At 40.9% G+C, this 415000-nt stretch overlaps 20 protein-coding genes across 25 annotated transcripts; 9 read left to right on the forward strand and 11 right to left on the reverse strand.

Annotated features, from left to right (window-relative positions):
• Window positions 1–27659: 27659 nt before the first annotated feature.
• Window positions 27660–46229, forward strand: begain (brain-enriched guanylate kinase-associated; the record flags this gene model as incomplete). Its single annotated transcript, XM_079218077.1, has 6 exons — window positions 27660–27730; window positions 29413–29574; window positions 31498–31564; window positions 39698–39805; window positions 41886–41969; window positions 44685–46229. The coding sequence occupies 6 exons, from the start codon at window positions 27660–27662 to the stop codon at window positions 46227–46229; spliced, it is 2037 nt and encodes a 678-aa protein (XP_079074203.1).
• Window positions 46230–49671: 3442 nt separating this feature from the next.
• On the reverse strand, window positions 49672–65503 carry wdr25 (WD repeat domain 25; the record flags this gene model as incomplete). Its single annotated transcript, XM_079215848.1, is given in 7 exon segments — window positions 49672–50245; window positions 51534–51674; window positions 52106–52276; window positions 53591–53721; window positions 60614–60761; window positions 64686–65485; window positions 65488–65503. Coding segments are annotated over 7 exon segments (1629 nt in total). The 3' UTR covers window positions 49672–50023.
• Window positions 65504–66902: 1399 nt separating this feature from the next.
• wars1 (tryptophanyl-tRNA synthetase 1) lies at window positions 66903–70801 on the forward strand (the record flags this gene model as incomplete). Its single annotated transcript, XM_079226113.1, has 10 exons — window positions 66903–67004; window positions 67666–67882; window positions 68049–68157; window positions 68382–68501; window positions 68634–68816; window positions 68945–69045; window positions 69275–69387; window positions 69477–69650; window positions 69732–69872; window positions 70036–70801. The coding sequence occupies 10 exons, from the start codon at window positions 66903–66905 to the stop codon at window positions 70192–70194; spliced, it is 1419 nt and encodes a 472-aa protein (XP_079082239.1). The 3' UTR covers window positions 70195–70801.
• A 5963-nt stretch (window positions 70802–76764) lies between these two features.
• Window positions 76765–83213, forward strand: slc25a29l (solute carrier family 25 member 29-like). Its single transcript, XM_079224656.1, has 4 exons — window positions 76765–76976; window positions 78279–78322; window positions 79432–79515; window positions 80380–83213. Exons 1-4 carry the CDS (start codon window positions 76943–76945, stop codon window positions 81139–81141), a joined length of 924 nt encoding a protein of 307 aa, XP_079080782.1. The 5' UTR covers window positions 76765–76942; the 3' UTR covers window positions 81142–83213.
• A 271-nt stretch (window positions 83214–83484) lies between these two features.
• On the reverse strand, window positions 83485–122094 carry fancm (FA complementation group M; the record flags this gene model as incomplete). Its single annotated transcript, XM_079229832.1, has 24 exons — window positions 83485–83960; window positions 84044–84338; window positions 84459–84798; window positions 84930–85023; window positions 85096–85595; window positions 85685–85791; window positions 85937–86096; window positions 86668–86787; window positions 86953–87027; window positions 87638–87720; window positions 87853–89701; window positions 95858–96022; window positions 96528–96676; window positions 96786–97026; window positions 97154–97360; window positions 97765–97937; window positions 98305–98409; window positions 98532–98624; window positions 98800–98932; window positions 99809–99940; window positions 119182–119340; window positions 120043–120120; window positions 121151–121314; window positions 121398–122094. The coding sequence occupies 24 exons, from the start codon at window positions 122092–122094 to the stop codon at window positions 83834–83836; spliced, it is 6246 nt and encodes a 2081-aa protein (XP_079085958.1). The 3' UTR covers window positions 83485–83833.
• Window positions 104647–114373, forward strand: soul3 (heme-binding protein soul3). Its single transcript, XM_079229747.1, has 5 exons — window positions 104647–105027; window positions 112606–112700; window positions 113423–113564; window positions 113712–113895; window positions 114050–114373. The coding sequence occupies exons 1-5, from the start codon at window positions 104799–104801 to the stop codon at window positions 114219–114221; spliced, it is 822 nt and encodes a 273-aa protein (XP_079085873.1). The 5' UTR covers window positions 104647–104798; the 3' UTR covers window positions 114222–114373.
• Window positions 122095–125987: 3893 nt separating the features above from the next.
• LOC306740949 (doublecortin domain-containing protein 2B-like) lies at window positions 125988–131198 on the forward strand (the record flags this gene model as incomplete). Its single annotated transcript, XM_079223196.1, is given in 13 exon segments — window positions 125988–126271; window positions 127068–127119; window positions 128465–128535; window positions 128979–129110; window positions 129197–129331; window positions 129481–129514; window positions 129656–129721; window positions 129878–129887; window positions 129890–130066; window positions 130168–130277; window positions 130406–130459; window positions 130844–130906; window positions 130990–131198. Coding segments are annotated over 13 exon segments (1359 nt in total). The 3' UTR covers window positions 131161–131198.
• Window positions 131199–131203: 5 nt separating this feature from the next.
• tmem234 (transmembrane protein 234) lies at window positions 131204–134381 on the reverse strand (the record flags this gene model as incomplete). Its single annotated transcript, XM_079229905.1, has 4 exons — window positions 131204–132453; window positions 132747–132839; window positions 134032–134098; window positions 134187–134381. The coding sequence occupies 4 exons, from the start codon at window positions 134379–134381 to the stop codon at window positions 132344–132346; spliced, it is 465 nt and encodes a 154-aa protein (XP_079086031.1). The 3' UTR covers window positions 131204–132343.
• An 815-nt stretch (window positions 134382–135196) lies between these two features.
• On the reverse strand, window positions 135197–144812 carry ncmap (non-compact myelin associated protein). Its single transcript, XM_079230650.1, has 4 exons — window positions 144717–144812; window positions 137909–138012; window positions 137384–137468; window positions 135197–136303 (listed from the first exon to the last, which is right to left on the reverse strand). The coding sequence occupies exons 2-4, from the start codon at window positions 137997–137999 to the stop codon at window positions 136027–136029; spliced, it is 453 nt and encodes a 150-aa protein (XP_079086776.1). The 5' UTR covers window positions 138000–138012; window positions 144717–144812; the 3' UTR covers window positions 135197–136026.
• Window positions 144813–152165: 7353 nt separating this feature from the next.
• On the reverse strand, window positions 152166–185586 carry rcan3 (regulator of calcineurin 3; the record flags this gene model as incomplete). The annotated part of the gene is given in 6 exon segments (XM_079217255.1): window positions 152166–152320; window positions 155485–155656; window positions 156992–157165; window positions 185378–185392; window positions 185396–185448; window positions 185451–185586. Coding segments are annotated over 6 exon segments (699 nt in total). The 5' UTR covers window positions 185581–185586.
• Window positions 185587–191884: 6298 nt separating this feature from the next.
• nipal3 (NIPA like domain containing 3) lies at window positions 191885–199367 on the reverse strand (the record flags this gene model as incomplete). Its single annotated transcript, XM_079229962.1, has 11 exons — window positions 191885–193314; window positions 193591–193685; window positions 194043–194106; window positions 194297–194385; window positions 195203–195338; window positions 195513–195609; window positions 196273–196418; window positions 196782–196841; window positions 197002–197173; window positions 197597–197665; window positions 199332–199367. The coding sequence occupies 11 exons, from the start codon at window positions 199365–199367 to the stop codon at window positions 193127–193129; spliced, it is 1152 nt and encodes a 383-aa protein (XP_079086088.1). The 3' UTR covers window positions 191885–193126.
• A 16048-nt stretch (window positions 199368–215415) lies between these two features.
• Window positions 215416–224590, forward strand: grhl3 (grainyhead-like transcription factor 3). The gene is made up of 15 exons (XM_079232358.1): window positions 215416–215554; window positions 217124–217298; window positions 217383–217444; window positions 218164–218395; window positions 218513–218752; window positions 219395–219506; window positions 219708–219802; window positions 220268–220426; window positions 220540–220609; window positions 220694–220815; window positions 221640–221665; window positions 221785–221870; window positions 221989–222074; window positions 222264–222328; window positions 223555–224590. Exons 1-15 carry the CDS (start codon window positions 215538–215540, stop codon window positions 223670–223672), a joined length of 1665 nt encoding a protein of 554 aa, XP_079088484.1. The 5' UTR covers window positions 215416–215537; the 3' UTR covers window positions 223673–224590.
• A 2916-nt stretch (window positions 224591–227506) lies between these two features.
• On the forward strand, window positions 227507–228262 carry cldn23l (claudin 23-like; the record flags this gene model as incomplete). The annotated part of the gene is made up of 1 exon (XM_079218353.1): window positions 227507–228262. One exon carries the CDS (start codon window positions 227507–227509, stop codon window positions 228260–228262), a length of 756 nt encoding a protein of 251 aa, XP_079074479.1.
• A 2685-nt stretch (window positions 228263–230947) lies between these two features.
• Window positions 230948–254364, reverse strand: cnksr1 (connector enhancer of kinase suppressor of Ras 1; the record flags this gene model as incomplete). 2 transcript variants are annotated; one of them, XM_079222339.1, is made up of 21 exons in its annotated part: window positions 230948–232092; window positions 232408–232589; window positions 232899–232986; window positions 233073–233134; window positions 233596–233666; window positions 234088–234159; window positions 234567–234640; window positions 234852–235027; window positions 235416–235449; window positions 235571–235746; window positions 236367–236506; window positions 237631–237731; window positions 238920–239051; window positions 239219–239287; window positions 240855–240914; window positions 243244–243363; window positions 243474–243515; window positions 250592–250676; window positions 251073–251275; window positions 252931–253088; window positions 254313–254364. In XM_079222339.1, 21 exons carry the CDS (start codon window positions 254362–254364, stop codon window positions 231658–231660), a joined length of 2532 nt encoding a protein of 843 aa, XP_079078465.1. In that variant the 3' UTR covers window positions 230948–231657. The 2 variants fall into 2 exon arrangements, with proteins under 2 accessions (XP_079078465.1, XP_079078464.1); XM_079222338.1 differs by having other exon boundaries at window positions 232408–232592.
• On the forward strand, window positions 254363–296868 carry rps6ka1 (ribosomal protein S6 kinase a, polypeptide 1; the record flags this gene model as incomplete). 5 transcript variants are annotated; one of them, XM_079222356.1, is made up of 23 exons in its annotated part: window positions 260354–260458; window positions 266476–266520; window positions 287510–287563; window positions 290284–290400; window positions 290486–290567; window positions 291431–291511; window positions 291607–291686; window positions 291859–291965; window positions 292782–292819; window positions 293323–293465; window positions 293601–293671; window positions 293779–293867; window positions 293976–294040; window positions 294173–294275; window positions 294547–294677; window positions 294965–295090; window positions 295209–295298; window positions 295403–295561; window positions 295778–295939; window positions 296030–296106; window positions 296195–296312; window positions 296416–296553; window positions 296668–296868. In XM_079222356.1, 23 exons carry the CDS (start codon window positions 260396–260398, stop codon window positions 296788–296790), a joined length of 2262 nt encoding a protein of 753 aa, XP_079078482.1. In that variant the 3' UTR covers window positions 296791–296868. The 5 variants fall into 5 exon arrangements, with proteins under 5 accessions (XP_079078480.1, XP_079078481.1, XP_079078482.1 ...); XM_079222354.1 differs by lacking the exons at window positions 260354–260458; window positions 287510–287563 and adding an exon at window positions 254363–254506; XM_079222355.1 differs by lacking the exons at window positions 260354–260458; window positions 287510–287563 and adding an exon at window positions 254363–254500.
• An 8604-nt stretch (window positions 296869–305472) lies between these two features.
• On the forward strand, window positions 305473–306105 carry LOC306744931 (uncharacterized protein; the record flags this gene model as incomplete). The annotated part of the gene is made up of 1 exon (XM_079227635.1): window positions 305473–306105. The coding sequence occupies one exon, from the start codon at window positions 305473–305475 to the stop codon at window positions 306103–306105; it is 633 nt and encodes a 210-aa protein (XP_079083761.1).
• A 6261-nt stretch (window positions 306106–312366) lies between these two features.
• Window positions 312367–334422, reverse strand: asap3 (ArfGAP with SH3 domain, ankyrin repeat and PH domain 3; the record flags this gene model as incomplete). The annotated part of the gene is made up of 26 exons (XM_079232809.1): window positions 312367–314356; window positions 314765–314896; window positions 315081–315291; window positions 315523–315757; window positions 316265–316487; window positions 316677–316784; window positions 317542–317609; window positions 317701–317816; window positions 317945–318030; window positions 318999–319179; window positions 319283–319374; window positions 319483–319616; window positions 319772–319938; window positions 320695–320743; window positions 321015–321102; window positions 321218–321287; window positions 322192–322301; window positions 322552–322638; window positions 323620–323695; window positions 324039–324124; window positions 325323–325446; window positions 325901–325950; window positions 327114–327188; window positions 328690–328835; window positions 331142–331214; window positions 334297–334422. The coding sequence occupies 26 exons, from the start codon at window positions 334420–334422 to the stop codon at window positions 314282–314284; spliced, it is 2988 nt and encodes a 995-aa protein (XP_079088935.1). The 3' UTR covers window positions 312367–314281.
• A 6252-nt stretch (window positions 334423–340674) lies between these two features.
• On the reverse strand, window positions 340675–350442 carry e2f2 (E2F transcription factor 2; the record flags this gene model as incomplete). The annotated part of the gene is made up of 7 exons (XM_079228028.1): window positions 340675–340943; window positions 341715–341913; window positions 342019–342128; window positions 342253–342443; window positions 342903–343122; window positions 344624–344723; window positions 350167–350442. The coding sequence occupies 7 exons, from the start codon at window positions 350440–350442 to the stop codon at window positions 340675–340677; spliced, it is 1365 nt and encodes a 454-aa protein (XP_079084154.1).
• A 5150-nt stretch (window positions 350443–355592) lies between these two features.
• On the reverse strand, window positions 355593–357555 carry id3 (inhibitor of DNA binding 3). Its single transcript, XM_079219586.1, has 3 exons — window positions 357174–357555; window positions 356739–356810; window positions 355593–356335 (listed from the first exon to the last, which is right to left on the reverse strand). Exons 1-2 carry the CDS (start codon window positions 357471–357473, stop codon window positions 356757–356759), a joined length of 354 nt encoding a protein of 117 aa, XP_079075712.1. The 5' UTR covers window positions 357474–357555; the 3' UTR covers window positions 355593–356335; window positions 356739–356756.
• A 23251-nt stretch (window positions 357556–380806) lies between these two features.
• Window positions 380807–410279, reverse strand: msrab (methionine sulfoxide reductase Ab; the record flags this gene model as incomplete). Its single annotated transcript, XM_079228038.1, is given in 8 exon segments — window positions 380807–380980; window positions 389982–390088; window positions 400831–400935; window positions 404090–404209; window positions 404373–404441; window positions 409997–410153; window positions 410155–410202; window positions 410205–410279. Coding segments are annotated over 8 exon segments (855 nt in total).
• Between the last annotated feature and the right edge of the window lie 4721 nt (window positions 410280–415000).

Below are 415000 nucleotides of genomic sequence, written 5' to 3' on the forward strand. Positions count from 1 at the left end.
GGCAAAAGGCAAAGCCTCTGGAGGTAAGGGCAGGGGCTGAAAAAGGGAGGACAAAAGTTAAAAAGACAGCAGCACACATCCAAACATTTCCAACACGACTTACAAACAATCGAAACAAGCATTACATAAATGTCATGCAGTCTAACACCGGGAAGGAAGCAGACAGCAGACAACAGACAACAGACAACAGACCTGGAGTAGCATGCAGAGACAGCAGTGAGACAGACAGGCAAAGCAAAACAGGAGCAGCAATATAAACAGTTGTGCACAGGGTGACATATGCAACAGACAGACAAAGGTTAAGCAAAATTAATTGTATAATTAACGGTTATGTTGTGTTATAGCAGGGGTGGCCAACCAGTCAGAGACTAAGAGCCACATGTTTTACTGTGTTACCGCAAAGAGCCACATCATACCCCCCCCCCCCCCTATCACAGATCAAACTTAACAGATGAAAATAACAAAGACAAAGATTAAAACACACATTATTATATTAACTTTGTTCAAAGCTTTTTTGTCACAGTTGAGAAGGACATAGGTCTAATAAGAACATGCATGTGGGGCAGTGGTTCAACTGGTCTGGCTGCAGGACTCACCATCACCCCTGAATGACAAGCCGCGAGGAACATTTTCAACTTCTCAATTTGATTTAATGAAAATATGGCGCCGTTTGAAAGTGAGATAGTGTCACAGTATGCCAAATACAGAAATATTCCCTTTCACGGAATGAAGCGAACTATCACAAATAGTCCGATGTGTAAACTCACGCAAGTAAAGTGTGCAGCATTGAGGAGTGTGTGGATATTCAATTCAGTTTATTTTATATAGCCCAAGATCACAGATTAAAATGTGCAATCTGTAACATAACATCCTGTCCCGGGACCTCACATCAGATCAGGAAAAACTCCCCAAATAAAGATAGTAAAAACCCTTTCACAGGGAAAACAGGAAGAAGCCTTCATAGAGCAACAGAGGAGGATCCCCCTCACCGGATGGACAGAAGAATAGATGTCATGTGACCAGAATGAATAACGTAACATAGTTACAACACATTACATCAATATGACTGAAATTGAATAAATTGCACTCTGCCGCATTAAAAAATCCCTTCAAAATAAAAGCACAGGATTTTTTTTTTTTTTTTTTTCATGTAAAATGACCCTACTGACGGACTGAAAACGGGTCCGCGAAAGACTGAAAACGGGTCCGCGATTTCATGGCTTTCAAGCCGTCGCGCCTTGAGTTTGACACCAAAAAAAAAAAAAAAAAAAAATATTCCATATGAACGCAAGAGCCGCATGAAACCAGGCAAAGAGCCGCATGCGGCTCGGGAGCCGCGGGTTGGCCAGGCCTGTGTTATAGGATTGATATTACTGCTGCATTACTGTGTAAAGAGCATTTTCATGTTGTAGCAGGTGGAGGTGAGGCTACTAGCAATTACTTTATATGCTGTTATAATTAAATATATAACAATGCATATTTTATAAATATGAATCTGCAAAGTAGCTGTAAGATAAATGTAGTGGTGTAATAAGAACAATATTTTCCTCTGGAATGTAGTGAAGTGCCTGTGGAAGTATAAAATAGAAACTAAAAATGTACATGCTGAAGTGCAAGTACCTCAACATTGAACAGTAGTTGAGTTCAGTTACATTCCTGTCCAAGTGAATCTGTGATTTAGAAAAAACTCTCAACTCAGAATACAATACATCATAGAAAACAATGTTAGAACATTCTGTGAAGGTCTGTCAATCTTTATCAGACTGTGAGAGCCAGAAAGTTGCACATACTAACCCTCTTTGTTTGAATGATACACTTGTGTAAACATTGATAATCTAACACTGTAAATCAAATAACTTGTATACTTTGTAGGACAATGTGAAAAGTTATGGGAAACATTATTCAAGTTCTGTGAATATTCCATTCGAGTTTGTATTATATCGGCCATTGTAAACTCAAGGGACAATCTGTGAAAAACTGAACATGTGTTGTGCTGGAAAATGTTGTGCATGCATTGAGGAAAAGTGAAGTTTCATATCAGCTGCTGCTGCTTTACTATAGCATCACGTATTAATGTTGTTCCTTAGTCCAGATTATGATTATATAATGTAGTCCCTTGGAGGTAGTTATTGTTATTATATAGTTAATTAGCGCTAAACACACTGTAACGTTTCCTTTCGCTCTGGTGTGTATTTCACTCTTTGTGTTTGTGCCAGAAAAAGCAAATGCCCTTACGCCTCATTTACAAAATGGATTTTGGCATCATGTTTAAAATCCACCAAACTGTCATTTAAAACTGTGAGATTAAAGGATTACAGTATATATATATATATATATATATATATATATATATATATATATATATATATATATATATATATATATATATATATATATATATACACATATATTGCATTACTTTCTCTTGAGTATGGTTAGCTTTTTAGAATCATCACATACATTATCAAACATGGCATAGTAGTATAGAATAAGGTTGTGCAGTATTTAATACAAATAAACAGTATTTCCTTCAATTTACAGTTTGTGGCGTTTGACTGATGTTGTGTAAAGGAAGAATTCCCCAAAAACAATTGTTTTGTGATGCATAATTTGTATGCCAGACCTTTTATGAGGCCCTGGTGCACCTGAGAGCTTGTGCAGACTAATGAACATATCTTAATTCTCAACCCATCCATTTTCAGTCTGAACGGCGTTGCTCTGTCTTCTTCAGATTCTCGTCACATCTTTATCATTTCCATCTATGCTATCTCTTAATGTGCTGCCTGCATTTCATTATTGATATTCATGAATCATGCTCAGACATATAAATGAACTATTAGCAGCTGTACAAGACGGCGCTTGACAGCTGTTTTTTCTGCATTTTCCACATTTATATCTCGATCTTCTCTCAGTTGCATTACTTAGTACATTTCCGTGTTTTCTATCCTCTGCACTTAATTACAATAAATATTTGTTCTCATAGAAAGGCAATTCTGAAGCAGCACATTTATCCTACTAAATCCTCCTCGTATACACACATACTGTACACGCATACACCTTCACACCGGAATATGTATCAAACGTTTTAAACCTGTACTATGTCACTTTCCACTACTATTCCACATGACGTCTTAGTATGACTATTATTTTGAATGTGTACATCATCTCAGAGATGACCCATACACAGTCAAGAAAGTTATATATAGAGTCCCGTTAGACCACAAATGAAAGGCATACTGCCACTATAAGAAGTAATAATAATAATACTTTCATTTTACATAGCGCTTTTCTAAGTACTCAAAGACGCTTAAGTAATACACAAAACTAAGAAATATTGCGTGATGACTTTAGTGTAGCTCAGGAGCCTGCTTAGCCAAACAGGTGATCAACTTAAGAAAAGCAGGAGTACAGACTTGTAAAAGATGCACCTAAAAACAAGACAATACACATCAGTGGTGCATCTGGGCATCCATAACCAGTCACTCCGACACTTTTCAGGCTATTAAAACAACAAACTGGTGGTAATATTCAAACTAAGTTATCGTTTGAACTCTGCTTCTGGTTCTTTTCTTTCTTTTAACATATTTTCTCATGAAAATGAGTTATTATAAAAAAACAGCCTTTTTTTATTTATGTCTACTTGAGCAGACAATCATGTCGTTCTCCCTCTGTGTGTGTTGTTATTCAAGCTTCTCCTTGCTTTGTTGATAGCCGGGCCGGCCGTGTGCTTTTAGTGCATGTTTGTTTGTGCATGTGAGCTGGCCCCACTGGTTTGCTCTGCTCTGCTCAAATACGTTGGTTACAGCTGACAACGAAGCCCCGGCGGACAGCGTCGTTGCTGAAGCGTAGCACCCACCCGCTGTTGAGATGTTGACATGTTGAGAGCCGTTGAGAGGCAATCAAAATGCTGCCAATGTCGGATCTTGCACCTTTAAATATACTTGTTGATATTGTTGGCAGTAATGTTGTTACCCCAACATTCAGCAGTATAAAATCAAGACCCTCTGGAACCGTTAATGTTTAAAAGCATCTTATCGACCTCCAAAAGGTTTTCTTTTTTTTTAAAGAGCAGTAATGTGTTTTAACCAATTCACTTTCAGTCATCTGAGGCATGAGCGTGTCATCAAACAATAGGTTTGCACCCATCTGAGTCAACATGGGGTGGTAGGTAATCGATTCTTCACTATGAAATACAGCAGCTGTGAAAAATGTATCTAATGTAGGTGGTTTTAATTTGTATGACCACTAGAGAGCACTGTTGCATACATAAACAGTGGCTGTGTGTAATTTCCCTTTCAAATGATTCTGCATGGAATATGAGTATGTGGGGGTGGACACATGCATGTCAGTGAGCACATGCACACAAAGTGTGTGATATAGTTGGTATGTTTCCATTAGGTGGAAGTGACCTTTTGCCTAACCTCGTATCCAAAGCGTTCAGTGTACAACAGTGCTATCTGTTTCAATTGATGCTACTTACTGTCTTTTTCTGCCATTAATGTAAAAGATGCATCTCTACATGGCTCCTCTTGACATGGAAAAGAAAAATATTGCTTGTCATGGCAGTCAGACCCCAAATCCTCAGTCAGACAGTGCTGCTGACATTTCCTTTAAGTGTCTGTTTTATTGCCTTGGCATTTAGAGGGAGGGCTATACGGATCTTTCTGGCACATAGTTTTTGGACCAAAAAGAAAAAGATGGATCCAGATCACAATCACTGTTTCCATGACTAAATACATTTTGACACTGGGGGGAAACAGAGGGATCTATTAGTTTGAGTGCCCATTAATAAGAAGATTAAAAAAAAACAGCATTAGGGTACTGAATTAAAGCGGTTAAAATTCCATTGAAGTTGAATGAGTGAGTCTTGCTACGTTCTCAGTTGGCTGCTTTTATGCAGCAGCAATTGGGGTAAATCTTCTCATGCTGAGTTGAGCCGAAATTGCAAGTATTAATGCGCACAGACAGTAAATGTGTTTGCAAAGGGAATGTTCACAGTGGGTCATTAGTCCAGAAATACATAAAAAACATAGAAAATAGCCTTCTCTAGATTTTAGCTGTGAATAAAAATAGTCCTGAGGATTTCCCTGTTAACCACCCTGAAGGCAGTTTGTGTTATTTGTCAATACGTTTGATTTGTGGTACTGGAATCAACACGGCCATAATGCATAGCATAAACCAAATACTAAGCAGTTTTTCCCTATTTGTGAATCTAAAGTGTCAAAGCGTATCTTTGGAGAGTTCATAAGGCAGACGCTTGAAGGGATGAAATGAGGCATCTGATCTTTTTGTTTCAGTTCTGAAGGCTTTGGGGAATCAGACCGTACTCAGAGGATACGATGAGTCGGCAGAGATCTTATTAGCAAAACCAGTGTGTATTATTCAAAGAGCTGGGGGGTGCTTGAGTTGCTGCATCTGATTAGATTATTATTATCCTGTTGAATTAGTTTTTTAGTTTTAGCAACCAGAGATTATCTTGGGCGATGGATGCTAAATGTCATGACACAATAAAAGAACAGAAATACTAAACCTTGTTGGCTCAAAACTATCAAAATGAACATGTGTATTTGCTAACTTGAGACACATGTTCCAATAACTACAGAGTGGTGAAGAGTAACCAATGAAATAAAACATAAAATGTATAGAAACAACACTATAAGTCTATATAGCATGCTAGCCTCTACTCTTTGAGGTTGTAGCTAAATGCTAACATCAGTATACTACATGCTCAAGGTGTCAATGCTAACATGCTGATATTTAGCTATGTTCACCACCTTAGTTAGGCATCCTAACATTTGCAAATTATTCATGCTGTCATTGGCTTAGTGCTTGGTGCCATCCCTCATTCACATGGTGCTGTTAAATGCTACACACCAGCCCCTTTAAGTGCCGTTCTGAAAGGGGGACACATTGCCATTGCTTCTGGGAATGTAACATCATTTCCAGATTGTGTACATGTATTTCCAATATAATTAGTAATACTTAAAATACAAATAAAACAAAAACAACTTGTGTTTCCCTCTTGGGCCTTCCCTCCAGGGAATTGCACTTACAAACTTCTGGAGAAGCTCGTTTTTATTGCTCAAAAATACTTCCTGCAAAATTGGAGAGATTTTTAACACCTTTCCCCAAAAAAAGATTACAGGATGTCTTAAAGAAGAAAAAAAGAGCTGTTTTGAAGATTTGGTCACCTTTTCTATATTCTATACCTGTAGACCTAAATAATTTATTTCTGAGGGGTAAGCACTTTTCTGAATGAAAGACCCCCTCCTATTACTGTACCCCAATTATGGGACACATAACATAATATAGCTTCAGATGATTAGTTGGTCTATGAATTATTTTCATGCCTCCGTTCCGTGCTGGTGAAATTATGTTTTTGGGTTGTCCGTCTGTCCTTCTCTCCCGTTCTCGTGAAAGCAATATCTCAGGAAGCCTGAAGGAACTGTACTAACATTTCGCACAAACATCCACTTGCACTCAAGGTTAAACTGATAAAAATGTGGTGGTCAAACAAAAGTCAAGATCACTGTGACCTCACAAAACATGTTTCTGACCCTAAGAATTAATTAGCTTATTACATGTTGAATGTGATAAAATAATGACATTTGATATACTTGGATTTAAACTGCAACTTGACTGGTTGGTAGAGGCATACAACCATACGGGGTTAATTAAATCTTCTTCTTTTTTTTTTAATTCTTATTTATTCTTATTCAATTATATCTCTGTGTCTTTGTTATAGGTGCTGTATGGCTGTCTGGGGTTGGGGTTATTGTGCAGTGTTCTGTGAGTTGTTCCTTGTTTAAACTCAGTGAAAAATCAATGTCAATTAGGATCACTTGGCCTATAACTAAACTTTTTGTTGTTTTAATTTGTGCTCATAAACAGGCAAAATAACCCTGCCTCAGCTACAACTGGCTGCAGAAGTCATAGTTTCTGTAAGGTGTGAAGATTAGTAGGGACAAGATGGATCACAGAGGAGCTGCTCTGCATATTGGTGATGGATGACTACCTCTTGGCTAATAAACAAAATGTAATTAAAGCTGCTACCGGTAGAATGTGATTACTTAGAAACAAGTAGAGGCCCTCAGAGATAGTGTTAAACAGCATCACAGTCACAGTAACAGATTTAGACTTATCTACCTATCATATTTAGCAACTTCATTTTATACCACTCAGTTATCCAATAGGAAGATTATATGTTATATTTTCCAACAACTTAACACAGGATGTGCACACGGTTATAATAAAAGCCCTAAATGAGGAGCAGCAATATCGTTTCAACATGTCTTCAGTAGAGCCATTTGGGAGAATAACGAACAGAACAGACAAATCCCCTCAATCTGTGATTTTTCTGACTCTTGGCTCCAATCTTGTGTAACCACAGCAGATAATTGCATTGTGGGTGCAAAGGTGAAACCGTGCCTCCAATAATAGAATCTTAATGAGAAGATCACCATTAAAATATAACCTATACATGCTTACGGTTTAAAAAAGGATAGTTAAGTTGTCACTCTTAAAAACGTATTCTATAAATCCTATACATTTATATTGAATAATACTGAATATTGATTGTTGTAATTTTATTATTCACAGAGTTTTCTGTTGGAGAACGATTACATTTATTTGACTGCCATCTGGCTGTACTGACATGTTTCAGATGACAAACAAAACATAAAGCATGTCTTCATCAGGGGCTCTGATGGCATGTCAAAATATGCACAAGGTTTGCTGCGCCTCATCTTCCAGTTTCTACCCAAGGTTTACTTTGGTCTTCCCAGAGCGCTCTCTCTCCATCATCACTCCTCCTTCAAACACTTCTTTTTAGATTTTATAAAGAGGGTACAGCTGTTGGAGGGGTGTTTTTTTCTCTCCAGTGGTTCCCCAATCTGCCACATAGAGTATCTTCACAGGGTTCAATCACAGTGAGGCAGTCCTCTTCCTGTTTTGGTTGAGTACCGTCCTTTGTATAGCAATCAGTCTTGCACAGTTTGTGGAAAATTGTACACATGAAATAAGAACAAATAATAAACCAATGTTCTCACAGATGTCTTTCTGTACAGACATGATGCTAAGCTATAAACATAATCAGAGAATGATATGGTAAGGTACACATTTAAAATTAGTATTGCATGCAATACAGTACAGCCAGCTATAACAATAAAAACGTCTAACAAGGTAAGAAATAAACAATGGAGTGGTAACAAAAGGGCCATTCAGTCTGAATCAGTCAATGTAAAGGTCTGAATATATAATAGTTTATAGATTTCAGTTTCAGTTATTATAACAATTAAATGCAGATCACTAAATGATGTATTATCTTCACTGGTGTCGAGAATGAAAACATAAAATATCAACCGTTAGCATCTATTTAATGGGTTGTATTATAATGGTGGTATTTCCATTAAGAGTCTATTAATAGAGGCAAGGTTTCACCTTTGTGCCAACAATGCAATTAGCTGCTCTGGTTACGCAAGACTGGAGAACTGCTTAGGATGCTATTGATGTTCCACTGATAAAACGTACATGTGGTCGCAATGTGGAGTCAGAAAAGCCAGAGATTCAGGGGATCTGTCCATTCGGTTCCCATACTGGCTTTTGCTTTCTTCTGTTCTTTTCGTTCGTCTCTTCTAAATCTATTTTGTACCTAAATTGTCTTATTAGTTTGTAAGACTCAGCGCAAGAAATATCAAATTATGCCGTCATGCCCTTTTTACACTATTTGATTGATATAAGAGTTTCTCAAACTACGTAGTTGTGGAAGAGACTTGAAGGAGAGATATTTTCATGGAAGAAAATTGTAATACGTCACTACCAATCTGTATTATTCTTCCAGCTAGAGAGCTGACGTGTGTGATAGGAGTTGCATCTTTAATGGCCGGGTGTCTGGACAAAGTAACATCTGCTGGGAGGCTGCTTTTCACCCGAGCAAGAGGCAACAGATGCTGCTGCCTACGCACCAAACCACCTCCATGGAGATGTTCTGTCTTGAGATGAAATAGATTGCGGGAGTAACAAATTAGTAATATCAAGTGTATCTTGAGGGACGAGTTGAAGTTAATTAACATACTCATGTAAGTCCATCTCTGCACCGCAGCATAATAAACTCTATACCACTATAAATACCATCTATAACCAATCAATTTGGGGCCACTTTGCTTGCCTGCTGCCCACAAAGCAGATGTCATGTGGTAACTGTGGTCAATATCTCTGACCTGGATATCCAGCTGTTTTCCAACACCATCCTTGTCGATACACAAATTCATTACAGATGATGCCTATAAACAAAGCACTGGTGATGCAGCTGCTGATCCATAATGTTATTTCAAAAAGAAAAAAATAGAATTGACAGTGTCAGCTTATGAATGGTAATGAAAGTAGGTTGGTTCACATACAAATGACTATCAGACTCTAACCTCTTTGGGCTCTCATTGTGTACTGAGCTTTGGCAGTAAAAGTGTGTCACACTGCAACAGCTTGGGTGCCCTGTTGGTGGCCTGGACAACTAGGGCAGACAATTTAAATTGGGCAAAGCCAGAGGACAGAAAACCATTGGAAATCTGTTGTACTGAGCCTGACATGGTTCACTTGTGTGTGTCCATTTCAGACGATGGTCTCAGGCTTGAGTCTGTACAGAAACGATCACCAAAGACTGTGCGAAGTAGGGGAAAGAAAACGATTGACATGGCTACTCTGCGGCACCAACCAAGAGTCAGAACAACAGGAACTCGGCAGGACCGTGGCTCCTGTTCTTCCACCGCATCTTGCCCTGTCTTCTCTGGACCATACAGTGACCAAGAAGAAGACCCACCACTACGCCGCAGATCCTCTCCTTTGATACTAAAGGGTTCCTTTTCCAGTTTATACAGTTCTATCAGTTCAAGCCCCAAATGTTCCCTTTCGAGCCTCCAGGGGTCTGCTCCCTGCCTACAAGGATTATTGCCACATCTCCAAGGACCTCTGCCCAGCTTCCAGGGCTCTTTATCCAGCCTGAGGGGATCAATCTCTTGCTTGAAGAGGAGGTCGCTAGGAAGCCTGGACACCTCAAGCCCCAGCCCTAGCCTACATAGTGGCAATGGCAGCTCCAGTGATGATGACGGGAGTTGGGACACTAATAGCTGGAGCTCAGGGGCCACCTGCCTGCTACGGACTCCTGTTAAGCAAGACAGCACTGAGGCATCAGGGGAAAAATCTTACACCACTGAACATGCTTCTGCTATTGCCATGGCCGAGCCTGAAATAATTTACCAAAATCTTATCTTCTCACATTCTGCTGCTAAAACTGAAAGTAAAGGAGATCGTGCTCTTGAGAGAACTTCCCCAGAGCTAAGGAAAGATGTAGGGACCCAAAATGCATCCTCCTCCAGCCTGAGCAAGAATGCTGCCACATTGGCATCCCATCAGCGGGACAACAAGACCGAGGACAGGCGCAAATTCTCGCAATTTCTCAATGAGGTGACATGTCGAGTGTTGAAATCTAACGGCGGACCTTCTCAACAACAGTCCACCCTTCGACATTGCTACCCGTCTTCTCCACCACCGCCGCCATTAACCCCATCTCACCCATCACTAACAACCACACTACATTCAACACTAACAAACCCACTACCACCACCGCCGTCTACATCAGGAACAAACCTGTGGTACAGCCCAACCAGCTCAAACCTCCAGACCATCAAGGAGTATGACTCTAAGGACATCATCAGCTCCATCCACCAGTGGAGCAAGACATTACCCAGCTGTAAGATCTTAGAGCCCGGGGATGTGCTGAGGAATGTAAAAGGGGAAAGTCACTTGTACCCAGAGCACGACCTGGAGCTATGTACAAAGATCCAGGCGCAACCCTCCACCGGAAGACTTTATCTAGAGACAGACATTGACAGTGTGAGGCGACTTGATGAACTGGTAGCTAATGGCACCCTGGGGAAAGAGAGGAATGGAAAAGCACCAGAGAAGGTTATAGAGAGAGGGACTGAGAGGGAAAACAGGATTCCATGGGAGATAAATGGGTGCTCAGGGATGGAAAGAGGGAAGGACAGGGAGAAGAGAAAGGAGAGCCCCTGGGAGAGAGTCAGAGGAATAGAGAAGGAAAAGGATAGAAGTAGAGAGAGGCCTTGCTGGGAAAAAGACAGAGGGATGGAAAGAGGAAGGGCGAAGGAGAAGAAAATAGTATTTACCAGCTATGAGCCTCCTCCTCCTCAATCAACCTCCAGTGGACGGAGTAACCCCTGCCCTGTCTTCAGCTGGCCAGAGGGCTTTCCCAGAATGTCCTACAGATCTACTTCACTGCCCAGACCCTTTAATATCACTGTGAGTACCACCCCATTTCAAGAATTGTTTCACCTTTTTCACAAAATACAGACTCTTTATTAGATGTTGGTTGACAACCCAATACAACTGAAGTTGGATAGAAATGAGTTTGAGGTGCTCATAGCAATAGAAAAGTACATTTAAAAAGTGTCCTGATTGCACTGCATCATACGCAACGATCACCAGACAAGAAAGTTAATAGTAATGGGATCAGAGACAACATCTTTCTTTCTTTTAACAATATCGTGACTTAACCATTTATTTCAGGCTGGGGAAGATCATGGTGAAAGATCTGGGATACGGCACAAACTCTGGTCTTCTGCATAAACATTGTGCTACATTCCTATGCACCAGCCTGACCTCTACTCTTTTACCTTTTGCATCATGACATAAAAGGCATACTACTCCCTGCATTGGCACTGGACACTGATATTGGATGTGAATAGGTTGCAGAAAGCCCTATCAACAGTTTCTTTATCATTGTTAGAAAATAGTTCCTGTAAATATTTGGTTGTGTTGGATTAACTTATCAGTTTTTGCTCCTTAATGTCTTTCCCTCAACCTCTCTGTTGTCAGCAGGGGGTAAACTAACATCTGCTGCCTTCTCTTATTGACATACATTAAGCTGCCTACTGCTGCCTTTAGACTGATAGAAGGAGTTTGTGCCCAAGAACGTCTGAAACATGCTTCTTTGTCCCTATGAACCAGCACCAAGGTTGGGTGAACCAATAATGTGTCATAATTTCTAGAGGTGTATTTATTGGGAAGTTTAACTTCCATACGGTAAACACAGATGCTTTCAAGGTCACAAGTAGTTGCCCATACTGTCAGGCTTTACAGTGAAAAGTATATGCTAGAAATGTTAAAGTGATTAGTATAATTCACTAAGTATATCAACAAGATGAAGACTGCATATCATAATAATACATGTATTCTTAGGATAATTACTGTTATAATTGAATTATCTACATATCCATATCTATATGGATATGTAGCTAATTCAATTATATAGATATATACTGTATGTACAAGTGTCTTCCCCACCATGCAGTAAGAGTATACTTAGATTAGAGGAAATGAGGAGCCAAATTAATAAGATTACACAAGCCTCTGAAGATTTCACTCAATCTTTACTCAAGGCTTTGATTACGTGTATTGCATCACATTACTCCTTGTCAGGAGAACTTTAATTGTTGAGACTTATTAAACGCGAGTCATTTATATTTGGTGTTTTGCTTGATTGCATCTGACACATCACACTTGCCATACAGAACAGCATCTGCAAACATGATTATTGATGCTGCTGTATATGCACAGACATGTAGATCAATGTAAACAGAACATATCACCTCACTCGTTCAAATATTTACTGGAAAAGAAAGCATGACCTGCAGTTGGAATGAATCTTTCCTTACTGAATGTACATTTCCATAACCAGGATGTTCTCAAGGGAGTGCTCTGGTAAAGGTCTATACGAGTTCTTATGTAAATGCATTAGCATCTGTCTGGCCTCCAAACATCCAACAAAAAAGATAGCAAAGGGAAAATATTGGTTCCCTTGGCATGCAATATTAAAAATACATCCACTCTTATTTACTGCTTATTTACTTAGAGCCCAGAGTAAAAGAGAGAAGATGGCTTAGGTTTCAAACACATTTCCTTGACCTGCTTGGCTGCCTGTGTGAAGGTATAGCTAATACATTAATAATTTAACTTTAACTATCATTTTTTATGCTTTTGAGCCTCAGGCTTAGAAACGCCTCTCACACCCTGACACACTGTTGTACTATTACTCTTTTGCTAAATGGGTGGACCTAGACCAATGTCCAACAGTGAGGAAGCAGGTGGATGTTTGGGATGTAGCTTCCTGATTAGATTTTTTTCACTGAAGGGCAGCTCCCTAGCAACTGTTCAGCCGTTGAGTGGGTGTATACGCATTGAAAGGAACACATTTGGTATCAAGAGAGAAAACTGCTGTATTTCAGCTTTTTGCACAGTTACTGACTAGGATTGACAAGGAGGGGGAAAAAGAGTTTGTACTCTGTGCTCGTTTTGCATGTGCAAGCAAGGTTGAAAAACATGTTTCCTCTGTAATATACTGCGATTAAGTTTACACATACTATAGTACAATGGAATTGTAAATTTGCAGTGTACAATTCTTACATTTTCTTTTTTATATATACTGTATATAATGTTAAATTCCCATACATATTGTGAAGTGTCTCTTAAATGTATAGCCCTTCAGGCTGTTATAATCATATAATAATAATAATAATATTTATTATTATTATTATTATTATTATTATATATTGTATGTGTTGGATAAATGTAATAAGCAACAGTTTGTAAACAGGTTTGCCATATCAAAATAAAAGCTGATAATCAGAGTTATGTATATAGTACATCTTTAAATACAAGAGCACCCACACCTCCTCAATTTTTTTATAACCCCAAATCAATTCTTAAATGATTGTCTCAAGCTTCTTAAATATATCAGCCGTGATCAATATCTGCAAAATTTGAAAGCAATATTACATTTTTGGTAGCAATACCATCTCAATGCAGTTGGGCATGTCGTTTTTCTTTATCTGTGCAGAAAAGTCAAACTAAGTCAGTCACAAAGAAAACTACCTTTAAAAAAATGTTCAACCAGGAGACAGCTGTTTGTTCCCCATCTGCATGAGAAGTCATTGTTGATTTATTTATCACATAACTTGTGTATTTCATTAATGGCGCTTCTTTAGTTATTTTAACCTAAATTATGATCTTTTCATAAACGTAACTAAGTAGTTTTGTTGCCTGAACCTAAGTATTTCACAATATTTTCCTTAGCTAGTAACTAGCACTAAACCAGATACAGACAGATGCATGTAACAAGCCGAAATTGAAACATGTTGCAGGAAAACGTGAAAAAATGAGGAGTAACTTCGTAAAATATCATACAAATTGACGTGTTGGCATACACGGCATGTGTGTCAGGACATCGTTATCAGTTCACAACTATTACTGAAGTAAAATATTGATAACCAGCATTTTATGGTGGTCACCCCTTTTTTAATATTTAGACACAGATTATACCTGAAATGTAGCAACAGCAAAATATAGGCTAACATTTGAAAAATCATGAATGAATGTACATCCATAGCTGCAACTGCAGATTATCATTCAGTGATGCATTCCAGGAATGTCGATCCACTCCACCTCCTCCTCCTCCCTCTCTCTCTAGGCTTGCCCTCCCCGCACAGAGGGATGCTGGGATGGAGGGATGGACAGAGGGATTACAGAGCCTTGTCTCATTCAATAGCTGTATGAGTCATCCTGCTGTATAACTCGCGCTGGTTGTAATACTCACACAACATCGTGAAGCACAGCATACACGTGCTCACAAACACACACTGCACTCTCACAACGGTATGTTGAAGCTGTGTACCTGCAACAGTAACTACACCTCACTGAATCCCTGACTATAAATCCTAAGTGCATGTAACTTGACACACATACTGGACACACCTGCACATAAACTAACCTTCTGCAGCATTAACAACACGCATGCAACCAGTATCTGACTTTTTTTTTAGCTTTTGTTTTTTTCTGGACCTTGGCAGCACATATATGCTCTGCCAGGTCAACTCTGGTCCAGTGGATGAGTTGAGTAATTGGTTCTGCACCAAAGAATGAAGCCAAAGTGAAAATGTAAATAGTAAATGCTCTTGTGAAATCCACATCATACATAATTCATGTGTGACAAACAAATGTGTGCAAACAAGGAGCTGTTTTCACAATCATCTCAAGAAGAGGATACACTTCTGATGACATCATAAGTAACTGAGTAAGGTTAAGTGGCACCTCCATCTTGTATGACATTTTACATGATATATGTCTTACAGGAATAGTTTCTGATATTCACATTTGGGGATATATGTTTGTTTTCTTTTCTTTGAAGCTTTCATTAATTGGTGAGGTTTAGAGAAGCCCGGACTGAATCTTTGTTAGCTTTGGGCAGGCTAAATGTTTCATCGTTTCCATTGTTTATGCTACGCTAAGCTAACAGGCTGTTGGTGGTATAGCTTCAAATTTAACGTAAAAACATGGGACGGGTAACGATCTTGTCGTCTGACACACATGTGTGTTTTTCCCCCCAAAAATGATTATTTATTATTTTTAAATTGACTTGCATACAGTTATTCAGGTTTGTTCGCCTTCCTTCTTTTCCTCCTAGAACTTTCCATTTTCTATCATTCATGTTTTGGGGTTTTCTCATTGTATGTAAGACTGCTTCTAACCCTCAGGCACTTTCCTTTCATTTCTGCAGCACACAGCATTTTTCTTTTGCACCGTTAATCTGTCATTTCTTGGTCTGTCTCTCTCCCTCCACCCTCTGTCACTTAATGCTCTCAGTACTAATATATGTGTATGTGGGAGAGTGAGAAATAATAGATATATTTGTTTGCTGAGACGTAGCCGCTCTGAGAGCTCGTTAAACACCAGATAAGAGGTACTCCACAGCATGTAGTGGCAACAGCGGCGCCAGATAAATCTGCTTGATAAATAAATCTAATCATTTACCCTCTCTTCTTCTCTTTCGACCAGGAATCTGATGGAGAGATACAGCATGACACGAGGTGAGCCACTTTCACTTTTACCTCCTCTCCTAGCGGCAGTGACACCACCACACCTCTCTCTCCTTCTTCTTGTTCTCTCCATCACTCCAATAACCCCTCCTCTTCCCATACACCTCCTCCTGCTCCATTCAATGCTCAGCTCCCTCCCTCTCTCTCTCTCTCTCTCTCTCTCTCTCTCTCTCTCTCTCTCTCTCTCTCTGCCTCTCTGCCTACCAGCCTGTCTCCAGTCAGAATTAGTGGAGGCTTTTTCTAAATGCATGCCGCTCTGAGGGGATGCACAGGAACATGAATATTGTGATCTTATCTGAGGAAAATGAGGCGAAAAGCATATAAACGGTAAGGCGACAGAGAGGAGAAGTGCATGCCTGGTTTGATTAGCTACTCTAAGATAAGTATGTGTAGTTGATTTGTCACACTTATACAAAAAAATGGCTGTTGGAAGTAGCTGTGCCATTCTGTCCATGTGTTGCATAGTCTGAGTGCTTTCACAGAAGGGTTGGGTATACTGCTGTGCATTCAACAGTGCAGTATGTTTGGAGAATATGAATACATGTTGTGCATTGTGTTCGAGTAAACTGAAGCTCTTTGTCACAGTAATCTCTGCAGCATAAGAACTGAGGCTACTGAAGACTGTTTGGCTGAAGTAAATCTGCATTTTCTTTTTGCTCAGACGATTCAGCTGTCATTTGGATTGTATTGGCGGGAGAATAATGAGGCGGAAAATGTTTTCACAGCCCTCAATTAACTCTCATATTCATTCACTGGTCATGATGATACCACAGAGAGGCAATTATGGCTGAACAAGCGCGTCATGAGAGAGAAAGTTGTTCTCATTAAACCAAACTTCTCATCTTGTATAGATTAAGACAATGAGAAGGGTAAATACTGTGGTATTTTACTTCAAAAGTTGTATTACACAATATGTAATGGAATGAATCATGAAGTCTTCCTCCATATGTTGCCTTTAGGTGTCTTTATAATCTGCATGTCAGCATTACATGATCATAACATCCAGAAGTTAATTGCTTTCACCCCCAGCAAGTGAGGCAACATTGATTTGTGGAGATGATCCCGGCTTCCTGTTACATAATTAAAGCAAACAGCACCTCAAATAAGGTGCTGTCCAGAGGGAAACTTTAGATCTTTGAAGTGAGTTTCAGACTTCTTGTCCAATAGCAAGAGCTTATATTATCTGGTGAAAAGTGAACAATGAGTGCTAAACCTTTTTTAGGTTGTAATTAATGTATCACTACAACAAGGATGGCAGTCAAATTAAAGTATCTTTAAGCTTTGCTACAGTACATAATTCAAAACAGAGACACGTTTCACAACCAAGCTCCACATAAATATATAATTCAAACAGCTAAATACTGAACTGGAACTGAAAGCTATCCAAAATAATTATCAGCTCCACCAAACCACGCGCTGCTCCTCCTCAGTTTTCTGAAATGATTCTTGTCATAGATAATAAGCTACAACTTATCACCAATGGCTGCTTTTGTGCTTTACTTGTAAGCTGGTGGAGATTTATGCCAACTAAATTGTGAGCATCGGGCATTTACAACGCAGCCCAAACTCACTGTCCTCACATGACTAAACTATATGAAGGACACAAAGATGAAGAAAATCACATAAATATTAGCTTCATAAAAGTAATGTAAAATATATTTGATTCTATCCTTTTCAAGTAGATAATTACAACTTTGTGGAAAGTAATATGTTCCCTTCTTCCATCTATTAATTTTTTTTTTAAATGATCAATATTCTCCTAATAAGGGGATTTGCTGTTCTGTTATCTTGTTCCAGTCAGACAATGAAAATGTACTAACCCTAACCCAAAAATGTAATACAAATGTCATTGTCAAACTGAAATCTAAAGGCGAAATTGGTGATGTGCAAAGGTGCTTATTATGGTCTTAAAAACAGATAGTGTGCCTCTTGAGTTAAAAGATGCTTACTGAAAATGTCACATCTCAAAGTTACTCTTAGCAAGAAAAAAATATTATCGCTGTCCAAGTGTCAATGGATGTCAATCCACTTTCATGAGTCGAAGGGTAGTGGAAGTTTCTTTGTGTACGTATAGGAGCACATACTATAGCTGCTGAGTTTTTGGATAAACTGGGGACAGAAAGATGATTAAAAGCCAGCTCATTAAAAAGCATTGAGAAAAAAGTTTTGGTTTCACTTGACTTGCTGTGACTGTTAATTAGGTCTCTACAAATAATTCTACTTACCTTCATCAGCTACGCATGATCTACTTTGCCTACTGGGCCTTTCTCAGACTTTGAGGAATATACCTAAAGAGGCTTTTTTATTTATTCTTCTGTCTCGTATTTCCCCTAAGCTACGTACGTAACATGCAATAGCAGATGCTATACAAAGGCTCCCTTCAGGTTAGCCCGGGGCAGTTTACCACCTCCCCGCTCTCTCATTATTCTGTCTAATTATTTCTGAGATGCCGAGATCAGAGATTTATGCAGGAGTAATTTGTGAGGGTGGACTACTGTAGCATCTGGAAATGGTTGATGAGGGCTCTGCCTTGGAGGGTACCCAAGGGGTTGTCTTTGTCTTTGAGTGCGCACGTGTATCTGTATTCTGTAAATTTAGTCACATGTCTAAGTCTTAAGACTCCTTCTTTCTTTGACTTCCCACCTCACCACCCTCCTCGCTCCCTGGACTATTGGAGATACGCCTGTCTGCCACAGAGCATTTATAAGGCTCTGTCAAACCCAAAAGGACAGGGTCAGTGGAGCAAAGTCTATGTACTGTTTGACAGAAGAGTGAGATCTGTGTTTTTTATCGTCACATAACAGACAGAGGATAGAGCTATTAACACATGGGTTTAGACTTAATCTCACTGTCTTCACACAGGCTATTTTAGCTCTGATTAATTATTCTGTCTTTGTTCTTGCAGCTCATTAATGCATTAGCTGTAAGCCTGATCTGTCTTGTTCAGGGTCATGGTTCAGATACTGCAGCTATTACATCAACAATAGTTTGTGTTGGGATGCAATAAAACAGGCCGTTTCACCAAGAAGCATTCCGTCAAACAAACAAACACACATTGCACTTTTATGAGCTACATGTCGAACAAACTGTGCACCTATTGCAACCATTACACCTCAATAAATGCTTGATTGCACCCTGGATGGCTGCGCATGCTGCTGTATCTTCAGCCTACATGCACACAAAGCTCACCGACCCCTGGCAGCCTCTTGCAGTGTAATGCATGTGGCTCTGCATGCATGGTTTCCAGATGTCCACCCTGGGCTGTGATGATAAAGAGAAAAAAAAGCCTTGAAGGCGAAAAGCGTAGGATCCTTTCTTCAAAGGCAAAATGTGGTCATCATGGCCCTTTGTACTTCTTGGTGCTCTGCAGTGCTGAGGTGAACAACTGTAAGCTGTGAAATGGCAAGGTCCCTATAAACTGAAGTCTCTGAATTCAGATTCAGAATTTGTCATTTCCTCTGTCATGTTTTGTTATAGTAACACTTTTGCAGACAAGTTTGATTTACTGATTGATAAGAGTATGACTTATGTTAATTTGCTATTTTGCAGTCACTGAGATAAAAAAAATGTGTGGACAAGAGCAATGTCAACAAAAGACTGAGTCCACTTAAAGCCACTGTAATCAACATTTGTATAGGAACAATCGATCACATGACAACTTGTATTCGAAAGGAGTTGCTTGTCGTGAAGAACCCACTGAGAATGATCACTGCCCAACCTGCAGCTCCCCTCAGCTCTATAGAGATGTTTAGTGTCCTTCCTTGTTTTGTTTTTCCAGCCTACAATTTTACTGTTTGTTTACTGGTTCAGTCTCACCTCTCATCATCACCGGGAAAAAGCTCTGAAAACACACTGTCCACTTCCTGCCCGCGAAACAAAGAAGATACAGGCAGTTACCAACTAGCCAGTGAACATAGTGGAGCATTTAACAGCTAAAGAGACTAACAACTGAACTAAAAGGAGAGCCAAGGAGAAACACGACTTCAAATGAATATTACTCTGTGCCTGCACAATGTACAGATAGGCAACTGTTCACCCTAATAGCATAAAAGGTAATTATATGTCAATGTGTGTTACTTTAGATTTAAATTACGATACATTTGATATAAAGTGAAATATAACTATTGGGCAAGTAGATAACAGGGAATTTGAAGAGTACAACTAGTGTGAGTAAAACTGGTATTTGGTCATAAACCAGGACAAATTCAAATCATCATGATAGTCCGAGAGAAGCAAAGTTAAGGGATCACAAAAGTTACTGCCTGTTGTGAGGGGGACATCCAATAGATTTTTCAGTCCTGACACAAGTGGTGTCAGGCTGAGCAACATGACCATCCGTATGCCGCTAGCATGGCTCAATAAAATACTCCTTTATGAGCATTTATGTGTAAAACGAAGCATAGAGAATACAAATAGAAGGTACTAAATACAACATGTACCGAGCATACACATACGCAGCAGCAGTTGCCTTCCAGGTTATAACTTTAAAGTACTTCTTTGTCGACGTCGTGTTGCATCTCATTCTCAGCCGTCTGTGACCGTCTTGTTCTCCGCCAGCCGGGGAGCACAGCGTGTCACGACTGTGTTGTCGTGGCAACCCCAGTGAGGTATTAACTCATCCTCTTTGGCAGAAATTTAACAATGGAGAAATCTCCACTCGGGCTGTGGTTTTAACACACACAATGTACAGATTATTCTTTTTGGTACACTATCTTGTTATTTTCTCTCTCTGTGTGTCTCACTGCTTGTTTGAAAGGTGATGACGAGGTGAAGAGCACAATATTCTGCTGGCCTCCGGCGGCGTGTAGCTGATATTTCTGTCAGGAAACACTGATAGAAGGCGAACACATTTTGTTGTTACATACAGGTACAGCAATATGAAACATACAATCTTTATCAAGTTAAATTAATTAATGTCACCTTTTTTAAAAACTGCTATAGTTTTTAGTTTCCGGGGCAGCTATTGTTAAAGGGGGTAAGAAGTGGATCTTACAAGTCTGCCCTGGGCTGGAAAGGGAATTGGATTTAGGACAGCTGGAGTTGTTTTTCTTGATGAGAAGGGAAACATCAACAAGGGCTAGGTGGCTTGAACTTAATTTGACCCGATGAGTCTGAAGTCTATTACTTGGTCAATCTCCAGACGACATTGAAGGAAGAATTCTTTTCATCCTTTACACATGAAGAAACTTGCACATGTCAAGATAAATCCTTTCAGAATATAATGTCATACGTAGATAAAAGTGAAACTCAGGACAACCAAGTGGTTCAGCTGTTTATTGTCTACATTATTCAAAATTCTTTAAAAAAGCTAATTGAATTGAAGTGTAATTGTGATTCAAATATATTTCTCTGAGGCATGCAGTCTTACTAGAAAATATTTCTGGTTGATTTTATTTCATACACTAATGTTGTTGTGATCCGGACTGAAACAAGATGAAGTTAGTGTTAAGCCCGAGGCCTCAGTCTGATGATCCCTGTATGTTCAGTGACTTTTCACAGGGAAACACAACCCACAAACTGAAGCTATGTTTAGTTTTTCTTTCATTCATTACTGAGTATCTCCTTTCATCATTGGACATTTTATATTTACTTGCAAAAGGTGAAATGCATTAACAAATATGATCGACAAATTCAAAGCGACAAAACCAAAACTCGACCAACAACATTGCATGAATTTGACCGATCTAAAACCTGTTATTTTTGGCAGGACCTTAGAGAGATAGAAAGCTGAAAATAGCTTTTACTAGGAACCCTTTGATTAATATAGAACGTTAAATATATATATATACACACGTCCATAAAGTCGGGACACTTGCAAGAGGCAGATTATAAAAAATGACTTTTAGTTTCTAGGATGGGTCAAGGTCCAAAGACACTAGATCCCAGACTTTCCATCATGCAACTTTAGACCGTCCTCGCTTTGGAAACAATTAACAACAAAACTCCCTACAGAGCCACAAGACATTACATTAACATCTATTTTGCCTTGACGAGTAAATTGTCTTTGACGAGTAAAATCAGCAGAAGTAAATGCACTATTATTAATTGCTACCAAAATAATGTCTAAAGTTAAAGGTTGAAGTTAAACCTGTTGTTAAGCCTGTTTCACGATCAACCAGTCATATCCAGTATCTCATGTTGTGCTGTGACAGATGGGGATCCAGTCAATACAAATATATATTGCACTATGCAGCATAATAAAGTATATTTAAATTAGACTATGAGGAGCTGTGAGCTGACAGTAGCACACTGTAGGAAGTATGCTTTGGCAGCAGTAAACTTACAGATGGGGTTGCAATTTACTAAAGCTTCTCTATGGTTTAGTCTACTGCCACGAGAAGCTTTTCCATCGAGGCAAAATGGCTTTTATGTCACTTAGCTTAAATACAATGTGGTGAAAATAGTATTATCTGTAATAGAATGTACTAATCAGAGGTTCCAATAAACGTATGCCATTCTTACAATCTTAAAGCATAGACTCTCATTTCTTTAAAGTCTGTCTTTAAAAAATAGTCAATGTGAGGCTTCCACTATGAATTAATCAAACAGAGGCTAACTAGCCCTGCACTGCAAAACAGACACACACCACAGTAATATGTGGGAAAGCTCGCCTGTAGTGACTCCTGCTGTGGCTCCCCGGTGTGATGCGATCAGATCAAGAATAGTGTGAAATATGCCCACAAATGGTCCAAATGTATTGAATGCCTGCGGTTTCCTCTGAAGCGTGTTACATACATGCACATACACGCTACTCTACACAAATAAAGCTTTATCGCTATGACTGACATGCCATTAAAAGGGCCATGGATACATGAAGAAGCTGGAGGGAGTTTGATCAGTCAGAGCGCAGCAAGCGAAACAATGCTTTGTCATTTAATTTATCCCTAGGAGCATTTTGTGTTGGAAAACAGGATTGTGGTCACACGGCATGCCAGTGAATTGAAACATATTTTCTGCGTGGTTCTGAACTGTGTTTGACATCATAGGCAGGTACGATACTTGTGTCTGTTAACGTTGCTAATTTAAACACTCGTCACAACTGCAGCTAATCAATGCAAATGGTATCAATGACAGATGATTTGATATAACTGCAAATAAAAACTGATACTTGAGGCATTTAAGAAGTTCAGGTGCTTTAAAAGTTGTATTAGTTTCAAGGCCAACAACTTCTTCTACACACTAAAGGTTGAGTCTCTTGATATGTAGATAGAAACTACAGAAGAGCTAAACTGCACGGTGGTTGCTCCTCAGTTGCAGCTCTTGTCTTCAGGCAGCAAACTGTGTTGACTAGTCATCATCATTGCTCTGGTGACTTAATCCACAGAGCTGTTTTTCCGGCCGCCGGTAGTGGAGCATTCACAGGAGACTGTTGTATTTCTAGAGTCTTGCGTCAGAAGAAATACACAACTCAAGTAAAGCCTCAACCACTCTGGTAGACCATGCCAAGGGAAAAAATTGTTCAATAATGTTGCTAATTATCACCACTTCTGCTCTTGGTTGGTCTCTTTTGGCTTAAGGCTGCTTGAGTTCTCCTTTTGAGTTACGCAGCATCTGAGATGCATTTTGAGGTTTGTTGAAATTCGGGTTTTATCTTTTCTACTGCATTACTTAAGATTACGTTAATTGCTGAGGTCTGGGAAGACAGTGGCATTGCTAAAGAAGCTTGGCCAGTCAGACAATCTCACAATCGCCCCAGTTAGCCAAACTTCTTTGGAAGAGAATTGAAGGGAACGAGTAAACGGATTACTCATCACACCTTATAGACCAATGTTTTGGTTTAACTTGACCAAATTTGTCGTTGTCCTTGAGGCAGTATTACCAACGTTATGGGTGTGTTGACTTTCCGTTTTCTCTACAAATAAGGTGAAAGATGCCGCTGTATTGCATTTGACTTTGGTACCGTCTAGTTTTACAATTTCAGTTTCACAATCTTTCCTTCCCCTCAATTAGCAGTGCCTGTGCGTTACCAAACCTTAAAACATAGTTGTAGGGTATACTAAGTGTTAAAATGGAAAGTTGTGTTTTTATGGGGGTGCCAAACTACATTTTTCAGACTCAGTAACAATCCAGACTGTCCATGGGTTGCCTTACAAGTTATCATTGTTAAACTTTTTTCTTATTTTTACAGAATAAACAAACAATAAATACATGTTAATCAGTGAGCTTTACATGTAGTGGAAGACATATTGTGTTCCCTTTGAAGCTTTATATTAATTGCGTTGCTGACATGAGAGTGGTATGTATCGTCTTACATAACAACGAAGTGTATTCCTTCTTTTCCCTTAAGAAAGTCATTTTTTCCTCAAACCTAAACATTAATGCTGGCAGGTGAGAAAACTAATACTATTTTGTATAGCCTTGAAGTCTCTGACAAACATATTTTTACCAGATCAGAGGCATTCATATAGATCAATATAGAAGAAATGACAAACTGCCTTTTTTTAGTTCAGAGGATTTGTTTAAAGTGGTTTAGTTGGTGTTTACTGTTGTTAGCTCGCATCATCTCTTGCACCATCGAACTTCTTTGCAGCATTGTCACCATGCACCCAGATATCAGCACTTGTATTACTTTAGTTGGTACAATGTCATCACAACCATTAGAAATTATCGCCAAAAATAACATGGACGTCAATCCCGAAGACTGGGTCGGGACCCAGTGGTGGGTTGAAGGACATTTCTTTTTAGGGTTGCCAAATAACTTTGCAGAATTTCTTTCAGTCTTATATTTAACATTTATATCTGCAGTACACCTTTGAGATACCTGAGAGAGTCTGAATGTTTGTATTGTTCTGATAATTGTAGTCTAATTACATATAATCAAATATGAAAGGCTTGCATACATTCTGTTTGCTTTACTGGTGAGAAGAAAGTAAAATAATGAGATAGCATGTTAAATCCGCTTCAATGCATTTAGACTCATTTATAAAGTATTTAACATATGTATATGTTTTAATAAATAACACTTGCACAAATAAGGATCTGATCAGCGTATGTCTTTGAATTGCTTGGTTTACCTATTCAAGATAATATGAGGTGATGTGGAAATGGGAGTGAAAACGGTCCAGGCCTTTCAGTTAGGCAGAAATTAACGTATCTCATTATTTAAAGGCCTATTATGATAATGAGATAATGATGGCTTGTCATTTTTTTTTGTTATGTACCCCATAAAAACATGTTTAGGGACACTGCTCTAAGCTGGAACATGAATGCTTACTGTGAGCTGCTCACTTAATGGCAGACCTCAGGAGGGATGGCACAGAGGCCATTAAAGTGTAATGTCCTCATTTGGTCATTGTGAATAGTATATCTGGTAGGCAGTGGCAACTTCGCTCACCTCCCGTTGCTCACTTCTAGTAAGTCAACCTGCGGGCACCATTACTGGCTCCCCATTGTAGATCCAAGATGGATGCTTGCTAGTTGTGACATTTAGCGAGTTTTACATAAACTTTTTTTCTAAATTATACTGGAGTCACTTGACTTTGGTACAGAGAGAAAGTATCCAGGCGGGGTGGGAAGTGGAAACTACCTGAAGTAGGTTATAGTCTGCAGCATGACAACAAACATGTGTTGTAATCCCTGTAGTGTGCATTGTCTGATTATTATGACAAGGTGTAACACATTGGAAAAGTTTTTTCAGGTAAACAGGGTTTACTCATGTATACATCCACGCTAACAATTATGAGGGAACACTGTAGAGAGGAAAGTGTGCTTGATTTACATATCCGTTGCTATTTTGAGTTTCTCTGACAGTGTAGAAACAGCAGTAAGCCTATCATGAGGTTCTTTTTGTGGATTGTGTTTACCTTGCAAAATAACACCTGGGGCCTTGAGATCCGCTGTTTATCCCTTTAGGGAAGGTGTTAAGATACAGTGAGAAGAGTACAGAGTTTTGTATGCACTGCAGGAAGGTGTGTGGAAATGTCTGTACATGTGAGGATGGGTTCTATAAAGCCACACTTCGTTCTCCTTCCCTCTGTGACTTGCAGATAAGAAAATAGCTACTGCCACCATATTAACATTGTTTCCAGAAACTGCCATTGTTTCCTGAGCCAGTGTTGAAGAGAGATTACAAATAATAAGTGGTGGTGCCATTAGAAATGGCGGCAGGCGACAAAACATTTGTTCCAGTTTGTTGTTGAACTGCCACTCTGCAGGGACTGATAAGTCATGCTGCTGGTCTCTATTTATGCTTACTTAGCTTTTAAGGACAAGACATAATGGTGATTAAAAGGCAAATATAGGTACTTATGGAAATGTTTGTGCTATGGTGGTATATTGACAATTCGCTAAGCATTTATTCTGTATTGTTTGCATTTTTAAACATTAAGCTTCACTTTAAACAGATGCATTTGGCAAACATAAAGGGGTTGGCTGCTGTTGCTGAGGTAAACATTTCCAATAAAGAACACCTAAGAGCACCTCATGTTAGCCTAAACTCTGATATCGTCCAGGACCTGCTTCCACACAGTGAGGAAATACTACACAGGGGTTGTGTTAGTTGTGAACGGATCTCTAATTTAACCTAAACCCACGAAATAGTCCGCTAATAAAATGCTCCTTGGAAGTATTGCACGGTTAGGTTACTGCATTAAACTAGTTAGCTGAGCGTGCTAATGTGTGTAGCTCACATGGCAACAGATAAGCATTGTGTTTAATCCATTCCTTTTACTTTTTTCACTTATATTTTTGGTTTTGAAAAAGCTAAAAAAGACACCCTCCAAACTCTTATTGCTGTTACTACAGCTCGCTATTGGCTGCTTCAAGATGCAGAGGCATCATCTCCATTTTCAGGTGCTATTATTTGACATTTTATGATTCGTAACATCACAAAATAATAGCTAATGGGCATTGAAATCAACAAGAACCATTAAATGCACATGCATGAATAAATTATTATCATTATGCCATCAAATGCTTGTGGTGACAGGTAATTAAGCCTTACGGTGCAGGAGGCATGAGTTTAAGCCCTAGCCCTTGAGATGATGGACGATGGAAATGGAAACCCACACACAATCATCATAATACTGATTTATTGAGGAATAACCTCTCTGGTTATCTGGTCAATAACTCACTATTTCATAGGCTCCTGCAGTTTGTGGCGCACATTCAATTGTTCCCAACAAGAGAGAGGTAAATGATGAAAAGGAGGCTCAACTGATAGAAATATTTTTATTTTAAATATTTTTTCTACAATCAGTGTTGGAGTTTTCTTTAGTAGTGTAACTAGTTTTGGTTATATTTAAAAAAAACATACTTGAACACGTGCACATACTTGGATGGATTGCAGAATTGTAGAGAGAAGATCTGGTGCATTTATCTTTCAATAGGAAGAGTCAAGGGTTCAGCTGGACGCGCAATAATTCAAAGTATTGCATGCTATTTAAGTTTGTTTACTGAACTTATTTAATTGAGCACCCAGCTGTGCTTCGTCATACCAAACTGGCTCATTTTCTGAATGCACCCAAACATCTCTGTTTTTGTCTGGAGTCAACAGAACTAAATGTGCTGCTAAATCTGTGGGACTTCAAAGCTGTTTTTCTCTGCTCTCTTGCCAGGGTCATCACAGATAGCCAACTCCTATCTGCCTCCCCAGGCAAGACTTAGAGCTTTCACTGTTGGTTTGTGGTTAGAGTTCAAACTTGGCTTCAACATCCAGCAGACCAGCAGAAGCACAAGCAACTATACACACATGAGAGCCGAGGCAGAGAGAAAAATATGAAAAAGATATACATTGGCAAAACTGCCCTCAAAACACAGAGAAATGGTTGCAAACATCAGAAAAGAAGGTAAGATGAGTCAGTCTGGGGAGTGTTTTTAACTCTAAACATCAGCCTCATTCATTCATTTTGACTAATGGAAATGGATTCTCATCGGGAGGTCATGACCATTAAAAAGCCATTAAAAGCATAATGTTGTATCTATTCATTCTCATCATTCATCTTTATACCTCCTGTCTTGTATCAGCTGACATCTACATCCAAGTACATCTACTGCATTTACCCAACGACAGACTTATACATCTGGACACAAATACATTGTTTATGTTTATTTAAAGTATGTTTAAATAAATATAAACTATTATAAATATACTATATATACACTAAAGACTATATATACTAAATACTATTATAATATATATATATATATATATATATATATATATATATATATATATATATATATATATATATATATATATATATATGATATAACTATCCCCCATCGGTCTGTCTAACATTTACAAAATAACTTTTGTTTTTCTTTGCAAGAGAGAGATTTAAAGACAAAATGTAAAAATGCTCCTTTTAGCAAACACATGATGAAAGTGGTATCAGTCACTACACTGCACTTTCACAAAGACATTTGCATATTTTTAGAATTTTTTATGTATTCCTTTAAAATCCTGTGCATATTTTGGCTGTTTTTGCACACGACGAGATGATTATTTACTATTCTAATGTCAGGGTCTTATTTTTGCTTGGCTACTTATTTTCAGACTTCTTCAGAACACTTGATGAAGACATGATTTTTTTTTTTTGCTTTTCAACCAAACCCATATATTAAAGGTAGTCCATCTCTCTTATTGACTCAACACAGTCTGTACGTCTTTCTGTGGATACCATATTCTCCTTCTCGCTTCCTAATTGAGGCTCTGGGCCGAGGTGCACTTGGAGGTGCACTCATTGCGCCTGCTGGTTGGCAGCATCAAACTTTTCTGTGAGCCAAAGTATCCATCAGTCTGGCAAAATGCTAAATCCCCCCAGGGCTCACACAGCCCCTGCTCGCCATCTCAAGCCTTCCACTATCCCCATCCATTCCCTTAGTCATTCCCAGTTTGTGTGTTTTCATCCCCCACACTCAAACCTCTATCAAATGACCAAAATGTTGCTCTCTGCCTGGGATGTTATTGCAGTAAATGAGGGTGGTTGTGTGAAATCAGTGCTATTGTGGCCTCTACCTCACTTTCTCTAATGCTCTCTCTGTCTTTTCTATCCTCTTTTAAAGCTCACTCGCACACAAAACTGTGGTCCATTTTTATATTTTCTTCTTCTATGAATCACCTATGGTCTGTGTCTGGGGGCAAACAATCTTTTCCTATTCTTTCAGAGGTTCAATAGGGGGTTTTGTAATGGAATTCACCAGTACACATATGGGAGCTCCTTTCCCAGCTTTGCTCCCTCCCTGTGAATGGGAAATGATTAGTATTCATTCTCCATCCATCTCCTCCCCCCCTCCCCCATTGGACTTACTGCTTTCCCCCTGCCTTGGACCTCTCTCGCTTCAAACTGAATTACACTCGAGCAGCACTTCATCCCGGAACCTCTCTCTCTCTCTCTCGCACAAACACATATGCTCTTTACTTTTCACTCTAATGGCTTTTCTCTGTCTGTGTGTGTTTTCTCCACAATAAAAGTACGCCAGTTTTGTGACTGTGTCCTCCTGTTTTTTCTCTCCGCTGCACGTTCAGCTCTTTACACGACCACAAGGAGGATCTCCGTAAGCGACTGTCGTTCACCACCCACAAACTAGAGATGGTGGAGACGGAGTTTGATTCCACTCGGCAGTACCTCGAGACAGAGCTGCGTCGGGCCCAGGAGGAACTGGAGAAATTTACAGAGAAACTACGCAGGTGTGTGAGCACATGTCCGTGACTCTGTGGGCAGCTTGCCTTTTTATGTCATGCAGAACTGTCATTTCCCCACCAGGAAGAAACCCTGCAAAGTCGTGTTGTGTCCACGAGGAAATGAAGTGATAGATGAAGAGGGTTTTTACATGCTGTAGCATGTCATTAAAAGGTAATGCCAGTGTTACTAGAGTACTAGTTACTAGAGTGCACACCTCCACCTAATGCTGACATTCAGTGCAGGAAGTAGTGTGCAACCTGGAGGGCATCCGACTATCGTGCAGGAGACCAGTGTTCATACAGACCTGTAAACAGGAAAAAAAAATAACTTCCTGTTATACAGAGTTTTGCAGAATTGTCAAGTAATGCTCATCTCGTCAGCTAATAGTTGCAACCTTTTAACTGTGTTAATTAATTTGCTATTTCTTTCAATCATTTAATTTTCAGTTTATATCGGTTACGCGCTAACTATAGACACAATTAAAATAAAGATAATAATAATAATACGTAGCACAGCATAACGACCAAATACGGACTCGGACAGAAAACTAACAAGAAAACAACACAGACCTAAATCATCATCCTCCATATTGAACCTGCTATAACAATTAAATATTAATGAATATTGTGCACTTAAATCTTCGGGGGTCCCTTGGCTATTTCTGTATCCTCAAGGTATCGGAAGCCCCAATTATCCTTCTTTCTGTGGTCTTCTGGTTACATCATTAATTCGCATTTACGTGCATGTAATGTTCTGTTTAAATACACTTTAAAGGAGCTGTATTTAACGTTCGGAACATTAATATTGCAGCAAACAACTATTGTCTATGTAAAGATAAAGAGTGACGTCTACCTGAGAAGAGAATAAAGTTGCTCCCCCTCTGTGTGTGTTGTTACCTGAGCACCTCCTTGCTTTATTGACATATACACACTTCTGTGTGTGCTCTCAGAGCATGTTCGTGACCGACTGGTTAGCTCTCTGAAGTGTAGCACCCGCCCTCCGGTTCCCTCGCAGGTAGACACTGATAGTTCTGTCAGCCCTTTCGCCGCAGTTTGCACCGTGAGCTAAAATGGTGCTAAAGAAATTTCCCAATCTGGGATCTTACACCTTTTAAACTCATCCCTGAAACTTGGAAAGCAGACGGTGTGGTCACCTGGCGGACGCGGGAACTGAGTGTGATCGTCTTAGGCTATGCACAAATTCCATCCTTTTTCGTTAGGATTGGCACAACCTAATCCCAACTCTCTTGAACTAATTGTAACCATCTGAATGATAGGCAGAGCTGGTTGAAGACGGAAAGTGGTGCATGACACACTCAGGTATTATGCTCCTCTTGAATGAGTAGCACTCAAGTTGTTTCTTATGATTGCTTGTTTTGTTTGTTGTCCATCAATCAGTGAGCCATTTTTTTCCCAGTGCCACTCTTTTATCTCCATTGAGAAACCCCTGTGCCAGCTCAAATCTCTTTCAGGTCTTTGTTTTATTATGTGTCTGTGCTTCTTGTCTCCACTGCCCACTCTCCATATCTGAGCCATAAATGCTGCTTTATCAACACTCTCTCAGGCCTGCTAGCTAATTTGAAAATGAAATACTGAACTGAGAGGTGACATGAAAAACACCGGGAACAAGTGAACAAATAGAGAGTCAAAGTCATGTTCCATTAAGTTCACTAATGGGTTGGAGGTCTGCCAAAAAGCAGTAGTGATGAGAGAATTAATAGGAGAAATACAAGACACATGTTAGTCTTTAGCTGTGGAGTCAGTGCCAAGGGTCTGCGTATGTATGTTTACTGACATTCAATCATAAAATATTAATACTATATTTATTTTATTTTCGCAGTATGAACAGTAAATACTCATGAATATAGTTTTCATGTGTTGTGGTTTGTATTAAAATCAGGCCATAATGATTATTCTCTGTTCTTGTAGGATCCAGAGTAGCTATGCAGCTCTTCAGAGGATCAACCAGGATTTGGAGGACAAGATGCACAGGACGGTAAGAGACTAGTCCTGAGGTGTCTGCAGTTTTAACCTCACATTGTCTGAAACTGTTACTCAGTCAAGTGCAAGAAAACAGTTAAGTCACACATGTTGACTGATGATCAAATACAACAATCTTGACATTACCAGATGTTTCTTTTTCTTCTTCTTTTTTTCAATTCAGCAACCTCTATCTGAAATAATCATCAAGATAATGTCATCCTCCAACATTTATTGATATATAAGCAGGTTTTATTTTGTGCTAGGAGTTCAGTTTGATTAATCCGATTCATTTTCTTTTATGAAAAACTATACCATGACATTTTTGACATACTGTACCAAGACTTTAAAATTATAATTTTCTGGCATATAATACTAAGACATTTGACAAGAAATTCGATTTTTATATGAGATGTAAGTGGCATACTATGCTATGACATTTTCATAGCATACTCCTTCACAATGATATTTTAATGACCTTTTTATGACATTTTATACTATACGGATAATGCAAGAGTGATGATATAATTTACTCTCTTTTCTCTCTTTGGTCTAAGAATAACAACTACTACTATACGCCATTTAAACTGTTTAGCAGCAGAACCTCTCATCTTTCTCAAAGCAATTACACAATCAATGTCAAAAGTAATTGTTCTTACCTGCCATGCAACCCCTGTTAGAAAACCAATACAGCTAACTGCTGTTCTGGTCGCCTCAGCAGCAGCACATCAGGCCAGGTTCCCTGAGTGGCTCCCCCCCACAGCCTCTGCTTTAGTATTGATCAGCCAGCAGAATATGAGTCGGCTTAACAGCAAGGTCCAACCTTATATTTTACAGTATCTTGATTAAAGTGTATTGTAATCTCATCAGAGGTTTGATCCATAGGGCTTGTCTGCCAGCATACACACTAATGTAAAAGGACTACGTGAAGTTGCTGTTGAACCACCAGCAAGTTGCAAGAATATTGATGGCAAGCTGATATAAAAAAGGATTTTCATGGTGCATTCTACTTTACCGTCCATTTCTACTAAAAATGTCAAAAGGTGTTCGTTCAATCATCAATCATTTGACATTTCAGGAAATGCATGCTTCACTACGATGCTAAGAATTAGATTTGAAGATTGATGTCACTCACATATTTGTAGAAATGTATTTGTATTTTCAAGTATGGACTGAGAGCCAGGAGATGACTAGCTTAGCTTAGCATTAAGGGGAAGAAATGCAACCTGCAAAAATAATCTAATGCTGTGATTAATACAGTCCTTGAACATAATACAAGACTCACACTTTTAAATGTAACTGACATAAAAAAAAAGTAATGTACCAAACGACGCACATCTACTGTACATCCTATACACGTGTTCACAATCCATAGACACTAATGGGGAAAAAGGTCTATACCATGACATTTTTACAACATACTATACCATGACATGGTAATTGATACATGTATTACTTAAGATTGAATTACAAAAATATACCACTATAGGCCATTTATAATTTGGGTGAACTGACCCTTTAAAGTGAGCACATGCAACTGTGAATAGCTATATTTTGATGTGCAGTAGATAATGGAGATTTGCTGGATGAATTCCACTGTCTACTCATGCATGGTGGTGGATCAGTGAGGCGTGAAAATTGTAATAAATCAAACAAGACATTAAAATAGTGCTGTATGTTCCAAAGAAAGCCGTTCAGAAGAGCATCTGTATAAGCAGCATTAATTAATATGATGCTCCAACGTAATATGTCTTGCTTTGTCATATCATGAATACACTGAAAGCCTAAAATGGATTATTCCTCTCATAAAGTACAAACAGATCATTGTATTCTGTAATTATTTTGAAAACTGTTGGCATTCAAAGGTACTGTCTGTCTAACAGAGAGCCTTGGTGTAGCAAATCGGTCTTCATGGCAGGAGACAGTATGTGATTTTTTTATTTTTTAGGCAGAGCTCATTGGGATTGCCATTTCTTTTGATGTCATGTCATGCAATGACATTTCAAGGGAGAAATATGTTCCTTTGTTGAAGACTGTCCAGGAAGACAGGCGGTGACAAAACCAGCTCAAATCAAACCAGACATGTAATTAAAAGTTCTGAAAGGCCCGAACTTACAAGGTCAACTTAAACAACATGAATAATACGATTATTTTCATAAAGAGCAAGTGATTAGCACCTGAAAAATAACTGACAGATGCACATTTGATGACTTTGGAGTGACTGTCTACATTTTGATCACTAGAAAGAGATTGCAGCACTAAAGAGTGCTGCAATGAAACGATACCAAATAAATGTTGCTGTCAGTGACTGATTAGTTATAGCTTGGTGCCTGTGAGACTGTTTCGTAAGAGTTCAAATTAATCTTGGAGCCTCTTCTGAAGTAGTGCTGGTGCAAGCAGGAAGGACATATTTGAATATATTTTAATAAAACTGTTAGTCAGGTATTCTTTTTTTCTGTGTTTCCCAAAATATACCATTTAGACTGCATTAGAATAGATGCAATTTGAAAGTCAGAAACTTCAAGTAATGAAACTATAATTACTACTCGTATTTCTAATTATGTAATCGGCTATTCTATATGATATAGATTTTTTTATAATATATTTATTATCTTTATTTTGTCCAAGATGTTGGACCGTAGTGATTCAGGAGCTGTCCTGGGTGCTGGCCATGGAACTGGCAGGAAATATAAGCCTCACTCAATGACTCCTCCTAATAAGGGTCATTTCCACTCCATCAGGTAGTGTCACAATAGTTGACATAACATTCAGTAAATATTGTAAAATATAAAATAAAAAAATCAGGAGATGCAGTTATCGATCATCTTAGAGATCCCTCTTAAAGCAGAAAACAGAAGCAAGCAACGGAAACATAAAGTTAGCATTAAAAAACATTAAAACTCCTAGCCAGTGGTGGAAAGTAATTAAGTACATTTAGTCAAGTACTTCCCTTAAGTGCAATTTTGAGGAACTTGTCCTTTATACTGCTATAATAACTTCAGATTCAGAACCATTTATTGCCAAGTACGTTTACACAAACAAGGAATTTGTCCTGGCGGGAGGTGCACAACAATAAACATTTAAACGATAAACATGAAACAGTGCAATTAAAAGGGAGCATGGATATTTACAATTGGGTATATTGAATATTTACAGTTGGGTTTACAGAAAATTAAAGTTATATTTTTTATTAAAAATTGAAATTAAAATAAGAATAAGTAAAGAGCACGGAATGAAGTAATTGATTGTGTGACAAGTGACAAGTGTAAAGTAAAGTGGCAAGTGTATTTAAATATGAGGTGTGGAGGGAAGTGAACGGTAGGGAAAGTCCTGGGGGTGACAGAGCCAGTCAGTGGGGGACCCGGCCTCTGTTGATGAGCCCGACTGCCGATGGGAAAAAACTGTTAGTGTGGCGTGAGGTCTTGGTCATGATGGACCTCAGCCTCCTGCCAGAGGGAAGGGACACGTACAGTTTATGACCAGGGTTAGAGGGGTCGACAACAATCTTTCTTGCCCGCTTCAGAGTCATGGAGGCAAACAAGTCCTGGAGGGACGGCAGATTACAGCCAATCACCCTCTCCGCAGAGCGGATGATGCGCTGCAGCCTGCCCTTGTCCTTGGCAGTGGCTGCGGTGTGCCAGACGGTGATAGAGGAGCAGAGGATGGACTCAATGATGGCAGATTTAGATTAGTTAACATCTAGTTTAGATTACAAAATACAATGAACAAATAAACTGTGTGCATACATGCATAGGCAAATAGATCCATAATCATGTATATCTGCCATTTATATATACCATTTATTAAATGTTTATATACTTCTTATAAATGGTAAATAGTTTTGCCGTAAATGGTTTAACTTTTTTTTATTGTTAGTTGCTATTCAAGGCATTTCCCAAAGTGGCAGCATGGTCAACCTCTGTTCTCGGTATGCAGTACATTTATCTCCAGATGTATTAATCTATTACCTGTCAAAACCATCACAATTATTTATGTGTTTATTTATGAAACACTAGAGACTCAGTCTAATCTCTGGGGGCATATGATTGGTTCTTTATGATATATGAAAGAACATTAAGATGATCAATGATATTTGATTCAGGATCAATGCATTTTAGCTGCATAGTTTATCAGGCATGAAAACTTCAGATCGCGGACATCTAAATCTAAAACAGGGAATCATGGAATATGTGCTAGTGCGATAAATAGACTGGAGGAGACGTCTGAAAATATAAAGAGAATAAGTTTGGTTCAATAAGGAGTGTGGTTGGTGAACGGAGTAGTCGTAAAAAAAAAACTGCAGAGAATATTTTTGTTTTGTTTAAAGAATGCCCAAATAATAATGGCTTCTAAATCTATGTTTTCCAATGTGAAAGGATGAATCATAGCTGGTGCTGAATGAGCAACATGCAAACCTGTTGTGTCTGTGTATGAATGTGTTGCTGTCTAAACTTCATCGAAGCCTGCAGTGCACTAATTGGTGCCTTTAACACGACAGTCATCAATTATAACTCTTCAATGAAAAGTGTGAATTACATTTGGGAGAGTATCACCGTAGTGAAACCCAACAGATGTCACGCACATAATAATTTACTCTGGATTTATCTGGAGCAGAGAAGCAGCCCGTGCAGTGAATCAGCAGCGGAGATGAAAGTAAAAAATTGTGTAAACTATTGGGACTAATTAAATAACTTGTTGTTCCCATACATTTACCAAAGATTGTATTCTTAGAGAACAATATGTTTGATTTATTGGATATATTACAGTGACTGTAGAGATGGATGGATCACCATTCATTTTGTATTCATTATTGGTCTGTTTTGTCATGAGCAGGGAATATTTTGCACATGAGAAAAGTCTATTGAGTCGTTAAAGAAAACTTCATATAATAATTTAGAGGTAACACAACTCAACGTATATTATTTTCGCTATAGTTTTCCGAGACTTTCTCTCTTGCCACCAGCGTGGCCACTGAGGTCTTGACCGACTTTATCTTGGTTTCTTTTTTTACTCACAATATTTGCTTTATATATCAATATCTGCAATATCTGCTTTATTCAGGAAGGTAGTTGTCTTTGGTGTCAGCATTACTTGGTTAGAAAATATGATTTATTTAAAGTAAATAATTTTACAGTAAGATTGTATTTACTGGAGTGGAGTTGTTCAGTAATTGCATCTCATGGGATGTCGGCATCATTCGTTGCACAGTGAAAATGCTCAATCTCCAGCAGAATACTTAAATCAAATTGGGGCGTCTAAGAAAAACAGACATTTTTCACTTTGTATATGCTTTGTATATTCAACACGTTTTGATCAATAATTGGATCTAAAAATTTTTTTTGTTATTATTGTTTTATTCCATTACATATATGCATGACACAGGAGAGAACTGGGCCATTTGTTAGCTGAGTCATGATTTAAATGTGTGTTCAAATGTCACAGTCACCTAGTTGCTGAGTAATTATGAGAAACTTACATGTTTATAGTCAAAAGACAAAAACTGATTTTCAGTGAGTCTCAGAACTACCGTGTGGTGGGAAACAATATCCCTGCACGTCTACTGGGTCAATCTCCTTTAGATCAGATAGGAAATGTATATATTAATTTTCCTAAATGCCGATACGTGTGGTAGCAACTGATAAGAACGTCTTGGTGACAGCCTGTGTATCCAACACAGGGTGACTACAGGAGATAGCAAAAGTCAGTGTGCACAGCTGTGATTCTTCCGCTGGCCATGAAGCTGTAATTAAAATTACACTTCCTGCCTCTCTCCAAAGTACAGTACAAGATAATGTTCATCATATTAGGGCTATAAAGATTGTTCATTTGTTATCCATAGACTCTGGTTCCAGTTTTGCCTTTAAACATGTGTAAGTGAAGTATCAGTTTGTAAGAAGATCGGAGAGATTACTGGATATATCAAAGTCAGCAGCAAAGGAAAAAGCTTCTGGCTTCAAAGTGGCAAATTATTGTTGAAAATGTGCAACATGGTTTTCACAGTTCTTTTGCCGTTATAGGGTACATTTTGCTGGCATTACACAAGACATTACTCCATGTTTTTCATCGAGGGATTTTAGAGATAAGAAGAAACAGATATTAAAGCTGAACCTGCTTGATGTGTTTTGGGGGGATTAATAAGCAGAAAGTCTTTTGCCTTTTACTAATATAAAAGATGCGCTATTAAATATTTTTTCATTACCAACCCATAGCCTCACAAACCTTTTTGTCTGCGAACCAGAACTCAAAGCCCACAAACCTTTGACAATTTCCCAAAAGGGTATTATTTTGTTGTAGTTTATTAAAGTATTAAGTGTCTTTTAGCTCATTGCTTTGTTTTTACTTTTTAGATTCAATCTCATCAGCGTAGTTTGGTGAGCAAAGAACATTTAGCAGCTCAAGAGACAGATATATGACTCAAATGAGATTGAATATTGGACTTGCATTCACCAGGGGGACACAAACAAGACTCCAAATGAATGACAAAACAGGTCTGCTGGGGGTGTAAATAGGCAACTAATTGCTAACAAATTAGCCATACCAATGTAATAAGGTGATAATATGTGAATTTATGTGGCCCAAAAAATACAGAATACTGTTTTAAGTAAGATGTGTATTCAAGTCAACGACTTACTTTCTGTTGGAACTAGAAGATCTGTTGCAAAAATATAGTGATTGATGCAAGGTGTAAGCTTGTCATCTGTGTGTTAACTTCATAATATTGATGTCCAATGTTGCCTTTATGACACAATAATTTCATACAAGTTGTTTTATTTTACGTCACTCTTGTTAATACGGCATGAAACATATATATTACATTACAAAACTATTATGTATATTAACAACTTAGTGAGAAATTGTCTTTGATCAAAGACAGAATGGGCAGCAAGTATCTTGACTCTAAAGTGCCCTAATGTGGTCATCTACACAATCAGCATCAGAAAACGTGAATATAAATCCAGAGTAAGTAGCTGGAGAAAGAGTACCAGGAAGCTGCGTGTCCCGACAGCTGATTAACGAGATCCTAACAGAATTTAAATATCAATGCTGCCCTATTGCATCAACGGACATGAATGGTCACCTATTAGATTGGCTCTGCACCCCTGTATTTAAAAAACAATCACCGCCATTGAGAGATTAGAAGAGTGAAGGGAAGGAGGCCAAACGAGTGCTCAGAGCTGTGCCATTTGTCAGCTGGCGCTGTGTGGCAGTTTTCACGATTATTTGTGTGTGTGTGTGTGTGTGTGTGTGTGTGTGTGTGTGTGTCTCAGAGAGAACATTGTTTTTTTATTCAACAGAAACCACTACTAGCCCCTATAGAAGCTGCAATGTTAACTGCAGCTTGCAGTGTAAAGATGTGGTACAGAACAATTAACAAACTGATGACAACGTCTGAATTTAAGTCACAGCTTTCCACTTGTCTAAAACGGAAATAGTTCATACTCTACGAACAAGAAGTTTGTACTCAATCAATCCGTCTCATTCGTGTAAATATGACTATTAGGCTGATATGGCTAAATGAGTTCACCAGAATCATGAGGGATAATCCTCAGGGTACCATGAATGTCTGTGTTAAATTACATGACAGTGTCACAGACAGTAGTCAGGATTAAAGTGGGCAGACAGAAAGACAGAAGAGCCAAAGATGACATCTCCACCATTAGACTGGGGCTGAAATGTCACTCCAGCACAGTCATTTTGCATTTCTTTGACAGTATTTACTGAAAATACAACAAGTGTTTCATTTGTCTACCCCACTCTCTACCACTTTGTTTTTCTCTCTCCTTTTATCCCCACCCCTTCTATTTGTCTATCTCCCAGAGTAATTGATATGATATGAGCACTGGCAAGTGTAATCTTCTTTTAATTAAGACCTGCTGCTGGCTCCGTCTTCAGACTGATAGTGATTTACGGCTCTCGTTCTCTCATTTTTCTTCCCCTCCTCTATCATCTTATTTTTCTTCAGTTTCTCCTCCAACTTTGGCTCTCTCATCTTTCTCTCGTTATCGCAATTCTTTGCTCTAACCTTTTACTTCCTGCCCCCCACTCATCATCTATTCGGTCAGCCTTCCTTCCCAACATCCTTTTTTTTTATGTTGCTTTGTTTTTCAATTTCTCTTCTCCCTTGTCAATTATCTCTCTTACACTGCAGTCCCAGCACCATGAAGAGGAAAAGAGAGGCCTCAGCCGGGAAATCCTCCTCCTCAACAGCCACCTCATGGATGCCAAGATCACAATCAATAAACTCAGAGAGGACAACGTGAGTACCCAGAGCTGCATCATGTAATATGAGCTGCATCTGACATCACTGTCAGCATTTTGCTCACTTGTACAAAATGAAAGTTCAATTGAAGGCATGCCCAAATCATATTCCACCTACAAGCCCACAAATTAGGCAGTAGTCTGGGGTATTAAGGGCCACATAGATTTGGGGCCCTGGGGCAGTTGCTGTAATCAGTAATCCAGTTTTTTTTAGCACCTCTTTAACTCCGACAACTCTTCAAAAAAGCTGATGGAAACTTTCTCTTGCCACATTTCCAGCCTTCTCTGAGAACTCACTATTGCTTAAAGACTCATATCCACAACATGTTTGCAACATTCTGGATATGCGTGCTTTGAGGAGCCACAGCAGATAGAGGAATTAACTCTAAGCCACTGGGTGTTTTATAATGATTATACCGAAATCAATGGGCATCCTCAGGGCTGCTAGAATTTGGAGCCGGAGCTGCAGGGAGCTGAGCTCAGGGGCATGTGGCAATCTGGTTTTCCAATGGGGGCTCCAGGTTAGGTTAGGTTTTCTCTCTTTGGTCTATGTGGCAATTTTTAGCACTTCGGGCCAGGCTGATTAGAGTCAAGGTTGATTTGGAATCAGAGGATAATTTGTCCCATAAGAGCCAGCGGCAAGGCAGGCCTTTCCTCCAGAGAACAAGCTTTGAATTTACTACTTATAACATGGGATGCATTTTTTTTTAAGACCATAAAGAGATGCAAAAACGACCACAAGGAGCTACGAAACGACCACAAAGAGAGGACAAATTACCACAAAGCGACCACAAGAACATGCATAAGTGACTAAAAAGAGACATTATCACTACAACTCAAAACAACTACAAAGAGATGCAAATCATCTGCAGCCTGCTGTAGTCATTTTGTATCTCTTTCAGTCTGGGTCTAGCTCCCTTGTTTTAGGGATAGTCCCCTAATTCGTCCATGCTTATTAAAGGCCAAATGTCCAAATGTCGCCTGCCGACAAAAATAAAAGAAATAGTGATTCAAAAAGCGGTCAGTGTTAACTGGTGAGGGAGTAGAAACTGTCAAAGAGCAGACTCTGATGTTATGGGAAGTATTGTCAGGGCTGTGTGGTGATAGAGGCTCAGGGAGGCTACAGTCCAGCAGTAACTGGCCTTCATGAGAGGATGGATTTCACAGAGGAAGGAGGGTAAAAGAAAGTGAAAACAGAACACAGTTAAACTTAGCAACTGCTGTGCCAATGGATCACCCTCGCTTTGCTCTGAAATTTAAGTAAACATTTTTTTAAAAATCATCCGTTAAAGAAAGAAAGTACAGGGATAGAGAAAAAATATTGCTGCATAGCTTCCGAAGGTTGGAATGTGCAGATAGGGGAATGCATAATACAATTAGCAAAGACTGTACTGAGCAGATATATTAAACATGAAAAAGGTTAGTATTAAGATCCTGGAATCCCCTAATGTAAAATCTAGTGAAATAATATGAAAAAATCCGAGCTGACTAATTAAACTCTACCGGCTTCAATGGAAGAATTTGTTCCTTGTATTTAACGGTTCACCAAATCAATGAATTGCCTAATCCAGTCGGCTACTTATCCCAATTGTCAAATGGAATACAAATACATTGTGTGGTATATATCGTTTGTTATCCTGTAAATGTCTTATTATTGAAAAATCCAGTCATGCCAGGCATTTTGTTTTTGTTCATACACACACACACATATATAAATATACACACACACAAACCGACAACTTGATGTACATTCCCGGGCCTTCATTCTCTACTCGCTTTCATGCATGTATACATTATATGCTGTCTGCTCACTCGCCTATGTCATGCATATCTATGCTCGCCAGGTGGCGTTGTTCTCACCGTGAACATCACAGTTGCTATAGTACCATGGTAAAAATACATTACCGCATCCTGTATCATCGCCCATAATTACAAAATAATTAAACTACTATTACAAGGCTATATTGTAAAGTGAACACACAACTCCTTTTGGTTAAAAGCTTTCTTCAACCACACTGGCTGCCAAAATTAACAAGAATGAATGTGGTGACAGAGGATAATCTTTCTGCCTCTTACAGGACGTGTACAGAAAAGACTGCAACCTGGCCGCCCAGCTGCTGCAGGGCTCCAAGTCTCACTACAGAGCACACAAGTTGTCTGAGGTGAGCTCCCCACCACTGCAGCAACGAGTACATTCAATTCTGTACTGCAATAACAATGTTTGCATACTGTGAGACTTAAACATAAGTTAAACCCATTTAAACAACTTACTTGAATTGATTTACTTGATTTATCAAATAAGACTAGATAGGATTATTAGTGTTATACTTCCTCCACAATAGCAGAAGGCTGAACACGGTTCAGAATAAGCAGCTTGATTAGGACTGTTAGCTAGCATTAAGGACACTGAGGTCCAATCCTCTGTGTTTATTATGGGAATTCAGGGCTTTTATCCAACCGGCTACAGCTCTGAGCTTGATGGATGAAACTACATCATCCATCACTGAACTGTACACAGTTTAGCTGTATATAATTAGTCTGCTAATGAACTAGTCTTAGTGCATTATTTCTGTGATGGAGAGGTTCCCAATGTTGTGCAAGTGTACCCTTTAGCCTTGGTGAGGGGTTTTCACAATAAGACAGAGGCACAGCGCTCAAAGCCTCTTCGGTGGGACTGATGAAGGTCTGCTGTCAGAAGTGCCATCTGTCTGCACCCCGGCTTTGCATAATGAATGAAAGAAAGCCTGGCCTGGCCTGAAATGACACCTGATGCACAAAAGAATAAAAGTTATACTTTTCAAAAGGGCTGAAGTACAAATACATTTACTATTTGGATATTTATATATTCATCCGATCTCATTTATGATTTTGTATAACAAATGGGACAATTCAACTTCAAAAACTTCTAAAAAGATTTTCCATATAATTCTGATTCCACTGAAATAAACACAGTGATGGACAAGAAAGCAGAATGGAGGTTATTTGTACTAGCTTATAATAACACTATGTAATTTGAGAAGAGCAGCAGCCACTGCGGCAATACGTGACAATTATGGAATAACCCTAAATCCTAAAAATATGTTGAAGCACAGAATTGTATAAAGTTAGCAAACGGACTCAGGGATGTCCGCTATACAGCAATATCTGTCTTAAGTTTTCCAACAAAAGCTATTGGTCATACAGGGCCAAGTAAAAATGTTGCAGCAAAAACCCTGAAATAAATATTACTTTATTATAATACCATGGCCAACAAGTTCTACTTCACAATACACACACAATGCTGTCCACCCTTTTACAGGCTTTCGGTTGCAAAACCGGTCACCTGGAAACACTTTTCAAACCTGTAGTTTTGCCAATAGCATTAGCTAGCTATCCCTCATCAAATAGGCTAGTGACCGTGAAATGAAGGCTAGAAATGAGTTTTGCTTTTTCAAACTTATGCGTGAACTTGAAGACACATTTTTAAAAGATCACTGCAAATTTTTGAGTTGTTCATCATCCATTGTTATTATTGTACACTACATATGTGCCTTGTGAACACATTTAATGGGCAGTAGCAGTAATTAATGGAAGACATGGAAATGTAAAACGTACTCCATTAGTAGAGTATTTTGAAGAAATAGCCTTTACAGAGTGACTTTGAATTGCTAGAATGACTAAAACAATAAGTGCCAGTTTCATCACCATTGAACCACTTATTTCCGTAAATGGAACAAGACCTGCAGACGTGTATGCTGTCATGGGATTAACACTGTGTGACTGTTAATTAAGATTTGCCTCAGATAGCAGCTAATGCTGAGCTAGCTCACACGTAGCGCACACTGTATATCATTTTGTGCTCTTCCCCCCCACCCCACAGCCTCACCTACTTTCCTCCTCCATTCCCTCTGGGAGAGGCAGTGCTAAAAATAGCTCAGACTTAAAAGATGCAGGTTATTTTAATGCCGAGGCAAGTTTCTATTTCTTAACAAAGCCAAGTCAGTATTTTATCCTTTTTTTTTTATTCCCAGCTGGAGACCCGGAGCACTAGTTTAATTTGAATCTAAGCCGTTCCCTGTGGAAATGATATGCGTTTGATGGTAGACAGAAGAAAGAGGGAAAGAGAGAGGAGGAATGAGGGCCTCTTGGTCAATGAAGGCATTGGAACAAGAGGAGAAAGATGAAAGGAGAAAGAAAGGGATGAGAAAAGAGAGAACTCATGGCAGGAACAGTTCCTACTGATCCTGACCAGCTTTAATAGGCACAAAGAAACCAGTCCGTAATTGACAGGAGCACTTTTTTCAAACATTAGCCAATCAAACAGATAATGTGTCTGTCTGCGTTTGTGAGAGTGAGACAAGGGAGGAAGAGACAGAGAGAGAGAGCGAGAGAGAGAGAGAGAGAGAAACAGATGGAAGAGAGAACAGAGAATTATTTGGAAAGGCAAAAATATTGTCAAAAAAATATGTTAAGTTTAATAATTTTCCAAACAGAAAACTATTTTGAAAAAGAAAGCAGACAAACAATTAAACACAAAAAGCTTGTGTTCAGCAATTTTCTGACAAGTTCATTAGAGGGGCCAAGAAGTGCAATTCCTCGGAGATACAAACTGGTGTGAGCTTTGAATTTGAATTACTTTCTAAACTAGAACTATAGATTAAAATCCTTGAGGAAGGACTATAAAAATACCTTCTGTGCAGACGCATGCTTAAGGAAGAGATTGAAGTTATTTCTATAAATAATTAAAAGGAAGAGCTGTTGAGAAATACATTTTTTAGAGATCATTTTTGGCTAGATTTAAAGACTGACTCTGACAAAACATAATATACAATCTATATATTTTTGTTTTTATTTCCAAGCTTCATGGAGCTTCTTTTGCCCCTTTCTTTCTGTTCTAGCTGCCGCTGGATTTCCAGGAACGCATCAGTTCCCACTTGGAGAAACATAACCGGGGTAGCGGAGCCACCATAGCAATGTGCCACTCCAATTACTCCGACGCTGTGCCCACAGCCGTAATTGCCAAGGTCCTGGCAAAGCCTGAACCTGGAAGCAGTTGCCCTGTAACACGCTCACCCAGCCCGCAGCCACAGGATGGAGACTTTCTTGCAGCAACGGGAAGCACTGATCACCTGAACCGTCGCATTTCATGTAAAACATCTGACCTGTACTGCAGCGATACAGCCCTCTACTGTCCTGAACGATGGCAAAATACAGAGCGCAGGCAAAGCGTTGACCTCCACGGCACCGGTTTGTTCCAGCTACACGCCCAGAACTCCACTGACAGCAACCCAGATGAAGAGGACCAATCTGGAAGTTTCTCCCACCATGAGCCTCCATCCTCCTTCCACCATCACGATGACTTTGGCACTGGTAGCCTCCCTGCCTCTAGTTCCTACTCTAGCTTCAGCCTTGCATCGGATGAGAAGGGAGGAGTTGTTGGTGGTGGTGGTTGTGGGCGCACTGCCAGCAGCACCTTATCCTCTTCCCACCAGGGTCTCTACATGGACTGGCGAGATGGTGGCAGTGGGGACTATGGGCGCAAAAGCATGTCCTCTTATGATAAAGACAGTCCAAGCTTCCCCAAGTCTCTCAGCATTCAGCATATGGTGGCCCCCAGGAGCCCGCAGAAGGGCAATTCAGCATCGTACACAAGGACTGCTTCATGCTTCAGTGAACCATACCATTTCAGCACCCCTCGTCTGGCCTCCTCTCACAGCATGGGGTCCACAATTGGACTGGGCCCGGCTCGAGGAGGAGCTGCGGACAGCCGAAGTGACATCCAGGTCACTGAGGACGACCTGAGCAACCGCTGGAGACAGCTCAGTGTAGAAGACATCAACACGTTCTCGTCTTCCTACCGTGACCTCACAGGGCGTGCCTCTCCGTACAGTTTCTCTGAGCGCCACTTTGCCATGGGCCCTTCCAGTAAGGCGAAGGGGTCTCTCTACAGCAGCTTCCAAGAAGGAGATGACGTCTTCCACAGCCGTGTGCTGGACCAGTGTTTTGCTGTGCGTTCCCCGTCACCCAGCCGCAGTCAGAACCCTATGGAGCATCTGAAGCAGGAGAAAACGTCTGCGCTGTATCGAGCCAAGGAGGACAGTCAGGACTCTGAGAGTAGTTTGTTCCTCTCAGGGAGCTCTAAAGAGAAGGAGACTGGTGGAGGCGCAACGGCAGCAAGCAGTGCCAAGAAGGACTACGTGAATCTGAATGCAGACAGCTCTCCTGAGTCCTTACACCAAAGCTCCCTGGAAGCCTCAAGTCTTCAACACTACCCCAGCCCCAGGCCGAGGGTTCGGCCTCGCCCGAGCTCCAGCTCCGCTCTCAGTGTTGGCCCCGCACTCCCAAAGAAGTCCTCTCCAAGATACCAAAAATTTGGCAGCACGGGATTGACGAGGAAGGACAGTTTGACCAAGGCACAGCTCTACGGGACGCTGCTGAACTGAGCAGAGAGAGCTTTTCATTTTATGCATGATGACGATGATGATGAACTTACTGTACTGTTCTGTACCGTATGTCTCAAAAGATCCCTTCACCAAACACATACAGTACGTGGTGTGATTGGGTATTAAGCCGTTGTTGTTTTATGTATCTTTTAGTCAAGGCACGTTTCTTGCAGTCTGCAACACTTTTTCTATTGTGTGTCATGATATGGTGTAGCTACCTGACACCAGCGATTCTGTATGTTATTGTTTGATGATTATTAGAGCTAGTGGGACCGGGGGGAAAACTACAAAACAGACCGAGCTACATGAACATACTGTGCAATTTGCTCTTTTTTGTGTTACTGTTAGTAAAACCAGCAAAAGACTATTAGTGGTAGTGGCTCCTGCTGACTCCAAGCTGTTAAAAAGATGTATTCATTCCGTTTTGTCTGAAACAATATGCATGCTATATAATGCAGGAATAAGATGGAACAACTAATTTCCAGCTAAATTATTTATCATAGCGACCTTATCTGTAATCGCCACTGTTTTATTTACGTTTCCAAATTGGCTAGACAAGAGATTGTATTTCATGTAAAAGCTATATAATATTTATAGCAATACACTCAATTTAAACGGTGAGAGCTCTTTTCTGACGCTAGCGTTCTCACTCTTTTATTTGACTCAAAATCCCTATATATCAATATGAATAAATACAATTACAATACGTTGCCAGGTGAACAAAAACTAAAGTAAACATAGTAGAAATTGTTAAATAGAACTGCAGGATTTTTTGCTGGAATTTTTCTTATTTTTGTATTAAAGTGAGGCTGCATAGTAGCTACCCTCATACCAGGACACTTGTGAAATTGCCTTAATCCTGTTCAGGGGACAGAATGGTCTCCATTACAACAACTGTGTACATACTGTATTATCTGATGTATTGTTACTGTACGTATACCCTACTGTTACAGTGTGTGCTCTTCCTGTTAGACATAACACACACAAGGCCAGTTTCTTGGAAAAGGATTAAGTCCATTCTTAGACTGGGGATATTTTTCAGTGGAGATCTCCATTGAAATTTGTTTTTAGTGAAAGACAAAGGAAACTTAATCCCCGTCTGATAATCTGGTCCACGCAGCCAAATTGCTACACCGACAAACTCTTAAACACTGTTGGCACCAGTTGCACAAACCAAAACAAGTGAGTGCTGGCTCTTCTCGCTTTTTAGGGACGTTACTAAGAAACGACTGATTAAAGACAAGAATATATAGTCAGTGTTTTGTTTTTAAACCAGCATGCTGAATTAGACTATTATAGAGAGAACACTGTGAAAACAGGCAAAGCGTGTATATATGCTTACATGGAAAGTGGCAAAGACATGCTGTCCCGTTGGAGAATTTCAACGATGATAATAAAGCCTTATGTTAAAGAAAGAATTGCAGAGAAGTTGTCCTGCTGCCCCACAATCATGCTACCATCTGCTACAGTTAGTTGTATAGATGGGGACAATGTTCCAACATCTGTGCGCCCTTTGGCATGATAGTTCTTCGAAGGATTTCTTCCTGCCTGCGTAGCTCTATAGATCTGGGAGGAATGGTGAAAGGAATAAGATAACTAGTCAGCTTTGCCCTCCAGCAGTCACATATAGATTCTTCTGGAAGGCCGTGCTTCGTCCTCTCCCATTCCTGCAGATTTGGAAACTGGCTTAAGGCTGTTTTTTTTTTAAAGATTTTAAAACTGCATCTCTTTTTTTTGACCTGGCATGTTATGAAGGTGAAAGTGCACCACAAAAAGTCTCCAATTATAGTCCTATTTCATACTATGTATAGGTAATAAATGGAACGAATGTACAGCGGGATTGAGAGGATATATGGTTATTTTTGTTGTGGACATAATGTATAAAAAGAGCTATAGAAACTACTTCCACAGATGTTATTACACTATGACTATTTTTTATCCAGTTTTAGTTGTTGATATATTTATTGAATGTTTTGACCCTGAATGAAGAGGCTGAAGCGGTTCTGTCCTGTTCTACCTCCATTCCCGTTCCAGGAACAACAGGCCAGCCGTCTAAATGTGTGTCTGTCTAATGCATGGTTATATATTTTTGATGTATGTTTATTTACTTAATAAAGATGAGTGTTGGGAAATACATCATTTGTTTCCAGGGTTATTGTTTTGCACTAATTATTTCTGAAGATTCCAATTGACTTCCTCAACTGATTGTAGCCACTCCTCTGTGTATTCATTATATTTGTTATTCAGCTTTGAGAAGCCGCAATTAAGCTTGTGTGTTATCCTGTCAAAAGTTCCATTTATATGGTCTTCAAGATGACATCCATTTCAACCTTGTAAAGGTTAGCATTTTCCAGAGAGCACACCTTAGCTTAGTTTGGTTTGGTTTACAGTTTTTGTTTCTTTTGTTATGCTCGTCTTTTGCCATTGCTCAACATGTTATTCCTTTTTGGATTTTGATTTCAAAGTCTTTCTTTTCTTTTAATCTGATGACAGGGAGAGAATTTTACCAAAATTGCCAGATTTACAGATGTTTAGGCCGAACATAGTATATGCATTTATTGTGTCCATTTTGGAGATTGTCCATTCCTAGAAAAAAACTTCATGATTTTGGCATGAATTCTCACTGAAGATTTTTCTTCACTTTCTTCAACACCCACTGTGACAGGACTGAACACACATATCAATATAATGGTTAACATGAAGATTTATGTGGTTAAGTTAAAAGTTTGGTTACCTTCCCGTCGAAAATAAAGAGGCAACACCATCTTCAAATCAACTTCTGTCCTGAAATGGCCTCCAATGTTCACCCTGGTTTCTGCCTTTGCTGGTCCTGGACTTTATTCTTTGGGGCCTTTTGTTTCAGCCTCTCCAATTTGTTTTAACGTTGATTATCTTCCATATTGGAAGTGCTAGCCAGTTAAAAAACACATACGAATCCCTACAAACAGCAGTCGCTACGCCATTAAAAACATGGAAATTAGCATTTGGCACAAATTACTTGGTGGTCCTTTAACAACATTAGTTGAACTACTATTAACTACAGTATAAACAACCACAGGGGCTAGAAAAAAGTACTGAGCCATTAGAATTTCCCTGTGCAAGCGTATTTTAAGGACTGTTTTGCTATATGCTGAATAAAGATCATAAGCATATGCCTGCTCTGCTCTGCTCTGTTGTTGACTGGCAGGACTTTTGGAAGAATCTGGCAATGTTTTGACAGATGTCTGCGTATTTTCTCTCGTCTTGTAGTCGTCTCTCTGTGATAATTTAAGCTGTCAGTGTGAAAATAAAATGTCATTATCAGAGCAGTGAGAACAAAAAAGGCACAGAGGAAAGTGATGTGTTTGCAGAATGTGAAATGAAAAACACTACTGATGAAAAAAAATGCCTTAAGAGATTTTTATTTTGACAAAAACTTCAAGAAGATGATGCTGAAGTCCCTTGCTGTTTTTAGAGTCAAAGCTGATTATAAATCTCATTAAAAGGTGTGTGTGTCTACCTAGACTGCCTTCGTACTGCCTACCCCTTCACAATAGTTCACTCTAGTTCAACTGCTATCATACTTCCTTTTATCTTTCCCTGATGTCAGGATGTTAAAACAACTAGACAAATAAGAAGAACATGCTTACAATAACATTTACATCATAGAGATTTTGTTTTGCCACGTTCTTATCATCTTATGCACAGAGATTATGGGAGATAAAGTCTTGAAGATGGATGTGCACACACGGTTTCACTTTAATATGATCCTCTCTTAGTCTTTTTGAGTCCATATTTACTTGTTCACTCAGTCCTTAGTGCCAGACCTTGATCTCACCGGCCCAGTCACAGGTGGCCGCAGTCGCAGGCAGGATGGGATGCTGAGAAACACACAGGCAGGGCTGGTTGTGGGCGTGGAGAGTGTGCAGAATACGAGCATGGTGGTAATCGTAGAAGTGAGCGGAGCCGGTGGAGCTTCCTGAGGCCAGGATAGTTCCATCCAGAGAAAACTCGCACTGCACCGCGTATCCCTCAACCTAGAACGAGAATGTACTGCATGTGTCAATTACAACGCGTTAGCCTTCCACCTGCATTTCAACTGGATTGAGATCCAGTTGGAAACAGACTTGGGCAGCCTAAATGTTAGAACAGCAGGCATGTGTTCTTTAACATCTCTGGTTGTATAAGAGTAGACTGTTTAATTTCATTCTGATCTGGTAAGTTGATCTTTAAAACTGTTTCTCAATTGAATTTCCGGAAAGGTTTACTATATCACAAATCAGTAAAAAAATATAACAAAATAAAATTCAAAAACTGAAATGACTCACGAGTTTGCCGCACTATTGTTGTATAGAAATAAATGCAATCTCCTTTTAAAGATCAATAGTAGTATAATAATACAAGTGGCTGCACATGCAACTCGTAGGAGGACGTAAAATTACACTGACCATGGTTAGACTTTAGATCTATAAGTCTATCTATATAATGTATTTAATACTCACATGCCCATGTGTGTTGTGTACTGCACTAATGTAAAATAGAGAATGTCACAGAAAAAGACTGTATTGTAGCTTTAGAAGATAACCACTTGGTTTGTCTAACTCACAATGCTACTTTGTCTCTTCAGGATCTGTACAGGATAAATGCTTAGAGCGACCGATAACTATGAATCTACATATGGACACAGCGTTCCGTTAAGTTAGTTAGAAAAAGCAGTACCTTATTTTTGATCAGTAAAGTCTGTAATAAAGTATTTACAAATCACATTAAAGGTTTTGAGACACACTCAAACACATGTACTATGTTAGAAGTGTTTGCTTTAAAGGACTAAGAAAACGTTCAGAAATGAAATGTCTTTGTTCTTCTGGAATGTTGAATTTTCTTTTTTGTTGATTTGAAATGTTGGGTTTTTCACCTCAGGGCCAACTTCAACAAAACAGGACTTTGAATGTGAGCTACCACTTTGTTTCCATCTCTGAATTTTTGTTTAAACAACAAACCACACACCACTGTCGCAGCTCATCATGCTTTCAGTTATATTTGCCAGCAATAATCTGCTCTGTTTGCCTTCCTCAGTGGCAAAATTGTTTTGTACTTAGTGTGTTTTCTTTGGGGTTCGGGTGTTGCGGAGAAAACGGGCTATGGACCTACGATACATGTCAGCTATATGGTGTGTAGGTTGCATCTGTGTGTATAAGTGTATTCTACTGCCTTTCTACAGTTTTGTGAGCATGTGGGATATTGCGGATGTTGTTTGTGTGCGTGTACATTCTGTATTGATCCGGCCTGCGGTAACCCCCTCCCGAGGGCACAGTCGTTACTGACCTTGTGTGCTTCGTATCGCCGCCTCTTGTTCATTCTATAAGGCTGCTGGGAGGAGAACACTGCCATGTAGTCCCCGTTAGTCTGGGCAACAAAGGACTCCTCCAGCGGGTGGAGAGCCAGACTGGGGCACGTGTATCGCTCCTGGTGGCCAAAAAAGTGGAGGGAAACAATCCAGTAGGGGAATTAATTAACCATGAAGTCAACTGCATTTCAACTAGACCATTATTTGGAGAAAAAAAAAAAGCGTTATGTTCAGATTCTGTGACTTGGAAAAGCTTTTTCATATCATGCAATTCATCTACTACGGCACTGTTTGTGTTGTATGAAATGGCATTGCACACTGTTTCTGTTATTCTGTCCATCCTACATATTATAGTAGCAAGAATTTACAAGACCCCGGCGACTTCCTGTACTGTTCAATAAATCCTTAATTCAACTGCCGAAATAGTGATTCAAGGACACACACACAGCTACTCACAGTAAAGCACACACTTCCTTTGGAATTAAACAACGGTCAAAATATGCCATTTATTTCAGGGGGTATTTTTTCTCATTCACACACATTTCTTTACCTGGTAGATCTGGTTGGAGACCTTGGCAGTGGTGTGGTAGTCCCAGGCGATGAGGGTGCGGTCGGCAGAGTCTCTGCTAACGCAGTCAGAGCTTGTTATGAAGTCCACACCACCTCTCAGAAACAGGATGTCCAGGGTCTGCTGGATCCCTGCTTTGTACACTTTCACCACCTGGAAGCACACAAATTGGAATCAAGTCCTTTAAAACTCTTAGTAAAGCCATGGAGAAGGGTTACTGTGTGAATAATCTTAAATAGTTATTTATACCACGTTTAGTACATTTGATTCAATTTAATTTAGTTAGAATTACTGCCATTCATGATGCTTTTATTGCGCAGTTTGACTAGTTCGAGTACATAATGGTCATGACATTCAGCTTAAACAAGCAATCAACAGGGAGGAGGGAAACCTCTCACAAGAAGTCAAAGGCAGTACAGGGTGTCAATGGTCGTTGCCTTTAAAGATTCAGTCGACTTGTCCTTTGTAAAGTCATCACACAGTGACAGTTGATTGCAGTGTTTTACTTACGCTGCACTGTTGCAGTATAACAAACACAGTAAGTGAAGCTGCTGTCAGGATAAAGCAGTATCATTACAGCATCGAAATACACAACTTTAATGTCCATCTGCAGTGGAAAACATTGAAGTTACCGCTGTTGTGCCTCGTGCGTATATTGTACACAGCCCCTCGCTCAATATGGAGACACCCGTACCGATATTACTGCTGTGTGATGGCCACAGATATTTTTCTTGATTAGGTTTCATTTCAGAGCGAACAGCTTGCAGCTACACAACATCGGACAATTTAACCTTTGACCTCTACCTGCAACGTTCCTTCTGCTTTGTAACTTAAACCATACTCTTGCTCTTATCAATTAGTTTTAACATAAAATGGTGGCCCTCATAAGGCCAGGCTTCAGAGTAATAGTTCAATAAGAACACGGCCCAACGCTAAGACTGTCAGGCAGCCAGGGCGCTACAGCTTTAGCAACCCATTTGCTGAGGACTGATCGACACTCACTCTCTAACTCACATTGACACCTACTGGCAGAAGCAATTCCTGCTGTATTAAAGCAAAAAAAGCCCTGCAGGAAAACTACATTTAGCCGTGGGGGAAAATGACATGAGAGCCCTCAGTGTCTAAGGAGGTGAATAGGATTATCAAATTAAACAGTCCATTAAGCTTAATAGCAATACTAGGGTGCAGCTTCACAGGAACAATGTACGAGTCTCAAATTAAATTAAAATTTGCTTTGAACAATTAGTGCGTACATACAGCAATATTATACTTTTAGAAAAATAAAGCATGGGCGCACAGCCAAATGTAGACTACTTTGTTCGTACTAACTAGTGTGTAACTATGAGTGTGTCGGAGGGAGCTGTAGATGAGGAGCATGAGTTTAGAGTCTACCTGACCTAGATTCATGAGGTCAAAAAAACAGTCTGCGAACCAGAGAACCTAGTGTAGGGAGGTAATAAGTTTGACCTTGCAGCTGCGGGAGTCCCAGGCCTTGACCATTGAACTGTAACCACCACACAGGAACACCTCTGGGCTGCTTGGATGCGGGACCACACACATCACTTTGAACTGGTTGTCCAATTTCACTACCTGCAGCCCTACAGACCAGAAGAAAGAGAGAACAGAAGCTCAGTCATCTTGTTAGTAGTGAACTCTTGGATTACACGTCACGAAACTGTAAATATATTGTATGTTGTGCTAAAAGCTAAGCTTCTTATGATAAGAGCAATTTGCAACATCTTGCACTCATATACTAAGCTACTTTCAATCCTGATTTAGGCTAAAGATATTTCTTTTTCAACAATATTTCATTTAATAAATATTTTTAAATCACCTCCAAAAATAATATAATACTATATTCACATCCAGTATGAGGGATTTGGAAGTAAAGCTGCTACGATTAGTCGATGAACTGATTAGTCGGTTGATTTAAAAAAAAAAAAAAAAAAAAAAAAAAATAATCTTTTTAGTAATGTTTGTATATATGTAAATATTTGTATAAGGATTTGATGCTTTGCCATATATAATTTTTAACTGATTCTCTTTGGGGTTTTCACTGTTATTAGGACAAGACACAACATTTTAAAGCAGGATCCTCCGAAGCAGGAAGCTGTTAACATCAGCAAAGTTTGGACTGACAAACACTAACTAACCTCCAGCTACATTTCGGAGGAGTTAACATGGTGATGAAAAATGTACCTTAATAATTAAACCAACTGCATCCTTCATCGCACTTAAATCAACAACACATTCGTATATTGTACAAAATAAAGACCCAAGTATTTACATTTTATGACTTAAATATAAATTGATCTTTTTGCAGGGGTAGAGTAGTGGGCAATGAAATATATCTTTCATATTCTTTTAGATCCACGAAACAAAACAATGTTGATATTTTAACATTCACACTAAGAACATGAAGCCTTTCACATGGTGTAAAATTGTGTTTTCCACAAGATGCACCTTGTAAAGAAACACTGATGCTTGTAGGTTCAACGTCCCGTTGGTGTGTAGAGCAAGCAGTGTTTACGCCTGAGCGTGTTGCCTGCTCAGCTCCAAGCTACTCGCCTCCAGCGCAACTCTGACCTCTGGCTGGTTTCTGTCCTCTCTGGGGCCGACATTTCCCTGAGTTGCGAGGGCAGCCAAAGCAATCACCTTATTGTGGTTTAATCTGTGCTCAAGGAGCATCACTCCTGCTGCTGCTGCCGCTGCACACATCTGTCTGAACGAACCAATATACTCGACATGAGTGCGTTTGTACGAGCTTTCTTTGATGTGTTCAAAATACTGTGATTTTGAAGAAAGAGAAGCAAGTCCATTATGTGTGTGTTCTATGAATTCAAAAAAAATACAATGTTTGGATTATGAAACTAATGAATAAGATAACCTGTTGCAGTTTGCGCTACATGAAAAGCTCAATTACACATTGTGTCTTCCTCAGCTGTCAAGACTAAACAAAACACATTGTCAATTTAAACTACATTTCCACTCATTTAAATTCTGCTGAGGATCGTCTTTGGTTTATTAATTGAGCGCACGGTGTCCAATCCTCAGTGCCAACCGCCATTAGATTCCTGTGTGTAAGTAAATAGTGACGTCACAGTGATTCGTAAAGAAGCTCAGTGGTAAAAGATACAGTGGTTGCCATACATTGTATTCCCAAATCAGCTTACTTTCTAAAATAAGTGAAAGAATGACGTTAAAGTAAATATATGGATGGGAAGTTTTCTCTGATCATTCCAGGTCAGAAGCAGGAGCTTGTTTTCAGGCTACATCGACCAGGGAAAGTTTCTTATGATACAATGAAACTATGTTTATCATTGGATGCCCCAGAGCAGTTCAACGACTACACTGTATGTGTCTATCTCCTTCTAATGATGGCGGGCGATGGGACTGACCAAAAAACTGAAAGATTGCACAGCTTTTTGTTGCAGCTCGTTGGCAGGAGCGTGTCTGGCACATCGTACGCACCTAAAAAGCTACGTGATTAAACATTGTTCGAGACAAAAAGATAATCTAAATTTGAGCGAGAAAGCGAGAGAAACCAAAACATGAAACACTGTTTTGGCTTGAGGTGGCTTGATCTATAAATCTATTTAAAAATGTCATACTTGAAAACAAAACAAAAACACTGAAGGGCTTAAATACAATTAAGCCTGTCAGGGTGCGACGGGAAATTAGTTTCCAGGCAAAACAATGAAGGAGGCTACATGAAGAGCCAAGCCAGACTATGAGCCAGTAGCTCTGTCAAAGGCTATGCAAAGTAGAACACCTCAGGGTTCAACAGCTCCTCATTAATTCATAGAACAAACAACAAAACCCCATCCAAAACAGTCTAAGCCCACAACAAAATGCACTTCATTACACACTTGTTCCAGTAGGTTCCTAACTCAATCTTTTTAGAAGGGGTACACAGCTAATAAACTGCAGCAAAAATTGACCTTCTTTCACTTCACGGCGAACGAGCATGCTCCCAAATGCAATTGCATTGATCCAAAGTTTTAACAGGCAATTTCGTCGGACTCCCACTTCCTGCTTAATTGGCTTACATAGCGATACGGAGCGATACGGAGATCTGTCATTGAGATTTTAAACTCAAGTTTGGCAAGACAATGAGAAATCAACATTCGCCTCATAATAAATAGGGCCTCGTCATGTTTCGTTAAGCAAGATTAATTAGCTCGCTTGAGAGGGCTAGATAAGGGAAGTCTGCAGATATCTGTCCCTCCACTCACGATAGTTGTCTTTGTAGTGCTGAAAGAACTGTGATCATGCTGAAGAGCTGACCCGCCCACTGGATGATGGCAGTGCAGAAGAAATTAGGCGTGATTGGGACGAGCTCCTTAGAGCAGAGGGAAGCTTGGAGGAAATTGATATTCTGACTCATCATTGGATCCATGAAAGCAGGGTGCTGTCACTGCAATACAGGCAGAGGTTAGAAACACACAGCTTGGTTTTGACAAGTCATGTCCAAATAATATGTCTTAAATATATATATATGCTTAAGGGTTAGGATTATTGTTGTAACTAGTCTGAAACACTGACAAACACTGACTAACCTCCAGCTACATATGGGAGGTGTTTATGCATTGCAATAAATGTACCTTGATCATTAAGGCTTGAAACTGTTCCAATGATCAAGTGTTCAATAAGCACCCTCACATTGATAACCTAGCATAAGAGGAGAGTGCAACCTCTGCATACTTGGATTTTTGTTAAAGCAGTGTTGCAAATTACACGTAGTACTGTAGCATTCACTATAAGGCTATCAGGCATATTATTTCTGGAGGGGACAGTTGAAACACATCCCACCTTATGTTGGATGTTTTTAAATCATATCATCACAGTAGCATATACGTACATACAAATATGCAGATGTTTAAAAATGATTACATGTGCACTACATGTGTGTGTAGTGTGTCGGTCACTACAATATAATAATTAAGTAAAACCTGTGTCAACCTAGCAGGTTTCACTGTAAGATGAAGCGTTTAAAGTAGGTCACGTTTGCTTGCTGGTGGCAATTGGAGTAAATGCGTCTGTGTGCTGTTGCTGCATGCATTGTCTCCTGTGGTGCAGTGCTCTAGTTAGCTGTGTTTTAGGTAGCAGTGTTCATACAGCCATATTGTACCGATTACCTAAAACAAATGTAAACAAAAAGCAGACATGTTGCCAATATTATTTGACAGACTCAAAATCCCCAAAGAATGTTTTCCTGTTAAACATATCAAATGTTATACAGAAAATAGCTGAGATCCACTGTTAAGAACATTACAATTATTTAATTTATCTTTGTTTAGTTCCTGCAAGTTAAAAAGGACTTAATATTGGAGAAATAACTATTAAAAGGATGTTGTTTTTTTCCCCAAATGATATTTGAAGTAACTGCAGCCAAATCCTGTCCCATGTCAAAATATTGAGCTAGAAGTCTAGAGTGTACGAGATAAATATAGTGCACATTTGTGTGTGTGTGTGTGTGTGTGTGTGTGTGTGTGTGTGTGTGTGTGTGTGTGTGTGTGTGTGTGTATTTTGTTTTGAAAAATAATGAGCACGTTGTCACATGCATTGCATGGTGGGCTTGGATATACACTGGTATGTTATGTTTATTAATAAGCCATTTTAAGTGGGAGGACCCCCGGTGTCAAACCCCCAGATGTGACTTCTTATTTTGCAATTCTGGCACATGCAGCGTGTAACTCATTCTCAATGCATACAATAATTTAAAACTCAATCTTACAGCTAAACTATTGTTGATGCCTGAAGGTGCACTCATCGAAATACGATTCTGCAAAGCCAAGGAGAGGGAAGGACAACCCCACAAGCCAACTCTGGTATTGGCACCATCTCTGTGTATTATATTTTTTTGGAAAGCAAGGACAAACTCCTTTCTGTCAGGGCCTGAAGGGATCTGGAGAGAAGACTCTTGTTCGGCATACACTGGACAACACCTGTCTGACTTCACACTAATGCCCTCTAGATTAAATACATGTATTCCACTCCCAAACTCCTTGAGCTCTCTGTTTCTCTACCTCTTTGAATTTATTCTGACTCTTTTGATTTATTTCGCTCTCATTTTCTCTTTCTGCCTAACACCCCTAAACCTGCTCTCCCTCTTTATAACCTCCTCTCCCTCTACTTTTGCCTTTCAACTGTGACAGCCTGCCTGTGGCCCACAGAGTGGATATAAGACTCCACAAATTAAATTGGAAACAGGAACAACAGTAAAGATTGAAGGAAAATGGGTCCACACATAATTCCGAATGCATAGGCTTCTTTATAATTCCATTTCTCATGAAACATAACAATTGGTGCAGCATTCAGTTGGGTATGATGTGGTAAAATACGGGGTCAGGTGTCCTATAAGACTCTCACTGATGATTAAAGTGCCTGCAGACGTCTCAAAATAGAGTAGAACAATTGAGGAGAACAGGCCCAGCTGCCTTCCTTGTTAGAGTTGAGAGTCTTTGCATTACTGTGAAGTGTAAAGATCCCATTCATCCTGATCACAGTGTGCTGTGGCAAACACTCAGCTCCCTCACTCGTGGTAGATCGAGTGTTAATACATAAGCTGCATGAATGTTGGGAGCTTCATTAATTTTTCAAATATCACTGTCATAATGATGCCAGCACCTTGGTGTAGCCCTGTTGAGTGTGTCACATGTGTAATCATCTGGAAAGAGGGGTTGAGAACCTCATAGTTATGTCAGTCTGTTATTAAATTATTAGACAGCCAAATTATGCTGCATGTTCTTTCCCAGCTTGAATATGATTGGTTTCAAACGGTCAGTGCCGAGGTTGAGCACAAGGACAGTATCAAATACACACAGAAAGGTTGGCGCGGGATTGATGTTGTAAGGGCTCTTTGGATTACTTCAAAAGCTGTTAGCTTGACCCTACTAGGACATCCTACAATGCTGAGCAAGACAACGTTGGCTACAAAAAGACCAAAATATTGGTCTATTTATGGTTGTGGTATGTGACGTTCTGGTGTAAGGTCATGATGGCTGCTCCTGCGGTGATGTATCCATTATTGATCCCCTTCCTGGAGCTGCCTGTGTGTTTAATAGGGCTGGCCAAGCTATTATCCGTAGGCTTTATTGGCAGTATTGACAGACATGCTGGGAGGGGAAGTGCAAACGGCAGCAAGTCATCACTGCAATGAGTTGACCCTAGAGATGTAGATGCCACAGGGGCTTCAAAACAATGTCTATTGTATGTTAGCTCATTCGGTCTTCTACATATGGACCCAGCAGCAAACTAAATGCTGATGAAGAAACAGCAAGGGCAAACAAGTTTCGTGACACGTTTAATTTCAGCTGTGCAGGAATTTATGAATCGCTTCAGTTGACGGAGCGAAGTGCTGAACAAGCAGCGTCCCTGTTGTAGATTGTTTGTATGATTGGTTCTCATCCTCTCTGCCAGGATTTTGTGCTCGGCCAGAAGGAAGAGCATTTTCAAAGCAAACCAAATTATTGATCAGTTGTAAATGTCACCTTCAATGGTTTATATGATCACGCAAAAGGGCTGACAAACACAATGAGACAATATTTATGGGAGGATTTAAAAATGTCTAAAATGTTCAGAAAGTTAAAGCGAGTAGCCGCCATAGACTTTAATTTAGAGGATTGACCTCCTATTGGCCTTTGATTATAGCATCATTGCAGGTTTTCAGTAACATTATTAACACTTTGCAGTATACTAACTTAGGCGTTGTTGCCTAAGGTATACTGCAAAGTGTTAATGAAAATAATAACAAATGTATGTTTTATAATAAAACAGTATAGAGAAGAATACTGTGTTATTCCCATCATGTATTCTGTTAAAATAATGTACATAGTACATCATGATAGAGTAATGAAAGGTATGTTTGTGATAATCTCTGTGGTGATTTAAAATTGTCTGGAGCCCAATATATTTTGGAATACTAACTAGCGACCTAGAATAAATAGCAGTTGTTTCATTTACATTTTGGGAAACAAAGGAAACCTCTTGGGATCAATTGGAATAGGATGGCGGACCAGTTATGATGCATTTGCTACAGAAATTGGGATTTTGAAGGATGTCACTGAAATGTCTCATGACGAGAGAGAAAAGCAGCGTTGCAATTTATACAATAAGTTTATAACAAGTTTTGGCACCAAAGGCATTTCAAAAATCACTCAACACATACATTAATTACTATACTAGCATTGAACTTTAATAAAAAAAGACGAAGAAGTAGTAAAATGTTTTGTCAGACGTTTTGTTTTCCCACAACTTGGATACTTGGAGAGAGAAATGTTTATTAAGAAGCAGCTAAAACAAAAGTTTAACAAAGTAAATATAACACAGTCTGAATGCAACAGAAAAGGTACACCACAGTCATTCTAGTTTAGTGTACCTGCCTGTTGACACAATGTTATCTAATATTGAGTTCAGTTGCGGTTGACTTCACAGTGGTTTGCTATGCGGCGCCGTGTTCATCAGACAGATAGACAAGATGCTTCTCACCTGTCTCTACGTCTGTGATCACAGCCTTGTTGTCAAAGGAGCCCGAGAGAAGCTGCCGCCCGCAGGGGGTCCAACGGGCATCACGCACAGCTCCCGAATGGCAGGTGTAAACCCTCAGGCATCGCCCGCTCTCCGCTCCATCCCACACCTGCCAGAGATGGATGGGCACATCGCGTCAAGCCAAAGTCACGAACACACCGACACTGCGGGAACAAAGTCCATTTTACTGGCATGACGTACACCGAACGTGTCCATTTGAATTGACAGGAAGCTTGGATGAATTTAAAGCGATTCTCAAATGTAGAATGAAAGATCAGTGCTCGGTCTTTGTATGCTAAAAACAAAAAGGATTCTGTTGCTGTGTGTAACAGGCTAAATGTTGACGTTGACCCCTGCGTCCTTAACGCGGCAAACAAGACCACATGACATAACGTGCCGTATGACAGAGGGAAGACATCACAGAGCGCTGACGCACTGTGCTTTCCTTCAAAAACACAGAGGAAAGGATCTGCATGCTCTTGACGAGGTTTCAAGGCAGTTTACTGAGAATCAAATAGTCAAGGCTCGGTTTGGCGACCACTGCTCTTCCTTCTCAAAAGATGCAGTCAATGTGTCCTCTAGCACTAAAAATGATTCCAGTGTGAAAGAGGATTGGTGAATGTCTTGTTCAAAGCTGATAAAGATATAATAAGCCTGCCTTCTGTTAGTTCCAACTGCCCTGACGCACACTGGGAGGACATGTTATAGCAATGTGCAAATAAAATGCATAAAGTCGATATATTATGCAGACATTGATTTATGAATGAGGTGTCAGTCTGCCAGATTGCTCTTGTGTTGATTTTGGCATTGTTTACTCCTTGTTGTCATGTTTTTGCACTGAGCGTCAAAGACATCTTGGCAAGCAGGTTGGTCAATATTGTGACGTGCTTTTCATCAGATTTACTGATGAGAGAAAAAAAAAAAAAAAAAAAGTGTAGGATTTTCTGTCAGACATATAAAAAGACAAAAGCTTCTCCTTAAAGCCTTGTCTGAAATCCAGTCGGGGCTCTGGTCTGGTGCCTACTGAGGTATATTACACTAATAATGAAGTATTTTTTGCTTCCCCGGCATTGCCCAGGCCACAGAGGAACTGTGAAGATCTGTGGTGCACTGCAGATCCCTCTCTGCCTCTCCCTGTGTTTCATTATTAAAGCTGATTTCTCCATACGGCATGAAAAAGTAAAGAAACACATCGAGAAGTTCTGTAGGCTACCACAGTTCCCACAGGAGACAGACAGGGGGAAGAGAGATAGAGAGGGCTGACATGCTGACATATCAATCCAGCAGGCAGTAGTTTAACAAACAGAATGCCAGAGATGCCTTCAGGGTGAGAATAAAGTGGCAGAGAGAGACAGAGAATCACACTGTTAATTGTAAAAAGCTCAATATTGAAGTGAAGCATCCATTAAGAATAGTTAAATGCATTGCACAACAGGATGAATGGCACTCACTTCTCTGCTACTACACTGCCATCTCAAGGTAAACAAAACAGGATCGCATCGATAGCCACAAGAGCTTCAAAATATTCAACTCAACAGACTTCTAACAAATCTGACAAAGTGTCAAGTTACTTCACCCTCCCTCAAGCGTAATATTATTTAACATGCAAGGACTACTAGTGAGTGGGGTTGTAATGTACTACTATAATAAATAACCATCATAGCGAAAACTAAAACATTCTAAAACATTATTAGTTATGTAATTAATGTCATCTGAAGAAAACAATGATTATTATTGTTAGTTAATTTGCATATTGTGTCAAACAAAAATAGATGGCCACCCCTGAGAGTGTGAGATACTATGCAAACAATGCCTCTATATATTCTTGATTATCTATTACAACTGCATAGGCTGTAATTAGGTGATTTTGAATGTATATGCAATAGAATTTAAATCATTATTTTGAAAAGCACTAATCAAAACAAAAACAGAAAACAATGAATAAAAGTGGAAAAAAATTAACTACTTCTGGGCTCTGCGAGGACCCCAGTTGGTAGGATAAGGTTTAAGCCCCGTCTCCAATGAAAGCAATAATCATACTCACCATAACGGCACCATTCAATGCACACACAATTGCAATAATCCCGTACAATGTGAGACCTGGGCACGAGAGAAAATGAGTGCTTGTTTATTTGCACTTAACAGACATGCAGAGTGGATCCACGCAGATGACTCATTGGGATAATCTGCTTCCTAAATGACTCTCGGAAATTAAAACGAAATTGGTATTTGTGTTATCAATTTAAAACTGCAGCGTTACACCTGCCGTATCCATGATGACAATGGCTGCAAACAGGCTGGAATAATGACAGTCTGGCTCTGAGGAACCGACAAGCAGGATGAGGAAGAGAAGGCGGAAGCCTTAAGGGCGTTGGTGAAGAAACAGAAAGAAGGAAAGTGGGAAGACTTCATAAGAGTGTGTCCTCTGTCGGTCTTCAGCCAAACAATAGAGAACAGAATAGCTGTAGATTAAAGTGCAAGAGTGCTGAGAGACATAATGAATATAGCTGTGCAGAATGTCAAGTAAGAAACAATATATGACAAGCCGTCCCAATACAATAAAATGAACAACGCCACATAAAACACAACTCAATATTATTCACATATGTGCCTGTAATGATCTGAAAAAGGACACCCCAGGTGTATTGTTGTACTTATATTGTAGCACTCACAAAACAACAGTTTAAACCATGACCTCTCACGGCAAGACGCGTGAATTAAAATGGCTTCTATGGGTACTCACGATGCCTCCCTTTTTACCTACTTTATGCTAATCCAATGCAGTATTAGGGAAAACCTATCCAATGTTTTGCATGCAGTATAAATGTGTTATTTTTACATATTCTAAAAAGGGTGTAGTTGCATTTGTCTGCACACTGGAGTTCCATAAACAGTCTTGAAATTGCAACACTTGGGTGTGACTGGAAAGCTGAGTGGCCATTTCATTGTATTGGCACCACTTTTGGAAACTTGATGTCCGTAAAATGAAAGTGAGTGACTGAAGTGAGAGGGAACGCAGAGATAAAAAAAAGATATGCTTTTCCATGGAAACAAAAAAAGAGGTTTACATTAACACATGTATTATTTTATTTAAATTGACTATGCCTCTTATAGTTCAAACATATTGATATATGCCATCTTCTGAAGTCAATTAATTCCTGTATGTTTTTAACTCCATGAATCATAAAGGTTTTATCAAGATCATGAGAATAAAATCGTCCTTTCTCATCACCTCATAATCCAGCCTGATTCCAAAGAAGAGAAATCTTTGCATACAAACAACCAAGTCTTCTCCTCCCCTTCTCTCCTCATCTCCACCATCTGCTCCAAGCTGCCTTTTCCAGGTGCCAGCAGAGGTGGCTGCCATACTGTTGCACTTGTATGGTTATGCAAATGAGATCATGCATATTCAAATCATTAAATATTCAGAAACCTCTCAGGATATTGGTGGGCTACGTGGTTTCGCACTGGGATCGAAATATTTAGTCACTGGCAGACACCTTGACCTTTACAATAGGAAAATAAAGGATTGTTTTCCTGGTGTGGAATACAGGAAAAAGAGGAGGGAATCAGAAAGAGAGTCTGAGAAAGAGAGATATAGAAAGCCCCATGGGCTCTGACATACATTCAACTGACAGTGACGGATATGACTCTAAAGAAAGTGCTTTGTGGTACATTTATAAATCGATGTTATCTCTTTGCGCCAGTTATTATCCCCTCAGACCTCCCCGATGCACTTGGCACCTGCCTGAGAAACTATACTGATAGATGGATTTTTGTGTAAAAAAAAGGAAAAATTGTTCCAAAACACCAAGAATATGAATTAGAGGCCACATTTTAAATCACATGGCAAATACATCCACATGATATTGAAATCTTTCATTACATTTCAGTTTTGATGAATAAGAAATGAGAATACATTATTTCACTCCCAAAGCAATGAATCTCCTATTATCGATTTCTCAGGTTCTAAGGCTAAGTCTCAATGTGCATCATTTCTGAAGTCAGTGAGAGTTTTATTGTAGCTCATTACCTTGAAAGTCTTGTCCATGGAGGCAGACAACAGCAGATGACTGAGATGAGGCACAGGACACCATCGCACTGTGTTGACTGGTCCCTGGTGGCCTCCAAGGCTCATCAGAAGCCTCCTCGGTATCCCTGCAGTGCCGGGGTTGTGGCCAAGATACGGCTTTACTCTCGCCGACACATCTGAAAGAATTTGGCTTTCCCTGGTCAGATTCCCTGGGTTTTGCTCTGCTGTGTACTTTGGGTCCACCGTCCCTACTGAAGTGGCCAGTCTCTGTCTCTTAGGGATGTACGGTCTGACACCAGACCGTACATTAGTGTGATTTCTTTTAGCTGGATTCAACCCATCAACGAAACTTTGTGGCATGTGAGGAAAAGTCTGTAGTGGTGAGATATTCCCCTGAGTCGCAGGTACACTCAAAGGAGCTGCAGTATCTCTTAAATGCTTTTCCTGTGCCGTCCCGTCACGGCAAAATTTGCTTTCCCAGTCATAACAGCTTTGTGGCTGTGAATGCGGGTGAAGTAAAGAACTGCGTCTTTCTGAGACATTTCCACGATAGTCCAACACTGACCTGTCAGGGTCAGGTGTAAAGCTGTGAGAGCTCGGTATTATCTCAGAGGATTTACACATCCTGACTTCTTGGTTTTGTTCACAAGATCCAGTTTGAATAGAAGCTGATGTTACCTCCTCCGTTTGATCAAGATAATCATCCTCTGATTCTGAATCTTCGTAAGCCACCAATGAAGACATCTTCACATGATGATACCCTGGTTGAAAATAATATAGGGAAAATAAAAGGGACAACAGGTGAGATATGCATTCATCCATTAGAGGCCTACCGGTGACATCTAGTGGTGGCTTGTATTTCTGCACCTCAACGTATACAGACAGGGCACTTTTAGATGCAACAGCAGAAGTTGAATTTACAAACGTTTTGTTGATAATTTATTCTTTTATTAGGGTGCAATTTATAGCACCCAGCCAACCATTTTATTTTAAAAATACCATTTATGGGATATCCACAATTTCAATCTGTTAGCAAACGTTACGACTTTTAGCATTAACGTTAGACAAACATTAACTTAGTTCATGTTAACGTGCGTGGGTAAGTTGTACTGTGAGCTGAGACCTTTAACACAACGCCAAAACAAAAAGAGAGTTACGTTAATAACTAACCTAGCTAGACAAGTCAACTAAGCTAGGTTAACTACATTCGGACAGATCAAGTTACCTTTATATTGTATATTGTATATTGTATGTATTAGTTGTCTTATAAACTTGAGTAAACTTACAGATAATACGCTGTTGTTAAGGTTCATTCTTAAAGTGTGCGTCTAACGTTAGGACACGTTCTTAAATGCCATCAATGTAGTTAGCTAAATCAGCTAACGTTGATCGTTTACGTTTCTGACTCTCTAATAAAACGTCAAGGAAGCGCGACGCAGTGAATCTGACTTAAACCTAAAATAACTGACGTCTGAGCGTTACCGTGGTTAAAATGGTCAAACGTTAGGTCCAAAATCCCACAGAAATCATTAAAGATTGTGCAGTTTTGTAATAAAAGTAATACATCGATCACAACATGCTTACGCGTAACAGCTTTTATTTTGAAAGCTGCCGGTAGGAAACAAAGTGGCTGTCCTCCTCCATGTTTTCCTCCGACATACACCGTTTATATTAGCTAGTTTAACTCCTGGGTTTCCCATGAAATCAAGCTGACAAAAAAAAAAGAAAACCTACTGCGCATTTAATGCATTAAACAGACTTCCCATGGTGGCACCTTTGAGGCCATTAATTAATAGCGGAACCTTTGACTAAGCGTGTTTGTCTGGGAAGCATTTGATCCAAACACTACCTCAGTCAGGCTGATGCAAGTTGTATGAGCTGTCAGCGGTGTGTAACGAATATACGGTATGCCGGCTAGTCGCTTATTTAATCATGAATAACATTAGCCCCTCTATTATTAAATGTAATTGTAATCCTTTTATCATTTATGATATATGGCAGCGTGAGGTAAATATAGAGGTAGTGCCAGACGATTAGCTAGCTCAATAGCTTCCGTCATCAAGTTGCTGTGGTATGTTCACATATGGGAAGATTTTAAACCACTTTGGGAGGAGATACTTGAGCGGATAAGATAGATGCTGTACAGAACATGTAGCTTTCAGTTATGTTATATATTTGGTGAGTAACATTAATTTATTTGAACTCTATTTTAAGAAGATGACAGACTGCGAAGGAGCCAAGAGTCCTTTGGAGCTCTACGAGAAACTGGCAGCACAAGGAGACGAAGTCAGGGCCTTGAAAACGACGAAAGCAGAGAAAGTATGTGCTCGTAATTTACCGTGTAACAACAGTGATATAACAAAGTGGGTTAGTTATTAAAGAGTTTGTTTATATAATGTTGCAGATCAGTGAGCTGAATGGTAAATGGTCAGATTCGATTTTGATACGCTTTTTTGCTTCAGTACTTTTATTTTATTGAACTAGCCATTCCTAGTCTCGTTTTTTTTAACCTATTGAGAATTGGTCAATAGAATAATATTATTGAATAGTTTGTATCAATATTGTTACATACATACATACTGTGATTCCCCGAGCTGACAGCACTGAAAAGTGACTTTTTTTTAAGAACTTTGTCAATTTAATCCACATAACACACTGTCAACCGTTTATACAGGGACTATTTTTATTTACTATTGGTTGAAAGGAGTTCCATTGAACACTTTTATAGTGAGGTCCATGGATTTTCCACAGTAACCTGGACATTTTTATTACTGACTATTTAACTGTTTGAGTATACTCCATTCACCTTCATTGTATAAAGAGGATACATAACCGGGAGCTGAAACCAAAATCTATCTGCATAGTGTTGTATTTTGGGTGAACTAACCCTTTAAAATATAATGAGAATAACTTTTACACTGCCACTTGATTCCGTTGTGATTTGGCTGCTTTATCTGACAGAAGTGTTTGGGTTCCTCAGGCTGAAGTTGATGCTGCTGTCCAGATGCTGCTAAAGTTGAAAGTAGACTACAAACAGTTGACGGGTCAGGATTACAAAGCAGGCTGTCCGCCCTCAGAAAACTCTGTTGCCCCTGACAACACGCCAGCAGCAGATGGCGCTGATGACGACGACACCGTTGACCCATGGAACGTTTCCACCAACAACGCCAAGGGAGTGGATTACGAAAAACTCATAGGTAAGCTTCAAGTGTGGCCTTCACACAAAGCTGCATTTCAACGTTTTTAACTCTGATAAACATTTGTGACAGATATATTTTTCAATCACAAGGTCAATTAAGGGCAACATGTGATGTATGCTATACAACAGCAACACAATTCTCATTGTGTCATGTCTTTCCTTAGTGAGGTTTGGCAGCAGTAAAGTTGACACGGAGCTGGTGGACAGAATAGAAAAGGTCTCAGGACAGAAGTCTCATCGCTTTCTACGGAGAGGAATTTTCTTCTCGCACAGGTCAGCATTGAAGGAACAAAAAATATGTCATCTGTGTCATATCTTCCTGTTCCCCATTCCATGTAAATTTCACAAGTTATTGTGCGGGAAAATGTGAAAATGAAAATGTCCACTCTGAACCTCTGTGACCTTTCATTCCAGTTTTCCCACTAAGTAAAACAGATGTTGGTGAGAGTTAATGAGACATCGGTATATCACTTTCCTTTTATCTTTTTTCAATGCAGAGATATGCATCAGGTGCTGGATGCGTATGAGAAACACAAGTCCTTCTACCTTTACACTGGCAGAGGTCCGTCCTCAGAGGCCATGCATGTTGGTCACCTCATCCCCTTCATCTTCACCAAGTGAGTTCTCCCTCTTTTAATGTTTATTAATAACAAAGGGCTGTTAAAGGCACATTTAAGTGTTAAATTAGCAAGGCACCATCTCCAGTTATGAGTATCAAGTTGGAGCTGAACTTTACTTCCTTGTTGCAGATGGTTGCAGGATGTATTTGACATTCCTCTGGTGATCCAGTTGACGGATGATGAGAAGTACCTGTGGAAGGATCTAACACTAGAAGAGTGCCACCGCTTTGCTGTGGAAAATGCCAAGGACATCATTGCCTGCGGCTTTGATGTGAACAAAACCTTCATCTTCTCTGACCTTGAGTACATGGGGTAAAATATATTCCTATATGGCAGACCTTATGCTGAGGCTTCCTAGGATACATAGAAGCCTTGCCATATTTATTAATTTAATCAGAGTTTCATTTGTTAATGTGTTCATTTAATTGTACCTTCTGCAGTGCATCCCCTGAATTCTACAGAAATGTAGTGAAGGTCCAGAAACACGTGACATTCAACCAGGTCAAAGGCATCTTTGGCTTTACAGACAGTGACTGCATTGGTAAGCCAATTTACCAACTGATGACTAAGACATGCTTGATTATTAAAAATAAAGACGGACCACTCTTTGATTGCTTTTATAGTCAGGCCAGCAGCTCAAATGTACTAATGTTTTCATTTTGATTTTAAAAATATGTCAGTGTAATCCTGTGTTTTTCGTGTGTTGTTAAAAAGATTCTGATCCTGAAGTGATATTGTTTTCACACCTTTATTGTTCTCTATCTATCCAGGAAAGATCAGCTTCCCAGCCATGCAGGCAGCCCCATCGTTCAGTAGCTCTTTCCCACAGATCTTTAAAGGCAGGAAGGATATACAGTGTCTCATCCCCTGTGCAATAGATCAGGTCAGGACATTATTACAGTAATAGATGACAACATAATAGTGTCATATTTCCAATGACATGTGTTGAAATCTATCCTCTTACTCATCCAGGACCCCTACTTCAGGATGACCCGTGATGTAGCTCCAAGAATTGGTTACACCAAACCAGCCCTGCTGCACTCCACCTTCTTCCCAGCCCTGCAGGGGGCACAGACCAAGATGAGCGCTAGTGACGCCAACTCCTCTATCTTTCTCACTGACACACCAAAGCAGATCAAAAACAAGGTGCCGCTATTACTAGTCATTGCTAATTCAAATAGATATTGCTGATATTTGCTTACTGACCAGTGTTATCGTTACTCACAGGTCAACAAACATGCATTTTCGGGAGGAAAAGACACAGTGGAAGAGCACAGGAAGTATGGTGGAAACCCAGATGTAGACGTCGCCTTCATGTACTTGACCTTCTTCCTGGAGGATGATGAACAGCTGGAGAAGATCAGACAGGTGAATATGTGGAGGACAGAGAAAACAAATGATACCTCCCAAACTTTATTTATTTTGCTAATCACGCTCTTTTCTCTGTTTTTTGTTTTCCTGATTCTCTCTATGAATTTGACACTTCCTTTCTGCACGCTCCTCCCATGAACTCTTCAACTCCCCTCTACAGGATTACCTCAGTGGCGCTCTTCTAACGGGAGAACTGAAGAAGCTTTTGATTGAGACACTGCAGCCAATGATTACGCAACATCAAGAGCAACGCAAACAAGTCACAGCTGAGACAGTCAAGCAGTTCATGACACCCAGGCCTTTAGATTTTAACTTCTAGTCTGCTTGAGCAACGGAGATGTCAAGGTTTATCATGTCACTAATCTCTGTACAACAGCAAATAAGTATCCATCTTTTTCCATTTAACTTGCAACGGGAAGACAATGGCGTGCTACTCTGTGGCCGACGAAGCGGTGCATTACCCTCGCCTTCATGCTAATTGCCATGCTACTTGTTAGATTTTCTCTGCACCAAGTGCACAAATCTATTCTCATGAAGTGTTTGCAGCGCTGCTGTAATGCCAGATGAGCCCGACTCTTCAACCGGAAAACCGTTCAGGATGATAGACATTTAAATAGTCATTGTTGCAAAATCGGCTTACAACACAGCTACACATCCTCCTTTTAAAATTGTTAGTCAAGGAGTCTTATTTTGCTTAGAAAAATAGCCTCTGAACCGTAACTGGTTTGTAATGAGCAAAAGCAGAACAAAAGCAGCTGTGTTGTAAGAGGTGCAGTATCATAATGAGACGTGAATGTCTGAAGAGTTTGAGCACATCAATAAGGAGGCTATCTGTATAAAATGTGTCAAAAGGGGAGTTGATTCAAGGTAACTCTTTGTCTGAGCATGGTCTATGTGTAGAGGTCATGCACAGACTAAAAAATAAAATGTGCTTGAACAACCAAAAACATTTCTTTTGAAAATGCATGTTTTTTTGGGTCACACACCCTTTTACATTTCACAGCAGACATTTAAAAATCTTTACAACAGTCACAGTAAATACATAATTGATGATGGCTGTATGCAATTATAAAATGGTGGCCAAGTTGCTGCGAGCACAAGACAAACGTGTTTGTGAAGGCGCCTCACTGTTTTTTAGACGTGGAGAAGACATGTTCACTGGGAAGGCTGAGCATCAGCCCCTTTGAGAGTCTCTCAGATGCTATTGATTGGGATACAATAATACAAAGCTGTGTTATGCACTCCACAGACCGGTCCATCTGGAGATCAGCTTTCCAAATAACCTGACAGACCTGCCAGAAGCACCACTTTGCAATCTATAGGAGACATTTGAACATGTTTAAAATGACACTATAAAAACAAACGTTCTAGGCCAAAGACCTAACAATTTGCTTCCAATTGTGCAAGCTGTACTTTATATTAGCATTTTTTTTTCTTCATATAATATACAGGTAAGTTGTGTTTGGTTTAGCTTAGCTTGAATCTGTCCCAGCTTTTGGCAGATGATTAGAACAAATAGTTAGGAAGGTGGCAAAGAGGGGTCCATCTCTCACGAGCCAGAAGCTTTTAGAGCCCCATAAATCCTTTCTTGGGAATGGTAAGTGGGCAGTAAATGGGGCCTTTGGGTACTTTGGTTTCGGGGCTACTGCTGTACATTATGAAAAGGCAACCTCCACACTGCTGACACTTTTTTTTACCATGTGAGCTGGGGACAGCAATACAACCGGAATAAAAGAACTTAAAGGTATTGAAGTAATTGATAAATAGAGATAAGGACTGAAATGTTAAACACGAACAAGTCAACATTCTTCTTGGATGAAGACTACAATGATGACACTGATCGAGCTTCGTCTGGATACTTGTTTATGTCATACTTGGCGGGCCGGGCATCAGGACTTCTTTGCCGTAGTTTATAGAGATGCTGAGTGTTACTCCCCGTGGTGGCTCAGAATGGGACGCAACATAAAAACAGCAGATTTAGACAAGAGCGGGTACGGTCACGCATTTATTTACAAAAACGCAACACAGGGAACAACAAGGACTATCAGTGGCACCAAAGAAAAGAACTTAACAAAAACACCTATCAAACAGAGGACTATTAAAGGGGGACTGGTTGATTGGAGATCTGGAACAGGTGGGGTGATTGGATGACTGGAACCAGGTGTGTACATCTGTGAAGTATGAGGAAAAACAACAGGAGGGGGAGACAAAGCAACAACAAAGCAACAACACAAAACACAACACAATACATGTACGCATACTAGACATATAGGACACCGTCCGTAACACTCCCCCCCATAAAGAGTCAGCCCATGGCTGACGATACCTCAAACCATCCCTTGAAATCAAAAATTTGACAGTGGTTACTGCTGGGTGGGCGAACTCTCGCCAGCTAGCTGGTCCTTTAACACTCTTAAAGGGCCTCTAACTGTGTGACCAACAGAGGTGTCAAAAGTATTCACATTCATTACTCAAGTAGAAGTATAGATACTAGGGTTTAAAAATACTTCTGTAAAAGTTGAAGTATCAACTCAAGCTTTTTACTTAAGTAAAAGTGTAAAAGTACTGGTTTAAAAACTACTTAAAAGTATAAAAGTAAAAGTAATGTAAGGGGATTTTTTTTCCATTAAGGACAAACTCTTAAGCCACGTCTCAGGGGCCTATAGTGCACTACCCCACCTCCCCCAAAACAATCAATTTGATAAAGGCCATATTGACTATAATGTTTTAAAATGTTATGTTGAAAAATGTGGGATGCACTAGGCTACCTGTTTCAGCTGCATATATGCCCATTTAAAAATGATCACATTTTATTACAATGCAAATACATTAAAGTACCAAATGTGTACTACTGAGCATTAACTTGCGTTTCATGGAGCTGAAGACATGATCAACTAGTTGCCTATAAGTATTGTAATAGTGCAAAATAGGCGGCGGCGGCGACTCCGACACAAACACTCGCGTCGCGTCAAATCGCGCATGCGCAAGCGTAACCTGTTAACGGCGTACCGTAACCATTTACCCGAAAGTACAGGCATTTGTCCATGTATTTATTAATGACTTAGTTTTATATCCGTGTACTTTGTACTTTTGTAATATGTGAAGCCAGCAGCTCATTGTTGGTAGAAGACACGAGCACCGTGTCTCGTTTCACCTGGAGCAGGAGAGCTGCTCCGGGTTCAGAGAGCTGCAGGTGAGAGTGACATATCTCTCTCTCTCTCTCTCTCTCTCTCTCTCTCTCTCTCTCTCTCTCTCTATCTATCTTTCTCCCCTCCTCCCGGACGGAAGCGCGGCCGGGATTACATTTCACCTCCATGGTGAGGGCAGCGCGACCAGGTCATGTTTGCGCGCTGCGGCACATTAAATAGCCGAGAGTTTTTTTTTTTCAGCGTGAGAAATACGATGTGTGGCGGGAGGGCGTGACTTAAGACCGAAATGCGTGACACTTAAGAGCCCTGGAGCTGTTCCGGGTTCAGAGAGCTGCTCCGGTGTGAGGAGAACTCCGCTGCTCCTCACAGGAGAGCTGCTGTTGCATCTTCACCCTGGGAGCGTTTAAAACGCAGATATAGCGGTCTACTTTTCACGCGACAGATTTTTCGACGCGTGATAAGCACTAGAGACTCTGTGTGTTATCGACAGTGATGTTAACACCTGCTCGAAAATACCCGAAAGGAAGTTGGTACCTTGGTCGGTTTGCCCGATCTTAGGGAGGCCGAAAGTAGAAAAGAACTTGATCAGGAACTTGATCATCTGCCGCAATATTCCTGAACACATTTTGTTGGGACTGGAGCTTTCTGGGATTGCTCACTTTGCAGAGCCGATAATCCATTTTTGATTGGATTATTTGATATGTTGTGTCCCCATAGATTCTATGATCAGGGATGAAGTAGTCAGATATTTTGCTTTAGTAATAGTAATACCACAGGGTAAAAAAACGTAAGTCAAATACTTAGTCGTGCATTCACAATCTTACTTCAGTACAAGCGCAAGGTATCAGCATCAAAATATACTTCAAGTGCCAAAAGTAATACTACTCATTATGCAGAATGCCCCATTTCAAAATAATATATTATGTTTAAATGGGTTCGAATTAGTGATGCATTAGTGTGTTAGCACTAATGTTGCAGCTGGTAAAGGTGGGGCTAATTCCTACTTGACTCGTCGGACAGTGAAAGTGAGGCTCCCGCTGCCATGGTGGTACAGGAGGGGGAGGAGGAGATTGGTGGTGGTGATAGCAGGTGAGGTGAGATGTTCAGAAACGTTGTCTATGAGCTTTACTTGACATAATAGATGGTGTGTGGTGTGAATCTAGTTCTAAAGTGTTGGAAAATGATATACTATCCTGATTAATTAACCACTATTTTATGGTGCTGTGGTTTGAGCATGCATATTTGCTTTTTCACAATTTTTATAATTACAAATCAGGTCACCAGAGTTAAAGTGTTTTAAGTATCAATACACTTTCTTCAAACCTACTGTCCAATTTGTTCAAATATGCTTTACCTATTTTTTTCTGTCAGTGTTTATTGTGCTTGCTTTTCTTTTTTTTAACACTTATTTATGGACATTTTCAGATTAAATTACATCAAATAAGAGACAAGGAGACAATGACCCATTTTACATTATACAGTTAAAACTAATGAAACATTAACTACTGTTACAATTAAACATCTGCATACATATTAGGGGTGTTTAAACATATTCCGTACTATTTCTCTCCTTTTCACGTCCAGGTTTGTGCCCAGTACATCATCTCTCTGACCAGAGACCCAAAGCCCACCCATTGATTATTTCACCCGTCCCAACCCAGACACCCTTCAGCTATTTTTTAACCATCACCCTCAACAATCAACAAGTAGCCCCAAATGGCAGAAGGTTTTCTGCTGTGAGGATGGCACACTTCGAAAGTGGCTTTCATACAGTCAGGGACGGCACGCACTGTTTTGTTTCGTTTGCATGGCATTTGCCAAGTCCACTGACAAAAGTCAATTCATTACAGGAATGACAGATTGGAAGCATTATGGGCAGCGCATAGAAGAGCATAATGGCAGTAAGGCACACAAGGATTGTGCAGAAGCCTACATGCTACAGGCTTGCAAAGCTGACATTAGGAGTTTGCTTGCTGGCAACCAGATGTCTGCTCACAGAGAACAAGTGAGAAAAAGGCGGCAGGTTCTGGAGCGTATAGTGGACGTAGTTAAAATAATAGGCAAGAGGGGGCTTAGCTACAGGCACCAAGAGAATGAGGCAGCATACACTCTTGAAGATACCACTCTAGATCACGGCAACTTCTTAGAGATTATTCTTCTCCTCAGGAAAATATGATGTCATCCTGAAAGAGCATCTCAGCAAATGCATTGAGCAGAGCAAGCAATTGCATCAATCTGGGGCAACAGGTCGAGGGTCCCTTGTCACATTCATGTCCAAAACCACAGTCAATTCGATCACAGATACAGTCAAGCTACTAATTCAAGAGTCCATTTCTAGTGAAATTCAGGAAGCTGGCATGTTCTCTGTGCAGATTAACACAACACAAGACATAACCTCACAGGATCAATGTTCAGTCATTCTGAGATATGTAACTGATGTTGTCAATGAGTGTCTTCCAGTGCCACTGTCCTGATGTACTTTAGCCAGCATCCTCCTTGTAAGAGCAATACACTCTTTTCTTGGCTATCTATTATACATTTATTTTAGTCAACACTTGACAACTTGAATGGATATTAATAACATCTTTTGTTTCTGTCTTTCACAGGGAGTTTGATTTGTATTTGTATGAGTATTTGTATAAATAAACACTCTTGAATCTTAAATCCTTTCTCCAGTATCCTTCTTAAGAGCAAGGGAGCAACATACTGTGTAGTCATCATTTATTTTATTCAATGCTCCAGAATATCAAGGGATATTATTCAGTATAGTAGTGTTATTAAGGGCTTGTGTGATTATATGTACAGTACATCAACGGACCGAGTTGGCACAGTATCTGCGCGCGGATTGTGGTGGGCCAGTCTGGACCAAAAAGTCCAGGGCCGAATTTTTGTCCCAGTCTAGGCCTGCTTGATACACTGCCTGGTATCTTTATCTATACATTACATCATAATGTAGGGGTTGATTAAATAGTTTACATTAATATTCTAAATTGGCAAAGTTGTCAAAGAAATGTAATGGAGTAAAAAGCCCATTTGGCTTTCAAATTGTAGTGTAGTAGAAAAGTAGCATACAATAGAAATAAAGTACAATTACAAAAACACTTCAATCACTTCAACCTGTGCAATATAAATGCACTTTATTCTGTCTGTATATATAATATTGTTATTGTGGACTCTTTACTGTTTTCATTACTACTGTTTTACTGTTTATGTATTACTTTTTTTATTACAACATATTTTTCCCGTAAATATACGTACTTTGCAGTACTTGCAGGGCGGTTTTGTTGTATTTCACCGCGCTACACAGCTGAATGAAGTTCAGTGTGAGTGTACTAAACTTAGCTCCCTAAACACTCTGTTAAAGTTGGACACTTGCATGCTGATGACGACCACCACGATAACACTGTTGATTTTGACGGTGCGGAGGATCAGCAGCGAGGGCTTCACACACGCCTCTGCAGCTCCACCCGGCAGCAGCCAATGAGCGCGAGGGGCGGACAACCCCGGCGAGGGGAGTTGTCTACTTCCAAGTAATCCGATTGGGTTTCCTTTAAAACTGAAAACACGTTTATTCTTTTCTCCTTTGAACCAGTGACTGCTTCTCCTCCCGCCCCGGTACGGATATAGAAAGTTTCTGGCAGTGAGACCACTTAAAAATAGTGAAGCGTGTGCGCTTATATCGGCACAGCTCCAACCAGGCTACCGAGTCCGCGCGCTCATACCGTGATTCAAGCCTTAAAACCCAGCGGAGGAGGTCGCTCAGCGCTCACCAGCTTGGCTGAGCTTGTAAATTTACTAAATCCAGACGTTTTACCTGGGTGTTTTATAACAAAGTGTCCTCTAAAATACCTTGTGAACTTCGTCTGTCAGCCACCACGTTAGCTTGACACGTTTCAACCGTGATACTTTCTTGAGGGAATGGCATTGGACTATGCTGCGGGCTGCATAGGAGGTGAGTAACGAGCCGGTATTGATGTTAGCTTGTTGAGCTAACGAGCTAGAGCTAATTAGCGTTAGCCAGATTTGTTCTTTTTTTCTATAGTCAGGTAGCGCGTGGAGCTCAGACTGTTCGGGGGGGTGTGTCCCCCAACTGCCACGTCCAAGAAACAAAACACAAACTACAGTGAAGAGACTCAAACTCGTATGCAAACCCTGAGTGTAGTTTAAGTTGTAAAACGACATGTAGGGAGGGAGTGTTGTTGAAGTGTTGACATTCTTGAAATAGCTGGTTTCGCGTGCGTTAAATGTGCACGCGTCACATCGTTTTGTTTAACTGTGCGCGTGCGTGTTAGGAGCCTGGCGTCATCTTTTCTCTTGCTTATTCATCGTCAGATCTCAGCCCATTGGGCGTTTCCATTCCTGGAAGAGAACCAACCCTCTCCCCCTTTTTTAAATACAGGTTGACTGAGTTATTAATGACTTCCTGTTTTAATGGCGGCAATTAACAGCTAGTGTTTCCAGTACATACTCGCTGGGAATCTTGTCAGCTGTTGTGTCTTCCCTCCCAAGGCCAGTTCTTCCCAAACTACCCCAGATAGTCTCACTTTCGAGCTGGTGACATGAAAGGTTTGTCAAGAAAACCACGTGTCAGAGTTTAGTTATCTTAGTGATTTATGTAGAGATACGAGGACCCAAAAATAAAGCCACATTTGTGCTCCTCCTAGTCAGAGATATCTCCCCCTAAAGCTGATTTAGATTTACCCTTGCACGACTACAGACTGTTTTGTTCATTCACAGATTCAGACATGTTCTGTCCTGTACGCCTGTCCCAATGCAAGCTGGTCACACCCTAGTAAGAAGTGGGTATCAATCATTTGTAATGGGGGGCTCAAAACAAGTACAATTTTTATATCCGATTAACTCTTACGAACGTCCATGCCACACCATACTAATAAATGTTGTTTTTAAAAGCATTTTGTATCTTAGTGTTTTATATTCAGCATTGCAAAATCACGTTAATGAGTTGTCACATTTAAGGATTAGGTAGCTCTGGTGATTGAATACCTCTTGGCTAATATGTCCTGATATGACATGGTCAGAAGTTACTGTTGTATAATGGATTTTTTTGCTCATTGAAGTCAAGGACGGGGCACCGTCACACTTTCGACACAGTGGCTAGCTGACTACTCTGCTCAGTCTCGGGCCTGGACTGTTTGCCGTTGAGATGAGCCACAAGAATCTAAGGCGTTTTCTAATCTCTTGTTTCACAATTGACATTTTCCAATATGATTTTAAAAACACACTTGTTTTTCAGGTGCAGCTGGTGTTTTGGTGGGACATCCATTTGACACTGTGAAGGTGGGTGTCTGGTCCATCTTTTTCACTATTTGCTCAAGTTGGGCAATAATATGATTCAGTTCTAGTGTTGTAAATCAGACCACTCTGAATTTAAACCCAGATAATCTGGAGTTGGTCATCCTACAATAGAATGGGATACTTGAGGCAATATCAATGCAATCTTGATAACTGTAGCGCTGTTATTATTATTTAAATACTTGTGTTTTACCTGATGCAGATTATGTTTTATTTGTCAACAACCAAGTGTTACGTATACTGTAAAGTATTGTTCTGAACTTCAGGTTACATTGAAGTTCAGAATAAGAATATCTTGATACAAATAAAATTGTCATTTATCAGAGGCAATCTGGGGATATTTGCTTCAGTTACTGGCATTTTGCTGAATAACTCTGGTCTCTTATCCTATACAGTAAAATGTTTTCAGTAACCGCACATATGAAGTATTGTAATCACTATAGTTAGTACAATTGTTTCTGCAGTACTTCTTTTTGGTTTTAAGCTACTTGTTAAAGTCAATTTAATGGGAATAGAAACATATGTGTGGTTTTCTTGCTTCCCATTTGACCATTTCTGTAAAACTAACTTTGAATATGAGGTTGTCATTCACATTTGTTTAAAAAGTCAAGGAATGCTGAAATATAGCACACAATTGGGAGGCATACAGAGATGGTCAATGGTTTAGTTGTAGCTCTTTTATACCTTGCTTTCAATGTCATTTCTCCCTGAGCTTGTGTCTTGGGGAGGGTGTCTTAACAGCAACAGTCTCACTGTGTTGTAGATGAGAGAGAGAAATAAACAACCTCTCGATGGAAATATGACCTAGTAAGTATGGTCGAGGTATTTTATTTTTTTTTCTCTCACCCAATGTCTTGTCTTGCGCTATAGAAATATACAAAGCACAGAAGCTCTTTGGGTTTCTCATACAACTTCATCCTCGGTTAATTTTCTTCCCTCTTATGTCGCATCCGTTAACATATATTTTTACCCTCAAAGAACCATTTCAAAGCTCTGCCTGCTTGTTTCCCTTTTTAGATCTGTGTTATGTGGTTTGTAGTTGTTGTGGCCCTGTTGTTATCGTATGACTCTAACCTGAAGGTTGTCATCCACAGGTGAGGCTTCAAGTTCAAAATGTGGACAGACCTCTGTACCGTGGGACATATCACTGCTTCCAGTCAATCATACGGCAGGAGTCGGTAAGTTTGTTGTAAATGTCTCTTAACTTAAATACTAGTTTATATATTTTCAGCTGCATTTAAACATGTATTGGCTGTTAAATAATGTGCATGTCTTTCACCATGTGCTGTCTACTATGCCAAGGTTGAGAATGGTCACTGCTCTAAATAAAGTGTCCAGTTACAATCCCACCTCTAAACATGCATCAGCCCTTGATCAGCCAGCATGTTCCTAACATGGGGTGTAAGGGCTGACAGGGGGCGGGGCTGGGTGAGTCTGTTAGCCAGGGTTACTCAGGACCTTTTCTGCATGGGCTAAATAAAGCGTTGCACATGATGCCATTTGAGTTAAGTGGCGTAGGCTTGGTGTCACATGGAGGCTTTGGATTGTATTTCTACTGTAGTAAAATATGCAAATTACAATGTGTTCCCTCACATTCATATACGTGTGGACATTAATTTACAAAAAAGAAAAGATCAATCTGTTTATCTTGGCCATGATCTTGGCCATGATCTGTGACCTGTGTTATTTTGCCGTGTCCCACTCGGTTGTATGTGTACCTTGCAGCTGAAGCTGGCTGTCAAGAGTAAAAAAAAATCACCTTCAAATATAACATTAAAATGATGAGAACAAAAGAGACAGACATTTGGAATTCATTTTATAATTAATTAATATTTTTTTTAAGGACACATCAACATAAAACATGGCTGCTAGCTTGTCACTGCTCCCCTCTGAAAATTAATTAATTTGGTTTGCTACACTACGTTATGAATACTTACAAGCTTAATTATTTAAATAGTGTGCAGAAATGTTCATACCGGCTGGGCTCGGTAGAGATTCTGATGCGTCCCTCATTGGTCCGTGTAATCTGTCTTTGTCTGTAGATGCTCGGTCTGTATAAAGGCATCGGCTCTCCAATGATGGGCCTGACCTTCATCAATGCCATAGTTTTTGGTGTACAGGGCAACGCCATGCGCAAGCTTGGCCGTGACACGCCTCTCAACCAGTTCCTGGCTGGAGCCTCTGCAGGAACGATCCAATGTGTCATTTGCTGCCCAATGGAGCTGGCGAAGACGCGCATGCAGTTGCAAGGGACTGGAGAGAAGAAGTCGACGAGGAAGCTGTATAAGAACTCCCTGGACTGTCTGGTGAGAATCTACAACAAGGAAGGAATCAGAGGTATCAATCGCGGCATGGTGACCACCCTGCTGCGTGAGGCGCCGGGTTTCGGTGTGTACTTTCTCGCTTATGACACGTGGACACGCTACCTTGGCTGTGAGCCAGAGGATCCTTACATGATCCCCAAGCTGTTGTTTGCTGGCGGGATGTCTGGCATCGCTTCCTGGCTCTCCACCTATCCCGTGGATGTGATCAAGTCGCGCCTTCAGGCGGACGGAGTGGGCGGGGTCCACCAGTACAGTGGCATCATGGACTGTGTCCGACAGAGCCTAAAGAAAGAGGGGTGGAGGGTGTTCACGCGTGGACTCACGTCCACTTTGCTCCGCGCGTTTCCAGTGAATGCTACCACATTTGCCACTGTGACTCTATTTTTATTGTACATGCGTGAGGGAGAAGAGTGTAGCATTCAGGACTCTGAGCCTCAGGCCGTCCAGCTGCAGCCACAGACGCAGCCAACCAGCATGTGAGCCATTGTGCTGCAGAGAGAATTAGTCGTTCGCAAATCTATATAGCATTTATCTAGAAGAAAGCTGCAGCTTAATACAGGTCTATGATCTGTTAACTGGTGTCCATTATGAGAAAGGTAAAGTGACCCAAGGTAAAGCCCATGGAGCTTTAAATAATATATATTTTAAGATAAAGGTTGCACTTGTAAATATGGTTAATAGTCCATGGTTTTTGTACACAAGTAATTTAGGAAACTGTTAAAATAGTCACTGATGTACAGTGACGGTTACAGATGTTCTTAAAACTTGGAGTAAAAGTAACACTTTGTCTTTAATGCTGTGTTCAGGTCATAATGGAGTATGTCACCAACTGTTCTCCACTATAAGACATGCCTAAACTTAGTAGAGTATTCGCTGATAGTTATTGATTACCAAAAATAGTCTACAAAGTTTAGCATGTTTGCGAACATGAATGCATGTTTTACTGTTGCATTTTACAAATTTCAATCAGTAAAATTAATGTGATTTAAAGATGTTAACCAATACATGATGTTACCTCCATGGTGTCCAGGTCAAATCACCCCCTCACTATTTACCTCCACATTGTGTGAATACAGCATCTTTTCATAATGGTTACAAAGAAACCGCTTTACCAATATAGTTATTTTTTGAGGTGATGATTGTGTATGTAGTTTTAACTTTCTTACGAGAAGTCATACAAATTTTTTGGTGGAAATAATCACTGCTCTGTTTTGGCCTATTGCATTATGACAAACATGTTTCAGATACAAAAGCATGGAGGATAAAATATGTAATTATGACACAATCATTGTCCAAAGCCATAATGCTGATTTTAATCTTTTTGTTGTGGACATCGTACAGTGTCCAAAGAAAGCACCTTATGGTATGAGTACATGTACGGTTAGAGACCATTTTTGGCAGAGTTTTCACTTGGCAATGGATTTTAAATTGTGTATTTCCATGTAGTGCAAGATTCTGTTAGTGTCAAGCAATGATGGTTAAAAGTGGGCTTTTAAACCTTTTGCACATGTCCGGCTCCACATCCTCCTGTCAGAACAGTTCTGTACACACTGGCCTGCGCCACCTAGAGGCAGAAGAAGTAATAGATCTGGCAATTTTGACACTTTCAGCTGCAGATTTAGCATTTTGTAGCTGCTGGTTGTGAGTTTAAGAAAGTACATTATTATTATTTCTGTCATTTATGCACCTGTGATAACACTTTGATCAGACCACACAAGTGTTACAAGAATAAGTCCCTTGTTGTCATGAGTTTACTATCTGCCAATGACTGATATTTTGTAATGTTCACCAAAGTTAGAACCAACCTTTTTTGCTAAACATCCTCATTGGCTCTACTTCCTGACTCTAAAGTTAGGACAACTCTTCCCTCATTAACCAGGAAAGTCATAAGACAGGTGGACACAGTATGACCTCAAGGAATTTGACCTCTCTGTTACTCGGTTAACAGCTGCCCGAGTTCACAGACATTTGACATTTTCCAGGTTTGAAAAGATAACAAATGCATAAAACAGCGTTCATGCACTAAAATAATGCCTTTGTAAACCTTTGCTGGAGCTATTACCTTCCTTCCACACATTTTTATGTCTGCAGTTAATGACTACCGCAGTTATTTTTCTTTTTAAGGAGTGGCAGATGTTTGACTGGTCTGAAACCGCTTTGGGGTTGCCCAATGACATCATGTTGTACATACTGTGAATATGCTGGGTTTTGTTTTCATATCATCCTTTAAGTTTTAAAGGTGTGCATTCTCAATAGGCTTTCAATTTTCTTTAATTACAATCTATTTTTTGTTTCATGGTTTTAGCTCTTTATTTTGTCTGACTGTACTGGTGGATTATGCATGATTGTTGATATCTTTGAAAAAGGGCTGATTAACTGTCTAATGTGCCTTCATGTTCTGTGCTTGTTTATATATACACTATCTTGCACCAAAGCAGCATGCACACTATGTACTCTGAGAGAATGGTGAAATAAAAATCACATTGTTTTCTGAAAGACAGTTCTTGGTACAGTTCAAATACACAATGTTATGAGAATGGATGTATTAAGTGACCCAAAAGAAATCCAGAGAAGTGTCTTGTTAAAGAAATGAAAGAATGACCTCTAGTGGTGATACAAGGGTATCACAGGTTATGCTTACTATACACACAAACCTGACACTGTATAAAAATAGCCATGTTTATTCAATAAACTTGATACCATATTTAATTTTAGAGTAGCATTGTAAACAAATATATACATGATTTTGCAAAAACAATAAGTTATTCAAGTAAGAGTTCAGTATTGCACATAACACCATCTGACTGGATTAGTGTCGGCACACTAGTCTAAAGGGAAACACTTTTCACCCAAATGATTTGACAAGTGCAGCATAAAACAAACATGCCGTATATCAATAAACCCATGGTATTATATAACACACAAATTGAGGTGTATGGTGTTTCCCTTTCAACTTGTGCAAGAAGGTTGAATGATTATATTAAAGCACTTCTCATTGAGGTACAACTTCAGATAGATCAGTTACTGTACACATTATAGTACCCGTCATCCTTTGGTCCCTGGTGAGACAAGGAACAACAAAAAGGGCAGGGGCAGCGAAGAAAGAGAAAGTGGACAAATAAAAGAGGATAGATTTCAGATTGTTTTCCTACAGTGTTTCTCCTCCATGCTGCTAGCTGTTTTTTCCTGCTTTTGATGTGTTCATGAAGGAGGAGTCGCAGGAGTAGCGCAGGAAACGGTAGATTTCCTCGGCTCTGGATCGACTCATGCAGCCTCCCTTTTGTATGGCTTCAATGGAGCTGCGGGAGGAAATAAACTGTGTAAACAAGAGTGGAAAGAAGGTATCTGTTGTTCTGCCACATTGCACACCCGCTTCCTTTACCTGTTGATGAGTTGGGCAATTGAGCTGAAGTTGTGGCTCATGCTGAGTGCATGGATGTAGCTGACTGAGGGCAGGCTCAAGTAGAACTGCAGCGCCTGCTGCCTGTGCTGCCCTTTGACCGCCAACGGTACAGCGATGCCCCGCCCTTTACGCTGCTCCAGCCGTGCCAGGTCGGCCAATAAGCCGGCGCTCTGTTCAGCGCCGTCGCTCCACAGCAAGCGCATCCCGGTACGCACCAGTGCTGTCAAAGTGCTGTCATAGTAACGTGTTCGCTGAAACGGCCGTGACCCCTCGCCTGTGACGGTGACAATTATAAAGAACTGAAACGTATGACGATGTCACGAGGTAAATCAAATTCCTATATGTAATCAAATGTGGCTCAATATTAAGTCGTCAACACAGCAGTCCGACTCACCTGGCTTGACTCGGTCCTTCTCCACTATCAGACAAACGCGCTCAAACAATCCCTGCAAGCTGTTCACCCTTTCAGCCAAACGCTTGCGGTTCTGCATCGCAGCCAAGTCCGATTGGCTGTGCCTCTCCACTGCCGTGCGGTTGCTGACGATGAAGTAGCTGCCGTCCAGAGAGCAGACGTGGGCGGTGGCTGCGTGGCGCTGACGGAGGCTGGTCATCAGCTCCACCCCGCTACTGATGCAGCGACTGTCCACCAGAATGCAAACAGGTGCGGGGAGAGCAGGCGGCTCGCAGACTGATGAGTCCTGTGCAGTGGACGTCTGTGGAAGAGGTGCCTGAACCTGAAAGAAAACCTCAATGTAGTCAATTTAAAGTTTTACTGACTGCTTTGGATGTTTTAGTGACCATGTGCTTGGTTTAACAACACGCACCATATGGACAAGTGTGTAATTTGTAGCACCTTTGCTCATACCTGGGGTTGTTTCTTTGAGGATAACAGCAACTCTGGCTCTATAAAGTCGAGCTCATCAGAGAGAAAATGCTGATTTTCTAACCTTTGACGACACCTGCAAGATAAAGAAAATGATGCTCTAGTGGTTGATGAATGTGTATGTGCTACCGTATGATAATTTATTCACCTTTCCTTCTGCTGGTCCTCTCTCACTGAGCACCTCTGTGCCTTGCTCAGTAATGAGACCTTGGATGCTACGGTTGAAGACAAGGATGAGGAGGAGGAGGGTTTCTGCTGCGGCCGCTGAAGCCTGCTGGGCTCTGGCTGTACTGCCTTTGGCCACAGAGTGGCGGCAACACCCGCTTCTGTTGTGAGACTTCTCTTTCTACCAACTTCCTCCGTCTCCTCCTCGCTAGAATCATCAGGGCGTATGACACGGACGCGCTTGGTTTTCACCCCAGCTTTCTGCTCTGCTGGAGCTCCAGCTGTAATCTTGGCGCCGGCCCCCGCTCTTGATTTGTGTAAGAAGACACGCCGCCTGGTGGCATACTGCCTCCGTCCCTCCACATACGATCCCTCGGGCATAAGTTCAATGTCTTCAGCGTACTCCTCGGCGCTCTCCGCCTCCTCCACCTCACTTCCCACCACAAAGCTGTCCTCTGCATACGTTTCATCCATCTCAGGCACCTGGAGTCAATGATTAAACTTCATTTCTTTGTATCTGGTTTCTTTGAAAGTTGAGTAAAGAAAAGCAGAGATTATAATAGATAGTATACCTGAGAAAATATGTCCCTGTTGTGATGATTTCTGTAGGACATTTTGAACTTTCCCAGGACTGCAGGGCTTTTCACTGACTTCAGGTAAACGCCATGCATCTCTGAGTCTGCCATAGAGGGGAACAAAACAAAGTGTAAATGTTCTGGCACAATTCCTTCAGCATATTTAAACTCACTTTAGTAAATTAGATTTGAAATATAATCCACTCAGGGAATAATAAAATCACATTTCTTTGAACAAACATGGTGTACCATTCAGTCCCTGTGAAAGATGTGTGTTGTCGACCACAAAGCCTTCCAGAGAGCGGTTCTGTTCTTCTCCATCCTCTTCATCAGACGACACGTCTCCCCCCTCCTCCGACAGCGCTGCTTCTCCATCCAGGAACTGGTGCCCTTTTCGACATTTGGGGCGCTGAGAAAGAAACAATGGATAATGTCAGATTTGATGGATGCTACATGTGTCCGTGAGGGATATTTATAGACTTGGCATTTTCATGTAGGGAGGAAGGTGTCGTTATTTGGCAAAAATGGGTCTGAAAAATGCTATAATTGTGTTTTAATTTTTTCATACCAGATCTTTTAACAGCTTAATAACCATATTTAGTTTGTGAGTGTTTTTTTCTTTTCTTCTTATGTTAAACAGGTGGCCACTAACAACTCTGCTGCCCCCCAGTGGCCCCAAAATAAATCAGTTATTCCAGGTATACAGACCAGCTGTAAGAGAACAGTTCTTACATTTACAGAAATACATTTGCACACTTAAAAGTATAGATAGTATATTCAAGTTTCTGTATGAGTAACTCAGGTTGTTTCAAGTTGCTGGAAAAATGACCTTTTGTCATAACTACAAACCACCAGAGGAGCTGAGTTTGTATCAACACAGGTGTCATTCATTGCATGCAGTGACAAGAAAACATGAGAAATTAAATGCTATGATTCAGATTCAGATCCCAGCGCTCTGCAGAGCAATCTGTCACACAAACCTTGGCTTTGCCGTGTTGGACGTTTTTCCGCTGCGCTCCGTGTGCTATGGTTCTGCACGTGAACGCAGACTCATTCTGGAAATCATCATCAGAAACCGTTTCAGCCTCCATTTCATCAGACTGGAGACCAACGAGGAGAACAAATGAGTCCATTAAATGATTTATGAAACCATGAGGAAATCATTGGAAGTAATGCATTAAGTGAAAGCATTTCAAAGCACATTGACTGTGCTGAGCAGGTTGAACATGTGGCTTTATTTACTGCTAATGAAGTATAAATCTTACAGTGTTAAGTGCAGCTGCACGTTTCCTCTTCACAGCCACCCGGTACGGCGAGTCCACGTCACTGGGCGTCTTTGACTAGCAGAGACAAAACATGTCACATGTCCCATACATACACATTACCTGTAAACAACGCACGGTAAGCAATTTTCTAATTTATTCATCAAGATATGTTTTGACATTTCGAAAGCTACAAATGCTTCCTCACTGCTTGCAGACTCGTTGCCATGACAACTGCAGGTACCTTGGAGGGGATGGACAGAGGCAGTCGTCTGAATCAGATATCTCCGGTATTAGTCGTTATTTTTGTACCCCACGGGATGACATTTTTCTTATTTACTTGGTATTTGTATTATGTATACAAAAACATAAAAATTTCAGTGACCATCTTTTTGTGTATTATCTCACTAATCTTATGAAAAGAAAAAAAGAGAGAATGTATATCAATTAGAGTTGCAACAATCTTAAAAATTCTTAAATGTGAATATTTTCTTCTGCGATAGCAAACTGAATACATTTGGACTGTTAGTCAGGACACATTTGAAAACATCATCTTGGGCTCTGGTGATTAGCATTATTTAGCAATATCCTTTTAGACCAAATGATTAATCTAGAAAACAATCGTGATATTAGAAACATACAAAAATAAACATTAGTTGCAGCTCTAATATCGACAGGCCTTGCTCACCACGTCCGGGGACGACAAAGCTTTGACCTTGTTCTGATGTCGCCTTTTATAAACCACAACTTCATCCTCACTGTCACTGTCCACTAAGAAAAAAGGTGGGTCAGACAGAAGGAAAAAAAAAAAATCAGAAATCTCTAAAGCAGGGCAAAACAAATGATACCAGTATAAAGATATTTTAAGTTTAGGAATCATATTTCTTTTAAAGGCAAACACACCTGGATGAGGAGGGGAGTTCTCCTCCAGTCGTCTCTGTTTTGAGCTGGGAACCAAAGACCCCGGGGGCCGAGGCCCGGTGAGGCCGGTCATAAGCAACCGCCTAACTCCTGGGGATGTGATTGGAGATGGGAGAGCAAAAGCTGTAGACACCAAGGGTGAAGCTAGAAGAGACGACGTTTCTCTCTCCCTTTGCTCTGAAAGCACGTCTGGTGTCGATATCTTGGATTCACTGGACTGTCGAGGCATTCGGTGTCTCAGGAAGCTGCAATTGGGAGTGGAAGAGTTCGAGGCGGCTGGCAAAGACGCTGCGGAGTCAGCCAGCTTTTTGGGCTGCGGAGAGGTCAATATACACGGGGCAGGAACAGCCTCGTCCTCCGCTTCGTCAGAGTCCTCCAGGGAATAGCCGAGGTCAAAGTTGACAGAGTAGTAGTCATGGGAGCTGTCAAATGACTGAGCTGTGATCACCTTGTCTGTCATTGAAGTGTCTGGGACAGATTTACTTGGTGCTGCTGTGTGTTTTGTCTCTGTGGTGCTCGGGGTGATCAGCCGGGCATGCGGAGTGTGAGTTGTTGGGGTAAATGTGTGTAAAGCGTTAGACATCTTTTTTGCGCTGTTAGCAATGTCTCCGGTAGTGGCCGATGTCCGGGACGTGACGCCAGGAGTGGAGATGTCTGGCATGGTCATCTGTAGGAAGGCCTCATCATCCCCAAACAGATCCATGCTCTCGTCCATCTGGGCTCTGCACTGAAAGTCCCGGTCATCTTTCACACCCACACCATGTGTTAAGTCTGGTATTTCCTCGTTCCCCACATCATCCCACCTCTTTTTTTCCTCCGTCTCGCCATCATTCTCTATATTTATCTCTGTGTACTTCTCAGCTTCATCACCAACCCCTTCCTCGTTGTAAATCACATCATCTGTCTCCATGCTGTTGTGCCTTACATCCTGATTTTCATTCATTTCGTCTTCCCCAAAAACGTCATCCCAGGTTGGACTGTTTGATGCCACGCTGACACTGTGCTGCTGCTGCTGCTCCTGACGAGGTCGGTCATGATACGGTTTACTGTCCTCTTCATCAACTGGAGGCTCGTCAGAGTTCGCCCTCAGGGGGGCATCGTTAGCGTCGCTCATCATCACTTCATCATCATTGTCGTCCACATCTAGGGAAAAGCTGACCTGGAATGGCGGATGAGGCCACTGCGGAGAGGGAGAAAGTGATGGAGCAGCCATGTCGGCCACTAAATCTAAAGTCGGAGACGGTGGATATCGGGACAGGAGCTCTGCCACGTTGGCCAGGATGACCTTTAGATTCTGATCTCTTCCTGGGAGTTTAGCAAAGGAAAGAGGAGGTGCTGAATCCCATTTAGGAAGGTAAAACATAGCCTGAAGTTCAACATCTTCACCTTCATCAATCTTTGTTATCAACTGTGAAGTTTTGTCATAATTTACAGCCTCAGCAACTGTGGGCTCTGACTTTGTCAAATCCTCGTTAATAATTGCACAGTCATCATCATCGTCATTGTTTGAGGGAAAAGGACAAAGTGCCTCAGGTCCTTGGTGATCTGTGATGTCTTCATAAAGTGCCTCACTATCATGTGCGACAAGAAGTCTCTGTTTTGTCTCAGTGAATGTGGAAACTATGTTCTTTCCGTGTGTATTTCCCCGATCTCCTTTGTCGTCGAAGTATTCCACATCAGACAACGTAGAGGGAGGCGGTTTGGCTTTGTTTTTCGTCGTTTTAGTGCAGGTCTTTGTTCCCTTCTGCCTCTTCTGAATGTTCTTCACATGGCCAACGGTATCCGCTTTGTGGAGGTAAGGAAGAAGCTCCTGTTCATAACGGCACTCCCCCTGAACACACACACACACACACACACAAAGTGTATAAGAAATATCCCTCAGCAGGAGAACCAAGGTCAGGGAGCTGTAATCAGCCTCTGGACTTGCCAACCCTTTTACGGCACACGTGACACAAGCCAGTTCACCAATCAAACAGCTTGTGGGTTCATGCTCCTACAGTAATCTAATCAGGAAGTGTCCTATGAAGAGTTGTCACATTGCAGCAACACATGGAGATCAGTCTGATGTAACGTCTCCCTTTGATTTATTTGGCTGACAAAAACATGGGAATGTATTGTTGCAATTAGACATTGATCACCAGGATGATCGCCAAGAATCTACCCAAAATTAAGACTTCTTCTATCTCTTCCTTGCTGTATCTTAAGCACGAACGCACAAATAATAATCATCCAGCACCTGTGCAAGCCATATGACCTGGAAGTGATTCATCTCGAGTGGTATCCTGCTTGGGCCGACGGGGTGCAATCAAACCTGTGACCAGCAGGATGAAGATGCTCACTGAACGGATAAGAAAGAATATAATCCTTTTCCATACACCTACACACCTACTGTACACTTGTTTATAGTACCGTTATCTGTTTTTCGGTGCACTTTATATCTTATATTCTATTGTAAATGTAATAAGTTTATATTTCTTGCCCTGTCTTGCTTTTTGTTGTCGTTTGTGTACTGTCAAGACAAATTCCTCGTATGTGTAACATAACTGGCAAATAAATGGTTCTGATTCGGAGTGTGTATGGAGAGCAAAATACATTTTTTTCCTAAAAAGAAGACAATACAACTAGATAAGAGAAGCCCTTATGTCACTGTAAAGCTTCACACGCTGTGGGAATGATTTGAATAGAAACAAATGGCACTATTGTTAGAAATAGGAATCCGTGCATAACAGACCCTTTGCAGTGAAGAAATTGGTAATTTCCACTTTTATTATGTGATAAAACTGTGCATTAGTGTCAATGACTAAGCTTCCATGTCTGGGACAGGTGACCCGTGCTTTTTGATCCAGAGAGTTTGGTAAGACTCTGCTGTGTGTTACACCAACAGGTCACTACGTGTAGAAGTATTACATGGTGACACCTGCCCACCCATTCAACGGCGTGTCAGACAGAGCACTGACTGTCAAACTGTTGTTTACGTCTTACACGTGATTTCAACACCAACTGGATTCACTCCAAAAGAGAAGTCTCGGTAAAATCAAACTGATTCCATCTGCTGCTCATCTGGCTAAAATTAGGCAACGCCCTAATTGCATCATCTTTTGATGATTCAAACCTCTATACTCAGTATTCTGTAAAACAAAAAAATGTGTTGACGAGGATCACCAAGTCACACATGTCTGTACAAAATGTCCTAGCCACCCAGCTCATATATGTTCAGTGTGTATGAAAGTGGTGGAAAGACCAACAGACTCGTCTTGATCAGCAGGTTTCTACTTTGAGATCTGGTGCTAGAAGGAAGGGCAGTGCCTCATCGGGGTTGTTTGCGAACACACTCACGTAAAGACAGCTTTTGAAATGTCATCTCCAACAAAAAGACAGTGAGGGTAAGCCATTATAAAAGCTGTAGATCATTTAGATTGGCAATAACCGACTAAACTGTATTGCAAAAATATCAACACAGAGCTTTTTTTATGAGCTGCGGGTCTCTACAGAAAGTTGTATTTATAGTACATGCCCTCATTTATGTTATTGTCCTGCATTTAAATAAATCTGATGAATAAATCACAGTTTTGTTGTGGCCAATCCATCTATAACAAATCCTTAATATTCCTGTATCCCACAGACTTAGTTTTGCGAATAGCTGTCCACTTTGCACAAAGAGCGACGCCACAGGACGTTCTGAAAACCCCTGATGGCGTTTAGGTATTCAACGATTTAGTCCACACTCAGGGAATTCATTATCCCCCATTGAAGATTAATTTTAATATCTCATGTATAGTTGACACCCTTTCGGTAAAATAATGAGTGGAACCTTTACCCCCGACCAACTATTAGTTAATGATCAGATTAAGTCTGCAGATCGAGAGAGTCGCAGACTGAAATAAACTTTATGACACGGCCGGAGCGAGAGGATCAGAGGGTTCGTGTCATTTCTGACTGAATGATCATCTCATTGCACTACAAGGATCAGACAAATGGGGCGCTCGTGAACACGCACAAATGATGCATCCTCCTTGTTAATCAGTCTGCGTGACTTTTTTCCAAACTTGCTCGCTTTTAGAATAAGAAATCCTGGAGTTTCTTTTGTTCTAAAATTGGTAGATGCAGATCAACTGACGACACAAGCTGCGCCAACTCAAATGATGTAGCAAAGACTGCAAACTATTAATAGAGGGACTTTGGCACCGTTGCTATGAAGTAACTGGTTATATGACAAGCCAAGAATCATTATACAAATTTGCAGATTAAAAGATGACCTGAGGGTGGAGAAAGAGTTTGAGGCTTTTATAAAAGCTTCTTCTGACGTCAGCAGGTGATACTCGACTAGCAACAATGTCAAGCAGTTCAGACAACAACAATAAGCAAGAATTACATTTGAGACATAATACTTATATCACAAAAATACATTGCAATTTGATTTTTTCCCCTAAAAAAAGTACATAATGATCTCCAAACTACTGTCTTTTTTTTGGGATTAGATTAGATATTCCTTTATTAGTCCCGCAGTGGGGAAATGTCATCTTTAATTTGTGTTGCATAAATGCAAGAAGGCAAATCCAACTTTGCATAAAAAGCTCTTATGTACATAAAGCCATGGCATGTTTTAAGGTTCTGGAAGTGTTGTTTATACTCTAAACAACTCAAGCACAATCAAACATTAACTAGTCTACATTAAATATCAACTATGTATTCTAATAATCAGCTATATCTGACTAATGAATTTGTAAATGGGAAGTCTAGTCTATAATTGTGCGTCAATTTAATTCTCAAACTGTTTGTCTTCTTTTATCTTTTTTTTTTGCATCTGTTTTCTGATCTCCCGCTCTCCCCTCAGCCCAGTACGCTACATATGTAGGTCAGCTCTGCCCAACCTACTTCCAGCTTCATGGATTTATGTAACAGTTCAGAGAAGCGTTACATAATCACAGGAGAGGAGGCCGGCCTGCCTCGTGTCTCCTCCTCATACAGAGAGAGAGCTAGCGCAGGAAAAAACACAGCATTGTTTTGAACCCACCCAGACAAACAGAAAACAGTCTCAAATCAGATTAATGGCTTTTTGAGTGCAAGGCTATTGGAGGACATGACTGGGCCAGTTTTATAAGAAAAAAATAAGTTTGGATTTTCATTTCAGGTGCTTTATTTTGTTTTTCTCCTTCTTTTGTTTCTAGAAGCAAAGGATCAGAGGGCCTCTCTGCAAATTCAGGCAGTAAAGACGAGTGCAGCTGGAGGAGAGGCTGCTTGTGCGTTAATAGGAACAAAAGAATGGATGATTACTGGATGGGACTTCTATACTATTCATAATCAGAAAAAGTAATACTAACAATACAGTACAATAGAGCACAACCTCTTAAATCTTCTAAATGTATCATCACTAAAAAGGGAAAGTTCATGTTGAAACCATGTTGAAAAACGTGTACTATTGATATATTAAAAGGATGTAGGGATATAATTACTGTATTTTTCTGGAAATGTTAAATTAATTACACAACATCTTTCAAAGAGGTTTTGCATCTCACACATTGAATTACATATAAATGGAGTTTGGCTCATACAGCAGCACTCATTTGAATTAAAAAAAAAATTACAGACACAGGTATCCAATTATTATTTATGCATAACCTGCTGCAGATCCAGATTAAACATTTCTAAACATTTATTATGATTACATTTGGTGGACTGGAGTTAACTAATTGGGCATCACTGTGTTCATTGCCATTTTGTAGTTTTTTAATATACTGCATTTACTTGACTGCTGTAGTTACTCTGTACTTTTCACATTAAGATTTCAGATTTTAAAAATCAATGATTAGTTTCTCAAATATTAAACTACCAAACAATATAAAAAGTAATTAATGGTAGCATCCCCCCACAAATTTTGACTGCAGGACTTTTACAGAGAACAGAATATTTTGACATTGTATACTTGCTAGTTGTAGCTATTATATTACAGAATGTCTCCGATATAGTATTACTATTTATGTATTATATACATACACATATACACTCCATCTCATCGGTATTAAATATTTCAGTCTGAACCAAAGGTGGTGTACAATGTACAGACTCGTCTTGATCAGCAGGTTTCTACTGTGAGACCTGGTGCCAGGATGAAGGGCAGTGCCTCATCATCATCAGTGTTTGCAAACACACTTCAGAACAGACAGCTTTTGAAATGTTCATCTCCCACAAAAAGACACATAGTCAGCAATTATCCAGGCTGTAAATCATATATAGTCATTTCCAATAACTCCACCACTGCGGTATTTACTGTTACAACAATTAAAAAACAAAAACCAACAGATCAACAATTATTTCTTCACACCATGTTCTACCTCCGTCCCATTTTTTGACAAACAACCCTGGAGGCAAACACTGTGTTGGGCTGTAATTAACACCGTTTTAATGTGTGCTGAATACTTTCAACAGGCGAGGCTTTACACTGATGAGATCGAATACAATACAAACGTTATCAATGGTGTTTCCATGTGGGAAATAAAACAAAAGGGCTGTGTTTTTTTTTGCTGATCATAATTGAAAGATATAGGCCAGTTTACACCTGTGGATACATTTTACTATTCCGCTTAGTTTAGATTTATTATTTGTGAATCAATATGTCCTGATCTGTATTTTTTTAACATGTAAATTCAGGATTATTCTCATAAAGCGCACCGAACCAAATTAAATATACAAAACAATCAGACCTACCTATTAAACAGTGTGTAAACATAACTGGAGTGCAGGTTGTAACAGTATACCGGCAACACAGTATTGACGTTAATAATCATGACTTTAAAAGCTGAAAGCTGATGTTCATTTAGTAGTTAATTATAAACGCTATAGTGAGGCTAGCATGTAAACTAATATGCTTCAGTTGAACTCAATCCTTTAGAGATCGTTGTAACTGATGACATATTGAGAATAACAACAATAATAATAGTAATAATAATAATAGAGTTTAGGTTAAAACGTTGGGGACAAAAAAAAGGTAATAAAAGCCCACATGTTAGTTCAGCCAATAGTCAATTTTACCATAATCTCTGACCTAATTTCAAGGATTTGAACAAACTCAGAGGTGTTATCGATTGTACAATCTTGTGAAACAGCAGATGGTGAGCGGTCTTAAAAACAATATTTGTTCTTTGATGCTGGGAAGGGATAGGCCAAATGTAAACAAAGTCAGAAAGAGTATAATGGTGGCTAAATTAAATAACAGGTACTGCTTATGAAACCACAACAGCATGCTAAAACATATTTCCTGTTGACATTATGAAGATTCAACATAATAACAACTGTTGTGTGCTTCTACTAGATCGGATGTCTTGCTGATATAACTGATCCATTCAAACTCACAGAAAAGATTGCTTTCAACCGGCAGCTAAAGACCACGAGCCAAGCCGCTATTAGGTCAGCAGAAAACTAGAAGCTCTCGCAGCAGCAGCTTTATTACGGAGGGAGAAAAACTAGTTGACCATGTTGGCATGGTAAAAGTAAATCTTGATCAAAATTCACGATATATTTCCAGTGCTCCAGGATCAGATTTCCAAACAGAATGTTTGTTTTGCCTTAAATCTAATTCGAGAGAAAGAAGACAAGAAGCTCAAAAACAAATTTGCCTTCCAGCTCAAAACGATGAATGTAGTCACTCAACACAAACCACAATCTGTTCACATTAGACTCAGCTGACTCCTTCCAGTCTGGTGAGTTTAAAGTTGGTCTCCCTTTCAAAAACACAGACTTCTGTATTTTCTTTTTTTTTTTTTTTTTTAAATTCAAATGTTTTGCAAGATGTTTGGTTAACTTGCATATACCTTGAATTCGTGGTTACATGCTCATCTGACTAACTTATCGAGCTGCTGAGACACTGAAGACGGAAGCTCAGTTATTATCCTTCATACCACAGAGTAGCATTAGCTTTTATCTTGGTGCTCACAGAATTAATATACGGCAATATTATTAAAAGTAAAATTGTTGTTGTTCCCCTTCTCACCTCACTTTCCTCTCTCATAGCGTCTACGAGCTCCATCACCTTAATGAAGTGGTGGCAGCGGAGGGAATGATCGACACCATGGGTAGGAAGCGCTTTGTGCTGCCAGTGTCTCCACTCCCACAAAGATAGGTCTCTGGACGGTGGTCCACTTTTGGAAACTTCCTCCTATGGGACATAAAATAAGGTAAGTAAATATTTACAATATATTTAAGCTTTTAACAGAAGACACAGGAAAATATAGAACGGTTCTCGCGCATATTTAAAACTCGGGGTTAGGATTTAGTAAATCTGAAATCACAGCAAACTAAGTGGCCATCATGCATTGTGAAATCCTTTTCTACAACATGTTATGGTCTTAATTCAACTTCACTACCTTCAATGTGCCTTAGTGGTATATTTAAAGATGGCAGCAGGCTGTCACATCATATCTTGGCCAAACAACCCTTCATGTTTTGTATGTCATAGTCTACACTGCAAACATGGTCATAGTGACAAAAAAATGTGTTTTATTGAATATTAAAGGGTCTTGATAAAGAAACACTACACTGTATGTGGGTTTCAAGGCCTGGATAGGTATGCTAGCCTCAACAACTTTATCTTCATTAAGATTGTCTTCTATGGTCTGGTACTTTTCAGACCTGCACAACAAAGACAAGAGAATGGAATAAACCTGAGGTGGTAGATCACTGGGCAGAGACATGAATCGGGACGGTTTCAGGGCTGGATGAGCTTCATCTTCCTCCAGCCTCATGGTGGACGCCCACAGGGAATATTCAGTACTGCTCAGAAACCCATCCGACGTTGTACTGCCCTGTCGAACTAACACATTAGGCACAGACAAACTCAGAAAAGTGCATTTTTTCCTAACCAAGGTAACTTTTCTTCTCCATCTCCATTTTGTATGAGCAAAATCTGCCTTATCACTCACTCAGGTTTTGAGGGTAGATGAGAGAGGCCCGTCCCTCAGAATGGGACTGTCGCCCCCTGACCGCCCGCCTGCTGCTCTCCTGATGGTCAAACTGGCCACAGATAATGTGCATCTTATGCATGGTGGGGTTCACCCCCCCGGGCAGCATGCGGGGACTGTTGGGGTACATGTGGAAACTGCGTTTGTTGCCAGTAATGGACTTGTCTATGCTGCGCTTGTTGCTCTGGCTCTGGTTGTATGTCTGAGGAAAACAAAGGTTCAAAGTTAAGTATAGGTGGTATTGTGCATTTGGTAGAACATTTAACGTTTAACTCAAGGCTCCGCGGCTCATTTTGTCTTGTTTTTATTGATGCAACTCAAACACTCACCCTCTCCTCGCGTCCCTCAGCCAGGATGACAACAATTCGTCCCTGCCGCTTACGTCCAGTACGCCCCATTCGCTGCACGAGGCGGATGGGACTGTTCTGTGCATCGAAGCAAACAATGAGGTCCACCTCTCCGATATCAAGCCCCTCCTCCCCGACACAGGTCGACACCAGTGTGTTGAAGCCTCCCTGACGGAACCTGGACACCACCTACGACAAAAGTGAAAAGAAGCTTTAAATAGCTAAAGCATTTCAATCTTTCCATCTTATGTTGTCATCCTAAACTCATGCGTATAGCAGTCAGTATATACAGTGAATGTTGTATGTAAATTCATACCTATGCCAGCAACTTAAATTGAGGTTGTTGCGTACATGTTCAAATCATAAAATGTTTCTTTAATAACATTAAGGATCTGGTCTATTTTTAGAATATGATTTGTTTTTACCACTAATGTTCATTGGAAAATATAGTTGTATAGTTGAAACAGACAAATATTTTTGCTTGATGTAGAATTGCTATAGGTTGTTCTTGAGAATGTTATCACCATAATACATTTTTATATTTCATAATTTACTATATTTACTGTAAATCTGCACTACTAAAGTGAGTCTACCTCCAGTTGTTCCTTTTGTGTGAAGCCTTTAACTCCCTTCCCTGTTGAAGCTTGGCCCATAAAGGTCATGACCCGTATCAACGGCACATGGTGGTTCAACATGGTTGCGATCTCCTGCACGCTCTCACGAAACGACGAAAAGATCATCACACGCGTGCTTAATTCCTGAGGACCTGAAAATTAATAAGACAGAAGCGAAAACGTCCGATTAAAAATGACGATTTATTATGCCGGTTCAGATGCAGCAATACTTTGTTCTGCGATCCTCTCCAAATTGTATATGTCAAGGTTCAACATCAAAAAATATCTCTTTGCATTTGCTGCCAAGTCTAGGTTCACTGTTCACATCACACGATAGAACTCCAATGTTGAATCTTTAGGGTAAGCATAGCAAGCAGGTTAAACAGCTTGAACAGAGGGTCTTTCTCTTTTCTGTATTTAGAACAGAGGACATTTTTTAGATTTCAGTTTTAACCCAAAACAATCACTGTGTCAATGTATCAGAGTCAGAGCACAGTCATGCTAAAATAAGTACCTCACCCTTATTGTCTGCTGAGCTCTCAGCCCACCGCCTGAAGTGCTGCAGCACCACCTCCTCCAGCTTCTCCAGTTTGGGGTGACTGTAAATGAATGGCTCATCTGGACCTAGAAGTATTAATCGTAGCAGATATTAGTTAAATGCATGATGTGTAGCTGCACAAATCAAATTAAGAATGAAGAAAGGCTCATGCATTTGACTGGTATGGTATGAATGAGTTATCAGGTACCAGAAGATGGCTTCACAAACATTGCTTGCATCTCATGGTAAAGGTCCATAAAGACGGGGGTCCTCTGCAGCTCATTTCTGGCCCTGAACATCTCTGAACCAAACAGGGCATGGTGAGTGCTCATCTCAAAACATCATTCACAGACATTACACATTATCAAGTGTCTAAACACCCAGAGGCACTGATTAATCTGGGGTGTGAAAGCATGTAGAGTCCGTGGGTAAAGTGCAACGAAATACAATGAACGCCTGAAAGTAATGTGACCGACCTTTGGATCCGTCCATGATTCCGTGGACGTAAAAAAAGAGCGACCTGAGCCCCATCTGCATCAGCAGCTCGTAGCCATGGTACAGGCTGATGCAGAGGGCAAAGTCGCCCTCCAGCATTCCCTGCTGCGGACCCTAGAAAGCAGGAGAGCAGGTCAGTTCCCAAATTCATTTCGAGAAGAATTTTATGTAAAAAGGCTTTGAAAATAAATACTGTCTTATATCCTTGCTTCTAATGTATTTCAATGATTGCATGATTTTAACATGTAATTAATGTAAGCACTGCATTTAGCTTAATTCTTAAATTGTATATAATAAATACTAATACGTTGATGCTTTTCGGGAAAATCTCAACTTGGACAGAAAATCCATATATTTGTATACAACTACCAGGTAGTGGTCTAAAAGCTTTACAATAAAATACAGAACAAATCCAATAATCTAGATGGGTCATATTTATAGACCGTCTTGAACACAATGTGATTGAATATTTTCTTCAGCCTCTGGAACAACTTTATGGAGTCCCAAAACTAGCAACAATTAATACAACAAATATTTATTTAAAAAAAAAATGTATTTCACTCCCCTACGTAATTATATTTCACTAGCTCATTTTACTTTTCAAACTTTTAGTTCTTAGTTCACATCTAATCATTTACAGTAAGTATTCCGTTTATTCCCCTTGAGACATTTCCCAAAGCGCCAGCGTTTGCTTTGTCTGTTCTGGAATGCACTGCATCTGGCTTCATGAACAGTACCCATGATTGTTATATTAAGGGATTTTACATTCAAGAAAACATTCTTAATAATTTTATATTCCATCTCTGCCAATTGATCCCCCTAAATACTACTTTTCCCTGATAAATGCTTTTTTGTTTCTGCTAATCCTTTACAACATGTTTAAAGTGTGCCAGTAATTATGCAAGGTTGTGTATCATAAACTGTGTACTAACTAGAGCACACAATTTATTGCACAATAGCACCCAAGGATTCATAGAGCAGAGTCCGTGCCTTGATACATGGTTGTGGGTTCTTGCGAAACTGATCCCTGGCGAGGATGATCTGGTATTTGCCAACAGTCCGCAAGTCTCTGTGTGCCATGACCCGGTTCTGGACCAGTCGAGACATGAATTTCTGCAGAACCTGGCCGGAAGAGTAACAAACAGATACGCGGGTCATCGATAATGTCACAGCAGAGCCATTTCCTGTGCTAAGGGGTAATGGGTAACACACACACACACAGTACACAGTACTACTTAAACGAGAGAAACATAATAATACTGAAAAATGTTGATGTGTTCCTTTTTCTGCCATCGTTTCCTGATAATGGGAGGGGAGATGGAAGCAGTTTGTCAGATGGACATTTTAACAACATCTATTCATCCTGACGACCACAGATAATGGAAGGCTGCGTCATTACAATTTCAATTTCAGCTGTGTGGAACTGTTGCTCTAGAAACGAGAACACGAAAAAAAGCTCTGAAAGAAGAAGTGGGCCGTCCTTTGGAATAAATTGGTTAAAAAAAAAATGATTTTGTTGTATTTATTTGTAAATAGTGATGATAAGATGAGCTAGGGAGGCCAAATTATTAGTCAGCACACATTTATACAAATGTCACATTCATAGTTTCATAGGGCTATACTTTAACATTTATACATATATTTTAAAATATAGTATACATACAAATATGTATCTTAAAAAGGATCGTTCAGATTTTTTTGAAGTGAGGTTGTAAAGAGAAAATATATAATAACACAAACATTCAATAATTCATATGGTATTTAAAAAAACACCTTGACAGTCACCACTGGGATAGAACAGAGCACATATAACACCATAACATACACACATATATTTCACATAAAATATGTTTCAAAATACCTTGAAATATATACGTTTTGGGACTAAATGATTAACATAAAAGCGTCACTGCTACATGACATAAAAAAAGAGAGAAATTTAAATGTAGATAGAAAAAAAAGATATAGCTAGAACGTAATGGATTATACAAGTAGAAAGTCTTCTACAGCCAATCTTTGATCTTCCCATGAACAGATAGAGGTAGAAGTAGCGGTTTACCCAATAAATATATTCTACATTACATATTTACACCTGGACAATCTCACTGGAACAACAAGTAATACAGTAACAATCGAATAGAACAGAATAGAGAACCTACTTTCCCTGTTATGTGAAAATATTTTTAATTAGGCCTTCCTCTTAAAGTGGAAACTGAGAAGTCCACACGTCCCATATCAGCTCAAAGTCCGCCTGCCTCTTTGAGGTGAAACCCCAATGTGCGTTATCAAGCTTATATGAACAAAAAGCAAAAAGGGTTCAATTACAACCCTTAATTCCACTGACCTTTCAGAAAACATCAACAGCTATATCACCGAGACCTAAACATTCTTTCATGAGAGGGAGAGGAGGCCAGCCCATCTGGTCAGGACTGTGCTTCATCACATATGATACGGTTCCAACTTGATAACGGATCACTAAACAGGTGGTTGCTAAAGACTGGTCCAAAAACATTTAACAAAACTTAACTAACATAAAGGATGCAATGTCTTAATTCAAAGTATTACTACGCTTCTATGTTTATTTGTAAAGTAAAGAGTGGAGAGATATGTTAAGAGTTTTTTTTTTAAAGGTACGTCAAGGTTTTTATATTTGGGACTGAAACAATTATTATTTGCATTTTTTCTAATTCAAAGTGAACCTATATTTATTTATATGTGATGCTATTTTTTTGACAAGATTATTCAATCATAGTGGTAACAAGTGTAGTAAATGACAAACCCCTGATGGAGATGAAATGAAGCAGGAGGTTTAATTGCATAATGCAGGTCTAATTTAAAGAAATGACAAATGCCCACAATACGTTACTATAACCAAGGCGACGTCTTAATATGCGTTAAGCTGAAACCGTGTAAATACTTTAAAACGTGCTGCTGTTTATCATGTTTTGCTGGCAGCCTAATTGTGTCCCTGCAGAATGGTGCATTCAGGGGGACTGGAGCCTGTAGCTGCTCATATTGGGTGTGAGGCTGGATCCACACTGGATGAGTAAATCTGTTTTATAGAGAACCATCAAAACGCTCACAATCGCTCATACGGGGCAACTTAATCTCATCAACTCAACATGCTAAACATTGCGTCTAAATATCCAGATGTTAATGGGCTACAGTCACTGTGTGGACGCCAACAAACTGGCATGCATCCCTTAGATGTCAGCATGTTAACAGTAATATGCATATTTGTTAGTATGCTGACAAAGCACAGCTTCGACTGATGAAAGTCTGACCAAGTCAAAAAGACAGAGGATTACTCATTTTCATTCAGATGACATCATGACCTTTTCTCTGGCACCACCATTAGGCTCACTTTACACCTTTGGCCTGTCTACATGGCTGTATCCATCCAAGTCCTTTGTGTTTCAGATTTACAGTGGAATAAGCACAACTATTTTCTGTATCAATAAAAACACTTTAATATGAAGCCTTCTGCAGCCTGTATACTAAACAGTGTGTGTGCGTGTCAGAGAGAAGCAGACGAGACCACAAGCTGTTTCCAAAGGCAAAATGTCTCTCTCTCTCTCTAGTTAATTGACAGGTGGAGCTCAATGAGGCAATGCATACGCAGCGGTCAGGTCCAGATTATGAGATTACTTAGACAAAAACAGCTACCTCAGTAATCTGGTGCCGTGTGGAATGCGGACAAAGGGCACAAAGAAAAACTGATCAACTACAATTTCATAACTGGTGTTTTTTCTTGTTTCCTACACTCTGATTAGCACCGTCTGATACTTTTAGCTGGAGCTGCCAAGAAAATTATTATTATTATCATTATTATTTATAAAGATAGTAGAGTCAGAGAGAAAACAGTAAGGCAGTTGAGGGAAAAAAATATTATTTTACTAAATATGACGCAATTAACACCTACTCCCTAAATCTTTCATGTAATGGTAATACAAGGATTATTGATGACAAAAATACTTTTTGCAACCTACCATACCTGGCATTTTACTATATAGCATTAGAAAAAGTCTGATTGTATGGCACACATTCCAGATAAACAAAAAGAAGAATGAACAAACCAGGAAGAATATCAGTATTCTTCATGGATAAAGCAAGAGCTTCAGACAATGGCAAGAGGAAGAAGGATTTGAAGGAAGTTAAAGGCAAAAAAAGAGTTGGGAGAGGGAGGGGAGAGCCTCACTGAGCATGCTCAGCTAGGGCCAACAGTTGATTGGTTGAGGGGGCCATGGAGCTAAGTGACGTGGTAAATCGCTGAAAAGGCCAGTCTGTAGGCAGTTATTAATATCAAAACCAACACTAAGCTGAATTCTCACAACTGCATGTCAACAATGGGAGGGACTTATTGGTGTGTGTGTGTGTGTGTGTGTGTGTGTGTGTGTGTGTGTGTGTGTGTGTGTGTGTGTGTGTGTGTGTGTGTGTGTGTGTGTGTGTGTGTGTGTGTGTGTGTGTGCGCATGTGTATGTGCGTGCAGGGCTGTCTCTACGTGCAAGTTGAAGAGTGCACCATGGTGGTTGGCTGTTGCAGTGACACAGATCAGAGGAAATCCTGCTTAGTCAGTTAAAGTTTGCTTATTATCCTCCCAATGGTGCGCTACATTTTTGTTTACCATCTGCCACAATTAAAGACACATTATTAAAATAAAGACAACAATTTATTTAAAATGCATTATCAACCCTCTTTTTAAGGTCTTCTGGTCTTTGTGTGCACATAGCTCATTGTGTGTTTGAAGTGTGTTGCCATGAGACTGTATTCTCTCTCCAATCACATTTACAGAGGCAGTCATGGCCGTCACACAGACAGAATTATGTACATGCACACACGCTCCAACACTCGGTGTTCTGTTGTTAAGACATTCATCAATTTCTTAAAGGGTCGGGATGCAAGTGAACATATGTGTTCAAGCAAGCAGGTGGAACTACACAGGGTGTTAGGCTATATGAATGAGCGACATGTAAAACTGAAACCAGAAAGAGAGCACCTTTTATTACAATACAAGTAGACCAGAAAAGCAGCGTCTAGTCTAGTTATTGATTCACCGATTAGTCGGTTAAAAGATAAATTGAATAACAAAAAACTATTTTGATAACTAATTGAGGATTTAATTTATTTGTAAAAAAAACAACAAAAAAAACAAATCCAGCTTCTCATATACAATAATTTCTTGGAAATGTAATACCTTTGGGTTTTGGTCAAAGCAACTAACCAAAAATGCTATTTTTGCTTTGGGAGACATGTTGCACTATTTTCTGATATTTTACAGTGTCACAGGTTAATCAAATAATCAAGACAATTATGTAAAGATGAATTGATAATGAAAATAATTGTGAAGAGTTGCAGCCATGGGCTAAATAAAGCACACGATAAATAGACATCAGTGCTCCCATATAACAAGGATCACTAAATGCACTTTAAAGAACTACTGCTGAGATGCTTCTGTTCAACACCAACGCGTTTGTTATTGTTTCCATCTTGGCCCTTTTCTGGGATTAGCACTGGATGAAACATCTGCACGCGGGCGGGGGTCTCGCGCCTTTATCGCCTCGGGCAGCAGGGAGGAGAAAGGGGCGGTCCTACGACCCCGCAGCGTCACGTGCTCCGCCCTCGTCTCCTGTAAACATCACGTTCACCTCCAGCTAGAGAAGTCACTCTGCTCCGCGCGAGCGAGAGAGGGAGTCAACTTCTTTCTCGGTTATTTGGCGAATATTACGAAGGGATGCGTCTCGTTTAAAGTCCGATGTACCACAGGCCAATACGCATACTGCTCAATGCGCCGAGGAGAGCTTCGTGGTGCCTGGTTTGTTGAACAGAAAGTAGCGGCTGCCCCGATCTGGACGAGCAACGCGCCGAGGTCCGAAGGGAAAAGGACACTTTGACGAGTTTCGCAGTTTGTTTTGATTTCCCAGTCAAACCCTTTGGGGTACTTTCCCCTCGGTAGGCAGCGACGAGTCTGACGAGCAGCGATATGGATCGAGGTGGCTGCCAGATGAATGGCGGTAACGGCAGCGGCGGCGACGGCAGCGGGCCCGACCAAACCGGGATGATCACGCTGGAGGACCTGGAGTCTTTCTCGGAAGACCAGCTGGATGACTCGGGCAACAGCCTCGACGAGGAGGATAAAGACATGGACGATGACCGGCTGCTGCACTACTGGCAGGAGGTGGCGAGGGGACACCAAGTGGAAGTTGCTCAAGGTAAACCCACAAATAAATAAACACGGCATGGACGAGAGAAGTACAAATAGTCCCTCCTATTCGAGCCATCTTCTTTGAGACATACACTCAGGTGAGGTGTCAAAACAACAACAAAAACAAAAGAAATGTTTGGCTCCTTCCTCAAAGCATACCATAATACACATGACCTAGTTTCCAGTGATGCACATATATAGATAAACCAGGGCATCACATCCCCTGTGTGTGTTTTCGACTAAAACGGATGTTATTAAGTCAAAGTTAAATCATTAACCATGCAAGGCCAAACTTCTTGCAGGGTGACGGGTTGTAATTTAAACGGTCAAACTACAGCAATAACAACAAGTTGTGTTTCCTCAGTGTGATCATCGGACACTATCATTTTAGTGGCTAGAAGTCTGCAATGTCAGAAAACACCTGTGGTTTTTCTATGAGTAGTTCCATAACTTAACTGCAAAAAGAAAAATGTTTGTCTATTGTGATTTGCATGGATATTTGACTATCTTCTTAGTGAAAAAAAAAACAATTGGGAAAGTGCTGTCACACTTAACGCACAGAAAACAAGGGATCTCAAGTACAGTGAGGCGTTAAGAATAAGCATTAATATTGAGCTTGCATGTTTTTAAATCAGGTAAATCAGATGAGGTTATCAGACATGTACTAGCAAGCCCCCGTTCCTCTTGTGGGTTGAAATATTCCATTGGTACCGTATTATCTCACAAATTTATCTAAAACAATAAACTTTAACAAGGAAAAAAGGAAGGAATATGGTCCAAAACTAAATCAATAATAGTATACTTAATAATATAGTACTACTATAACGTGTTGTGTCTAGCAAGTGGCTAGCTTAATAGAAAATAAAGGATGAAATAAAAAAATATGTTATCTGTAGTTTTGTGTTGTATTCAAAGTGCCCCGGTGGCAAAAAAATAAATAATAACCTTGCCATTTTTGCCAGAATAGTGCCTCTCATGAAGTGAATGGTTGTATAGTGTTGGTAGTTCTAGCATACTTACTGCAATATGGAATTCCTGAGTTTATTGAAATATTTAATTATTTCAACAGTAATCTAATAGGCAAAATGTTTTCCATCGTCACTGTTCAAAGCTACAGCCAATGAAGAGCTGCTTTGTTTAGCTGGGAAATGCAGAGGATAATCTGATAAATAAAATAGGCGGTGATAAACACTGGCTGCTCACACTTTTACTTTTTGATTTTGCACCTTTTCATTTGATTGTTATTGTTTTTTTCCGATAGTGAGATTGTTTTAAATACATCTGTAGTAGTTCAATGTTTATCTTTACCCAGTCCCGTTTTGTTGTCCTTGTTTTTAGCTTGATATCTATTTCCGTACCTTGGAAGCAAAAGGAAAACCAGAGTCAAATTCCTTGTATCTGTACACATACTTGGCCAATAACTCTGCATTCACATGCCATCATGCCGACGGACCGAAGGAAAAACACATACAGCCAGACACCTATTGCAGGGTGCAAAATGAAACCTGCATGACAATATTTTGCTAAATTGACAAAATAAAATGTATTAAATAAAATAAACTTGCATACTATTTTATGTAATTCTAGTATTAAATGTTTATCTTAATATTCTATTGCAAACTACAAAGAGCTTTCTCTCTGTGTGCAAGAGCTACGTAACACGCGGTTGTAAATTCTGTCGCTAAGGACGGCAACCGGTTAAAATATTTTAGTCTGATGGCGCCCACCGTGGCTGACGTCTTTGCATCGTCCTCCCGACAACAACTTTTGTTTTTTATTCATCTATTTATTCTAAATATAGAATGGTAGCGCACGCATAAGTGCAATATGACAGAGATGCACTTCTGGAGATCGGAAAAGCTCTTCTGGAGCAATGCATAGTGCACTTTATACACTGATTGTGCAATACTGTTATCATATTTTTGTGCAATACTGTTACTATATTTTGTGCCTTTTTTGTTTTGCCTTAAGTTTATTGTAATTCTGTGTGTTAGGAGGACCCAGCAAAATAAGCTTTTCGTTGTACAGAGTAACTGCCTGTTATCTGTGCATATGACAATAAAAATATCTTGAATCTTGAATGCCATGTACTGTTCCCGCTGCTGGTATTCTCTGCCCTAATTTGAATGTTCTTAAAATTAAAATGATATCCAGTTTGCCATCTACCATTTGCATAATCCCTTGTGAATGCAACATAGAGCTGATTCTGAGCCGACAATATAGCTTATATTTTAACACCATCAGCCATAAGACTGACCTGGTATTTGTACGGTAAAGTTGATTCAAAAGGTGCAACTTTTCACCTTTCCAAAATGAAGGGCTCTATTTGCAATAACTGGTGGAATCTTAATGTTTTGTAAACTTGTGCTACATTCAGACGATGACTGCAGATTCACAGACAGACTGGGGCATGAGTTGTTCTTTTCTTTTTTTAAAAAGGTCAAAGGTTGCCAAACTAAGACAAACTCCAACTGTCTGCATGTCCACATTTAGCTCTTTAAAAATAGGTCTTAAAGGAATACAAAGACAGCCACATGGCGTTGAACTTCTGGCAAACAACATTCTGGTGAATTACCACTAACCAAATGGATTAGACTGTGGATCAGGAAATGCGCATGCGTGGATTGCCAGACCGACGCGGGCCCTTAATGTTTGTATAAATGGAAAGTATGTTTTTCCTAAGGCCTCGAAGTGTGTCCGAGCAGTCTTATTCCTTTGCTTGATAAACTAACTCGGCTCAACCTATCCTCACTCATCTGGCAGAGTTGTGGTTGGTGGGTCCCTATATTCATGATCTATTTGCAAACTAACAGAAATGTGGTTGGGACGGTCAAGGTTGACCTGTTGTGCAACGCCTAAACCGAAAAGATGGCCTCCAGCAGACCAATCCAGTGTCTGACTAAGGGATCAGGGCCTCCCCCCTCTGAGTCGAATAGTCAACAAAGCGGTCGACTCAGATCTCTTACGTGGATTTGTTGTTCTTTATGCTTTTTCATGTTCAATTACTTATTTCCAAGAAGCATAGAAACACGTCTCTGCAAACATGTATGGTCTGAATTTGTCTAATTTGGCATTTGCAGTCTTTTTAAAGTGGTCACACAGCTTTTGAAATAATTAACTTGAAAGTGTTATTGTTGCAAAATCACAAATGGGGTAAATAAGTGTTTTCAGTCACTGATATGTCTATGGCCTCATCTCCAAAGCCTATTATCATTCTATTATTTTCTCTAGAAAATTGTTGACCTTACTACTTCATAAATACCTAAATTCAGGAGTAAAACGTGTTATACAAGTCCAAACGTGCTCACAACAACAGCAGGTTTTTCAACTCTGCTAATCACAGACCTTACACAGACACAGAAAAATAAACCCATTGACCTAAACTTTAACAGTTTTTTTTTTTGTTGTCCTTCACCTTTCAGGGTCCAAAACATTAACAAAGTGAACATCAAAGCTTTCTTTTAGTTCAACTTGTGTATGGCTAATACTTGTTAATACTTGTTAATACTTTTTTTTTTAAATGAAGCACCGTCTACGTGTGACTCATCACCAGTTTAATATGCCTAAAAGTAATGAGCAGTTCAACCAATGTGATCATTTCCCCTTCAGCTTGTTAAAATAGTTGTTGAATCATTGAAAGGCCAGGAATTAGACAGAAGAAAATGGGAATATTTTGAGAAAAGCCAGACGAAACTAATAACATTTTGAGAAGGAGACTTTTGTGTGCCCACTGAGAAAACACAAACTGGCACAGTCTCCTCTGGCTGCCCTCAGATTACGGCACTAATTGAAGACTGAAATCACTTAGTGGGGCTTTCTGACTCGGGGGGATTAGCTACCTGTCCTGTACTGGTACTGAGGTTGGGGCTGCTAAACCCTGGATTACAATACTGTTGTTAAGGAAACAGGTCAAGGCCATAGTAAACTCCTTTGCCCTAATTGGAATAAAGAAAAGTGGACAGGGTTGATGTTTGAGCTCTTATCAGTTTTTTGATTGGCTAATGCATTAGCTAATGCTACATGCAACTATAACGCCACTGTAGCTACTAACTAATTATGTTTACAGTCAAACGGTGGCTGCGAACAGAAATCTATGATCTGCAACTATTTTACATCTTTGACTGCAGGGCTCAACCATAAGTCTTGCCAGCTTGCCTGTGGAAAGTAAAATGGCACGTCGGGCTAGTAATTACCCATCCACAGTAGTAGTCTGGCGCTCACGAGAAAATGTCGACGAGTAAAGACAAAGTTTGTGACCTGTGCCAGCAAGCTTTAGTTTAGTTGAGTGGCTTTAGACAGGATGTGGGTGAAAGTCCAAATATGTATTGATATTCAATCAAGCTTTTTGCTGGAAACAAAGACAACATTATTCTCAATGGATAAAAGGAGAAGTAAAAGGAGGTCAGAGGAGCAGAAATCCTCAACTGATGCGGATACACAAAAGGCTTCTTCTCACTCGCAAACAAGATCGGATTTACTGCTCCAAGAGTGCTTTCAAATGGCCATTTCACCGTTTTAAACTTCCCATAAGTGAACACCAAATGAAACGTTAGCAACAAAAATGTATCACATCTTTGTCTCCCTTCATAAATATTGATAATAAATGCCTTCGCACACCCAAGAAACTAAAAACAAATGAAATCGAGTGTTATTGCCAAATGTGCACAGACCGTACTCAATTACATGATAATCTTTCTTCCACACTAATCGGTTGAGACAATGTGGACATTTTTCTATTCGGTAAGATTACAACAAGTATGAGCATGTTTCAGAGGTCTGTACCCGACAATATGCTCTTTCTCTGGAAGCACATGTTAATAATCCAGGCCAGTCAACACCTTAAACTTTACCCGCTGTGTCTGCTAGGTGTTTATGATGACATGCAGAAAATAGACACACCCCAGGTTTAAAATAATTAACTCAATCAACTAGTCGAATGAGAAACCATAAATAGACTGGTTTGAAATGTTGTACACAATGTCCTACTTCTACACAACTGTTTGACTATTGTACGTTACATTGCACTGTATCCAGCGTCGGAAATACGAGGGCAAAGGGCAAAACTGCCCCTAAGAAATATAATTTTGCCCCTGATTTCACTAGGAGAAGGACAAAAAATGCCCCCATAATTTCCTTTAATAATTATGATCATTTAATAAACTTATAAATTAGAAATGTGCCGTCCGCGTTTAAACAAACCGTCTGGACTTCCTGTCACTCGTAGCGCCGCTGCTCGCACAGCTGTGCTCAAAGACTTTAGAAAAAGCATCAAACTGGCTAGCAGCGCTGGAAGCGGCCGTCATTCAGACACACTTCCTCGCGTGACATCCACCGAGCTGTGTGGCTACGGATAATATTATAAACCCAGACACGAGGGTGTTTGACGTTCCGATGTTTTGGGGATTTTCACAACAAGTATAAAGCAGAAAGAGAATTGTTAATAGTTGTTTAAAAAAAATTGTAATAACAATGAATTACTACAAAGAAATAAGAATACAATTGAACATGATTGTCTGATTTATGTTTTCTGTTTGTTCAAAAAAATCTAAGAAAAACACTTTGAATCTGTAGACTACTGCCTAATAGTCTTATTGTTGACAATTGCTCATATACTGTAAGCCTAAATAAGTATATTTATTATTTTGAACAAAGGTTAAATGTTATTTCACAAGTTTCAAAAAGTGCCCCCAATTTTTATTGAAATGCCCCTGGATTTCAGTCGGTGGGGGCAAAAATTGCCCCCTAAAAAATATGTAAATTTCCCACCCCGACTGTATCATGTCATTTTTAACACATGAAAAGCCACAAATAGACTGTACTCAACACTTACTATAGCGAGCAAGACTCTACTCTACTATTGTAGTCACTATGTACAGTATTTATGCAGTTTATTTAAGCTCACCTCCAAAACTCAGACATAACATACATTTAGTATATTATACATATGCTAATTTAATAACAACGTGCATTAAACACTGTTTGGAAAGTGGTGCTAATGTGGAGTATGAGAGACTGAACCCCATGCGAAGTATAGTTGGTTATATGACGAAAAGAATATCTCAATATTATGTGCCGGAAAATGAACATTGTGGACGGGAGGTTAGTGGAACAGGGTGAAAGTGGGACGTGTTTACAGCCCCGTATTGATTAGAAAGCACAGGTACAAGGGCATGTTCACTGTTCTGCGTCGACACTGAGCGGCTGCCATAGAAACTGGTGATGAGTGTGCTTGGCCGTGCGTGCATTACGTGCCCTCTCTGTGTGGATAAACATGCAGCGGTTTAAATGTTTTCTTCCCCTCCTTCACTCTGTGGCAGTTAATATTTTACTACCTCAAACCTTTGTGCTCGTTATTCATGCTGAGACAGCCCTCCTACTGTGTAACCTAGATTTCATGAGATCCTGCTGAATAGGTTTCGTACTGCCGAGAAGTTCACACTCTCATATACACACACACACACACACACACACACACATTTGTCAAAGGATTGATCACCTAAATACCACAGATCCCTCTGACCCAGTTTTCCCTCATGATATTGATTGACAAAATTTGATTGAATTGGGTTCCCGTTGAGTGACTTGCATTTGACAGTTCAATGGAACACAATGGCATTATTTAATCCGACAACGTGGGCATTATCATCACAGAGTGATGTGTTGAAGCTGTTAATATTTAATGCAATGACAACTTAGTAGATGAGTTGCTGCTGTGGTCCGCTTGTAGCATTGTGCAATATGGGCCACCCTCAGTTTCAGACATGGCCACACACGGCTAAATGATATCATCATGTGTGTAGTAAAATAATCTATCGCAAATTTAAATACCTGTGGTTGGGGATAAATTGTAATCTAGCCACGGTTCCATAAGGGGGTAAACTACATTGATGCATAAAATGCTCTCAAACCTGATTAAAATTTTGGAGAATATTTCAAATACCAGTATTAATACAAGTCTATAGATCTGGCCTTGGGCAGCTTTACTCAGTGTTCTCTCCATCAGCTCCAATAAACATTACTCTCCTGGCTAGGGCTGCAACAACGAATCGATAAAATCGATTAGCAAAAGTGTTGGCAACGAATTTCATTATCGATTCGTTGTGTCGCGCGATTATTACGGCAGTCATAAAGTCGCGGCGCAAAAAAAAAAGAGCGGCGCAGAGCCGCCAGTGTGTCTGAGATTGGAGTGAGAGACTGAGAAACGCTGAAGTCGTGATCTTAGCAAAAATAGAACATCTTGGATGTGACGTGTCGAGTCTTGGCCAATCAGCGTTAAGATGTCTACAGCGGCTTCATTTCCCTCAAACTCTATATGCAGCGCAGCTTGATGCAGACCTGAGATGAGGTGGAGCTGGGCCTGGAGGTTTCGGTCAAAACAGACGTGAGAGGAGCAGTGCAGCTTCCCACTGTCCCAGTATTTCATACATATTGATAAAGCAGGGCATGCTAAAGCAGCCTCTACTCCAAGGAGAGCAATTACAGTAAAAAGGCAGATGTAAAGCATACATGTGTATGTTTTTAGTATTAGTCCATTTTAATCTAATTTGCCGTTTAAACTTATTAAGTGTTGTTTGTTTTTTTACAGAAATGGCAGAGCCCATTCAACAGCTAACCACCAACAACCAAGGACGTAGTAGCAGAGAACCCATCCCTTTCACACTCCTTGTACGCAAAGAGAAGGTATCCATCTGACTTTTACTACTTTGACCACAACAAATATTGTACAGGTATATACAGACACATTTCTATACATATACATTTGTATGTTCTGTATAAAAAAGGGAAAAGCTATCAAATTGGTGAGCGCTTCTCTGCGAGTATGGGTCAGATATTTATTTTTGACAAGATGGTCGTGTCACCCAATACAATAAGCCATTTAAACGCCTTAGGGGGCAGTATAAATAAAAGAGGGCTAATTGGTTTAACTTGAGTTAATTAGTTAATTAAAACTTGGCTAGAGACTGCGGTTAAACAAAGGACAATCATGGCACCTTTATTCTTAGAGCAGGTCTCAGTGCCTTGTAGAAGGACAGCATGTTGACAGGAAGCATACTTCAACCAGCAGGTTACAGGTCTGAGTAAAATATATTTAATGTACGAAACAAAGTATTATTTTCATCACTGATTTAGCTATGTAAATAATTAGAAATGTTCAGAGATTGGAAGCGTCGCTGTAACCGTATGTCATTTTTCTGGATATTTAACATGAAGTGACTGACAGAGTGTTTACTGCCAGTCTGTAAAACTTACTGATGTAGCTGATTAAACAGGATTCAATTCCATCATCCAACTGTAATAGCAGTTGTTACAGGACACAGTTTCATAAGACTTGATTCAATTTAACACAGTAATCACGAGTTCCTACAGTTCTAACTCGTCTTTGGTCATCTGTGCTTCTTCAGTGTGGGGAGCTGCTGTGGGAGAAACGCCAATACGAGAAGGGCCACTGGGCTTGTATAAAAATGCGTGAGGAAACTTACGAACAGAGCATCTGCTATGGTTTCATGAAGCTGATGAGATACATCTGCCAGCAGAACTCATTGGGTAAGTACACCAGCAAGCAACCATTACAAAAAATATCCACAGTCTTGTCTTCATTATCATTTGTTGATGATAATCCCAAACCAGTATTTTTTTCAGGCTAGCCTGACAGGTAATAATGACAGTTTACCATTTCCTATACATCTCTAGGTGACTACCTGGGCATGACGCTGCCCATCATCACAGTGGTGCGCACAAATGAGAACCATTCTGTGATCTCCCATGATGTCACTGTGGCGTATTTCCTTCCCATTGAACATCAGGCCCAACCCCCACAACCTAGTGACAATGAGATCGCCATAGAGATCTGGCCCGCCACTACTGTATACACAAGGTCAGTAGAAAATTAACTTTTACTATTCCTAACTCAATTCCCTCTTCTTGTTTGTATCGATGGCTAACATTGATTGTTAATTATTGATCAGTAGTGCTAGAGCGAATTAAAACTTGATGCCCCGTGCTCATGCACCACTCCCTCCTTCTTTCAGGCCCTTTACTGGTCCCACCAATGAAGTGACCATCGTTAATCAGATCAATGCCATGACTGAGCAGCTGGACTCCCCCAGTGTGAGCGCCAATGACTCGTTCATTGTGGCCGGCTACACCAACCCTGCTCACGTCAACCGTCAGAATGAGATCTGGTTCCTAGAGCGACTCTGAGGGAGAAGAAGATCGTGTTGTGCATCATCGTATCCGTGACCCTTGAGCCTCATAAAGACTCCCATAACACTGCCGCAAATCAGCTACAGCCTCAGGTGCAACCCAATCTTTATTCACCACTTCTACCTGAAAAGACCACCAGCCCCCACACACCCCAACACAGTTGGGGCCTGAAATAAACTCAGGCCAATCCTCCATTTAGATAGATCTCCTCATTTCACCCAAAAGAACTGAACCAAACCACTGCCATACTTTCATGGACACAACTCAGATGTTAAAGACACAATGAGTAGGATTTCTCATTCAAAGTTGGCCCCTCCTCTTCAGCTCAAAAAGGGGCACGATGCTCGCCAGTGGGTGAAAGCAGAGCCCAGGTCTTTGGACCGATCTTTCTCCACATGGCATTTCAACCTCGCTATATTTGCGTAGGGGGGGGGGGGGGGGTTCTGCGCTGTGTCTGCCATTGCCCAGAAATGTCTCAAATACAGCCAAATAATAAAACACAGGCATAGGACTGGGTCTGCAAATACAGACACCGGCACGCACTTTTAGAGGCTCCTAGGTGATGATTGAGGGGGATTACTTCTGTACGAGTCTTGTTTTTTACAAAATCCTACTCGTTGTGCCTTTCTGGTGAAACATGGCATTTAACTCCTGCTCTTACATTGAGATGGCTGAAAAGAACCATTTCCTAAACACAGTGCCCTCTAGTTGACAGTTGAAATATTTTTAACTCTTCACACTTTGAACACGGATTGCTGTCATTAAAAAAATGCAGCCGCCTTATCGTGCTCCCTTTCGGTTTGTTGCTCAGCTACTTTGTCTCGTCTTGTTGAGTGAAGATCAATGCACACAAAAAAAAAAGTTTCTCTTTCATTCTCTAGCTTGCTGTGGTGATTACAACTCACTGTTGATCCACTTTTTCTTTGTCTATGGACTAAATGATTCACTACAGGTCACACTGCGTAACTACTTACATGTTTCATCAGAAAGCGCAATATTTACCAGACCATGACCACCAATCAACAAATCAGTCATTAAAAGTTGCTGGGCCACGAACCTAACCCAATCAAGGGTTCTTTCAGCCGTGGGTTTGGGAAGGGGATCTGCAACAAGCAACACAAACCAATAGACAACACCCAGGCCAGAACTGGTGGCTTCAACAGTGAATAAGCTCAACACAACAGGTGACACTAGTTTAGAAAACAAACACATGAACATAACATGTGTGTTTGTGCATGTATGTACAGCTGCAGGGAGGGTAAACACACACAAAGGACACACTTCTACAAACCAAACACTGAAAAACTCACTGATGTTACAGCTGAATGACAATCAAAAAGTAATTATTGTAAAGCATTCCTCATTGCAAATCTATTCACCCATACGAATAGTTACTTATGTACCTCTTTCTCAGCCGTTTCTACTTGCTACTCTGTGTTAGTGTTTGTGATTAAGACTCAGACATGCCGTCTGTGGATAGCTGCGGCACTGCAGTTGTGCTCGATCTGGCATGTGCATTTCCCGATCCACGCTCCATTTCAGTTGGTAGCGTTTAATACACCATAACGTAGTTTGCCAGGAGTTCAACTTTATTTGGCGGTCTTTGTAGTCCTTTAAAAAAGCAAATGATTGAAATGTGGTTAACGCCAGATCTCCTCGAGAAACCTCTTGTCAAAACTTTGTTATTTTCTTGGCAAACCAGTTAGAGGTGCACCAACTGAACTGGATTTTGGAACAAAACTGGAGCACGCTCAGTCGTACGTCCGCGGACATGGGGGGGGGGGAGACGGCATTTACGTTACGTGGGCCAAAGCGGACCCTCGTGTAAAATATGAATTAGCCATTATTAATTCACGGTTGAATTGCAAACACCAATTGCTGCTGATTGGAGACAATACAACCAAGTAAAGATATAGAGCGCAGAGAACATCTTTACTGTGATTATAATCTTTTTGTTAAATAGAAGCTGAATTCTGTTTTAGTACAAACTGTTTTTAAATGGTACATTGCCAATATAAGGAGAGTCTATGAAGTCATAATGAAAGATATATATATTTTATTTTTTCTCTTACTAAAACCTACTACCTTCTACCTCCTTCTGCTTAATGGGTCATGGCTATCTGGATCATGGACCATGCCTACTACTCATTATATGAATAATTTCTGTCACATTCATTGAATGTGCTGTAACTCCGTTACGTTATTCATTCTGGCCACATGACATCTATTGCTTCTGTCCATCCGGGGAGAGGGATCCTCCTCTGTTGCTCTCCCTCAGGTTTCTTCCCCTTTTTTCCCTGTGAAAGGGTTTTTACTATCTTTATTGGGGGAGTTTTTCCTGATCCGATGTGAGGTCCCGGGATAGGGAAGTCATGTGTACAGATTGTAAAGCCCTCTGAGACAAACTTGTATTTGTGATGTTGGGCTATACAAAATAAACTGAATTGAAACTGAATTGAATTAAAACAAACTAATGCAATTCAACAAAAACTAAATGATACACATTAAACCAGCTACACCTAGAGTTCACCTTGTAATATAGGAATGTTAATGCTTTGGAAATGTACAGTTACTACTTGGGTGCCAGTGGAATAGGAATGGAGCTAGCCAAATCATCACTGTGTGATTTACCAGGTCAGGGGCATCCTATGAAATGCTTAGGCGTTCTGTTATTGAGGCCTATTAAATGGGTGTGAAATTAAAAGTGTGAGCAAATTGGTTTCATTTTATTTAATCCACATCAAATTGTAAAACAAAGAAATTAACAGTTAATAAAGTTAGTATTGGGTTGGAAAGGTTGCCCAGAGTTAAGACATCCAAAGAATTTATTTTGCATTAAATGATTGTATAGTTGATATGATACTCTGACAACAGTAGTGTAAAGTAAACACTTCCAAAGCCATTATATATGTGGGTTGGTTTTCCCTTTGGTTATATGGGAACATCAAGTGTGAGTGTTTCCTTTCTTTTTGCTTATTGTTTTAGTGTTCTGCAAAAGTGTGCTGTTCTGTGAAAGTTAAAGTTCAACAGCGAGAGCTACTGTGGTTTTCTTTGTTCAATAAAAATGTGCTTGTCTCCCATTTTTTGAAATGTACAGTGATTCTGAGTTTTATTGGACTCTTATACACAGTTAACATTATTCTAGGAGTATTACCAATATATATCATAAGACACATGGTACAGGCAAGCTCATCATGAACCTCTTATTAACAAAACTGATTGATTTCCTTTCACCTCTTGAGTATCCTTTGGTAAACAGAATTTTAATTATCGGGAAAGAAATGAAGTTAAAATCTCTTCATATTGAATTAAATCCCCACATTTTTTATATTTGGGATATAAATGTAGATAACAATGTATTGTTACTTAAAATGTTAAAAAAAACATTTCGCTTTCATACTGATACATACATACGGACCAACAAGTACTGTACACTAGCCAGACAATATCCCTGAAAAGGTATGTATTCCTTTGTATAGGCTCAAATGTAGAAAACGGGGACACACAATACTTTGTCCTTAAACATATACCATAACTCCTTTCACAGAAACAGCTGGTGCTCAGTTACTAAAGCATAGTAACATGATGAGTTCTCACAAGCGGGTCGCACACAACATGATATATCAGAGTGCAGGCGCCTGCACAATGCAGTACTCTGTATAGTATCTGACAGAGACACAAGTTTCAGATAATATTATCATAAATATGAAAACAGAGCTTGTGTGTTTAAACTGTTTTTTTTTTTTTTTTTAAGTACAGATTGCTCTGCTAAACTTCAGCACATTTGTTTCAGTAGATAACAGAAATCATTTTCGTCCTTTTTACTTTCAATTTATTTAGAATCCCACTAAAACGTAAGCTCTAAATTACACCATCAACGTCCACTACAACAAAGCAACAAGAGTGTAATGACATATCTCAGCACTAGCTTTGACACAGTGGACCATCCACGCTTAATCAAAATCACAGTGCTGAGTCACAAGAAAACAGAAAGCTACTTCAGTGGTTAAAAGGGCAAATATTGCTCCCTCTAATGTCTGTGATAAAAAAATGGGCCACAAGCTGGGGAAAAGCGTACAACTGAGCCCCAAAAACCTGTCTGCATGACTGGCTAATTTTTCTGATTTGCTCCACAATCATTCAATTCTGCCTGAATGACCGAAGTGATGCTCATTTATCAACAGAGTGCAGTGATGTCTCCATTTTGTGCGCAGAGGGAAATGGAGGTTAACGAGCAGGTTGCAGACGGCATCCGTTCATGTGGTAATATAATGAGAAAGTGAAAAGTGAAAGTAAAAGCAATTAAAGAACAAACAAGAAACGCTATATTATTAGTTATTACAAACAATCCAAAAAGAAGCGGAAAGGAGGGAAGAAAAGACAAAGAAGAGCCAACGGAGCTCATGTTCAACAGGTCTAAACTCTCCAATGCAGGTGTCACATTCCAGCTGCCCAGCCAGTTGAGACAGATGAAGTGTAGCTGAACATTTACAGCACAGTACACACAGACAGTGAACCGACCCGTGAGGGAGCATGTAAGGTCTGGCACTGAAGCCAGACCACCGAGTGGGAAAGGATGTTGCTTTCAAGACAAATAAATCCATTTGATATTAACTGACCCAGTACGAAGCACACAGCCAGAGGAAAGACATGTGATTCGGAAAAAGGTAACTAACTGTGACCACAAGGTGGCAGCCAAGCATCAGAAAAAAGTCCCATTCTCAAAGGGAGAATATAAACTAGCTCTTGTCAAAGTTTGCATGCATTTGTCCACTGATGTGTTGGTGCATTTATTACTGATATGAATCAAACCGTAAACACATCACAGGCAATTCATTGACTTAATAGTTAAGTATTTTTGGAATCAACATGAAAGAAATACATTCTTGGTGAAATAAAAGCTTTCAAAGACAGGGAGGAGTTTTGATCAATATGATGCTAAATGGCTTGTGCCTACCTGCAGGTAGCGCGCCTGGTGAGCAGAGAGGGTCTCTCCCAGAGGAACCACCACTTTCTCCACACTGCGCTGGTGGGAATGGGCCTGGATGTCTGGGCTCTCTTCTGAACGCAGCTCAATGTGGGAGATGAGCAAATTAGAGATCACCGATTGCACCGACTGCAGGGATGGAGTGAGAGAGGAGAAGAGGGTCGAGTCAGATTCATATTAGAATAGTTAAATGGAGGATTTGCATTATTTGGTCACATTAGGCTAGAGCAGTGGTTCTCAAACTGTGGGGCGCGACCCTCTAGTGGGGCGCGGAGGTATTACAGGTGGAGCGCGGGGGGACATAAAACGGACATAAAACGTCATTAATAAACACATGACAAAATGCCTGTACTTTCGTGGAAATATTTAGTTACGCTGTTAACAGGTTACGCTTCCGCAAGCGACTCGACGATTCTTGGCGTTTTGCTAAAAGCCCTCAACGAGATCTCCGTGAGATCAGCTTTTCTGCTGTTGCGTCTCTCAAAACAGAATATAGATCTAAACTCAACATTGAGCATGAATTGAGAGTGGCCGTATCAAATCTACAACCCTCTTTAAAAAATATTTATAGAGGAAAGCAGCTCACTGCAGCCACTAATACTGATACAACCTGATGCTCACACATCTGCACTCATTTTGCTTTGCACAGGTTGAACGTTATTGTCTTAAAAAGCACGGATGGAGGAGTCACACAGTCCAAGTTGGACCATTTTATTACAATTTTGTTGAGGCGGTGGGGCCCGAACATTTTTCATCCTCCAAAGTGGGGCCCGACAGAAAAAGTTTGAGAACCACTGGGCTAGAGAGACAGGTGCAGTATATTGTTCTCACCTTTGTATCCCCCCCTGGAGTTGCACTCAGGGCCAGGATGCGGAATTGCAAAGTCCGGCTGCAGAGCTGTCTGATCACCTGAGAAACGGGGAGATAGGCGAGAACACAACATTGTCAGAACTTTATTGCTATAGTCCAAACAGTTAAGGAAGTACAAGTGTAAGAATGCAAATCTAAAGAGGACCATGCTAGGAAATAGAAGGGAGAGATAAGTTAAAAGCCTCTGTAACCGCCAATGGTGAAAAGTAACTAGTAAAGTACATTTACTCAAGTACTGTACTTAAGTAGTTTTGTAGTACTTCCACTAAACGTCCACTACACTTTGGAAGCAATTATTGTACTTGTTTAATGAACACTTCTTATTTGACAGCTTTGGTTAGTTTGCAGATTAATACAAATTAAAAATGATGTTTTATTATACATAAAACTACAGCGTATATAAAGTAAATAAATGAGCTCCACATTATCAGCTGCAAATTTAAAGTGAAGAAAACACAAATGCATCAATAATTATAATATATGATTCTGAATTCGGCCTTTTTTATTTTTCGTACTTCAAGCACATTTTAAAAAGCTAAAACTTTTGTAATTTTCTCTTCCATAAGATTTTTGAATGCAGGACTTTTAACAAAGTATTTCCACACTCTTATATTAGTACTTTTACTTAAGATGAGTACATGATGCAATGATCTAGTTAGGAAAAATAATCAGATATGAAACTTCAATTTAGCTAGTGAATATTTCATTCACTAGCAATGAATATTTCATTCACTAGCTAAATTGAAGCTTCATACCGTAGTAAAATCAGAAATACTAGCTTCCTTGGTATGCTAATTTGTCACATAACTCAATCCCTCAAGGAAATAAACCAATACAAAGTTTGAAACTGCTTTTAAGACAGCCTCTACGCTCTACAACAACGTTTCAAGAGGGAGTGCTACTTAGTGACAACATCTTTTGGGTGGATGGTCACTTTAAAGTCACGTTATTGCAGGTTCAAAAGCAGAATTGGACTTGGCAAGGAATATATAACCTGAAAATATAGTCAGCAGTGACATGGAAATGTACGAAATGATAAGCTGTCGTCATTAATGACAGGTATATTTACCTGACAGTAAGCATGGTTGCCCTGCGCCTTGTGAGCTTCATCGATCACCACACACTTGACCTGCTGAGCGGGACAGGACTCTCTGGACAGATCGTTCACCATAACCTGAGGGGTGAGGAAGAAGACACGTTTGGTCCTCCACACCCCCGGTCTATCCTTTGCAACTGTGGCGCCTGCAGATAGGGAGACCGACTCTTGTTAATAAAGACTAAAAGAAGAAAGATGAGTGTCATAGTTGTTGTGCCACGATTGTTACCTGTCAGTTCGGCCATGTGTGCCTGTGGGATCCCCATCACTTTATAACAGGCCTCGATCTGTTGGGCCACCAGAGGTCTGGTGGGAGCCATGAATACAATCTTCCCCGATGGATACCAGCGGTAGAAGTTGTACATAACCACAGCAGCTATAAAGGTCTTTCCCAGACCAGTGGGAAGACACACCAGTGTGTTCTGAAAGAGAGCAGCCCCTGATATCTTCATCTGGTACTCCCTGACCGGGTAGTTGGTGGGGTAAATCCATACCTTAGCTGAGGAGCTGTCAAAGCCAGGGAAGTCTGGATAGGTTTGTCCAGCTGACGGGGTGGGAGAGAGGGCAGTGCTCTCGGTTCCTACAAGGTTGTCGCATTGAAAATAGTTTGCCTTATCAAGCTGTAGGCTCCTTTCAGCCTCATTAACAGCGACCACCATCAGATCATCGTCGTCGTCCTCATCTTCATGCGAAGGTTGAGGGTCGTCTGTCCTCACCGACCCCTGACCTATTTGAGCCCACAGAGGAGTTTGGGGAAGAAGTGACGTAACGGTAGCTACCTGCGCGGTGTTGCTCGGGGTTGCTCTGCGCCGTCCAGCGGCTTTCTTGACATCTTTTTTCGGTTGGAGAACTTTGTTTTGAGAGACGGGTGCACCCCAAGTCTGGAACAACGTCCTCTGATTTGAACCACTACTCATTTTAGTTAGTTGTGGCGGAACAAATTGCGAAAACGTGCCATGGCACGAGCAGCAACATTGCAATCTGGACACTGGATATACAAACTCCGGATCACTTCCGCCCACGTCTTACCAAAATATAACACCACATACGTAACGAGGGTTGTATTATATAATACTATAATAATTTAAGTTATTTAAATACAGTTTAAATGGTGAATACCATATATGTGTTGTATTGACGGCAATATATCAAGCAAAGAGATAAATCGACACACGCACGTTGTGACATTTAAGAAGGAGGCTTTTATTTTGTGTGTGTAACACCGGAAGTAAACCAAGAGCTTGAGTTCATCTCCCGCTCTCCGAGAGCGCCGCTGTCACGTTACCATAGCAATGGACAGAAGCAAATGGGAGAAGATACTCACCTGCTTTCAGGTAACATTGATTTATCTAGTTATCCTACTGTCGAGCCAAAAAGCACCACGTGTCGTCTTTATACCTGAAGGTATTCAAGTCAGTTGTTTATTTGTTTGTTTTTGCTCGTTCTGGCTATTTAGCTTGTTTGCTAACTACTGACTGCTAACCGTAAAACTTTGCTGTTGTTGTTAGCATTGACGTCACCAACAGGAGGCTAATCGGGCTAGCCGGGACATGTGGCCGTCACTTTAATTCTCCTCTCCTCGGTAGGCATCTGCTCGAGGATACTTGGCGAGAAGCGAAGTCTGTCGTGCGCGAGGCGACTTTGAGGACATCGTGAAAGAGATTGATGGAGGCTTGAGCCATGTCGAGTGGAAGGAGACGGTCGTCCCTGTTCCCCACTTCACAGACACTGTAGGTGGCGTGGACTGAAACTATATTGTGGTACTGTATGGTGCCCCTCTTTCATTGCTTGTGCTCGTGCATCTTCAGGACGGCCCACTTCTACGACCCAGCAGCTCTGCCAGCGAACCTTCAAATGCACGACGAGATGCTTGTGCCAGTCCCCAGTGCCCATCATCATCATCATCATCACCAGTAGCACCATTGTCAGAGGAGAGAGGAGCTCATTGTGTCCTCCTGGAGAAGATTGACGCAGAGAGAGATGATTCACAAACCAAAGGTCAAGCCTCCCTTTCTCAGCACTGTATCCAGAGCAGCAGTGTTACAGTTGATGGAGTTTTGCACAAAGAAAGCGCAGAGGTGGAGAGAGATGGAGACTCCACCACAGCCTGGAGCAGTTTGGAGCTGGACATGAACTATGGTCACAAAGGTGAGAGCTGTACACATAACAGTATTAATTCCCTATTATCTTTTGTTCATGAAATTTGATCGTTTACTCTCCATTTATTATTATTGATTCATAACAGAGGTACATGGTTGTGTTTTATGCGGGGCTTCAACTAACAATCAGTTTCCCAATCCTATGATCTGATAACATTTCAGAAACTATGAGAAAATTGCCAAACGCAATTTCTAAGCACTCAATGAGATGCGTTTTGCGATTTATTATTTTTTTAATCTTTTTTTTATTTGCCATTTACAATTATATAATACTAAAAAGTATAATTGGAGAATCTAGAAACAGCATATGGTTAGGCATTTTTCCTCAATAAGTGACCAAATTAGTTAAAAAAAACGAATTTCGATCGAAGAAATTCAATTATATGATAGGTGAATCAGTTAATTGTTCAAGCACCAGTCTTGTTGTGGAAACACTGCTAACAATGTCCATCTAAAACATAATTTAGTTGGTGATGGAATGCATAGACTCTGTGTTGCTTAAAACCTAACAGTGGGTTGACATTATTGTGAGTTTAAATTATTTAAAACAGGGATCTGCTTCAAAACCTTTTTAAATTTCACTGCTCATCTTTTTTTTTTTTTTTAATCTCACCATATTTGGAGGGTTTTCACTTAGAATAGCCAAAAAGAGAAGTACAATCTGTAAATGCAGGATGAGGGAAATTTGACTTTTGTGTAAAACTCATGTTGTACGTGTTTTCCTCCTGCAGAGTAGATTCCTTATCAGTCATTTTGCCTTCCTACCTTCCTTCAGCTCCCCGGCAGTCCTGCTTGGCTCAGGAGGTGCCTTGTACCCCGGAGGTCCTGCGTCTCCATAGAAACACCCTGACCATGGAGCTGGTCTGGCTACAACAGGCCATTGGCAGCAGGAAAAAGGTAAGACGGAGGAAGTGGTTAGTTTCCTGCATTTATTCAGCAGTGGCGATCTCCTGCTGTAAGAAAATTGCCTCCGCTTCAATTTATTTAGTGACCTAAAAAAGAAGTCGGTACAGTCGTTCTAAGCAGCATCAGAAAAAATACCTATGTTGTCGGTAGCACAGATACACTGACGCTATGTTCATGATTCAGCCTGTTCTCTTCTACAATCTTACCTTTTTATAAAGTGTTTTCTTAGCATATTCAGCTGCCTGCACCATTTGCACACAGACCGTGTACCAATTGAATCCCTTAATTTATCTTCCAACCAAATGAATGTTGTCATTATCCTACGTCACTGATCCTACGTAGCGCCCTGCAGCTCTAGGATTCATGTGCACAAAGAACACTTAATGTAAACCGCAGCTTACATCAGAGAAAGCAAGATTCACTCATGAATGGGAGTTTGTTCAGAGAAGGTAGAACTTTTAATGAATGTTTTTCCCTTCTGTCTTCTCTTCTGCAGTACTTATCCCTGAAGGACAGGCTGAGTGTATCCTGACCGCAGAAGTCATGTGAACTGGACTTGATATGGGACTGAAGGCCTGATTGCTGTCTAATAACTGAACTTTTATACATAAACAAAGACACTGTAAATAGATTGCTTTCAGTGGTAGTCATCATGCGTTTGTCAAAAGCTGTACATTGTATATATTATTTGCTAATTTAAAAAATGAATAAATTGTATTTTTCTAAAAAGTCCTCTTTCTGCTGAGGCTTTGCTGATATCGGGTCAAAAGGTAGTTAATGGTGTGTAGGAGGACAGCTCATTCAGGGGACAGATCCTTGGCTCTGAACAAGTAATGTTGGGACTTAAAGAAGCTCAAATTTCCCATTTGGTTCACAATAAAGCTTTCTCTCATCACATGAGAGGACCGTCCTACAGATATTTACAAGTCTTTGTTGTATTTTGGTATTATTGTCTTTAAAGAGCACCCACAGGGGGAGGCTGTGGATAAACACAGCCTCCCCTTGTGGGTGTGGATAAACATTGCCGTTTCCTGCTCCTAAAATTTTAATTAAAAAAGTCTTTGTCTTATTTCAATGTTCTTAAGAGGTCTCTTTTGATACATTTCAATAATGGTTTCATCACCTGCTGGTTCTTGCACCTGCTGGTTCTTACACTGATGTAGTTTTCAATATTTTTTGGGGGAAAATACAGACAACTGGGGGAGTTTATCTTATTGATTCAGTTTACAGCCCAGTGATCCACCCATCTCTCCTCCTCTGTCTGTCTCTTTTGTTGTGGTTGCTGCCGATGGTTTGGGCCCACAAAGCCAGTCATTGCTGGCCCGGCTGCCATAGCAACCAGGAAATACTCACCGCCGTCAGTGGAGTAGTGTGTTAATGTGAATACGTGTGTGAATGTGTGTGTGTGTGTGTGTGTGTGTGTGTGTGTGTGTGTTAGGGGGACAGATAGAGCAGAACATGGTGAGCCGGAGTCCAGACGGACCACAACAACACGGGGGACTGATTTCCACCTTTTGCCTTCAGTTCTGCCATTTCCTCGCTTTCGTCGTCCACCAGGCTTGTGAGTCCCTGACTATTGTGTTAATGTGTGACCTGATGAATGTGGTAGGTGAATGTGTATGAAGATGGTCGGTAAATGCTTCGTGAGTGAACGTGTATGTATGTGGAGAGAATGGTGAAGTGTGTGTGGACTCCAAAACAGCCTTTTTTTAAAGTGTCTTATGACAGTAACAGCTGGCCCATAGATGGCTGCCAGCACCGCAGCCACGACTCCCCTGCCTCCCGTGAAGAGCGTGGTGGTGTATAAGAATGGAGACCCCTTCTACAGTGGACGGAGGTTCGTGGTCAACCAGAGACAGGTGGCCACCATGGAGGCCTTTCTGACTGAAGTGACCCAGAGCATCGGCGCTCCACTTGCCGTCAGGACTTTGTACACCCCCAGACGGGGCCACCGGGTCCCTGACCTCCAGGACCTTCAGACAGGAGCCCACTATGTTGCTGCTGGCTTTGAAAGGTTCAAGAAGCTGGAGTGAGTATAAGTATAACTACTTACTGTGCTGATATTATAAATACTTTTAATGTACAAGATGAAAGTAAATTAATTTAGAATTTATATTTTTTGGTGTTCGGAAAAGAGCTGTATATATATATATATATATATATATATATATATATATACATATATATATATATATGTATATATATATGTATATATATGTATATACATATATATATGTATATATATATACTTATGTATATATATATGTATATATATATATATATATATATGTATATATATATGTATATGTATATATATACATATATATATATATATATGTATATACATATACATATATATATATATATATATATACATATATATATACGTTGAACGTTATTGTCTTATATATATATATATATATATATATATATATATATATATACACGTGTATATATATATATATATATATATATATATATATATATATATATATATATATATATATATATATATATATATATATATATATATACACGTGTATATATATATATATATATATATATATATATATATATATATATATATAAGACAATAACGTTCAACGTATATATATATGTATATATATATATATATATATATATATATATATATATATATATATATATATATATATATATACACGTGTATATATATATATATATATATATATATATATATATATATATATATATATATATATATATATATATGTATATATATATATGTATGTATATATATGTATGTATGTGTATATTTTAATCGTATCTGTTGTTTTGATGTTTAGTTACTTGAGCACCAGAATGAAAAAGCACCCTGCGGCCCGTGAAGAAACCCAGGTAGGCTATTATTTTGTCATGCGGCTTGCTTTTGAGGCCAACAGCACAGTCCATCACTGATTAATCCCGGTGTAACCAGGAGGAATGCACCAACAGGCTGCACTGTACTCAAATCAGTTTGATCTATTTAACTTCTGCCAAATCAAATATGAAAATGTGTACAGGACTTTCCATTATCGAAACAAGCTCTCATTTGCCTCTAAATGTGAGCACATATTGTTACGTTTGCACTAGTTAGATTAGGACCACCCTTTGTGCTGACCGTCTCATTGATGTCACTGGTTGTCATGTAAATTACAGGAAACAATGGGAGAATGATTGTGCTGCCCATTGACCAGTCACTCAGGCCTTGCGGGGCGCCCTTTTAAGGGTCTCGTGTAACATTAGATTCAGTAATTACAGCTGGATATTGTCACAGATCCGGAATTCCCAGAGTTTCAGTGATTATAATCAGTTCCATCGAGAACATTCTCCGAATGAATCTGTAGTCTTTTCTCTTTTGCTTGTTTACAAAATTGATGGTGGTAGTATCATGCCGGCAGAAGCTCTCTTAACATTCACACAAAATACATTTCAAACAAGTACACACACATACTCATGCTGACATGTGCTGGCTTTGTATTCTGACCAGCTGGCAGGGCTGATCACTTGGTTTTTCAGATGCAGAGTTTGCCCTCGGTCTGAGGAAATCAGTCTTACCTCTCTGAAAAACATGAAAGGAGCGGAGAGTAATTGTGTGTGCCTTGGTTGGCTGCCATCTTGGTTCTTTGGTTTTAAAGTCTAACATGCCTGTGTTGTGGTTGCTGTGGAGCAATGCATGAAGTGTGTCCGTGAGTAAGTTTGATCCTGCTGGTGAAACAAAGAGTAAAACAAAGTGTTATCCGACTATGTGCTTGTCTGGACAGGCCCAAGGCCCAAGGCTCATACTCACCGCCCCACGCCGCCTCCTCTGCTCGGAGACGCTATTAATGCATTAAACGGCTGCCACTTCAAAGTAAAAACAATAAGGGAAGATTATCAATGTCTGGTTTGCTCCGAGCTGATTGATTTTGTCCAGCTGCGTTATCAGAGGCAGACACGAATATTGGCTTCAGATGCCATTGATATGGGGCGACATGGGCTTTGACAGGAGCCTTCAGATCAGACTGTGAATGTGCCATTGAAGAGTGACGTTTGTCTTCCACATGAGCAGAATACTTAGTCAGTCATTATGCATTTAGGATGACTGATTTTTCTGTGACGGATGTGCAGTGCAATTGATGTGCAGGACATGAACGATGTAAAACTGGCAACATTATAACGTTATTCAGTGCCATGAATGTGATTTTCTGAATGTCTTCTGCAGGCCAAAGTAACCATGAGGCCAAATGTTTCAGCCAAATGGAGGAAGTTTATACCTCTACCTTGCATTTTACAGTGAGTTGGACAAACTGTGAAAACACACACACATAACTACTGTGTTTTTAGTAGAATTCTCCCTTTTTAACCATGACTGTCAGGATGCAATGTCAGCCGGTCAGTCGGACAGAAAGAGGAGCCTTCGAATAATGAATCCTTTTTTTCATCTTCCCCTCAGGATGAATTGCAATAACTTTGGAAATAACTCAGACTTTTCATGTAGTGCCAACACATCAGATCAACGACATTTGTCAATAAAAAGACTCCCTAATAAAAAGATATCCTACTTAAGTCCCATAGCTTTGCCTGAACGTTAGAGTGCATTCCTACTTCTACTCAAAACAAGGATTGTAGATTTTGTTGGAATAACATTAGTATAGTATCTTGTCATGACAACTATAGACAGGAGGAACTGTTTCAGAATTTAAGAAATCTAAAAAAAAACTATCCATCCTGTTCAGCGTTTTCCGTAATGGAGATCTCCTATGTCCACCATTCCGGTTCATCATTCCTCGGAGCATGCAGCAGGACCTGGAGAAGATCCTGAGTCTGGTCACAGAGAAGGTCAGCTTACGAACTGGAGCTGTGCGCAGGTCAGTGACACTGACGGACAGTCACATGCACTGTGGAATACAAATAAGAGGAAACAATATCTCCCTTAACTCCTGCTCTTCATCAGGTTGTGCTCTCTGGAAGGAGCAACTGTGTCCTCGGCTGTCGAACTGGAGACAGGCCACTTCTATGTTGCTGTGGGAACCGAGAGGTTCAAGAAACTTCCATATGTGGAGCTGTTGGTTTCAAAAGCCACAGAGAGGTATTGTTTCCCAAGGCCCTTTGTGAGCAAAGACACATGCTTACGTCATCGCTGACTGCTCTGCACTCTAAAATAAAACGATGGTCAGACGAGATGTAACGTGAACAAAGACATCTTTTCACATGAAAGTGGTTTTCTTTATCTTGTAGATATAACCCAGGAAGGCTGTTCAGGAGAAATGAGGTACCTTTAGTTAATAATATAATTTACTCACCTTCATGTCTTAAAATAGTCTCAGCATTGCTGCTCTGCAGCCTACAGTTAATTTGCAACACGTGTCAGGAGCAACAGCTGGCTTGTATATGTCTTGTGTGCTTCTCTTAGAACAGGAACGTAAGGAGCGGTCCAGAAGACCAGTATAGTGACTCAGCCCTCCTCGACTCCCCAGAGGTAGGAAACAAGCCCCCTATGTCTTGTATTCACACTACAAGAGCCATAGAGACTGTTAATGTGTTTGACTTATTCTGCCAAACACGTTCAATACCCCAGGGAGACAAACTGTGCAGAGGGTATTTCGTGCCTAAACATGATTTTATATATATTCAGTTGCATCCCCTGAATTTCAGTCAGATGGTCGGAGGGTGAAGTCGACAGGAGATGAAGCTGCCGCTCCAGCAGCCGCACAGCAGAGGAGCAGGAGAGGAGGAGCCGATGAGACTTCTGCGTTTTTCGCCAGGCCGGTCAAGATCCGCACCCACAGGGGACAGCCAAGACCTCCACCCAGCAATGGATCTGGTTCGAATCCCCGTCGTTATACTTCTAATTTTATATCTAACTTCTTCACGTTCACATCATTATATCAGCGTTTTTTTTCTTCTATTTTCTGTTCATTCCAGTCCAGCCCAGCGTGTTTAAAAGAGCGGCACGGAAGAGAAGAGAGGAGGTACGAGGGGCCGAGGTGGTGCACGAGGATGAAAACACAGCTACAGAGCTTCCTGTTGACCAGGTTTGCATTACCCATGTGTCCTTTTAGCCTTACAAGTACAATGCCAGAATTGAATGCCAAAATATATATAAATTGCTGAAAGCTTGTTCAAAGGTTTTTCTAAACCTGTCTCTCATGTTTGTCTAAAGAGAGCTGCAGAAATAGTGGAGGAGGAGGAATTAAACAGCCGAAACACACAGCAGGTAAATCAAACGTTTTTTTTTATGTTCCATGTGAATTTGTTAGCTTATTATCTTAGTGGAAAGATTCCCATTCACGTTCATTAACTCCAAGTACAATGTAGGGTGATTTTTCTACAAAGTGGGCTCTTGCTAAATGCCCTTGTCGCTTTCGACTGTTAAATTACGTGACGCATGATACTGTATTCTGCATGTGGAAAAAAAAAAAAAAAACACATAAATCCTTGTTTGTTTCTCTCAAGAGACATTCACAAATTATAGAGAGCGAGCTGCACAATGGGAGTGAACACAATGGAAAACAGGTCAGTATACATGTGTCTTAATAAGAAAAGGTTTATTTTTTTCCTGTATGAATGGGTTCAGAATGAGATCTTTTTCCTCTAACAGGCTCCGTCATCTGAACAAGATGGTGTGAAACAGAGAGCGGAGGAGTCTGCTGCTGAAATACTGGTACCAATACACACACTAACATCAGCGTCCATTCAGAAGTAGACACACAAACTAAGAATTCAATGTGCGTCTCATTTCAAAAGGAGCCCGAGCCGAAGCAGACGTTTTCAAAGTCAAGGCCTTTGTCATCAGCCTCTCAGACACAGAATAAGGAAGAAAAAGCAAGTTCACTTACCTCACAGTTTATTGGCATCGGCATAACCAGGCCCAGTGAAAATGTGCGTTTGATTTCTTTTTCTTTTACAGCGTTTTAATATTAATAATTTTCTTTAACAGGAGAGCCTACAGAACCATCATCAGGAGGTCTGCTGAATAACAAGCTCAGAAGAGGTCACGTCGTCATAGCAGCATATGCAGCTGAATGAATGTTTGATTCAATTGGTAATACTTTGATTGTGGTGATGTAACCATCACCATCATTAATTTATGAATGAAAAGTCAAAAATGTGAAGAGGCTCAGACAACATAAGAACAAAAACTACAAAATGGACTCACTATTATAAGTTCTAGTTCAATACAGTCAAAACTGTACTTCCAAAAAACAGGGATCATGCTGATGCAGATATAGTGTCGGTGTTCAATGATGCAGTTAATTCCATGTACAATATGTACATAAGAAACAATATTTTTGTGACATTTTAAGCCTAAATGTACTTCTGATCTGCAGAAATCAGTGATGGAGATAATCGTGTTTTGCCAACAATTTATTAATAAAATATCAGCCACATCACCAGCTGAATAGATGCAACAATAAAAAAGTTGTCTGTACAGTGTTTTGTGTCTATTAAATACTGTGACAATACAATATATATTGTCAATTTCAGTTCTTCCTAAAATCTGTTCAACATTTACAGTGAGCACGACTCGGTAACACTGTTAAAATAACTAAATAACAGTGATACATCTACCTCAGTAATACATTATGTATACAGAGCAGCAAGGAAAAGCAATGTGTCCTCTCCTGTGTCCTGCTCTTCCCCAAACACACACCACAGTGGACAGCAGCAGGCAGCCGCAGTAAAAATGTCCCAGTTAAACCAAGAAGTTGGCTCTAATTGGTCCATTTCAAACCCCAACCTTATTCGTATGTGGCCTCTATAGCATTTGTGCGGATGCCAGTCATGGCAGGGCAGCTGAGAGCTTAAAAGTAAACGTTAACAACCACAAACTTCTTTGCAAGCACCATAAATCTGGTCTGAACCTGCCATGAACCCACTTCCACTTCAACTTGGTGTCAGGGTTTCTGGACAGGTCTTTTGAAGCTCACGCAGACTTAATTTAGGCACAATTCTCCAAGCAGTCGTCACTCTAAGGAGTCACTGTCTGAATCTAAATGCCCCCCTTCAGTCCTGATCAAACTCTGCTCTGGCCATCTTTCCTCCCTGGCTGAGGAATCACTTGAAGGTATGGGAGGATTTGTTTTAATCCTCATCTCAATTAGTGTGCAGCCTGGGTGATATTCTGATTCTCAGTGTCTTCGCCATCAATGGAGCTTATAACACAGAGAGTGATGCCAGCCATGGTGAGGAACATTCCCGCGACAGCCTCTGCAGAGAATCAGGGGGGGGAAAGCACATCTTAAAAATCTGAACACAACCAGAACAGTTTTTTCAAGGAGAGGCGAAAAGGCAGATGAGGGAATCAAATGCTCAACGATGTATTGGCATGCCAGTCAAGTAATGTTGAGCTAATATTACGTGAGTCTTGCTTATGTGGTGTCTCTGAACACGTTCCAGAATTGATTCTAAAGCTTGTAGGATCTCAGATTTCTCCTTGTGGCTGTGAGTATCACTTGCTGTGTGCTGAAAAGGAAGCGAGTGTATGAAAATGAGTCACTTACGTTTGCCTCCAAACTCTTCACCCAGTAACTTGCCAGTGAACAGAGTGCAAAGGAAGGTGAGAGAGTTGGCCACAGGAACAGCGAGCGATAACTCTGCAGAAGAGAAGTGGCGAAAACTAGATATAATATTCTGCTACCAAATAAATATGCAAACCCGCTGTGTCCTATAAGGCCAATATGATGCAAATGGTAAATGACCCAAAGAGTTTCCAATATGTTCCAGAACTATTAGTACCAATGAGACCCACGTTTGTTAAAGGATATGTATTCTTTGTCTAATTTTATCCAAGGAAATGGTGGGTAATACTATTTGTTTTGGTACTTTTACAAAAAAGTAGCAATATTGCTTCTATATAATTAAGGCTGTACCTGTTCCCACAAGCACGATCATTTCTTACAATATGGTGTGTGGTCAGTTTAGAGCTGAAACAATAGTCAGTTAGTTGATGATCAAGTATTACTTTAAGTTATTTTTCAAGCAAATGTGAGGATTTTCTGCTTTTCCTTATCTTATATTATAGTAAATGTATAATTGTTGGGTTTTGTGCATTTGGTTGCCCTAAGAGAAAGCAATTTAAAAACAACTTGGGTTCTAGAGAATTGGGATTTGTTTTTACAATTTTACCTACATTTTTAAGATCAGAAGAGTCACAATCAGCAGATAAGTCGATAATAAAATAACCGGCAGTTCGCAGTCCTGGATCAGTTACACTGATATATTTGACCTTTCATGGCCATAAACTATTCTTCCTGTTAGAGTTTTAATTAGATGACATTTACATGTGTGTGTGGTTAAAAAAAACATTCACTTCTACCACAGGACTTTTTCACAGGAGACCTTTTGCCATGTCATAGCCAGAAAAGCAAAGGGTGTAAATAATTAAATGAATGCACGTTCAGGTGTGTCCATGCTGACTCAATGTCAGTCATGGCTTAGTGGGACACATCGTTAATGCCGTCACTAACACTAATCTGTCTTTTAGGAAGAGTGAACATGTTAGTACTAGTTTAGAAAACATGTGTATTAGTTTATCGCAGTAAGAGTGTTTAAAAAAGTCAATGTCAAAGAGCCTTTTGCCGTGTCATAGTAGCAGGTAAAGTACACGTGTAATAATACAATCAATGACAGCTGCATTGCATTTAGACTGGTATTCATGCATCACTGGGATGACTTACTGGCACACTTAATGGAACTACTCAGTAAATGTTCTGGGCCACCCATGTGCTCCTCATGATACAACAACTTTAAATATCACTTGTATGTAAACTAGAAGCTGTGTCTCACCTGTGGTGGAAAGTGTGTAGTAGTAGACCAACGAGCCACTCTGGTTCAGGAGAAATGGGACCAGGTACTGTGGATAAAGCGGTTTAATTAAACTAATTGTAAATACAAGTCGAGAATGTCACTGGCAACTTTAAAGAAGTGAGCTCAGATTGTACCTTGAGGTTTAGGAAAAGAAACTTGACCTCAGCCAGGAGCTGCGAGAGCCTGTCGTTGTGCCGCACATGTTCGATGCCCTCGGCGCCTCTCTTGAGGAAGGGGTTGGTGCAGCCCCACAGCACCGACACCAGCAGGAGACTCAGCAGCTCCACTGCGACACGGAACAACCACAGACAGTCACCCGGCCGCTCCATGCCCTGCTCATACACGCCACTTCTATATAATTATATTATTTGAAACAATGACCAAGCACGACTAGATAGATAAAGACAGTAGAATACCGGAAGTGCAGTTACAAATACAGGTGGTCATAGTAGGTTTCTTATATCGATTAGCTTACTTCCTTAGCTTTAGCTCTAAGGTGTTAGCTAAGTTTGGCTTAGTCCTGCTATTCAAGCTAAAGAGGAACGGATACGTAGTAGTACTTAAATATTCGCCCTCAAAACACCAAAAGTAATTGGCGAATATTATGATTTTAGAGAGTAAACCGGCTTGTCGGCCACTCACCTACGGTCACCATCGTACTGTAAACATTCACTGTCGAGACGCATTCAAGACTGCGCGTCGACTCAGATTTTAGTGAAAATTACGTAAATGGGCAGACCAATACATAGTTTCAAAACTATTTATGTATTCACTTACCTGACATTAAACCATTTATATGCAGAGTTATAATCTCAAAATTGAACATTAATTAAATTAAGCAGCAAACGATTTGATGTAATGACTCATTCGTTAACTGCAACGCGTTTGCAACGTTTCTTGTCATCTTGAATGCCGCTTTAGTGTTTATATTTTTTTATGTTATAGTACCAGAAAGTACCATCGGAGGGCGCAATAACTAACAACAATAATTACTCAATAACACCATAACATGCCACATTCATCCCAATCCTCTTTTCTTTTTCATATGATTTTTCTCTTGCTTCCATATATCATGTAATGTTGTCCTCTGTATAAATGACACTTCAAACTTAACAAACAGGTCAGTCACAATTAGAAATATTATATAATATGTTTTAATCTAATTCAAATAAAGAACCACAAACAATACAAATACAGAGAGTAATGAAAATAAAGTGCAAAATCCTTTGACGTTAAACTAAAAAGGATTTACATCAACACCCAGATGTCTAAAAATATATCTATGGTCTTTTTGTTATACAAAGTAAAAAACAATTTATAGATTTCTTTAACAAAAACTAATCCGAGAGAATCTATGACCAGAAGACAAAGACAGTACGATAAAAGGTTAAGCAGATTTAGTAAGGATAATGTATGCAATATCAACACATGTTTCTCAAACATTACTCAAACCATTACACACTGATATATTGTATTTCATACTGTCTTTGTCTTCTCTGAAGTTTATACTAATCCTATATTTACTAAACCTATGTGGTCATCTTTAATATAGAAATGTACGCACTTAAGAGCAATGTAGACAAGCCCTTACAGTCTTTGCTACACATTTTCTTCATTATATTAGTAGTGATCTTCAAAGACTACAAACAGTGAGAAACTTCTGGCATCTATACTCTGAACACTGACTGCAGCCACAACATAATTCTTAATCAAGAAATGCTCAGTTTCCCATCATGCAACATCCTTCACACAATCCATCATGTTTGTTGAAGGTACCATTTTGTCCATGACTTCTGTTTTTGCACACCACAAGTGCATCTTGGCATCATTGTAGTGACCAGCAGTGGCTCAGTTGGTGTTTAACGTCCCAGATCGAGTTTCCACAGGATTCAGTCAGCACACAGTGTACATGGTCAGGGATGAAGATGACACATCACTCAGTGCTTGTTGTGAGACTAAACCACAGTCTTGTTGCTATGTGTTTCCTATTGATGGAGAATCACTTTGGGTGATCACTGTGGATTCACTGATGGCGCTTAACTGCTCTATGTGGTTTCCCTCCACGCTGTTCAGCGCCGCTCTGGGCAGCTCCAAGGCGAACTCTGAGGCTGGGCTTGAACTGAAGATGCTGCCCGACATGGGGTTGAGTCCCATGGGGGTCAGCGGAACGCTGCTGTTAACTGTGGATAGTAATGTCTTCGGGCGAGGTTTGGAGCCTCTGGCTCCCAGGACTCTGGATACATGTGTCCGCCTGGCAGCAAATAAAAACCACGATGTTACTTCACTCACATACGATGTAGAGAGTTATTATTTAGCCAAGTGGCATGTGACGTTCAGTAATTGGTCCTCCAGAAGGTGAACTCAGCAGTTACATAGAAATATGGCAGATGATCCCTCATACCTTCTAATCTCATTTTGCTAGTAGGGCTGTTATTATAAATCAGACACAATGGTCAGATAACATTACAAAAAGAAGACAAATAAGAAATAAAGGTATATTTTCCGTCAAAACTGAATAAAAGAACCCAAACTTCAGAGTCCCAACCTTTATGGCTTGTGTCCCCTTCATTCATCATTTCTTACCTCATATCAAGTTTGACATATCTATCAGTTATGAGAGCTTTTTCCAAAATGTTTTCTTCTTAAATTGTTTAATTTGAATAACTTTAAGGTGACAAAGTAAGACAACACTTGATCGTCTCAGTCATTTTATTTCATTGGTTATCATGTTTGTACGTCCAGGGAAAGGAATCCTTCCTCAGTTGTTCCTCCTGATGTTTCTTCAACTCGTTAAAGGTTTTTTGGGAGAAGTTTGTACTTATCTGAAGCAAGGGTTAGAAGATAGAGGGTCATCTGCTTTAGAGATTCCAAGCCTCTTTCGGCAAATATGTGATTCATGATATTGGGCTTCATGAATAAAATTGACATGTACGTGTGGAAGATATGTGTTTTAAATTATTTCCTTTATCTCCCAATCATTATTGTATGACCCCCCTGATTTATTGTACGACTTCTTTGAGGTTCCAGCCCTCATGTTAGCAGCAGCGGAATGTAGTAAGTAACTTAACTCAAACATTATAATTAATATTTCCATTGTATACTATATGTCTACTATAGAGATAAATATTGTAAAAAGTAATATTCAGGCCAAATTATTGAAAGTCAATTCAATAAGTTGATGTATAATTGTTTTCATAGCCCGATGAAAAGATTAGAAACAGTTGCAAGCGCCTAGTTCTCCTTGAAGTCGATAAAAATAGCATAGCATGCTTCACTTCTCATGACATTCACGATGTGGTAATTGTCCTGTCAAACAGGAATGGGGCCCAACCTGTTGTACGTCTTCAGGATTATCAGGAGAATGGCGAGAATGATGATGATTCCTAAGACGATGACAGCGATCATTGCCCCCGAACCTGAGACACAGTGAGAACGAGCAATTGAAATGTTAAAAGGCTAATCTCAAGTCAGTGTATCTCTTCTAAAATTATGCATTATTATTATTTCATTCCATGCAACTCATTCCGTGTATTCTCCAGAAGTAGTTTGTCATAGCTTGGCAACAGCATCACAGACAAACAGAACATGTGAAATATGTCCTAAAAATGCATGGGTGCCACTCCTGTACAAACCATCTAGATTAGGCTGCATGAAGCAATAGCTCGGTGCTAATAAGGCTTGTCTTATCTTTTTTTGTATTGTAATCACTGCCATTCTAAAATATGATGGTATCCACAACAAACACCTCATTCACAAGGGTTTGTTTTATCGATACCCAATTCAAGCAGACGAGTAGACACACACACACACACACACACACACACACACACACACACACACACACACACACACTTACTCTGGATGAGTATTTGTTCTTTGGTCTTTGTGGTGGTTGTGTTTGAAGGTGCTGTAGTGTTGGTCACAGGTGAGACAGTTGAAGCTTGCATCTTCAGCAATAACCTGCACAGAAAGAGAAACACAAAAACACATTTTAGTCAACTGGATGTACTCTGAAACCATGACTACACAGGACTACGCTTATGTGTGGGCAATATTTTTATTTTTTTTAAGGTTTCCGCTGCAGTCAATACTGCAGATTAAGCAAGGAGCGAAGAATATAGAACGAGGAGAGAATATGGGATTTGAAGATTACAATATCAGTGGGATATATTATTCTTTAAAAACAATGGGCAGGTGGCATAGCAGAGGGAGTGCACCAATGAATAATTGATTGACAGAAATGAGTGTCCTAACCAAAACATCATATATAAAATACTAAATAGTGTCGACTGTGTGACTGTGCTGGCCCGATTACGGCTATCATTAAGACCTTCTAAAATACAGATCACACCTATGCAAACCTTTCTCCATGTGACAAATGACATACAACTGATTGGAAAGATCATACATCATCAACAATGCATATCCTCAGAAATGTTACGTTGCTTTAGGGCAGCTTCATTGTGTTTTCATTGATGTTACCACACAGTCATTTCGATCTAATCTATCTCTGTTGCAATTGTTATGGGTTATGCAGAGATTCTCTGTCATTTAGGAGGATCCCTGATGCCGTTTAGAAAACAATCCGCACACAGCTGCAGGTCAGGGCTGTCCCTGTAACTGATACTGATCCCACTGCGTCCGGATAATACGCCTTTGCATGCTCAGAGAGCGAAACTCATGCAAACTTAATATGAGATAATTACACCTACAGACGATTTGTTTTCAAGTTCCATACATTTTTTTTTTTATTATAGATACATTATAATAATTTGTAGGTTCATTGTATTTTCCACTGAGCCTTTGTTTTAGAAGCGTCACTCCTACTTTAATTTCCACATCTTCCGCCCTAGAACAGAACAAGCGTCATCATGGGAGTTCCTTGTCCTCTTTTCACTCCGATGACGAGGCCACTGAGTCATTGAAGCGTCATACAGAGATGTGGATCATTACTAAAATAATCATCTTTACTTGTATCCCTTGATCTGTCAAAACATATTCATTTATGTATTTGCAGGCAGCTTTGTAAACCTTGTGAAAGTTGCAGGAGGTCGTCCTTTTGTCCGATTCACGTTTGTTTCTCATTTAACAGCTTCAATGACTAATCCCAAAATCATCCTGTGTTTACATATTATTATTTTGTCAAACTGTCAGGCTTTACTGAAATGTCAGGCTTTACAATCAACATCACTCATCCAACACTGTCTCTATTCTCTCAGTTAGATTCACTGCTGTCACTCTCAAAACCCCCCAAAAAGAAGAAATGACAGAACTATAGTAGCACTGCTTTTGCTTTACTGAATGAGTTCACATAGAAAACTCAAGTCATACATAATAATTGTATATATAGCTGCTGCTGCTACAAATAATCTATTGTTATAAATGAATAGGTGGGAGTTCAGTGGCTTTTTAATGAACACCTGGCTGCTGACAGATAAACTGACACACTTTCTCCTCCCTCTTTCACACACACTTACAGCAGCAAAAAAAAGTTAATGTGATTTAAACAAATAGGTTTTTAGCTTAAATGGCAAAATGCACTATTGTTCAAACAGGTGATGCAATGAGTTGCTTGCATAATATCTGGCGACTGTGTTTCTTCATGATAATGTATGGGCAAACACAGTGGCAGCTTGTGCACACATAGCCTTCACCATTAATGGAGCAGAAAGGTTTACATTTCACCTTCAAGCTGTGCATATCCTGGAGGCCGAGTGAAAGGATAATGTACAACCCTGTACATGTGACACTCATCAGAGACAAAGAGAACAACACATTCCTGTAATCGGGTAAAGATTTGTAGAAATAGTCCATTGGGATTTTTACCTTTTCTTTTGGAGATTTGATGAGTCACGAATCAGAATTTTACCTGAGGCTATTACTCGATACTCATGTGTACTGTACATTTTAACCAGCTTCCTGCTCAACAGCAAACACTGCTCAACCAACTCTCCCAGTGTTGACACACACTATTAGGCGTCTCGATTAGTACAGACATACATCATGTTTTCTGTTTGCAGAGGTGACAGTTTCTGATACGTGGCAGACTGATCATATGCAGTGTAAACTAAAGTATAAAGTTGGTAATACCACTGCTTTGTTAATATGGTGGAGCCATCTAAAACCACAAATTTCCCTCAGAGAACTTTGTGCTTCTATTTACAGTGCAGTTATCATGAATGCAGGCTTAATGTAGCATTTAAACATACAATCCAAACGAACACTGGAGGAATGAAACAAACAACAACATTACTACATTAAGGGCACGTGATTCATTTGTGTGTACAGACAAGAGGGACTTTGTACCCTTGTGCTCATAAATTCACGTGCACAAGATACTCCTTCCCCGGAAAAGATAGGAAAGAAAGCAGGGATAAGAACTGGGCCAGAAATGGGACTCGACCCAGCAACGTGAGATGTTGTGCCCACAGCTTGCAAACAGAACGCAGGACGGAAGGCAAACTCAAACATATTCATTGATGGATGGATATTATGTTTCCCTGAAGTTACATTTTTTTATGTGAAAGGCTGACTTCAGTATTTTTCAACCCATTTTCCCACGTTTTTGTGTCTAAATGCGAACAAGTATGTCCAGTAATGAACGAGAACGCTGCAGACGGCAGCCGCTAAACTGCTACTGATCGCAATCAATGTACTTCCACTAAAAGTTCTTGTTTCTGCCACTGACAGGCTCAGAATATGATTTTAAGCCTCTGACAACATTATGACTCTTTCCTACCTTTCTCTCTCCATTTGTTATTGTGTCATTTGACTTGTTGCTGGAAGAGAATGGCAAAACACAGTGATTGAGAGTTAACAGAGGAGTGCCACAGGACATCGATGTTGTGTTATCTTACTGTTATCGAAAAAAACGTCAATGTCACAACAGACATGTTTAGCAAATTTTGGCAATGTGGATGCAATGCAAGATATCACAACGACACTTTTAACAATATAATTTAACAGAAAAAACAAACAAACTGACCGGATCCAGGTAAATAAAAGTGTGTTATTTCTCTGTAGGGTCCAAAATGTTATTAGACCTTTATAATAACATTCTGAGCCTGTCAGTGTAAAATCAAGCACTTTATGGACGTGTATAGGGAGAGGAGTTGCTCCGTGCAATTACATTGCAGCCTGTTTGCTGTCTGCAGCATTCTACCTCAATGCTGTCGTTATAGCAGGCATTTCATCAGGTGTGTCAACTCCCTCTGCTTGGGGTGCGTTGACAGAAGGTGGTTTGGCATGGGAGAGTTAACGTAGGGATCGGGAAAGCCCTCAGCCGAGGAAACACCTACAGTTCACACGACTCTTACTCCAATAAAAAACTGAGCTTCGTACTGCTCACAAGCCTACAGTCTGCTCCAGACCGGACCTCCTCGAAAACAAACAGCTTTTGTTTTTCACTGCCTAAATAGCAAATACCATAATTACCCTGAGCAGTAACACGCATGAACATCAGCTAATTAGAATTCCACTTGAGGGATATTCCTGTTAAGTGCGCAGTAAAAAAGAGATTCCGTCACGCCATTGGCAAATTGTTTACTCTGCATTCAACTTCTAGATTGTAGGTGAAGACAAGTGTCCATTTGTCTTCACCTACATAACATGGCAATGTTTTAACTCCACATTAACATCAGTAGAAAACTATGTGAGAGATGACTAAAGAAAGAAGATGTTGCTATTCCCATTTGATCAGATTTCTAATTCACTTAAAATCTGAACTGATAGTTTGAACAACCAGCTGAAGGAAAATGCGTTTGCTCCACTGACCCACATGTACAGCCTTTCCCCCCCTTGCTTCCAGCCTTTATGCTAAGCTAAGCTAAGCTTTATGTAAGAAACCCGACCACTGGCTGTAGCTTCATATTCATCTTCTCAATCTTCTCATCTATCTTTCCACCAGAAAGCAAACAAGCACAAATCCTAAAATGTAGAACTATTCCTTTCACCAGAAAACCCAGAGTCACATCTACTGGTACATAGCTATGCTAACCAAACAGCATAATCAACTGTAAACGTATTATCCATGGACTGGACATGCCATAAATAACAATCATACAGCCTTCATTGTCACAATAACAGAAGGGAAACTCAAATAAGAGTGCCAGTAAAGGACGATGGCAGGAAATAGGTCCCAATGTGAGAACAAAATTGTTAAAACACATGAACATTTCCAAAATGAAAAAAAGAAATACAGATATGATCTACAAATCTTGTTCCTGTGATGTAACATTGCTTACCCCAGGCCTGCTTCAGCTAACCATAAAGTCAAAGATATCATCAATAAGCAGACAGATACGTTTTATGCTTTTAAGCAAAGGAATTTACAACGACAAGGAATCAGATCAATTTGACGTCAGTATATACTTCCGCTAGTCTTCTCATTGCTGTAATAACAGTTGTTTTGTTTGTTGTTCCACAAATTGCAGCTATTCGTTAACATGGCAGATTCAATATCCTTTCTTCCACCCTGAGTAAACACATCATGTATTGTTTTTTCAGGGAGCAGAACTCAACGCAGAACAGGAACTATTTTGTTTCCTCTTTTTTATATGAGTAAAAACCAGACAAAGCTTTTGCCCGGCTCCGCGTTTCCCCTCCGTCTGCACATGTTCGTCCACATAATGTGTTTAACGCAGGCTCCTGCGCACACATTCATAAAACACGTTCAAAGTATGACCTTCATCAAATGACAGTTGGAATCAATATTTGAGGAGTCAATTAGAAGAAGGTTAATACGACACAGGTGGAGCTATTAGTTCAGCAAGCAGAAGACAGCCTGAGTCACCGCAGTGAGGTCATCTGTCACGTCAGATGTAAATGTCCCATACAATTTGTGTTCCAGATATCACACTGAAGAGGGATTGAACTATGACTTTTATCAACCTCAATCCATCACTAAGTGATTTGCAACCTCACTTGCAGGTCTCTGGCACAGCACACATGACATTGGAATAAACGATGAAGTAACGTAAGAGATTTAAAAATCAACTAATTCAAACTAAGTGTGTGTTAAAGAGTGTGAGAGGCCAGAACTCACAGCTGAAGTATTGTTAAGTCCTTTGACTCGATGTGTAGTAGTGAATGTACATGCAGCAATATCCCTGAATGATTTACACATCATCTTGGTACCAAACTAGGTTAGAAAAAGTAAGATTTTAAGAATGAACTAGATAGAAATATTAAAATCAAGAACCACACAACAGGGTTGGGATGGAAGACGGAAGCTACTTTGTCATCGAGAGTACAGAAGGTTTGCACAAAAGCTTTTCGCTTACAATGTATTGTTCACGCGGCTATGAAAAGCACGACAAGTGGATATTTATACAACAGCAATAAAAAGAAAAGCGCTGTGGTGTGATGGCAAAAACAAGCCATATTCTTGTCAACATTTATTACCACGACAGGAACCCAATTTGTCATGAGTGTTTCAATCCAATAATAGGCCTAATAACCCAAACAGCCCATTAAATGACTAGTACTAAGGTCATGTTAGTCAGAATACAGTCATGTAGTAGAGCCGGCTTTCCTTTTAAACTGTGCTTCTCATTGTATTACTTTTGTCTCCGTGTCGTCCAGCGTTCTCTTTTACAAAACCTCCATTTTAAAATCAGCATTTGATCTTGATCATGAAGATGTCTGCTGCTGACAAGAATATATTTTATTTAGAGTGCAGTGTGCTGACTAACTGTTAATTACCGCTCATCAAGTAAGAGGTGAAGATTGAGACTAGTTCTGTCTGCTTTCTAAGCATATTTTCAAACGGTGCTTATTGAAAACAAAAATGATAACAAACTAAAGTACATACAAAAGCACTGTGATCACTATCTTGTCTCATAATGACTGCATACATATTCATTCTTATATGATTGAAATGAGTGAATATTATATTTTGGATCATGGATGGAATGAGGTTCTTTAAGTTGTATGTTCTTTAAAGGTTTTTTATGCTCCTTTCAGCGTTACATTTGTTCTTTTGTCTTATAACTCTTATTTCTCAATGTCAAATTGTCAACAGAACCACACATATACATATACTTTACTGTATAAACTGTCCACCATCGCAGTGACATTTTAAAGTGATCCAAACTCTAATCTTAGCCATATTTAAACTTGTTTGTTACATGCAGCTGGAATGCAATGACAGTCATTATCCTTTACAGGAAGGACAGATGAATTAGAATAAAACACAATAGAAGAACAGGTATGCTTTATATTCCTAGAACTACTCCCTGGGTCAAATAACTAAAACCTGTTGTTTATTAAAAGCTTAAACAAAGCTACAAGTCTTATACAAACACATGTCCTATTTTCGTGTAACGCAGCAGCACCTGATGATATTATAAGTAGAGTTGTTCCATCAAACAGCCACTCATCAATAAAGACACACAGGCAGACCAGCTGAAGAAGTACATCTGCGTCGTGCCGCTGGTTCAGCAGCACGATTTCTAAATCCGAGAGCGCTCTGGAATGTGAGCTATTCCTTTCACCTGAGACTCACCTGTATTCTCGCCATGGTGTCTGGGAGAAGCCACGTTCACATACACACTCTCTCACACAGAATAGACTGGCCAACTCACTGAGACATTACTCTCAACCACAAGATACAAAGCTGAGAGGAAAACTAAATCTGTGCAGGAAGAAGGAGTCGAAAGACGTACCTAACCGAGCCTCCTTCTACAGGTGGGAGACGGAGCAGCACAGAGCCCCCTCTCAGCTGACTGATGGGGGCATAGTCCAACAACGGTGGAGGGCTGAGGGTCACAGCGCGGGGTGGGGGGGATGGGGGGGAGGCACGAGGGAGAAGGAGAGTCTCCGAGAGTGGTAAAGTAAGTCCCAGGTGCTGCTTAAGTGAGAATCCCACAGGTACAAACCAGACGGGACGGACACAAAGACAGGACAAAAGAGTTTAGAGACAAGCAAATCTTTCTCTCTCTCTCTCTCTCTCTCTCTCTCTCTCTCTCTCTCTCCTCTGTGTGTGTGGTTCCCGTTGGATTCAGAGTGTGTATGTGAAGAGGAGGAGAGAGTGGAGAGGAGGAGGAGGCTCCACGCAAGCTCACTTGTTGCTGCTCCTCGCTGAGAGTAATAATCTCCGGCAGCTGGTTTTTCAGGTCCTCCCGCCCGGCCCTGAGGCGCTGCGGCCACAGATCAAAAAGAGAGGCTGCTGTCCTGAGTGCTCTGCTCTGCCCTCACCATGACGACTGCCTCTCTAAATCACAGCGGCTGCATCTCCTATGAACTGCAGAGTGGGGGGCCACTGTGCTTTTTTTGTCATGGAAGATAACAAATTAAAATAAAAAAACGAATCTCAAATATTAAAGACCTTTGTGCAACTGTGCATGCATTTACTGTATACATGTCTTTTTTCCCCCCAAAGGTATCACAAGTCCATTCATCTGTGCACAAACACATTTTATGTATATAGATGAAAATTAACTGAATCAAAATACTTGGGGAGCTTAGAGTCTAGACGACACACTGGTATTTTCTATTCTTTTCTCAGAGAACAATGAGCTCTATTCAAACACGTTGGCAACATTTGTGTGAAAGTTGTCCACTGAACAAGAAGAATGTTTTTACTGGCAGTAATCTTCCTGACCAGTCCTGCTCTCAAGATTCAAGATTCAAGATATTTTTATTGTCATATGCACAGATTACAGGCAGTTATTCTGTACAATGAAAAGCTTATTTTGCTAGGTCCTCCTAACACAGAATTACAATACACTTCTAAAAGGAAAAAAAATGAAATAAACTTAAGGCCAAAAATTACTCTCACTGTTAATGTAGCACACTAACTCCTGTAACACACGTATCGTGGAGTCTCTCCCAAAACAGTGTCAGTGGCGCCCACGACTATGAAGCCAGTCAGTGCTGTGCCTTTGTTGGAAAGTGAGAATATAGGTGCTTCATCATTTGTTAATTGTTATTTAGAATTACAACAGGTTATAAAAAAATCAACCTGTGCTATTTCAAACGTACAAGAATGTGACTTCTTTAGTTTGTTGTTTCATTCTTGCATTTTTTTCGTCTGTCTTTTTCAAAAATCTACTGTGACATCCATTTGTTCTTTCTGTATAATATGGCTGTGTGTGTTGGCCAATGCTTTGACAGTTCCCCCCCATTGACAGTATCTGTATTTTTTATATATATATATTTTTTTATATTGTCTGAATGAAGATCTCATCTCAGGAGATTCAGATGTTGAGTTTGTCAGGTTATAATGAAAAAGTAATGAAAAAATACCTCTACCAAAAAAAATCAATAATTGTATTGTTATATTGATTGATTTATCAAATATTTCCTACCTGTTGAGTCTACAAGCACCACAATGATGGTTTTCAACCAGACTAATGTTAGCTAGTGAGTTTATGATACTGTACTTGTGCTGCGATCCATTGTACTCAAACTATGAACTACTCAAACTACAAACTGGGAAAAGAAAGATGGAATGTTTGGAATTCCAAGTCGGAAACTCGTGCAAAATCTATCCAGCCCGAGTTTGTGAACACATGTGAGTTTGGGGTTTTTGCATTATAATATGTGCCAATAGCACTGAAGGAATCCCCACAACAATTCATCTTCTGAGGACCAATACAGTCTACTTATCCAATTTTATTGGCAAAATGTTTAATTGTTGAGATATTTGCGTCCAAAGTGGTTGCTGGCTCTCCAGCCATGCTGCTGTAGCACGGATAAAACCTCACTATGAAATATCATAATTTCTTAGAAACCACAAACCATTTCCATTGGAATCCTTAGATAATTTCCGATTTTACATTTAAAAAAAGATAAGATAATTTATTGTATCTGTACTTTTCCTGACAATAAAAAATATCTGCTTTTACTTTGGCAGCCAATCTTTTCTCACTCTCCCCGATGGAAATACAAGTGTTTACTCTGACTGTACTTATCAGTTTATTGCATTAGGATACTTTGATTTCAAAAGCAGAAGTAAATGTTTGAATTCAGTCAGAATAAACCCATTACACAGTATCTGTTGACTTCACTGTGTGCACTTAACTACAAATCAATTGTATATAATCTTGTCAACTCGTGACTAATGCATTGTTTGACTAATGCATTGTTTGCAAGATTCCTGCCTGAGCAACCGAGACCTTGTTGCTGTGGAATCCTGGAGACTACCTTTCAAGGTATCTGGAGGCACTGGCACCAAAAACACCCACGCGGCCACGTTAACCCGATCTGTTCCCCTCAGACGCACACGCATCCTCACATGCAATAGTAAGGGTCATTGTGAAGAGGAATTCCTCATTCCCAGCAGCGTGAAGAGACGTCTTTTTGTGTCACAGAGAGGAGGATAGAGTGACACCGTGCGCCAGATCTCACAGCTGTTGCTCAGTCCTCTCTACCTGTGAAATACTGACAGCCATCCACTGTTTTTGGCTTTAGACCCTTAATTAAGTCAGCAGTAAGACAGCTGACCTTCATGACCCTGGTTCCTCTGCACCTGCTTCTTAATGTTGACTAGGTATTGTTTTGAAGGATACAGCTTTGAAAGCACACATCTTGAGAAAATAGTCTCGTCAAAGACTTTCTTCCTGTTGATGGATATCTTTTTGTTCAACCTCCTTTTGCAAAACTTTTTTTTTTTGTAGATTCATGACTGACAGAGTGACACCTTTTGGGCTTTGTTGTTTTCTTGTGGACATAATAATGTAGTGCTGTGAGTCAGAAGGAAATTGATGAGATACATCTATTGTTACTTCAGTCATCTGTCTTCATGGCTGACACGAGGAAACTGCAACCGTGACATTCAATAGACTGCTTAACTGGAGGTCACAGCTGTATTGCCTCAACTTTCATCTTATAAATGCCATGCCCAGTGTTGCTCTCTGAAAGAATCATTAACTCAACCTTGCTGTGTCTTTCACATTGACACAAGGCTCTCACCAAACAGAATATGAGGTGCAAGGTGCAAGTGGCAGCACCACTGTTGTGCTATCTCAGTATCATAAAGTAGGATTTCAATACAAGTCACACCGGTGATGAAGTCTAGTATCACAGAAAGATTTAAAGAAGTGCAGAATTAAAGAGGGATGCGGGGATGATAACGATTAAAACCACAGTGCATGTGTCGGTGTGTGAATGGATGGTTATAAGGGTAATTATATCATATTTATTGATATGTACATGACTGACCTGATGCATAGCCCCACTGTGTGTCTTTCACATATTATTTACCAGCACATTCGAGTCGGAGGAAAGCATTGTTTTTTCTGAAAGATCTTTCAACAATGCTAAAGCCATGCTAGCAGCGCTGTATGGCTGTACTTTGAGCTACATGCTAATGCCAGTCTGCTAATATGTGCACAATGACAAAGCTAACATACTGATGTTAGGCAGGTGTAATGTTAACCATGTTTGCCACACTAGTTTAATGTGTTACCATGCATTAACATTCGGTAATGTCAGACTAAAAACCTAACGTCAGCTAGATTAGTAACACTTCCTGTTTTGGATATATTTGCATCTGTAAAGACTGTTCTGCTCATCTGGCTAAAGGAATATGAAATAGAAATATGTCAGTTGCTTGAAAATAAAAGCTTTTTTTATCGAATTTCCAAATCGACAATTGGAATATGATGACATGCTCATTTTGAAGAACACACGGCATTTATAAAAGTTTAGTTTAATCGTGTAAATAGCATTTATCCACGAGATAGATAAGAGACCATCTTGGGATGGTAGATAGAGTCACAACTTGCTAAATAAGTTTAAACATTTTTTTAAAATGCAGCAGACATTTTATGATCCATATGAACAAAAATATTCTGGAAACACTTTGAACACAACCGTTAGTGTCGTTACACAACCTTCTGGTTTTCATGAATTTACCTTTTTGAAAAACTATATTTTGCTCTGACATGAATGAAATGATCGTATGTGAAAAGGCACAAACTCGACTGTTCTGTGAGTTATTTGCAGATCAAAATATCCCATGCAATCTGAACATTTTATAGCATTTAAAATGTTGCATGAGATTTTGTTTATGTTCCTATATTTGTATCCCAAGTGTGACACCCTTCAATTAAAGAAACCCCTAAAACAAACAACACTGAACATGGCTTTTAAGAATAAGTCTTTATGTATTTCTCTATGTGAAACAAATGGCTATTATACTACACAAATAGAAGCGGATACTGTAAGAGACAGAGACCATCTCTGAGAAATAAGTACAGAACATGAAAATACACATACCGGCATTATAGAACTGTAAATTATTGCTTGTTTTGCTACTTTGTTTTCTGGATTACTACAATACAAGACACAATATTCATATTTCAACAGAAACGGTACAACAGTGACAAACGGTATCATTGATCTTTTTAGTAGACGTTCCCCAGAAATGAAAGAAACATTCAAACAGAGTCCATGTTGAGCACAACACAATGACAGTTGCTTTTTGATCGAGCATCTTCAGGACTTATTGTTACATATTTTTGTATTTTTTCCCTATTACAACATTGCCAAGAGAAGCCGTAACAAACTGCACACTGGGACTGGCCTCAGCAACAACAGAAAACAAAAACACTTGGCATATGTACATAAATATACATTTTCATTTCAACTGTGACCAAAATGCACCCGTTTTAAACACCATGACCACAGAGAGTAAAAAAAATCTTCACGAGTGTCTTCCTTCTGCTCCGCTTCTTCCTCTTTATCCTAACGCACCTCCGTAGTTCCATCAATCTTCTGTCTGCTTAGATAACTGTGACAGCTTTACTATAGTGCCAATAAAACTGCACTCTGCCACCATTAAAAAAAAACGTTTAACTTTCTCAGCATATAAGATGAATGTTTCTTGCAGGCAAACACGAACAAAACGACATTGACTTTACTCTGCAGTGTCATCCTGCCTCATTTAAAACCTATAACTGTACTGCATGTCTACACCTTTACAGTTGTACACTTCCTTAGACCCAAAAAGGCCTGAAATTCTCAAAGGTTCACACTAGCAAAAAGGAAGTGGAGTGTTTCACTCACTGCAATATGCTGGTGAAAAGGCTAACCAGGTGTTCAGCTTGAGATAAAAGACAAACACAATAAAGAAACAGAAGAAATGCAATGTGCTTCCTACTTTGTCTCAAGAAGGACTATTTTATGTGAAGGAAACAAACAAAACACAATAAAGTGCTCACATGCAGACGGTCTTTTGCGTACCAATATTGTTATATAGCAAAAAAGTAGTTTTAGATTTCACGCTGCCAATGACAAATAAGGTTTGGACTCACCACTGACACCCAAAAGCCCTGTTAAGAACATTTGTTCATGTTTCTTCTAAAGCGCTGAAATATTTCAGGTAAAACACTGATATGATACAGGACCGTGAGGAGCATTATCCCAACAAAAAGGTTTATGATTTTTAGTGAAGCGTTGTTCAACTTTCCACTGAACGAGATACTGCAAAAAAGTATATCTGCTAATATGAAATAAAAATGATGCAATAAAAAGTCGTGTTGGTAAAATATGATTTCTTTCTGCTTACTTCAACAATATACATCGGTGTATCTGAGTAAGAAAAAAAGCATGTCTCATGACAATATGGGGTGAGTGAATGCTTTGGTTGATATCTCATGAGGCTACCTAATTTTCCCTTTTCTCAGCAAAATGCTTTCAGATAAACGACAAAATCTAAAAGGACTACTTCCACAGACTGCTCGGCTATTTACAGCGAGAAGCAGCGCAGTGTTCTGGTGCTTAGCAGGAGGCGGTCGACAGCATCCGCAACTACTTGGAGATATCAAAAGATACTCAGTGCAAATCAAGCAGTCGTAGGTTTCAGAAGAAAGCCTGACACATAGAAAGTGAGTTTGATCAAACAACATAACCAAAACATCAGAGATGTGAATAACAACAGAATCAGAAAGAAAAATCCACATCCCAACCCCCTTGAAGAAAATGAGGGGGATGAACTGTCTCTGATTCATCAGATCTCAACAACAGCGACAAAAGCAAATTTGCCATCAAGTTGAAGACTGAACTGTCAATCTCACAAAAAAAACATTCTGCTTTCCCCACCCCTATGACGTCACTTTAAACTGCGCGGGGATATGCACTTGCGTCAAAAGCGTCACACTGTTTCCCTGTCATCACAAACAACAATTAAAAAACACCTCAGCTCATCATCTACAGAAGTAATTAAGCATGCAAAAAGTGTTGGGGGTATCAAATACATTGTAAGAATACACATCTAGTAGTTTAGCGAAAAACAACACCTCTCCAAATAAAAAAGACAAAACGAGCAGAAAAAAAGTCAAACTGTCACCACAACTTTGTTAGTCACATTTGACGCTTCGTGCTGTGTGTGATGGTAAATAGGTTCCTTTTTCTTGATATATTTTGTTAGTATTTGTGTTTCTGTACGTATTTTTTTGTAATACAGTATATACATGCAGACAAGAGCAGGAACATCACACACTCAATCTTGATACAAGCTGAAGCGACAAACCAGCAGGTATGAAGATGGATGAAAAAAGAAATATATATATATATATATATATATATATATATATATATATATATATACATATACATACATACATACATATCTATGTAATGAAAACACAATGCATTGTAAAAAAAAGAAAAAAAAGAAAGAAAAAAGAAATATAAATGCCTTTGTTTAACCAAAGATTATTGTACACATGAAGAGAGAGGTACAAGCTAACAAGCTAACTAACTAGCAAGCTACCGAGCAGGACTATCAATGAGAGCTGAGTGTGTGTGATAAGTGACAGGTGCCTGCGTTGGGACAGGTATTTTCACCCCTTTTGCTGAAAACAAGGGGGAGAGGGGGTTGGTGGGGTGGAGGCAAGCGTGCCCGCCACTCCCCACGCTGACCGCAGAATGTGATGAGTGTGTGTGTGATTCTCATCCATCCCCTTCAAGCCAACCTCATTCCATCGCCACGCTCCCCACAAACACATCTGCGAGCAATGTTTGTTGGTTTGTTTTTGCTTGTAGTTGAACTGAAATGAGGGGCATCGACGCTCTCTGTGAGTGCAGAGACGAGAGAGAGAGGGCAGGTGTGTTGCGGGTTTAAGGGGCGGTCGGAGGCCGCGCCGGTTTTGGGGGGGGCGGCCTCTCTAGTTGAGGACTTTGGGGGGTCCCTCTGGACGTCTGGTCTGGACGATCTGCTGCTTTGGCCGCGCCGCCTCGTCCTCCTCCGTCTCACTCTCGCACACGTGGACGACCACGCTGGGGGTGGACTCTGTCCCCGCGTGGAGCTCATACTTTTCACCTGGAAGAGGGTGAGGGGATGGGTGGGAGGGAGAGTCGGAGTTACTAGAAAACATTCTATAGGAAATACTCTCTCACTCAGTACATTTATTCAAGTATTATTATTAGTAGTAAGACTTATCTCATTGTCAACAAATCCTTTGAAAAGACCAAAACCAACAGTGAAGTTATCTTACTAAAGCCAAAGAGCCAAAACCTGATATAATGCATCTCTCTGTGCCGGTGATCCCCACCGGTGTCCAATAACAGAGTCGTTGCAGTTTATTTTGAGTCATTTTATTTTGGGGGAAGTTCTCACGAGAACCAAATATGTATGAATGCACTGCTTAAAATAGTACCTAACAAATGTGTGATTTAATCCTCTTTCAATATTGTTTGCTAAAAACTACAGTAGGGCTGCAACTAACGATCATTTTAATAATTGGTTGATTATTTTTCCGATTAATCGATGAATCGGATAAAAAAAACTAAAAAACATTCATTTCCAACCCTTTATTCAAAAACAGAAGCGACAGTGCAAAACATCTTCAGAAAGTGCACAAACAGGTTGCTCCTTGAACATCCCTGAGCTGTTAATACAAAATAAAAATAAAAATGGACTAACACAAAAAACATACGCTTTACATCTGCCAAATGTGAGCCCCTTTTTTACTGTAGTTGATCTCCTTGGAGTAGAGGCTGCATTTAGCATGCCCTGCTTTATCAATATGTATGAAATACTGGGACAGAGGGAAGCTGTACTGCTCCTCTCACGTCTGTTTTCACCTCCACTTTATCTCAGCCCTGCATCAAGCTGCGCTACATACAGAGAGTCTTCTTCCTTAAACTATTTCATTCACATTATCTGATCAACTTCTGGGTCTCTCATAGCCTTACTGAAGGAAAATATGTGAATTATTTCTTCCATCACTGTTGATCGGGAGAACAAAACACTGTCTGAAAAGAGTAAAGCTGAAGCGGCTCGGGTTGAAATAATATGCTTGTTTAGTTTATTATATATTTATTGTGACTATTTATCCCACATTGGGGATATTTTTACAGCACAATATTCTCCTGTTTGTCCGTGTCCATTGCATTGGAGATCATGTCAGCACGCGGCTTCTGGAGAAAACAAAGAGCAGCCGGCTGTTTGTCCAGATGCCAAACTCAGCAGACGCAGATTGAAAACACACACACACACACTTGCTCGATTGTATCACGGTTGCCATGGAGACGAGATCAGACAGCTGGCAGACGGGAGGAAATTGGTCTCGTCCCTTTTTTCCACAGTGTTACCAAACAGAGAGTTGGGCAGCGAACGACGTCCTGCTGTTACCACAGGGAGTTGACAGAGGGAGTCAGCGCGCTGCGCTGCAGCTCAACAGCTGATCTGATTCTAGAGCAACAAAGACGCTTCCTGATTCCTTGTGTTGCTATGGTAACGGCAGTGTTAAAAGTGGTACTCTTGGCTGGACAGTGTGTGTGTGTGTGTGTGTTTGTTTGTACGAGGGAAGTTTAATCATGTTTTAGTTGACGGTAAAACAAGATAACAGTGTTCAACTAAATACAGATTTAGAAGTAATGTTTTCCAGCTAAATGCAGTTTTGCTGAGAGGGAAGGAAGCTGCCCCACCCAGACGTTCTTAAATGGCTCCAGATCCTAATGTCTTGCCTCAAGCTTGAGAAAATCCGCGAGGCTGGTCGTGGATCTGATAAGAAATGTTACATGCTTTGGAGGCCCTTTCTGGCATACCTTCATTTCAATAGTTATAGTTATTTAATGTATTGCCTTTTCTATCTCATATCTATTATTAATGCCATATTTGTTCCTATACTTTCTGTAACCACATTTGTAACTACCCTTTCCTTCCTTCATTTAGTCAGTGTGTGTAAAACACACATACAGTACAATACGTTTTGGTTGAAAATTATAGAAGTGATGTTTTCAACTTAATCCTCCAGAGCTCACGTTCACAAACATGGGCAGCTATTCTGGATGTTACACACCTTTTCATGTGTGTTTGGTGACATTTAATAAAGGTTGCTGCAATCTAAAATCTTGTCCACAAGGCAGACTGAGGCGTCATTATTTCTGAGCGGTGTAACTGTGCTGAGCTGTGCTAACGCTAGCTCCATAGGTTTGCTAAAAAATACTGTCTCCAGCTGACTTAAACATAAGGTCCTCATAACATAGTTTTAAATATGCACACAATGGTTACATACTGGACATTATATCATGCTAAAAGAGTGAGGCTAAAGCCACCAGGTCTCAGGCAAAAAGACAAAAATAAAAGAAGCAGCATTGTTCTTGTTTTGCAAGGTCGCGCTAGTTATCTCTGCCTTAAAGTATGCTCAAGAAACATGTCACATTAAACTGTAATTTGGTTTAAAACCATTTGGGAGGTGAGCTAACTGTACATACTTCATATTCTCTAACTGTATATTTTCAGTTTTAACATTACCGGAGATGTTGTTTTAGAATGAGGATGTGTTTAGCAATTGCAACGTTATCTGAAGTAACATTGACTGGAGTTGCTTGATTATAAACCTGCCCAAATTGAATAAAAAGCAGGACAGAGGTGCTAATGTTGAAACTGTAGGTAGTAAGCCAGCAGACTAGACATGCTAACGATTTTTGCTTGCGTTTGTGACTTTCGTTTGTGTTTTTGGCTTTGGAAAGCCTAAAAAGAAGAGACCATGCTAATCCATAAGCAAACACACACAGGCACACACACATATTGGTGCTGATGCATATTTCCTGAGAGATGTCAGGAAGCAGCAAGTGAAGGTTAAGCACCCTTGACAATGACGGATGGTGGCCAGCACTGTGGATGTAAGTTATGGGCTTCAAGCTGATTTATTTATTCTTTATGTCGCAGCCTGACAAGCCCATGTGCACAGTAACACTGCAGCGAGAACATTCTACGTCGGCAGCCATTTCACAAGGAAAGATCAATTTTAAAACGACGCTCAACTCATAATAATAATGATATAGGCATGTAATGGCAGCCTTACACAGAAATGCATCTGTAATCTGGAAAATACTGCTTTGCAAACATTACTGAAGTGCCTGTATTAAAAGTCAAGAACACAATTGTAATAAATCAATTGTCAAATTGTGTGGTGTGTGTGTGTGTATTTAGAGCATAATGCACAAGCTTGCTGAACACATTTACAGAGTACTGACCAGGTCCTAGCTTGGCTACTGCACACAGCAGGTCGTAGTTGATGCCGGGCGTAGCGTCTTCACTCTGGCTCCAGCCCACAGGAGGCGAAGCAGGCGGCGAGATCAGAAACTGTTTGACGGGCTGGGGAGGGGCCAGGTACGACTTGTCGATGCTCTCGTCGCCATTCTGGACCTATCGGAGAGAAGATGACAACTGATGAAGGCCGTAGAGCTCGATGGAGCAGATCAAAGTGATTTGAAGAAGGAGAAGCTGTTGAATTCCTTTGGAAGGAATTCTTCATGTAGTTCTCTCTATGTGTACATCTGTCTCATGGTTCACTACTTTAACACACTAGTTAGTGGAAATAGCTGCAGCCTATTCATCCCATACTGCCTGGGGAAAGTGACAGTTGACAGATTGTTGTAATTTTTACAACAATGCAATGAAAATTTTAATAGCAATGCTCCACAAAGAAGCGTCAATTTGCGACAGTTGTTAAATCCTGATACCTGAGAGCAAGAGGAGCACATTAGTTTTGTGCCACAGTCTTTTCGTCTTAAATTGCAGGCTCCTTCCCATGACAGGATTCTGACGTTTTAATAACAACCAATTGCCATAATTACAATACCTACATGTGGTATCTGTGTGAGCGCTAAAATCCTTAATCCTCTTACATGAAAGTACTGAGATGCACAGCAGGGGTCATGACTGGTGTTGTATTTGTGATAAAACGGGCATCACTTATAGGTTGACTCATGGTTTCCCAGGAAGCGGGAATATGAAGATTTGCAGGCCAAATGACGTGGTGGCATCTGGGCTTAAATGTGTTTTTAAATGATTTTATTTTCAGCTTTAACAGAGCTTGGGTGCAGCATTTCAATGTGTTCTGTTTTTTTCTACACATTGAAATAAAGACATTCAGATGCTTGTGTGTCACCAGTTAGACGTCAAATATTTTGCTTTTCAACCAAATCTAGTCCACTTTAAACCAAAACGACCAGACATCAATTCACCTACAGTTAATGAAGTCGCTAATCTTATTTTAGAGGCTATTAGCTAATATGTATAACAATTTTAAATCACCGTACTGAAGACATATGCTCTCCTTATTTCATCTTTGTACGAGAAACACACTTCACCTTGTTTTTCTTTCCCTTTCTCCCCCAAAGGAAACAGACAGACACACAAAAACACACATTGACGATGGAAGAGAAAACATGAATTTATGCATTCATGTGTTCAATCATGTGACTGATGAGCTTTGACAGGAGGGTTGGTGGGTTGAAGAAGCAGTCAGGTGTGGCCAGAGAAGAGAATAAAAAAAGAGGAAGTGAGAGGATTTGAGGAGAGAGACAGTGTTACTCGCTTTATTGCCCCTATAGTGTGTGTGTGTGTGTGTACATTTATGTCTGTGAATGATGCACTTATAGCATAACCTCCCTTGTAAATACACTCTGATGTATGTTAGACGGTACATGTCCCAGGCCCCCTTCCTGCCCTTTCCCAGACCCCTCAACTGACACTCACTTGGGCGAAGTAGAGTTTGATCTTATTGCCGTTGAACTCGGACTCGTGCAGCTCGTTGAGAGCGCGGGCGGCGGCCTCTGGGGTGCTGAAGTTGATCCGGATTCTCCGAAAGCTTTTGAACATCTGGAAATTTGTCTGTTCGTCGTAGATCCTAAACAAGGCCTCAAACCTCTCCTGCAAAAGCAGAAACAAACATGATCTGTTAACAGAAAACACACAAGTGTATCGATAGCAAATAGACATAGGTAAAAAAAAAAAAAAAATCAATATTGACGAATCTGTGCATTCAGTGCATTCAATTCATTATTTGTTTCCTAAAAGAAAACATTTCCTAGAACCCCATATTTAGATTACTTGCAGAAATATAAAATACAGAACAAAGAAAAGTAACATATGCCAACATTTGAGGAGCTAGAAGCAGCAAATTGCTTTATTTATTTTGGCTTCATAAACAAACATTTTATGTCGATTGCTTCATCAATTAACTGTCTAATTGTTTTGGTGCTAGCAACACAGAGGAGGGATTGCTTTCTGGTAAAAAAGTCCCCTGGAGCAACATCATGTTTTGCAAATGTTATCTCTGCATTATTTCCATTATTTTGGGGAGACATTTTAGGGTGAGCTAAAATGAGGGTTTAAGTTATTCCCTGACACTTCTGTCTGAGCATTAGACGTGACTCTAACTGCTCTGCACGCATCTCCTTTGCTATTGTGTTAATGAGGGAATTAGATCTCCAACTTCCTGTCAATTTGCCTGAAATCTTCTCTGATGCCGTCTGTTTCCCAGTCCTCTTTCCTCAACCCCCCCGTCTCCTTATGCAACTCTCTCCCATCTCCGATCCCTCCCCCCCATCTTCCTCATGCATCACATTTGTCTTTTAAATATACCCATATGATATATTCTCATATCTGCTTTGTTTTTTTTACTCATGGGCCCCAAAGTAGCCTTCTCAGCTGTGAACTCAATCAAGCAGCTCAGAAGGAGGGCGAGAGGAAAAGGGCCGCTGGGAGAGCTGGTTTCTGAGTAATCAGCAGCAGCGCTGTTCTTTGTCTCCATCTCTCAGCACAGGTAAAATGTGACAATGAAATAAAGTCTTCTTTCCAAAAATCAAGATGCTCGGTGGACTGACCAGTTTCATCACAACCACTTTGCACTGAACGTTTGTGCAAAAGACTGAATGCCTTTTCCTATTCCCTTTTGATCTGCTCATGTGCCCAACGTCCCGAGAGCCACATGTGTGCAGTCAGTTGCATAATCATCAATTGGTAAGTTTGGCCCATATCAAATCCGTCCATGATTGTGTTCATGCGTGCCAGAGCTTGTCTCAATATATTTTCAGGGTGAAACACATGGCTGAAATACTCCCACATCACGCCCCTCGTTTGGCTGACGCAGCACCTCTCACCAGGATGGAAAAGGTGTGTGTTAACTGGAGGGACTCACAGATGGCATGTCGGCTGTGAGATCTGCCTCAGCACATTAGTGACAGCTTAGTGATGCCTGACACCAGGTATTCAGTACTCTGAAATGAGTGCTCGCTTCTGTGTCTGTGTGTCCTTTGGATGAAGCCATTAAAAAAACCTCTCGGTCATATACTGTACATCTGGTCTTAACATTTAGTAGGATTGAATGCAACGCCATGCCATCATCTAATTTCTATATTCATCACGAAAATCCTGGGCTTTATGTATAGGGCTTTATTTCCATGATGAAGTTATCTGTTACTTTTTCTTTCTTAATCAATCAATTGGTCGATAAAGCATCAGGAAACCTCAAAATCAGTCCAAGTCATTTGAGTTGCGGTTTAAAAAAAAAAAGATGTTCAGTTTTAGTACATGGTGAGACAAGAACTTCTATCTGAGAAGCTGTAACCATCAAATATTTGCTTGGACTTTAACGATGAATTGATTAATCGACTTATCATTTAACACTATATAGCAATATGTCATTTCTGGACTGGAAAGCAAAGTAGGCGGATAATGTATTCAAAAAAATGTTTTTAATGAAGATGCAATGTAAGAAGGTAGTCCAGATTGTCATACTGTGCATCACCCAATGACACACATCACCTTGTAACACATACAAAAACACTACTACTGCCAAGGAAATATCCAAACTGTAACAATAAATAATTAAAGTACCACTACTTTCCCGTCCTTGCTGAATGTCTAATAAACTACAGCCAAGTACTTTTATAGCAATTGTTATAATGAGAATACAGAGTCTTCTGCTCCTCCGCTGAGAAATCACATCATCGGCCTGTCTGACACATGCAGAGTTGTTAATGACTGTGCAAGCTGTGAAAAACAGTTACTCCGCAGTGTGGAGTACACTGTGGTAAAACTATTTGCATTTTTAAGAATAAGCAGATTTATTTGCTTGTAATCTTCCCCGCTTCCCTTCTTGTTTTAATTCCAGTCCTTCTTCCCATGTACGTGCATCTGGTCTTCCCTTTGCTCAACGCCTCGGGGTAGCTGGCTAAACTTCAGAGCTGACTTCACCCCCGGGCTCCGCGATACCATTTTTAGTCAGGTTTCTAGTTCGCCATATAAGGTGCATTCTCAAGAAGCGCAGAAAAGAGGTCAGATCAGGAATGTGTGAATATCTTGACTGTGTTACCAACTAATTTAGCAATTAAAATGCCGCAATCCCAAAAAGCCAGAGGAGAGGGAAGAGTGTGACTCACAGCAATACAGGGACAGCCAAGTGTTAAGTTAGCTCATTAAACATTGATTCTCTCACACCCACAGTCAACTGCTAAATAGTAGTTAACAAAATATCCTCTTCCCTTTAATTGTGTTTAAACAGCAGAAGAAATGTGTCGAAATGTTGTATTAAAGACGAGTCACCCTCTGCAAACCAGATTTCAGTTTGAATCGGTCTCTTGTGGCTCCCCCAACTATATGGATTTGAAATACAACATCACAGGAGAACACCTTTAATACAGAGCCACATTAACATGTTGTTCGAGCTGTATACAGTTGGTTTATCAGGACCTTTTACGACTGAAAAGGATGCCGGTGAGTGCGGTGAATGTGAACCAAATCCGACAACAAAACACTGCTGTGGGTTGTAAAACCAAAACAAGCACGCTATAAAGTTATATAGAGTTGAGACACGTTCCACATTAGTATTTTTTTCCCCCACTGCTAGTATAACAATATTGATTAATGCAGCTTTAAGGATTTGGTGTAAATAATCAGCAAATGTATCTCTCTAGAATTTACTTCCTACATTTTAGAGCATTCAACCAGCTATCGTTTGCATGCAAATTCTTCAGAATTAGGCCTAATTGCAATTAGCTTGAGAATGACAACAAAGCACTTGTTTGGTCTATCTGCAGAGCCCACTTAAGCCCTTGTTCAAACGGTGAATTTTCCATGAGTCTTAGCCAGCTACTATGACTCACATGTCATCAAACTCCATGTGTGATAACGATAAGGTGGTCTCTCTCACACACACACACACACACACACGCATGGTACTTCCGTCTCCTAAATTGATGTTTTTGGCACGAGGAGAGATGTGAGAAAGCTCCGAGATCATGTTCCAAAATAGCGTGTACTTTTTTTAACCACTGACGCTGATACAGCCACGGCCATTTGGAGTGCAACAAGTGAGCGTGCTCATAACTAATTTATGTGGTCTCTATGAGCGGACATCCTGAGGGAATGCGAGGAGGAAGAGGATGGGGAACGAGGAAGAGGAGAGGGGTGTTGCCTTACAGCGGGCTGAAAAGTGTCCTGCTCATCTGCCATTATAACGTTCCCTCGGTAACCCTCTTTTTTTGTTCTCTTTGTGCATGTGTGTGTGAAAAAGAGAGTGTGTGAGTAAGCATGCGTGTGTGTGTCATGTACACACACATGTTCAGGTGTGTTTCCACAATTAGTTAGCTGGTATTGCTGTAGGTATCTACACACATACACACAGGGCATGTCTGCATAGTAAAGTAATGTCACAGGTAGCATCATGAAGACCGAAGCACAACTAAAGGACGACTGGCTTGTCCAGAAATAGATAGACAGCTTAAAACCACACACACACACACATACACACACGCACACGCACACACACAGCTTGATCCAGCGCCTGCTCCTACTGTATTTGCAGTGACTGAGAGGAGAAGGGAACAGCATGTTCCTATTTTTCATTCTCAATAAGGCCGATAACAACATCTATTGAAGAAGCTGGACAAAGATATGATTTATCTCACAAAGACTAACTAGCAAACAGATCAAATAAGGGGGGGGAGGGGGGACACAGTTTATATATATCCCTCTCATGGTTCCATCTCACATTAAAGTCTATGTTTTACTCACAAGCTTTGTTTCCCCGACAAGAGAAATCTGATGCATTTAGGGTCGAGAGGAGGTGGGGTGAAGTCACAGCTCTAATAGACGACAATTTGGCTTGATTGAAAAGGTAACTGCTGTCATTATTGCTGACTGCATGTTTCTCCATGTAACACCCATGGTGTACCTCAACAGGATAAATTCTCTTCCTCTCCTGTCCCGTCCTGGATTGTCTCTCTATCTCGGGCCGCTGCTGTACAACTGAGAACGCCTCGGGGGCCGTTTCCCCAACATGCCAATAGCAATCTGCAACATGACATCTTTTCCTCTTTTGTTAATTTTGACACATTTCACTAATCAGATCAATTTCAATTCCTGTGACCAATTTATGAGAATGTGAGAACCATGTAGAACTCACAAATGTATACAGAAAATGTATACAGAATGTATACAACCATTTGTGAAACGTGGAACTGCTACAACTAGCAGAGCTCAACAATCTCTTTCATCAAAGAGGCCCCTTGAAGATAATAACAGAGTTTTTATGAAAATGACAAAAAGTAAATATTTTTAGAGTTGAACTACAATTCTTAAACTGCAAATTGTATTTGTTAAATCAAATTGTGTATTATGTATGAGCCATGAGTCAGGTGACTGTTGTGTGGCCTCATGTCCTGAAGGGAAGAAAATAACACGTCGCACAAAAGAATTCCCTAAAAAAGAGACAGAAAGCAATCAAGCGCAATAACAATCCAACATGGAGGGATGTACAGCTTGCTAGTGAACTGCAGCCACTTTGGCGGTGGCTGCAGGGCCATCCTTCAGCTGATTGCCTTCATGGTAATGAGGCAGTTATGTTCCCGACGGTTATTGAGCATCGTCAACAGGGCTTCATCATCAGGGCAAAGTCAGGCTGCAGAACAATACACAGCAGTGATGGACAGAACAGTGTGGAGGCAAAAGGGGTACGGGAGATGAGATAAAACTGAGGAATTTAAATGTGTTATATCTACTTCACACCTCTTCCACGTAATGAATCAGTCAAGTGGCGGCATTGAGTGCAACCCTGTGACAGATGACTGACTTTTTTTTTGTGTTTTCCCATTTTATGTAAAGGAAGGATTATGTTTCTTCAACGTGTAGTAGATCACTTACAATTAGCAGAGCCTCAGGTCCATCCTGTTCTGTTTGCACGGTAAACACAATGAAGGATGAACACGCGCTGAATACCAAAAGATTCTGAATGTATTCTCAGTAAATTGTGCTCGAACTGTGATGTTCCAGCATGCTGTCGACTTTAATCGTTGTCTTTTGTCAACTCATCGTGCAGTTTAGGAAGTTAAATAAGGCTCACATATTCAGTTTGTTCTCTCACAGCGGAAACACACCGACATATCCCATCATTCCTTTGATCAGCCATTTCACTAAAAATACACTAAACACACACAAAAAGGGCAACAAAAGAACCACCCCAGTTTTGGTTTCAAAATAAAAGCCTTTGCATTGTTGGACAGCTACATTTAGAGGTATAATACAGTTCATAATGTATATACTTGTATTCTTAGTCTTTTATGAAAGGAAACTGAACAGTTTGGGGTTCTGGCATTTCATAGAACAAATGATTAACCAGTTAATCAAGAGAATAATAAGCAGATTAATACGTAATGAAAATACACATTGGTCGCAGCCCTAATTCAGTATCTACAAGCTTTGTGTGAATCTGCAGCCACACTGGCCGAGTCACAATGCTCTATTCTTATGTGTTCTCTCATTGAAGCTAGCAAGCACAGTATTTAAATCCCATTGTAGAAGAAGAAGAAGAAGTCCACTGTAATCCACAAACTAGTCCAATTCTATGTTGAAATACACCATTTGGCATTTTTGATAACTGAGCTTAATTGGTACGTAAAGAAGGGTGATTCAGTGTTTTTTTAATTGTTTTTATTTCGTCGAATCACTCATCTTTCTCTGCGACACGTGCGTTTCGCATAGTCTAATCCAGACCCTCGTGCTTGAATGGGATTTGGGTGAAAACTAACAAACTAGGCCACGGAGCCTCGGGGTGAGTCAGGGACAGTTTTACACTAAAAATAGATCATGTTGGAAAAATTAAGAAAATTCATTCCTTAAGTGTGTGGACCTTTGTTTTTAATTACAGGCCTCCCTAAAGGGCCACACTGGATCCAGTCTAATGAGGTTGAACAAGGGAGGCAGATTGCAGAGATAACAGACGCAGCTGGATTATAAACCTCATACCTGCATGTCTGTTCCAGCACATTTCTGCTTATCACGTTACTTATTTTTTTCCATTACCACTTTCTAAAACAGTGCCAACTTTCCATTGAGATTAGGTCCGTATGCAGTTACAACTTTCCCTTGTGACATGAACATGTATTATGTTTCAAACAAGGCAGGCCTTTTGGCCGCCAAACATTACTACGAAAGTAAAACAAATGCTCAAAATATGAAGAGGTTTCAATTACATTTTCAGATTTTCAGCCCTATTTTACAACACAGAGCCAAACACAACTCAACTAATCTGTTACTGAGTAGTTCAGGGTGTTTTAGTTCAATGTCCTGTTGCAAGAAGTAGCCGAGCGACTTCCTTGAGCACAGTTCTGTAGCAGTTTAACTGACTCTGCTCCATTCATCTGTAACCAAGAAAATATTGACTAGCAGCTATTATCAACTCCTAAAATACCCTTCCTGGAGCATTGTACTTTTTATCATATCTAGTTGTCCTTTGTCAGTTGCTAGCTTGAAAGCTAACATCTCTATAGCACATGTTAAGGTGTAATGTTTACTATGTATTTAACGCCTGTGGATGACTGTTGCAATTCTTATCAGAGATTGCTTTGTTTCTTTCGAGCACAAGGGACACCGCAACTCATTTGTCAGCCAGTCTTTTTATTTGTGATCATAATAATTTGATCTTTAGTCCAATACTTGTATCACAGTTTCCCAATTCCTTTCTGTAAAAGCTTTAAAGGGCCATTCCTTCAACCTTTGTTATCTCTGCCTGGAGAATAATGTCATTGTTTGCCTGTGTGCGTGAGTGAGTGAGTGAATGTGCATCTCTGGTTCTGTCCGCGGCTAATCATGGATTCTGCCGCGGCAAAGTTCATAATACTTTGGATTCTTAGTTATGCTGCCATTGACTTGCCTACTATTCATTTTGTTTTTGGCAAGACTGTAGGACGTGTCTTGAGTGCACCTTTAGTTTAGTTGTTCTTAATCTGTAATATGAATGTGCTTTTGGCATGTATAGCCTCCATAGTCTCAGTCATGTTGCACCACTGTTGTCTCTACACTTGCCCGCGAAGAAAGACTGTAACCTACAGTTAGCTTGCTGATTCCTTTGGATGAGGTAATGTGTTTCAGTGAACTCGGAGGTCGCGTGTGTGTGGTGACCCAACACTCACAATACACAGACAAACACGGCTTCTGTCAAAACAGCTATCAGTATTAGCATAGCAGCAAATCCTCAGTGTTACAAAACAACAAAAACAACTTATGATTAATAGCTTTTGTGTGAATTGCGAGGGCCGGGGAGGCATGTGAATGGGGAAAGTGTTACTAAAAGCGTGATCGATAGCTCGAGCGGGGAGCCGTATTGACAAGGACCGCCGCGGCGGCGCTACACTGCGGCTCCCTCGGGGACAGTGTGTCCACGGCGGGGAGATTGAAATCAGTTTACAGCATGAGGGGACACATTAATCCTATTACCATCAATCTGGTAGTTATGGTTTCAATTGAGGCAGGAGCTTTTCCTAGTCAGCAGCACTTAGGCCTTCACACACTCATAACATGCAAGTGTGTCCACACAGTCCCCCACGCAGATTCACACACTTTAGAGCCGACAGTAATCCAAAGAGTTACACAACATTACATAAGGTGGCGAAGAGATGCTTCAGGTCTTACCTTAGGCCACCACAGCACAGACAGATGAGCTCTCTCTCTACTCACCACTGCTCTGCTGAAGCAAAGCTGGGAGCATGGCTGCACAGCTGGCGAAGTGTAATGCATGTTGTGTTTCAATATATTGATGGATGGATTATATATAATATATGGGTAGTAAAGGATATAATAATATTTCCAATTTCTGTAATGTTAAACAAATATTATACTTTTTAAACCTTGCATACATTTCAAAGCTTTTGTTCGTTACTTTTCAGAATACAACTATTAAAAATGTATAATTACCAAATATGTTATGATGTATTATTATATATTAAACTCAGCAGTCTGAATCCCAATTGTATTCTTCTAAGGCAATTGGTTTGGCATTGCTATTTTAAACATGAAAAACTGCCCTGTCTTTCAAGACCTGTGTGTGTTGGAATGGAAATTGTATTGGAAATTCGGACAAGAAAATGATGCTCAACCCATAAATTTAATCATTGTGTGTTGGTGTTTCCACTTATTTTTCCTTGGCGAGTAAATTGTTGGCCTATACATTCCATCGAGAGTCCTTTTTCATCTTCTAATCTGATCACTTCATAGTCGTGTCGTCTTGGACACATGGTGACCCGACACCCCACCCAGGAGACTGCCCTTTGTTCTACGTCACCCTGATGGACTCAGTGCTAACCTTTAGCTGACACTTGAGCCCCGGCACTTCTCTAAGGTTTCAGGCCAATGTGAGCTGCCCATCTCCACCTGCCTAGTGGCCAGACTGGGGGAGCAGGCACACCTGAGCCCACTGCTCGGGCCCGGGATCGCTCAACCTTGCCAAACTGCCGATCTGGTTTCCTACCGGCACAGAACACGATACCAGCGTCTACATCCATCCTGTCTGTCCTGCCTCTGCTCCTCTGCCTCCTGCCTTCACCTCTACAACTGGTCATCACAACAGTGTTTTGAAATGCTGGCCCTGGATCATATTAAAATTCAGGCCTGATTCATGTTTGATGAGCAGGGAGTGAGAGGTCTGTTGTTGTCCTTTCTCTAAATAATAAAACACTGCAGAGAGAATGGGTTACTAAATAAATGGCCACCCATTGATAATAGGAGATCAAGTCAGTCCATTGAGACAGGTAATAAATCTGTCAAGGACTTGCCTGACACTGCCTGACACTTTAATTATAATGTAGAACACATTACAAATGTCTGCTTTAGAGATGAAACATTTTAATCAATCTGCAGCAAACAAATCAACAAGTATTTTGTTAACTAATTCACCTTGAAGTTACTATATATATATATATATATATATATATATATATATATATATATATATATATATATATATATATATATATATATATATATATACACATATTACCTTTTAGTTTTAGACCAATGGTTGGAAATACAATAACAGCAAATTGAAGACGTCACCATGGGCTATAGGAAACTATGATGGGCATATTTCACAATTTTTATATGCCAAACAATAAATTGAGAAAGTAATCTGCAGATCAATAAAAAAATATATACATCCATTTAACCTTTACCCTCTCCAAATCCATAAATTCCACCTAACCAGAAATGGTGTGAAATATTCCACAACTGATAACGAGTAAACAACACAATATTTTCTCCCTTCCTTTGTTGCTTAGATGCTCAAAATAACTGTCACACATTCAAAGGAGTGACAGCACGTTATGAAATGGCGTGTATCAAGACAGACAGTGGGAAAGAACAAAAACATCACACGGACGTCAACAAAACCTCAACAACTGCAAATAGCCGATTAGTCATTAAAATCTTTCCTCCTTCCTCATTACAAATATAACGTATGTGACGGTAAAGCCTTAGAACGGACATATGACACAAGGGACAGGCAGACAGAGGACAGATGGAAAGTGACCCAGGTGGACGGAAACTTCTCCAGGCGTCCTCAGCGACGAGTTATATGCGTTTGCTGACAGAGGTGTTTGTCTGTAGGTCTGTGAGTCCGCTGACTCACTGTTGTGGTTGGAGTGTGTGACTGTTGAGTGTGTGACTGTGTCAGTGTTATACAGCCGTCTGTGTGTGGGAGAGCAGGCTTAAGTTGAGAACAGCTGTCCGTTGTGGCTTGCAGAGCAGCCATTCTCGAGTGTTATAACATGTTTCTCTATAATAGTGTGTGTTATAATGTCAAAGTGCTGTTCTCTCCCAATACTTCCTAATTAAAACACATTTAATTCAGTGACAGACTGCAGCTAGAGAGGCACTTATCAAGAGAAAGAGAAGGTTGACAGGCTAATTAATTATTCATGCATGTATAAAAGAGCAAATAAATGGGCAACTATCACACTGACAAGCAAGTAAATAAATAAATAAGACAATAGAATACAAGGATACAAGGTAACTGTAAAGCCTTGCGTCACACTCTGTGCTCTGTAATGCATTCGCTGCCTGCCAACATGCTATGACCTTCACCATGTGTCCTGTGCTATCATCTGCTGATGCTGCTACATTTTCCAGGTAACAATAGTGCCGTGACGAACATGCACATACTACAGCGTCTGCCTTACAGCTCTGGCTTCACTAAACCTCACAGCAACAATGGTCCTTTTGTTTCCTCCAAAATAAATACAAAGCACTTTGGTATGAAAGCCCACTGTACCACCAGCTCTGCCATTATTGCAACAACAACCTGCTCTGTCCACAGCCTCTGTGTTTGGCTCATTAATGATGTAACCAGCTGGGATGGAGCCAAGGCAAGCCATTTCATTCGTGTCAAAACAATGGCTGCAAACCACCACAGCCAGTCGCACAGCATCTCCCTGATTAAAAACCCATCATTCACTTATTTTCTTCATGTCGGCCATTCAAGCACCTCTGCCATTGCCTAATCATTATGTGGAAGGTCTATATATAGCAGCAATCCACATATTAGTTCATCTTAAGTGCTTTGCAACAAAACAGGAGCCTTGAGATTGCAGTTTTCTCATTTTCAGATTTGGAGATATTAATAAAAACAAGGGGACGCTGACAGGGAGGTGAGCTCAATCAGAGGCCTTTCCACACGTGTCCTGCTTTAATCTGCCCTCTCCCTCGGCGCTCTCCATCACTCCCTGTGTGCCAGAAACCGGGATTAGTGGTGTTCTTTGTGCCATTGGAAAGTCAACCCTCTGTCTGCTCTTTTAATTGTGCAAAGACCCCGTTTTCTTTGGGTGAGTCTGGGAGAGGTGGGCTGATAAGAGCTGCTTGACAGGAAGCTTTAGTGAAGACTGTGCTGTGATCAGACTGTCCTGCCTGCCCGTGTCAAGCTTGTCTGGGGAGGATGTCTGATCTCAGAGTTCAATAAAATAAGTAAATCACAAATAAATAAATAGCATGTGTGATCAGAGTCCCCCCCCCCCCCCCCTGCAACATGATAGCACAACGGTTGTAAACAAAGAGGCATTCACTGTCAGGAATAACATCAGTTGAATACAGAAGAAATTCTGCGCAATCAAAACCTCTGAGATTTCACAGACAGCTATTTTTCTTTCACCCAGAGTCCCTTGGTAATCTTAAAGATTATGACCGCTATCCTATAATTACAGGACAACTGCAGGGTGACACATTGGTGTCTTTCACCTTGACTGGTCTGCAGTGGTTAGAAAGTCTAATGAGATTTGGTAGCAGCAGCTGCTTGGCTCTGCTGGGGAGACGCAGACCACAGGGATGGGTCAGAGGCCCGTTTGTTATGCCCATATATATGCAGGATATTTGTCAGGAACATCACATTACAATCACATGCCGTTTTTATGCGCCATTCATGCCATGACAGACACAAAAAGAAAGATATTTCACATAGCCACACAGATCCCTCTAGGAGGCTAGTGTATGGTTAGTAATCGTGCACATGGAGTTGCAAAAAAGTGACGGAATTTGGCTGAGAATGGTGCTGTGGGGATGAGGGTGGGGTGTTCAAAACCTGCGACTGTAGCTTTTGGATGCAGGAAATCGCTGAATTCAGCCACAATCATAGCCTTTGTATTCTTGAGCTGGACTGCAGCTCGGTTGATTTTTTTCTCCCTTCCTGCGTTTCTTTCTGTCTCTTTGGTGATGAGTCAAATCAGACAAGCGACCAGCAGGTGAGGGAATATATTCTGACATGGAATTTCCAAAGGGTTTAGTGGGTGAGCCGCGCTTTGGCAGACCATCTGTGTGGCCTTTTAGGACCCAAAACTGGCAGGTGTCAGTGTCAAAGGTGGGGTCCCCCAGGCTCACTTTGAACACATTTAGGTGTGACTGTTTCCTGCTCTGTGACTGACAGGCCTCGTATCGAATACCTATACCTGTGCCCTTAGGACAAGTCAATAAAATGAGTGGAGGGAGTGTTCAAATCAGCACTGAGTTTATGGAGTTTATACCTTAATGTACTTCCAGTTAAGTCAATGTTTACTCAACACAGATGCAACAACCTACATTGCATTTGTATTCCTTCTGGCACCAATCAAAGCCATTCAGACTATCATGGATGGATTATTCATACTACATGATGTTAGCATTCATGGGATGACATTTTTCATTGGCTCGTTGTGTTTCGGTATCCTACCTAACCTTGTGCACCTGCAATGCTGCTGGGATAAAGAGCGAGCAGCGATAAAGAGTGAGAGAAGAGGGTCTGCCCATCACTGCGTCTGAGACTGCCTCGTTTCTTTCCCTGCATGTGCCTTGAATGGACAATTCCATCCATCACACCCTCCCATTCAACTTACGCGTCACCTCCCAACACCTCATGGTCCAAAACGTACACAACGATACAACAAATGGTGCATTGAGGATCTTCTTTTGTTGCGTGTCTGTGTCTGTGTGAGTGTGTCCCATTCTTGCCATGTCTACCAATTTCTGCAATTCTTCAAGCGTCAATCAAATGAGCCGTGCGCGCGACGCTAGACGTGAGTCTCGGCGAGCTGCGACTCCCATTGATAAAAACCCTCGCCTGAGAGGCTGCATTCAACGTCACCAAGACATGCATTCACTGAGAGAGCAGCATGCAGTCGGTCCTGAGCAAACTGCTGCACAACCACGCCACAAGGGTACAACCGTCATGATTAGTTGCAACGTTCGTTTTCTTTATTTCTTTCTTTGCGTGGCGTAAACCGTACCTGCATTTTGTCTGAGGTAAACACCTCGATGTCTACTTCGCAGGCGATAATGGTCACCATCTCCAGTTTCATATTTATCGATGGCATTCCCTTTCGTGGTTAGGGGGGGAAAATACAAAAAACGGAACGGAGTGGAAGTCTTTCTCCTCTTCCTCCTCCTCCTCCTCTCTAGCTGCAGGTCGGATTCGAAGAGTGTACCAGCTTCTTCCTCCAGAAACTTGAGGTTAAGTCCAGACTGTTCCGTTCGGTTTTATCAGCTGAGAGAGTTGCTGCTGGACTCCTCACTGCACTGACGCGCTGCCGAGAGTGATGCTGCAGCAGCCGCACAACTCTCTCTCTCTCTCTCTCTCTCTCTCTCTCTCTCTCTCGCTCTCTCTCTACCTCTCCTGCCCTCCCCCCTGGCTCCACATTGACGTCATTACCATCCTCACGTTCGTCGTGTTTTACGCCACTACAGCGCTCGACGATCCGCGCGCAGGAGGCACTGCAGAATTCACGGTCCGGTTTATTCCGCTTTTTCTTGTATTTTTGTGTGTTGTTATGTTCACCGAGCTGCTGGAGGATTTTTTTTTTTTCACAAGCGGTTTGAAAAATGAAACAGCCAAACTGTACATCAAGTTACATCATCTCTGTCAGCCTGACTGAGAGCCTGTTAGTACCTTTCATAGCCTTTGAATGATGCTCTTACGTGCATAGGCTACAGTACAATGGACATATCACCACAGGGGATGGGCATAATACCAGGAACATATACACAGTCTTATGTAAAAGCCCTGCAATATCTGTGGTATGTTTTAAGGCTCTGTTAGTGACGTGCAGGCAATCCTTATATTAGATACAACCTAATACAACATTTACTGTTTCAAAATCACCATCATGTTAAATCAGTCACATAAAAAACTGCACATTGCAAGGTCATATCTCTAACTAAAAACTAAAAATGAATCTGGTTATCAATTAATCTGGCAATTCATCCAAGGTTTCCAATTTCATGCCATATGAACAGTCCAAAACAGAAAAGGTACTCAAGTTTGAGAAGCTGAACATGTTTTGGTAGTTGTATTATTAAATAGCTTTAACGATTTATTGATTAACAAAATAGTTGGTGATTAATTCTAATTGATTAATCAACTAATCTTATCAGTTATTTTATCAATCTTTTCTCCAATTGCTCTTTTTTTGGTGAAACACTGATGTTTCAATGTTTTATCTCTTTCAGTCTAAAAAAATCTGTCAAATGAAACTAAGCGGAAATCACTCTTTGATCAAACATGTTCTGCTCACAACTGAAGGACATGTACCTTAAGTAGAGTAAGTGTGTTGCTTAGTGTTCGGGGTCACGAGCCAAAAGATTGTGAACCACTGCATTACACTGTACAGGTGTTCGTGTTATTGTGTCCATCATTTGAGTATTATCAACATTATACAAGCAGCACACAAGATTCACAGCCATAGTATACTAGTAATATCCTTATGATCAAAGTACAATTGTATCAGTGCTATATTTGAAAAGCTGTTTTACTACATATATAGCGTAAAATACAGTTTTGTATTTTTTGTATGACTTTTTTTCCCCTTTCAAGGCACGATTACATAACCCTTGCTGCATGCTCTCTAGAGGAACATGCTGCCTTCAGTTGACATGGCATGTGGCTTCATGGGCCTAAGAATAACAGACAAACAACATTGTTACATGGCGGTCACGCTGATGAGTTTCGTGCCAAAGCTGTTGTCTCTCTACATGCAGTTAACAAAACATTTACAGAGATCTATTTTGGACATCAGAGTCGTAAGGGCGAATGCCTTGTGGAGCCTGGAAAGACTTGAACACTTGAAAAGAACTTCTTCGTGAGCTGTGCAGGTACTTTTAGTGCTGACTAGTTGATTGGAGATTAACTGTACCATGGCTCGTTATCACTCACAATAAAGCAGCTGGCTGTACCACTGCTGCCACAGCTCTCTTTCCTCTTAATTATGAGGGTACAGTGTGAGTTTCCACTTCAGCTGAAGACCAATCATTTAAAACATTCCCACAGACATTACGCCATTACATAATAAACTTGGTCTTTTTTCCATCACTCAGACCACCTCTCTCTGTCCCTTCATTTCATAATAATAATTGCCCGGCCGGCCGAGACAGCTAAGTCCCCTATAAGCTATTAATATTAAGGCTCTTGGCGGTGAGGGCTATTTATGTCTGTGTGTGTCAGGCATTGTCCACGCTGTGCATATGGAGAACATTAGTGAGGTATGTGAGGATGACTGTGACATTCCTCCACCAGACAGCATCAGTCAGTCCCCCAGTCTGGAAAAATCTGGCTGTTAATGCCAAAAAATGTCCGATATCAGACACTGAAACAAGTAGGCCTGAGCCTGAACTGCATCGTCAGCTGCTTCATGTGCTGGGAGTGAATCCCTTTTATTCTTTCAAGTCATGATAGTAAGAGAAGGCACTAGAGAAGATGTTACTTGGCAGGTTTAAATATTATTTCAAAATCACCCCAACAGCTCATTAATCACAAGCTCAGAAGTGATAAAGCAGAGCATCTGTGTCGCCTTTTCTTTTAAATCCACTCTGTTTTCTGGAATCTAATGTAGCCTTCGCTCGCCAAACGCTGTGATCATTTATTTAGGGCCTGTTGAAAAATTCTCTTTTCAGTTGCCTCTATTTACAAAGACTTGGGTCAACAGAAGGTGGCCGAGATTCACTGTCTTACTGACGGAAACTTCCGCCAAGCAGGTGCTTCACTGAAAGCCATCCTGCCTGTACTTAACCTTCCATTTAGTCCGGACTAGTTTATTCTAGTCCAACCCTGTTCCACTCAAGTGCTCCTGCTGCACTGTCTAGCAGTGATTCCAGAGAACTTGTAACCAGGGGAACTGCGGTTGCATGAGGTATGTAGAAAGATTGTGGTGATGCTCAGTTCATTAAATAAAAGAACATAGTTTAATAAAAACACATGTCCAGATATTTTGTTTACAAACTAGTGTCATAGTGGTCTTTTAATAAACTCACTGTCACAATAACAAGCTAGCTACAAGAGACTGCACAGCTCGCACCTCTGCCTGACTCAGTTGTAACACCTGAACAGCGCCTGCTGTGGCTGAATGTGCAGAAAACTAAATAACAAGCGAGCAGAGGAGTCATAAGAGTCAGACAAAAGTAATGGAAAAATTACTGAAACATCAAAAAACAATGAATAAATGGTTGAAATAGTGAGCAAAAAGTAATGTATAAAATAGCTCAAACTTGTTGAAATACCTAAAACCTATGGATAAATGGCTGAAATTGCTAAAGAGTATGAACACATGGTTTAGATAGTAGCTAAAACTCAAGAATAAATGGTTAAAACATCCAGCTTCTGCTACCCCAAGTGCTCAGAATGGAATAAACTGACCTGAACATTGACAATTCAACAGTATGAAGAGAAATATTTGAACAATTTCCACTTTTATATGAGCTTTTAGTGCATGTTTGGGCATGTGAGCAAACGCCACAGGTTAGCTCTCACCACCCGCTCTGCACGGCGCTCGTATGGCGGTTACAGCTGAGAACGCAGGAGGCGAGCACGCGGCCTCCAAATCACCCTCAGCATTTTTTGGAGGTGGCTCTGCATGGTTCAGAGGTAGAGCAGTGTCCTTGGTGAGATATGTAACTCCACACACTGTCTGTGTGTGTGTGTGTGTGTGTGTGTGTGTGTGTGTGTGTGTGTGTGTGTGAATATTGACACGTAGAGTAAAGTGCTTTGAGTGGTCAGAAGACCTGAAAGCCATTTTACCGTTAGCTGCAAGCGCAGCCATCGCCATTTTGAGCACGGGTGAGAGGCAATAGAAATGCTCCCAATCTCGTAGGAAGCACCTTTAAGCGACATCCACATTAATATCAATTTATGTGCATGACAGTTGGGCGGACGTCTGAAAATAAAAAGGTTCGGAAACACTGCCGTACGGCACTTGCCACAGACATACGGTACAGTTCATTGGATGTGGACTGAAATGTTTTTGATTATCAAAGCACTCCTCTGATCCATTTTGTCACTATTGATAAGTAGGATGGATCACTGTGGCTGATGAAGCACTTTTCTTCCTCTCTGGCCTCATTCTGCAGCTCTCCTACTCCTCCTCATTCTCAATTCTCTTCCCCTCATTCACAATTCCCTCCATTAGATCTGACAGTCAGAAACAAGACCCCATGTTGGAAAATAAAACACATTCTTTATCCGTTTCAAAGAAGGATTTATAGGTGAGAAGAGCGACGGCTCATTTCTTACAAAATGCGGATAGTTAGAACCGTTTGAATGCAGTCACCTTGTAAGACGTGTTAATAACAGTATCAGTCGGTGTTTTACTTTAATAGCAACGATTATTTCAGGATGACACTGATTCAAATTGGTAGTTTTGTCTGGAATAAATGTACGCGTTTACAATGTGTCCTGCTACACTGTATATGTATCTTTGTGGTGAGTTAGAGGAAGAGATGGATACCACTCGCTCATCTGTATATCTGAGCCAGCAGCAGCTCAGCTTTTACAAATGCTGGATACAGCTCGCTGTTCAAAGGCAACCAGCTCCTCGAAAGCTTACGTTACATCTTGTTATCTGACTCCCGGCAAGGAAACTATTGCTTTAAGGACCATCCAGATGTTTCAGTTAAAAACTGGAGCTAAATTTGACGGGAAAGACACCGCAAAGTTGCGTATTCTTATGGCCTTAAAGTTTGTTGCACTGTGCACATAAAAAGCAAAATATGTTGTTATATTAAAGCAATGGAAATCAGATTTTTCTTTTTAGCTTAGCCTCCATTTCTTTACGCGCATGTAAAAATAAATGAATGTACTGTACATGCAGCCTACATTTACATACAAGGCACAGATATTTCAGTCTCTCTAATTTGCATGATGCACTTTATAAGAGATGAGAAGAGGAAGCGGCACAGAGGCAGCAGAGATGCTCAAAGGGTGAGACACTGTGTCTCAGACTCACTGACGAGCAGAATTTGTATTCTGAAGTAGAGCTCTGCAGATGAGCAGGAGGGAGAAAATCAGGGCAGTGGATCATCACGGTGGGCGGATATACGCATGCTCATAACACGCATAACGTACATTGACGCACGAACCAAACAATCCAACTCATGAACACAAGGACAAATAAAAAAATATATATATATTTTTTAATTTATTTGTGCTTAAACATCTGTAAATTCCAAACAAACACAGGTAAACATTTATTCACTACAACAATTCACCCAAAATAAAGTCTGTGTGTGTGCGTGTGTGTGTGTGTGTGTGTGTGTGTGTGTGTGTGTGTGTCGTAACAGCAGAATAATGCAAGGAATGAAGACTGCAGGCTCTGGGTGCACTATCAATATGATCTTTATATACACACACATGCACACGCACACGCGCACACACACACACACACACACACGTCTATACACACGCACACCATCCCTTCACTGCCAACCTCTTGTTACACCAGGCTACCTCCCTTGGCCCAGCCAACCCAACCCCCGGTGCCAGCGCCAATGCAGCTGCTGTAATCTAGGCCAAGCTATTTATAAAGCAAGCAGCCAAGTACAGGCGCAGGGAGCCAGGGGGAGACAGAGGGATGGGAGGATAAAAGAGTGTCTACAGGGCAGACAGACAGATCTACAGAGTGTAGGTGAGAAAGAGCGGGGGAGAAGCACAGGGATGCAGGACGGCACAGAGGGAATACAAGTAGTGTGTGAGAGAGAGAGGAGAGAGAGAGGAGCTATCAGGTGCAAAGGACAGCATGAATACCTGAGGAGCAGACAGCAGCCATCAAATGTAAATGATGAGCACTAGTAGCCGCGATCAACACTCCTTCAAAGCACTCCAAAATGTGTTTTATCTGTTGGCTTGCATCTTGCAGAAGAGCTGACAGGATGACATGTGAGGGAGAGAATGTGGCTGCTGCAGTGTTTAGTGATTTGGAGGAAAAACAAAATCTTGACAGATAAGTTTTACACGACTTCTGGCAATCAAGCTTTAATCAACAGTGACAGACAACTCCCAGAGGCTGACTGTAACATTATTTCTTCTAATTAACAAAAAGGAGCATGTTGCCAGGGGAAGTGAGCGCATGCAACTGTACAGGTAGAATGTCCAATATTCCTCTAGACACCTCTAGACTATGACTACATAATCACAAGGTGTTATTTTCCAAAGTTAGAACAGTTTTAGTTATTTCATTTTGACGGCCATGTGTGCTCTTTTCACTGGGGCTCAGGTAGAACATCGTAAGAGGATAATGCACCATACAGGTGGTTACATACCAACATTCTTACATCAGGGTCAGAACCAATCAGAGGCCAAGTAGGGGGTGTGTCTTTGCAGAACGCAGTCGTGGCAAAGAAATAACGATAGGTCATTATCATTTATCTTTGCCCAATAACCATTTTTACTGAATGGAGCCTGAGCGCATCATAATGTAACTCAGTGCAACCTCTGTAAATCAGCTGTTAGTTACCTCATTTAGCCAAGCAGGAATGTGATGCCCACCGGCTGCTAATAGCAACATTAACTAGTACTCCTCCTAGTGCATAGACTCACGTACTCACCGATATGCAATCCAGCCTTTTAGGCTGCACCAGAGGCACTTCCGATTATGCTTTTGCTCCCATGTGAGAATACCTTTTGATAACTTATCAATATGTAAACAAGTAATTGAATAAAATAAAAAAATCTGCTTTGTGTACAGAGTGCTTTTACAAACCGCATCACAAACATGGGAGATGACAGCATAGTATGTTTCTGGTTCACAGCCCACATCTGGTGGGACACCAGCAGCTGTTCAGTGTTTTAACCCAGTCCAGCAGCTTAGGAGCTGCAGAGATGAGCTGCCATATAACCGTGTGAGCGGGACAGAGTGAGAGGAGGGGGATGGACGAGGAAGCGCCGAGCGACACGTGCCGACGGTTCCACTGATTGCTTTGCTTTGAAATCAGGTCAAATCTTTGGATTGGTTGGGCAGACTCTCCGACCCGCATGCAGGCATCGCCACTGAATACCAGACACAACAAAGAAAAAGAACTGACGGGGAAGGACCCACGGTGGCTTGGGACACCCAGAGCTTCGGACACAACACAGTGCTCTGAGAAAAAGTGGGTGCCATTTCCTGATGCAGGCCAACAAAGAGGGAAATGCAAACGATAGACAGGATAGGGAGAGCTCTCTATTCTTTCACTCATTTTAAATGAGAACAATTAGTATAAAGATGCAAACTTCAAAGCATGATTCATAAGCAAACTAAATGAAAAGGGAGACAGAGTTATGCCATAGCTTCCATATATTTCTTTAGAGCAGTGGTTCTCAACCTGTTTTCGGTGGTGTACCCCCTGTGAAAAAAGCATTTTGGGTTGAAAAAAAGATGTAATACACAGCGCTGTGCCATCAGTGTCTGATTTATTATGGAATATATACAATTCAGTTTATGAACTATTTATTAAATAACAATTTTTAAAGGATTTTTTAATGGATGCTCATTTAAAATATATCTCACGTACCCCCAGGGGTACATGGGAACACTGCTTTAGAGAACCCACCTGCCATCAGTGCAACAGATGCTCAAACTGTACAAATCACAGGGACAGGTTGCCACACAGGCCGCCCAGACGGCAATAACTTGGGTATAGCTCATCAATAAGCAACATAACGGAGACAGTGATAGGCAAAGAAAGTGAGTTGCACATAAAGATGAACTTAAATGACAGGGAGAAAAAGCAATTGAGGGAGAAATGAACAAATGAACGATCAAAAGAAAAACAGGAACAAACAAGAAGCAAAGGAAACCCAATTGAATTGGGGGGGAAGTCACATACACAGTTGCATTTCCCTTTTCCAGCAAAGTAACAACAGCAAAAGACAGGTTCAGAGAAACAGTCTGTCAATAGTCCTTTTCTGTAAATGACAACCGGCAGGAATTGATTTGGATGCCGGTCTCCCCACCTCTCTCTCCTCATAAATAACTCCAAGAAGCAGCCTCACAGGGGAACAGACTCAGGAGCCACACAACACTGAAACGTCAATAAAGCTCTGGAAGTAAACAGGAAAGTAAAAGAAAAGAGAAAAAAGGGAGGATTCAAGCTAACTGGAGCTACAGTGCAGTGACGAAAAATGTCTTTGCACAAGTTACCACTTTCAGACGTACAACACAGTCCAACAGAAGAAGAAAAAAACGTTCCATTAGATTTTAAAAACATATCTTTAAAAATAGACATGTTCTCTTAAATTCTCACGATCAGATCAGTCACACATACTTCCTGTTGCCAGTGGGTTTATTTCAGCTCCTCATTTTACACACTCATACCTAAAAGCAATTATGTGCAGAACATTTTCTACGTCATGGACTGATTGCAGTTACGCTTAAATTCATGGGACTCCATTTATACTTCAATCAAATATGAGATGGTGTTCTGTTGTTGCATTGTGAGCTGCTATTCTTGAAAACGCCCACAGAACAATTCTTTTTTTAGACTGATTGAACCAGAAAATAATCTGGATTTAAATAGACTCACAAGAGCACGACTAAGAACAAAAAACACAGCAGCTTTACGAAGCATGCTAAATCTTATAGTTTCATAATCAGCCGCTGTGTAGTCGGAGAGGGCGGGGTAAGATGAGTCTGTGGGCAAGATGAGCAGTCTCTTTTATCAAAGCAACCATACACAAAACCAACTGCGTTCACAGATCAAAGAGGAAAAATCTATTTCCCTAAAGCTCTAACGCTGACGGTGTGGGAGTGGTACTGTGTGAGTATCTTATAATATAAGAAAAACTATGAAAGCAAATTAATTTATCATGACGAGGATAGAAGGATCTTTAAATACATGTGGCAATGTTTGAGGTTTAGAAAGTACAATATGACATAACAATAATGACTTTTCTAAATTACAAGGTCATTAAATTACATTCTGTCTAAGAGTGACAATGCAAATTACACACAGTGGTAATAAAAACAGATATTTTTATTACCACTGTGTGTCTTTCCAAGTACAAATACAAAAAAATGGTAATTATGGTCCTGTTCTAGCGAGTGTGTCACAACCAGTGAGCCAGAACTCACAATGCCACAGCCCTGGCCCACCTGAGTGCTACAGGGCCATAATTATTGTTATTGACTGCATTTACCCTGCAATGGCAAAACAAAAAGAGCGTACAGGCCTGACATCACTACCTATATATTTAAAAAAGTGACTCACTAAATAAAAGTAATGTCCATGGACACATTACCACAAAAAAAAACTGTTGTGTTCAAAATCTCAATTCGCAGCTCGCCAAAGAGTAACATCTGTGTCTTGTTACATATAGGGAATAATGAATGGGTGGACGAGGGAGTGGTTTCAGACTCAGCCTTTGCCTCGTCATGGCTGGGAAAGCCGGGTGTTCCTAATAACACCAGTGATGGCTCTGTGCGGTCAGTGCAAGACCGCCAGGCTGTTCTGCATACCAAACTGAAATGGGAAATGCGCAAGATACCGATCAAGCACACTCTGTACAGTCCTGAGAAGAGACCTACTCATCCAAAATAATTAAAAACCCCTGGGTGGGTTCACCACGGGTGTGCAGGGCCTTTATCGTTTACCTTATCATCACTTTCCTGTTTCATTTACAGCTCTTCTGCACAGGCACAAAGATCTTTGATGTTTTCAACCTTTGCAGTAAATGGTCAACAATGTTCTGTAAACACATTAATTGGCGTTACAGATATTACAGATATTTTGCCACACAATCGGGTCACAGTATTAGCTTGGCTCACTTTTTACTGGAAAAGTAGCTGACTTTGACTTGAGATATTCATCAAAATGCACGGAGCATTGTAGTTGCACACAGAAAAAAGGGAAAATTGTCATTGCAAAAGAAAACACTGTCATCTTATCAAATGTGCAAAATACTTTGCCGCCCTGAGTGCCACAACAGCTCAATTCAGCCAAACTGCTTTCCATTGTTGTCTGCTTGACTTAAATTGCTTTTTGCTTTCGTCTGTTTGATGAATAAAGGCAAAACAAGCACACTGGGTCGGTGAGACATCCGTGTACCAGAATAATATCCGGGCCGCAGCGGGAGCAGGGGCCAGCGGCACTCACTCACTCACTCACTCACTCACTCACTCACTCCGCACTGCATCATGTCTGACCTTCAGCCTGCCAAGCACCCGCTGCCTCACGTTCACCCCCCCCTCCGGGGCCGACACCCAAAAATAGGCTGTAGTCTGACACATGCAAACATATCACTACCACGCGCGTGCATGCGCACTGTGCGTACAAACAATCCGTTGTGCGTGCAAACACACACCGACGTTCACTTTACACTTTACACACCCTCCATCACGCTATCTTTAGTCCCTGAGATGCTTCGTCGCTCCACTCTGCTCTGGTCTTACTTTATCGTCTGATGTATACGAGTCACACTATCAGAGATGTTAGACTGAAGTGTCCACCGAAGCGGTTCAACTTTTCACATACTTACAGCACTCTATCGCTGCTATTCTGCTAATGCATTGCTGAAAGGAACAGTTTGGGAACATATTCGTAGGGCTTCTGCAGTAGATATGCTGGACAAATAATCTAGTGGATACTGCAATAGTTTGGTTTTAATGTGCTCATATATAATATACATCCATGAGTTTTCTGCCTACAGCCCAATACAATGGAGGTGAATGGAATTTTATTTGAGGTGCTTTAAGCTTTGAAAAATTATATTCTATATTTTTTCAGAAACACTGACCTTGCTACTCTGGATAAACTCTACTAAATATAGTTTTGATTGGATCCATTTCCCACCAAGAACTAGTCCCTAGTTTAAATTGAAAGAGTTTAATGCGTATTATCTACCGCAAAGGGGGATGGTGTTGCTATTAAATAGGACAAGGATTTTAAACTCAATCATAGTGATTATACATCAGAAAAATATAATCAAACAATAGATAGACCAAAAGCTAAATCACTACAGTATTAAGAAAACTCTTTCAGTGAAAGATTAACATTAAGTCCACACGAGGTACAGCACAGAAACACATCCCGTAAAGACACACAAGTCCACGAGAGCAAGAGTAAAATACACAACAGTTAGGCCAACAGTAATTTAACAGTTACTTTGACTGTTGCATTAACACCACATTAGCCCCATACAGCTCACAAATAAAAAATATATATCACAAAACAGCTATAATAAACAGAGTTCATATAATACTCTAACAAGAGGAGTACATTAAATAATGCCTATACATATTTGCTAAATAAGGAATCAGACCCATCAGTATTACTTTTGGTATTGGCATTAGTATTGACAATTCCCGCCCTTGCACTCACTCAGCACTTTTGTTTTTCCCGTTTGTAAGAAGGCAAACATTGTCACTGTACAGTCATAGGGTAAAACTCAGCTGGAGTCATGTTTCTGGCCACCCAACAGATGCAATTCAGATATCCATATTATTCAGCTGCTAAATGCTCCACTGTGTCACTTAACTTGTCTGTCATCCATTTAGTGCTGAGTAGGTATAGTGTGGAGTGGGTTCACAGTAGATGAGCTTTCTAGCTCCTGACTGCCACCTGCTGCGTCTGTAAATGAGTGGTGAGAGTGAACCAAACACAAAGGTCACAGTTTGTAAAACCAAAATAATGAAGTGAAAGACACTGAATGCTCTGTGGCGCTGAAAGGAGCTGCAAGAGAAACCAGCCTTCACATTACACTTAATCATCTGAGCCATTGTTAATATAAAAATATGGATTTAGTTCAGCTGAAAGCTTTCATACTTGAAGAATAGAGTGAATAGAGACCTTAACACATTTTTGTTTGGTTGTCGAAGATAAAACCATTTGGCTGGGTGTTGTATTAAGGTTGCAGCTGCTGCTTGCTTGATTGCACTGGTTATGGATTGAGGAGAGTGGAGTCTGACAGCAGCGGTAGCAGCGATGAAAGCTTTGCTCTGTGCTGATTAGGCCTGCTATACACTGGGTACTATGAGGGACGACTTATAATGGCTTCTCTGACCTTTCCCTCGACAAGCACAGAAACCACTCTTCCTCGTTACTTTGCTCATGCACACCTCTGTTTCCAACTATCTCGCTCCTTGTACACACTTGAGTTCTGTAGGGGCTGTAGTTGACGAATCTTGTCAGAATTAAAAGGCCCCACCGGCTGCAGCTGTGCTCACTTTATGCAACGCTGTCAATTGTATTCCTATGCTGATAGTCGATCATCCCCCGGGACACAGCGAGAGCCAGTCCAAGGAAAGCAAATGGGAGGTGTTACGGGGTCATATCTGGACCCAAGAGCAACACACACACGTGACTCCAGGGATCTTAGACCTTTTAATGGACTCTCCGGAAACAGGCAGGCAGAGTACAACTGAGTGAGGAGCAGGAAGGCGGGTAAGCACAAGTGAGGGGACCTATATAGTGAGGAACTAATGAAGAAATGGGCTGCAGGTGGGACGGGCGTGAGGACCAGGTGAAGGGAATGAGGGATGAAGAGGAGGGAGCGACTGACAAACAGAGTGAGGAGGGTGTGGAGCTGAACTGTGACAGGGAGGTATAAGTGACTCAGCATAATCCAGCATAAAGTCAAATCTGAAACCCAAAGACCCAGACCAGATTTCCTTTTTGGTTGCTTCAATTAGTACTTAAATTAAGAGACTCATACAGTTTGCTGTCACAAGGACCGATACAGGAGAACATTTCTGCCTACTGCAATAAGACTGTATAATAAATCACCCCTGGCCAGTCAATTGAATCATCAACACCAACATCAATAACCCTAGCACCGCTTTTCCTGTATATACTATATTTATTTACACACTTCATATGCTTTGCATTTTGTATTATTTATTGAATTTTCTTGATTGTCTTCTATGTAACTCTGATTGCTGCTGTCACAATCACATTTCCCCTTGGGGATGAATAAAGTGCATGACCGACCAATCCTATCCCATCCTAATTGCAACACATATCAGACTCGGTCGGAAATAGAACGATGAAGTCCTGGATTTATTTCAATCTTTGTCTGAGGTGCTTTTAGACAGTTAAATAGTTTTAAATAAAAAAGTGTGCCACCAGAATTCATTTAAATGTTGCATTTACTACAATAATGACACAAGGTCAATTAAAAATAATAGCCTTCATATTTGAGGTTCTTAATTGAGAGACCGATGATTAAAGCTCGGTGAGAGATCATTCAAATCATTAAATGTGGTTGCACAGCCCTGTTTTAATCATGAGAATGAATTTTAATGAGTAAATGAATAATAAACCCAATCATTTCAGTGGAGAGGTGGGCTGATCTGACCAGACCTGAGCTGAACTTCCTAAAGAAACTGTAAAAAAACGTTGACGGTGTCTCTACATTCTGCATGAAAGCTGATCAGGGGAACAAAATACTGCAGATAAAAGAGAACGTGTGCCACTAGGTTTTACTGTCTTTTCACTAATGCAGAAGAAAGGAAAGGCTTTCACAGCCCACTAAGAGCTTCTTATAAATATGGGGGCACATGTCTTTCTCTCCCTGTCCCTCCCTCTCTCAAAGAGCACAGTGTGATTACAGAAACAGCCCATCCTCCTGCGTGCAGGCCTTTGAGAGCAGAAACAGAAGGTAATGTCATTGTTGGGAGGGAGCCAAGAGCCCAAAGACACAAACATGTAGGTTGCCATGTCCCTGCTCTATACTGAGGATGCAGACACTGGGGTTAAAGATGTCAAGTGTAGGAAAAAGCAGACAATTTTAGAATGCGTTGTGTATGTTTGTGTGTGTGCAGAAACAAACGGCACTGCTACAAGCCCAAAACAGCCTCATAAAGCAACTGTTTGTGCTTTGAAAATATCACAAGCAGCCTGTTTTTCAATTTCATACCTCATCTTTTTCTGTGCTCATTTTGAAAGTTTAAATAAATGTCAAAAGTTCTATTTTTAGCGTGGCTCATTTAATTGAACCATATGGAGAACAATCTATTGACAAGCTCTGACTGAAGGGTGCGTGGGTGGCATTTCCACTTAAAAGCGCGGTGTGGGAATCGTAATGAAGCGAGGAGGAAAATAGGAAAGGGAGGGGAGGCGGCAGACTCCATCGCTAGGAGCAATGGGTGTACAAACAGCGATCTCACAAAGCAAGGAGTGATTCATTTAAAGGGATTTTGTGTATGCGCTAGATTTAGCCTCTCCGCTCTGCATTCATATACATAGAGAGGATAAATAAAGAACGCTCAAGAGAGAGAGAGAAAGAGGACGGTGATATTAAAAGAATTGAAGGAGAAGAAAGTTACCAAGTGATCAGAAAGAGGAGAGGAAAATGTTGTGGAAAAGACAGCTTCTAGAGGTGAGATGGGTGGATAGACTTGACTGAGAATGAAAGACTGGGAGACTAAAGAGAGGGAGGCATGCCAGCTGGATGGATGGAGAGATGGTAGGAGAGCATAATTGGATTAGAGGGCAGAAAATTAAAAGTATTTGCTCTGTATCCTCCAGAAAACAGGATCCAGTGATCCCAAGTGTTCCCGCTCCGAGGAGTCTAATAAAGCTGTGACAGCGGGACTCGACACATCCCAGAGAGGCCTTCACAGAATATATACAGCCTGTGTGTGCATGGTTACAAATGTAACACATCTGTACTGTAAGCAGGCTTTTGTATGAGGCCTGTCACCACATCTACAAGTATAAGTGGGTGTGAATAACACACTGCATGATCAAACGATATGTACAGGCACATAGATTCAGGCTGACCATGGCTCATGATTCAAATTGTTCTTTATGTTTATTGGCAAATAAATAACAGCATGAGGTGTGTATATATGTGTGTGTGTGTGTGTGTGTGTGTGTGTGTGTGTGTGTGTGTGCCCTTGCGGTTGAGCGATCAGCGGCGCAGTTTGAGATTATGACAGGATTGAAAGCTGTGGATGACATCATGCATGAGTTGCTAGTCTTTGGATCTTGAATGCGCTGACACATTCAGCATGATGACTCAAACACACACACACACACACACACACACACACACACACACACACACACACACACACACACACACACACAGAAAGTGAGTTTGCTCCATCTCACCCTGTCTATATCCTCTCATAACACTGCTTCATGGACATTGCATGCAAAGAGCGCCGTGGGGAGGTCGCTAGATCCATCATCTCCTCCGCCATGCCGTCCTGATCGGTCTCCCCAAACATCATGTCCTCTTCCTCGTCCTCCTCAGGATCGCTGCTGTAGGCCTCTGAGCCGTTGCTCCACACCTTGGAGCTCTCTCGCAGCATGTTGAAGCCTTTTGGGAAGTCAACTGACAAGCAGGTGGGGACCACAGAGGGTGGGAACTGAGGAGAGGGGAGGTTAAGTAATAATATTGGTGAATATGCTGGCTGGATGTTGCGCTCAAAGAATAAGATATAGTGAGTCATTGATGCATGAAGATTACAGGGTTGCACTTAACCAGTGATGACACCCCACTGTGGTTGTGGGAGATAAAAGAGAAAAACAGAGAGGGAAAAGAAGGAAGATCAAGGATGGAGTGACAGTTGAAGATGGCGAGAAAATAAGATGAATAGGACAAAAGATGAAGCAAACAAAAAATAAATACATATAAAACAGAGATGTCATGTTGACATCAACTTGTAGGTCAGTATTCCTGATTTAAATAGTCTGTGAGGTTATGATTCATGCAGTATATTTGGGCAATCACTCGTGACTATGAGAAACTCTTTCTACTAATCCAATTGGTTTAGAGAACCCTCTTTCAATGATGCCTTGAGGTACTGTATTTGTATTAAGGCAGCAAGAAATGATTGTTTTTTCTAATTATTTAGTCCATTATGTACATATATATATATATATATATATATATATATATATATATATATATATATATATATATATATATATATATACGTATATATATATATATATATATATATATATATATATATATATATATATATATATATATATATATATCCATAAGTGGTGTGCCGTCAGGGCCTGCTAAGCCTTCTCTGCTGGCCTAAACAGAATCACAAAGTTATAGCTATTTTATAATTTTATTGTTTTTCACAAATACACATGTATTATAATAATTTTTCCCTATTAGATTATTTTCTTATTTCACAGCTCCTGTCTTCCTCTGTTGCTCTGCCTTCTGCCTGCAGCACTGCTTCCATTGCAGCTGGTTTGAAAGATAGTTTCCTCCAATCAAATTTTTCCTCTTGTGTCTCTATGGACTCTATTAAAGCAGTTTAAGCATGCCTTCGCAGATTAAAGTACACAGGGAGTGGATGTTGTCGTTGATTGTCATAGACTTCAACAAATCAGATCTTTAGTTTGACAAGCTGGGTGTATTCTTTGACGTGCAGCGCCTGCGAAATGCCGTGGATGTATGATTGGTCAGTGGCCCGGCGTGACCATTAACATGTGCTGTGATTGGTCAGTGGGGCAGCGTGACTAGAAGCTAGAACCTAGAATCTCAGGCTGAAGCTTGAGAAACGGACTTGCTGGTTGTGTCACTGTTTTTTCCACAGGCCCTGTTGCCAATAGAGGGCAACAGGGCCCTCATATATATATATTATATATATATTTAAATATATATATATATATATATATATATATATATATATATATATTATATATATATATATATATATATATATATATATTATATATATATATATATTTATATTTATTAATGCATTGTCAATATTTGGGTTTTTGAGCTATGGAATATACCCAGTAATATAAAGACGAGGCGCGTGCCACCCGTTATAACAACATGCCAGCAGCGAGCAGGAGCACTGCTCTTCAAAGAAAACCAAATGCTAACTCAGCATAATCTCTCCTCCAACACCAGTTTGAGAGAAGAACTTTGGCAGAGAAACTACAGGTAAAGCACCTGGTCCCAGATCAACCGGACCTCACCATAAAACAACAGACTGACGTGAAAGGAACCAGCTTCTGTGGACACAGCTACACCATGTCTACAACTGGCCGCCAGCGTTTCTGAGATGGGAGTGAGACACGGAGAAAAGCTGATGTTGTGATCTTCGCAATAAAACATCTTTGATGTGACGCGTCGAGTCTTGGCAAATCAGCCTTAAGATGTCGACGGCGTCTTCATTTTTCTCCAACCAGTTTTTTAATAACAAGCTAGACAGCTTGCCATCACGTTAGCTAACGTTTTTGGGTAGTGTTGGCGTTAAAGTTATTTTATGTTCCTTTACAGTTCAGACTTGCTTAACGTGATATAACATGCTGGTTCAGTTCACACAGTCACTCGTTAACGTTAAACCGGCACACCGGCGGATCTGGTTGCAGGATGTTTTTGTTTTTTTTTAACTCAAAGTAGAATGAAGCAAATCACGTAGTTGGGCTTAGCCAACAACGTGATTTCGTGGTCATAAGCGGCCCAGAAATTGATAAGATGATGTGGTCCTTTTTTCAGATTGAAATAGTTTAAGGAACAGGACACTCTATATGCAGCGCAGCTTGATGCAGAGATTTGTTTCTTCATTACGCGTTTTGAGAGCAAATTTCTCATTTGTAACTAGAATTTCTGGCTACAATTAAAAAACCGTTGCTCTCAAATAAAAAACCTTTGCTCTCAAATAAAAAATCTTTGCTCTCAAAATAAAACATAAAAACTAGCTCTCAAAATGAACAGCTACAACTTGAGTTTGGACGTAGTGGGCGGGGCATACGCTGCTGAATGAGGCAGGAGTTTCTATTAGTGGGTTCGACTGGGCTCTTGGCACACACACACACACACACACTAACGGGAGGTTACATGAGGAGGACACGGAGGAAAGTTGACATTATATTGCTGTTTGTCAACATTATTTTAAATGTAGCAGCACTTCTCTTTGTTTTCATGTTGTTAATGTCGTGGAGTCTCTTTCTTTAAAGAACGACATGGAGGACTGCTGTGTTGACATGCAGCCCCACTTTCTGCGTGCATGTAACGTATGCACGTATGATACCATTTAAAATAAATCCTGCAGGAGGTAGTGTGTATTATAGAACAAAGACATGCAATTTAAAGTATGGTATTCATTAATTTTATTTAAAAAAATGAGGCAATGGCTATAATTGTAATTAATGTATGTGTTTGGTCCATCTCAGATCCTGCAAGCAGAACACTTGCAAGAAGAGGAACCTGATGGTGCCGATGCAGAGCACGGGGTCACTGTATGCCCCTTGTCAGCTGAAGGTCTGACCCCACCGTCGATTCCTCTGCTTTTGGACGGGACATCTATATGCATGTCCTTCAGCAGACCTCATTTTTTGGATGAAGTTACCCATTGATAAACTTGATGCAAATCTAATGTGCTTATTCTAAAACAAGTATGTACTTTTAAATAATTACAAATCAAGCACAGTAAATACATACTTATGTGTGTTTATTTTGCTCACTCACATTATAACAACATGGCATAAATAGCTGCAGTATAAAATTACTCTGGAACATTGTGTTTGTTTTGTTTGCCGATCTTCCATTAGCAGATGTCTGTGAGCTTGAGCATCATCCACTGCATGATGAGGATGCAGTCAAAGCCTCTCCTGCCGTGTTGCCATACGGTTGTGCATCTTGAAGAGAAATACAAAGAGTAGAACAGAAAAAATCTCCAGTCATTTTATATGCAAACAGTTAAATATAATGCTCATTACGATTAACTAAGATCATTTGTTGACAGCTTTTAAAGATGATATATTAAACAGAAAAGGTTACTTGTTCCTAAAATTACAATTTGCACTTATTTTGATCATCCTTAACCCCAAACTGTAAGGTAATTCACCTGTTTCTGGGCGTGAGTGAAGACAGTCATTATGGAGTGCCAGCATTTGCAGAGGCTGTTTTGCAGCTGGCTTTCGGCATCAGTGCAAACTCTGGTGCTCTTGCAGGAAGAGGTGTTAGCTCTAGTTCATCTTGGAGAGGAACAATATAGAGCATGCTTTTGCCTGCACTTGGGGAACCTTTCAGTATGGACCCAGTGTAGCCCTCAGCCTCCAGAGGAACAACAGAGTTTTCTCCTTCCACTTCCACATGTGAAAACACCAACAAAAATTAAAACAACAGATTTTGGGGATGATCCCAAATCTTGATGTATTCCTCCTCTTTTGGTTGTATTAGCAGGTACAATAAACATACAATATATTTCAATTTAAGTACAGTAATTATGAACCCGCTGCTTTTGCAAAGTTGGCTTTTCGTAGACTGGACAATTAGATTCAAATTGGCCATAACCAGATAGCCTTAAATAAAGGCATAATTAATGTTATATGACAGTTGCGTAATTGTACTGCTGCCATCATGGTAAAACCCAGATTAATGACACATTTGACTGGCTCATTGACAGTGCATGCCTGTCTACCTGGCAATCTCAGTTTGCACTGAGGATCTCTCCATAACCTGCCTTTGTCCCTGGGGTTTTTCAGGTGTGACACTTGAAATCAGGGACAGGAGTTGTCGTGTTGTCATGCTTCATGTGCATCATACTGGAAAGGGATTTTAGATGTAGTATTAAAAGGACGTTGTAGTGTAATGCATTACTGGCACACAGGCTATATCGAAACAAATTAAGCAATTACCTGAGGTGTTTGTTGTTGGTTTCCATTCTGACACTAAAAGAAAAAAAGTAAGTATTACCATGACAGTATCAATGTACTGTTTCAAAAACATCAAAAACACAGAGCAAATTATGAATAACTTGTGCCTCACCTTCACTACATGATACCACTAACTAAGCTAACATAAGTTGTCTATTCAGTTACTTAAAACAATGTTAACACTTGTGGGTTTAGTGATGTTAAATACTGCTGCTGTCTTTAGCTAGCGAGTTTTAAGGATTTAATGGCTCATTCAACTTCAGCTTATCTTCATCGAGTGTAATACAAGACAGTGACATGGTTGTAACCTCATCAACTGTACCAACTGTACCTACCCCGATCGGAGAAAACCAAACTCATAGAGTTTATTTTAAATTGTATCATACGTGCGTAGCTAACCTTAGCTAACATAGTCACAGGGCTCTCAAGTTTTTAAGACAGGTAAGAGTGACCTCTCTCTCTCTCTCTTCCTCTCCTCCCCTCCCCTGGCCCCCCTTCCCCGCAGGGCCCGCCGACTTTTTCATATTTGCTTTAAAAAAATTACTTGATGTGGTTCATTTCTGTCAACTAATTGAATTATTTGCCATCGTTTTACTGATCAAAAAAGAAAGCACGTGGAATAACAATTGTAAAAAAGAAAAGGGTTATATGATGAAGAAAATGTCTGACACTAAATGTGAAACTTCACACACTGCACTGTCGATAGAGTGCCATCTAGTGGGGCATTTAACACGAATGATGGTTTCTTTAATATCTTAATCACAATACCATCTAACAACTAACATGATTGTCTCAAACTAATTAGGGGAAATACGATATGCATGTTGATTATAGACCAATAACTAATATTCAGTCATATTGTCCTTCGATCTCTGTAGAATGACGTGCAACAAGAGCACGCGAAGGCAATGACATCGTCAGCATCACGTCCACAGCATGTACATGACCGCACAGGACCGTGACATCGCGCGCGCTCGGAGGGAACCCCTACGGTCCCGGAAACGACTCGTGCAAAATTGCTGCATGCGCGTTCAGACTAAAAGTAGCAGATTCCCTCGCGACAACACTGCATTTCCGGTGCCAATTCATTCTCAAATAAAGAGGCGGAGTTAGCGCGGAGTTAGCGCGGAGACGTGGTTGCACGTTAACGGATATGTTCCACTTTGTAACTGGTTTAAATGCGTAAACGCGAGTCAGTATTACTCACCCCACTAAAGTCAGTGAACGCGGCCGAAACGACCCATTGCAACTGGACTAAACACAGGATTTTTCCGACACAAAGCTACACCGGTGTTTGGTGAGACTGATGTCAGACGCGTCGGTGTTTGTTATTACTGGATTATTGGACACCATCCGATGTAGCCGACTCCAGCGTCTGCACCCGCAGGTGAGACCAATGACAAGCCGGCGGAGGCTCGCGGCGACCAATGAGACTGCAGGAAGGGGCGGGAGCAAGACCGAGCACAACGTCGAGAGAGTGCATGCAAGCGTCCACATATAACAGCTCTGTTCTCTGGTCCACCTGTTGCACACACAAAATATTGTACACAACATAGAAAAAAAAATTAAAATGGACTTTTAGTAGCTTTTTTGTTGTTCAATACTTTAATTTCAAGCAACTTGGTGCCAGAAAGACGACGAGTTGCAGGGCAGTAGGATTTTTCACGCATCAAAATGGAAACATCTCTCTCAAGAGGTTATGGAATAATCCCAATATCCCATAATGCAGTTTATGGTGTACTCTGCCGTATCAGAGCATTTTGCTGGGGAATTTATTATTTTACTTTTTCATCAAAGCAGTTAGGACATAAACATCAGGCTGGTTAGTGGCATCAGTGTAATTTAAGTTGAAGTTAGAACAAAACGTTTGACCACCACCTTTTGATGCCAAACGTGTTGTGAACCCAGTTTATGACACAACATTGCATTCTATTTATAATGAAATAAGTTTGACTCCTCAGTTCAGGCTTTATTAGTTGGCGGTTTTAATAACATGATAGGCTTTAGTTGGTTTACACAGTGATGTACTGAGGACATACACACACAACAAACCACAGGTGATATAATGAAAATAACTACTGAATACTGAGGAAAGGTGCTCTGCTTCATTTACACTGCAGAATCAAACTGCCACATACTGTATGTAGTTGTGGAGTGAAACAATGTCTGCATCCATTCATTCATTATGGAGTATTTTATCAAACGTAATGATAAAACACGTATTTAAAACATCGTACCAAGGAAGTATTTTGTCATATTAAAAAGGGACAAACAAACTTTTTTGGCCAAAACCAAAATGTTGACATTTTTTCCTTCAGTAGATTTACCCTCAACAGTGCACATTTCAAGTTTATCAGTTATTTCAAGAAGCATGCATGATTCATTCAACATGTTATTATCACCTTTGTTTTCAAATCTTTTAAGAGTTGTATTCCAATAGGTCCTGACATATTACAGTTGCTTTTGTATAACTGCTACAGTGATGCTTCACTCACCTAAATGGGTTGTGTACAGTAATTTATCCGGTTTAAAGATACTTGTTAAGGCACACTAAAAGCTAACTTGAAAATGAATAAATACATGATAATAAATTAGAAAATGTGCATCCACTTTTGGTCCCATCAGGAAAAATAGTAAAACAATGCAATTCCAAGAACAAGAAGCAACATTATGGAGCGAAAATTACTCATATAAGAGAGAGTTAGAGGCAGATATTTAAAGTCACAATGTTCATTGGCAAGTCTGGAGCAACATTATATATCGTTGAGGAGTATCTTCACAATCCTCAATGGAAGAACAGATCCCTTTATGCACTTATTAATGAGCAATACATTTTCTTAACAGTCATGGAAGTGAGAAGTAGTGGAAGCTCCAAGGCACAACACCATCTCTGCTGTCATATCATAGTGAATCCACTACAACATCCAGCAGCTTCTGGTTTCTTCCATTCATTTTTGGAATGAATACAGATGACATCTTCTCAAATAATGAAACGCTTCTCAAGGTCACGTTTTGGTTCAGAGATTTCCGAAAAGAAAAGCAGGTGGAGAGGAGTGTATGGGAAGTTAAACACCCAGCGGACTCCTCCCTTTGAGCTGGAGATTGTGTAATTGTGAAAAGAACTGAACCCGTCTTGGTCCTTCAAGGTCGTTCAAGGTCCTTGAATCATGTTTATAGTTGACAAGAGGAGAAGAAAACCCCAATACAAATACTTTAATCTTCTTTTAGGTCAAGGGGGCCAAAAGATGGATCAATGGATATCGAGTCGACTGGTGGTTGTTTCAGGTTAACTGGGAGAATCGCAGGCGCCACTCCATCATTGTTGACCAGAGCCCCATAGGAGAAAGCACCATGGTTTTCTTGTTGAACAAAAAGGCCCTTGTCATGAATAGTTGGGACACCTTATGATGGAAAGAACAGGTAGGATAAGGTTGAGCAACAAGTGAGCATGTTAAAAAGACAATGCAAAATGGTTTATTTATAACAGACCTCATATGTAGAGTTTAAAATGAGTAAACATTTTAAATTGTAACAAAAGATTTTAAAAAAACAACTCATCGTTACAGAGATGCTGAGTGTTGTCTGCTGAAGCCACACGTTTGTGTTTGGTTGTACATAATATGTGTAAAAAAATCAAAAGATCCAATTTGCTGTATTCATGTAAAGTTTATACAAACCATTAACCATATCCATAGTGACATAGGGCTCAAAGGTCTTGGTCCTTTTCCTGTTTTTGGTGATGAGAAAGACCCCAAGGAAACAGAATGCAGATCTGTAAAAAAGCACAAAATATTTGTCATTATTTCAATTCACAGAATATCGGCTATTCCCATAAAATATCTCAGCTATTGCGTTTAAAAATAATGTCACAGGCCTTTCTCAAAGCAGACATTTTTACTTTGGTAGGAAAAGCACACATGCTACTATACTACTAACGTTAACTATGGCTCTGTTCTATTCACGTGTCCCATTAAGCAACGTGATAGTGAGTAATGCACAATAACCAGACCCTGAAACAGGAGTAGCTAAATAAAATTCAGCCATCATTGATTTTATAATTTACACACGTGCTTTTCCTGCGAGTCAAAGTCAAAATGTCTTTGTTATAAAAGGCATGTAATGGACTCACCCCAACAAAAACATGCAGATGTGAAGAATGTCTTCATTCTTAAACTCTACATAAAACACAGCGCCTGAAAACCAGAACAGAAGAAATCATTAATGGTTCTAAAAGGTGTGGAGCAGGAGCATAGCCGAGGTTCTCAACTCTGCATATAAAGCCCCGGGGCTCTGCTCTCTCTCCTTTGTGCCAGGCAGTGAGTTGCATACATCGGTCATAACAGGATCGATTGAAAACTACGAATTAAGAATTGCATAACTCACCAGCAACCACGGCAAAGATGGTGGAGAGGATGTAGTTGACACCGGCAACCAGAGACGGGTCATACAGCTTACAAGCTTGGGAGAGAAATCTAAAAAGAAAATCACACACAACAAATTGGTAAACAGCGACAGTTTAAACGAAACGTATCGAAACACTACGACTTTATTCACCTGTAAAGAATAAAAAAAACGGTAAAGAATACAAAGTTAATGTTATTCTTTAAAGGAATACTTCACCCACAAAATGACCAATTGTATATCAATTACTCATCACGCGTTGCCTTGAATTCTTGAAGAACACTATGTTTTTCTCGCATGCCTCCACTGTGAACGGAGAATAAAAAAAACAGAGAAAAGTCTTGATGAATTGAATTAAATGGATGGGGGGGGGCCGCCTTTAACAACAACAAAACTACATCAAAGCATCCGTATACACACACTCACACAACCCGTGCAGTATAGTCCAAGTCTCATTTATCCAGTTGTGTACTCGGTGATATTTGTTAAAACCGTACTATTTTAAAAACATTGGACTCGTCCGGACCAGTAACCTGTGCAAGCTGTTAAGGCAGAAGTGTTTTAAATAGTAAGGTTTTAGAGAAGCTGCATGCTTGGATTGCACTGCACAAGTTGTGAAAGATTGTAAACAGATGTTTTGTTCTAGATTTAGTTTTTGTTGTTAATCAGACCCCATACTTCAATTGACTGTTCTGTGTCTTGATTCTCCGTTCAACATTAAAACAAAGTATTCTTCAAGAATTCAAAGTAACAGGGTCAGTAGACGATATACAAATGGTCATTTTGTGGGTGAAGTATTCTTTTAACGTTGCAACCTATAGACCACGACGGCCAACCACCACGCTTTATTTCGGGAAACACTCCGTCTTTCATGTTCCTGTCACGTACTTGGCCTGAAAGACCACAGAAGCCACCATGCACACAAACATGACACTGAAGATCGGGTAGTCGAGCTGCATGGCGCCCTCGACGGTGAGAACCAGCATGCCTGACACCGCCTTTACTGTGATGACTGTGATCGAGCCTGTACCCCAAAGAAAAAGAAAATAAAACACAGTTAAATACACAACAAACAAGAGACGTTTAGGTGCATATTGAACATTACAAAAAACGATGGTCATGTATAATAATAAAGTATGGTAATAGCGTGGCTATGTAGATTGTATGAAATTGACCGTCTTTAATGCCGGACACTCACTCAGTAGCGCGGCCAGCATCAGAATAATAACGAGGTAGTTAGCTTGGCGCCGCTTGTAGAAGTATAAAAGCAGGCAGAACGTGATGATCTCCAGGAGCTGTCAATGAGGAGGATAGCAATAATAAACACCAAATTAATATCAAATAAACAAAACAGGAAGCACTGCAGTCGTTGCCAGATTACAGCCGCAGACCAATATTTGTGCTACAATGACACAGGTCGATAAGGCTGAGAAATTAGCTGTGGTCAAAACAAGTTTATAGAAAACCATTTGTACAGAAAGAGGAAAACCAATGTTTAGTTACTGTTGAGACTGACAGAAGATGTCAAGGACATTTCTCCTGCAGAAGCTTGTGGTGTTGTGAAAGGAAATGTCCCACCAAGTGTCTCTCAGTCAGTGTTGATGTTGGTCTATTTGTCAAGTGTTTGGCCAAATGTATTTATTACTCATTTTAGATCCCTTGGAAAAGTAAATAATGATGCAATGTTTGTAACTGATCCACCAGCAATTCAGAGTGTGACCATCTCTCCTATTCATCACATGAGGTACTTGAAAAAGCCGTCTAACTCAATCTTATGGCGAAGAAGAGGAAAAAATGTTTTATGCATATTTGTTATGATTATTAGGGAAATACTGTGAATCTGTGTAAAAGAACAGTTCTTTCAATACTGTAACTGTGGAAGGGAATTCTGCAGTTAGACTTTAGATTATTGAGCCTTGTGCTTCTGAACTTTGTCAGTGTACAAAAAAAAACCTTACCATATACAAGAGAACAGGCCATCCTACAAGGTGCGTCACAATGTTCTCTGCTTTGAGTTTCTCATGAGAGTTTGGTCCAAATGCTACAAAGAGGTATGTTCCACCTATGGTTAGAATAGATCCCAGGAAGGACAGCCCGTAACGCTCTGAAATAACAGAGTATACAAATTACGTGCATTCAATTCCAGTGACGTAGGAAATGTGTTAGGACATTTGGTATAACATGATAAAGTAGAAAGACCCATCAGCATCACATTGAAATTCAACAAAGTCAAAAAAAAAAATAATATTTGTTTTCTTTAAATGTGGTCTTACAAATTTGCATTTTCAACAAAATATGGCCTGTACATGGACACACTTTTTGACTGTGTTATTCCATGCATTATACTGTAGCGGCTGAGCAGGCAGTGTGACGTTTGTCAGGAGTTTGATTAAAATTTGCATACAACGACACAGATTCCATGATAAATGCACAAGTGTCTCCGGTTACACGCGTGCGGTGAACTTACTTGCAAAGTCTCTTGGCTTCAATTTCTCACGCAGAAAAATGAGACCCAGAATTGAGCTCGCTGAAAACCAAAAAGCAAGACGTGATTAAAAACGACCCTTTTAAACTAGTTTTATGGATACAATTCAGAGACTCCATTTCTCTGGCTATTTCAGTGAGATTGTTTTCATAAATCACCAAATCAACATCTACTTTCAAAATATTAGGGAACAAATACTCACTGAGGACAGACACAGCGTTTAGAGCTGTGATGAGAGCGAGGGGGGCGAAGGCATAGGAAACAAAGTTGGCTAACTCCCCAAGACACACCAAGACAAAACCACTCCACCAGGTCTTGGTGTGGTAGAAGGCACGCAGGTCCTTGCTTCCTGCTAACTTCACATGGCTGTATTTCTGCACACGGGAGGCATGCAGGTCATAAACTTGAGTAAACACAGTCTACTTAGTGTAAACAAAGCAAACATGTAAAGTATGCTCAGGCCAAACAAACAATTTTGCAGTGGAGATATTATAAATTATATGTAAAGACAGGATAGGAACAGGAGAAAAATCAATGACAAGGATAACTGTATATTGTTTTAGCCATATACGTTTCTATGAAGGCGGATAATATAACAGCCTAGCTCGAAAGGGTTAATTCTTTTTAATTTAAGTGACCCTGATGCTGTGTTGACAGAGACGGAACAGACTGAACTTTTCCACACAGGGGAAGTACTGCCTTAACATAGTTAATAACGTAGTTAATAACAGGGTGCTTGGATGACATAGCAGGCACGAAAATAAGCACATTTCAGGACGTGTTTGTGGAGGACATACCTGAATACTTAAGGAGATGCTGACAAGCACATTTCCAAAAATAGCAAGCAATGTTCCAATGAGGTTGTCCTAAAGAAGAAAGACAGATATAATTATATAATATGACTATACGTAATAAAAAATATGTGTACCTTTTTATATGCTAAAAAAGATCATTTAAAGTATGTATTTCCGTCCCATCGGACAAGCACTACCGTCACATGGTATTTTCAAAGACTGCTGTCAAGTGAGCCCACATCCGCCGAGTGAGCGCAGTTGCAATTCTAAATGCACCTCTATTCAAGGTGTTACGGTACGGGGGCCAGCTCAATGTCACAATATTCAAACGGCTATGAAAACAGATCCTTAGACTTGTACATAAACATTCCACTGCAGTCTTGTTCAGGATGACCTCTGCTATGCCCATGTGCATGGCCTTAAAATATTACTGTACAGTTTTGGAGAAAATTGAATTCAAAGTCAGCTTGAATTTCATAATGATATTCTTAATTTCACAATATCGCAATATTCAAACGGCTATACAAACAGATCCATAGACTTGTATATAAATATTCCACTGCAGTCTTGTTCAGGATGACCTATGCTATGTCCATGTACATGGCCTCAAAATATTACTGTACAGTTTTGGAGAACATTGAATTCAAAGTCAGCTTAAATTTCATAATGATATTCACAGTTTCACAATATCACAATATTCAAACAGCTATAAAAACAGATCCATAGACTTGTACATAAATATTCCACTGCAGGCTTGTTCAGGGTGACCTTTGCTATGCCCATGTGCATGGCCTCCAAATATTACTGTGCAGTTTTAAAAAAAAGTGAATTCAAAGTCTGCCTAAATTTCATAATGATATTCATAATTTCACAATATTCAAACAGCTATAAAAACAGATCCTAAGGTTTGTATATCAATATTCCACTACAGTCTTGTTCAGAGGGACATCTGCTATGTCCATGTGCATGGCCTTTAGATATTACTGTACAGTTTTGGAGAAAGGTGAATTCAAAGTCTGCTTAAATTCCATAATGATATTCGAAATTTCACAATATTCAAACAGCTAGAGAAACAGATCCTTAGATTTGTATATTGAAATTCTACAGCAGTCTTGTTCAGAGGGACCTCTGCTATGTCCATGTGCATGGCCTTTGGGACACAATTGGACAACATTGTTGAGGAACGACAAAACATGGCACTTGAATTACTCCGCGCATCGGGTGTGTGACAGCTTTTCTTCATATTAATTTATATTGTTTCTATAGCTGTTTGAACATTGGGGAATTATGAATATCATTATGAAATTTAAGCAGGCTTTGAATTCAATTTTCTCCAAAACTGTACAGTAAAATTTGGAGGCCATGTACATGGACATAGCAGAGGCCATCCTGAACTAGACTGCAGTCGAATATTTATGTACAAGTCTATGGATCTGTTTTTATAGCTGTTTGAATATTGTGACATTGAGCTGGCCCCTGTACCGTAACACCTTGAATAGAGGTGCATTTAGAATTGCAACTGCGGCTCACTCGGCGGATGTGGGCTCACTTGACCGCAGTTTTTCAAAGTTTTGCCACAATATGGAAGTGGTATTCGTGAAAAGACACATAATTATGATACATAATACATCCATACAAGTGTTTCAACACTGGCTGAAGGAAGAAACAGTTCAACTTAAAGTATTAACAGACGTTTAAAACGTATCTACTATTACTAAACTATTGTGTGTTGTCTTACCGTGTAGGAGCTTCGGTAGGGTCTGCTGATATGCATCCTCTTCGCCTTCAGAGGCACGTTATTAAATATCAGCAGTAGCCAGCAATTCAAATACTATATATTGCATCTAATCGCTGTGACATTGTGTTTATATCGCTCATATTTCACTGTTTATCTGGCGTTCCGATGAGCTGGACACCATCTTTGGGACGAGGAGCATCTCACTTCCGGATTGGATTCCACCTGTTTCAGGCGACGCGTTTGACGCACGACAGTTACGCTCGAATCACGTGACGCAGGAGAGTGACGAGCGTTTATTTACAAATGCGATCATTCGTGTAACATAAATGATATCTCGTTTTACTATTTTGATAGGCAAACAAAGGACGAATTACCTCAAAATATCCCTGCGTTTTTCAGGCATTTCCTATTGTTTGCTAGGGGTCGAGCTTGTAGGCTGCAGTACCACATGAGGACAGTAGGGGTGACATTGAGCTGGTGTGTTGATCCAAGAGCATTTAATAAATTACAATAAAATAATCATCTATTAGTCCCGCAGTGGGGAAATTGCAGGATTACAGCAGAAAACAGGTAAAGTGCACACAAGAGACACATAGTCAAATAAAATAAAAAACAAGTAAGATAAATAAACAGTAAAACAGTAATAAAAACAGTAAATAATCCACAGTATTATATATACAGACAGAATACAATGAAATATAACAAATTTAAAAATGTATTTATATTGCACCAGTTGAAGTGATTAAAGTGACCAAAGTGATGCTGGGGCAGAAGATATTATATACCATTATATATGACTCATATTATAATCCTGACAAATGTATTGTTTTTTTCTTCTTTTTGTGTCATTGCAGCATGATGGGAGTGCAGTAACAATACAGTACGTCAGCAACAGGGTTTCTGCTGTGGACACATACGTAGGTCAATGAAGGGTGTTAGCTAATATGGGTACATTTGTACCTTCCTATTGTGAAAGAAGACATCATCAATCATGTGGGTAACTGATGACTCATTGCTTCCACATGCAATTCTGGCAACACATATGGCAAAGTGTGGTAGCTGAGATAACACCAATGAGCAAGTTTTTCCATGTGTCACTGCTTTTTTTTAATTGACAAAATTGAACTTGAACTAATATATGTATTCGTCCCGTCTCAGATGTTAACTTGATAACATGAACTTGATATGAGGGGAAATAATTAGCTCTTTGATTTTGGACACACACTCTGAAACGTTTGCTCTTTATATTTCCTTTGTGAACCACTAGAGGGGGTAAAAGACCACAGCAGGGAGAGTACTGTCAGTTTGTCCCATTGCTCACAAATCAAAGCCAAGACATTCAAGTTCTCCGTTGTCCTTTGATGTCTGATTGGCATTTAGATTTCACTTTTAGCCTGTAATCATCTGACACTGTAAATACCTAAATGCTTCATATAAAAGTGAAGTATGTTCTTTTTAGCTGTCCTATTGTGCATGCTCTCTAAATGGATTGCAGTTAGGTCTTGCTTGTTATTTAAAAGAACACTTCTGTTGATTACGGCAAGTTTATTTACTTTGCTTCTTTATAAAAGCCATTAAAACTAGAATACACAATAAACACAAGGCAATATAAAAACCGATAAAAGGAGAGAAAAAAAAAGGATTTAAAAAAAAAGTGAGATACAAATCATTTTCATTTACGAAATCTTAAACCCTGATTTAAAGGAACTGAGAGTTGGAGCAGATCTCAGGTTTTTGCCCGGTATGTGGTGCATAGAAACGGAATGCCGCTTCTCTGTGTTTAGTTTTGTCTCTCGGGAAATAAGCAGACCTCTCCCAGACGACACGAGAGGTCAGAACAGCAGCTCATATATTATGTTATATTTTGGCCCTTGATGAATAGGAAGCCAATGTGTCATTCGAACATCAACTCTTCTCTTTCCTCCTGAGCTTGTTTAATTAATATCCATGACTTGTTGAAATGAGACGGGGCGTCATGCTCCATACACATTTATCAAACAGACATTGATTATAGGTTTGGCAGGGGGGCAGTGAACAGGTGCTTCTACCTCAAGGCGTTAACAGGTTCATGCAGGTTCATGTTGTTTTCCACTGTATTGCCTCATATGAAGTACACATGCTGTTCAAAGTGAATACACCTTTCAATTTACATAATTTAAAACATATATGATAGATAGCATTGACACCATGCATAAGGCTTTACATTTACATGTATAGTTTGCTTTGTAGTTAACACAGAACTTGAGAAATGTATTTTAACATTAATATATCAGAATGGTTGTTTAATCAAATCTTATATCATACCATTAATAATGGGATAGATGCATCAGTAAAGGTCTCAAAATATACAAAAGAAAAAGGAACTGGAAGTATAGGAAAATAGAAAATTAAATTAAAATAAAAATCTAAATGCTAATATGTTGAAAACTGTAAATGAAGAAAACAACACATCCCGGTGAACTGATGCAACCTGCTCAGCCAATAGAACTTCAATCAGAACAAATGCACATACACACACACACACACACACACACACACACACACACACTGATATCATTTAATTGTATTGTCGCTTCAGTATAATTGTATTGTTTATTATCAATAAAGACTTGTTTGTCGTGGATTCAACATAAAACAATACAATGATTCAATGCCTTATTACAATGAGAAACAAAATAAAAATCCCTTTTTAAAGCCGCTCTTGTGTTTTTTCTAATACAATTAACAGACAAACATTATCAAGTAATTGTATCTAATGTTCTGTTATGTCATTAAATACGCAAATGCCACAAAGCATCTATTTTGAATAATTATCATACCCTCACACTGTGACTAATAAACGTTTATGAATATGTATCATCCTTCATGATAAAAACAGTTGAATCTTGGTAAATCTTTAATTATAAGTTGCAGGTTTGTTTTAGTTCCTGCTGCGGTTCGACATCTTTTGGCAAGTAAAGGTGTGTCCCTTCCTGAGGGCATCAGGTCATCCTGCATAGTGGACAGACCTGTTCACTGCTACCTGTGTGTGTGTGTGTGTGTGTGTGTGTGTGTGTGTGTGTGTGTGTGTGTGTGTGTGTGTGTGTGTGTGTGTGTGTGTGTGTGAAACAGCTTTGAAAGGCCGTGAAGATTAATGGATGGATAAACAGGCTGATGTGTGTGGATGGATGCTTGGAAGACATATGTGGAGGTAGAATAATGTGTGTTTCCTCTATGTGGGCCCGATGTGCAAGAAAACATGATGAAGTGCCCTTTAGGGAGCCTTTCCAGTGGAGAAAACGTGATGCAGTGGCCACATGATAGAATACATTCTGCATGCTGCTTACCCATGATTTATGTTTACTAACATAAACGATGAGGAAAACCAGACAGCAGAAAACATATTTACATATATATACGAAAGCTGCAACTACTGATTTTCTCCATTTTTTTCTTAAAAGAATGATTCATCAATATTTAAGATGGTAGCTGCTAAAATGTCTGTTGAACCATTCATTTAATTGACTAATAGTTTCAGTTGGAATACAACCGACCTTCCTTCTGTATCTGTTGAAAAGTAAAGAAAACGATGTCACCGTTTTTTTGCTTCAGGTTAAAAAAATGTTTCCATTGACATCTTTTGAATTTCTTGAACTTTTACATATCTTGTGTCAAGTTGAAGTGCTTTTTTGTATACTGTAATGTACAAGAGCCTTTTAGCGACCCAAAAACAGAAACGTTGTTCTCGACATCCTACTGTAAAAGAAGATATATTTCATAATAACTACTTTCAGTTTACTATCAACAAAATCTCATTTTTTTGCCTCTCATACCATTCAGTTACTCGTGGTGCGTGGGCGCTGTCACTATCTACAGAGGAATGCATGAACGTTAGCGACGAGCGTGGCAGTGTGTTTTTATTAACTGCCAGGTCTGTAAAAACCAAACAGACCAGCATCCATTTGTAATAACTAAGGAATGCGTGTACGTTAGATAGGAACAGGGATGAAGGGATGTGTCATTATCATGTGGCACCATGTAACAGGAAGAGTTGAGTTGAAACTCCAATAAGTCAAGGAATGTTAACACGTTATAAAGTGGTGGTGGAAGAGCCGGCTTTTCCTAAATGCTCTGCAAGTCCAGGCCTGTCAGGAACATTTCTAGCAATGACTCCGACATGACAATGACATGATTATAATGAAGCCCGGATAAAATATGTGATGATAATTGAGCACAGCTTGTGGCTGTGGGTGTAATGCTTATTGCGTTAACAAGTCAACCTACTATCGTGATTTTTGGGCATTCCTCCAGAACTCTGGTTTCGATGACATTGTGCATGCATTTGCCCATCAGCCAAGCAGGATGAAGAAACACGTGTGACAAAAGACATCTGTTTTTAGTCACAGTAACAACACGAATATCACAGACGGCTGAAAATACATAATCCAACAATGAGAAAAGGTTCATGCGTTTTTATTCTTGTTTACTTTGATGAGTATCCGGAGTCTTTATTTGTCCGAATGCATAAAAGTAAATTGAGCTCTTGTAGAATTTCACCTAACGCTTGAACATCATTTGTAAATTGTTCATGTTAGTGACAGAATCATTCCTCGATGAGGAACATCTCAAACACAGTTTGTAATGTCAGCTTTAAAGCCAGTGCACACTTTATTTGACCAATTAAAAAGACAGAGGATAATAGTATATTATTATACTATTATCCTCGGTTATACCCACAGCCCATTTCATGAGAAAACACTTTTTCCAGTTTTGTTAGAAAATCCATTTTTAGCAAACTGAATCAACGCAAACTATTTAAAATGCACAGACAGAAGCATGCCCTTAAAACATGTGACTATTGAGATAATAATCTAAATAACAAAGCTGTGGCCACCTTACCTCTAGTAGCCCTATCCATCCAAGCTCAGTCGTCTGTTGTTCTCAGTCATACCTAGCTATTATGTGTGAGGCAATAATTACTGCGCACTAATGAATATAATTAGACACTTCTGTTGCATGTAAGGTCACAAACGGTAAATGAACATTCTGCCTTGATTCCATTAAAGAGCATGTTTGATGGAGTGGACTCCAGATCATATATGTTGTTTTAGTTTGTGGTCGCTTTATACAGCTATTTACATCATGTGGCTGACGTCATATAATACAAGGCCCTATTCTAAAATGAAACAAGAAAAGGGAATTTTTTTATGAATAGTAAATGGAATAATTGATGAACAGACACACACATGCACACACACTTTTTCTTCCTTCAAGTTACATTTAAGATGGTACTGTTCAGACATCATAGAAAAAGGCAATTAGAACACATGTATCAATATTTTAAAAATTAATTATTTCCATTGACACAAAAGTTTACCATTTTGGAAGCACCTGGAGGTTCCTTGACTTCTTCTCTGATTCCAAACTTACTTATATATATATTTTTGCAAACATTTCTCCTATATTGCAAATATTGATTTATTTCTGTTTATTGTGGTCTTTAGTCATTTTCATTTACTTTTCATGCAATTGACACAAAACCTGGATACCAAGCTGGTAAACAGTGAGATAGATAATGTTGTGAGAGCCCACATTCAACACTGCCTTTTCCTTTTCTCACCCCCAGTTATGAGAAGAGTAAGATAACACTTTGTCTCAACTGTTGACCCCGATGCACTGTATACGTTACACATCGCAGTGTCGCAACGAGTTGCTGTGTGTGTGTGCGCGTCGGTGTGTAAAAATGTGGTGAAGAGTTCTTCTAGTCTACTTCTTTGGTTCTCAACAATTATTTTAAGAAAACAGTTTAATTCTGTTGCGCTCACTGAGTGTAGATGATTTCACTCATTGTGGATTTCGAAATACCTCCTCAAAGCCCGACTTGGAGTTAAGATTTTGTGTGTGTGTGTGTGTGTGTGTGTGTGTGTGTGTGTAGGACTGGCTCATGAAGATTGACTGTACAGATGCTGCCTGCATGCTTCTTTTTCAACGCTTTGCAATCACGGCATCTTGTTAGCTTTAGATACAGGTTAAACTTGTTGCAGGAGACGACAACTCCCTGCCTCCCTCCTTCGTCCCCCCTTCCTCTTTCCTGCACCCTCCTCATCTCTTTGCCACCTCCTCACACCTTCTCCAATCTTCCATTCACACTTCTGCTTTGATTTACATCTTCTTTTTAAACGGGTGCCGCATTTGTCTTGAAGGCATGACTGTCTCTCCCGGCCCCTCTCTCCTCCCCCCTTTGCACGAACAGGTGAATTCTCTCTCAGGAGAGGCTTAAGTGATACAATAGCAGGTGCATGTTTGCCGGATACGACTCAAAAAGAAAAAGAAAAAGTTCAGTCCAGTAATTAATTGCAGACAACTACCTTACTGCTCAGTTCAGTTCAGTTTCAGTTCATTTACTACACAGTTAAAATACAAAAAACAAAAAAATACAATCATAAAACATAATGGACACAGATAAAGACATTTCAAGAGTGTCATCAGTTTCATTCCATACTTGTGGACCTCTGCTAACCACACTAAAGCTTGTACATTTAGGTTTACGTTCTTTAATTATTTTTATTCGTCATATATGGAAGGGGAAGTAAACTGGATTAAAATCACACTGTTTTTGAGCTGCTGTGTATACAACATAATGCATTGGCATTGGGAACTATATTACTTTTATTAAGTTTCAGTAAGTAAGACTGATCATGAGGACTTTCTTCTATACAATCTGAACGTAACTAATTTATATGAGGCTCAAATAAAGACTTGTAAAAGGCTAACTAACCTAACTATTAAATGGATAATCTAAACATTATCATGTTTCACTTACCATTACATATTCTACCTTAAACTCTATTCTGCCTTTTGATTTGAAAGTATTCAGAAATGTTCAGTAGTATTATTCTCAAATGTTTAAATTAATACATTTCAATCCATGTTGACATGTTGAGAAACAGATGTTGTCTTGGGCCCAAACAAACCATACATACTGCATACAATTAACCTTCCTATTTTGCTATGTTGACCCAAGCTGGCAGAATTTTTGTGTGTGCAAGGATTCTATGACACAAACTTCCTAAATATTATATTTTATAACTTTATTTGAAAGTTAAGCCACAAAGAGAGGGGGCGACATGTAAGCCAAGGGCTGCGGGTCAGATCCGAACATGAGCGCAAGTATAGAGAGCCATTGCTTTGGGGGAAAATATATATATGGTATTCAACAGCGAGAGACACATATTTTGTTGACCCTATTTGAATTGTGTCATGAATTACGCATACGATGTTTGTTAAAAAAAAGAAGTTGTTTTCAAAGTAAAACCTTCCATAAAAAACGTTGAGATCCATTAAGCTTGTATTAACCGCAGACCTTATTTCTGGCATCTAACCAAAATCCATAAAAAACAACCATTGACTTTGAGACGAGGACACCTGAAGTGTAAAAGTGTTATATCATTTCCGGGTTTTTCGGAACTCATTCCTAGAAAAAATACGAGGACGAGGAAAAACTGATTAATTTATCTCCTTGGCAACAGACTTGTGGACCAAGCAGAGGTCACAGGGATTGTACACCAATACGTCAATCTTCCTTGTTCCCTGTTCTGCAACGGGGCGCACCTTGCTGCAGCCCTTGAGCAGGGCACGCAGTGATTGTTCCAGAGGATTGAGAAGAAAAGGAGTGCGTGGTTCCTCTAAAACTCAGACGAGCTGAGACACGTAGACTGAAACTGGGCGCGAGACGAAGAAAGGAAAAGGGAGGGAGAGATAGAGAAATGGATTATGGAGAAGTATCACAGGTGAACATGGAAAGTTTTTTCTTAACTCTAATAAGAGGATTTGCTGGGTAGAAGTCAATGTAAACCTTATTCCGAAAGTTGTATATTTTACCACTTTTTTTCTTATATGATATATGTAGAATAAATGTGTAGAATAACCCTTATAGAAACAATGTAGATGACAATTTGATATTTCCACCCATATATGTATATAAGAATTTATAAAACAGACAAAAACTAAATACTGGATCAAAGAAGGGAATTGTATCAGGAGATAGTCGGTGAGTGGTGCAAAACAGCACTATATTAAAAAAAGACAATGTGTGTACAAGGAGGGCATGTCTGCAAAAAATGAGTTTCTGTCTGAGGGTTTCACCACTGAACCCAGGGTGAGGTGGTCTGAACATGTTCCCTACTTTATTTGAGGTGATGAAGCAACAGGCCCTGGAAAGCTCTCCTCCTCCACTATCCCACGGGAATATCACCACTCATCCATAGAGGAAGAGGGACAGAGAGGAATGATGGGTGGATGAGGAAAAGAATGAGGAGGGGGGAAGAGAGAGGGTAATGGTGGGGTGGAGGAGAGATGTTTATCGTTGGGGAAAGGAAAAGATGTGTAGGGAGGTGTTTCCTGCTTCTTTTATGAGTGATAATTGATCTAACCTGCACACACGCCTGATTCCCAGAGAAATATTCTCACTGCTGCCCTCATCTTCTAGAGTTTCCACTTGACTTTGACCCGCAAAGAAACATCCACACACTGACACTGCATGCTGAAATGTAACAGATCGTATGTACACAAAAAGCGACGTGCACACACCCAAAAAATGATGCACCCACATTTGACTCAAACAATTGAAACAGTGATGAACATTTTGTCTTTTAAATGCAACAGCGTCCCATTCTGCGGAAGATAAAGAGCAGATTGTTGATGCCAATAACACGTCTCTTTGTGGAGAATATGAGCCGTACTGTATCTGCTGTGAACCCACACCACCTGCTTCTAGTGTTACTGCCAGCAGGAAATTTTCACCAACATATCTGACTTTTTCTCCATGGTGTCGGTGGCCTGAGGCTGCGGCAACAGAGTGAGCTCACCTGGCAGATATTCATTTGGCATTATAATTACAAATAATGTGATGTGTGATGCTTCTCTCATTGAAGAATAGACCTTTCGTGATAGTTCTTAGAATCGCACGAGATGGTTGTTCTTTCTATCTAAACCAGTTGTTTCAAATTGTTTAGTGCATTTACGAAAAAAATGTCAATGTTGGGAAAGCTTATTTCTTGCGAGTTAGATGAGAAGATTGATACCACACTCATATCTAGATGGTACTGTAAATAGGACGCTATAGCCAGCAGCCAGTTAGTTTAGCTTAGCATACAGACTGGAAACAGTTAACCTGCACATGTACCAAAGCAGCACATCCAGAGCTCACCAATTAACATGTTAGATTGTTTAATTTGTACTAAACGTAAAAACGCCAATTAGTGGTTTATGTCAGAGTCAGGGTGTGTGTCTCTGCCGGTTCTACTAGTCACTAGAAATTATCCGACACATAAGTTGTTGTGAAACGGCAACTAGTTGTTTCTACACTTTAGTTTTTGTATCAATTCATTTAAAATGAGTTATAAGATGTATCATTAATAATTAGTCAGCTTTAGAGGTGCTTGGAGGTGTTCCCCTGTTTGCAGCCTTTTTGCTAATCTGAGCTAAAATAAACTAAGCTAACCTAAAACTGGCAGTAGCTTCATGTTTAACGTGTGGTATCAATCTTCTCATCAAGAAAGCGGTTTAACATGTCTTCAAAGATCTCAGACTATTCTTTTTATCAGTTAAATCTTTCATTCTTTTTAATTAAAAGATCAGCTTTCTGAGCTGCCCTAGATTTAGAACTTATAGACAGTAAGGTTATATATGTCTTTAGTAAAGCACACTATGACTTGGGAATGTTCCTTCAACCCCGTCTGAGTGCAATTATGTACATTTCTTTGTAGTTGTTAGTTGCTGCAGATAAGAGTTGTCCTCCAGAGGCTATACAGTTAAGTTTTATCTACCTCTGGCCTGAGGAGTCCAGAATGAAACCTGATATGGAGATGAGCCCAATACCTGCTCTTGTGTGTGTGTGTGTGTGTGTGTGTGTGTGTGTGTGTGTGTGTGTGTGTGTGTGTGTGTGTGTGTGTGTTTGCAACATCTTCCCTCCAAAAGTTGATGATATATTTTACTTGTCAACCTGCTGGAGTCTTCATTAAAAATGTACAATCTCACACTCAGCTCTAAGATTTTCATTTACCTATTCAAATATGAAATATCAGATGTTGCCAGTTTCGACACAAAATCAATATTCTACCAGAGATTTTGTTTCTTTAAATCCCAACACTCCTTTTAATTAGTTTTTTGGCGGATGTTTCCCTCTGATGAGTGTGTCTCGCGTGGCCACTTTAGTTTGTTAGTTTAGTGTCTATGTGTGTATGCTTGGAGACTTCATGTTCATAGTGAGAGAGAAAGTGTGTATACTTGCGTGTAGAGTGAGAATGTACCGACAGCCTCCATGTGTCATTCCCCACTGGCTGTTATTTTACCGGCTCTTTCAGCTGTTTTCATGCCAATAATCCAAAAAACAAAAGCGCAGCCTGAGACAGAAAAGAAAAGAGGAATGACAGACTACAAACACCAACAGACTTTCCAGTATCTTAAACAAACGGTCCTGCTCGGTGTGTTTGGATTGGGTCCACATTCCAAATGTACCATAGGAAAAACACCATATTTTGAAAGGACAACAGGTATTGATGTGGAAGTAATAGACATTTATTTTCAAAGATGAGCTCTTCAATATACCTTATACATGAGAACTTTTCTTTTATTCCACTGAGTCACTTTGTCGAACTCCATGGCGTCCTTGGAGAGAATTCAAATAATTTGTCAGAGGCTAAAATGTTTGCCATTGCACATAAGTATTTCAGATAGAAGATCAAAAGCTCAAACTTCATAAATATATATGTGTTTTTTTTTCTCTCAAAATGTTGTGCAAACTGACAGAAGCTGTCTAAACTCAATTTTACAATGTAAAAAAAATCTTATATTAACACCTGGATTATCGGTTATTAGCAAATATATCATAATGCAATGCTCTTACACCCTGAGTCCTACTTCATTTCCATATCAGACCCATAAAGTAATTGTGAGTATTTCCAAATGTATGTTTGGAGAAAAAAATGTTTCACTCTTAATGCACAAGGCATGCATTTGTATTTTAAGATATTGTGCTCATTTGATGAAATTACAGGAGCTGTGCTCCTTATTGTGTTTCTCTTTAAAATCCACTTTCCAGCTACTTTTTCTACTCATGTGCCCTCGAGCAGTGCTCAAAGAAATGCATTGGTATTGAGCAATGCAACCACCATATTTTCCTCTGGAGCGTCCCCTTGCCCTAGGTGTGTCTTGTCCTGACCTTTAATAGCCAACATACTAGTGTCAAAGGGCTGAAACTTTGAAGTGGCTGTAGAGCAACAAAACTCTGCATTTCCCTTTTATCAGCTCCCAGTTTTCTTTCCTGTCCCATCCTTCCCGACATTACCATCAATCTGCTGGTTTTTCATATTCTTGCTGACACCTCCTTACCCATTCTTACACCCAAACCCCTTTTCTCTCCTCCCCCCAGCCCTGATCCCTCACTCGGGGCAATGTGGAGTTTCTGGGAGTGGCTGCTGCTGTTTGGTGGGTGGAATATTAAAAAGCTGTGTGTCTGATGAGGTGGGGGTAAGAGAGGCTGTCCAGACTCTTGGAGCCTCTCTAGTCCAGGCCAAACAAAGTGACAGCAGGATTCTGCTGAAGAGGTCTCCCTATTCACCACAGTGTCACAACTCTGAGGAGGTCAGAGCTCCTGGCAGAGGTCAACCAATCATGCAGACACTCACACTGGAAAACTAGCTGCACACAGAGCTGGGAGTAACACACAGTGTTCTCAAAACCGTGAGTTGATTTTAGTGTCAAACACAGATGCACACACACTCTTAAGAAAATTGTTCCTCCAGAAATTCCCTTTGGTTTAGCAAACCAGAGACTGTCATTCATAAAGCCACATCAACATGGACATTATAATCTATGATACAAAATAGCATTGCAGCAACGACAGCCACATGATTAAAGCTGTTAACAGCAATGAAATAATTATTTAGATTGTTACTTTAGGAAAAGTGGCCGTAACAATGTAAAAATGATGCTGCATTCAAAATCTTACTTCAGTAAAAATACACAAGTATTATCAGCAGCATATACTATTAAAAAAAAATACTCATCATAGATTATTACAATAATGTGTAATACTCTAGAGTTAGTGTTTGAATCTTGAACCATCTGCAAAATAACCAGTAACTTTAGTTGATGTTTAGTCGCTGCAATGCAGAGGAGCTACTGGGGTTGACAGATATTCTGAAATCATAAATTGAATCAAAAATAGCATAAAAATACAAGCATAATACTTTCCTAATCCATTCCATGTGCGTGTCCAGAGCTGTAATTAAATCCACTTCCTCCTTCAAACTGCTTTCCCAACAAGACATATGCTGAAAATGTTCTGATATACTGCAGATTTAGTTTCTAACTCACTTCTTCTGTTTATGCCAAATGCGATTTCACAATAAAAGCCTCTACGTGCTGCCAATGTTTACCATAATACTTGTTAAGGCAGCCTAACTGCTACATGTCAAATGACAAACAAAATGCATTTGAATTTTCAGTCATTTAATGATTTAATAAAATGTTGCATTCCTAGTAAAAGACACATATAGAAGCAATATTAAGTGTTGTAAGCTTGCAAACGTTGGACTGTCGTAAGAGATGCTTGGAAATCTTGGATTCTCCATTTCCTTTTTCAACCACTTCGAGCATACATACATTTATTTATTTATTTATTTATTTATGTTTTGCAGAACATGTATGGAAAATGAAAGTAGTTTAGAAGGACGTGGCGCTATTGGAAAGGGGGAAGTGTCGCAGTTATGGTAAACACGTCAGGGCTTTACGGTAACAGGTGCACCACTCACTGGTATCCCAATGTAGCAGATAGAGAGAAACATGCCCCGGGCTCCTCATAGCGCTGTCAACCCTCAGCACAAATTCCTCCAAGACAAACCAGACATTAAAGCAGTTGGAGAGCTGTAGAGAGATTGAGAGATATGTGTGTGTTGTTGAGAAGTTGACAAGAAGTACCAGCTAAAAAACTAATCGATTTACTTTATCTTCTTCACCTTAAGCAACTCATTTATTGTGGTTTTAGAGAACAATTTGCATGAGCTTTATGTTTATGGTTTAAGTCATGACAAAAATGTTCTCAAGCAGTAAGAGCAGCAGCGTAGGATTTAGTGGTCAAACAGACACAGAGCAGGAAAAGTAGGCTAGGTGAAAGGAAGAGTCAACGGGAGACAGGAAAAAGAGAAAGAGAGATGTAGTGGGAGGACAGAGGTGATGAGAGAGCTCCTTTTCGGCAGCAGTCGTGCGTAGAGCCAGCGCTGATCTCTGTTTGTGTTCGACCATGCATGGCTACGAGCTCACATGCACACGCACACAAACAGTCACACAACAGACCAAAGCACAAGGACACTTGGGTCTTGGTTTCCTACTCTGAGGGGTGAGTTTCAAGGCATTAAAAGGAAGTCTTTTGAACATCTTGTGACATCCATCAATCCCCATTGTCGGATTTGGCCAGAGATCTCTACGGGCCCATTGACACTAGTGCACAATTAGACATGAACGTTTTAACACTGAAGAGAAGATTTTTAAGATAAGTTTAATAGATCTTTACACATCTTTGTGTAAAGGTGCATTTTCTCTCCTTAAAGTGACTCTCTGTGTGTCCTAGCAAAGACAGAACTTGACTTCCTTGTTGTAAACTTACCGTTCTAATTTCCCTGCAGAGATAATCTAATAAATCTTAAAACATTCAAACATGTCATGTAATAATATAAAAGGAAACCATTTCCTCTTATTGTCAGCATGGGTTTCTTTTCCACTTTATTTAACTGGTTCATAACTTCCTGATCATTTTTCATAGTTTCCTAGAAAAAACGTTTATCGATTTAGAAGTAATTATAAAAAGAAGTTGAAAGAACTGCTCCATTCCAAGCAAATATTTATGTATTGTTAATTGATTATCAATTCTTTAGTTTCCATGTAGAATGTTTTTTTTTTTGCATGTTTAGTTGACCTGCTGCGCTTTAGGGTTTCAGGTTATCCTGTGACTAAACATAACTTTCTGACATGTCAACAGTTAAAACTGTACCAGTTGCTGCTTGAACTTCATTGCAAATTTTAGTTAAATTAATTCTTCTAAGGAAAAATTCCGTTCAGAATGCTTCGATGTGTTTATCGGGGCCTTATTGGCTTTTTCCTGTGGTTGAAGTGCAGAGAGAGAAATAGAGAGACTGAAGTGAGAATAAAAGGGATTAACAGTTTGATATGATAATCAGAGAGTACTAATGAGGGACAAGAGGGAGAAAATACGACGGGGTGAGAAAGAAAGAAACCACAGGCGAGAGGAACCGTTCCCACCGAGTTGATGAACAGTGAAAGTGACGTTGACCTATACCTACATGTTACATCCTCCTCTGTTTATTTCTCCCTCTTTAAGAATGTATGATTCTACAGTCTATAAACTATGTCTTACAATATTTAGGATATGTGATGATATGTTTTGTTAATCACGTCTCGATAGAATAATCTATTATCATTTCAATGAATCGAGATGCAGTAGAGATGTGGGGATGCACTTTCAGGACATACTATGGCGTGGAGTAATGAAGGTGTGCCGACCGTACACAGAAAGTGTTCCTTCTTTCTTTTAATGTTCCTGATTCGATGCCAACTTGCCCTTTGGGCCTTTGCGTCTCTGTGTGTGTGATTGTTTGGGCAAGCTGCACAGCACGCACCCTTGTGTGTTAGCACGCCAGATTCCCTCAGGAGACAGTCCCGGCATGCACGTACACACACACACACACACACACACACACACACACACACACACTGAACAGATAAACAGCGACATGTAATTATACACATTCTTTTTGTATGTTTGTGTACGTGTGCATCAGTGTGTGGGTGTACGGTAATACACCTGACTGACATGAAGACCTTACGAGACCCACTGCTTATGGATTACTGATAGAACGATATGTGAGCTTTGAAAACCGAAAGTGTGTGTGTGTGTGTGCGCGTGCGTGCGTGTGTGTGTGTAATGCTGTGAAGTCATTGTGAAAGTGAACACATCTTGAAGTCATGATATACACAGTTTGTAGTCAACATTGTCAAAGTCGTCTCCATTCCTTTCATAAGGCTTGTCTCTGAACAATTCAGTAAATATTGTACTTTTAACCACCACATTTGTTACTTTACTGATCATTTTATGAAACTGTTTTTATAGTTCAAATTTGGTGAAGTAGCTTATATAAAAAAATAATTGTATCATTTATTCAGCAATGTATCTGTTGTTTTGTAAATACAATAATTAGTGCACACTGTGTGCATACTTGTTGAGTTATTGTGTAAACTAAAATGTACAAATTAAAACGGGAAACTTCTCAAGGCAGCTTTAATTACATGTCAATTTAATTTAAAAGGAGCACAATGTGCTTTACAATTAAAAGGATGAAAAGAAGAAAGAGGCGCCAAACAATGAAATAAACATTGAACATATGCAACACAGTTGTATAACAATAAAGAAAAGTGAAAGAAAAACAACATTATCATTATTATTATTATTATTATTATTAATATTATGTGCATCCAATACAGACAGTGGCTGCAATTCTAAGTTTAAGAAAAATCTCAATGTTCATTTTGTTTCTGTTTGAATCCATTGCTGTTAGGTTAAATGCATGTTGTTCTGTCTAATTGCTCAAACTTTTTAATTCCTGTAATGTTTCACTTTCAGAAAACGAAGAAACCAAAACCTGTGTATGACATGGAAATAAAGGGGGAGAGTGAAAAATGATACTGAAAAAGTATTAACATGTTAAAGCTGAGTTCCAGGCTTTTCTCATAGTCAATACCAAACCTTTCGCACCTCTGGGATCCCCATGCTCACTCTTTTATCCACTACCATAATGAGATTCAAAACACTCCTGCCTCGGATTGTCTTGCAAAGTGCTCTCTCGGCTGCACACACTCATATACATGCGAGCCAGTTTCTCTCCAGCCTGTGAAGAGTTAATGATCCTACACCTGTCCTATCAGACACCTGTTTCACTCCTCTCAGCCAATCACAGAGGAGAGGGAAACTCACTGCTGGCATGAAATACATCTGGACCCGGTTCAGAGGGAATCACAACACTTGACTCATCTGCGTGTCACTGATCTCCTCTGCTAGACTGATACACTCACTCACTCAGAAAGAGAGAAGCTCACACAAACAGCAAGAGTTGAAACTAAAGGAACCTATTCCGGCGGACTTGGATTGGAGACATGACCAAAGAGACTGAGTAAGTGCTGTGTGCATATTTTTTCATATCCTAAAATGTGTGCTTCATCACAATTTTTGTTTTCCAAAGTGTGCTTTTTGTCCACAAAATGAAAAACATTTTGATATAAACTTTACGTGAATCAATGTTGGTGTTTTTTTTTTTGTCTGGGGGACAGGAACCCCCCTTCTTCCTCTTAAAAATGAGACCCCCATGTGAAATATCCCTGTTTTAAGAAAGGGGTGGTTTTCAGGGGAAATTGATATGGATAGTTTTAACACACACACACACACACACACACACACACACACACACACACACACACACACACACACACACACAATTTGGTGTGTGGTGGTAGTGGGTCTGCTTCGCCTTGCGTTGTCACTAACCTAGGGGCCACAGAGCACAAAAGGAGACCGGGAAATAAGAATCTCCTCTTGAGGTGTTGAACACAGACAGAGGGCAATGACAGCATGTAATGCATTGAATTACATAATGGAGAAACCCTAGACCCCCCATCCCCCTTTCCGTGTGTCTGTGTAAAAACATCTGCACTTGGCTGGTTTTAGGGGGAAATGGAGAATAAGCAATGGAGTGTTTATTTAGGCTGCTCGGTGGGAAAGGGACAGACAGGTGCATCTTAGAGCAGGTGTATGAGATCAGTTTTAGTATTTGTAATGTAGCTGTATTATCAAGGAAACAGACAAAACCAAAATATATAATCTGATGTTATAATGCACAATATTCCATGCTACAGTATGTCTAGTTTTCCAGGTGTGGGAGTTTGAATGCAGTTCTCTTGCATTAATCCTTGTGAGAAAACTCTGAATACTGACGTGGCTGTGAACACCTGTGGTCTTTTCCTGTCAGCACATTTAATTAGCTGTTTATCCAGAGTAAACTGCAGCTATTTGTTCATTTGCTACTTCGGGCAAACTCCAAAGAGGGATTCTCCTGGTAGGCGGGATATTTACAATCCAATGTCACCATGAGTCTTTGCAAACAAATCCCCCCCCTCCCCCTCCTCCCCACGGCACTTTTTTTATGAGTGGTAAGGAAAGCGAGAAGTCACCACATGTGGTAATCCATTTACTTAGTAAGAAAATATCGTGTCATCTCTTTTAAGGTCTATGCAAATAAGAGAGTTTATATAGGATTCAAGAATGTAGTTTGGTGTGTGTGTGTGTGTGTGTGTGTGTGTGCGTGTGTGTGTGTGTGTGTGTGTGTGTGTGTGTGTGTGTGTGTGTGTGTGTGAAGGGGGGTGTTAGTGGGTGGCCCTTGGCTTTTTAAACCTTTTTGACACCACTGCTTTTGAGGGATGTTACTCAGCTCTGTGGTTTTGCAATCGAAACCCTCCATGCTCAGGGGCAAGTATGTGCAGCATCCCGCTGCACATACTTGCTGCTGTTAAGCGTTCTCTCACTCTCTCAAACCCTGTGTGTCAAATAAGCATTTAAATTACTTGAGTACATTTATTTTTCGTTTTGACCTCTAGATAATTCTACATTTGTACCCTGTTTCTTCTGTTAACAGTGTATTTTGAGTCTTCAATCTAATCAATCACTGTCAACTCTTTTCTCTCTGCAGAACTCTGGGACTGGCCTTTCAGAGCGAGAACTTCAACTATAACCGTTACAATAACTACGCCATGGACTCCTGGTCCTACATGGAGAGCCCGGTCCTCGAGCAGAACCACCCCAAACCCAGACTCCACCCAGGAGACGACCTGACAGCCTTAACCATGCTTTATGAACAGTGCAAGGTAGAACATGTGGAATCAGTAGTAATGAGAACTTAACTCAATGTTAATCCCAAAATGAATTCTGACTTCTTCTTCTTTTTTCAGAACCAGAAAGATCAGAAGGTTGTTACCACCAACCGCGGTGGCAACATCTGCAAAACAGAGAGGTAAGGCACAGGTTCACCAAAAGTCCTTTTTACACTCTTGTTTTTATACCAAGGACAGTACAGATGAATTTAATAGCAAAATCATTAAAAATCTTAAAAATGGATTTCCCTTTCAAATTAACAGTAATTTCAAGAAAAACTGCATGATTCAAAACAAATTTTTCTATCCTTTGTTGTCACTGATTAAAGCGCATTAGAGAGTGTTAAAACAGAAACAGAAAGGCAGGGCTTTGGGAGGCCATAAACAGGTGAGTGGGTTATCTCCAAGTCAAACATAGTCAGGGGGATTATCGTCTACCTCTCCAGTCCTTCCATCCATCTATCCTCTCTCTAGCATTGTCTCTGTATTGCCTAAAGAGTTTCACAACATGCCTCCCTCTGTCTTCACTGAGCTCTCCATTCCTACACCTTGTTAGGTAGGTGAGAAACGGCCATTATTGGGGCGCAGTGTTGTCCCCTCAAACATTTTGAACAGGGAAACTCAAACACAGGGAAGAAAAAAAGATGGATTAAGAGACAAACAGTACCCACCCAGACTCAAACCGTGTCTTTCTGCAAGTTCACCTTGCAGTAGTTGTGTGTGCTTTTTCTGTCTGTTATATATTGGCACCGGCTGTCTGCAGGCTTCTGTCGTGTTGAACACACACACTTTGCTTCCTTGCTCTCTTTGTAACTGGATGGAGTAGTCACAGTGATCTGTTTTTCCTCTCTCCAACCAGGAATCTAACCAACACCAATGAGCTTATTTCATTGGAGCCGTCCTCCAACGTCAGCCATCACCAAGAGGCTCTGGGATCCAAGCAGAACATCTCACTGCCCATCTCTGCTGCCACCACCTCAGACACCTACGCCACCCTGACCAGTGTTGTGGCGGACACATATGACAAGCAGGAGCTCAACATCATCTTTGATTCCCTGCTGACCGGTTCTTTCCCCGATCATAGCACCGAGGTAAATTTAGCGTCATTATTTGAAAGCTAAGCCCTGTTTCCTGTGTCTTCTATTTGGCATTTCTCCAGGCCTCTCCCTCTTTCCTTTCATTAACACATGTGTTTTTGTGAATTTCAGACTCATCCCTATAACGATCCCTTCCCTAATGACCAGTCCAGCCCGGTCTACTCAGGCTCCTACACCGGCTCTCCGCCAGAGAGATTCAGGAATGAGTTCCAGTTTTCCCTGGGAGCTCCATTGGCTTCTTCCTACAAGTCCAGTGAGCTGCCCATGGTTTACCTGAACAAGGGCCAGTTCTACCCCATCACTCTACAGGGAGTGGACAGCAGTGCCTGCCTCACTGCCACTAAAGTCAAGGTGAGTCATGGTGACACATTGTCAGGAAAGCAACAACCATTTTTTGTATGATTCTCCAGAGTTATTGTCCTGTTATTACTAGACAACAGGTAAGTTGCTTAAACAAAACTGGTGACGATTGTTCTTAATGGCATCCTTCCCTTCAGGCTTTTTTCATGGGCGCATGATTATATCAATTATTTGCGTGCCACCAAGCCAACCCTTCCCAAATATATGTCCCTCCCTTGGAGCCAGCTCCTCGGTGACTAATTCCCTGCTGACACCCACTGGGGTGGCACCATTAAAATGACAGTGTCATGCCCTGTATCATTTATTCTTACACTGGTGTAAGGAGGCTAGAGTGCAGCGGAGCTCAGCAAAAAAAAAGAAAAAAGGAGTGGACGATGACGGGGGGAGGTGTGGTTTTAAAACAGGCGACAAACCTTTTCTTTGTCAAGCGAATCAGAGGATAAGAATACACACAAACACACACCCGCTCACTGCAAATAACTGATGACAATGTGGTGAGAAAAGGGGGATTTGGAGTGATAAATGAAACGTGATGGAGATTCTTTGACATCTAGACTGGTGAAAGAATTCCACTCAGTTTGGCAAACGTACCTAATTGTCTGCTTTTCTGTCACCGTTCTTTCTCCGATTCAGACCGTGGTGATGGCTGTGTTTGAGAATGACAAGAGCCCAGAAATGCAGCTCCGCTTTTGGAATCACTGGCACGCACGTCAGCCAACCGCCAAGCAGAGGGTCATTGACATCGGTATGTTCTTCACATATACAAAATAAATACACAGGCAACGTCCCTGTACACCGATAAACAGACATCTACACCAAGGACACGACAGTGAACGATTCTCTCACTGTTCTGTGATGTGTTAGAGAAGAAAATCAACACAACACTCTTTTCTATTAACAAGTAAAGAAGATTGACATTTTTTTAATTTTTTTTCCCCTTTCATAGCCGACTACAAGGAAGTGTTCAGCGGGATTACCAATGTAGAGGAGTTGTCTTTCAACGCTCTTTCCTTTGTTTGGAACCCCAATGAAGAAGCCAAGGTAAGCACGCATACAAATATGTTTTTATATAACCTGAAGAGGGAAGGAACAGAACAGGTGGAGGATTTACAAGAAAAGAAAGGAAAGGTAGAAAAGGGAGGTGGAGAGGAGAAGGAGTGGCTGAGGAGGGAGGGGAGGAATCCCAGAAATGTGTTTAGCCCTAAGGCTCCTGTCACCACAGCAATGCGAGAGCCACGACGGCTTATACAAGCTCCTCTGTGGCCCAAAGGCGCTGGGGCGGGGCCACCAAACCTGCTGCAGGTGGAGAGAAGCAGGAAGAAGATACATTAGCAGCAGAACATGTGAGGATAGAGAGGCCTAAGATTAGATAAATGAGAAAAAATTGATGTGAGTGAGAAACATGTTGGAGGTCTCTTTTTAATTGTGTACATAAAGGAATGACATGCAGAAAGCACACATGACAACACCATGATGTAATTAAAATGCCTACTCCTTTCCCCACAGGTTTATATCGGCATCAACTCCCTAAGCACAGACTTCTCGGCTCAGAAGGGAGTTAAAGGCCTGCCTCTAAATCTGCAGATCGACACGTACGACGTCAGCTCAGGAACCAACCAGCTCCTGCACAGAGCCGCTGTCCAGGTCAAGATTTTCTGCGATAAGGTACGTCGCTTGTGTCATTTCCCTTCATTCGTCTTTTCTTACACAACAAAAAAAGCATTTGGAGTTTGTGGAGTCAAAGTCATTATTGTAACCATGTGATTGTGTGTCCTTAGGGTGCTGAGAGGAAGATGCGCGATGAGGAGAGGAAGAGAAGCAAAAGGAGGGTGAAGCCCGATGTTAACTGTGAGTGTTGCCAACAGAAATCACGTCTCAAAGATATTTAATCCCTTTCAGAGAATGTATTCTAACTTCTGCTTTTGTCTCCAGCCAAGTCTTTAGTGAGCAGCTCCATGGGCAGCGACTGTACCTTCTTCCAAACCCTGGATGATCACATCACCCAGCCAGTTCTCTTTATTCCAGAAACACATCTCTCCAGCTTACAGCGCATGGTAGGTCCCCATTTAACTATCTCTTCCTCTCCTCTCCTCTCCTTGAGGCATGTTGAGTGAATCATGTTCTCGGGCCCTGCATCCCTGTAGGGCTAGGCAGTAGCACAGACACGACAGAGGCAGGGAAAAGACTGTGGGAAAGTATGCGGTGGGAAAAGTAGGCTGGGAAGGGGAGGGGATGTGTCAGTGAAAGTGAGGCGAAACGCAGACTTGGGATCAGATGAGCTAATTGGAGTCGAAACCAGGCACAAGTACAAGCCACTACAGCTACTGACACTGAGATTAAGCAAAGGGGGCTTACACACAAAAACACTCTCACACGCACACCTGGTGCAACAGCTCACAGATACCTGACATACAGTATGCGCCACCCTCATATTCACAGGTTTTTTTCACACACGATTGCAAAAGCAGTGAGTTGAGAGTGCTGTTCAGACAGGCCAGTTTGTCAATAGAGACATGGGAGCGTGAGTGTAGGGGGAAAAGGGTGGATTTCATATAGATACAACTCTCCTGATTTACAGTGAGTGAAACTGTGGAAAAATGAAACCAGCAATTACAAAATAACTTAAGGATTCAATGCCTGGCCGTCTGCTGTGAATGGCAGTAACGTCTTTGATTGGCTGGTGAGATAAAGAGGAGGATGGTCCTATCAGTGGCCACGCTTATGTTGTTTGTTGTTTAGAGGTTATGGGAAATGCAGTCTTAAAGTAATGATAACATTCTTTCACAGACAATGGTGGGAAAGGCGAATTTAAGCAATGCTTTTATCAGTGGAATGGTGTCTAATCAGATCTCTGGTCTCCTCTCTGTTGTCTCTTTAGGCCCCTCCTATGGACGAGATTGAAAGGTGAGCGAAAGAAAACTCATGGCGACATTAACAGCCATACATCACAACCAGTTATTTCTGGAAAAAAAACACACAGTGGCTGTTTTTGTTTAATGTGAACGTCTGTTGTGTTTTCCCAGGAGCTCTATGAAGAGATTGTATCCAGACAGAGACCAGATCAGCTCTCCACCCAGCAAACAAGCCTGCAGAGAAGACCCAAAAAGAGGTACATAGAAAACTAAAAGTCTAATATTAAACACAGAAGATGCAATCAATAATGAACCAGTTTGATTTCCTCGTCGTTTTAGCAAAATGTTAAAATTCCTTCTCTCGCTTTCCTGTAGTTCTGCTGTACGTGAGGACGCACACTGAAGAGGTTTTTGATGCGCTCATGCTCAGCGCGCCAACACTGTCAGGCCTTCGGGACGCTGTAAGTAACAAACACACTACTGTAGTACCTTACTTGATCTCGGAGGTGGAGATAAACAGCTCACCTCCACCTTGTCTCGGTTGTTGCCTTCCAATAAACTCACATCATGCTCACATATGTTACCGTACATTATTGTCTTTCTTTCAGCCGGAGATTATGCTTAACTCTCTTATTCCTTTCTTTACTCAGGTTTCAGAAAAGTACGGTATCCAAAAAGACACCATTGGAAAAATCTACAAAAAGTGCAAGAGAGGGTGAGTAACTTATTGTTACTTTGGTATGTCTAATTTGGTTTAAAGTAGGGCATTTGACACAGACGATGTGTATTAATGCAGGGCTTAGTTTGTGGTTTTAATCTCATCCTCCTTTAAGGAACTCATGTCGACAGACTGGATAGGTAGGTTAGTTGGCTCGGCCTCCTGGAATGTGTTAATTGTAGCTTCTCCAAAAGAAAGACAGATGACTGAGGGAGGATGAAAAGATTTCAAAAGCCTTGCAGATGAGTCATGGGCAATTGTTGTCTTTATGTTTTCATAACTTAATCGCAACATCAGGAAGTATTTCGGTGTTGAAAGACATATCAAGTGTCGTGAAGTTTAAGGCTTCCAGTTACTAGCTGGAGGATGTCCATCAAGTTGTGATCTTTTTTTGAAACTGTCACGAGTCACATCAACTGAAGGTCAGATGAGTTTATACGCTCTTCCCTTCTCCTGTGCAGATTTTTGGTGCTTTGGATTAAATTAATAACAGGACTTCAATGTGTTTCATTCTCGTAAAAAGGTGGCACTCCGGTGGTAATGAAAATGTCACCTCTTCTCTTCGTGACAAATAACTATTTGTTAAACATCCTTGGCTGCACACGTCAGCAGAATTTCCATGTCAGTTGCTGTCAAACTGATAATAGTCTAGGTCACCTCCTGGGAAATAACAGAGGAGACCAGAAGGTTTTTCTTGAGATGTAAATAAGAACTCCTGACAGAGTAAAACACCTTTGGGTGATGTCTCTGCTGTTCCCTGCGTGCTGCTGGCAGCTGTCACTTGAGGGGCTAGGCTAACAGGTTGGGTTACATTCTCCCTGCTGTTCCCTCCCTCCTCTTTTGCTCTTGTCTTCAATCAAGCCTGTCCCTGCAGGCACAATGCATGAGCCTCTAGTTAACTCAGTCATTAAAGCCTTAAAGATTTAAAGGTTAGTGTTGGTAGAGAAGGAAGACAGTGACCTGATTTACTATCCCGACTGATGAAGGAGATATACCGCCACTATTGTTGTTGCCGATTGAAGTGTCCTACAAAGAAATGAAATGTGTTTAATTTAAACAAATGCTGGCGACCTGTTGCTTATGTCGCACTGAAGTGAGAAGAGGCAATTTACACATACACGAGTTTTGAAGTAAAATGTGTTTATATTTTTTTTACTTCTTCCATGCACCGCATTTGTTTACTGCCAATCACTGAGATAACCTTGCTCGTCTCTTTTTTTTAGGATTTTTGTCAACATGGACGACAACATCATCCAACATTACACCAACCAGTCGGCCTTCCTCATCGAGATGTCCGAGGTCATCAGCGGCCAGTTCCAGGTCACCCTCATTGAAGTATGAGAGCAAGCATCCAATCAGCCGCCTGCTCCATTGAAGAATGTAACACACTACAGCGTTTGAACCATCTCTAATAGCACTGCTCAGTCAAAGACAATGTAAGCTGTGGACTGCCAAAACCAATGAGAGAACTGGGCTGAAGAGAGAGTTTTTCAGATTTATGCTAAGTCAAGTCAGTTTTCTCGATGTTGTAAATACCACTCGCCCCATGATTTTGTTATTTGAATTGTAACGTAAGAGCAATTATGATGAACACCCTGTACATATATAATGTAAATAGAATTTAATATGACAGTGTTTTATGAACTAGCCATGTGCATGTCGCTAACCATTTTTCACACAATGCTATGTATTTAAATTTTTTTTTACAGAGCTCTGAACATGATTTGTCTACAGTGTATTTTCAGCATTTTCAGAGGTTGCTAGTCTTGCTGCTTTTAATGTATCCATCATTTCTTCTATACGAGCCAATGGTGCGCTTTCTCACCCACAACCTACTTATGATGTTTTTTCACTGCTATGAGTATCTTCCTGTAGGTTAGTTTCACAACTTAAATGGCCCGGCGGCTTAATTCAGAACCTAAAGTCAGACATTTCCACCCATAAAACCACACAATACTTTGTATTGGCCATCATTTAGTCCAGAATTGTGGACATGTCCTTCCTTTATAGTGTAACCAAAGAGTCTTCCTGGAAACAGTTTAACCCCCCCCTCCCGCCCGAACCCGAGGCCTGCCAGAGGACTTTCATATTGTGCGTGTGTGTGTGTTAAAAGTTGTAGGATATTTTTCCCTTTTACGTTACGCATCATTTCAAAACAAGCATGTATCCCTGTAATATTTCATTATTATATCATGGCATTTCTGGTTGTATTCGTCACATCTTGCCTCTTTTGTAAGAAAATAAAGAAAATGCATAATAGGTTTTGTGACTGTTTCTTAATTATACATACAGATCTGATTGAAAATGTAGCCATTCACAGCACCGATCAATTATTACTGGTGTGTGTGTGTGTGTGTGTGTGTGTGTGTGTGTGTGTGTGCACAAATTATGTTTACTTTCCTTCTCTCATCTCTTGATAATAGTTGCATATAAAAAATATAGAGAAACAGCTGATTGCTACATCAGCTGTTTCTATAGATCAAACAAAAGCACAGAACCCGTCTGCCTCAGGTTTGGTCTTATGTTTTGTATCTTTGGGTATGTGCGTTTTATGAGGGGGAAGGTGGGGGTCATATGTAGATAATCACACGTAGTATTCTAGCAGCTCTATGCGATCCAACTAGGCAGCACAAATGTGTTGAAGAAGAAAAGATTTCCCTATTTGGTGACACTGACAGCGGGGAGGCAATCCTGTCCTAGATATAACACAGACATCCTTCAGCAAGTCAAAGAGAGGGGCACGCACACACACAGAAAGTGAGACACAGAGGCAGACGGCCAGGGCGAGCAGACAAAAGCAGACGCAGACACAAGGACAAACAGAGGCAGAGACGGGTGCGGAGAATGCTGAAGCGAGGCTAAATGGGAAGGAAGAGAGAGCAAGAATAACGAAGAGGTTGCCGCTCCATCTCCTGCCTGAGAGAGAAACATGTTAGCCATTCAGATGAGAGCAGGGAGGCAGCCAGAAATCTGCAGAGAGAAACCAGCAACCCCTACTGAATGGTAAGCGACTGAGACTATGTGTGTGTGTGTTTGCTTTTGCTCGAAATGTGCCTGCATGAGAGAAAGTGTTTGGGCTATTAATAACCCTACAGTATATTCATCATTTTCAATTCATGATAAGCCTCTTGGATGTTGTGCCTCTCTGCAGATGTTCCCATATCATATGCCTCTTGCCATCTCTGCATCAAAACAAATACAGCATCTGGTGAAGTTACGGCTTTTAAATAAGCACAACAAACAAATAAATATTCTGCTTAGTGATACGTTGTAACAGTGAAGCAGTTGATGTCCTAACAGCCGGGTCAGGTCTGCGATCCTCATACGTGTGTCGTCTTATCTCTTTCCCATCAAAGTCAAAACATTGTGTTCGCAGCGCAGGAAATGATGCCATGTTTCTAATTGCGATGTTAACGTACACTGTAATTCTAGACACAGATGACACTTGATGACAGCTATGTGTTGATCAGATTGCATTCTACTCACAGCATCCGGACGTACATTCTCATGGCACATTTCTATTTAATATTCTATTTTACTCTGGTATATTCCATTCTTGTACATTCTGACAACAGTTCACTGAATCTTTCCTGTCTATTCTTAGACTGTTATCTTTGATCTTTTCCAAACATAAATTCCCCATTACCGTCCAGGGTTCGGTCAGTCTAAATATCAACAACTCTCTGGTGACATTTCCAGAAGTGAAATATCTTACCATTAATTAGATCAAATTTACAAATACAGCATAACTCATGTAGGCTGAGCACCAAAACCAATACAAGCTGGTTTTTGGCTTACAAATTAGTTTCCCACCATCATACACACACACCTGTTGCCAGTTCACAAGTGATATAAATCAGTTTGATTATCTAATGTATGTCTTGCTTGTAGATGCGTATACGTTTTAGGATTAAATCAACACAAAAAATCACATGAAACTCAGAAACTATTTACTATTGGCCTCTTTTTTCTTATCTAAGATCATCAGGTTATCACTGTCGTGTATGTTTGTTTGACAAAGATTTGACTGATTAAGAATGCTTGTGTGTGTGTGTGTGTGTGTGTGTGTGTGTGTGTGTGTGTGTGTGTGTGTGTGTGTGTGTGTGTGTGTGTGTGTGTGTTCATCTGCATGAGTCACACACGTCTTCAAGTTGTTTTGTCTTCGTCCCAGAGGGCATTGTTTCCTCCTCCTGAACCGAGACATCGTGGATGGACTCAATCTGCATTCAGACACTGGCCTGACATAGCGCCAACCTGACTGAATTCTCACAAGGTCATTGCTGGGCATCAACTGTCAAGCTTTGAGAAAAACAACAACACACCCTCCTGCGCACACACACACACACACACACACACACACACACACACACACACAGACACACACATACACACACAAACATACGCAGGACTGAAGTCAAGTATGCCAACATTTGTTACAAGCCAATACACAAGCTGAGGTGTTGCACAGCGAGGAGTCCCACTATGCAACACACACACACACTGTCACGTTGAGGCTGGCCAGGTTATCGTATCCTAGCAACAGAGACAGACATCGACTGTTCAATCTTTTCCTGTCCAGCGCTGAAGCAGTGGAGCCAAACCTCCTTCTGCTTTCTCCAGCTGCTAGAGCACTCTGCTCCACCTGTTTTTCCTCTCTCTCTCTCCGTCTCTCTCTCTGTCTCTCTCTCCGTCTCTCTCTTCATCTCTCTCCGTCTCTCTTCTCCATCACTTTGACCCAACATGCAACACCCCACTTTCTGACTGAATCTTTTCCTTTCACTCAGAAAGTCGAGATGAAGAATCTGCAGCTAAAAGAGTTTTGACCAAGAGGTAATGGATGAATTTCTATTTTTAACTGTTCTTATCACTGTACTGACTCCCTTTGATGTTGCTAATAGCTGAATTATACCTATACTTATATAAATTCTTTGCTTTTTTACAGACATATCAGCAGTGTATGAGGATACATTTGTGATTGAATTGTGAGCAATGAGAAACAACAGATTCACACTGTTCTGATCTATAATAATTACAAGCAGAATCCACTGTTGTCTTTCTTTTGGAAAATACTCTCAGTATTGAACACAGGTACTGTGCAGCTGATCTGTTTTATTTGGACTAATTAGTAATACGTCTTGAGAGTTTTTGTAAAGAATCAAAGTTGCACCACTTACGATGCACACTCCAACCACCATGGTGACGGGGATTGTCTTTTCCCCTTTGGGAATGGTCCTCGTCTTCACTGCCGCCATCACACCTCAGTGGAGAGAGGGACAGGCACGTCTGGGCATGGCAGATTTGGGGTCACTTCTTCGATCAGGAGGAAAAGGTCAGGGGAATGGGGTCAGGTCCAGGTCGGGGGATGCCCTGATCTTACTGCGCTCTGATGGACTTTGGGAGAGCTGCCTGCAGGTGGTGAACTTGGAGCTGAGGCAGTGCCGGCCTGTGACGGGTCCATATCAGAAAGACCCAAAGGTTCGCCTGGCACAAGGTTTGATCCTGACCTCGTTGTTCCTGTGCGGCACTGGCATTGTACTGGCGTGTATCGGGGTCCGGTGCTGGACAGATATACCTCTGAGAGGTTTAGCAGCTACAGGCGGACTCCTGGTGGTGATGGCCGGGCTACTGAGCCTGACTGCACTCGGGGTGTACACCCACAACCTTGCACGACTGGGGATAGCAGATCCAAGTAAGGTGATCAATAACCCCAGGTTCCCCCACCTCAGCCTGCATGCCGCCGGCTCGCTCTACTTTGGGTGGCTGGGTTCATGTTTACAGATGCTGGGAGGCACTGCTCTGCTGTTCAGCTTCAAACGACCAAGATACCCGACTTGCCCTTCCTGCCCAAAGCTACCTGTCTGCCCTGCATGTCGTTCATGTCCCGAGATCAGCAACCAGCCAGACACCAATGTATATGAAGTCAGCTGTTAGAATGTGAACCTCACACTAAAAGTACTTTAAAGGTAAAATGAATTACCTCTTATGTGAATGTCCAATCAGTGTTGATGGTAAATGCAGCCAATTGAAGCTATAATTTCATCATTCAGTGCTTACATTGATTTACATTCATTTCCTGAAGACTTACCCTAACAACATATGCAGCCTAATCCTAATCCTTACTCCAACTTTAACCTAATCCTAACTTTACCCAAACCTTCAACCAAGTCTTAACCCAAAATTTTAATGATTTACGTTATGTGGGCTTGCATTTTTTCCTCAAACGGAAGGCGAGACCCTCCCACATGTATGTCCCTACAACATGAGTAATACACACAAACACACTACAGGACTGCCGTTGCTCTACTCCAAAAGAGTAACGCTACTCTTCCAACAGCCAGTCTGTGTTTTCTCTCGGCAGTTCAGGTCCTGAAGGGTCTTCGTCGTTAACTCATGCTCGAATAAATATGGCTGTGCTGAAGGTCTGAGCCAGCCAAAACATTGTAAAATGCATCCTCGTCCATTACATCCTCTGCAGTTATATTTTGGGATGCCATTTTTTTGGGAAAAATCCAAGCTGCCTGTAGTTCTTCCTCACCAGAAACTACGTCATTGTCATGTTAAATGACAGCACTGGATGCAGGAAGAACTATAGATTTTGCAGCCACAAATTTCACTTCCTGGGTCAATAGCACACGCAAAGGAATGTATTGCTCCCATCGACTACATTTAAAATCAACACTGATTGGACATCCACATAAAACAAGCTGAATCCTACCTTTAAAACATTGGTAAAGAAAAGAAAATCTGCCACATGGACACTAAAGTCCCTTTCAACTCATCAGCTGATAAATCTGCCAACTAAGGAAACGAGTCAATTCAATAAATGACTGTGAACCACAGGACATTACCACGACTTGATTAGCGGACGTGTCATGTATGTCATGATGGACGTACAGTAATTGCATCTCGACATAGACAAAAACATCATTTTGTTTGGGTGTAAAATTCCAAGTGATGAATCAAAGAGTACAACGATTGTTACAGAAGTTCATCATGGTTGAAAAAAGCTCAAGTTCCTGCTGCCTTTAACTGCAACATGTAGTGAAATGTGATGAGGTATCTTTGTGCTGCCTCATTGTAGCCATGCCTTTGTACTGTTATCTGTTTTTGTGTCCGAACAAAACTGTGAAATGTCAAATAATTGTGATAAGTTGCTTAGATAATGTTAGGGCTTTAAATAAGATTATTGAACAAGCATGTTTTAGTTCCTGTTATAGATTACACTCATTAAAACTGGATTTAATTTGTACTTCTTAGTTTTACATTGATGTAATTTTTCAGTAACTGCAATCTGCTTTTATTATTCTTTCAATTCAGCCACTGGAGGCCATTTAAACAACCTATTTGAGCAATCACATTAATGTTAGAACATTACAAAATGATCTGCCAATTTCTCAGCCTGCAGGGTAAATCTTCATCTAATGAATATAATATTCCTGACTTGATAACCAGAACAGTGAGGAGAAGAAAAGTGTTTGAGGAGGATGTACAACAGGGTTTGTTCTTTGTAAATTATTCATTGGTGTTAACTTATCACAGCGTGTGCATTCTGCATTGAATAAAACATTTCAGCATTGTATCACTGTGTGCTGCATCCTCGTGCTATTGTTTTACATGCCATCGAGATTTAAATCTAAATAGAAATAAAGCTTCAATTGAAGACTCTCCACACAAAGCAGAGGAACAGAGAACATCTTCGCCCACTCACAGCGGATAAGGTCCCTTCAGTGAATTAGCAGGAAGAGACCGATTATGTGAGCAGATAACAACCTGATGAGCAGTTCTCTCTTCAGCAGCAAACAGCATTCAGTGATAACAGTAAGAGAAACATCTAAGCTCAATATATTGAATGTGGTATCAACCTGAGTCACTAATTTACCATGCTACAAAGGACAGTAAATGTAGGCAGTTTGGAAAATGGACTGATGTCACTGATGCAGTAAACTAGAATTTGCCAGTAAACCTTGTGCTTCAGTAGAACATCTAGTATCTAGTATTTGAATTCTTCTAAATCTAAATTTAATTTCCCTCTTAATTAACAATCTACACTTCACACCCCATAATGACTTTGTGAAAACAGGATTTTTGTGAAAATAAATTAGCAAATGTATTAAAAAAGACACTCAACATTTGAGCATATAGGTGCCTCTCGTTTCTTTCAAGAGGTTTCTACAGCTTGATTTGAGTCCACCTGTGGTGGTCAATTCAACTAATTGGCACACCTGTGGCTATAAAGCTTTACAGCTGAGAAAGCAGAGAGAAAAAAAAAGAAAAAAAAAAGACATGAAGCAGAAGGAACTGCCCGCAAAGCTCAGAGACAGGATTGCAGCGAGCAAGATCTGGTGATCAAAAAGAGCAAGTAGACTTTAAAGAAACAATCTCTACATATATATCTATTCACTAAAATTCCCCAAACAGCTTGCTGAGGGTTCAAGAGCAAGACACAGAAACGTCTTAACTTGCTCAAATCCATACACCAAAGACAGGCATGGACATACACATGTACATGCATGCAATTTATAATCCTTTGTCTAGTCTAAATCCTATATAGAAAACCACACAAAAAAAGACAAATACAAGCACACAAATAATGTGATATCTGCTTTATAGGGGTTTTCAGTCTTAAACAGGGACTTCACAACAAATGTCAGCGATCATCACGCTACCTTTTTATTAAGCTGATCAATATCACAGTGAATAGACATCTCTGCCATTGAGGAGTCGTCACTGGTCTTGCTGCGTTCGTGGCGCCTTGAGCAATAAGGAACACACACAACTGTCATACAGCTCTGCTATATGGTTCATATGCTCATATGTGGGGGAAGTATAAAGAACGCCTTAAAAACCACCTGGACCAACACGGGGCTCCAACAGTGTTTCTGAAGCAAATTTTCTGTGCAAAATATTTCAAATGTATACCTTTTATTAAGGCAACGTCAATAAACAAATACATACAGTATTTATAATAGAACTGTATTTACATATCACATAGGCATGATTTATATTGCAAATTCTCATTGAATTCTTTGAGAAGTTCCACTTTCTATCATTAGAAGAACCAGCCGGCCCTAGAATACCATAAATACATACTGAACTGAGATTTACACTTGGCATATTGTTCTTTTCTCTGTTGTAAACTTGTCATATTTGGTTGTTGTGAACAAATCTAGGTCTCAATTTGCATTTGTGCATTTCACTGACTAATCCTAATGTCAGCAGGGGACACAGTGAAACGCACTTCTGTCACCTGGTTGCATGAAGAACGTCTTCCATTTGACTGATTCAAGCAAACACAGCAACTTTGCAGTGATGTGAGTGTTCCAGTGTTAAATGTAGAAGTAGTTCTCAGCAGGTTCTCCGCTCTCCACCATTTCATTCAGTTGTTCGTTTATTGAATCCTGTAGCGATCCAAGAGAGAGTTCTAACAGCGGACTAGCGCTCGGAGAACCCGGTGGGATCTCGAGGAGAACATCAGACGGCTCCGCGTCCACCAACTGCTCCCCGTCGCTGAGGCTCAGTCTGTATGCGCCTTCTGATTGTGCGGTGGGTGTTTCCTTTGCGACAGTTTCCAAGGCAACCTCCTCTGTGGGCGTGTCCTTCAGGGCTGCGCTGTCCGCTTCTTTGGAGGCCTGGTGTGCGGACAGTCTATCGATTTCCTGAACTAGTTCCTCGTTCTGCTCCTTCCACTGGCGATACTTTGAAGCTGACGGATCAGAATCCTCCAAGAGCTTGTTGATCTGCAGCAGCTCCACCTCTTTGGCCTGCAGCGTAAAAAGGGATTTCAGTAAGAATGCATATATGTTCAAATATGAAACTTCCTGATTTTGAGTGTCTGAGAACAACAGACTTGCTGTACAAGTGAGTTATGTGATATTAGTTCATTCTTATTTCCTTGTCTTCCAGTCAAAAGAAAAGACATTTCAACTCACACAGCCTCACTCCTGACAGGCCAATGCTAAATTAACTTGATCTATGAACTGCTGATGTCATCAGAGGGTTTGACCTGTGTCAGTAGGTCATATAACATACAGGGGAAGTGTAACCTGAGCCATGAGCTGGAGGACTGTTCTGCTCACCTTCAGAGTGCTCTGCAGAGCTCGGAGCGTGTGTGCCTTTTCATTGATGATGGGGTTCTTGTTGCGTCGAATGAACGATTTCCTGAAGTGGTCGTGTGTATTTGGCTGCTCGTGGCCGATCAGAGAGACTCCTCCTTCCTTTATGTTGTTTATCATCATGCCCATCTCATCCACCGGTCCTCCTTCTCACAGGGAGGAAGACACAGGAAGGGAAGAACAAATAAAGATGGAGGGAGAGACATGAAACAAAGATAGAATTAAATACAAAAAAAAGAGCAGTGGGGTTTGGTTGAGCTTTATTTGATAACAGTTGATTGGGTTAAATATCCACAGGGTCAAGTCAGGAAAACAACATGGCATAATTGAAATAAATGTTCCACTCACATATTATTAAAACTAGGGATACAGTCTTCACATATTAAAGTAATTAATCATTGAGAGAGAAAATAAGAAGACAGCAAAGAGCTGAGGCAGAGTTATTCAGTACATACCTGTTCCTTTGCTGCCCCCTGTCACGAGACTGGATAACGGCGCGTGCGTCTTCCCCTTGAGGCGAGGCAGAGTGTGGGACTGCACTTTCTGAGGCACATAATGAATCAGAAAATGATCAGAATGAAGCTGCAAATGGTGTGTGTTGTGTGTTTATGCAGGCGTAAACCTCCAACCTTGTTTCTTCTGCGTGTTGAAGGTGATGTCTCACTTTCTGATTCAGTCTCACTGTAACATTCTATGAGTGAAAACAGATGATACATGAATGATTTGACCGAAAAACATCATATCAGTGTACACAAACATCTGGTGTGCACTAACTTTCCAGATCATTTTTAACTTGCTGGCTGGACTAAAATCACTAAATAAACTGCATGTTACCCGGTATAATGTTGCCTGGTGAATAATATGTTATCATAACCATGAATGAATGATGGCAACTGTATGACAGAGGTTTCCTGATGTTGAACAGGAGGAGGAAATAATTTTTGGTTGCAGCACCAGGACACATTATCCAGCATTAGTTTTATTTTTGAAACACCAAAATGCAAGTCATGTTAAATAGATTACGAACAAAGGGTATTGCAAGACCTTTAAAAATAATTAAACTACTAAATACATTTTAAGTGCATACCCTTTAGGGATCAGAAGTACACATATAAGTTCAAATGTAAGGAGGCTGTGAGGCTGTTTGCCTACCTTCTTCACTATCTGGCCCAGTGTTAAACTTCTTGTGCCTCTGTATGGCTGTGATCAGACAGTTAATCCACCTGGAGGAAGAAAGATAACAATCTATATCAACACAGACAAAGCAAATACAATGAATTATTTAATTCATTATTAATTAATTAATTTCAACAAGTGCTTTACACAGCACAAACACAGGATCCTGAACAGCCAACTGCAGGGGGCAGTGCAGACCAGCACCTGTTAGAGTATGATCATAGAGTATGAAGCCTCTAACACACTCACTGTTATCAAAAAATGAATGAACATTATATTTTGTAGCTGAAGCATCTAGTCTATCATTATACAGCTGCATTTTTAAGCTGCTCATATATTTAAGAAATGTAGCACTGAAGGCTAAACTTGCATTGATAAACCCTTCGTTTGTTCTAAAAAAAAAAAGAAGAAAGAAAGATAAGAAATACAGGCATAACAAGGCCTTAGATTGTTATCAATCCAACTTACTTGCTCATGTCATTGACATTGTCAGCTGCAAAGAAGAAGTTGTGAAATCGCGGGTGGCACATTTTGAACACGCTTGTAGGGAGAGAGAACAAAGAGAGAGAGGCACAAACATGAAGTTTCTCATTAAAGTGAAATTAAGACACACAAGTTATGCTGACACATAATACATTCTCGTTGTCCATCTCTTTTGTCCTAAGAGATAAGTAAAAAATAAGAGCTTGTTGTATCTGAATGTATGATATATACATTCAGATTCAACAAGCTTTTTTCTTTCTTTCTGCGTCACGTACATCATAAACGGTTTGCTGCTTATGCAAGCCAAGATAGAAACGTCATTGTGCCTGTGCACAGTGGATGATCTGTTCCAAACTAACCAGTGGCGGCTAAAATTAAAAACACTGTTACATAATATAAAGAAACTAGATCCTCACATACTCCTGGATGAAAAGCGCGTGATACATCATTAAGTTCATACTTACTATTTTCTCTTGTGCTCTCCAGCACTCTCGATGTTGTAGCTGGACATATTGACAAAACCCTCTGCCTTCTCATCCTGTAAAAAAAACATACACAAACAAACAATTTATTAAAGTTATGCATAAGACTGGCAACAAACAAAAAAACTATACTAATGAGTAAACCCTAATACAATATAAAACTAAAACACCATTATTAACATCACCTTTAAAGCTGTGTGTTTCAATGGTACGACCTCATTTATTTGGTTCTGGAGAGATGAACTACTCTCATAGTGTTATTCACACCTGTTGGCTGGTGTACCAATAGAGGCAAGGCCCCTTGAGGACGAACCAGAAGCGCTGCCACTTCTGGGCGAGGAAGACGTTGCTCTCCTTTCTCTTTTTCCACAGCCAGCTGTCGCATTCGGGTTGGCTCAGCTCGCGGCAGGACACGCGGCGCCGACTCATAGCCGTCGACATTCCTGGGAGAACGAAAGGATGGGGGGAAGAAGAAGAAGAAGAAGAAGAAGAAGAAGAAGAAGAAGAAGAAGAAGAAGATAATCAAATTTGGAATATTCCTCTATTTTCTTCCGAACGTGACAAAACATTTGAGAAAATAGGAAGCAGAATCATGTGCATTTGTAATTATTGACATCTTAAGTCCTACAGATAGATCTGTAAATCCTAAAGAAACATTTTCTAGAGACATTATTTATTCCTTATTCTGATTCCTTATTCTGATCTTAAACAAAGGCTTGTTTTGGCCCGAACCCTTATGGACCCTGTCTTAAATTCAGTGAAACCTAATATAGGTATTGAATTTGACTTATTTAGCTTATATTAATGTAGTATTACAGCATCAACGTTTACCTTTTGTAGAGCTCTTCTTTGTATCCTTATTGGCCTGAAAAGATAAAGCGATGGAGTTGCATGTATTGTGTGTAAACTGTTCATTCAAATGTAGCTCAAACAACATCAACAGTGGAGTGTAAAATGTTTTGCATGTCTAGCTTTTTTCCTCTCACCGTTTGTCCCACCATGTCAGGGCAGGAGCTGATGCTGGCTGTTTTCTGGTCGACTCCCTGAGGCGAAGGACTTCTCAATGACTCAAAGCCAAAGGGAGAAGGACTTCTGGGGGACGGGGACCGGGCTGGTCTGATTCTCGGGGAGAGACTTGAACTTTCCAAACTCTCAAACTCCCCTGAGAGAAACACATACATGTGATCATCATGCATCAACCAGCAGCGTACGTTCTAGCATTTGCGTTGAAAGAGAAGTTCCAGTATAACTATTTAAAACAACATGACTCACATTGAATTTGTGTCAGTAGTCAATGATCGACATTTAATACTCTATTAAACAACCAACATCCCTGTATCTAGGCAACACATCTCATTAGTGTGCACGGAAGTGCGAGTAAATCTATTCCACTGACTGGTTTTCCATTAAGAGATAATTTTGTGATTTGATGTCATCTCATATATGGGATACAACAGTTTGAAATCCTTTTAACATTACCAGAAAATGCAAAAAAAAAACATCACCGACCACAAACTACACTGCTGACAGTAAGATATCAGGGGGATATATACTTCAAATTGCTTTATTGCAGCAAAAGTAATAAAGGCTTTTTTTATTATTACCTTTTGGTAGTGCATAATGGATTTCCTTCTTTACATTATTTAGCTTTTTTATATATATATATATTTGGAGGCCTTAAGCAGTAGTATTCATTCATATGTCTCCATCCAAAATCCTGCTTCAACAAATGAAACCAGATGCTCTCTTGCCGAAGGCTCGAGCTCCGTCTGTGCTTCTTACCCGAGGCTGGTGACAGCACCCCCTGTTGGCTTTGATATGAAGTGAGAGTCAGTGTCTCCTCGTCCTCCCTGTCAGTGGACAACTCTGATTCCTCCTGTCCCATAGGCTGCTGATGTACCACCGGGCCTTGAATGGCTCTCCTGCAATGAAAAACAGATAGAAACGCCGATCAAAACAACTCAATGGTGGTGCATTCAGGTGCTTCTGAGGAGCAATGATGTCTGGTATGAGGTGAAACAGTATAAATGACCTGCTTTGACTTTTAAAGAGGTGAAATATGACTGTTTGCCAGCAGTCTAAAGTGTATTTCCTTCGACTGGAGTTGTAGGGTATCAGGATGTGACAGAGATATTTACAACCTTAATTGCACTATCCCCGCCTACTCCCTCCATTTGTCTGAGTATGTCGGCTCCCCATCAGCTCACACTGTCTCCTTTTGCTTCTCCATCACTCTTTTTCCTCCCTTCTCCCATTTTTCTTTTTGTACTCCCCCTTGTTTGTGTCTTTCTTCATCTCTCCAAACCTCCCTCTTGGATTCATCTTTTTGCTGATCTCTTTGTCTTTTCTCATTTCCAGGCAGCCGTGTGTTGTTATAATTGGAATTTATGACGTTTGCAGTGTGACCTCATCGCAAACCTACCAGGTCCTGGCAGATTAACGAGGTCAAAAGGCAAATATTCAGAATAACATCTATTGGAGGGAGCTGACGGTTTGTGGGATGGAAGAGAGCTGAAGGGAGTTGAATCAAATTCTATATGGAATTCTATTTAGAATGGAATCCAATCCTATATAGAATTGAATCAAATTCTATCTATAATTTAATCTAATCCTATGTAGAATTCTATATCGAATTGAATCTAATTCAATATAGAATTCTATTTAGAGTTGAATCTAATTCTATATAGAATCAATCCTATATAGCGTTGAATCCAATTGTAGTAAATATATCATCATGTAGAGTTAAATATGAACACTAAATAGAGTAAAAAAATATAAAAAAATGATCGTAGCCGACACGCCGAGATGTTTCTTCGCCCACAAAGTCTCATGAACACACTGGCGGGGCTGTTCAATGTCTCTTCTCCTATACAGGCTTCCATCTTCCCTTCATCCAGGGCAAGTACTGATATAACTACTTACTTACGTATATTACGTGAGGGTCTTAAAAATCCTATTAAAATCCAGTACTGCCCACAATGTCCTGATCCACCCAAAATTATTAAAATAAATACCTAATTGAGGGAACGCTTAATAATGCTCTCACCTAAAAGACAAGGACCTGACAGATGCTGCTACCCTTTCAAATATGGAGTGCCTCGGATTTCCCTCGTCCTCTTCTCCCTCTGATCTCTCTTCTTCCTCCGTCTGAAAATAAATCAGCAGTAATACAAGTATGAGTGTACACACTAAACTGTGTGTGTAGCTAGGGGTTAGCGGAGGGTAAGGAGACGGATGGCATGTGGATTGCAATAGTAGCTTTCTCCTCAGGTCTCCATCACCTCACTCTGCCACACACACACACACACACACACACACACACACACACACACAAGAGCAGGGCATCGAGAAAGGGCAATCAGGTGCTGATTCAAATCTCCTTTTGTGTGTTTTCTCACCCTGCGGCTGCAGCGAGAGCTGAGATTAACATGGTAGTCACAAGGGGGGTGAAATGCACAAAGTGTGTGTGTGCTTGTCTCAGACTCAGTATGTGATTCAGTGTGTAGTTCAAAGACGAACAGCAGTCGCCATAGTGACTACTGAGCGTGAGTGTTTATTAAAGCGGACCCAGAGGGACTGTTCAACAGAGATCGAAGAGGGGATTCTCGTGTAAGGGACGCTTCAGGTTCCCCTGACATAAACTGTGTAAATAATCCAGTTTCGGAAATCTGACGTGATGTTTCACCCCTGGGTGTAATTATCTTAAACGGGGTAGAACATCTAAACTGTGTGTGTGTGACAATAACGCTGTTGGCGTGGGATTTCTTTTAATGGCTTCACACACGTTTTCAAGCCCACAAGCTTCTGAGGCAAATTAGGAAGAACAAGAGGAATCTGTGTGGCTCATCTTGAGTCATTGTGCACATTGATATAAAGTGATGATATGCATGCTTTCCGAATCTTCTGTCGAAATGGGATGGTGAAGATATCACGTATGACACATGTGAAATGATTCAAACAGTATTCAATATCACGATGCGATAAAGTGGATGGAGCAAACACATACTAGATATTCTGCTATTCTTCTAAGGAAACTTTTTAGATAATTTAGCAGAAATCTTCTTACGAACAAGGTGTTTTTTCCTCCTTTTGAGACCAGGAATATCTACAGCAACGTTCATGATATCTAGCATTTAGTTTTTAAGACACCTCATCATGGACCAAAGTGTTGATCAATGGGAAATGAATGACCATCATCTTCTGATGACCATTAATATATTGAAACCAGAGTTCCTGGGTTGTACTACAACTGAACACAGTTTCCTTTGTAAACCAGGAAGGTAAGAGTTGAAGGAGTGATGAGGTGAGTGGAGGAGGACTTCAATGATCTCTGACCTGTGTGGGGGAGAGCTGGACTGGACTGGACTTTCTGCGTCGCACTAAACCCGGGATCTTCTTCAGGACCAGAGTCACTCCGCTGGGATTCTCCCGAAGCTTCTTCACAAGGTTAGCTTTGCTCCAGCCCACCTGATGCAGCGAAACAGATGCTTATTCCACTTTGAGGGTTATTGTTTCGGACACAGAAAGACTTTGCTGGAATGTACAGAGATTTTTCTCAGTTACATAAGGACCACACACATACACAACATATATGCAGGCCTGTGGACACCTACTGTTTGTGTTGTAACACTCACCACTATCTGGTCGTTGACTTGAATCACTTCATCACCAGCCAGGATCTTCAAATAGGCATCCGATGAAGGCTGCAGGAGGAGAGACAAACAGCACAGATAAGAACTCATAATAAATCAAATCCAGCTGAATATTTTAACTTTTAGTCATTTTCTTTTACTTTTTAGGGACAATGTATATGCTCTTTTCCACTGTGACTTTAGAATCAGAATCATGCATTGCCATGTATGTTTTCACATACAAGGAATTTGTCCTGGAGGGAGGTGCATAACATTTAACAATACACATTTAACAATAAACATTTAACAATAAACAGTGCAATAAATGGGAGCATGAATATTTACAATTGACTCTACAGTAGAATATAAAATTAAAGTTAAAATAAAGTCCATGGAATGCAACAATGATGTGCAGATCGAGAGTGTTTTTGTAAAGTACTGTTCTGTGCAATTTTTTTTTTTTTTGTATGACATATTTATTTTTATTATACCTCATTAACAGATTTGTGACTAATAACTAAAGACATATATAACATTTCCATAAATTACTAACTGTAATAGTGATTGGGAAGTTAATTATAATTTGCAAACCTAAAAAAAACAAAAAAAAGACCCTCAAATGAAATCCTTTGTTACTGTATGTAACTTTATATCAATATTAATATATATCGTGATAAAGTACATGCTATGGATTATCTAATTCAACTACATGTATTAAAAGGAATAACTACCATGGTATGGCACAATCTGACGGTGGTAAAATGTATGTTGTCTTGCGCTGTCATTCACAATATTATAGGACTTTCAAAAGTGATCCACTGATATTGACCAATGACTGTGTGGACATATTCAAATATTAGTACCCAGGTTGATTTTATCATTAAGAGAGTACTTTCTCTGTGTGAGGCCGTCCCAAGATCACACACACAGGCTGTTCTGTGCCTGTGTTTGTGGCCAGCGGTCCCGTTTCTTCTTAGCAGTCAGCCGTACTGATTAAGTAACTACAGTTGCTGCAACATCATGGAAAATAAACATCTCTGTCTTTCTCATCTTAATCTTTCCATCGCCCCACAGTTTATTTTATAAACTCCCTTCATCCAACTGATCTTCAGCTTCCTCAGAAGATTGTGTCTCTGCTCCTTCTATGGGTTTTTATTGAGTTTAGCAAACAGTTACTATCAAATCATTTAGAAGTAATTAGTCTGACACATATGGCTTTTAAAAGGATAAAAAAAAGTACTATTTCTTAGTTTATGTTTAAATTACTAATAAAACCGTGTTAATCATAAATATAATATATGCCATGATGTGTCTGCATGCAAGATGTTTCTTTGTTTACTTGCATTTGGACCAATCAGCCTCAAGTGTATATATATATATATATATATATATATATATATATATAGGCCACAAGGCCTCATATTGGTTTCAACTTCAAAGCAGTGGCGCAAAGAGACTCTTTTGGATGCTTATTTTCACAATGCTCTTGCAAAGAGACAAACTATAGGTAAAGTTAACCTTTCGGTCTGGAGTTCAAAAGGAGCGCTGCTCTTCAGGACTTATCCAGAACACAGACATGGTTGACCCTGTGTGGATGTGTGGGTCGAGTCAACAGTGAAAGTAAATGAGAGATCCTGACCTCAACAGCAGTTCCAGTCACGTAGTGGTTACTGGAGCCGGTGGATGTTATTTCAATTCCCTAAGAGGAGGAGAAACAGAAAGATAGAATAGATAGATAAGATAAGAAAGATACAAGGTGATACACCTGCATATTAAATATATATATATAAATATATATGATTCACCATAGTGGACATAAAAACATTACTCTATCTTGTTGCTGTCATCGCTGATCGAGTCTGTGGAGATATTGATGTCTGCCTCCAGATGTATTGATGGTTCGGCCTGTAATTACCCCTCAGCCGGCCTTGATTGATTGATTATTTTGAGTCATAATGGGCGTGGGGATTAGAGCCAACCACTCACACCCCAGAAAGCCCAGATCACGTAATCAATAAGTCTCACATGGCAACAAAAACATAAAGGGATTCAAACTTTGAACTGAAAATAGCAGCCACTGAGAAACCATTTCCTCATAAATAAATAAAATAAACCGATTTTCTGAGCGTTAGTGGCTCTAGTCTAATGGGACACATTACTGTAAATAACAGCATTTCAAAAGCTAAAACACTCAAATATGAACCTCAAAATGCTTAAAAAAATATTCTCTTTTTCTCCAACTTCTCCTATTTGACTGGAATTAGCAGAAAAAGCAAGCTTTCACTTTTAGATGTATTTTATGAACGGGGCAAATGTTTTTTACATTCAGTGAATTATTACTCTTCCGTCCTCTCACTTCTCTTTCTGTCTGTCTTTAGTTCCCGTTACTTTCAATCATTTAGAGGAAATACCTACTTATGTGCTCCAATCAATGTCTATATGTAGCCACCTAGAGACACACGCAAATATGTGTTCATGGACACAAACAAAATGTTTGCCTGATGACTAAAGCACCAGAGGTCATGAAGCGGAGATAGAACATCTGCTTTTAAGACACACTAGAGAGGATAAGGAAGGCCAATCGAGCGAGTGAGTGAGCACAGGAAGACTGGACTGCTCTTACCATCTAACATGGGAGATTTGTCCCTAATGGGTTGAGTACACAAAGTGGAAGGAAAGTGGACAAATGTATACTTAGAAATAAATGAAAAGGAGATAACAGGCAAAGAAGAGATCTATAATGTTTGTACCGTATGTACCGAGTGAAGGCTGTAAAAGAAAAGAAGAAAAAGTTGTTTTGAGAGAATAATAACAATAGACCTGGTATATGGAGAACCTGTGAAAATGGAAGAAGTGATGAGTTGAACCAAATGATGATGGGAAACGGCAGGCAGTGATGAAAGCAGAAAATGAATACTGAAAAGGATAGAGAGAGTAAGAGAAAATAAGACAGTTATATTATTATTATTATTATTATAGGGATAACAATAAAAAAATGGTGAGAGGATGTTTAAAATGATAGTAATAATGAGATGGAAAGATGCTGCACGGATGAGATGATTAAAATAAAACATCCAGGAGTGACCAGTCAAGTAAAGAAAAAGCAGAAAGAGTTTAAAAATAGATAAACAGAGCTGAAATCACAGTTTCTAAAACATCTTCATATCACTCTTATTCAAGATTTTGCGTGGGAAAGCCATTTTAATTGTTTTAATAAATAAAAAATCCTCGCATGAACAGAATGAATTCAAGACGATATATGGAGATATTAATATTGAACCAATGATTCACTACAACTTTCCTTATTTATTAATCTAATGATTATTTTCTTCCTTGTTTTAAGTAAAAATAAATGTCAATCACAATTTCTGACTGGCAGTTAAAAAAAAACTAAAAAAAATGACTTTCCAAGAAATTCAGCGAGTCTTTCCAGTTGAAAATATGGAATATATTTTGGCTGCTAAATTCAATCAGTTGATCATCAAAATAGCTTCCAACAGTTAATGGAGTAATTCATTATTTAACTAACTGTATCTTTTATACATCATTAAATGGATAATTTTCAGTGCCTTTGGTTGGACAACTGGACACCCCCAGACCACATTTTGAAAATGTACAGGACATTAAAAGAGTTTCATATTTAAGATAGAAAATACATTTTTCATTTACCGTACTCAGCATAATACTATTGTCACAGTTCAGTCACTCCCTCCTCGTCAGCCCTCATTCCCTTCACCTGGTCCTCACGCCCGTCTCACCTGCAGCCCATTCCCTCATTAGTCCCTCACTACTTAGGTCCCCTCACTTGTCCTCTGCCATTGTATTGTGTTTTCGGACCTAGCTCTCCAGCGGTCCCTTGGGTGTAGTCGTGACCTGCCTGTTTCAGTAAAGTAATTATATTTGTTACCTATGTCTCAGAGTCGTGCTTCTAGGTTCCTTTTTTATCACGCCGTTACATCCGCCGTTACAACTATACTTTCATTGGTTCTACATTTAACAAAGGGTTATTAAGAGCAAGTAGGTCTTACCAGCTGATCGCCAGGTGACACAGGCACTAGGTCCACGCTATCGAGCTGAGCAGTGTGGGTAAGAAGCCCCTCGGGACTGGAGTTCAGGATCTCATCGCACACTGACACCAACTGACGGCACTAGAGCAGAAACAAACACTTTTTGTAAGAAGAATATCTTATCAAATTATTAACAAAATAAAAAACGTTTTTTTTGTTTGTAAAGCAGGATCAAATTCACAAATACTTACTACAGATATGATGTCCTTTTCCTTTTCATAGACAGTGGTATCCTGTTGAATGAGTGAAACAACTCGACATGAGTTCCATACAAACGGTGTACCAAAATGACACTGCAGCAGCATATTCAATGCTCTAATTGATTTGTGGAAATGGGACAATCTGACTCAAAACTCATGTCCTGTTTCCTCTTCACAGCATGAGGAAGTGAACGGCCAAAGGCCTCCACATGCAAAAGAGACACCACTCCAGGCTAGGCTGAATGATTTAAAAAAAAAAAAAAAATCTCATTCAATGGGAATGATAATTATTTCACACAATATCCTACTTTTTTAATACAAATCTGTACCAAACACAGATGTTTTCTTAAGTCACTAGAATATTATGTATATGTCAGGACAGCTCTGCAGCACAACAATATGTATATTAAAATGGTAAAATTATCACATTTTTATAAATAGGCACTATTCCATTCATGACATTTAACTGGCATTTACCATGAATTTACCATGAATGAAAAACAAACAATAATATTTGCATTCAGTAAGTGGGCAATCCATTTTGTGGAGTGTAATGTCCACTTAACCCAGGGGCTCACACTAATCCCTGTGTGCGCGTGTGTGTGTGTGTGTGTGTGTGTGTGTGGTCATTGTCACAGTTACTAGAATCAGTGGAATTTAACGGTTTAATCTGTGGTTGGGAGGAAGGTGTTGATAATGCTGTGCTTTGAATAAAGGAGGATGTTTATACGGCATAGCAACTGCCTAGACTAACGGCACATACCATCTCGGCCGAAGCTCATTTGAAAGGCTTGATGATGTGATGAGTTACATAAAGGAGTGTAAAGGGAGCCTAATCCCTGTGAAATGTAACAAGGGATCAACAGTGAGCACGTCTTGGTTTCTGGGCTAATTAAAGGCTGTGACACAAGGCTGCAGGGAGGGGTCGAACTGGGTGAGTTTCTGTCTGTGTTCTTGTTGTGTTTGAGTGCTGACAGTTGAGAGATGCAGGACGTGCGATATATTGATTTACACCACAACCAATCAGGAAAGGAAACACCTAACACTGTTCAGATACTTTGTCTTGATTCCTATTGGAGCAATGTGTTTTGGTCATGGCACGCTGCTTGATTAATGCATTTTGAACAGATATTTAAAACAGAACATCAACATTACAGGACACAATTATGAAATAAAATGGATCTAAAGCTATAAACTTCTTCAGAGTCAGCAACAACACAGTATTGGTGCAAACCGACCTGGGTGAATGCACCTGAAAAGAGATTTAGAATTATAATAAGGATTAATTTCATCACAATTACAAACTAATCTTTGTTTAAACCTAAATTAAATAGATTTCAATCAATAAGATGCCTGCTATCTTGAACCCGTATACTGTTAGGACCTAGTAAGTAATCTAAAAAAAACAGATTATTTTGCTCAACTCATCTAAAAAGACAGTCAATTTAAAAGTTAAAACTCATCAACAAGCCTAACTTTAAAGTTAATACTGGATCACATTTTAAATTGGAGTTTAAAGTTTTGTTGCAACATAATTCAATGTAATGTCGGTTTAGAGTAAAAATAATAATAATACATTTACATTTAAAGTGATTTAAATATAATCTTTCTTAATCTTTTTTTGTTTTGTTTTAAAGACACCATAATTTAATTGGTTCTAAAATGAATCCTTGTTTATGCACAACCCAGAGTGAGAGTTATTTTTAGCCACGAATAGAAGTTTGTACCACATACTAGCCGACCACTAGAAACTTAAGGCAAAGAAGGGGCCTAAAGTCCAGCTAGAAGCTATTTCAGGCTGTACTTAGTCACAGCAATGCTGTGAGCTAAATGCTGACGTCGGCATGCCAACATGCTGATATTTAGCAGATATAATGTGCAATAGTCACCATCTTATTCCAGTGGGTCGGCATAGTTGTTGACACATTAAAGTGGATATGTAAAAGTCAGAGGATCATCGAAGTCAGTGGGCTTCATTCTATTGAGGACAATGAATGTCTGAAGAAAATGTCATAGCATCCTTTGATAGTTTAGGAATTAGGGAAATACAAATTAATGTTTAACTGCTGTAAAGAAAGCTAAGAACACAATGATAAGGCAGATGCAGACAGGATTCACTGTTACAATGGGATGAACCCATGCCAGACACGTGGCCAGATACTGATGTAAGTGTGATACTTCAGTGGAAGTAATGGGAATATTAGTTTTAAATCTGCTTGCCAACTCTGACCACACACCATCATTTCTGCTGTTGATTCATTAGTAGCATCTCTTTCTTTCCAGCATCTCACCACTGCTTTTTAGACGTACGGTAAAGATACAACAACACACACACTTCTACTTTCTGTTTGATTTGGGGGTCACGTCATTGGAGGCTTCCCTTCTACAGTAAAACCTCTTCTGCATTTCTTTTTAACAGGAAATGACACACTAATGTGTGTGCGGTGGGCGACAGGTACACTTCTGCCCTGCAACATTATGCTTGCAACCACAAATACATGCAAACACAATCACTCCCTGATTTGATTGAAGCTATTTCACAAAGGTTCCCCAAAACATCTAAAAGTATGAAAAAATAACATTGTATATATGTTGCTACATTCCCAAGTGTTTTAAAGAGCATATACAACTACAATTTCTGCACACGCACGCACACACACACACATAGACATGAAGCATATGTCTGTAGATTTAGACCACAGCGTTTCATTGCTGAGGCAGAGACACAAGAGGAGAGGAAAGAAGATGAACTCGTGAGAAGAGGAGCTGGGGGTCGGACATGTTTCGGCCCTGACAACCATTAATTTCTCTCTCAATATGATATTTACTAAAAAACTTAATTTGAAAACAACTGCTACTGTTTGGAGCTGGGGGTCGGACATGTTTCGGCCCTGACAACCATTAATTTCTCTCTCAATATGATATTTACTAAAAAACTTCATTTGAAAACAACTGCTACAGTTTTTAAAGGAATCCCTCAGGTTTTGCAATAAAAGATGTATTACCTGTCACATCAGATAGAAGAGTTACTGGAGAGATGAACCACTTTTAGTTCGCAATCAATTAAAACAGAACAAGAGGCCAAAGGTATTAACCATCATATTCAACCCCATGCACCTTGGGCACAAGAACAGCTAATAATGCCACATATATCTATCAATTCCTGTAGTACCATAGAGAAAATATGGACCTTTTTTGAGCCGCTCTGTGGCCAAACAACGGTCCAAAATCTCATACCACAGACCAACATAAAAAATTGACCTTTTATTCTACTTCATTGTAGCTACACTAGTTAAATATTAGCCACAGCTGTACTGCAGACCATCAATAAGTGGCAGACAATACCATGCAGAATGTGCTGCACCTTTATTTATTCATCATAACAGAAATTCAGTAGTTACATGCATCTGTTTCAGTCGATACGAAAAAGGGTTTCGTGTTGTGATGTGTTGTGAAGGCTGGTGTGTGGCTTGATCAGGCGGTGCGCTAACTTCACAGCAGCGTGCTGTGCCTAAAAGCTGTTCTCTCGCTATAGTTGTCTAGGAAACAAAGACAAGCTATTATGTGGGTGTAACACTCTGAAAAAGGCAACAAGAATGCACACAGCCATGCATAGACACACATGTACCAAACGGCTCAAGCTGTCACCCAAAGATGCGATAACGCAGCCTGTTGATGAGAGACTATTAAACAGATGTTCTTTCTATTTTGTGATGAAATCAAAAGCCTTGCCGAGTCAAGCCCGTCATCTTCTGCCTGTCTCTGCGTGTATGTTTACATACTTTGACTTGCACTGGTGGATATTTCCTGTTTGCCAGCAGGTCAAAGACATGCTATAAAAAGACTGGGAGACATAACTAGGTTAGATTTCTTTTACACCTGCTCCTTATCTTTCCATCCAAATCTTTCCCTATCCATGTTCTCCTCCTTGCCCTTTACCACATCTCTCAGTGCTGGATTTTGTCTTGTGTTCTTTTTTTTTTTATCAGCACCATAAATAAAAAGTTCTAGTCATTCACTTCTGACAGCTCATTTTTAGTTCACTCTCTTTGGTATTCTCTCCCATCTTTTCAAGCCTCTTTTCATATTTCCTCCTGAGCTTTAAGCAAATCCTCCAGTAGTACAGAGAGGTTGATTATTCCTTTTTAATCAACAATAGAGACACTTTTAGTATGTTGTTTTCTATGATAATATCTTTCCGGTAAAAAAAAAACATTACCTAACCAGCAAGTCCCCCTTTTCAAAGATTTGTCTCAGTAGCTCAGAGTTATTCGAGTGTAAGTTAAATATTAAATCGCTTGTAGTTATATTTTCAGGTGATGGTAGCTATGTCAAAGACACTTTCAAAAGTTAGATTTTGCAACGTAAAGGTTTTCCTTTTCTTACATTTTAGAATCACTATTAAACTCTCATACCTTTGTGTAATGCTTCCAAATTCATTTTTGCTCTCATATCCAAGTTCAGAGAGCCCTTTTTCTCCCTGTCTCTCTCCTGGACTTCGCTTGCTGCTTGGCTGGTTCAAAGCAGACTGAGCATGTGTGTACTGCGAAACTCTGACTTGACAACTCTACTGTGGGATCCCAAAAACACCAGCTGACTACTGCCCTTGACCGCCCTCAGGGTGCGAGAACAGACACAGACACACAGGAAATAAGAGTCCTTTCTTTGGTGTGAAGGATGTGGTGTAGCTTCTGGGAAAGCAGTTGCCCAGAAAAGGACGTCATGATGACGCCTCCTGACAGCACGTCAAAATCATCCCAGGGGGTGAGAGTATGACGTCAGCCTCATGCTAGTCTGTCTGTGTGCGATGGTCAATGCTTACACTGTTGATGGTATCGGGTGTTGTTGGGCCACACACATACGCTTATGTTATTTGATACAGTTGTATGATACATGCTACAAGTGTTATTCCACAACGCCTGTTACAAGGCCAGTGCCTGCCGGTTTATAACCTGCGACAAACCCCGGGTCTGAAAAGTGAAGTCAATGCAGAAGTGCCCTGAGCTTTCATTATTTCTAATAGCCATCAAGGGGCGACTCCACTGGCTGCAAAAATAAGTCCGATTGTTTTGTATAGCATAGATTGCAAGTCTCTAAAAAAAAAATGGCCCTACTTCTCACTTGATTTATTACATCAGTAAAAATTGTAATGAGTTTGTGGTCTTGGTAAAAACCACGATTAGGAGAGCCAAATATGTCAAACTCTAGGCTTCAAAAACAGCAGTCCACAAATCGATGAGTGACCATGACGTCAGGGTGACTTTGTCCACTTCTTACATACAGTTTATGGTTTCTAATGCTATGATGACAGTTGAACTGATATAATATGATATCTCATTTTCTCGTCTAAACAGTTGTAAGGGCTTCTCAGCTGTTTTAGCTCACCTGACAAGGTTCTTTTTTCATGAATAACAACAAACTCCTGGACACAATGCTCTTGGTAGAAGACTACTTCTTTATGAACAGTCATTCTTACCTCTAAAACACCTGCACACACAAACATAGAAGTGCGCACCAAAGTTCAAAAACAGGAATTGAGCAACAATAGCCAGACATTACCAAACGATGATCAACCTCTGTGAGGGACCAACAACAAAAGCAGTGAGGGTTTTAACTTACTAATCACTCACTAAGTGCCAAGCTAACAATAACTGAAAAGAACAGCCAGCAGGCACAGATCTGATTCACTTCACAGTCACAAAAACATCCTATCAGAGTGAACAAGCACAAAAAAAATCTCTGAAACCAATACTTCCTTCCTTCCCGTCCAGTCCATAAGAATAATGTTACTGTTACTGTACACCAACACAGATACCACAACTCCCATTTATCACATGCTTAACCATGTCAAACTGGTTCAAACCAACCACGCATGGTTGGTATAATACTTGAATGACCTCTCGCATTATTAACAACAGAGGATTCCAAAAAATAAATATGATTTTCAACATTGATTTCTAAAAATATAACGGTGTATACATGTAGATCTGCCGCCTGAGCCATTTCAAGCAGTGCAAGAGCAGCAAACAAAGCATCACCTGGTGGGGAATTATCCAATCAAAGAGGTGAGAACTGTACCTGTCGTGCTGGGCAGGCGTCCAAAGCTGGCTATAGAGGGCTATATATAAACTCTAAATACTCTTTCACCTTCAGCTCCTCTACACCTGACTGCCTCCTTACCTCTCTCTCTAATTATCTTCCATTATGTTGCTATCTCTGTAGATCTTTCTTCTTTTTGTCTTCTTCTCAGCTGTGAGGGTATTTATCTCGAATGTCACTACAGCGTCCTTTCAGACTTAATAGAGCTTCTCTGCCTGTTGCTCTCTACTGTTCATTCAGCAACATGCACTCCCCCGGGAGTCAGAAGTCATTGAGCAGTCGGTGCAATCCCTCTTTCAGTCTCCTCCTTCTTTCTCTGCCTTCCCCTTTGCTTCCTGTTCTGCCTTCCCAACCCCCTCCCTCCTTCCCTCCCTCTCTTCCCTAGGCACTACAACATATCCAGGCCTGTCTCTTCTACTACCTAGAAAACACTTTTCACCCTCTTTACATCCAGTTATGAATATTCCATCTCCTCCCATTTCTTTCACACATGTCACATGGCCATGAATGAGTAAACATGAACAAGATCCAGCCCTCCTCTTTGGCAATCCTCCCAACCTAAGCTTCTTCAAGGTATAGCCACCTCCAAATATGCCAGGAATGTCAAGATAAAGAATTCATTACTCAGGCTAAGCTGAGGATGTGGGAGTCTATTTGTGCTTCTGTTTTTCTTGCTGCTTTTTAAGGGTTGCTTTTAAAGAAGAAATCACACAACAGGTTGCAGTTCCTCTTTGGAAGTTTACTGTGCATGGAAACACCACTAGACATTCATATTAGTGTGTGGTTCCGCTTCAGATAAAACAACGTCACGTTTTCATGAACATATGTGCAGTACCAGTGTAAACCAAAGTGCAAAACCAAACCAGTCATTCAGTTTGCATAAAAGAAATACATAGAATTACAATGCAAAATGCAGCCATTTGATGGACAGATTATAATAGTATATATGCAATTATAAATCACACAAGAGTTTTCTGCATTTCAATACTTAAAGCCATGAAGGGACCAACCTTGTGGACGATGTCCCCAAGCTCTCTGCAGAAGTTGAATATGTTCTTGCTATCTGTGGATTCACTGAGCTGGGAAAACTGATACCTGGCAAAACAGGGATTACTATTTCAGACTGGGAGGATTTACTGGGTAGGTACAGTGATTTAATTTCACACTAGAAATCAAAAGGAACAAAGTCAAATTAAGGATCTTAGAAAGTCACACAAAGATAAAATGAAAGAGAGCAAACATGGAAATAGGTATCAGATTTCTTAACAAGGGGCAACAGGTAAAGTCAATGCATACACCAAAACATTCCCATATATAGGCTTCACCTCTAATTGATTTAACCCACAGCCATCCTTTTTACATAAAACCTATAGCAACAACTATTTGCAATTATATACACAGCAGAGAAAATGTTCTAAAAAATAACTGCTGAATAAAATAGAATTTTGAGTACTGCGTATATAACGGTTAGATAACTGCCTCTCCACAAACCTGTTGAGCAAAGAGAAGAGTCCTTTGGCAGAGGTGATGAGCTCCACCACAATCTGCAGGATGCAAACAGGCAGCTTGGTGGTGCTGCGTCCATCATAGGAGTTGAGGCGCCAGCGGCCCTGGATGCCCACCTGGAGGGTTTGGGAAACGGCACGCAACTTCTCTGTCAGACCGCGTAGGTTGTCTCCACCTATACCATATGTCTGGAGGGCACACACACACATACACGTTACTGATTAAAGTTGTATTCCAAATACTCCCACACTGTAATACATAATCTGTGATGTTTAATGCATTATGTCCCCTCTTCCAACACATTACGCAATGAAAAAGTATCGAGCTACATTACAGCTAGAAATGAATCTCGCCAATATCTGATGAATCAAGGTAAAACAAATGACACTGTCCACAATAGCCTCATACACCCAAAGATATTAAAGGGAAATATGCCACAGTATCAACAGTATGTATACCCTATCATGTCATTATAATGTGGACTATTTAGCTCACTATCCAAAAACTGGCTACCGTATTGTTACTTTGAGTTTGTCCCCCCCCTATTTTGATGAGGATAGACTCTCAGTATAATAATAGGAATAATAAATGGGAGACGTGACTCTTGACAACCACAGAAGAAGAAGCAAATTATTGTCGTGACCCACTTATTGATGTTCAAGAGGTTTGGACCGGTCAGGCTTTGTTGCTATACATCAACCGGCCAGAACAATCCTCCATCATCAAGTGCCCATACATAATTCATGGCCTCGCTGACATTGTAATTATGAATTATGTAACAGTGTACTTGAATGTGTTTGGTCTGCTCCATGTGAGCATGTGATGGTTGTTGTGATGAATGAGTGCAGTGTTAGTGCTTTACGGAGCATCAAGACAGAGAGGAAGAGAGGCACACACACACACACACACACACACACACACACACACACACTGCACTCAAAGTTTAAACTGCACACCTGTGTGTATAGGTTCTAATCTGGTCTTTTGTTAAACAATTTCACTTATGTGAAGCTTTTCCCACAGGGAGACATTATTCACACACTCATTCATAAAGACTTTGGGTTAAACTGTGAAGGATTATTTGTATCTGTATAACAGTTACTGAAACAAATCGACAACAAGCAGTTTAAGCAGCATGTGTCTGATACTGTCCTGCCCAATTAGTGTCTCCAATGACACAAAAGCCATTGTGGAAACACATCAACACCCCCACACACACCAACAAGACTATTAAAGTGTCCTAAAACTCCCTCTCGAAATCAGACAGGGAGTAAAATTAATTAAGCAGGCGAAAAAAACGGGATAGATATTCAAAGGGGAGTGGAAGGGTTTTCTTTTAGCCGACACCAAACTTTTCATGAAATTTGCATGTAAATCATTAGATGCAAGCTTTGTATTCTGCTTGATGCATGACAAGTCCTTTAAGGTTAGCTGGAAAAGTAAAGTAACTATTTTACTATGATAATGCTTTACTAGGGGGATTTGTATATGATAGTGGAGGGCAAAGTGAAGCAATTAACTCAAACCTGCTGCATGTTGCTATATATAGGCTGTGATTGTGAAGCAGGACTTTAAGGGCAATAAAAGCAAAAGGTTGTCCAACAACTGCTGGTTGCACTGTGCAAATAAGAGCAGGGTCTAAAAACTGTGTGATGGTGGAAAAAATACACCTCTGTGCTCTAATATCAGAACATACACAACACCACAGACAATACAAGAGGATGACTTGCTCAGCAAATATCCAGTGCACAACAACACACCCAGCAAACAGCCTTGGATACACGGCGCGCTGCTACGGACACATACTGTACACAAACACACATGTTTCCGCTTCGTCCCTCACCAGAGAGCAGAGTTTCTCCACAGCCTCCAGTATGAGCTCTTGGTGTCCGATCTTATGTACTCCCAATTTTTCCAGGTCTTGACATGTCAGCTGGAGCAGATCCAGACCCGACAAATGCCACTCAGAGACCGGGTAGTGGTGCAGGGGGGCATCCAGACCTGGCAGCAGGACACAAAGTCACATACACACAGGACTTTAACGGCTTGCAGTGCACAAATATTGATGGCAACCCACTCATAGTCATAAAGTCACATGTGTACAGGTACAGACATGCAGAGGGAGCATGGACTAACAGAGGCAGAATACCAGCATGCAATACTTCTGCTCCACATGTTGTACAATTAGGTTTGAAAGCAGTAAATATGTGTCTGAAACACAAGGGATTTATATAATTTATTTGTTAATATACTATGTGTTGATGATATCATAATATGAATGCAATTTATCTGAACTGGGCACGTTTTTGAAGTGATGACCACTTCAAAATAAAAGCAAAAAGGGACTTAACACAAGTAAATGCGTCATTACATGTCATAAGTAATAAGCAACTGAAGTAATTTCAAGAAGTAATTTCAAAAGTAAAAGTACTGATTATTCAGAATGGCCCCTGTCAGCAATATTATTGGATCATTATTATGTATGTATTACTATGTAAGTGTATAGCTTTAATGTTGTGGTTGATTCAAGTGGAACATATATTAACTATTTCATAATATTGTTGGATCTGTAACCATGCTTTATATGTCATACACTGAGGTGTTTTGCAAGCAAAATCTTAATATACACATTAACAAGTTATGATAGCTGTTGAATAAAGCTAGCAGATACAAAGTACAATATTTCCCTCCCTTTTGAGTAAGAGTATAAAGTAGCATGAACTTGAAGTACTCAAATACAAGTACCTCAAAACTGTACTTAAATTGAGTAAATATACTTAGTTACTTTCCAGCAGCTTTATTGTAGGCCGACATATCTAGTAGTAATACTGTAATAGTAATATATGTCCACTATAAGACAGGATAAGCATTTACCCACGCAGTGTACAGTTGAGTGGGCAACACATAACTCTGAATATAAACCTCTGGGCTACAACAGACATGAATCAGTCCGCCCAGTGAACGCAACATGTCCTATCTAGACTCTAGAAGACAGAAAGACAGCCATGTACACTGTTCTGATAACAGCCTGCCACCTGAGTTGTTGACACTAATCGGAACAACACTTTAGTGGCTTCTCTGGCCATTTCCTCATTCCACCTCCACCTTTCACTTCCAAGAGGATTTGCGTGACGCCTCTATTTTTGTCTTTACCGTCCGAGCCAAAGTAGCTGTGAAGCGATCAAGAGGTGAAAAAAACCGAGCGATCCGCGTTATGTTCCTCACCTAGGAGCCACTCGCCGACTCTCTCCTCGCTCCACGACGTGATAGGCTCCATGCTCGGAGTCCTGCTGCAGTCGCTGGTTCAGATCCAAGCCGTCCTAACTGACTTCTACCTCAATGGGCTGCTCGAGGGAGGAAAAGTTGATCCCGATTTGGAATCGGACGATGACGAATGCCACTCCTTCTCACAGGTACAGGTAAGAGTCCCCCTGCAGTCAGCCAATAGTGCGGAACTGTCAGGCTCGACCAGGAGCGAGGACCCCTCCCTCCCAACCCTCACCCCCCACCCCCTCCTTACCTGGAGGGAAAGAAAGGTGCTGCAGCTTTAAGACTTCACAACTTCCCTCATAGTTTTACTTTCATCCACAATCACGTCATGCTCACGGCGAAGGCGCGGGGCCTGTGGTAGTTTGACGTGAACGCAACAGCAGCAACGCGTGTGCCTGTACAGTAATAATGTAATAATGTAATCCGATGCAATAACTCTGTAATAATGATCCTTTAGTGACCGTGGAGACTAGAAAGGTCCCCATTAACCCAGAGGTCCTTCTCAACGCGGCGTATGATTGCACTCTAGTACAACTAATACTTATTTTTAGGAAAATTAAAGGTGTACTCGACAAAACTATGATCTAAGTCATGAAAAATACACACAATTTCTGATGCAACTTTTCAGTTTCCTTTAAAATGCTTGAAATGTCACAAGACTTAAGGGGATAAATGAGTTGTTCTCCAGACCAGCAGGCCTAATCCTCTTTTCCAACTCTGGTTAAGCGGCTCTCCTGGGACCTTTCCTGGAAATGTTTCCTATTTTATCCTTTGAACTGTGTTGATGTCTGGGCTAAACAAATATATATATATAAAACAAAATAATTTAAAATATATTGTGGTAATAACCCAATGCTTTTACAGCATGAGAACATTCCTGCTTGCTGAATTATTTAAGATATTAATGATTATATCAAAAGCATGCTACTGGAGAAATGATTCATTAATAATTTACGCATAACACACATACACAGATACAGTTTATAACAAAGAGAAAACTATCCAAATAAAATATAAGGTTTTTGTGGTTATTCAGTTCGGATTTTTTTTTGCTAAACTCCTGGTAATTTATTCTCCATAAACACTTCCTGAATACGCCAAGCATGCTGGCGTTGGGGTTCAAAGTTCCTACTAAGTTGAATGATTACCTCCATATGATTCAATAGTATGCCTTCCCTCTTAATTAAAGGAGACTATGAATCACATGTGTCGTTGATCAAAATGCAACTTTTCAACATCTTTGAAGCAGCGTTTGCTCCATTCATGCCTATGACCGAGTCAAGCACCTTCAGGGATTCAGTGAATGAATCTATGCTAAGAGCTAGCACAGCTAAACTTTGAAGGTATTGTTTATGTCTCATAGTATACATTGCACAACAGTTCCCAATAAATCTGCAGTTGAATGTTTCCCTACAAGGAAAGGGCAACGTTTGATGAAAAGGCTGTAATGAAAGAGCTGCCCTCTGATATCTGGCACCCTCTGCTGTTATTCTCTTTCAACCAAGAAAAAAGGGAAAAGTCAGATTTATGTCAGCCAACAAAAGGGCATGTCCTCATGCGTGTAGTATATTTACTTTATGCCAATATTTTCAGATATCTAGAGAAAAGCTTCATACAAAAATCTAGTCCTGAAATGAGTCTTTGCAGAAAACGTGTTCATCTGACATAGCCTCCAAGTTTACCGTTGCTTCTAATACACATGTTAGACTTAAAGCACGATAGAAACTGCTGCTTGTTACTGCATTACATCATTCTACCATCAGTCACGGAAAAGTGTATTTCAAACTAATACATTAAACAGGAAACTGTATACTGAATAGTGGAAAAGGGGTTTTGTCATTATGAATTCTGACTGCATTGCTAGTGATCTTTTGCTGAGTCAAGATGTTTTCTGCTGGAGGGAAAATAACTGAGCTTGAATGTAAGACATTGGTTCACTAGTCTGACAAATCAAGTTTGATTTTATAATGGAAATGCAATGTAATGGAACATGCTTGCCCATGCAAGTCTACCCCATGGTCTTGTCCAGTCTAGTGCAGTGTTAGTTTTGCACTGATAGCAGCACATTATGTGGCATATTATTGATAGACGTTAGTGTAAGTTATTTGTGCTGAACTTGGTCTCAGAGGTGGTTTTCTATTAAGAACCTGAGCGTTTTTGCCCAGCCCAAATACCAGAGATACAAACTCAAGCCTCAACATGCTGCATGTGCTTGACAGCGCACCCATTACAGTCACAAGATGATGCAGTCAGCAGACTCTGTTCTGCATCGGGAGCTGTTACTGCAAAGCGTCGTTTTGACAACAAAAATAAACAAGATTGTACTGAAGCAACAATGGGGAATTGTGTAAAACTAATAGCCTCTCTCCCTTTCTCTTTATTTATTACCGATCTATATTCCCCTCCCAGTCCCTCTGCAACCTCACTGCGCTGTCAGACGCCTCTGTGACAAATGATCGTTCCACTGATGTTTGAAGTGCAATAACACTATTTGTTAATTATCTCTCGATGGCACATATGACATCTTCTCCTGCCATAGTAATTCAGCAGAGATTTGATAATTGTCCTTGCTCCACCATTGAGCAGCTAATTAATTTGTTATGTGCTGCAGCCGCCAAGGATCTTTGCACTGCAGACGTGAGCTTGCTGAGCTCAACTAAGAAGGAATTTTTATTGAAAGTCTGAAAGAAATGGTGTGGAAACACACACAGAATATTACTTTTGTACTGAAATGAAGTGCATTAAGATTACATTTACTGTAAATGTCCATTAGTCTTTGCATGCTGCTTTTATCTGCACTGTAGATTGGGTTTATTTAGTGCTGTGCTTAATGCTGGGATGTTTTTGCCTTTAAGTGGAGTTAATTGTGTTGCATCAACAAGGTAATCCCTTGGATTAACTAAACCGTTTGCTCATACGCATCAACTATATTCGATCTAATAGATGCAGTTCAGGTTTTCTCATCCTTATAATGGAGGGCAGGAAAAGAACAGTAAAAGTGAATAATTAACAAACACAGATGTTTCGCAATATGCAAAGTAGTTTCAACATATAAACGCATACAGACGCATACGCATGCAAAGGTAGAATAAAGTAAAAGATAAAAGCTATAAATCAGAGGGGAAAAACAGATGCATTTTGAGATTCTGTCTCTGAACTGACTGCCACTTCACAATTTGAGTATGCGTGCATTTCCACTTTGATAGCATAGTTTACTGCTGTGTGTATTTAGAGAAGAGAAGGCGACATATTGTATGATTCATTGTTTCTCCTTGTGCATACTCAAAATCGCTCTCCGTTTCCTCCACCTCTGTGGTTTCACCTCTAATAGAAAATGAGGTTAAGCAGCAGTGTCATCTTGGCATCATCTGATTTGCAGTCTGTCGTTTGGGAACACAATCTGCCCTTTTAGTCACAGCTCAGCACACTTTGCTCCTGCGTCAATTCACCAACAATTCTGGATGGAGTTTTGCTCCATTGCACATGCACTGCAAGCTGGACTGAGTCATATTACCCATGATGCTTCCTGTCTCGCCGAAGGTGGGGGTAGGGTATCCCCAGAGATGTCGCTGGGTGGGAGACACCTCTGAGTCATCGCTGTCACCTGTGATGTCACTGGAGCATCATGATTTAAAGAAGAGATTATTTGCAGTCAGAATACCAATGGACCTCAGATCTAACAGATATTCGTCAATATGTCATTTCATATCAATGGCTTTTCTGAGTGGTTTCCTTCTGGCCATTGTAGAGACCAATGCATTGCTTTTTGGAAAGCATCACATATAAAAAGAGCTGTCTAACCAGGCCTGAATTATCTTTATTACACCCTTCACTTTCACCACAGGATCAAACTGACTGTATATGTGTCCGAGTTCATGCTGGAGGAGCTAGAGACAGTGAGAAATGTGAGTGGCAGATGTTCTGTACATCATGTAAAGGGAGAAGAAGGAAAGGAGAGAGGATGAAAGATGTAGAAAGGAGGGGAAAAAACGAGCAATGGTCTGTCGCACGGCTGCCCTAAATTACAAACATCAATATGATGAGGTGCCATAAGTGATCTCTTTGCAGCTGCTTATCCATCATGGAGATGAATCTATGGATTAATGTGAGTTTTGGGAGGGATACCATGCAATGTGACTGTGATGGACAACCCTCCCCCTCTGTGTAGTAGTCCAACCCCTTCCAACCCCTTTGGTGGTATGGATTTGTCAGAAAATGAATTAGCTAACATTGACCTTAAACATGCTCTCTTTCTATTGACTTCCTTCTCCCTGGTGTGTGGAAATGCGAGGGAAAATGTGCCAACAAACAGGCATTCATATACAGTACATCTGTTGCATCAATAAATGATGCATCATGTAAACATGTATGTGCAGAAATACTGGCAAATCATGGAAACGAATATATGAATAGCTTGAAATATGAACAATGAAGGTTGCTTTTTTTTGAGTGAAGAGACACAATGGTGCATGTTAACTGCTTGGATGCAAAGTCCAAAAGCCACAGGTGTCAAGAACATGCAATTAGATTTAAAAAAAGAAGGGAATGTTTCCCACTCCAGTCCCAAAACTCAGACTGTTGAGGGCAGTTTGGCCTGATGGATCATCAACGCACCAGCAGCAGCACTTTGCATGTTGTTAAACAACAGATCCATCAAAAGAAAGGCATACCAATTAATTTAGACATTTTTTGTTCCCATGAAATGCCTTCATTATCTTAATTTGAATAAAACAATACATACAATCCATCCATGGCGAGGCGGTTTGATGTTCTCCAGTTGCCAATAGTAACCAAAGCTGGCCAAGAGCAAAATCCACTCGGCACTGAATGAAGCAGAGAAGTGTTGGAGGGTGGAGGGTTGTATTATATCACTGAAGATTTCAAGGACTATCACAAGAGTTGTTGTCAATGAAAAGCATGCCTCATTAATGTAATGTCCGGACCGAATCAAACAGCACTAGTCACGACCCACATTATAGCCTCTATTAATCTGTACATTGTGTTTATTGTGTAATCTGTCATGTCATTATTTGCAACAATGTGTGTTGCTTTCAGTCCTAGAAGAGGTGGTAATGTGGATCTCAAGGCAATTTGCACAACATATATTTGTATTATATTGAAGTTTGGGAAAAGCAGATTTAAAGTCACTTGCACATTACAATTCCCTCAGTTGTGATAAGTGACTACACATCGTGCAGCCACATAGTGCTCCTTGGCTGCCATTCAATCCCAGTCATGAATTGATTGACATGTTCTTCTTTGAACGCAGAGGATCTAATCCTCCTGTGAACCACCTGCTGCACCACAAGCATAAACAAAAATGCTGGCCGCTCACTAATAGCAGGATACAGTCTGCATGACGTATTTGCAGTTCATCTCTGCGCCAGAGGATGGCACGATCAGACCTGGGCGGACCAAGGCGAGAAGGGGGCTGGGAATCCTGCAGGAGTCCGCCAATAACAGCTCGAGCTGGAGCCTGCTCTGCTCTGCTCGTACTACGGAGCCCTCTGCGCGCATCGCACACTGCTGGGAACACACGGGAAAACACACAAGCACACAAGTAGGAAGCCGTGCACATTTGACACGGCGTCGATGGCAAAGACAGCACGGACTCTGGCTAATTCCTCCAGTCGGCACTAGACTCCCGCACAGTCCCATCAAAGGATCACCCTGCTGGGCTCTCCTCTCCTCCTCTCTCCCGCACGAGTAGCCTCCGCGCGTACCTGGAAGGTCGAGAGGGCTTGGTGTTCATGGTGTTTTTAGCTGGATTATCACTTTCAACAATTACGCACAAGTGGCCAGTAGCCGCCGCAGCCGAATCAGGGCGAGTACATGTTTGTAAAGCTCCTGGTTGTGCTCGCAGCGTCTGCGTGCGCGTCTTTTTCTCCGAGCGAAGAGCAAAGTGCTGATAAATCTACTCCACCTGGACTTTGGACCTGAGTGAGGAGCTTCCCGGTGACAGGAGCGGCACCGACACAGTCTGGGGAGACCGAGTTCGTACTTGAGCAGCTGAGAGGGGAACAGCCAATCCTGCGAAAATGCCTCTCGCTCAGATCGCGGAGCCATGGCCCACGATGGAACTACTGCAGCTCGAAACGGAGGTAATGCGAGGTGAAATCATATGTCGACGCGCTGTGTGCATGCATTGCTTGATCAGTTTATGTTTCATTTGGCTCCGGTAAAATGGCGCTCAAGCAACACATCAGGTTTCAATTCAAAGTGTTCAGTCACCACTCCTCTAGGAAAAAGTTATTTCAAACTATACATTGCCTGCATAGCTGGGGGTGAGTGAGACGTCATAATTTATAATGTATGTCCAGTGTTAAAAAAAAGAGGAAAAAGAAGCAAGTCAAGGTTTTCTGCAGGACATGCCATTTATATTCCATACAAATCCTCGTGTGTCCTATATGATTGGCTGTCTTAACCAATAGGAAACTTAACATTTTGTACCTATCCATGTGAGATAAGTAGCTTTCAGAGCTCAATATAGAAATACGTCACTTCCTTGTCTCCCACTGAAGCTCCTTTGCAACTCCATTTCAAAGATCACCACCAGAGAAGACCAGTGTGGTCCTCAGTCTGTCACTGGTCTAACCTGCAAAGTGGTTTCCAGTGAATTCTGTGTAATGTATTTTCACACATTAGGGGTTGGGAAAATTTACTTGGCTCATATGGACCATTAAACTAAGTGCCATGTTTACAATTTAATAATGTATAACCTTTTTTTTTCTTTCTTTTTGTATTCCTGCAAATGTGTTACAGTTTGACACATTTACTTACAGTCTCATGCTGTAGCCGAGTTGTAAACTGCCTGTTTAGTACAGAGCAGGTCGATGATGACATTGTTACACATGGACTCATAAAGATGTTTTTTCAGAGAAAGAGAATTTCATTATTCATGAACTCTTCAAGTGTCTCTTGAACAGCCTGGTTGCTTAATGAATTTGTATCTATCACAATGTGTTTATGATGAGCAGACTGTCACATTAGGTAACACTTTCTAAACCAAATTCTCTCACTGTTTTGCCAGGTTTGTAATGTGCTACTTGTAGAGTATCTTTTCAATTAGACAGCCAATTACGCAGGTGAAGCGAGCCTGTGACAGCCGTGTTTTGTGTGACCGATCTCACAGATGAATAGATCTGCTCATGATATTGCACAGTGTCCTCAATCAGCTCTACGAGAGATTAGTCTGACTACCGGTATAAATGACGCTCATTTTTCCATCTCTCAGCCCGAGATGGCCTCTCTGATTTGATGAAGCTGAGGACATAATTTGCAAGAATTTAACTTCAGGCCTAATTCATGAAAGACAGGGTAATGAGTCTAGACTCATTAAGCAACGCAATGTATCAGAGATGTTGGAAGTAGACACTATCTAATGTCTGCTTGCAGTTACAGGTAATTATAAAGCAGACATATATTATTATTGGGGCGTATGATGAATGAAACGCCTGAGCATTATGCAGAAAGAAGCACTTTCATCGTGACTTATAGTTTGTCCAACAGACTCCACTATTTACAGAATTCTGCAGCATACGAGAAGGCCGAGTAGCACGTCACAGCTGAACAGATGGTAGTGCCGAGCCTGTGAAGAGTGCGAAGTTTAATACTGTAAAAAAAAAAAAAAAATACCCTGCCTTTTGGTTTGTGGAATGGTCTCAAGTCTTTCATAAACAAATGTGTGTGCTCATAGCTACAAATATATTCAGTGTGTGTAAATATCAACCCGTACGTGTGTGTGTGTGTGTGTGTGTGTATATATATATATATCGTAAGGAGAGACTATTTACGTCAGCGTTGCCCCCCACCCCTCCTCCCAAAGTCCAGAATCAGTAATTGATTTGATCGCACCAGACCCCGTCAGTCAGAGTGGGATCTTTGCCATTTATCTCTGCCACCAACCTACTAGCCAGCTGCACACTTTGGGCCCTGATGGCAGAGCGAGACCGCTCAGGGTTCAGATTGATTGAGCAGAAAGAGCGAGTGAGACTGGAGGCTGCGCCAGTAAACATGTTGGGAGAGTCCATCGGGAGGCACAGCTCCGCTTGTCACATAGACAGATGGGCGAGACACTGAGACACATTTTTGGCTGATTTAGAAAATACAGGATGAAAGAAATATAAATGTATCACAAAGACATTCCTGTTCTTATTTTCACAAATGTCCACACAAAATGAGTTGTTATGATGTGGTGGTTGTTTCTCCGCCACTCATTATGTGAGCGCTTTTGTTTGGAAGGTGTCATGAATGGAAATCAGATTGACTAGCTTTTGTGCTCGGAGCTGTATCAAAGCAAGCACTCAGGAAATGTGCAAATAGAGCTATTTCAAAGTAGTTATTAGATTGAGCCTTTGTATTCATCGTCAAACCATGTCGGTTATGAATTAACTTCACAGTTAATCCATAACATCTCTGATAAAGACCCTTTTAACCAATGACCCCCACCCTGTCCTAGTTGAGTCACCAGCACCTGCATTGGCCACTGTCATTACTAGATTAGTGAAAGTGCTCCAAAAGACCTGAATCATGCCTCTGTTAATGTTTAGTTATTTTAGATTTCCTCTGCAGAACAATCTTTTTAACTCTTAATGGAGAATCCTTGTGTTGATCGTTATGCTCACTACAGCTTAAAGCAGGGCTGCTAAAATAGAAGTGGTTTCGAGAGTGTCGAAGGTCCAGGAGTGTTTAGGTTTTTTAAAACTCGTTAAAAAAAAAATCCCAAAAGTAAATTGGAGGATGGACACCTTTTTTTGTTTTGTAACCAATATCCTTTTCCCCCCTTTTTGTGCAGGGAGTAAAAAAGTGCAGATTCTTTCGTTCGCTCTCACTGCTTCTTTGACGTCTGTTTTTCATCTTGTTTCAAAGCGTGACACTTTTAGCTGGATAAGTTGTGTAGTTCCAACCTTTTTTTGTTTTGTTCAAATTCGATGACCCCTCTTTACAATGTTTCATTGCAATTCCTTTCTTAGTATATTGTACTCATTTAGTGCATTATTTTAACCGGCAGTCTTTCTTTTTTTCTCTTTGAACTGAACTTGAACTGATCTTCTTTTACAACCTGAACTCCCGTCGGAAATTCAGTTCCTGCTCTGGAGGAAATTGTATCTTGGGCAGCATCTGGACTCAAGTCCACCCATTGAGGCAGAAAGTCCATTTTTTTTCTCTCATTACTTTTCATGCTCTCCTTGGTTTTAGAATGAGATAGGAATTAAATTTCTCCACGGGATAGAGGAGATGAAACGGAAGCAAAGTAAAAGTGTATTTCTAAAGGAGGACTGCACAAGCTAACACTTAAAATGCAGGATTGCACAAGCCCCGATCGCGGGGAGGGACCGAGATATTCAGTTCTCACGTAATGTCCCATGTAGAGGAGAAAGTAGGGTCAACGTATGGAATGTGTGCCAAGTTTGCAAGCTAGGCGTGGCCAGCAGTGCATGCTCGAGTACTTGTGTGAGTGCGTGTGCATCTTCAAGTTCAGTTCACATTCATGCTTTGCTTTGTGTGTGTGTGTGTGTGTGTTTGTGCACATACTGCAGGCTTAGCTTCAGCTAATCTGGGTGTGACCTGTTGAACACCTGAGCAGGGCTGCAGTAGTGCAGGAGGGTGGGGTTGGCATGTGATAACACAGCCCTTTGCTTGACAAGTGCCCTGAAAAACAGTCATTATTAATTTTTTATTAAAAGTAAAAAGTTAACCTGTAAGTGAGGCTAAAAAGACGACGGTAGTAATGTGACCTGTTCTCATTGCTGGTAGGAGAGATTACAAGACATTTACTCAGATACGATCAAAGGTGCAGACAAAAGAATGGTTATTGTATTTTTTTTTAGTTGCCTGGTTACAGGACAGCGCAGCTCTAATCACGCTGTTAAAACACAACTCTATCAAACACACACACACACACACAGCATCAGGGATCTGAGATTGTTTACTTTGCCTAATCATATCGGAGTCCTGTGAGAAATTAGAAGTTCTGGCTCTGGCAGGTTTAATAGGCTGGTCTGCAAGTCAGTTTACAGCATGCTTGTGGCCTGTAAATTCCTTCCAGGGATCTTGTGTGCATTTCCTATAGTTTTTCTATATGTGCTTGTGCACATTATAATTCAAGCACTTCTGCCATCTTTTCTAAATCATGTTTGTGTTTTTTAACATCTTTGAGCATATTCATGTGGCTGTTTGTGTGCATTCCTGTGCTCTCATTGAGGAAGCCCAGAGGAGAGACGGCACCATTAACTGGGCCACTTGGATCAGCCATGTAAAGCTAATGAGGTTGAAATGTGTTGAGCAGCAATGTTGGGAAGGCATTGTTGACCTCACACACATAGAAATTCAGACAGAAGGATTCCCACCACGTCTCCAGCGTCCTGGGTTAAACAAAGCTCACCACGCACCCCTCACTGATGGCATGCAAGCTGAAAGGAAGGGAAGAGTCAGAACGAGGAGTGAAGTGGGAAGATCTCACCTTGAGATTAAATTTGTCTGCAAAGCCCATCATAACAGCACACACTGCACTTCCTCAAGCTTTTCCTCCTCCATTTAAAAACACTGTGCTTGATGTCAAACTGCACTTGTTCGCTTAATTGTCTCCATTTCTCCTGTCGCCTCACATTTACAGCTGTTATGACTATGGCACAGATTGGATAAATTAAATTGCCTTCCCTTTTAATAGATGATTAAACTCCAACCAGATGAACCGCTGGTCTGTAAAAATGCCCGAGGTTATTGCACCCATCCAATTTATCGCTGTTGGTTATTGCTCAAAGCGGGAAAAAGGGAAGTACATCCAGTTGCCAAACGCATCCAATCTCTCAGAGCAGAAGGTATTGTGAGGTCTAACGGCGACAGTAAATTAGGTCCAGAGTTCTTTCTGTTCAGAAGGTCTTTTTTCTTTTCAGTATGCAAGAGCCGAGCAAAGCCGCCCTCTTGTCGCTGCCTGTGCTTCCTTCGCGTCTTGCACTGCATTACCCTTTCTGTTTAATGTTTGTTAAGGCCACTGCTTGTCATTGTGTTGGCTGCCTGTCGTATTTAGTGCAGTCTAAAGGAATAGGAAGAGGGAAGAGGGCACAGAGGAAGTGAACAACCACAGGGTCGCCCCCTCTCTGATGGGGGAAAAAACAAAGCAAAAAGCGGAAAAGGCCGGGGAGTAGTTATTTAGGATGTTTTCACACGCCAGAATACTTGACTCAGGACCCAGGCATGTTTCTTTGATCATTGAAATGGGGTCAGTTATCATCTTCACTTGTTTCAGAGGTGTAACGCTAAACATATTTTACATGTTAAGGTCAATGCACTATTCACTGGGAGGTCAGCCTATGAAAACTATTGTACTGTAGTCTATGGAGACATTATATAACAACTAATTTAACCCATCAAATGCTCTACAAAAACGTAACTCCAACTCTGATAATATATGAATAGAGTAGCAATAGTACTTGTCTAAGTACAACGCTGATGCTGATAATACAAATCAGAGTTTTTTTTCACACTCAACCAATAATCATATTCGATTGGACCCTCAACTCAAAATGTCATGTTCTGTGATCTTGACGCAATGAAGTCTTCTATAAATATGTAAATGCCACGTCTCAGCTTCACAACCCATTTTACTGATTGCTCCTCTGTAAACTGGGCATTGGCAAGTGATCCTCATTAGACTTGGCATCTTAAGTGCCCCTTTTTTTTTTCTTATTTTATTACATCACAGGTATCCCCTCTGTCCTCTGCATATAATACTCGTTGTTCTATCTCTGTGTGCAACAGAATGATAAACACATATAATCATATAATGTGATTTCAATTCTACAGTGTGTTCAAAGTTAGCCTTTGGTGAGCCATTGTTTTACAAATAACAATGATTACCCTTCTCTGCAGGACCTACCTACTGGGGAGTGGATGAACAATGTGCATTTATGTGTCAGCCTTAGATTATTAGGTTTGCCAGCAGAGGAGCAAAGTGCTGGATGCAGTGGACTGTTGCCACCCCCACAGTCTTGCAAATATTCTCTTGTATCTCTCCCCCACTCTTTCTATGTCTGCCGTCTCTGTACACACACACATGCACACGATGATATATGCAGTGTCACTCTCTGACTGTTTCTCACATCTGCTCTCTTGACAGAATGGGCAGAGCACTACTGAGGATGGAGTCACGCCTGCTGTCAAGGTACATGGCATCTCTGGAGCACAAACACACATACCCACACATGCAAAGACACACAAATGTCACTCAATGTTCATGCATCCATAAAATAGAGCTAGGACTTAGACACACTGCCGAAATTCCACCAAAGAGCACATTTTTGCGTGATTCTTCATTTTTATCTCGACTAAAGGAGGAAAAGAACGCCTCAATCAAGTGTCCATGCAAATGTGTGACTGTGCTTTGATTTATTCATTTAGCAATTGCATTACCAGCCCTCCCTGGACATTAGCTGGCTGGAATTTAATGTGTTGAATACTGTCTGAGTGACGCTGATCGAGCGACTGACCAGCTACTCTGTTTTGTAATATGTCTGGATCAATATAATACAGTCATAGTGTTACATATTCTGCATGTCCTCATGTGTCCTGTTAGGATATTACACCCAGACAAATACACACAAGCATGCAAATACAGAATCAAACACCCTGAGAATCATCCAGTCAGCTCTTTCCTGCCTCTTGGCTGGCCTCTGTGCTTTATTGTCCTGCTCTGAAACCTGATCCGGTTTCCTTCTGTAGACTATTAATCTCCACCCATGTAGCAGAGGACAAGAAAATGTTCCTTCTGGCTTAGCTTCTTTTTTTTTTCTTTCTCTGCACTCGTTCTCAAGAGGGATAGAGACCGAAGAGCAATGTAGTCCCTTCTTTCAGTTCAGAACAATGTGCTCAAAGGAGTTGGCACAGAGGGGCGGCATTGGCCAACGCCATTAATGTCTAATGGCAAGGAAGGAAGCGGCTTCTTATCTTCATAGGAGAACGGGCTGCACGGTTGGGATCGTTATCACAATACTAATAAAGATATATTTCAATATTGACATTTGCATGATATGCAAAATGGAAAAGCATCGAGAACAATACTGATATCACTCCAATGCTGACTCGGGTGGCTGGATCGGATATCGCTGACAATATGATGATCTGGTATCGGATACCAATTTTGAATAAATAACAATTCAGTACATTTATATCTTTCTATTTATTTGTTACATTTTGATTTGCAAGGTTAGGAAAGCAATGTTTAAGTCCCGCCTTACACATAAAAGAATGATCCCAGTCACTTCCACACAGTGAGGCATACCGATTATTAAATTACCTCTGGTATTGGATCGATACTCAGTATTGGCTGATACCCAGATCCAGGATATTGCAAACAGGAAAAAGTCAGATTGGTGCATCCCTAAAATGCCAAAATGTATGAAAAATTACAACATATCACTTTGATAACTTATTGTTTTAGTTGCTCAGAATCATTGACTTTGACAACTCCTCCCCTCTAAACCGATTTTGATATTTTACTCTGGTTATCTGCCGAGTACCAGTTCAAAACCAGTTTCCCTGAAAACCTCCCCTGTGCACTTTGGAGGTCTTTGAAATAATTTTGATGTCAGGTAATATGATGCCAGAGATGGCTGTGTCAATAAAAAACGAGTTAGCGGCTCGACATGACTGAAAAATGACACGGAAAAAGAAACTGGATTGGTCCCATCATAACAGATACCCAATCCACATAATAAGGTCAGTATAGGCGCAGATACAAGCTCATTGGATTGGTACATCCATAATCACATCATCACAACATGACTCTGCTAAAAGTTGATTATATTCAATTATCGCTCGGGCCTGGGTAGTTCTGTAATTGTGTACATTAAATGTTTTGCGAATTGATTGCGCAGTATTCCAGTAATCTGATCAGTTATATGATCTTGTTAATTAGGATGACCGGGCTCCGGGATTTTCTGACTGTTTCTATAGGAGAGGTAGCTGATGGTTCTCGAACAAAAAGATGGATGTTGTGAGATGGCATTATATGATGATTGGTTTTGATGTGAGAATAAGTCGGTTTAAAAAATAGATCACACTGAGGCATCAAATCTCAGATCTCATCCCCAGATTGATCTGGCACAAGGCAAATAAGTCTTTATTAACGGGGTGATCGATTTAAATGATGGGAATTTGATAATGGCTGCTGTTATCTACTCTAGCCATGGGAGTTACCTGGCTCCAGCAGACCAAGGGGAGGGGGAAGGGGGGATAAAGGTAACGATTGAGACCAAGGGGAGGAGAGGGTGTTTCTGTCCTTGCAGGCTGAACATTCAAACCTGCAATGGGCTTTAAAACGGTGATGGCTGTGTGGGTGTGTGGGTGTGTGGGAGGTCGCTGAGGTCAGTCCTCGGCTGCTGGAGAAATCTACGGCACTAATGAGCCGTTGTCTGTGTCCTGGTACTTCTTTCCCTCTCTTAGCTCTTCACATGCTGTAAAATTGGTGAATACACAAGCATATAACTCGGCTAGCAGCGTCACTTTTGTCTCTCTCATGCTTTTTTCCGCGCCATTAACCAGAAGCAGTAGGTAAGGCACCCTGGCAGGCTTCTGCTCACAGGGTTTCAACCCAGTGACTCTGGTCTTTTTTTTCTTCCTTTTAGCCTTTTTTGGTGTGTGTGTGTTTTTAGCACAAGAAGCAGATACAAATGGAATGAAACACGGTAGAAAGAATGTTCTGTAGTGCTGTCTAGGGCTGTATCTAATTTTTGTTATTCATAGATTGTCTATATTTAGTTAAAATCTGTCCTTTTTTGTTTTTATTGACTGATATATTGATCCTCTTAGTCCAGTGGTCCCTAACCTAAGGGCTGAAAAAACCTCAGGAGATTCTGAAGTCAATCTAAGGGGTCAGATGAGATAATTGTAAATGGTAAGAAATAAGAGCTCTTTTTTATTTAAAATGTTTATACACACAAAACAAATCTGACTTTTCTCTAATCTTTGCTTCTTTCTTGTGAAATTGTGTATATTTCACCACTTGAAGTCTATAAAAAATTAAAAAAAAGTTTTGCATGCAACAATCTATTATTGCTTCATAATTAAGGATCACAATCACCAATGCTTCAGAGAGTTAAGAGAGCACAATATGTTTTGTCCAAAACCCCAAAACATTTTGTGTATAATGACTTGGATTCTGGTGTGACAGAACAGTAGCTGCATTGATGGGATGATCAGACACCGGAGAGGATCTTCGTCTGATCTCATCACAGGGGGATCATATTACCCAGCAATTTACTCCCTGGCAATAAGCCAGAGTCGCAGTGATCGGCCCTCACACTAGTGTGGAAATGGAGCTTTTTCTTGAAACGAATCGCATCAACCTCAATGTCATTGAGGATACCTGGGAGAACGATTTGTTCAAAAAGCTGAAACGATGAATGTGACAGCCTCAGTTTCCAAGACAGAAGTGCTTTAGGAAGGTAATTTTGAGCAAGCGAGAGAGTTCAGCTGTCTACCATGGGACTGCCAGAGTGCAGTAAAAATGTATCAGCCTAGCAGGCAGAAGTGACCTTCCATGAGGACACGAATCAGGCCAACAGCCGTATTTGGACATCTTGCAGTTATTTCGTAAGATCTGGTTGCTCTGTTTTTATAGGTGTTCCTAATAAAAAGAAAAACGGCTGTATCAGCATGCATTTTCATAATCAAATTATGTGTGTTTTTTTTTTTTTGCTCAAGAACAGCAATATTTGTTTCTGGTTTCATCTCCTTCCATGTGAAGATGTGCTGCTTTGCCTGTTTTTAAATATATTTGTAAATCTTACGTTGATTATTAAGATATTTAAAACTTCATCTTGGACTCTTAGCAAAGAGTTATTTTTGACTATTTTCCAACTATTTTCATAGTCCTCCAGTGAGGATGTCCCATTGAGTTATTTATAAAATGTTTTTCACCAGGATGTTAAGTGGGTACTAACCAATTTAAAAAATCAGCAGCCAACAACATTACAGAATAGTCCACATGCGAGTAGTGCCGACTGCAAGACAGTCAAACCTGATGATGCCAGGAATTTTTGTTTTGGAATTTCTTTTGAAAAGAGATTAAAATCACTGACCTTCTGCAAACCTAACACATCATACTCTACACCTCCACCAGTTAGACAATAAGTTCACTCATTCAAGGAAGACTCGGTTTATATCCTGATACAGCTGATAAGAGTGGGAAGCCAGCTAAAAAAAATACAATCGAAGCAGCTATTCCTCGTCCGCTGCATCTCGAGAACAACAACAGCTGCTCTGATCAGACGGGAAATCTACCGACCTGATGAGGCTTGCAGGAGCTAATTTATTCAGCCTAGTTACCCAACAACAGTATATTAGCTCGTCCTACTAATCAACGCTCTAAATTAAGTAACAATAGTCGTGTGTGTGTGTGTCTGTGTCTGTGTGTGTGTGTGCGCTCATTATTTTTGAAGAATGTAACCCTCATAAACAATCAGGACTGTGTGGGTCCAGATTTTTACAGGGACATTTGTGACATCACTTGTTTCTAACTGAGCCCGCTTCATACCAGTGAGACACAAATACACATATACAAAAATGTCATATGTGAAATAACTCAAACTGCTGAGACTTTGCCACAGACTGGGCCTTCTGAAAAATGAAACAATCAAAAGTTGGCAACCACTTTAAAAGTTCCTGTCAGGCCATAGTGAGGATTCAAATGATATTTTACTTTTTATGCCTGACTCAATCATGCGTCTTTAATTTCAGTTGACGTCTTCGTGAAAATATTAAATTAGCTGAAATAACGGCAGCCATGAAAGCAGTCGGGACAAACCTTAAACTCTATTACCACAAGTTATTACACTTGATAGATTTGTAACTTTTCGTTACATATTTTAACACAACATAAAATGATTGTGTGACCTCAAGAACTTGTACTACTCCATCAGTGTGAGGAGAATTGGTTGCCATGGTTTCACATCAAAGCAGCTGACGCGGCAGCAGAAAAAGCAGGATTATAATTGTAAAATTCCCGATTTTTCTGTGTTCCTGAAAATGGAGGACACATTCTGAGGACACATCTTTTGCAGTTATTACACATAATGGGGCAGCGGCTCGAACCATTGTGGTGTTATTCATTATAAGCATAACGCTGAAGGACCAAGACATTCATGAGAAATGATGTCTCTGCATGTAACAAGGAGGGATGTCACATTGTCTGCTTGACATTTTTGGCTCAGCACGGTTGTGCATGAGGGTTAGGACAGGAATAATATAATCGCAGTTATCACAGTTTGGAACAAACTGAACATATGGATGGAAGTGGCTTATGTTGGAAGTGGCTTATGTGGCCATGTTTATGATGCACGATCGGGTATGAAAGGTAATGTATACTTTTTAAAGCCCACAATCCCATGATAGCTGGAGGACATCCGGATGCGGATGCAACTAAAAGTTATAGAACAGCTTCTAAAATGAGCTTATTGTCAGTAGGGCTGTAAGTAATTACTATGTTTCATTATCAATCCATCCATCTTTCTTGTTAAATGTTTATGTTTATAGAATATAAAAACATTGTGAAGAAACGCCCTTGTAATTTCCAAAAGCCCAACGTGACGTCTTCAAAATGCATGTTTCATTCCCAATATATTTCATTCATATATCATGTGAGACGAGCAGCAAATCTTCCCATTTGCGAAGCTCGGACCAGCAATTGGTTAGAAACGCTGATTTGGTTATCGAAAAAGGAGCAAAAAAAAATTATTCATTGACTAGTCGCTGCAGCTGTGTAGTGAGATTGTTTTATCAAATACGCAAATCTTGAGTCTAAAAGGACTCCTGCAGATTTAGAACTGTTTAATTGCCAAGTACGTTGAACATATGAGGAATTTAACTTGGTGAAAAGTGCACAACAATACACATAGACTAGAACAATAAAATAGTATACAGTAGTATACCGTTTTTGCTGCTTTTGTGTGTGTGCTTTTATGTCTGTCTTATTTCTGCTGGTGTGAACTCCCACCTACAAGCCTGAGGGGTGGCAGAAAGAGGTAATGCCTTTTCCAGTGGTGTAAGTGACATTTTGTTGTACTCCCTAATGAAGATAATGTCTTTTTACTGCAGCGAGGTGCTGAGCGAGTGGTATTTATGCTTTACTGACCGAGTGATGAGAGGGTACAGCGCAGGGGGAGACGGGAGCGAGGGACTTGTCAAGAGCGTGAGAGGGGGTGGAGGGGGAAGGAACGGCAGAGTAGGACTGCAGTAGAGGGAGAGGAAGCGGTAGGCCGCCCCTGCATAGTTCTCCCTCCAGTCAGTCAGTCGAGCACACAAATGCAGTCAAACAATTCACAGCTTTGTGGCTGAAGAAAGACCCGGCATGCAGGAAACTAAAAAGGAGGAAGTGGCAGAATAACTCAGCACTTCAGACACACGCGCTTGGGAATGAAGCAGATTCAAAACACACATTCATGTAGCTCTTTGTGAATTATAATCCAATATACCTCTGGCTAATCTGTATATATCCTCAGATCATGAAGTCCACATTGCAGTGCATCCTTTGCTTCCTGTTCATGTGTGTGTTAATTAGAAGAAGGGCTCTGCGCAGCCTTGGTGTTGAGTGTTTCCAGGACTGATTAAATATTTACCAGTGGCAAGAGTGTGTAGGCAGGGATAGCAGCTTACATGTTGATCTTTTTGACCTCTGGGCTGCCGTAGAACGCTGCAACGCTGGCGAGTCGAGTCAGGCTCCACAGCCTCGCGGCATGTGTTTGTGCAGCCATAAGCCGTTCTGTGTCCACATGCATGTTGTAGGCATGGCAACTGCTCTCACTTTATTTTGCAAACATGGCCTTGCATTTGATTCTTGTGTGGCACACACACACACATGCACCCAAAATTCCAATCCATTTCCTTATGTATTATCAGTCCGTTTATAATCTGAAACAGATTAAAGATTAAACATAGAAGATGAGTTAAACACATTGTTGTGCAATCTGTTTGCTGCAGTGATAGGTTGGGTATCCTGCACCTCCTATTGTTCAGACCTGGTTTACCGACCTATTTTAAGATGATCGCAGAGATCATGCTTTAGGAGGAGTTAACTCTGCACACCACCGCCGTGGCAGTTGCCGCAAGGACGTCCAATTCGTACCGGTGTGCATTATATTTGGATTCATGTGAGAGAAAGACGAGTATAGGCTACAACTTCCTGCCTCTTCATGAGTAGTTGTGGTTGTTACGTTACTGCCAATGACACTAATTAAGACTGTTTTGTAATCTGCTGAATTAGTGATGAATCACCGACATGCATTATAATATAACAATGAGTACATAATACTAAATGGACTCTTTATGAGCTCTGTTAACAAAATGTTAAATGTCTGAGCAATTCCTAACTCTTAACATAGTAAGGGAAAACACTGTTGTTTATTCAGGCATCATGTTGGCTAAAATGTTTGGTAATCTATTATTACAAATGTGCACACATGTGAATGTGTGTTTGTTTCTAGTCTTTATGCTAAGCTAACAAGCTGCTTGTGATTTGATTTCTTGTCTTCATGTTTGTGGCATTGTGTTCTCCTCTAAGTCTCAGCAAGAAAGCCAATAAGCTTATTTCCCAGACTGTCTTCTAAAAGGGAAGTCTCCTCATGCGGGTTTACTTCCTGCTTGTCTGCTCCCATCTTTCCTGTCTGTTGTCTGTCTGTTAAGGGGAGCACTCTCCTCCGTTGGTATACTGCAAGCTTTCAATCTGGTAAATTCACTGAACTCTCCTCGGTTGGCCCGAGGGCTGAACGTCAGAGGAGAAAGAAAATGTGAATCGTTTCTTTTCTACCTCCTCGGTTGCTTGTCTCTTCCTTTATTCATCTCTTCCCACTTCAACTATCTCCTTTTCTCTTGGCTTGCATGCCTGCAGGGGCTGTTTGCATTTTACCTCTTGATGAGATGCATCCTATCATTTTTAAACTGCTCCACTTTCTTGCCCCTTTGGGTTTTGCTGACTAATAGTATGATTTATGCATATCACGCATGCATTGGGCACTTTTGCTGTAGAGGTGTGTGATTTTTGCCCCGAGCTTATACTGATATGATCATATTCACACCAGGATGTGGTGTTGCATAAAAATCTTCGTTGTGTTTTTGTTAGCCTGCGTGGACTGCCAGAAAGCTGAAGATTGCAAAATGGAACACATATATCAGGATTTTTTTGTCGTGTTTAATAAATAACCTGACACTACTATGTAAATATGGTACTACTCCTGAACCATCTGCTACTCCTTATTGCCAATTTCCAATGAATGCCAATTTTTTTTATTGCAAATGGTGATGATGTCACCAGATCTGTGATCCTTGATCAGTTTACTTCAAAATATCTGAATTTAAGCCCAGAGTTAAAATATTTTGCCTGCAAATTTGATTTGATCTCTTTCTCTATGCTATATTGACATATTTTATATCCCCTTTTGCGTCCTTTGGGCTCAAAAACTTGAAACATCCATGTGTGAGGGACTCCTCCTAGTCTTTTCAGTTTTCCAATTGGTGATCACAAATAATAGATTTGGGTCAGTTTGTATACGGTTGCCCTGCGGTGGGAATGTGCATAACTGGATATTGCTGAAAAGGCCGTGCATGCCCAGAGGACCTTCCCAGGCATATTAAAGGTTAAACAAATACGATAAAACTTTGAAGGAAAGAAGTGATGATCAGGACAGATCTGCTCCATCCTGCACTTTGTTGCGTTTTCTTCCCCCGCACAGCATCATCAAACATTTTCAAAGCTGGAAAGTGTCGAAAGCTTTTTTAGAAAACCCAAACCACCAACTTGTAAACGTGTCTTGAATCTTGCCAGGGGAGTAATGCATTATGAAGGCATCTGCTTGGCTGTGATCCCTAGTGAGCACAGGCCTGTATTAACAAGGTTTGGACACGCCTCGGAGCTTGACGGAGCTGAACACTCCACATTCCACTGCTGGTTAGAGGGAGGGGTTGAATGTAAAGAGAATGAAGCTGTCTGTGACTATCTCACTCTGGGCTTCAGGATGTAGTCCAACATGCTCTTAATAGAGTATTGTCGAGTCAGTGCACATGCTATCTCGTTTTTTGTATGTGTGTGTCCCTTAACTTAGATAGATAGATAGTTGAACTTGTTAGAAAATATGTACGCCTTCAAATCTGCCATATCTTCAGTGTATTCTTCCGGTTGCTTAGAGCAGCTGTCCAGATGTGTTCGCTTCTCACCGAGCTGTGTAAATCTATTCTGTGGGTGTTTTCTGCATGTGTGTTTTCTTTCACATGCGTACATTCCCCAAAAATGGGACTGATTTGAGCAGAGCACAGCGGTTGTGGAAATGAAAATGTCAACTTGTAAAAAAAATGTTTAAGGGGGTAAGTGCTGACGTCGGCACTGTGGCACAGACTCAAGAGGTGACTTTGGTTGTGCCCATTGCAGATTTGGTTCCTGCACTCGCATGACACCCTGACAGCCAGTAAGAATAGTAAGCGGGGTGTGAGCTCTAGGGTTTGTGTGTTTTATAGTATTGCTTTGCAGTCGGCTTGAGAGCACGGATCACACTTTTGAGATGGGACGCCTCGGAGGCAGCCGACAGCCACAGTGTAAAACTTTTGTTTCTGTTAGACTGCTCGTAGATTCTCACTCCTAGATGCATTGCAGTCAACCGTCTTCCCGTTCGAACATGACTCAGACGGTTAACACTCCTCTGAAATGACTGTTGGGCAGAATTATTTTCTCTTTGCAGTCCTCCCTATTACCACTATTGTTGCTCTGTCTCCCTTGGTGGAATGCATTATGACCCTTCATTCTTCAGCACCTACTTTCATTTCCTGGGTGTGTTTATAAGATACTAGTTAACTAGCACAGTAATGAGCAGACTGCTGTTCATATACGAGATACACCCAAGGGTGCGCATGCACAACGTAATTTAAATTATAATTGTCACTCTTAAATGTTTAGAGAATATGGCAGTTGCAGTTTTTATAATAATAATACGTTTTTTCATATTATGCATTATTGATGAAATATCTGAGGATTATGTTTTCATGAAATTGGATTAAAGCTTGTAGTGCAGTCTGAATATCTAACATTAGATCAAAGTGAATACATTTCAGCGTAACGGTAAAGGAAGTGATCTTGGGGTTATTTAGATCACGACAATCCCTACAGGATCACGCTGAGCATGATCACATAGGTTACATAGAGAATTAAATTGTCAACACACCTCAAATTTACCTAATTTGCACGTAAATGTTGTCGTCATGGCACAACATCCACCACTAGAAACAATAGAAAAGGATTATTCTGTCATTAGACCAGTCAGAATAACCGTAAACATGAATAACTCAAAATAAGATCAGTCCTATCAGACTGATCTTATCAAAACACACATATATATGTGTGTTTTGATACTTATAAGTTTTTCTGATTTTAGGTTTTCTTTTAAGAGAACAAATTGGTGTAGTTTGTGTGACTTTCAGTCAATCAGTGTACAGCATCATGCAGTTTGGCAGTTTTTGATACTTCCACTAGGGGACACCAAAGTCTAAAATGATAAAATTCTGCACTAAATGTCTTTAATCGGATTTTTTTTGAATAGAAAGTGGTCCACATTTCTGTGGTTTGAGCATGAGTTTTTTGTATCTTACCCTTTTGTGTTAGTATATTAACACGGCTTCACTCATCCTGTATATGTCTGCACTAAACATACTCGGCTCTCACAGGACATCATTTTAATTAACCAACGAGCACATTCATAGGGTTTTTGTCTCTCTTTAAATAAGTTGGGAATGTTAATGGAGCTTGTGCTGCTGCTGTTATAAGGCTGTGAAAGATTTTACATTATTAGTGTGGTGTTAATATTCCGATGTAGGACAAAGAAGGAAGTGCTATAGAATCCTAACAAACATGGTTAGCTTGTACATTTTAATTCTGTTTATTTGTATAGAGCTGTCTTTGTAGAGCTGTATACGTATCCTAGTGTTGACTAAATAAATCGGCATTCAAACTAATTAATGATCTTATTCATTAGGTAAGTGGCTGATAGTAGTCTGAATGAAGTCATGATCACACTTGTTTAATACGTGTCGCTTGAGAGGAGAGCAATTCAATCTGTTGGCACGTTAATTATATACCTGTAGTTATAAACATGAGCACTAGAACTCACTCTAATATTGATTTTAGGGAGTGAAAGGTTTGTGATGCTGGGAGGATACGATTGTTGTTTGAAGCTGATACCGCAAAACATAACCAAGCTCGGCTCAGATATGTCTTTAAAAATGTCTCGCAGGTGCTGTCGCATGAATTGACAAATTGTGATAGTTCTCACAGATGATCTGCAAATATCTTTTCCGAACAAGAGAGTGTCTCCTCTTTCAAAACAAGAGACCTTCACAAGAAAAGAGAGGTTGAATAAACCAGGATTATGGAATGAAAATGCAAGGATTAGTAAATGAAATGCATCTTGGTGCTTTATTTGTTGAGTCTGTGCTCATTCATACCTAATCCATGTACTAAGTGCTATTTTGTAAAAGAAGACTATCTCTTTCCTTGAACTGCAGCAACTCTTATAAACGTGTCCACTGTAAATATGTAAACCGATACAGCACCAATCAGCCATAACATTTCCACCCACCAAAATGGAAATTTCTATTCATGCATCGCCGCTGCAATAGGATGTGTACTGTTTATCTGAAGTGTGTTTCTTCTCCTTAAGTTAATTACAGTCTTCCCCGCAGCATCTGTGCTGCATCAGAAGACCTTAAACTGTGAAAAAGCCTCAAGTGATCGTCAATGATCTGGTATAAATTGTGATTTAATGGCCACATGATTGTCAACTTGGGTATCAGATTATATTTCTGCTGTGATTAGTTAAAAGAGGCGGTACAAGATGAAAAAATGTGATTAAAGGAAACGACTTTATCTTTCCATAAAGAACATTGGTAGCACTTTATAATAACTACACACTATTTAGCATTAGTAGAGCATGAGTAATCACTTATGTTGGAACAATGCTTTATAAATGATGAATTAGAAAATATATTACATTGACAAATCACATTACAAAGCAAGAAAGGGCTAAAGTGAATATATTTAGATTTGTACTTTTGGTATAACATTTGTAGACTTCCCTCTGGGCCCCTGGAAGTTGCAATCTGTGTTATTTTTTTTTTATTATTATTTTTACTATTTGACATATTCTCAACAAAATTATTGATGGATCAATCAAGAAAATAATAAGCAGATTAATCTTAAATTTGCAGCCCAATTGTTATCTCTTTTTAAAAAAATGTTTTTTAGACTTGAATGCTATGAAAAGCGATGCCCGGCTCATTCGATTATTTTGCAAGCAGGCTGACGTGGAACAACCAGACCTGCCAGTTATTGCCTTCAATTCTTGTTTGATCAGACGATTCAAATCTTGGCGATTTACAAGAAGTGGAAACATCCTCTGGTTTCTGTCAAAGTGCCGCATTGAGTGGACTCTGGTCTGGTCTTCCAGCAGCAGCAGCAGCAGCACTATAGATGACGACAGGGAGGGGACCCTGATGACGCACACCCATACGCAGACACCCCCCTAAATGAGAAAAGGCACCGAGGCTTGAAGATGCCCTCTATCATCATTTTACTCTGTACATTCCAGGACAGCATCCTCTTCTTCTCTTCATCTCCTCTCTTATCCTGCATCAGCACACCTCCTACAGTCTCATACATCATCACGTCTTGTAGTCCAGATAAAGCCTGCTCATTTAATGATTGGTTAAGCAGGTGTCCTTGACTGTCCTGCCCCTTTCTATCCGGTTAGCTTTTCTTTTTTGGAAAGTTTCTCAGCCGAACCTTATTCGGCCTTAAATCGTCTCAGACTGAACACCTTTTGTCGCATCCTGACTGTATGTTTTTCCAGCAAGGTCATACAAAGTCTGGCAAAAACATTGTGAATCCTTATTGAATGGCGTTTGGGAAATCAATTGCTTTTTGTGAATCGTCTGAGCCGCATTTGGTTCATCTGTTATGTATAAACAACTCTTGTATTCCTTCTCCTACGTTGCAAGTTAGTCGGTTAACACAAGTGTGGAATGGAAAATCAGCTTTATTACGTAAGCCGGACGAACTTTGCTCTGACACACACGCGCACACACACACACACACTCACACTTACAATATAAAATAAAATCTATTACCTAGGCTTATCTCCATGCAGGCACACTCAACAAAAGCACACATACACACCATTGTTCAGGTCTTATCAACTGTGAGTCATTGAGTTGTGTTTTTGCGGAAAGTTAATTGAGCCTTTCCAGAAGGTTTTAAAGCAAATTAAAATGGCTCTTTATTCTTTGCAGTAGCTATCAGACCTAGTTATGATTGCCTCTGCAGGCCCAGGAGGTGTGTGTGCGTGTGCGCAGTAGTGCTTGGCGGTCGTAAATCAGTGATTGTTAGTGATGTGTGTGTGTGTGTGTGTGACGTGTGACGTGTTGGGGGGTCGGTAGTGTTTGATTGAAGCGCCTGTCAAGTGGTATCCTCTTATCTGAGTTCATCATCAACAGAAACTGATGTTAATGGCGGTAGTAGTTTAGGTGGCTTGGTGTGCTGGTACACACACGCACGCACACACACACTGGGGGATGGTTTACAGCCCAATTACCCAGCCTGCCTCTGTGCTAGAAGAGGGCTCTAAATCTTCTATTGTCCACAGTATAACCTCTGTTCCAGCACTCGGCCCAGCAGCTATACAGTTCACCCAACTGCTCTCTGTTTTCATGGGATGCTGTTTAGCTATCTTTAGTCTCCATCAAGAGTTTTTCAGATCATTCAAAAGGATTAATTTAGCTAGAAGGGATCGTTAAAGGATGATTATTTTTTATTGAAGTCCCATTTTTGTAGTTTGGGCCTAATTTCTGTCATGATTGAATTCACTACTGTATTCACCAAAGTCATGGTTTGGATCTGGATACGCAGCGACATCACTTCAACATGGCAAGAAACACGAGCAGGGAGACAATAACGCAGGCTTTAAACAAGCCAACAGTTAAATTAATCAATTTATATCAAATATCAACAAAGTTTTTGTGGCCTGGCTGCTGATATTTGGAAATGATTACACATATTGGCAAAGATCGATATCATTTTGATATCCCCAACCTCCCCAACCAAATCTCACCGTCAAACTCTTATGTTTCTGTTTTTATTTTACGAGCTAGTTGCACCAATAATGGAGTATATGATATTGTTGGGGGTGTCATAATACCTTTTTACAGATTGGGTAATAATTAATATTCACTTTTTTTGTTTTCTCCCCAAAAGAAGTTAGGCTGACCTCATGATTTGTTTAAAACCTGCACGATTGTCCGCTCGTGATTCGTGTTCCATTCGCCTCATAGTGTGTGTGTGTGTGTGTGTGTGTGTGTGTGTGTGTGTGTGTGTGTCTGTGTGTGTGTGAGTGTGTGTGTGTGTGTGTGTGTGTACTGTGACATCTTTACATAGTGTCTACCAGAAAGCACTGATATGTTTATTACTCAAATATTGGACTGAATACTTCCCAAAACTCAGCAATCTCCTTTAACCAGATGGATCGTTGCTCAAAATAACAAAACAAAACATATTTAGCATATTTCTCTTTTTAAATTATTTTACAGTATCATAATGTGTGTAAGACTGATGTAAACATAGGAGTGACTTTGAGGACAAAACCAATGAAAGCTTTTAGTTGGATGTGGCCGGACTGTGTTTGTGCTCTGAGCAAATAGTCCAAATATTAGTGTGTTTCTTTCTCCCAGAACTCGCTAAAAACATATTTGACTTGAACCAAATGCCCCTCAGACTTTTGGTCCATCCATCTATTCGCTTCCTCCCCTCCTCCATCCATTCATGGCTGCTATGGGCCTAGTTGTCATGGTTACAGTGTTCTTGCTGTCACTAAGCCCTGATTGTGACTTGTGCTGCCAGAAAGAAAAAAGGTTTATGAGCCACACACACACCCACACACGCCAACACGCACACACACACACACACACACACGCGCACACACACACATACCAACACTCACTCTTCACCAGGCTTCTTGTGAGGGATTTTCATTCATATACTGGTTTGGCACACAAACACACTCCAGCGCTCTCTCACACACTCACACACACACACACACACACACTAGTACAGTAGCGATTACGCAGGGCTACTCTGACAGAATCAGCCCCATTAATCATCCACTACGTGTGTGCATCTTAAGCCAGTGTAGTCTGAAAGGTCTCTGAGTGCTCTGTTTGTGGAGATGGAAGCTTGCAAATGTTACCTGAAAGAGTGTGTGTGTGTGTGTGTGTGTGTGTGTGTGTGTGTGTGTGTGTGTGTGTGTGTGTGTGTGTGTGTGTGTGTGTGTGTGTGTGTGTGTGTGTGTGGCCTTGCTTCTTGTAACACCTCTTATCAAACAAAGAGGATGCTGGGAGATGGAGACAGACACAGTTGCCATAGTTTCACGCATTTTCCTCTCGGGGTCGATTGAGGAAAACGTTCCGACCAGTTCCTCGCATCCTTTAGATCTCATTAATATGGATGCTGTTGGTGTTTGTTTTCTCGTCCCTTTCTTCTTCTCTCTTGATTTAATAAAACCTCTTCTGCATTTTTAATTGTTTGGTACTTCAATTTGTTGGTTTATCTTTCCAGGTTCTTACATTTGTGTATTCTGTCTGTTTTTTCCTCTCGTTCATATCTGTTTGTCCAGTAGTTTTACCAGAAGCACATAACCTTCACCTTTGTTTCCATGGCAGCAGTGTCAGCTTTGTAAGTTTTACAAGAAATGCAAAATTACATTAACAACATATTTCATAGTCCATTTAATTAATTTACAAATGAGTTGATTAAAAACACAGATCTGATTATTCCCCTCAAGATGAAGACATTCATTTTGTTCTTCATCTCATTGTAATACTCACACCTGAATCTCAACAATGGATGTATTACTCTTCTGTGCTTCAGGATGGATTTGATCCAAACTGATTTAAAGTAGTCTGACGTGGCCAAAAGACATGGGTCAAAGTTTTCACCAGCCAAATGCTTGTTAATTCTGTCTTTGCTCGTCCCATCATATTTCCAGAAGCTTTGACAATTCATCTTCATTCTGTTCTAAACTCAAATTAGCAGCATCAGTGAGCTTCTTTTTTTCTGTGTATTACAACAGTGAGAACATCTTATTTATTTCTGACATGTTAAAATCTTGACTGGGTCAAACTGACTGTGTAATGTAAAATTAGTCGCTCGAAGTGATGAACCCATGGAGAACTCTGCAGTGCCGCTCGGCGCTACAAAATTCAAGATTTTATGGTTCTTGCTTTTGAGCCATTTCAAAGTACAACACTACCACACTTAACTTTTTTGATAAAGTAAAAGAAGCCGGTTAACTTTTTCTTAAAACTTTTAGTACATGGACTCCATCCTTAAGCTAACGTACATGCTCATGTTTTCTCCATTTAAATCCATCAAATGTCATGTCCCTTTTTTATATTTCATGGGGAGCATGCCAGGGACATTTTGGTCAAAATGTGGATAAGTTAAGTTTTACAAACAGGAAGGGATAGTTTTCACTTATCTGGCCTCAATGGAGAAGAATGAAGATGCCTGGGTGGCAATGTCCGCTGGTAAAATGTGTATTGTACATCTTTCCATCTCTGGAGTTGGAGGTGGTGGAGTTTATACATGAAAAAGACTGATAGTCGGTCGGGTTGTGGAACAGTGCCCAAGGTTATGAATAGTGTTTCAGTTCAGGAAGGATGCCGATGCTAGTGTTTTGAGTTATGCCCATGTGTATTTTGAGTGTGTATTTTTGGCAAGAGGTCGGGTTGATATTTAAGGAAAGAGGAGAATCACGAGAGGGAGGAAGCAAGAAGTGTGTGTGTGTGTGTGTGTGTGTGTGTGTGTGTGTGTGTGTGTGTGTGTGTGTGTGTGTGTGTGTGTGTGTGTGTGTGTGTGTGTGTGTGTGTGTGTGTGTGTGTGTGAGAATGTAGAGTGCTACACATTTCCACAGCCAGCTTAGCTTTAACTCTGATGACCTCATTGTTTAAATTATCAGCTTTACTTTCTCCGTCTGCCTCTGTCTAATCTATCTTTCCCACTACCTAGTAGGGCTGGGCAATAAATCAATATTACATGGATACTAGGATATGAGACTAGATATCATCTTAGATTTTGGATATCGTAATATTGTAATGGCATGAATGTTATCTTTTCCTGGTTTTAAAGGCGACAGTAACGTGATGTGAATATTTTGTTGTTGAATTCACCAGATTGTTCTCACTATTCTATGATTTCCCTTTCTACACTTAATCATAATATCCACATTACTGATGAATACAAAAGTGTAATGTATATTGTGAAAGCACCAATAGGCAACCCTTCAACATCGTATTTAGTAAAAAATAATCTTGATGCTGTATTTGATTGTCCCCATATTGCCTAGGCCTATTATCTATCCCTCTTGTTTTATTCTCTCTTACTCCATCTGCCATTTATGTCCCTCCCTTTTATTTATTTATTGACGTCGCTGCCACTGTGGATATTACACAAGGCCATTAAGGCCTCATGTCAACTGGCCCAGCACTGAACTGCCTATCATCTTACTGCTATCCTTGCTGTGTGAATATTAATAGTCCATATGCCGACACAAGACTTCCTGTAGCATCTGTGCTAATCCTGTAACATCCACCTTTAACTTGTCTAGAGCATTTCCTACAAAACTAATCTGTGTGTGTCGAGAGATCTTGCGTATCAAACATTAGTATTTGGTCAGTGTAGTAGTGGTTCCAGATTTTTTTAAACTGGTTGTTTGTACAGTTGTATGTGTGTTTTAGTGTGTGTGTGTGTGTGTGTGTGTGTGTGTGTGTGTGTGTGTGTGTGTGTGGATGCTGTGGTGGTATAATTGGATGAGCAGATGGACAGATGTTCTGCCAAAGGATGAGTATTAACTCCAGAGGAACCCTTTACCAACAGGTCAAGGATCAAAATATGTTGCCTCTCAACAGGCAGACAAACCTGTGACGAGTCATGAACCACCTTTCTAAGCTAATGACCTTTTCATTATCTTCTTCTGTATCTACTCTGTTTTGTACTAATGTTATGCGCTAAAGCACTGATTCCACAAGAAACATTTTTATTGTAGGCATTGCTCATACTTATGTCACACACACAATCTTTCTTATTCTACTAAATGTTGTTCTTGTCTCTATATTTTTGTGTGATAACAGCACTGACAAAGATGGAGATAATCACGTTAAGTAGTAAAGGATTAATATATTAGTATTTGCTAGTTTTTTGTTCTCATTCAGCCGGAATTGTATTTTTTCTCCATTTGTCTTTTATGACATTCTTTTTAAATCTGTTCTCATGGGGCCGGCCCCAGGCTAAGCTAGTATTAAAGCCCCATGTTGGGATGTCTGAGGATTGCACTGGGACTGGATGACTGTCCAGCTGCAGCAGTGCCTCTTCCCACTCCTTCCTTCCCTCTTTCCACCGCTTCCCTTTGTTTTGTACCGGCCTGCAAGGGGGCCAACAGAGTAATTGAGAGAATAAATGGGACAGGAATGAAGAATGGACTATGAAGTTGGACAAGTGGAGAGCCTTTTTAGCAAAGTGGAAAGAAGGTGTGTTGTAGGAACAGACGGATAATGAACAGGAAAGAAACGAGCTGAATGGATGAGTCAGCCCTGCCCACCAAAATATAGCAGCCCTGCCTTCAGAGATGATGAAGGGGTAGAGAAGGAAGAGTTTCAGACTGATACAAACAGAGGGAGACATTCCTGCCTCTCACCTAACAGATTTGGGTGCCTGCCTGCGCACATTTCTGGACACGTTCAAGCACCCAACACAACTCTGAACCAAAGGTACACTGACTCACTGAATAGGGATTAAACACTTGTTTTTATGCAGTCTATCACAACTGGCTTGTTTTTATTAATGATCTTTAAAGTATTAGTCGATTGCCACCATTTGATCAGCCATTAATTGCTTCAAACATTCACTATTTCCAACTATTTCTGTGTCTTTTACTCTTCAGTTCTAATTAAGTCATCATGAAGTCATTTTCATAGTCGAGGTACTGCAGCTAAGTTGTGCTGTGTATTCTCCCCTCTTTGTGTCTGCTCAGGCAGACAAAGTCTATTGTCGGAAATTTGTTTTCATACTAATGAGACTGAAGCACGGTTGGTTGAATGGATGTTTAAACTCATCCGTCTCCCTCCATGTACACTACTTGTTTATGCTGTCTCCGCTCTTGACTTTCTTCATTTTTCCAACAGTTAAAACTGTCATGCATTTGAAAACGTGCAGATGCTGTTCCTGCTTAATTTCCCAGGGAAGACGAGAGGCTACAGTGAGATAAATACTGTAATTGTCTTGTGCTTTCAGCTCTTCAATCTTCTTACTCTTCTAATCTCCATTGTCATAGGAGGGGGAAGGTCAGGACAAGACATCGCTGTCACAGGGCTTTAACTTGCTGTGATTGGTCAGTTTGATGTACAGCAGGCCAGTGAGTCTCCTCCCACATGCTCCCCATCGGGCCCACTTTTTGTCTGCTTTGTTGTAATTAATGTCAGATCCAACAGTGGAGGAGGCTTGTGCTAACAATGTGAGCATGCCCTTACTTGGCTAAAGCTCTTGTCTCATGGCACTCTTCTTTGGAGCACTGGACTGGCTGTAGACTTGCACTGGCCCCTTGTGTTTAACAAAGACCATTGCACCATGTTGGTCTGCTGGAAGGTACATTTGCTTTCTAGCTGTCAGAAAGATGCCAGTTACTTACGGTCCAAGTTCCAACTTGCATACAACTTTTAATTTCAACGGATGCATTTACTCAGAGGAAATACAAAGGACAATATTAACTTCAAACCAGATTGTCATTGTCTCAGAAATCTGATTATTGACAACATGCATCAGCATGCAATTCATTTCCTCCCCTTCTCAGGAACTCTTGTGGTTGCCAACAGAGGCTTGTGCAATCATACAGAGTGCCTAATTATGTAGAGTGAATCTCTGTTTTGTTCAACTTTACATCAGAGTGAAGTCACAGAGTAGACTTGTATGGAACTGCTCTGTGCTCCTGCAACAGTGTCACTGTGTTTTACCCTTCTTCCTCTGTGACTAACCCACTCCCCGCAACTCGGTACCCATTTCCGTCTATCTCTAACCCCAATTTTTTTTTATACTCTACTTCCTATTAGAGTATACTTCTGTGTCTGTCATGTTGGTATTGCACACTAAAAGTGTTGGCTAACTCTGACACGGATGCTGTGCGCCTCTATTTGTAAGAACGTGCATGTCACAGAGATTCACTGACACCAGTGACATGGACATATCTGGACATGTGGAGGCTCATATTCCGTACCAAAACCCGTCGCACACGAGAGGCAAGTGGTGGCTTTTGCTCATGTTAGTTTGTGGACTTGCCCAACGCTTCAGGCAGGGGGGTGTGGTGGGTTGTGTGGTATTTTTCAAGGAGTGAAGGGGTTTCCTTTGTGTGGGTAGACGTGATTCTGAGCTGCCGGAGAGAAATGCAAGATGACTTATTTATCTTCCACCTCCTCTAACCCTAAAACACCTCCATGCTTCATTGTGTTGGTTCATTGAAACTCAAACTTCTGTCCTTTTTTAAGAAAAATAATAATGAACATACAATCGATTTTCAAGGCAGTGGTAATCCGGGAACTCACTTTGGGCATGCTCGTGTTCAGCCTGTGCATTGATGCACTTAATAATCATATGAACACAATAACATTCAGTTCATCCAAACCATTTTGATATGCAGAGGCCATGTATTTCTTAGAAATTCTTTCCTGTGTATTCAGTCGGATGGTGAAATTCTACATTTCTCCAAACAGCAGTTATACTAGGAAATCCAGCTCCCCGCTGCTAGCAGAAATTTAAAATTATCGAGCTGGAAGGAAACAAGATCGGTTAAAGAAAAGAGGAAGTAAAAACAAGGAGGAAAGAGAAGTTTCCTGTCACTAGTGTGGCAACCATCACTTGTGTGTGTCAGAATGTGTTTTGTGAGTTGTGCCTGCAAGGATACATGTTATGTCTGTCCAGTACATCTGCATTATTTATATTATTTCCTTTGTATTGAAATTCACTTAATACAGGAACGTTCTCTATAACCTTTTGTTAACGTCCAACACAACCATCCTCCCCTCAGAACGAGTCTCATATCACCTGGATAGAGAGGGAATTTGCCAATAACAGAGTCAAGGTAAGCTCTGACCACTTCTACTGTACAGCTGTTATATATCTAAGCAATCTGCAGCAACCACACTCAGTCTGTTACTTACAGTAACATATCTGCATTTTATCTTGGTCAGGCGAACACACTTTTGCACTTTTGTGTCTCTGCCTGGAACTTCAATACAGCAATTGCACAATTGTTTAAATCCACCTTTTCCGAGTTGGGACTGCATTGTAATGAGACGTCTGTGAAACAGAGGTCTGCTGACAGCTTGGTTATACTATACTGTTTGGTCAAGTGAGAAGTTGACTCATGTGCTGTATTTACATGGGTGTGTAACAGCCTCTTCTCTTTTGGTGAAGAGGATTTACTGCAGCAATAAAGTGAGAGACGGATGGAGGAAAAAGAGTACGAGGGCACTTATGACCGGTGAGAGCTGAGACAGGATAAGCAGGAATAGACTACAACAAGAAGGAAGAGAGGGACATGCCTTTCCACAGACGGGGTCGCCTGAATAGTCTTAACACTGAGAGGGGACACATCATCCCCTCTCTGCCTCTACCTCGCTCTATCCTCAAGCTTCAACTACTGTTGAATTGTGGGTACACACACACACGCACACGCACGCACACGCACACACACACATGCACGCGTGTGGTGCAGGACTGTGAGAATGAGCAGGTTCTTCCTTCCTGCCCTTTTGGTTCCAGTTCACTTCAGCTGCAGTCAGACACAGAGGACACATCGGGCTAATCGGACCAGCACAGAGAGAGCAATGCAGAGAGGGAGGACAGGAGGGATAATGGAAGTGAAGATGAAGAGTTAATAGAAATGTATAGCTGAAGACTCCTGCAGAGAGAACAGCTAAAGGGAACAGGCTGAGAGATTTTTCCATATTTACTCAACGTCAACAGAACTAATCCTAACATGAGTACACAGATGAGTTTAAAGTGAGCTTGTGGTGAGATGAGGTAAGGTTTAAGATGATTTATGAGAGCTAGTGCGGCGTTTGCCTTCTCATGGACATGAGGAGGAGGATGATGATGATGAAGGAGAGGCTTTCGCAATGCTGAGATGGAAAAGGACAAGAGAAAGTTCAACCTGAGCCGCTTGCTGACCCTCTACCTGTTCAAAAAGGACAAAGCCTTGGCCGGCACCCCCGCACACGGTAACGGCTGCAGATCAACGGCTGCAACCGGCAACAGCACTGACACTTTACCTGCACCGAGGAACCACTGGAGGGTAATGTGATTCGTCCTCATGTTGGCATCTTGATAAGTGATGGTCTCCAGGGAGGTGTTAGTGGCGTTGTTGTTGTTGTTGTTGTTGTTGTTGTTGTTGAGCACAGTTATTTTTAAATGAAGCAGCAGAAGTGGGATTTAGAAACCCTGCAAAGCGCCAATGAGGCTCGGTGCTCGCTGTTATCTGTGGTTGTGTAGAAACAAGGTGCAGCTGAGAAACTGCATGCTCAACCAACCCTGGTTTCCTGTTTTCAAATAAAGCCCCAGGCTGAAGTGGCCTGCGGTGTTGGCTGTATGGTGTGTTGTTGTTGAAACTTTAGTTTTCTGATTCCTCTGTCTTTTTGTGTGATTATGATCAATTGTTGGGGGTTTTGAACAAAACATAATGTTTTCACATTGCTCATTATGTCCAACCAACAGTCCAAAACAAAAAGACATTCAGTTAAGAAACGTATGAAAATAGAGAAAAGTTGAAAATACACACACTCGTTAAAGTTGTAACCAGAGAATGTTTAATTATTAATAATCAAATTAGCTGTACATTAAATTACTGTTGACTTTATGGCAATCACAAGTTCTAGTTAAAGTCTCAAAGTGGTGCATTGTATTTTGACAAACGACAAGCAGCAAAACATTTTAGGAGGTGGCTCCAGTAAATATTCGGTATTTTTACTTAGTCATGTACACAAGCATTTACCAAGATTAGACACATCTATGATTTGGTATGCGTGATAAAGGTGTGCGTTGCATCTTGTGTCTGCAGAGGATAAATTCAAGAGATACTGGCGCAGGCAAGATGTCCTACTTTCTGGTCCCAGGTTTTGAAATGGTACTCTTTAAGTAGCTGTGAACCTCCAGGCCAGAGGGAAATAAATTATAATAAAATTAAACTTGTTTACCATGCACCACAGTGACTACAGATAAGTGAAAAGCCAGTCTCAAGAAAGAGACTTGTGGTTCATGTTTTTCTCAAGGGCGTTGGTGAGTTGTCGGTGAGGTTGACACCAGGTCAGCAGTGTGTGTGTTCATGTGATGGAGTTGTTCGCAGTGTAAAGAGCCGACAAGGTTTTCTCAAAAGTCTTTTGAGGTTATACAACGTGTGTCCTAAAACATAAAAAACAAACCACTGGAGGCATTTTACATTGCAACATCACAAACGATACATTTTAAACATTGCAGTCATGCAATCATTTCCAGAAACTACTTTTATAAAAAAAAACACACACACATTGACCAGAACCACTGGGTGTTATCGCTCATTCTTACACGCACGTCTCGCTTTTTACTGTGCTTCCTCTTTCTGAAGCGTTTTATTTTGATATGTTGTTATTAACAGGAAAAGACACTCCTATAAAATAACTTCTCTTTTTGCACATCAAACAACCTCTGACACTTGCCGTCCTTCGCACAAAATACAAACACACGGTGTCCTTATTTTTAACATTTTTTTTCTGTGAGTACTGACTGTGTTGATTGCGCTTTTTCTCTCTATTTTGCACTCTTCAGGAAGATGGCGACATCAAGGAGATCAACATTACCCATGTGGTCAAGGAGGGCTCGGAGAAGGCTGATGCCTCTCAGTTTGAACTGCTCAAAGTGTTGGGACAAGGATCCTTCGGCAAGGTAACTGCTGCCTCTGCTGCTCCCTTTGTCTCACGTTGGTCTTTGCACTCTGACGCTCTCAATCCCTGATCTGATGTAATTGCAGGTGTTCCTGGTGCGAAAGGTGACCGACCCCGATGCCAATCAGCTCTACGCCATGAAGGTCCTCAAGAAGGCCACACTCAAAGGTACTTTAGCCTGAGATGTGCTTGGATGGTTTGGCTGAAACGTTTAGTCTATAGTCCGAAAATGTATCAACAAGCAAACTGTTTTTAGCGAGTGTTCTTTTCTATGTGGTGCCTGTTGGGTCAGAAACAGGATCAACAATTTGATCAAGAAAGACTGATCTATTATTGGCCTGACTGCAGAGGGGGGCTAAGGAGTGTTCTGTCACGGGACGACCACCCTTTGCACGGTATCTAAAGAGTAGCAGGAGCAACCTGAACAGTGTTGATACAAGGTTCTTTTCTCTTTGTGTCATTCACTGTTTGCTGCAACTACTTGCACTATTGTTGCATGCTGTTTGTGTGTTTGTGTCTGCCTGCTTTCTCTTTGGCTTTTGTGATGTTTGCATTGTTTGTTTTAAAGTGTCAGTACCCTCAGTTTCATATAAAAGGGTGTATCCTTTCCTGTAACTTGTAGAGAACTATATCCAGTCGAGGAATGTAAGCATTCAGTAAGACAACCACAGCTTGCAGTTTTTTGTTTTACTTTTGCACACAGGTGGTCTCATTCAACTTATAAACATCAGAGCATGAGATTTGTTCACATGGTCTCTCGAACGGATGTGGTGCCGTTTCCCTTTGCTCACCATTAAGTCAGAATACAGTAAACAGCTTTCACAGAGTCGCACGCTGAAACTCTGCGTGGCCCTGCAGTCTCTTCCATTATAATTCAGCAAAGTATTGATGATTTATTGTGAAGCCAACTAGAAACCAAATATGTTTACCCTAACTTGGCCATGCCATTACCAGACCACAGTGAGCAATGGGACAATTGTTGGAGTATACTTTTCTACATACGTATCTATGTGCTCGTATTTGTCCTTCAGTGAGAGACCGTGTGAGAACCAAGATGGAGAGAGACATCCTCGCAGATGTCAACCACCCATTTGTTGTCAAACTGCACTATGGTGAGTCAGCTTGAATATATTTTTCATTTTACTTCCCTAACTTAACTGATTTGTCGTTGGATCAGATTTGAGTGAAACTGTCTTTGTGTTTGTAGCATTCCAGACTGAAGGGAAGTTGTACTTGATCCTTGACTTTCTCAGAGGAGGAGATCTCTTCACTAGACTCTCCAAAGAGGTGAGAGTAATATGTTGGTGGTTTTGCCGGCCTAAGATCCCAAAAGTCCAGCCATTTATCTTGCTTGATGAAAAATGTATCCCATTTTTCTCCATCGTCTCACTCTTGTACTCTTGTGCTGTTGTTCTCTCATTTATTCATTCCCCTGTTTCTGTGTCTCGTGCCTCCCCAGGTGATGTTCACAGAGGAGGATGTAAAGTTTTATCTCGCAGAGCTGGCATTAGGGCTGGACCACCTCCACAGCCTGGGCATCATATACAGGGACCTCAAACCTGAAAAGTAAGAGCAGATGGACATTTTGAACGCACAGAAACAAATGTATAATTGATGAACCATGCCTATTGGATCCCAAAGCATCTGGATATATGCTATGATGACATCATTTACCCTGACCTCTCACTAACACATTCTTAGTCTGCATTGGCCATCAGTAAGAAAAATCTTTAAAAAATTGCACAATTTGTAAAGTCAAATCTCATCTCATGAATCCTCAACTGTCAAAGTACACTAACACTAAAGCGGCTTTTATTTGGACGAATATAATAATTCATGCAATAGCGAGGGAACTGAAAGAAAAGGAAAGGAGGTTATATTCAGTGTTTGGAATTTAAAACTAAATGGTACATAGCATTAGGATGCATTCTTCATTATTGGAGTTTAAAGGCAGCCACTGGAGTTTTCAATTAACACTTCAACCATGTATAGTTATCATGCCTCATCAAAATGCTTTGTTTATGTTCCTTAAGCCAAACAAACATTATGAATGCAAACCTGCCTCCATTCAACATTTGCAACGCTTTTTTAAATTGTGAACCCTGCATCATTTGTATCAGCTTGTGGTCCTCTTGTTCTCCATTTTCACACGCTTACTTTTCATGTTCCATTACTGCCACCAGTTTTATATCTGCATTCCTCTGCAGTCCCCCCTCAATGCTTGTGGTGTGCATATATACAGTGCTGCTACTGATCAAAAGGGCATCCAAGTACCTTTTAAGTTGTCACGGTTGTTATTATATTAGTAGCAGAATTAGCAGTGTGTGATGTCTTGAAGACTGATTGTTCACATTATTGAACATTTCACTGTTTTCTTTCTAGCATTCTCCTGGATGAGGAGGGACATATCAAACTCACAGGTGATTATCTGCTCCTTCCTTTACACTCAGTCTCTCTGTCTCACACACACACACACACACACACACACACACACACACACACACACACACACACACACACACACACCTACCTCTCCTTTACCTCATTGACCTTCATTAATCACAGTGAGGTGACAGCCTTATCAGGCTGACTCCAAATATCTCCATATGGCCCTGTACCTGTCCCCTAAGTTAATTATTACCTTTTTTTATTCTCTATCTACCTCTATCGTCATCCATAATCACCGCCTTTTATTTACTCCCGGGTCGTGCCACCATTGAACCAAAGGTGGCCATAAGATTAGAGAGGCAATTATAACAAATCTTACTGAGGGACAAATGCTAGAAAGAATGTACTGTAAAATAGTGTTTATTATATTTAATTAATGTCAGTATACTGACAATAAAAAAATAAAATAATAAGTGACGTGTAAATTGATGCTGTGCAGTGATGTGCTGACTTTGTCTTATGGTGTGTTTTCCAGATTTTGGCTTGTGTAAAGAAGCCATTGATCATGAGAAGAAAGCCTATTCCTTCTGTGGTACTGTTGAGTACATGGCACCAGAGGTTGTGAACAGGCAGGGACACGACCACAGCGCCGACTGGTGGTCATTTGGAGTACTAATGGTAAGCAGGAACATGTTACTAAGAATAATGTCGATAATTTCGTTTCTATATTATACTGAGAAGTTTAACATAAATGGTCTCTGCAGTTACGTTTGCACATACATGTAGATAACAGTTCCATGTTCTGTGTCCCAGTTTGAGATGCTGACTGGATCGTTGCCATTTCAAGGGAAGGACCGCAAAGAAACAATGGGCCTGATTCTGAAGTGAGTTTACTCAAGGTCGAAGAACAATCCAACACAGAAGTCTATTGGAAATGTTTCTCTTGATATGTGGTGAAATAATTTGTCGTGCCTGCCGTCTCTCCCCGCAGGGCGCGTCTGGGAATGCCTCAGTTCCTGAGTGCAGAGGCTCAGTCTCTGCTCAGGGCTTTGTTCAAGAGGAACCCGACCAACAGACTGGGTTAGTATCAACTCATAAAATGTCTTTAACGTATGTCAACCTATGCACTTTAGCTCTGTTTCCTTATAAGTTTGTTATTGGTTGAGATATAGAGACGTTTCTTCACAGGAGCATGCGCTGATGGTGCAGAGGAGATCAAACGGCATGGTTTCTTCTCCACCATAGACTGGAATGTGAGTGACGTTCAAGGATATGTTAATATATGCACAGTATCAAATACATTAATTTACAATATTAATCTATCTTTGTGGGAGGAAAATCTTCCACTACTATTCTGTGATTAAAAATCCTTTATTCTTGTTTAGAAACTCTTCAGAAGAGAATTAAAACCTCCGTTCAAACCGGCGGTGGCGCGTCCGGACGACACCTTCTACTTTGATTCTGAGTTCACCTCCCGCACCCCAAAAGGTCAGAGGTCAAAGCTGAATGCTAGCTGTTAACTATTAGCTCCATGCCTATTACCTCACTGAAAGTACTACAGTGAGAGTATTGTATGTTTCCTGTCTCAGCACTGGATGTTTTTGTTAAAAGACACAATTGTTATCACACCACACATTAATAAAAAAAGAAAAATGCTTGAAAAATGTGGTTTATTGCAATGGCATATTTGACAGCATCACTGCCAAGACATATATCTCCTTTTTTTTTTACAATACTAGACTTCCTCTTTATATTCTAGACTCCCCTGGCGTGCCCCCCAGTGCCGGAGCTCACCAGCTCTTCAGAGGCTTCAGCTTTATTGCATCGACTCTGTTGGAGGAGGAAGGTTCAGTGGAGTCAGTCAAGCCACCGCAGCACCCAGTGGTCCAGGTCAGAACAAGTATTTGCTTCCCTGTGTTTTTCTTTATTTAAACTGACTAGAATGAGATCCAGTTCAAGACGAGTTTCGAAAGATATATAGATCTGCTTACTTTTACTGAGTTGAATTCGCCACTGAATACACAAACTAAAGCTATCGAAAGAAAGAGGGGGAAAAACAGTATTTTTTTTTTTTTGCGAGAAACAACTCCCACCAGAAAACCACAGACATTTTTTCTCCCTCATCAGCTCTGTCGATCCTCCACACCTTTACTTACCACGCTCTTCTTCCTCTGCAGCAATTACATGGGAAGAATCTGCTGTTCAGCGACGGCTACATATTGAAGGAAGACATCGGGATGGGCTCCTTCTCTGTCTGTAAACGATGCATCCACAAAGCCACCAACGCAGAATACGCTGTCAAGGCACGAACACACACACACACACGCATATTAAGAAAAATAAATCTGTGAAAATGAACAACAATCACGGCTGTATCTTAAAATGTCTAACTGCAATATCATTAATATATTGTGATGACAGATGATTGAGAAGACCAGTACAGACCCCTCTGAGGAGATTGAGATTCTTCTTAGATATGGACAGCACCCAAACATCATAACACTGAAGGATGTGAGTATATAAGCATGCACTCGCATCACACTATTAATTGCTGTGGGCGTTAAGTGTGCTGAGTGTCACCGTGAGTGTTAAGATAATGTGTCTTTTCGTCTCAGGTGTATGACAATGGCAAGCAGGTGTTCATGGTGACGGAGCTCATGCGTGGAGGAGAGCTGCTGGATCGGATCCTGAAACAGAAATCCTTCTCAGAGAGAGAGGCCAGCGCTGTGCTTCACACCATCACCAAGACTGCAGAGTACCTGCACTCACAGGGGGTGAGGACAACTAGACATACTATAGTGTCCTCTAGGGACCGAACCGCTGCATGACAATCAGCCCCCTTTTAAAATATCTGAGACCTTTACTGTTAAAATCACGACCCAATGAGCCTTATTAATATCTTATCGTACCGTATTCAGTTTTCTGTTGCTTTACTTTGTTGTGCCTCCATTATCTGTATTGTCTTTAACACTCCTCCTGTTTTGCTCCAGGTGGTGCACAGAGACCTGAAGCCCAGCAACATCCTCTATGTTGACGAGTCGGGGAATCCAGAGTCGATCAGGATCTGTGACTTTGGCTTCGCTAAGCAATTGCGCGCCAACAACGGCCTGCTGATGACCCCGTGCTACACTGCTAACTTTGTAGCTCCTGAGGTTAGCAGAGTCACTTTTCAGTCTCGTGCCTCGAATGATGTTGAATTGAAGCTTTACAGTGTGAGACGGTGAAATGAAATGTCATTCTAGGTGTTGAAGCGTCAGGGCTATGATGAAGGATGCGACATCTGGAGTCTGGGAGTCTTACTCTACACCATGCTGGCTGGGTGAATAGCAACACCTTTTTCTTGAACAGATTTGTTTCTCACTGTTCTTCAAACTTACTTTGTCATCCGTCTCCTTTTCGTCCACCAGTTTTACTCCATTTGCCAACGGGCCTGAGGACACCCCAAATGAGATCTTGAACAGGATAGGCAACGGCCACTTCAGTCTGACCGGAGTCAACTGGGACACTGTGTCCGAGGCTGCCAAGGTAGACCTACAAATCTCCCTGTCAGCTCCTGTGCTCTTGTTCTTCATTGATAACTCCAGTCTCCTTCTGTCACAATTTCATATTTAATGTTTGCTCCCTCTAGGACCTTGTTTCCAAGATGCTTCATGTGGACCCACATCAGAGACTGACTGCTAAGCAGGTCCTCAAACATCCCTGGATCGTCCAGAGAGACAAGCTACCCAACAGCCAGCTCCCACACCAGGACCCCAAACTGGTCAAGGTGAGAGATCTTAAAATGTCTCTAATTACCACTGAATGGCTTTCTTTTTTATCCTCACAATTTGGATAGTTGGTCATTTGAGCTGCAATTCCTATGCTGCTGTTTATTTTACAGGGTGCGATGGCTGCCACCTACTCTGCCCTGAAGAGCTCCCAACCAACTCCAGAGCTCAAGCCCATCGAGAGCTCCTTCCTAGCTCAGAGGCGCGTCAAGAAGCTTCCTTCCACCTCCCTGTAAAGACTCAAAAGCACCAATCGGCTCACTGGAGAATGAACAAAACCAACCACCCAGTCGGCTTGCACGGGGACTCGAGTGTCCACCCGCCTCTACCAGCCAAGGAACACTGGCTGTGGTCCTGCCCACATCTGGTGAAATCACTTGTCCTGCTATGGCGATCATCCTCTTTTGGGCTCATCAACTGCTGTAAGCCAGTCTCCTTGGACTAGCAAAAGATTGTGAAGATAGATGGGGGCAATGAGGGCAAAAAATAAATAAAAAGAATGGCTGCAGGTTTTTGGCAAATGTATTAGCACTGCGTGTGTGCGTGTGTGCGTGTGTGCGTGTGTGTGTGTGTGTGTGTGTGTGTGTGTGTGTGTGTGTGTGTGTGTGTGAGAGAGAATGACTTCCCACAGAGTCGATGCAGCCATCATTTTTCAATTGTGACGATGATTCTCTCCTCATCATTGCTGTGATTGGTCGTCATCCAGCTTGCTGCACGTCTATCTGTCTGCCTGTTTTGTTGTCTGTCTTCTCGTTCTTTTTGTAAAGTTGATGAGCTTTATATTAGCGGGTGTGCTGCCAAATCAACCTGTGCCGACAGCACTAAACCTCAGTACTGTCCAACTGCTGTTAAATGTTTTGGAAAGGGCGTTATTAACATGAATATTAAACATTTCTGCCATAAATGCCTCTTTGGCGTTGGTACAGCCGGGATACGTGGATTCTGGGAAATGTCATCTACTGATGTTTTGGTTAATGTCAATCAGTGCTTGCGTTTTGTTTTACAGAGAGAGCGCGTGTGTGTATGTTTGCGTGTTTGCGTATGTGTGTGTGTATGTATGTGTGCGCGTGTGTCAATTGCATGACTTGCAGTCTGTGTGTGTGTGTGTGTATGTGTGTGTGCTGTCTTGCAGGATCCTGCAGGGTTATGTGCATGGTCCGGTGACGTGATGATGTCATGTGGCTTCCTTGTTTCTCCCTTTTCTCTGCTTGGTCAACCTGCTGCCAACCATTTGAGATGTCTATTATTTTTATGACTACAAAACTAGTAAAATAGGTGGCTTTCTGTGAAAGAAAACTTGCCCAAGGAACAATGTGGCATGTTAACATTATATATTTGCTTTTTTTTCTTCTTGGTTTTTCTTTTTTTTCTTTTTCCCCTCTGTGTTTCTTGGGTAATGCATATTGAATGCTGTTTCCTGTATTGGCTGCTTTTGTTGTTGATTGTTTTGTTCTTCTTCTTTTTGTCCAAAGAAAGTGGTGATTTAAAATAGTGAAAGACACGCTGGGCACATCAGAGTCTGTGGACTTAAAGCCGTACAGGTCTCTCCTTCTGTTTTGGGATGTGAAAGACCGTCTTTATTTGAGCACTCCAGCGCAGCCGCTCTTCTTACTCTTAAAAACAGTCAAATCACTGGTTGCAGCACACAGAACTTCAGCAGTCTTGTGTTTAACTCTTTCATGCTTTATATTTGAATTCTGTTGATTATATAACATGTTTCATTTTATTGACCCTTAATTTGAGACATCCTAAATGAGAGTAAACGTGTCTCATTGTAAGTAACTTCACATGATAGGTCCTGCTTTCAGCTCAGTGCCTGGGCCTACAGGTGAGGCAGAATGTCTTACAGAGATCACATGATGGACAAAGCAAGCCTGTAAATGTGTATCAGGGGAAGACCTGTGTGGCTAAATAATCTATGAACCAGCTGTCGTACCTCAAAAGGTTCTGTTATAATTCTTGTTTGGTGGCAAACGTATCACTCCTTTTGACCAAATTTATGTTAAGATGTTATTGTATGATAAAGATGAAGATTTTTATATCTTACAAATATTAAAAATTCAGTTGCTACAACAAACTGTCTTGCTTAAAGTGATTTCTTATTGCACTTTCATAAAGTTAGGAGACTCTCAGATCCAGCAGTGTCTGGCACAACCTGCATTTTAGCCAGTCAAAGCTCCACCTGCTGGCAACAGGAGAAAAAAGGGTGGTTTTATTGATATTACATGTATGATTATTTAGAAATGAATGATTATGGTTTGATGCATGCTAATAGTTTCTGGTATTATGATTAAACAATGTAAGGTCAGTTGCTGGATACAATGGGTTCAACCCTCAACATGAGTTTCATGCACGATGTCACCTGCTTCAAGTCAGGGAAAACAACCAAACGCATGCCCAACGAAGTGGGACGTCACACATTTGATACCACGAGTGACTGATTTCCTGCTGACCAGCTGCAGTTTGATTGGTTATTTGCCAAGTAGGCCTACTGTTGTTGTTTGCAGGGTATTTGCCACTTCCTGTTGTCCTCATTTCATCGGATGTCCGTATTTATTTTAAAGGTCCTACTGCGGTCACCAGGTGGATTGTCCTCTACATCACGAATTGGAATGTCTACTTCTTAAAGAACATAATGAGATTGATCACCTGGTGCCCACCAGCTGCTGGAGGATGTGAGAAACCAAACTGCTGGTAAAATAATAACGATAATATTAATAATAATATCACATTTAATGTGGAGCAGTTCTCCAGGGGGAAAAAAGATCTCAATCCTGTCTAAGAGGATTAGCAAACATGAAAGCAGCACTAACATGCTCAGCAGCACTGACATGGCTCCCCAAATTGACACCGTGTACAGACCTGCAAATGGTGGTTGAGCAGCAACAACAAGGAGAAGAACAGGTGTGCCCAGTCTGATTGTCACCCGAGTAAAACAGTGCCGGAAATGTGACACCTTGCATTGTGTCAAATTGTGGAATTGACTGGTTTTGAATCCGTGTCAATTAGTTGTCCCCACAATCTTTGCTTTACACATGCTTCAATTTAGATTTTACGCAATGATGTGTGCAAAAAAAAACACTGGATGGTTCCTGACACTGACTGATGGAACATGTTCTTCAGAGTGAGGTTCTGTCGCCTTTGTGTCCGATTGTTTTGATGTACAGAGTTCCGTTGCTCCTACCAGAGGGTAGAAGGAACAAGCCATGAAGGGTCTACAGTGATGCTGGACCAGCCTTAAATGGGTGGCAGGTTGGCACCAATGATGTTTTCTATGCAGTCCTGACTGTGTGTGGTAATCTGACTCTCCGGCTCATGGCCATTTCGCTTGTAAACCAGGGTTTATTTTGGCATAGAGGCAGGAAATAATAATTGTTTATGTTCTTGGAATATCCGATTAAATACACCGGATCTGTATCTGCGTCGATACTGACCTTATTAAGTGGATTGGGTACCGGCCAGCACTGATCCATTACAGTTGTGAACGTTTCAAAGCAACTATCGGTTACATGAATTCCTTCATGGCAAGCCACAGATAACGAGCTTAGTGCCACTGCAACCCTTGACCTCATCTACATTACATGACAAATACCCAAGTCAAGCCGTGAGAGAGAGGAGAGCACTGGTACCAGATCGATACTTGCTATCAGCTGATACAAGCTGATAACTTGAGGTCTATTATTAGGAGAGAACATGTTGGATCAGTGCATCTCCATTACATACCTCTCAGCTCTGGCCTTATCGATGGCCCACAGCATGGTGTGTTTCCACAGCTGGCCACTGGAGGGCGATAAATTGCAAAAGTGCAATGACTGTCAAAGCACTCAGTACTGACCATGAATGTTAACATTGATAATGTTGAGTCTTCTTTACCCTCTATAACCACTGTGGTAGTTAGGGCTGGCTCAGGTTTGCCCTGGTCCAGCCCCTAGATTATGCTGCTATAGGCTTAGACTGCTGGGGGACATCTTAGGATACACTGAGCTCCTCTCCTCCTCTTCTCTCCTTCTTTCTCTCCTCTTCTCCTCTTCTTTCTCGCCTTCTGGATAAATTATTGTCTCTTCAATGCACATTCCTAACTCTACTTTTTTCCGGGAGCCTCTGTGCTTCCTCGCCTCAAGTTTCCATGGATCGTGGCTGTCTGGAGCTGGTCCTGCCTGCTGCCATGGCCCTGCTGATGCCCCTCCTCTCTACCTCCTTCTGCTGACATGGATTGTGGTTATCTGGATCGTGGTCCATGCCTACTACTCATTATATGAATAATGTCTGTCATATTCATTGAATGTGCTGTAACTTTGTTACATTGTTAATTCTGTACACATGACATGTATTGCTTCTGTCCATCCGGGTAGAGGGATCCTCCTCTGTTGCTCTCCTGAAGGAGAGAGTTTTTCCTGATCTGATGTGAGGTCCCGGAACAGGGATGTCATATGTGTACAGATTGTAAAGCCCTCCGAGGCAAATTTGTATTTGTGATGTTGGGCTATACAAAATAAACTGAATTGAATTGGTAATATACTAATCTAAAATGCTTGAAATTCATCTTTAAATCGTTAATTTGCTATTGCACAGTTTATCATGTTAAATGTCGAGGGATTTACGTTTATACACACAATGTAGACAGTTTACAATCTCTGTAAGTTAATGACTCAACGCCTCTCCATCTGCCTCTTATGCCTGTGGCCTTTTAATCATCACGTTATTCCATCTCCTCCGCCTTCTCTCTTTCCCACAGCATTCAAACACTAACACCATGAACCATTGCAGCAAATTCTGCTTTACAGTATCAACTCGTAGTATCACCACGTACTCCTGCCTCTGTATGCACAGCAGCACTCACTTACATAACGGTCAAGTCCTGCGTGGGGGCTGCTAATTTCCCTCAGTTGTCTCTATTTTAATGGAGAGATTTATATGATGAAGATAAACTGTACATGATCATGTCCAAGAGAAATGCAGTCTTGAATTATCTATACTTCTATAATTCTGTGCTCTGACGTGACCGTAGTTCCAGTAATTCACACTGCAATGACTGACTTCCTGCTCGTGTATATATATACACACACACACACACACACACACACACACACACACACACACACACACACACACACACACACACACACATACCCATTGACTCAGGCTACTGAAATTGATTACAGAACTGAGCATCCTCACCATTAACAGTCTCCTGTCTCGAAAGAGAAGAAAAGTAGTGCAGATTTAGGGTCTGTCCAGTTTACTGCTGATGTTGCTCTGCTGAAATGGAGGCTGACCTTTGTTGTGTTTGATCTGAGCTGTAACAGGATACTGTCCAGGGCTGAACATTTTAATACAAAGTCACTCTCTCTACAGAATATGTCTCCAGGAGTAATGAGTTTTTACGGTCACCCATGATTCCTTCTGGCTCTGCACAAAAACACAATAACTTTTCTACATATGCTGCACAACTTCAGAGTGGGAGGAAGCTATGCTAACACCTGTCATCTGGTTAGATTGCATGTAATATATGACCAGCATATATATGTCCCGATATATGACCTGCACCAGCTGGGAAGGTTACACTACATCTATCAAGAGCCCTTCTGCTGCAGAGTCCCAATGAAGGAGGTGAAAACATAAATATATATTGGAATAAAAAAAAAAGTCTATTTCAAACATGTTAGTATTTTTACATTCCATTTTATTAATTCAAATTCACTTATGCATATGACAGTATGTGTCATTAGGTTACCCTTTTACTGCCATTTATTACTTGTAATTTATTATCCCTGTAATTCTGACCCTCAATAAGATCATATTTATTTTGAATAGGTAAGAAAGCCATTCAAGTTTATTTCTGTAGCTGTTTCCCCATCCTCAGCTCTGCAGGTCAGACTTTATTCACTGAACTCAAACCTGATGATGTTCATTATAACTACTTCCAAGTGGCAACTCTGCCAGCATGCAGTTCTGGACACACACACCTCTGATGCTTAAGACAAATCGCTGAGGGAAACCCCGGCACTGAACCAAAGACTTTTTAACCAAAACCAGACCGGACAAGGCAAAGGCACACAGATGTTCTCAGTCTTCTACGTGTACATCAAATACACACATACCACACAGATTAACGTAATCTGGAACAGAGTGTGGGGTAAGAGAGATTGAGAGCAGGCTTTCATCCCAATTTTAGCTATGAAGAGAGAGGAATAGATGGAAATGGCGTTGGAGATAATTGTATTTTGGAAAGATTAGGGGTTTGTGTGTGTGTGTGTGTGTGTGTGTTTCAGCCCCGCATGTTCAACACCCCAGTTAACGCCCTGGGACAGCTGTCATGGTGGAATGTAAACAGCAGAAATGAAGAATCTAGATTTACAAAGGGAGAAACAAATCTGTACTGTGAACACTGGAAGCCGCGGACTCACCCTTAATTCTACCATTCTCCCTTGTGTGTGTGTGTGTGTGTGTGTGTGTGTGTGTGTGTGTGTGTGTGTGTGTGTGTGTGTGTGTGTGTGTGAGTGAGAGAGAGAGAGACTTTGCCGTAACAAAATAGTTTTTGGGTTCAGCATCTTTGTTTTGAATGTGAGGCCAAGTCCTGCTGCTCAAGATGTAGATGTAGTTAAGAGTGAGTGGTTTTAACTGTGGAATGTTGCGCAATCACTAGAATCTTCCAAAGATGGGCATCATGCTAAGAAATCCCACCAATCTTTACTTACTCGAGGCATATTTATTGCAGAACTTTGTAAATCTAAGGGAGATTGTGCAACACGTTAAAGTAGAGTCACATTACCCTTCATACAATTTCAGGGAATACTAAGAGTAATATTACCGGTAAAGTAACATGTATTTTATGTGCATCATTAAATACTATGCAAAAGCTGCTTCATAAACTTTGTGATATTTAACATTGTCTTTGTATCCTTTGTTCTTTTTCTGGCTTGGTGCAGTAGGATAACTGTCTGAAGAATGGGTCTTAAAAGGTTTCCTGTCATACAAGTTGCAAATGGGCTACAACCTCCCAGTTTTTCTTGCTTTTGCTTCTCTGTCTTTGTACGTCTCTGCATTTCTCTCCCTTCTCTCTAGAGACCAGTAGATCAGGAGAGCTAAAAGCAGGGGGGGGAGAGCCGTCAGTGCTACTGCTAATGCAACGTCAACCCTTAGATAACAGCAAAGTGCTAAGTGAACACTCTAATATGCATGTGTGTAAGTGCAGGGACCAAGCTCTGACCCCGCTAAAAGCTTCTTTGTTTTGATTCACACTTGCTGAAAGCAGTTATTTAAAACATTACTTGTTAGTCCTCTAGTGTTATCCTGTTCTGTGTGTGTGTGTGTGTGTGTGTGTGTGTGTGTGTGTGTGTGTGTGTGTGTGTGTGTGTGTGTGTGTGTGTGTGTGTGTGTGTGTGTGTGTGTGTGTGTGTGCACACGCAATGTATTTGAGTGAACCTATCTTGTGTCTTACTTCATACTCTTATCATATTGCAGAAGCAGTCAATATTTGTCTAGACGGAAAGGGTAGCTCGGATGCTAATGGAGTGGAAAATAGTATAGCAAGCAGAGGAAAAGAAGGAAAAACCAAGGTATCATACATGAGGATGTAACTACTATCAGTCATTTTTGCTGAGACAATGGATTTTTGAAACATGAGTTCAGGTTCCAGTTTTCCATGTTGCTGCATGCGATTGGGCAACCAAACACAGATGTTCTTGTTCACCTTCAACTGGCCACAGAACGGGTACCAGAGCAACAGCCAAGGTGTTTAGTTTCAGGGTTACACCCATCGCAATGCCTTTAATTTAGGTAAAATGCTCCTGAGATTGCCTGTTCAGTTCACATTTAATTTGGGTATACCTTTACAAACGTGTTAAGATCATTTTATATTTACTTCATAACTGTATTTAAGATCACAATTCAGAAGGGCAAGCATCCAGAGGGCAGTTGGATAATGTTTTTATGAGCCTGGTATGGTTTGTTGTTACCACAGCTAAGTGCTTTTCCCGTGTCGTGCCAGAGATTTGTATGATTTCAACTTAACAAATCAAAATGAGAATGTTTAAAGACAATCTTTTTTTCTCTTAAACCAGCAGATATGCTGTGAATAACAGTTTCTTAGCAACAGCTTCCCATTTGAGTACCAAAGTATGTGCATAAATGACCACTGCGCGTTTTTGAGAAAATCTAAAAGTGCTGGTGTGCTCCTTTCTGCTTATTTGTATGTTTTTAGACATGTTTTGTGAATCAGTGGCACTTATATGAGACTGAAAGAGGAATAAATAGTTTGCATGGAAGGCTGTGAGCTGCCAAATGGGTCAAAAGTGGGCGGGAATGTGGGAGAGAGTGAGTACCGGGAAAGGGTGATAACGCTGAGCGCCAAGGTGATAAAGGGGAGGGAGAAACTGGAGCATCATCCCTCCCTCCAGCTTTTGCCACGCTGTTGCTAGGGGCAACCATCCGAGCAAGAGAAGGGTAGAAAGAGGGATATGAAGAGACCAGCTGGTAGGAGGAATGAAACAGAATGAGCCAATCGACAAAGAGGAGAGAGACCGGCATGTCTTGACTCACTCTGCCTCGCTTGACTGAGCAGAGCTCCAGATGACGATGACGAAGTCGAAGCAGAACAGAGGACACGACAGCCTGCCAGCATCAGCAGCACACAGGTCGGCTACCCAATCATCAGCTGACGTGCTCTTGAGTTCAGCAACCAATGAGCTGCCAGGAGGCTCCTCCCCAGCACAACCACTCAGACGCAGAGACGCCACTAGCCCGGCTCAGATCTCTTATTAATGAATGGAGCAGTGCTTAGGCTGGATCGCTGCACATCTCTGCACTGTCTGCTCAGCTGCGCTACACTCAGGCACAGGAGGACCGGGGGAAAACAACAACAGCGACAACAAGGACAGCAGCAGCAGCAGCAGCACAACAAGAGATAAACAGTGACCATGAAGGGACGACAAAGACACACAGACCCCCACGATGAGGACTCAACCGAGGACAAAGCAGCAGCCATTACAAACAAGGACCCGCATCCTGATATCCTCCCACCGGATTCACCTTCTCCCTCATCATCGCCATCTTCTCCCCCTCCATCAGCAATGCCACCTTCCACATCTGCCTCTGCTCTCCTGGCGCTGGCCTCTCCAGCCACCAGGCGCTCCATTTCCATGGGAGACTTCCGGAGGGTGACAGGGGCCCTGCTAACCGGCTCTGAACCGCCATCCACCTCTGCCACAGCCCCCTCCTCCAAGCTCGTAACCCCCAGCTCTAGCATGGAGTTCGAGGCAGCCCGCCGGCGTCTCCTGGAGGTTGAGGAGCGTCAACGCGTCATCAGAGAGATGGAGCGGCGGCTGGGGGAGCTCAGGGAGGTGTTTGTGCGCTCTGAGGAAGAGGTGGTGGTTCACGGGGAGGTGGTGTCGCGGATATCTAGCGCAGCCCAACAGGGGGAGCTGTGCGTGGTCGAGAACAGCCAACGACTGAAGAAGGGCTTGAAGTTCAAAAAGCATCGACCCGCCATCGTCTTCTCCTCCATGCTGGGACTCCGCACATGCCTGCCCTGGCCTGTGAAGCTCAAATAGGACAACAAGACTGCTTTTCCACCGTCGCTTTAGAAATGTGCTTTACATAAACGGGAGGTTAGGACTCCCAAACTTGAGCTATTACTCATTGACATGGCTGCTCTCTAGTTTCCTCTGCTCTTGCATCCTGAGGCTGGTCCTCCAGGTTTTAGAGTGCCTACAATAATCATAAATGCTAGTAAGGAGCTTTCTGTTCAGTATACTTCTGAGGAAATTATCTGGCTAGCGAACCAACCAATCGAGCCAGTACCAGTGCGATGTGAACAGGATGTCATTCTGTCCTCAATGCTTTCACAGATACTTTGCTGCTTGCAGTTTGGTGTGGTGTTAAACTTTCATAGTTGAGATTGTGAATCGATATATCATCAGATGGGTCTTTTTTCAGGGGATGTGGGAGAAGAAGTTCAAACTGGCCAGTGAGATAAAGAGCTTTGTTTGTCTATTAACTTGTGCAGCAATGAATGAAAAGCCAATGAGGATTACATTATTATTATGTATTGTTAGAGGAGGAAGCCCCTCTTCCTCCTCTAACAATAAGTAAGAGGGAAAGGAAAAGAGAGAGAAAGAAATCACTGAACAATATGTCTCCGCAACATGTGAAGTGAAGGGCAGTGAAAGAGAATCGGGGGTGAAGCGACGATGGGATTGCTGCACTGTTACATAAAACCAAGTAGCAGTAAATAGGTGGGAAATGGAGAAGAGTCTGGAAAAGAGAAAATGCACAAATTGTGAGACTTCCACAGAAAACGTGCCTTGGCTTCTCTGGGACAACTCCTCCACTACCACAACCATTGTTTTTGGCAGCGTAATCGAGAGAAGCAAGAGAGCAGGAGACGATTTTAAGCTGGGATGATTCCACCTGTGGCCTCTTTTTAGTCACCTAGCAACCACTCGTCTCTCCGTTCTACATCTGATTCCACAAACCGACAGAATGTATCCAGCAGAGCACTGTAACGACAACAATACTAGACCACTGTAGAGGAACTCATATTTCTGCTGCATTTGTTTAAAAATAAATTAGAACTGGCTTTATAGTAAACAAATATGATTGATAAAAGCTGTTATGGAACCTGTTACATGTTTTGATGATAAGGGGTTGCACTTAAAGTGAAGCCATGCATGCATTAGCAAGGAAACCTATGATGGGCCATCACTTTTTGCTGATCGTGTCTTGGTGTTGTCTGTTATAATCGCAAGATATTTAGAATTGCAGTTTTTCCAAATAGAACGACAGAAATATTTTTTTTGTGGGAAGTTAAACGAAATGTATTCATTCAGGGTTTGAATGCCAGATGATTTGTTTCGTTAATTTGGTAGATCCATCTGTTGTGTTGTGTTCCTTCACATGTACAGCAGCAGTGTCTTTGTCCCATATGCAGCGAATGACCTGATTTCTACTTATAGATCACATTAATTTTTTCGGCCTAATTCTTCCCTTCCCTCCCATTTCCCTTCTCTTTGGATTAGCAATGACTAGGTATATTTTGTATTCAGCTATACTCCACCAACCCCTTTGCTTCAGCTGTACATGTGTGTGTAGAAAGCACAGCCAATACACCAGGGATATCTATTTTGGCATTCCGAGGTTATGGTAAAGAAGAAAGCGTTCAATCTGGATGCAGCATTCGTTGTGGAAAAAAAGCAGATATAGCAATGTGAGTGCATGTTATCATCCATCTATGTGTGCAACTTTCTAAAAGAATGAACAGGGATTTCTGTAATTGCAGAAGCCGTGCTGAGGCTTTTGTTTGCTCCCCTATCATAAATGATTTCACAGACGAAAAAGGAAAGGCTCTTTACAAGAGATACACATGGTTTGACTGCATAATAGCTTTAGGTAGTATGAAGTCACCATGTGCACTTAGATATTCCAACTGTTATTGCTCCCTAATTGGAAAGATTTACATGATCGGGACATGTTACTGCATCATTTGAGATGTATTTAAAAATGTGAACTGATGTATTTCTCTGAGACCAGGCTGCCTGTATCAAGGACCCTGCAGACAAAGTGGGAATAAAAACATGATGCATGAAGCTTAGTAAAAACTAAATACCCACATTTAAACAACACAACAGAATGGATAGATTTTTGTTCTTTTTTAATTTGAACTATAAGGGCTTAAATGATCAGTCTGTCTAAGTTTATTGAGAGCACAAAGGGGCACCTGACCTGCTGTAAAATGTCCTCTGAGGAATCAACAATGACCCTGCTGTCATAGCGATGTTATCAGGGTTATGTTGGCTTTGGTTTGATGTTGATTTTTCACAGAAATCCTGCATTACAAACTAAGCATGAGGGGTTTGAAATAAGTGGAAGATGGAATGCAGTAGTGTTAGAGTATATGTAGAGTCCAGCTTTTCTGGATCCCACATCTAATATGTCCCTGTATCGATGTGCAGGACTAAATTGTCGGAGTAGGCCTCCCCTTTGAGCAAAGGAAATGTTACAGATTAATTGTGTCACTGTTGACGTTCTCAGCTTTCAGATTTCGGATAGCCATGATGACCTTATCATTGAATGTTGACCAACTTTATCCCACATGGCGATGGGAAGTACTGTTTGCTGTCTTTGTGCACATCCATACCAAACTATATTCAGCCAAGCAGAATAAAGGGTCTAGTAGGCCTCAAAATGTATTGATGGTCCATGTATATAGTTATAACTGAATATAAAGCTGGCCTATATATTTCTTTTCATATGCCTTATTCAGTGTTGGTGCATGGCAGTGATCATTTGGTGATAATACTGATTATGAAGGCAAGGGTCAAACCGCTGAACTCATGACCATCATCGATCTGAACATCAATTTCTGTGCACTGTTGTGCAACTGCACCTTTTGTGTTTTTCTGTGAATGACAAAGACCATATTTCCCAAAGATCTCTGGGCCCACTTGCAGAATGAATGTAACTGTAGTGTTTCTTTTCCCATAACACAGAATACACAGTATAATCACATCTATCTTGTTTGAACCTGTGGTTGTCAAGAAATCCTCTTGTATTCATTTCCAGGCCCTTGTACTTATATTTAAAGTCAGGTGACTTTTGATACAAAGGTTTTTAACCATTAAGACCAAACAAACAACTGTTTGTAGAACTGGAAACTACGACCAACTACAAATACAGCACACACAGCCCTTTGCTGATCCAAATGCTGACCAAGCACAGGTCTAATAACAGTTTTATTAATCCTTTGACTCTTTTTCATATGTCTTTGGTTTATGTGATGTATGATATATTATGTATTTATGTTGTGGTGGAATAAGTACAGCACATGTTCCTTAAATTAGGCGTTTCATACCTTTATTCACACTCGGGTGATATTTTTGTCGTTGATTAGCTGTATATTCTATTTTATGAATGTTGGGTACAATTTTATTTGTATGCAACTGTTGTATGCATAACAGTAACGGCAGGTTTGGAGTCAATTGGTTTGCAACAGCTATTTGAAAAACTACAACGCCTTAATTTCAAATGTTTCTGAGGGCTTTATTGTTATGAGACTTACAGGAAAGAAAATCCACTTTCCAAATTTAATTAAAAAATCAACTGTATTGGAAGCGAGTTGTCTCCAAACCCTGATGTACTAGCACTGCTTCTTAAAAGGCTTTTGCTTTTTTCTGCACTGCGAAAAAATGAATGTTTTTCTGTCTAATGCTAATTCTTGACACTATAATTTACTTGACACACATAGCTACAATGTACAAGACAAATATTACATAATATATTTCATTTTGAATATTATCAGGTTTTGTAAGATATAGGCTGAATCATTATAATAAATGGAGAACATTTATAAAATGTTGTTTTTTTTCATGCCTCAGACTGGAGAGAAAATCCTAAATCTTCACCTGCATCCTTTGCTGCATGAAAGGGCAACACGCTGTGAAAATACCAAAACAAGACAGGCACAAAAAGTGATTTGTTTGTCCATCACAGCCTCTTCTCAGCTGATTATTTGGTTAAGTGGAGGTTGGATAAGCCTGTGTTCAGATGAAAAAGGGCAGCATTACTGGAAATATATCCCACTTCCAAGTAACGATTATGCAATCCAGGATTTATGAAGATCCATTAAGTCGATGTTTTTGCTCCCTTAATGAAAGGCATTACCGATGTAGATGGGTTTTAGATTGGCAGATCTGAATATCTAGGATATTAGTAAGTTAGAACATCCTCTTAGTATATTATATATATATTATATATTTAAAGAGATTACAGACCCTGATGCATAACAAATTCACAGTTTAGCATGCCATTAAAAAGTTATAAATAAGGCATGGTGTGTATATATAGTATGTCATAAAAATATAGTATAGTTTGTAATGAAAATATATCAGTGTTGTATGCTGCTCTCCTATGACATTTATACGGCATATTGTACCGATTAGTATAGCATGTCGTAAAAAAACTATAGTAAAGTACTGTATGTCACATATAGTATAGTAAGAATAGAATAGTATGCGATAAAAATACTTAGTCACAGTATGACATGTTACAAAGTATAAAAAAGGAATAGTAGTGTCCTTGTATAGTATAAAAGAAACGGTTATAAAAAAAAGTGCTAATGTAGTACGTCATAAAATGTATTTAAAAATGCATAATATAGAATTTCATGAACATAAAGTATGGAAATTCACAGCATGTCAAAAAAAATTGCAGATAGTAAAGTTATAGAATTTTTTTAAAGCCAGTCATGTCCTATGAAGCCATGCTATGGAATGTCATTAAAAAGTCCAAGTTTAGTAGGTCCTTCAATGTCTTACAATTTTTCATATTATAGTATGTCGCAAAAAAGGCATAGTATAGTATTTCATAAAAATGTCACAGCATAGAATGTCATGAAGAAGTATAGTATGTTTTATAAAAAACAATATAGTCTGTTGTAAGAAATCCTAAAAAAAGGTAATCGCATGGAATGTTGTAACATTTTTTTTTTTAAAAGGTCATGGTATAGTACATCATACAAAAAGTCATAACATATAAATGTCATACAAATGTGAAAACGTCAGTGTGGCCAGCATAATGGTGGTGTGTGTGGTGTGTGTGCGTGTGTGTGTGCGTGTGTGTGTGTGTGTGTGTGCGTGTGTGTGCGTGTGTGTGTGTGTGTGTGTGTGTGTGTGTGTGTGTGTGTGTGTGTGTGTGTGTGTGTGTGTGTGTGTGTGTGAGAGAGAGAGAATAAGCCGTGGCATTATTATCCTGGCTGTTAGTGAAGTGACCGGTTATGTAAGTGACAGGTTGGTATTTCATCATCCTGGCTCTGGTTCGGAGGCTCACAACAGAAGTAACATGCGGATGGTGAACAAATGAGGCTGGTAGGAAAGACAGATCGAAAGAAAACTGATGGAGGGAGAGATGTAGAATGGAAGGTATAGACTTTATAGAGGGTAGAAGCAGGACAAAGAGCTGTGAGGATGCCAGAAAGTGTAGGAAGAAGAGCAACTGTCAACATGTATTTACAAAGGGTCCATTTGTTCAGTTTTATTCAATTTGGATTCCAGAAAATTTGGTTATTTACCTTGTTTCACTGAGAGTAATGCTGTTGTTGTTTTTTGGACAGGCCTTTCTTACACGTTTGTGTATTTTAATTACACAATGGTACTCTGACTACTCTTTTACTATAGGCCAGAACTTAGATGTAATAGTTTTTTCTTAAGAAAGGACTATCCTGGGAGAGTACATCAATGGACAATAACATCAAAATAGGAATGAATGAAGTTGTGTTTCCAAATTAAATAGTTTGTAATATAATAATGTTACTCTTCCATCTGAGTATGAATGTGTATATGGGGTAAATGTTGGCATGTAGTGTTTTCAGTTGTCAGAAGACTCGAAAGGTGCTATATAAATGCAAGTCCATTTGTAATCAATGTTCATAAATTAGTTTGAGTTAATGGATTTTGAATTATTGGACATTGGCTATGTGTATGTGGAATAACAGTCGCCATAACATATTGCTTAATCCAGGTCCACAAAATGTGTATCCATTTGTACAAGTGTGCACAACATTATCACAGCCACTAAAGACCTGTCACAATGAGTTTTATGCACATTTATACGCATTACTAGGAAGTAGCTTTTACATGTGCCCTCATTCGCTATTCATTTCAGCGACGTGTCCTTGTGTTGAGGATTAAGGACTCAGTACCTTTGGTCTGGAGATGTGATCCGGCTTAAAACCAGATCATAATACATTAGTCTATTTTACTCATAACAGATACAGAAATAAATATCACCTAATACACACTATAAGACTGTATGGCACTTTATTAAACATGTTGTATGTGTATTTACAATTAGACTGCCTTATATGAATTGATTTATTATTGTTTACAATTGACAAGAGTTCCTACTCACAGTTGTACTTTAATGCAGTCATGTCCTGCTTTGAATTGATCTGATAACATGCCTGTCTCCTGATTTGTTTGCTTAATACATCAACACTATAACAAGGCTAGAGGCAGAAAGAGTGACAAGGAAACAGACTTGTTTGTTTAAAGGTCTAGTGTGTAGTATTTGGTGGCATCTAGAGCTGAGGTTGGAGTTTACAACCAACTGTAATTAGGTTTAGGTGGCCAACACAAAAACGCTAATGGCCCTTTCTAGAACCAGTGTTTGGTTTGTCCATTCTGGGCTACTGTAGAATCATGGCAGCTGGGTCCGTCTAGAGGACCCCAAATGTAGATGTAGATATTAACGATTGGGCTCATTCTAAAAAGGCAACAAAAACATGATTACAATGTTCAGGTGATAACAAAACTAAAGAAAACATACTTAATAGTATATTCCATTTCTGCCACTAGATTGCCTTAAATACTACGCACTGCACCTGCAACAGGATCCTCACTGAACACTGAGGATGCATCTGTGTTTATTCCCTGCTTTTTTCTCACCGACAGCCATTTAGACAACTAATGAAATAGAACACAAGACATTAGATTTGAGGACATCAAATTACCAACATGGAGTAATACTGTAATAATATAATCCTGTATAATGCATAACATCTGAGAAAACAGGTGATATATACTGTACATCAATGGACATTTATATACAAGTTTGTACAACAAATGATGTGTAATATCTGTGAAATGTGTTACATTTGTCACTAATATAAAAAAGGTGGAGCAGTTAAACCCCTCCCCCAGCTCTCTTCCTTAAAAGGTTCCTAAATCTATTCTGTGTAATGTAAGTGCAAGTGTGCTTGTGTCCTGTATACCGTATGTGATGCACATGTGTCCACAGTAAGTGTGTGTGAACTAATTACTGCAGTGGGGTGCAGCTGCTAACAAGCTCTCTTTGAGTGCCATTTCTGCAGAGAGTATTTTCTTTTTCTGAAACACACTGTCGTTACTCCAGGTCCTCCTGAGACAGCTGTCTGGAGCCAGAAGAAACTGGATCCTATCCTCCACTCTCCTTGCAGGCCGGGAGCTGTGCCCAGAGTCGAGATGGCTGAGCTAAAGTTTCAGATCTCTTCCTAGGCGCCTGCCGTTTTGTTGGAGACAGACTGGCAGGCACAACGCCACTTTTAGAGTCCCGGGGCAGGCTGCAATAGACACTGGGCAGGTTCAAACCTCAAATCCAAGTCTCGGTATACTATGATTTAAATCGAGGGCTCTCTAACTATTTACATTATTAATGCTGCCAACTCTTCAGAAGATTTTTTTTCCTCAATGAGTTTAAAGTGCCTTAAAGGGTGTTTTGCCCGACAGGTAAGTTTGGCCTCAAGTTACAAATCCTAGATCAGTATAGACAACTTAAACACCTGCAATATGATGTTTAATTACTAGTTAAATGGACATAATAGAGCAGTTTCTACACCAACAAAAAAATGCCTTCGTACCTAGTGATTCATGTTTTTAGACAACTGCAGTTAAAAAACAAGAATAGGCCAACGGTGGGGGGATATTGTCCTTGGAATGAGCCTTCGGTTCCCTTGTTGGTTTCCAGAATATGTTTAAAAAGTTATAAATTCCTAAAACAGTGCCATTTATCCTGAGGTATCTTGTGGCACGTATATCCTCATGTGAGATATTCTCAGGTAGCTCAAACCCTCTAGTTTGAATAGATCCACTCTGGAAGATAAGTCCACTGTGATGAAATTGGGTTTCCAGTAAGCATCCCATGCTGGTTCAGTTTCTGTTATGTTGCCATACAGTAGTTTCATATTTCCCTGTCCCTTCAGTCCGTTAATTTGTGGACATAGTTGACAGGAAAGGTCCCACTCCTGGGTGGGTCCCCCTCTATGTGACCAACCTGTGAGGATACAGATAAATAGAGGATTTCATTAATCACAGCAGGACATTTTCCTGTTACAGAAGCTTAGAGCAGAAAAGACAAAGATAATGAGCAAAGCAAAATATACAATAAATATCAAACAATAATGAGAAAAGGAACCTACACAGTACTTGTCAGCAATATGTAATACTAAGCATTACATATTAAACTACTCACACATGTAAATATGTACATTGAAACATCTCTCACTTATTGATTAGTAAACTGTAGTTGTAGTGCAGCTATGTATCAGGTAATTCAGCAAAAGAGTCATGTAATATTCATGAAAAGAGCACATATGAATAGTCAATGATATGTCCCTTCCTGTTAAATCTACAAGGCACCTTTAAAAAAAAAAAAAAATCAATAAGCTGTAGTTGCACTTACCCACCAGTGGGGGTCATTAGTGGCTGTGACCACAATGATCTCATCTTTGAAAAAGGCAAGCTGCTCAGCACTGACTGCCCTGCAGTCAACTAAAGCCTTGACACGCTTCTGATGTGGCCTGCTGCCAGAAACCTGAAGGAGACATGTAATATATTTTCTAGAGCTCCACCAGCAAATTTATATTGACTGTGAAATCTCACAGGCTTTTTGTCTGATGCTCCACAGGCAAAAGAAGCTCAGTGTAATTGAAGATTGTAACATGAAGGACTGAATACAGGCTGAATGCAATAGAAAGAGGCTTCCAGGTGATCTTTACCATCGCATTCCTGCGGGGTCGTGGGACACAAGTCACTGTAGGTGAGGGTGGTGGTGCTGGAGCTGGAGCTGGGCTGAGGCCTGGACTATTACCCACTAAGCTGCAGTAAAGCTCCTCCTGGCTGCCCACACAACTTGGAGACAACACACCACATTTCGCTAGGTTGGCTCCTCCATTGCTGGTCCGACGATATGATGTGGTCTTCTCTGAACTGGAGAAGTCATGAAACATCAAACAAGGCCTTTGTCATATCGAGTTGGTTTTTAAACACGTCAAAAACAGAGCATAGCTGGAAAATGTTATTAATCTGTGTAATAGTAAAGTATTACCTAAGGATAGGAAATGGTTAGAATTGTTATTAGATGTGACATCAAATCTAATTGTATTCTTTCACTGGCCTTCTTTATAAATGTGTTATCACATTCTAGCGGTGCAGTCTCACCTGACGGGCCCTATGTGACTCTGAGAGGATGTTGGCGTGACACTGCTTTGAGCTCCCTGTCCATGGGGGGACCTTGGTGGTCTCGCCCCTTGGCCTGGGCCTTCTGTATTGGGTGAAGGGGGCCTATGCCTCGCCTGTGTCTGGGGACTGGAGGAGTTGGAGGCTGGGCTAGAGCAACGTCGTGTTAGGGGGTTGCCATCCTTTGTTGTAATGGAAATCTGGGGGTCTGAGCGACCTGTGGAGGAGGAAAGCAATGTAAAGAATTTGAACAAGCGCAACACTGTAAATTGTATGCGTTAAACATCCATTTAATTGAGTTAATTCACTTAAAAACAAACTACCTCAAATGAAAACCTAATATGTGTTGAACTGGCACCATGCATTGATTATGCCATGTAAGCAATATTATAAATCAGAATCAGAGCCATTTATTGCCATGTATGTTTACACATACAAGGAATTTGTCCTGGCGGGAGGTGCATAACATTTAACAATAACAACAATAAACATTTAACAATAAACAAAGTGCAACAATGGGAACAATACTGGAACATTTGCAATCATAGAAACAGGTTTAACAAACCATAATTGTTTTTTGACAGTTTTGAGAGCAGTGCATGTTATGGTAAAAAAAAAAAACTCTAATTAATTGCATATTAATCCCTTCAAAAAAAAAAAAATGTTATTGGGGTATTTTTTTATAATACAAAGAAGCCATATACTGTACACTGCAATAGCTCACCTCTCAGGATGGATTTAACTGGCAGTGGTGGAGGCATTGATGTTCCAGAGGGGGCGCTGTTGGCTGGAGGATTTTTGTATAGAAAGTCTAGATTCTCATATGTCTGACATGGCCGGCTTCCAGCATTACTACTGGCACCATTACCCATGCTCCAGCGGGCAAAGGAAGTTCCACCACCTCCATTTGCGGATAGAGGAGAGCGGTTTTTGGGTAATGGGCTCACCTGGAAGAAAGTGGAAAGGAGCACAAGGTCATTTCTAGTTTCTTCACAACATTCTTTGTTTAATTTATTTGTATTGCCCTTTTCTCATTAGTAGAGAAGATTGCAGAGGAAAACCCCTATGATGTTCTTCCCAAAAAGGCTATAAAAGGGTCAAAGCCAGTAATGAGAGTGGCTGTGTGTGTTGTTTACCCTCTCATCCAGGTCATCCTCGCTGTCATAAAACTCCTGAGACTGTGTCTCCCACATGAACTCCACATGGATCTGAGAGTTAAACTTCCCACTCTGGGCCAGCTCCAACTAAAAAACATACAGAAGCACCAAACACTCAAACAATGGAAAAATAAATAATGTGCAGTTACAAAAATAGGCAGGAATATACGTCAATAGATCAAACCTCCTTCTGCAAGTTGGGAAAAACCTAATAATAAAAACTACCTCCTGACTGGAAATGATCATGGTCATATCAGGGTGACCTTGGGTTCAGCAGAGGTTTAAAAAAAAAGAAAAGGAAAGACCAAACCAGTTAAATTAAATAACAAAAGTCCTGAGGCCAAAGCAGATTTCATATTAAAAACAGATCATCTTAATAAAAGATTAAATAAATCCATCCAATAAGTAAACAGGTTGAATTTCAAAGCTGCTTATTTGTGTAACTTTTTTCAATCTCGACACAACAACCTTGTGAAAGAAGGTTGTGCATAATCAAACAAGATGTTACACAAGGCAGGTCTGATTCAATAAGGCAGGTCTGATTCAGTAGGGCAGATTGCCGGTAAGAAAATAAAAACAGCTTATAAATGATACACACTGGGACCCGATGAGGATAAGATTCCTTGTCCTGGGAGTGAGTCCTTAGCATAGCTCTGCTGCACGGGGAGTTATTTCAAGGTAGTATTTCTAGCTGTGGAAGTTGTCTTGTTTTGTTTTCTGGTAGACATTTTAATGTTGAAACTTGATTCCTCAGTGGAATTGACCTCCTTACTGTGTGTGTTCTTAGAATTTATGAATTAAAGCTTGAAGCTGAATCTAAAAAAGAGAGAAAGTGGGGTCTCACCAGCTCGACACACTGCGCATGCTGCAGCCTCCGTGCAATATCAAGGGCCGTTTCTCCTGCAGAGTTCACTATAGGGTATTTAAAAAAAGAAAATGGTTTAGCATTTATTTATTACACCAGATGAAAGAAAAACAGAGTAAATGGATTAAAATAAGTTACCTGTGTGTAGGGCTGCCTTTGCTTTGAGCAGTAACTTGAGAGACTCAGGCTTGTGATGCAGGACGCTGTAGTGAAGAGCTGTGTTTCCTTCTGCTGTTCTCTTCTCCAGGCAGTTGCTGTAGCGTGAACATACAGTATGGGCAGAAGGTGTTAAATATCAGGAGTGTACAATACCGATAAAGCACTTAATCCTCTTCATGCAAAAGAGATACAAATCATCCATGACTACTTGTCAGCGTCTGACCTATTCTGGCAGAGGAAGTCCACAAGTGCCAGAGAGCTTCTTTCCTCCAGATGCACCGCAAGATGAAGAGCTGTCTCTTTGATCCCCTTAAACAGGAAGAAAAGAGCACGAATGAAGCCACATTGTTGACCCTCATAAAAGGTTGTCCATCTTTACAAAACCTTTTCAGTCACTGTCAGTCAGTACATCAAGTGGCTGTATTATGTTTCTGACCATCGAGTCTATAGATACGGAACAAGCTTACGAGAGGAGGTAATGTCGGAGGCTGACTGTGACACATCTAATTTGTGTTTCGTGTTACAAAGTGAAAACATGCCTCGAGCTTTAAGCATTATCTGTTTATGTGAAGTGCAAAAGGAGGGGCAGGAGAGGAAGAGAAGTGCCTGCGTAATTCAATGAGCTCGTCTCACTTTTTCTCAAGAGACGCGAGCTCTGACCTTAAAGCTGAAATAATAAACGAGGGCCGACCAAAACAAACAAACACACGTACGCACACAGTGGAGTCAGCATTGTTACAGACTGCTTATGCTGAGCAGGAAGTGTATGACAGGCAGGGTGGAACGTGATTAAAGACGAGAAGACGAGGCATTTAGGAGACATAAAATGAGGACGATTGAGCTAGAGGCCAGAAGAGATGGGAGGGCCTTTGATTTACCCACCCACATGGATCGTGCACACAAGAGGACAATTAACACATTTTTCACATACTATAACTGTCCACACCCCCCCTCCATTTTGTATGTTGTGGCATTTCTTTTAACACTTCTAGGATTTGATTCTATTTTAAGCAATTTTCATCAAAGTCCTAAAATGACATGAACATGTTAGAAACTTTTTTAAACATTGCACCAATGTATGTGGAGCTGTAAACAAGCCCGGTGGGCGGCCTTGTCGGGATGCAGCGGCCATTCATCCTAAATGCATGACATCTGTGAGAGTTTAAATTTGTCAGGAGATTGTATGAATTTACTCCACACATTCCCACCCTAACGGGACACAGGTCGGGAAGAAATGCCGGTACGGAAATCCACTTGTGGCTGTAAATTATCCTCACCTGTCCATCGGGCAGGGTGAGCGGTTTGGAAACGTCCACTCCCTCAGCGTAGAGCTGGAGAAGAGAAGTGAGGTCATGACTCCTCACAGCGTCATGCAGCCGGCTGGGGTCTGCTTCTTCTCTACGCAGGACATACCGGCGCTCGGCGTACTTCGCCACAATGTACTCCTTTCTGGCATTCCTAGCACATTTTAATGAAAAATACAATAGATATACATCACCAAATGGTCTTTTATTACTTTTGAACAATCAGATTGTTAGTTAAACAGAAATCAGGGACTCACATGTCACTTTGTGGCAATGGTTTGACCGTGTCATTTGGAAGGCCTGCCTCCATGACGTCATTGAATCTGGTGTTGCCAATACTGACAGCCAACTGAAGGGACACACAGTGCAGCCACAACAATGTGATATTAAAGCATTTCAATGAAAGGAAGACATTATCATGAAGTCTAATTAGGAAATCCAGGGGTATATTTAGTACCAGAAGCTCAGAGGTGCTCAGTAGGTCCAGGGTGAGTGACTGGATCCTGGAGTAGTGGACACCCAGCTCTCTGTGGATGCCAGAGCACTCTATACAGGTCAGGATGCCCAAATTGGTGGACAGCCATGTTGGATCTGAGATACACAGACACAAAGATAATGTGAAACCAATAACACTATAAAAACACACTTTGAATTGATAAGCGTTTGTGAATGTTGGCCATGATCATAAAATAAGTGAAACTGGTTAGTTATTTGATCCTGATAATCAACAACAACGACTGGCTGACCTGGTGCTCCACAGTCGGTGCAGGCCTCGTTGCCAGGCATCTGTCGAAGCTCTGCGATGATGCCTCGAGAAAGTTCCTGGAGCCCGCTGTCCGGGAGGTGGAGCTGGTCGCCTACCAATGCCGTGTTCAGGGCCTCCTCCTTACTGTTCTGCAGCACTGACACCCAACTTAAGTACAGGGGCACAGACACAGAAAACAATAAGTAAATAAAAGATGCTAAATATTTTCGCCCCCACTTTCCACATTTTGAAACTGTTCACTTGGAGGGAAAGCCAGTTTGTGTCACCAAGAGAACCAAAAGATTGATCGTTCTTTTCCCTAGACGATCAGGAGTTGTCCACCATGTGTTTTGCGTGTGTTTTTGCTCAGCTGCCGAGTGATAAGTCATCATCACTCTCACTTTCTACCACCCGGACTCATACTGAATCTCGTTATGAAGCTCCGGTTCTCTATTTCCCTTCAAACCATTTCCATCTCCCTCCGTTGCTGACCTCACACATCAAAGAATCTGCCCGGAGGCCCCCACACAAGGGAAGGGTAAGGGACAGAAAACCCCCCATGCACTCCCCTCAATCCCCACATCACTAAACACAAAGCTCCCTTACTTGCCATCTGTGGCTGGAAAGAGAAGTCCCACCCAAAACCAGCTGGCCCAGTGGGCTCCTAAAAGGCAGCGTTTTCTTTCTGTATCATTTAGTCTCTCTCCCTTTTTGGGTATTGTCAGCCTTGTACTTCACTGCATACATGACCAGACTAAATACTCATTTTTACTCCTCTGCCTTCTCTTCAAGTGCGTATTTCCCATAAAAGACATGAGCTCATTAAAAGGTGCATGACATGTAACAACTTGCTTAGAGAAAAAACAAATACAATAGCTAAGAAAGTGAATCGCGTTAGCAGGTTACAGTAGTGTCAACACTTACATCATACATTCCTGTTCGTCTTCTGCCTGGAAACGGTACGTCCGATTATCTATGGAGACGAAGAAATGGTGGTTAGATGATGTCAGTATGTTTTAAGAAAAAAAAAGAATCAACAGAAGATGGAGTTTAAAAATAGCACATTAAATTAAATCATGAGAAATCTCTGGCATCCATCCCAAATGAAATGTGTCTGGTCCAAGTTTCTATTAACCAAATAGGCACGCTTCCACACAGCTGCACTGCACATGACTCTTAAGAGTATTTAATGATGATATGTGGAGGGTTAAGTGTTACGGGTCAAAAGTTAAGAATGAACCTACGAGTGACCAGGTCAAAGGTCCTCCTGTCCTCTGGGTTTGGTCGCACCTGACAGGTCAGGAGGTTCAACTTGGCTGGCGGTCGATTGATCTGAAGATAGACACAGATGCTAATGTGAGCATGTGCTGGAGAATTGGACAGCTTTCAGATGACACTGTGATCTGAATCTGAATGCTTGGTGGCAGCTTGGCCCATTTGTCCTCACCGTACTGTGGGAAATTGTCAGGCAGCCAAATTTCACTCCACACTTCCTCTTCTGCCAAACCTTCCTGATCCTGCGGGATGCCATGCCAAAAGGGGAAAGAAGAAAAGAAAAAACGTGAGAAAAGAATATACTGATTTTATACACAAACTATTGACGTAACATCATCAACCTGAAGGATTCATGTGCAGTACATTAAAGTGATACTGTTGCATAATGGTGAACTCCACCACAGTGCTGGCCAAGCTAACTCCTGTTTACAGCACTACAGTTTTTCATTATCTTGATTGAATCAGTTAAAAAGGCTGAGAACGTCTTCTGTTTTGTCAGAGGCCAGAGGAAGGTTTGCTCTGCCTCGTCTCCCATTCACTCTACAGAACCACATCCGCTCTCCTTATCATACTGTAATCAAGCTGTCTGTGTGTGTGTGTGTTGCAAAAGCTGGATCCGTTCAGTTGGCAAGTCTGCCAATAAGTTCCACAGGAGGGGCCCCTGCTTGAATCTTCATCTCGCAATAATAAGGACCAGGTGGGGTGGACACAGTCTGAATATCCCCCTGCGCGCTCTCTCTCTCTCTCTCTCTCTCTCTCTCTCTCTCTCTCTCTCTCTCTCTCTCTCTCTCTCTCTCTCTCTCTCTCTCTCTCTCTCTCTCTCTCTCTCTCTCTCTCTCTCTCTCTCTCTCTCTCTCTCTCTCTCTCTCTCTCTCTCCCCATGCCTTACTTGCTTTCTCTTCCCTCAGCTCTGATTAGAACTGCCCTCGACAGCAAAGTTTATCACGTTAAAAACAGTATAATTTTTGGGATATTAACATGAAAGTAAACCGGGATGTTTTGATGTAACAATACTTATTATGTATAGGCTTTACTGGACTTTTTTAATGTCGTGCACATATTGTATTCTTGTGTACCATGTGTTTTCTATTCTACTACAATACTTGTCTTATAACTGTGGTCACTGTCGCTAATGATTTTACACACCCATCACTCTTCTTGAGCAGGAAGCCAGATTTCTCTGTTCCATACTTCTTGTTGCCCTGTGGTTGGTGGATGCTATACCCATTGCCAGAGTTCTTCCTGTTCAGATACTCCTAGGATACAAACAGAGATTTAGGACTTCACTTCAAAAGCTTGAGGCCAGCTCTGAAAATCTAAAACAAGTGTGGCAAGACAAAGTAATCCAATAGCTTCAACTAGCAATTAAAGCCGTCTGCCACTGGACATTACAGAGCCCACATTTTGTACATATGCTTAAACAGTATCACTGAAGATATTACATCTGCAAATGTAAAGTACTTTATATATAATGTGTAAAGCAAGAGACATTATAAATAAGCATACCTCTTTCCCCTCCACTTGCAGGAGTAATCTGAGAGAATCTCTCAACTGAGTGAGTTGTTTTACCTCCTCGTCCTGATCCACACGCACCTAAAAACACACACCACAAAAGTCAGTTTGTACAATTGAGGAAATAAAAAAAACGTTGAATTTAGTGGAAGAACAATATGTTCTTTTGTTTTATCAAACGCAATGTTTTTTTTATTTCATTTGTTCCAAGAATTGGGTGTGGAATAACATCAGAGCTTTATGTAATGGCCTAAATAATGCAGAACAGAGCTTAGTTCTGGGGTGTGTCGTCCTAGGAGGTTGTGTATTTTGTATTAAAGCAGCAGCAAAGTGACCAGTCTTTCATGGTACATAAGCCTGTTTAACTAAATTATTTCAGCATTTTTCCAGGGAGCCATAACACAGAATTTGTCTGAATTTCCTTCTTAAGGATGAGGTCTGGCATGTCTGAGCGGGTCCTGCCTATGCACAACCAGAAAAACCTCTAACGTTCTTAGTGTCACAGTTAACAGTCTGTTTCCAGGGCTCGATCCAGAAAAGAGACTGGAAATCCGTCGGAGTGGTTGGAGAAATAGGTGTGCATCAGGGAAGGAATGAAGATTTTTGGGAATAGGCTGCAATAAGAGTCTCTGCCTGTGGGCTCAGCTGGGGGGGGGGGGACTGGGTTTGGCTGTGGTGGGAGAGGAACAGAGGAAAAAGTGCTATAGGAGGTACTAAAACACATTGTGATTTACAGTGAGAGCTTTACTGCCTTCTTAAACACAGTTTGACCTACTGTGACTGAAAGAATGGCTGACAAATTAAGAAAACAAGTAAAGTGTAAGGGAGGAATGGGGGTATGATAACATAAATATGTACACTATGTGCATGTGTTTTGTAAATTGTGAAACATCCGTTTGAGGCAGACCGTAACCTCTGACCTCTTAATCATGACGAATAATCTTTTGAAATCATAACAAAGTTGGATAATAACAATACTGCTTGCAGACACTAGATGGTTAACACACTGGTTGGTATAATGCAGGTAGACTGGCAAACCAGCAGCAGCTTCTGTGTATTTACCGTGTGAACAGAAGCAGCAAGCTTCTCGATAAAGGGAGCGAGATTCTCTGCAGCTTTCAGCCCATCCTGAAAGAAACTGAGAACAGAGAAAGAACAAATGCTGAGTCATGATGGTACTTATATGATGGTCCAAATATTCTAGTCCACACCAACCAAAACATCCCATGCTAAAGCTGTATAAGTAACTTCATTCCCACATAAAACTCTTGGTTTTATTCATATAGGTTAATGGTTAACAACTATACAATAACAGCTAGTAAAGAAAAATTAATGAACCTCAACTTTTTAGCAAAATCCCTCACTGAAACCCAGATGTAGAAATCAAATCCATATGTTTTTCAGGCCAGAATATTTCTGGTTCTTATTTCACATGCAGAACAAAATGGCAACAAGGTAAACAAAAATCATCTGAGACTGACCTGAGCTGGGCCTGGAAGTATTTGATGAGGCTCTGGAGAAGATCAGGGCCCTGACGCACCTTGAGCTCCTGGATCTTCAAAAGATACTGAAAGCATGAACAAAAACTTTTAAAAAACAATCCAAAAATGTCAGCTCTCCATGATGCCAGATGGATCCATGGAAACACAAGTTCACTTTGAAGTGGTCACAATGCGTTAGTCAGTGAACTTGACACTGGCCGCTATCGATCATCAGAAATGTAGTTATTTTTCAAAATGTTTGACAACATTCGTTTGAGATATTGCATTAGCAATGGAACAAAATGGAGCAGCCAAAGTGAGCCGTTAACAGCTGCAGGCGACCTCTAATGTTTGCAAACTCATGCCATGTGAATCACGGTTTCTCAAAGTATGATGGAAAAAGGCTAATTATTGACCGACTTCTTTATTAAAATGACATTAGTTTGTTTGTTTTACTGCCCCCCAGTATTATGGGACCTATAGTATTAAACAGCATTTGCAATTACAACCAGTACAAAGGGTGTCGCCAAATTAACCGCGATTGAAATCTTAATTGCCACTTTACGATTTATCCTCGACTATACATCTTTAATATCCATACTTTCTCGGACAATTATTCACATTGATATACAACACAGACGCATAGCGTCTCTGTGTGGACGGAATGACAGTATTCTCTGCACCATAAAACCAAAATCTGAATCCATCTGTGTCTCTTTGAAGCTGAAGCAGAGACAGGCTCAGTTAGGGGTTTCTGTCCTTTGAATAATTCTGTGAGCTTGAGTGTTTTTATGTGTGCAGTGTGAAAGAAAGGACGATAAACAGACAGAGAGACGGAGGGTTGGAGCGGTTTACAACAAGTGGAAGTTCCATTTGCCCTGCCTCTCCTCTTTGTCTCAACAGCTGGTTTCAGTCAGGATTAGACTTTCTTCTTTTTTTTCAGGATTTTCTACATGTGCACTAACACATTAAGCTGAGGCTGCATGTAACAGCACTGGCAGAGCATTAGACAAGCTTTTCATCTGCCTTTGAACTGCACTTTCTAATGTGTATAACCACTGGAACTCTGCAAAATGCAAACAAGTCATGTATGTCTTTCTAAAACATGTTTTTTCCATCATAGGAAGTACAGGAGAAACGCAAAAGGCATCGACCCTGGCCATGCAGTCGACCATGGATGGAATATGGAATCCACAAAGCAGACCACCCATGTGAACTAAATCATGACTTGAGGTATGGGGAAGGTGCCTGGGTCTGGTATTTTGACTGGCACTAATCCCTCACCTCACACATTTGCAGCTGAAAGGTCCGTCTCTCTCTCTCCATGTCCTCCCCGCCGTCTGATCCCTCTGTTTTGATCAGACCCAGCTGCCTGGTCTTCTCCTTTCTCTCCTTCTCTAGCTTTCCACTGGAGGGGGGAGGGAAGGATGAGGGGGGGGAAGCAAAAGTAAGAAAGAATCAAGTATGTGCACTGTGTACTTCACAATTATTGTATCTGTAATGATTGACTCTCTTTCTGTAAGGATTAACACATAGAGGAAGTTGGATGAAGGGGAAAATCAGAGAGGTGCACTCTCAACATGATAAAACACTTTACACCACTGTCCACCGTCAGAATGAGATCAAATAAGGGATGCAAAGTGTATTTTATAGTAATGTAACGCATAAAGGCCATGGGGAATGAAATATTATCATATTAACCTCACTCTAGCAAGAACTGAATATGTGACACGTGACTCTCCTTCGGCTTCAATTCCTTCTCTCATGAAGCAATTAGGCTTAAAGATAACGAAGTAGACTACAGTCAGACAATATGTCCCCATATGAATGTACGGTAACAAATTAAGTGTATGGCTAATTACATTTTCATGTCATACTCCTTCCAACTCTTCTCCATCTGTTTCTTGAGCTCCTGTAGATACAAGACAAGACAAGAGTTTAATGTACATAGTTAATCAGAGTTACTAGTCCACATACAGTCAGGTGAACTGGTTTTTATCTGCGTAGCTCTGAATAGAACCAGACAGGGCATGCCCAGAGACACGATTACTCACATTATGCTAACTAGTCTGCTATCTGGCTAAACGAGATTCCAGTAGCACTTTGTCTTCTTTCGCAGTTACAGTGAAGCAATGTTCAGCTGTGGAATCAGCTGTTTCAAAAGACAGGGCAGTGACAGGAGCCGACTGAAGCATTAGCTTGTTATTACTCACTAGTCTGTCAGCGAAGCAAAACAAAAGGACAAAGACTGAGCAAGACAGAGCCGTTCAGTACTGGATCATAACTCAGTCTTACTCATTAATCTTCATAAACAGCCTGATCTTATCCAATGTCTTAGCCGGCTCAGCTGCGTCTAAAATAAAGACAGACAGGATTACCTGCTCTATGAGGAAATCCACCCTAAAACTGATTTTACATTGTGATATAAACATTTTGGATATTTAAGTCATCAACAAGCGCAGACTGTATTACTGGGCTGCAAAAAAAGCCCCACATTCAAATAAAATCAACATGGTGCCGTCTTGAAAATTGTTCCTTTATTTACTGTAGAGCTTGACAATACCTTGATTTAATATAATTTAAACTAAAGACCAGATGGTTATGGTTATGATTATTATATTATATATTATATTATTATAATGTCAGTCTTTACAGATACATTATATAATTCGCTTTAAATATTGGGATGTAGCTGAGTGAAAGGAAAATAGACTGCTTGGTTATCACATCTATAGCACTTAGAAGTGTTTCTAAAAATATAATTGTTTGTAAAATGGTAGGAGCACCTATAATAATCTCCAACATATTGTAACATAATATCAAAAAGGGGTTTCTTTTTGTCAGTTTTGAGCATCCCTGATATATGGATCAGCTTCAGGATATGTCTTTCCTGTTCAAGTTCACAAATGAAAACATCATATAAGTGGGCATTACAGAAATATCATAGAAAGAGTAAGGGTGGATTTCCCCTTTTTAGATAGGTGTACTCTCACTCTTCTAACACAAGTATGTGGATAACAGTTTAGCCAGCAGTTTATTGATATTTAATACATTTAAAATAAACTCTAGACTCACTAGTCTGCTGTCCCGTAGTTCTGACTTCAGCACATTTTCCAAAGGAAATGCCATGATGTTGTTGAGGTTTTGCACCTGAAACATATAAAAAGCAATTAAGCAAAGAAAGGTCAAATATTCCACATAATGTTACAGGTGGCCCTTATCTCCTGCAGCATGAGCAAACACTCACATGCACACACTTTATTACACACTCATATCTCCCTATGGACCCCCATTTCTGGGAATGAGTGTGGATAATTCAAAAACATGGTGAGTCAGTCATTTTGAGCTAGTGATTCATGAAAGGAACCAAAACACTGGACGATAATCTACACCATTAAGATTTTCGATCCAAATGGGGGCATGACGCAATTACTTTTGTTACTGTTTTTGAACTGAACTGAACTGTGGATCTTGGAAGAATGAGTCACAAAATAACCAGCATAACCCCTACAGGTTGTGCTTTTCAGTAACACATATTTACCACAAAGCCCCTCCATATAAATACTTCACATCTTTACGACATGCAGCCTGGCTACATATATTCATCCATCATCTCCAGTCCACCAGTATCCAGTAAACCATTTAAGGATCATGGTGGATTTGCAGCTGCTCTTAACACAAATAATGTCCAACTACTTCCGTGAACTGACTGCAGAGCTGACCTTCATATATTGACACAAGGGCCTGGACACTGGTAAGATTGTTTGGCATCCAAAAGTTGAGGTAACTAATAGATAACACATGGAGCTCTAACACAGGTGCATACCTTCTCCTAAAGGGACATGTTGTCAGACGACATAAATACATGCATGCCTGTATGAACAGTGGGACAAGTAGGCGACTGTCACAATGATTACTTTTGTTGGCTCATATATCATTCCAGAAATAATGTGCGATAAACAATATTAATGTCACTTTAAGACCATTTTATGCAACTGATATAATGATAATATAATAGTATTTATAATCAATTAAACGAGCCGAAATATACCGTACAATAATAGGCAATGGAAAAAATGTATAATAAGTAATTTACATTAAAAAAATAAGGTTTATGTCCACATAAGATAACAACCACAACGTACGATAAGCCAAAAACGTAAATCCTCATGACAGGCGTAGGGACAAACATGGAATCATGGGACATGCTCAGGTTGATTTTCTCCTTAAATCTCCGTCTGGTTAGTCTTTTGGACCCACTTCCTCTCACATCTGTAAGACCCAGTCTCCCCTGTGAGGCCTTGAGTGACACATTGGAGGGGGTGTGTTAGACGGTGTGTGTGTCAACTCACACGTGGAGGTCTGGGATGAATTATCATCGCCATAGAAACTATCAGTGGGAGGGTTGCAGACAGCCCCAGAGTCAAGAGGGGCGAGCATGCAGCTGTTGAAAACCCCTTTCCTATTGCGGGTATTTTTTACATGATCCCGTTTCAGATCAAATAACTAAATGTTTGTCTTTATTTTCATCCCTGCTCCCTCGGTCCTCTAGGTTTTGCATGTGTGGTTTGAACTTTCTAGTAGAGCTAATTTGAGGAAGCCTTTCCTTTCCCTCCCCCTTTTCCGTCACACTCTTGTCCTCTTTCCTCACCAGATTTTTGAAGAGGGCTGTGACCTCTCTGGTAAACACAGCCAGGTTGAGGAACCCTGTGGAGACCTCGTTGTTGTCCTGGGTCAGGTGGCTATTCCCCAGGTTCTCCAGCACCTCAACATACTGCTCCTTGTTGTCGACGTGGGCTGAAAAACAATACACACACGCAAATAAAGTGACTCAGACATCGACGGTTACAAGGTGACTCAGACTTGAGTTACATGTCGGGAAAATCTTCAGAAGGCAGATTGACGTGCTCTGTTGCAGTGACAGAGTATTTTAACAAGACAAGCATGTGGGATAAATTAGTACTGGTTTCTACCCATCCTGGAGCTGGAGACAGGCAAACATATCGGGGCCCATGCTTCTCTGGGGCTTATAGGTCACTTTCCCAAGGGTCGTGACCTTAGAGTGCTCTCAGTCTGTTTAATTTATGTGGAAAGAGGCTGATGGAAAAGAATCTGCACTTCGACTGGCACCACATTGGTTTACATTTCACTCAATGAGGTTTTACCCTACAGCTATTTTAAAGTGAGGCTCAGATGAGTACATCTAATCAACACAAGTTACAATTCAAGCTCCATGGAAATCATCACAAATTACTTTGGGAAAAAATTAAATTATTTAATTATCGTGGAGAACAATTTGAGGAAATAGGAAAGAAACATATGGCCTGGACATCTGCACATGTGCTCGAAGCAGACCAAACAGACAAAAGCAGAAATAAGCAGGAAGTATAGTCTGGTGCTCTCTGCTGCTCCAGTTTCCACCTCAAGACAAATATGAAATGGTAGCTGGGAGACAGACCGACATCGTTGTGTTAACTAGTTGAAAAAAAAAAAAGTTGTTTGCCACAGAATTTGTGAATTTAAGGAAAGTCTGCAGACCCAATGCCCAAGAGACGAAATCAAGCAGATGCAGAAGGACTGAGCCTGCATGTCTGCATAAAGAAATATATAACAAACGACATGCATGCACCTATCGGACAACAAACCACTGCGTCACAGAGGAAGGGATGGTTTTACAGTTGACCTTTAGAAATGATACCAAGCAGAGCAACTCAACTCCTTGACTCCCCTGCCAGAACACACACAGACTCACAGGCCACAGCATCTTGGCAGAGAAGTGGTATTTAGCGGTTTATGGGAATCGAGATCGAAAGAAGAGAACATCTAAGTGTGTGTGTGTGTGTGTGTGTGTCTTTGCACAGTAACGGACCATCAAACTAGCGTGGGGGAGAACCGGACGTACAACTGTGTCTGTATGCGTCAGACTGTCGATAAACATCAGGACTGATTAAGGGGTTCAACAACATAATGACAGAAGGGGGGGGCACTCCCATGGTCATATTACGAGAACTAACCCATATGATTCTCGTTAGACACAGAGGAAGAATTAAAGAAGTAAATACGTATGGAGAAGATCCATGGAGCACTTCTCTACAGCTACAATGTGGCCGGCGATCACATATGATTGCTTAATTCTGAGCAGATGGCTTTCTGACTCATTTTTACGAAAAACTATGAGTTGCAGCCCCAAAATGGGAAGCAGATTTGTAAGTGAGCACAGAAAACCTACTTTCGGATACTTTGTGCAATTCCTCTGTTTCTCCGGCGCATTTTTGAGGTGAACACTCACATTTTATACAAGTTATGGTGATTTACCGGTACTGTGACACTTACGCACTAACAAAACATTCACTTAGTGACCCAGTGCATCCGTTCGGTCACTGTATAGCACCTCGTTGTTGCTGAAACCACACATACCATTTGCTTTAACACACACACCGCAAAAATCGTACACGCCGTATGGATATAAACACACAATCACGAAACATTCCACGCACTCTGGTCCCATAACAATGGGCCTCACACATAAACACCTCTGCCCACATGAGCTTCATGATGTCATCTTAAGTCTTGTACAATGATGTATGTGGAGGCTCCCCTATGCACCGAACAGCTGCAGAGTTGACTTGTTTCATTTGTAAGGGCAGCCATCCAACTTCATGGGTTTTGTAGCTCGTCAAATGTTATTTTGTAGTAATGTTTTTATTTACACACTGCAACTTACGAGATGGAAGTTCAATCTTGACCTGATAAATTGTAGTTTCACAGCAATCCCAACTCAAGGTTTCTGTGGAGCTTTCTTCCGTATCACCTGGTCCGTGTGCTGATGGAAGCTTTGTAAAAGCTAGTAATTAGCACTCAAGTTGAAATTGTTTTGTCAAAGTAACATTTCCAAGGTCAAGAATTCACTTTCATGCATAACTTTAAACCAACATGGATTAGACGACCTTAAAGTGATGTGGATGAAATCACTACAGCTATTGAGCCAACTGAACCAACGCCAACAGTTGAAAGTTCTGGAAAAAGCTAGTAATTGAGTCTCGGTCTGAACTAGTAATGTATTTTGTGAATGACACTATATTATGTGATCCATTGATACTTACAGAGTCCAGAGGAGTGTATAGCTTTGATCATCTTCTTCATCCTCTGTAGAGATGTGTGGTCCATCTCCAGAGACTGCAATGAATGACAAGGAGACAAATATAGGTGTGAACATTTTTATTTAAAACAAAAATGGAGGAGATTAATATGATTAAGTAAATAACTCTAAGTTTAGGAAGATACATACTGATGCAAAAATCCTGTAAATCCAATGTTGCCATTATGCTAAACAGTAGTCCGGCTCATTGATTTGAAACAAAGACCCGAGTACAGGTTACAATCTTTCATAGATGTAAAAATAAAAAAGGCTGAATTAATGTTTGATTTGTGTTTGCTGTACTGTTTTCAAGGTTTACAGTAGGTGTGTGTGTTTATATTAGTTATGCTTAATTTTCCCACGGCCTGATTAAGGGGAACAGGTGAGTCAGCACTTGCCAGCAAGACAACCGTCTGTCTCGTCATTTGTGACCCTGAATGACGTCAGCGCATTTATTTCACTTGTTAGGTTGAAGCAATACTTTCTCACATTGAGGCATCCGATACACGATGTAAACAAAATGCAATCAGTTGGTTTCGTTGTCGTTGGATAATTAGTCTCTTCCAAACCAATAAGGTTCGAAACTACATGCTGTTTATTCTCCGTATACAGGACACTTGTTTTACTGAGCTAGGCATGCGGCACTCCACCTACATGCCACTAGAAATAGCTTTAATGAGCCAGTAATCTATACTTAACAGAGACTCTGCCTTGTTACATGATGTTGTTGTTTGCATGCCCAAGTCTGTTCCGGTCCACTCCCTAAGTGTTAGTTCTCTAATTAAAAGGTTGTGTGTGTGTGTGTATGTGTGTGTGTGTGTGTGTGTGTGTGTGTGTGTGTGTGTGTGTGTGTGTGTGTGTGTGTGTGTGTGTGTGTGTGTGTGTGTGTGTAGGTTCTGTAATGCAACCCTACAGACAATGAATGGGAAAGTGATTTAGTGGAGACTGGAGATGGGAGTTGCTCGCTGATGCTGCTGCAGTTTCCTCTACTTGGTAAGTTGGTTGGCACACAGGGGATAAACAGTGGAAACAAGCTGGTGCAGGTTAATAGAACAGGTTGCGTTTGTTGAGTTTTGTGAAATAAATCAGGGAACACAAAACACACCAACGGGCAGACAACCCACCCCTCAGTCGAGACGGACAAAATGACACACACACATCCCTTCTGGAGAGGGTAATGAGCTCCACCTGCAAGTGTATTGATGTTGAAAAAGTATTTTTGTGCCTATTTGAAAGGTTGTGTTCACCTGTTCTCAGGGTGTGTGGCAACTGCCGTCAGCAGTGCGTGACTAACCGCTATCTGATCCTTATTTACCACATTAACAAGCATGATGACATACTTAGCTGCAGGAAAAGCGACAACAAAAATGTTAACCGTGAGAGGGAAAACTTTAGATCTGCTCTTCAGAAAAACATGTCTGGAAATTACAGTAAGCCAATTATAGCTGAAGTTATAGTAAATGAAACCATTCCTTATCCCCGTCTTTCTCCCTTTATCGTTGCCTCTAATCAGGAATAATAAGTAACAAGCAGCAGAGTGTGTCGGGCTAAATGGTGTCTCTGTCTCCCTGCCCTCCGCCATAACCACACACAGGTCCACCACGCTTTACCCTAGCCATTAATCAGGCTTGCCTCTACTGAGAAGACTAAACATAATAACCATATATCTATCTTTAAAGTGACAGTTGCATTTACATCTGTGCGTCTGTCTGTCTGTGTGCACATGTGTAGGATTCCAACATGTCCCTCCCCAGAGCTGCTATTCCAGCTATGTACTTTCCAGTATGCCATGGTCATTAATAAGGGTATTATCCCAAGATAAATAAAGCAGACAGCTGAGTAAAACTCTTTATAAACCCATGTCATCTTTGCTCAGCTGTCATTTTCTAGCCAGGATGAAGACTTCAATGAAGACCTTTCATCTCTCAAACTTGACAAGACTGTGTTATTGAGTTATTTATTAGCTGGATTCCATCATCCAATATCAGTGTAATGTCAGGATATCTGCACTATAGACTGAATTACTACTGCATAGGAAACTAAATCATATCCACCCACATGTTGTATAAGTAATTTTAGAAAACTGATCCTCAGTTTCCCATTTGCAACAGCAAACCCATGGTGATTCAAACTGATGTGAGCTCTCCCCGAGACAGAGATCCATTGAGGGTCACAGAAGAGCATTGAACCATACTGGTATGTTACAAGGAAGGATCCACTTGTGTGCACACTTCGATTATTCAGCAGCCTGTCTATTTCCTTCTTCAACGGGGAGTTTTGTTAGAATAGATGTCAAACCAACACAAACGGACACACACAAAGACCAAGGCCAATAAAGTACCAGTTCAAAACAGACAAAATGCAGAGACTGGCATTCACAGACACACTTTCAAGCACGCCTACACTCACAAAAACAATACCTTATTCTGTGAAAGGGCCACACACGTTTCAGGCATGTCTGCTGTGGGTGTGTGTGTTCGTATTGAGCTCCATCTCAGTTTGACTCCCTCGAGGCGGAAGACAAGGCCAAGTAAACTCTCCATATGCTTCATTACCTCGTGTAACCTTTACTTTGTTTTTCTGCTGAACAATGACAGCCTGCACTGAATAACCATGAGTGTCAGAAACCAGACTTTTCTGAAGACAGTACCACTACACAGGACACACACAGAACTTAACAAGCAGTGCCAAAGAAGCAAAGAAGAAGAACATTTCAGAAAACCACACTATGAACTGTCCAATTGTCCAGTTCAGAACCAGAATCTGGGCACCTGGTCACCCCAAAACCAGCACAGTGTATGCTCATAAACAACACATTGTCAATGTATAACGTTAGCATTAGGTAGCTATTACAGCTTTTAACGGATGGAATTGACTGTTTTGTCAAACCTTCATATTTATCTCTGTGCTCATTGTGAAACAATGGTCCACTTTCACCGCGCTGTTAAAACAAACTCGCGGGGAAGCTTGAGCTGGTCTACAGGTGAATGCAACGCGAAGCTTCAGCTAAAGCCACACAGGCTATGCTAAGCTACGAGGACAGGTAAACAACAGACAGAATGTGCATGTTTCTCTGCACCGTCTCTCCTCTTCCTCCTCCTCCTCCTCTTCCTCTCTCACCTCATCCACGGTTGAAACTGTGTTCCGACAGTCGCTCATTTTGGACTGAAAACTTGAAGTCCCCGGCGAAGACATATCCTCGTTTGTCAGGATAACAAAGTCCGAAATGCTTATTCGCTCCGGCATGTTGAAAGCAAAACGGGTCTGTCAATCACTAGGGAGAGAAAAGTGAGCCAAAGTTTCACGCGCTCATGTAATTCCCATTTGATGAACGATACATAGTTTGCTCCTCCATTGTGTGCAAGAAGGCGACTAAAAGAGACTGTATTTCCCCAGATAAATGACCACTGCAAGCGCCTTTACGGTAGAAAGTTGTGTAAAGTTGGACCTGTGTCCTGACCGAGTTTAGGCTCCGCTCTACGAATATGTGCGCGTGGAGGTGCGCCAGCACGCTATTGTCCGCCCAGCGAGGGAGGGAGCAAACTCCATCATCACGTGGGAATGTTTGCGCTTTCTGGCAGAGAGAGAGGGAGAGAGAGGGAGAGAGAGTCTCCTTGCCCTCGTCTCTTTCATTCTTACTTCTCATTTCTATGCAAACTCCAGAGAGTCTGCAGTGTGGTGGTCGCCATGGATATGCATAATAGCTCATTCAGAGACTAAACTGAAGGGCAAGCATTTCATTGGAGGAGGTGATGTTTATTGGCTGGAGCGTTGCAGTGAGGCTGAGATGTACACACTCAAAGCTCTGGTGTTTTACCCAAAACAAATGTGACAGATGAAAAGAAATATTTGATGTGCGGGGATTTTGCACTAAACGCAACTGAAACGCATGCAGTGCCTCAGCTCAAGTTCATCCCAACTCAAGTAGGGGTTTCGCAGCTGTGCAACATGCCCTTTAATCAAGAGTTTGGAGGTATAACTCCCTCTTGGCCATTCCTTTGGCTTAGTCTCCAAAGCTTCTTCATCTTCCTTTTCATCTCATGAAAAGGCATTTTTCATTGAGGGAGGATTTCTGTAGACTCTCCCCTCTGAACTTCTGAAATCATCTGACAGAGGGGACGAAATGGAAAGAGTGCACCGGAGTGGTGGAAAAAATACAAGAGTTGTGTATAGAGCATAACTCCTGCATGCCTGGCATTGTCAAGCCTGTCAACTCAAAGAAAAGAGGTGTATCACTGAACATCGCCTCTGGGGTGAGCAGCGATACAATACACAATGAAGTGCAGATGGGTGATTTTAGGAAGCCGCATCAAATACAGAGGCTCCCTTTGGTTCTACCACAAAACCACATATTTGCCTGTACATTAGCTTTTTGTAAAGGATAATTTGTCCCGGCTCTATAGGCAACTTGAGGTTATTTTTACCCCTATAAATAAACCAACTCACTTTGTGGTGACGCTTTTTTCAGTTCTCTGTTACTTCTTATTCGGCTTCTGTCACACAGTGAATGAAGCAGACTAGTTGTGTGTCTCATTAAATGTGTGCACTCACAGTGGTATCGTGTTTATATTCACAAAGATAGAAAAAATGCACATGCACAGCATTTGATATCTGCATTTTACTCACATACACAACTTGTAATGTAGAGCCGCTGAAAGGACCGCTTATCAAACTTGTTTCTCCGGAAGCTCAAAGGGAAAATCACTTGATAACAAAACAAATACCTGTTATGTGTCCTTAAGCAAATGAAGGCAGCCCACAATTCAAAGTGTGAACTAAAGTCTCCAGAGGGAAAGCTGGGGGGGAACTCTCTTTAACCTATTGAGCAGTAAGAAAAAAAGTCCATTCTTGTAAGGAAGTGAGGGCACGCGACAAACTCCAAACAATGCAGAGCCAAATCAATAGGTTTGCTGACCCAGTTCACCAGGGCCTCATTCACTCATTGTTTCTGTTGCACGCATGCATGTATGTGAGAGAACGTCAGCGAGGGAAAGAGGGAAAAGTGCTCCAGATGAACTTTGCATGTTGTACATATCGTTGTGTATTGTAATACATTTCCAACATGTGTTTTTGTGCATGCTCATTAGCATGGATGTCTGGGCTGATGTAATGCAGAGGCTTGCTGTGTCCCAACAATACCCTCCTTCAGTTCCTTTGCGGCCGCTTGTAAAGAAGCAGAGCCTTTGTGCGTCCGCCAGCCTTCCAGCCTGGTTCCCATTGTACAACTGAGCAAACCGGTCTGCCCAGGCACTGCTCTAACATCAGAAGAACACAAGGGCCAAGGACAGGGAGGGGGGAAGAGAAGAAAATCGGGAACCGAGAGAAGAAAATTGTTTTGGAAGGTGGAGGGAGGGAGCGAGGGAGGGGGAGATGCACAGCACGGGGAGGAAGAGGAAAGGAGATAGATAGAAACTTCATTGTCTGAGTACACTGACTGGACTGGCTTTCCCTCCTTGTCTCCACCTTTTCCTTCCTAACACCACATATCTATTCATTGCCATCATTTCCCATATCACACTGTCTCCTGCCACTGCTCATGGTAATTTCAGTGCTTTCTTTTCTTCCTTCACACCATTTCTCACTTTGGCTGTGAGGAAGTGAGGTACACTCTTTCTCTGACGCACACATGCTGCAGCACAGAGGTCGAAGCGGCATCTACCAGTAAAGATTAAAGCTGCCAGGATTTCCTTGCTGCTTCCCAGCAGCCCAGTGGAGTTGCAGCCTATGGTCCTGCCCCCCCCCCCCCGAAATATCTCTCTCCACTGTTGACTCAGCTCCACTAGTCCTGCTATCAATTTACAACCCCTGTCAAGCCAGGAGGCCCAGGCTTACCGTAAAATACCCCCTCTTCTGGCCGACACGGATGACTAGAAATGGGAGGATTGGATAGAGCGAGGTTTGATTCATTGTTGAACAGTTCCCCGCTGGAAAGCACATGAATTGTCGTGAGCAGGGCTCTTCTGTTAACAATCAGCTTCAATGAAGAACTAGCGTGGAACGTCTCTGCCGCAGAAAGAGCTGTGACACAGTCATCCTTGACTCAATTGATTGAGCATTATCAGTCTCAGCACATCCTCAGTGACATGGCAACTGGCAACATCCTGTACCTGAGCAGCAAGCACACCCTCAGACAGACACCTTCTCCACCATGCCTGTCATGATGTCATCACAGTTGTTATTGCCAGAAAAAAAACATTTTCAGACATGTAACAGGCAGTCAAACTTGTTTGTGATTCATAACTCTGGATGCAATATTAAATGTTAAAAACACAACATCACTGTCTCCTTCAAGACTAATTCCTTTTTTGTTAGACTATCACTCCAACCTATTGAAAACCAGTAACTTATATCCATTGATATCTGTTAAATGGATAACTACATTAATAAACTCCGAAATTAATCAGAATAGGATTTAAAAAGTTTGAGTCAACACAATCAGCCACACGTTGCACCAGAGTCAGTTCCAGGCTTCCAGCAGCTCTGAATAAGCCTGCGTGTGGCCTTGAACACACCAACCATAGTCATGAAACTGCTCCCACCCTTAATGAAAATAATACGACCATTATGTGTGCCTTCAGCAGCTGTGGCTCTAAACAACGACAGGCAGCGTTTTGGCCTCAGGTGGTTTCTGCTCATTGACGAGCTGTCACTTACCAGCACACAAAGAAGGTTTTCAGTTTTTGGGGAAAATTGTCGTCACAGCAATTGGTTTCAAGGTGCAATGTGACAAAGCAGCGGTTGTCTGCATGCAAACCACACAGTCAAAGGCAATGGACGTGGACGTGGTGTCGAACATTTCAGTTTATCACCTCTTGTTAAAGCACGAGCTGTTGTGAGCAACATCTGTTAATAGACCCTTAGCACTAATAGACACCTGATGTTGGTTCAGTAGCTAGTTCTCAGAAAACTGGTGCACGAGGAGACAGACTTTCTTTGTGAGGGTTAAAGAAAGGCTTGTTTTGCTTCTCACTTGAGCTGTGTTGGAAGCTTGTGTTTCCGGTTGTCATACACTATATTTCACTGTAGTTCTATCGTACGCGTGTAGGTCGTAAACCCTAGGGTTCTATATAAAAGGATTTCAAGGATGAACTATTCTAGCATACTGAGAAAATTCTTTCGAGCATTTGGTAAAGCTAATATGGGCTTAGTCTTTACCAAAGAGCAGCCAGCGAAGATTGTATCCTCTTAATATTATTTGATGATTTTAAAAACTTTTAAATCTATAGATTATATTTCTTCTTTAAATTTACTTTGACTTTACAATTTGTGATGTCTTTCCTTGCAAATGTCTTTACCCCCAGAATGCATTGGCACTATCCATACTAACCCAGTGGCCCACTGAACTTTGACCTCCTGGATGCCCGCCCTCTTTTGTTAGCGTGTTTCCAAAGCAACCAACTAACAAAAGATGATGGGTAGTTTTTGTCCACCTGTCTGAATGGGTTTATAGCTCAGAAGGCGTTATTGTTGCTCTTCATGTCAACGGATTCTCTCTCCTCTGGTAATGTCACCTCTTATTAGGTCCATATCCTCACTGGTTTGCTTTGATTTGACCCTCTGGGTTCTTACTATGCATCTTGAAGACAAAATCCCTTTATGATAGTGAATTTTACAGCAAGTCAGGTCATATTAATGGATAGCAATGATGTATGAAGATGAATGCTGCGTTGACTTATTTATTTCAACTGCACTTGAAAAAAATGTTTGCTAGGAAGAAAAGGTTCCTGACATGACCAGTGAAATAAAAATGGAGCACAGTTCCAAGTGTAAACCATGGCTTCAGCATTTATTTAATAATTTCAAACAGACCTAAACAGACCACACAATATTACAAAATATTAAGTGCCGCATGTCATACAAGAACAGTTAAGTCTTCTGTAAAAAAGACTGAGGAAATAGGTATAAATACAAAACAAATTATGTACAAATACCAACAAAAATAATGCTCATTGAAAAAATAATAATAATAAACTAAAATTCTGAATTCACATCCTCTAATCTACATTGTAAAATCTCACACACAAACACACCATGACACCAATTTCCCAAGCTGTCAAATACACACACACAAACACACATTTTCAAGTTTTGTTAGGACAGGACAGTTAGCTTATCTCTGCAATGTAGAGGGAAAGCCAAAATACATCAATATGAAATTCAAATTTTCCAAATTTCTAGAACGCTTAAAAAAAAAGATACAAGTTGCAGCTACTCTGACCTTGGTTCCATGTCTTTGACATTTAAAAGGGTTGCACCACCACATGTGGGAAAGCATTCATGGGCTTGAAATTTGAACAGTAAAATGTACAAATACCTTCTGGTTTCTGTCGCTGCTAAATCAACAGACTTCATTTATTTCTGAACAAGAGTAAAAACAAATCTCTACTCTAAATAAACCTTAATTACATCAATTAACCCCAACATCTGCAACACAGATGCATTTAATTTATTTTGGTTATTTCCTCAGAAATACAATAGTAGTTTCACACCACTGAATCAAACAATTTAAATCAAAATCAGCAAACTCTTATCCAGAGGAGCACCTGGATTTAAAATAAAGCTGCCAAACCAACAAGAGTGACTCTCTTGCTCAGTCAGAGACTGTGTTAACAAAGTACTTATTAGGAGTAATTCATTCTGGATCTGGGTCCACTTTCTGGTGTCAGAAGCTGCCTTTCACATTTTGGCACACAATGCAGCACCAAACATGCACGAGGCCCGAGAAAAAGCTCAAAGCAGGAAAGAGCAAACCTTATCAGACAGAAGCAACATGAGCCAAAAACATGAGCTTAAAATCAGATTTTACACAATACTGTACGAAGCTGTAGATGCTTGTGGATCTACGAGGACCAGTGTTATTCACAGCTTAATTTGGTCAGTGTACACTCTTAAAAACACACTCTGTGTTTAGTTCTTGATGGCTTTATCTTACACTAATTCCAGTGATTGAATCCTGTAAAGCTGCACGGCAGTTAAAGCTGACATAATACAAGGCTGCCCCCTACGGGCCAAAGAGTGGCACAACATATTTAGACTTTGGAAAGAAGAAAAGAAACAAGAAAACAATTCCTGAGTTGTCACATTGAACCGAATGCAACAGATTGTGTTGCCCGGGGATGTGATATGCACAATAACTACTGTGTTTGTAAGCGTTATTACATGTTTTGTGTTTGTAGCGCAATCTGAAAAATGGGAATGATCCAAAACAGTGCTTGCTTTTTAAACTGCATTTCTTCATGGTTGGAGATCACACACCTGTGTTAATCTCACTCAACCTCCCAGTCCCATCAGTGTTATGTACAAATTATTTTTGCTTTGTTAAAATAAACAAGGTGGGGTGGGGACTCCTCTTTTGGAATCATTAACATTAAAACAGGCATGGTAAAAACAAAGAGTTATGGCTTTATAGTGTATAATTTCCTACCTCAAGGTGGCATTAAATTAAATATTTCCCCCCTTAATCTCCCCAAATGTCCTCCTGCCCACTTCATCTACACCTCAGCTCTTCAACAGTTCTCCAAGATCATAGGTGTCGAAGAAATCTGACACTCCCTCGCTATCCTCCAGGCTCCAGAGGTAATCGTCGTGGTCCAAAGGTGGAGAGAAACTGACAAAGGGGGTGTTGGGGTCTGTGACGAAAGAGGTGCAAGGCAGCTGGTCCTCTGTGATCTGGAGCAAACTGGGGGGCAAACCCAGCAGACCCTCGACATCCAGCAGAGTGGAGGCTGCAGTGGAGGAGATGGCTGCAGCTGCCGTAGATATGTTGACTGTGATTAAGAAAAGGACAAAGCATTAGATCATATTTTTTTGCCTTACATGTCTCTTGAATGTTTAAAAGTTGTTATTATCAACATATTTTAGTTCAGTTGCTTTCTTATCCTACTGCAAGTTATATTTTTCAACTTTATCCTAGTGATTTCAAACATTTTTATTCAGCGTTTTAGTACGTTAGTAATTTTAGCTATTTATTATCATTTTCCTCAGTACACGTTTTAATTATTTCCTCATTAAATTACATTTTATTGAAATTGTTTTCTTCTTCAATATAATATTTACTGCTACAAACTGCACTTAAGTGCATCATTGATGGAGAACGTTTTGGGAAATACCCTCATACACGTGTTAGATCACAACATTCACACATCTCTCATGCATACATTAAGGATGAAGCTAACGCCGGGGGGTGATTAGCTTAGCTTACTGCTGGAAGTTCCAAAATAAAATAAAATAAAATTGTCAGCCTCAGAATGGACAGTAAAAAATCCTTATCAAAACTTGACCCGATAGACTTGACTGCATAGATTCATTAGTGTTAATAATCTTGTTGTAACCATTAGATTAACTGTTGAGCTTTAAGAAAGAGTTACGCTACCGTGTAGTTTTGTTACTTTAAACAGACAGCTGACTGCTTCCAAAAGCAAAGTAGCTCTCCATGACCAGTGCATAGTTGCAATCAGGGCGCCTATGTGCATTCGGAATAAAGGGACCCATCAACCAATTATCTCCCAGTGAAAGTGTAAAGTCTGAACGCAGCTTACATTCAGCAGGCTCCTCTTTGACGCAGTAGCTTGGTGGCGCCATTGTGTCTGCAGTTAGCGGGCCGAGGGGTTGAGGGAACTCTTTTTTAGGGGTGACATCGCTCTTAACTGGGCTGGCATCTTCAAGACCCTCCTCTGGACACAGGTAGACTTCAATGGGGCCATTCTTACTTTTTAAATAGATCTGTAATGATCCCTGCTGCAAGGAGAAAGATAGAACAATATGATATAAATATATAGAACAAAACTCTTTTGGAGAGTTTTGAACAATTAAATCCGTTGGTTTTGAAATCTGTGTTCTCACCCCAGCCGTGTCTGGCACTTCCAGTTTGGTGTCCGCGGGGGCCTTGACGGCAATGACCGTCTGGTCTCGGAGAGTGCCGATGGAGCGAATGTCCTGATATGTCACATAGCCTAACGTAGTGTGTGGTCAAGGGGGATAACGGCTGCAGAAATTAAAAGGCTATTTGCATGTGTCACCAGACCCAGAAGACACAACCATTAATTATGTTTATCTTCCACACACAAACTAACTAACAAGCAAACACAACTGGATGTAAAGGATATCTCTTATTGTCTTCATATTCGGTGAGTTGTTTGAGCTGTGCGGTGCTGGAGTGGATGAGGTCATCCAGAGATCTTTCTACTCTCTCCAGGTCTCCAAGTTCTCTCCTCAGGGAGCAAGCCTTCTCTCCTCCCCCTGCACCACCCTCAAATACGTCTCCAACCCTACAAGGAACACATGAACATATACAAATAAATCAATGTGAGGATCTGATTGCAGGAGAAACTGTAGCTGTCATAACTCAAAAACAGACAATAGCAGTATACATGGTTCAGTGGAGGCTGTTTAATGTTGTCTAGATATGTTGCAAGGTCCCCGACCAGCCAGAGTATATTTTTGTGTTTAATGAAGGTTTTGTGTTGTTTTGCATTACATGATAGATGCATCTGTTCTACTGGCCCCTCACTCTGACCTCTACTAAACATAAGAAGTACCTGCTTATAATGCAACTCACAGTGAGTGGCTTTGTCTGAGCTGTTTGACAGATGCAAATAAACTGAATGTGATTGTAGGGCTGAACTGTGGCTGCCCATAGTTTTGGAGTCTGGATCTCCCAGCGAGCATCACATGTTGATGAAACGATCATGTTGCGATCACTCGTCTGCTTTTGCATTGGTTCTTACAGCCACTGGATGTTGTTCTTGGACTTCTTTCGGATGAGCTGGACTCCTTCCAGGACATTGGTGATGTCGTAGATGCGCCTCTTCTGCACCTCCAGGACCTCAGTGGCCCAGTTCAGGTCAAGAACTCCGTCAGGAGACTCCGCGATCAGACCCACAAACTTCTTGGTCAGCAGGCCCAAGGACGTGTCGTACCGTGTGCGCTCACCTGGAGACTTTGGAGCTGAGGGCAAAGATACAGACAAAGGCACATGAGGAGGGGAACGGTAAGAAATAAAAGCAGCAATGATTGACAAAGATACATAGATATTTAACAGAAAAAGTAAGCAATCATAAAAGTAAGTCATAACAAAGAATATTTCAATTGAACTTCAATTGATATATTTACACAAAATGTTGTAGTGGATGAATGTAATATGTTTTAAATCCTACAGCTAGGTCTCCTCCCAAAAATGTAAAAGGTCTAAGAAGATAAACATAATAAAAGGTGCAAACTTTTTATCAAATGAGTCCTTTACCTTAATTCCTGTGTGAATGTGACTCATGTAGCATTCTGTGTTTATGATGCTATTTATTGATTATAAACGATTTTCCCACCAGACACGTCACAGAAGCACATGTCTTTCAAAGTACTGCACATGGTATTTGATGCTCTGTGTCGTTCTAATCTGGCCCTGTCTTCCACATAGTGACCATTTGTGTGCAAAACATACATCTCAAACAAGACACATTTAAATATGTTATTGTTTTGGTTTAATAATTTGACTTTTTGACTGCTTTTCTCCTGGACTGGTCTGAAGAGTTGGGGGTCCGTTTTAAGGCTCTATGACCATGTGCCCCATATAACTATTCTAAAGAACTGTAATTAGACTTCCCTCTTTGTACTTGCAGTCTTTTATATAGCTTTGTATTTAAATTAGACTCTACTGTTGACCACATTCTACTATAAGGCTGGACGATGTGAAGAAAATCTAATATCACAACATTTTTGACCGAACACCCTGATATCGATATTTCGTCAATATTGTAGGGTTGACCACTGATGCTTTTACTGAACATTTACCCATTTTTTTTCAAAATAATCATCAGTATCGTGGATATAATGACTAAGTGGGTAAAAGCAAATATTAGAACAGCTAGAATAGTCGAGCAAATTCAGAAAATCACAAATTTAGCCACTTGAATTAATCACTCTTCTGTAATGCAGCCTTTCAAACCAGCAAAAGACAACACTTATGCCATTTTACAATACCCAAGTTGATATTGTTATATTGCCCAGCCCTATTCTTCTATTGTTACAACTTTCTGCAGGTTTGTTTTTCCCCGAGTGTGCCTCCCTTTTAATGCCCTCTCCCTATTTGTAATGTAAACTTGATTTTAAAATATATACTTGTTGTAAAGTACTGTTATCGGTTTGTTATTTCCCATATGTATCTATTATTGCACTATGTTTATGTTTTTTATTATATTTTTATTGTTTTATTCTATGTCTATGTTTATTGCTATGCACTTTTCACTGAGTCAAATTCCTGGTATGTTCAACGTACCTGGCAATAAACACTTCTGACTCTGATTGGATGTGAATAGAAGCGCGACAGAGACGTTGTCACCACAGACTCCACGACTCACATTGGTGCAGCTCAAGTTTCTACGCACAAAACCCACTACGTCACACCACCTCTGTCACATCCATCTACCCTCTGATCTGTCGTTGGTGTACTCACTCCTTGGACTTGGTATCCTGGCTGCAATGCTGCCTTTGCCTTTTGGTGTGCGGAACTCTGGCAGGTAAAGAGGGTCCTCCAGATCCAGCTTCCTCTTCGCCTGGAGAGGAAAGAGTTCATGTTCATTCGTAAAAATACAAAGATAAGACCAAAGAGTGGTTATAGTTGCAGCATTCACTATGATCGAATCATTCTGTCATTATAAGAATATATAGAGTGAATATATATTCCCCATTTGAAACTTCCCTACATTATGGTCTGCTGGAAACAAACTTTCATCCTACTTGACAAGTTAAATCATGAGATTGAAGTGTGTGAGGCACGTCCAGCCAATCCATGAAACAATGACATCAATGCTGGCAAAAGTGAGAAATAGGGGGTTGTTGAAAAGTGTCGTAAATGTGCCAACAGCCCTCAAGTGCAGGAACAAAGCACCCCGTCACACTTTCCCAAGCACTTCAGGAGGGACTGGTCTTGTATACGTATGTGTGTGTGAGGGGGTGATCGTCTCTCAACCCACTGCCTGCAAAATCAAATGAAATCCCTGGAATTACTCAAGGACCTCTCCTCCCCCTCTCAAACCTCCCTACGTTTCCTCCACAACTTAGCGCACAGGCTATCCACTCAAACAGATGATTACTTGACTATAACCGCAATGCATCATACACTAAGACTTGCAGCTTCAACCTAAAGCGTGCGCACACACACACACACACACACACACACACACACACACACACACACACACACACACACACACACACACACACACACACACACACACACACACACACACAACCTTTGGACCACAATATAATATCTTCTTGTGATCACTACTTTTTCAATGACCTACATAGGCCCACTGTAACAAAAGCGAAAGTCACATGAACCCCTCACAGGATTGAGAAATGACCAACTGACAAGTTGCACAAGGTGGCAAAAACCTAACGCGCATAATTCCTGCCAGTTAATTGTTAATTCCAACGCCGCGAACGAGTGAGTTCACAGTCAATCGGCATTCATTCGTCACACAAAACACACTGCTAACTGAGTAATTGGCCGCATCTGGTTCGGACCTCACCACAGGCATCAATAATTGTGTCCTCTCTTATTCTTTTAGCTCTGTATTGGCTCACAAACGCGTCTTTCCTCCAACACTCCTCACAAATACTTGGCAACAGTAACCCCTTTTTGTCACTGCAGTGCTTTTGCTGAGACGGAAAAAAATGCTGAATTGACGTAACCATGTGTGGATGCGCCTGTGTGGATAATGAAGGGTGCGATTGTCCCAGTGTGCTCCCTGACACTTCCACCTGTTGACTGGTGACATCTGGAGCCACGCAGCACGTGTAAGTGCTGCTGGCGGGGCAGCTTTAAATCCTCACAGCATACACTAGCTTCAGTAGGACAGAGACACACACAGGTCAGGCCAGTGACCAGCTACTCTGAATAAAACTACAACTGTTAGTATTTGTTTATGGGATTAAAATATGTGTTTTTGTTGGCTCAGAGTCCTGAGTGTCGCTGCCAAACAGCAGGGGTCACAGAGAGAAATCAGATACTGGGAGGAGTCTCTACGAGGAGTCAGTCAGCTGTAGTTAAACAGAGAGAAGATCCGTCTGGTTTTACTTGATTGTCAGTCCCAGGTAATGTGATAAAAGGAGCAGTCTTGACATTCGAATGAGGTGAACTTCCATGACCTGAATGTACAGATAAAGCTGCACTATGTCTACATTTGTCAGGCCTGCAAGTCTATAATTTGAGAGTCGCAGCCACAGGCATGGTGACATTTACATGTTGTAAGAGGGGAACCAACGGTTTCACCCTGCAGCTGTAAGGGCAGGTTGCTCCCTTTTTCGCATGAGGGATTTCTCTGGTGAGTCATCCATATTACGCAAACACCATTTCATGTCGTAGAAAGAACAGCTGTTTGTGGATCTACAGGCTAGCGCACAAGAAACTATAGCTGGGCCTTGTGGGCATCGCAATTATTATAGTTTGCGCGTTACTCAATTCAAAATCAGTCGTCGTTATTGTGCAGCAAGACACTGTTTTTCGGTCAATTGCTGTGAGAGCAAATGGGAAAGGCCTGTGCCAAATACACTCCTTTTAGCTCTTTATCTCCAAGACTTGCCTGCCCAGTTACACCCAATGCACCACCGTACGTGGCTTCTTGCTCGCTCTACATTCTTTGGCTGATTCCTGTCGCTGCTGTGGTGAAATCTCCAGAGGGGCGTTTCATACACAAATTGCTGTCACGTGAAGGACTTCTGCAGTTGGGCCTCTCTTCAAACCAACAGACCTGGTCTGTCGGGCTGCATGGGACTCAAATTCCATCCAAGCCAAGGGCAAGTTACAGTACGCCTGCTAATATCTACTCCTCTGTACACAAACCCCTCACTACCACACCCTAGGAGAGTCAAAAGAAAAAACATGCCTATATTGCTGATTGTCAACGTGGCTCTCAAGAGGTCAAAGAGAAGGGTGGATCTGCCCATTTGAGTTGGTGGTGAAGAGAGTGAGGGGGGGGGGGGGAAGCAGGCTACTAGGAATAGAGAAGCAGAGAGGGATTTTGGGAGAGTGCATATAGTTGGCTATATGGCCAATGTCACACCCGAGTGTCAACAGTCTGAATGGGGGCTCATCGGAGGGGCTCCAAGAAGAATCTCTGGTGATTTAAGACGACACTGGAAGTTATATGAAGGACATTTGTTTTCCCACAAAGTGACAGAAAGAGTAATTCATAGACCTGATATCAATGCTGATGGCAGATTGCGCACATTCCGTGCAAATCTGGGAACGCCACATGACATAAGCAGGGAATAAGTGGGACATTGTTTCTGGTGGACATTATGCTGATACATCTTGTTGCCATTTGGTTGTGGTCAATGTGGCTTTTTGCATCTGAAACAGACAAATGCAAATAGAGGAATATCTGTTTGCTCATATCTGTTTGCTCTTGACGACGAGATTTGATAGAAAGCAGCTGTCATAGGCAGAAAGGGCTTCCGTGGACTTTGGTGGGAGGCCTGGATCCTGTAACACATTTACATCACCTTCAATCCGAAAGGAAACAAGCGTGACACGACATTATCAATAGTCTACACACCCTGGTTAAAAGTCCCAGGACAATCACTGATTCAATGCCTTTTACTACAGTCAGCATAATCAATAAGAAAGGTTCAGCTAAAGTTAACTTCATGCAGTCAAACATGAACCTTTTCTCAGGGTTTTCAACAGCATACACCCCACGAGAAAGCTTTCAAGTGTGGGATTATTCAGCATGACTGTGGCATATATTTATTTTTGCTAGGTTCTCATGCTGAGCCAAGCTGAACAGACAGTTGTTACTGCAGTGCTGTTTAAGCTGAAGGAAGTGAGCACGAAGAAGCAACACTTCCTATAAACATGAGACTGAACATGAAATAAAGCTGCTGTGTCAGCAAGCACACAAAGAGGACACTCTATAGTTACTACGATCTTCAAGTTCAGTGATGAACTGAAATAGTTTTTTTTGTTTTGTTTTTGTGTCATATGCTGCTAATGTAAAATGACTAATTATAATAACACATTTGTGAACAGGTTATATGAAACCAGATCACTTATTTGTAGTCCTTGCCAGGTGCTGCAGTGATGCTCTGTAGCTGAAAACATAATCTCACCTCAACTTGGAAACCTTAAATGTTGTGAGGCAGGGTAGAAGGAACAAAACAACTTTAATATCCTTCCTTTAGAAAAGGGAACCAAATGGAATTACTTTAGTTGTGTTTATTATTATTATTATTATTATTATTATAACAAGATCCAAGGCCATCACCTACTCACAGCATCATTTGTTCTTCAGACTTTATGGCGCTTTTCCCCTAGAACTGAAGGTTTATCTAATATAATGGAATGCACAGAGGAAGTTTCATAATTATCTCTTGAAACCTGCTCTGCAGTCTCAAAAGTGCATCACTCTTTTCCACCTTAGCTGGAGTGAATTGTGGTAATCTGTAATAACTAAGATCACAAAAGAATGCCTTCACAGCAAATTAAAACGCATGTATGTGTACTGTACTTGCAGCAGAGTGAAATAATGGACAACACCCATTATCAGTGAGAAAACACTGGCTCTCCATCAGCTGCACGTCACCATCTTCTGATAATGGCCTTGCATCACATGTGTAATAAACCCACATCAAACACACTCTATAGCAGCGTAGGCAAGTTAGAGGCAAACTATCTGTCACATGAGGGGGTCTTAATGCTGTATTAAATGAGGAAAAACACATTTCCAAGTCAGCAAACAAAATGGAGACTTCTAACATGTGACATGTACAAATCCCCCAAGAATACAGACTTGGACGTAATTGAGTTCATCGTTGCATATGATAAGCCAGGTGGTAGCCTATTTCTCACTTTACTTATGTCCACCTAATCCTCTTGAAGGGCCTATTAGTAAATACAGGCTTCAAGGGCAAAGGGTTAACATGAGATTTGAAGACCCTGGCCTGCACACAACCTAACCCTTAACCCCTTTAGCCTTCCCACAATTCACTAACTCTAAAAGACAGCCGGCTGGCTGGCTTGAGAGAGAGACAGGAGACCAACTATAACAAGCACCAGCAGCTGTGAAGCACTAACACGTTGCTGAGTGTGATCCAATCCTCTCTGGTCATAAAGCTTTTCAATGAACCCATTAAGGAATATAGACGTGACAGATACACCGCTCAATTTTTACACGAAGAAAACACGCAGTCCAGAATGATGGTTAGTGTATCTAACAGCTCTTTTCTCCTGAGCAGACACACACAAGCAGGAAAACCCACCAGTTGTGCGGTCATGACCTCTGACCTCCACAGTCTTCCTACAGTGATGTGAACAGGTTGCACGGCTCCTGCATTGCCTTAATGACAGGTGCAGTCGGAGCAGCTGTCACATGGGTGTAATCACAAAAAAGTCTGCCCAAATGTGTTACTCATGACTTGGGAACACGTCTCGTCAAAGTAGAGCTGATGTTAAGTTCACAATGGTGAATAGAAGAGTAAAATGCTGTGTTTACATTAATGTCTGCCACCAGCACGCCATTGATAGTGTAAAAGCTGCCCTCGCTATCTCCCACTGTGGAGGCCACTCATCCTTTCTTTTCATAAGCAAGGGGCCCCTAACAATATCAACGATACCCCCCTCACCAAAACCATCAAACACACAGCCTCTGGTGGCGTCTAGCTCCAGCTGGCCTGTGGGAAAAGATGTCACACTTAACATGGCAGGCAAAAGGGACTCTCACCATTCATGCACGTCCAGCAGCAGTCACAGTGGCTCCTCTGTGGCTTATCACGTCAAAACATATTTGAACGTGCCCCAAACGCTGCTACACATACATGCATACCAATGGGAATCCATAATTAGTCCACCCACACACACACACACACACACACACACACACACACACACACACACAACTCACTCACACTGGACACACTTTGTATTTAGTTTGTTATAATAAAGTGTGCATTTGTGATGCAGGCTTGTTTTGTAGTGTGTGTTAGATTATGTACCGGCAGTCTCCCGGAGGATGATCTGATGGGTTTAGCCTCTGGTCCGTGGGGGGTTGAATACAGGCTGTTGGCTCTTTGTTCGGCCGCGGCGGTGTTGCAGATCTGGGTGAAATATCCGGCCGGTACCGTGCTCATCGGCGGGCTGGACAGCCCGGTGCTGAAGAACTCGGTCTTCACTCCTCCGGTGGACAAAAGCTTGATCTTCTGCTGAGGGCATGACAGCCCCGCGGCTGGCCGACCCGATGCCGGAGAGACGCCTTTCGGCACCCGCATCATTTTCCCGAGTAAACTAAATTGAACCGGATTGGTCAAGCTGGTCGCTAAGCACACCGATCAATGCTCCGCTTAGTCGTTCCCCGTTGCAGCAAGTTGCTGCTGCTGTATGTATGCTTTGTATGAAAATGTCTCTACCCTGCGAATGTTATAACTCACGTAAAGAAAGAAAAAAGTCAGGAGCAACTCATACAGATAAAATCCATCTATTAAATGCAAAATGCATGGGTAGAACAGTCAATTCAGCTGTATTTCCTAATAATAGTCCTCAGTAAATTACAGCAGACGAGTCGGTGTTGTTATCCTTTGTCCCGTAACAAAGTGCAGGGGAAGCTTGCCCTACAGGTTACAACAACTGCCGCTTAAACAAATAATATATTTTAAATACAGTATTTTAAAGTCCAGTACCAGTAGGCTTCCACGTCTCTTTGAGAGCAGGTTCCTCCGTGAGATACACAAATTATAGTGACTCCCTCTGATGCAGAATGCGACCCGGTGTGTGACTCTTGTCCGTCCGCCTCGCAGTTCCGCTCTCCATACAACAGGACAAGAGCAGAGGAAGAACTGCTTTTTTAGCGCCAAACTTCGTCCCGCGAAATTCAGATCTCCCGCGGTTAGAACTCGCCTCTGATTGGCTCAAGGCACGTTCGGCTTGTCAAATTTGCATAAAACAGTTGTTCGCGGTATGGGGCTGGTCTTCTTAAAGGGACAGTAGCGTAATATCGAGACAAATGTTCTTTTATCTTCCAGTCTGGAGTTGGAGACAATGACCACGTATTATTTTTGAATTGAGTGAGTCCAGTCTATGTGATAAGACAGTATGATATGTAAGAAGAGGGTTGTTACTTTGTTGTTACAGTTATCACAGGCCATGATACACATTTACCCATACTATACTCATATCTTGCATCATATTAAGCTTCAATTCAATTATAATATTAGAAATTACAGGAGTATTATGTACAAAAGATTTAAAATTATTATTTTAAAATGTCACTGTGATATTTGAAAATGTAACTTGATATACATACAAAATATGTTCGAGGTCTAGCCTCTCTGAAGAAGTGTCACAATCAGATACAGTGCATATATATTTCAAATATTGGGGAATTTAATCTAACTTCGGAGACACTCCAATTGAAATTAAAGGGAAATGTTGGATGCTAAATGATATGTTATTATGTATGAACATTATTTGCATGGGCCATTTCTATAATAAGAAAGGAGCCCTTCCATTGCACATGTAAACCTATTTATCCACTTGATGAAAGTATGGGGCCTGGTGCAAGGTGTTGCTGGGGATGGTTTGTAGATAATAATTGGATTCATTCGGTACCACTCTTGCTTATTGGCTCAGAGGAGATATTGAAAGAAAACAACCCCTCCCCCACCCACAGCTATAGACCCAAGCCATATGAGTTGACCCCCATTGGCCAAGGCAAAGCAGACTACCATCCAAAGCAAGTCCTATTGTCATGCCTCGTTTTGAACTATATTTCATCATCATTTCAAATCATTCAAATAAAATAATGTTCTGAAAGCAAGTTAAGTTAGTTATGCTTTCTTCTGTCAATATAGCACCAAATTACTTATGAATTAATATTATATATATATAACGAAACCTGGGTGAAGGAAACAAGCTGACACAGTTGATTACTTATTAAACTGGATTAGATAAGATAATTCTTAATTGTCTTGTGGGTGATACATTTGCTGTGAATATTGCAACATTAAACAGATGCTAGAGACCGGAAAATACTGACAGAATTGTAATTGCACATCCACATGGTGCAATTTAAATCACCTCCACCCTCTGTTCCTTCCTCTTTCACATGCAACTACACTAGCCATGGTATCAATCTTATTTCTAATAGTACTTGTCATGGAATCCTGTTTTCTTAAACTCCATCAAGTTCAATGTTTAGTTAACGTGTCGTGTGTGTTTAAAGTCATTGTAAGTATGGTGTTAAAACCCCACACCAGCGCTCACTGGGGCCAGACAAAGTGCTATCATATCAACATAGAAAACAACAATGATGGGCTTTTGTCTGATGCTAAAACATGACCCCGCTGCACAGAGTTGGTTGTATGTAGTTCAAGTGACTGATGAGTTATATGGATTGCAATTAGGCCGGAGTTGCTTTGTTTTTTCACTTCATGCTCAGTAATCTCTCCCTTGTATTGAACCAATCTGGGTTTGTTTCAAGGTCAAAGGGTTGCATTTCTATGTCAAAGCCACCCATGACCTCAGAAATTCATTTTGAGATCCAAAGCAACAAGCTTATCTTGTGTTCAAAGCGCTGAAATCCCTGTGATGTCAGGATGACCCGCTGTTGCTTTCTATTCTAACAGCCCCATCTTCTGGTGTGAACTGGGATCTGGTCTTCAGTACTGAACTCCCTGAGTGTTGTTTCTGGTTCATCTTTTTTGCTGGTTCTCTATAAACAAAAGGTCAATTCATCCATATATTCTAACAAAATGTATCTGAAGCAGATAAAATATCATGAAAAAGTGCGTAATGCAGTCTCACATAATACTTCCTTTGTAAAAGTTATGTAGATCAGTTAGGTGTTGATTCTACTCTGTGCCATTTTTTTTCACGGAGTTCATGTTATATTGGATCCCCTGCTTTGCATACTTTGAGGTACGGATAACGTTAAGGCCTTACAGCATAATGCAAATGAGTACAACACCTGATCGAACACACACACACAATTAGATTAGATTCAACTTTGGAGTCATTGTAGTAGAAATGTAAAATGTAGTTTAGAATCAAACAAGAAATGCAAAAAGTAGTGAAGTGCAGAGTAATGCTTATACTGTATTGGTAATTTGGTAATATAAATAATACATAATAATAAACAGTAAGGGGATTGTCTTGTCTAATGGCTTTTTTAAATATTTGAAAGGCCATAAGACAAGACAGTTGTGACAATGTTGCTCCCCCTAAAGGACAGCAGGCCGTATAGCGCTCCCCTCTAGCAGCTGCCAGCGCCCAGCACTCTCTCCTCTTAGCATGACACATCTGCCCGACTTACCCAAGCACTCACCATGCATGTTCAACAGATATTGCAATGTGTGCAGAAATAAAACCATGTTCATGCAGTGCATGTGTAATAAAGAATACAAAAGAGCAAAGCATAAAACAAACTAAACTAAACTAAATGGTTTCTTATGAGTTCAAAGCTGGTTGGTACAACCGATGGGGGTATGTACAACAAGTGGAGAATTCAAGTGAACTCAGTGTGGGGGAGTTTGCACTAATTCAAGGACCTGCTAGTTGTTGTTTTTTTTTTCCAAAAGAGCACGTTTATTTATTTTGAAAAATGCAAATTTGAAAGCTCCAGTTTACTAAAAAAAAAATAGCATCTACAAAAATAAACCAATAACTAAGATACATATATACTTTTACATGATCCACATTGTCTAGCATTGTGGTTTAACGGTGTTTAAGTTTTTTTTCTTTCTTTCAAAACCGATATCGATACCGGTTGCTCAGTTGAGGAGAAAGAACTGTCATAATGTGACTGGAATAGGTCATAACATTTAGAGATGAAGTTGATATTATAATTCACTATTTCAAGATTAAAGTTGAACAATACTTTATACATTCTCAATTTGTGTCAATAGTCATAACAATTGCAACTTAATTAAGTCTATCTTTTTATGTTTTTAAAAATAAAGCCAAAACTTTGTGACTTGGTTGAAAACTACTAGATACGTAACCAGTGACCCAAACAAAATGATCTATTGGCTACTGACATGGCCCTTGTCTTCCACTGCAGGTAGTATGCTAGTTAGCTGGCATGCTTATGCTTGCTGCTGGCATTCAAGCACATAAACGCACTTTAATCCACTATTTGGGTTTTCTGCTTTTTCGAAGTTGAGAAATCCCAAAATGTTACACTCCTGCTGGATTTTAGCACATGGATACTATGATTTTTAAGGACAATTGCCAGTCAGGGCTGAGAAATTCCCTTAAACATCAACTACTGTTTACGCAACAACTACATAACTACATATATATACAGTTTGAGCATTGTGAAATTAATATGCTCCACTGTATGCAACAAGTAGCCAAAATAGATGTGCATAAATATAAATAGTGTAGGAGCATAAATACAAGCACACTATAGGTGACAGTATGTACAGTATTATACATATGTTAAAGGTTGTAATAGCATATATAGAACAGTTGTAAGTAAAGTCGCATAGATATAAATGACCAACAAGTGTATCACTTCCTTAACATTCTTCACAATAAATAAATGAATGGATTAAAACAAAATTGCAAATTGCCTTGTTAATTTCCTAAAAGTCTCCATAATATGTACTAAGTACTCCACAAGCTGGAAAATGTCGAGCCAATAACACATTTGTACCACTAGATGGCGGTGCAACCTTGTTATTCACAGTATAGAGGTTAGAACTATTCGATTTATGCAACTCTTCAAGATATTGTGGAGTCTGATTGTTTTGTTGCTTGCAAGATTATTTCTTGTTGCTAATGGTCCAGATGAGGCACTTGAAATATGTGACAACATTTAATGCCTGAAATTCCAGATGACTCCACAAGGTGGAGTAGTTTGATCAGCTTTTGAGACCAGCCAAGTACCATGAATTTAGATAGTTGTAATCTTTCTGTCAGCCTAATTGATATTTATAACAAAAGTGAAGTTGTCACTTCATTGGCATATGAAAAGGTATTGCAAAAGTATTCATATTGAAAGAGTTGAATACATGCTCCTTTACAGGTGATGTGCTTCAGCTTCCAAGGTCAAGGCAACACTTGCATGCACATGTTGATCTGGTGTCATGCATGTTCAATGCTTTCAAGATTTATGAATGATCGAATGATCGGTTTCTGATCATGTAACAGCCTCTCTTCTTACACCATGAAGAAAGTTCAACTGCTGTAAACTGGTTGGAACTCATTCTTTGGAAAATGAAATGCACTTAAAGGAAACTCCCTTCATTTGATTTCCAACCACTCCACCTCAAGATTCTTCTGAATGTTTCCTGTTTTGTCAGCATTTCATTGTCATCCAAAGACAAAAGGTCTCGTCAGCATCACCTTCATTTTCTGAATAACACGTCTAGTTTTCACACACTTTCGTTATTTCATAAATGTATACCACAAAGGCCAATTTGTTTCATATCTTTTTTATTTCATTACATAAGAACTTACATACAAAGCAAACTTTATAATTAAGAGTTTATGAAACTCACAGCACATTGTCTGTAGAAATAACACAATCCCTACAAACATTTACAATTAACTCTAGTATAGAGTTCTGATTATACCTAAGAAAACCCAAACTCTCATTCAGAAAAAATACCAACATCCAAATTGACTCACACCTTACCCACAGCAGATATGTACACATTCATAAAACGTTGCAACAGTCTCCAGATCATTAGAAATCAGATTAGATGGGGGAAATTATACAGGGAGAATTATGTGAGACTTGGTGTAGAGGATTCTGGTTGGTTGTAGAGTTGGACCCACATAAAGTAGGTTTGGAATGCAACACAAAAAAGGAAAATAAAAACAACAATGTACCAATGTTTCTACGTCTACCTATAGGGGATCCCAGGTTTTTGGAGGAGGGTGTACAAAGCCAGTTGCTTTCAATTTCCAATCCTGGCTTCTGCTTTGGTGTGTTGATTAGTCTGTCCAGGGGCCAAAAAAAAAAAAAAAAAAAAAAAAAAAAAAGAGTCTTGGTTTTCTTGCTCGTGCACCACTGTTGATCCCCACTCATCGAGGAAACAGTCCACTTTTTTCTGTCTTTTCTTCTTTAAACCCTCCTCCTTCTTCCGCAAATACCTATCCCACCCTTTCTGCCCCTCTTGTCCTCTTGCCCGGAGTGAAGTGGAGACATGTGTTTCCCTGCACCTGCATGGAGAGAAAGGAAGAAAAGTGAAGTCAGATCTCTCCCTCTCACCCTTCCTCCCTCCCTCCCTGCAGAGGGGAGCAGACAGACTGGCGCCTAGCATGGAACTTTCATTAACCCCAGGCAGATAGCAATGAATCCGCTACACATTCACTGGCCTGTCTAATTGGCGACCGCAGTTAATGTGGAGGGCAAGGAGACCTTCGTTGCCACAAAGCAGACACTATTCTCGCTGCTATTAAAAGTTTTATTTTTAAGTCATTTCATTTTGCAAGTTAAAAACAACACACTTGGAATTCTAAGCGAGTGATCCGAAGATACGCCGTGTCTAAACACATGCATCGTGTGATTATAGCCATTTATAGGAAAGACCTTGAGATTCATTATCAAATAATAAATACATACCGTGATCTGCCTTCATCCTTAATGGCACAACCGCCCTTCTTCTTTGGAGAAATTGCGAGCGAGATCCGCAGTCTGAATGGAGAGCAAAAAGAAGCAGTGTTAGACGCTGGCAATAATCTTATTGCATATAAACAATAACTGTATGTGCTGGGGTGTAACATCTCTGCCACAACATCACATATCAGAGATCAGCATCTCCTACTACAGCGGGGTAGTCTAAAAAACAACCTCAACGTAATGCATGCAAGCGGGGATGCACGTTGTGTTGCAAGTGGAATACACTTTACAAAATCCAGATCGAGTTACATTAAAAAGGCAAAGCAGATGTCTGTATAGTGCGGGGTGCTACACAAGACGTGCTGTTAGTGAATGCCAGTGTCTGGTGATGTTGAAGGACAAGCGTCGGTCCACGCTGCAGCCCGCATCTCCCCTCACCTTTATTGACAAAACCATCTCCGGCGTGGCCGTGTCCTCCGCCTCCAGCGCGATCTGCAGGTCGAAGATGTAGTCGATAACGTGTTGCAGGATCTCCACCTGGCTGACCGACTTGTTCTGCGGGATGCTCGGCACCAGCTCCTTCAGCTTGGAGTAGCAGTCGTTCATGTCGCACAGGGCGCCCACCGGCTCCTCCAGACACGAGTGTTTATTCCGGCTGATGGCGAGACTCTGCTCCGAAATGCAGCACACGGCCTTGTAGCAGCTCCTCACCGAGCGGACGGGACTGATGGCTTTCATGGCGAAAACGGAAACAATAACAACAACAAGACTCGGCTTAATGATCGAGTGAGAGTTTTTTTTTTTTTTAGGGTTTCCTCCTCTTGAGGTCTTCTTTTATCGCTGTCCTGAAAGGCTACAGTGCTCTGACAGCGACGTGTACGAGTAGGTCTTTATACGCTGTGCGCCCTGCTGACGGCCCCTTTCTCGCACCGGGCTCTGATTGGCCCCTGAAAAGAGCAAGCCGATTTCCATTGGTCGATATCACCTTGTGGACGGGTTGGAAAGAATGAGGAAATCAGGGCTGGGATGCCTGAAGGGGATTGTCAATCAATTAGTCGCCTCTTCCAGGTGCTGCTATTTGTTTGAAATAGACAGAAAAGAGTTCTCAAAGTGGGGCACATTGCAAGTTTTGAAGAATCTCGAGTGAAAAGAGGACTGCATATAGTTTACAACAAGCTTATTGAACTATAGGAGCAATTGCAATGAAATATTGATGTTTTAATTCTAGATTTTAACGCAGTTTCTATCTCACTTTTACTTTTATTACCAGCTATAATTCTAGACAAATACAAGTCTTCTCAAATAAAGATACTTGTCATCATATTCCAAGTTAGATACTCATGCATGACTTACTTTTATTGTTTGCTGTAAATCCTTCATGGAGTTTGGCAGCATGTCTGACTGTGTCAAGACTCTGGAAACACTTAATCAAACTTCTTCAAAACTTTATAGACAGATATTATGATAGCCTATTGTACAATAGGTATGTAATCAATGCATGTGCTCGTTTTAGGACTCACTATGTGCATCCAAAAATCAAAATGTTGAAAATAAGATATTTATATAATATAGGTAAAAGGTCAGTGGAAAGCTCGGTTATTTTCTACATTAGTAAATTGCTAAGAAAAAGTTATTCTGATGATCGGTCATTGGATGTGGATTTATCGACTGCTTATTTATGTGCTGATAGTTTATAGTCTTCTAACAGCGCCAATGTCTGTCTGATCAACAATAATTCAACCCGTGGAGAATATTAAGGTGCGCTTAATCCGTGCAGTCACTTATACTGCTAAAGTCAAACCTTCTTTTGAGAGGAAACAGCTTTATGAAAATTATATTTTAACAACTAAAAATGTTGCTCCGCTTTAGTTTACATCAAAGCACGTCCCGTTCTGCTCCTATTTGGGTCTTATTTTCCCCTTTTCTCACAATCCTGTTTTGTAGAGGAATGCAGGCCTGAGCCAGCTGTGTGTCCTATCCCGGCCCAGCTGTGTTGATCTAACGCGCCAGTCCCAGACATGCTGGCGCCAGCCTCCCGACGTCATCCATTCACCCCAAAGCGCACTCCCCTCTTTGGCAGACGGCCCGCCCTCCCCCGTCCAGCACCAGAGGCGAGAGCAGCACAGGCGCTCAGAGATCCAATTGGATGACCGAGTCTGTCACTCACGGACACAGCTCCACTCCCCCACGCTTCCCTCCTCCCATCTGCAGTTGTACTCAGAGAAAGTTTGAGGAAAACTTTTTAAAAATACACAATTGTGCAATGATGAATATGCCAACATGGCCTGGAGACGAATCTCGTGATGAAAAGTAACAGGAAAGCAGTCGACATGAGATCATAATTAAAGACAGGACGAGTCCATGTCTAACTTTATGCCGTGAAGTCATTTGCCTACATGTACAGTAGTTAGATAAAGTGGTTGCTCAACGGTCCGTGGGTGCCAGGCTGTTGGCCTGTGTTCACCAGGCATTCTACAACCACCGTCAACGGCTCACCAACTCTGAACTGAGCAACTATCAATTTAAGGTTAAATGGTAGGCTATTATAATTATGTCAAATTTGATATTATGTAACCTCACATGCAACAAAAAGAGTGGATTCAATATAACACACTATTTTAAGAAGATGATCAATTACATTATGCGTTCTTATCTTCATTTTAGGCACATTTGTACGCAAATGGGCACGGCTGGAGATATCCTCCCCATTATGCAGAGGTTTAACAGATGTTGAAGTCACTGTCTTCCTCCTGGCAATCACCCACCTCCCTCCCTCCATCCCTCCACCATTATCCCCTACAACCGTTGACCCTGTATGACGAGTCACTCACTTTAGAGCAAAGCACAATATTGAACCGTGAGACAGGACTTCGGCCCAGTGCTATTCTAAAGATATATTGTGTGAGCGGTGCAGAGTATCCAAACAAGACTTTGACCTTAAATATCTTTTTGTAATATGTCAAGGGGAAGTCAAATATTGCACTAAATTTCCCAGGTCTGGTGGGAAAATAATTGTTCGTATTTGCTGATTTAGCAAACTGAGCTGAATGGCACATCAGTTCGGGGATTAAAGACCTCCATGTGGAGTTGTTGATTCTGATGATCCAAAGAAAGCGCTGCCCCTGATTCCGGATTTATTTCTAGGAACTAGAGGAGCTATTTCTAGGATATCAAAAATGCCAACAGAGTATTTTCCTCCCATGACAGCGCTTGTCTGCAGATTCCAGAGTTTTCAGTGCGTAAAATCTGTGTGTAACACACACACACACACACACACACACAGTCTCTCTCTCTCTCTCTCTCTCTCTCTCTCTCTCTCTCTCTCTATCTCTCTCTGTGTGTCTCTCTCACACACACATGCAGTAGTGTGTCTGGGCAAGGATCAGGTGCTTGTCGGAAAGGCCCCGGACACAATCGGGTCTCTCTTTCAATGGATGGGAGAATTCCGAGCCTGGCGTCAGTAAGTCTGCCTCTCTCCCCGCCCTCCCTCTCCCTCTCCCTGCTCCTCCGTGCAGCTGGACGCAGACAATCAAGCCATCAACAATCGCCATGCATAATTAGCAGCGCCCTTCTGTCTCCTCTTCTCTACTTCTCTCTCTCAAAACATTTTCCATCCGTTATATTTTATTGACAGGCAAAAAACTAAGGTACAAATGTAAAAATAAATACTATCACATAATTCTAGGCCAAAACATCTGTTTCACCTCTATGACTGAATGTGTTTCCACATGATCTAGATCTCACCCTTTCACTCATCTTTACCTCAAAGTACCTTCTTTCAACATAAACAAAGTGCCTCTTTCTACTTGGTAACAACAGAACAGAGTGTAGAGTAATGAGGGTCATCTTGTGAGATGAGACAGAAGGAGGGAGGAAACCACCATACTGCCATGTGGAGAGGCAGTGTTGTATACAGAAGGGTATCTTTTTCATCCACAAGTGCAGGCCCATCTTGGCGGGGATAATTAAGTGGCAAGAAACACACTGAAACTTAATTCTTTGTATCCTTGATGTGTGTCGTGCAGGATTCCTCCTCCTCCTCCTCTGCTCCCTGTTTTCACTCTGTCCTTCATCAAAGACGCTACAGTCCTCTCCATCGGCTTTGAACAGCCTACAGATCCAGAACTTGTGTCCTAGTGACCCAGGCGGCGACATGACATTTAATGCACATTGTTGATTTGTACTGGTACTTGGTATTTATCTTTGAGTCTCTTGTTCAAGTTTTTGCATAATGATATTGCTTAGTTTTTAGATGAGAGGACACCCAATGTATTATGAAAGAAACTCACCCACGTACTTCATTCATGGATTTATTCACTCAGAACAATATGTGCCCATTGTGGCTGTCCAAGCACTGCAAACTCTATCCAACATAATTGAGCTCTTTATGTCTATGCCACTGTGGCTGTTTGGTTAACACTAAAATAGAAGGTATCTTGGTTCAGCCAGATCTAAAAACAGGTGTGATTAATTGCATTACAACCCATTTGAACCCTTTGGGGATCTAACAGATCAAATCTGGTCTGGACAAAATCTAAACATAATATTTAAAAACATTTAAAAAACACGTGTTATTTTTCTTTGCAGCTGTAGCAAAATCCCTAAACATGTGGTCACTTTTGACACCTAAGGGTCACTAGTCACAAGGAGGACTACAAAGCCGGTAATAACATTTGCATAAGGCCCTCTGTCACGTCTGAAGGAATAACCCTGCTGATGTCATGATGTCAACAAGGTCATCTTGACTTGGCTTCGGGACAACATGTTTTTGCCAGAAAGTCTGCATAACAATCTGTAGGTGCAGAGGTTGAAACACGAGGGTATGTATTTTTGCCAGACAAGGAACATATAACAGAGATACTACATAGTTGCATCATGGGAATTGTACGATTTGTGGAGCTTGACTCATACCAAGAAGTAAAAATCAGGATGTAGCTTCTCTCTCAAGACAGCTTTATGCAAGTGGAAAACTAAATCACTAGGATATTCATTTAAGATGCTTTTTAATATCTAAAGTGTGAACTACTGTCTATGCCAACAAGTTGGATGTGAACAGAAAGGGTGACCGAGACTTCTGTATCTTTGTTTTTCCACTAATTAGTAATCACTAGAACATTTCAGGTAGAGTGAACAAAATCAATTTGTGTAAAAGTAGATGTTCCATTAAACACAGCCTACCAAAATAATGTCAGTAATGAAAATGTGGTAATGTGGTGCTTGGGCGTACAACACACCTTAAACCATAGTGACTGTGGCTAAGTGGTGAGCAGGGTCGTCCTTCAATCAGAGGATCTGTGGTTCGATCCCCGGCTGCGCTAGCCAATGTCGATGTGTCCTTGAACAAGACACTTAACCCTAAATTGCTCCCGTAGCTGCGCCTACGGTGTATGAATGGTTGATAATCCTGATGTGGCTCCTTGCATGGTAGCTCCTCTCATCATTGTGTGATTGATGTCATGCAGTGTTAAAGCGCTTTGAGTGGTCGGAAAGACTAGAAAAGCGCTATACAAGTACGGGTCCATTTACCATAGTATTGAGTCAGTGACAATAGTTTCCCACTACTGGCGCTGCCCATTGTGGCAACTTTGCTGTAGTCAGGTGGCCCTGTCTATATCCATGGGTGTGATTTTACAGTTATAAGAACTACATTTATTCCTGCATGGAGGCCACACAACTGAATTGCAGGTCACAGAAGGCCATAAAGGGCCAAAACAAGCTGACTGTAATGTTCAGCGTTGTTGGCAGAGGCCGCCAGCTGTTGGTCACACTATTGTTTTGTCGTTTTCATCGTCACTGACTGGAACAGTCCGTTTATTCCACAGCCCACCAATGAGGATAAACATCTGTCTTTGTGTAAGCATAGTAAAGGCCAAACTCGGTGATTGTGGTTGGTGGAGGCGATGGTGAACTGATTAGTCATAACACCTGACATCATTCCTCTCAAACAACTTGGAACAGGGTTAAGACTCTGAATTGTATATGATCACTATTGATTACTAAATAGATTTATTCAGAAGAGACATCGCTGCTGTCTTCAGCCTGTCCAACAGACTGTCAAGCAGTCAGACTCAGAATGATTATTTACAGCTAGTCTAGAGCCGACAGTGAACGTGCTTCTGTAGTCCTCCACTGGATGACCATTAATGGAAGCACTGCAGGCCCTAATGTTCTCTTTATAAAACCATTCCTCTGTTTTTACACCAGCAAATAAACACCAAAAAATGAGTATCTGCGGACAGCACAGTGTCTGCTAGTAATCCCCACGTTTCCAGGGAAGAAAGAATCTGATCCACATCCAGGCTTGAGCTTTCAGCATTGAAAGCTACATCTTTAAGCGTTAACCCAAATCATGACCATGCCACAATTTGCAGATGACTACCAGATGATAAGCATGATAATTAAATACTCTTGTGTAATTGCTGTTCTTACTGTTGTTTTGCAAGTGGGACATTTGTGGTGAATACACTTTAAACTCGCCTGAACTAGAATTTTAACCTTGTAATTACGGACTGTCTGGGTCAATTTTTTTGTGAGGCCCCACACAGAGCATGGCGTGTACATTAAGACACCAAAAGTGTTTAAGAGTGGGATCCAGATTACTTCTTACACTTTCATGCCTCCAAATTAAGTCTATTTTGGATGCTGAACTGCTCTTGAGTATAATGCTGGGAGAAAATGTAAGTACTCTTGCAGATTGATCAGTGGGTTTAAGAAACCCAAGGTAGATGGAGGAGAAGCCTGCAAATTGTAGAGGAAGGAGACAACTGAAACGAATCAAAAGCAATCCCAAAGTTTTTTTGACCAATTATTATTCATTTCGCTCGCAGACCCCACACAATGTAAGTTCATGCGCGTGTCTTTGTGAGGAGACGACGTGGTCCGCGGGAGCAAGATGGAGAGATAAAAAACAGGAAATTTGTATGATCAGGAAGCCCAATGAAGAGATCCAGCTGAGAGAGTTGAAGAACATTAGTGTGGAAAATGACTGCAGGATAAACCTGAGGGTGAGTGACAGAAAAGAGAAAGAGACAGAGACATCTTTGTTCAAAGTCGTATATACTATATTCACACTATGTACGACGGACAATAGTATGTGGTGCATTTCAACTGCACTGTACGTGGAGCGAGAAATAAATGCCCGGATGTAAACTAGATTAAACAAGAATTTCTGAGTACGAGACGTGAGCTTACTGGACATACCCAACCACCCTAAGATGGGCTGTGGCTCATCAGATCATTCAATGGGGGAGTCAAATGGTTTAAATAATTAGCAGTTGGATAAAATAATTACAAATGATGGCGATTGACGTTAAGGCACAGTTAGAAAAAACACGGAAGCTCACATATATAATGTAAATAAACATTTAACTCTACAATGTATATATTTATATTTGCCTTTAAGTAATATTGGAAAGTATCAAAATGAGTCGAAGAGGTAATGTTGATCTACATTTGTGATAAACAATTATCATTCAACGGGTAGCTCGGACCGCTAACGTTTTGATTAATACAGTCATGTGATGCAGAGAAGACGTACCGATTGATCATACTTGATAGTCTGCTGGTAATTGTTAATTTAGTAGGTAGTATGTAGTACATACTGATTGAGTACGTTAGTATGCAGTATGTTAGCATGCAATTTTGAACACAGTCAGAGAGGGATTGAGAGAATGACTTGGAGGAGCCTCACTACCGCTGCTGCTGCAGGGGTTCAGCTGGTCAGGCCTCACAGAGACACACAGACAGAGGCCATTAGGTCCCTGGTGGGTATCTCTGCACCTGTGTGTGTGTGTGTGTGTGTCATGTGTTTCTAGGTCAAGTGGGTCCCTGACATCTAAGATGCACTGCAGCAGTGACTTTCTCCTTCTGTCACTGGCTTTGTATTCTTTTAACACTTCGTCTTTTGTCTGTCTCCACCCTCTACACACACACTTGCACGCACGCACGCACACACACACACACACACACACACACACACACACACACACACACACATAGACATGTACAAGTATATGTAAGCATGCATGAACACACACACACACACACACACACACACATAGACATGTACAAGTATATGTAAGCATGCATGAACACACACATACACACACACACACACACACACACATACACACACACACACACACACGCACACACACACTTGCCACTCCTCCTCATCTCTCTTGTCTCCTTGTGCTGCTAATGAATTGAAACAGTGGGGACTGAGACATCATAGACAGCAGATTCCCACCACTCCCACACACACACACACACACACACACACACACACACACACACACACACACACACTTACTCTTTCCTAATCTGGGTCAGTGGTGCCCCTCTTGGTCACCGCTGTAGGAGCCCTCCAGACGGAGGGGGCAGAGTGGGAGCAGAGAGGTCTGGGCTCTCAGTGACCTGATTAAAAGCTCTTACACAGACTACTGAGCTCCGTAACCAATCAAAAACAACACACTCCATGGGCCTTCCTACTGGACTGCCACTCACTCTGTCTGGCTGTCATATACTTGTCTGCTTTCTCCATTTAGAGTGATTTACATTCTCATATTGTAAGTTTCTGTTCACCCCCACCCCCCTCATCTCTTTCCAAACACTAACATAAACCCTCTTCCTCTGAAGTGGCTTTTTAATCATGGCGGTGTGACGTTCACGGCAACATGTGATGGTCATAAGGCCTCAGGGAAAATGGACACTCTGCCAGCTTGTCAGCTACGCATTGCCATATTCAGCTGGGCTTTATGGAGCGAGTCTAAATTGGCTTTTGTGTGTGGGAAACCATTAAAAACACATCACGTTACTTACGTTGTAATGGCCTAGTATGTTTGTCTTTCTCTGTGGGAGCTTTTCAAACGGATTGCTGTTCTTGTTGTGTCCATGAACAGTTTAGGCCATGACCCAGAGTTAAAGAGATCATCAATATGTGACTCATTGCACCTTGGTCACTGCTGTGGTTGTTGCTTGTAAGCTGGTGTATAGAGAAAAATCAACAACAACGAAAACCACTGCAAATCTATGTATTGTTACTGAGAATAAAAGCTGAAGTAACAGAATCATGAGTCATTCCTATATCTGTTTATCCATGTCTGGTCTGTGTGTATTGTTTTATGGACACTTCCTGCTAACATTCTCTGGCTACTCTGTAATTTACTGAAAATATACTGGCACCACTATGGTAAGAGTCTGGCCAAAGTGGAGGGTCAAAGTCACTCAAGATTTCTAAAAATGTTGCTTCCTTCAATTCCCTAGAACGGCCAAAAGAGGAATATGGTGTAGAGGCCAGGTCTGAAAAACTGCAAGCACCTACGTTTCAGGTTAGTTGTATGGCGAGACAGAAAAAGACACAAAACTAATACATATGTTAAAAGGTTGGTTCACCAAATGATTAAAAAGAAATCCCATAAACAAAAAACTATCATTTGTTGCATTGGGTTGGATGCAGTAATCATAGAGAGGCTGTCCTGGTAGTTGAGTTCTTCCGACATTAGCATTGCATTATAAAAATGAATGTGCCTATTTCACGTCAGTAATACCAGGACAACAACGCACTGGGGACAGTGGAGTAAAACTGAAATTGAACCTGGTTCAACATTTTGTTGTTTCAACACTATGCAATGTCATCCATCAAAGCTTTAGTCAGTCAAAGACCTACAAGTGCGCAATTCTGTTAGTATTATTAACCTAAACACTGGGCAGTTGTTAGGCTTCTGATAAGCTGTTACACTCGTAGATGTATTTTTTCAATCTGGCAGTCCTGGATCCTATTTTACTCTCTCACATACTTTTCATTTATTAATCACAGTGCTATTTTCGGTCAAAACACCCGCTTAGACACCTACAACGTTCCCAGTTTGAGGAAGGAAACTTTGTGATATGTCATCACCCTCTCTCTTTGTTTCCCGTTTCTGTTCGCATACTGTCATACTATCCTATTAAAGTCAAGAACACTGGAAACAAACTAAAAAAAAATCTCTTCAAATGTGTCTGCATGGCAGGAAACCTCTGGGGCCTTTTAAAAGCAGAGGAGGCAGAGAAATAGGGAAGGATAGAGATAGAGACCACTAGGTCAGGCTGATGACCTCAACACAGCTCAGATAAAGACGTGCACTTCAAACACCATTGATAAGCTTCACAGTGAAGGACACAGAGCAGCTCCTTTGGCCAAAACAAGAGATAGGCCTGACAAAGCCCAGTTCATGCGAGGTGAGAATTAGTGTTAAACTGATAGAAATCACAGCGTCTCTGCATTGTATTCACAAAAGGCAAAAGTGAAAAGATATTTTTCCTTGTGGGTTTTATGTTGAGTGTCAGAAGAGGATAAGAGTTTGGAGGATTCGGTCAAATGGTCCACCCCCTTTATCTAATCACTGTTAACACAGTCAACAGTGGCATTTTGTAACTGAATAGGCTTCAGCCTAACGTGACAGACAAGCTATGACAATGTTAGTGGTCAATCAAATGTGTGTGTGTTCATTCACATCACAGCAGCCCTATAATGACTGTTTAACAACCCGAGTGGTGCTCACCTGTGTCAACGCGTAGAGTGACTGAGTTAATTATTGTCCTCCAGTCGTCTGTGAGGCCTCGGAGAGACAGAGAGATTACGGAGGACACACCGAAGATCAGATAAACAGAGAAGCTACCTTTCCTCTCAGCTGCAAAACCGATCGATCTCGAGATATAAGTTAAACTCTGCTGTTTAAATACCACAGATAAGCAAAAGCATCAGCACTCACGGTCGTTTCAGATAATGTTCATAAATGATTTTTCTGTTCGAGCCAGATGTGTGCCCCCTTCTTGTTAGGGAGGCAGATGATTCCACCCTCCCCGACCAACAACAACACTCCAATGTTAGGCTAACCTCCTGGTGACTTTATCGCAGCATCTGGCAAACGTTAGGCTTCACCTGAACCCACCGTTTATGCTGTAATCTGAGCAGCGTTCTTACAGATGCGGCTTCAGTAGGCAAAGCTGTGTGTGTGTGTGTGTGTGCGGTCATGTATGTACTTCTGCATCTGTGTGCTCTCTGGGCTCAGCACCCCTTGCACGGGTTTGAAAAGACAATTGCTCGGTTCAGGATGGGAACCAAATAAGCCGGTGCAGGCACAGCAGGGGAGCTCTTTTCACTTGCCGCACAATAACCACCCAGCCCCAGAGAACACATTGCCTGGCTTGCCTTATGAACGCACAGCAGTGACAGTGTGCCGCGCACGTGGTCGAGACGGGTCTATGTGTCCTTTTGTTAGCAGTGACTGATAAGTAAAAAAAAAAAAAACAGACAAGACCTAAGACAATAATACCACATTCCCTGCACAGCTGGCATATTTTCTGAGAAGCTATTTCCTGTAAAAATTCTGACACGGGAATAATGATGGCTTTGATTGGGCCCCAGTTAACGGGAGGCACTTCCTGTTCCTTTGTATTGGTTTCATTGTGAGGCGATGTGGTGGGAGGGGGAGGAGGGGGCGAGGCAGGGTTTGAGGGAAACAGCTGCTGGAGATGACACAGTCAAGAACATCCCTGTGACCCCCACCCCTACACACACACACACACACACACACACACACACGCACACACTCACTCGCGCGCACACACACACACACACACACACATACACGTGCACTTTCACCTCTTGCATTGTTTGGTTTCAACCTGATTTCCTAACTGTTGACCCAGTTAAATCTTCTCTTAACTACCAGTATGAGTGGAGGCAGTGGAGACATCGTTTCCACAAAGGCAGGAAGTGACCGTGAAACATTTGCTCTAAATTCTCGAGAAATGTTACTCAGAGATAAGCCTACGGGCCTTCATGGCATCTTAAAGTTAAAAACCATGAGACTTGAATCAGTCACCGATGGCCATCAGCTCTGATCTAGAGTCCGGGGCAACACTCCTATCTATTAGTGTGGCTCTGTTCAGACAGCAGAGGGGTAATACCTAGTGCACCCAATGACAAGAAACCATATAATTCAAAGAATATTTGAACCTGCAACGAACACCAGATAATGGGAATGGGGACAATTTTTCAAACACTAATTTGCCACCAAAATAACAAATATGTGTAAGCACAAGATAACCCAGGTTTGAATGAATTATTGCCACAACAACTAGTCTGCTGTGAATGAGGATTCAACAGCACTCAGGATTAAAAAAAAAAATCGAATAAAAAAACAGTTAAACCAAATATTGCTCAACTCTTGAGTGAGTGTTTTTCTGGTTTATCAAATCTGTTACGAAATGCCGGGAAAAGGTTCAGGTTTGTCTTGTCTGTTTTGTTTGCACAGTTCTTTGAGAAGTCTAACTTGTTATCTCTGAAGGAAAGTCTGTGGTTCTCGAGCTAATTGCTGCAGAACACAGGTGCACGTTGCAGTTACTCATCTTTAAGAAAGCACATACCTTAGTTATTTGATTACACGCACATTAACACACTGCCTTTATGCATACACACCCACATTTACTATCCGAGTGAGATTTTCCATTAGTGTTTTTGCAGAGATCACAAGTTGTTGTGTTTCCTGCCACACAGTGTTTCGCTACAGAAGCTAACCAGTGTTCATGCTCTCGCTGCTCGGCATTAAAGATGATCACTGGAAAATCATCAGCACAACACATACCGCCTACCACAAACACAGATGCATGAACACAAACACCGTTACTGTTCAGTTCTATTTTTGCACTGATTATTTTCCTCTTTTTTCCTCTCCTCGACTTATTTGTTTATCCTCATTTTCTACTTTTCTACACTCATTTATTAGCTTTCTCTCACCTCCTTTCCTAAACCATTCCTCTCCTCTTCTTTTTATTTTCTCTGTCACTCCTCTCATTCCTCTCTACAGCAGTGGCAGTCTCTGAGGAGGGCTGATGTGAGTCCAGATGTTGAAGTAGACTGGCTGGAGACAAGGAGGGCAGAGGGCTCCCCTATACCCCCTTCTTCTCTCCTCTCCTCAAGCTCATATTATGTAGCTGATATTTTGGTGTTTGTTCTCTTTGGCTTCTGTGCTTTCACACACTCACACTCTTTCTTTCGCCTAAATATAATATGAATAAACAACCTTACTAAAGAATGAGAATTATCATTTTCTATGGAAAGATATTGTGCTCCATATAGCATTGGTTGATCTATTTGGATCCCCATTAGCTATCAGTACAACAGCTCCTCTTTCTGTGGTTCATAGAAAACATTACCACATCATGTGATCGTTCAACTGTGTAAGTCTACAAATAGAACACACTTCAACACTTGAAGCTTGTCAAAACTGTCCGCCAGAATAGCCTTTTGTCGGAGAATAAAGATCTGAACATAAATAGTGATGTAAATATAGTGGATAGAGCAATATAAATGAACATATTAAGAATATCAGCCTGCTGGTAGTGTCTTTCTTTAGTTGTTGCTGTGCATCTCTGCCTCATGACCTCTCGCACTGTCCATTTCCAAATAAATGTTGAAGTTGTTGTCTTCACATAAGGCTTTATGGGTCAGGTCAGGGGTCATCTAGCCTCTGAAGACACTATCTCTCTGTATGTGAACATCCATCCATCACTGTGGATACAATGTCACCTTCCTCACCTCTTGTCCCATACTGCATCGCTCCTCCTCCTCCTCCCCCCCGCTCACTGTCATTCATTTGTGTCCTGCGTTCACTCACCCGGTCCCCTCCCTCGACGGCCTCGCTGGTTCTTCCCTTCAAAGCAAGCATTGATCACCGGCGGACACAGATAGACATTTAAGAGAGTTGTAATCTGTGTCAGTGCAGCAGCAGGGGTCACACCGTGAAATTAGGCTGCATGCCGGGGCTAATTGAACTCAGCGGTTACTCCCGCGCATCGTTGACCATGCATGTTACTTAGCATATCTAATGTGCTGATAAGATCCAGTGTGTGTGTGTGTGTGTGTGTGTGTGTGTGTGTGTGTGTGTGTGTGTGTGTGTGTGTGTGTCATAGGTAATTTGAAGTAAAAATAACAAACTGAACAACAAGGTAGGCGTTAGATAAGTGGAGGAAAGTGTGAGTTTAGTGGTTTCAAGTGTTATTGCTTTACGTTACGGGAAAAAGAGTACAGCTTTCAGTTTGCTGCCATAAAACTGAAACATGTTGATTCTATTTAATTAGACCAAAGCTTTGATTGCCAGGCTGTTGTTTGTGCGAGAACAGTGAGTTTGGAAATGGATGCAGTTTGCCAAACCCTAGCTTACACAAGTACAGAACACGCACACACATACAAATATATCAAAAGGAGCTGGCAAGTGTTAATAAGTCCTTGTCACATAGGAATAAACATAGAAGCCACATGAAAACGCACAAAGAACTCTCAGAGAACTTTTCCCCTCAATGTCGTGGCTGTTTTCCTCATATAAGATACCAAAAATCCTCTGCAACTCAATTTCATACGTGTCACTCTCTATATAGACTGTCCACATTATCTTTACAGCCATAGAAATCCAATAAACACAAATTCTATTGTAGTTAAAGATCGCATTAGGTAGCGAATGGGCATTTTGAAATGGCTGCTTGATCCACTTTGGTGTAATTAGAGCACACTGATGAGTAATGCATTAGTCCGGTCACTTAGGAAACTTGTTAGGACTTGTTTCATTTCACCTGCTGTGACCCGACATCTCCAGGATATTATTAAGAAGCAGCTATTCTGGATTTCCTTTGAGAATTAGGAAACACAGAATAAGGCCACAGTTAGAAGTTCATACAGCTCTTAACAACTGACACACAAATGAGACTATGGAACTTTTGCTGAACAGCAGTCATGGTGGCTGCAAGTCACAATTGCAGGAGAAGGGTGAACGCTAAGACAGTTTCACAGTAGCACAAGTTGAATAAAGCTCACAAAGTCAGCAAAGTGATTTGGTAGTGTCAGTCATACATATCGAGTTTGCGAACATTTATCCACCGTAGGCATAGGTCAGAGAACCGTTTCATCCTAAAACATTATCCGTAAAATGAAATAAGCTTTTTAAAATTATATACTATATTCTATGGCAAATGTTTGGTATTAAATCTTTAACATCCAAAGAATGAAGGGAAGCGTATTGGGAACTGATCGACGATCTTCTCATCAAATAACCCCAAGTCTGACCGATATGCTGATGGCGGTTAGCGCGCGTGTCCAGCCTTTTACTTTGCCAGACCAACAGGCCCTTTGCCCATCTGGAGTAAAGGCTCAGGAGTTGCAACAGTGGGGATGATGACTTTAATAAATGTGTGTGCATGGCGTGCTCGAAGCCCCCGTGCTCCCTCTTTCCTCTACTGCAGTTCTCTGTGGCTTGACCTTTGACCTGGTCATCTGACCTTCCCAGTGCTGACTGCTCCTTGGTCGTCCAGCTGTGAAATAGACTGTGTGTGTGAGCACATCTGTGCTGTCCCTACATACTGAAGGAGCTCTGTGCACTTTGAATGAAAACGCCTGATAGACACATTTGTTTGTCTCCTCGTGGAGTGGGTTCCTATGTGGATTCCTCTTGGCCTATTGCTCACACTTAAATCTGCACTGTAAAAAAAAGTATTTTTATCACTGCTCTTCCAATTCTTTATTTCCCCCAAATTCCTTGCCCCCTCTGCAGAAGGACAGAGGAACTGCATACTGGTATGGACAAACACAATTTCCAGTTAGGTATTTGATACTCAGGATTGGTGAGAGGCGGCTGTCACAATAGCCAGAAATATGGAAATCAGTTGCAATGAAACCACAATAGAATTACTTTAATTATCCCTTACCGTTTTTCATGCACTTTATTTCCTTTCTTGGAAGAGATGAATATCAACATTTGACACGGTCTTGTATAACAATATTATATACACAGGGTTGATTTATTAGACTTAAAGGAATGTTGAAGATTATTGTCAAACCTTTAACAGAGAAAGGAAACAGAGCACACTGATTTCCGTCACATGTGGCTGATGCAGAAACCTTACCTCACAAATCTGTCTTTAACAGAATAATAACTTTTTAAAGGGCAGTTCCTGCAACTTTGTGGATACAGTGTAAGCCTGTGGATGCTAAGCTACTGTGCCTAGCAAATCCTGTCTCTCTATTTCTTCCCACATCCTTCTTTCTATTTGAACTCGTCGGGTCCCCAGTACAGCACACAGGGCCCCCTTTTCGTCTCCTCCCATCCCTTGCTCTTTCTCTCCTTCCTCTATCTTTCTCTCTCTCTTCCCCCCTGCTAGGATCCCCACAGCTGCGCGGACCAGGTGCGTTCCGCCCCGACACACGCACACTGAGACACACATACACATATATATGGAGACACACACACACACACACACACACACACACACACACCACACACACACACACCAACGGACGCAGCAGGAAATGCCTAATACCAGTTTTAGAATGATGCCACTATGCCAGCTTGACAGGGAGGCTGCAGGATCTGTCACCAGAGACGGCAACAGAGAGAAAGTGAGAAAGAGAGTAGTATCTCGCAGCTGATTAGAGATTAAAAAAAAAGTGGAAACTGAAATAATGAAACAGTTACTTTATGTTTGAACATTATGTTCTAGTTTTAACTCCCGACAGTTGACCAAACTCATAGTTTCTTCGCCCATAAACAGCATCTACACATGGCCTACTTCACTCTCCATGGAGGTCCATTTTTCAGCACTGGATATCAACAAACTCAATCTCTCCTGGTACGGTCAAAATATATCCAGCTACACTTCTCTCCAGGGATCCTCCAGTAAAAGGGACCACTGTCTGTGCAAGTGTATGTGAGTGACTTTGCACACATGTGTGACTTTATGTGTGGGTGGACGCACATGGGTTCTTAAAAAAAAAGTACCGGTTATTTTGGTCTGTGGCTCACCACAGCTCACACTCTCCCCTGTCTTGTACTCATCTAACACAGCCCCAAGAGAAGAGGAGGCAAAAGAGTGTGACAGACGCAGAAGCAGGTGAGCAAGACAAAGACAGATAAGTAAAAGTAGAAGAGAAGAAGAGGATGCTGATTAAAAAGAAGAGGCATTTGTCATCAAAGGTTATGGCAATATATGAGTTTCACTTAGTGAGGCCAGTAGGCATTGGTAGCCATCACAGAGCGCTCCATTCATGATTCCTCTCAAACATAGAAACACAAAATATACTGTATATGTCTTAAGCAGGTCTCAAAATGAACTTTTATTCTCACATTTAAATATATGGAAAAGTTCAGAGGTACTTAATTCTATCAACAAACAGCAATAATACAGTGAAATAAAATGTGAGACAAAAAAAATAAATAATATATATGTCAACTATTTAACTAGGGCTACAACTAATTATTATTTTGTTTATTAATCAGCCAATTAGTTTCTTGTTTACTTAAAATAATTTGTTATAAAAACAATTGCCCATCACAAGATCCTAAAGCCTACGAGAGGACATCTTTGAATGGCTTGTTCGTCTGACCAAAATTCAGCCAACCCCAAAAATATTCAGTATTAATTTCCTGTCCATCAACACATTATTTTAAAGCTGTATTGTTGACATCACCCATGGTTGAGCCCTGACAACAATGAAACGAGTAGTGGGGTTTAGAATGGATTCTAAATATGAACTAATATCCTTAAGACTTAAGTGGAAATGCATTTGAAAACATTTTCAAATATAAAAGTACCTCTGGAACCGAGTTACTTTCAGACCCAAGAATTACTAACAAAATGTGTGATCTGAGTCGAAAATCACCCCAAACATTTTGGAGCAAATCCTGTTCTGTATATCTGCCAGACATTTTCTTCAATAATAGCAATCCACTTTGAACTGGCACCACTGTAGTCTATCACACAGTTTTGGGCTAAACACGTGCTGTCCCCCCATCATTATGCAGCCTGAAGCAGATGTACTGTATCCTCCTTAGTACTCAGCACCAGCAGCACTCGCATATGAAGAACAATACAGAGACATCACTGTATCCCGATACTCACAGTCTCCCGATCTCAAAAGTTGGGCAACATTTGATCAGTTGACATGCTGGCTATGGTCAACATATTTGGACACGCTGTAACAGCTGAGCTGATGATGTAATCCGAATGACAAATGTGTGTTTAGTTTAGTTCAATTAAATGTATTGACTTTATGTTGATCTGACAGTGAAGCAAAGTCTCAGTTTGCCGTCGGCTTGTTAGCAGAAACGACATCCCTAATAATACAAATCAAATTTAAACTGACTTTAGTTTGTTATTTGTAAACACTATTAAATTACATGAGCAAAATGTAATATCATTATCAATAGACAACATTTCATTCTAAATTATTGTCGATATATTTCTATTGTGTTACTGCTCATTTTTTAAATGTAAAGTATTTACTTTGAGTAAAAATAGTAAATTCAGTTTTGAAGCCGAAAGCTTGTACATGATACTAATGGAAGTCAAGCAAATATAGTGGAGCTGTCTGTGGAGGACGAGCATGTCAGAGGTCAACCTGAACAGAAACAAAGGTGCACCAGATGAAAAAATCCCATTGCATATCATTGTGACGGAAACTTGAGATACATACGTATACAAAAATGCATGTCCACACACACACACACACACACACACACACACACACACACACACACACACACACACACACACACACACACACCTCAACGTGGTCACATTTTCACCGCAAACATTTCCATTCACTGACTGTCAGGCCAGTGTTTCCACCAGCGGATGTTTTTTGAGGCCAGTGTTTCTTTGAAAAGACACAGAGGGCCTTCGACAGGCAGGAGAAACCTACATCAGCTATTTTAGAATGCGTCTTCTGAAGGATACTTAAAGTTCTACCTTTCTAGAACTTGTTTTGATCTAAGTCAGTTCTCTGTTTGACTGTAGATGATTGATCTGTCTCCACCCTACAGAGAGAGACCACTTGCATAGTTGCCTAAACATAACTATACATTAATTAGAATTAGTAGATCTGTAAAAAGTAAAAAAAAAATCTCTTCACACAAAGTAAACACACACCCGCGTACACTCCAACAGGAAGTGTGGGTGTTTGGGAGCAGCTGCATGGAGAAGCATCAGACACAGCTTCCTCCTGGTGCAGCCAGCATCTCATCTCTTTTCTCTTCCTCTATTTACTCATTTCCTTCACATCTCTAACACCTATATACCTATATAACCTATATCCAGTGAGAAAGAGACAATACCAACATCACGCTCCAAACTTAAGAAAACAAGATTCAATCTATCCTATTTCTGTTCTCTTTCATCAGAATAGTGACACACCAGCACATCCCCACCTGAAAGTCCAAACATTGCACAACACTTTCCTCCGTTGAGCTCTAATCTAGGGCTTGTTGGTCTCGTTAAAACTTGACTCTACTCTCACACCTGTGCGAGGTGAGGCTCACATGAGTCAAGGCGCAGATGGACAGCAGATAAAGCCAGAAAATGTACATGATATGAACGAGTTTTTGGAAATGTAACTGTTACATCAGAGCCTCAGCTGTAGATTGTCGATCTTTCATGTTGCGCAATCATCTTTGTAGGGGCTTGATTATGAAAAGTTGACAAACAGGATATGCTGCATCTGTCAGTGAGTATGTAAATGGTCCATATAGTTAAACATAGCGTCTGAATCAAGGCCAGTGGAGCTCCTCAAACACACGACTGCACAGGTGCAAGTGCCTTAGCATTTCTTTGTTTCCCTTTCCAGTTTTCTATTCTTGCTTTCTATTCTACTACACCAGTGTGCTATCCCCCCTGTCCCATTCCAACCAGCATCCCTATGTCTTCTACTTCCCTTTAACCTCTCTCCTTAGCCCTGTTCTGTCAGCAGCACACCCCCAGTCAAGTGGTTACTGCTGAAGACACTAAGCAGTTATTTCTGTGTTTCCTGTGTGTCATGTGGTGGTAGCTCAAGCTAGCTAGCATGGCTGACAACACACAGGCTCCCAGGTGCAGAGTGTCACAGTGTGGGCCATCAGCCAAAAAGCCAGTGGGCCAGTTAGCAAGCCAACTAGGCCCTGCAGCACGTGCTGCCCTCCACCCCCACCCTGAACCCATTGCTATTCCCAGCAGAAAGGAGGAACAGGCTTGTGATATTTTCTCGGTGGGAAAGAACGCATGCCTATGTTTGTCTGAGCATGCCTTTGTAGGTTTTATTCATGAGGGCACTGCTGCACCAAACTAACCAGTTTGAGGAAACAGTTGGTCTAAAGGTTTTTATATGTCATCAACCTGTTAAACGAATGCCAGTCTGGTTATGTGCACTTCTACTGTATTTGAAATAAGCTTTCTCCTCCAGAGTTCAGGGGTCAGACTGCGCCGACGGAGAAGACCTCGAGTCAAACCAGCATGCAGAGGCACCAGGGTTCACCCTCTTCCCCCAGCTCACCCCCAGGCTGCAGATGCATCGACCCAGACAAGGCTGTACTTCTCTGGGCAGCACAGAGGAACTGCTGTGCTCCGCTTTCTGGAGCCCTGATGCTCTGATTGAGACCCTGCTCCCATGCAGGAACCAGAGGGAGGGGAAGGGGAGAGCAAGGGAGGGGATGCAAACACATCTGGCATCTGCAAAAACCCTGCACACAACTTTCATATCATCATGAGAGAAATGTAAAGGCTGTATGGGAAAGCGGGCTCAGTTTTGTCTGCTGCTATCACACATGCAACAGAAGATGCACACACCCACTCACACATCCAATTGCGTGCCTACTACCTCTACAATCTAGAAAAGTAATTATGTGAGGAACAGGACAAGAAGTCACAACAATTCTCCAGCTGGTAGGGCAGCACCAGAATACACAACTTTCTGCTATTGTACTATTTATATAGCTCACCAAACAATGCTGTTTTGGTGTATAAAGAAACAAGTTATTTAGTGGCATAGCAGCTAAAGAGGAAATGATATTAAATGCTATTTTCAATAATGTTTACATACCCGGTACTTTATACACATACGGCAAGATCTATTAAAGTCGTCAGGAAGAAGATAAGTGAAAAGCTGTGAAAGGAGGACACAGTAGAAAGCATATCATCAGAGTGCAAGAAATTTGTGTGGGTGCACGTCTCTGCAAGGTGTCTTTTTGCGTGGGCGATGTCTTTTGCATTAGGCGGCAATACAGGACGGAGTTAGAGGTAGTGGTTGGGACATGTGTTGATATGTGTCTGCATGTGTGTGGGTAAGACTGCACAGTTCTGCTGATAAACAACAAACACTTCTTTCTCCATTTCAGCCGACTATTCCACAGTTCCACTCGTTTTTCTCAAGCCTATTCTCACATAGTTGGGCGAGAATTTGACAAGAAGTAAAACGCATGCTTGTAAGGGTGTAACAGAATGAGATATCAAATGCATGTACACAGTGGTGTTGGTGTGCCTGTGAGCTGCCTCCTCTCTTCAGGGTGACTGAGTATAGGCCAGTGAGAGGCATAGCAGCGAGCTGGAGCGGTATGCTCTTTGTGGCCAGCTGTGGGGCCATTAAAGGCCCATCTGCAGACAATAGGCTCTGTCTGAAGGGCACACACAGCCTGGTTCCTGTCCTGCCCTGCCTCACTGTGTTTGTGTATGGATGCGTATATGAGAGTACCATGCATTTCCATGCCCCATTTTAAGCTATTACAAAGGAATACACAGAAAACATACACTTACGTATGCAGTTACTGCTAAGTGTAATTATAATGGGTTTGCATTAAACAGTGTAAAATGTCCACAGCAACTATATATAATGTTCTCACATCTTTATTATTCTCTGCAATGTGGCAAAAATAAACAGAATCACTATGGTTCACTGGCATCTCTTGTTGGAGACAAGACATAAAGAGATTTAATTGTGCAACTCAAACTTTCATACCATCCTCTCTTCAAAACCGAGGGAAATGAAGATCTCTTTATTAAAAGATTATCTCCTCTCACACACTTGCCAAAACACAACAGCATGCAAAAATATAGGCGGGCGCTGGAAAAACAGCTCGCTGGCCCAACCACATACCAGCGGTTTGATCAAGTAAGCCACAGCTTCACATGCCCTAACACACACACACACACACACACACACACACACACACACACACACAGACACACACACACACACACACACACACATACACAGCTTCTGCATGCAGACACATGCAAAAAATATCTGTCCCGATACTAAAATAGGCCTTGAGAGGTTGCACCTGCACCTGTGCCCTGGTCCACACCTACACACAGGTGTCAGGATGTGACACATACACACAGACAGAGAAAGAAAGATAGCAGAGAGGCAGGGGGAAAAACAAGAGCGGGGTGAATCACACTGCTGCGGTCGACCAAAAAGCTTTTTCTAGATATCATCTCAGTATTTTGGAGTCTAATGATGAGTGTGATTTTCATTTTTAAATAGACGTGCAGGCATTTGATAATACAAATGGAATGCACACAATTCAGTAATTCCTCAGTTCTCGGATATGTAATTATATAATGTATGACGGGACTTTTATACATAATTATGGGTCTGCGTGGAGTGGAGTGAGGGTTTAAGCAAAGTGTGAGTCATATTGAATACTTGAGTGCCTCAAGTGTCTCATTCTGCAATCTAGAATGAGTAGATGGTCTAATGGATGCAACTGTGTGTCACACTCAGTCATACGACTATGGTTCATTCTCGAATCGGGCACAAAAAAGCGAGAAATCATTTAAAAGGTGGGTTATCTTTAAAATAAATATAAAGCTGCATGGGCAGAAACATGCATGTTGGAACACACCGACACAGACAAGCATGCACGGTACATAAAGACAAGGTAGAGATATAGTTTATTATTTCCAAAGTGAGACATTAACAAAATAAAGGCAGTGTCAATTATTTTACATGGGCTAAACACTTTTAAAATCAAAATAATAAGACTACATTCAATTCGAGCTGGAATGATTGTGCTTCACTTTTACTAAGCAAGTGATTATAATAAACTCTGCATTTGAGTAATAAGAAAAAGTACTGCCACCCTGACTGTAAAGGCTGGGCTTTGTCATAGTGTTCTGGTTTTAAGACGGATGTGAAAAAGGTTGCTGAATAGTAAAACCATTAGGCTTGGTGGGTTTTCTTCCAATCAACCAACTTTAGAAGACACATGTGTTCACATGGTGAAATAATACAACATATTACATCAAAGTGGATGCAACAAAAACATTCTGCTTATGCTCTATGTTCTTTGAGAAACATTGCCACCTTGTGGAATCTGATTGTTACTGCAGTCCAACAAGACTGCTGCAGCTGCACGACAACCTCAGAATCAGAATCAGAAACCGTTTATTGCCAGGGATGTTTACACAAACGAGGAATTTAGAAAAGTATAAGATAAAGTGCTCAGACAAACAGATAACGTTATTGTAAGGCTATGTTAAAGTGACATGTGTGTTTAAGTTAAAGTGTATGTTCAGTGGCATGAGTGTTTAAATATAAAGTGTGCAGGGGAGTGACCGGTAAGAAGAAAGAAAAGAAAGAAAAATAGTCCGAAGAATTGTCCGAAAAATAGTCCTGGGGGTGACAGAATCAGTCAGTGGTCAACCTCAGTGGTTAACTGAATGGTCAACCTCAAGTTGAATTCCCTTTTAATGAATCTCATTTAATTTTCCTTCCTGTCTTTAACACATGGTTTTAATGCAATTCATGTCTAATGCAAAGTACTTTGTATTTCCTTTGTGTTTTACAGGTGCTATATGGAGAGCGTTTTCTGAGTATTGTCTTACATTATTATCGTCTTATTTTTTGAATATGTGTCTCTGTACATAGTAGTTTGATGTTTATGTTTAATCTTTGTCCAGGGGGTTGTCCTTGTTTTTAGCTGTATGTCTATTTGTATTGTAATTGAGAGCAAATTCATGTTATGTACACACACATACTTGACTAAAAAAAGTGAATTCTGACACTATATTTATATCTGACAGACAGATACACATATTAAAGCTTTGATTAAAATGTTTGCTAAATCATAGTGGTGTATTTGCAATCTGACTAATTGTGTCAGAAGACAATACATACCCAGAGTAATATAATTATCCAGTGGATCAAAAAGAAAAGATTAGGATTAATCAATGCCCAAATCACAACCTTAAAAAAATCCTCATCCTTTTCTTTCTCACCCCACATTCCTTCACAGTTTATCCTTCCTGGCTCCAATGGGACAAGAGACTCCTGTTCCTTTGAGGCCACAATAGCCCTTTGGGTTTTTCTTCAGATACTGCTGGTGATAGTCTTCAGCGTAGTAAAACAGCTGGCCCTCCTGGATCTCTGTGGTGATGCCACCGTAGCCTTTGTCATCCAGCTCCTATATAGGGACAAAATACAGAACATAACATCATTTTTAAACAAATTTGCCTCTGCATTTCATACACAGTGAAATGACGAAGGTTATGAGGTTAGATTTAAGGTGTGTTCACTTTAACGTGGAGATACAGAACTATTGTCCACCTTAATCCTATACCTTAATCCCAATTAAAGCCTGTTAAAGGTTGAAATCCCTAAAACATGCGGAAAACATTCCTAGCATGCAGCATCTTCATAAGCTCAGATTCTGTAGCCTGTCTACAACCCCTCAGCCATGACATACATTCAGTACTACTTTCTCCATTTTCTATAACTTCCAAAAAATGTAGACCCCTTTTTAAATGGTTGTTTTATTCTGTAGTGTATTGGATGTGCACTTTCAATACCTCTCGCTAATACAGTAAAGAGTTTTTGCTCCATGGCTAGAAAGCAGGGTGATTGAGTGACAGAAGAAAGGAACGTATTTTTCTTTCAGTAGTGCAGCTTGCCTCTGTGGCTCTCTCTGTGGGACAAAGCATCAAAGAGTATCCGCTCTCTTTGAGAACTCTTTAAGACACTTTCATACTTACACCTTTCTAAACACTTTGAGAAAAGGCTTCAAACGCACACACAAAAAAAGCACACAGACACACACACACAAGCACACACACACATTAATACCTCTGACAGATATATCAAATACCTGCTGAGCTGAGTGGTTTTCTCTATCTGATAATACAAGCACTCAGTCCTCTAGATCAGTGCTCCTGAGAGCTGACAAAACAACAAGTCTGAGGTGCACTGGGAGTGTCTGAGGGCAACAAGTAACTTGCATGTAGCACTACATCTCAGAACTGTGTGCAGCTCTGAGGAGCTTTGCTTTATGGGGGCGTCAATTGACAGGGTTCAGCAAGCACCATGCCAAAAAGTATCAAAATGTCTTATCAAAGCTACTCCAAATACTGCAGAATCGTCCGCATTTGTATTGCGGAACTGTGATCCTCCTCATGTAAAAAATAAAATCACATCCTTGTAAAATATTGTGAAAGACACAGTTTTTAATGTGTCAATGCCAGACTTGTGAAAAAGCTCATGTTCCAATATGGAGTTGTCACTTTAGAGCTACATTAATCAATATTTTATATATTAAATAACTCAACTGGTGTGACATGTAAAATGTGTTGCGATAAGTGACGAAGACACAGAATTATCACGCAACTTTGCAATCCTTCTGAGCAGGTTTAGCTCAACAGTGTCTCCGCTTCGGTTCACTCTCACTGCTCTCAATAGCCCCAGTTTCCAGCAGCAGCACGCAGCTCATTTCAGTAAGAAGGTCTGGTAAACCCACAATAGGCTACCTGCCTATTGTGGGTTTATATATATATATATATATATAAACTAAGTTTTATGGCAGAATAATTTAGAGGAAAAAACATCATAAACTGTCTCCAGAAAATCCCAATGACAAATACCATAGTATATTATTCCCACCATTTTTCGACACCATTCAGTGACCCCTTGTGACCTGTATGGAGCACATCTGCATCATGATTATACACTTATTCAATCAGGTTTTAAAGTTGAATTTGTTGCCCACCTGCTATTAAATATGAACCTTCCCGTGCTTTAAATCTCAACTGTTTCGAGCTGCAATTTATAAACAATAATTAAGGATAGGAGTTGAATATTATCACATAAAAATGTCAGAAAATACACTGTTCATCATCATATTTGAGATGCTGGAAGCAGAAAATGTTTTTTTTTTTCCTTGATAAATTACTTTATTGATTATCTGATCATCACAATTGTAGATAATTCATTTACAATTAATCTAAAACCCTTTAAAGCGCTTATATTTGCACTCATATCTACATATTTTACTGATACTGTAACTGAACTGAATATTAAAGGATGGACATTTATAGTTAGTCCTCAGGTCATCTGTATTGCAAGAGGAAGGCACGTTTGAAAATGCATCAATACTAATTTACAAAAGGTAATAATGTTAGTGAAGGGCTGCAAGTGTATAATTTTGTCCACATGGAGGCAGTGTGGTACAAGCTGTATGTGTGTGTGTGTGTGCTTGTGTGTGCTTGTGTGTGTGTGTGTCTGTCTGTGTGTGTGTGTGTCTGCTGGAGGTGATGCAGTGGAGTCAGTAAATCAAAGCTCCGCGCCCCACAGAGAGGCTGAGGCAGCGGCTGACCTCCAAGTCCTCAGTGGCTGCCGCTACAATGTGAGGGCTCTAATCTCCCTGCAGAAAGGACCCAACGTCCACAAAGCAGACGACAGCCAGAACAGCAACCTCACATGCACGGACATATTTACCTTTTTCACATGCATACTGTGTGCAGTCTGACACAGAGGAACCTGTTTGTTCTGCCTACATCCAACAGCATTGTGGTGAACCAGCCGACACAAGCATGGGATCTTTGTACATCATGGCCTAATTAATCAGTCATCGCCACAGAACCACTGTAGTAGCAAACCCTCCGGGGCAGAGGATGCTCCATGTGAGGAGAACACAATGTCCAAGAAAAGGTCTGCTATTCCGAGCAAACGTACACCCCCGCCCCGACATCCCCGCACAACTCCCTCGCTCTTCATCCAGCCCTTTACAGCAGTCACAACACGGCGGCCATTTTAGATCTATAAATCAGAATGCATGGCGTCACACCACTGTGTATAACCTTATGTGGCTTCGCTCTCTCTCCCTCACTGCAGCAGCAGCAGAGGAATGGAGGTAAGGATGTGGACTGTAAAAAAATGGCAAAGATGGAGGAAAGAACATTTCAGAGTGGAAGAGCAAACGCTATGTCCTCAAGTTGGGCATTTTGATGCTCGTGATGAGGATGTTTAAATGACGACTACAGAGGGAGAGAAATGTGTTCCCCTGTGTTTGTATGTAAGGATTGAAACTAAAGGGTCATGAATACAGAACGCGTAAGGTAGAGTTCAGGGTGTGTTTGTGTGGATATTAGTGTCACTGTGGGGACACAAATCACGTCACTCCGCCACATTATGGAGTGTCGCTTCCCATTTAGTGACAAAAAGCGGGTCCCCACGAGGTAAACCGTTACATTGTGGGGGTTAAGACTTGGTTTGACTTGTTTTTTGGTTACAGTTAGCGTTGGGATCAGTCATGAACTGCTTATGGTCAAATTGCGGGGAATGAATGTAAGTCAATGCAATGTCCTCCTAAGTGACCAAAACATGTTTGTGTGTATGTGTGTGCGTTTTTTTAAGGGTTCACTCAGCCCAGTCAGCCCTTCCTTTCTTCACGCCTGTCGGAAATACTCCCCTGTCAAAGGCATGGCTGAACGGGTGCATCTCTCTCTCTCTCTCTCTCTCTCTCTCTCTCTCTCTCTCTCTCTCAGACCACGGCTTCGTGCTACGAAGTCCTCCTTGCTCTCCAGCCAAGCGAGAGAGAGACCCCTCTCGCCATCGCCAGAGAGACGGCCTCGGGACACAAATAGGACGTGACACCCCGAGAGAGAGGGTGGAGGTGGAGGAGCAAGAGAAGGAAGGAGAAAATGCACTCTCTCCTCTCGTCCTACCCCACTGTCTTGTCTCTCTGTTTTTTTCCCCTCGGAAGGCCTACGGCTGCAGAGTGGTGGGGAAGAGACGCACATTGACATAGAGTTTGTGACACCCGATGACTCATGGTGAAGACATTTGAAGAGGAATATGACCTCAATTCAGTGATATATTTAATCATCCCATAGTCCATTCCTGTTGCTGGTGTGTGGTTACCGCCTCATTTTCTATCCTTTTATTCATATTTTCTTGGAATATTGAAAAACTGAGATTGTTTATTTAAAAAAGCAAAATTGCAATGCTTCAATGTAAAAAATACTACATCACAAGCATTAAGTCCTATATTGTAATTTTACTAGACTTGAAGAACAAAATGATTCATTAGGGAATTGAATGATGCCTATAAAGATGTCAAATTACAGAATTATTGGAGAATATCATTTTCTGATGCAGTACTGTGTAAACAGCGTGTAATGTTATAGTTTAACTACATTATATATGCAATACACATGTATTGCATGTAAAACATTGATCTGACTATCTGCCAAAAAATGGCATAAAATTATACAATTATGCAAAATATTCCCTGTGAAATGAAGTAGACTAGAAAGTAGAAATAAAATAAAATGCATTAGTGCCTCAAAGTTGTACTTAAATAAAGCACTTAAAACTTAAATGTACGATAATTATTAGAATATAAAGACAAAAGACAAATGATTTGTAGGTTATTAAGAACTCTCCTTTGCACGGACCTAGAAACAATGTCACCTTCACTGCAGCTGCGCACCTGATCGCCGGAGCACATGAAGCCCTTCAACATCCTAAAAATGTAAATACACTTTGAGGACTGCCAGAAGCAAAGTTGCTCCGCGTGACAACGCGGGTACCAGATAGACTGGCTCTGCCTCCTGAAAACACACAAAGTAGGCTGACATGATACTTATCGACTGCTCCCCACACTTGCCCTCCATGACCTCCCAGAGATAGACGGAGCGATAGTGATGGAGAGAAGACGAAGGAGCAAGACAGACTGTGAGAGGAAGAGACAGAGATGGTGCAGAGACACGCAGGAAGAGATGGAGCGAAGTGGAGGAAAGCATGGGAGATTATCCAGAGGCTGACAGAATGAAAACACATCGTAGTGAGGTGATGAAAAAATAGAGACAAGATAACGAAGATTCACACATTGTGCTTCATGTTCCTGCAATGTTCTGTAAAAAGCCAGATATGTAAAACATTCTTGTACATCCCTGCGTGTGGGTGAGCTAAAGGATGTGCGTTCCCTCCGTGTGTTCGTCTGCACAGAGGATGAAGAGGTTTTTTTTCCTGCCCTGCTCTGTTCATCTTTCTCTTTTTCAGCGCAGGTCAGGCATCCATTTTAGCTGGGCTCTAATCTTCAGTGAGCGCTCCTACATTTTGTGAGCGAGGAAGCCAACACTCCTACATTTTGAGAGGGTGAGAGTACGCACACACTTTGGTCTCTGAGCGAGGCGCTGCGTGCTCCTACATCGTTATTTTTTGTTTTGTTTTATTTCAAGGGCAGACAACAAGTAGCTCAACATCTGAAGGCGGAAAAATGCAGACTGCATTCTTCTGAAAACATTTCAGCTGCACTGTACTCAATATCTGTAGATCAGTATCTCACTCAGGGATGGGCATTTGCCTTCTGGCAATTAAAAACAAATTTGTGAACAATATACCTCTTACGATGTTCTATTAACTGCTATATCTTAGCCAATACTACCTTGTAGTTTCGCGAGAAAGATGTCATGTTGCGATCGATTCGTTCGGCAAACGGCAAAAAGATTTCCATGTAAAACACAGACAGACTTTAAAATGAGGGAGCTGGGGAATAGCTGGAAGGGTAAATCTGACTTTTGAAGACTTTCCAAAATGAAAGGACGTGAGCTTGTGTGACTTGAAGCCCGATTACAAAACCTGCTGATGCTGTGCCCCGTTTTAACAACCCCCGGGCTTCTCCTCGAGATTTTTAGCCCCAAACGATCCCCCCCCTTTTTTTTTTCAGCCGTCACCCCTGTGCACCCCCCTGTGCACCCCCCTGTGCACCCCCTTTCAAGCTCATTAAGTTAGGATGCCTTATCAGAGGGCACACTCACCCCTCCAAGGCCCTACACACATGCATGTGCACACACACACACACACACACACACACACACACACACACACACACACACACACACACACACACACACACACACACACACACACGTGATATTCAGCTGGCTTGATAAAAACTATTGTTCATACATGCACACACACACACACACACACTCATCTCTCTCTCTCTCTCTCTCTCACACACACACACACACACACACACAGAAAATGGAGGTGTAGAAGCCCCGTACCTCCATTTTTTTCTCCAAACCCTAACCCATCTCTAACCGACCCCCACCACCGCCCTGCACTCTCCTTCTAATCAACTCTCCCCGCCCCACACCCCCTCCACACCCAGCTCTGGGGAGACACATTTCAGCAGAGAGGGGAAGATGGAGAGAAAGAGAGAAGGGGAAAGAGGAAGAGAAAGAGATTCACTCCTCCTCTCTGCTCTGCTGCCACAGCGGCTTGACTACAGAAGCCTTTGATGTTCTGCAAATTTCAAATTTCATTATAGAGAACCCCCTTCTCCTCTTCCCTCCTCCCTTTCCCCCACCTCTCTCCTCCCCCTCTCTGCTCTCGCGCTTAAACAAGCTTTTCTGCCTCACTCTCCCACACCCCCACCCCCAATGCTGAAGTTAAGAAACTGAAAGCCCTGCAGAAGAGACTCTTCATATGGGTTAATTATTCATTGGGCTCTGCTTGTATGTGCCAAATGTATGTCTCCGTGTGTGTCTGTACGTACATGTGAGTGAGTGTGTGTGAGTCATGGGCTGGCAGTGGGGTGGAATCTGGATTTTGTGATGCCTGTCTTATCTCCGATCGTCTTGGATCGCCTCCACCCACGCTCTCTTGTCACTCTACCGAACATGCACTTACTTCTCCTGATAAGAGAGCGCTGGCCTTTTCGGATAAAACAAAAACACACACACAACCACACACACACACACACACACACACACACAACCACACAACCTCACGTGCACAGACAGACACACAGCAAGACCTTCCTCTGTAGAGATGCCATTTTCAAGCCAGGGCGTTCTTTAGACTCAGCATCAATGCGGCAAGGCAACCATTTCAGGACAGGAAGCTGCCATTTTGGTTCAGAGCTTGTCAGTTGCTTTGAGACGATATGTGTCCCAGTGGCCCTCAGATGAAACTGGGGTGCCACTGAAGTGGTTGACAGATCGGTGGTGTCAGCAGCGTTGGTGGGGAGAGAGAAGGGGAGAAGAGGAAAAAGTCTGAGTGCTGTATCGGCTTTGGATGTTCGTAAATGGGTGTGTTTTTTGAGTGTCTGCTGTAAACTGGGTTACAGTTCTCATCTTTTCTTTCGGCACGGAGGTGACAAGAAAATAATGCTTGATATAAGACTTTTTTGATAACATGAATCCATTGAAACCGTATGCAGTTAATTCAATATTTAGAATTCATGTCGTAGTCATTACATATCTTTTGACATACATTGTTATTTTCAGAAAAAGTTAGGTTACTAAATTGTCAGTGGTGCCATGAATATTATTCAAAGGTTTTCAACACACAGCATATATTTCTATACTGCATGAATTGATAGATATAGAAGAACACGTTTACAAGGGATTTAAGGGCATTGTAAGCTGTATTTTGGTTAAATATTAACGATGGTCTAATAAAAACAAGACACCAAGCAAATGTTTATGGATTTGATTGCTACAATTTTTTCTTCCTTTGACATCTCACCTCAAGGACCATTTAGTTGCTGGTTGCTGGTCATGTTGGCCTAAAGTTGAGTTTCAAAGTTTATTACATGATTATTGTAACGTTCAATGATTGAACAAATATTAAATATTAAATATTATTTCCATTTGTTATAAATATATACATTTTAGCCCTACATTTCCCATCAAACTTTGGGTGAGGCATTTCTGAAGTCAATGCGTTCCTTAATTCACACCTCGTGTATTAAACTCATCCTCTCCAGTTGTGATTGTGTGTGTGTGTGTGTGGGAGGAGGGGGGGGGGGGGGGGGGGGGGTCAGTCAGTTGATAACCTGTCAGTAAGGCCCTCTAATCTGATTGCCTCCCTCTTTTTCATTTTTTCCCCTCCATTTACCACCTTCCTGGTCTCAGCTGCCACTCCTCTTTCACCTCTGACCCCAGCCCAAGGCCAAAGTTGGGAGGTTGTCGCCGTGGTAACATGAACAGCCCCGTGGCCCATGACTGCTGACCCCGGGATCCCTAAGTAACCATGACGATCATAATTTGCTCCCCTCCGCCCCTTGCCAGCTTGTTCATGAATTCCATTTTGAGAGGCAAGGGATGAACAAACGAAAGAGATGCAGGGATCAACGGATAGATGGACTAATGGATGGAGGGACGGACAGATGGACGAAAGAACAAAAGGGAGACGCGTGTGCCACTGAAAGGACACGCTTTTGAAATGAGTTTTGATGACCTAATGACCCTTTTCCTCTCATTCACTTTACGAAAGAGAGTCTCCCATTGGATGGAGATGGAGATCAACTTAACAGAGGTGGCTTTGCTTCACTAAACAGCATCAAACTCTAAGAGGTCACCACTCCAGAGACGGATGTTTTATTCTTATTCAAATAACTGGGACAACTCCAAACTACAGCTTAGTGCTGCTTAACACCCCCTCCCCCCAAAAAAGTCCTTACAAACATGATACAAAACACAAACATTTAGTACTGAAAGTACCTAAAAAACTGTAGATCTATATGATGTGTGTAACGTTTGGGCAGTGTATCTTATGTTACACCCGTAGACTGTATATAACATCACTTTGAGCTGCAGTTTTGAGGCCTTCCAGTTCAGCATATTGATATTGTTTTTTGGCCGTCACAAACCTTTTTGTTTTTTAGAAACCAAAAGTGACATGATCGGGTGGAGCCAAGTACAACTGAATGCTGAAAAAGCATTTTGAAACCCCACTGTGAAAGGGTTAAACGAAAAAAAGGACAACAATTCTCAGACAGGACAACATCGTGGTAGCGACCTGTCAATCAAAAAGGAGCAAGGCTCTAATGGAAATCCCACTTTATAGCCTATTTTACTCTAAATGAGATCATGATTTACTAAATGAATATCATACTGTATTGAACAAGACTTGAATCTAGCGATTGAGACAATACTTCTTTATGCAACCAGAGGAGTTTCCCTCTGATGGCTATAAGAATAATAATGCACCTTAAGGCACTAGCCCATTGAAGTTTGCCGACTGGTACCTCAACACTGAACAGAATATTATGAAAAATATAGCATTATTCATTATTATACCATTATTTACACTTTTTCAACAGATGCTAAACGTTACTCTACACCTGATCTGGTTATATGCAACACAATGCTTGAGTGTGTATGCGGGTACTATACCTGCTGGAAGGCAACTTTGCTCTTCAATGCAAGCTCCTGTTGAGTGGGGTTGGATGTGTAGATGGCTGAACGATACTGAGTACCGCAGTCATTTTCCTGCCTCATACCTGCGTAAACAAACACACATACACACATAAAGGGGCAGACAATAAGACACCCTACAAAAAAGCTTAAGTAGCACAATCACAACAGACAAAGTGTAATTTGCATGTAAAAGGTTTTCACAATTATGTCATCATCCCGCATCTTGAATTCATGAAGCCAAATGAATTTAAAGATCACAGCAGATTTGGGTTTTCATTAGGGAGGCCTGCTGTGTGTAGGTGTATGGGCTCATGTAAGTGGGTGTATTTTCTTCTTCTTTGTCATCTCTGTGACACTGCCAACATTTTCATCAGCTTTACATCAGTGTGTTTGGAGGAGGCCCAGGCCAAGTGTACCTTGACTTGGAGGCCAAACAGCTGCCATCACTGCGGTGCTTTTGAGAGTCTACAATCCTGAGCGTTTCTGGCATCCATGGACCAGTCCATGGCAGGCTTCTGTCTGTCTCTTACTCTCGCTCCCACTCAGTCTTTGTTTCTTCTCTTTACTGAAGAGCATCATTCTCTTCTGCATTTCTTTTCTAAATCCTTGTCCTTCTCAATCTTTGGCCTCATGTTATGGGCTGGGGAGAGTGTCACGTGTGTGTGTTCTTCTTGAAAGGCTTTTACAGCTTTGTCTTTCAGCCAGCAGGCAGCGACAGTGGCTTAGTATATTTGAACAACAGACACCTCAAACTTTGATCGTTGGTAATCGCTGACCAATAAGCAAAGGCTAGATCAATGAAGAAGCCGATTCTGCTTCTGTCTGCAGTGTCTTTGTTATGTAATAGTATCAGTATTCGTTTTTGTGACTTGTTATTGTGTCCACTTATTTCCCAGTTAAAAAAAAAAGAAATCTTAAGCACTATTACCTCATTATTTTTGGCTAATTGGGGGAAGTGAAACATGCTGTTAACACAACAATGGCACATCAGACACAGAGCAACACTAGCATTAATTTGGAGTTGTGTTTGTGTTCAACAAACTTGAGTGGTTCACTACCCTTTTAATTCAGTTTTTGTATCCACCAACTCATGAGGGAAATATTTGGCAGCTAAATGCTCCACTATGTTCACAAGCAAGTTGTTCTAACTTTGTCTGCCATTTGCTGCAAGGCAGATTGTTGTTTTTTTGGTCGACAACTGCGGTCTGCTGTAACTGGAAAAGGGTTGCAGAAAGCGATAAGAGTGAACCAAAATATGTTGGTATCTGTAAAATAAAAATAAAACAATGGGCTGAAAGATGCTAAATTGCTGAGGGGGATCTGCAGAGACACTTTCATACGACACTATCATTTGATTAGTGCTTTAAATTGGTAAAACAGTGCCTCTCTAAACTGCAATGTGTGGTTAAGGTAGTCAGTTTGTGTGATTAAATCCGTATTGTGCTCTAACCGGAAAGATAATGATGTCAAGCCTAACTATAAGAAGCTCAGATGACATGAGAACAGATGATGAACAAAAACATTATTAACCAATCTGCCATGCCACAGTTTACCCTTGTGGTGCTCAACCCCAAAGGATGTCCTCATGAGAAAAGGTCTGTTGCCCATATAAGCTTTAAACATGTTTTACATTTTGTCCAACCACATACTGTAAGGGTTAATATCTACACAGTATATGTGATGTGTTCTATGTTGTGGGAGAAAACTGATTTTCCCTGAATGTGCTGACAAGCTGGGGCCACAAGATGTTGGCACCTCCTTGACACAGCATATCTTATTCACTTTAGATGAAATGTTACCTTTCATCATTGAGTGTCACAATCCATCTGTGACAGGCTGTTCAGATATAATGGCTATAAGTATTCATCTGGTCTTCATTCAAATCAGAGTAGACAAGCAGACGTTGCTCGCTCTCCGACACACACTGAATGCCTCATAGAATTTGCTTCACTGAAAGTGATAAAACGGTGTGTTGTGGAGATTACCCTGTTGAACGATATGCGTGCATATTAGTCTTTGTATTTTTGATAGAGAACATATTAAAGAGAATAAGCTCTATACAGAACAATTCATTTTACTTTCATATCTGCTCCGAATAAAGCTAATGGGCATCTCTATCACCTTAAAGTGAATGGCATTGTTACCATGATTTATTCATGCTAATTAATGAAACGTCAATTATAAAATTCTACTGTATCTCTATGAGCCTAAACACCGAATCCGCAACTTTCGTCTTTCAGTGCAGGGTTGATTATTGGAAATTCCGATGACAACAAAAACAAGCCAACCAATAAAATAATGGATTAATCAATTAGGCCTATTATTATTATTTTTACAAGCAGAAGAAGCATATGAGCACACTTTGCTTGAGACATCCACAAACCCTGAAATGATAAGCTGAACATTAAGATTTGTATTAAAGGTCATGTATCACATATGATAGACATAAATGATGAACGCCAGTGCATTGAAGCTCATCGTAGACACCTGTTACAATAACATCCTTCATTGGTGCCACCCACAGGACTTGTGACCGCAACTTTTCTACAAAGTATTAAAAACTTTGAATAACGAGCTCCCCTGCAGTGTGGGTTATGTGACTTGAGGATGGGTTTATTGTAGTAAAAACACAAATGATATCGATGATTGTGTGACCGGTGGAATGCACAGAATGTGAATATTCGTGTCGGCATGATGTGAAAGGTTTGAACACGAAAAAGAGGAAAAATAAGAGCATATCTACCATCCTCTTTTTAAACAGTTTACAGCTGAACACCACTCATACAACTATTATGCAACTAATTAGTTTTGCAGGTAATTGGTTATTTATTATTAACAGAAAGTATTGAACAAAATGAAGATTTGGTGAGCCTGCTTGATAAGGAGTTGGCACTGCCAAAAATATTACAACTCACCATGAACGTCTGTACTAAATTTCATGAGGATCCATCCAATGGCTATTGAGATATTACAGTCTGAACCAAAGCGGTGGCCCAACCTGCAGACCACCGTTACCATCCATAGTGGCATTATGCTAGTGTGGCTAAAACACATCCCCGATATCATATTCTACTATTTAATTTTACAATGTAAATTACTTCCATACATCTTATCTTTATTTTGTCATTCACAAATAAACCCACTCTCTTATTTATCTCCCTCTGCGTCCATCTCTACCGTCATCCTCTTTCTCTCCGTCTCTGCAGTGTTGGATGTCGGCCATCTTGCCCCCAGCGCTGTTGTTCAGTGACGGGGCTAATGGTGGCCCCTCCATCAAAGGCCACCGAGCCACTCTGCCATTGGCTTCCTACCAGAGCCTTTACTCTGATTGGCTGTCTGGCTGGGGTCTCGTAGCTTTGCTGCTCCCAATGACCTTCCATGTTGACCCAGAGGTTCTGACCAGCTCTCTCTCTCTCTCTCGCTCTCTCACACTCTCACTCTCACACACACATGCTTTGTATACCTGTGCACGATCATGTGTGGATAATACATGTATTAATCTTGAGAGGAACATGTATAAACAATATATATCATAAAATGTGGTATGCTGTAATTTGATTAACGCTATTTTAGCAAAACAGAATATAATTGATCTCCTATCTTACAGGAAAGGTAGACATTTAATATCTTATATAAGAAAGTAAAGACGAGAAAGGCTTTTCATCACAAAGAAACGGTTAATGATATGGAATATCAAAGAGAAGTCAAGAGACAAACACCCTTGAGTGGTGGTAGCAGCTTCCAACACAAAGACAATTAAGATTCATCAAATCTTCAGAGATCCCTCCTCCATCGGACGAGGAGTTACTCCCTCATCAAAATATTAACACTATCCAAAATATCAGCCAAAGTTTTGACTGTACTAAATCCAAATCCATCCCCAAAAGCATAAAGTGCTCAAAGAACTACAACGGCAATCCCCCCTCCTGCCTTCGACGTCTCTCTCTTGCTCTCTCCATTTTTAACAGCCCCCTCCGTTATTTTCCCCATCCATCAAAGACGGCAGTAATTATTAATGAGAGCCTCCCTGTTCTTTCTGCATTATGCATGAGAGCATTGCCTCTGAAAGCAGAGGGTAATGGGGGGGTGGACAGAAGTGGAGGGTTTCGGGTCACACACGTGCACAAACACATACACACACCACCGCTCAGGGTCACTGACCTACGCCCACAAAGCCAAAAATATTAATTATACTATATACCCCCCCATAATATATATATATATGTTTTAAAGTAGCCCCTTTATAACAACAGCCAACATCAGACATCATGGGAGGGTGGTGGCTTATTATAAGACATGCATAGACTTTTTAGGCTTGTTGTGTTTAAATCCACTGAGATTTCTTGCAACTCTGTAAAATCTCTTCTGGTGTTTACCCTTACATGCAAAAAAAGAAATAGAAAAAACATGTCTCTGTTCCGTTTGTCCCTGCTGGCTGTTGAGGATAAAAGCCTACGATTTCTCCACTTCACCTTCACTCCTTCCTTCAGCAGATTGTGCTCGTTCACCTTTTGTCTTTTGTTTTCCTTATTCCCTCCTCACTCATTTCCCTCCACCGTCCATTCCCTTTTCCCATTAACCAAGTTCAACCCCAGTTCATATATCTGACATGCATGTGGTTGAGGGGCAGTGAGGGAAGGGATGAAGATGCACCAAGCATAGACCGGCTTGTAATTTTAAGTTGCAGGCTTCAACGCTTGTAATGTCCTTGTCCAGAACCGACGGCCCGACCCCGGCTTATTCTCCCCTGGTGTCTTTTTACACAACGATCCTTCATCCTTTAACCGCTGAATGAGCTGAGATTAGCCTCACCTCTCCACCTCCTTATGTACCGTCCCTCCTTTCCCTCTATCCCTTTCAGCTCCCTCACTCGCACTGTATTTCAGGATTACTGATGTAGATGTAAAACAAGAAAATATTGTAAATGAGGCCAACCCCCTACTCCCTCCATTTAATTAGAGACGAAAGAATAAACATTTCAGCAGTCAAGCTATTGTCAGTGTCCGCAATTAAGAAATGTTTCTGCGTAATTGGTGACTTTTTGCATCCTTCTGAACAAGGACTAGAGACATTTGAAGTTAATTTCAGAATTATTGCACTTGGCAGTGCATGCCAATTAGACTGCAGCAGAGTGAGCACTAATGAACAATCTGATATTTCTTCTTCTTTTACTTCTTCATGGCTACCCCCTACCTGCATTTCCCTACACCGTCACACAATGTGATACTTGTTCACCTCACCCCCTTCAGGTCTAGAGCGAGAACCCTAACACTGCCCTGCACCCGAGCTGAAACATCATCATGGATTATTTGGAGGTTTTCACACTGATAGAGTCTGATAAGCTCACGTTATTTCTACAATTCTGTCAAAAAAAAGTACACAGCAAATTAAAAAAAACAACTGCAGTCTTCCCCGTGTGTGTGTGTGTGTGCGTGATAGTACTCAGAGTTGTGCCGTACCCCGCGGTCCCGTTATGACTGTGTGCGTGCCAGCAGAGCCCTCTCCTCCTCTCCCCTCTCAGCTGCTATTTTTGCCCTGTTCTTATGTAAGCTGCTCCTGACGCGCTGGAGACAGAGGCAGAGTACGGAGTTGGGATGGTGAGAGCATCCCCAGCGGACACACACATACACTCGCCTGCACGTGCAAACACACACACACAATATATATATATATATATATAGACACACACATACACGCACACACACACACACACACACACATACACACTAAGGGGCCTGAATATGTGACACATGCAAACATACATAGCAAAACCGAAAGTGAAGCTCTGCTGGCTGTCAGATGGTGGCACTACACATTCAGAGGGAACCTTAAACCAACAGTGGAACTGTGTTTGCCTCGGCAATAGTGCCGTGTATATGTGTGTAGATATGGCTCTAAGGCGCACATCATGTAGATTACTGCAGTAACTTTCGTCATGCCTTTTATAAATCTGTTACATCTCTTCCATTTTATTTTCTCGACTGCAGCAGTGCTCTCTAACATGATCACTTCATGGTTCTGGGCATGTTGTCAGAGCACTGTGACTCTGGCCCTCACACGGTTTATTTTTAGTCACATCTAAATACAAAACTTGTTCGACTGTTTTCAGAGATGGGAGAATACGTTACATTTCCCTGATTTTAAATCAGTGAAAATGTAAATGTTTTGTTTGCATGTATGTTTCTATCATAATGTTTCCGTCAATTCATCAAATTAAAAAATGAAAATGAAAAAATTGAAATAAACTGAAATATTATCCAATGAGCATTGCTGCAAATTTTATAACAATATTACTTTAACGTCTTCAATTTTTCTGTCCAGAGTCAGTTTAATTTCCCTGTCGGCAGCTTATTTGTAAGACAGTAAGGATTTTTCTTATTTCAGAGCAAATATTTTAATTACAGTTAATATGATTTTGTGTGGCAACTCAATTTTCCAACACTGAAGGTAATTGCAAATATTTAGGCTCTGTCTGCATTTGTCTGTGTTATTTGTTTTCAGTCATTATTATGCAGAACACTTATGCTGAGGTCTGTCTCTAATCAACAATCACAGATCAGGTTGGGATCTGATGTTTATTTAAATTGTAACCATCTTTGTATTTTGCTCTTTCTTCCTTATCACTATCCCACCCCTCCTTTTCCGTTTTATTTCTCTCATATTGTTTCAATTACGCTTTTATCTGTGGGAGTATTTCTATTTCCATGAAAGGTGAACAAGAGCACAAAACTGTTTCATAAAACTACACAGACTTATGAAACAAGACTATACGAATAACTAATACGTATAACTTCAGCCTCCTCAAACGGACACGCATAACTCAACCCCCACAGCGTGCACACACGTGCCGCAATCTCCATAAATTAGGACTGTCAGTGTGTGTGAGGGTGTAATAACTGACACCTGGTAATGAGCACGCCATTTTCAGCCAATCAGCGCAGAGGGAAGGGGTTGGGTTAGAAGTGTGGGGGTGGCAGAGGTCACAGGTCAAGGGTCAAGGTCACCTCCTGCAGGGTTTGGCTTTAAGATGGCTGAGGCAACCCTAAATTGAGGGATGTGGTGACACGGGGGGACATGGGGGTACCCCAACAGGGAATTGGCGTGTGTCGCAGCCAGCTGGGGTGAAGATATTATATAAGGGAATATTCATGCTCCTTTTAATTGTCAGAAAGTAACTGCCACCAGCGTGACTTGGCAGATGGAAGACAGCTTGATCTATATTTTTGAGCATTTCCACGCCTGTGTTTGCGTGATTAGATAAGATTAGATATTCCTTCATATAAGGCTACATATGAAGTATATACTCTATACAGCGACAACGCAGCTCCAAAAAGAAAAGAAAAGCTCAAGGGAATGTAAATAGTCACAATTACTGATTTTATTGAACTGCACTTGTCTACTTAAAACAACTTTAATATATCTCTTGTGACTCCACTGTCTACCTACAAGGGTGAGTGTGCATGTACGTGAAGACGTTGTCAAATGAGGACAGACGCCTCGGCCATTTTAGCTGTGCATTTGTGTTTTCGCGTCTATCGCTGTTCACTGACGCAGCATCAGCAGTCCACGCCATAAATACTGCATGGCCTCAAAAAATTGAGAGGATGGAAGGAACGAGGTAAGAGGAAGGAAAGGAGAGGAAAAGAGATGAGGAGGAAACAAAGACGAGGGGAAAGCCTTGGTTGTTAAGAAGAAGGGCGGCGGGGAGGGGAATGGAGGAAGAGATGGGAGAACGGGGAAAGTGTGTTGGGGGGTGGGGAAGGAGAGAGTGACTAAGAGATAAAAGTGGAGTGAGTGGATGCGAGTGTGTTTGTGTGATGAGCGGATGGCCTCGGGGAGCGGTCGACTCACTGCGCCGCTCTGCGGATGTGCTGACGGGCTCCAGGCCGTTTGCTCACTCGCCCCTTCACTCTGCTCGCTGCAAAGAGGACAGGGATGTGGGGGGGGGGGGGTGGTCATGCGAGAGGAGGAGAGCGGGAAACTGGGGAAAGAATGTGCAAAATGGACGTGGGAAAGAACTGAAAGGCGGAAAAGAAGAGGCATGAGAAATTACAGAAAAAGAGAGAAGAGTAGCAGAGGTGACCTTATGTTTGAATAGGTTAAGGAGCAAAAAATGATGGGAATGCAACTATGAAAGTAGCAGAAGAGGGATGAGTTGACAGGTTGACAGGGTAAAGTAGTCGCCAGATAAGATGCTTCTTTCCTCCGCTGGGAGTTAAGGGGACAGGGGATAGAGGGAGCGAAACAGGGCCTATATTCCATAACAAGGAAGCATCCCATAAATGAACTGACATGCCATGTGAAGCTGTGTGCACTCTCTTCAATGCATTCACAGTGTGTGTGTGTGTGTTCTGCCTATTCGCATGTACACGCAAATGGAGAAAAGCTGTTTATGAGTAGGCATAATGAGCACTTGTGCATAATGTGAAGTGAACAGTATGCTCGAGTATGGAAATGTGTGCGCAATTGATCTGCAGAGTGTGAAAGAACAGCAAGTTGTGTTTGTGTCTCACCAGTGATCATTCTAAATACATCAAATCATGTGTTCAAGCCCCACCATGAAACGGAGCCCTCTGTTACTCTTTGACATGATGGTGGGACTTTGACTGTTTGGAGCTCACCTGTGCTCGAGTGTTCCCATGCACACACGTGTGAAGGTATGTTACTAAAGAGTTGCAGACGTAAGAAACTTATAATATGGGAGCGTGTTGGATGGGGGGTCTTTATGCAACATCCCAGGGAAACCAGCAGATTGAGACTAGTGTTGCTGAATATGGAAAGAGGGCACACAGCAAAGGCTGCTGGGAGTTTCTGATTGGCTGCTAATGTTGCTATCCAGGCTGGGATTGGTGGAGTTTACGCAGCCCGACATCACGTTGTTGGGACTAAACCCTTTTGAACTGAGGCAAAGCAGAGAGGCACAGATCTCAAAACACATACACGCACACACACACACACACACACACACACACACGTATGTGCATACCCACTTTCAGATACATACCCACGCACACACATTAAAAGAAAGTATTGCATGCAACTGAATATGCATCTGTACATGATAATTCCGCAAGCACTCCAACATAGAGTGTATATATAAATTAGGATGGGCTCTGTGTTGATCGTGTTAGGAGAAAACAGAATGAATAATGTTTCTGAGCTCGTCTCCTTATATAATGATCTCTAGTGAATCTGTGCAGTTGAAAGGGAAAACGGCGAACTTCCTTAATTTCTCCATTCTCTTTTAAGCCAGACTCGAAGGTGGACAGAATAAATTGGAGCTTAAGCATGCGTGAAGGCACAGCCAGCGGGCCCCTTTCCACCACTCCACGCCACATTTGTTAAATCAGAGGAATTTCTTCTACACGTGAACCCAGAATCGGAAAAGATGGAGACACGGCAGGGATTTACATTTAAGTCACGCACAAGGAGCAACACTCCTAGAAAATAAAAGTATATGTGAGTTTGTAGTTATTATGTTGCTTGGTCTTAACTGTGACAATTTTTATTTTCATAGTCAGTACGCTGCATGCTATTAATAAAACAGGAGATGAGACAAGGGAGTGAGTCAGGGGAAATGCATGACTACTCTTCTGGCCTCACTGCCTTTGCCCGTAGCGTGTTGGCTCGACCTATACCTCTGCCTGTAGTAAGATGTGTCTCTGCCTGGCTACAGTGAACAGGAGAATCTCCTCTGATCGAGATGAACCCCAATAGTTACTTCCGCTGCTGCCTCTTTTTTGTCAACCCACTTCTAGTTGACCAGGGGAAGTGGAATGTGAAGAACATATGAAAACAAACGGCTGTTCTGTCAGCTGTATGCACAAACATGGCCGGTGTCTGAGAAAACAACCATGACGGATGCAAAAGAACTGACAGAACTGATGTGGGCAACGTCACTAAGTGTGAATGTGTGTGTGCATGTGTGTGTGCAAGCTTGTTTAAAGGCTGAGGGTTGGGCTCATAAATCCTTGATCTAACTCTTCCCAACTTGTCATGCCCCTCCCTACATTCAATATGAGTGAACAGAGTACTTCTTTGCTTGTCCTTTCTCTATCTCACTTTCACACTTTCACACACACATTCATACATACACACTATCCCTGTGCCCTCCTGGTGCATTAATGTTCTTACATCACCTCCTCCAGTGAGCAGAGAAAACACGAGAGCAAAAAATTCAAAGAGATGGAGTGATGGGTTCTGGGGGATGGGGTTCTTGTCGCCACTGGGATGAGATGGTGGGGGTTTGAGAGACGGGCGGGGAAGAGACGTGTGTCACTGAAGAGGAGAGAGGTGAGGAGACCAGGGTTCAAATGCGATAAAGTTAAACATATTCGGCCCACTGTATAGAGTGTATAGTGTAGCAATATGGATCAGAACCCAACCTGAGTCAAAGACTATTTGGAAACAACTATTTGCTCAAGGGATTAAAGCTCCCCAAGAAACTCATGCACAATAAAACAAAAATATTAACGAAATACTAATCGAGCTAGAAAGGACCAAATGTAGTATCATAATAGCATCAGCGGAAGCCCTTGTGTGAGGTGGATGACAAAAGGCTGGTTTACATTAGATAAAGTACATACCATGTTTTTTTGCAGTTAGGGCTTGAACATGCACCGCACTGGTGTGCCTCTCCATGGATGGCTGGATGTCAGACACATTAACACTGTCTGGCATTGACTTACACCCATGAGACCTCCCCCCATCACACGCAGGCACACGTCTGGGCATCATCCTTCTGCTCTAATACACCCTGTGACCCTCGGGATGGGTCTTATTTGAGGACGAAGTTTTGGGTTTGCGTGCATGTGCGTGTTGCTACCTTGTGTAGGATCATGGCTTTCCCAAAAGCTCTTGAGCAGTTCCTCGAGGCCAACATCTTTAGGGGAGAAGACCACCCTCACCACCTCAGTGTGACCCGTCAGACCTAAAGGAGAAACACAAACTTTAATTTTTTTAAATCAAGTTTAATTGAATTTACACTGAGGTTCCTCCTCCTCCTCTTTCCTCTACACACTTCAAAATGTTGATGACAACTATCACCAAAATCTTGATGCCTGCATGTCTAGTCAAACCGCAAGATTGCATGTTGAAGATTACAAAGCAAAAGTTTTCAGTAGCATTCGTGTGTGGTGTAGGTGACATTGAGTGCATGTGCCCGGGTAGAAGACATTCAGGGTGAAACCGCACTTATGGCAAAATGGGAGTCATAGAAAGGAAAGATAAAGGGGAGAGCGCGCGCGAGAGAGAGAGTACAGGTTAAGGCTTATGGTGAAAGTAGCCAAAAGCACACAGACACTCGCTCCTGTGTGCAGCTGCCAGGACCCCAAAGCTTCAACAAGCTGCCTGCAGGCATTCTCTTACTGGGGGAGGCTGTAGGTCTCACATGCAGGTGTATGGGCACAGACACACACACGGCAGAAAAGGTATACCCACACACCTCAACGCAAATATATACCTTTGCTGAATGTAAATACAGAAGTGTTAGGATTGTATCAATAATAGCCATTCCCATCTCTCACACATTACACAGATACGTGCACAAGTGTACACACACACACACACACACACACACACACACACACACACACACACACACACACACACACACACACACACACACACACATATAGATGCATCAGGTGCAATGCAGACAATTGGAGAAGGCCTGCCAAATTCATGCATCTGGCCTGAGACCCACTTTCTGTCTCTAAATGACACTTGGCACGAAAAAAGGATCATCTCATGCCGAATGAATATGGAAGACTTCACCTCTTACCTAAAATCAAGGATGGCACACTTTTTAGTGGATACTAGCAGTCTGTGACGAGTATCTGAAAATGAATAAGTCAGTGTTTGCTGTTTATCTTTTTTAATAACAAAAACGCCAACATATAATAAAGGATATATTATCAGAGTACGTCTACCTCTTTTACTATGTACATTATGTCGATGTTAGCCATAAAGTAATGCATGGATGTGTGGCACGTGTGCTGTGGGTGTGATGAATGTACAAAAACAAAGAGAAGAGACAGCAGGGTGGACCTCAGCTGTAGGAAGAGAGAGGCAGGAAGAAGCACATGTGCCAATGTATACAGCTAAATGCCCAGGTGAGCTGTAAACCAATTATATACTGGGCAAAGACAGCCTTCACAATACACAGACTGCCATCATATGCATACATTTTGCTGTGGTTAAAGCCAACATTGAGTTGGGTTGTCGCTAGCAGTCATGGTGAAGGACAGGCAAGACCTGCTGCAAAAGTGATGCCACTAAAGCTGCTCGAGATTCAATGTTCTGCTGAAGGACACTTCAGCAGGGTGAACAGCCCTCTGGGTCAGAGTGGCCTCCCAAATCACCATGACATCCTGTTGGCTTTTTTGTTCAATTGTTCTCTGCTGTTGGATACGGTAGAACTTGATTTCATCAAGAGAACGTCATTTTCCAGAAAAAAGCCACCTCTTGTGGTTGTGAGAGTAGTTACTGTCCTCTCTCAGTAGGAAGAACAGAAGTATGGTGTTGTTGCACTGTCTGTGTGGTCAACAAAGCAGGTGACAGGGACTGCAGTTCACGCCTAGTCTCGTACCAACAGACAACATTGGTTTCTTTTAACCATGACCATGATGTTTCCCTAACCTTAACCAATAGTTGTACTTTGTCTAAACTTTGGCAGAGTAGAAAACCTTGATATTCATCTTTTTGGAGTGATCCTATGGGTTGCTATGGAAGAGTCCTCAGCAACCTATTCTGTCAATTAGGTATGACGATTGTTGGATTTGCAGCATTGAAGAGCTTAAGCACAGAATCAACTGATTTGAGAATCTCTACTGTGAATTAGTCAAGATAAAATATGGTAATTGGTAATACCGTCTCCTTCTATCCGTCTCTCAGCTGTCTGTCCTCTCAAGACAAATTTGACTGCAACTCAACCTCTCCCATTTCTGTCTGTCAGACCGTCCACCTATCCATCCTGCCTGTCCTTCCATCCTTCTCTGGCTCTGCTGACAGTTCCATCAGCCCCTACTTTCTGTCCGTCTCTCTATCCGTCCAGCTGTCTGTCCTGCCCTGGCTGTGTTGACAGCTCCTCGGTCTCATGCCGTCGCAGTGTTCTGCTCCGTCATGGCCAATGGAGCGACGCCTGCACTCTCTCAGCCGATGGACAGGCAACCATTCTCCCTTCCACTTTTTTATCAAATTTTCTTTCCCCTCAAAAGTATATTTTACCCGTTTCCTCACTTGCTGCAGCTTTCAGTCTCTCTCTTTTTCTGTCATCTTCCATCCTCCTTCATAGATGGCCATCTTGTTGCTGGGAAGCTGACAGAAAGGGAGACATGGGAGAGGTAGACAGATAGGAAGCCCAAAGCGTCTCAACCCTTCTCTCCATGTCCCCCACGCTACACCTGCATCTGCACTCCATGCCTGCATGTAATAATGCGTCCTTGGAAATGGAGGAGCCCCAAACTAACAGTTCACGACTCCTGATACACAGGACAGGCACGCCGAATAAGAGCGAGCCAGAATTAACCTCTGAATTATATATTGCCCTGCATGAATCTATTTGAATCTCAAAATGAGGAAAACGAACAGAAACAATTTTGGACGTAGACATAAAAAAATGTTAAGGGCTTTGATAGCAAATTCACCGAATTCAAGCCATATCGCAGTCTCAGGAAAAGAAGCCGGTTCATGGCGCTTCATACGCAGTAACCTCTGTTGGAAAAAAAAAACGCCGCAGTACAGCACAGTACAGAGCCCAATCCTTACAAGTAGGTCATGGGGGGGGCGGGGGCGGGGGGTGCAGCCCATCTGGAGCAGTGCATTCTGAGTAGTTGACTGCAGATGAAGGGAAGGCGGCGAAAGGATGAGAGCGCTTGTACTTAAAACACGACTCTGTATCTTTTTCTTTTCCCTTTGCAATTTTTGGTCTCTTGAACCCTGACTGATTTCACAGAGAAATGTCCTGCCAACCCACTTCACCTCCTCCCAGGGAGGGAGCACGATCAGGTAACATATATCAAAGTGTTGAGGTCATGCATATGTGAAAATGTGCACATTCGCACATGAGGTGCTGAGTGTATTACCTGAGCAGACCTCTTGGTAATTGGGGTTGGGTGTAAAGCCGCCGGCAAAGCCCACCTGTGTGCTGTAGACTCCTGGAAGCCGCCAGAAAAGTCTCTCAGCTCCCCAGAAACAGCCTAAACCTGCACAGAAAGACAGCATGCAAACACACACCAACAACATTAGTGCTTCTTGTCTACCATAACATCCACATTTGATCAAAATGTGTTAATAACTACAAACTGGTTACAGGATTCCATATTGGGTTCATTGTAATTACACAAATGTGTGATTATGCAGTCTCACCAAGCATGATGGTCTCCATGCCTTCTGGAAAAGGCTCCACAGTGGGGTTCCCATTGGCTGCATGTTTGTCTGTTAAACAAAACAGTGTGCAAATGTGGAATCATATCTTAACACCAACAACACAAATCACAGCCTATGTGTGCAGGGGCCCACTGGCCGCCTCCACTAGGCCTCATAGGTCTGCGCTGCATTATAGGATGACCCAGGCCAGCGGATCAGAGGCTGAGGCTTCTGTGCTGGAAGACAGTTAAGAGATTACACGGCTTTGACCGCCCTGCTGTCCTCCCCTCAATGCCGACAGTTAAACACTATCACACAGTTATTTCCTATATGCCTTCAAATGTGAGTGTATTAAGCACTCGGCCTGGCGAGCGGTGTCCACAAAGCAAACCAATGACGACGCTTCAGGGGCACGCGCCTGCGTAACCTCACTACGTTAAAAATACCCGCTAAGTAAAACAAACTGAGTGCTGAGAGATGGCAGGGGGGTGGCACTCTACTGCCAACGGTGGTGCATGGAATTAAGAGCGCTAAAAAGGAAGTGTGTGTGTGTGTGTGTGTGTGGTTGTGTGTGCGTGTAGCCCACAGATGTGTGAGGAGGATTAGGATTTAAGAAGACTGAGTTGACTTAGCGTGCAAATCTCCACTAAGCAAGGCTGGTTTGTACTGCAACTACTAATATTAGTCTCCAGATAAACAGGTCACAGGGTACACTAAGAGCTTAGGAAAATACTTACAATGGATGCTTGCTCTGAGTTCGATGTGTGATTGCTCTCTGGCCGCTGAGAGATGTGATGTGTGACATTGACCTGAATACCAACCATCTCTAATCTGATAGTCATAATAGTTCATTTCCTTGATAGGCCCGGATGATCTATAACTGGTAAAACAGGCTAAAGCCCAGTTACCTGCAGTTTATTTCAGACTGAATGATTACTGTAAAGCCAGATAGCACAGAAGCATTGAACCGAAACAATGCCTTGACCTTGACCTTAAAGATAAACACGCATTTTTAAGAATACAGGAAGCAAAAGAAGCACCAAAGCACTGGAGCTGATAATACCTATCGTGGTGTGCCACCTTTAGGACACTTTGATATTAGACTAAAGTCATGCAGAAGCATGAAGGACTTTTGAAATGTCACAGAGGCCTGGGCTGCCTTCAGGCAGTCACTTCCTGCCTTCCTGTTGAGCGACAGTTCTGTCTTTTAGCAGCAGGTTGTTTGACGCTGCCAGGTCATGTTCACAGGCACAGTCAGCTGCAATCAAAGTATATCTGTGTCAGTGCGTGTACTGGCTTTATATTCTCAGTCCACAGGGGTGACTCAAGGTGCCAGGCGGACAGGAGAAATCTTCTTCTGTGAATTTGTTTAGTCTTCATCCTCTGCTCACTCTCACTTCTTGTCCTGCATATTTTGGCCAAAGAGATAAAAAGTACTAAGTTGCCAAAAGACGGAGAGAGAAAAAGTGAGAGTAAGAGAGAGACAAGTGTGCGATAGAGGAGGAGGAGTGGGAAAACGAGAGAGCCGCCTGCCAAGACAATAAAAGGAGTAAATAGCCAGTGAGAAGCAACAGATGAGGGTAGCGGAGAGGCAGTGACGGATTCTTTTGGCTTTCAGACCACCATGCCTTTGGGCTTTGTATAAAAAAGACCAAGCACTTCATCCAAGAGAGAACACAGAGAAAACAAACAAGCAAACAAATAAACAAACAAAAAAAAAGAGAGGTAAAAATGAAGACAGCCAAGAACACGCCGACACAGCACTGACCAGAGAAGCCAACTCCGATGCCCCCCCTCCCCATCCCCCGCCCTCTCGTCTATCTCAGCTTCTCTCCATCTTCGCCTCACACTCTCTTCCTCACAACACCTTCCCATCATGCCCTTGCTCTCCACTTACAAACATGTCTACACCCTCCTGCACACACACACACAAGCACGCAATCAGCCGCACAATCCCTCGCACACCGACCTCTGCTGTGGGTATTTCTCCCATGGAGCAGTTGGCAGAGGTCCAGGTGGTGCCAGGCTGGCTCCTTTCACTCTGTCTAGCCCAGCATTCCCCCCTGCCAGCCCAGCGCCCACACCCCATTCTGCCAGAATCACCCCACCTAACACAGAGAAAGAACTGGCTGAATACCCTCACTACGCTGCCTCACTACGCCAGCAAAAGAAAGAACAGAGGACGACAAAAAACAAGCAGGGAGGGTTACTGACTGAGTTTACGAAAGAAGAAAAGCGGGCTGAATATGGGGGAAGGAGTCATGAAAAGGATTTTTCCCCCCCAACTTGGATGAGATATGGGCGTAATTTCTTTTGTGCGCCTTTGTTTTTGAGGATATCTGGAAAGCGCAGGGCAGGCTATACAGTACAGCGGGACTGAAGCGGAATACTTTGGTCAGCTTTTGATGCTTTTAGCATGGAGGTTGTGGGCGGCAGGACCAGAACCAAAACATCGGACCCTACTGCTCTGCTTGTATCATGGTTACCATCAGTCAACAATCTGTTGCTCAGCGGATAACAACGTCCAGTTTGAACTGTTTCGGATTGGTATTTAGTCTTTGTTACCCTTCGATTATACCCGTGGTCCTGTGTTTCTCACCCGTAAAACTGAAGTCCAAGCGCTGCTGCCACCTCATGCAGAAACACGGGAGAGGTACTATCCCTGGATGCCAAAACTGGTGACGGAAAGGTCGATTTCCAGGCTGCTCAGTTTATTTCCTTCCAAAAATCTATTCTCTCCCTCTCCCTCTTCCCTCCCTCTCACTATTCCTCTTTCTAGCTTCACACAGGTTGGCAGAGAGTCAGGCACGAGTTGTCGGAGGAGGCTGAAGCTTTATACTGGTGCCAACTACCCTCTGCTGTATGGGAGCATGGGTAGGGGTGAGAAAGAGTGGGGCAAATGAGGGGAGGGGAGGAAAGAGGCAAGGCTGGTTGGAGGTGGTCGATTTTTTTAAAAGAGTAAGAGGTGAGTAAAATAAATTATTTTTAATGTGGCCTAAAAACAACCCAACTCGGTAAAAGGAACTTACATACATCAATAGCGGCCACTGTTCAGGGTGGTAAAAGAGTCTAGACTCTGAAGAGCACATCTTTGTAGGCATCCATGCATTCCATACATACTGTATCCTAGCAACGGAAACAGTTGCTATGGAGAAGACTACCTACTATAGCACTGGCTCCAATATCCCCTGCAAGCAAGATGGAGGCACATCCTGTTGGTGCCTGCACGAATATCTTTACTCAAACATCGATTGAACGAGGAAAGGATGACATCCACCTGGTCAGTACAAAGGAATAAATTAATCTTGTTTTTACCTACTTATAAGGAAAAGGAAATCACACTGAAAACAACCCTGAAAACAACCTTTAAAGTCATTTGCAGAGAGACCAGAGCAAGAATTTCTATACAACTTCTCCTCTCCAGTGTCACAGGAGGCTAGAGTCAATCCCAGCATGCAATGGGCAAGATGCAGGTTACACTATTCAGGGTCTCCATTTCACGTTACTGACTGCAAAGACTGCTGAGAGAAACCAATGCAGACATGGGGTGGACAAGGTCAAGGTTTTTCACCTCTCTCTCTCTTGCTATATGGAGCTTTGCTCGAAGGGAGCGTGCTTCATTGAAGCAAAGTGACTGAAATGGCTTTAAACTAAACTCCAGAATGAAAGGAGAAAGAAAAAGGAAAAGTTGTTGTCATTTGGAGTGGAATCCAGTTCAAATTTGTGGTAGATGCACCATTCCCTTTCAAGTGGGGAAATGCACTAGGTCAAAAGATGGAAACTTGACAAACACACTCCCAAAACAATCCACATTTCAGGGAAAGAATACAGGACGTGTTTGCACTAAACAGTACGCATCATTTAGCAACAGCGCTGTCCCAGAAGAGCAAATCTCTCTATCTCTTCATCTACAGATGCTGTGTTTGTGTGCTTTCCAAATTCCTTACATATTTCCGTCCCCTCTGAGCTTATGGCAAAAGACAAAAAAACAAGGGCATCTTGAAACAGCGGAGATGGGAAAACAACAAGCAATAATGCCAGAAATATATCTTCACCATGAACCTGCTTTGAAGAGTTATAGTGAAGCATGTTACAGAGATTGATGTTGGTCAGCTGACCTCCCCCATCCTGTTTGGAAGAAATATTGGCAGTCTATCCTGCACTGACTCAAAATAATAGCTACTGTGCCCCTACCATGTAGCAATCTGCCACTGGATCATTCTCGCCAAGGTCATAGAGTACATTACACGGAGAGCAGCGAGGGAGGAAACGCAGGACACCGGGACGTCTGAATAAGGAACAAGGAGCTTCTTTAAAGAGGCTGGAGGGGTAGAGGCAACTTCAAAAATGAGTGATCTTCATGTAGAGAGGACAAATGTGTACACTCTCACACGCACAAGGCTGGGACAGCACAGGGCATATGTGGAGACAGTCCTTGCAATCCCTAAATTACTCATGCTTACTCCAACACACACACACACACACACACACACACACACACACACACACACACACAAGAACAACCCCATCCCCACCTAAGCTGCCCCCCACGGTGAAAGGGGAGGAACAGATTTCTGCCATGCGGTGTCTCCGAGCTGCTTCGACAGACGGAGCAGGAACTTACGACGGGGCGGAGCCTTCATGCGCATAATGCCCAGATGGGACCCTGGACTCTGCGGCACCACTTCCTCCTATGCCCTCATACCCAGCTCCCACAATGCACTTTGTGGACACCTCAGTCTGAGTAGGTGAAAACAGGATACAGGTTCAATACCATGTACTATGCTTCGCCATGATGGCATACTCGTTTGAGCGCTGCTGTCCTCAAATAGGACGATGAAAGGCTAAAAAGCAGAAATGACTCGGTGCTCCCGTCCAAGTACAGATCAAATATTAAATAGGACTCAAACATAGTTGCTGAAACCAAGAAAATGGCAATACAATCTTTTCTCAAGACACCATTTTATAAACATTGAGCACCAGTGCTGAGAACTGCCTCAGGCATACTTGGATTCACAAGGTTAAATATGCAGCTAGATTTAGTTCCCATAGCCATAACTTCATGGAAGAAATCAGTGTTCATAAAGTTAGTAAACTGTGTTCATTATTCAGTCACTGTAGTAACAGTGTATATGCGGTACTTAATCAAAAATCAGATAATAACAGTTGCACAACAAATGTATTGACTGCAAACCCAAATATGTGCTGGCAGAGAGGAATATTCCGTTTATGCTACTCACACATTGAACATAGATACAAATAATACATTTGAATAAAACACACTTCATAATATTGTATAAATGAATAGCATAGGCCTACACATACACACAAACATTATATGGGCTATGTGCAATGTCATGAGACGAGTAGGCGACTTCAAGTACATCTGTCTTAAATTAGGAATCACAACTCAAAAACAACTGAACATATTAACGGAAATATTGAAGTGCATCAGCAATTGCATATTATTATATTCCTGAATAAAACAGCAGGCAATTCCCTGCCAACGCTCTTTGACGTGAAGTATACTGAGGTCACGCGCCTGTGTTTATGACAGTTCACCAGCTGTCAACTCGGGACAACTCCATCAACTTGGATACAACTTGTCACCGCGTGTTATTTACCTGCCACGACCATTTTCTCCTCCCTTCCTTTCAGAGCGCGCTCTCTGCTTGGCAGCTGAGTCTTATCGGCCATTGAGTGAGCGGCGGCGAGCGACACAGAAACGATAAGGAACCAAACAGTTTGTGTTTGTGGGAACAACTGTGAAAATGTCGTCCGGGGATGCCTCCGTCAGTTTTACTGCGGGTACCGGAGAGAGGGAGGGAGGGAGGGGTGGATAGACGGCGGCAGAAAGCGCCACCGATATGAATATTCATCGTGCGTGGGCAACGTCGTGCGCTGCATATTAACTAATCAAGGGGTTAATATGACTTTGGCACAAAAGCCTACAGTGCACCGTGTGCGGGAACGAAATTAAATTGAAATAAATATCCACGCCGTTCCGCATGCAAATGAGCTCGCGCCAATTATGAGCGCTCGGTCGGTGGGAGGTGCTTCTGGGAGATGGGCTCGCAGCGTGGACGTGTGGACGTATGGATGGGTGGGTCTCGCTTTGTGGCTCATTTTACTGCAAGGAATTTGTGTGTAGGGTTAATCCTGGAGAGTAACAGCTGCATGAGTCCACTGCTAATAGCCTACAAAATGGCTACAAAACATCGCATGTGTTACAATGTGAAGGAAAAAAAAGGAAGTGCTAAAGTCTGTCTGTATGATAGCTGCCACTCATACTGTCCATGATTTATTTAAGAGCATCACTTTGATGTATCCTCCGTTTAAAAACACAAGTTATTTCAGATAGATAGATAGATAGATAGATAGATAGATAGATAGATAGCAGTAGCAGTTTACACACAAAAATAAGAATAACAGGGATGAAAGATGCTCAACATATACAGCAAAACTCAATATGTACAACGAAACAGCAGAGTTTATTAATTTAGGAAATTCAATTTAAACAATAGAGAAAGTGCAAAAATACAAAGTATGTGTTGTGTAGTGTATATGAAGTGTATATAAACATAAGCATGTACAGCGAGTAACAAACAACAGAAGCGGTGCAAGGGCTATTGATGTTGATTCATTATCTTAAAATATTATTGTGGCTGTATACCGTTTAATGTAGCCTACATTTGTCCACACGCTGATCCATGCTGTCTCTTTGTCTTCGTTTTTTGTAACTTCAACCTGAACCGTAAGAACGTATTTATTGTGATATGATATGTAGCTACACCTGTATGGTGTGGTATAATAAAACTGTAAAAGGCACGTACATTTTGTTTGTTTTGCACATTTTGTTCTGCTGTTGGTTCTGCTCTTTAATTTTCAAGTTGGTTGGGTCATATCTGTTCACAAATGCCAAAGTCATAAAACTTCATCGCTTTAATAACGTGATATATTTTTCCTTTGAGTTACCTGATCAGTCAATGGTATTTTCAATTACAGTAAGGCATACCAACTACATTGAGGTAAACATTCACAACACTTCACACTTTGTCATCTTTGCCGTAAAAGTGTAAAAAGTTACAAATTGCAAGTCCAAAGTCTTCAAGCAAGTCGGAATGTTGATAGATGTGCCTCAGTCATCAAAAGCCAGATATGCTCCACATTATGTTATAGATGCAGCCAGACCAGTAATGTGATAGTAATGAGGGCAATTATTTACGTGTGGGAACTTCTTGTGCATTCTTTGTACCATCCAATTTACCAGCAACAAAGAATCCAGGGCATTGTTCCTATATCCTGCAAGCCAGAATAATATCACACCCTGCTGCAATACTCCTTTTCCCCCTCTCTCTTCCTCTTTCTCTCTCACTTATCTGCTGGGGAAATGAAGCTCAATCACCTGCGGAGGAGCTGAGGGCGGCACAGGGGACTTTGCAATGCAAATGCCAGGTAATTACCCGAAAGCTAGGAGAGTGGAAGCACACAGATGAAAATAGAGCAGCAGGCAGAGAGAGAGAGAGAGAGAGAGAGAGAGAGAGAAAGAGAGAGAGAGAGATAGGGAGGGAGGGAGAGAGAGAGAGAAAGAGATGAACCGAACACTAGGTTCACATGCCTGTTGATGCAGGATGATTGGGGTGTTTTGGGGATGTAGGATGAGGAGAGGAGAGGAGGGAGGAGGGCACAAAAAGGTGATAAGAAACAGAGGACCGAATGGGAACTACAGTGTGTGTTATAATTTCCTCCCTGTGCGTGCGTCTGTGGTTGTATGTGAGTTCCTTTCACAAATAATCAATAAATGTTGTATTCCCCTGTGTGCCGGGATGAAGGACTTATCATTCAGAAGAATATTTGTGCCGAATTAAATCAGTTTTTGCTTGAGTGTGGTAGCAGTTTGAGTAGAAGTATGTGTGTGTGTGTATGCATGCATAAGTTTTTGCGCCTGGGTGCTTGTGCGCACGTAGGCATGCGAGTATATGAGCTTGTGGCCACCATTGTCTGCGTGCTCTCTATTGGGCCCTTGTGTATGTGGTGTATGTGTGCGCATGTGGTGGGTTATTGCATATGTTCGTGTGTGTATGTGTGTGTGTAGTTTGTGTGTTGTACCGGAGGATTTAGTGAGTATGCCAGCTTGCAGCTGTTTAATTGTCAGTGAGTGAGAGCGAAGAGATGTGCAGATGTGAGTGAGTATCAAAGAGATTATGAAATGACCTGGAATTAAACACCGCAGTAGATTTTAACCGGGTATCGTGGCACGTTGAGCCCTCCGTGATGGAGGGATGGTTGGAAAGCTGTATGTTTATATGTTTAGACAGTTGAATGCAATTTAATTTAATAAGCCCAAATGATTGTTCGTAATTCAATACAGGACTCCAGCGTTTGTTTGTTTGTGGAAGATATTACCAAGCAATGGTGTGACTCACAAGCAGTTTGCACCTTGACTCAATAGCTGCCGCTGATTAACATCTGAACAAAACAGGAGCCAGCCAACCAGAAAACTGTTTTGGCGATTTAGTGTAATTGTGGCTTTGCTAAAGTCTCACTTCGCCTAATTAGAATAATAAATCATGCCGCCTCGTTGTTTTCAAAGGGCCCTCCATCGTCTCGCAGAAGCAGGTGGGATTGTGGGATGGTGTGAAAAAACAAAGGGTTTGATTGCTCGGCTGAAGCTCCAGTCAGTTAAAAGCAACGTGGCGTTCTCTGGGGATTCATATTCAAAACTGAGCCGTATCAATTCATAGACCTGAGTAGGAAAAACCAACTTGACAAATTTTGATTCATATGCTGGCCCATGCTTGACTTCACTTGACATAAATCACTTGGCTCATTGGAAAATGGAGAGAGGAGATGGGGGGTTTGTTTGAATGACATGAAAGGCTGAGAAGGGATTGCATGGTGGTACTTTTGCAAGATGGTTGTTGTGTCTCTCAGTTGCTTTCTAGGGAAGTAAATGCACATTCTGCTTAGGCCATCATAATCCACCTTCATGGCCAAGTGTGAACACATACAAGGAATTTGACTCAGTTATGTTGTTGCTCTCAATGTACATACTGTACATATATTAAACAACAACAAAGTGCAATTAATAAACAGTAATGCAGAAGTACAGTGCATCTGAGAATGTATATGACAGTGTACGTATACAGTGTGTTCAGCAGTACTGGGTATGCGATACCAGGTGACATCCAATATAACATTGTCTCTCTCATTTCAATGAACTTTGTATCCACAAAGTACAAAATCAATAGCAATACACTTAATTGTCCCTCCTAAGACCAAAGAAATCATCAAATATTCACTCACATTTTAGTCTTGAAGTCAGTTTTAAACCACAAAGGTCTCTCATTCATTTCTAAGAGACCTTTGTGGTTTAATTAAAACTGACTTCAAGACCAAGTGATTATTTACATAGTTGCAGATTTATTTTCTGCCGATCGACTAATCGATTAATCCTTTAAGCTCTATAGCCTCAATATCTCTGTTATCTTATAATCACAGAAGCGTCTACCATGTGGTAGCTAAACAGAAAATATTGCATTTATTCATAGGTATTCTCAGTCATGACAGTTTACTATATATTGTGTTCCTTCAACCAAGGAAGTGCATCTGTTTCTCAACCATTTCCTGTGCAGCAGTGATTACAAACATTATGCACTCCAGTTTCGGTTGTCATTTATTTTTGTGTCTTCCTCTCATTTGATAAGGAGATACTCGGGTGGGATGCACCTCTACTTCTGAAGAGATAGTATGTCAATGTAGGCTCTCTTTAGAGCTGTGTGGTAGCACATGGTTTTCTGTAAATATTGGATTTGTTATTATAGTGCTTCAAATAATGAGATTTAATTTGTTCAGTGATGTTGTTCATAGTACAGTGTTTGTAGTGTAAGGGGCGCTTAAATTGTAAGTCTGAGAGCTCCTGCTTGAAACAGTAATTCAGGGATTGTTAAGGACTAGATTTTAGGTTTTATAGCTATTTTTCAGTCGAAGAATAATAGAAGCTCTGCTGTATGAATTGTTTGAGACTCTTTCTCATAAACCCTCCCCATACAATCTTCAGGCTGTATTATATTGGATCTCTGTTTGATGTTTGTCGCTTCAATAAAATGTAATAAACTTGTTGAGTCGTTCTCTTCAGCTCAATATACAGTTACATTGTTGGGGAAATTACACCATTTTTGTACTACACAATTTTGTCTAATTCAGTTAAATATCAGACGCATTTTCTTTGGGACTATTTGCTTGCAGACCAATCATTTTCCACAAAACGTCTGAAGATGTTGTAAACATAAATAGCAGGCAGATGCATAATTTAGTGTTTAGATAATTTGCTGAGGTAAAAGTAGAAAAGTCACACTAAGCCCTCATTCAATTTTGAGTGTGTAATAATTGACAACAAAATGTAGTGTGTAAAGTAAAAGCAGTCATTATGCAGAATTGCCCCCATCCATATTAGAGTATGTTATATCTAGATCATTATTGTTGCTTCACTAACCAGAAATCATTAATTTAAAGTCTTATTTGGTCCAGATTGGTCACAATTTAACAGCTTTTATATGTTGGGGACTTTACCCTGATTGCAGTATATTTTATCGACGGATTAAATGTGATTATGTTTTGCATGTAAA

Source organism: Taurulus bubalis, assembly GCF_910589615.1.
Source record: "Taurulus bubalis genome assembly, chromosome: 1".
Classification (NCBI taxonomy): domain Eukaryota; kingdom Metazoa; phylum Chordata; class Actinopteri; order Perciformes; family Cottidae; genus Taurulus; species Taurulus bubalis.

What these genes read in the sequence shown, in the direction of transcription:
- slc25a29l (XM_079224656.1), top strand. Translation starts at nt 76,943, where the DNA reads ATGGCATTGGACTATGCTGCGGGCTGCATAGGAG. An exon ending in TGCTGCGGGCTGCATAGGAG is followed by an intron (nt 76,977 to 78,278) that starts GTGAGTAACGAG and finishes CTTGTTTTTCAG; the next exon opens with GTGCAGCTGGTGTTTTGGTG. An exon ending in ATCCATTTGACACTGTGAAG is followed by an intron (nt 78,323 to 79,431) that starts GTGGGTGTCTGG and finishes TGTCATCCACAG; the next exon opens with GTGAGGCTTCAAGTTCAAAA.
- soul3 (XM_079229747.1), top strand. Translation starts at nt 104,799, where the DNA reads ATGGATCGAGGTGGCTGCCAGATGAATGGCGGTAACGGCAGCGGCGGC. An exon ending in TCCTTGTACGCAAAGAGAAG is followed by an intron (nt 112,701 to 113,422) that starts GTATCCATCTGA and finishes GTGCTTCTTCAG; the next exon opens with TGTGGGGAGCTGCTGTGGGA. An exon ending in GCCACTACTGTATACACAAG is followed by an intron (nt 113,896 to 114,049) that starts GTCAGTAGAAAA and finishes TCCTTCTTTCAG; the next exon opens with GCCCTTTACTGGTCCCACCA.
- ncmap (XM_079230650.1), bottom strand. Translation starts at nt 137,999, where the DNA reads ATGCAAGCTTCAACTGTCTCACCTGTGACCAACACTACAGCACCTTCA. An exon ending in AGAACAAATACTCATCCAGA is followed by an intron (nt 137,469 to 137,908) that starts GTAAGTGTGTGT and finishes ACTGTGTCTCAG; the next exon opens with GTTCGGGGGCAATGATCGCT. An exon ending in ATCCTGAAGACGTACAACAG is followed by an intron (nt 136,304 to 137,383) that starts GTTGGGCCCCAT and finishes ATTTGCTGCCAG; the next exon opens with GCGGACACATGTATCCAGAG.
- grhl3 (XM_079232358.1), top strand. An exon ending in GGTGAAGCCCGATGTTAACT is followed by an intron (nt 220,610 to 220,693) that starts GTGAGTGTTGCC and finishes TTTTGTCTCCAG; the next exon opens with CCAAGTCTTTAGTGAGCAGC. An exon ending in TGTCAGGCCTTCGGGACGCT is followed by an intron (nt 222,075 to 222,263) that starts GTAAGTAACAAA and finishes TTCTTTACTCAG; the next exon opens with GTTTCAGAAAAGTACGGTAT.
- id3 (XM_079219586.1), bottom strand. Translation starts at nt 357,473, where the DNA reads ATGAAAGCCATCAGTCCCGTCCGCTCGGTGAGGAGCTGCTACAAGGCC. An exon ending in AGATGGTTTTGTCAATAAAG is followed by an intron (nt 356,811 to 357,173) that starts GTGAGGGGAGAT and finishes CTCTCCATTCAG; the next exon opens with ACTGCGGATCTCGCTCGCAA.